At 36.0% G+C, this 576,716-nt stretch overlaps 3 protein-coding genes across 11 annotated transcripts; 2 read left to right on the forward strand and 1 right to left on the reverse strand.

Moving 5' to 3' along the window:
- The first annotated feature begins 83,806 nt into the window (after nucleotides 1-83,806).
- Nucleotides 83,807-130,977, forward strand: SLC5A12 (solute carrier family 5 member 12). Its single transcript, XM_004454274.3, has 15 exons — nucleotides 83,807-84,480; nucleotides 92,540-92,605; nucleotides 93,876-93,927; nucleotides 94,812-94,879; nucleotides 99,641-99,795; nucleotides 99,912-100,052; nucleotides 106,715-106,844; nucleotides 107,786-107,874; nucleotides 109,756-109,868; nucleotides 118,742-118,809; nucleotides 121,164-121,250; nucleotides 123,673-123,839; nucleotides 127,449-127,552; nucleotides 128,401-128,528; nucleotides 130,581-130,977. The coding sequence occupies exons 1-15, from the start codon at nucleotides 84,133-84,135 to the stop codon at nucleotides 130,731-130,733; spliced, it is 1,869 nt and encodes a 622-aa protein (XP_004454331.2). The 5' UTR covers nucleotides 83,807-84,132; the 3' UTR covers nucleotides 130,734-130,977.
- Nucleotides 130,978-138,296: 7,319 nt separating this feature from the next.
- ANO3 (anoctamin 3) lies at nucleotides 138,297-450,324 on the reverse strand. 7 transcript variants are annotated; one of them, XM_071218141.1, is made up of 28 exons: nucleotides 450,100-450,288; nucleotides 436,349-436,439; nucleotides 354,980-355,174; nucleotides 353,908-353,979; nucleotides 339,499-339,620; nucleotides 292,526-292,684; nucleotides 273,783-273,883; nucleotides 264,362-264,406; nucleotides 258,902-259,033; nucleotides 253,824-253,930; nucleotides 251,514-251,569; nucleotides 243,942-244,063; nucleotides 241,432-241,566; nucleotides 234,276-234,372; nucleotides 226,061-226,121; nucleotides 192,506-192,588; nucleotides 191,944-192,084; nucleotides 191,201-191,365; nucleotides 181,341-181,377; nucleotides 176,756-176,867; nucleotides 175,916-175,973; nucleotides 164,173-164,270; nucleotides 161,944-162,077; nucleotides 160,882-161,034; nucleotides 158,082-158,229; nucleotides 146,910-146,990; nucleotides 146,653-146,758; nucleotides 138,297-141,426 (listed from the first exon to the last, which is right to left on the reverse strand). In XM_071218141.1, the coding sequence occupies exons 3-28, from the start codon at nucleotides 355,170-355,172 to the stop codon at nucleotides 141,244-141,246; spliced, it is 2,901 nt and encodes a 966-aa protein (XP_071074242.1). In that variant the 5' UTR covers nucleotides 355,173-355,174; nucleotides 436,349-436,439; nucleotides 450,100-450,288; the 3' UTR covers nucleotides 138,297-141,243. The 7 variants fall into 7 exon arrangements, with proteins under 7 accessions (XP_071074242.1, XP_058161606.1, XP_071074243.1 ...); XM_058305623.1 differs by lacking the exon at nucleotides 436,349-436,439 and having other exon boundaries at nucleotides 450,100-450,324; XM_071218142.1 differs by lacking the exon at nucleotides 353,908-353,979 and having other exon boundaries at nucleotides 450,100-450,266.
- On the forward strand, nucleotides 213,615-226,783 carry MUC15 (mucin 15, cell surface associated). Of its 3 annotated transcripts, none has more exons than XM_071218144.1 (4): nucleotides 213,615-213,774; nucleotides 219,974-220,711; nucleotides 222,517-222,666; nucleotides 223,712-223,826. In XM_071218144.1, the coding sequence occupies exons 2-4, from the start codon at nucleotides 220,012-220,014 to the stop codon at nucleotides 223,789-223,791; spliced, it is 930 nt and encodes a 309-aa protein (XP_071074245.1). In that variant the 5' UTR covers nucleotides 213,615-213,774; nucleotides 219,974-220,011; the 3' UTR covers nucleotides 223,792-223,826. The 3 variants fall into 3 exon arrangements, with proteins under 3 accessions (XP_071074245.1, XP_071074246.1, XP_004454332.1); XM_071218145.1 differs by lacking the exon at nucleotides 223,712-223,826 and adding an exon at nucleotides 225,129-226,783 and having other exon boundaries at nucleotides 213,616-213,774; XM_004454275.4 differs by lacking the exon at nucleotides 223,712-223,826 and adding an exon at nucleotides 224,887-226,783 and having other exon boundaries at nucleotides 213,618-213,774.
- Nucleotides 450,325-576,716: the final 126,392 nt, after the last annotated feature.

A 576,716-nucleotide genomic window follows, 5' to 3' on the forward strand; every position in this document is an offset into this window, starting at 1 on the left:
ACTAGTAAAGTAATAGATCCAGGAATTAACCAGACTTCTTAAGGTATAATTCAATGTTCTTTCTACTCTGACAAGGGACATTTTCCTCTTAATTTAAGGGGAGCAATGATCTAAAATATGCACCATATCTAAAACAGTGCTTCAAAATATGTATTAAATAAATATTTGTTGAATGCATTAATGAGAGTTTTTTACCATGACAATAATTGGGCTGGGAAGTTGTCTCTTCCAACCATATCTGGCAAAGAAACAATGGAAAAAGATTGCTATGGAATATTTCCCATCCAATGAGGTAATAAATAAGGCTAGGGCATCTACTCCATAACCATGGATATTCTTAGCTCCATACACAGTAATATTTGAACTTCTTGCCAAGTGGGTTAAGGATTTAGCTATGGTCATCTGGACGAAATATACGCTAACCAGAATTTTGTCACAGATGACCAAAGGTTTTTTTATCTTGTACAACGTAGAGAATGGTGGAGGCATTAATTGAGAGAAGGAAATACAATTAAGAAAAGTAAGTTTAGGGAGGTTGTTAATGTTGGAAGTGAATATGAGATTATCCGAGCCATAAGATGGAGATGTCTACAGTTTGTTTGAAACATGAAACTGAAAGGTCAGAGAATAGGGATTTAAATCCAAATTTGAGAGTCACTGAGGTTGCATTAGTTATTGAAACAATATTTGTGATATCTAGATTCCAAATCAATGCATATGAAGACACAAGTACTGTGGAGAAATAGAAATTATAGTACCTTCCTGAAGGTTGGTTAGGAGGATTAAAGTAATTAGTTTAACCTTAAAACTTCGTTAAAATGGTTTGCACCTCATAAGATCTCAGTAGAAGTTAATTGTGATTATAAAGCGGTTATTAGCAAAAAGCTCTGGACACACAAAAGAAGGAATACTTATTTCCTCCTGAAAGGTCGATGGAGGCTTTCCATTTCCTGGACTGCTCTTCCTTGCCCATTTTAATCTGCCTTCCCACTCATATTTGTCCCTTAAAAATCCACCTAGCAGTCATCCTTTTCAGTAAAGTCCCCAATCTCTCCGCCTCCCTTCTTTGTCAGAATGAATCACTCTACTCTTTATGCTACTTCCGAATCTGTTTTCTCACGACCATCTAGTGAATAATCCATATTTTCTTACATGCCCATTTCCTCTTAGTAGACTGAGACAAACTTTCTGGAGCTTAAGATCAAAGCCTTAGCCCACTTTTTATCACTGTCATGAACCCCGGTGCTTGGTGAGGAGTAGCTGATTACTTTTGCTGCTTTGAGCTGAGCTTTTAAATTACATTTGAGGTAAACTTTAAAATTCCAAAATGCTAGCAAGTTTATAATTATCAATTATATGCATGACAACAGCTACTTACTATGGTCAGAGAGATGGTTGTTCATAATATACACTTTTAATCCTTTTTATTTTGATAAGATCAGTAGCAATGTCCCCATCTTTATTTCTGATTTTTGTTGTTTATATCCTTTCTCTTTATTTTCTTTGCCAATCTCACCAAAAGTTTGTCAGTTTCACTGATTTTTTCAAAGTACCAATGTTTGATTTCATTGTTTTTTAAATAATTGTTTTTCTATTCTCTAGCTCATTTATCTCCATAATAACCTTTGTTATTTCCTTCTTGCTGCTCCCCATGGCTTTAGTTTGCTTGACATTTTCTAATTCCTTCAAGCTTTAGGTTAGGTTACTGACTTGAGATCTTTTTTTTTTAATTGAAATATTTACAACTACAAATTTCCTTATGACCACTGCCTTTATTCATCCCATAAATGGTTTGTTGTGTTTTTGTTTTCATTTCACTCAATGCATTTCCTAATTTCCCTAGTGGTTTCTTCTTTGATCCATTCGTTGTTAGAGAGTGTATTGATTAATTCCCACATATTTTAAAAAATTTCCTTTATCTCTCTGCTACCAATTTCTAGCTTCATTCCACTGTGGTCAGAGAAGATATGCAGTATGATTTGAAACTTTTAAAATTTATTGTGACTTTTTTTAAAATCTTTTTTTGTCTTTATTTTTTTAATGTTACATTAAATTTTTAATGTTACATTAAAAAAATATGAGGTCCCCATATACCCCCCACCCCCCATAACAACAACCTCCTCAATCATCATGAGACATTCATTGCACTTGGCGAATATATCTCTGAGCACCGCTGGACCTCATGGTCAATGGTCCACATCATAGCCCACACTCTCCCACAGTCTACCCAGTGGGCCATGGGAGGACACACAATGTCTGGTAACTGCCCCTGCAGCACCACCCAGGACAACTCCGACCCCTGAAAATGTCCCCACATCACACCTCTTCCTCCCACTCCCTACCACCAGCAGCCACTGTGGCCACTTTCTCCACACCAATGCCACATTTTCTTCGATTACTAATCACAGTAGTTCATGAATAGAATATCAGTAAGTCCACTCTAATCCATACTCTATTCCTCCATCCTGTGGGCCTTAGAATGGTTGTGTCCACTCCACATCTATATCAAGAGGGGGCTTAGATTCCACATGGATGCTGGATGCAATTCTCCTGCTTTCAGTTGTAGGCACTCTTGGCTCCCTGGTGTGGTGGTTGACCTTCTTCACCTCCATGTTAGATGAGTAGGATAAGTCCAAAAAACCAGAGTGTAGGAGTTGCAAGTCTGTTGAGGCTTTGGGCTTGGCTATCATATGGTCAGTCCAGAGATTCAGGTCCCCTGGGTATACATTAAACCCCAGCACCAACTACAGTTCTGAAAAAAGTAACAGGAGAGATTTGTGGACAAAGATCACATCTAAGTCCAGCTCCATCTCACAGAAACACAAACTCCAAAGTAGGGCCAACTGACATGGCACTGAACTCCATCTGCCATGATCATAGAACCTGTGGGTCTCTGCAGCCCTCAGGAGAATCAATACCTGGGGTTGTATCTACTTTATCTATCTCTGGGACTCTGCTCAGATGTGCATAAGGGCAACCCCTCTGATAAACTCCCAGCTATTTTTGGAAACTCATAGCCATATAAACTCATTTGTCCTTTCCATTTCCCCCTTCTATTCAGGTCAAAAAGCATTTTTAACTCCTGGTGTTATATATAGATTGAGATATTCTGCTGGTCCGAGTTGACCCTTTTATTCAAGGTCATTTTCTAGTTACATTATCAACTGGTACTTGGTAGTAATCCCTCGGTGCCAGGGATATTGTGACTTTTTTTGTGATTTGTCATATGTTCTATCCTGGAGAGTGATCCATATGCACTTGAGAAGAATGTGTCTTCAGCTGTTTTTTTTGTTGAAGTGTCCTATATATGTCTGTATGGTACAGTTGGTTTGCAGTTCTTCTGTTTCTTATTGATCTCTTGTCTGGATATTCTATCCATTAATGAAAGTGGTATTTTGAAGTTTCCTATTAATAGTGTAGAATTTTCTATTTTTTCTCTTCATATCTGTCAAAGTTTGCTTCATATATCTTGGGGCTCTGTGTTAAGGACATATACGCTTATAATTGTTATATCTTGTTGATAAATTGATCCTTTTATTACCATATAGTGTCCAGCTTTGTTCCTTGTAACAGTTTTTTACTTAAAGTCTATTTTGTCTGATATTTTCATAGCCACCTCTCCTCTCTTTTGGTTGCTATTTGTATAGAATTTTTCCCCATTCTTTCACTTTGAACATATTTGTGTTTTTGAATTTAAAATGAGATTCTTTTAAATAGCAAATAGATTGGTCATGATTTTTAATCCATTTTGCCATTCTCTATTTTTGATTGGAGAATTTAAACCATTTACATTTACAATAACTACTGATAATGTAGGACTTACTTCTGCTATATTGCTGTTTGGTTTTTGTAAGTCTTATATCTTCTTTTGTCTCTCATTTCTTCCATCATTACCTAAATTTTTTATGTGTTTATAGTGAAACATTTATAATTCCTCCTCAATGCTTTCTGTTTAAATTTTTCAGATATTTTAGTTGAAGTTACCATGGGGCTTAAATTTAACATTCTCAATCTATGAAAGTCGCATGTAATTTGATATGAATTTAATTTCCATAACATATACAAGCCATGTTCCAAGACTTTTCCTTTCCCCTCATCATGTTGTTTTGTGAAAAATTACATCTTTATACATTGTATGTCCAAAGTCAAAGATTTATCTTTGCTTTCTAACATATGTATTTTAGAATCTGTAAGAAGTAAAAAGTAGAGTTGCAAACCAAATATTCAATGGTACTGGCATTTATATTTACCTTTGTATTTACTGGAGATTTTTATTTCTTTACATGTTTTTGAGCTACTTTTTAGCATCCTTTCCTGAAGGGAAAGAATCCTGCAGTACTCCCGTTAGTATCTCTTATTGGGCAGGCAGGTCTAATGTTGAAGACTTCCTCAGGTTTCATTTACCTGGGAATATTTAAACTTTTTCCTCGGTTTGAAAGACGGTTTTGTTACATGTTGAATTCTTGGTTGGATTTTTTTTCCCCAGCACTTTAAATATGCCATCCCACTTCTTTCTCACGTCCCTAGTTTCTGCTGAGAAATTGGCATTTAATTTTATTGATTCTCTCTTCCTTATATATGACAGTTTGCATCTCTCTTGCTGTTTTCATGATTCTTTCTTTGTCTTTTGCATTTAACAGTTTGATTAAAATTTATCTCAGTGTGGATCGTCTTTGAGGTTATGCTATGTGGAGTTTGTTGAACTTTTTGGATGTATAGATTCATGTCTTTTGTTAAAATTGGAGTGCTTTGGGGCATTATTTCTTCAAATTTTATTTCTGCCCTTTTTCTCTTTCTTCTCCTTCTGAGAGTCTTGTGAAGTGTATGTTGGTATGCTTGATGGTATCCCAGAGGTCTTTTAGGCTCTGTTCACTTTTCTTCATTCTTTTTTCTTTCTCCTTCTCACACTGGATAATTTCAATTATCCTGTCTTGAAGTTTGTTGACTCTTTCTTCTGGTCTTTCCAATATTCGCTGAACCCCCACTAGGGAATTTTTTATTTCATTTATTGTGTTTTTTGCTCCATTATTGCTTTTTAGTTCCTTTTTATGGTTTTTATCTCTTTACTGAAATTCGTATTTTGTTCATATATCATTTTTCTTATTTCCTTTAGTTTGTATTCCATATTTTCCTTTTGGCACTTTGATCACATTTTTTGAAATAGATTTTAAAAAGTTTTTTTAAAGATACATAGATAATACAAAATGTTACATTAAAAAATATAAGTGGATCCCATATACCCCACTCCCCACCCCCCTGCTCCTCTCATATCACCAAATTCTTTCATCACTGTAACACATTCATTGAATTTGATGAATACATTTTCGAGCACTGCTACACAGCGTGGTTTATAGTATACATTGTAGTTTACACTCTAACTCAGGCCATTCAGTAGGTTAAGGCAGGCTATACAGTGTCCTGCATTTGTCCCTACAATATCATTCAGGACAACTCCAACTCTTGAAAATGCCCCCATATCATAGCTCTTCTTCTCTTTCCCTGCCTTTCAGCAACTCCTGTGGCCTCTGTCTCCACATCAATGATATATTTTTTCCCATTGCTTGAGTCACAATAATTCTATAGTAGAATATCAATAAGTCCACTCTAATCTATATTTTATTCCTCCATCCCGAGGACCCTGGGATGGCGATGCCCACTCCACCTCTAACTCAAGAGTGGGTTTAGATCCCACATGGCTGATGGATGGAATTTTGCTGCTTGCAGCTATAGAATCTCTCGGTTCCCTGGTGTGGTAATTGACTATCCCCACCTCCCTGTTAGCCGATATGGGCAAATCCAAGGAAGCAGAGAGTAGGTGCTACAACTCCACTGAGGCTTGGCACCCAGCCAGCACACAGTCAGTCCAGAGATTCATGTCTGCTGAGCATACACCAACCCCAGTGGCAACCACAGGTTCAGTAAAAGTGACAGAAGAGGCATGTGTAGAGAGGTCACATCTAAGTCCAACTCTATCACACTTAGGAGCACAAATTCCAAAGTAGGGCCCACTGGCAAAGCACTGAACTCCAGAGCCATCTACCATGAGTGTAGGACCTGGGTGTCTCCGTAGTCCTCAGTAGCACCACTACTTGGGGTTGTATCTACTTTGGCTATCTCAGAAATCCTGCTGAGATGTGCATAAGCACAACACTTCAGATGACCTCTGACTCATTTTGAAGTCTCTTAGCCATATAAACTCATTTGTCTTTACAGTTTCTCCCTTTCATTCAATGTCTTTTTCTAGTTGCATCACCAGCTGGTATTTAGTAGTAATCTTTTGGTGCTAGGGAGGCTCATCCCCAGGGGTCATGTTCCACGCTGGGGGGAAGGCAATGAATCTACATGCTGAGTTTGGCTTAGAGAGTGACCACATTTGAGCAACAAGGAACCTCTCAGGAGTTAACTCTTAGGCACCCTGCAGTTCTAGGCCCAGTTGAAATTTCCAACACACAGTCTCCTAAGCATAGTCATCAGTATCAAGGGCCCATCATTGGACCATCCTTCTTCAATGGTCTTTGCTCTTGCACTTGGGGGCTTGTTGCTGCTCCATTAGGGAGTGCAACGGAGTTCCCCAGAACTCCCTCAGTTGTGTGAAACTCTACCCGTTATGTCCACACCCAATGAACATCTGGTATATCTATATATTCTATATGCATGCCCTGGAGAATTCCCTTCCACTCATGCACCCCCCATCAATGACACCCCCCATCAGTGCTCCTCCCCTGCAATAGTTAAGCCTCTCTGGGACCCAAAACTTCTTCAAAAATGAAGTCTAATATAGTGCCAAATTCAATTGATAGGAAAATGAAATAGTAATGTTAGGTTTCAAGATTAGAAATAGAATACAGAATAATTTAGAAAAAGTAAAATAAAATAAAAAATAAATTGGGGTATTAAAAAAATGAAAAATATCAAATAATTTTTTAAAAAATTTTGCCTTTCATCACTGTAATAGGTGTTACCCTGCATGTACAGTGGCAAGGCAATCACTTCCATTTCTTCCTCAGTGTCTACATTTTCTTTGTATGTGTGTCTTCAAAAAAGTTTTAGATTATAGTAAAGTCACATACAGGATATAGGAGACTCTCATATATCCAACTTCAAATCCTTTTCACCCTACCCCAGCAATGATCTTTTTACATGTGGATGTTTCATTCGATATAGTTGGTATATAGATATTGAAACAGAGCTAACAACCATGGCTCCAATATGGCTTACATTATGGTTTACATTTTAGAGTGTACACTTTTAAAAATTTTGGTTACATTATGGTTTACATTAAATTTTTGTCTGGTATATCTGCATTTTGTCCTTCCTCATGATAGTTTCTATTGCTTTATTTTGCTACTTTGAAAGTCCCACCATTTCTGTTTATTCATATACTTTGTGATTTTGCTGCAAACTAGACATTTGAATATTTTAATATGTTACCTCTGGAATTTAGTCACTGAAATGTGTCTTCCCTAAGCTTGTATACAGTTAGTATCATGCTAGAGATTTCCTTAAATTCCAGGAAAGAGAGAGAGAGAGAAAGAGAGAGAGAGAAAGAGAGAGAGAGAAAGAGAGAGAAACACATTTTCCAGATGTTGCAGATTGGCTCCAGGCAGATGTTCTTCTTTACGGTTTAACTAGCTATTCAGGGAACCTAAAACACAAGGGGCAGACAGATGCAAAAATATAGGATCCCCTCAGGTATTTTCTGAGCATGAGTCTTGAACTAGGCATGTATGCTTGGCCTGATGAATTGCCCCATTTACAAGATTTGATGGTTAGGCTCATGTGTCACCTCGGTCAGGTAATGGTGCCCAGTTGTTTGATCAAGCAAGCACTGGTCTAATTGTTACTGTGAGGAGAGTTCATGGACTTATATAATAGTAATTTGACTGCCTCTATGGATAATTACATCCACAATCAATTGAGGAAATTGCCTTCGCAATGAGAGGAATTTCTTCCAATTAGTTGAAAACCTCAAAAGTAGAAGTGATTTCAGCAGTCAGAAAGGAGAATTTCCATCTCTACTTCTGCCAGCCAGCCTCTCCTGGAGAATTCATCGAAAATCTTCATTGGAGTGCCCAGCTTGCAGTTTTCACTACAAAATTTGGACTTACACATTCCCATAGTCACATGAGAAAATGTTACAAAATTTCATACTATTTACAGATACCTCCTGTCAGTTCTTTTGGCCTAGAGAAACCTGACTAATACACATGGATATCTTAATGCCCTTTTCCCTAGAAAATCTACTTTTTAGTGGAATGCTCGTGTTTCTTCTGAACCATTAAAGATGGATTTATAAAACTGTACAATGTTTTCCCTCCACTCTTCTTCTTAATTCTACCTTTCAGCTGCAGAAAACATACTTGTTTTATAAAGAAATATCATAATAAACATAAAGATATAATACAAATAGAGGAAAAGTAGATGACATTCTCTGTCATCTATTAAAATATATTTTACTATAAAATAATTAAATCAGAATGATACCAAAATAGACAGGTAAGTCATTAAAGAAAATAGAATGCCCCAAGAAAGAAAAGGTAAATTTTTTCAATAAATTGATTTTAGCCTTCTGGATAATCATTTTGGAAAAAAAATAGAACTAGAATTTCACAATATAAGATGCAGTAAAAGAAATATCAGATGAATTTAATAACATAATGTTTTTATTAAAAATAAAACATATATGAATAAGTTATCTGGAAAAGGGATTGGTAAAGTCCTTTTTCTAAGCTAACATTAAGGACAGAAACTATATTTTTAAATTGAAATTACTGTAATACAAATATATAATTTTCATACATCAAAAGTACTATAAACAAACATATCAAATCTATATTAAAGATATAAAGCTGATAAATATTTGTAGCAAATACAATATAACAAGGATTAATAAGCTTGATTTACAATACACTCCCTAAAATAAATGAGAAAAAGACAAATTTCTACAAGCAAAATCAGTAACTGACATAACTAGACAGTTCCCTAAATAAGAAATATTAATAACTAATAGAGATTTAGCTAAACAGGTAATGGAATATATATAATTAAACCATACTGAGATATCAATTAAAAATATTAGATTGAGTTCCTTAATAAAGATTAAAATCCATTGTTGGCATGGGTATGAGCAAATGGGTCTCTCATAAATTGTAAATGAAGATGTGAACTGGTATACTTTTTTGAAGAGTAATTTCACAACATGTTAAGTAACAAAAACTTACGAAAGGGAGCAGATGTGCCTCAAGCAGTTGAGCTTCAGCCTCCCATAAGGAAAGTCCTGAATTTAGTTCCCTGGGCCTCCTGAAAACAAACAAACAAATAACAAGCGAAACAAATGAAAAAAATAACTCAGAGAAGCTGATGTGACTAGGTGGTTTGAGTGCTGGCTTCCCAATACAAGGCCCCAGGTTCAACGCCCAGTCCCTAGTACCTCAACAAAACAAAACAAAAACAAAAACTTACAAATATGTTCATCCACCTTGATGCAGCAACTCTGCTCCTAGGGGGTTATACTAAGGAAATAATCAGACATGTAAAAAATATTAATGTACAAAGACTACATATGCTCTAGCAGTGCTTATTTATAATACTACTATCCTCAAAGAGGCTTTAAAATGAATTATAGAGCATACATATGTTAGTTAGTTATCAGCTCTATATTGTCATGAAGAAAGGACCACAGTATGTTGTAAAGTATAAAAGCTGTTTTGAAAATATCATATTTGTTCTGATAGTATATTAGGAAAAAAATGTTTGCATATGTTGTGAGAAATAAGGCATTCATATAAAGTTTGAAAATAGAGTTTATGGTTATGGTAGTATTGTAGGTGATTTTAATTTTGTGTGTGTGTGTGTATCCATATTGTCTAGAATAAATTTATAGCGCAGTTACAATTGGAAAACATGATCATGATTGTGAAAATAGAAATTAACCAATAATCAAACGAGATAAAAAAATACTCTTGTAGTTTCCAATGTCATTAGCTAAGTACTTGGAAATGGTCATTTTAAGGCCTCTCTCTGTGTAATTAGAAACACAGTTGCTGAATCTCACATATGAATAATTCTAGACTCCAAATTATGTTTTCCTATTTTTCCTTCTCTTCTTAATTTTCCAGAGTCTAGAGGAAACAAAACACCATGAATTATTAGCTTGTGGAAAAATTGCCAGGGGAAAAAGGCCATTTGTAAACCCTTCATTTTTTATAAATAATTTGTTTTGTTCTCAGACCTAAATGTTCAAAACACCCATGATTTACAATTTAGAATGCCAGGTCTATTTCCCATGTTGTGCCAGATACATTTTCCAGATGTGTTACTTGTAAGGCCGGATTATTTATCACAGGTGTCAGGGCTTTTTTTCCCCCTGTCTAAAATTCTCTAATTAGCTGAAAAGGAAAGAGAGAGCCTGTTAATTCATTCGGAAACAGGATACAGAGGCAACATAAGCAGCTGAGTCCCAAAATAGATGTCTAGCTGCCCATAGTTGATGTATAGAATTGAGTGTGATCATTGGAGATGGATTTTGTTATGAAGGCTTCTCATAATAAATAGATGTATTGTTAAGTTGAGTATGAAATAGTGTTCTGGAGATGATCTGAATTTTATGTTCTTTTAATTTATGTAGAGTATGAAAACCCAATAAACAAACAATGTAGAGACCTAGTTGATACTGCGATACTATCTTTATATTTATATATATATTGATTAAATGTTAATTATCCATTTAATATTTCTATTGAGTTTTTTCTCTATTTGTATATTGAAAGATAACTTTATATGTCATATTACAAATTTTCTTTGGATAAAATGATATTGACTTTGTTGCTGTTAATAATAATGGCAATCACTACCATGATAAATATAGGTATATTTATTAAATATTTACTTTATAAGAAATGCAACAACCTTATTATTATTATTTTTCTTTCACCTATGAAGAAGCTCACATGTCAAAAACAGCTAGTTAGTAATTAGAAGAGCTGTAAATTAAGTCCAACTTTGTCTGATTCTGATTTAACCATTACAATATACTTCTGCCTTTGCCAGTATATTCTGCATTAGAGATAATATTTATTTTTTTAAAAATAGAATGGAAATGGAAATGACCCTTTCAGACCACCAGTGTATTTTTGTTTCTGCATTCTCACTTTCTTTAAGGTGTTCTATAAATTTTTATAGAATTTTACAGGTAAGGGATAGAGAAAAATAATATAAAATGTGACAGTGGTACATATGACAATAAAATGCCATCTTAGAAATAAATGAAAATGATGACCAGTTACTACAATATTCAGTCTGCCAGCTTAGAAATTTATTCTTTAGGCCCACTCTCATGACTTTTCTGAGGTCTATTTGACATACCATTCTCAACCTGCTTGATTTTACCTCTATCTTACATTGTATTAAGAAGCCAGGTAGAAACATGTTTGTTGAATGAACAAATGACTGAATGAACTGACACTCTTATTTAGTTAATATTTTTCTCTAAAAATATATAATATCCACATATGTATTGTGTATATATTATAGAAATTTATAGTGAAGAATTCCTTGGTTTGGAGAAGCTGTTTGCATAGCTTTAATGAATCTGGGTTTCTCATAGGGCATCCACATTGTGGATTTCCCAGGGACCCTAATGGTCTGATTTTGGAGTTTTGGGAGGGCATTAGTAGTCATGTGCAGAGAGAAAACAGAGAAATTGAGCAGCCAGGGACAGAGAGATTTTAAATTGAAGAATATATATAAACATTCTTGCTCAAGCCTCTCTAGTTTCAGGAAAAGTTCCTCTACTTTTTCACAAAGAAAATCCTTTTGCTCATTATCTGGGTCCTGGATCATCTTATCTATCTACTCAGTCATCTTAACCTATCACTTGCCTCTTCCCTTTCATGGTTTCTCTCTCTCTCTCTCTCTCTCTCTCTCTCTCTCTCTCTATATATATATATATATATATATATATATATATATATATATATATATATATATTTATATATATTTTTTTCTTTCTTTCTTACTTTCTCTTGACTCTTTCCCTTAGTGTATGCTTTTTGTGGCCCATTATCTTCTATCTTCCCCAAATCCTTTTCCAGCTCTGATCCTAACTCTTTCTCTGGCTATTTCCCTTTCATATTTCATTTTAGTTAAAGTTTATCTTCTTTCCTGTTTGAATTGTTCCTTAAAATTTCTTTCTGTTCTCCACTTTGCAATCCATGCTCCACCTTGCTAAAAGAGTGATCACACTAACACAAAAATCTTATCATGTTCTTTTCCTGGTTACTGAGTTTAGTGGCTCCTTTTCACTTTAATGCTAAAAACAATTTCTGTCCATGCTACACTGAAACCTTTGTGCTCCATCTCCTGTCTATCCTGCAATCCTTCTCCCTACCACTTTTCACACCCTCTTTAAGAATTTTTATTTTAGTCATCTTTGCACTTATCTCATTATATATATATCTCTCTTCTTGCCTATCAAATTGCATGCTCCTTGAAAATAGGACTTGAGCTTGGTAATAAATGCTTATTAAAAGAATGAACAGCTCAAATTCTGAACTGAACTTTGGCCAGACAACAAAAGCTCAATATGGTTGATATAGCCAGTATATCTGAGTAAGATCATGACCTACAAATATGAAATTTATTTGCAAAATAGCCACTCTAAGACTTTCAAGAAAGGAACATACTTGCTTGTTGCACAGAACCAATATAGTCAGATTTCCATCACCTTTCCTTTATGCTGACGCTGAACACCTGTTCTCTGGACTTCTTTCCCCACTCATGGCACTGCCCTTTGCTAGACTCTTGGAGCACTGAAAACGTATGAAAATTATTCTTTTTTCATATTTTCATGTCCTCTTGAAAGTCTCAATAACTTCTCTTCTAATTAGCGGGGTCATGAATAAAGAATATTTGCACTCAGAGAAAGAGGCTGTTTGGGACCTTAGTTAAATAACCCAGAAGGTAGACCAGGTGTGCCTGAAAAGCTAAATACCAGGACCCAAGAAACACAGTGCACATGTGGACTCTGCAGTCAGTCAAACAGTCTCTCAAGTGGCAGCTGTTCTTCATTAAAGACTGCAATCTGAAGTTTATTTCTTGTTTCATCCCCTCGGGATCAGAATCTTCTCTGTTGACCTTGAACATTAGAGAATTTCATAGTCTGCAAAGGGTAGACTTTGACCTCTAGCAATTTAATCAGCTCTGTGAGTTTTAGATCTAGTGTGCTTACAAATCTTCTGAAAGACATGGTGGTTGACATTGGGATGTCATGCAATGATCTAGCTGAAAGATACCCCTTAGGTATTATAAATATACAGTCTTTATTTGCTAGGGTACTTTTCATAAGTTTAACTGTTGTGATTATAAGCACATTAGAACTTATTTGAAAATAAGATTCTTGTTATAAGGGATCTATTTATTATTTAACTATAGTAGCTCTCTTTTATTATGGCAGCATTTTTCATACTTTTGTGGTAATGTTTAAGAGCATGAACTCCAGGAATCAGACTAACTGGGTCTAAAATCTGACTCTACCATTAATAACTGTATGATCTAGGGTAATGACAAACTATTTAATCCCTGTCAACTTTGCTTCTCTCATTGTAAAGTGGTAACAAAAAGAGTACCTACATCATAGGGTCATTGCAAAAAATAAATAAGATGATCCATAGAAAACGTTCAGCACCTAGTAACTGCTGAAACATTTTTAGCTGTTTTTATTATTATTGAAATTTTAGAGATGAAGGAACAGAAGTAAAGAGAGTTTAAATAAGTTGACTAATGCCATACAACTAGTAAAAATGTGATATCCAGCGTTTGCATCCATATCTCACCATCACCGTCAAACTCTTTGTACATTCTATTTTACCATTCTTCTTTAAGCATATGCAAACTATAAGGTTAAAAATTCTTTGCTGTGAGAAACCCAGATTAAGATTCACTGAACCTGCTTCCCTTCCCTATGAGAAGCTGAGGGGTAAGGATGTTGGATGGGAGGGGTTGCATGGGAATAAGCAAGAGAATGCAAATCTACCTTCTTTTTCTTGGATTTTTGTGGCTGATTTTCATCATTGAGAGAGCCAGAGGACATCCCACTTACTAGGCAGGGATTCTAATAAAATTATTTAATAATTGGTCTGGTATGGGCACCAACCAATTAGAATGGATGCTGTGCCTAACCCTAGATGAAGATCCTGGACGTCCTTTGCTGTGCCATAAGTGTATCTTTCGGTGACTAGATTGTGGGTTGGCTTCAGGTAGAGACTCTTGCAGCCTGAAATATGTCAACATTTTAATATGGTGCAACCATGCAGTCGTGTACCAATTGACAGCCCAAGAGGTTTGTACCTTTCATCTTTGTTAGTGGTTTGCCAATACTGATTACTCTAGTGTTTGTATTCAACAATGAGTGATAATTTTGGGGGGGAGTAAGGACTGCTTCAAATCTAGGGTCAAGGCCATAGCTGGAGTGCTTAATACTATGCCACACTGACTGAAACTTAGGGGTAATATAACCTAACAGCTTCAGCTGATAATTGAGAAAATTGAGGCCTCTATGACTGGTAATAATAAAGCCAGAACTTGAACTGAGAGTTTCTCACTTCTCATCCAAGGCCTTCTAATTGCATCACATTTCTAATCAAGACCAAAAGCAGTATTAGTCATTCCTTAAATCATCTTGCCCCCTCATTGTAGCCTCCCTTGATTGGGAGGATTCTGAAAAGGGAGTGCCCATTGTGCTTTGAATCCTTCAGACATATACAATGACTCAGATCCCCTAAGACCTCCTTAAACACAACCATGTGGCTATTTGTCTGATTTGCTTGGTTTGAGCCTAGATGTTTGTCTTTTGTTTATTTTTTCTTTTCACACACAGAGATCCTTGTTCAGTCTAACCCCACAAACCATTATTTAAATAATTGTTTTTGTTGAGACCTGATGGCAGCACTGTTTTTAACATTTTGGGATAATATTGTTAATGCAAGATATTTTTGAAACTCAGACTGTCTTATTTAGCTTCCATATTCTTCCACATCAAGGTAAGAACCAGCATTTTTGGGAAATGAATATACTGGCTTTGCCAAACACCTTGATGTACTTTGTGAAATGCTTTTCTCTGGGTCTCTGGTTGTCTCCATTTAAGGAAAGGAAGGAAATTAAGGAAATAAGCTTAGACCTCCAGGGTGTACCTAAACAAATGGGTCCGAAAAATATGTGCATCAGGAAAAACTTGGTTCCATGTATGTTTATCTTTCCTGTCTTGCTCAACAAGAATTTTAATTAGATTTAATTTCTTTATCCAATTTCCTGACTTCTAATTGCCAACATAGGTTTCTGAGGAATGGAGAATGGCTTGTAACAAGTTGAGCTACTAGAAATGACATTGAAATGATCCACAAGTCCCTTTAAAAACAAATCTAAGTTCAAGTCACTGGAGACTTGTTTCCATAAACAAGACAATTTTTTCATGTTTTCACTCTTATTTATTTTGTATATATCCTAAAGCATATAGTTTATTAACAGTTTACCTTCTGTTCTGTTTTTCCTCTTACTCAGGTTAAAGATAAATTCATATTTCTCTAGACGATAACATGTCAGTACTAAAATAACAAAATTTTCTTTTCTTTCATTTTATATTCACTTTTTCTCAGTGTCCTATGGAAGTAATGCTGTATTAACATCAAAAGTTTGCTGTACATTTTAAATGAGTCCCTGTTAAAAAGAAATTCTTCACAAACTGGCTTACATATCACCTGTGATTGATAAATTTTACTTATTAACATGGATTTCAGGAATAGTTTGTGAAAGGAGTGAAAAGTACCTTCAGGCACCCTACTAGCAGATAGCTGGGTTTTCTGTGCTTACCTCATTGGACATGCTTGGGTTTTCAGTTCTAGAATTCTCCCAGAGATGTCACCTTTGTTTATACAAATTGTGGATAGCACAGGTCCAGGGGGCACAATTCACATATACTTAAGACTTAAAGCAGCTTCTGTGTGGAAGCTACTTCTGACCAGATGTGTCATTCCTACAAGTTCCTACCAATCAATAAGGCAAGTTTGAAAAATGTCATATAAAAGTTCTTAGTTTTGACATTCTTTTCTCTTCTCCATTTTGCAGTGTCGGCTTGCAGTTCCACGCCTCCTATTTGGTTTACATCACTCCAAATCTTTGGATCAACATTTGTTTTTATTCTGCATTTTTAAAATGTTCTTGATGCCATATCATGTTGCCATAATCCATCCTTTCTTATTCATATATTCGTATGTAGCTCCTAGTTCCTGGATTTTCTGCTTGCCTGGAAAATCTTTTTTTCTTCTTCCAAGACCCTGGTAGAACCCACTCATTAAATTTTATGGATATTATGCTTCCTCATCAAGAGGAGGGGACCCCCTATTGCCCATTTAATTCTGAATAACTCAAGATTTTTAAAAAATGTGATCCTTGACTGCTTCAGAATCACCTGGGAGTAAGCCACAGGCATCTGAATCTGAATATTAATCTTCCTGGTGATTCCTATGCACTTTATTTTTATTTTTTTAAGTTTTAAAATATATTATTTCAAATAAGAGACAAGCATTGGTCTATCTCATATCTCCTGGTTCACTTATTTTAAAACTTTAAATGATAAGAATGCCTATTTTAAATCATAATTCTATTTTATGATCAGCTTGCAACTTTCCCTTATTTTATACCTTTTCCTCTCTCTTCAAAACTCTAACAACATTTTTCCCTTTCATACCCTAATCTTCCCATTACCAAATGTATTATTCTCCTTGCATTGGGTCCATGTCCATATGTTCTTTCTTCTTTTACTTTCAAAGAACTTTACTTACTTCCACAGAAGGTCTACCACTAGTGTACTAGAAATCATTTATTCTTAATTGCTCAAGAACTTTTTTCCTATAATTATTCCTTCTATTTCCTACAGCCTTAATATGTCCTCTTCTTTTGGGTCATGTCTATCAACACCAAAACATGCAATGGCATTTCACATCTAAAACCTGCAAACAAACAAAACCTGCTTTAAACTCACATTATGCACATACCTGTAAAAGAAAAAATACCATGCAATGGGTTGGCTTAAATAGTGGGAATTTATTGGCTCACAGTTTTTCATTTGTTAGTTTTTGAAGTACTGGGGGCTGGGAAATGAACCCAGACCTCGTATGTGGGAAGCCAGTGCTCAACTACTCAGCCACATCGGCTTTCCTGAGCTGGCCTTCCCAGCCTCTCTGCTTGCTGTCTGGTTCTTTTTGCTTTTTCAGGAGGCACTGAGAACTGAATCCAGGACCTCCCATGTGGGAAGCAGGCACACAACAGCTTGAGCCACGTCTGTTCCCCAACTGACTCACAGTTTTGAGGCTAAGAGAAGTCCAAAAGCAAGGTGTCATCAAGGCAATACTTTTTCCTAGAATACTGTGACATTCTGTGTCTGGCTGCCAGTGACCCTTGGTTCTTGGCTTTTCTACCATGTGGCATTATAGAGGGAGGCCTTTCCTGGCCTCTCTGAGTTCTATTGACTTCCAGATTCAGGCTGTTCCCTGTGTCTTCTCTCTCTCTGCGACCATCAATAATAGGATTAAGACCCATCCTGATTAAGGGGGGCCATACCTTAACTGAAGTAACTTCATCAAAAGTCTGATTTATGATGGGTTCATACCCATAGGAGTAGATTAAGTTTAAGACTATGTTTTTCTGGTTTACTTGGCTCCAAACCACCATAATAGTCAATTTAATTTGTTTTGAGACAAGATATTAGTCATACCTGAAAATGCTTTTATATATGGAAATTGTTCAAATAGGACACAGATTTTGTAGGTTAATTAATTCCAGGCTGAAATTTGTAGGAGTATTCCAATAACTGTCTTCTTTTAACCAGATTTTCAGGGTAGAAAGTAGACAGGGAAAGGAAGTGAGTGTCCCTTTGAAGGGATAGGTATTATACAAAAAATCTGAACCACTGGTTCTTAGAATACATAAATGAGAAACGTAGTCCATTGCAAACTTTGATAAAATGGTTAGATATCCAGTAAAACATAAAATGCCAAAATTGAAACAAAATTAGAAATTTTGATTATGTTAATAATTAATTAAATAAGGAGAAATGTTGATCCCAAATCTCTCCTCACCACTCTCCCAAAAAGGCTCAGGATCAAGTGCTTTTAGAGGTGACTTCTACTAAGTATTCTTTAAAAATATATTTTTAATTAATTAATTTATTTATTTATTTTGTCTTTATTTATTTTTGTAATGTTACATTAAAAAAATATGAGGTCCCCATATATCCCCCACCCCCCATAGCAACAACCTCCTCAATCATCATGAGACATTCATTGCATTTGGTGAATATATCTCTGAGCACCACTGCACCTCATGGTCAATGGTCCACATCATAGCCCACGCTCTCCCACAGTCCAACCAGTGAGCCATGGGAGGACATACAATGTCTGGTAACTGTCCTTGCAGTACCACCCAGAACAACTCCAACTCCCAAAAACACTCCCACATCACATCTCTTCCTCCCACTCCCTACCCCCAGCAGACACCATGGCCACTTTCTCCACACCAATGCCACATTTTAGTTGTTTACTAATCACAATAGTTCATGAATAGAATATCAGTAAGTCCACTCTAATCCATACTCTATTCCTCCATCCTGTGAACCTTAGAATGGTTGTGTCCACTCCACATCTATATCAAGAGGGGGTTTAGATTCCACATGAATACTGGATGCAATTCTCCTGCTTTCAGTTGTAGGCACTCTTGGCTCCCTGGTGTGGTGGTTGACCTTCTTCACCTCCATGTTAGCTGAGTGGGGTAAGTCCAATAAACTAGAGTGTAGGAGTTGCAAGTCTGTTGAGGCTTAGGACCTGGCTATCACATGGTCAGTCCAGAGATTCAGGTCCTCTTGGTATACACTAAACCCCAGGGCCAACTACAGATCCAGTAAAAGTAACAGGAGAGGCATGTGGACAAAGATCATATCTGAGTCCAGCTCCAGTTAGTGTGATTCCTAAGATTTCATTTTTCTTTTTCAATATGTCTTTGGTCATTTGTGGCCTCTTACCCTTTGACATAAATTTCATAGATAGTTTTTCTAATTTAGTAAAAATGCTTTGTTGATTTTTATTGGGAATTGCATTAAATATGTAGATTAGTTTGGGTAGGATAGACATCTTAATGATATTTAGTCTTCCTGTCCATGAACAGGGAATATTCATCCATTTATTTAAGTCTTCTTTGATTTCCTTTAACAGTATTGTGTAGTTTTCTGTATATAAGTCATTTACATATTTACTTAAATTTATTTCTAGGTATTTGAATTTTTTAGTTACTATTGTAAATGGTACTTTTTTTTCTTGATTTCCTACCCAGATTGATCATTATTGGTGTAAGGAAATGCTATTGATTTTTGCATATTTATCTTATAATCTGCAACTTTACTGAACTCATCTATAAGTTTTAGAAGCTTTGTTGTAGATTTCTCAGGGTTTTCTATGTACAGGATCATGTCTGCTTCTTTTCCAGTTTGAATGCTTTTTATATCTTTTTCTTGCCTTAGTGCTAGAGCAACTACTTATAACACAATGTTGAATAGAAGTGGTGATGGGCATCTTTGTCTTGTTCTCAATCTTAGAGGGAAAGCTTTTAAGATTTCACCATTATATTTGATGTTAGTTGTGAGTTTTTCATATATATCATTTATCATGTTCAGAAAGTCCCCTTCTATTCCTACCTTTTGCAATGTTTTTTATCAGGAAAGCGTGTTGTATTTTGTCAAATGTTTTTCTGTGTCTATAGTGAAAATCATGTGATTTTTTTTTTATCTGTTTATGTGGTATTACATTGATTTTCTTATGTTGAACCATCCTTGCATACCAGGGATGAAACCCACTTGGTTATGATGTATAATTCATTTGGTGTGTTGTCAAATATAATTAGCAATATTTTGTTGAGAATTTTAGCATCAGTTCATTAAAGATTAGTCTGTAATTTTTCTTTCTTGTGGCATCTTTGTTCGGTTTGGTATTAGGGTAATGTTGGCATCATAGAATAAGTTAGCGATGTTCCAAACACTTCAATTTTTTTTTTAAGAGTTTAAGCAGGATTGGTGTTAGTTTTTTATGGAACATTTGGTAGAATTCAACTGTGAAGCCATCTGGTCCTGGGCTTTTCTCAGTTGAGAGGTTTTTAATGACTGATTCTATCTCTTTACTTGTGACTGGTCTGTTGAGTTCATCAATTTCTTCTTTTCTTAATGTAGGTTGCTTGTGTGTTTCTAGGAATTTGTCCATTTCCTCTAAATAGTTCTTCTTGGTGGTACATAATTTTTCAAAGTATCCTCTTAAATGGTATTCTTTTTTTCTGTGGGGTTAGTGGTGATATCCTCTTCCTTATTTCTTATTTTGTGTATTTGCATCTTCTCTTCTTTTTTCTTTGTTAGTCTAGCTAAGGGTTTGTCGATTTCATTGATCTTCTTGAAGAACCAGCTTTTTGGTTTTATTTTTTCTAGTGCCTTCTTATTTTCTATTTCATTTATTTCTGCTCTAATCTTTGTTATTTCCTTCTTTCTTCTTCCTTTTGGATTACTTTATTGTTCTTTTTCTAATTCCTCCATATGTGGAAAGGTCTTCAACTTTAGCTCTTTCTTCTTTTTTGATATATACATTTATGGCTATGAGTTTTCCTCTCAGTACAGCTTTTGCTCCATCCCATAGGTTCTGATATGTTGTGTTGTCATTTTCATTCATTTCAAGGTAGTTACTGCTTTTTTTGAAATTTCCTCCTTGACCCACTTTTTGTCTAAGAGTGTATCTGCTTCTCTGCCTCTTACAGATTTCCAGGTTCCTTCCATTATGATAAGTGAAATTACTTTGTGTAATTTCAGTCTTTCTGAGCTCATTGAGAAGTTTTCTGTGGCCTAGCATGTGGTCTATCTTGGATAATGATCCATGTGCAGTTGAGAAGAATGTATATCCCATTGTATTTGGGTATAGTGTTCTGCATATGTCTATTAGGTCCAGATACTATAATGTATTATTCAAAGTCTTTGCTTCTTTATTGATTATCTGTTGAGATGTTCTGTCTAATGTTGCTTATGGTGTATTAAAGTCCCCCAGGGTAATTGTAGAGGCTTCTATTTCTCCACTTAAATTTTCCAGTGTTTGCCTCATGTAATATGAGGTGCTCTGGTTAGGTGCATAAGTGTTCTTTCTTCTTGAAAGATTACCCATTTTATTAATACACAGTGTCTGCCTTTGTCTCTTAAAATAGTTTTACATTTAAAGTCTAGTTTGTTTGATATTATAGAAGTATAACTACTTCTTCCCTTTTTTGGTTATTGTTTGCTTGTAAGATTGTTTTACAGCCATACACTTTCACCCTCCCTAAATCCCTTGGTCTAAAGTGGGTTTCTTGTAGACAGCATATAGATGGGTCATATTTCCTATTCATTCTGCCAATCTGTCTCTTGACTGGTAAGTTTAATCCATTAATAGTCAGTGTTATTACTTTCAAGGAATTACTTGCATTAGCCATATTTTCTTTGGGTTTATGTATGCCATATGTTGTTTTATTTCTTTTTGTCTTTTTAGTTGCTCTTACATTCTTCTGCTGCAACTCTCTCCTGTTTTTGCTTTCAACCTGCAGAGCACCCTTTAGTGTTTCTTGAAGTGCTGGTTTCTTACTGGCATACTCTCTTAGTTTTTGTTTTTCTGTGAATATTTTGAACTCTTAACAATTTTTAATGCCTGCTTGGCTGGATAGAGAATTCTTAGCTGGAAGTTTTTTCTTTTAGTACATTAACTATATCATGCCACTGCCTTCTTTCATCCACGGTTTCAGATGAGCTATCAGTACTTAATCTATTGAGCTTCCCCTATATGTGATGGTTCTCTTTTCTGTTGCTGCCTTCAGTGTTTTCTCTTTGTCTTGAGCATTGGACAGTTTGACAAGTGTATGTCTTGGAGTAGGCCTGTTGGGATTTATTCTGTTTGGGGTGCACTGCACTTCCTGGATATGTACATTCATGTCCCTCAATAGGGTTGGAAAGTTTTCAGCCATTATTTCCTCCAACACTTCTTCTGTCCCATTTCCTTTCTCTTCTCCCTCTGGGATGCCTAAAATGTACATGTTTGTGTGTTTCATGTTGTCATCCAAATCCCTAAGTCCCTGCTGGATTTTTCCTATCTTTTTATCTATCTGTTGTACGATCTGATTTCATATATACTATCTTCCACATCACTAATTCTTTCCTCTGCTTGTTCAAATCTGCATTGTTGTGCGTCCAGTGTATTTTTTATTTCTTTGATTGTGCCATTCATATCCATTATCTTTTAGTGTATGTTTACAATTTCTTTAGCATGTTCTCTCAGTGTCTTCATACTATTCTTAATCTCTTCCTTCACTTCCTTCACTCATTAAGTTGGTCATTAAGCTATGGACTGCTTTGATTAGTTGTTTGATGCTCTTCATCTCTTTTTGATTTTTATTTTGTTCACTGGACTGGGCCCTGTCTTCCTGTTTCTTAGTATGGTTTGTAATTTTTTGTTGCTGTCTGGTCATTTTTTTATCTTAATGGGCTTATTCTGTTGATTAGCTTCTCTAAGGTTTTATTTAGTTACTGTTTTTGTGTTTGTGTTAAGTTTTCTTTGACATTTTGTTCTTTTTATTCTATTTCTTTACAGTTGTCTATGTTCCCTTGAAGGAAAAAGATTAGTGCCAGAGAAAGAAAAAGAGGTAAGAAAATAAAAATAACAACAGTAATAATAATAGTGAGAGTTAGAAGAGGAATCATATAAGACCTAGGAAAATGAATATTTAACTCATGAAAGCAGTATTGAGTAATAGGAATAAAAAGATGGAATGTCTATAATGAAATGGGAAACCAAATATTAAAAATATATACAATGAATTAAAAGGCCAGAATGAAGAGGAGAAAGGGAAAGAGAAAAGAAAAGACAAAAAGAAAAAATGAATAAAAGAAAGGAAACAATAGAAGAGTTGGAAATAAAAAATCAGAAAAATTGAGGACTAAACAGAGACAGGTGGTATGTAAGAACAATAACAGAAAGTGGAAGATTGAAAGATGTAAAAAGGAAAAAAGATAACATAGGTACACAAAATCAGTATATATAGAGAAAGGGAAATCAAGAAAAGGAAACACAGGAAACAAGAGACAAGCCAGCAGCACCTACTTAAAAAAAGGTGGGGGGAAGAGTAAAGAAAGACAAGAAAACAAAAAAAACCCCACAAGCAGTCAAACAAAAACTAAGGAAAAACAGCCTTCCCTCTGTTTTTCTTGTGGTCCCTGTGGAGCTTCTCAGGCTGCTGGTGTTTATCAATCTTACCCTGCAGCCTTGCCCTTGTAGCTTTTGAAGCAGATTTTAGCAAGTAAACTAAGTTAAATTTAAGACAACAGTAGTCTTTCTTTAGGAAAAATAATAGGGCCAAAAGAGCTAATGCAAGAATAATGTCTATGTTTTCCCTATCCTAAAGTATCATCAGGATGTTTGATATCCTAGTGGACCACTACTCTAAGAGGAGCTGGGAATCAAACTAGTGACCTCATATATTCAAGGTGAAAACTCCTCCACTGAGCTAAACTTTCTCATTGGGTCAGTTAGCTCTTCAGAAAGCTATCCAGTCACTTTCCCACAGGCAGGTTTGACTCTTTGCAGTTGGATAAATTCTTGCTGATTAGGAGTCTGCCCCTGCCCCCTTTCTGGTCTTATTACTTTCTCTACCAGGGCAGCAGGATGCAATAGTCTGTGTGAGTGTTCCCTTTTGAAATTTTAATGCAACCTCAGTGACTTAACTCTCTAGATCACCCCCTTCTCCCAGAGGTCCCTAAATAGGCTTTTCGAAGCTTATTAAGCACTTCCTACCGCCTGCCTCCCTTAGGAGAGTTGAGATTTTGATAGTTCTCAGCACCAGATCAGTCAAATGCCTGACTCCACCTTCTTTCAGACTAAGTTTCTCTATCCCAGGGCAGTTAGGTAAATCAGGCTGCCTCAGCAGATTCACCTCTCCCCTCTTCCTGGTGCCACCCTGAGCCAGCTGGTATGCTCCTCAAAGCTCAAAAAGGTGATCCAGGCAATCTAATCCACAGAAAGGAAACCCTTCTCCACCTTCACCAGAACCCTCTCACACTTGGAGAACATGTCCTCTGGCTGGGTGACTGGTGGGAGTAGGGGCGAACCAGAGCTTTTTTCCTTGAAGGTGGGGCTTAGCCATTCTGCAGTTCCATCCTCAAGGGCAGGAAACACATGGTTTTACCTTGAGCAATTTATCTCTTTGTCAAGCTCTCTGCAGATTGGTGCCCTGAAGCATCCTGCTCTGTGGGTTGCCAACACTGAGCTCACTGAGGCAGGATCCAGCCACATTCAACTGTTTTTTTGTGAGAGAGATAGTGAGTATGCACTTAAACTGACACCATATTTCCCCTCTACTAAGCTTTTAAAAGCCAAAACTTATCTATCTTATATAAGTTGCTTGAGAAATTAGAAAAAGAAAAGAATTGCTTAAATCATTTTATAATGTTGGAAGAAATTTTATTCCAAAACTTGGTAAAGGTGATTAAGGAAGAATATTGTAATCTTGTCTCTCTAATAAATGCATCATAAAAATCCAGATAAAAATTTTAAAAAGGAACCAAAAAGAAATATTGAAGTTGAAGACCACCCTAACTGAAATTAACAATTCTTTATAGGATTTCACCTGAAAATTGGAAATGGCAGGAGAAAGAATCAGTGAACTAGAATACATTTGAAATAAATCAGGCTGAAGAACAGAAAGGAAAAAAAATGAGAAACCTGAACAGAGCCTAAAATATCTCTTTTACATTATCAAGCACTTCAATATGCTCTTTATGGAAGTCCAAGAAGGAGAAGAAAAAGGGGTAGAATGAATATTCAAAGAACTAATGTCATAAAACTTTCCAAACTGAACAAAAGACAGGAATATAAATGGTCCAGAAACTTAACAAACCCCACGTAGAATAAAATAAAAAAAATTGAAGAGGTGAGAACACTTTCTAGCTCATTCAATGAGGTCAGTATCACATAAATAACAAAGCCAAATAAAGATACCACACAAAAAGTAAATTGCAGATCAATATCCCTTATAAATGCATATGCAACAATCCTCAAAATAAGTGGTGCTGGGAAAACTGAATAAGCATATGGAAAAAAATGAAGGTGGAACCCTACCTCATTTCATATAAAAAAATTAAATAAAAATACATCAAAGATCTAACTTGAAGAACCAAAACTGTAAACTCATCGAAGAAAATATTGGGGAACATATTCAGAACATTGTATCAGGCAATCTTTTCGTCTACTTTACTCCAAAGAACAATCAATAAAAGAAAAAATAGATAAATAGTACTTCATCAATATTAAAAATTTGTGCACCAAAGTACTTCACCTTGAAAGTAAAAAGACAACCTACAGAATGAGGGAAAATATTTGGAAATCATATATCTGATAGGGTTTAACACTCAGAATATACAAAGAAATCCTACAATTCAACAACAACAAACAACGCAATTGAAAAATGACAAAAGACTTCAATAGTTATTTCTCCAAAGATATATAAATGGCCAAGAAACATATGAAAAAAATGATCATCATCATTTGCCATTCCTCAAAACTACAATGAGATACCATTTCACACCCACTAGAATGGTTACAATTTTTTATAAAATGGAAAATTACAAGTGTTGATGGTGATCTGGAGAAATAGAAACATTCTTTTTTTTTTTTTTTTTTTGAGGTATGAGGATGGGGATTGATTGAACCTGGGACCTAATATGTGGGTAACGGGCTCAACCAATGAGCCATATCAGCTCCCCTGAGCTGTTTAATTCATCTGTTTGGCTGTCATTCATTTTTGTTCTTAGGAGGCACTGGGGACTGAACCCAGGATTTCCCACATGGGAAGCAGGTGCATAACCACTTGAGTCACATCTGCTCCCCTAACTCATTTTTGATGGGAAGGTAAAATGGTGCAGCCACTGTGGAAAACATTTTGGTGATTCTTCAGAAAGTTAAGTTTATAATTACCATATGACACCTAGTTCCACTCCTAGGTATATACCCAATAGAATTGAAAGCAGGGGCTCACACAGATATGTGCATATCAATATTCATAGTGGCACTATTCATGATTACCAAATGATGAGAGCAAACTAAGTGCTTATCTAACAAATGAATAAACAAAATATGGTATATACGTACAATGGAATATTATTCAGCCATGAAAATGATTGAAGTTCTGATACATGACACAAAATGGATGAACCCTGAAGACATCGTATTGAGTGAAATAAGCTATACACAAAAGGATAAAGATTGTATGATCTCACTGATATAGAATAATCAAATTCATAGTGTCAGAAATTAGAATACAGGTTACCCGGGGTCTGTGTGGGGGTAGAGAAAGGGAGTTAATGCTTAATTGAAACAGGGTTTCTGTGTGTGGTGATGGAAAAGTTCTCATAATGGATCATGGTGATGGTAGTATAGCATTGTGAAAGTACTTTACACCACTGAATTACATATTAGAATGCAATTCAAAAAGGAAATTTTAAGTTGTATATATATTTTATTAGAAGAAAATAAAAAAACAGCATTGTACAACACAGTGAACCCTACTTTAAACTATAGACTATAGTTAATAGTATAATTATATATTTTCATCAGTTGTAACAAATTTACCACTCTAATGCAAAGTGTCAGTAATAGAGAAAACTGTGTGTGTGTTGGGGGAGGGACAATATATGGGAACTCTGTTTTTTCTGTATGGTATTTCTGTAAATCTGCAACTTCTCCAATAAAATGTAAAGGATATGGATGGACATATCAAAATATGGAAATCAAACTCATTCAAGATATAAGATATGACACTAAAACTCATACTAATCTAAGAAGTGCAAATTTAAATAACAATCTTATACTCATCAAGTCAATAAAAATATAAAGTTGGATTCTGCCAAGTTGGTAAATTGTGAGGGAATGAGAGCTGGTGAATGTTTAACACTTTGTAGCCTTTTTGGATAGTAATTTGACAGGACTCATTGAAAAAAGAAAGGCATATCTTATAGCCGATTAATCCCTCTTCTTATGTATGTGCCAGAGATACTCTCCTACCACTCCATGAAAGGCTAGGCATGAGGGAGTTCATGATAGCTTTATTTAGGGAAATATAGAGTTGGGGAAACTTGAATGGCCATCACTGCTGATATGGAGAAGCAAAATGAAGTGATGAAATACTATTAAGAAGTCAGAAGTAAAGAACTAGACAGAATAAGGGAAAATACAGTACCCCAAAAAATGAGAATTGGAACTAGATCTAGAGGCTTATATTTTTATATAGATTAAAACATAAAATCATGTAAAGCAATGTTATATTTCTTTCAGGCATAAATACATATCTAGTAACATATTAAAACTTCAGGGTTGGTGCCGGAAGGGGTTACAGAATGGCGGTGAAGGTGGAGGGTGAAGGAGAATATAAAAATAAAATAAATAAAATAAGAAAAGGACTTTGCTGAAGTAATTAAATATGCTGTGCAATAAAGAGAGTTGCTCATTTCTCCATACCTGATATCCAAGAAATAAAATCACCTCAGAAACCTACTAGGACCTTTTTCCCAGAATAATCTGTGAAACTGCCCTACTTTTATTCTATGCCATTAGAATTTCTCAGGAGTTCAGTCTCTTAAAGACTTACATTTCTCTTATGCCAAACAGTACTTTTTTTTCCTCCTGAACATGTGGAACATCCATTAAAATAAATAAGAATTGAGGTTATATTTTAGAGAAACCAATAAATACCTGGTGAAATACTGAATAATTTCACTTACGCTTATATATATCATTTCTTCCCAACTATTTCACTTCTAAAGATGCTTATTTATTCATGTGGCTCAAAAACTATGGTTGATAAAAATTACGTGGCATTTATATAAGGTCATTTGACAGACACCAGTAAAGATATATAAACCCCTAGTCTACTAGTTTTTTGTGCATGCATTTTGTATATAAATATGTATATACGTATGCATGCATATATACCCTGCCCCTTGAAAGTATGTGGAGCAGATGCAGAGCAATTCTTAAAGAGTCTTAGTGTAGACATTAATATGCTGAGTAATTGTAAAAAGAGGTTGAAACATAGAATAGAAACATAATTTTTGTGCTTATGACTAAGCCCCTACAAGCTTTGCTGTTTCCAGAGGATTAAGTACCGAGTTGCATATTACAAGATGAAACATGCTAAATTTATAGACAGTTCTTAGCCAAGTACTCAAGGTGATGGAAATTGTGGGGAAATTTTCAAGGCAACTTCATATAATGGAAAGAAATCTGGACTAAATTTATAAGAACCTTCCTTGGATTACCCACACTGCCTCTTTCTAACCATAATATCCCTGAACCCAGTTTCCTCATCTGCAAACAAGAGAACAAATAATTCTTACTTGCCAGATTATTGTGGGACTCTAATAACACAACATACGTGACAGAATTTACCAAACTTCAGTTGTTGCAATGTAAGGGATTATGATAAGGAAACTACTTGCAATCATGATTGTATGCTTTCTCCTAGTCATGCCACCTCACCTGCTTTGAGGGTGAACAAGAAAATGAGTACGAGAATGGAAGAAAATCAGGAAGAACAATAAAAGCAGAAGAAATTCTGTGGAATTTTGCATCCATTCAGAAGTTGGGGAGAAAAATTATATCAGCCCATGAAAAATTGAGTACAGATTTCCACCAGTTTCTCCCTTCTTCCCTTCTCTTCAGTCACAATCTCTGGTCAGAGAGTAGCCCTGAAGTTGAAGTACACTTTCAGACCCTGTAAATTTGGGGTCTTCAGCTAGACCAGAGTTGAAGAATGCTCACCTCAAGAGATGAATATTATAGTATGGAAGGAGAAATTGGGGTAATTCTATCATTTATCTTCCATACTGTAACACTTTTAAGAGTGATAGGAAGTGTCATTAATAATTATGTTGGGAAAACAGATTATTCTGGGACTTTTCTAGGCAACTGGAATAAAAATTCATCCTAGGTAAAACTCAACATTTGTTTCTGAAGCCTCATCACCTTATGTATTAAATCAACTCAGAAACACGACAGCGAAGTAGAATTGCTCTAATTCTATCCTCACGAGAATCATGGTAACTTTAGTGCTCTTGAATTTGCCCCTTCCTAGATAGTTTATGGAGTTCCCAGAGAGAAACACCAGTGTTTGTATTCCTCTAGCTAACAGGGAGTTTTGCCATTCCCTCAGGCAAGTGTAGTGAATGTAGAGAATGTCGCAATTTCCACTGCTCAGTTATGGTACCAGCTTTTTTATTTTACTTAGACATTCTGAGTCATGATGTTTTTGGTTGTCACTGAGGCTTGGATAGTCTTACCCCCAATGTTTTCTTGGCTTCTCTTCCTTTCCTGGTTTGAGCACGCCAGCTTTATACTCCCCCTTGCGTGCATTAACGATATTCCAGCCATTTTGCTCCTACATTTATTCTTTTTTTTTTTTTTTTAGATTTTATTTTTATTTATTTAATTCCCCTCCCCTCCCCTGGTTGTCTGTTTTTCTGTGTCTTTTTGCTGCGTCTTGTTTCTTTGTCCGCTTCTGTTGTCGTCAGCGGCACGGGAAGTGTGGGCGGCGCCATTCCTCGGCAGGCTGCTCCCTCCTTCGCGCTGGGCGGCTCTCCTTACGGGGTGCACTCCTTGCGCGTGGGGCTCCCCTACGCGGGGGACACCCCTGTGTAGCACGGCACTCCTTGCGCGCATCAGCACTGCGCATGGGCCAGCTCCACGCGGGTCAAGGAGGCCCGGGGCTTGAACCGTGGGCCTCCCATGTGGTAGACGGACGCCCTAACCACTGGGCCAAAGTCCGTTTCCCCTACATTTATTCTTTAATCTCCTTTTTCCTCTATAAGCATTGCTCTCAAGTGTCATTGAAATTTTAGCAGGATCACTTTTTTTTCTTTTTTAACTTCTGCTTCTACCCAAGACTCTGGCACAAACTCCTGGAGAAAAGCATTAAATATGTGGATAATATGAGTAGCTCAGCAACTATTGTCCTGAAACTAACTCCTTTATAGTATAACTTGATTTTAATGGACTTATCTGTCCCTGTAAGATCTTAGGTGCCTCATCTATCTGCTCCTTAGACTGATTTTTCCAGGATGTTATTTAGCTTTTCATAAAAACAGAAATCTGATGTGCATGCCCCATCCACATCAGATATACCCATATATATTTGTCTTTTCTGAAGCTGAGGCTCAAAATGAATACAATTTAGAATTTTTAAATAGTATCCCTCAAAGAACAATGAAGAAACAATTAGAAAACAGTACTGGAGAATTGCTAATTAAATGCCAAATTGTGGGCCATAGATTAAAATTGCATGCCATTTGAGTCCAAAGAAGAAAGTAGGTGGGATTTAATCCAGATATTAAGGTATGGGTGAGGCTTGCCTAGGAGAAGAGAAGTGATGCGGTTATTCTCTGGGGGCAAGAAAGCTTGATTAAAGACAGCAGCAGGAATGATTGTGTCTATACCCTACACCCCTGGTCTCCTCACATTAAAAACGCATTTTGTGTGTCCTGCCATGGCCCACTGGGTGGAATGGGGTAGAGTGTAGACTACAATGTAGATCACTGTCCATGTGGTGCAGTAGTGCTCCAAAATATATTCACCAGGTGCAGTGAATGTGCCATGATGATGGAAGAGGTTGTTAATGTGGGAGGAGTGGGGTAGGGGGAGGTGGGAGATATATGGGGACCTCATATTTTTTTAATGTAACATTTAAAAAATAATAAAGAAGGAAAAAAAAAGGGAAAAATGCATTTTGTAAAGCAGTTAAAACCAGAATTGTCTCAGTCAATAGTCATTCCCTGCAGAATCTTATTTTTGATGCAGGAGAACATTTCAAGTAGCAGATGGGCATGGACAATCATGTTTTAAGGAGGGATTGGACTGAGTAAAGATTGTAAAAAGAAGGAATAACTAGGAATATGTTACTAAAACTTATTTGTGAGATGACGCAAATTTAGACTGTATTTGAGGTGGGGGTAGCAGGTGGGGTTGGAAGGAGAATGAAAGACTTTTTGAAGAAATAACTGACATGACTTGCAGATGGATTGATAACATTAAAGTGATTTTTTCAGTGGTGGTGTACAGAATTCTAAGGTTCTAGTTTATGCCTTAGGGGTCACCCCAGAGCATTGGAGAAACAGAGGGAAGTTATGGAAATTCTTCACATCCATTTTAATTAGAACAGTGCAACTTTTACATAGTGGAGACATTGGTCTTCCATGTAACTTTAAAAAATTTATCCTGTGTGTTGATTTAACAATGAGTTAAAGACAACTCAGGTTAGTTTAAGCAATCCTTTTCTCTACCTCAGTCCAACTTTTCAAAAGAAGGAATTACTTAGAACAATTCTGGGGTATTTTACACAGAACTGGAGGAAGAGCTGAACAGTCAAACTTCAGGGAAAAGAAGTAGCCAAGCCCATGCCAGGCAGTTTTGAAAATCAGAATTCATAAATCTTCTACCATGTTTCCATTAAAGTGGTTTCACTATCTAAAGAATTTTATCTCTGAATTGAAGTTGTAGCAAAAGTTTTACAATTTTACTTTGCTGGGACAGAGAATTAAGCCCAATTTGATTCTGGTGACTACCTCAGTATCAACTTGTTATGCCTAGATTTAAACATGCAAGTTCTATCTAGATTCTTCAGGCTCAAACACTCAAATGCCAGCTCCACTAGTTACTTGCAGTGATGTATTGGTAGGTTTGAAAACTACTGATATGAGCAGTAAAATATATATACCAGCAATACCTTCTTTATTTTGACTCCCAAAACTTGTCGGTGGGAGTTGGGGGAAGCCAGGTACAGAAATGGGGAAGCAAAAGACGACATCTACGTTGAGAGCAGGATGATGGATTTGATTTTGGATGTGTGGTTTGATTTGAGTATAGGCCTATTTGGTGAAAGATTCAGTAGACAAATATAAAAGATGGTAATTTCCAAGAAGATTAGGGTTGGGGGTAAAGATTTGAGTCACTGGCACAGAAATAATAATCAAAACGCTGAGAATAAATTCCTTTCTATGAAGGAAAGAGTAACTTAGAAAAGAATGAAAGGGATGCCTGAGGTACAATGTCTCATCTCCTGTCACAGAGGGGAAAGTACCTGTGGCTCCTGCTAAACAATTTTACTGAACACAAGCACTTTTGATCACAAGGCTGTAAAGCCCTTTTCCAAGTAAATCAAATCTCTGGTCTTTTGGATTAGCTGTCACCCAGCTGTTTTAGCGTCATGCTAACCCAGTGTGTACCTTCACCTTCAAGGTCTCCCACTGCCTCTGCTCTAGTGCTCCTACATGGAAGTCTGCACTGTGATACTGATTCAAATGCTCAAGTTTGCCCAGTAACTGCTTGGTAAAACCTCACTCCAAAGGAGAAGAGATATATTATTTTCTGGCACTTGGAAATATTAGGAAATCCTATCATTTGTGAAATAATGCTTAGAGTTTCCTTTCTTACTACACAGATGTCACTTAGCTTTCTGCCTCTGATGCGTCCAGAAGGGTCTCAGATGGGGGAGTGAGATATGAGAAAGCACTTTGGAAACTAAAACTGTCTTCAGTAGGTCACAGCAGCTTTTCAACATGCTAGCTCAGCAAAAAGCACATGTTTCAGAGACCACAGCACACAGGGTAATAGTCACAACCGCAGTGAAATTGGTCCAAATAATTTATTTTGAAATATTTCAGACTGGGACCAAGGTATAGAAAAATAGTGACATAATTTATAGGTTCCACTTAAGTCTTTTCTCTTGCTTCCCTGTAAAATTAGATTCCAACCTTGTTCTGCTGCTTCTTGCAACAGCAGTTTCCTGGCACCTCTGAAAATCATTGCTCCTAAAAGTTCTACTCCTTAGAGTAATGGAATGCTAGTCTGAAAGCTCCTGGTTAATCTGCCAACTAACTGTGTATGAGGCCATCCTTCGGGAAGAATCAAAACAATCTTGACTCCATTCTCCAAGTGGTTTGTTCCAGGAGACTGAGGATAGTTGGCCCAAGAGAAATCGGCTGTGGTTTGTGAGAGAAAGTGAAGCATGGACTTTAGCATGATTCAATCTTGGAATCTAGTCCAAGATTTTTACTATCTCAGAATCTTTGCATTGCTATTCCCCATGCCTAAATCACTGTTGGATTAGCTTGCTGCCTTGCTGACACCTTCTCAACCTTCAGGTCTCAGCGTAGTTGTCACTTCCCCAAAGAAGCCTGTCACAGCCAGCCCAATGAAAGTTACACTCTCTTATTCTCCCTCTAATTATTGTCATCACAGTCCCAGGTTTATTTCCTTCAAACCATTTTTCTCCAACTATAAGTATTATGTCTATTTGTGTGTTTATTTATTTTTAACTTCCCTTTCCTTCTAAAAGTTACCTGAGGGTAACTTAATAATAATCACAGCTGTTTTAGTTTTGAGAAGCACAATACAGTAGTGTCATGGCTCTCCAACTTCTTGGATTCAAGACAACTTTACTCTTTTAAAATTTACTAAGTGAAAGCGGATGTGGCTCAGGCGGTTGAGGTCCTGGGTTTGGTTTCCAGTGCCTTTTGGAAAAACAAAAACAAACAACAAGCAAAACAAATGAAAAAAACCTACTCAGGGAAGACGATGTGGCTCGGTGGTTGAGCACTGGCTTCCCACATACTCAGTCTGTGGTTCAGTCATCAGCCCTGGAATCTCAAAAAAAAAAAAGAAAAGTTCCTGAGAACTTTAAAGAGCTTTTATGTATATTAGTTATATCTATGGTTATAGCAGTGGATACTCATTGAGTTCAGGATTAAAACTGAGAGATTTTAAAAATAAGTATGTTGATTAATTCATTTAAAAATAACAGTAGTGAATCCATTACATGTTACAGTAAAGAATCTTTTCTTAATTAAAAAATCATGTTTTCTAAAACCAACAAACAGAAATTAGTGTGATGAGTGTGTGTTTGTTTTGTTTTTCTTTAACATTTTTGCAAAACTCTTCAATGTCTGGCTTAATAAAAGAAAGTTAAATTTTTTATCTGCTCCTATGTTCAAATTGCTGTTATTTGCTATTTTGGTTGAAGAATATAACAAAAAATCAGAGTTTCCAAAATAAGGGTTTACGAGTACTTCTTATTTTGTCACAAAGAATGTTGAAAAGACATGTACTCAGGGGTTGAGAATTAATACAATTAATTGTTGTACTGCTTCATCAAGGACCTCCTTAAGGGAAACTGTCTTTTTGTTTCTTTAAGTATGTGGCAGTGAAGAACACAGTAGCTACTAGTTTGGTTGCCACTGCCTTGATTCATGCGACAGCAACAGCAGTTTAACTGCCATCATTGCAAATGTTGTTACAGCAGACAAAGCAAATTGCATCTTAGAATTGTTATGAAAATAATGCTGGACTTCACAGATCACATGGAAGGGTTTAGAGGATCCCTAGGGCTCTGCAGAAGATACTTTAAGAATCACTGAACAGTGGTTTAGAGCATAGAGTGCAGAGAATTATGATTCTAGACTCTCTGGGGTCTATATCTGGGCTCTATTCCTTACAATTTCTTTGACTACAGGCAGATTACACTCATATTTGTACCTCAGTTTCCCCATGTTTAAAATATGCATGATATTAAAGGACTTACCACAGAGGATCGTTATGAGAATTAATTGTATAAATGTAGGGAAAGTAACTGGTACCAAGTAAATAACTGACTCCAAGCACATAACAATATAATGTCAGCTCTCTATTATTCTTGTAGTCCAAGCATTTAGAAACATCTGGCACAGAGTTGATGCTCAGTAAATATTTATTGGAAAAAATAAATGATAAGATGATGTTATATAACTTCCTACTCTGAGTTCTTAGGCAAATCTCTCAATTATCTTTGAGTCTCATTTTTTTCAACAAGTTGAGTAAAATAACTACCTGTGGTGGTTTGAAGCTGTATGTACCCCAGAAAGGCATGTTCTTAAATTTAATCCATTTCTGTGGGTGTGGACCCATTGTAAGTAGGACCTTGATGAGGTTATTTCAGTTAAGGTGTGACATACTTCATTCCTGATGGGTCTTAATCCTCTTGCTGGAGTCCTTTATAAATGGGATAAATACAGAGAATGGGAGAGAGAGAAAGCCATGGAAGCAAGAGGCTGAAAACAGCAAAACCCAGAAGAAAAGAGGTGACCTACAGATACCACCACGTGACTTACCAGGTGATAGAGGAGTCAAGGATCGTCTGCAGCTGGACTTTGAGAAAGCACTGCTTTGATGATGCCGTAATTTGACATTTTTCTCAGCCTCAAAACTGTAAGCTAATAAATTCCCATTGCTAAAAACCAACGCATTTCTTGGTCTCTGCTTTGAGCAGCCGAGCAAACCAAATACTATTTTACAAGGTTATTGTGAGGATTAAACAAAAGCAGCTATGTGAAAATTCTTAGTTGCTAATTGTTCTAGAAATGCTATTTTTGCAATTATTGAAATTATTCTCTTATCGTGCATTCACTTTTTCTAGACCTTCTTTATTCTGATGCTAATCTTTTTCCAGTCTCTACAGCATTCATGTAGAAGGCTCCATCCTATGTCTTATCCTGGTCAGGCTCAAATCTGACTAGTTAATCAGATATGTCAATGGTGGGCTAACCACAAAAACATCAGAGTTTGGTTCCGACATAAAGTAAAATTTTCAGAGGAGAATATATTTATAGTTCTGATCTAGAAAAAGAGTTGTAAACGATAATGCAAATCAAAGGTTAAGTTTTCAAATATAATAATCAGTGACAATACAGGATTATTTTATATTAATGGCAGCTGAATTAGGCCTTTTTTGGTTACAAGTGATGAAAATCCAACTAAAAATGTGTAAGGAAAAAAAAGCCATTCAAATGGATAGATATTAGATAACTTACCTTAAAGTACAATTTCTACCCAGCTGAATCCAAATTATTCAAATTTTGTCATCATTAATCTGTCTTTGTCTATTTCTTAATTTGGCTTTCCTTGGTATTGCTCTTTTCTCAGGTTGGCTCTTAGGATATGTAACAGAGCTAACTACCAGGAGCTCCAAACTTATAACACAACAGCTTAAAAACTGTGAGGAAAGAGAACAACCCTCTCCCAGATGACCTAGAAAATTCCTGGGTAGGCCTCTTATTGACCCAGCTTGAGCCACATGGCCATTCTTTCACCATCTGGGGGTTAGGGTATTCTACTAATTACCAATTATTAATCAATAATTAGTTGTTCTCTGCACAGCTCTAGAACAAGAGAATGAGCCTGTTCTAGCTTAACTAGTGAGATTAAAAGTGACAGAGGGACTGTTTGTGAGGCCAGTACCAAATGGGAGAGAGGATCAGGGCAGACAAAACAATAGAAGTTTGCTAAGAGCAGCATCAGATAAATGTTGTCATGTTTCTCTTAGAAAGTGATTATATGTAACATTGGTGCTGTAATTTTTATTAGGAATCTTTCTTGCGGAAGGAGTGCCTCTGAAATAAAGAGGATCCTAGCTATGAGGCAGGCATGTTGTGGAGAGTGCTTTAAGCAGAGAGGCTTTGTTTACCTTCAAATCCTAAAATGTGAGTAGCCACTTGCTCCATGGATGCAGAAGGTAGGCCTTTCAATGGTAAACTGGCCTTTTCACTTCTGTCACTAAGTGTCATGACATCAAACAAACCATGTTTTTTGTTCCTTATTCTTCCCTTTTATTCAGCTTAGAGAAGTCACTAGACTCAGTAGGCCTATGGCTATTCCTTCAAAGATCCTTGGTTGGCCTTGTTTTCATGTTGAAAGGGAGTATAGCTTAATGATGTGAGCATCAGTAAGTGCATGTGATTGAGCTGGACTCCTTTACTCACTACCTATGTCACCTTAGGTTTGTTCAACCTCTGTGAGCATCAGTTTCCTTGACTGTGAAATGGGAAAGATATTAGTAGTTGCAAATATTCAGTGTGTTAATGCATGAAAAACCCAAAACGTAGAGCTTGGCATATAGCCAGTGTTCAGTAACAGATAATTCCCTTCCTGCCTCTGCAATTTCCTCTCAAATGTGTATTATTTCTGCCTTTTTCATCTGCAATGCTCCAATTCTGTTCCATTCTGCCAAACCAAAATCCTTGTCCAATTAATTTGGTGTTTCTAGTTCTAAGTGCCTTGAATTGCACCCAGACAAACCCCACTTTCAACATGTGTTTCAGAAAGGTAACCTCTAAGGCCTGACTTAAATATAAGCAAAGAAAGCAACCACTTACAAGGCTAGCAATGACTTAGAAAGTAGAAATGAAAGGTACTTTTGCCCTGTCTTCTTTCCCACCTATTGCTAATTGTAAGAGATTTCCATTTAAGATGATTATTGCCACTGAATAAAGGATTTTCTGTTAAGTTGCAAATATTTATCTTGATAAATATGATTTATAGCCATTAGTAAGCAAAAATAGCAAGAATTTTTGTTAATCCGATTAACTTAGAAAGTAGAGGAACTTAAAAAATAGTGGAAGAGAGAATTAGTCTGGAGCCTGTGCTACTTTTTAGAGCTGGGAGGAGATAGTAGTCGTGGTGGGAGAACTTGGGGGCTGATCCTCAGTGGATAAGACATGCATTTATGCATTTCTTCATTTAGCTATTTAGCCAATATTGATTAAATTCCCATTACATGCTTGATAGAGTACTAGTCATTAGGAACAATTTGTTTGAAAAAGGTAGGCAAGATCAAGGATCTCATGAGGCTTACAGTCTAGTTGGAGAGACAGATATTAAACAAGTAGTTACTATAAAACCTAGTGGATTTTATAATAAGGTAAGACTGGGGTACTCCAGGAGCACATAGCTCCTGGTCCAAGGATGTCAGGCAAAGCTTCCTGGAGGGGCTACTGTTTAACTGATACCTGTTGGGTAACTAGAATTTAGCCAAGCAAGAAGGGATAGAAAATACTAGGTGGAGGAACTAAAGTTTACACAGGCCCTGTGGCTTAAATATAAAGCATGGTGCATTTAGAGTATAGAAATAAAATATTGTATACCTGGAATTGGTAAGAGTTAAGGTTGAAGAATAGGCAGGGATCAAAATCATGTGAAATCGGGGTAGGGAAGGAAAGGGAGATGGTGAGATTTGCAAGGTTGTTTGCATTTCATATTAAAGTAATGCACAACCATGGCAAATTATTAAGCAGAGCAGTGGTAGGATCACACTTGCTTTTGTCAAGATCACTCTCATTGTAATGTATTGGAGGGAGGAAAGAACGAATTCAGAGAGAACATTTAAGAGGTTGCTGAAGCAATCTAGTGAGAGGTAATGGCTGGCAGAGAGAGTGTGGCTGTGATGATGATGATGATGATGATGACGATGATGATATGATGCTCATGACAATCATGATGACTCCAGTGTTGATGGTGGTGGTAGCAATGATGGTGCTGTATCTGGGTAGTTCCAGGCCTATTTGTCTTCAAACCTCTATATCTGTACTATCCAAAACTACAGCCAGTAGCCACATATGGCTATTTAAATTTGCTTTAATTAATTTTTAAAATTCAGGTTCTCATTTGCACTAGTCACATTTCAAGAGTTCCATATCCACAAGGAGTTAGTGGCTACCATCATTGCAGAAAGTTCTACTGGACAGCATTGCACTGTTGTTTTCCTGTCACTACATCTAGAACTGCTTGACTTCCAGCAATATTTTAGGAACGTTCTGGTCTTTGGCAGGAAGAATGAATGCATCTAACACAATACTTAGGATACCGTAAGGGCCCAATAAAATTATTTTAAATGAAAAGCACCTCCATGATATAACTCTTGTCTAAACATCAAATTACTTTGGCATCTAGTTAAGCTCAAACTCCACTACTGAAAATCAAGCTTCTGTCTTGTGCTCTAAGACAGGCCTTATTTTTTTTTTATGACCCAGAAAACAGTGCTTTTATTTTTATTATTTTTTAATTCATTCACTTTTCTCCTTGTTTTCATCAAGTGAGAGAGCTGATTGTAACATTGTGGATCATATTAATTTCTAGTCTTCATTCTACAAATGAAAACTTAGTTCCTCATGCATGGCTGGGACAAGATTGCCACCTGAAGTATAGAGAGGAAACGCCATCTGGACAATCAGAAAACCAAGCAGCTTTCTGGTTGAAAGAGGATAGTTACTGCCTTTTTAATTAACCTAAACCTAAACCATTGCACTGCAAGACAGTGTGCTTTGGTGCAGTGGCTTTTAATTTTTATTTTAGCCATAAAAATTTTACTCAAAATAAATATTTTTGAGGAAACCCAAACTATATAAGAGGTAAAGTCAGAACTTTTCTGGCCAAGTGAAGGAAAAGAAGTCATTTTTTTCCTGCATTTCTCTTGTTCCCCACAATTTATCTTTAGATTGGTGGAATTTAAGTTCTCAGGAGAATACAACTTGAAAAAACGCTGTAACAGAAAGGGCATGGGATTTACTGTCACAAATTCTGAGGTCAAAGTTTCAAGTCTACTACATACCAACTGCATGTCTTTGGACAAACCTTTTAACATCTAGGGTTTTCCCTTTCGAGACCTCTAAAACAGGTGTATAAATAATTCCTAGTTCACAGATCCCTGTGCAGATCAGTTGAAGTAATGAATGTGAATGAGAATGTAGTTTGAGTCTTTAAAGTGATATGCCAGAAGGATTTAATGCTATTATTGCTTCTCTTGTCAGACTTTCCCTTGGGAACTAGAGCCAGTTATCTAAGTGATTATCTCCCCACCAAAAGTGACTTGCTGCACAGCTAATTAGCTAACTCTAGAATAGTCCAGATTACATTGACTTTTTTTTTCCAAATTCTACTCAATTTATTCATTTTTTTAAAAAGATATTACATTAAAAAAATACGAGGTCCCCATTTGCCCCCACTGCCCCCACCCCACCACTCCACCCGCAATAACATTCTCCCCCATCATCATGTCACATCCATCGCGTCTGGTGAGTACATCTCTGTGCATCGCTGCACCCCATGTCCCGTGTTCCACACCATAGCCCACACTTTCCCTCGTTTCATCCAGTGGGCCATGGGAGGACATACAACATCCGGCAATTGTCTCTGGGGCACCACTCAGGACAACTCCAAGTCCCGAGAATGCCAAGAGATAGGGAAATTAAGTAAAACTTAATTTCATGATTCTTGCTTAGACCATTCACACAGCACCTCCAGTTTCCCTCAAATTCTGAGTTATTTCTAAGAAACTTTAGCAGAATTCTCACATATACGAGCTAGTTTGTCACTTACTGTTACTAAATAATTTTTTCCACTTTCTTCTTCTCTTGAGATGATTCTCTTCATCACACCACTGCCTATGAAGCTCCTTGAAGGAGCCTCATTATATTCTCTACTTCTGACCATGTCATAAGAACACTTCTGTCTATATAGACTTTTAGCACTTTCAAAACTGCCATCTATCAAAGCACCAAAGAAACACTGTTGTTCTGTCACCCTCACTTTGTCCTTGTTAACTTGTATTCTGCCCAAAAGAGGGGGATATGCCTTTTCCCCAATAGGTGTCACATGATTTCCACCAGAGCACAGAAGCAGCACTACTTGACCTCTATATCTCACAGGGTCAATCATAGAAATAGTTTTTTCCTACTTGGCCAAGAACTTTTCTCTGTAATGGTCTCAAAGTTGGGTCCTTGAGATTGTCTTGGTGAATGAAGCTAGAGGGAGAAATTAAACTCTAATCAGGGAGGGGGCCAAGGTCATAATCAAGAGAACATCAATAAGCCATATTGATTTTGGATAGAAGTTGAAACAGCTTGTGATAGGTTATGTAGAATAACTCAGAGTAGTGATTCAGGTTTGAATCTGTAAAAACCAGAAAGCTGTGGACTTGCATTTAGATAAAGCAACATTTTTCTGACTTGAGAGATACAACAGCTATATCTTTTAATTAATGATGTTTCAATAAAGCAATAATTCTAAATAACTTGGGGCATACATTTACAGAGGACACATCAGAATCTTGGCAAAAGGGATAAAGAGAATATTACATAGAGTTGGAAAAAATTGTATTTTTCCTCCCACACAAAGCAATACTCTACTATACTACAATAGGCAGCCAATATGGCTTTTTGGATGGTTAAATGAAGTATCCTGTTAGACACTGACTGAATTTAGTCACTAACTGCAGTAGCCACATGGCCTCATGATCTTTGCCGCCTGGTGTTTATGCCCTTGTATAGTCTCCTCCCACAGTGAATCAGGCACTGGTCTGTGTAACTGAGAGAGTTGGTAGAGGTGATAGTGCATGACTTAAAATATTAGGTCATAAAAGACAATTCACTTTTCCCTTTGCTCTCTTGGAACACTTGTTCTAGGAGAATCCAACCACCAGGTCAAGAGGACATTCGAGGAACCATGTGGAGAGACCTATGTGGAGAGAACCGGAGGTCTATTGCCAACACCCAGCACCAACTCGCAAGCCACTTGAGTGAATCCCTTGAAAGCAAATCCTTCAGTCCCAGCCAAGTCTTTAGGCATGGGCAACCCTGGTCAATATGTGATGATACCTTCATGACACATAGACTGCCCAGCTAAGCCACTCCCAAAATTCCTGACATATAGAAAATGTAAGAAATAATAAACATTTATTATTTATTAAAGTAACTATGTTTAGAGGTAATTTGTTATGCAGAAATAAGTAATATAATCATTAAAAATAACTCTAATTTCTTTACTGACATTTTGAGTAGATTGTGACACTTTCTTCTCTACAATGGATAACACAGATACTCTAAATTTTTAGAAACTCACCAAAGAAGGTGAAAAAATACACCAAAAAGATAGCTACATGTGAAAAAAAGTTAACTCTAAATTTCATTTGAAATGTTTGCCATATGATGCCAAGAAATTGTCTTACAATTACAAGAGAAGAAAAAAGTGTTCCTTAGAGGCAACAACATATTTATCAGAGATTTTATGACAATATTAAGGTACATTTGCCATGTTTGTAGATGCAATGAAATGAGGGGATTAGAGGATAAGATATTTGACAATAATAAAAAGTGAAAAGATCTAGATCGTGCGGATCAATAGGTCACACATTTTTTAAAAAATAGCTTTAATGAAAAAAGATTAAAGATCCTTTACTGAGGTTTAAATGTGTATAATTTAGTTATTCTTGGAGTGTAAAAATGAAGAAGTAGAAGAAAAGAAGCAGGAGATAGAAGTGGAAAGGAAAATGCAACAGAGACCACTTGTGGCCCACAAAGTCTAAAATATTTCCTCCCTGACCCTTTACAGAAAAAAAAAAAAATGGCTGACTTCTGCTTTGGAATTATGAGGAATCAGTTAAGTTACACTTCCTGGGGAAAAAAAAGATTTACTCCTAGATAATTTTCTATGACTATTTTCAGAAATAGACATAGATGAAGCTATAGCTCACCCAAGTAGACTACTAAAATTTAAAAATATATGTATGTATTTGAATAATTTTGGAAGTCTAGATGTCAACACATCAAAAGTTGTGGGATGTTTCTTCTGCATATAAATTCTTCATAGGAAATTTTAAAAATTCTTTTTGCCTACTTGTGTTTTAAAATTTTTCTTCAGTAACTTTATAATATCTGTATCCATTTTCAAAATATTTTTAAAAAGAGTTGTGTCTGTTATGGATGGCATGGGAATAGGAACATGGACACAAGGGATGTATTTGGAGGTGAGCCTTATGAAAAATAATTATAGGAACTAGGGAAATATTGCTCAGAGCAGAGAAAACTCAGGTGAACTCTACATAATCTCCCTACCATCAGAAAGATGTTAAGAAAGAAAGTTAACTTATTCTGTATGATTTAAAAGCAGTAGGATTAAGCACAAAAGGTTGGCACACAGGTCAATTTCTGCTCATTATAAGAAAGATATTTTTCAGAGCAGGCCAACATTTGTCATTGTCATGGAAGGTGTTGAGAAATAAAGTTGGACAAAAATTTGGCAGGAATGTTATAAAAGAGATCTGATTGTATGCTATGGGACCAGACAAGAGTCTCTGTATCTGTTTCTAATCCCTTGCACGAGTACACAACTAGAAGCTGCTGAATGCTTTGCTAATACCAATAGTATGCCCTGCATACAGTCTGCATATATGCACATTGACATAATATCCAGTCACTGCAAATTTTTTTCCAGAAAATTAATTAATAATATCTCTGAAAACAAATTCATGGGTGGAGAATCAAATAATCTGATTGTATTCTTCCATTTCACTGACAAATGAAAGGAAATCTTGAATAGAAATCTGGTACCTGAAATGGCTCAGGTGCTATTCACATAGCACGAAGAAAAAAAAGGTGAAAGTAGAATACAAGAAAAGAAAAGAAAGCAGAGGTAAGGCAGAGGAAGGGGAACTGATGTAGCCAGGGTTTGTTTCCCAGAATTAAGACAAAATCATCAGGCAACTATGTTTTCCCTCCAGGAAAATCAACCTTGTCTTGCTTCTTTCCATTGTTTCTGTTTTTGTTTTTGGTGATTTTTTAAAAAAAACTTTTGATTTTTAAAATAATTTTTAGAGTTTTTTCCTTGTCGTGATTATTTAAAAGTGATCCAAGGAAAAGTCAAATTTGATCTTCTTAAAAAAATTATTTTAGATTTTTTTCCTTGTCATTGTTATTTAAAAGTGGTCCATCCCTTCTCATTTAGAAACAAAGTGAGCATCACCATACCAAAATCCTCAAGATTGGGGAATGAACAATGGACTAAAGTAGACATTATTATTCTACTATAGACTTATCATTATTCTAGCAAATGAAGAACTCTTACCATTGATATGAAAGCAGTAGCCACCAGAGGTTCTGAGGGATGGGAGAGGGAAGAATAGGTGTAAAATGGCAGCATTTTGGGGACACTGGACTTATCCTGCATGACATTGCAATGACAGATACAGGCCATTGTAAATTTTGTCATAACCTACAAAATTACGTGGGACAGAGTGTAAACTATTATGTTAGTAGCAATGCCTCAGTAGGTGTTCATAAATTGTAACAAATGTACCACACTAATGAAGGACGTTGTTGATATGGGAAAATATGGGAGGAGGAGGGAGTGGGGCATATGGGAATCCTTATATGTTTCATGTAATATTTATGTAATCTAAAACTTCTTAAAAAAAAAAAAAAGTAATCCAAGAGAGAAGGCAGTGTTAAAGCAACTTGGAGAGATCAGCTTAGCAAGATGTGTGATTAAAGGCAGTTGCTTTCTTTTGGTATAATTAAGCATTTTGGGTGGGGGGGACTAAGAAAAACGGGACTCACAGGGTGGCCACTGGCCTTCGACCAACAAATCACAAGGCAAGAGAGCACATGAAACAGGCTCACAATCTAGGCATGTAAGGAACAGATGCAGACCTTAAGATTGGTCTGTTTTCCTGGCCCCAATACTCCTTCAGATTGACTTACTGTGTGTTGAGGATATGTATATGTCCCTGGAAGCCACTTTCCTTTCCTGGGCCTCTCTTTCATTTGAAATAAGATTAGAACCTACTCGTCTTCACCTAATGTTCCTGAGACCCTTAAGGATTTAGGGATTTAGGGTAGTGACAAGAAATAATAAATAGTTTCTAATGTTTCTGAAATGCTAACAGAAATCATAAGGCAATAAAAGTAGCCTAACTATTGAGAATCTGTTTTTGTTTGGAATTTATCTATTTATTGATATCATATTGATTATTATAGGTGATGAAAAGTGCTACTTGGCTACTGATAAATTTTTAAGATTTTTTGGGATGTGATTGGGGAGCCAAAAATGTTATCAAACATGGTTACTTTGATCATGACCAAAGAAAGCAGATCTCTATAAAGTGAAGAGTAAATATAAAGAGTCCTTGCTGATGAAAATATAGAAAACTCCAGAAAATGTAATCTTTCATGGTCTTTCAAATCCTTCTACTTTTTAGTTTTACATTATTAGTTTTAGGTTTTTAATTTCTGTGACCAAAATTTGTCATGATCATATTTTTAATTGTTCATTCAAAATTATTTCCCAGGGTAAACTTGTGAAACTCTCCCCATCACCTCCAAAAAAGAAACAAATAGAAGCATTTTCCCCTACAAAAGCAGCAAGTTTTCCAGTTCACCTTCTTTGGCTGCAAAGGAGGTATAATTTAAAGTATAAAAAGGCTTGGAAAATTTAAACATTATATCTTTACATTGCCAGGGTTTTCCCTCTTAGTAGGGCACTATGGTTGTCTTTAAATAGTGTCAAGAAAATTTCTCATTTCTCTAAAAGTGCTTTTTCAGTAGAAAAATTTACTTTAGATCTTCTTGCGGGTAATGTCAGGGATGGAGTTGACAACCACAGAAAAAATCTTGGTCCCCACCTTCTCAAAATACAGATGATTTTGTGGCCAAAGCTCCGTCTCTTCCTTTCCATAATGTACTATTTAAGGTCTTTGGCATCTGCCATTTGTATTATTTTAATAATTGGATTTCTGGCCTCCAAAGCTACTATTGTCCCATCCAACATTTTACACTGCACAGTTTTGAAAACACTCCCTATTCCAAAACCTTGAACGGATTCTTATTGAATATAGGAAAAAGTGAAATCTCTTTAGCATAGAATTCAGGACACTGTACACTCTGGCCTAGAAATGCTTTCAGATTTTCTTCCCATTACAATCCCCTCCACCTTTACGTCTAGTGATAACATGCCACTTATCACCCTTCATCTTAGCTGGCACTCTTCATGTCTCAAGATTTTGCTCATGCTATTCCCTCCAACTGGAATTCTTTCTTTTAAACGCTAAAAAAAAATTAATAAATCTCTAGCAATGAACTCAAATGATCCTCCTCTAAGAAACGTAAGATCCTTTCAGCTCTCCTGCCTCTGTACTTCCACAGTACTTTGCACTTATTTTAGTCAGCTTTACTTTGTGGTATGCAGAGCTGCCTGTCCTACCTGTGAACTGTTAGAGGTCAGGATCTCTTAAATAATTTAGTTCCCTAAAAAGTGATCATTTGCTAAACTATCCTGAAAATTTTCCTAGGGAGATAAAGTAATGATGTAAAAAGAAGTGTGATTACTTTAGGCTTAAAAGGTAATATTTCATTCAAAAATTTCCAGGTTTGAGATCAACTCCCCACAATTTTTCCTCCATCACCTTAGGCTTACCAGGTTCCTAAATGGCATGACTAATTACCTGGGTTTTTCTTTTTCATTTTTCCAGATCAGGAGTCTGGGTCTTTAATGGTTGTTGCTGGAAAATAACAATTATACCAGATCCTTGCCAAAGGTCTTGAGCAAAGATTCTGCTTGACTGCAGGAAAATCATGTTACTAATCAAGAAAAAACAGATTTCTCTCCTATTTAGAGTAGGGTATGACCTTGGCTGGAACCAAAGAGGAAAAACCTGGAATTCTGGGTAGCTCTTAACAGAGTCACTCATATGTGACTGAGTCAGAGGAAGGACCTGACCAGGCCAACGAAGTCAGTTACAGACTAGAACATGGGAAGGGAAACAAGCTGGAAGATTAACCAAAGGCTAGAGCTCAAGAAATAGATGAGGCTCAATGCCAAAGCTAGTATAAAAAGTCCATGTATTAAGTAATTCCTAATAGTTTCCCATTGTTATTAAAACATATGGACTTGTACATCAAAATTTAGCATGATATATCTAAGTGAGCTGAGATGGTTTCAGACAAGGGGAGATTCTTAATATTTAACTAAATTATACAGCTATATTGTAGTTAAAATAATGATTACCATTAGCTTTTAAGAAATATTCAAAATGGCTTGAAGACCCCTATTATGACTGTGTAGACTTCAAAGTTCCCAAGGTCTTAAGATTTGGGGTGGTTCAATCCCTATTCTGCCACTTTTATGTTTAGGACATGAGGAATTTCATCCTCTTGCTTTAGTCCCAGAAAAGAAAGTTTTCATTTTTAAACCCTTTATTCCTTGTAAAACTATTCATATTTTAATGATTTAGGTCTGCTAATATACCCTATTTCTTCATGAAACCTAATGCCACCATCTGCAACCGTTTGAAGATAAAGAGGTGCAGATTCAAGCCTCACAAAGAATTTTCTTCAAGGGAGGCTTAAAATGAACAATGTATCATGAGAATCACTTGACACCATATGAGGATAAGGTCTTTCAGGCTGCTGGAGAAAGTGCTCGATGGAGTGAGACCAGAGACTGTGCCTGTGAACCCTGACTTACGTGCTTTGCAGAATCGTTCCTACTCTTTCCTTTAGTTCATAAATCATCTTCCTCCCTCCCTCCCTCCCTCCCTCCTCCTTCCTTCCCTCCCTCCCTCCCTCCCTTCCTTCCTTCCTAAAACTACAGCTGGCTTACTATAAAAATGCTATGGAGTAAAAAGTTAAAATAATTTTATCAGCCCTATAGATCTCAATTTTGTAGCTAGTCCCATTTCAGCATGTATCCTTACAGATCTTTTTGTCTCCATGTACTAAAAAAATGTATGCATATATATTTTTCTTATCTACAATATTTGAATGATATCATATTTAGGGACATAATTTCATGCAAAACAGCATGACAAGGATGTGTGCTCTCCTCACAAGCTTATGGATAGGCTGAACTTGAAGTAGAAGTATATTTTTGTCCCTTTTTCCCCTGGGGAAGATTTGGCCCTCTGTTTAATTTCCAACAGGTTTATGCAGTTCTGGTCTGTAGCTGCAATAAGAGTAGAATTTTCATATTAGTGTCTGTTCCTTTCATTCTCCCACCATGTTCTTCAGTGAAAATTCATCAGTCTTTAAGATAAAGACAGATTGGTCGGCAGTTGTCAGTCAGCTCCTTAGTATTTTGAAGGGAAAAGATAAAGTCTGCTAATCCTTATGTAATTAAAATGAAAAGCAAGCCTTTCTTAGTAATTGACTACAGAGTCTCTGTGTTTTTCTGCCCTCTTCCTTTGCTCTTTCCATCTGCTACAAATCCCTGCTATTCCTTTGTGTTTTGGCCTCTCTTTTCTTGGTTGTCTTTTTCTTCCTTTGTGCTTTCTTCATCTGCTGATGTGTATCCTCTCCTTTGAGCATGTTCTTCTTTTTTATACCTTTGTACTCTCTTCATAACTGTACATTATATAGAATGATAATATTTTTAAAAACACGTTTATTGTGTTTTAAACATACTAATTAAGTGCACTGTGGCATGATCAACAGAGTACACTATGTGATAGACAATAGAACCATTAAAATGTATGGTGTGGAAATACCTTTTTGACAGAAAAACGTTAATAATAGACAAAGTAAAAAAAAGAATCTACAAAACAGCATCTATATACAGTATAATTTTATTTTGGAAAGTAATTTTTATATACATGGAATGTTCTAAAACAGTTATCAGGGATTTTCTTTGGGTTGGTGGTAAGACTACATATTTTTTCTTTTAGCCCTCTTCATTTTTTATATTTTAACTTTTTTATCATTTCATATATATTACTTGTCTAATAAAATGTTTTTAAAGAAAACTTCAAAGATATTTTCTGCTTTTATTGAATGAAGATTTTTTGGTCTCTTCTGAAATGTGGGTGAGAAATTACGCAGCTAGAGGTTCATGCTAAAAAGAGAAAATTAATTTAAAAGTAGAATTTAAAGTAAAAAAAATCTATCTATATATAGATAGACAGATAGATAGATAGATAGATAGATAGATAGATAGATAGATAGATAGATATAAAGTGAATTTCCAGCCACTTAGAAGTCTAAAGGAAAAAGTACAAGAACATATTCTTCCACTCAGGGGCAAGCAAGGCCTTTGACCTGAGGTGACTGTTACGACCAGCAAGAGACTTACCTTGCTTGTTCTCCAGGCCTGAAATTTGCCCCATATGAGCTGAGGGTTCTTAAGCCCACCAGGGTCAGCCCAAATGGAATTTTGGAGCAGAGCCCTGTAAATATACTTGTATACAGCAGCTTCCTGAGGACAAAAGTATTACAATCAATAAAATAAAATAAATAACATGTAATGAAAAATAAAAGTTTGTCACTTATTGTGGCCCTTGACTGAATCCCCACTGCCAGTACCCTCTACCCCTGATGTCCTTGGCCCTAAAAGCAAACAAAATGGTCCAGGAAAACCACGTTAAGAGTTAAATATGAAAAGATTGCCATCTTGTGGCTCTTTAGAGGACGCTTCCACGGTCAGCTTGGTTTATCGCTATATATGAGGTTTTTTTTCAGACTATTAGTTTATTGACTATAAATGCAAATCCTATTCATGTGCTAGAGCAGGATTGGGGTCGTATACAGTCATTTTTATGACTTTTTATTTTTTAAAGGAAGGGTTATGTGAGTTAGGGCGTGCAGCTCATTTCTGGCAGCTTTGCCATTAGAGTTATTCTGAATGGCCTACTGTCTTCTGTCTTTGGAGACCCTTAGAAATACACAGTGTGTCTTACTGTATACATTTGCTGCAACTGGATGCCTTTTCCCAGATATTCAGGGAAAGGGCAGCCCCACAGAAGGCACCCTGTTAGGCTAACAGGGAAGATATTGTAAAGATATCTTAGAAATTTCATAGTGTGTAAAATTTTATCTGGAGGCTCTATTCAAGCACACACACACATACAATATTCATTTCCTTTTGCACTGGTTGGAGAAAGGCATGGCGGGCTTAATATTACCTTGTGTAATTTTGTCAGCTATGCAGATGGCTCCTTGGTTAAATGACCAACTTTGAACTTAATAAAATGTTATAATTGTCAAAAAGTTTATAGGTCTGTTTCAAAGTAGACTTCTCAGACATAGCACGCCAAGTATAAAATGTGGCTTTGTGTTGCAGATTGTGGAAGTAAAAAACTTCAAGTAAATGAGTTTCTCTATCTCTCAATGACACTCCATAACCAACCTGTGCTTTCTCCTTCTACTGCAATTCTGGGGATTCTGTGTTCTCACCCAACTACCATACTCATACATCATACTAACTTCTCCCTCCAAATCTCCCTTCAATCCATACCTCCATTTTACTTGACATTTTAACTCTTCAACTTTTTTCTCTTTTTCTCATCTTTATTGTGTCTTCCTCAAAACCTATGAATTGAAAATTTCCTCATCCCTAAAAATACAACCAAAAATAAAAAATAACAAAACTAGTTTTGTTCCATCCTATACTTCTCTTTTGCCACCATGACTCCTCTTCTCTTTCCTCTACAGACCTCTTGAAAGTATAACTTACATTTCTGCCTAAGATTGAAACTCACTTCTCTCTTCCTGCCTTCCTTCCTATAGGTTGCCATCATGTTTCTGCAATGAGCCTTGTCCTCTTCATTCTCATTTTCAATACAAATCAAGTTTCCAGAAAACCACACACCCTGTAGATGATCTCGTCCCACCATTCAACACCCTGCCTCCTGATATAGTGTTCTTAAAAATAGTCCTCATCATAACCTTTATTCATTCTTTAATTTTTGTGAAAAAAAAGTATATCAGTTTTCTATTGCTGCCATAATAAATCACCACAAACTTGGTGCCTTCAATAATATAAATTTATTATCCTATAGTTTTAGAGGTCAGAAGTCTTGAAAAGGGTCTCACTGAGCCTAAATCAAGAGGTCAGCAGTCCTGTACTCCTTCGAAAGTCCCTGGAAGAGAATTTGTCTCCTTACATTTTCAGCTTCTAGAGGGTGCCTGTATTCTATGACTTGTGGCCACTTCCTCCATTTTTAAAGCCAGTAACTCCAGGTCAGTTTCTTCTCAAGTTTCCATCTTCTAACTCTGCACCTTCTGCCTCCCTGTTCTACTTATATGGGTCTTTGTGACTGCACTGGTCCACTCGAAATCCAGAATAATCTCCCTGTCTCAAAGTCAGCTGATTAACAAGCTTAATTCCATCACAGTCTTAATTTCCCTCTACCTTGTAACCTAACATATTCACAGGTTCCAGGGATTAGAACATGGACATCTCTAAAGGGTTGCTCTTTTGTTACCACAAGAAGTTACAGGAGACTTGCAAGAAAAGTACAGGAAATACCCATATAGCCTCCACATCATGACTTATCTCCATAGATTCAACTTTATATCTGTACATTATGCAAATAATTATAATAATTGCTAATTTTTTGTGAAATGTTTAAAAGTAGGTGACAGACATTGTGACTCTTTATCCCATAAGACTGCAGAATGTATCCCCTAAGAATAAGAACATACTCTTTTATAAGCACAGTGCATTGAGCAAATTTAGGAAATTAACAATATTATAATACTATTTTACTATTTTACAATATTCATATTTCACTGGTTATTCCAAAAATACCCTTTTGAGCAAAAGAAGAGAGAAAGAAAAGAAAAGTCCTACCCAGGATCACTCATTGCATTTAGTTGTCATGTCTCTTCAGTCTCCTTTCTCTATTATAAAACTAACATTTTTAAAGACTATAGGCCAGCCATTTACAAATGATCCTCAGTTTGGGTCTTTCTGATTTTTCCCCCTCATACTTAGATTCAGGAGATTCAGGAGAAATGACAGCAATACAAGTAATGCTGTGTCTTCTCAGTGCCCTACTACAGGAGGTACACGTCAGATTGTTCTGTTACTGGTGATAATTTTGATTACTTGACTAGCAGTGACTGGCAGTTTTCTCTACTATGCAGTTAACAGTTTTTCCTTCATAAGTAATTAGAAATCTGTGGAGAGATGCTTTGAGGCTGCATAAACATTCTCATTCCCATCCCTTTTAACAGTCACCCAATGCCTTCAATATCCACTTCTGAATTTTCACCTGAATTATTAGTATGATGACTGCAAAATGGGGATTTGTTGAAACTTTACCATTCATTCTACACTTACTAGTAATTGGCATTTCATTTTAAGGATTATACCAGTCTTTGAAGCAAAAAACTCAGGTGGTTCCTCATGGCCTAGAGAACGAACTCCTAACCCTGGTCATGAGCCAGTGTGGGACTGCAGGGCCCTAGGAATGTAAAGTTTCCACTTGGTACAAGTAAGCATCTAAATAGGCTCTAGCAGACCTAACAATTGTCTTAGTTTGCCTGATTACATTCTTAGGTCCATATGGTAGGAAGGGGAGTCTTCAAAGTGGAAAGGCTTAGCGTGACGTATTAGCAGATAGGGCCCAAGGAGATAGAGGCACCTATTACTGTTCCTTCAGACAGGAATCGAGAAGAGAGAAGGTCTCAGACACTCCAAACTCAGGCTGCCTGTGTGGTCTTTAGGGGCTATGAGAATATGTCAGAGTGGAGAGTTTATTCCAGTCCAGGAAAGAGAAAAGAGCTTTATAGCATAGTTATCACGTTTAAAATTTTTACTATGTACTGGACATTATTCTAAGCACTTATATATCTCAACTCATTCAATCCTCACAACCCTATGAGAAAGGTACCTTTATTATGCCCATTTCACAGACAAAGAAGTGAGGTGTAGTTTAAATAATTGCCCTAAGTGGCACAACTGGCAAATGGTAACCTCCTTGTTCACTAGAGAATATCCAGCAAATATTCAGAACACAGCTCTGTAGGGACTGAATAAAAATGTATTGTGAATAGATGGATGAATGAGTGAGTGATTAAATACATTTAATGTCATTATATAGTAACCTCCTAACTGGTCTCTCTGCTTCCATTCTCTTCTCACTCTAACCTGTTATCACACCATCACCAAAGTAATTTGTCCAAAAATACCTTGTGCACCAGGAGCATGCAATAAGTACTTGAAAGAATGATTAAATATTCAAATCTGCTCGTGTAATTCCCCTTCTGAAAACAAGTCACTTAAAAAAAAATCCCTGGGGGTGGGGGGTGGGGTTGAATGGGACCTCACATATATATTTTTAATGTAATATTATTACAAAGTCAATAAAAAATAAAAAAATTAAAAAAAAAATCCCATCTTGTTTGCATGCTTATATACGTTTCTTGCCTAGCTGGGGGTGCAACCTCATCTATTTCCACCTGTTGTCAAATTCTAAACCTCGACTTTACTGAACACACCCACAGAAAGGCTTTTTCTCACTCACTGCCTCGCTTTTACACATATTCATTCCTCTGCCTGAAATTCCCTGTCATCTATTCTTTGCTCTTATCCTACTTAGCAACTTGTTCTCTTCCTTCAAGCTTTGACTTGAGAATTGCCATTTCTGGAGCCTACTCCAATTCCCTTGGATAGACTTAATTATTTCTGCATCTTTAATATCATTGGGCTTTGACAGATCCCTTTTATTAAAGCAATCATATTATATCACAACACTTTATTGTCTTTTTCCCTAGGTCTCCTCTAAAGCAAGGCCAAATCTAATTTATTTTCATATACTTGTATCTAGCACTTAGCCTGGTGCATGGTAGATGCTGAGTCTTGTAGGTCTCATATTTTGTAGGCTCTGAAATCAGACTGCCTGATCTGACATTTTGGCTCTGCTAATTAAGGACTCTTTGACATGTAAAAGTTGCTATACTCTTTCTGCCTCAATTTTTTCTTTTATCAAATGGGAATAATAATACTTCTTAGGGTAGGTGTAAGAATGAAATGAAAGAACACATGTAGAAGTTTTAGATGTTTTAACCTTACTTAAGCTTTATGATAGCCCTCAGAGGCAGGTTCTATTACCACCTACATTTTACACCTCCAGTAAACCGAAGTACAGAGGGTTGTAAGAAGCTTGGCCACTATTTTACCTATTGTTGGTAAACTAGTTAGTGAAGATCAGTTGGGTAAGCCAGCTTGACAAGAGTACAGGTTAGTGCAAGAGTGGATTCATATAGAAAATGTTGAAAATAAGCAGGAACAGAATCCAAAAGCTTTGGAATGCCAAATTCAAGAGTTAGCCTTTATCCTAAAGGCCAGGAGTGATAAAGTTCAATTGTACTAACTCAGACAAATTGCTAAATTATTATCTGGAGTGCTAAGTTGGAAAAGTTATATGTGTTGTATCTGGACTCAGCATGAGTATGTGATTTGAGCTAGCAGGTAGGTTTAAACTAAGTGCAAGGAAGGGAAATGGTAGCATACATGCCATATATTTGTTTTCCCTGAAAATGATGCATTATGGGCATATGAATCTTGGAAAAGAGCTCAGAGTAACTTTTCAAACCCCTGAAAAAGAATGTGAACCTCATGTTCATGCAAGGAAAGTACTAATTCATTCTTTTTTGACAGTTCTTTATTGAGCTATTTCTTCTTGACCATATCCAATCACAGTTTATAGTAAACAGAAGCCATGGACATTTCCCTTTCTATAGGATGTTGGGGACTCATATTTTATTGTAATTTAATTCATTATTATCATAATGGGATGCTTGATTGGATACATCAAGCTACTAAAGAGTTCTTGGGGTTTCTCATCCCTTTTATGACCCTGGCTGAATTCTTGATTATGAGGTAAACTGATCAAGGCCCAATAAGTATTTATTAATTTTATACTAAACTCTCAGTGTTGTACTTAGTAACATGGCAGACCTAAGGGAATGATGCACTATCATGCCTTTTCTTAAGGAACACATAATCCAGTTGGAGAAAGTGAAAAAGAAATGAAATAACTTGCACATATGATTGAGAACAATCTCTGAGTTCTCAATAGAAAGTTCCAATAGAACTTTTTGGAAGGACAACAACTTACTTGAGTCTTAAAATTTAGATTGAGTTTGAACGAAGGAGCGCAACAGGAAGGGTGTTCTAGGTCATGGTAATTGTATGAACAACATCTGGGAAGCAACAATGAAGAAGGTACTCCTGGAGAAAAATGAGATACTAGCAACTGAAGAGGAATGATCATGTTGGAAAGCAGAGTGGAATGGTTCTAAAGTCAGATGGTGTCAGTTAATGAAAGCTGTGGAAGTCTAGGCAGGAAAGTTTCACCTTGAGATAACAGATAGTAGTTCTTGGCTAAGACAAAATTAGTATATATAGATTTTCAGAATGAAAGCTCTTGGAAAGCAGAAGGAAAGGTAAAGTTCAAAGAGTTCAGGGAAAAAAAAATAAAATAGGTTAGAGAGACCTCTCAGATCAATAGTTAACATCACATTCAACCTACTACTGATGACAATGAGTGCACACAAAAATTTGGCTGTGCCTAAAAAAAAAAGTGAGAAGTATCTTTGAGATGATTCTTAGTTTATTTAAGATTTAAAGTAGCGTTTCATTTTATATTATACCTCACGTTGTTTCAGGAAGAATTTCAGAAGGCCTGAAAGTGACTTTTAGTGCACAATTAAATGTGATAAATTAGTGTGAGCTGAGAGAGAGAGAGAGAAGGTTCATGAAAGACTGTATGTAAGAAGGAACCAGAAATAAAGTTAATCATTCAAACTATGATGAGTCACAATAAATATGGGTGTGAGCCAATAATTCGGCTCTAAGGTCAAAAGGTAAAAACTTGACAATTAAACAAATTACAGTGTCATCAGATAAAAATAGATGGGTTACTACATAGAATTTGAAGTAATCTTCATACCAAATTTAACTAAGTTTAGCAGGACAACTTCCTAATTGTATGTTTTTCAGATGAAAGTTATTTTTTTATCTAACAAAATGCCCCCACTCCCTCCCCACACACACCACACACAAGCTAATGGTAACTGAATACCTAATTTCCAGTTTTGGTTATATCAGCTTGCTCCCCACCATCACAACCACAAGAAAATCTCAGAAAATATTCCCCTGAGATACAATCATACAATTGATTGTTGTAATTTTATCTTTTGTCATGGACTTAAATTTACAGGTGGACAGGGTGGGGGTGGGGGAAGACAAGTGAGAGAGAAGGAAAAATGGATTTTCTTTAGATTTCTTTAGATTTCTCCTGAGATCTGAAAACTTATGAGCCAATCTTTGACCTTGATTGCGAAGAGCTACATCATGAAGTTCAAATGGATAGGTTCCAAGGAGTTATCTGGAAGGCAGATAATGGTGTATATCTAAGGAAAGATTAGAAAACACATGTGATTCAAAAGCGAAGGAGATCAAGTACCGGTTGAAATAACATTTAGAAATAATAATGCAATGTGATTGGAATAAAGCACAATGATCTATCTAATTGGGTACTGTGGTCTTAGAAGAGTGAAGTTATGTGAAAACCCACACCAAAGTGAGTTCCCCAAATGAGAAACAGATCATTAAAGTATAAAGTTCCTGCTACACAGTGTTTTCGTCATAATGATAATCAGGTGCTTCACAAAAGGATCTTGGTAGATTACTGCTTTTATAGGCAAAGCCACTAGAAAGCCTTGGGGTGTTTTCATTTTTGCTACATCCCAGCCACCAATCCCAGAGGACTCTGTCTCTCCAGTTGTAGAAAGGAGAATTACTGCTTATACTATAAAAGGAATGTTTTATTTCAGTAAGGAGGAGTTTTATGGTGGTTATTCAATAACACCCTTATGAGTAAAAAGAGGGACAGGAAATTGACTTTAATTAAGGTTTGAAATTTAGTGGAGAAACAAAGACACATGTTGGGTAACATCAAGGCACATTCATTATATAAGAAGCAAAAGAAAGCTCATGTCAACGAAAACAAGTTGTAGCAGAAAAGTCATGAACTTTAGAATTACACAGATTTGTATTTGTGTTCTGACTCTGGCACTTACTAACTGAGCTTGGGAAAGTCAGACTATTTTTTAGTCTCGACTTCCTCATCAGTAAAATGGGGATAGTGATATCTATTCTTTGGGGTAGATGGGAGAAATAAGGAAACACAATTTAATGTACCTCATATAATGCCAGGCATGTGGGAGGTAATCAGTATACGAGGGCAACTTTACTCATTCAAAGATAATTTTTGACATTCTGGGGTATAATGACATAGTTTTTTTCCTTAGGAATATAGCTTCTAACAGAAGAATAATAAGTTATATGCAATAAATATTTAATAGCCGTATGTATATTGTTCTAAGGGGGCTGTAGTAGTTTCCAAGGGCTGCTGTAACAAAGTATCACATGTTCAGTGGATTAAAAAATAGAAATTTATTGTCACCTAATTCTGGACGCTAGAAGTCTGAAATTACAATGTAAGAAGAGTCATGGACCCTCCAAAACCAATAGAGAAGAAATCTTTCTAATATCTTCCTGCCTAGCTTCTGATGGTTTTCTGGCAATCCATGACATTCAATAGAATTCGGGTACAGCACTTCACTCTGGCTTTGTCTCACAGGGTCATCTTCTCTGTGTCTGTTTTTCTCTTCATATAGGGATACTGTCATATTGGATTAGAGGCCCACTCTACTTCAGTATGACCTCATCTTAATTTAATTAATTTCATCAAAACGACCCTATTTCCAAATAAGGTCATATCCTGAGATACTGAGGGTTGAGAATTCAACGAATTTTTTGTGTGTGTGAGGCCACAGTTGAATTCTTAGGGACACATGCTAATCTGATGATTTCTATTCTGGGTGGTTAAGGAAGGCTTCCTGAAAGAAAATGACATTTGGGCATGTCTTAAAGATGGTTAGTGATATTTCAGCATGAGACAAACCTAAACAAAGATATGTATGTATAAAAACCCCAGAGTGAAGGGTGAATGTGGACAAGGCATACAAAATGAGGACCAAGGTCTAGATTGGAATAAGGTTTTGAAAGATACGGTATATCCTGTTAAAGATTTGGAATTTGTCTTCAGGCAGGTAAACTTGGATGGGCTTTTGTTTTTAAGCAAATGAATGACTGGTTGAACCTGAATTTTAGAAGTTACTCTGACAGCTCTGTGGAAGAACAACTGTAGAAAAAGAAAGATGACAGGAGATAAATTGGCTATTGGTCCATGTGAGAAATAATTAGGACTTGTACCAAGGCAGTACTGTAAGTAGAAGGGGTAGGAATGAAATGTCAGACTTTTCAGAGGTAGAATCAACAGAGCTTAGAAATGGCTGCCTATTGGGAATTAAAAGCATGGGAGTTTTGACGAAATCAGCAATAGGTGTTTTGGACATAAACCATTAATCTGACAGAAGAGAAAGAACAGTTATGGGGACATGGTACTGAATTTAATTTTGGATGGTATCTTAGTTTGCTCAGGATGCTTTAACAAGTATTACATACTGTTCACTTAAAGAGAAGGAATTTATTGTTCCACAGTGTTAGAAGCTAGAAGTCCAAAATCAAGGTATTGGTAGGCCATGTTCACTTTGAAGTCTAGGGACTCAGTCTCTGCCTCTTTCACATTTGTGATCTGATTTCTTCAGTTCCGCCTTGTGGTTTCTATTTCCATGTCCAAATTTTCTGTGCTGATAAGGACACCAGTCATACTGGATTAAGGCCCACCCTAATTCTATGTGGTCTCACCTTTATAGACTATTTGAGATCCTATTTACAGGTGAGTTTGCACCCACAGGACTGAGAGTTAGGATTTGAACATGTCTTGTGGGGCACTTGATTCAATCCCAACATACAGTTTGAATTTGAAGTGCTGAGGAGTCTTCCATGTAGATATGTATAATAGATTGCATTTTGGTCTGGGACTCAAGAGTCAGAGATGAAGATAAAAGGTGAGTGAATATAAATAATTATAATAACAACAATAATAATAGTTCCTATTTACTGAGTTTTTATCTATGTCCTAGTCACAATGTTAAAGGTTTTATGTACATTATTCTATGTAATTCTGTCACTGTCTTCTTGTTTAACATGGGAAGCCTCAGAAAAGCTAAATTATTAGACATGTAGAAAGTGGATTTAATTCCTCAGAGGAAGAGCAGACAGTCAGTTGAGAAGTTTTTGACTGAAAATCATAGAAAGCTAAACTCAAATCCTTTAATTTCTTGACTCACGTGATTGAAATTGCTGAAAATAGGGTAGGTCCAGCTGAGATGTTGCCCTTCAATAAACAATATTTCATAAGAACTAGTTTCCATTCAATTCCCACCCAGCCATCCACAGCCATTCAATTCCCACCCAGGCATCCAATTTACCAGCTTAAATCATGCACCCACACCCTGACAGTTATGTTGGCCAGAGGAGCATGATATGCTAACTCACTTAAACATGACTTTATGTGCCTTCTTGTGAACTAGCCTCTGCAGCCAGGAAGAGGAACAGATGTGCTAATTGGCAAAGGCCTGGAAAGACCTATTCCTACTCTGGAAATGTGGGCATCATTTTAATTCCAACTCTTGATTGTGAAAAATCAAGCTTTTTGGGGGGAAAGGAAAAGAGAAGCTGGGAAAACAAATAACAATACCCACTACACAGAATAACCATGGAAGAAAGCCAACATTAGAATACAGGAAAGCATCACCATTTAAGGGACAGGTTAAAAAAATCATGGTCATTACAAGATGAAAGAGCATTTGAAAAAATTAGAGGAAGACCAGGGGAGTGTAATGCCCAAGACACAAAAGAAGGAATGAGTTTCAAGAATGCACTTGAGGCTAAGTGAGCCAAATTGCCTCAGAAAAGACAAATTGATTTAGCTCTTAGGAAGTTATTAAGTCATTACTGAGGTTTTCCAAAGTTTTTTCATATGAGTAGAAATAAGAATATTTTTCTAATATAGTCATTAAACCTCACTTGATAATTTACAATAATTTTCTCTTGTGCTTGACACATTCCCTGATTCTTTTCTTTTTTGAGGAGGAAAAATGGAGAAATTGGTCCCAATAAAATTGTTATGGTTTTTCATTGTGAAGCATCCTCCAAATTTTTACGCTTGAGAGAAAGTCTCTGTGATGCCTGTGGTCTGAGTATAGACCCTAGATGCTATCCTGTGGCCTAGAGGCACAGCACTCAAACCATAGTTATACTTGTTATACACAAGGCAATACCACTAAAATTAAGGAGACAGATACAGCATTTTTATGGAGAGAACATAGGTTTTAGGAGTCAGACAAATTGAGTTCATTCTTCACTTCTGAAACCAGCTGTGTGATCTTGAAAAAGTTACTTCATCTTTTTAAGACTCAATTTCCTGCCAATAAAATGGTGGAATTAATACTACCTTGAAAAGTGTTTCTGATACTGAAAAAAACAACGCATGCTTATTAACTGCCATGGTTCATCCTAATTGTTCAATAAATGACAACTCTTCTGTATTATAAAATCACACTTGTGTCTCATTTAACAGTTGCTATCATTTGTTATCTGCCAAAAGCAAAAGGAGGTAATATGAATAGTAGTTAAGCAAACAAGAATGGGAATCAAGGTGTCTATGTTTAAATTCCACAACCGCTTCTTTTTTTCAAAGATTTATTTATTTCTCTACCCCCACCCCCACCCCCACCCCTATCATCACTTCCACCCCTATCCCCACCCCGAATGTCTCTTCTTTGTGTCTATTTGCTGCTTCTTTTTCTTCGTCCGCTTCTGTTGTTGTCAGCGGCCCAGGAATCTGTGTTTCTTTTTGTTGCATCATCTTGTTGTGTCAGCTCTCCGTGTGGGCGCCACCATACATAGGCAGGCTGCACTTTCTTTTGCGCTGGGCAGCTCTCCTTATGGGGCACAATCCTTGCACATGGGACACCCCTGTGTAGCACTGTACTCCTTGCACGCATCAGCGCTGCACATGGGCCAGCTGCACGTGGGTCAAGGAGGCCTGGGGTTTGAACTGTGGATCTCCCATGTGGTAGACGGATGCCCTAACCACTGGGCCAAGTCCGCTTCCCCACAACCACTTTTTAATAATTATGTAACCTTGGGCAATTTCACCTCTGCCTCTCAGTTTCCTGATGTGTAGACCAATGATAATACTAGCACTTTTTCAAAGATTTATTAGGAGAACTTAAAGACATGATAGTTTTGAGTTCATGGACAAGTCCCTCATGCTCAAGTGATCAGCAAAGGTTAGCTTGTACTATTGTTGCATAACCTGATGAAATGAGGGTTGTAATTTTAATAGATTATCTCAGAGATGTTCTGCTACCCAGGACAGTTTTTTATTACCTGACTTCATCTCATGACAGTGAAGGTGAGTTTTGCTTTGATTGTTTTCATATTCATAATCTAGTTAAGGACCTATAATTTTCCTGTTAGTCCACACTCACCTTTGTGCCCAAGACTTAATGTACAACGTGGTCAGGATAGCAGCAGCCATCTCACAGAGCTGTTGTGAAAAATAATTTACACAGCATTTTGTAACTCTTTGAATCCAAGTAAGATGTAATTGGAACTCCCATTGCACAGTCTCTGGAATTTCAAATCTCTCCCCAGGTGGGAAAGAGGTAATGCATTCTCTTGGTCAATTTTGGTGTTAGGCTTTTCACATCTCCTGAATTTATTCAGGAATATTAACATTCTTGCCTTATCATGCTTATGTCAGTTCTGTAGCAGCTCTCTTAGGAAACCCAATCCCCATCCTGAATATCAGAAGAGAGGAATGAAGGGAGGAAATAATGAGAAGGGATTGAGGGAGTGATTAGGTAAACATAAGGCATTAAAGTATATAGTAAAGATCACTGGATTTGGAAGAAAAAAGGAGGTATGATTTAAAAAATAAACATATTTTGAATTAAATATTAGATGTTTCTGTTATTTAAAGACTTCATATTAAGGGATATTTTTTACTCAATATTTCTTCTCTCAGGGTACATTGTCTCAAACTTTGTCTTTCTTTTCCTTCTTTCTCTTGTCTCCATAGTCTTTCGTCGACATTCACCATCCTCCAAAGTAACATTTTTCTCTTGCTTCTTTGACTTTGTTGAATATATACCACTAGGTCTTCACTTTCTCCAGTGTGGCTTTCTTATCAAAGTAGTTTCCTTAACAAACGCGTTGTCCTGTTACCTATAAGCAACACTTAGCACAGTTTTGGCACATAACATGTACTCAACAAATACAACATTTAATATTAATGGAAATATTAATTATTATTATTTTAATTTTACCAAGGGGAAGGACATTGATCATGGGAGGGAGTATGGGTGAAAAGTATCATGCTATTTTGGGCAAGTTTCTTAACTGCTTCATTGTCATTGTCCACATTTGAAAGTTAGGTATAAAATTAGCATCTACCTCAAAGAATAGTTGGATGGATCACATGAAAGAAAATGTAATTGACTTAGCACTGAGCTGGGAACATAATTAGATTTAATATGTATTAATTAATAATTATTCATGAAATTTATCTTAGAGCAGCAGGCACACTTCCACACCCTCAGATACTAATGCCACACTTACAATCAGATGAAATCATGGCCTTCTTTAGCAACCTAATTTTGAATATCTGGCATGGTGGTCTGCAAAGAGAAGTGTTTGCACACTAGTTGAAAAAATTCATAAATATATGCATATATACACACATATATACATATACATATAATATCTATATGTATGATATCTATACATATATCATTGCTTATTTTAAATGTCTATATTTGAATCTACTTTAAAATATGCATGATACATTAGTACATGTAAGTCATTTATAAATAGACAAAATATAAATATATTGGATGTGTGATCACAATTTTCTTACAGAAGGGCATGAAATTTAAAAAGAAATGTTTGGAAATCAACTTAAAAATCTCTTGACCACAATAAAATTATTTACTTTGCTACAAGACACAAATTTGCTGACTCTAACCAAACTCTTACAAGCCATGGCAGTTGATATTTGGTATGAGAGTGTCAGCATATGTTACTACTTAAACACAATGGGTATCTAAGACTAAGACGGAAAGGAAAGATTATTAGGGCAACCAACACTTACTAAGTGCTATCATGTATCAAACACTGGGCTAAGCACTCTACATTCATTATCTCATTTCAACCTCATAAACACTCTCTATGGTTACTATTAAAATTTGTGTTCTACAGATGAGGAATCTAAGCCCCACCAAAAGGATAAGTTACTTGCAGAAAGTTACAGAATTTGGAAGTAATGAAATCAGGGTTTGTACTCAGGTGGTCTGGCCATTCCATTCATTGTAGCTCATAACACTTTCTGGTTCTAATAATTCTGTCATACTTGATGGAACACAGTTTTCAAAACCTGTTTGTTGACCTACTCTATTTGCATCTCATAGCAAATCTTTGAGTTATAATTAGCCTTTTTCATGGGTAGTCCCATTTCAAAGAAGTTGCCATGACCAATACAGAGATCCACTAGATCACAGGCCTTCTGACTCCTTATATAATACTCTTTCTGGTATATAATGCTCGCTCTTAGTTAAAGCCTGCATTTTGGTAGAGTTGAAACATCAGAGAACTGATATATTTGTCCGATGAGTGCACTTTAATTCCCAAGTCTCACCGTTTATCTGACATCTTTTATTTCTGTTCAAAAGATTTAAAAAAAAATTAAATCTAGAATCTATGATTTAAACAATTTCAAATTACTTGTGAAAAGTAAGTCTACTTTCTTCTATTAATGACCACTAAAGACCTTTCATTAAGTTATGACTTTTTGGATAAGAACAACTAAGAACTAACTCCTTTTTGTAAAGCATGAACAGGGGATGAATTTACTCTATTTACTTGTTGATTAATACCCTCATTCATTCTTAAGCTCCAGTAAAAACACAAGCCTGCTCTTATACCTTCATTAATAGGCACATTGACTGCAAAAGGATGCAGTCAGCTTATAATAAATGTGTGTATAGACATACATATTTATCTTTCCAGGATTTCACTGTAAATATTTGCTGTTAAGCAGAGAGAGAAAAAAAAAAGGAAGAATGGTTCCTTGTGCTTTCTGTAGTTTCTGTGGCGTTAGACAGACAAACACAGAGAAAGACACAGACAAACAGAAAGAGAGAAAGAAAGAGATCTACAAGGAGAAACTGGTAAAAATTTATGAAAATTCTCTCGTCTGAAGCTTCATGTGCAGAAGTCAGGATGGAGATGATGAGGGCCGTTGTGTGGTTCATTCAGGCCTTAAAACTCTTCCACTTTTCTGTCCAAAATAATGATAACTTGAAGAAAATTTGCTTTCAACTTGAATGATCAGGAAAATTCCATGAGTATTCCACTTCACATTCCAGAGAAGAATACGGAATTCAAATATGTTTAATATGATATAGATGTCATATCTTTTTAGTGTCTAGCATAAGAATAGGCAATTTTTTTTTTCTGAAAAGGGCCAGATAATAAATATTTTACACTTTGCAGGAGGATGTATAGTTTCTATTCTAACTAATTAACTCTGCCATTGTAGCCGGAAAGCAACTTCAGATAATAAGAAATGAATAGTCATGGCTATGTTCCAATTAAACTTTATTTATGATAACAGGCAGTAGGCTGGATTTTGCCCAAGGACCATAGTTTGTTGACTCCTGATCTGAAGCACTGCAGCACTGCCTCCACAAATCTTCACCATTAATGATTTTGAATACACATGTGCATATAATATACTCATATGCTTAAATGTTTAGATTTGTGTATGTGAGAATATCTCTGTTGAGGGAAGTACTATTCAAATCAATTTTAGTAAACTGAATTGTTTCTCATTTTCAATTCATTTCTCTTATTTTAGTATCATATAAACTTCATGAAGCAGGCATGATTATTTACTTTTCATTTTGAAGAATATGAAACCAAGATGCTTGCTAATTAGTGAAATTTGAATCAGATCCCTCCACACCCAACCTTGGGCCTTTATCTCTCAGGGGATCTTGAAATGTATCCATTATAGAAATATTTGCCCTTAGTCCAGCATATTTATATCTTGATTTTAAAATTGTATGTTTTATCCCATGTAGTTATCATGTTATCATCCCATATAGTTATCCACCTAAATCTGGAACTTCAGTAGAAGATAATTAAGTATTATATTTAGTTTATATTTGCTAAGACTAGATAGAGACTGAGGTGCTTGCAGCATTAATTCAAATCCTTCTTTACACGTTTTATTGGTCCTACGAGGGGCCCATAACTGAATTAGGGGGCAGGAACTATACAGAACTGAATTACTCTGCAGATGAAAATGCAAGGATTTTTATTTGATTGGCTGGTGGACTGATTTTGCTCCTAAGAAGGAAGAGTGAGAAAAAAGGAAAGGAAAGGAGAGAGAAGAGAAGGGGAAGGGAGGGGAGAGGGGTGACAAACTAAAATATAAAATACCCCCAAAATCTTTGAAAATAGTGAAGTCTAGTATTCAATTTCAAATTCTTTGCCTTGCCATGCTGTAAACAAACCACACCTTCCCCAATACCCCCCAAAACTACAAATAAAGTCTGTTCTAAAAGCCCTAGTAAAATCTTATCTCTATGTAAATCAATAAAAAAGGCAGTGCTCCTCTTTTGGGTAGTACAGGCTGAGCTTTGTGGACAGGAAAAGATAAATCCATACTTGGATTAAATGCCCATTCTTGTGAGAATGAATCACTGAGCCTCCCAAGATGGAAAAGGCCAAAATCAATTTGCCCAAAGTAATCCATCAAAGCTCATCTATTTGAGACACAGTGCTATACTGGCAATGACCCCTTTGTGAGGCTGTATTGCAGTCATTGTCCATTTTCATCTTCCATTCACATAGCGAGCAGACCCATTCTTAAACCAAACTTGGGCATTTTTGTCCTCATTTCAGTCCCTCATATAGCTATTGGTGTGAGCTGAAGAAGATGTGCTGGTTCAACCATAGTGGGTGATATGGGGGTTAATTCTATCTGTTCATGCAGCATCCTCCTTGTGCTCAATTCTGGATATACCACTTTTATCTTACAATGGTTTTCTGATGGAATTTCATGACTTTTGACTTGGTGTATCCAACAGAAATCTGTTCATGATGGAAGTTCCAAGCATACAGCAACTTGGTTTGTATGGCCAAATTTCTGTTTCCACCAGAGTCCAGAACCTAGGAGCCTACATTGTGATTCTCCCCTTGGGATCGTTCATAAATTCCTCAGTTCATCTTTTCCCAACACTGGCATCTCTAACAGATCATGTGGTCCAAGTTGTAGAACTGCTGGCACTACAGCCTATATCTATTACAGAAATCTTTCTTTTTCTGGACCACATTCAAATTTGACACCCATTCATGACATTTAATATATGGGCCAAAGCAGTATTCCTAGGTGCGAAATGGGCTGTATCCTGAAAAGGAGACTTCCAGGAATTATGTTTCTTTGTGGTGAGGGATACAATATACACAACTTATCTTGTACTTTAAGGAAATGCCCTGGCATATCCCTGACATCTCCTTCCTAAAATATTTTACTAAAGTTGCAGGTCTCTAAATCTTCATAGGGTTTATCTACTCCCCTCTGCAACATTTATATATTAACAAGGGCTCTTGCAAGCTAGCTATCTCTTGCTTATTCTGACCAATCAATATATCAAAGATGTACTATATCAGTATGATATTTTGTAGGATGCTGGGACAGCCCAGTCTAAGTTCTATTTAGACTTCTGAATATAATTACGACAGAGAGAGGGAGAATTAGCTTAGCTCTGGGGTAAAACTGTGAATGTATACCACTGTCCATTTTATTTCAAATGTAATTTTTTTTTATTAACTGTATTTCAAAGTCACAAAAAGGAAAGAACAGAAAAAGGTAGCTCAACAAGATGGAAACATTACTCCTAAAAATTCTTTTTCAGATACTTTTATCTCATCTGATCTCATCTAATTGGATTTGTGAGATATGAATATGATTAAGCATTGTTTCTCTTCATTTTCTTCTTTAATAAGGGGACCTTGACTATGTCATTTAACTAATCTCAGTTCATCTGTGTATCTTTCTGAGTGCTAGAGGAGTATCTGAGTTAGAGTTAGAATTACATGGAATGATTTTTGATATTCTATTCTTATAGGATAGAAAAGAACACATTTGCTAAATTAATACTCATGCACCATGTACCCAAAGGCATATTATATTAATCTGCTCTAGCAAAAATTTGTTTGACATATTAGCTGTGATTGTGGTTACCACTTGTTTGAACTTATGATAGTCTACATCATTCTCCAGGCTCCACTTTTTTTTTTTTCCAGAAGCCCAAATAGGTAAATTAAATGGAGTTATTCTAGGGGTACCCATGCCTGCTTTCAGTCTCTAATCTCTCTACCATCTGCCCTGGGATGGAATGTTGTTTTTTATTTACTACCTTGAAAAGGACTGGGAGGTAGTTTCAGAGGCATTCATTTTGATATTCTCACTATATTAGCAATTATACGATAGGCCAAACACACACAGTGGGGTTATTGCAACTGCAAAGGATATTAATCACATGAAGATTTCATGATCTGGGGAAATGACTGCTGGGTGTTTTCATGGACCCAGTAGACTCACTGAAAACCGCATGTCAGGGGCCATGCTGATGGTTCATGTTTCCAGGAATGAATGTCAACTCAGATCAGAAAGGTGTTCAGTAAACCTTGAAATAGCTGGTTGTTCTTTTCCTAGCATGTAGTTACCCAAACAAATTGCCAGTGGTCCTTTTTGGGAAGGCATGGGGTAATCATTAAAATACATACTTGCCATAAAAATGCAGTGTCCTTCATCCTTTGGATCTAGCCACCTTTTCAAACAGTGAGTTCTTTGTTTGAAAACCCTCTCTGGGCTAGGAAATGGGCAAGAGACATTCCCATTGAGGTATCCAGTCTCAGTCCTCCCATTCATCCATTCTTATTTTCTAAAGATTATATATGTTAAGCAATACCCTCATTGGCACCATGTCTTGGGTGCCCTTAGGGGTGCTGTTTTCTGTTTACTGTTTGCCATCTCCACAACACTATTGGGTCAAGTCCCTTTGACAGCTGCTCTGGTTATTAGGATAATTAGGATAATTGTTGGCTATTAGGATAATTGTGACTATCTTTTTTTGGGCACTTAAGTGATGCCACTTTGTTTTTATTGCTTTGGGACCCACAGCATCTCCTCTGTTATCAATGAGCCAAGTTTTGTGACAGCACCTCCAACCATCTTATCTCAGACATGTTGATGCTTCTCTCTCCAACACAGTTCTGCTAGCTTTGGTGAATATTATACCTTCTAGATCTTCCAGTGAAACCTATCCTATTCTGGGTGTCCTGGCTTCACAAAATATATTTCTCCAGTATGCACATGGTTCTAAGGCTTCTTTTTTTCTTAAAAGTTTCATTGTAAAATAGTTTTATAATTACTTAAAACTTGCAAGGATAGTATAGAGAGTTCCCATATACCTCACATTTAGTTTCTATTGTTAATATCTTACATTACTAAGGTACATTTGTCATAACTAATGAATCAATAGTAATACATTGCTATTAACTAAAACTAATACTATATTTGGATTTCCTTAATTTAACGTAATTGTTTTTTCCAATCCCAGGATCCTAGCCAGAATACCAAATTACATTTAGTCATCTGCCTCCTTAGGCTACTTTAGACAGTGGCAGTTTCTCAGACTTGTCTTGTTTTTGATGACCTTTATTGTCTTGAGGAGTTCTACTCATGTATATTTTTTAGAATGTCCTTCAATCTGCATTTGTCTGATGTTTTCTCAGGATTAGTCAGTGGCCCCTGGGACTTTTAGTCCCTTTCTCTGCCATTTGCCTTAGCAGTTCAAGCATTTCAAATTGAGCATGGGCCATTACTGTCTCCAGTCTTATAAGTGCCATCCCATTAGCGAATTTTCACTCTTCAGTAGGGTTCTTGCCAAGGTGTTAAACATTGTATCTTTTTTTTTTTAAAGATTTATTTTATTTATTTCTCTCCCCTCTCCCCACTCCTGCCAGTTGTCTGCTCTGTGTCCATTCGCTGTGTATTCTTCTGTGTTTGCTTGTATTCTTGTCAGCGGCACTGGAAACTGCATCTCTTTTTTGTTGCGTCATCTTGGTGCATCAGCTCTGTGTGTGTGTGGTGCCACTCCTGGGCAGGCTGCACTTTTTTTTTGCATGGGGCGGCTCTCCTTACCAGGCACACTTCTTGCTCATGGGGCTCCCCTATACAGGGACACCCCAGTGTGGCATGGCACTCCTTGCATGCACCAGCACTGTGCATGGGCCAGCTCCACACGGGTCAAGGAGGCCCTGGGTTTGAACCCTGGACCTCCCATGTGGTAGGTGGACACTCTAACAGGTGAGCCAAATCTACTTCCCAAACATTATATCTTAACAGACCGTCCCCAGTCCCCAAGTTATTAAATATTCCTTTATCTAGCCTCATGTTCCAGCTGGAGAAATTGAGGACTATAGACCAGATAAGCCTCTGATAATTAACACGATTATTTCGATGTCTCTAGATATCCATAGTTAGTATATTTAATGGCACTCTGAGAAAATTAAGACTATCTTCAAGACACCCAGATGATGTCTGGATTGGTCATGCATGTTTAGCCGTTTGATGGGCACAAAGCGAGTAGGTAGTCCACAAAGGTTAATCTCTCCTCTCCTCTCCTCTCCTCTCCTCTCCTCTCCTCTCCTCTCCTCTCCTCTCCTCTCCTCTCCTCTCCTCTCCTCTCCTCTCCCCTCCCCTCCTCTCCCCTCCCCTCCCCTCTCCTCTTCTCTTCTCCAGGCTCTTTCCCACAGGATGGCCATGGGTATGGGGTTGCATGATATGCCCTCTCAATGTACCTTTCAGTGTCTGAGAAGATGGGCAGTGTCAACTTATAGAGAGTTTCCATGTAAGATGATTCAGATCCTAGAAATTACTGAAACTATCTCTTTTATTCTAACAAGTGATATTTTCTTTCCCTTCCCAGTCAGATAATGACTAGATTTAATAACTTCCTGGGGCAGAGCTTTATTATTCATACACTCATAAAACTTTATGTAAATTTACATCATGCTTGTGAACAGAGACCTTTGATGTAGAAGGGCAGCAACATCTTCTTACTAGATAAAATAATTATTAACAAAAGACAAAGTCCAAAAAGAAATCCTTAACTAAAAGAAAAACAGTCTTGGGTTGTGTGCACATTTTAAGTAAAATTTTAAACACTTAGATCTGGAAAGGAGGATATTCCTATATATTAGCATCTATGAATTTTAATGCAGGAGACAAAATGATCCACAGTAGTTAAACAACAAATTATTTAAGTAATTAGCAGTTAAATAATAAATGACTACTTATTTAAGTAGTTTAAATAACAAATTATTTAATACGGTACAGATGAGGATTCTGTACCGTATTAAATAATTTAACTACTTAAAGTATTATTTTACTTAATCCTCACAACTTTCCCTCATGGTATTATTCCTGTTTTACAGATCACAACAGTCTCAAAGTTTTTATAACTTTCCTTAAACCTGTAGTGTGGGCAGAGTTTGGGAAAGAATCCAGAATTGTCCACAGCCATGATCTGTACTCCATGACATTCTGTTCTCTTAAAACTAAATATTTAGTTTTGCCTTACAAGGTCACCAGTTAATTTTCAGAAGCACTTTTTTTTCATATTCCATGTCAGATTTGCAAGTTCAGTCACTTACTAAAAGCCAGACCTTTTAATCAATATAAGATCTCTCTTGGAGAAAGAGATTATTAGGCGAAAAAATAGATTAACAGACAGACCTCTTTTTAATAAAATTTAGATTGTTCGTCTTGGGTAGGAACACTAGTCCTTTAATCCTTATTGGTAAATTATGTAAAGGTCATAAATTTTACAAATACAGATGAGACCAAACATAAACTTTTCCATTTTTAGGTATTATGAGGTCTACTTGCTCTTTCATATTTCCCTCTTCTACAGTGAGTTTAACTTCAATTCAGTGGGCATTTGGGGCATTTTCATTCTTTGGTGAATAAAAATAAACAAATAGGTAAGTCAGAATTACCAGCCAAAATCAGCATGTCAAAGCATGACAGTTACAATGTGTGGGTTTTCTTTCACAAGGGTGAAAATTTTGTGTGTGAATGTGGAAGGTGCTTTTCTAGAGAATACTAGAGAATAGGCCCTTTTTTTAAAAAAAATTATTTCTCTTCCCTTCCCACTGCCCCCAGCCCCCAGTTGTCTGCTCTCTGTGTCCATTCGCTGTGTGTTCTTCTGTGACCGCTTCTATCCTTATCAGTGGCACCGGGAATCTGCGTTTGTTTTTGTTGCATCATCTTGCTGCGCCATCTCTCCGTGTGTGCGGCACCATTCCTGGGCAGGCTGCACTTTCTTTCACTCTGGGCGGCTCTCCTTATGGGGTGTACTCCTTGCTCGTGGGGCTCCCCTACGTGGGGGACACCCCTGCATGGCACGGCACTCCCTGCGCACATCAGTACTGTGCATGGGCCAGCTGCACACAGGTCAAGGAGGCCCGGGGTTTGAACTGTGGACCTCCCATGTGGTAGGTGGATGCCCTAACCATTGGGCCAAGTCCGCTTCCCTAGGCCCTTTCTTAACTTCATATATCTCCACAGTACGTACATTGCCAAGGACAGTGGGCTAAAGAGCCAGAACATTCTGGAACTTTCTGTAATCAGAAACAAATTCCAATCACTGGCTTAAAAATTGGCCTGAAGCAATTGAAGGAAGTCAGTCAAACTTATTCTCTTTCTAGTGCCTGATACGCTGTTTACAGAGAGGGAGACCAGGTGTCTTATTTGCTTGGGACAGCCTCAGTTTATGCTTTGGTTTCAGTATCATTGCACAATCCTTTACACTGTGAAATTGTCCCTGATTAGGATGATAAGTCGTAAGTGATGTGATGCCTATATTTATAGAAGACTATCTCTCCATCTCCACTCCGACTAGATTATGGATATCTTGGTGTTATGAACCAATTTTCATTTGTCTTTGCATACTTCCACAAAACTTTGCTTTGAACCTTGTAAGTTGCATGCAACAAATGTTTGTTTTATTAAAATGATTCCCTTATTAATACATCCCATGGCGAAAATAGAAATTAACTGATATGTATTGACATACTATTATATGGCAGGTACCATGCTAGAACTGGTTTATATTGTCTAATTATATTGTCTAATGCTCCTGACTACCTTTCAAGATACTCCTATTTTACAAAAGAAGAAACTGAGACTCAGAGAGGTTAAGTATCCAGCCTAAGTTGTTCATTTAGTAAATAGTACAGCAAAAATGAAATTAAGTTCCATTTGACATCTAAGCTCAAGATTCTTTTATTATTTTTCCCTGCCTCCCCTGATGACTATATTTACCAAGTATATTTTTATAATGCTTTTATAGTTGATAATATATAATCATATGGAAACTTCATCTGTGAAGTTTTATCATCTTCATTTTTTAAGCAAAGGTTACTGAGGCTCAAGAGTTTTTTTCAAGGTCATACAACAGATGACTTTGTTTGAACTGGGCTCAAGCTCAGTTCCTTTCACTTTAGATTCCAAATTCTTTGCATCAACTATTTTAAAAAATACTGAAAATTGGAAAATAGCTTACCCAGTCCCAGTGGTACTTTAGCATCCTAGAATTAGATGTACCTTCCCCACCCCAGTCCAATCCTTCTTCAGGAAAATTATGCAGCTTTTTAATTTACATTCATGGCAATTTAAAAAAATTAATTGCTAATTTTGCTACTAACCTATGTTTTTCCATTAGAAAAACTTCAGCTATCCAAGTTTTTCTTACTTCTCAATTGAAGTCTAAAAATTTGGAAGGACACTTGTCCAGGAAAAAGAAAGGGGTTTAGAACTTGAAATGCAGTAAACACATATTATAATCTCATCCATATATTTATTTCCAGGCATAGCAATATTTAAATATAGGCAGGTATTAACTTCTCCAACTCATGTTAGTCCTATGAAGGCATGAAATTGTGAATGTTTGCCATAAATCTTTCTTTCTTTCTGATCTTTTAGAATTTTAAAATAGAGTGTATAGTAAGGTCAGTTGCAAATGTGCTCTCCTACACATTGTTCCCCAAATTCTAGTTGTGTTTTTCTATAATACTGTTGCTTTGTGGGCAGGCTGAAATAATACTGATCTGGGAGAATTTAAAACATTGCAAAACAGGCCATACTCCTACTTTACTACAGTGTAAAAAAAGAAGCCATTTAAAAGATATAATGGCTGGAAATACCTAAAGAATCACCAAACAAACTCAGCTGCATCCTTGAGGGACAGATTGCAGCTGAGCCAAAAATTTTAGCACATTTATATGGACATTTCCACTCCAAGATACAAAGAGCTCATTTTAAAAAGAAAAAAAGATGAAGGAATATAACAATGAATAAAACAAAACACTAAATCGTTAAATGACATAGGGAGAATTTCATATTCTAGACATTAGAGACATAGAATACAGCAAAAAACTAGGGAACTCTAAATGAGAAGTCTTTTTTCCCCAGAATTGGAAAGCAAATAATTACAGATGATAGAAAAGGAGCTCTTGTTTTATTTTACCATAGACTTTTTATTGTTTCCAGAACAGTGCCAGTAGTTTTTGGTGCAAATTCTGAAATATTATAATTGTCAATATTTATAGTGGTAGATACAATTTTGAAGTCCCTATGATATGCTCAATTCTGGGCTATGTAGCTGGCACATATCTCTAGCCCTTATGCCTGATATCATACTTATTTCCATTTTAAAGATGAGCAATTGAATATCAAAGAAATGAAATTACTTATTCAGGGGATAAAGATAGAAAATGACTAAGCAAAACTTTGAATTTAACTCTATCTGAATCAAATGCCCTTCCTTAGTCTTCATTATTAATAAAAAACTGCCACTAATTAAGTACCTAATTATTATCAATTACTTGATATTTATTATCTCATTTAATTTCTCATAAATTCATTTCCAAACCATAAGCAGGGCCACCAAAAAAACAGCTTCAATTAAAACAGATACATAAATAAAATTAATTAAGTTCCTGCTTCTATCCCTCCAATCCCTGCCATAGAAAGAGAGGGCCAGAGAAAAATCTTTACACTCCTCCAGAAAGGAGTTAAAACTCCTACAGAAAGATAAGCTGGCAAATTTTGCTCATTTATCTTTCCTCTCTCCCCATGCCCTGCCTACGAATTAGATATTATTCCCAGTTCATGAAAAATTAACTGTAGTTCAGAGATAAATTAACTTTCCCAAAGCCAAAGAGTTGATAGGTAACTGAGCTGAGATTTGAATTCAGGTTTGTCTGATATAATATGTGTAGGAAACATTTCCCATTAATAATTAATAAATAATTTTTAAACAAATATCTGAGGATCTAAATCCTGATGGGAATTCTTTTTATGAGGAATTGACCATGTATCATAAACCAAAATCAAATACCATGCAAGGCCTGGTAAGTTACCTACTGAGAGAATCAAATCTGTTGAGTATAATCCCTGAAGACACACACACAAACAACTCTGAAAGACTCCGCTCTTGAAGAAGGGTGAGTGGCTTATAATCAAGATGGCTGAGCCTCCATTATTACCACCTGATTGCTTACTAATTGGACAATAATGTCTTCAGTTTGTGACATTATTGAGAACATCATCACCCAAATCATGGCTGCAGATGAGCCACTCCTTTAAACTATGCACAAATTTTAAGTTTTCTTGCAATACTGCCTTTGAGGATAGAGCACATTTATTTTTATCCCTTTAGTAGTAATAATAGTTACTGGATTTTAGTTTAGAAAATATGCAAAATTCATTCATTTTGGCAATGCCTTAGTCATGGGAGAAATAATGGCATCGTTAGGAAATGGGGCCCAAGGAATTTTCACGGTAACTGAAAAAATTATACTGAGCTTGTCAACTATGTTGTGCATGGAGTGTGCTTCCAAAGAATTTGAATAATAGAATTCACTCAATATTAAAACTCTCTTGAATTTAATTGAAACTTTCTTAGCTTATTTATAAGGCATTTGAGACTACGACAATATCATGGGATTAAACAAGGGCCCTTGATTATCCTTTTTCCACACAACTCGAGATTGTTGATTAATGATTTTCAGGTTGACACTAAGGTAGAGAAACCAGATTTTTCTCTAGTACTTTTGAAAAGTCTCCCCAACAAATCTGGAAAAGTTGATAACCTGGAACTGCCTTTGGAAGAAATAATATAAAGAGCATAGTATTAGAATCACGTTGGATTAGACTTGATTCTAAAATCACCACTTTAGCAGTTGCATGAACTTGGTCTTAGACAAAGCACTTAACTTGTGTGAGCATCATTTTTAAAATTTGTAGAATGGGACTACCACCATCTAATTTTACCAATTTTTAAAGGCTATTTAATCTCAAAATAAGACGATACACAAAAGTATCTGACACAATAGATTCCCTTCCTCTTTTGATGAATATTTAAGAACCATATTTTATGTCTTCGAGCCTAAATCAAACGAATTATTTTCTTTTATACTATTTTGCAAAATTAAAGTCATTGTGGATCATTTTGATGATTTCCCCCTTTGCCTTCCTAGAATGGGACATTTCTTGGGACTTAAGAGACAATGAAGAATCTTTATGATCATTTTCATTTGCCCTTTTAATGGGGATCTTCCTTTTAAATGTTCTACATGTTTACTGTATATTTGTGATATCATTAGTCTGTTTTAATATTAAATAATGTTCTCTGATGGCTTAACTCCTTATAAATGGAATCTGAAATTTGCCTCTTAAAGGTTTGTGTCAATATTTCTTCAACAATTGTTAAATGTATGTGGGATGAATGAATAAAAGGTTAGCTACTGTCACATTTAGTTAACACAAACTGGGAATCTAATAAGATGGAATATAAATTTTAGTTTCTGTTTACATGGGAAAATGTGTTCAGGGATAGATAAATATTTCAGTCTTTCAAGAAAGTTTGAAAATCATGATATTGACCTATTACTTTTTAAGTTTTAGCCAGAAAAAACACAATTAAAAATCAATTTTAAAGATGAAAGTTACCCCTAAATTTATGTTAGTTGAATTTATTGAGAGTCTATTATGGGATAAGAATTTCTGGGTACTCAGGATTCATGAGAGAACAATACAGACAAGGCCTTTTAAGGAGCTTACATTTTAGTAAAGGGAAGTTAACAATAAAAAAAAACAACTATATAGTTTATTAGTAGGATTTCTGAAGAGGTTCTAGGAATTTTGCGATTGGCTCTCTACTCTAACTGGACTCAAGGGTACTAGTGACTCCCTTTCTAATAATCAAGATGCCATTAAGAGTCCATGGCATGAACTGGCAATGGAGATTCACAAACTATCACCACTGGATTCCCCTAATTTGATGCTTATAAGAAGCAAGTATTTGGGTGAGAGTGTTTTCAACACCTTAACAGAGTTTTGTGGAACCAAAAGGTACATTGATGTTGGCTGGCTCCTCTTAGATCAGGGGTTCTTAACCTCTTTTGTTCCATGGACATCTTTACCATTCAGGTGAAAACCAAGGACCCCTTACTAAGTCCACACTATACTGTGTAATATTTAATAAATATATCATATCCACACCAACACATCCAAATAAGAATAATGTTTTCTTGAATTTCATTTCAAGTTCATGGATCTTTTGTTAAGAACCCCAGTCTTAGAGCTCTGGACATGGTTATGAAAGAAAGGGTGAGTTAAAGGCTCATAAAGGTCCCCTTGGTGAAGGATCCTATTAAAATGCCAAAAAACTTGTACTGACAATCTGCCTCCCAGCTTTCCCCTAGAAGATATACAGCATTTTTACCAGAAAACTGTACATTGGGGAAAAGGAAATCATCAGGCATTTCAGGGATTATTAGACACTGGCTCAGAAGTGACATTAATTCCAGGAAACCCAAAATGTCATTGCAGGCCACTGGTCAGAGTCGGAGTAGTGGCTTATTAAGGTCAGGTGATTGATGGAGTTTTAGCTCAGGTCCATCTCACAATAGGTCCAGTGGGTCCCCAGACACATTCTGTGGTTATTTTCCCAGTTCCAGATTGCATAATTGGAATAGCCATACTCAGTAACTGGCAGAATCCCTAAAATGGATCCCTGACTTGTGAATGAGTGCTATTATGGTAGGAAATCCCAAGTGGAAGCCACTAGACCTGCTCCAACCTAGCAAAATAGTAAATCAAAAGCAATACTGGATTCCTGGAGAGAATGCAGAGATTAGTGCCAGCATCAAGGATTGGAAGAATGCAGGACTGGTGATTCCTTCCACATCCCCATTCAACTCTCCTATTTGGTCTGTGCAGAAAATGGATCTTGGGGGATGACAGTAGAATATCATAAACATAACTAGGTGGTGATTTCAATCACAGTGGCTGTCCCAGATGTGGTACCATTTCTTGAGCAAATCAACATATCCCCTGGCACAAGGTATTCAGCTTTTGGTCTGGCAAATGCTTTATTCTCAATTGTCATTAGTAAGGGCCACCAGAAATAGTTTGGTTTTAGCTGTCAAGGTCAGCAATATACCTTCACTGTCCTGCCTCAGGGGTATATCAATTCTCCAGTCCAATATGATAATAATGTCTGCAGGGAATTTGATTGTCTCTCCCTTCCATAAGACATCATAATGGTCCATTATATTGATGAGATCATGTTGATAGATCCTAGCGAGCAAGAAGTAGCAATGACTCTAAACTTATTGGGAAGGCATTTGTGTGAGAGAGGATGGGAGAAAAATCCAACAAAAATACAGGGACCTTCTACCTTGGTGAAATTTCTAGGTGTCCAGTTGTGTGGGGCATGTTGAGATATCCCTTCTAAAGTGAAGGATAAACTGTTACATCTGGCTCCTCCTATGACCCAGAAAGAGGCACAAAGTTTGGAGACAACACGTTCTTCATTTGGGTGTGCTTCTCTGGCCCATTTACTGAGTGACCAGAAAAGCTGCTAACTTTGACTGGGGACTGGAACAAGAGAAGGCTCTGTGATAGGTCCAGGCTGCTGTGTGAGCTGTATTACCACTTGGACCATAAGATCAGCAGATCCAATGGTGCTCGAAATGTCAGTAACAAATAGAGATGCCACTTGGAGACTTTAGCAGCCCCTATATAAGAATCACAGTACAGAACCTTAGGATTTCAAAGCAAAGCCCTGCCATCCTCTGCAGATAACTACTCTTCTTTGAAAAACAGCTTTTGGCCTGCTCTTGGGCCCTAGTAGAGACTGAATGTTTAACCAAGGGCCATTGAGTTACCCATAAGACCTGAATTGCCTATCATGACCCACCAAACCATAAAGTTGGGTGAGCACAGCAGTGCTCCATAATAAAGTGGAGGTGGTACATATGAAATAGGGTTCAAGAGGGTCCTTAAGACCCAAGTAAGTTACATGAGGAAGTAGCACAAAAACCCATGGTCACCACTTCTGCCATATTACCTTCTTTTTCCCAGCCCACAGCTTTGGCTTCTTGGGAAGTCCCTTACAATCAATTGACTGAAGAAGAGAGAACTTGGGCTTGGGTTACAGATGGTTCTGCATGATATGCAGGTGCCACCCAAATGTGGACAGCTGCAGCACTGCAGCTCCTTTCTGGGACATTGTGAAGGACACTGGGGAGGGCAAATCCTCCCAATGGGCAGAATTTCAGGCAGTGCACCTGGTCGTTCATTTTGCTTCAAAGAAGAAATGGCCAGAGGTACATTTGAACTCTGATTCATGACCTGCTGCCAATGGTTTGGCTGGATGATCAGGGACTTGGAGGGAAAAGATTGGAAAATAAGTGACAAAGAGGTCTGGAGAAGAATTATGTGGATGTACCCTTCTGAGTGGGCAAAAACCATGAAAATACTTGTGTCCCATGTTAATGCTCAACAGAGGGTGACTTCAGTACAGGAAGATTTTAATACTCAAGTGGATAAGGTGACCCGCTCTGTGGGTAACTCTCAGCCTCTTTCCCTAGTCACTCCTATCATTGCCCAATGGGATCATGAACAAAGTGGATGTGGAGGTAGGGATGGAGGTTATGCATGGGCTCAGCAACATGGACTTCCCCTTACAAAGACTGACTTGACTACAGCCACTGCTGAGTGCCCAGTCTACCAGTAGTAGAGACCCACACTCAGTCCCACATATGGCACCACTCCCTAGCTGATCATTCTGCTACCTGCTGGCAGGTTGATTACATTGGACCCCTTCCAAAATGGAAGAGGCAGTGATTTGTTTTAATGGGAATAGACACTCCAGATATGTGTTTGTGTTCCCTGCATGCAATGCTTCTTCCAAAACTACCATCCTTGGGCTTACTGAATGTCTTATCCACTGCCATGGCATTCCACACAGCATTTCTGCTGATCAAAGAAACCATTTCTCAGCAAATGATGTGCAGGAATGGTGTACAAGCCCATGGAATTCACTGGTCATATCATGTTCCCCATCATTCTGAAGCAGCTGGATTGACAGAACGGTTAAATGGCCTTTTGAAGACTCAATTACAGTGCCAACTAGGTGGCAATAACTTGCAGGGTGAGGGCAATGTTCTCAAGGAGACTGTGTATGCTCTAAATCAGCAACCACTCCATAGTGTTGTTTCTCCATAGCAAGGATTCATGTGTCCAGGAATCAAGTGATGGAAATGGGAGTGGCACTACTCACTATTATACCTAGTGATCCACCAGGAATATTTTTGCTTCCTGTTCCTGTAACCTTAAGCTCTGGTTGACAGGTCTTAGTTCCAAGAGGAGTGCTTCCACCAGGGAACACAACAATGATTCCATTGAACTGAAAGTTAAGACTGCCACCTAGCCACTTTGAGCTCCTTGTGCCTTTGAATCAATAGGCAAAGAAGGGAATTACTGTACTGGCTGAGATGATTGATCCTGACTATCAAGGAGAAATAGGACTCTATCTACATAATGGGGATTAAAGAAGAGTTTGCCTAGAATACGGAATATGCTCTAGGGCAGGGATTCTTAACCTTTTTTGTTCCACCGACCCCTTTGCCAGTCATATGAAACCACAGACTCCTTACAAAGTTCACACTGTACTGTGTATTATTTAGTTAGTATATCACACCTGCACCAATATGTCCTCAAAAAAAAAAATTTTTTTTTGTATTTCAAGTCAAGCTTGTGGACCCCTGGCTAAGAACCCCTGCTTTTGGGCATCAATTAGTACTGCCATGCCCTGTGATTAAAATCAATGAAAAATTGCAACAACCCAATCCAAGCAGTACTAATAATTACCCAGAATCTTCAGGAATGAAAGTACCCAAGGACTTGCAATCTTTCTGTAAGGAATTAATGCATTTCTGGTTGTACTCAGGACAGTTGAATATTGGTAGGTAGAAATATATATATATATATGTTTTTCTGTTATTGTTTTCATTTAGAGCTTAAGTATGGTTTCAGTTGATGTGTATGACTGCCAAGTTGACAAGGGGTGGACTGTGATAGTAAGGTTAATGTGTCAACTTCACTAGGTACTTGTGACCAGCAAGTAGTGGGCTAATTGTAATACAAGGACATTTATGCACTTTAGTCATCGGCGAGTTCATTGCATAGATGGTTGATTACAACTATAATTAACCAAGGAGACTGACATCAGCAGTGAATATTTTATCAATCAGTTGAATGCCTTCAAAGTGTAAGTGATTTCAGCATTCAGAAAGAATTTCCAGCTCTACTTTGGACAGCCAGTGTCTCCTGGAAACTCATCAAGGACCTTCAAATTGGAGACCCTGGTCTGCAGCCAGCCTGCAGAATTTGGACTTGTGCATCCCCATGGTCACGTGAGAGAATTTTATAAAATCTCATACTGTTTAGAGATCTCCCCTGTTGATTCTGTTTCCCTAGAGAACCCTGACTAATACAGTCCTTTACACAGGGAAGTTCTCACTGGCTTTGAGAAATGCCCCAGCTGTCACCAGCCAGATTCCCTGGGAAATACGAGCCAATCAAGAGGCTCTGTCTTGTGAGTTGTCTCTTTTGCAGCTCACAGCAGAAACAAAAGTTCTGAAATAGCAATCTTTTACTTTTCATGATAAAATTCTTGGCCGTGGTATCTTCCCTATCAGTCTTTGCAAGCAGAAGGAAGCATTATATAGAATTATCTTCTTTAATTCCCCTTGGAAGGCAGAAATGGCTATGGTCTTGTGGCAGTTTGGAAATTATAAAAACAATAATTTCTGTTCACCTACAGCTTGGGATGATCAATTTGCCTCCTAAGGATTTGTTTGACAGATATGTTAATTGGGATAAAACTCCAAGGCCAGGATTGCTTGCAATGACCCTTTAAGCAGCTTACTTATAATGTAGAGGTTGTTTAAGCCAACCTTGATGATATACATTGGATTTTAAAAAGACATCACGTGATCAATATTAGAGTAGATTAATGTTTCTGAGGCACAGTTTTGATCTTGCTAGTTCTGTTTAAAATCAAAACAAACCAAAATAACAGTCATGTTATCATTCTACCCTACTATTTCCATTGGTTAAGAAAGAGCATGATCTAATGAAACTGCACTCTCACAACAACAGAGGCTTGTGCATAAGTATTTTCCTCTTTTCTGTCCAAGGAAAAAATAAATATGGTGTGTTGAGCAACAATGCAGCAATGGTGTCTTTTCTTTAGACAACCCATCTTTCTAGCAGTTAGTGTCCTCAAACCCTCTTCCTTTTTCCTATTTAGACTTGCTCCATCAAGGTTAAGAATTTGTTATACTACAGAGTCTTTTAATGATAATTATAAATCTAAACTATTAAGTTGAGGCTCTCAGGGGGTCTAATCGAATAGCTGGTGGGAGGGAATGGGTCCTTGTTTGAGGTGTGCGTGTGTGTGTGCATGTGTGTGTGTGTGTGTGTGTGTGTGTGGTGGATGATGGTGCTTACATTCTGAAAGGGGCCATAGCCTTAAAAGAAGGGAATAAAGTATTAACAGTAACACTGGGGCAATGTGCACAGGGTGGAGGAGATACTAGGTTTCTTCAGGTTTAGTAGGCACATTTTCCATTTCTATGTTAACATTTCTGAAGTAGGAACAGACCTTCTAATTGATGTACTCATTGAATACATTGTTTCTTTTTCCCTCTTATAATTATTTACACACTTGATATTGCACAAATGTAGGTTCTTTCCTCTTGATGCTCTTTAAGGACAAATTTCTGAGACACAGGGGTTTCAGAGAGAGAAAGAGTTTATTTGTTTGTACAGGCAAAGGAGAAACAGTGACCTAAGGGCCCAAAAACTGCCCCCTTGGTTTTTGAGATTTTAGAATTTTTGTAAATTCAAACAAGGGAGGGTGCAGTGGTTATCATCACAATAGTAAGTATACAGGAGGATGAGTCTAGTTTAGAAACCACAAACGGGTGAGAGCACTTAAGAAAATTCATCACAATATGGAAGTATATTCAAGGGTGAGGCGACTCTACAGTAAACATATCCAGGTGTGACACCAGTTTTGAATAGTAATTACAATAGCAGGTATTGGTTTTGGCTATTCTAAAATATACTGGAAAAATTAAGAAAAAACATTCATGTAACAATTCAGAAATCATAATCATTTTGTTAACTCTTAATCGTCGGTTACAAGTAAAGCTGTGCCTTATGATGAGCAAAATGTTCAAACCAAGAAATACGTCACTAGTCACTATGACAAGCATGAAGCTTCCTTCACATCCCAGACACTAACCATTCTGCTTCCCCACTACCTTGAAATCCTAGACTAATGGAAGTCATGTATTAATAGATAATATTCTTTCTAGATGACGTTTAAACCAGCAGTATCCATTGACTCTTCAGCTACATGCTTCTGGTATTTAACCTTGGGATCTCTTTGATCTAGTGACAGTGTTTTGTGCCAGTATTCACCTAACTTCTACAAGTTGTTTATGTGACTTTTGGATTGATTATTAACACTTAGTTGGTGTTAATATTAAAATACAATGTTGTCAAGGCTCTGAAAGCCAAGAAGTTCTGATTTTCTGCTGAGCCCATTTAAAAAAAAAACCCTGTTATTAAATCTGAATACCTCATGGTAAAAATAATTAAACATCTATGTTAAGGTGAAAATATTAAAACCTAGTGTTCCATTAATATTGATCATATCAACTCAGCAAATTTAGCAGAAGAATTTAAACAGCAGGACATAGACAGCTCCTGAAAGAGTCTTTGCATATTTATATATGACGGAAAACATTTCTGCCATCAGATTCCTCTGACAATTCCAATGCATGAAACAAAGTAGGGAGCAAAACAATACCCTGATTAGACAAATAAACAAAGATTTATTCAGTTATCCAGATGTTGAAACAAAGATTCCTCTGACAGGAAATGTTTCTGGCTATAGGCTTTATGGGTAATTTTTTTGTAAATTACAAAGGGGTTTCTAAGTTAGGCTGTTTCCTACAGGAGTATAGGGGGAAAGGTGTGCCAGGAAAGGCTCCAGAGGGCAGAGAAGACTTGTACTAGATCTTGTAGGGTAGGCAGGGGGTACAGAGGTGAAATGGGGAAGATAATTGGAGAGGGGTAGAAGTATGAACAAAATTGAGAGATTATCCCCCAAAGCTTGCTAGGAGGGCACCTTCCTCCTAGCAAGGGTCTCATTTAATCCTAAATCTAACTTAACTTTTGAGTGCAAGTATAGTAAACAAGTCAAAATGAAGGAGTGAAAGATAAGATAAAGCTGAGGGCTGAAAAATAGTTTATTAAGTTTTGGTAACTCACTTTTCTGAGGCTGAGAGTCAAGAGAAAAATCAAGAGTCCTCCACTGTAAGCACAAATAATAGCCAGTGAAGTAGGTATCACTGTCTTTCACTTTATAGATCAGGAAGAAGAGGGGCAGGGAGGTTGAGACACTTTAAGATGCATAGTATTCCTGTAAGTTCTTATCCCAGTGTTCCAGAAGACGCTCAAAATAAATACATGATTGCCAAAGATAGCACAGTTCACTCAGGGCTGAGCCAGGACAGGTGCAAAGGTCACCTGGTTCCTAGTTCATTGCTCCTTACCCTCCACACCCAGGGCCCCAGGTGCTTTCGGGAATCATTTCCCTTACTTAGAAGATGACACCACTGAAAGTTGTTTGCTCTTTATAGATTCTGTTCTGCTAATTAAAAATGCTGTGCTGGTCCATTTGTATCGCTTCCATATTTCCCAGTAATGTTTAACCTTAAAGTTAAAAAATATCCAGGAGATAAAATTGCATGTTATCTGACAAGTCTATTCCACCTCCAGCTATTAATTTCAGAATACGTCTCAATTCCTTCCCTGTGGCATGTGCTTCAGTAGAGGAACAGACAGCTCTTGGTCAGTGTCAAATTTCAAGTTCTAATCTGTTGGTACCAGATTATCTTTTGCAGTCAACTCAGAAATCTTCCCTGGACAACAATTTAGTATCTAAGGATCATTATAAGTGCCTCTGGTCATCTCTATCTTCAGGGATTCAGTCTCTTCTCTTGGCAAAACATCTGCTGTACAAAGCTTTGCTTTTGGAAGCATCTTCTGCCTGAGACCTGGTTGAGACAAACTGGTGCCATATTTCCCAGGATGGATCATCCACCGGTGAAGAGCTTTGCAGTTTGGGATTATGTTGTATTTGCAGCCCTCTTTATCATCTCCTCTGGAATTGGGATATTTTTTGCCATCAAGGAGCGGAAAAAAGCAACTTCCAGGGAGTTCCTGGTTGGGGGAAGGCAAATGAGCTTTGGCCCTGTGGCTTTGTCTCTGACAGCCAGCTTCCTGTCAGCTGTCACTGTATTGGGAGCCCCTTCTGACGTCTACCGTTTTGGAGCATCCTATCTGATTTTCCTCATTGCCTATGCATTTGTCGTTATCTTTACATCAGAGCTCTTTCTGCCTATATTCTACAGATCTGGCATCACCAGTACTTATGAGGTAAGAGAACTGCTCCCTTCTTTATATATGAAGGAGTTATTTTCTCTCTACTTGAACATTTTTTTTAAATTCTTTTTTTAAGTTAATAGTAAACATCATCTTCATGATAATACCTTGTGGTTGAAGAACGTGCACTAATTTTCATGGAAAAGACATTAAAATGTTACTGGAAAAAGCACAAGCATTGGATACAGAAAGACCTGTTTTCTTATCCTTAGAGTGGAAATAATCATATTTGTCCCACAGGGCTACTTCAGAGGCTAAAAGAGAACCGTATATAAATGCCTAATGCATTGCTTAGCTTGTAGGACATCCTCAAGAAAAGGGAACTGTTGTAATTTTATTATTATTATTAATATCAATTTTCTGAAAAGCAAGCAGAATATATACCCTAAGCATGATCATTTTCCAGTTAAGAAAACAGAAATACAGATAAGTGAATTAAGGTTATATAGTGGGCAAAAGATATTGAGAACCTACTTTGCCTGTGTCAATATTTAGTGGCATTTCTGTCAGACAGTAGAGCTAATCACTTTGATAGCAATTACTACTTAAGCTCCAATTTTCATAGGAACATTTTTGAAAACTTATGAATTTTTTAATGGGAAGGAACAGTTAAATAATACAAATATGGAAATTATTTTCATAAGTGGAAAATTGTTTTTGACCTTGAAATAATTCTCAATAAAAATGTTATCTTCAAAATTAAATTTGCAGGTCCAATATTTAAGTGTGATCATAAATCATTTTCTAGAAAAATGGTGTTAATTTTCCTCATGAAACGACACCTCTTCTAAGTACCAGAAGAAAACTAACAAGACTAAAAGACTTTTAAAAATTTCTATAAACTAAACAAGTATAAAGTATTGCTCAAAAACCTTTTGGGCAAATGGACACTTATAGAATGTCTTTAAACTTATGATCCCATAGAATATCGGATCTCAAATATCCACCTTAAACTCCTTTCCCCCCAAAAAAGAAAGCAATCAAGGTCTACTAATGCAACAGCTACTAATGAAAACCCCTGCTTTTAGTTTCATGATCAAGTGACTGAATTTAGGCTTAGCCCTAATATATATATACATATCCCCATTGCTCATTAGTGTGCTTTTGAAAATATGTTGTAGATTTTTCCATTCAGCTATAAAGGTTTGCCTCCCAATAGCATTGTGACATTTTGAATATTATTTATTTAATAAAAACAGTACTTTAAAAAAATAATTACCTAAGTAACTGCTGGAAAGAGAAACTTTTATATATGTTATTTAAGACAATTTATTGTATAAATTTGTGTTAAGCACTGCTCTAAGTACATTACTTGTATTACCTGATTTGGTTCTGAAAGCAACCTTTCTAGATGGGTACTATTATCAGACTAGAAAACTGAGACATATATGTTTAAGTAACTTGCTAAATTTCAAACAGTTAGGAAGTAGCAGGGATAGATCTTCAAACACATTAAGTCTAACTTAAGAGAACATTGTACTTAATTACTATTTTATTCTGCCCTAAAAAAAAAAAAAACATAGAAAAAGTAATAGGATAAAGAGAAGGAGTACTGGTTTGAGTGGAGAATATTGATAATTCACACAGAATGGTCAACTGAAATCTCAATGATAATAGGACATTTTAGTGGAGACCTGGAAAAATCAAAGGATTGAACCATACAAGGGAAGGACATTCCATGTTGAGGGAGCTACAGAATTGGAATATGATTGGCATGTTAGAAAACTGAGGGAAACTAATGTGCTTGGAGTAGAGCAAGCCAAGTGTTTAATGGTAAAAGATAACATTAAAGAGGTGGGAGTGTCCAGTTACATAGAGTAGTTGTTCCATTGAGTGTGATACCACACAGAAGAAGCTCTTTGGATATTTGTGGGGCATTTTGATTGTTAAGATGACTGGGATTGCATTAGTAGAGTTTAGAGTTCAGGGTCCAGGATACAAGTTGTCTTGCAATGCACAATACACATATGAACAGTTAATAATTGTACCTGATATTGCATGATTTTCTAATGTCTTCATTCTCAAAATTACTGCTCATATATATTAGTCATATTTTAGTATGTAGTAATATTAATGTTTTAAAATAAGAAGGTACATACACACAGAATAATGCAGTACACTTTTCCAAAAAGTAAAATAAAATAAAATTATTGCCTTTTTACTAAACAATTTACTTATTCTGAAAAATCTGCCTAAACCATATATGCTACTCAATACATGCTTAGCTATAACCAGTTCTAGTAAGGTGTCTCAGTTACTACGAAAGAAATGAAATCAACCGCAAGTATGTACCTGAGAAAATTTGAGAACTCCTTTTTAGTTAAATTAGTATAGGCATAGGAAAAGCAAAGAGGTCATTGAATTTAATTTACAAAGGGTTATTTTTTAAATATTTACTATTTTTTCCCTCCATATGGTTTTAAAATTTTAGGACCACAATAATAAGAATTTAGACAGTAAAAAGTACTTCTTGAGATTATCTTGGGTTTGACTTTTGTTTTATTTATAAAAATTGGCAGTATGGCGTAGAGGTTAAAAACATGGTCTCTGGACCCAGTCTACCTATCTTTGAATGCCAGCTCTGAGAACTGCTAGCTTCATGACTTTGGGAAAAATTGCTTACCTTCTCTGTAAGAGAGGTTGACATGTGTAAAATGGAGGTAATAAAAACATCTATTTCAAAGGCCATCTGTCAGGACTAAATGAGGTATTATATGCAAAGACTTTTGAAAAGAGCCTGTTAAATGGTAGATGCTGTGCAAGAGTTTTGTATTGATTGTTGTTACTATTTCCAAATTTATTCCATTACATGTCTCTATAGCATATTGAATTTCTGTTTCTTGGTTTCTTCTCTGTTCCCTCTTTTCTATCCAAAGATATGTCCTCCTCCTTTTTATTTACTATGAACCGAATGGATGCTAATAGTTTAAATATGGCTGGCCACAAATTCTTTTCAGAATTCCTGTGAAGAGGCGGAGTGTTCTTCCTGTTCCACAAATCTTGCTTTGCCCAATAGAATGTGGCAGAAGTGATATTGTGAGTTTTGGAGCCTAGGCCTCAGGATGCCTTATAGCTTCTGCCTTTGCCCTCTTGCAATGCTGCCCTGATACTGCTATGTAAGGAAGCTGGTCTAGTTTACTGGATCATGAGACACATAGAGGAGAACTGAGTCACTTGAGCCAACAATTGTCAGCCATATATGTAAGGTCATCTTGGACCTTTCCATGAGCTGATCTTCTAGTTGACTGCAGGCACATGAGAGTCCAGGTGAAACCAGTAGAGGAAAATCCACTCATCTTCAGGATCCTGAGTGGAAAAAGAAACACTGTTCTTTACGCTAATGAGGTTTTGGGTGGATGTTACACAAGCAATACCCAATGATTTAGATGACTTGATATACAGTGGAAATTCAAGATTGCTGCCTTCTTACTACTCTGTCTCACATCAAATCATAGGAAACTGTTCTCACACTCAAGTTATAAATTAGGCTTAGCTTATTTGCAGTATCATAGCTTCTCATGCTCTCTACTTGGACAGTTAATAATCAGTCAGATTCATCATGTTATCTCTATTTCAGTTATTTCCTTCTTTTTCAAATCATATACTCATAAAATCTTAACACTAGTTTATATTCTGATGTCTTCCTGCACTTTAGCTCTCTCAATTTCTTGGAATTCTTGGACTAAATGGCTTCTGAACTTTTACTCCAAACATTTTTAATATAATAATGCACGAGTTACTGTTTCACGATGTATAGTGGTTCCTGATCATCTATAGATTATAGCTATTTTTTGGTAGACTGCTTTCCTTTTAGTTCTTTAAATTATAGATATGGTATAGTAATTATATTTATATTTTGAAATTAGAATATAGGTCTAAAATATTGCCTTTCACTATTATTTCAGCATAATAAAGGGTATTACAAAATATTTGTTGTAAACTGGAGATGTAGGGTCTTATAGGCTGGGGATCAGTGTTTCAGTTCATTGTGGAGACTGGCATTTATTTTGGGTGAGATGGGTCAATCCAAGAAATGGGCAGGAATGGGTCATTCCAGAGTATGGATAGAGAACTGACATGATGTAAGAATACCGCTCTAGCTGTGTGTTGAGAATGATGGTAAGGAATTGACTGCTGAAGCAAAGTGGCTGGTTAGGAGGTTATTGCAGTAATCTGGGCAACAGATAATGGTATTAGGATGGCTCCAGAATAGATGGTGCAAAGTAGTCAGATTCTGGACATATTTCGACAGTTGTGGGTAAGCGCCAGGATTCTTTAAGGAATTAGATGTGGGATCTGAGAGAAAGAAATAAAGGATGGCCCCATGTTATCTGGGCTTAAATTAAATTGAAGAGTGGAGTTTTTAGGTGGCTGGTGCAGGTTTGGGATTTTGAAAATAAGCCAACATAATGATGGTAAATGTTTTCTCTGGTATTAAAAAAAATAGGCATGAAGCATGCAGCTTCTCCGTTGAACTTCTATTTTTATATCTGCATCACACATCACCATTTGCATACATTCTTTCAGATCTAGAACTATACAGTTGAAACAGTCTCTTGTTTCACATGTGAGAAACCAGAGGCTAAGATCACAGGGTAAGATAGTGGCAAGACTCAAACCAGAATTCAGGGAGTTTGATTTCTGGTCAAGTTCTTTTTTTCACAGCCTTGTTTTTTATCCATATATCTCTTTAGTTTCACTAAATTGACTGAATTTACAACTAAACTGAGAAGTAAAAATCATTGACTTTTTCCAGTCTCATCACTTCTTTTCCATTTTTCAGTAACTGTGTTCCTGTTGTTTTCCTTGACTTCGTGTGCCACCCAGTCCCAAAGCCAATGCCACATTTTTTTTGTTTTTTGTTAGACCATTTCCCATTTTTGGTACCAATTAGTTTTATCAGTTATCTATTGCTATGTAACATACTACCCCACAATAAATTTCTTGAAACAACATTTTACTTGCTCACAATTCTGTGGATCAGCAATTTGGTATAGGCTTATCTGGGTGGTTCTTCTGCTGATCTTAAGATCATCACATGACTACCATCAGCTGGTGGGTTGGCTAGTGGCTCATTAGTCAAGATGGTCTCATCTGAGGAAATTTGTCTATGTTCCATGTGGTCTCATCTTCTTGTAGGCTATCTTGGGCTCTTTAAATGATGGCAAAAGAGCTCTGAACAGCAAGAAAACATACTCCATTACACAAGCATTTTTCACTCCTCTAGTTGCAACATGTTTTCTAGCAATACTGCTGTGTCTATTTGGGATGCTCGAGAAACAGATCCTAATAAAAGGATTTGAATGCACATCATTTTTGGGGGGAGGTGATCCCAGTAAATACTGACAGGTGAATAGAAAAGTAAGACATGGAAGGAAAGGAAGCCAACAAAAGTTTCATTTTTGAGCAGGTTACTACTATAAGCAACTCAGTTCAATCTCACTGGGGAACTCTGGGAGACAATATGGGACATGTCTCAGAGTTTTCCTCCCTGAGGGAAAAGAAGCTGAGGCTATTTTTGTTCAACTCCCTCTAGTCACTGGCTGAAGGCCAGTGATGACAACCCATGGAGCCCTCAAGCAGAAATGTACTAGAACAGTACCAGCCACATGTACTAGAACAGTGAGTACTAATAATCTATTGGCATGACACCAATAGTGAGTACTATAATCACTAAGATCTCACTGCAGTTCAGATTATGTGCTTGGTGTTATTCTTCACTAAGCCATTTGATCATTTTAAGAGCCTGTTTTAGAAAGAAACAGTAGACAACTAGTATTCTCAAGTCCATGGGATCTGAACCTAAGTTGTCCTCACCATTAAAGTTTTGTACTGTTTTCTATCCTATGATATTTGAGACTTTTGGCAACTCACTGACTTTCCTATTTCTGTAAGAATATCTTTCTTATATCTGCTGCCCCAACTCATATACTCACTGGATTATATTCTGGCTCATAGTCTATTGAATGTATCATAGGGGAAAGAGGGTCTGAAAGTAAAGTGGTCCTTTACCTGGGAAACTGGAAGAAGAGTTGGGGAGGGTGAGATGGTAAATGTGGGTTAGTATGAAATTGAGTCACAATTCTTCCAAAACAATTTCTTTGTCGGGTTTCAAAGAGACCAATCTTAAGGAAGTTTAACACACTCATACAGTTTCTAGCAAAAGGCACATCAGAACTCAATTGCTGGTTCATTCAAAATATTTAGTTTTTATTAAATTCAGAGAAGAAATGTCTACCACTAACTAAAATGTTCTTAGAAGTTGAAGCTTTACATCATTTTGTTACTTTTGTAAAGGGTAAATTCATTTTGTTAATTTGAAGACTATTTATTATGAATTGGAAAATGCATTCTAGTGTCTTCTAGAATATTTACTCAGGAAAAACTTTCCTGATCTCAGACAGTAAATCAAATTCTGTTATTTAGTATGCTTACAGCTCCCTGTATCTCTTCTTCCTAGAACATATCATAATTATAACTTATTTTTATTAGTATGAACATTATTAATATCACCTTCTCAAATCTGTAAGTTCTTCTAGAGCATGCTCTATATTTGTTCATCATTTAATGTTGAATGCAGTATGGAAGGCAAGTAATAAATATTTGTCGAATGAGTGAATTCATGAATAAGGAAGATAAAAATGAATAAAATAGAACAGTGTTGACATGTTTCAGGAAAGATAATTATAGAAGGCTGAAGAGTCCCTTCCCACTTCTTTTCCTCCACCACCCCTCCAAAAAGGATAGCCATGCTCTCATCCCTGGAGCCTATGAATGATACTCTATATGGCAAAAGAAAAGGATCTCTGCAGATGTGTTATGGTATGGGGAGATTTCCCTTGATTATTCAGGTAGGCCCTAAATGTAATTACATGTACACTAAGAAGAGTGAAGCAGAGGGAACTTAGAAGAGGAAAGGATAAAGCTACCGAGGAGGCAGAGATAGGAACGATGCAACCAGAAGCCAAAGAATGCCAGCAGCCACAAGAAGCTGGAAAAGATGAGAAATGGATTCTCCTCTAGAGCTTCCAGAGGGAGCATGGCCCTGTTGACACCAATCTTTTATCCCAGTGAAACTTACTTCAGATTTCTGGTGTCCAGAACTGTGAGAGAATAAATTTTTACTGTTTTAAGTCACTAAGTTTTTGATGATTTATTATAACAGCCAGTGGAAACTAATAGTGTCAGATGTAAATCTAACATCAAAATACAAGACTGCAGATTTAATATAAGTGCCACAGGAGCACAGAAGGGAAAGTATGACCAAAGAATTTTCATTGGAAATTTCAATGACAATTAGGCAATCATTCATGAAGATGACTGATAATTGGTGAAATTTGACAGGAGAGGCTCTCTCAAGTTGAAACTTTTGCCTAAATAGCGAAAGGTTTGAAAAATATGAAGTATATTGGGTGAACAATGAATACTAGCTTTTGTGTGGAAAATAAATTATGTGAGGGGTATTGGTGTGACTTGAGGTAGGAAAGGTGTGGATAATAGAGATTTAGGAAAAACAAGCAAGTGAATTTACCCCTTAGTTTATAGGCAATAGGGAATCATTGAAGAGTTTCAGCAAAAGAATGATATGATCGGAGCTCTGCTTTAGGAAAATCAGTGTGGCAGAGATGTGGCTAAGGGAATGGGATGAGCAAGGGTTGGAATCAGGAAAAACAGGAACCCAGGAAGTAATCCACAAAAGAGAAAGTGAAGGCCTGATATACAATCTTGGCAGTGGGGATATGAAGTATAAAATGGCTTAAGCGTGTTCAGTCAGAAGACGCATGGGCAGCAAATCTGAAGACCTGGATTTTCGTGCAAGTATGAATTTACCTTCTTGGATCACCATGAAAATCTTGAATAAAAATTAAGCTTTAATATACCTTTGACATTTAACAATTCATAATTGTTTGTAACTCTGCTGTTTCCTAGGTTAAATATCTTGAAATCACTTTATAAGCCAAAGCACTAAGCGCAGAAGAATACTGCGAAAAAGATCTTGGCTGCTCTTGTCTAAAGCACTCTGACCCTTTGCACGTCTTTTTGTTGTTTCTAGTACTTACAACTACGATTCAATAAACCAGTTCGCTACGCAGCGACAGTCATCTACATTGTGCAGACGGTAAGGGGTGAGGGTGGCTGCAGTTGTGGAAAGGGCTGGTTTATTTATAGGATACAGATTTGTTCATTTTGGGGGGCAATATCCCACTAACTCAATTAAAGAAACTACTTTCTTCCAAGGGTAGCACTTGCAAGAGATTCAATTTCAAGATTACACTGAGAGGTGTCTACATTGCACAGATCCCATAGTTTTAGATCTGTACAAACAAATAATAATATGTCACAAAGGAAAAAAAGCACATTTTCTTAAACTTTATTTCAAACTTACTTATTTGACCTATACAGGTTGCTTTGTATATGGAATGGACTGGCAACTGATGCTTTAAAATTGTTTTTCCTAGGTTAACTGAAATGAATGAGAAACACCCCTTTTGCTGAAAATACTTTTAAGACAATATTCTCAAACCAATACTCTCATCTTTTGTGAGTTCCTCTCCCACCTCCCAACACCCAGGTGCCCTCTTGGTGCCCCAAGCTTGACTGCGGCATTCTGTTGGTGCGTTTCCTGCTTAAACACCAAGTGCTTTCTTCTAGAAGAGAACCTTCTCTTCTTTTCGGTCAAAACTCCCACTCACGCTTGAAGGATTTAGATGAGAGAGTAGGAGGAAGACAATGTTCCTTGACCTGCAGATAGATAATTTACCTCTTAAAATCCTCACATGAGTCTTTCATTGTTGGAATCCATTTAAATTAAAAGGGGAACTGAACCCATTTTCATCCATGTAGAAGTCGTAATTATAAGAGTTAGGGGGTACGCTCATTATGTAGATCTGCCATGTTGTTAGTCGGCCTGGGATCGGAAGCACAATATTCTTCTCGCACAGATTCTTTCTATCTCTACTCTAAAATCCGTATTTTGGGAAAGAATTAAAATGTGTCTGTCTTCCTCAGTGAAGCTTCTCATGAAGTTAACAGAGGATCTATTGTAATGTGTGTATTGGGGGAGTGGGTAGATGGAGACTGAATCAAAAATTTAACTTGCAGCCATTTTTGTATCCTTTAGAAATAAACTGAACCTAGCAATAAAACTTCAACATTGGCAGCAATCTGAGATACCTAATCCTCTTCCCCCATCTAATGCTTAAATCCCTCCCCTCCACAAACTAATTAATGATGGTCAAGGACTTCAAAATTGGAGTGGATGAGAATGAAATGGTTAATAAAGGGGTTGAAGGAAATGCGTCACTAAGGTCAATGAATTACTTTTTAGGCAGTTTTTCTTTCCGTGGTCTTTCTCCTCGCATTTCACCTTATTTCTGCTTTTCCACCAGATTCTCTACACAGGAGTGGTGGTGTATGCTCCTGCTCTGGCACTCAATCAAGGTGAGACATAGACACACCCTGTGAGCACATTCTACCGTTTTTATTCCTGAATTCTCAGCTTGGAGAAATATACATAAAATGCATTTTTGCGAAGACGTTCCTCAGTAAATTAATTTGCTCCAGTTTACTCTAGTAGTCACTACATAAAGCTGTAAAACTTGAACAGTTATTGACAATAATGCAAACAATTAGTTTATTTTTTTTTCCCCCAACATGGGTTTTGTTTATTGGTTGGTTGTTTTTTGTTGATTTTTGTTACTAATCACTGAAATGATCACAGCGTTGGTATTGCGCATACACAATCACTAAGTAAGTTTATCCAGAATACGTGGGCCTTCCTCAGTAATTACACAAAGCAGAAGATCTGAGTTTGAGATTGAAATGTGATTATAGTAATTATTTTTAAGATTGATAGTTTAAACTTTAAAGAGAATAGAATCCTAGAAACAAAAAAGGAAAAAACAAAAGTGAAAATAAATTTCCCAATGATATCCAAAATATTGAAAGTTCCCGATATTCGATTTAAGTGGGCTATGCATTATTTTGAGAAACATTAATTCGTGGTTGATCTTTAGGTAGTTTCAAAGTACTGGAACTAATTTTACTAAGACAAAAACAATTAAACCAAGCACCTGAAGCTACAGTCTTAGGAGAAAAAAATTGGCTTTCAACATTGCCTGAAATTAATGGACTGGTTTGGGGCATAATAATGTCATGAAATAGTCTTTATCAGAGGTAAGAAAATCTAATGAGGTAGTTCTAATTTGATTTCCCTTTACCACCAAAGAAAACTGAAGGAAATATTGTGACTTCTTTCCCATAAATCTCACCCTTTTACTTCCTTGGAAAAATAATTTTTAACTTTTTTTTTTCTCCTTTCATAGTGACTGGGTTTCATCTCTGGGGCTCTGTGTTTGCAACAGGAATTGTTTGTACATTCTACTGTTCCCTGGTAGGTGTCTAGCTATGAAAAGTACTGCTCTTTGCCTCCTAATAGGGGATAAGGGCAAACCTCCAACACAGGGCATCTAATTATAGTAGAAATTGTTAGTTCAAAATTAAATAGAAGTATGTTGGCTTATCTGTCATAGTTTCCTAAGGAAGGTGCTGTTTTATTTTAAATTATTTCAGTATTAACCATTAAAAGATCTTGGGCTATGAGCGCGTTCAAGAAAAAGAGAAGATATCTCCCTTATCAGATAGGTGAACCAAATGACTTCTGAGAAAAAGGTTTGCTCAATACTGGTAGATATAAACTATAGATATTGTTTATGTTTCACAGTCTATTGGTTGAGAAATACAAGATGCCTGTATGTGTGAGAGCAAGGATGGTTGATATTTATGAACTTGAGAATCCCACAGCTTGTTTTTGTCTATTTATGGATAGACTTTTAATTAACTTTTGGTTGTATACATGTTCAGTGTTCAATGAAGCTGGGTGGTATTGGCAACATGTTTATATAATGTTACAATCAGTTTAATCCAACTTCATTGAACACCTACTATTTGCCAGGCTCTGAAACTGGAATCTTTACTCTTCTGAGTCATTATCACCAGAGTAACCAGTTAAGAATGTGGCAATGCTTCTCACAGTTGAACTCTCTTTCTCCCTTCCAGAGAAAAATAGTTGATACATTATCATATAGAAGACTACCCATGTATTTTGACATTATGTTGACTTTACATACTCTTCATAATATTTGAAAATATAAAAAATTTAAAACTTTGCATCATTTTTTCATACTTGCAAATCTCACCATTTCTTTGCACTGAAAAATTTTATCTTCATATTTTTTCCATTCCAATAACCACCACAATTCCATTTCAGACATACACTTCTACACACTTAGGTTTCAAAATTGTCTCCCACCCCTTCCATTTCTGGCACTGTATGACAGGTTAGTTGCTTAGAGGTAGCTTCTCTTAGAATAACATCTAGATATTTGATATAGCAACTTTGTGATGTTACTGGGCTTGCAAAATATATTGTGGATTTCCAAAGAAATGCTCCCACTTAAAAACAAAGCAACAAAATAACATAATAAAATAATAACAAAATAATGTTTAAAATATGAAATATTAACATAATGCAAAATAACGCAATAAAACAATAACAAAATAATGTTTAAAATATGAATTATTAGGGCTGGCGTTTGAGAGGAGTGAGTGGAATAAAGAGGAAGAATGGGGTTGTCCTGAGGACAGGTACTGATGATAGTACTTCTATAGGGATATTGAACCCTGGACCAGTAGCACTGTAGGGTAGCTGAGCCTGAGTCTCTCACTTTAAACTGGGACCACTGAAGGGAAGTAAAGAGGTTCTGTTCAGTGGTGAACTCTGGCTCATGCAAGGAAAAAGATGCAAATCCTGTCTGGGGGAAGAACTATATAACTATAGTATTCACACAGATTGAGACTTAACTTTGATCTCATAACTAAAGATCACTAGGTACATGAAGTTGCAAGTCATCACAAGTGAGGATTTAAAAAAATAATGAAATTAAAATATTGAGTAAACATCAGGCATGGCAACACAATTTAATGACTACAATGCACAGTATATTAGATATTCCTGAAGAAACAGTTAGTATAATGGAAGGTATCTGAAGAAATAATATAGAGTATAAGAAAGAGCAAAGAAGATGGCAAAAATGAAAGAGAAATGAATTAAGAAGGACAACAAGAAAAGGTCTATTTTGTGTCTAATTGGGGTCTCAGAAGAGTGTACAGGAAAATTGGATGAGCAATTATTTCATAAAATTACATCTTGAAATATTTTCAGAACTGATAGAAGACAAGAATCTATAAATTTAGGAAGTGCAGTTTAAAATTAGCCCATATCTATACCTATTAGTAGAGCTATAGAACAGAAAATACAAATAGGTGATATGAAAAGAGCAAAATGGGGGGACAAATAAAGACCTACAAAGGGACACTGATAGAAGACTTCTTAACGATAATAAGGGAATACAAAAGACAGTGGACTATCTCCAAAGCATTGAGAGAAAACAATTGTCAACTTGTAACTGGATATTCAGCATGACTTTCTTTCAACAATTAGGTTTCCAGAACCAAGAGAATTTACTAGAGACAGTTCTTCCCCTAAGAAAAATCAGAAAAAGTGGAGAATTTTCATAACAGGAAAGGTTTAGATGCAAGAAGTAGTGATAAAATAAAATGGCAAACATTTAGTAAGCCAAGTCAAACAATTGTTGGTACTTTATAATAATACATTTTTATTATAATCTATAAATTTAGGGATTAAGAAAGAGAACTACTCCCAAAGTGTACCATAATAGCATGCAAGTCAGGAGGAGAGTAATTAAAGATTGTAAAATCTTTAATTGTTGAGGATGGGCTTAAGATGTTTAAATTTAGACTCTAAATTAAAAGTGCATTGTAAGATTTCAAGAGGGCACATTAAAATAAAGCAGTTGGAGTAGAAAAATGTAGTATAAAAAAGTACCTCAATTGATCTATGCAAAAAAAAAAAAGAGAAAAACATAGAAAAAATAGGACAAATAGGAGCAAAATTATCAGATGTCCAGAAAAAGTCCAGGTATTTTAATAATTGCAATTAACTAAGAAAATTAACTAATTTTTACCTCCTCCTAAATAATTTTATTGCTTCTAGACTCTTGCTCTCTCTACCTTGCACCCCTCTGTTAAAATTATTCTTTTTTCCTCCATTTCTTTATGCCACTTGATGGACCTAATTATCTTCTTGCTTCCCATTGTTCATAGGATAAATGATAAACCCCTTAACCTAGTTTTGAAAAACTTTCATTATGTGAATCAACTTCACCCATTTGGTCTCTTCTCACCACTGCTCCATCTCATCTCCAGCCAGGCTAGATAGAGGTTTCATTGTCCCTCCAAAATGGCAGCTTATTTCATATAATACCTTTGCTCATGTTATGGTCTCTTTACTCTGATAGCCATGTGGATGCATGGCATATCAAAGATAACCTGTGGAAGAGATTAAAGAAAGTCATAAGTGATCCAGGGGTTTGCAGTCTAGTCAGGTGAACACTATATCAGAACATAGACTGATTAAATGCTTAATACACACAAGTTGTCTCTCAGGCTTATAGAAGATCAGTTATGTGTATTTGTGTATGTGACTCCTGTTGGGTGAAGGAGTCATGGAATCAAAGTAGTCTTTGTGATGGGTATAATCTGCCTTTTGACAAATAATAGATAAAGTGGTTTGCTCTCTTGGCTCATGTTTAGTTGAAGCTCAGTTTTATGCAGATTTTTGTATACCCAACGCCAAGTAAGCTGTGAAATCTGAAGTTCTTGACATTTGGTTTTCATATCGTTAAATCTGATGGTGAGAACTACGGGATCTCAAGGGCTTTAATGCCTTTAAAGGAAATCAAAATCATGCTATCTGGGTGGTGGGAGGTAAGTGATTAATTATTCCTCAGATCATGATTTAAATAGACAATACAAAGACAATGCCTCTAGCAGAGACTTTGATGCCTATTTTCTAAATTGAAATTTAATTACAAAAGAAAATGAGGGACAACCCCTAAGTATTCTTCCTTCTCAAGATAAAGATGACACCTGTCATCTTCCACAGAAGTTCTTGACACTCTGGGGGAGTAATAGGGGATAATAATTCTATTTTTCAATGTTAAAAGTACAACCTCCTTCCATTTATATAGTGCTTATTCATTTGAAAGCATTATATATAATGCTCATTCTGCATTCAACTTGTTCATTCCATATTCACCATGTTTTCAAGGGCTTTTATACTTGGACTACTACAGCAGCATCTTTTTTCCTCCTTTCTTACCCATTGGTTCTCAACTCTGATTGTACATTAGAATCACATGGGTAGCTTTCAGAAAACACTAAGGCTTGGGTCCCCACTTAGACTCCAATTAATTCAGACTTGATGGTATTGGAACTCAGACATTGCTATTTTTCTCAAGTTTTTCCAGTAATTTTAAAGAGGAGGCGGATTTGATAACCATTGCACTAACCTTTTCCTTAATTACACTATCCGGAATTCTGTTATTAGATTTGTCCTCCTAAAACACTGCTTTGTTCACCTCTGAATTTCATCATCCTGCAGGTCTTAAAATTCCTTCCTTCATGAACATGAATCAAAGTTTCTCATCATATAACTTTCTTTACTACCTCTCTCATGGTTCATTATAGATGTCCATAGAATTCAGCAACCTCCCTTCAGGCACGCTATATCACCCTCAGTCTAAACATCCCAGCTCTCTTTCATTTCCTTTATTTTCTTAGGTAGCCATGCTTTTCTTCCTGCTTAAGACCTTCTACCCTCTTTGTTCTCTTTTCCTAGTAAAGTTGTTCACATTATTCAGAATTTGCTGGAATGGCACTCATTTAAGGCCACATTAGGACTCCGTGCTTTAGTTTTCATAGTAACCTGTCCTTAATTATACTTTCCACAATTTTAAATAAATAACCATCCTGTTGTCTAGTAATCTGCTTCTCCCACTAGACTATAAATTCTCTGAAGTGAAGGAAGGAACCTGTCTTTTTCATTTACCATTTTATTCCCATACTTAACATAGTACCTGGCACATTGTAGATGCTCAGTGACTGATGAATGAATGAATGAATGAATGAATGAATGAATGAATGATGAGTGCATTTGAAGGGAAGTTGTGCAGAGTTGGGAGAATTGCAGTCTTCACTTTTCAATAACTCTTATCATTTCTTTCCATTTCAGGGAGGATTAAAAGCAGTGGTGTGGACAGATGCATTTCAGATGATTGTCATGATTGTGGGCTTCTTAACGGTTCTCATTCAAGGAACAACTCATGTCGGTGGATTACCTATTGTATTAGAAAGAGTAATCAACGGATCTCGACTAAATGTGTTTGAGTATGTCCAATGCTACTTTTCCATGCTTAATAGACATTTATCTGCATGACCTAATTCCCTAAAATAATATCTCAGCATTAATGAAACATCTTTGTTCACTGCTCTCTGCCTCAAAGCTTTGATGTAGATCCTCTCAGGAGGCACACCTTTTGGACAATCTCAGTGGGAGGAACTTTTACATGGTTGGGGATCTATGGAGTTAATCAATCAACCATCCAGCGGTGCATCTCTTGCAAAACAGAAAAGCATGCTAAGCTGTAAGTCATTCATCAAGAAATATTTCTACATTGCCTTTGACCTTTATTAGGTTCTTATTATATGCTTCCTATTGTGTATATGTGTGTATGTGTGTATGTCTTAGTATATATAGTATATATATATTGTGTGTGTGTGTGTGTGTATATATATATATAGTATATATAGTATATATACTGGGGCTATTATAACAAAGGCCCACAAACTGGATGGCTTAAAAGAGAAATTAGGTTTGAGTCTTTTGTGGACTCCAGAAAATTATATTCTTTAGCTAACCCATTCCTGTGCATGTAAGCCTATTGTAAGTAGGGCCTAATTAAAAGGTCAGTTAAGGGACCTTTTAATTAGATCACTTTAGTTAAGGACCTTTGATTAGATTGCAAGGCCCACGTGGGTCCTAATCCTTTTACTGGAATTCTATACAAATGGAAGAGAAAACAGAGAAAAAGAGCTGCCATTTTACCCTGCGGCCACAGAAAGATAGAGAAATCCCAAGAGGTTGAGAGAGAGACCAGAGGCTAGAATTGGCTGAGCAGCCCAAAGTTGAAGAGACACACCTGGGACAGATGAGCCATATGCCTGATTAACCACAACTGATCCTGGGGAGGAAGAGACCCTGGAGGAGAAAGGAGTGAAAAATGGAGGAGAAAACCGCCATTTTGCCTTGTCATGTGGCAGGAGTCCAGGATCTGCCAGCAGCCAAACTTTGGTGAGACAGCATCTCTGATGATGCCTTGATTTAGACATTTCACAGCCTTGGAATTGTGAGATTTTACCCTAATAAATTCCCATTATAAAAAGCCAACCCATTCTGGTAATGTGCATTGGCAGCCTTTAGCAAACTAAAGCACACAATTCTAAGACTTGGCAGGGCCAAAGCTCCCTCTGAAGTATAGGGAAAAATTGGTTCTATGCCTCTTTCCTGGTTTATGGCAGTAGCTAGCAATCCTTTGCCTCCCGATTTGTGGCATAACTCAATCTCTGCCTCTGTCACTAAGTGTTCATCATCTCTCTGTGTGTCTCCTCTCCCCTTCTCATAAGGACACCAGTCATACTGGATTAAGGGCCCACCCTACCCATTTTACTTAAACTAATTCCACTTGCAACAACCCTATTTTCAAATACAGTCTCACACACACAGGTACCTGGGTTATGATGTCAACATATTTTTTGAGGAGCTATAATGCAATCCATAACACTGTGTATGTGAGTGTAGCAGTTTAATATTATTGATGAATTCCAAAAGAAATATTGGATTATGCTTGTAATCTGATCTGTCCCTGGGCATGATTGAGTTATGATTAGGGCGTTGACTAGGGTTGATTCAGGTAGGGACTCACAGATAAAAGGCATGGCAAAGTGCAGAGTTGAGGATTTCTGATGTTGGACTTTTGATTTTGGAGTTTGATGCTGAAGACCCGGGAAGTAAGCTCACAGAGGAAAGAAAAGCCAGCCCCAGGAAGAAAGGAAACTTAAACCTAGAGGAAAGCAAGCCCCAGGAATGTAGGAACCCAGGAAGCCTGAACCCTCACAGATGTCGGCAGCCATCTTGCTCCAAATAGACTTTGGTGAGGGAAGTAACTTATGTTTTATGGCCTGGTATCTGTAAGCCCCTACCCCAAATAAAAATCCTTTAAAAAACCAACCAATTTCTGGTATTTTGCATCAGCACCCCTTTGGCTGACGAATACAGTGAGAAAGAAAGAGATTCATTTAACCTTTCAACATTTTGAGGCAGGCATCACTATTTCCATTTTGCAAAAGTGTGGTTGAACTACCTCTCTCAGCAAGAAAGTGGCAGAGCTGGGTGGGCTTTCAACTGATGTCTGTCTGCCTTTGCTCTCATTCATTTGCTGCCTCCATATATTGAGAAATTACTAGGTTAAGTTAGGTGCTATGGGTGGTAACACAAAGGTATATAACACGCATTTCTTGTTTAAATTTCTGTGAATTATTTAATTTAGCATGTCGTCTCTTCTAATTTTAATTTTTATGTAATACCCTTAAAGTTTCCAAGGAGAGGCAAAAAGGAAAACGCAAAGTTATGTGGCAAGCCATAGTGAGGATGTACTTGCTCTAACTCTTCCCTGCATAGCCAGTTCCCAGTCTTGTGAGGTCTGATTACTCTGAAGGATATGAACACAGGCACAGTTTGTCAAATCTTTTCCAAGCCCTGTCAGATATCGCCAGCTCTAGGATAGTGGTCAAGGATAACTTTAACCTCTCTTGCAAAGCTAGGAATTTCTTTTAAAAATGGTGTTTCATCTTCAGGGCTGCTAACTAAGATTCCAGACTAGTCAGAAGCCCCAAACATTTCTCACAGTGAGAAGCAATCACTATGAACATTCCCCACTGGTTCTAAAATACTTTCAAAGAACAGATTCTTATTCTCACTGAATCAAGGACAGAATTGACTAGAGATGATTCAGCAATATTGTAAGTAGAATTCCAAAAAAAGAATTGCAGTATTATTACTTATATGTCTCACATAGTCTCAGAAGAAAGAAGTAAAAGCATTATCTAGAATTCTGTCAACTCACAGGTAGCATGGTCAAATCCTATTACAACACATAATAGCACAATATAATCTCCATACATGTGATTATTGCATTATCAAAGAGCTGAAATTTGATTTTGGTATTGAAATTCATTAGGGGAACTGATTGCATTAAAATACTGTTGATCGTATCTATAAAGGGAAGACTCCTTTGGTGAAATAATCATTCTCTTTTAATCCAGTTTTTAAAAAATTTTATGGGTTTGTATTATATAATGTTTTTCTTGTGAACATACCAAACTTTCCCCCACTACTTAATCTGAACTGTTAGGAAATGTATTCTTTGTCATTTTCCCCCCACAAGGCCAAGAACAATGCTTTATTCTTATTAAATATTCATCACTTTATAGACGAAGTAAGGTTTTAAGAAGTGCATGCTCACACACCTTCTCCTGTATGCATCTTTTTATTCCTGTCTCTCAAAGCCAGTTTATTTCAAACAAAAGTCATGCAGGGGAGTGGATGTGGCTCAAGTGATTGAGTGCCTGCTTCCCACATGTGAGTCCCCAGTTTGGTTCCAGTGCCTCCTAAAAATAAAAAAAGCAAACAACAATGAAAAAACCAACTCAGGGGAGCTGATGTGGTTCAGTGGTTGAGTGCTGGCTTCCGATGGGGTTAACTACCAGGGCAGATGGCCCCTCTTTGGAACTGGTGTTTATGTGTGATGAATCTGGACTCAGATGGGATCTCTCTTCATAACACTTTCATGCTAATGTGCTGGAGGTGCAGTTAGTGTTGGGGTTTAAGATTTATTTAGGGGATTTGAATCTCTGGACTGATAATGTGATAGCCAGGTCCTGAGCCTCAACAGACTCCAGCACCTACAATCTGATTTATTGGACTCACCACACTCAGCTAAGATGGAGTTGAAGAAGGACAACCACCACACCATGGAGCCTAGAGTGATTACAACTGAAAGTGGGAGGATTGCATCCAGCTTCCCACATATGAAGTCCTGGTTTCAATCCCAGCCCCAGTACCTAAAAACAAAAAACCAAAAAACAACAAAAAAAAAACCAGAAACCGATAAAATAAAACAAAATAAAGCCAATGCAATCCCATTTACAATAGTCCTTTAAAGTTTTTATATTAGAATTAAATGGGAATGAAAAATGACAGAAAAGGAGGGATTCTCCTGAAGAAAGAAATGCACATCCTTTCCAATAATTCAGGCTGCCACTCCTGGTTCCACTCATCCTACCCATTGTGGAACCAGAGCTGTGATCAGAATCTTGTGAAAATAAAAATGTTTAAATAAAAAGGTCTCCTTAAAAAGCCTTCCCTGAAGACTCTAAGGTGATTTAATTCAATTCAAGTAAAAGAAATTAGTCAAGATGGTGAGTACAGTTGTTTTAAGTGCACACAGTTGGAGAGATTACTGTGGCAGGGAAAAGATGGGGTTCTCATTTGTCACACAGCTGGAGCCTCAAGGGCACTTCTGGGGCAGTCAGAGGCCACTCAGAGCCAGCTGCTGTCTGACTCTCACCTAGGAGGCTCTGCAGCTTGCTGATTAAATGTACTGCTCTTGCTCAATCGTCTGAAAACCTGATGTAATTAAATCATCCTATCAGGGCTTAGGAAAATGTGCTTTGAGAAAAAATATATCCTGCGACATAGGGGGCTAAAATAGATCCATAAAGTTTTGACTGAACGTGCTAAGAGTTAAAACCAAGAGTGACTTATTATATATGCATTTGATTTGTTATGGCCAAGTATGCAGATTACTCACCAAAGACAATCTTAAACCAAAACTTCCTTGGACCTAGTAATAATACTACTGGCCAATTCATTTCAGATGTGCTCCCTGGAAGCTGATTTGTACTCATTTTGTCACTAGATCCTAGTTTACCTTCCTGGACTGATGGTAGGGAATAGTGCTAAGCGAATAGGAGTTGCTGATGCAGGTTATCATATAGCTTCCCATCCCCACCCCTCCTCACAGCTAAGGTGAGCACATTCACACCACTTACTTTTGTTCTGTTCCCATCACCATAGTTTTGCTTCATATCTCTATCTTATCTGAAATTAACTTACTTATTCCATTTCAGTGTTTGGTACCTACCTCCAAACCCAGAATACAATCTCTTTGAAGGTGGGTTTTGAGTTGCTTACCTCTCTATTCCCAGAACTTAGAACAGGGACTGGTAAATAGAGATGACTGATAAATATTGTTAGAATCAATGAAGTGATCTAAATTACAAACAGGAGAATTACCGAGTCTCTAAGAGAATCAACGTCCATATTCAGTGAGAAAAAATTCACAAGTACAATGACTTTAACATTCTAGACACTCTTACCATTAGTTTGTCATTTCCTTTAGATGACTTGTAGTTTTTAGATGGTTTTAGATGATGAAAGAATGTCTTTTATATGACTATATAACCTACACATATTTTTTACAGAGTGTAACTCATTTGATCGTCATACTAGTCCTATAATAAGAAGTAAGGGCAGAATATTACACTCTTTGTACAGATGATGTGACTGTAGCTATGTGATTTTTCTAAGGTTGCACCTTGGTTAGCATAAAGTCTTCTGATTCTTGGTCCAGGGCTCTAAAAAAATTTAAAAACAGGAATGAAGAGTGAAAATATTTTAATGATTTTCTTCTATTCATTCATTCATTCAATCAATCATTTATTACTAAAAATAAAATAATTTTATGTCTACTGCATGCCATTACTATTCTAGGCCCTGGGGACACAGTTTGAGTGGGGGGAAACAGATATTGAACATATGAATATGTTAAAGTATTTCAGATAAGTTCAATGCTATAAAGCTATAAAGCATGATAAGGAGTGGAAACTGATAAGAGATCAAGGAGTGACTATTTCAAATAACCAGGGAATGCTCCAGGAGATGACTCAAGTAAGGGCTTAAAGTAGAATTTGTCTGACTGGCAGGTAGAAAAAGTACAACCAAAGCAGTTAAAGGTATTGATCTTTTTATGTAGCAATTGTATTCCCAAATGACTGCCTCTAAATCAATACCCCTCAACAAAAATAAACAAACTAAAAATAAAGGTAAACATTGTTAAAATACCCCCAAGGAAGTTGGATTCCTAAAAGCACCAAAATAGAAACCTTTTCTAATAAGCAATATGAAAACACGAATTGGGTAATTCTATAATATAGTGCTTATTAATGAGGGCTTTGATTTAAGGGTTTTTTAAAGTCAGGGTCAACTGTACAATAAAGATTTCAGGGATTTTGAAATAAACGTATGTCCTTACATTTGAATGTGATGCATCTGAGACCCAGGTGATTCCTTCAACGATGCTGTATCTAAGTAAATGCCATGTTGCTCTCTTGGCCCTCTGCAACTCCTTCCACAATGAGATTGCTTATTCTCGCAGACCAATGATGAAAGTCCAGCCTACTTTCGAGTCTTTGCTGGATTTAAGAAGATGATTAAGAGTTTACTTTCAGAATTTACTTCAAAAGACATAATGGATATGAAATAACTAGAGGATCCTAAGAAGCACCCAAGCTGGAATTAAGTGTATATCTGTGTTTGTGGGGCTAAAATGAATTGTTCTAAATAATATGGGTAAAATGAAATTAAGTTTTTCATACCTTCTTATTGACTTAAAAAAAACTCAACTTTTAACTTTCATCTGAATTAATCTACATAGTGAATATTTCCAAAACTTTTCTACTTCTCCATTTATCTCATACTGCTCTGGAAGAAAAGATGTTAAAGGGTAAGTTGGCTTTTTGACAGTTTCACAAAATTGAGTAGGGGAAATCACTTAAAGTTATATAATATGAGTGATTGTACATGGAATACCATCCTAAAAAATATATCTTATGTTACATAGATTGTGGCTTTCAAAAAAAAAATCCCTATTAAAAAGCAAATCCATTTAAAAATCTGCCTTATTCTACCTTGGTAAACTGAAAATATAAATCCCCTAAAAAAAAAGAAAAAAAAATGAAATGTATAAAAAGTAATGATTCTTGAAAGTCAAAGATTTTTACTTTACAAGCAAAATGGCCAAAATAATAAATAACAAAAAGACTACTACTTTAAATCTTTGAAAATGACCTCCCCATACCATAGCAAGACATATATAGGCTACCAATTAGCCTTTGTGCTCTTTTCTAGCGCCCTGTACTTTAACCTATTGGGTCTCTGGATTATTGTGTCATGTGCTGTCTTCTCTGGCTTGATCATGTACTCCCACTTCAAAGACTGTGACCCTTGGACTTCTGGCGTTGTCTCAGCACCAGACCAGGTAAGGGTTCCTTGAGGCTAGTGGTAAAAGATGGCAATGATCATGCTTCTGGCTACTATTGGGTAAAGCTGGGCCTTTCTCTTTCTCAACCTGTAGCCCAAGGACTTGTCTTTTTTCCTTTCCTTTTGGGTGGTATCACCACACACCAGTTCTAATAAGGGGGAGTGAGCATGTAAAAAGAATTCACCACCTAGTTCCAGAGGACAAGGCTTGGAGCCAAGGCAAGGCTGAGGAGATAGAGGGTAGCCTAGAACTCATGACTTTGGTTGCCAAAGCTGCCTTTTGACTCCTTTTCCGACATGTCTTAAAATTAATTATACTTTAATCTATAATTGAACAAAATGACCCTTATTTCCACAATGAACTTCTGTTCATGTCATCTCATCATAGCTTAAACAGCATCGTGGAGAATGAGCTTAGGAGGAGCAATCCCTTTTCTCCCACTGTATATTCAACTGTCCCCCTCTGTTCTGTGGTGTTTATCTCCCACAGCCTGGCTACAGAGTGGGACCATAATAGCTAGTTTAACTGAAGAGATGTTTTAAGGTTTTTTGTTTCAGGGTATATTGAGTTTAGTTGCTAACATTAGCTGTAAACAGTCAAGAAAATGGCATACACTGCTAACAGGAAAAGGAGGAAAAAAAGTTCCTGAACCTTCTAAAGCTCATCCAGACCTGTCTACTGATATTGACTTTCCCTTTCAACCCTTTCCCTTCCCTAAAGCTGGATTTCAGTCCACCAAATTGGATTGACCATAACCTCAATCTCCAGCATTCAGCAGCCTTTGTCTATGGTCCATGCAAGTTTCTCTCTTATTATTATTTTATTTTTTATTTGTTTGGTTTGTCTTTATCTCTATTCCTAAATGGCCAAATTCTCACATTTCAAATGCTACCGATAAGACCATTAATCCTATTTTTTTTTTTTTGCCTTCTCTTCAGTTGATGCCGTATTTTGTCTTAGAGATATTTGACACAATGCCAGGGCTGCCAGGACTCTTCTTGACTTGTGCCTTCAGTGGGACTCTGAGGTTAGTATTTTAGTACTTGTTTGGAGGTTCTAGCAGGGGTATGTAGCTACTTGTATACCTATGATGGAAGAACGGTCCTCCTCTAGTGGGAAGCTGCATGCTCTTCGACCAAGCATACAGCTTCAGGAGGGACGCATATGGAGCGGTGAGGGAGGAACGGGATATCCACCTAGCCAGCCAGATCAGTCGAATCAACCTTGGCTATCAATGGGGTGACAGATGTCGCGACCAGATCGCCCTCACATTCTGAGGTTAGTATTTTAATACACTCTGTTCTGATGATGAGAATGAGGATGAAGACGATGACAACAAGGATCATGATGGGGATGGTGGTAGTAATCACCAATATTTACTGAGTACATACTTGGTACCCATCTGCCTGGCTTAATGTTTTATGTCTATTAGCTCATTAATTCTCACGCAATGTATGAGACTGCAACTTTACTCATATTATCACCATTTTGCAGATAAGGAAAATGAGATTTAGCAAGTTAGATAACTTACCCAGAGTGAGTTAGTAAATTTCAGAGGGATGATTTGAGTGTAGGTCTGCCCTTACTTTAAACTCTCTATTTATGATCTTAACCTTGTCTGATGCTAGCTGCTCCCTTGATTTCACATCACCTAACATCAGGCAACTCACTCTAATGGCTGTTCTCATTCAGCTGCAATATATTCCTGCAGATCTATCATTTGCATTCTAGTCTCTAGATCTTCCATTGCATATTCAGGGAGCTAACAGATTCCATCCCCCAAAGAAGATATTCTTAGCACAAAATCTTTATGCCCCACACTGTTGCCAATATTGGGACTACTGCAAAGGACAAGACTGACACAGCATTACTCTCATATGGAGCTTGCATGATAATAGACTTGGGAGATAGATAATATATAAATAAACAAAAATCAAGATAGTGCTAGGTAATGGCAAACAGTATAAAGGAAAAGAGAAGGTTATATTCTACAGAGGGTTGAGGTGTGGGGTTCTGTTTTTGATAAGGTCTTTAGGGAACACTCTGAGTAGGTGACATTTGCACTGAGATCTGAAGGCTGCAAAGAAACCAGGTATGTGAAGAGCAAGGGAACAACCTTGAGAGGTTTGGGGGAAGAGCAAATGCAAAAGTCCCAGGAAAGAAACTGCTTGGAATGTTTGAGGAATAGAGAGAAGAACTGGAGCTTAAGAAACTAATAAGAGAGCAGACCTGGATGAGTGTGGAGATTTGGCTGCTGATCAGATCACAAAAAGCCTGCAGGGAATTGTGACGCCTTTGGATTTTAAAGTCAATGGAAAGCCAGTAGAGGGATTGAAACAAGACTGAGTGATGTTATAAGATATAATACACTTCGAAGTGGAGAAGGGACTATAAGAAAAGCAAGTATGGTAACAGTGGGTAACCATGGCATGGACAAGGCGGGTGGCAACAGCACTGAGAAAAATAAACTAAAACATTAAGATGGAATCATGCACTTCTTTTCAAGCAGACCCCCTCCCTTATGAACCAGGAACTTAGCTGGGGGTAAAGTCAAATTTTCCCTTCTGGTCTTCAGTTGTAAAGAATAAGTGATGGCATTAGTGGGGGGAGGGGGCGGTAATTGGGAGCGGAACATATGGGAATCCCTATATTTTTTTACATTTATGTAATCTGAGTATCTTTAAAAAAATAAAAAAGTAAAAAAAGAAAGAGCATTAGCAGAGGAACACCTTGAAAACTGAATAAACACACCATCCATGTACATCTCCTGGAATCCCAGAATGGGGTCATGTGTATACACCTGTTTTTCGCAGAGCCCTGACTTGTCTATCTGCCCTGGATGACAGGGCAGGCTGATGGCTCAGCTTTATTTAGCTTTGACTATATTCTTGCTTTTTTCTCCCTGTAGCACGGTGGCTTCAAGCATCAATGCCTTAGCAACAGTGACCTTTGAGGATTTTGTCAAGGGCTGTTTTCCCCACCTCTCGGACAAATTGAGCACCTGGATCAGTAAAGGCTTATGTAGGTACAGCTGGTTTACTTTCAATTCCATATCATGAAATGTACATGCAGTATTTGTCAAAATCCTGCAAACACTGTTCAGAACACCCAGGCACAAATGCACGTTGAGATACGTGAAGAATCTTACATATCCATACCAGGAAGCTACCAGAAAAGAATGATCAACCAGCTTACTTTGCACCAACCTTATTTTTAGACACTCTTCTGTTTTAAGCCTACACTCTTTCTTTTGTTTTTGGTAAGGAAGTATGAGGAATTTGAACCTGGAACCTCATTTATGGGAAGCAGGTACTCAACCACTGAGCTACACCCACTCCCCTAAGCTTATACTCTAGATGTATCACATCAACATATTTTGATTATGCTCTGTGCTGATCATATTAGTCCTGCTACATGGGAAAACTTTCTGCTCACTTTTAAAAATAAAAACCAAATTCCTTTCTAAAGGATCCCTTATACCAAATAACAAATTCAGCCTACCTCAAAGAATAATTATCCCTTGATTAATAAAACAGCATATTATGTTTATAATCACTGTAACACGTACCATATTGAATTGTAGTTTTTAAAAGTTTATGTATAAAAAATTATAAATTATATGTTAAGCATAAACAAATTAAGTTTGCAAATTATAACAAATATATACTTAAGTATAAACAAATTGTATACTTATTTTTTTATTGACTTTGTAATAATATTACATTAAAAAATATATATATATGAGGTCCCATTCAACCCCACCACCCCCACCCCACAACAACCCACAACACTCATTCCCATCATCATGACACATCCATTGCATTTGGTAAGTACATCTTTGGGCACCTCTGCACCTCATGGTCCATGGTCCACATCATGGCCCATACTCTCCCCCATTCCATCCAGTGGGCCCTGGGAGGATTTATAATGTCCAGTGATTGCCTCTGAAGCACCATCCAGGGCAGCTCCATGTCCCAAAGACGCCTCCACCTCTCATCTCTTCCTGCCTTTCCCCATACCCATAAGCCACCATGTCCACTTTTCCCAATCCAATGCCACCTTTTCTATGTGGACATTGGATTGGTTGTGTCCATTGCACCTCTATGTCAAGAGGAGGCTCAGATTCCACATGGATGCTGGATGCAATCCTCCCACTTTCAGTTGTACGCACTCTAGGCTCCATGGTGTGGTGGTTGTCCTTCTTCAACTCCATTTTAGCTGAGTGTGGTGAGTCCAATGAATCAGATTGTAGGTGTTGGAGTCTGCTGAGGCTCAGGACCTGGCTATCACATTGTCAGTCCAGAGATTCAAATCCCCTAAATATATCTTAAACCCCAACATTAACTGCACCTCCAGCACATTAGCATGAAAGTCTTATGAAGAGAGATCCCATCTGAGTCCAGCTTCATCACGCAGAAACACCAACTCCAAAGAGGGGCCATCTGACCTGGTAGTTAACCCCATTGGCCATGACCATAACTCCCATGGGTCTCTTTAGCCCTCAGAGGAACCAATACCTGGGGGTTGTATCTGCTTTATCTGTCTCTCAGACTCTGCTCAGTTGTGCGTAAGGGCAATCCTTCTGACAGCCTCCTGACTCTTTTTTAGAGACTCGTAGCCATATAAACTCATTTCTCCATACATATACTCTATAAATAAGATCAGTATATATCTACCTAATATTTTTCCTGTTCTTTCCCTAGCATACTAGGGTGAGCATTTTCTTGTGCCACTATGTATACTTTGAAAATGGAAATGGCTTACTTAATTTTATGCTATTGTTAATTTTATTTCTATTTTTTAACAATGTGGTGAAAACCCATGTACATAAATCTTTGTCAGCATCTGTGATGCTTTTTCCTTAGTAAAAAATTCCAAAAGAAAGTGAACAGCTTAGTTAATATAAAGTCATACACAGTTCTTGATGCATATAAAAAAATATAGTTCTGAAAAGATAGAGTCAATGTTTACATGCGGCAGCAGCAAGTGGGGAAATACTAGCACTGGCTAATAGTAGTTTTTCCCAAAATTGCCCAAATTAATATGCAAATGAATTGGAACTTTTTTTGTATTTCTCTCTGAAGAGTCTAGCCATGCCCTTTGTTTATTTACTGTGGGGGTATTAGAGATTTTATTGTTTGCTTTTTTTAAAAAAGATTTATTTTTTATTTATTTCTCTCCACCTCCCCCAGTTGTCTGCACTCTGTGTCCATTCACTGTGTGTTCTTCTGTGTCCACTTGTATTCTTGTCAGCAGCTCTGAGAATCTGTGTCTCTTTTTGTTGCATCATCTTGCTACGTCAGCTTTCTGTGTGTGTGGCGCCACTCCTGGGCAGGCTGCACTTTTATTCATGTGGGGCAGCACTCCTTACAGGGTACACTCCTTGCGCGTGGGGCTCCCCTACCTGGGGAACACCCCTGCGTGGCACAGCATTCCTTGTGCATATCAGCACTACATGTAAGCCAGCTTACCACACGGGTCAGGAGGCCCTGGGTTTGAACCCTGGACCTCCCATGTGGTAGGCAGATGCTCTATCAGTTGAGCCAAATCTGCTTGCCTGTTGTTTGCTTTTAAGATCTCTTTTTATATAGAGGAAATGAGGCCTTTTTCTGTTGCCTCTTAGCTTAGTTTTTTGAAATGTATTTTAGATGTTCAGAAATTTAAATTTTATATTCAATATACATATATTTCATCCATTTCTTTATGCTTAGAAATTTGTCATATTCAAACACATCTTTATCTTTACTTATATTTCCTTACAGATTATAAATAATTAAATATTTCATATTTAATATTTAACCTATTTAAATTATTTCATTTATGGTTTGAGGTGAAGATCCAAATTTGTTGATTACATAGTCAATTTTCCCAGTATCATTTATCCAATATTATTCATTAGTTTTTAATATTTTCTACAATAATAATGTATAATATAAAGGTATTTCATATGTAAGGATAGGTTTCAAATGTACTTATTTACATGCATTGTTTATCAATTGAAGGTCTAATACTATCTTGTTTTATATTATAGCTTTTTAGGGTTTTTAAAATATATCTGATACACCAACTCTTGTTACTTCAATTTAAAAATAAAAAATTTCTATTGTTACTTTTTTTTATGTTACAAAACTTTTTGGCCATGGAAGCCTATTTATTCTTTTAGAGTAACCGCAACAACATTATCTCAAGTTACATAGCCACATTCCTCCCCAACTCTCATCTCAATAGGATTGCATTAAACCTAAAATATATTTGGGAAGAACTGACATCTTTACAATGGTTAAGCTTTGTATTTCTATTTCATCACATCATATTTTATAACTGAAATATTATGATCATGTCTTCCTCCTCTGTGTTTTTCTCTGGCTCCTCTCCCCTTTCTCCTCCTCCTCAACTTCTCAAAATTATGAATACAATGCTTTCCCCTTGATATTTTCTAAATTACTTATTAACACTGTGGAAATTCTTTAGTTTTTTGTTTGTTTGCTTGCTTGTTCCTGATTTTTTAAAGTACAGTTTTGGCCACATACCCAACTTTTACTGATGCTTAAAATTTTCATTAGCGTTCTAGAAAGTGTGGCTATTATTTGCAAATATTAATAAGTTTGTATTCCCCTTAATCTTATTTTTTTCTTATTTAGGCTTTTCTTCTCCATAACTATCATCTTTTCTCTGATTTTCATAACTTGGTCCTTTTACTTTGCATACTTGAAAATCTCAAGTTTTTCTCCAGTTAGTCTGCATTTTCCACAAGATAAATCTTTTAACAATAATGAAATCAATTGTTTTGTTTTATTCTAACATTTCATAGTAAAAATTCAATCATATGACAAAGTTTAAAGAATTTTACAGTGAACTCCCATATATACAGTACATTGATTCTCTCTGAACATTTTAATAAACTTGCTTTTTTACGTATACATCCAACTCTCTGTACATCCATTAATCCACGATGTTTTTGATAAATTTCAAAGTAGATTAAAGACATCAGCACAATTGCCCTTTCATATTTTAACATGCACATCATTGACTAGAATTTAGTATTTGTTTAAAGTTTTTATGTAAATTTACCTATAATGAAATATTCAAATGATAAATGTATATTTGCTCAGTTTTGAGAAATGCGAACACCTGTATAACACAACCATTTATCAAGATATAGAACATTTTCATCGCTCCAGAAAATTCTCTTATGCCCCTTTCCAGTAAATCCCTGCTTCCACTACCCCCACAGAGACTAACATATTCTGATATTTTTCCACCATAGATTAGTTTTACTTCTTGAATTTTAGATAAAAGAATCATACAGCATGCACTCTTTTTTTGTAAGATTTCTTTCACCCAGCATTTTTTTTGAGATTTATCTGTTTCCTACATCAATAGTTTGTTACTCTTTTATTGTTGATTAGTATTCATTGTATAGATACACCACAGATACTACTTCACCACAATAGAAACTTCTGTTGATGGACCTGAGTTGCTTATAGTTTGAGGTTATTATAAATAAAGCTGCTGGGAATATTCTTGTGTAGCATATATTTTTATGTCTTTTTTTGTAAGCATGTTTTCATTATTTTGCGTAAATACTTTGATGGAATGGCTTGATCAACTATCATGGATTTTAATTTTCTTGTAGTCCTTCCTTATCACACCCAGATCCATCTTTATATCAAATTGCTGGTTTTGCAACCCATATTGCTATTTTTCAAATCATTTGTTTTCTCTTCATCAGTTATTGCATCACACTGAGGTTGCCTAACAGTGTTTTTAAAAATTATAATATAGCATGCATAAAGAAATTGCACATGAGAATGCAGCTTAGTGAATTTAAACAGAGTGAACAAATTCAACTCAAAAAGTGAGCATTTACCTGTATCACAGATGCTCCCCTCAAACACCATCTCAGCCTGCCCTCCCTTGCCTTGTCATTTATTTTTTTTGCGGTACAATACATATAACACAAAATTTACCATGAGTGACATTTAGTATCCACACAATGTTGTTCATCCATCACCATTTTCTAGATCCAGAACATTTTACCATCCCCAAAAGAGACCCCATTCCTAGTAAGGAGTCATACCCATTCTCTCCTCCCCATGGCAATCACTAATCTGTTTTCTGTGTCTGTGGATAGCCTATTAAGGGTATTCCATATAAATGGAACCATACACTATATGATCTTTTGTTTCTGGCTTCTTTCTCTTAGGATAATGCTTTTAAAGTTCATCCATGTTGTAGCACTTATCAGTACTTCTTTCTCTTTTGTGGCTGAATAATATTGCGTTGTATGAATTTGCCATATTTTGTTTATTCATTCATCATTTTATGGACATGTGGATTTTTTTTCACCAAACAACTTTTAATTATATATATTTTTTCTGATTTCGAAAATAAATTGTTTTCAGAAAGCATGCTATTTACTTGAGGTTTCAAGCTAAAATATGCATTCCCTTGTTAGGTAACATTTTGTTGTAGATCTCACGTATATTTTTTCCTTTTACTTATCTTGGAAAAAGAAGAGATGGATCCTGATCACATGCTGGCTAATTGGATGGATTAAGTGTCTTTTTTCTATTCACTATCTTGAATTCAGTTGTAGTGAGTTAGAACTAACAGACAGTTGGATAGACATTGCTCCCTGCACTCTTCTGTTTCTAGGAGATGTTTATGGATCTAATGGAGACAGAAGTTTCTCCTATGTTCATGGTTTGTTGTCTGATCCTCTAAGTCAATGTGAAAGGATTTTCTAAGGATTCCAAATTTCCAAGGATTCCAAAAATCCTTCTATGTGCTGAAACCATGGAGCTTTCTCTTTCTCCCTCTGACTTTCCTTGCTTTGCTTGTGGAATCATACACTCCAGGTCTCCATTCACTGCTCACACCCCTACCCAATACCCATTTCCCCTAAACTTCCTTCCTTGAAGATTTCTATCTATTGCAATCTAACAGATGTATAGATACTTGGTGGCAAGGATACCAGTTAGAGCTCTAGTTCACAATAGCAGAAAAAAGCAGAACCCCTAAATGAGAGGGATGGCTGCCTAGAACCCGTGACCACATAACTGTGGACCTAGCAAGTGGACAAACCAATCATGAGGGGAGAGAAAACTTGTCCTCAGGTCTCATTTTCTTTTCTTCAGGTAAGTGGTGTTCTAGACACAGAGAAAAGACAACCAGGGGGCACGGGGAGAGAAATAAATAAATAAATAAATCATTAAAAACAACAATGCAGAGTTAGGCGAACATTGTTTTCTGCAGTCTGGTCCATCAATTTTAAAGAGGGGGGAACCATTTTAGTGATTATTATTCCAACTTCGTTATTGTGTTGTTACTGTCTTGATTTTTTCTGTGTTGTCTTGAGAGTATGGATGATACAGCATCATGGTTGCTAGCCTAATTTCAGAGTGAATTCCTAATGATGAATGTAATGTGCTAAGACTAAAATGCTGATAAAGTAGTAATAGTGATGATAGTAATAATAATAAAAATAATGGCAAACAGTTACATAGTGCTTGCTATGTGCCAGCCATGGTTCATAAGACTTTATATAGATTACTTTATTGATATATACTGTATAAATTGACTTATTTATGTCTAGCTCCTTCTTAGAATGTCAGTTCTTTGGGGATAAGGATCAAGTACTTATTTTATAGCACTGGCATCTAGTAACGTAACTCGCATATGGTCAACATTCTGTAAAACTGAATTAATAGGAAGGTGGTGGACTTGGCCCAGTGGTTAGGGCATCCGTTTACCACATGGGGGGTCCGTGGTTCAAACCCTGGGCCTCCTTGACCAGTGTGGAGCTGGCCCATGCACAGTGCTGATGCGTGCAAGGAGTGCCCTGCCACGCAGGGGTGTCCCCCGTGCAGGGGAGCCCCACGCGCAAGGAGTGCGCCCCGTAAGGAGAGCCGCCCAGCACGAAAGAAAGTGCAGCCTGCCCAGGAATGGCGCCGCCCACACGGGGAGAACTGACAAAATAAGATGATGCAACAAAAAGAAACAGATTCCCGTGCTGCTGACAACAATGGAAGCAGACAAAGAAGACGCAGCAAAATGGACAGAGAGAACAGACAACGGGGGTGGGGGGGGAGGGGAGAGAAATAAATAAATAAATAAATCTTTAAAAAAAACTGAATTAATAGTCACATTGGGAACTGGGCTGGATATTTAGCTGAGAGAGAATGCTCAAAGAGAAATGAACAAAATAATTTTCTTTCTGTTTCTGTCACTGTGGCTTTGTCTGTGTCTCAATCTTTGTCTATTGCTTCCTCTCTCATTGAGTTTATGGGCTAGAATGGTAATTCAATGTACTTGAAAAAAAGTTTAATCTATATTATTAATATTTTTTATTATTTTCTTCTCTTATATCTAGACTAGACCTGAGAGTCTAAGAATGAATTTTACATTTTTAAAAATGTTAGTGCCTAACGTGTTTTTTTTTCCTTTTTTCTTTTTTAATTTTATTGTGGTTATGTGTGTGTGTATAATAAAAGTTGCATTTTAAGTGTAAAATCAAGTGCCATTAATTACATTCAGTGTTGTGCTACCATAACCATCATATGTTTGTAAAGCTGTTTCATAGCTAAAATCAGAAACTTTGTACCCATTAAGCAATGACACTCCATCCACTATCCACCCTCTCATGGCCATAGGTGGCATATATTCATATATTAGTACATACAATGGAATATTATTCAGTCATAAAAAGGAATGAAGTTCTGATACATGCTACAACATGGATGAACCTTGAAAGCATTAGGCTAAGTGAAGTAAAAAAGGAAAAATGTCATATCATTCCACTAATATGAAATTTCTAGAAAAAGCAAATTCATAGAGACTGAAAACAGATCCATGTACTTTTAAGATGATTTTAAAGCTAAGTTGTATAAAATAGTAATGCGTTTTAAAGATGATTTATATAAGACATAATCTTACAAAAGCAACTAAAATGTAATACTGGTTCATTCAATGAGCTCTTATGATACAAGAGGTACTGTGCAAGTTACTTCAGAACATGGTACTCGGAAGGCCCTTATGGTCCTTCATATAGACATATAACCCAATAAAATATTGTGCAATATGCTAGGGCCATAAGGATGATATGAACAAAGTACTAAGAGAAATGACTAGAAAAAAATTCCAGATTTGTAAAACCTGTGCAGTAGGATGTATGGAGTTTCTTTAGGTGTTTTAAAGATGAAAAGCTATCTGAATTCCACAGAGGTTAAGGTTCTGCTTTACATTCTTACTGTAGTTGAACTGGAATTAGTTCCTTGGGTCTGTACAAAGTCCCTTTCCACATTATCACATTGTTTCTGATAACGAGCCTGACTGGCTCCAGGCCATTCTTTTTTTTTTTTTTTATTGACTTTGTAATAATATTACATTAAAAAAATATATATATATGAGGTTCCATTCAACCCCACCACCCCCACCCCACCTCTACCCCCCCCCCCCCCCCAGCAACACTCATTCCCATCATCATGACACATCCATTGCATTTGGTAAGTACATCTTTGGGCACCTCTGCACCTCATGGTCAATGGTCCACATCATGGCCCATACTCTCCCCCATTCCATCCAGTGGGCCCTGTGAGGATTTTCAATGTCTGGTGATTGCCCCTGAAGCATCATCCAGGGCAGCTCCATGTCAAAGACACCTCCACCTCTCATCTCTTCCTGCCTTTCCCCATACCCATCAGCCACCAAGCATGTCTGTGGGAGAGAGGTGTCCTGGATGCAAGCCTTGGCACTGGTACTGGCTGAACGGGAGGGACAACCATGCCAAGATGCTTCTGATTGGGCTTGCATCAGGAAATGTCTCTGACCGGGACTCAAGGAATCTCCATGGAGCTAGCGCACATGATGATCATGAATTTCTTTCCTCTTAGGTATCTTGTTTGGTGTGATATGTACCAGCATGGCAGTGGCTGCGCCCCTCCTCGGAGCCATTATACAGGTAACGGAAGAGGGAAAAACACATTTGATGTCACAGCATCTTTTGTCTCTCTCTTTTGCAATGCTTTGCCCATCCCTCCAAGACTCAGATGTGATGATTCATTAATAACAGGTCCAGATTAAACATACTTGCAAAATATCTTTCAAAATTACTTTCAGAAGGGGAAACTTAAAGCTAGTAATGGGACTCAGCAACAAGAAACATGATGGTGAAATTTGGAACTCTTTTAAAATCCAGATCTGGGAATTTATGCTCCGGAAATGAAAGTAGTAGTAGAAGTAGTCATAATAATCAAAATAGTAAACAACAGTAATAACAATGAACATTTATGAGCAAAAGCTAAGCTAGATGAGCTTTAAGTTTTTTCCAATTAAACACATTTAATGGCAATAACAAAAATGGTAAAGAATAAGATTAATTTGACTTTGTACACAACTGAAATATTTTTTAAATCTCAGAAACTTAGATCTTTTTTCTATTAGGTGAAGGCATTGTCTCTGAAACAGCCATATTGGCTAATGCCTTTGTAGAAGATGAACAATTCCTATCCCTCTTACCCCTCACAAGAGGGAATAAACAACTGCACTAACTTACTGACTGACCTGCTAGTAAATTAGCTTCCAAATTCAGGAACCACAGAGACTATGAATTAATGCTATCAATCAGCAGAGGAAATGCCCAGAGTATTAAGTTAACTATTCACTTTGTGGAAATGGATGCCTCTAATTTTATTTGCCTCTATGTTATAAAAAATGTGTCTGTGATATTGGCATCTCTGAAAATCAAACTGAAGAAACAATCCTAACAATGCATGGCAGCTCATTTCTCTGAACAAAGAAGCTTAAATTACATTTGGATGGGACTTGAAGGTCCTATATCTTTGTTTTTTATAAAGGAAGAGGACACTCAGAAGTAGAATGAATGTGAATTAATAATGGGAAGGTTCCCAAATCCTAATTATGTGTTGCAAAAACATATTTGGAACTCACATTTCCAGGCTATTAGTGCTGGGCTCTGGAGAATCTTTTCCTCTTAAACAAAAGAAGGAGGCCAGTATGGTGGTTTGTGCTTTGACAAGGAAAGATTGAAGGAAGGAAGGGACGGAGGGAAGGAGAGGTGGAGGGAGGGAAGAAGAAAAGAGTTCTGTTTAGGAGAGAAAATGTGGACTTTAGAGCCAGACAGACTTGAGCTTAAACCTTAGTTCTGCCTCTTTCTAATTAGAGGCAGACCTCTAGGTTTTCTGTAGGCTCAATTTCGTCCTCTATAAAGGGGTCAGTGTTACCTACCAGTGTTTTAGAGAGGATTCAATCGAGTCATGTGTTTAGAATGAGTGGATAGTTTATTTTATCAATCCAGGATATAGGTAGTGCCTGCCAAATATAATATTTAGTCATTTTTATAACATCTTTAAAGCATCCTAAGGTCAGCCACTTGATCTACAGTGGCTGATCTACAGTTTCAGAACTAATGATAGGGCTGCCCTGCAGAACAGCTGTGTGTGTGTTTGTGTGTGTGTGTGTTTTTGTGCATGTGTGTTTATGCATGTACAGTTTCCCTTCATGTGTACTGTGCATGTGTACTTGAAAATTTCCTAGGAGGCCATGGTACAAGGCTAAATGTTGACAGCAAATTAATGTAATGAAAGCCCCTTCCCAGTTCACTCGGTTCAGTAACTTAAAGACTGTCAGATATAGAAATGTATTTGTCAAATATCCTCATCTTCCAAAGAAGATGATGGAGTCATTATCATCTACTTGGAGCAATATAAATCTCCTTTGGGCAATGGGGAAGAAGAAATTGAATATGAAGTGTCCAATGGCTTCCACACAACAATCCAATGTAATAGTTCAACATCTCATGAGTATCCTTGGTAGAATTGTGGGGGAAAGCATGGAACTATTATTATTTTTAAAGTGATATGATTGTTCAAACTAAATTAGATCAACTGATCAACTGTGTAAGATATGAAACATAAGTTGTAGATTTATTGTTTGGTAAATTATAAAAATCATTTCAACAAGACAGAAAATACCTAACAAATCAGTGAATTGTAGCTGAGGTAAAGCTTCCTCTATTTTACCCATATTCCTGTGTTCTATGTATATGTATATATACAGATGTGTGTATGTTTGTGCTTATGCATGTGTGTGTGTATATATTTTATACAACTATCATCACTGAACCCAGAAGAGAAAGCTGAATTCCAGAAAGAACTTGGTTAATGACTGATACAGTCAGTATGAGGACCAGAATTTCTTTCTTTCTGGTTGGAAGGAGGGAAATGAGGGGTGGCCCCACGCAGACCACAGGTGCAGTGGAGGACAGGGCTTTATTTGGTTTGCTTTGCCCCACAGGCTGCCCTCAGCATCCATGGAATGTGTGGGGGACCAATGCTTGGCTTGTTCTCTCTGGGAATTGTCTTCCCTTTTGTGAACTGGAAGGTAAGGATCTTACATCCCACCTCACAAACCCAAGCTAAGATTGGGCCCCAGCTCTTTTCTTTACCTCTCTCCTCTTATTCCTTCACAGAAAGGTCTTTTATATTTTCCAGGAAAAGAAATGTTGGCTTTTTTCCACAATAGAACTAAACAGAACCCAAGGCATTCTACCTTTGACTTTAGCGAAGTCTTTTAAAATCTGAAAGTAAAGAGAGGTAGAGGTAGTTATGAAATGCCATATATCATCACATCAAAGGCTGATTCTTTAAAAAGGCAATTTAAGTAGATACTGATTATAGACATAATTTAGTTAAAACACAATATATGAAACTTCAGAATATATATTTAAATATCAAATTTTCTGGATTTAGTTTCCTAAAGCCATAGCTAACAATTAATTAATTTAAGAAGGGGTGAAGGGATAGGCCTGGAATATTCTGGAAGTCGGGCTTTCTTTGTTTTTTGGAGCTGATAGACTGCGAGCAGGCCTTCAGGTAAATCTGGTGACTAGCTGTGTAGTAACTATACATCAAGAACAAGTATTTATTTCGAAAAATAATAATATGTATTTTAAAATTAAAGTATATATATATTTTTCATTCTAACAAAAGGATAATTTTTAACTTATTGCCATCACAACCTACAAGTATTTTTTAAGTCTTTAGACTGCAGAAAACCCAACTCTACTCTTCTTTATACCTTTAGGGTAGTCAGTGAAGCCCAATCCATGGCATACCTGTTTGGGCCTTTGTGGCTGCCTGATCCTTATTGGCTTCTATTCCAGATAAGTCTTTGGCTAAGTTGAAAGAGGGGATGTGAAGGGAATATTTGGGCATTTGTAGAACTTCCCCTGCAGTTCTATTAGGAGAGATTTTGTCTTAAACAACTTTTCTGATATTGAAATTGACAAGGATAGTTTTATCTTTGAGGAGGCAATATGAGTGAAGGCAATTACCCAGCCACAGAAATACTATGAGCAAGCTACCTAACATCATATTGCAGTCTAAATATTAATTTGTTAGCTATACCAGTAAAAAATGATCATTTCTATTTCTTCAGGAAAAGCACCTTATTCTAGATAGAGGATAATAAATTTTATAAATTTGTTCCACCTTGCCTCTTGTCATTGGCTATCACTAACCTCAGTAGTCAATCGTAACTCTCCTTCCCACAGAATCTAGATGCAATCTCAGAATCCTTCATGTGACTCTTCAGGAAGCTACTATAAATTGATCATGTTGAAATCCATTTGCCCTTTACTAGTAGGTCAGGGTTTAGCAAACTACAGCCTTCTGACTAAACCTAGGCTGTCTCCAGTTTTTCCTATGGCCTACATGTTCAAAATGTTTTTACATTTTTTAAATGGTTGGAAAAAATTAAAAGAAGGATAATATTTCATGACACTTAACATTTATGTGAAATTTAAATTTCAGTGCCCACAAATCAAGTTTTGCTGAAATGTGGCCACTCTTATTTTTTCATGTATTACCCATGGGATGCTTTTGTGCTACATGGTAGAGTTGAGTCGTTGTGATAGAGACTATCAAAAACTAGAGGTCCACAAAACCTAAAATATTTATTTTTTGACTATTTATAGAAGACTTTTGCCAAGCCCTGGTCTAGACCAAGGCATAAGTATTCAAATTACATAGATGACTTTAGTTTCCCCAGAAAATAATGGACAAAGTATTCTGGTTCTGTTATTCAGGCATTTCTTTTGTGGGTAAATAGAGAAGCTCAGAAGCCAAAATGTTGTTTTCTTTTCACAGAGAAGATGCAGCTATCTAGCAGAGATCAGAAGAATTAAGATTTTATTTTCCAGTGACCTAGGTTTCTGTTAGACCATTCTGTCTCCTTTATAAGAGAAACCACTCAAGCCATTGGCTTTGGACTAACAGTTTATGAAGAAATATAACCTTTAAATGGCTGGGTTAGTAAATACACATATTTGTATTTGGTCTCCAACAAAAAACTCTCAAATTTGGGAGTTCAAAGGATTGTTCCAGAATCTTGAGAAGGGAGAAGGGAGAAGGGAGTAAGAATTTCTGTGTAATAAGTGTCAATGAAAAATGACACATTTTCTCCATTACCTGAAAATTTCCTGAACTTCTAAAACTCTCTGCCTGGGAATTGAGGTTCGAATGAAGAAATAACCTGAAAAGAGACCTGTTTTTCTTGTTAAGAAATCTAAATATAATGAGCACTATAATATTCTCCAGTGTCTTTATTCAAGAAATAAGTTACACATAAATAAATCTGCCTTGTCAAAGTTTGGAATAAGAGAATGAGTTGGTTGTTTTCATCACATGAGGCCAAGAATTTGGGATCAAGAGCCAGAATCTCTGAGGCATGGGGTTTCCCATCTCATTATTCCTTCCACAGCTTTGTTCAATCCCCTATTAATTTTTGTTTGTCCTTTTTCAAGGGTGCACTAGGAGGTCTTCTAACTGGAATTACCTTGTCATTTTGGGTTGCCATTGGCGGTTTCATTTACCCTGCACCAGACTCCAAGACATTGCCTTTGCCTTTGTCGACAGAGCAGTGTGTGTCATCAAACATTACAGGAACAGTGTCTCAAGTGCTCTCTAGCAGGTAGGCTCACCTTCAAGATGACCTTAAGTCCATGAGAAGGTTTAGTAGGTTAAAAGAAGGTGCAGTCTTCAGGGAAAAGTCTGACAAGACATATCTTGCACTCCTTTGAGGATCACTCTGGGCAATACCCAGCACTGAAGAGTTTCTGCTTTCTGTAGGTATCCATTCCTTTATATTCAGATGTACAAGGGTGAACCTGGCAAAAGAGTGAATTAGGAGTGGGAATGAAAAACAGAAAAAAGAGTGGAACATTTGAAAATGGAAGGATGGGTGTGAGGATCATAGTGTCCTTAAAAAGAGAAAAAGGATGTGGGTAGAATAGGTGTGTGAATAATGAGGAGAATGATCGTGGACGTAAGTAGGCGTGTTGCCATTAATTTACAGTTTCTAAATCAAACTTTTGGTGTAACTTTTCTGTGATCTAAAACTTCTTTAAAAATAAAGTTTATTATATGAAAAAAAGAGAAACCTTTAGAGGTTTTTGATCAGAAAAAAAATAAATGAATCTACAAATGTCTAATAAATGGATTTCTTTTCTATTTTGTAAAGTAATCCAAAATATCATAATACAGTAGATAATGTGGCATAGGGAGGAGACCATGTACTTTGAAATCAGAAATACCTGAGTTTGGATTTGGGTTTTTCCATTTATCAACTCTGTATCTTGGGACAAATTGGGAACTTGTCACTTCTTGAATTCTCAGAGTTCTTGACTAAAAAAATAAGGGTAATGTTATTTAGTTTACTGGATTTTTGAGGGGATTAAATGAGGTAGAATATATAAAGCTAGTAGTATGTACCTGATTCAAGCATATTCAATAAACATGACTTTCTCACAATGTAATTGTAGGAAGGGACAAATATAGGAAATTTAGGATTTTTGGTCTTGTATCCAGAGAAGAACTCCATTTTGGGAATGGCCTTTTCCTGATTTTCATCAATGTTTCCCTTTACTTGGCCCATTTCCTGCCTTCTAAAAATCACCAGGCAATTTTGTAAGTTATATTTACAAAAGTCCCTATAGGCTAGGCATATCCCTTCTTCTCCATTGCCTCTATACTTGAGGCCAGCCTCATCATCCCAATGTCCAGGAAAATGAAATTATCCTATTTGTCCTACTGGTTTCCTTCATTTTTATCTCTTCTGTTGTCTTTTCTCTCTCTCTTTTTATAAAAAATGTTACATTTTATGTTACATAAAAAATGTTACATAAATATAAGAGGTCCCCACAACCCCCCCACCCCCAACCCACTCCTCCCACATCAACAACCTTTTTCATCATTGTGGGACATTCATTGCATTTGGTGAATACATTTTGGGAACCACTGTACCACATGGATAATGGTTTACATTGTAGTTTACAGTCCACCCAGTGGGCCATGGCAGGACATACAATGTCCAGTATCTGTCCCTGCAGTACCACCCAGTCTTCTATTGTTTTTAAATCCATCCTTCACATGCTGCCAATGGATTTATTTTCCTGAAGCATCTTTTAGATCTTTTGCCTTCCATGCTGCAATAACGTCAATATGCCAGGTGCCTATAGAATAAAGGACAAACTCCTTCACCTGGAATTAAATATCTTCCAAGACCTGGAACTATGCTTTGGTTCCAAAGTTATTACTCGCCCTTTCCCTCTTTGTACTTCAGATTCTGTCAATTTTACAATTTTACCTTATGCATATCCCATTTTTTCCCAACTTCATGTTTTCACTCAAGCTACTATCTTAATAGCTATGCCTTTTGATCTCTAGTTCTTTCCTCCCAGAGTGTGCTCATTTTTCAAGAGCCAGAATAGAGCCTCCCCATTCCTCCACAAAATACTTTCTTTGCTCAGATTTCAGACTCTTAGGGTTCGAGCATATCTTCATACTTTTTCTAAACCAATTATCCTTCCATTCTTAAAACCTTTCAACAACATTCATATCTTGAAGTTCAACCTTAAAATCACCAGTGAGATGAGTCCACTGTACCCTATGGCAGCCTAGACGTTGTCTGTACTACCTTCTCCATTCTATTCGATTCTCTTCTGTTCTATTCTACTCTATCACACAATATTCTACTTTATTCTCTATCTCTATTTCTGATATCATGTAACATGTTTCACTCATTGCATGATGAAAAAAAATCTCATGAAAGAAAAAAATTCAAGTTTTTCCACTCCGTTTTTCCTCCCACCTGAGCTACACCAGCTCCCCAAAGGGTGGATCATTTTTATTCCCATCTCATAACCCATTTTTACAGGAAGAAAGGGGCTCTCACTATCAAAGGTGTTACACAGTCCTGAAATGGTGAATCTAAGCCCCGAGCAGAGACCAGGTATAACAGATGTAGCCAGCTTAGAAAAAGGAACCTTGAGCACAATGTTATTTGCATTTGCATATGGTGTCAAGCAAGAAGGGATGTTTCCAAATGTGGGAGATAACTATTTTAAAAATAAAAACAAAAATATCATGTCATTATGAGATTGCTGGCTTTGAGGAGAATGTAATCATCTGACTGTCACATTTTTTATCACCTGCTCATTGTAAAATGGACAGTTTTCCCTAAGCTGTAAAATTAAGCAAACTGACTTTGGGTCTTGTTTGCTGAGAACCAGCAGTGACGTCATAGGTTGCTGGTAATGTTGCAACAAAAGCACTCCACTGAGAAAGGAGATCAGCTCTTAACTACTCTCAGTTTAGATCTGTGTGTCTAGACTCCATTTTCATCACTTTCAGTGCAAACACATTAGAAACTATTCTGGGATTGAAGAATTCTCTCTGCCTCCCGTTCTAAAAGGAGGATCCAGGTCACTTTCTTTTTCTAATTTGTTAAACCCTGAACTCTAACTTTTTTGAAAACTTTTGGTAGTGAGCCTACTATGGGCTGCACAGGAAGATGAAATAGATAGAATACAACATAGATATCCTTGCTCTAGTATATGGGCATTCCATGACCTTGCTTCCATCAGCCTGAGTTTCACTTAGAGTCTTCCCCTCTTCAAATTTTATGACCTAACAATACCAACCATTTTCTAATTCCCAGATCCACCACTCTTCCCTCCAAGCCTATGCTCATTTTATTCTGTATGCTTGGAGTGCTAAAACTTGGCTCTGACTACTGTCTTTGCTTGTTAAACTAACTTTTTTTTTTCCTTTAATGAGGTCTTATCTAACACATGACTCTGGGTTTGATACTCTTTCCGAATGCTCCCATTATCCTTTGTTCTTATTCCTAGGAACCATCGCATCATTTTATGTTTTTATGTGAGTTTCTGAATGCAGACTTTGTGGTTAACTCATCCTTATATCTCCAATGTCTGCCACAATTCTTGGCACTAATCTGTAATTAGTAAATGTCTGCTGAATAAATAATACAAAATAAATGGAAGGCAAAGTCCTTATTGCAGTTCTTTATAACTCAGAGATAGATTTCATTGATTGGTATACATAGCACAACTAGTCTACAATAGATTCTTTACAAAAATAATCAAGTGGCAAAAAGTCAAGCTTTGGGGTTTGGAGAGGTGCCAGGCCCTAAAATGAACCCCCACGAGTCCTTTAAGTCACTGTGATTTATAACTTCAAAATTCATATAACTGGTGACTTGTGCTGTCGTCCTCCACAGACCTGCCATAGCTGACACGTGGTATTCGCTCTCCTACCTTTACTACAGTGCTGTAGGCTTCCTAGGATGCACTGCTGCTGGAATAATCATCAGCTTCCTAACAGGTTGGTTATATAGATTCCTCTCTTCAGGACCAAGGAAGAGATGGACACATTTCATGCATTAGTAAGCCAGGTGACTGTCTTATAATGTGATTTTGGATTCACTGCAAAAAATCCTGCTTCCCAGAGAGATATGCCTATTTTCTTCAAGTTGGCATGCAAAAGCATCTCCCTGATGATTGGTATATTCCAGATATATATTAACATATCTCTCATTTATTATGACAAAAATAAATTGCTTTGACACATGGCCTCAGAGATCTGAGTATGAAAAGTCCTTTGTAATATAATAACCAGTAAGAAAAGTTAAATATTAGGAGTGATTCTCTTGCCCTTCATCTATGTAAGAGACTGGAATTTTTGCATCACCAACAAGTCTTCATTATTATTGGTAAAATTCCACCAGGTAGGTGAGAGTTATTCTTTCTTTCATCATTTCTAACCATGTGGTTGTCCAGGATGTTGGGGTGGGAGGAAGAAAAAAGAAGATAAAGAAGCAATAAAAATAATCATTCAAATTTTATACATACTGACTCTGATGAACTCAGATACATCTGATTTGTCTGAAAATGGGAGACCTCCTTAAGAAAAAAAATTACATAATTCTTGTCTTTCCTTCTGTTGTCCTACAAAAGGAACTAGTAGGGTTTTCCATAAAAGATACTTAAAAATAGGTCCGTTGTCTTTATCTGTTTAGTTCTAAAACACCCTTTGAGAAGTTAACTAACTTCTATTAAGCATTCAGGTCTGGTTACTAAAAATGACCTACATCTCAAGTGACAATACTCAGATCCTTAAAGGAAGTACTTGGTGGTGTGAAACCACCTAATCCACCTGTCCTTTCTTTACAGGTAGCCAAAATGGCAAAGATATTCAACCACTGCTAATTAGACCAGTATGCAATTTATTTTGCTTTTGGTCTAAGAAATACAAAAAATTGTGCTGGTGTGGAGTTCAGCATGATAGTGATACAGAGCAGGTGAGCAACTGTTTCCACTTATGAAAAATCTTCAGTTTGCTCAGAGATTCCTCTTTTGCCCATTTAAATCAGTTGTAAGGGTGGGTGTGGGAAGATAAGGCAAGGAAAGAATTAGGTTTTAAGCACTGAGAAACGTTGAAAAGGTACATGTGCCTTTGGGCTGAATTGCTGGCATTGGAAACGATCAGTTTCCAAAGTTCTTGTCAACTCAGGTGAGGAGGAATTCTAGGAAATATATAGAAATGGAAAATTAGAAAGCAACACAAGAGAGTCATGGCCTGATATAATGGTTGAAAGCATGTGTTTCAGAGTCAGCCTTGGGGTTAATCCCAGTTTTATGTTTTACTTTTCTTGGGTAAATTATTAATCTCCTTCGAATTTAAACTTGTCTTATATGAGAACTGGGGGAATCACACAGAGCAACATGGAAACAAATGCCTCTAGTTTCAAAGGGTGCAGGTGTAAAGTAAGATTTATTGGGGGAATTTACAGGCAGGGAATCAGCAGGGTGCACATGATGAGTCAGCTTTCCTCATTTCACTAAGAAGGCTGGGCTAGAGCCATGGTCCAAATACTATTAAGGACTAGACAGCCAAAGACCACCCAGAAAGCCTGACAAAGTCAGATTTATTGACTCAGTGCGATGAGGGCGGGCACTCCAGAGGAACCAGGGAATGCTGTCCTCAACAAGAGGGAGGATGGACAGGTCTTTTGGGTTTGGAAGGTTTGGGTTCCTGCTGAAGGATTCTGAGAAGGTTCTAAGGGAAGTGGGAGGAAAAAGCTCAAAGCTTTCTGGGGCAGCGTTGATATGGAGCAATAATCAAAGAGAGGTTTGTTATGGCCTTTGGCAACTGCTGCAGGACAATGAGAGAAACAATATTTCCTTTTAATTGTGTAGTTGGCCTTACTTAAGTCTGTCCTATCCTGATTAAAGGTAGAGGTGTTTTTATTAAATTTTCTTTTGAATTAGAGTTTATTTTTACTCTTTCAGTCCAGATTCCTAATCTGGAGAGTGACTCCTAATCCACATCACATTACATATTTCTAATGTCAAATACTGTCTTCCCCAAGAAACAGCATATTAACACGACTATCAAAATTCTGAGTTGAACACTTATTGCAGTCAGAAAGAGCACCACCTTGCCAGGCTCAGAACGGGGAGGGCAGGCATCGATGTTGACAGGGTTCTGAGTGTTAAGGGGTTTAAGGCAGATCTTCAAATGCAGGGTTCCGATTGGGACGGGACAAAATTTTTGATATGGCAGTTTAAGATTGGAAAACACAGCAGGTGAGGGTCCTGAAGTCAGCCTGATAACTAAACAATGGCTTGACAGGTAAAGAATATTACCCCATTGAAAAATCTATTGTCCTGAGAAGGGACCCATTAACCCCATGAGCAATCGATTGTGCTGAGATGATTGGGCAGTTTACTGTTTGTATGAATAGATTTTGAGGACATTCTGGATGCAAAAAAATGAGGTTATTTACTGGTTTACAGATTTACCTCCCTGGGCAATAATTTTCTGGAACATTTAATAAATCCTGTTGATGCAGGCAGCTTCTGTTCTCAAGGCTGAGTTGAAAGTGGGAGGGAAACTAAGTTTGTCACAAATAGGGCTCCTTTGCAAAAGAATAACATTGACAGGCCTCCAAGGGGAATTTCCATAAAGGAACTCCTGATATTACCTAGTGGTCTTGCTGCTCAGAGGAGAGAGGAACTGTTGTCATCTGAAACACAGCTGTCTCTCTCCTTAGGAAGGAATAAAACTACCTAAGGATTGCTGTACTAAAGGACAGATCTATCAATTCCTTCAGACAGCATGAGGGAGATTGTAGATACTCAGTACATTGTTTCTGTTGTTGTTAGTCTTAGAAATAGAACCTACACAGACTGAGGCATTGAAATTATCATGTAGGACGTGCCCTTTGTCCAAGTTGGCCTGCTTTTGCGTTTCATCATTTTTTGAGGGGGACGCCCAAGCAAGATTCCCTCAGGTTGATTAGGAATATATTATGCCTTCTTCCTAATATGTATCTTACTACTTTGTTCAGGAAAACCTGCAGAATGGAAGTGCCTGGAAACAAGGAGCTGAATCTGGCTTACAGAATGAACTCAGGCGACACAGCCCGTCCCATGTCCCCGGTTATGATCCTAACGACAAAAGCTATACCAATATTGCTTTGGAGAAGATTACCCAATTTTAAGGCAACCCATGCACACATACACACCATCCACATGTTGAAGTAGACCTGTGTAATTGCCCCTAGTACAAGATAGAGAGCACTTCCAATGTCTATTTATACTTATTTATAACAAATAGAGTAAGATGACTGTTACCCAGGATCTTACTTTGAAGATCCCAACTTTCAGGTGAGGAAAAAAAAAAGACAGGCCTTAAGTGCCCTGACAGCTTCCTTCTGAAATAAATTAGGGTTGGTTTTCAACAAAGTACAAGGAATCAGAGTCTCTTTGTTTCAGGTCCCATTGAATTTCAGGTTTTTGTTTTGGTTTGGTTTGGTTTGGTTTTACCATCAAACACCTTGGGGGTAGAGGCAGAAAGGGGAAAGTGGAATATTCAAGATAAGTGTTTCTCTGCCACTGCTGATAAAGCAGGGAGTTCATTCAGCCCCCCTCAACCCTCCTGTCTCACATTTATGTAGTACACTTAAAGTTTGCCCCATCCTGCAGCTGTAATTAGAACATTAATATTAATCTCTGTCTGCCTCCACCTTTAAGCACTCTTCCAGTCATTCCTGCTACCACAGCTGCCCTGACCAAGCCTTAAAATTAATTCTGCTAAACACAGGAGGAGAGACTGGTATGCCTGGTGATTGGAAGCAGTTATAACTAAATGCTGTACTCCCTTTTGGCTGTTGGTGCAATATGTCTTTTTTTTATCATCTTACAAAGAAAAGTAGATTTCTGTGTTCATAAAGAAGCCTGGAGTCTTTCCCCAGAGCTGGGAATGGAGGAGAAGAATGCCCTTTAGGTGGCTGTTACGACAGCATTATGTAAAAGAACCTTGCAGGTAGCTTACCCACCCATAGGGTCTTTGGTGCAAAATACATTGTCCACAGGTCTAATAGTCTTCTCTGCTCACCCAGCTCCTACTTGCAAGCTCAACGCCCTCCATCAGGCTAAGATGACAGAAGTAATGATTTTAATAGTTGAATTCCAGAAAATACTTTTTAAATTTCTAGAGTAAGAGGGGATTACAAATCAAAAGGTGAGTTGACTAATGAAGGGGCAGAGAAAGTTTTTGGGAGAAGCATATGAAAACTTTAAAAGGTAAAAAAAATCAGTGCCACTAGGGCTAGATTAGCAGAAAAACCGTAGTTGCCAAGGTGTGATACAAACCAAAGTCGGGGAGTCAGTAAATTAAGATGTATTCACATGTTTATTTTGGTGGCCAAGAAAGAGTGAGAGGTCTGGAAACAATATATCAGCAAGAAAGGAGGAGTGGTTCAAACAGGCAAGGATAAGGAGTCCCAAGGACTTTGCTGTTTGTTACCTAGGAGGAAAAGCCTTAAAAGAAGTATGAGACAGGGAAAAAGTTATGTATCTACTATTTATTATTAGAGAGAGAAGAAAGAGAGGGAAAAAGTCAATAGAGAGATTAAAACAAAATGAAATAAGACTGCAGTTTCTAGCCTAATGCTTGTCTTCCCTTTCGACACTCTTGAATAGGGGAAAAGAGAAAAAGGAAAAGGGAGAATTGGACACCATTTGTAAAAGAGATGAGAAAAAATATTGGGAAAAAGAGGAAAGAAGAAAAAGTACATTTGGAGAAATATCTGAAAATGTGAATTCTTGAAAATAATTTTTGCGAGACAGTAAGGCTAATGAAGGTGTTGCTCTAAATATTTGCAAATTGAGTGCTGCAATTCTTTCCCCACATGATTTAGTAGTTAGAACATTTCTATGAATTAGAACTTTAAAAACCAAACAAACAAACATTTGGTGAATGTAGACATCTGGGCGAAACCTCTCATTGGGTTATTATAAGAGTTGTCTTCTTATTGATGGGGCAGGGAGGGTGCGGTATTGAGGATGAGATTGACATTATCAGTATGCATTAAAAATATTTGAATTAGAATAAATTTCAGGATTGTGAACATTTACCTGGAATTTCACAGAAACAAAATGTACCCTATGGTTTTACTTCATTTTACTCACAAATTCCCTCTGACAGCCTTAAGACTATTTTACTAGGTCCATACTTTCCCAGTTTTCTTAGGATTCTTTTTTTTTTTAATCCTTAATTCTCTTACTCTAGTACCAAAAGCATAAAATGTCTTACAAATGAGAGAGGCTATTATTATATTGTTATTGTTAAAATGATTTTTCCCCCTCTTGTGAATTGGAATATATACCATTATAAGGCAAAATTTCAAGAAGTCACTATAGAGTTCCCACCCACCCATTCTTCCAAACTGAAATAAACATGCAAAAATCCATGGCTTCAGGTAGAAAGCAAATGGGAACACATAGGAAAACCACTTTCACAGGGTATAGAAATCATATTTACTGTACAGCAAACCAGAAGGGAACTATGGAGTACACATTGAACAGATGCAGCCAGTTAGTCACAGCACTCCACTCCTAGCCTCATCCCACCTGGGAATGTCAGTTCAGGGTGAGTAAACCTAGGCAGTCGGTGCGGTAAAGACTGTCCAAAGCCAAGTTCAATCTGAACCATGGAAATGGATTAAACTTGTAACTGTTTTGCCACACTGACTGGGAATATTCTCAATAAAGAGTTATAAAAATGCATCCCTACAATGGTTTAAATCATGCCAAATTTCATGTGGGCTTCTGTTCCTTTGATACACAGTCACAGATATTGGCAAAAATGGAAGCAAATGACCTCAAAGACTCTTTCAGTCATTCCAAATCAGTTCACTTTGATGATTGACGTTGTCTTCGTCCATCACCATTTGGAGCAAGAAGTACTGCTTATTCATTAGAGTCAAATAACTTATAATGCAAGTTGTAATGGAAATTATCTCAGTAATCAAGGGCAAGGCTTTTTACCTTAGTTTATACACCAATTAGGAAGAGTAAAAATTGTGCCTACTTAAAAGCAGTGTTATGAGAATATAAAGAAATAAGTCATATAAAGGGCTTAGCAAAATAACTCTCACATAAAAGAAAAATTGTTAGTCTGCAGTATATGCATAAAATGGAGTCTTTAAATTAAAAATTTTTGTTTCTTCAGAATTTTCAAGACACTGAATGACTAGGTGTTTGAGAATTAGAAATAACAGAATGAACATGAGGTATAAATTGAAAAATTCATGCCAGACATTTCCAAAGTGTATTTTTTAATGCAAAAGTTTAAATAAATTATGATGTACCAGATGGTAATTTTTCTAAAGGTTAAAGACATTCTTGAAGAAAAGAGAAAGCTTCTGTTGTAAAAACAGACAAGTTTATTACTGAAAAAATGCAATATTTGAGTTTGTGATTAATTATTACATTGGTACATGTAAACCTTGAAAAGTCAACAGCATCTCAACCCCAAATTTGTGACTCAGTGTGGGGTTATAAGCAACTGTGATTTTCTAAACAACAACAGAAGGGTGTAAATTTTCCTTTTGCTTAATTCAAATAACATTTGTTTAATATGAGTTAATATTTTCAGTTTTATGGATTTGTACCACTTCATTCTAAAGTGAAAAATAAACCATACACCATGGACTTTCAAATAGTATTTCAAAGTCAATATAATTGAAATATTTTTATGATATAATAATTTTAATCAAATTTTAATTATAATTACAAAGATTAGATTGGTAAATAGAAAAAATAGAAGCATCTCTAACTGTTCTCTTAAGAATCAATTGCTTAAAATATTACAAATTTCATATACTTGGGTGTGGGTTTGTTTGAGGGTATGGGTATGTATGTGTATTTAGAAATCTAATTTAATACTCAATCTCAATATTATAAAGTAGTCAGATTTACTGGAGATTAAGAACTTTGAAGTATATTCTATTTTTCAAACAACTAAAATTTAATTGATTTATCAATGATACATATTAAAATTATACAAAATCCTAGGTCAACTGTAACTTATAATTGACAATATATCACCTGATGAGATATTTTTATTGTAACTCTTAAAAAGAAGTAATTCGATTAATTTCTTCCCTATCCCAGCTCCTGAGCATGTGTTGTGCAGCATATCAATCTATTACCCCTATATATCACAGGCCTGCTTTTCCAGAATTGTACCTTTGGTGCTTGAAATATTAGCCATTTTCAGAAGACAAAGGGTTACATTTATAAATATTTGGCTTCTTAATCACACATGGTTTTTACTTGGGAAGTCAGTGTATCTCTCATTAGACTCTCATCACAAACTAAAAATATAGTGTTACCCTATGGAAGTAAATGTTAGTTGATAATGATATTTCCATATATCAATAAGAAATTTAACATGATGCTTTGGCATTTCAAAAATTTTATAGGTAGTTTTCATCTTAAAGACCTGGAATAAGTCTAAATTAAAATTGTTTATATGATTAATTAATTTAAGGAAAAATTCCTGAAGAATGAGTATAAATATGTATTTTAATGATTTCTTTAAAAAATAAGTTCCAAATGAAGTAATTTCAAATCTTCAATGAAACTATTCTCTACGGAGTTAGAAGTGGGATACAAAATAGTCCTCAACTCTAAAATCACTTAGATAAACCTAGTAGATTAAGGCAGGTCTACCAAGTGACCAAGATAACATATGCCAAAACAATATTTGCTGTAGTGTTTTGGATAATGACTAATATTTGGTCTACACAGGTTTTGGGAAACACACACATACATACGTGCAGAAGTAGACACCAAGAGGTTCTTATGGCTTAATAGAATAGATTACTATAAATTAATCAATATTTAATGTTGATATTTTTTGTGGACTTGAACCTATTTGTCCTCCAGTATTTCCAGAAGCAACAATTCATGTATTTTTTAAAATGTAAAGGCAAGAACATGTATACAGGTGTTCAGGACATCCAGTTCCCACCTATAGAATTTTCTTCAACATGTTTAAAAGTCTGAGAATAGTTTCTTTTAGGGCACTGGTTTAATGCCCTCCTGTGAGTGCCATTTAAGAAAATAAATGTGCATTCCCTAAATTGCTTATTTGTAATAGTGTCTTATAGTCAGGCTGAATTTGTAGAAAACTGGGCAATCAAGCAGTTACTGACTGATTTACAATATATACTATAAGAGCTTATATACCTTTATTAGTTTATAATCATCGCTTTCAAGAATGCTGAATCAATGATACCTTCTTTAAAAATGATTCAGTCTAACTCAACAGAGTAATGATTCCTTAATGGGCTTTAACATTTGCTATGAGAGTTGGGTGAAAGTTGTAATGATTAATAATACAATAAACAACATATTTTTAAGATTGCAGAGGAACTGTACAGAGTAAAGAGAAAAAAATCAATATTTACGAACAGGCTAATATATGGCTGCAACATCATTTCTCCTTTTGAGAAAGAAAAGGGTTTGAGAAATCCTCTGTCTTACCCAAATTCCTTCTTCAATTACAGAACTCTAATAGCTCTTTCCTACTTGAAATGGACACACATTTCTAGGAAGATAAAAATGCAACTATTTTAGGTGTACTTTCACCTTCAACACTGAAAATGGGGGAATTTAGTTTCTGGTCAGGGTTGTTACAGAAATCTAAGTGAGAAAGCACAGCAAGATTCATAAATCTTAACATAGATAAGGAAAAGAAAAGGGAAAAAAAAACCTCACTTCATTTCTTCTATGTCAGAAATAAGGAAGTGTGTGGGCATGGCAGACACTGAAGTAGAATCTGCAAAACAGATATTTTGGCCTGGGTGGAAAAATCCCTAAGTCACCCAAATCTACAAAATTCTGCATCCACAAGTTTTCTTCCATCAGATTTTTGCATACCATTCAATCCACTTCTCACTTAGAGAAAGGCATCAAAAGTACACTGGGTAACAATCAGTGAGGAAATTCTGCTCCTACTCTTTGTTAGAGAGAATATTCAATTTGGCCTAAAGAGTTTATCTGTCTTGAATGACATTGACAAAAGTTAGTTAGGGTACTGAGGCAGATTGCTACCTGCAGCTTGAATACCACATGGGGCCAGTCACCCACAAGACAACTATTTTTGTGGGGATGTCTATAGATCCCATTAAGTTTTGCTTTTCAACTAATAATCTGGGAAGTTTTGCTTTGCAAAAAACAAAGACAGCAGAGATAATACATTTTTCACAGAGAAAATGAGAACTAAGATGGAAATAAGTATTCTGAGGAAGTCAATGCAGGTCTATTTTATAAAATTCCATTCTCTTCCTTTTTAGGGAATGATGTAAAGCAGCATGCACACAGCCTATTGTCTAGAATAATTAAGACTCCCAGGTCTGGCTAGCTGAATATGGAACAGGAAGTTTTCTCTAGGGAGAATTGTGCAGAAGCACACATTGGTAAAGTCACAAAGCAGGAAGTTTGCATTTATAGACATTTTCTCCCCAAGGGTGCACATTTGATGGAATGAGAAATAGGATCTGATCCTAAATGTGAGTGTGTTGTTGACCACACAGTGCTTTCATTTTACTTTCCTGAAAAAATGCCTGAATGTGGGCATAGGTAGGATGCAGTGGTCATGACATTTCTAGTCTCTAGAAAGAAAACCATCAAGTGTGGTTATGGGTGTGGTTTTTCAGATGGCGTTCAATTGGAAGGAACTTGTTACTGCTATGAATAAATGAATCCTAGTAGGATGATCAGTGATTCGAGGTGAAGCCTGATCAATCTTCCCTTTGGAAAATGTAATGTTGACATATTTCATTTGAATAGAAACATTTGTGGGTTATTTTTTGCCTTTCCTCCAGAAGCTGTGTTTTTCCAGCCTTTCTTAAAAGGTTCTACTTAAAAGTACTAGGAATGAGATTAGGGACTAACTAATCTGAGTAAAACCTAGAGTTATATCCATGATATATTATAATCCTGTGTTCTGAGGGAAAATGGAGGGCAAATATCTAATGGTCATAATGGGATTGAGTTGAGCACTTACACAGAGAGTAAGTGCACACTGGTTCTTACACAAAAAAGCATGCCCAGGGATTCATGTGCATGCACACACATACACACATACATACACACATTCATATCCTGGACTTATGTCTAGCAGCCTCCAAATGACACACTAATTCATTTCAGCCACACCCAATTAGGAACTTTTAAGGCAACATGGATTCTCAACTTTCACTCCTCAAATCAATAAAAAATGGGCAATTTGATAGCCTTGTGTTGAAAGTTGACTATGGTGACCCTACATGTCCTCCTTGCTTGGTGTGCACTAACTATATCTGTGCTAAAATTCCTGTTTCAAAGCGATTCTGATGGTGACTGACAGACCCAGAATAATGTGAAAAAAAGGCAAGTACCTCTGTGGAATAGAAGCATATTATCCTCACATGAACTCTTCAAGCTTCCTCTCCCATCTGTTTCTAGCACAAAACATTATTAGGAACAATGTGATACCCCATCTGTACTTTAATGTGCAAAGGCATTAGAGATCAACAATAATCCTATTAGAAGAGAGTAAAAAAAAATCTCTTTTAAGAGTTGATTGAGGGCCTGAAAAAATAAGAAACTATTGACTTGTAGAGCTAAAGAATGAGAACGTCCACTCCACCCCCAACACATTCTACAACATACTTCCAACCAAATAAAAAATAAGCAGGATTAAAATTAACATGCAAGTTATATGAAAATTACCATATCAAATGATATTTTATTGTGTGAAAAAGGTTCATTTCCATTCCATTGTACAATAGATTGTGGTAAGAGTCACTAAGACATTTTGGAAGAATATGCAGCATTCAAAAGTTATGTTTCATCATGCAGTCAATCTCTCAGCAGCAGCATTTTATCTAAAAGTGCATGCACAGACTTAGACAATTACAAACTATTTCAGCTACAATCTAGAGTAATTTCCCACACACTGCATTGCAAAAGCTTTTCAGATTTGAACAACTTGTCAAATTGCAGACTGCATGCACATACATTATGGTTATTTGCTTGAAAAGACCACACTTTAGAATATGAAAATATATAAGCAGCCTTCATGTAATACAGAATTCCTGAGAAGAGTGTGTGCTATAAATCTTTGAGAAATCGTTTGTATTCATATGAAAAATCATGATATAAAACATTTCTCTCAACTAAAGTAGAGTGATCTAAAACTTACATGCCATGAGGGGCTGCCAATATTTTACTGCCAACAGTTTTAAAAACATTACTATATTCTACTGCACTCTTTCACAAGATGAAAATTTCAGTTAATTTTTCATTATTTCTCTATTTTCCACATCTGTCTCAAAAATAACAGAGAAAAATTTTTCTAAATCAAGGTTTTATAAATGTTTCATTAAAAATATCTTTCTCTTGTCATATTTTTATCTCAGGTAGGCAATCAATGTGATTGTAAACCCTGATGGGAATGATGTAAAAATAATTCAGAAAGAGAAGAATTCTCAAGGACATGACTCATTATTCTTTGCTACTCAGTAGACAAATTTCTTAGTCTTGTGTCCCTAATTTGGAAAAGACTTAAATGTCATATTAATTATGTCTTCAATAGGCATAGAGAGTATTTATACCCAGACAAGTATATATATTTAACTAATAGAAAAAGGACTTGCAGATGCTATGAAAATGGAAGCATTGAAAACTCCTTTGTAGAGTTAGTGGAATGAGTTGTATAAATAAGCAGAATAAGGACATCTCTGAAATCTGAATGGAAATGTCACAAGTGGCAAGGGCACGTGAGGAAAATTTGGAGTCTGGGGTCCTTCAGCTTACTCAGAATCAGAAGGCAAGTAAGAAATGGAATACTTTTGACAAAAACCAACCAACCAACCAACACAAAGCTATAATCTTTCAGCTTTTCCCTGGAGGGAAAGAAAGAAAAATTCACAAAACAATTTCAATGCTGGAACTATAAAAATATTTTTCTAGTACAAGAAATACTAACAGATATACAAAGTAGCTTTATTTCCATTGTGTTTAATTTGGTCTTTATATATTTTGCAAATCACTGTGCTTTGCTTACTTGGACAAAATAAGCATTGGCCATATATGTATGTGTGTGTGATCCTGTGTCTGTGTATCTCCCATCCCCATTCTTATTCATCCAAGGCAGGAAAACGAAATAGTTTTACAAGGACATGTGCCTTGATTTCTACCATATCTTCACCAACTTCAGCACTTCCTTCTTCCCATCCTGTCCCCATAGCTTATGGCTTCACCTGACTTGCTTTAGTTGAGTGCGCCACTAGTCCCTGTTCATTGGTCTATGAACAGTCAAACTCACAGATACAGAGTTGACATTGAAATAAGAACTTAAAACAGAACAGATTTTGTTAATTTTCTGTACCCACAACAAATAAAAATGATGTCTTTCATGATTGAGTTGACTTTGTTTCTAGAGAGTTTTCAAAAATGAATCAAATCAATCTCTCCAAGAAATAACAGGACACTGTCTTCAATGATGAAGAAGAAAGTAAAACCCTAAAACGTGCATTTCTTTACAAATAATATGAATTTGTATTCATGCATTGTTTTCATTAGCTCATGAGCAAGAGTGTACATAGTTGGAAAAGCATAAGTGTTGCAAAGCATCTGGCTTCTCTTCCCCTGAATAAACAAGCCACAACAGCATACTGTATAGCTACTCTGAGAGCTACATAAATTGTAGCTTGCATTACATACCATTCAAGGTACATGAGTATAAGAAAACCAACATATTTACAAAATTTCAAGTTAAGGTTCTATGAGCACTGTTGTAATAAATCAGAGAGGGAAAAGTTAAGCATACAATAAAAGAGCATGCCATACTAAAGTATGGGTTAGTTGTGTTTTAAATGGCATGAGAAGAGTCACTCAAATTTTATAAATATGTGAATTTATTGATATTTAGTTTTAAAATGTGTAGTTCAACTGGCTCTGCCAGTGATAAAAGTGGTTTGGACATAGCCAATGCAGTAGAATCTTAGTTCAATGAAGAGTAATTTTTTTTGGATCTTAGATTTTTGGTTTGAATACTAAAGGTAATGTATAACTCTTCAACTGCATAGTTGATAAAAAGCAGCATAAATTCCTTTGTGGCACAGATCCAAAATCTCAGCATGAGTCAAGGACAACTCCTACAAGCCTATAAGCTGAAGGGACATGGAGTTCTGGCAGCAAAGGCAATAAATGATTTAAATAATTTCTTGTAAGCACCTCAACTCAACTGAAGACTTGGAAGTCAGATTAGTATGGGAGTGAAGACCATGTGATGCTTTAAGTCATGCCTAGGTGGTGAACATTTACATGGAAATCTGTCTCTAGAACCTCACTATCACCCTTCCTATTACACTGCAGTTGATGGAAGGTGGAGGTCTCCAAACTCAAGACTCCTTGGGGCCGCTTCTGAGAATTACATCTTGGCTTCCTGCAATGTCAATCTCACCATATTTTCCAGGTTATGAGTCATCTTTTTCTTCCCTAGAAAGGTGAATATTCCAAGTCCCAGAAATGACTGTGATGCATTTCCAAGTAACATATTATAAATATGGTTCGCCAGGTATGCCTTCTTCTTAGATCATGCCCAGAATTTGAAGTTGCTGTCATTCCTTCACACTAATGGTGCCACCTCTACTGGGGAACAAGTATTAACTAAGGCCATTCATAGTGAGCAGGTTGACCGCTTTTTCTCCGTTGTTGTTGCAAATGTTCTAATTCAGCCTCATACATCATTTCCTGGACTAAGTACTTCTCCCGTCTTATTCGGTCGTTTATGTCCTTTGGTATGTCTGGAATCAGGAAGGCGATGAATGACTTGATTGCGAAAACAAGGTGCTGCAAATTTAAGAGAGGAAAATAGAGTTTTCAAATTATTTAGGGTGCTAACTATAAAATGGAACAATCGTGAACAATGTTGCATTTTCCTTAAAATCAAGTATCCGAACTTAGTACCTAGAATATTAATATTTTCAAATATTATTTTAGGGATATTACTGTTGTGTTCTAGCACATAAGTATGAGAAGAAAACAAGGAATTGTTTCTCTTTTTGTAGTCATATGTTGAAATTACTTCATAAGCACTGAATGAATCTTAAATTCATGTCTATAAAATCCCTATATATTATGCAATGCTATTAATATGCACTGATTTATACAGGTGAACAAGATCATGTCCAGGGAAATGTCATGTTCAGTAGCTCATAATACACTCAGTAAAAACAGGTAGAATACAGTTTGCCTGGGATGCTGGAATTAGACTTAATCTCTAGCACATGAATTTTTAAATTTTCTATTCTATTAAGTTCATACAGTAGTATAAGTACTTTAAAATATTTCATATTTATTACATAACTTTTCTACAATAAAACGTATTGCTTGGATTAAAAATTTAAGTGACGAAAAGTATGGTGTAAACAAAAACAGGAACAAAACTCAAAAGGCAATAAAAGTACAGGTGCTGAATGAGGCTACCTGTGACACTCATTAACTGTGTAACCTTAGGCAAAGCACATATCCTCTCTGTACCTTAGTTTGCTCATTTCTATACTGGTAACAAAAAGAATGTCTCTTAAAGGTTAGTATGAGGGTTAAATGAATAAATATATGTGAAGGGCTTATAGAGTGCTTCACTCAATGTTAACACTCCTTAAATTTTACCTCCTATTAATATAAATACATCATTTTTCTTTTACCACATAGAAGGGTAGAAGTTCCAATTTCTCAGAAAGGAAAAAAATCTTTTTCTGATAGGTTTAGAATGATCTGTGGAACACATTTACCTAATAAACTTTTAGAAGACTATAGTCTAAGTGGAAAGGAAAAAGTCAAGACATTTTTAAGTTATCCTGGAAACTGATTACAAAGCAGGTCATATGTTTCCATATAAAAGCCAATAATCAGGAGTTGCTTTCCTGACCACATATTAGATACATAATGATTAACACAAATGACCAGCTACATATCTCAAGAATATGAAACAAAAATTAAATACTTTTTATTATAATTTAAATTAATAAAGAAGAGTATGCTACAATTCCTATAACATTAAAAATAACATGAATAGATTCATACACAGAGGTTGATATGCAAGGATGGTTCAATATTAAAAAGAAAATGTATCAAGTAAGTGCTCCACATTAGTGGAATACCATATAATTTCAAAAGCTGCATAAAAACATTCATAAAGTCTAATATTTATTTATTGAGAAACTCTTAGATAGCCAGTAATAGAAGAAAACTTTCTTAAACTAAGTTCATTTACAAAAAATCTACAGCAAATATCATATTTAAAGAAAAAAATTCAAAGCATTTCCATTATAATTGGAAATAAGACATGGTTGCTCAGAATGCTGCTTTTCAACATCATACTAAAATTTCTAGCAACACAGTAAAGCAAGCAAAAGAAATGGTGTATAAAGCTTGGAAGAGGCAAGGCTGTCATTATTTGCAAATGGTGTTATCAATTGCACAGATAATCCAGGATTTAACATACAAAATATTAGAACCAGTAAGAGACTTGAACAAGGAATGAGAAAATCTTAGGAAGATCAGCAGCATTCCAGTACAATAGCCAAAAATCAAGCAAATTATAAAATGGAAAACAATATACTATTCATCATTGCAATGAAAATATCTTGAAGTTTACAGGAATTAAGTTTAAAAAGAATGAACAAGCTACTTAAAATTTTTTTAAAAAGCTATAAAATATAACAATGCTTTGAATAATTTCCACAATCACTGATGAAACAGCACAAATTTTGTAAATAAGTCTAATTTTCTTCTATGAGTTTTACAAACAGAATTCTAACTAAAATCACTACATGATACTTGGGGGAACTAGAAACATGGATTCTGTAATTTATATGAATGATTATTACCTACATGGAGCTAAGGCAGTTTTGAAAAATAAGAACAAACAGGGTGGAATGGGGTTCATTTTACCAGTTATTAGGATATATTACAAAGCCCATACATTTAAATAGTGTAATATTGACCCAGGAATAGACAAATGGACCAATGAATTAGTGGTGAGTGATGTAACTACAAGTATAGAGCAACTTGGAATATTATAGAAGTGGAATTACACGTCTTCAGAGAAATAGTAAATTATTTAGTAGGTAGTAGTATCAAAATTCTTGTACTATATGGAGAAGAAGAGAAAAATAATTTTCCCTCAGACTATATAAAAAAACCAGCTCCACATATCTTAAAAGCATGTGAAAGTTAAAATAAAATTAATATTAATGAATGCATGAGAATATTTTTTTGATCTTCAGATGAGGAAAATTTCTTAAATAAGACACAAAAATAAGCATAAACCATAAAGGAAAGCCAGCTGAGTACACCAAAAATAAACATTATATATATATATATATATATATATATAAAATAAATATATATATTTATTAATAGATTATGGACAGGGAAATATATTTGCCAAATTTATAACTGGCATAGGAATAATATGTAAAATATATAAGTAATTACTGATATTTTTTAACTGGAAATTTGACTAAAAATGAACCAAGGCTATAAATTTGTAAAAAAATGGAAACCAAAATGACTTTTCAGTATTGAAAGTGGTGGTCAAAGTCATTAGTAAGCAGATTAATACAAAGCAAATTAAAACAAACTATCGCCTTACTCTTATACAAATGTAAACTATTAGAAAGTCAGAGAATATGAAGGACTGGTAGAAATGTAAGGGAATGGAAAACCCCATCCTCTGCTGTTGGGAGTGTAAATAGCTGCAGTCATTTTGGAAAACAATCTGTCAGTATTTTGTGAAATTGAGTGTGCATAAACTCATACTTTGGCACTTGGGCATATACCCTTAAACATGTTCACAAGGCAAAATGTTCAAGATTGTTAGAGAGATTTAGTTGAAGTTTAAAGAACTGTTGCAGATCTAATTACCCATCCATAGGGGAACATTTGCATTCATAAAACATTACACAGTAGTCAGAAGAAATGCCCTGTACATGAAGAGGTCCCATGGGTAGATGTCTTTCTAGATTCAGAAAAGTGAAATGGGGAAGTGAGAAGATGGGCTCTATTATATGAAACCACTGAAGTAAATTTGAGAAATGTACATTAAAAAAATAAAAACAACACTACACATTTTTCATAAACAAACATATATGCAAATGAACACAAGGAAAAGTCACACTGAAAAAAAAAACATTTTTGGTGCTTTTGGAGGTGGTAGGGAATGGAATTAGGAGTAGAAGAAGAAAAAATAAAAGAGAACCACATGGATGCATAATGGTAGCTTGCTCCAAATTGAGACTTTGACTAAGACTGGTCACTTGAGTTCCAAAAGAAGATGAAGAAGACAAAATAAGTATATATATTTAAAAACACTAAAAAATACTTTCCTGCATCATAAATATGCCTTAAACTCTTATGCTACCTGTAATAAAGTAGAAAATATAATTTCATCAGGAGACTTTTTGAAAGTTAATAGAGACATTAAGCAATAGAATTTCAGACCTGGATGAGACCTTAGACGTAAGCATTTTATTTTATAGAAGAACAGCTCATTATAAAATTTGAAGTACTTTTCAAAGACCAGCTGGGAGGCATAGGTAGGTGCTTTTAAAAAGACTTCTTCCCAAACTGTTAGCTATGGTTATTTTTTTTCCTCTGTAATTTTGGCTTTGCAAACAGATGCATTTAAAGTCTTCTGATAAACATTAGCAATGCCTCAGAGATTATCCCTTATCCATTGATATAAGTATTGATTGATATAAGTATCAAGCTACTTATATACAAACAAAGCAATAATACTGTAGCTTTCCTCAAATTTCTTCACAGGACTACAATCTAATATTATTGCATGACTGATGATCAAAATCTATGGAATTTTTACACAAAAGGACAAATAGTGCATGGTCTCACTATATGAACTAGATAGCAAGAATAAATGGATGGAGTTAAACCTAGAATATAAGTTATTAGGAAATAAAAGGAGGGTTGAGAAGGACTATTGAAGTTTAATGTATGTAGAAATTTTAATTGACTGTTCAAGTGTGGAAATGGACAGAGTGGATGGTAACACATTATAGGGAGTAGAACTAACACAGCTGGTTTATGAATGGGATTGTGGCTAGAAAAGGTATTTTAGGGATGTAAATGTCAATTGAAAGAAAGTTAGAGAATAAATAACTTTCCTGAGGTGGATAAGAATTGTAGTTAATAGTGCAAATGCAAGAATGTCCTGTGAACTAGAATGGATGTATATCACTATTTCAGGTGGTAGCAATGTGGAGAAGCATAGGAAAAATACAATTAATGTAACCTATGGACTATAGTTAACAGCAATATTGTAATATTCTTGCATAAACGCCAAAGATGTACTGTGTTAGTAAAAGGGGGATATGGAAAAAATATGGCAAATATACATTATAGACCATAGTTAGTGATAATAATCTGATAATATTATCGCATAATCTGTAACAAATATTCCACAACAGTGTGGTGTGTTGGTGAACGGGTATTGCATGGAAATTTAACCCATGCACATGATTGTTTTGTAAGTTAACAACATCTGTAATAAAAATATATTTAAATGTATATATATATATATAAATCTAGGCAATTTTTAAATAAAAATGTTCTCAGGCAACTTTTCTTGAACCAATTATAAAAATACAAATGTGATTATATGTAATTAGAGTTGATTGTTCAGAAAATAAATTTCTCCATCATGATGAATACATATGTATTCTTTTCATCAGATGATGAAAAACAAGTAACCCATCCTTTACTTTTTAAACTTGGCTACTAGGAGGTTCAAAACTAAGTTTTCAGTTCAAACATGTGGTAGCTTTCTTTATCCAAGGTTTCTGTTACAAATAGCAATAAAGCATCTTATATTATTCAGCTCTTGCTTTTTTTGTATTTGTTATAATAGTTTCCATTAGGACACTTACTAGGCCACTTACTGGGGATGTACTTAAGTCCTTTTTTGCAGGTGAGTAGGAAGTAACTTGCAAGAGACAACTGACAATCAGATGGAAAAACATTCACCTAGAGTAATTTTCTCAGTCTTTGACTAACCTCAAATACGATGATGAAGGCCAGTCGGGCAGCGAGGATATGCCAGTACTGTAAGGTGAACTCATAGGGTTTGGAACTCCAAGGAGGGTTTCTGTAGTCTCGGTACCTGAAATTCAAAAATCCAAAAAGTGTGAAGAGCAGGGGACAAAGGATGGAGGCCCAAAACTTCCGAAGTGACAGTACAAATAGGTTCATTAACATGGGAGGAGATGGAATGTTTAAAGCAAGCAGGAAAGACAACTATAATGTAGAAGTACCTGCAATAACCAGATTTTCCTATGTGGAGTGCGTTCATGTCAAAGAAGGATAGGCTATTGTTGACATATCCCTTTAAGCAACTGGGAGAAAAAAAAAGTATCATGTAATTCAGATTCCTAAAGTCCTAGTCCAATTCTTTCATTTCAAATGACAGGATTTTACAAATGTCATTATTCCTTCTATTGTAACTACAAACTCCTAGCAACTAAGCTTTCTTATTCCATTCCCTCAATCCTATTCAATCTCGACCTAAATGTAATAGACCCCTATCCCACCATTTCTCACAATAGCTCCCATATTGTCCTTTGATTTGATGTACATTTATTAAGGAGTTACTAAACTTTGTATGCATTAAATTCTTTAATGTATGCATTAAAATCCTTTAAATATATGCTTTATAAGTCCACATGCACATGACACTATTTGATTCATTATAATTAAGTCGTCAATAAATATTTTTATTTATGGTTCATTTATTAATTTATTAAATTTATATTTATCGAGGATCTACTATTTGTTAAAACATTATAGATGCTTGATATGCAACAGTGGACAAAACAGGCGAACATCTCTGACCTTGTGGAACTTACAGTCTGTTAGAGGAAAATAAACACAGCAAATATAATCAATAATTTATAGAATGTTAGAAAGTAATAAGGGCTTCCAGATGGGTTATAGTAGGCCATACCAGGTCAATAGTCCTGCAAAAATTTTTAAAGACATATTTTTGAAGATATTGAAGATTTGTAGCAACAATAAGGACTGGATGAGTGAAAATCCTAGGAAGAGAAAAGTTCATCTTAGGTAAACTGACAATTACCAATTCTTTTCCTCTCCAGGGTGTATTTGCTTGTCACATCTACAGGAAAACTGAGGAGTGGGATTGAAGGACTCTATTAGGGGGAAGAGTAACCAAGGAGCATTTGGCAATTGCATGGGGCTGGAGAAGCACCAGATACTTGAGTGCTTTTCTCACGGGATATTTCCTAAATTCTGGGGCAATCTGGGAAGGTGGGATTTGGCTAGGAGGTGAATTGGAAGTTTCTAAAAGGCAGAATAATGTCTACTACAGTCTCCCAGCAATTAGGAGAAAAAGTTCTGCTAAAAGTTCTACCAGAGGTTGGGGGCCAGCCACAAACAGTTTCCCTCTCAAGATTCTGAAGCTGTGTGGAGTAGAAAAATAATTTAAATCCACCACAGGCCACTATGAATATCATGATCAAGTGAAGTTAATTCTTGCAATGTAAGTTTTTTCTTTTTTGTATCATATGAAATTCAGTGAATGAAATTTAATATATTAAAAAAACAAAGGTCTTTTTCCAGTTGCATAGCTAGTTGGTGCTTGGTAGTAAGCCCTCCCTGTCAAGGAAGCTAATGCCCAGGAGTCACATCCCACACTGGGGGAAGGTAATGTATTTATATGCTAAGTATGGCTGAGAGAGAGGCCACATTTGAGCAACAAGGAGGCTACCAGGAGGCAACTCTATGGCACCTTATAATACGAGGCTAAATTTCAATTTCAAGAGTAAAGGTTCATATGCGCAGTCATCAGTATCAATTGCCTGTCAGCGGAGAACCCTCCTTCACTAGTCATTGCCCCTACACTCGGGCGATTCTTGCTGATCTATTAGAGAATGTGGCAGAGCTCCCCAGGGTAGAAATTCAATTTTCCTTAGGTTTTTACATGACTCTCCATATACCATGACAACGCCCCATGAACATTTGAACACATTTATATACCTTATATGTATGCCCAGGTGAACTTCCTCCCATGTATCCCCCATCATTGAACCCCACACCAACGATCCTCCCCTGCCACCGCTTTAACCCTTTTGTGATCAAAACTTAAAAAATGAAGCCAATAAAATAGTCAAATATGATTAATAAGAAAATGAATAATGATAGTTTTAAAAATAAGAAAAAAGCTTTAAAAGTAAAAAAATAAATTTAAAAAGAAAAATTTGGGATAATAAAAATAACAAAAAAGTATTAACATTTTTTTAAACATTTCCCTTTCATCACTATAAGATCTGTTGTCCAATATGTACAGTGACAATGTCTTCCATTTATTTCCCCAATGTTTTACTTCTTTTTTCATTTGATCCTCAAAGAAGTTTTAGATTACATAAAAATCACATACTGAATACAGGGGGCTCCCCTATACCCGACATCCACCCTTTTTCCCCCTTCCCCTATTAATAACATTGTATATGTGGGTGGTATCTTTGTTACAACTGATGTATAAATATTGAAACATAGCTACCAACCATGGTAAAGGGTTTACATTATGGTGTACATTCTGGATCATACTCTTTTATAAATTTGATGTAATTCAACATATCAAGATCGTGTAGAAAACTTCCATCTTCCCCAAAATGCCCCCTGTTCCATCTATTCGATTCCTCCTTCCCCATCCCCTCCGGATCCATGGTAACTATCAGGCTTCAATCCTTGAAAGAAAAATTCATAGATCTTGACTAAAAGGAGGAAAGGGTAAAGACAAATGAGTTTCTATGGCTAAGAGACTTCAAAGTGAGTCAGGAGTGCACATCTCAGCAATATCTCTTTGACTGCCAAAGTTGATACTATCCCAAAAGCAGGGTCCCTGAAGACTGTGGAGACATCCAGACACTATAGTCAGGGCAGTGCTGAGGAGTTTGGTATCCTGCCAGTTGGCCCTACTTTGGAATTTATGCTCCCCAGAGTGACAGAGTTGGACCCACTTGTAGTTTCCCTGTACAAGGGTCTTCTGTCCTTCTATTTGAACCTATAATTAGTACTGTAGTTGGTAGGTGCACATCCAAGAGACTTAAATCTTTGGACTGTCCCTGTGCCAGCTGGGCCCAGAATCTTATTGGAGTTGGGACACCTACTCTCTAGTTCACAGGGAGGTGATGATGGACAACTAGCATACCAAGGAACTGAGTCTACAACCGCAAGCAAAGGAGTACCTTATATAGGCCCTATGAGAACACAGTCCCCCTCAATTAGAGATGGAGTGGACATCACCACCCCAGGATCCTCAGGATTAGGGAATGAACTATGGACCAAAGTAGACTTACTGGTATTCTACTATAGACTTATTGTGATTGTAGCAATGGAAGAAATTATACTGTTAATGTGGAGGCAGTGGTTACTGAAGGTTCTGAGGGCAGGGAGAGGGAAAAACAGGTGTAATACGGGGGCATTTTGGGACTTGGGAATTGTCCTGAATGACAGATACAGGTCATTATAAATCTTGTCATAACCTACAGAATTATGTGGGAGAGAGTGTAAACTATAATGTAAACTATAATCCACACTTAGTGGCAATGCTCCAAAATGTTTTCATCAATTGCAATGAATGTACTTCACTAATGAAAGACGTTGTTAATGTGGGAAAATTATGGGAGATGTGGGGAGCGGGGCATTTTTTTTTTTATGTTGCTTTTGTATAATCTAAGTATCTTTAAAAGTTTAAAAAATAAAATAAAAAAGGGAGAAAATATGATCATTTTAATAAATGCAGAAAAACTATTTGATGATATTCAATTGTCATCCATTAGACACATCACTCAACAAGCTAGGAATATGATAAAGAAGATGTTAATCTGATAAAGAATATCTATAAAGATTCATTGCTGATATTCAACATAAAATGTTGATTATGCTGCATATTTCTTCCGGGGGTCAGGAACAAGACAAAAATATCCATTCTTACCATTTCTATTCACCATATTCCTTCAAGTGGAAGAAATAGATAAAATAGAAGTTAATATATGGAAGGAATGTGTAAATCTGTCATTCACATATACTTGTGTATACAGATGATCTAAAATAATCTACAAACTGTTTGATTTAAGTGAATTTAGCAAGGTCACTGGATACAAAGTCAATATACAAACAATTAATATTGATTTATATATACTAACAGCAAACAACTGGAAAATGAGATTTAAATAAATACCACTTATGGTGATATCACAAATATCAACTATCTGGGCATAAATCTAAGAAAGATGCATAGGAGCTCTACACTGGGGTCTAAAAAGAAATTCATCAGCAAATTCAAAGAAGACATGATTATACAGAGTCACATAACATGTTCAAGGATTGGAAATGACTTAGTGTTATTAAGATATAAGTTCACTCAGGGTTTTTTAATAGTAATTGGCAAACTGGATTTAAAATTTATATGCAAATGAAAGTAATCTCAAATTGTAAAGTCTATGTCAAAGAAGAAAAATGTTGTAGGAGCAACACTAAATAATGACTCAGTATAAAGTCACAGTAATCAAGACAATGTGCTGTTGGTGCAGAGAAAGATAGTCAGATGGAAAAAAGAGAGAGTCTGAAAACCTATGCAAAAATAAACAATCACCTGATTTATGTAAAAATGCCAGCGCATGTCAGTGGTAAAAGAATTATCTTTTCAACAAGTGTTGCTGGAGCAATTGGATAACCTAGAGGAAAATAATTTGAACACTGACTATCTCACAGCATAATGGATAAATCCAAGGGAAATTGATATTACAAGGCTACAATTCAAATACAGTGGCTAGAATGGACCTTTTTAAAGAAGAGAACATTTGAGTAAAGACTAGCAGGAGCTGGGAGAGGCAGTCATGAGACTTACAAGTGGAAGAGGCAAAGTGTCTGGAATGTACAGGAAATGTGAAAGGGTAGTGCGGCTGAAACAAAGTGAAGGAGAGAAGAGAGTAGTAGGAGATGAGTTGAGAAAAGGCTCTTGCTTTGTGTGGACTTAAGTGAGGATTTTGGCTTTTACTTTGAGTGAAACAAGGAGCCAGTGCACTGACTGGGTGGATGAATTACAAGATTAAATTAACTTTTAAATCTAGGTGAGATATGCAAATAGCTTGGCCTAGGTGGTAACATTGGAAAGAGTGGAAATGATTGAATTTTGAAAGTATTTTTAAGTAGAGTCAACATGTTTTCCAATAGATTATATGGGCTGTAAGAGAAATAAATATTCAAGGATAATTCCAAGAATTTTTGCTTGAGCACTAGATGTATGGGATTGTCATCAATTGGGATGGGGAAGACCGAAGTTTGAACAAGTTTTGGGTGAGATTTGGGGTCTAATTTTGAACATAATAAACTTGAGATGTCTATTAGACATAAAAGAGAAAATGCTAAGTAAACAATGGATTATACAAGTCTGGCGTTTAGTGGTGAGAATCACGAAAATAAAAGACATCACCAAGGAAATGGATATAGTTAAAGAAGATAAGGGGCCCAAGGATTGAGCCCTTGGGGCCTTCTGAAAGTTAAGGACCAGAGAGATGATTATAACCAACACAATCACAGAGGACTGTATAACACAGTTAACCATGTGGTGGAAAATGGACTGTGGTTAATAGTACGAATATGAGAATGTTCTCTCATGAACTAAAAATAATGTACAATACTAGTACATGGTGTTAAAGTTAGGGACTGTTTGGAAAACTATCCCAAATCTAAGTTATGGACCATAGTTAGTGGTATCTGATGATGTTCTTTCATACTCTATAACAACGGTTTACAACAATATAAGATGTAGATGGAGGGATGATATATGGGAATCAACATATTATACATGATTGTTTTGTAAGCTCACAACATTACTAATAAAAAACACTTTGTAAAAAGTGACTGAGCAGGTGTGGCTAGCAGAGGAGCAGAAAAACGGGGAAATTGTGGTATTTTGGAAATTAAGTAAATTAAGTATATCAAGAAAGTAATGGGAAGCGGACTTGGCCCAATGGATAGGGCGTCCACCTACCACATGGGAGTTCCAAGGTTCAAACCCCGGGCCTTCTTGACCCATGTGGAGCTGGCCAATGCGCAGCTCTGATGTGCGCAAGGAGTACTATGCCACGCAGGGGTGTCCCCCGCGTAGGGGAGTCCCACACACAAGGAGTGCGCCCTGTAAGGAAAGCTAACCAGCGTGAAAGAAAGCACAGCCTGCCCAAGAATGGTGCTGCACACACAGAGAGCTGACACAGCAAAATGACGCAACAAAAAGAAACACAGATTCCTGGTGCCACTGATAAGGATAGAAACAGTCACAGAAGAACATGCAGTGAGTGGACATAGAGAGCAGACAACTGGGGGGTGGGGGAGGAGGGAGAGAAATAAATAAAACAAATCTTTATAAAAGAAAAAAGAAAGTAATGATCAATTGCCAAATGCTGCTATAGGCCAAGGAATGTGAGAACTAGAAACTGACAAGTGGCTTTGACAATGTTTATGTCACTTCTGTAGGAGTGCTAGGGCGTATGCCTTATTGGAGAAGGCATAATAGAGAAGACAAGGAGAGGGACTGGAGAAAGCAGTAACAGAAAATGTTTTGAATGAGTTTTACTACAAATGAGTGCAGAGACATGGGAAGGTAACTGGCAAACAGTGGGGACAAGGGAGGACTTTATATATTAATAGGTAAACTAAGAGAATGTTTCAATGTTAATGTGGAAAAGTCAATAGTGGCAAAATTGTATTGGCAAAAAGAAGAAATTTCTAGGATGATGTTCTGAGGTAGGAAAAGAGGAAGAAATGTAGAACAAAAGTGGAGGGTCCTTTTCAACAAAAATGTGGAAAGCTTCATTTCTATTAACAAGGGGAAGGCAAACTGAATAGGTACATATACTGTAGGCAGGGAGACACACTAACAGACATCTGTGGAAGTTCTTTTCTGACTGCTTCAATTTTCCTAGTTAAGTAGAAAACATACCTAACTGAGAGTGGGAATAAGGAAGGAGGTGTTGAAGGCTTGAGGAGAGAAGAGGAGGTGTGAAAAATTCCTCCAGGAAATTGGAAGAATAATGGACTATGGAAATATAATGTGCTTTGCCAGATGTGTTGTAAAAATATAAAGTGAAAGTAGTCAGTGGGGTTGGTTGGTTTTCTTCGACCACATTCAGCTGTACAGGTGCACTGCAGAATAGGCAAAGAGCTGGAAGCACTAGGTATGATTTTGCAAAGGCAATACAACAAAGTGGGAGGAGACAAGGGGCCTGTGTATCCAAGGAAGTGGTTATAATTGGTCAATGTATGTACTATATATAAGGATGGAAAAAAGGACATTCAAGGAGTGGAGAGCAAGGAAATGTTAATATAATCAATGGTTAAGAGGTCTGTGTAAAGCCAAATTGGGATTATTGGAGTCAGGGTTAATTTTTACAATAACCCTAAAACATATGTACTTTTATCTCCAGCATATGGATTAAATAATTTTGCTTTAGATAGACTAAAAAATTTACTTTAGACCTATAACTCTTAAAATTTTTGATGCTTAGGATCCTTTAATACTTTAAAAAATTATTGATGACCTCAAAGAACTTCTTCCAAGCAATATAGCTGGCAATATTTAACATATTATAAATTAAAACTGGGAAATTTAGAAAATATTTTAAATATTTAGAAAATATTTAAAATATTTAAAGTAATTACTAAATCCATTAGATATTAATATAGCAAGTTTTTAAATAGCAATATTTTCTAAAATAAAAAAATTGAGAAGAATGAGTGTTCTGTATATTTGCAACCCCCTTTAACGTCTGTCTTAATAGAAGACAGCTAGATTCTCCTATCTGCTTCTGCACACAATCTGTTACAATATGCTGTTTTGGTAGAAGAATAAGCTGAAAACCTAGCCTCATGCAACTAAGTGTTACAAACAGGAGGATTTTTAATAACATTTCAGAAAATTGTGCACATTTTTCTTTGACACTATATTAGAGTTTGACATACGGTAGTTTCCTAAAGTTTAGTTGCCATGCGGAATCTGAAACCATATCAATGAACTTTTCATACCGTTGCATTGATGTTATGGATTCAATTATGACCCCCACAAAGACATGTTCAAGCTCTCACCCCTGGTCCTGTGGATGGGAATTCATTTGTAAATAGGGTCTTCAAAGATCCTATTGGTTAAGATGAGGCCAGACTGAATCAGCATGGGCATTAATCTAGTATGACTGGAGTCCTTACAAGCAGAGGAAATTTGGGCAAAGGAGTAGGAGACAGCCACGTGATGGCTGTAGATGGATTGCTGGCAAGCCACCACCAGAATGTTACAGACTTCAGAGAAAGCATGATCAGCACGACACCTTGATTTTGGACTGCTAGGCTGTACAACCGTGAGATAATAAATTCCTGCTGTTCCAGCCATCTAGTCAGTGGTACTTAGTTATATCAGCCTTGGCAAATTAAGAAATTGTTCTGTCTTTTACTTTGTCTATATTGTATTTCAAATTAATTTTTACCCATCATAATTTTGTAAAGTCAAATATGAGTCATTTAGAAAATATCAGTTCACTGAGCTATACAGATCTTCCAAACATGGACATATTTTTATCATAGATATGAAAAACTCCATTTGTTAATATCACTGTTGTGGTAGACAGAAGTTCTCCAAAATTCTAGTTTTTACTTCCAAGTTTTAACTTTATCTTCAACAACAAATGCTATCAGTTATTTTCCTTAAAGTTACAGATTTTATGAATTTTTAAAAAAGGTATGCCAACCAATACTCAAGTCAGAATAATCATGGTTTACCTGGCAATAGTTATTTTGTGTTAAAAAACAAGTTGTTCATTTTGCAATTCAAGCAATCAGGCAAGTTCTTATCCTTGAGACAAACAGCATACTTTGGCATGGAGCAGAAGTGCTTCCTGCATACTCCACATTTCATTACACAGAACTTCAAAGGACATTTACCCAAGGGTGGAGATTTGATAAAAGTAATACATTTCACTGCTTCATCAAGGAAATCCTGAAGTAAAACTGGCATTTTAATTTTTCTGGCGATTATATGATGATGAAGAATATAATTATTACCATTTGGTGCCACTGCCCTGAATCATGCAAAGGTACCAGAAATTTTACCCACCATTGCTTCTGTACTACCAATGAAATGTCCATCACAGAGAAAAAGGCCAATTATGTCTTAGTATTATTATGAAAATAGTTTTGACTTCGTGGAATGCCTCACGCAGTCCTGGGACATCCAGGGATCTGCTGACTACATGTTGAGATGCACTGTCCCTTGCCTAACAGTTGTTCAAGGCTTGGTTCAAACACACATCTATCTCCTTCTAAACCCTGGATTCTTACTACATGCTATACTGTCTTCATTCTTCCTTGTCCATCTTAGACCCCACAATTTATCATTTCAACTCCTCTCTTGCCGATACCCTCTACTCCAATGCCACCTTGTCCTCCTTGCTGCCTCACTCCGATATGTTTCAATCTGGAATAAATCCACTCTAATTTACCTGCCAAGAATATCTGAAAAAATTAAATAACGAAGTACTCTTCTCATTCTATGGTTTCAGCCTCGCATAAGGCCCCGCATCTGTGCTTTAAATTATTCCACATTCCTAGTGTTTGACTATGGAGAAAAGGTCAGGTGCTATCTACATAAAAGGAAGGTCCTGAAATGTAAACACAGCAGATACCCAGCACCTCATTTATATCTGCCACTAGGTGGCAGCAAAGACACCAACAAATTATACCTCCAGGAAGGAAGGCTGCCAAAGACATCTATTTCAAACCCTTAAAATCTACTTCTAGGTCATTTAGAACTAGGAAAAAAAATGACTTTTTGGGTTTTCACTATCATTACTAAACCACTTTATAATTAGTCTTTTGCAGTTGCTAAAATATTACCATATATTCCATATCTTATTCATAAGACCTATGAACATTTTTCATGAATCAACTAGGTTCAGACTGATGAAATGGTTTTAGAAAAAGATGTAGTTAAAACTTGAACCCATTGTGTTTGACTCCAAGTTAAGATCCTTGACAAGAAACCAAGATATTAATAAAATGAATACAAAATAATTATACATTCATTATCTCTTTGAAAAATTGAGGTATTTATGTTCAAGAAGGTATTTTAGTCTTCTGGGAAAACACCAATTCACCAGCAGTAAATGCTGATTTTGTCCTAAACTAGGGCTCTGCCTTTAGGGCATATGTCTGCATTCAGATAAGCTGTGTGTGCAAAACTGTTCATGAAGGAAGGAGGAAGAGCAGTTTTTCTCCTGCCAACCACCTATCGCTGCTTTCATGCTGAAGGCTGCACTCCAGCTAAAACACTTCCTTAAACTACTTCCAAGTCCCGCAAATACAATGCCTTCTTGCAGTCTTCCCAGTACTGGTTTTCAAGAAAGAAAGATCAGAAAAGCCTATATCCCCTAAAGCAGTGATTCTAAGCGAGGGCAGTTTTGCCTCCCAAAGGACATTTAGCAATGTCTGCAGACATTTTTGGTTGTCACCACATGGGAAGTAGGGAAGTAGGGAAGTGGCTACTGGTATCTAATGAATAGAGGCCAGATGCCACTAAATGTCCCACAATGCACTGGACAGCCATCCCTGACCCGACCACCCCACCCCCACCCCCGCCCCCGCCCAAAGAATTATCTGACCTCAAATGTCATAGTATAGAGGTTGAGAATTGTAGATCAATTTTAGATCAATTGTAGATCTAAATTTTAGTAGAAAACACATGGAAGCAGGTCTAGGGAAATGTTCTCACCTTCAATCTCTCTGTAAAAATCTCTATAGTCATATAGCTGATACTTATTTCATATTTTGTGTGTCCCCACAAAGTAGCTTTGTTATCTTTTGGAATCTGCCAAACCATTGCAGCCCTCAATTCCCCCACCTATACAGTGAGAAGAATGCACTGGATGATTTCTAGGGTCTCTTTCAGCTCTAGAATTCTCCTTCTAAATACACTATCATTTCTTTAACATTTTGATTAAATGTGATAAATTTACAAGTAACAGAGAGAGTAATATACAAAGACTCTAAAAGTAATTGTTATAAAAATAGTTGTAAGAGCAGATGTGGCTCAAGTGGTTGAGCTTCTGCTTTCCATGTACGAGATCCTGGATTTGATCCCTGGTACCCCCTGAAAACAAAACAAATAAGCAAAAAAACAGTTTTCATTGAGGAGCAGATGTAGCTCAGTGGCTGAGTACCTGCTTTCCATGTATGAGATTCTGGGTTCAATACCCAGTACCTCCAAAAAAAAAAAGTCATCTTTTTTCCTTGCTTGATTCAATTATGAAACACATAAATACAATGATCAGAAACATCATCCTTAATGGTCACAGAACAAAACTTCCCATTTTAAGTACAAGCTAAAATATATCAGGAAAATGTGTAAATTTTAAACTTACTTGACAGAATTGTCTGATTGACGTGCACAAGGACCATATTTGTACTCATAGACTAAACGTGGAATGAAATCAGATGTAATAGCAATTACAAATGCATTGGTGATCACAGCCAATATGCCAATTCCTTCAAGAATTCCATACCAGATACCTTTTAAAGAAAGATTAAAGATAGAGAATGTGAATGAAATAATTATAATTCTGATTAATATTATTTTGGAAAGCATGTTTTACTTATACTTTGGAACCATATCTCTGCCAATTATTTACTTTCTTAGTATAAATTCTCACTCCAAATATTTCAACAATTTAATACACTTTAACAGAGACTGGGGAGAACCCATCTGGAGAGATTTGAAAACTGAAATAACATTAGAAGCTGGTTATTTATTGATTCATGTTTTTAAGAGTGAGGCATAGCACAGATGTCCAAGATATTCCAAATCCTAATCAAATGTGCAGAAGTTGTTGAGGGAATGAAACCAACAAACATCTTTTTCAAGGTATACATGATTGTGCAAACTCTGAAATATTCTATTCACTATGGGTTTTGCCTATTATGTCTGTCGAGTATCATTTTAAAATAAAGACACAAAAAAGTAAAGTGAGTTTGGTGTCAAGATCTGGAAGAAATCACTCAATGATATTTTCTACTTCTTAAACTATCAATCTGGCATCATACAAATATAAACTAAAGCTTTCAAAGTTGTATACAGAATCAATATAACATTGATTAAAATAAAAACTGAGATTCCAACTAGGATTAAACATAGCTTAAAACATATTGACAGGAAAAAAGTCCTGGAAAGAACTACTCAAAAGGGCCAAAGGAGATTGGATATCATGACAATTTTTTTCATCTTTAATTTTCAAAATCATTAAAATATGGCTACATTGAGCTGTAATAAAAAAATTGAAAAGAATATTAAAATTTATCTGTTGGAGGAGATCATAAGACAAGGGAATAGAACTCATAAATGAAACAAATAATACTTGAAAATATCAAAATTAAACATTCTTTATAAAAAAGTCACCATAGTCAGTCAAAAGAAAACAACAGCTTGTGAGAAAACTTTTGCTTCATATAAACAGAAAAAGGCTTAATATGTGTAATATACAAAAAAATCCTTAAATTAATAAGAAAAAGGCAAACAACCCAATACAAATGGGTAAAGAATATAAATGAGTAATTTGCTAAGGAAATGAAAATATTCAAAGAATAGACAAAAATTTTCAGCCACTGTAATTAAAAAATATATGGATCTCAATTTTAAATCTTTCATTAAAAACAAATTTTGATGAACCCACAATTTAAATAAAACCATAAAAAATGCCTAGATAAACAAACTAAAACAAAATTTAAAAATAATGAAAACATGTGAAAAAACATGCATTCTGGAGAGTCTTTCTAAGAATGCCACAAATCATAAAACAATAAGAGATATACATTTGATTATATAAAAATTTTAAAATTTTATTCATGATAAAGTGAATAAATTAAAAATCAGCATCTGAAATATGTTTGTAACATATATATCAAAAGTTACTATTCTTAATATGGAAACAGACATGATCAATTTAGATACAGTGGCCAAAGGGCATATACACAATTAGCAAGGGTAAACAATACATATATGGACTCACATTTAATCTCTTAGTTATAAAAATCCAAGTAAACACAACAAGAAGTAATTTTCCTTTCTTGGATTATCAAGGATGAAATAAACAACAACAACAACAACAAATACAACAAAAAACCCTTATTACCCCTAAAGTTGTTAAGGAAATGGAAAATGGATCTTCATATTCTTATGGTAGAATTGAAAATTGGCATGATACTACTGGAGGACATGTTGCCAAAAAATGCGTTAAAATTTTAAATGTATATTTCTTTGAAACAAGAATTCCATTCTAGGACTTTTCCTTGAAGAAATAATCAGACAAAGTATATATGAAAAAGTTCATCTCAGTGTAAGAGCAGAGAACTGTAGGAATGCAAACATTTCTAGTTAGGAGACAGAGTTTACAAAAATGCCATATGCCCTATAATAGAAATCTATATAGCAATCAGCAAAGAATGAGGTAGAGACATAATTACTAACATGGAAAGATAGGAAGGAGATACTTTTCAGTATTAAACAAGTTTGTGGAGAAAAAAAGTTTATTATGAAGCTACTGATAAAACTTGAATGAGTGCATATGTGCCTGTGCACACAGTAAAACAGACAGGCTAGTCATTAAAATACAATATTGGTTCTTCCTGAGTGCTGGTATTGTGTATATACACATATATGATTTTTCTCTGTATTGTTAAATTTTTAGCAAAATGTATTATTATGTTATTTAGCAATAATATTTTTATTCTGATATAAAGAAAAAAGATAATTATTTCCTATTTTGGAGTTGTAAGGGAAAAAAACACAATTTCTGAGTATCTTAGGAAACACAGTTAAATAAATTAAATACATTTTTGAACAGAAAGAATCTGAATATTCTTGTGTACAATACAATGGTAGCCATTCCTAGAATTCATTGCCTTAATGCAATTTAACGTGAAGGAAACTTTTTGTTTCCAAAGGTGTATTTACAGAAAAAAATCTGAGGTTCACAAGAGATAGAAGCTTCTCACCAGGAATCGTCTCAACTAAGTTGGTTTATTTCATTCTTCTCTTAACTAAAGCTGCTTAGTGTCACTGAAATTGGAGGGAAACCCTGGCAACAGAAACTCCAAGTGGTGCTCAAATGAGATCAAGCCACCTCTTGGCCTTAACAGTGCAAAGATTGTTTAATTTCTGAATCCTACCTATATCAGTTGCTCGGGCTGGCAGAGGCCTCCGCCACTGGGTGACAAATTTATATGCATCCAGCCTAATTTCGATGATATTGTTTAATAAAGCCAAAAGAGGGGCCAGAGGGAACGCCGCGACAAAGATCGTAGTAAAACCAAACTGCAGAACTGCAAAAGAAAGGCATTAGAAAATTAATATTATGAACAGCTATCATTTATTGAGTGCCTTCTTTGTGTCAGATTGGGTGTTTTACATAAATTGACTTTGATCCTTTCGACATCCTTCCATGGTAAATATGCTCATATCCATATTTTGTGCTGAGGAAGCTGTAGCTCAGACATAAGTAAATTTGCCAAAGGGTAGATAGAAAATGTTAGAATCTGCATTTAAATTCTGTTCTGCATGGATTCAAAGTCCATGTGCTTTGCACCTCTACATCATACAGCATGTATGACCCAGAAGGTAAAGGGTCTCCTTGAAGAAAAACGTATGGCACTGGAATGGGCCCAAGAGAGCTAATCTTGTCCTCTTTTTTTTTTTTAAGATAGGAAATGGAGAAACCCGAAGTCCAAAGAAAAGCAAATGTCAAGGCAGTGGACAGTGATTCTAATGGTCAGATTGGGAATCCTTATTTTCTTAATATAAATAAGCTTCTATTCCAACAGTTCATCTTTGAAGATGCCAAGGCTCAGAATGGCTCCATGCAAAAATTTGTACTGAAAAGGAATTATTGCTCTGTTTGGGTGGGATGGTACATTTCTTAAACTAAGAAATTGTTCTGCTCTATTTTTCTTTTCTTCCAAACACGAACATTTGCTCAAAAGCTAGGTGTTCCACTATGAGAAAAACTTTCATTTTCATCAAATGCCAAAGCTCTCAGGGGGCAAAACATGTGAAACCTTCAAGGGTACTGCTTTAATATCTTTTCTAGCTCTCCTGAGATACAGCTGTGATTTTGAATGGTTGGGTTTGGAAAGGAGGAAAGAAATGATTTTTCTCTTACAGAAAAGCCTGTGGTAAAGTAGAAAAATAATACCAAGAAGGCAAGACAGCCTTGCTGAAGGTTCTTTCCTTACCCATTTCTAAGTACTCATCCATCAGTCCATGGATATTCATGGGCTGTAGATTCCAATCATTTTCCCACTGAGGTATGGAAGCATCCTGTGTTTCCCGCTTGATTTTATGCCGTGACCACCAGTTCTGGATTAACCTACATCATAAAGCAGACCAAGAGCTTTTGAGCTCTTATTTAAGCATATAATGAACAATTTAAAGTGCTTTAACAAAGGAAAGCACTGGGACTGCACTTAGCATTCCTGGGAATTGGAAAAATTTGTAGGTTATTAACTTCCAAGCTTAGCTTCAGAGACAGATTCCAGCTTTCCAGAACTCCCCTGGGCCCTATAAATGTCTATATATTTATTTAGTAATTCATCACCCCATACACTTAGGTGCTCTTTGACATTGACTAGACAAACATCCATTTCTATGATTGTCCTCCCCCACTTCCACCTATATATTAATAAACACTTAAACCCTTAAGTTATGATTGGGTCTGAGCCCTTCATTTGTCATAACGCAAGACTTTCTGGGGCTTTCTCTCTGAACAGGAATAAAATTTATTTCCACGTTAAATAACTGATTCCTAGATAGGGTTTCAAGGGACCTAAACTGTAGTTCCCACTCTGCAGTTCATTAGCTGTGTAATTTTAAACAGGTCATATCTCTGAGTCCGTAAACATGACAGGTTTGAACTTTAATGATAACATTCTGCTATTATAGTGAACAGCAATTGTCAGGCAATTGATGAGTATCTATGAGTCATTTATTAGACCTGGAAAGGAAATTAACAATACTTTTCATAGCCCAGTGTTAGTCTTGAAATTTTGCGACATGCATACATTATGGGTTTCTGAGCAATAAATTATCTAAGAGCTAGATAAAAATTACCTCCAGGATGAGGTAGATTTCACAGGACTCAGAATAAATAACCCAGCTCTCAATTTTAATTAATCATAGGCCTGGAGCTTCAATAGGAGTTGGAAGAGCAATGCAGCTAGACAAAAATGATAGACAGGTTTTCAAATTATGTCCCATGGAAGTTGCTTCTACAGCCTCATGAGGATGAAAAGGGGCTGGAGGTGGAATTGGGGGTAGGTCTGCTTTTCTCTATTTTATTTATTTGATTTCTATTTAAGATTTTCCTTGAAGAAAGAGAATTGTGTTTTAAATGTTCAAAAATTACAAAAAATTTTTTTTTAAAAGTTTGAACATCATAGCTTTAAAGAATGTTCTGTTCCTGCTAAATCTTCTTCAAAAAATCCTTTGCCCAGGTGTTGGAAAAACAACAGCAGGTTATGTCTAATCACTGTCCCTTTAGGAACTTAAATGTGATCAGGTCAATCCCTTGAACATGACAATGGTGAAAATAGGCTGTCCAAAGCGCATTTGTATATAGAAGCCAATGGATAATGACAACAATAATGCTTTGAAAGCCATGACTAAAGACTGCCTGTAATTTAACATGATTTCAGGGTTAATATCTCCCCTCTAACCCTCAGGTCTCTACTCAGGAAAATCCTCATACCATTTTTAGGCCAATAAGAAAGAATAGATATAGTTTGATGACTGAAGCCTAACGTGGTTATACCATCAATCTCCCCATAGTCAGGAAATTGCTTGGATAGTCAGATTTTTAATCTTTGGTTAATTAGGCCACAAAGCTTCTATACACATTCTTTTAAACACATTGTATTTAAATATTTTAACAGATATGAAAGTGTGCAGGTAGCATTCTTCCATGTCAGCATTTCACAGACAAAGTTTATCTATTGTTTTGATGTTATCAAAACATTCAGTCCTGCCCTAATAAATTTTTATTTTTTGGTTGTAACTCAGAGTACAAAATCTCCAGTCTAGGATTTTATCTTTGTTGTATTCTTTTGAAGAGAATGGAGGTTCTCCTTGCTAAACCTCAGCAACAATAACCATGGTCAGCTGGCAGCTCCCAAGACACTCTACTATCAATAATGTTATAATAAAACCAAGACATGTCTTAATATATTGTACAGAGTACTATTAAGCTACAACTATTATTCCCTTTAATCTTGAAGTAGATATGACTGAAGATCCCCTTTGAAAACACGGAAATTGAAGCTCAGAAAGACTTACAGATGGTCTTACACATTTTGCAAGGTGCAAAGTGGGAAATGAACCATCATCTGTCTCCTTATTCTTAAGACTTGTTTCTTTCCTTTCTCTTTGTAACTGTACACAGAAGACAATTTTCAAAACAAGGTACTTACGGGTATCCTAGTTCCATGAAGTTATTCCATATCTGCTTCAAAAACATGATAACACCCATTTGGAGGCAGAGGTCTATTAAACAGCCACTAGGATGACACTGAAACAGAACAAGAGCATAATGATTTTTCTTTTCCCAGCTGGCTTATACTTGAACATCTTTAAACTGAACAGAAAATGTTAAAGCCAGGCAACACTATCTAAATGCATAAAGAAAATCAAAACAAGGAGGGAGCAGCATGTATGGGAAGGACTCTAGATAGGGAAACTTCCAATAATGACAATGGAATATTGATGAAAATTATAACAGCAGTAATGACAAATCTAACTTTTATTGAGCACTTTCTACCTGCCAGTTTCTGCATAAGGCATGATCACATTAATGGATGCTACAGAAAGCTATAAATTCATTAAAAATAAGGTGCTACAAAAATAATTATTTATATGGCAAATGCTTATATTGTTTTAATAACATTTTGCAGAAGTATTAGATTTACAGAAAATTTACAAAGATAGCAGAAAGAGTCCTCATATACCCCTCACCCAATTCCCCCCATTGTTAATATCTTATATAATCATAGTATGTTCTCAAATCTGAGAAATCAATATTGGTACATTGCTATTAACTAAACTAGACTTTCACAAGTTTTTCCATTAGTGTCCTCCTTCTATTCCATAATCCAACACAGATGCTGCATTCCTTTTAGTTGATGTCTCTCTCCTGGTCTGGAGTCTCATTTTTCCCTTGGTTTTCATAACCTTGAGAGTTCTGATGCTGCTGGACAGGAATCCCCTGAACTGTTCTCCTGTCTGTGTACATCTAATATTTTTTCATGTTTATACTGGGGTTATATATTTTGGGGAGGAAGATAGCAGAGTTCACAAAGTGCCATTTCATTACATCAGAGTGGGGCTACATGAGATCCATAAACACCACTGGTGATGTTAATTTTTATCACTTTGTTAATGTAGTATTTATCAGGATTTTACTATTTTTTCCCTTCTATTCTTCAGAAATAAGACTCTAAGTCGAGCCCCCTTTCTAGACTGGGGATGTGGATGATGGTTAAGTACTAATTCCTGGAAGTGAGGGTATCTACTTATATTATAATGTATTTTTAAGTAATAAAAGCAATTGCAAAATAGTGTCAATATGACCACAATTTTGCCTTCTTTGTGGCTTTCTGCTTTTTTTTAAGATTTCCGATAATGCTTGGCATAAGAAACCCACACAAACAAAAAAAAAGTGATAACAAAAAAATTTGTAATTTTTGTGTTTTGCTTGAAAATTTTGTACTCTAAGTTATTTGGGTGGGAAATGTGAATCTGTGTTTTTCCGAAATGGGTTCAGGTCCTGCTCTTAAGGATGATAGTTTATCTGATCTTCTCTATAGCTTTGGTCCATCTTTTCTATTTCTATCAAATCGGTACCAGTGAGACTTCAAAGACAACAAACAATTAGGACATTGAGAACCTGCTTTTCCAGTTCAAGCCCAGTAACTTAAGGCTCTCTAATCTGAAACCGAGAGGATTTGCAGTGGTGATTCTTGTGTGAAGTCTAAATTCTCCCACCCATGCATGCCCTTCTTTCAAGGATGAAATTAGGACTCCCTAAATTCTGTAATGCATATGTGATAAATGTGCTCAGTAGAATGTCTGAGGCAGAATGATTACTAAACTACATGGGGATAGACTGCACTTGTAATTTGAATCTCCTCATTTTTATAGAAAGACTCAAAGAGGCAAATTGACTTGTTCATGGTGATGCAATATTGAATGGTACTGTAAGCATGTACCACTGAATGTATGAAAGCCTGGTCTCCTGCAACCAAATCTTTTATATCATGCCATGTATGAATTTTATTTGCCAAATAAGTGTGGTTCCTTGAAGAGCTAGATTTAGCACAGGAATATTACTATATGGGAAGGGAAAAAGGTGATCATAAGGGGTTCTGCAAGGGAGGTGATTAACTTTGTCTTTGATTAAATTTCATCTCCCATTTGGTTTTGGAATATGGGAGCTCTTTTTTCTACTTGGTTTAGGTAAAAAAGACATATAAGAAAAACTCTTGTCAAATTTCACTCAAAAGTAATTCCATGAGAAATAGATGGCTTAAAGCATTATCCCAAGTAAATTTCACTTGCAGCAAGGTGTATACTAGCAAGGAAGTAGGTATGTGCAGTGCAATGGGGACATGATGTATTTATTTTTGCTTGTATAATTTTAACACTTTAAATTGACTATTATGAAAAACCAGCTTTATTGGAGAAAAACACCCCTCTTAAATTTAGGCAAAAGGGTAGACCAAAGTGTGGAAGCTGGAAGACAAAATATTTATAATATTGCTGAAACTGAGACTGACTGACTTTGTGATTTATAGGGAAAAGGAAAGGTCCAATAGTTTTTGAGGGCCTGTCCCCCTCACATATTGATCTCCTTGAACTAAATCTAGTCTTTGATATGCTAATACTCAATTTGATAAAAATAATTTATACTCTGAGTAAAAGAGCAATGAATGAGATGCAGAAACTCAGGCTTTCCTTCTCACTTTACCACTCAAAATCAAATGACCTTGGACAAACCAAAGCCGGGTGCTTTCACATATTTTTCTCACTTACACCTCGTGACAATCTGATGAGAGGTGGACAGATATCCCCGTTCTGTAGATGACAAAGAAAAGTGGCAAGCAGGGCTATCAAACTCCAATACCTACGTTCCTTTCACTTCAGCTACATTAATATGCTTTTCCTAAATCCAATTTACATGTGTCAGTCAACAGTAATCAGACATTGGTCTTTGTTAGCGGTTTCTTAGGAATGTTAGAGGTTTCTCCCTTACAAGGTTTATAATGATTAACTGATCACAAGGTTTCTAATGGTTAACAAACAAGGCCTTGCATTCCTGCGACACAGAACAGCCTCCCATCCAGAGCCTATGTGTTCAGATAAAGTTTGTTTCCTCAATAGAATAGGCAAAGAAGCTACATGACACCACCAACCCCTCTTGCATCCCTAGAGTTCACTACCCCCAGCCCACCATCCCCTAGCCATCCCTACTGGCCCATTGGTCTTATCCAAGTCTCAATCCACTTCCAGTAACTAAGCATGTTCCTGACTACAGATGTACTCTATAAATTCATGATCACATTTGCTAGAAGTGGGCTGAAGTATCTTTTCAGATCCCTGCCATGCTGGTGGGGAGGCTGAAGTCTATTCTTCAGAACTCCTCTGTTGGTAGAACTTCCCAATAAACTTTCTGCCTGCAATCATGTCAGTCTCCATGTCCCAGTGAGTGTCATTTTTTTTCTCTAACATTTGGTGCCAAAATCCAGGACTGGAGTCCTATTGAGACTGACCAATTGGTGAAGAATCTCCCCCTGCCACTGCTGAGAACCCATCCAACACCAACACTGAATCATAGCTGGGTGAGTCAAGGATTTCTGCACTGAAGGATCCTGCTCTCTCTCTCTCTCTCCTTTTTCTGTTGTCCAGTACAATCCACTGAAAAAACCTAGTGCTAAGTCAGTGATCCTCACTGTACCCAAGGGCCATGGTGGGCAGGAGGCCTGAGTCCTTGTGAGAAGAAACCCCTTGGCTCCAGAGACAAGTACAGTTTCCTGTTTCCTTGGAGATTTCTGACTGATTCAGGGACACCTGTTTTGCTCGGAATCTCCCTTGTTCTTTCTTTTCTAGAGATCCTTAGTCTCACCCAAGTCATTTAAAATGGGGAACACTCAGAATCCTCCCTGTTCTTCCCTTTCTAGAGAGTCTTAATCTTGCCCAAGCCACCTAAAATGGGGAATTCAATTTCAGGCCCCCCAAAACCACCACACCTCCAAGCTGTCACCTTCAGAACCTCAAAACTCTGTACCCAAAAGGAAACATTAGACCCAAAAAACTCATTTTCTGTTCAACCTCTGTGTGGTCGAACAATGAAAGTCAATGGCCAGTACACACCACTTTCAATTTCCAAATTCTCCCAAACTTAGAAAACTACATCCAGCACAGCAGCCGGTAGTCTGAGGTTCCTTATGTTCAGGCTTTCCTTTTCCTTCATTTCTGCCTGCAATCCCAGTGAGCAAATTGCCCCTTATTCTGCCAGTTCTGTTCTTCCTCCCAAATTCTTCTTTTACACCAGAAACCATCTCAAAAACTTTCATCTCTCTCTCACCCACCTATCAAATCTCCCAAAAACTCAACTTTAATCCAACAGACCAAGCTTCTCCTATACCCTCTCCCAATGTGCCTCCAACTTCGTCTCTGTCCTTATCCTTGCCACCACCTTCAGCCCCTCAGCCTGCTGTCGCTTGCCCCTCCTTTTTCCCTTCCTCATACTCCTTTGTGAGGACTACATCCTCCCCCCTCCTCACTGATCACCTCCACCTCTGTAAACAAAAAAGTTAACCACTCTCCACCTCTTTTTTTTTTTCAAATTCTACTCAATTTATTCCTTTGTTAAAAAATATTACATTAAAAAAATACGAGGTCCCCATTCACCCCCACTGCCCCCACCCCACCACTCCCCCCACAGTAACACTCTCCCCCATCATCATGACACATTCATTGCATCTGGTGAGTACATCTCTGGGCATCGCTGCACCTCATGGTCAATGGTCCACACCATAGCCCACACTCTCCCACGTTCCATCCAGTGGGCCATGGGAGGATCTACAATGTCTGGCAATTGTCCCTGGAGCACCACCCAGGACAACTCCAAGTCCGAAAATGCCTCCACATCTCATCTCTTCCTCCCATTCCCCACACCCAGCAGCCACCATGGCCACTTTTTCCACACCAATGCCACATTTTCTCTATTATTAACCACAATAGTTCACGAATAGGAAATCATTAAGTCCACTCTAATCCTTACCTCTTCATTCTACACAAACATCGACACCCCTCCTACCTCTCAAAAAAAAAAAAAATAGCAGAAGCTGAAGGAATAGTTAAAGTGCATGTTCCCTTCTCACTCTCAGAGTTAAATCAGATAAAAAACTGGTTAGACTCATTCTTTAAAAATCCTGCCTCGAGTCAGAGAGACAGATAAAGCAGATACAACCCCCAGATATTGGTTCCTTTGAGGGCTAAAGAGACCCACGGGAGTTATGGTCATGGCCGATGGGGTTAACTACCAGGGCAGATGGCCCCTCTTTGGAAATGGTGTTTATGTGTGATGAATCTGGACTCAGATGGGATCTCCCTTCATAAGACTTTCATGCCAATGTGCTGGAGGTGCAGTTAATGTTGGGGTTTAAGATATATTTAGGGGATTTGAATCTCTGGACTGACAATGTGATAGCCAGATCCTGAGCCTCAACAGACTCCAGCACCTACAATCTGATTTATTGGACTTACCACACTCAGCTAAGATGGAGTTGAAGAAGGACAACCACCACACCATGGAGCCTAGAGTGATTACAACTGAAAATGGGAGGATTGCATCCAGCATCCAGGTGGAATCTGACCCTCCTCTTGACATAGAGGTGCAATGGACACAACCAATCCAATGTCCACATAGAAGAGGTGGCATTGGAATGGGAAAAGTGGACATAGTGGACGAAGGGTATGGGGAAAGGCAGGAAGAGATGAGAGGTGGAGGCGTCTTTGGGACATGGAGCGGCCCTGGATGGTACTTCAGAGGCAATCACCGGACATTGTAAATCCTCACAGGGCCCACTGGATGGAATGGAGGAGAGTATGGGCTATGATGTGAACCAATGTATATGAGGTGCAGAGGTGCCCAAAGATGTACTTACAAAATCCAATGGATGTGTCATGATGATGGGAACGAGTGTTGTTGGGGGGGGGAGAGGGGGGGTGGGGGGATGGGGTTGAATGGGACCTCACATATATATTTTTAATGTAATATTATTACAAAGTCAATAAAAAATAAAAAAATTAAAAAAAAAAATCCTGCCTCATATATCAAAGAATTCCAACACCTCACCCACCCTTAAAATCACACATATTAGAACATATACATTATCCTTACCTCTTCAACTACACCTGAGGAAAAACTGCATTTGAATGGCTGCTACTGCTTTCACAGATCCATGCACACTCAAAACCCCAATGAATACCCAGGAAGCCCCATCGCAGTTCCAACCACTAATCCACCATGAAACTATCAGCCAGGGTCCATTGACCTTCCCCACATGGTCCTCTTTTTAACCTGTATAATAGGAGGCAAGAAAAGAGCTGCCCTTAAGGCAGTTAATTATGATAAATTTAAATAGATTTTACAAAAACTTGATGAAAATCCACCTGCTTTTATAAAAATATTAACGAGTCTCTCTTTAAATACACCAATTTAAATCCCGAATCAGACTCTAGTCAGCTATACCTACACACCCACTTTATCACACAATCTTATGTGGACTTTAGAAAAAGTTACAGAAATTAGAAAAAAGCCCCCAAACCCCTCAGAAAGACCTGATTAAAGCAGCTTTTAAGGTCTTTAACAATAGAGAAGAGGAAGTCAAATTAGAAAAATACGAAAGAGATCAGACTAAAGACTCCTTCCTAGCTGCTGCCCTCAGGTCCGATTCTCAGAAACGAATCCCCCTTCCGCTTTGGCCACCTCCAGGACCCTGTGGAAAGGAAGGGCACTGGGCACGCTCCTGCCCGGATCGCAGGCCTCCATCGGGGCGTGGCCTGGAATGCTGTTGTAAAGGTCATTGTCAATCGGACTGTCTTGAAAACGCCGTTTCCAGGAAAGTTCCTCCAGGGCACCCTACCAACCTGGAGCCGAGATCCTCTTTTCCAGACCTGCTCAAATTAACAACAAACAACTGACGGGTCCCTGGTTCAAGACAGACCCGCATCTCCATCAGTAAGTCGAAACTGAGGGTTAGCATCAAATTGGAGGTAAGCTGATCTCCTTTTAATTAACACAGAGGTCACACATTCAGTCCTCTAAAACATTCAGGACCTTTATCTACTTCCTCAATCTCTATTGTTGTTTTGAACATTAACAGATGTGGACAGGTAAAAGAAAACAGAGAAATAATTAATAATTATGGGAAACAATCATGGTTATCCTTATTCCTCTCTTATTTTTCTTCACCCTTAAAATCAATCCTTTTACCCCTCTTAACAACATTACTGAGATCATTGCAGCTGCTTCTCTTTAGTCCTTGTCTCTTACAGCTCCTCATCCAATTCATATGCCAAGTAGTACAATCAACAACACAAGAATATGTGAACAGTATCTTTCTGCTGTGTGAACACCAATGCCAGCCTCTTCGGAACCAGAAATCAGAAACCACAGCACTGCTCCTTGACAGCAGGAAGTAGCTAGATGGAATCAACGCCCCAAACCCCCTCACCCTTCTGTTGAGCCCAGCACCTTACACCCCTACTTAGGCCTTTTACCATATATATATATAAAGCCAAAGAGTTAGGAATATTAGAGGTTTCTCCCTTACAAGGTTTATAGTGATTAACTGATTACGTTTACAATGGTTAACAGTGACTTGCATTCCCATGACACAGAACAGCCCCCTATCCAGAGCCTACGTGTTCAGACACAGTTTATTTCCTCACAGGGAGCAGACATGACTGAACTGATGAGCGTCCATCTACCATATGGAGGGTCCAGGGTTCAATCCCCTGGGCCTCCTGACCTGTGTGGTAAGCTGGCCCATGCACAGTGCTCCTGTGCACAAGGAGTGCTGTGCCACGCAGGGGCACCCCCATGTAGGGGTGCCCCATGCGTAAGGTGTGCGCCCCACAAGGAGAGCTGTCCTGTGTGAAAAAAGTGCAGCCTGCCCAGGAGTGGCACTGCACACATGGAGACCTTATGCAGCAAGATGATGCAACAAAAAAGAGATGCAGATTCCCAGTGCTGCCTAATAATGCAAGTGGATACAGAAGAACACACAGTGAATGGACACGGAGAGCAGACAAGGGGGTAAAGGGAGAGCAATAAATAAATCTTTAAAAAAAAAAAGAATAGACAAAGCAGGCACATGACCCCACCAACCCCTCCCACATCCCTAGAATTCACTACTCCCAGCACACCACTCCCTCACCATCCCTATTGGCCCTTGGGTCTTACTCAAGCCCCAACCCACTTCCACTAAGTAAGTATATTCTGGCCTATAGATGTACTGTATAAATTCATGACTGCCTCTGCCAGGGGCAGGCTGAAGTTTCTCTTCAGGCCCCCACCAACAAGACTATTCTTCAGACCCCCTCTGTTGGTAGAGCTTCCTGATAAACTTTCTGCCTGCAATCATGCCAGTCTCCATGTCCCAGTGAGTGCCATTTTTTCTCTAACAGTCTCTTAGCAAAATCAGTTTCTGTTATGTCCTCAATTGTGCCTTTATGTTATCCTAAATGTGGCTGGAAAGCATAGACTATGAAGCTAGAATGCCTAATTTTGAATTATAGGTTCATCAACTTATTTCTATAATTGTAGGCAAACTGCATAACTTTTCTATGCCTCAATTTCCTCATCTGTAAATGGGGCTAGTGATAGAATTTTTGTGGGGATTAAATGAATCAATACATGTAGAGAAATTTAGACACAATTGTTGACATGTAGTGAGCACTCAATAAATGTTAGAGCTATTTTTAAACTTTTCTTACACTGACTTTACATAAAACATTTACGTAAGATGTGAGATATTATATTGCTATAATCTGAGAGAATGAGAGTCACAAGAACAGTATAGTCAGTTCATAAAATTTTAAAAATATTGTTCCACTTTTTTTCTTCATAATAGCTACCATTAATTGTGTCAGGGATTTTACATCCTATATAATCTACCTACACCAATACTCTTGAGATGGTTTACTTTATTAAGTTTACAATATAAGAAATAGATTTAAAGATCTTAAAAACATGCATCTCGGTGGGGAAAGATTAGAATGTACACAGCAAATTCCAAACACCAAATATTTGTTTCATTTTTTGGTTATGTCCTTTTCCCAAGTCTGTTAACATCTTCACATAAGGGAGAAGGATTTCATTAGTATCCCCCACATTGCTCAGTAGAGGCTGGTTTTAGTAAATGCCTGTTGACTGAATGAAATGAGAGGGTCAATTCCTATCTTCCATTATGTATATTTTGCACATCTACACTTCCAGGATTTCTAGGGTCTTTCACAATGCCACTTTTCATTTCACCATTAAAAAATAAATAAAAAATAGATTTCCAAATAAACAATCCTATGTTGGAGAATATAGCCAAAACAAAGCTTCTATATTTTATGGGTAATGTCTAGGAATGGTTATTAAGCATGCTTCCTGATACCAGTATTAGAAATGGTATATTAGAAATGGTACATCCAAAGATGAATTATGACCTCCAATAATTTCACAATTAAGAGAAAGACCACTCAAGCAAACAAAATTATTTGTGGTAGTGCCCCCCCGCCATGAGATGGCATCAACATGACGTTTGTTTGTGTTCCCTACCTTACCATTCTAACTCCAGCTGAACACTCCTGGAATAAAAACTGCAAAGGCTCTCAAACTGGGTAGATTTCTAGTAGACAGAGTCATAATTTTGGACTAAGAAAGAAAATTACAAGTTGGATTCAGGGACTTTCAAGTGGTCCTGGGATTATGAAAGGCCATGGCTTGTCTTTGGCCAATAGAATAAATCTCAGGTAGCTGCAGAGGAATAACATAGATAAATATCAGCTAAACTTTACAGTATAACTTCCACAATCCAGGGGCAGTGCTAATTGTGTTATGCAAATTATCTCTTATCCATATAGAGCTTTGCAACCCAAGTATTACTATTTCTTGTTTATAGATGAGGAAACATGTATTCAGAGGGAAAATTAAGGGCAAAAAAAGTAGTAAATTATAAGTGATAAGATTTGCATTTGCCCACAGATTTATTGGATTATAAAGCACATATTCTACGGAAGTTTTAGGTATTCTTCATGTATCCTATTCAATTGCTGGAAGGAGCTGGAGAAAAAATAAGAGTTCTGCCCTGAATTTGGGAAAATTTTTAAGAAGAGACTGGAAATGTCCTTACCATTAGTTCACAGGGAATCTTTCTTTAACCTTTCTTTAAATTATGAACTCAGATTCCTATAGCTATTGAAATATATTTTAAATTAGTAAAACTCAAATGCTTTTGAACTGGAAAAGGAAAAGACAATCTGCCTAATGAGAGAGCAGAGTCAAGAAAGACACTATTACCAGATACCAAAAATGATAAATCTGGAATCTCATTTCATTGGTTAAAAAATATATTATTCATTAAATGTATGGCTGCCAATTGAAAAGAATGTTTTATTATTTTTTACACTGAAATAAACCCCAAATACATCAAAAGTATCAATACTAAAAGTTAAACTATAAAATTGCTAAAACATACAAGTGATTTAAAAAAAATTCTAGAATAGGGAAGACATTTTTTGATAAATGATAAAAGTCTTGAAAGCCATTGAAAACAGGGAATTTTGGCTAAAAAAGTTATATATACACATACTAAGAATCATAAACAAAAAGAAAATTTAAAAATACACAACAATATGGGAAAATATCTGAAGCAAGTTTGGGGCCAATTTAATTAGTTGACAAAATAATAGGACAGGGAAAGACAGTCCAGTGAAAATGAACAGAATAGTTCATACACATACACAAACAAAACAAGAAACAAAATGACCAAAAACATGAAAAACCCACAATATAACTCACAATTAAAGAAACCAAAATCAACAGATCTTTTTTTTACCCCCCCTCCCTGCCATGGCTTTTTTTTGTGTGCTGTCTGTTCTCTGTGTCCTTTTGCTGTGTGTTCTTCTGTGCCTGTATTTATTGATTCAGTTTCTCCTCTCCCCTTGTGGCTTGCTTGCTGTCTGCTCTCTGTGTTCATTCGCTGCTGCGTGCTCTTCTGTGTTTGTGCTTGTCTCCCTTTTTTGTTGCGTCACCTTGCTGAGTCAGCTCTCCATGGTGTCTGTGGATCGAGTGGCACTCCGTGGCATCTGTGGGCCTGGTGGCTCTCTGCGGCATGCTGGCAAAGCTGCCTTCACTACAAGGAGGCCCCAGGATGCAAATCCAGGGCCTCCCATGTGGTAGACGGGAGCCCAACTGATTGAGCCACAGCTGATGCCCAACAGATTTCTTTTTGGCTACCAGATTGGTAAAAATTGACATGTTTTGGTTGGCAAAAATCTGAGGAGCCAGGCCCATAAACAGGAGGTGAGGAACTAGCATTCTGGAGGGCAATTTGTCAGTCTCAGTGAAAATACATAATATTCTCACTCTATAATCTAGCAGTACCACTGCTAGATATATGTTTCATATGTCATATATATTATACATTAATCAAGAAATATGAGCTTTAGGAAGATGAATTTAGATATTTTATCTATCAGGGTTTCAAATAAGATACCTTTCCACTACTTAAAACAAAACCAACCCATTTAAAAGTTTGGAAACCCATGCAAATAGATAACAATAGTTCCCAAAAGAATGAAAATTCCTGGAGCTAATTTCCTGGGTTCTGTTGGGAAAAAAAAAAGTGGATATGATGAAAAATTAAAGAGAGCTGAGATCAAAATCCTGGGGTTTAACATATCAGTCAACCCTCTTTGTGCTGAAAGATGTAATTCCTTTCTTTCTGAACCCCTAGGAACTTTTCTTGCTGACAAACGTGTCTTCATAATGCCTGAACTTCTCTGTACCTGCCTTCGCTCTCTCACACCCCCTTCCTCCTCCAGTCACTAGCTGATATCTGTGCCCATCCTCACACCCACCCTCACACCATTACTTACTTCCTCCAGTCTCCACCGGTTAAAAAGTTTATTGTAATGTCCTGGGTGGCCTACAAATCTGTAAAGAGGCATTTTAATTCATTAGCATTCATATGGGAATGACTGAAGAACATCTATTAATGCATCAAAAGTACATGTGTGGGTAGACATAAATGTTCATTGGTGCAATTTGTCCCCCGAATGGTTGATTTTGGTCATGCTTTCCCAACATCAAACTAACTGACTTAAAAAGGAAAAAATGCAGCATGAATTCAATGCAAAGAGTTAAGAAGATACAAACCAACCAGATGACATTTTCTACTTTCACTTGAAGAGATTTAATATCCTGCTGATCTAATCAATGAATATTATGATAATGTGCTGAATTCTGGGTTCAAAAATTTCTACTATCAGGGTTTTTCCTTGGCAGTGGCCAGAATGACAAACACATGACAAACCTGACCCATTGGTTTAATATACTTCTTTTTCATATTTTATATTAAAGGCAGGAACAAAAGTTAAAATGATGAGTATAAATGGTTTCCACATCAAGAAATTGCCACCCAGGGATAGAGAAAAATTTTCTTCATTGACCAAATCATTACTGATGATCGGATAATCATAACTGACCTCAAGTATGGCACATAGGTTTTATGTTCCGTGCCAACTTTAACTAGAAATGGCTCTGCCAGAGGCAGTGTACTAGGGGTCCTTTGAGAGAGAATATGTATGAAGACTGATTAGCACAGTTTTCCAGGGCAGAGAACAAGAATTTGCTGCCTCTGTTAACTAATTGATGATATAGTTGTTGACAGTCTTTTAAACTCTTCTGCAAAGATAATGCATATAGAGATGACTTACCTCCCCAAAAAGAAAGCAATATAGAAGATGGAACTATTTAAATTGACAAACTGGAAGAGGAACATCTTCAGGGCAAAGCTGTTTTCCCATTCAGATTCTGTTCGTGGATATTCTAAAATAAGCACAGGGTGTGTTTATATAGATGGATGAAAAACAAGAACAATGAAAATGAATTCCAAAGATCCATGTTCAAGTTCTGCTCTAGTCATTTACTGATTCTGCAAGGCTCTTAGTGTCTCTGAGTTCTAGTGTCTGTGCCCATAAAAGGTGAATGATAATATCTGCTGTATAGAGTAATGAAAGAATCCAAGGAAATAATCTGTAGAAAATACTTTATTGCTACAAAAATATGATACCTGTTATTAATACATAAATATTTCAAGGATACTCTCTGATATTTTCATTTACAAGTAGCCAAAAAATATTGGCTCCATCTTTCATCCAACATATAGCACCCAAATTGTCCTATATTGTCCTATATTTTCAGTATATAGAACCTAAATTATTCTTTGAAGAATGAATACTTAGTGTGCCAACTGCAGTGGAATGGTAAAGAGAATGATGAGAGAGATAAGACCAAGAGTGTAGCATGTGCTAGAGCTTTCTGCTCTTTTCCAGTACCAAAAAAAATTATAGATATATATATATACACATCTAATATACATTTTAATGAATTTGGAGAATTCAAGAAAAGAAGAAAATAGATGGGATTTGACTCAAGGAAAACGCAGGCCAAAATGTATGTACAAGCCCAACCACAGATTAAGAAAGCAATAGTTCCTGGGGACTTCTGTCCACAGGTGGTAGGTAGGTGCCAGAAGGAGAGGTCCATGTTACATCGAGAGTGACTGGTTGGTGTACATCAGTAAGAGTAGTCAAGAGAGGTGCCATTTCCACATAAGCTTTGATATGTTGAATTTTCCTTTCACTCTCTTTTCTTTCTAAGTAATTATAAAGTTAGTTCTTTTACTTTTTTAACACAAACTTATTTAGAAAGGAGAATACAGATTTAAAAAAAAATTCCTAGTGTGTAGATTGTTTTTGGATTTCCATTTCTAATTTTATTGTATCATGATCCACAAATATGTCCTGCAGCCCAATTATATGGTTATGCCTTGTCAATATGTCAAGTGTTTGAAAAGAATATGTTTTTCTGCTGAGCACCAAGTTTTTATATATATATATAAATATTTTGAAGAAGCTTGTTAGCTATGATACTCACATACTCTATTTTATTTTTCTTTCTTTTTTTTTAGAAAGTACTGGTGATTGAAACTAGGACCACATATGTGGGAAGCAGGTGCTCAACCACTTGAATTACATCCACTCCCCTTACTCTATTTTCCTACTTATGTTTTGACTTTGGCCTGTCAACTTATTTTTATAATACTGTCATTTTTGCTTTCTATATTTTGACAGTTTGGTAAGGGATGCATAGAAATTCTGACTATTGTACTGACCTGGTAGCTCATTAACAGCAAGAAGTATCCCTTTCTCCCACTGAAATACATTTTAAATTTATCTAATAATAAATATGGTCACACCTGCTTTTATTACTATTTTCTTGATACACAGGCTTTTATTCCTGAATTGTGAGTTGTTTTAAGCCTTTTGGATTTAGTTATGTTTCTTTTCATCAGCATATAGGTAAATTATTTTTTGAAATTCATTCTTACAGTATTCCAAAGCACAATTATTGATAAATAGGTAGATGGCTAGATATACAGATAGATGATATACAGATAGACACACAGACTGATAACAGCTAGATATATAGATATGCACTCAGGTTTATTCTTGCATTTATTAATTGCTGTACTTTATTTTTCCCTTTTTCTGCAGTCTGTTACATTGATCCTATTTTCATTATACCATTTCTCTTCTAAATGGATAAAAATATACTTCCTGATATAAAAATAAATATTTAAACTTTCTTTCCAAGAAGCTAAAAGAGCAATAAATACACTAAAATAAATGAAAATGAAAGAATTAAACAAAATAAATAATAACATGTTTTTAAGTCTTCAATAAAATAGAAGGGGTGATTACTGGAAAGATAGATAAAATCCAACAAGCTCCTTGAGAGAGAGGAGTTTTCTAAAAAACAATAGAAATAAATAGATATATCAATATAGTACCTAGGAGAACAAAAGTTATTCAAAATCTTATGAATATTTTTTTGTTCACAAATTTAAACACTTAGATGAAATGGACCATTATCTAGTCAAAAGTACCTTTCTAAAATGTACTCATGGAATAAGCAGGCAGTCTTCAATAAACCAATAAACATTGAGTCAACAGAAAAAATATTTAAAGATCTTCCTCAAAATGGCACCATAACTGCCTTGGTTTTATGAAACCCTAAAAAAACAGTGAATTTGAAGTTTATATACAATGATTAAGAAAATAGAAAATAATAAAACTTTCAAATTATTTTGTGAGATTCACATAAAATTGATAAGGACATCCTAAGCAAACTATAATCCACTAACCTTATGGGAATATCCCTAAGTAAAATATTAGTAGCATGAACCCAATGATATATTTAGAGAATACATCTTAAAATATTAAAAAACTGGTGCATATCAAGACTAGTGGCATACAATCAAATGCCTTCAAGGTGCAAGTACTTAACGTTAAGAGGCAGAGAAGTTTGATTTAATGTTAGAGAGTAATGAGGTCTTTGACAAACTAAAGTGTGTAAATTGTCTAAAGATCTTCTAAATTAATTTTTATAAAACTGTGTGAGAAATAACACATGCATACATATTTGGGCTTATAAGAGAAGGTTTTAGCCATAGCATTTATCACAGAAATATAACACTTTCCCTGGGAGCTGAGGTATTCCTGATCAATGTCAAGTGGTAACTCCTCAGGATTCTCTGTGACCAACCAAAATGGCTCAGTCTATGAGATGTCAAATTGAAGATATATCAAATGCCTTAAATTGTCATGTGAGAAAAGTCAATAAGGAGAAAAACCATTTAAAAGCATTATCAAGAAAACAAAAGTTTTAAAACTCTGGCTTTATAATTCTTCTGAATTTACATTTCCCTAAATATTCTACTCAGCACATTTGTTGAAGGTCATTCTTGACATATTTCTGATCTATTAATTTTTCATCCATCCATTTGACAAATATTTAGAGGACACTTATTACACATCAGAATAGCCTAAGACTAAACTCCATGATGATAAGCACTGTACCTATCTTGTTATTTTGTGAGACTAGCATTACTCTGACACCAAAACCAGAAAAAGACAAGATAAGAACTATGAACCACTTTCACTTATAATCTATTTGTATAATTCCTAAATAAAATATTAGCATGTTTAATCCAAGAGTACACTGAAAGAATGACACATCTGGATCAAATCTAATGGTCTCTATTCCTAGTACCTTCCCTACAATATTAGGTCCTCCATATATTTTTGTTTTATGAATGTGTGGCATACATCCTGCCTAAAGATTGGAGAAATCAGTGGTAAATAATTTCATTGCTCTGATCTTAAGACTTTTTCAGTCTTGTAGAGAAAGGAAAAAGATGTATTTCCAAACAATTAATACATGTAATGGTGAAAGAAGGACAAATGTTAAAGGGAAATGAGAGATGAGAGAAGGGTGAGCCAAAATGTCTTCACAGAGGAGGTGAATTTTGAGCTGAGGAGAGACGAGTAATGTTTTATTGAGGAAAATGCTTCTAAGTAGAGTTAAAGTTATAAATTAAGCTGGAATTATGCTGGGCGCCATTCAGTTGCTTCATGCATTCTGATAATGAAGATTTCAGTGTGCTGTGTACCAAACACTCTTCTAAACACTTTTACATTCATCAACTCCTTTAATCCTCATAACTAGATTGTGACACATTACCCCCATTCACAGAAGAGAAAATGCAGGCATAGAAAGACTAAACCTATTCATTCCCACTCCAACCCTGTTCTTAATAATTGTATTATGTTGCCTCCTTAAGGCACTGCATCTAAAAAACAAGAATGTAATGACATAGAAAAAGAACATTCAGAGGATAGGAATAGCTTGTGGAAATATAAAATGTGGTAGCAGATATAAAACTTCAAGTAGAAGACCTAGAAGAAAAGCTGAGGGCATTCTGAAGAAAGTAAAACCTGCAGCCCATAAAAAGCCATTAGAAAATGAGAAAAGAAATGTTAAGAATATTATAGAATATGGTAAGAAACATCTAAAAATAGGAGTTTCAGAAAGAGGCAAAAAGAGGAGGAAATTACTGAAGAAACAATGTACACGTGGTATAGTTATTTGATAAAAGCAAGTATTTGGGAAAAACACAAAGAACAGAAATGTGGGGACAGAGTGGAAGGTGTCTCCTAAGTATTAGGAAGAACTAAATTTGTGAATTTCTAGTAATGAGATTTTGTAACTACATGCATTGCCTCTCTGCAATTATTCGATGCACCCCAAGATCCTATGCTTCCTCCTTCATTTTTATTAATAAATAGGTATATAACTGAAGTTGATATTCAAATTACAAAAAATAAAACAACTACACCATGATAGGCCCATTTGTTATGTACTTACTAAGGAATAAAGTAAGAAAAATGAACTTACCTAAATTAGTGAGATAGTAAGCAATTTTTTCATAAGCCTTTAATGAGAGAAAACAAAAAGTGAACATTATTCTCTTCTTTTAGAAAAAACTGATATTAACACTGTTTAAAGAAACATGCAAAGTGTGTTCTACAATGTGGCTACATTTTAAATAAAGCAGAAATATTTATTAAAACCAACCCTGTATTGCTTTACTTATATACGTATATACACATAGGCACACACACAATTTATATAATATAAATGTGCATGTAAACATGTATGTATACAGACACATTTGTTATTTATCTGAAATAACAAATCTTTCCAGCAGCTATCTTTATTTCTATTTTCTAAATCAAGAAAAGGAGACTTAGAAACACCAAAAATCATTTGGTTATTGATCTCGAAAGTTTATGCACTTTTTCCTTCACTAGAAGATGAAGTGGAAGTTTGAATTCTATAACATCAATCAAGTATTTTCCAGGCTATGACGTAAGTTGCAAAAAAGTTGTATTTCTAAGGAATAAAATGTATTTGGAGGTTATTTAAAACAAAGATTGCTAATTTAAATCTTTTGAATCTTTATGTAAGTCACACTCACAAAAGATTTTTCTAATGAATATTTTTCATTTTCTGCCACCTTTTCCTTGTCCCTTCATACTCTGTCCACCACTCATAAAGTCTCAAGAAAAGCAGACATTTCACAACAGTTGAGGTAGTTGGGAGAGTTTATGGACAACAAGCAGAAAGGTGATATGTGTTTGTATGAATATTTTGCATGTATGAAAATGATTCCATAACTACATAATTCAAGAAATTATTCTTTAGATTATAAATTGCAATATCCCTGTCTGTTGGCATGCAAGATTAAAGAGTATGTATCTGGATTTATTACATGTTGATCACCTTCCCTGACAATTCTTTCAATTTAACCATCGTGATTATTTTTTCGTAGCCATGATTCAAATCTACCTCTTCCTAAGACCTAATGTGTTATATTGGAACAGAAAGATTACTCCGTATACAACAGCCTCATTCCAACTCTAGTACAGTTTATTTGGACTTTAATATGTTCTTTCCATTTATCAAGTAAGAAGGTTATAGTATGATTTCCAAAGAGTATAAGATGATGGATTTGATCATTGAAAAAAATGCTACTAGAACAGCTACTTTGCCTCTAGCACTGAGTTGAATGCCCTCCAGGGGATAGAATCATTCAAGTAACTACTATTTATTGTTTTTGACTTGTGCCACACAATGTTTTATCATCTATTTTTATATCATTTAATCCTTACACAATTTTATGAAATAGGTATAATGATCCCTGTTTTACAGAACAGGAGACTAAGGTTTAAGATGTTAAGATATTTTGCCCAAGATAATACTAATAGCAAGTAGCAAAGTCAGGATTTATGATCAGGGTCCTCTTGCATCATGTATGCTGTGTTTAGCCACATAAATCATTTCAGATTTTTCTCTTAATACTTAACACATAGATCCTGTATGCAAACCTGGGATAGCAATATTTAGACTCTGCCGCAAGCAGTGAGAATAACCTTTGGAGAGATGTTATGAATCACAAAGGATGCTGTGCTGTCCCTGGAAACACTGTTATTGAAAAGTTCTCTGGGGTACATGAGAACCTGATCATCCAGGACACAAATGTGGATGGTCAACTGGCACCATCATGATAAACAGCCACAAAATCAGTCTGATCAAGATGATATGTTAATCACAAAACCACAAAGTGAATAAAGAAGTCATAAATCATAATAGGTCCATTGGAACAGCAATATTCACTTTGGTAGACAAGGTGTGTGTGTGTGTGTGTGTGTGTGTGTGTGACATGGAATAGATATGTTTCTGCAGGAAAAGAGGATAAAAGAATTAAGGAACAATTGTTTACTTCTTATCAACATCAGATACCATGTTGGTGAACCTATACTTGTACAAATTACTCATTAATACATTTAGTTAGCTAAAATGCTCTTAGTAATATGTATTAGTTGAGTTTAAAAATGTTTATTAGGAATTTCTAGTGGGTTGGGTAGCGTTCAAGAATTACATAACACTGAACCAAGTAGACATAGTCCCTACTTTCATGGAACTTAAATTCCATGGGCATAGATAAATAAATATGTAATTGGTCAGGGCATGAAATATGATATGAGGGGATAAAGAATGGTGGTGGTGACAGAGAGCTATTTTATAGAGTAGTCAGGAATGCCTCTTTGAGAGGGTGGCATTTGACCAGAGACCTCTGTGGAGTGAGAGGGAGCTGAGCACTTATCTAGCTAAACACCTTTGGGATGCAGGAAGAGTAAGGGCAAATGCCCTGAGACTGGCATGGGCTTGATATGTTCCTTGAATGGCAGGCAAATTAGAGGGAGGGGAATGGAGTGAGTAAAGGAACAAAATGCTAAGAGATGAGTCAGACAGCTCTCAGAGGAAAATGTTTTTTTTCAGGCTTCAGTCAGCTATGAAAAGGACTTTAGAATTCATCTTGAGCTGAGAAGCCATCATCTTCCCATAGATGCCTTATTCTAAGGTGTTGTACAGGCATCGACTGAGAAAAGAAAAAAAAAGAACAGAAAAAGCAGGGAAAAGATCAGGTTGTTGTGAAGGTGTGTATAAGGGCACTGTACAGCTGTTTTAGTGCTCTTTTACCTGAGTCAGAACCTCACAATCTAGCCTTCACTGAGAAAATGAACTCTATAGGAGACATCTGCAGAATTGAAAAGAAAGTTCTCTTTCCAGTAATCTAACTTTCTGAATTTCTATAAACCATGCCATAGACATCAACAAACTATACAAATAACAAAGCACATACAAACACCACAGTCCTCCTATTAAATAAGTTATTTGGCATGACCTCCTTTCCAAAGGTGTATGGTCCAAGCCTTTGATCCACCCTACTCCATAATAATCCACTTGCATTATTATTGGTAACCAGGTGGCTGAAAGCTCTGTGCATTTTGAGTCTTTCAGTTATTATGCTTAAAAGAAACATAGGAATGTATGCTTTAGATTCTAGTGATTAAAATTGATCAACAGTGTGGAAGAGAGTCCAGAACAAGCACGGTGTGCTTTTTACTTAAGCCAAATGGATTCAGAGCTCTTAAAACATGTGTGTGTATGCATGTGTGTATGAATACATGTATATATATTTGTATATATGTGTATGCAGGTGTGTGTATATGTATGTATGTATGTATCTATCTATCTATCTCTACATATACACACACACACTTATATGTAGGATAGGCTCTGCACATAGTACATGGAATTAAAATGAGAGAAGAAGAAATACCAAAAGGAGTTAACTCTTTTATTTAATATGCTGCTTCATTGCCTGAAACCCATATATTTCAAATTACAAAAATACTTGATGTTTCTACTTTTTCTTAAAAATAACATATCAATCATGAGGCTACACAGCTGGCCTGCTGTTGTAACCTATTTTTAAATTAATTATTCAAGATTAAGGTTTGATTGTCAAGCAAAAAGAATATAGAAATGCTTTCAAATAATGCACAATTTTTATTTTCTTTAAAATTCTTTTGAAAATATTTCCTGATACTATAGTAACCAAGCTATTTGTGGCACTTCAATAGCATGATATTTCAGGAGGCAGCAAAATAAAGAAGAAAGAGGATGGGTGTAGGATTGAGAACTTTATCGTTTCAAATTCATGCTTCGTAGTTTTTTTCCTTTTAATCACATGTTTGTTAAAGGGATATTAAAAATAAAAATTGCAGATTTAATTGTTAATAAATTATTTGAAATATGTTTTTAAAAGATGTGATTCTGATCTTGGCTGTATATCAAACCTACCTTAGATTCCTTAAATTAGTGATTTTCTAATGACATTTAGAGACTGACTGGATCAGAATTTTACCTGGAGAGTACTTTTCAATGTTTCTTTTAAATGCAGATTTCTTAGCCCCACAAAGGAGATTCTGAAACAGGGATCTGTAGTTTTCAAAAGTATTCTAGGGAATTTTGGTGCATCCAAGTGTAGGAAACATTTTTAAAGCTACTCTCTTGAGCTGACATATGCATTTGTAATCAAATTAACCCATTGTATTCTCCCAACTTGAATATTTATTTAGAGATGCCCTTATTCACTAGTTATAGACTGCTTGGTGAATATATAATCTTTGTCTAGTTTGAATCAAAACAGTAAGTGCTGCAAAGTTTTAAACCATTGAAAATACAGTTTCATTAACAAAAGTAATTCTAAGCACATAGGATATGCAAGATGCTAGGGTATTTGGAGAATAAAATATCTAAAACTTATTCAAATATTCTTTTCAGAAGACTTTTAGGCATTACTCAAAGCCCAGAACAAACAAAAATGAGGAAGTTATACTCCCTGCTCATAAGGAGCTTACATTCTGATAGTGGGAGAAAAAGCATGTCTATGCATTATAACAGAAGAATGTTCAACAGAGGGGTTGTGTGATTCTACCGGTAGAATCTGATAGGAGGAAGAACAGCATGTCCAAGTATTGTGTGACAAGAAGATATATAAAGAAGAGATTGTTCAATTCTACATATGGGATTGAGAAAAAGCTTTATAGAAGGAACTGCTGCTTAACTTGAATATTAAAAGATGAAAACATATTCCCCAAGAGAATAAAAGGGCTTCCCAGGCAGCCCCAACACTGCAAACCGAGAGACAGGGAGGTAACACAGCAATATCAAGGGGTAACAGAAGACCACGCCATAGGCTGGAGTGCAGGGTGTGAAGGGTAGTCTTGATAAAACATTAGAAGAGAGGAGAAAAGAAAACTGGCTTTAAATAATGGAGGGCTTCTAGTGCCATCTTAGGAGTTTAACATTTATATTAGGGGCAATGGGAAACAGTTTTCAGAAAAAATAAAATGATGAAGCATGCAATTTAGAAAGAGTCTTCCAACAGCAGTGTACAAGGGAGATGGGAGGGGTTTAAAAGAGAAGCAGGAAGACTAATCAGTTGGCAGGTTGCTATAATGCTCCAAGCTAGAAATGTCAAGAAACCCAACTAAACAAGTAGACGTGGCAATGGTGAGCAGGTAATGGGCATGAGAGGTGTTACAGAAGCAAAATCTACAGTAATCACTGATTCAATGATGTAGACAAAATAAGTGAAGAATGATTCAAAATTTTTGACTGTGTACATTGATCATTAAAAGTTTTAGATTATAAAAAGGCTTGACTGATTTAAATGGTTTTACTATACCTACATTTCATATCTCTAAGCACGTGAGTTATAGCAGAAAAGCACACTAGAGAGACTATTTTGACAAAGGCCAAGTCCCTCATTTGGGGAAAAGGGTGGCCCAAGGAGCCTAGGTTCAAGCTATTAAGAAACAAAAGCACATTTTTATTAGCTGTATGCTTAATTGCAGTACAAAATTATGTAATGAGAGGCAGTGTTTGATTTTCTAGATGAATCTTTTAAGTGATAAATATTTTTTAAAGAGTCTAGCATTTTGACATTGATTATTTTAATCTCTCTCCATTTGATTAAGCTCTTAAACTAATTCTGTGTTCAAGTGACTCAGAAGGGCTTTTTAATAATTGTGAAGTTGTGCCTTAGCATCCTGAATAGGAAGAGGATGCATAAAATCATAAGGACATTGGTGTTCTACACTGATTAAATCTTATGATTATAATTTTTTTTCACATTGGTTCGTTTGGCTGAATAGTTCATTTCCTGTATGCTAAATACATTTTAATACCTTCTGCATTAGCTGCAAGTGCAAAGGAGAATTTATGGCTGATTTCATTCCCAAAAATCCATGAATCTTTATGCCAAAGTGTCCAACAAGTAGAAATTAGCATTTAGAAAAAGTCAGTTCTGTCTTCTTCTTGAAATGATGGACAATTGTTTTATAGCAGTGTGCAGTTCCGTGGGCTCTCTCATTCAATTAAGCAGAGCTGGTGGGACTTTGGGGATCTCAAAAAGATTGTTTTAATGATTCAAATAATACTATCTCCACCTGTACACAAAGGGCTTTTTTCTACCATTAGCGATTTATTCCATTGGGTTCAGCCTTTGCTTTTTGTAAAATGCAAGTGATTTGGAAGAAAAAATTCATTAAACCTCATCTTATCAAATACATGAACTCAGTGAGAATAAGTTTACATTGAACCCCTCTGAGAGTCAACTGTGATACTAGAAATGGTAAACTGTGGATGGGGGTTGGAGATAGAGAGAGTTAGAGTTTAAAGGATTGGGGATTAAGAAGCAACAAGAATATAAAACTGGAGTCTCATATAGCAATGGAAAGTGGGGGCAATAGGGTTTAAAGAAGGTGAGTTTTACTTATTTTTTTGTATTGTAAATACCATTTACAATAACAATGCATTGATTTTTTAACTCAAAACTATAAAAGACAAAAATAATAGACTTTTATAAAAGAAAAGAAAAGAAAATAATTCATTAAAAAACAAAGATATTGAAAATTAGCACAGTGGTATGATTTCTGCATATCTCCTATTAGACATGTTTGACAAAAGGCATAATACAACAAACTGTATGTTGATTCTTTTTCTCTTCAAAGACAACTCTGAGTATTTAAAATTTTATTAAGAGGCAATACAAGACATTTAAGAAAAAAAGTTTTAAAAATTCAAGAAATGCAGATGCATTCTGAAGAATTCAGGAACCAAAAAAGAGATGATAAAAATTTCCATATCTTGGGTTGAAGGAAACAGTTTAAAATCTATCTATGATTTAAGATGAGAAAAAGAGGAAAAAAGAATATGTTGGTATTTAGCAAGAAAGGTAATAGTAGTATTGATCAACTTAAAATATAAATGAATTTTTAAAACATTGAAGAGAAGGAAAAATAGAGGAAGAAAGCTAACATTTTTTGAGGAGCTTATATGCATTAGAAGCTGATCTCATTTTTTTTCAACATCCTTATGCAGTAGTCCTATCATCCTCATTTTAAAGATCAAGAAATAAAAGCTGAAAGAAGTTATATGGTGAAATCAGGATCATGCAGATCAAGTGGCAAATCTCTTCTTTGCCTTTGTCCAAAGACCACTGATTTTGTTGCCAGGACATAAAGCTGAAGGACTGAAAAGACAAATGATGGGAGCTAGACAGTTTTCAGAAAGGGAAGGGAGAAGGGGAAGAGAACACCTTAGAACATTAGAATCAGAGTTTGCGTGAGAGAGAGAGAGAGAGAGAGAGAGAGAGAGAGAGAGATGGAATATTACTCAGCCATTGAAATAAAACCTTTTCTTTTCTTAGTTATTAGACAAAATTTTAAAAGTGACCGAAAATAATTGTGATCTAGGTGGCTGTAGATTTATATATATAAATTAAAAAGAAAGCACATTTTATTTTTCATTTGTTACAAATTTTAGGATTTTTAAAATGAAAGTTGTTTTAAAATTATAAATCAATACCTATATTAGACAGATACATTTGAATGATCAGGAAAAATATTAAACTAAGAGCAGTGATTATATGTTATTCAAGTACTGAGAGATAACCACTGTAAACATTTCATTGTCATCCCTTACAGTTTGAAAATCCCAGTATGTATCTATACACCCACAGACTGGGAATCACGTAAAATTTCATATCCTTTTTCTGTAACCGCATGTATATTATGCCTTTAAATAATATTAAAATATTACAAAAACAAAAACAAAAAAAAAATATTACATTAATTGGTTATACGCTATTCTATTAAATGGAATTTGAATTAGTTTAACATATCCTTATTTTTTATATTTAGCAGGTCAATTTTTCAATTTTTCCTATTCTAACTAATAATACAATAAAATCCTCCTACATAAACCCTGACTGCATTGTTGGTGATAACTTTAACATAGAACATCAGAAATTAAAATCAAAAGATATGAATATTTTCAAAGCCTGTCTTTCACTAGCTTTAAATGGAATATATACTTATTGTAGAAAATTCATAAAGTGCATAAAATATGTACAAAATATTAAACAATATAAAAAGAATAAGCCTCATCTATTATCTTAATTTTCAGATTTAACTACTGATAACATTTTGATATATGCTTGCAATATTTATTTAGATAGTTATGAGTGTTCTTTAGTTTGTTTTTTATACAATTTTTTTCAGATATATTTTTAAAATCATGCTGATGTTTGTTCAGAAAGAATTACATCTTTTATTAAAAATGGAAAAGAATGTCTTTTTAACACAGTGCCTTTATTGAGACTGCATTGCTGGTTTTTAAGATTTTTCCTTTAATGTCTTCCACAGTTGGATCAACTCAGGATATCTACTATTTTAAGCAGTTTTGACCATTCAATTATTTTACTCAGAAAAACTTACCTTTCCTTGAGATTTTTCAAATTTATCATCAGAGTAGTTACATAGTAGTATCTTTTATTTTAATCTCCTTATATCTATAAATGTATCTGAAAGGGTGATTGGTGGCTATTTACCTACTAAGTATCTCTCTCTAATTTTGATGGCTCCCCAATGCCAGGAAAAAAACAACTCATTATATGCTACTCAAATTCTCCACAGCTGGTCTGCTTTTCTAATCTCATTTTCTTCATTCTTCCCTGAAATATGTCTTCCATGAACACCTCTTAACATTTCCCAAAGACAAAAGACATGTACTTCCAGGAGTGTGGTTTGAGTTTCATTAACTGACAGTCCCTTTTCTGCTCTTTGTTGGCCCATCTGAGTAAGTACACGCTCTTATTCCATTCAAGTCTTCTGATCCTCTCTGAATACCCCACTACCTCATTTAAAGGGCAATTGACATCAATGCCATTATTTATGTATTGCTCAGTTACCTACATAAATGTCTAATAATGTAGTTTTATTAGCCCTAACGCTTACAAGATTGTATGATTTGAGGGAAGTTATTTAACCTCTGAATCTCTGTTTTCTCATTTATATAATGGGGGAAATAATATTGACTTTGTGGAGTCATTGAAAGAATTAAAGAAAAGATATTGTCCTAAAAGGACCAGTAAGTGTCTCCTGTACATAACTCTTTAGAGAAAATCAATTTTCATCCATAGATCTTACTGAGGAGGTAGTCATAAGCATAATACAACCCTCTCAACCAGAGACATTTGGCTACAAGCAGATAAGTGGATGCCATGTTGAACCAATCAGATGCTGTCACTGGAAATATTAGCACACTGAAATACTGGGTTTAGAGATTTGCCCACCATGGCCACATAGAGTTGGAGCCAAAGAAAATACCAAAGGCACAGCAATACCATAGGTATCCCAGACCGTGGGAGAGCAGAGAGGTCATTATTAGGCAAAGATAGTTACCTTACTGACAGAATAGAGCACACATGCAAAGAGAAGCACTGAAAAAAGGCAGGCAGGCAAGGAGGACAGAAGGTAGGATGGAAGGAAGGAAAGAATGAAGGAAGGGAGAGAGGGAAAAAAGGAAGGAAGAATGATTAGTCCCAAAGAAAGAAAAAATAGTGTAGTTGCTGTTTTTTATTTCACACAAGGCCTGGAAGACAAAAACCCTGCATTTTCCAACAAGGTTTCTATATTCTTCCCATAAATTCTCCAGTGCAGTTGATTTTGACATCTCAAACTCTAATCCAAATAATCTCTGACTTGTCTGAAAAGAGCATAGCACCATTTCTATCACATAGAAGACATTCTGTGAATGGCAGTTATTACTACTCTAGATTATAAACTCAAAGAACAGGTAAGACAACTAGAATTGATTTAAATTTAAAAAATCTAGCACCTAAACCACATAGATAAAATTTCTGCTAAACTGACTTGACAAATGGGTGTGTTCTTATTTTGGCTTCAATGAATACAATCCAAATACAAGAACACATAGACCTCTCCCCTACTCACCCCCTTTTAAACCTATTGAAAAATAGGATAGAAAACACTTACAAGATTCAGAATCATAATGATTATGAAATTGATACAGACACCAGCAGCAGATGTTGCAAACTGCCAGTGTTGTTTGACGAAATTCCACTTGAATGAAGCAAACTGTTCCATGACGACCAGGCGATACACCACAACTGCAAACACTGCAGTGATCACCAAAGAAATCTACAATGTGGGAGACCAGAGGAGACATCCACATTTTGCATGATTAACAGACTAAAAGTAAAACCATAGATCCAATACACTACCTTCAAAAGCTAGAGATACTCACCTTCCCAAGAAAGGATTATACATTTAATTTTATCCTTCAAGAAATGCAGTTACATTACAGTAAAAATAAATAGTATAAAATTTCATCTGCTTTAGTATAATGACAAAATTAAAACAATAAAATGTACATTCTGTCCAAATTACCACATTCAAATGGAGTGCTTGATTTTAACCACCTAATTTATCAGGGCAACTCATCTTGTTTCTCTTTTATATGAGATGATGTCTGTTTTCCTCAAAGACTGTTTTAGTTAAGGACGTGCATAAACTTTGTCATACTGCCACAATGTCCTGTGGCTTGTATGTTTTTAATAGTATGTACGTTACCAAGATATTGCAAAGGACATAGCTTCTTGCATCCTCGGGTCATAAAATCAAAGAACTTCCTTCTAAACCTGAAATCCCACAATTGCCCTTTTACCCCTGGGGAAAGTAAATTCTGTTAGATTTTGATATTGATGGTTATACTTCACCATGAAGAATATTCCTGAGACAGAGACAACAAGACGAGTGATTTTGTCAGAAAAGGGTTGTTGTGGCTCAGGTTTTCCTGTGATGGGGTTTACAGTCTCCATCTTGTTATACTTTGCTTCAAATTGGGGGCGAAGTGTTTCCTATGAGAGAAATTAAAATTACCTAAATATTGAAGGCAAAAAGCAATGTAAAAATGGTTCCCCTCATAGTTGATAACAAAAATCCTAGAATTTGGCTCACTTTTACACTATCTTCACAAAAGAAGTAACTTTTTTTTTCAAATAAGATGCAAACCATTTTCCACAGAAACCCTAAACAGTATTTTAATTAGCAAAATGTTCACTAGTACAATATAAAGAATCATAGAAGTGGGATGGGAGGATTGCAAGTTAGTCACTGATCTCTATTTGATTCTTGAAATAAGTCATATTAGTGAAAAACTATCAAGGAAAAGGCTATTGGGGTATAGTTTCTCCCAACCTGATCATTAAGGGCAGTGAATACTGTTCTACATCATGTGTTATCCCAGTCTCCTTATGTCCTGATTTTCTAATATCTTACCTCTTCCTCTTCCCATTCAATCAGGTCCCAAGCATAAGTGAGTATACTTCTTCTCCTTTTCCAAAACTCCAGGAAGACTGTGGCTATTAAAAAATACAATAATAATTCTTTACCCAAACTACATCATATTGCTTTTCTTCTTTGGACTAAGGCATTTCCATCATATTATGTTTGGATTTTCTTTCTTTTCCCCTCTCTCTCTTTTCCCAGTCTCCATTCACCCCTACTGATGCTCACTTCTATAGGGGAGATTTTTTTTTGTTTGTTTGAATAAAGAAACAGAAATTTTGTTAGTGCAAAACTCCAAGTGATGCTAGGAAAGGTCAACACTAGTGAGCCAAATAATTATTTTCCCTTTTGACTTGTACATGGTTATTCAATATTATCTAGGAGACTGACTAAATAAAGCCTTCTCCAGGGCTGATGAAATGAGACTAGATGATACTCTTCCAGGATTCAGAGAAGGATGGGGTGGTGGAGAGAGTGGAAAAGAGCAAGGCTATCATAGTGGACAGAAAAGAAACGATAGACCAGAGAAGCAACTTTTGGATGCATGTTCTCAGCAGACTCTGAAGGCACTGAAAGTGACTCAATGGAATAAGGTAAGAAATTCCAGAACCATTATCCAGATTCTATGTGTAAACACCTAAGGGAAATATTGTTTTCTTTCCCTTAGTGGGTTGTACCTTGCACTCTTCAAGATTTGTTGGACATAATCAGGAGCTCACATAGGTGATTTTAAAAATCTGTGATACTATTCATCCAACCATTTATCCATCTATTTGCTGTTCTTTTATTTGGGGCAAAATACTCATACTTCTCAGGAAACTCCTCATCTAGTGGAGAAAAACAGTCATCTAAATAAAGCTAATTGACAAGTGATACAATGGAGGAATTACAGTGCTAGCAGAGAAACACAAGGCTTTACTGCTGAAAATCAAGCATCTGATAGAGCTAAGATGTGAAGGATTCTTCCCCACCTGCTTTCATTTACCTCCTGACCTCTCTCTCCTTGTCCGATGTAAAAGAACGCCAGAGGAACATCATTCTAAGGGTTTTTATTATCTTTGTAATAAAAAATCAGCGCCAATATTGGTTTAAAAAATATCGTAATGTTATTTTCCATTTTATTACACTTAAAAATTTACAAATCCTTTCCCACATATGATTTAAGTTTGACTGTTACTCTTACAAGATTACAAGGAGATACAGAAGCAAGTGTTATTATCTTTTCCAGATTTTGGAAACAAAGATGCTAACTGACATTTTCTGAGAACATAAAAGTGGCAGAGCCAGGACTGAAACTCTACTGAGGTTTCTCCACTAACAATGCCTGGCAGATGTGGTCTTCAGAAAAAAAAATTTTTAAGGGAAGGGGCTACTATAAATACTGCTGTCTATTGATTTTCTAAAAAGTTCTAAAAGAGCGGGTATGGCGAAAAGAAGCAAGACAGCCAAACTCCAACGATACCACAAGAACTCAGGTTCTCCAACACCAGGGCTGCTTTTTAAATATCAGACCACAATCATTGTAACTACAGGGATAGAGAGAAAGGGAATAAGGGAGAATGAGAAAAATAAGGTATTCTCAAAGGAAAACTGAATTTAAAAAAATCACTAGTCAAACAAGTATAGCATACATTGATTGCAAGTTGGGATGTAGTCTTTAATACAGTGCTTGGAAATAAAATATATTTAATTAAATTCGAGTTATTGTTTATCTCCATCAAGTCGTTAAGTCTAAATATGTCATGTGCTCTATTATCTTCTAAATTTATCTTTCTGGCATTTCCTTGTGTTAGACGCACCTCCCAGAAAGTCTAAGAAATAAAGATAATCTTGGTTTTGTGAACCTGGAAACTGAATATGGTGAGATTTCAATTTGAAGGTAATAACGTAACTGAAGATATATTGAATCTTTCTCAAAAAGTAGGGCATTTCAATATTGAACTAATCTGTATTATAAACCATCCTTTGCTTGAGATTTATGCATTTATATACTTCTCATTTATTTAAACTCTCAACTATATTCATATCTTTAAAAAATATTAATAAAGAGTTACATAGAAAGCAGTCATTTGTCAATATGAAAACACTAAGGAAAGAAGGATAGTGTTATTTACTAATTCTTACTAAAATTAATAATAAAGCTGCAATTAGTAATAAAAATAGGTAACTTTGAAAATCAGAAGAGTGGTTGCTTCTGGGGTTTTGGGGTGACTGGCAAATGGCCTAAGGGATCTTTCTGAGGGAATGGAAACATTCTATGTTTTAATTGGATTGGTGATTATACAACGTGTTGTCAAAAGTGATGTAGGAAACTAAGGATCTGTGGTTTTTGCTGTATGTAAATTATACCTCAAAAACAGCTTTTGAGAAAATAAAAACTTTTGAAAAAATAAAGTGATTAAAGATATGATCTGAGTTGATCTTTATGACAATCTGTAAACTTCCCCAGGTTTGTACTTATTATTTTCCCAATATTTTTGGCTCTTGAGCTTAATAGTAGGACATTCTCAGTTTGCAATGAGAACCCAAAAAGGAAGCTTCTATCCGGAAATATAAACACAGACAACTATGCTGGATCTGATTAGTAGGCTGAGCAATAAAAAGTCTCCATGGTTCCCTGACACAGCTGTATTGAATAACCTTGGCAAGGCGAGTAGGTATTTACTTATGTCAAACCTGAGAAAAAGGGTGAAGCAGAAGCATTGGACTTAAAAGACCTTGAGGTCCTCCTCTCAGGTAGGCAAATGTATGAAGTGGCCTGGTATAAATACCTTTGGAAATCTTGGGACTTAATGTGAATTAGAAAGTGTTCAGTGAATCTAAATACACTTAAATAAAATAACCACTATACTGGCCTGCCATCAGCAAGAGTTGACCTACTGGCTCTTAATTTGCCTCCTCTGGAGTAAAGACTGGCTTCTAAATGATGAATATGAGAAAGAGAGCTAAATATTTTAAGGACTAGATTCAGTGACTTTGTTTTCCCCAAAGAGTTGGAGGGATTTAACTCCATTCTTGACAGTAAAAGGGAAACAAGCTGAGAAAAAGTGTTGGGCTGGTGTCCTGTTCAGGACTGAGTACTGGGGGTAGAATTTCAAGAGGAAACAGGAATTTACGAAACAGGATTCAATAAATCGATGATTTTGAATAAATTGCTTTGCCAAGTAGAAAGTGGAAAACAAACATTCTTTTTATTCTAATTGATGTTGAAAAGTTTGGAATAAATGATTAATTTTGGGCTCCATCTTTAAAGCATACAGTGGACTGAAAGATTAGAGAGGCGGTAATGACAGAGGCCCAGAAAAATGTAAGCAAGGGTGAAAGTATGGGGAAGGTAGAAGGGTGGGAGAATGCAATCGGAAGGCTTTATACAATTTAAGATCTATGAACTTTAAAAAATATATACATTCTACACCTAAGACCAATTAAATAGAAATCTCTGGGGATGCAAACTGCAGCATATAGACACACATACACACACACACACACACACATTTAATTTGCCAAAGGATTCCCAAACCTGACCCAAAGTAGAACCACATTTCCTCAAGGAAAATTAGTTTTGGTGAAAATGTAGAATGGAATGCCATTTTTATTGAGAGTAGAAATAGTACCAGAACTGTAAGGTCAAGCAGTCAGGAAATTAGTAATGGCTGCCATTTTTTCTTGAGTTCCAACAATCTGTAGAGCGTTGTAATCATCGCTTGTGATACAGTACTCCTACTCCCATAACGCTGATTCAATAGTCAACAAAAATTTGAATGGAAACTATACATGACAGATACATATATAATGACACACAAAATGGCTATTATTATTATCCTCAGTTTTACAGATTAAACATTTGATATTTTGAGAGGTCAAGTGACTTGCTGAGTAACACAGTTGGTTGGAACCTTGGATTCTCTAACTCCCAAATTCATATTCTTTCTATTCCTAATACACTCCCTCCCTCTACGTTAATAGATAAACTTGTGAATGAAGATGCTGATGGATGGAAAGGGAAATCTGAGAGCAAGCTGCGAAGGTCATTAGAAAGAAGTATTCCAGAGATAGGTATATGTGGATGTAGAGATAGTAGTAGAGATGAAATGTCATGAGGTTCAAAGGAGGGAGCTCTGAAGTATAAGGGCAAATGATCAGTGATCCAGAATGCGCATGGTCACAGAGGGAGTGGGGTGGTGAAGAGGAAATGGAAAGTATTAAAATTACTTATGTTAAAATGAAAGCTCTTGATAAATTAAAGTGCATAAAGTGAAAGCCATTAAACTTCATAAAGAATGAAATGGGAATGCGATGTAGATAAAGATACAGAAATATGGATGCATACACACAACATACACATAGAAATATAATGGATTTACTTATAGGTACATGATGCCTAAAAGACTATATGCTACATTGCTAACCCTGATGGTCATGGAAAGGATTATGGAGCACTTTTACTTTCAACATAGCACTCATTGTACACGAAATGTGCATTATTTATGTTCTTTCACTACTCTGTGGAAAGTTTATCCACTCTTCCTCTTGGTCCTGTAAAACTGGGCTGGGGTAGAGTGTGAAGATACAAGGCATCAATTGAGAAGGGCTATTTGCTATCAGGGAAACTCCAGGTTTCACATTCATCAAGGAGACAGAGGGAGTATTCTGGAAGAACTAAAGCTGAGACTGCATACCTCTTCTCCTTAGCAACTATACATTATATTCCTTTTACACCTGTACCTCTCTGGCTACAATGTCATACTTTTCTCAACTTGACACAATTTCCAAAGATGCACATGCTGCCTCCAATCCTTGTACTTCCATTTCCTGATCTTCTTTTCCAATGGCTTTCCTTTGTGATCTACAGTTAATAACACAGAGTAAGAGTCATTGGGTCCTATATGTAAAAGAGGTTCAAGTCTGCACGTAGTTTGTTCTGAGTTATTTATTTTAAATTCAGAGAAAATAAGGCCGAAAGAGCTTAAGGCTTATCGCTAACCTTGTCCAGGACCTGTTATGGCATCTATACCATTTTTTTTTCTTGTACAGGCTTTTTCTGACATTCAAAGGTAAGTTTTTAAGTTTCTTTATTTTTTCTGCATATTTTGAGCACTTGTCACACTGAAAGTGCTCAATAAATGGTTGTTAAATTGAACAAAACTACTGATTAGAATCCAGTGATGAGAACTCCTGGTCCACTGTTTTTTCTTTTATTCCAGGGGTTTCCAAATTATGCTTCATGGAGTCTTCTTGGAGACATGGGAAGAAGGATGGGCCCTCAGCAGATAAGATCTTTCTTTATCTGCTTTATATTTTGAACAATCAAGTTCAATTTTATTTGGAAAAATAATTATTGCTTAAAAAGTTTTGAAAATCATTTCACTATACTTCCATGTGGGGATTGATTTGAGGGGTAGGCTAATTTTCAAACACAGGGAAATTAAATATGTCTAAATGTGGAGAACAAAAATGAATTCTGAGCATTGTTTTCATCAGAAGAGATAAAGACATAAAGGAGTCTCAAAAAAAGGCCTAGCTGAAACAACAATTTATCTGAGACAACTCTGAGATTGCCAATTTGGACAGCAACCCAACTGCTATAGAGACTTTCCTCCATTCCCCAGATTTATTTTTAGCAACATCCTCAAGCATAATGTGCTTCCCCCACACAATCTTGCAACATCACTGTATAGAAGGTAGAAATAGAAACCTTGCTAAACAGGTTCTACATTTAGCAGAAGAATCATGAATGTAGAGCATTTTAATTTTACTACATGCAGAAAATCAATGTTTTTTCAATTAACACTTTCTAGAGAAATACAATAAATGGAATTCACTACGTGAGTATAGAGTCAATATAATTATAAAGAGTCTATTATGTGTGAAGGGACAAATTTTCAACATTTGGGCTGAACCTTCCTTGACACAGAAAGCCACAACTGGAACTGGTTAGTCCAGAAGTGCTTGTCTTATTAAATTTCCTCTTTTGTCTAAGGACAGGAAATGCTTCTCTGATGCTTCTCTCTCTCTCTCTCCCTCTCTCTTTCTTTCCATTACTTACATTCCCCCTTCCTTCCTTCTCCCTCTCTAAGAAGATTAAATAAGAACTAAAACAACAAATAACTAGGTTCTGGGAACATAAGCCTAGCCCTTGAACCCTAAGCACTGGAAAATCTTCACCAATCTGAAATCAGAATTATTAAAATTTTTTTTCTAGGAAAATTCATTCAGGAATAAGAAGCTACATACAAGCAGAATTATGTCATATTGCAGCACCCTGAGAAATATCAGCACAATCTTGATGAGGGTAAGTAGATTCTTAACTTTGATGTAAAGAGTTTCCTCTAAAGTTAACTTTTTCCTGTCACTCAATATAGTATTGGCATTTATATATTAAAAAAACATTGCAGTGGCATTTGTTGAAATGGAAATGGATACTATCAACTTAATTCCTAAAAAATGGAAGGAATTCACACCAATAAAAACATATCCACATTTTGTCATATAATTTTGTAAAATGCAATGTAATCTTTTTAAGCCCAGGATTCATTTTCACTGGTCTTTTCCTCATCCTACCAATCAAATATTTGATTCACTTTTCTCTTTAATTCTGTTGAACATTTTCTAATTACAAATAACACCAGCAAAATCAACTGCAACAAGTCCCTTGTCTTACTCACATCTGAAATCCAGATATATAGAGGGTCTGGCATATGTCAGGCTTTCAATAACAAATGCCAAATGAATTTATTAAAAGTATAAAGGACAAAATGAAAGTCACCAACAATTCCACCAGCAATAATTGGCCACTATTAAATTTTGGCAGTTTTATACAAGTTGTTTTTTTTTCTCCATGTTTAGGACTGACATGTTGCTGATACTCACAGGTATGACCATACCACTATCTTAATATATGAAAGATAAAAGCAAGAACAAACTCAGGTCTCAGCCTGTTAAGGGCCTCATCACCCTAACAGGCTGGCCTCCGTTCCTCAGGAAACCTTGCCAGGACTAGTTACCTGTACAGGTACCTACACAGCCCCGCAACAGCATGCAGCCTCCAGGAACCTGCTCTAGAACTATGGGCTTCTTCCAATCTGTTGGGCTGGTACCAGCACTCTAACCTTTATTAAATATTTGCCTTTTCAACTTATAACCATCACTCTACAAGTGGATACAGTACCTCAAGGAGCCTGGAATTGGCAACACAGGTGAATGCTAATCACTAGCGAAGAAATTACTAACTTCACTTTTATTATAAATGCATTAAATTTTATTTTCTTAATCAATTTATAATCCTCAAAAGTGTACCTTGGAGTGACTGAGAAAGAGCATGGTTTAGAGTTGGAATGCTCTGGGTTCAAATGTTGCCAATAGTCTTATCTAATTGTGAGGCCTTAGACAATGTACTGAAAAATTGTAAGCCTCAGTAGTCATAATTTAAAATGAGAAACAAAATTGTCTTCAAAGAGATATATTATACAGATTAAGTGAGGCAAAATTTCTAAGTGGTCTAATAATGTTTATTCCACTTCAAGAGTTTAATAAGTTATAATAACCCAAATTTTTCAAACTTCTGCTAGTGTTTCTACATAGGAAACTTTGTAGACAAAATTCTTGGTTTCCACTGCATAAATATATTGTACATTTTTATTGCTAGGGGAAATAGAACTATTGACAATTATTTATATGCCAATTTTTTCATTTTTATAAAAATTAGTACAGTTTATTTACTTCCCATCTTTTGCCCATGACCTAACAAACTACTTACATTGTCCTTTTCCTACATTTATATTTATGATTGTAAGAATGCTGTTATATTTAAAAGTTTAATTTGAAACTTATTTAAGAAATTTTTATTTATTTTATTTATTTTTTCTCTATTTTTTAAAAATGTTACATTCAAAAAATATAAGAGGTCCCCATATACCCCCACCCCCTCACCCCATTCCTCCCACATCAACAACCTCTTTCATCATCATGGGACATTCATTGCATTTGGTGAATATATTCTGGAGCACTGCTGCACCGCATGGGTAATGGTTTACATTGCTGTTTACACTCTCCCCCAGTCAACTCAGTGGGCCATGGCAGGACATACAATGTCCAGCATCTGTACCTGCAGTACCACCCAAGACAACTCCAACTCCTGAAAATGCCCCCACATCATATCTCTTCTTCTCTCTCCCTACCCTCTGCAGTTACCGTGGCCACTTTCTCCACATCAATGCTACAATTTCTTTCATTACTAATCACAACAGTTCTATAGTAGAATATCAGTAAGTCCACTTCATCTTGTTCCCAAAAAGTAAGAAAAGTAGCATTTTTGAGCATTTACAATATCTCAAACATGTGCTAGATATTTTTGCATTACTTATATCATCTTCTCAACAACTCATGTGAAGTAGAGATTATTAATCTCATTCAGTAGAGAGCAACCTAAGGCTCACAAAAGTTAAGTTACCTGAGGAAGTAATTTGAATGGAATTCAAACTCAGGTCCATAAGACTGAACTTTTTTTACCCCTAAGGAAAAATTATTCCAAATCCAGTGGGTGACAGAACTTTCTGAAGTACATAATTCACAATTTACTTTTGGAAAGAAATTAGCATTATAGGTAAAATGCCCGAGCAAATTTTGAATATTCCTAAAAGAGACTGACAACTCTGGAAGGTTAGCTGTTCATTCACCTTTGATGCATCAATTAGAAGTCTAGAATCCTTTGACTCTATATTCTTCTATTGTTTTTGTTGTGAGTCTAAAAAAATTACTAACGATTCTGGTTTTTTAAATAAATGTCTCCACCAGGAGAGAAATTTTTGGTCTTTTAGAGAATTTGAATCTTGACACATGTCCATAACTTAATCATCTGAAAAGATTATTTTTTCTTTTATAAAACCACTAAGCCTCAATTTATGGAGTCAGACATGCAGAGGCAAAGACAACATTTAGTCATAATTCAAGTCAAGTATCCAACTAATTTTAAAAAATGAATTAAGTTGTTTACATTTACAAATTCTGACATGTCTAAGAGCTCCCTGTCGACACAATCAGAATCTCAGTTTTCGTAACCTTAATACTAGTCCAAAGTGAATTTACCATGATATTGATAAAGTTTACAGTTTCAGAGCAGCTCACTTCAATGGGCCTTTTCTAAGGCCTAATAGAAACCTAGCAAGATAGTGATTTTTGTTTTTGTTTTTAATTCTGAACAACCAAGCAATTTGTTAAAACTCCTGTCTAGTTCCATTCTCACTTTCCTTAATAATGGCAATTGACTAGCGCAATGTTGAGTAGGAGATGCATTTAGGTTGGGGTTAGTAAGATATATTTATATGGTTTGCAGTCACTTTCTTTTTGTTCATTTATTGCTAGCATACTAATGTGGGGATGGATTCCAAGCAAATCCTTCTGGGTCATGTTCTGTCTCTCTCAGGTGCCTGGCTATGGTAGTATGGTGATATGAATATGTTCTTTGGTGTCCAGGACTAATAATGAAAGGAAGTAAGATTTGAAATACATGAAGCCAGAAACTACTCTATAGAAAATTATTTTTAGAATTTTGACTCATGTATAAAAGAAAATAGAGATATTCCCAAATTTACAATAATCCTAAAAATGCACAGGATTTTACCAATGATGAGGTGAAGCTGAAATAAGCTCTGTAAACTATCAATAATAAAATCCAAGATTCAATTAAATAAGCTAGAGGACAGATGGAATTACTTTTCTATATTTTCCATGCAAAAGATGTTTTAAATGTCACATGAAGAAGTAGTAAAAAATGCACACAAAAAGACAAAAAGTATGAAAGAGATATGTCAGGTGTTCATTAATTTATACATCATTACTTTTCTGCATTTTATATATTTGTGTGTGTTATTAGGGAGTTTTTAAAAATTTATAAATTTTTTTCATTCCAAATAGTTATCTTTGTACCTAATTTTGAATTCAAAATTTTGTATAATTTTCCTTACAGAGGGCTTCCACATTTGTGCATTGCCTTCCCATCACTAGACTTAAAGCATCAAACACTTCCTATGTGCCAGACACCCTGCTAAACTCTACATGTGTTACCTCATTTGCAGCGGTGCTCAGAGATGTATTCACCAAATGCAATGAATGTCTCATGATGATGGAGGAGATTGTTGTTATGGGAGGAGGAGTGGGGTGAGGGAGGTGGGGCTATTTGGGGACCTCATATTTTTTTAATGTAATATTAAAAACATAAATAAATAAATAAATAAGCCTCAAGCAGCCCCACGTGCAAGAAATCACTTTATTAACGTTTTACTGGTATGGATACTGAAGCTGGGAAAGGATAACGAAATTGTCCCAAATGAACTTGACTCTTAATCCCAGATCACTCTGACTACTGTAAGGTTGTATAACTTATTAAAAGGAGGAGATTCAAAACAAACCTAAGTGACAATTTTTGAGAATTCTCTCCTGAGTCAGCACAAGAGCACTTTTCCTTTACTATAGCTAAGAGCTTCTAGGAACTGTCAGTTAAAACAATGTTTTCATTGTTCTCTGCATGCTTAAGGTATTTGCAGTCCTTTAAATGGATGAAAACGACACTATTCATTGTTATTGCCTGCCCTTGAACCTGATTTCAAAATCCCCTTCAGGTTACGAATAGGTTCCCTTTTCCTTCTTCCTTTGTTTTTGAGCCAGGGAACAAATCAAGATTCTCCTTAAGTGTGTACAGACCTCACTCTCTCCTTACTCTGCCTCCTTTCCTGGTCACGGCTCAGTGCTGAGAACATTTAGTGAATAAGCTCTCTGTGTTGCTGTTGCTGAGGTTATTATTTAGTAGTTGTAAAGTTTCTAATTAGAAAGAACCTAAATTAGATATATCAGAATTTTTCCATTATCTGCTTCCATGTTTATAGAAAGCATTAATAGATAATTTGGATACTTTCATAAAGGTGTTAAAATATTTCATAATATTATCAATCTGCCAGTTCTGCCATTTTTGTTATATTGATGGCTGGTTATAAATTCATTTAATAATTATGTCCATATAAAATAGATTACACAGTTACTAAATTTGGCAACAGTTATCTAAGGAGATTAGACTACAATGAGATCAGGGTTTTGAAAACAGGAAACTTGTTTAACAGTTCATTCATCAATAGGAATGAATCGGTTATTGCACTTCTGCACAGTATATTATGTACTTGTTAAAGACAGCAAGGTAATTCCCCAGCATGCTGCCATTTGCAGGGCTGAAGAGGTGCTTGGGTGATAAGAATAACTGGCTTCACTACAGAACTCTTCTTCTATCAGCAGGAATCTAAAGGGACCTCAGGACTTGGGAACTTTCCCCCACACTGACCCATTCTACAAACCCACCTTTCTTGCTGCCATGTTCACAACTGGGTTACTCAGGACTATCTCATTTTGACCCTTACCTCTGTTCATGTCAGTTACCTTAACAAGACAGGATTTTCAGAATTTCCAGGTCACCCCTCAACTTTCAGATTCTGATACTTGTACCTTCCAACTACATCCAATTCCTCCCCAATTCCTGAAAACCTTTCACATTCCCTCTGTTAATCAATATCAATCAAAAGCAAAATGTCTTATAGACCTTCACTTTCTTGCTATAATTGAAACCTGGAACTTCCTCAGAAACTCTTGCTTTCCCTGCAATGCTCAATACTCTCAATGGTAGCTATTTTCCTCCTACATCAATAGGTTGTGGAGGAGAGGTATTTAATGCTTTGCTTCCCATTGCTACTTCATGACCGTTTTTTCCCCTCCTATTTAAAGATTCACAGATATGAATCTTACATTATCAACTCATACTTCTTACTACTTTTCATGTTGCAGTTATCTGGCGCTCCCTGTCTGCACTTCCCCAAACCTCTCCTGAAGGTTTTGTTTGTTTTGTTTTTATCTTTAATTTATTGAAGTACATCACTCATACATGAGCATACATAAACAATAAATGTCTAGTAATAGTTGTGAACTTACAAAACAAACATACATAACATCATACAGGGCTCTCATACCTCACCCTACCACCAATACCTTGAATTGTTGTTAAACATTTTAAACTAATGATTAAAGAACATCCTCCAAATATTATTACTAACCAAAGTATTGTTCCCCCAACCTACCCTATTATTATTTTTATATCATTTATACATGAACATGCATAAACAATAAGTATATAATAGAAGTTGTGAACTTACAAAATAAACATGCAGAACATCATGCAGGGGTTCCATATATCAACCTTCTACCAAAACCTTGCATTGTCGTGAGACATTTGTTACAAATTGTGAAAGAAATCTTACTACTTATTATAGTTCTAGTCCTTATATTACATTTGGTGTATTTTTACACCAAATCCACCCTATTATTATTTTAAAAAAATATTTTTATGGCAGAAGTTGTAAACTTACAAAACAACCATACACAGGTTACACAGGTGAATAATTCCAAAACAACACCCCTCTATCAGCATACCACACAGTGGAACATTGGCTACAGATTATGAGATAATATCATCTGATTGTTACCAGGTCCATAGTGTACATTTGGTATACATTTCTGTACTGCCCAATTATCAACACAGTACATCGTTGGCATAGATGCAAGAACATTACATTATTACTGCTAACCACAGTCCACAGGTCACTCTCATTGTATTTTCCCATAGTTCTTCACATTCCCACCACCCTGCAATAGTGATGTACATTTGTTCTATCTAACAAAGGAACTCTTGTATCTGTACCATGCACCACAATTCTCACCCATGACTGGCTTTATTGTGGTACTCCATTCCTAGATTATTCTCTAGCATTCTGTCAATTGGCATTTACATCACTACGCTGCCATTTTCAACTACATCCCCATTTATAAGCCAGCTGTTACTCACTATAATCAACTTTGTACATTTCCGTACTATTACAGTAAATCTAATTAAAACCTCTACATACATTAAACATCAGTAGTACATGTCAGTCTTCCTTTTATCTCTTTTAAGAATCCATGACCTACCACCAGAGCTTGAAGATATTTTCCTATATTTTATTCTAGAAGCTTTGTGGTTCTTGCTTTTATATTTAGGTTTTTGGTTCATTTTGAGTTAACTTTTATATAAGGTGCAAGAGAGGGGTCCTATTTCCTTCTTTTGACTTTGGATATCTAGTTCTCTCAGCACCATATGTTGAATGGTCTGTTCTGTCAGAGCTGGGTGGGTTTCACAGGCTGGTCAAAATTCACTTGACCATAGGGAAGCAGACTTGGCCCAGTGGTTAGGGCATCCGTCTACCACATGGGAGGTCTGCAGTTCAAACCCTGGGCCTCCTTGACCCTTGTAGAGCTGGCCCATGTGCAGTGCTGATGCGCACAAGGAGTGCCCTGTCATGCAGGGGTGTCCCTGCATAGGGGAGTCCCACGTGCAAGGAGTGCATCCCGTAAGAAGAGCCACCCAGTGCGAAAGAAAGTGCAGCCTGCCCAGGAATGGTGCCACACACACGGAGAGCTGACACAAGATGACGCAACAAAAAGAAACACAGATTCCCATGCCACTGACAATAACAGAAGTGGACAAAGAAGAAGACGCAGCAAATAGACACAGAGAACAGACAACCGGGGTGGGGGGGGGGGGCAGGGAGAAAAATAAATACAATAAATCTTAAAAAAAAAAAATTCACTTGACCATAGATATGAGGGTCTGATCCTGAACTATCAATTCAGTTCCACTGGTCTATGTGTCTGTCTTTATGCTAAGAACATGCTGTTTTTACCATGGTAGCTAGGAAACATGATTTAAAGCATGGAAAGGAGAGTTCACCAAATTCGCTAATTTTTTTAAAGATGTTTCAGGCTATCAGGACCCCTTACCCTTCCAAATAAATTTGATAATTATATTTCCCATTTGTTTAAAAAATGCTGGTAGAATTTTTATGAGGATTGCATTGAATCTGTATATTAATTTGCATAGAACTGACACCTTAATGATATTTAGTCTTCCAATCAATGAGCATGAAATGTTCTTCCAATTATTTAGGAATTTTTAAATTCCTCTTAACAATGAGTGATAGTATTCTGAATACAAGTGCTTTACATCATTAGTTAAGTTTATTCCTGAATATTTGGATTTTATCTATTTATTTTCACCACTCTTTTGACAGCCTTAGTTTATTTTATTGGTATATTCTTCATTTCTAGATTTTATTCCAGGCTTCTTTCTCTTGTCTTTTCTTTTTCAGGCTGTAGCACACCCTTTAGTATTTGCTGCAAAGCTGGTCTCTGGTCTCCTGGCTACAAACTCTCAGTTTCTGTTTATCTATGAATATTCTAATCTCATCTTCATTTTTTAAAGACAATCTTGCTGGATGTAAGATTCTTGGCTGGGAGTTTTTCTCTTGCAGTATCTTAAATATATTATACCACTGTCTTCTTGCCTCCATTGTTTCTGGTGAGAAATCAGCACTTAAATATATTGGGTATCCCTTTTATGTTATGCATTGCTTTTCTCTTACTGCTCTCAGATTTCTCTTTGTTTTTGGCTTTTGACATTCTGATGACTAAGTGTCTTGGAGTTGGTCTATTTGGATTTATTCAGATGGGAATAGGCTGTGCTTCTTGGACATGGATATCTTTGTCCTTCAATAGGGTTGGGAAATTTTCTACCATTATTTCTTCAAATATTCCTACAGCCCCTTTTCCCTTCTCTTCTCCTTCTCGGATACCCATGACACATACGTTTGTACATTTCTTTCTATCATTCAGTTCCCTGAAACCTTGTTCAATTTTCTCCATTCATTTCTTTATTTGATCTTTTGTATGTTCACTTTCAGAGACAATTTCTTCAAGCTTACCAATCCTTTATTCTGCCTTCTCAAATCTGCTATTATATGATTCCAGTGTATTTTTAATACCATTTATTGCATCTTTTATTCTTATAAGATCTGCTATTTCTCTATGTATGTTTTTAAATTCTTCTTTGTGCTCATCCAATGCCTTCTTAATATCCTTAATCTCTTTAGCCATCTCACTGAATTTATTAAGGAGATTTGCTTAAACATCTATTACTAGTTGTCTCAACTCCTTTACATCATCTGGAGGCTTATCTTGTTCCTTTAACTGGGCCATATCTTCCTATTTCTTGGTGTGGATTGTAATTTTTTGTTGATGTCTTGGCATCTGGCTTACTAGAGTATTTATTCTGGGTGCAGTTTTTCTCTTTAGTTTATGTCTTCCTGCCCTTTCTCCCTTCCTGATTGTATAGTAGGAGCCAAGGATGTAGTCAGTGCTATAAGCTGTGGCAGTTCAAGTTGCCCAAATTGCCCCACCTTTCTGATGAAGCTTCTCCCACCTTTCTCCTTTGTCAGGCATAGGGACAGAGCCACAGCTGTGTGTAATCCAAATCGTGCAGGCCTAGATTGAAGCTTCATGCCCCTTTCTCCGCTGCCTGGGTCGGGGATGGAGTGGTAGGTTCGGGCAGCAATGTATGCAGTGAGGGTCCACAATGACCCCAGTGGCCCCAGTAGACTTCCAAATATTCAGTTTGTGCCAGCCAGAGGTACCTGCAGTTACCTGGATAGGCTGGTGCAGGGCCTACCAGCTTCCTTCCTGCTAGAGGTGGGGCTGAAGCCTAAACTAGGGCTGCAGGCTAATCTGCATGAAAGAAACTGGTCTCTCTTGTCACTACGATTTTCAACCAGCCAGGCTTCCCCTCATGTTGGGGGCAGAGTTAAAATGGTGGCTACTGGCCTCTTTCTGACTTGGACATGTTCAAACTTCAGCTGTTCTTAGGATTATACTTTAGCCAGCTGAGTTTACTCAGTAGCTTAAGTCAGTGGCTAACCTTTCTTCCTCCCCTGTTTTGGGAAATGAAGTTTCCAATTCCAGCCACAGAATAGTCCTGAGGTGGCTTGTACCACCAGACTAGGATGATCACTGGCCTCCATGGCATGGCCTGTATTTTCCCAGAGAGGCTGGTAGAGATCCCTGCAGCTTCCTCCCTGCCAGAGGTGGGGCTGGGGCTTATGATAGGCTGCAATCTGATCTGGATAGGAAAAAAAACAGTCCCTACCAGTACTGTGATTTTCAGTCTGCTTCACTTCCCCTCCTGCCAGGCATGGAGTTTAGATGGTGGCTATTGGCCTCTTGTTCAGGTTCAAACTTCAGCTATTCTTAGGATTATATGTTAGCCTGCTGAATTTACTCATCAGTAGCTGAAGTTGGTGTCCAACTGTCTCTTCCTCCCCTGCTTTTGGGAAGTGGAGCTTCCAATTCCAGCCACAGAATATCTCCTGAGGTGGCTTGTGCCTCCAGTGGAGGATGGGCTCCGGCCCCCTGGGCATGGAGAGCTCTACTTACTAATCTCCTCTCCAGATGAGCAGTCTCGTGCATCCATTCTTTCAAGAATGTTGAAGAATGCTCTTCTGATCTCTCTAACAGGTCCTTCAGATAGCGCTGGGTGTTTACTAACTGCCCTGTAGCAGGAACTAACTCTAGGAGCTCCTTACTCTGCCACCATCTTGCTGGTTCTCTCTCCTGAAGGTTTTTAACTCTTGGTTTACTAACTCTTATTAACATGACTCCTAAAATCTTTCTTGGAAATTACAATGTACACACATAATCTTCTCGGTTCCTTGATCTCTCTCCTTCAAAGATGACTCCTTTTACCTCAGTCATGAACTCTCATGGGTTCATAACTTGGTCATGAACTCTCATGGGTCATGACCAATACTGCAAACCTTCCATAATCTTGTCATTACTTCCATGCTTTCAATCCACTCCCTCTGGACTTCAATTCCAATAATCCTTTAATTTACATTTTTATTCCACTGATCCTACCATATTTTCACTGTCCTTTACTCCCCTCATGTCATGAATCTCTTCTTTATGCAGCTTAGTGGTCAATCATTATAATCACTCATTTTTATATATCCTTAACTCTCTTGTCTTTGTCTCTGTCAAATGTCCATGGTTTAAACAACACTCCATCTATGACTGGAGAAAATCACAGTCATGCTTATTTAAAATTATTTAAATTTAAAATTTAAAATTTAAAAAATTTAAATTTTAAATAAGCACAGTCATGCTTATTTAAAATTAATGATTACTACATGTACTAGATTTCCATTGCTGGTGTAACAAATTACCACAAACTCGGTGGTTAAACACAATGCAAATTATCTTACAGTTCTGGATGTCAGAAGTCTCATATGGGTGTCATTGGACTAAAATCAAGGTTATCAGCAGGGCTGCATTCCTTTCTAGAGGCTCTAGGAATGAATCTGTTTCCTTACCTTTTCCAACTGCTAAAGGCTTTCTACATTTCTTGACTTGGCCCACTTCCATCTTCAAAGCCAGCAATGACATGTTGAATTGTTCTCATATTGTATCACTCTGACAATGACTCTTCTTCTGATGCCCTTCTCCATCATTAAGGCCCTTGTGATTACATTGGGCCCACTTGGATTATCTAAAATAGTCTGCATATTTTAAGGTCAGCTGGTTAGCAACCTTAATTCTTTCTGCAATCCTAATTCCCCTTTGCCAGATAACATATCATGCTCACAGTTTCTGGGGACTAGGATGTGAATATCTTTGAAGAGAATCATTAGTCTATCACACTATCCTTGAATGAAGACTTAATGCTACACTGTATTATACTTTCTCTTCTCTCCTTTAATACTTAGCATCTACTCGCCCATCTTCATCACTCTCAGTTGACAATATTGCTTTCTATATCACCATTTTTAATTAGGCAGACTACCACCAAAACCACCTCAATCCACATACCTATGCATGTGTACATATTCTCTTCTGTGGTTTCCATCCAGTCTCACATAGTCAAGGACATTGCTCAAAAATCTCTATATACTGGCATATAGAGAAGTCCAAGAAATAGTTAGGTGTAAAATGTAGATTGCAGATCTGAATAAGCCAACAATGGGAAGAATATTCTAGGTTCAAGCAAAGTAGTATCTCAGATGTCTTATACATAGTGTATTCACTTGTGTTTTTATTTTTAAAGTTAAATATATTTATTCACTCATTTACTTATTTATTCATACATTCATGCATTTATTGACTCTTACTCTGTGCCAGACATTTAAAAATGTTTTTCTCTCCCTTCCTCTTCCTCCCTTCCTCCCTCTCTCTCCCTCCTTCCTTCTCTTTCTTTTCTTCCACTTTCCCTCCCTCCTTTTCTTCTTTCCCCCATTTCTTTTTTTTTTTACAAAACAGCAGTATCAACTGTCAACAAGGTTTACTTCTATATCCTTTGATATCCTGAAAATATGAGGCAAGGAGAATGAAATACCACAAAAATAATTCCTTCCTCTGCTTTAGGATGGACTGGATCATTTAAACACATAAACACACACATAAACACGTTATTATGCCAGCCGTGCTCAAAACTAGTTGCCCATCAGGATTCATGTAGAGTTTATAAAACAAATAGAATACCTGTAGAGTTAAAAACAACTTATTCCCAGAGAGGGTAGGCATGAGCCTATTGATCTTTTTAGAGTTTCATGAATAGAACTTAGGAATTTTTTTCCGTAGATCAAATTTGTTGATAGTAGGTTATGAGTTTGAAAACAAGATGTAAATTAGATTCATCTTTTGTCTCCCCATAGGGGTATAGATATATTAAACAACAAAGAAATATTTGATTAATAATATATAGCATCATGATTAGATTACTTAAGAGTACTTTAATGATATTCTTTATAAATAAAATGGAAACTGATGACTGAAAAAATCTTATTGGATGATAATATTTAATTTCTTTATATATGCTGTGATAAAAGAATGGGATGATTTTCAAGAATTCTAGTAGTAATTCAATGTACAAGTTTATATTTTCCTCTTAAGTCATATAGTGTTTGAATACAATTACCTTCTTTTAACTATAACTCTATGGAGAAGTTAAAAGCTCCATTTTGGTCCTAAGAAACTTCTAGGGTAATGCCCTCTGCTAAGTAGAGTTTACGATATCACATCAAGCATGATGTGCTATATGATCCCATTTTAGATTCAGAACAATATTTTGATTTTGTTTGAGTTATGCCTGACTACATTCAAATTCTGTTTCAGACCCATCAGTGACAATAATGTGTACACGCTCTGGAAATTCCATTTGTGAGTGGTCCAACCATTAGAGACAATTAAGACTAAATTAATGGGTGGGTGTAAAGCAACTGAAGGGCACCAGATGGAAGGCACCACAGTAGGTAAGTACAAAAACATTTATATGAGCATTGATGTGTGTCGTCTCAGCAGGTTTGGATCATGAAATTGTCAGGCAATTGTCCCTGTTGTCGAATTCCTCTGGAGAAGCAAGTTTTGAAATGGAATTGGTCTTACTAGAACATGGTATAGACCTGAAAACTCTACCTCAGTGAGAACTGTAAGACCTGAACTTACTTTTTAACTTCAACTCAGGTGACTTCACAAAGGTTTCTGAATACAACTAAGTGAACTATATAACAACTGAGGCATTACATTTATGCATAGACTTAATTTCATGACTCTATTTTAAAATATGCTAGTGGCCCAGAGGTCGAATAGGGTTTATCTCTAGGGTCAGCTTTAATCAATTGGTTACAATTGTCTGGAGGGAAAAAATGAAAAGTACTCTCAGGCCACAGCAGAGTCTTCAAAAAAGAGGAACATAAGAGATTAGCTTTGGCTTTTAGGGAAGTGAAAAGTGGGGAACTGCAGCTAAAATGCCTTGTAATTTCCATGCTTGGTATAGGTCATAATTACTGTAGTCAAGTCAGAAAAGGATAATGATATGCATGCACATACTTAGGAAAATCCCTAGGGGTATGGTGTACCTAATACTGCCAAGACATGTTCAATTCTCTAAACACAGACATAAGATATTCTTTAAGTTGGATTTTTTTTCTAGTAACTGGATACTCTGAAAATAATCAATTGAATTCAATTACGCTGCTACTTAGTAACCAGATGCTTGAATAAATTTAACTTGCTTCTCTTCATACCAACATCCACAGAGCTTAAATATCCTTTAAGTGAATATTTTTTATGGGTTAGTTTAATTTCTCATCAAACTCGGAAGGGGCCATGGGGCTTCAGAAAATTTAAAACTATAGTAAAACCCTGCTCTTTGCTCAGGATAATTAACTGAGCAGATTCCTTGCATTCAGTTTGCAGATTACTAGCTTCTGGACTTTAGCTAAAGTTTCGCTGTTTCTCTCAGCAATTGAAAACATATCTCCTTGTGAAACAGAAACCAAGTATAAGCCCCAGGCAACTCAGCCAAATGGACCTGGCGCCAATCCCCAAATATCCATGTGCAAAAAATCCCAGAAAGAGCAGTTTCACTCTTCTCCCTTTCATAAACTGTGGGAGGAAGTAAGGAAAGCATGCCAGGTTGTTATTCAACTCTAGTATTTAATCAAGCGTTACGCGGCCACTTCTGAAACACTCCAACTTCTGAATTGAGAGTAAATGCGAAGAGACCACAGGATGGGAACAACTTAATCCAGAAGGCACCCAGGACAACTCAGGGTCACGTGGTCCCAGTTACGCCCCAGACTCCTAAAAGTCAGCAAGATCATGGCCTTGGTGACTAGGTCTAATTAAATGCTTGGCAGCCTTCTCAGGTATTCCAGTATAAATCCACTCCCTTTGTGTTAAAAGTGACTTTTTAGAAGACTGATTTCAGTGCCTCACAGACAGACAAGGCCCCTTATTACCAGCTCCACTACATTTTCCCCATTCGGTTTAAGTACACAAACTGGGCAACCTACTATGGGAAAGGAACGCTTTGTTTACATGTTAGGAGAACAGGTGCAGGGTATGACTCACTTTGGTTCCTCACCTGCAAAGGGGAAATTTGGGATGGGTCAAAAATTCCTGATATACCACGGGAGGTGATTAAAGTCTTTGTTTTTTATTTTTACTTCAGACAGGCAGGCAAGCAATGGATAAACGGATATCCCTTGCTTTACCATAGCTGTAGAAATGTCAAGAGGACCAACCTGTAAAAAAATGGAGGGTTGGGCTTTTTTTTTTTTTTTTTAGACTCAATGAGGCGATATCTTAGTGCTGACAGCTGAGAAGCAGGTCAGTCAGGTTCTTGGGTGCTCTATTACACAAGCACGATACAGCCAGCCCCACCTAATTTTGTTTTTCTGGCATCCTACTGCTCAGCACGACATTGTCACACTTAACCCAACTGTTTTCTCTAATGCACAGCAGACACATTCCAGGCAGGACCACTGTGCTATTTCAGTTCCTGGTTGTAAACATCTAGACCTGAGGTAAGTGTGTGCTGGGTTCATTAAGACCATCTCTCTCTTTCTCCCTTCCTCCCTCTCTCTTCCCTGTCTTCCCACCACCTCTCTCATTTTCTCATTTAGCAATGAGAATCAACATTACCTCAATTTTGACAGAACAGTCCGGCAAGTAGCTAGGGAGACCCTTGTAAAGCCAGGTAGTTTCATGAAGTAATTATCCTTCCAAATGAGCATTTCCACTGTTAATTGAGTTAACTTTAAGAATTACTGCCAAATTTGCAGCTCAGCTGAAACCAGATGAAGAGTAAATTAAAATCTTACTTAGGATGTACGTGACTATGAGATAGATTAATGCTTTAAGTGGGATCTTAGTGAAGGTTTCGCTAAGTGGAAATAGTGCGATGAATATAAATTATGTGAATATTTAAGTTTAAAATTATTCATTTGTATTTAAAGGTGTTTGCTTTCAGTATTAAAATATGATAGCTTTCGAAAACTAGGCTTACAATCTAGTAAATTACAAGCTCTATATTTTTCAATGATTTTCTTAATTTAAAAAATTGGCAAAAAGTTGTATATAGAATTGTGGTATGTGCATATGTCTAGCACTCATTAAAATTTAAAGCGTTAAGTCAGTCACCACTGAATAAATCCCATGGGAAGAAGATGTAATTAATGTTTAAAATTATTTTGAGTCTGTGGCTAAGTAAGGCTTCTTTTACTCAAGTTTTTGGTTTTCTATTTACCCACTCTCTAAAGTGTTTGTTCCATAGAGGCAGTTCCCTCAGAGAGTAAAATGTATTGGAAGGCTGAAAACTCCATGCTCAGGAATTTGCGTTCAGTATACACTGATTGACACTCATCCATCTACTTAGTTGAGTATAGGAACATATGACTGAGTACTCCCAAGTTAGGGAGTATGGCATTCTACATATTTTTCCCGGGTTTAATATGTATGCTTATCTGCATAGCCAAGTCTTTTAATTGAAATGATGTTCACAAGTTTTCAATAAACTTTCCTGTAGGAAAATCATGTCTTGTCTTTTAAAATTTAAAAAAAAATTTTCTTTTTAACTCAATAAAATTAAAATGTTAGGCCTAGGGTCCTATAGTATAACCCTACTTCTGGTTAGTTGTCTCACAAAACCCTGTAATGAAAGAGTCATTTCTAGAAGCATAATTTCCTATGTTTCAGCTACTTTGGTACTTTAGTTTTGGGAAAGCACAATATTGTCCAAGTGTGGAAAAGTTACAAAGAATAACATTCAAGTTCTGCCTGGGATATTGGCTCCTTGTCAGTCTGAGTTTCCTGTGCTAAAGACCAACAAAACCCATCTGCCTTTATTTGCAGTCACAGATTTTTAACAAGAAATTATCAAAAAGCACACAGGAGGAAAAGAGTACAATGCATACTCCAGTGATTCCATTATAGAGATACTTTAAAAATATTATGCCCTTAGTATCCCTGCACTGATGTTTTCATATGAAATATCTGACTTTGATTGAGTTCAGAATGACCAGCATTTCTCCTCCCTTGCAGGGGTTTATTATTCAGCATAAACAAGGGTACCTTCTTATTTTTAAGAGCTTGCTATAAAATGGGTATGACTCAGTTATAAGAGTGGAGTTGGGCAGAAAAATGACTGTGCATTTAAGGGGAAGTGAAGTTATGCAGAGCTAGTGTATGTTTGCTGTACTAATACGGTTTTTCTTTTTCTTTTTTTTTTAACTCCTGCAAGTGAATTGGTTTATTACATTTTTTCCCTAGAAAAATCTTGCTTTGATGACACCTTTCCATTTTTAAAATTTTTTATTTTATTATTTTATTTTATCTAATGTGTTTTTCTGCTTGATTTTGTTTTGTTTAGCTTTGTTTTTTAACTCACCACTATACAAAGGTAGTAATATGAAACCACTTTTCAGTGCCAATACCAAAGAAGGGGAGGAGTTTAAAAAACAATGAAACTCACTGTGAATGGATAATTTTTAACTCTATTAAATACTAGAAGCAATAAAAACATTTCCATATATACAGGAGGGTTTAGGATGTGTAATTAAGGTATCACAAAGTGGCTTGAAAATCCTCTTTTTCTGTTGCCTTTATTTTATTTCTATTCTCAGAAATTTTTCAAGTTAGCAATGATCTTAGCCTGCCATTTGGGCACTCTATTCTTCTGTTACACTCTCAAAATTTCTCTTAGAAACTTCCACCCAGAGGCAAGAGGAAGCAGAGAACAGGAAGAGAAGTTACCTGGCTCTTTTGATTTTCTGTCCACCTACAATTTCCCTTTCTGTCTTCCCATCGTATGCCTGCCCCTTCAGTGTACCTGAGTGACAGATGAACTTGGGCACACACAAGCAAGCCAACCAAGATCCAGCATAACTTCAGCTTAATGTAAGGAGTATATAATGTAGTTTAAATATCTGAATTAGAAACCACCTCCATCAACCTTAGCTGCTTACACATGCGTAAAACTTAACCAAAATCTCCTGGTTCCTTACTCCAACAGAAGTCCGTGGCCGGGAACTTTAATAGCTGGTGGTTGCAATTTCTGGCTGTTTTTCTTTCTGTTTTTTTTTTCTTTTAATTTTTTTTATCCCTTCTAAGATGAGAAGGACATAGCAAGAGGAGTAACCTGGTTCTTTCTGAAGGCAGGACATGGAAGCAAAGCTGTACCCCAGTGTAATGCCAGGACAAGAACAAATCAATACTCACAAAAGCCCTACCTACAACTGCATCAATTTCTGAATAAACTGTAAACTGTATTGCCCACCAACCTTTCTCCCTTCCTCTTCCTGTCTTCCCTTTCTTTCCTTCTCCCAGAGATAAATTATAGGCAATAACAGAATGCTTGGCTGGCTTGCAGTGGTGATGCCCTGGCTTTTCAAGTCACCATGGAAAGCTGGAGAGAAGGGAAGAAAGATGCCCTTGGTGGTTACAGGCAAAGTGAAACAAGAGCAGCGAAACTCACTTTGTTGACTCATGATATGAGGATTCTCCTTTTTGGAAAGGAGCAAAAGCTGAATGCCATGTTACTCAAACAACACTGTAAGAAAACTAGAAGAACTGCTAAGGAACTTGTTTTCCCTTTCTGGGAACCACTTTATTAGGAAGAGAAAATAACCAGAATGCCTAGGTTTAGGGCAAGCAAATTAAACTGCATAATAATGTTAAGAGGGTAATTCATAAACTAATTGGATGACTGGCAGAATATAATAAATAAAGGGTATAATATATGAACTTGACATAGTTTATGGGAGAAAGATGTTTCTGAAAAGGTGCATGTAAATGTTTTTAAAAGTTACTGAACTACATTGTATATGAGTAAATGAGGCTTCAGTTTTGAAGGCGTGATAGTAAATTATTTGTCCTGGGAATAATCACTCAGGTTTTGTTAATCTGTTAACAACATGGTAAAGGTTTCCCTCTAGAAACCATAGAGATAGTCGTAGGAAATTCCTTAAATGTGGATAAAATTGTATATAGTGTTTTTGAGAGGTACTAAAGGTATTATAGAAGGCCCTATTTTTTCAGTGTTTAAAGAATGGGAATGTAAATTGCTCGAATTAAAACTGTAAAATTTGGAGGAGGGGGAAAAGATGGTGGGAAGAAGTTCTAAAAAGCAGCTGAGTACCAAATTATATTTTCCTTTGCAACTTCTGTTACATAGATAAATAAATACTAGTTTTAACTTAGACACACAAGCAAAGTTTGATCCTAACCCTATCTCTCAGTTATTAGCTGTGTGACCTTGAGCAAGTTATTTACATTTTTATGCACCATTTTAATCATGTGTAAAATGGGATTGCTAATTCCTTCCTTATTGTTTGTTTTTTTGTTGCTTTTGGTAAGAATTGAATGAGGAAAATGTATAAAGCATCTGATATAATAATGCATGAGGATTATATATTTGCCAATTACATTACCAAATTTTAGGACTTAAACCCAATTTTCTTGTTTATCACAGAAAGGTGCATAAATATAAATAAACAGAATTATCACAAAACAAACACCCTTATAATCACTACCAGTTCAAATAACAGAACATTCACCAGCATCCCAGGAGCCCCTTCCATGCCCTCTCCCAGTCAATCTTCTTACTTTCCATAGATAACCATTTCCCTGACTTCTGACATTATTTTGGACTGTTGTTGAATTTTATATTTATGAAATCACAAGTCACTGGCTTTCTAAGCTCTACACTGTGTTGCATGTAGCTGCAGTTTGCTAATTTTCATTGTATGACTATTCCATTATTTATATCCAGTCTGCTACTGATGGACATTTATATTGGAGATTCTTATGAATAATGCTGCTATAAACGTTTTTATATGTCTGCTTGTCTTTGTTTTTAAGAATACTTTTATTGAGTGATAATCATAGGGCATGTGAAATGTTAATTTAATATGTTTAACATTTCTAAAACTTTAGGAATCCTCAGGGAGGGACTTTTTACTAAAAGCTTTTAAAGGATGATATTATATCATGCTCTAGATAGATACATGAAAGTTGCTGTGATGTGTGAGAAACCATTAAGTAAGACGGCAGCACTTGAAACTCAAAGATAATCAAAGGGAGTCTTACAGACTCCTTAGACCCTACTGAAAAATCAGTATGAACACGGCTAAAATTATTTGTTATAGTTTCAGTGAAAGGTCTTGAGAAATGGCAGGTAATACTGGATGTAAATAATAGCAGTTACTCTTTGCTCCATCAGAATTTTAGTGAAAAATAATGTCCCATTAAAAAAACAGGAAATCAGTTCTTAGACTTCATTTGCTTGAGTGTGTGTGTGTTATATACATATATTCAATTAAAAGCACATCACTTTAATTTAGCATCTAGTTACGTTGGAGTCAATAAACTTGGCTTTAAGTGCTGTCTCTTCAATGAACTAGCTGTATGACTTGAGCAAGGTGCATGTCACTCTGAGACTGTTTCTTCATCTCTAATGGGGGATAAAACAAGCTCTACTCTTTGTCTTAAGTCATCATTGTGAGGATCAAGTGAGATAATAGTTGTGAACTTTGTAAATGGCAATATACTCCAGAAATAATGTCTATTAAGTGCTTACTTTAGATTAGTTTTTGTTGCTGCTGTTTTTTTTTAGGAGTTACTGGGGACTGAACCCAGGATCTTCTACATGGGAAGGCACAAAACCACTTGAGCTACGTCAGCTCCCCTAGATCAGCTATTGTTCAGGGTGCTTCTACCTTTCCTGGATCACTTCACTTAGTCTTCAAAGCAACACCATGAAATCAGTATGATTATTACAACAATGAGAAAGTAATTGATTATGATGATTATTTTTCACAAACCATTTGTGAGAGATACCAGGATTTTAATATATACCTGATTACAAAAGCTTTTCCCCATCTCATTCCTGTGTCACTTTCCTGCTAAAGAAGCAGAAAGGTGTGCCTGGATTGGAAGTAAATACCGTTGCTTTAAACCCCAGATCTGCCTCTACCCAGCTAAGTGAATTTTTTCCACACTCCCCATCAAATCATATTCTTCATTTATAAAATGAGTTAGATTAAAATAATCTCCTAAAATCTAAAAGTCTCTCTAATTCTCCTTGATGTGGGATTGTATCAGAAGAAGGGTATCATAGAATGAAAAGTATTACAGAAAATAAATAAATAAAGAGATGTTAACTTAAAATGCAACTAGCTCAAACTAAGTGCAATTCCTGGCTTGATACAATTAGTATCTAATCAGTAACATAAGTTTTTAAAAAATAATTATGCCAAATGAAATTTTTATATAAAGCTTATTTCTGTGAATAGATTGAAGAAACCAATCAGTTCTATATCCCACTATTATCACTCACTCTCCCTCAATCTCTCCTTCCCCCCTCTCTCCTCTCCCATATATACACACAATTAGCATAACTATAGCTAGTAAAAAATAATATGTTTTAACTTGTCCCAAGCTAAATGATATTTGAAATGGTGGCATCTGGCTTGACCATATTTTTGCATAGTATTGCATAGTATTTCTCTAGAAGGAAGGAAGAAAAGAATATTATATGGAAAATAGAACTTAGTGACTATAGTTTTAATACATAATCCAAAAACAAACATAAGTGTTTGGAAGAGAATATTGTCATCTCTCTTCCATTACATCTCTAGATTTTTATCACTTTAAAAATACAAATCCATTAAAAGAAATGAAGATAGAAAACTTCTTTTACTAATTTAAACTGTTATTTTCTTTCAGAGCCTCCTTAGTAACACCAATACTCAAAGAAGGCTACAATGTTGACATCAGTCAAAATTCTGTTGATTTCAATTTTGTTGAGCTCAATAGTCTTTGGAGTCCATGGAAAACAAAGTCCAGACATAAACACAAGACAACGTATTGCAGAAGGCTTAAAAAAGGAAAATGGAACTGCTTCTGTGGAAAATGAAGCAAAATTAGACTCAGATAAAGAAAATAGGGAAATCCCTAGGCCACAGGCAAGTAATTCCTCTTTCTTGGATATAATAAACAAAACCCGTGGAACAGCAAATTCCCCCAGTGCTTTCTCAATAGACAGCTCTTCTGAGAATCCAAGTACCACAACCACGTTTTTCACAAACCCTCACTTGGTCCATAGCTTTGTTTCTAAGTTGCCTCAGAATTCATCTCTTGCAGATGAAAAGCCTTCTCCAGTCTCAGCACCTCCCAAAGCTGTATCTGCTAAGCCTTCAGAAGAGTTCACTTGGTCTTTGAATACTTTGCCCAAAGATATCATGGAAAGTGCTTCTGACAACAATTCCATCATAGTTAGCAACTCGTCTACAGCACCAACCACCACGTCTGTGACCCCACTGGTAACAAAACCAACTCGATGGCTTACCACAACCAGCGGTAACTTGGCTGGATTTACCCCCTACAAAGAAACAACTCCACAGCCCACCCTAAAATTCACCAATAATTCAAAACTCTTTCCAAATACACCAGATTCCCAAGAAGGTAAATATAAATGGATCCAACTTTCCTTTTGTGTGAAATTGTACCTCCAAGTAAGTCACACAGATAAGTCTAATAAATGTGCTACTCTAAATAAAAAAACAACAAACAAAAAAATTTAAAAAAGGAAAATGTAATAGTATGTTAGTTCTGACTTTTGGGGAGCCTCCAAACACTCTGGATATAGTAAAGGAGTTTCAGGGCTTAAGTGAACATATAACAGTCATTGCAGTATTGGAATGTGTGGGAAGACAGTAGGACAAAATTCAAAGTAGGTTAGGCTGTAGGAAGAAAAAGAGAGCTGGAAACCAAAGCAGTAGTGTAATTTTGAGATATTGGGTAAAAATTTTCACTGAATTTTAGAAAGACTGGCATGTCACATGCTTTTATGATTATTATAATACTGAACTTTAAAAACATATATTTAAGTTTTGAAAATTTAAACAAAGGAACAATTTTATAAATAATATGATACCACATAGCAACACAGGGCAGTAAAATAGTAGAACAACACTGATAATAAAAACTTTTAAAACAAATGCAATGGAAAGAAATACTCCTTTATTTTAAACTGAATACATAATGAACAGGTATAAGAATGTAAATTTGCTGTGAATAGTACAAGAAAATAGTATTATGTGGGCATTTATGGGGTCTTATTTAGGACCTACATGTTAAGCCTGAAAACATAAAATAGAAAAGATCTGTAAAATTTAATATTTCATTCATCAAGCTAGATTATCTTTTAAGGACTAAGCATGTTTTTGTTTTACTGAAATGTTCTTTAATGAATACTGTTCTCTTTCCATGAACTCACTGACATCCAATGAAATTTTCTTACAAACTATTTTAATGTAAAATCCAAATCACATATACAAATGTCTATGGGAAAGGTGCTACCAGTGAACAGAGAAAAATTTAAATGCTGAAAGCTAGGCTTTATTAGAGCTCACAACCAGTTTATTGAGGATGTATATATATTCATTTTAGTTATAATTTCAACAATCCTTTCATTTATAATACCCCCATATTTTATTAGAGATGTTTAAAAATATTCTCTCATTGTTTTTCTAAACTTGATATACAGATTGAGAATAATGAGTACTTACTCTTTATTGCTCTTACCTAAGGAAAATGTAGTTAATGGTGTTTCTTTTGTTATATTAGTAAAAATTTTACTGTTCTTCAATGTGAAGGTTAAAATGTTTTAGAATTGGGCAGTCATATACAGAGACTTTATGAAGACTATTTCTTTAATAATAAGCTTCTCAAAAATGCAAAAAAAAATAATAAAAATAAAAAAGTAAAACACAAAATCTTTGGATATTGGGGTCACAAAAAGTTGAACAATGAACCTAATTCTATTAGATACTATTTTGGACTCTTTTTCTATTACCTAGTTACTCTGATTAGTTTTTTACTCTTGAGTTATTTATAGGAACAAGCTCAAAATTCATTTCATCTTTAAGATGATTAGAGACTTAGAATTGATGAAAACCTTAATATAGCTTTCAAAATAGAGTACATATGTGTCATTTCAGTATTATTGATGCTATTAAGGAGAAACATTATAAACTAAGACTTAGGAGTATTTCAAGGAAATTATAAATCAGGATTATCATTTTATTAGAAAGTATATTTTACCAACATAAACAGAACATACACACAAAGTTACCTGTTATTTACTTTTTTAAAACATTGTTAAATATTCTTTGATATAACAAATGTCTACATGTATATATGTCTGTTCTTTGAATAATTTTCTATTTCTTATATGAAATTAATTTTGCTTTTTTTTTCTTCTCTAGAGGATAGAAATACAGGAGTATTATTCGGGGCCATTTTAGGTGCTATTCTAGGTGCTTCATTGCTTAGTCTTGTTGGCTACTTGTTGTGCAGGAGAAGAAAAACAGATTCATTTTCCCATCAGCGACTGTATGATGAAAGAAATGAACCAGGTAAAAACAACATTCTGAACTTGACCTGCACACAGCTATTTTAATCAAATGAAGATGTGAATGTTCGCTTCATTGCGAATACAGCGATTCATATAACAGAAATAGATAAAAGATTTATTCTGATGCACTCTCTGTTTATCAAACAACATATCCAAAATAATTATGAACCAGTGAGTGAATTCTAAAAATCATTTCAAACTTTTGTTCATTGCATTAAAATTGGTTTTAAAGAATAATCCCAGAAACTATAACATATCTATAAATATAGAAGATAATGGTATGCTATTAAGAAGTGGTCAGTTTTGTCAGCAATTCACCGCACCCATTCTTTTCCATTTTTTGATCTCTTAGTAGCAGTTGTTTGAACAGAGATTTATTTTAATTTGGAGGGCTTCTAAAGTTTACATAGATACTATAGCTTTTCCTTAAACATCTTAATAAGTATCTAAAACAGAATCTCTAATGAGTTGCATATTTGAGTATGTATCACAATATCCCTTAATTCAGGAATTTTTCTCTCATGGGATGGGAGAAGCCAACCATAATATCTATGAATGAGAAATGTATCAGCTCTGAATAATTCAGTTAGTTGGATCTTTAAATGCTATAATATTAATTAGAACAGAAATGAAATAATTTAATATGCTTGACTCTTTCCTTTAGGAAAAAATATATTGATAGTTTGGTTTTCAAAATGGACTCTTGGCACCGTAACAATAAATATCCCTCTTGGATGCTATGGATACAGTCATTGATTTTTGATAAATTTAGATAATGTTTGACATACTACTCATTTTCTGAGCCAAGTTGATTAATTGTAAATTAAACTGAATTCTCCTTATGCGTTTCTACTAAGTCCATATAAAAGAAAATTAAAGGATAGGATTTCTAACAAAATTGGATTACAAACTGTTTTTTAACCTCATAATCTCATCCCCACCTGTAATCTTATGCAAAATCTGTGTATTGAAAAGATACAAAGTAAACTGTTATAATTGAGGCATAAAAGAATAACTCAATCCCATCACTGTTTTACCTTTTCAAGATGGCATTGAAACACCTTTCCCAAATCCCAAAGGCTTCTTGGAGCCCAATTTGAAAAAAAGTGACATAAGGAGTAGGTAAGCAAGTATATGGAGACAACTAATTGAAGAATTAAATGATGGAAACAGTCATAAAGATGCCTAGTGCATGAGTATTTCCCTTTGAAAATAAATTCAACTTCATAAATGACTTGACTATATTTTGAAAAAGGAAAAAAAAAACTCCTATATCATCAACCAGAAAATCAAAAGTACATGACAAATTGCATTTATCAGATGGAAATACAAGCTTTCACAAATAATTCTCTTCCATTTCTAGTTTCAACAGCTAACCAGAAAAGATGTTGAAATACTTGATATAATAATGACAAATATTAAAATTAATGCTCCTGACTTTCACATCAGGATTTAAAGATTCTAAATATGTTGACAAGGCTCTGAAATTGCAAGATTCAAAAGTCAATAAGTCACATGCCCATGCTACTTCATTCATATAGTATTGATGTATTTTTGCTGTGATTTCTTCCTTAGGTTTTTTTTAAACAAATCAATTTTATTGATACATATTAATAAAGCATAAATCCATCCAAAGTGTAAAATCAGTGGTATTCAGTGTAGTCATATATTTGTGCATCCATCACTTCAATCATTCTTAGACCACTTTCATTATTATAATAATAATAATAAACAAACACAAACAAAACTCATCACCTCTCAATCTCTCTATGCTTCCCCTGCCATAACATAGCTGCTATTCTGTTTCCTTCTCTCTAGTATATTTGTATTTATATTTTGTAAAAACAGTCTTATATATGCAATATCACTCATATTCGTGTTTTACGCAAGGTTTTACTATCTTATTCAGTCCCATGCTATAGTTTTTATCTTTCCTTCTGTAATATACATGATCTTAGACTTCCCCTTAGGTTCTTTATGTTTGGTCCACCAGCAATGAAATTTTGAAATAAAACTGTTCTCTTAGTCTCAGAAAGAGATGTGATTTGAAAAAGATTTCATTTAAAAATTCAAAACTAATACCTGAAAAAGCCTACACAAAAGGCGTATATATCCACTTAAACATTTAGAACAATTCTTAGATTCTGAAAGATACCTGAGTATACATCTTCTATATTGTCACTATAAAACAATTTCCTTTTTGTTGTTGTTTTTTTTTTAGTTCTGCGATTAGATAATGTACCAGAACCTTATGATGTGAGTTTTGGGAATTCTAGTTACTACAACCCTTCTGTGATTGATTTATCTATGCCAGAAGGCCGAGAAAATGCATGTGATGGCATTCCAATGGATGACATACCTCCACTTCATACCCCAGTATAAGACTATAGGGAAAAAAAAATGACTTCAAATGACAAGCGTTCACTTACATCCTGGCCTTCTCACAAACCCATCTTCTAACAGATGATGCAAGGTCACAGTCATGTGGATTGTGCCAGGAAGAACTGTAAAAGCACAAGACTCACAGCAGAAGCACAAAAGGAGGATAAATCATCCAAAAGCTCTTCTTTCTTACAATTTTTGGCTGTGTTGAAGTATCTTATAAAGTAACCTTAACTTAGATTTTGGTCTACTTTTTCCTTAGTAGGAGATGTGTTTGGAATGTGTTTGGAAGACAGCCCTGCCTGGTAACTTAATAATAAAATTGCTTCAATAGCAACAGAGAACCCAAACTGCATTTTTATTTCTCCCACCTCTGGACAGAAACCAACAGTTGACTAGTCATTACTCCCCTTGCAATTATAGAGCTGTACTTCAAGGCTGGTATTCCCTTGAAGGAAAATTTGGAAGGGAGATTCTTTTATTTTGGGCTTGAAGCTAGATGAAAGACATGGCACAGAGATCCCATTCCTGGGAAATTAAAGTAATAGGAATGGAGAGACATATTCTAGTACATTTTGCTTTTCTGCCTTAACACATACATGGTCAGCCCTTTGAGTAGTCAGGTTGACAATGACTTTGTATTCAGCAGGGTCCTGGTAGGAAAGCTGAACCTAACCAGGGAAGCAAGAACTTCTCTAAAAGGTTTTAAGGGTTGGAGAATTCCAACCTGGATGAATACACTTTAGGCTAGTTTGGTGCCTTAAAAACTCAATGAGAAATATAATTTAAAAATTAGCCAAAGAATATACGTGTACATAATTTATACGTTTTTAAGTTGTTAGACAGCAAGAAGAATTAATATCTGTTTGACATTATTGTTTTATTGTATATGGAATAGATTCTGTATGTTTATGTGTGTGTGTGTGTGTGTAGAAATACTGTAATCTAGCAGTATTGTAGACATACTGCAGAAAATGACAGGTAGAAAATAAGTTATGAAAGAACATACTTACCCCATATTGCCATAAAAATAGCAAAGAAGACTGTCCCTCCATTATCAAACAAATATGTCACCTTGGAAAACAAACAAAAGTTTTAGTCACATTATTGATTATACTAACCCAGTGATTACTGTTTATATTGAGGTACTATGAGTTTTTTTCTCAATGGAATCATTTTATGGTTTGTAAATATAGGATGATGAGATCCTTTTGTGAGTTTTGAAACCATTTTATGTTATTTTTCTCATGGAAAGAAGTGAAAAAACAGTCTGTTTCCTCTTTTCTTGGTTTCCTTTGTACTCCATTCCCAGTTCTGCTCACAAGACATTCTGGCACCATTTGCAAGTATTTGTGAGCCAGAAATAGTCAAAGTATATATCTGGCAGTATGTGGTTAGCTTTGTCGGAGAAGTGTACCTAGTTGCCCTATCTGTTAGCAAAACTTTCAGGAGTGGAAAGTTTCAAAATGAAGGCTTTTGCCAATCAGCAGCACTTCAATGGAAAGGTATTAATATGTTCTCTCTACTCTCACGTATTTTTTAGAATGTATCAGGGGTGCAGTAGTGACTACAAGAGGATATTAATCCCATGTTAAGTTGTTTTAGGAGGTTTAATAAATTTCTGAACATTTGGGATATAGAACAGGTGTATTTGAATCAGAAATTACTTGAAGTTTGATAAAAAATGCACAGTTATACAATATTGTTTGATTTTAATAAACTCTCATTTAAATTTACTTTTGTTTCTCTTCATTTGCATAATGCTTGCAATATATTTAGATGTTAGTAAAGGAAATTAAAACAATAGATGCTTGGCAGTCATATAAACACCATAGAAAGTGTAGAGAAAAATAGAGTCTCTGTACTCACAGGAGGGAGAGGCCAATTATATGGGCTAGAAACATCAAAAGGAAGTGGAAAGAGGAAAGAATCTTTCTTGCTCAGTCTAAAATCTAGAGGTTGCTCAATGGGAGTTGAAGCACAGCACTAAGGTATATTTTAATTGTAACACCTGAAACATGCTGTAAAACAATATGCAAAACAGATAGCCATAGAATATGCATTTCTATAATGCAACATTATTGAAAATATCAACGTAAAAAGATGTGCTTGTTTTGGAAGCTTGTCAAGATAACCTACATTGCTCTAAAATTCTATGAATCTGTTAAGGCTTGGGAATTCTAAAAACATTGTAAAAATTGATTTTCAGAACAATTATCAGTATACATTATGTACAGGAGGGAAAAGGATCATAAATAAATTCTCCTACAGAGCTCATAAAATCACACACTGTGGTAATCCAGCATTTTTGTTTCCAAAAGCATCCCACAGAGACACCTGAGGCTGCCAAGCAACTGAACAGTTGTCTGTTTTCTTTTCTAAACAAATCTAGAGCAGGAAATAGCCTCTTAGAATGTTAGAACAGACACTTTATGCAGAGAACTTAAAGGTCACCAAGAAATAATGACTCCCCTGCTCTAGAAACAGCCATACTTTTAGAATGTGGCAAACAACAAGCTATAGTTAATAACAATTGTGCTGTAGGAGCATGATTGTCAGAATTTATGTAACCTATTTTCCTTAAAAAGCTTTTTCTTACCCAATCTTTTAGGTAATTTTTTTTTTTTTGCTCAATATAAATGTTAACTTTTTAGAAACACATCCATGACATACAGCAAGTTATATTAAAATATTCATATAATAGTGGGTCATATGCATGTAATGGGAGATAAATCTAGAATGGGAATTAAGCATAGCTTCAAAAACTTCCCTAGGAGGGGATAACTACAGGAAAACAAACATTACTTTAGATTTACTAGAGCATCACATGTGGCATGTATTATATGAGAGACCAAGGAGACAATGTTTTAGGAGCTGATGACTGGAAATGGAGGAGAGGGAAGGAAGAATCAAGTGGTCCATGGTTGGCTCCCGATTAGCAACCATGACCGACAGGAGACTATATGGGAAGTGACCTTCTGCCTAATAGATAATGAACACCAGGTATACTAAAGAAAGCTCCAGCTAAAATCACCAGAAAATTCCCAAAGCAAAACACCAGACCTTCCTAAAAGCTAAAAGATCCCTGTTCTATCTAAAAATGTATATTTGTAATGAGCTATATTAGAAAAATAATCTGTTATGAAGAGGGAAGCATGGTCATGCATTTTTTTCAACATGGTTAATATGAGTAAGCCTCAAATAAAGTTGTATTCAATCACAAATTTTCCATTATCTTTGACACCAAGGATAGCTAGAAATCAGTAAATGTGGGTACTAGTGGAGGCTATAAATTTTGTATTAGATTGGGAACTTAAAGTCTACATCTCCTCCACTGTAGTTTCTGGATCTCTCTCTAAAATTGTTTGTTAGGTTTAGAATAATAGAAGGTTCTGGCAGCTGCCACCTGGCAACCCTGCAGGCCAATTGTTACTCCAGGCATGGGGGGGAGAGTTTGGCCTGGAGTTCTGCCCTCTCTCATTTACTCAGTCTTAAACCTTGCGCATAGTAAAACCTGTATGACCATACTTTTAAGATTTAAAAATCACAGTAGTCATCAAAGGAAATGTTAGCATACTCAAATACAATATTTATCATTTGTTGGGACCAAGATTTTTCCCATGAAAACACATCTCTGAAATTATGAAGGGAATAATTATACACACACTTTCTTTAAACATGGAATATTTAATTTCCTATTAGTTAGCTACAAATGGTGATTGATTCCATAAGGAATTGATAAGTTCTTAGATCATATGGCCAGATGATCATATGACTCAAAGATTCTAGACTGGTTTGCTTGCTCCTTTGATAAAAATGTGCTTTCTTATTTCCCATCAAGTAACTTCTTGCCCATCTTATTGCCCATCAAGAAACTTCTAGATATTTAAGCTTACAAACTATTATTAAAGTAGAATGTTTATTTCAATACAATAAAGATAGAATTCTAATTTTTAAGGAATAAAGCAAAAAATTACATTTTATCTTAGCCAGAGGTACAAATACATGTCACATTAGATGTTTCACCCTAGTGGAAGTTTTATCTTGTTTTGTTCCATTAGACCATATTCTCCTCCGTAGGCTAACTTTCCCACCTTTCCTTTTAAGTGTCATTAAGTGAATTGATTCACACAAACCTGTCCCTATACACACTCTTTTCTTCTGAGAAAAGGATGGATATCTTTTCTGCACCATAAGAAAGGCCCCTTCAGTTTAGTGTTTCCTAGGACAGTTACCTCACCTTATCACTCTGCCATATGTGAATATTTCCTGTCTTTAGTAGTCATAGAATATCAGTGTGTTTCATTTGATCTGCTCAAGTAAAAGGAGAAATAGTATACATATATGGTTGCTGGTGCCCTTAAGACTTTCATATATATTTGAAATGCATGAGTGAGGAGGGGGATGTGTGTACTTACATCTAATATCTCTAAAGCACTTAACTTTTGCAAAAAGTGATAAGAAAATACTGCCTCAAAACAAGGTAAGTAAGATGCATACTATAAACTCTAAAACAAACATAAGCCACTAAGGGAGATAAAATAGCAACATAAAAATAAAACTAACCCAAAAGAAGGCAGAAAATGGAGTAAAATAAAAGATCGATGAATAGAAAACAGAACAAGGTGAAAGATAAAAGCCTAACTATATGAATACTCAGATTAATTAATATAGTCTAAACCTAATTAAAAGGCAACAATTATATAATTTATTAATTGAATAAAAAAACAAGCCCCAAATATATACTGTATATAGAGTATAAACATAAAGATCAAAAGAAGTTAAAATTAAAAGAAATCAAATAGATATACCTTAGTTTCACTAAACAAAAGAAGGGGTGGCTATATTAATATAAGACAATGTAGATTTCTGAGCAGTAGATATTATCATAGATAAAGAAAGCCACTTGATAATGACAGAGGGGTTGATTCATTTAGAAGATATAAGCATCTTGAAAATTTATGCACACAATAGTAAAGCTTCAAAAATAAATAGGACCCAAACTGATAGGACCACATGGAGAAAAAAGACAAATCCATAATTAGTATCTGAGATCTTAATATCCCTCTCTCCATAACTGAGAGGAAAAGAAGACCAAAAAATCAATAAAAGTGAAGATTTGAATACCACCATCAAACAACTTGAATTAATACGCCACCCAACATTAGCAGGATACACATTCTGTTCAAGTGTATAGGGATTCAAACAAGACAGACCATAATCTCAGTCATAAAACTTTTTTCAATAAATTTTAAAAAGGATTAAAGTCATACAAAGTATGTTCCTTGCTACAAGGTAATAATTTAGTAATCAATAACAAAAAGACCTCTGTAATATCCCCACATATTTGGAAATGAAATTTTTCCTAAATAACTCATGTGTCAAAGAAGAAATCAAAGGTTAATTAGAAAGCATTTTGCAGTGGAAAAAAAAAAATTTAAAAATGTGTGGGAAATGCCAAAGCAGCACCATTTGGGAGGAGAGTTATAGAACTACACACCTATATTACAAAAGCAGAAAGATGTCTTACAATGTCCACAGGTTCCAATTTATGAAACTAGAAAGAGAATAGCAAATGAATCCCAAGATAAATACAAGAAAGAAAGAAATATTTGAGTGAATGTAGCAGTTTGATATTATTTATGAATACCAAAAAGAAATATTGGATTATGTTTGCAAACTGGTCTTATTTTCTGGGCATATTATAGTGTATTGGATTCAGAGGTTTTACTTTTACTTCATTAAAGAATGATTAAGGCTTTGATTGGGCCACGTCAATAGGACTTCACATTCCTGCCCCCTTGGTGGGCAGGGACACACAGAGATACCACAACACAGAGAAGGGAGGTTGGAGTTTTGAGCTGGAGCCCCAGGAAGTAAGCACACATATGAGCTTGGTCATGAGGAAAGAGAGAAGGCCCTGGGAAGAGAGACAAGCCATTTCTCTGATAGTTTGTAGCTGCAGAGACCAGAGAGACACGAGCCCTGAGGAAAAAAGGAACTCAGGAAGCCTGAATCCATGTAGACATTGGTAGGTATCTTGCTCCAATACGTGGCAGTAGACTAATGAGGGAAATAACTTAGCTTTATGGCCTGGTAACTGTAAGCTTCTATCCTAAATAAACACTCTTTATAACAGCCAACAGACTTCTGGTATTTGCATCAGCACCACTTTGGCTGACTAACACAGTGAATTAACAATGAATAGAAATCGGAAAGCAAGGAAACAAAATCTAAAGCTAGTTCTTCAAACTAATTCTTCAAAACTAGCTCAATAAAATTGATAAACTCACTTAAATTTTGATAAACATTTAGCTAAAAATATCAGGAGAAAACACAATTTCAACATAAACTCTTCCATAGAATTGAAAAAGAGGGACTACTTCTCAATTGATTCTATGAGTCTAACATGCTGAAATCAAAACCAAATGAGAACATTAGGAGAAAAGAAAATGCAGAACAATATCTCTTGTGAAGATAGATGCAAAAATTCTAAACAAAATTTTAGCAAGTCAAATCCAAAAATATAAAAAAAGGATAATATATCAAGTCCAAGTGTGGTTTATTCCAGCAATGTAAGGTAGATATAATAGTAAAAAATCAATGTAGTTCACCATATAAACAAACTAAAAAAGAAAAAGTCTGAAAACGTTTCCACTAAGATCAAGAATAAAACAAAGATGTCTATTTTTATCACTTTAACACTGTATTGGAGGTTCTAGACAGTGCAGTAGGCAAAAAGAAAGAAATGGCATCTAGATTGGAAAGTAAGAAGTAAACTGTCATTATTTGCAGACTACCCAACCATCTATAAAGAAAAAGAGATGGACTCTACAAAAAAGCTACTATAACTAGTAAGTTTAACAATGTTGTAGAACAAAATATCAATATACAACTCAATTTTATTTTTACATATTAGCAATAAATTATTGGAAATTAAAATTTTAAATACTATTTACAATAAAAACATATGAAATAACTAGGAATAAATCTGACAAAAGATATGGAAGAATTGTGAAAATTTCAAAACATGGCTGAGGGAAATTAAAGAAGGCCTAAAAACTGGAGAAGTATACTGTATTCTTTAGTTAGAAAACCCAATAGTGTTTAGATGTCAAATCATCTCCAAGTTTTGTATTCAACACAATCAAAATCAAAATTCCAATAGTGCTTTTTGTAGAAATTGATAGTTTTAAAAATTCATATGGAAATATAAAGGACCTAGAATAGGCAAACAACGTAAAGAAGATAAATCTAGTTGGAGGATTAATACTACTTGATTTCAGGATGTTTTCAAAAGCTAGAGTAGCCAGGACAGTTTGGTATTGCCAGTAAGATAGATAAATAAATAAATGGAACAGAATAGAGACTCTAGAATAGAGCCATACATACACAGAAAATTGATTTTTGACAAAAGTGCAAAAGCAAGTCAATGGAGAGATGATAGTCTTTTCTGCAAATGGTGCTGGGACAACTGGATATCCACATGCCAGAAAAAAATGGAACTTTGATGCATACCTCACACCATACACAGAAATTAACTCAGAATGGATCACAAATCAGAATAATCTTTGTAACCTTGGGTCAGGCAAATAGTTTTGATGCAACAATAAAAGCAGAGCCATAAAAGAAAAAAAATGATACATTGGACTTGGTCTTCATCAAATTAAAAAAAGCAAAAACTTCTGTTCTTTAAAGGCACTGTTAAGAGAATAAAAAGACAAGCCATAGACTGGGAAAATATTTGAAATCATGTTATCTTACAAAAATCTTAGGTCCAGATTATATAAAGGACTTTTAAAACTTGCAATAAGAAAATAAACAACTCAATTAAAAATAAAGGATTTGAATATACATTTTGCCAAAAAAGATATGTGGATGGCAAACAAGCACATGAAAAGATAATCAAAATCTTTAGTCATTAGGGAAATATTTGTCAAAACCATGAGATACCTCTATAAATATATTAGAATAGAGAATCAGTGACTATATGGGAAACTGGAATTCTCATGCACTGCTGGTATGGATGTAAATGGTATAAACGCTTTGGAAATAGGAAATTTATTAAAAGATTAAACATTCATCCATCACATGACCCAACCATTTCATTCCTATGTATTTACCCAAGAGAAATAATAGCATTTTTCCATAGAAGATCTGTAGATAAATGTTCACAGCACTTTCCTTGAAAGAGGCAAAAACTAGAAACAATGCAAATGTTCAAAATAGTTTAGTAGATAAGCAAATTGTGGTATAACCATTTAATAGACTATCACTCAGCAAAAAAAAAGACGAGTGATCTATTCATAAACAGTAGAACATGGATAACTCAAAATAATTATTCTGAGTGAAAGAAGTGAGAAAAAAATACAGATCATATGAATCCATCTATGTGAGTCTAGAAAATACAAACTAATCTATAATGACAGAATGTATTTGGTTGCCTGAGCACGAGGGATGGGAAGGGTTGGGAAGGAGGGATTAAGAAGGACATGAGGAAATATTTGGAGGTGAGAAGTATGTTCATTATTTTGATTTTAGTGATGGTTTGACAGGTGTAAACATATATCAAAACACATCAAAATATAAACTTCAAATATGTGCAATTTGTTATCTGTCAATTATAACTCAATAAAGCTGTTTAAATTTAAAATAAAAAAACAATGGTAGATACAGCACTTCTCAAACTTCAGTGCACATTGGAATCACATGAAAAGCTTTAAACTGTGCTGACACTTGGGTTCCAAACCAAAGATTCTGATTTATTTACTCTGGCATATAAACTGGTCTTTAGTAATTTTAAAGGTGCCTCAGGTGATTCTAATAAGCTGCAACTTGAGAACTTTTGGTGTAGTATCATTTTCTCTGTAAAATCAAATTTTTTAAAAAATTTATGACACTTCACGGATGACACATGTTTAATCATTAGCAATGGAAATAATCATACCTCTTCTAAAAAGCATCTAGATATCATTCTAAGAGGAAGTTTACTTCAATGATGGCAATAATTAGTTATTTAAAAAATGAAGAAATACCAAGATTTAAAATAACGATATTTGTAAATGCAGCAGTCCGACTTTAAATTCACAAGTCACTAATGATTGTTGGCTCACTCAGAAATATAATTATGATAAAGAAAAAACTTGCTAAAGGATTTCTTAAATCCTTGTTTCTTAGAAAAAAATAGAGCTCTGGAAGGAGAATGTGATAATGTGAGTTCGCACTCACCTTGGCATAAATACAGCTGTCGTTGAGTCTCTGCATTGAGCAGTTCTTATCACAGAGAGGGCACATGAAAACTTCAGTGGCTGCACAAATTTCCTGGCTTGAGAAATCAAAGAAGAAAGAGAAAGCATGGACCGCTGTGTCTAGGATGACGCTTAGACCTTACAGCTTATCCTGTGCAAAGACGCAAGGCAGGGAGGATATGGGGAAGGAATGGAAATAGTGGGAGTGGTGGGCAGGCATGGCAGAGCTTTAAACTGTGGCTCCAACTCAAATATTTTAGGACATTTGTTATACAGTGGTTGTCTGCTTCTTTGATTTTAGAAATTTCACTACACCAAGGTATTTAATGATGATAGGGCATATTTCAAGTGATACTTGCAGGACTTTATTTTTAAATAAAGTCACTTTTACATATGACTTCATGGAACCCAGGCTAATCTTCTGAGTTTGTCCAGTGGAGTTTTAACCAAACTCTCAGGAGGGGCTGAACTGGAATAAAGTCTAATTATGCTGATTCTCAAGTCTAGTGACGCCCCCCAGATCTCATTGCTTTAGAATGTTCCAAAAGGAACAGCAGCCATAATTCACACAGTATTATAACCCACACTGCAGTTGACTAAGGAGTAATGTTCACCAGAGACTGGAGGTGATTTTTTTAGGGTACTGACACATCTAGTTATAATGACATGAGTTTATATTTACATATATATATATATATTCTCTGTGCTGTTAGAATGTAACTTTGTGGCACTTGTGCTTTAAGCTATATGCCCACTGCCATTAAAAAATCTTGGCATAAATTACAGATGACTTTGTGACAGGAGCAAGGCATCTATAAGAAAAAATTTCTTAAAAGGCTCACGACCTGAGAGTTCACAGCAACTTATCTTTAAGACATTTTGTTCCTTTGTCAATCACACATGGAACTTTCCCACTTAATATCCCTGAGTAAATTTTCTTTAAATAAATATGCTCCAGAAATGTTGAAAGAAATTTAAAGGCTTTTGAAAAACTTGTCTGGAAATACATCTGTTAATGCAAGCTTAATTGGCCAAATTTTACACAAGATTGGCTGTTTTCAAATACGTATTGCTGAAATGCAGCAAAAAGTAATGCGTGAGTCATTCAGGTGCTATATGTATATAATCACAAACCAAAGTGGAAAAAAATAGTAAAAAATAATACCACATAGTAATGTAATACAGTGGGTTTTATTATACTGCACCCACTTTCAGCTTTTTATTTATTTATTTATTTTTTAGGGGTACCCAGAATTGGACCCAGGACCTCGTACAAGCAAAGCAGTTGCTCAACCACTGAACTACACCCGCTCTGCTGCACCCACTTTCATACGCACTATCTTGCTAGTAATCAGGATGTTTATATAGAAGGAAGCAGTTGAAACACACCTTTTTAAATCTCATTTTCTTGTTATTTTTATTTGGTTATTTTCTTGGCTTTGTCTTCGGAGAGGTTTTGGATCACAGAAGGATCACAACTGTTGTAGGGGAGGATCATTGGTGTGGGGTGTCATAGATGGGGGATGCATGGGAAGGGGTTCATCTGAGGTATGCCTCTAAGGCCTATAAATGTGCTCAAGTGTTCATGGGGTATTGTCACAGTGGGTGGAGATCCACACAATAACCAAAAGAACACCCAATTCCCATCCTGGGGAGTTCTGCTGCATTCTCTAATGGAACAGGAAAATTCTCCCAAGAACAGGGGTGGTGCCTAATGAAGGAGGAAGGACCATTGCACTGGCCCTTGATATTGATGATTGTACTTATTAACCTTTTCTTTTTGAAATTGAATTTTAGCCTAGTATAATATATTGCTAAGAGTTACCTCCTGAGGGCCTCTTTGTTGCTCAAATGTGGCCTCTCTCCAAGACAAACTCAGCAAATAAATGCACTACCTTCCCCCCAGCATGGGACATGATTTCCAGAGATGAGCCTCCCTGGCACTGAGGGATCATTACCAAATTCCAACTAGCAATGTACCTGGAAAAAGATCTTGATCATAAGGGAGAAATGGTAAATACAAACGAGTTTTTGTGGCTAAGAGATTTCAAAGTGAGTTGGGAGGTCATTCTAGAGGTTTCACTTAATGAGTTTCCAGCAGGATCTCATTGACTGCCACAGTAAATAGTGCTTCAAATAGTGGTACTCTGGAGGGCTCTAGAGACATCCAGACACTATAGGCAAGGCAGACGGCTCTGGAGTTTGGTGCTCTGCCAGTGGGTCTTACCTTGGATTTATGCTCCCCAGTGTGACAGAGCTGGACTCTTTTGTGGTTTTCCTACACATGGCTCTTCTGCCCTTTCTATTTGAAACTATAGTTAGTACTATACTTGATAGGTTATATCCAAGAGACTTAAATCTTTGGTCTGTCCATGTGCCACTTGGGCCCTGATCTCAGCAGAATTGTGACACCTACTCTCCAGTTCATTGAACTCACCTAGGACAGCTAACAAGGTGATGATGATGGACAACATCCATCTCAAGGAACAGAGAAAATCTGCAACTGCAAGCAAAATATTTCCATCCATCTGCTCTACGGGATCTAAGCCCCCTCTCAATAGGAGGAAGAGTGGGCATCACCATGCCCAGGATTGCAGAATGAACAATGGACTAAAGTAGACTTACTATTATTCTACTATAAACTTACTGTTATTCTAGTAATGGAAGAACTTGTATCATTGATATAAAGGCAGTGGCCACCAGAGGCTCTGAGGAGAGGGAGAGGGAAGAATAGGTGTAATATGGGGCCATTTTCAGGACATTGGATTTGTCCTGAATGATGTTGCAATGATGGATACAGGTCGTTATATATTTTGTCATAACTTACAAAATTGCACAGAACAGAATGTAAAATATAAAGTAAACTATAATCCACAGTTAGTGGTGTATTTCAATATGTATTCATCTATTGTAACAAATGTACCATATTAATGAAGAATGTTGTTAATGTGGGAAAGCGTGGGAGCAGGAGGGAGTGGGGTATATGAGAATCCCCTATATTTTTCATGCAACAACATTTATGTAATCTAAAGTTTCTTTAAAATAAATTTTTTAAAAGCCAAAGAGGACAATAATGTATTAGTCATCTTGGTAATACTATTGATTTGTAGGAAAAAGAAAAATTAATGCACTCCTTAAAGAAAAAAATTTATTAAAATGAACTTGCTATCATTGTTATGTTTCACAAATGACACATTTGTCCTGCATTGAAATCTCATACTAAACAGGTGTTGAAGTTGGTTTATAGTACATCAACTTTCCACTTTTCATATGGTCAAATAAAAGCACAGATTTGTCAAAGTGCTAAGTCTAGATTCCCAGTCATCAGCCTGGTTCCTATTTTTCTCATCAGAATCATTAGACCCATTTTCTGTTACCTATTCCAAGATCAACTAGATATGTAACATAAAACTTATTAATAATTTTTTAAAACTTATTTTTGCTTAAAATAAGTCATTTGAGACTATCACTAATAAACTTATTTGACTTAACCACTAGAGGGGGAGTGAGAGTTCAGCTTGAACTCTTAAGTTCCATTGCAGAAGCCTGACAACCCACTCAAATTGTGGCTTTCTTTTTCTTATTATGTATCTTGATAGATATACATGTCAAATACTAACTCCAAAGAAGTAATAACTACCACAAATTTAAGATAATGTGAGGAGAGGGGATTTGTCCATTTGGGGAGAGATGTCTGGACCCACTTCAAGGTCCTCTTTCTTCATGAGATCCACTTTAAAATGACAGAGTACAGAACAGGAAATATCTGTTTGGTGATATTAATATTTGAGGACAATGTGGGAATAGGGTTAAGGGAGAACACTGGCAGCATGGATAAATCATGGACTTTAGAATGAGACAGATTCTAACTGTCACACTTACTAGATTTATGCCCCTGATCAACTCACTTATCTCTTTAAGTACCAATTTTTTCATTCCTAGATGGGGATAATATCCACCTTATATTAAATAAGGTATATTGAATATACCTTATTCAATGTACCTTATATTAAATAAGGTATATTGAAAAGGTGCCAGATGCTTTACAGGTACCTAGTAAATGGAAGAAACGCTATCACTAATGACAGTGTCAGAAGAAAGCTTGGGAGGGCCTTTAGGATCTGACAGTTATTGCAAGGCTGGACAATACTGAAGACCACATAAATTTGTGGATGAGTTCTGATACCAATGAGACAAAAAAGGACCAGAAAAGTGGGATTTAGGATCTTTTCCCTGATTATTAGTTTTTGAATTCTTATGATACATTCTTTCCAAGACACAGAGCTGACCATAACTGGCTATGTCAAATCAATGCATTCATATAAACATATATATATATATATATATGCATATATACAGTCATCTAAATCTACAGTTAACTACAAGGTAACTAAAAATAGGGCCTTAATTTAGGTAGACATAGCTGGTAAAAAAAAAAAAAAATAGAACCCACACCTGCAGCTTTGTAACATTTTCTATGTGCAGAAAAACAAAAAAGACTTTAACAAAGTAAATCAACACAAAATAAAAGCCCGGTCTCCTCCGCACTACCTGCCACGGTAACACCTACGACTCAACCAAGTCTGACACCTTGATATTTCAGCCCCATGATATTTTAAAAGTCAAGATATTCAGTGCTGCTTATCTTGATTTAGAATAGAAAGTCTGACAGGATCTTAATTATAGTGTGACAGAAGTAGCAGTAATATAATACCATAAAATACAGAAGAGTTTGAGAATTCCTTCTAAAGCACTCCTTGTACTAAAGGTTAAAGAATATCTAATATAAAGAGAGCCTAATTTATTCTACTAGCAGGTAAATCAGTTGGAGCATCACATATATTTCTTTCACTTCCTTTTGTTCATTTAAAACTTTTAGGGGTGGAGGTGGGAGTCTATGTATGCCCTAAAGCACATTGTGAATATGTTCTCTGTGGAATCAACCAGAACAGCAGATGATTGTCTAAGATTCATTCCCCTTCTTTCCTAATTTTAAAACGGTGTTTTTATTTCCCATACATTATATCATAACTCTAAATCACAACGCTCCTCTGAGTTCTGGAAGTTATTGCTTGTACAAGCTCCAGAGGAAATGCCCAAAAAGGGGTTGGGTGTTTTCCCTGTGGGTAGGCATTTTTCCAGAAAGATGCTTCCTTTCTTTTTTTTTTTTTTTTTTTTTTTTTTATAATTTTTTTATTTTTTATTGACTTTGTAATAATATTACATTAAAAATATATATGTGAGGTCCCATTCAACCCCACCCCCCCACCCCCCCTCTCCCCCCCCCCAACAACACTCGTTCCCATCATCATGACACATCCATTGGATTTGGTAAGTACATCTTTGGGCACCTCTGCACCTCATATACATTGGTTCACATCATGGCCCATACTCTCCTCTATTCCATCATGTAGGCCCTGTGAGGATTTACAATGTCCGGTGATTACCTCTGAAGCACCATCCAGGGCAGCTCCATGTCCCGAAGACGCCTCCACCTCTCATCTCTTCCTGCCTTTCCCCATACCCTTTGTCCATTATGTCCACTTTTCCCAATCCAATGCCACCTCTTCTATGTGGACACTGGATTGGTTGTGTCCATTGCACCTTTATGTCAAGAGGAGGCTCAGATTCCACCTGGATGCTGGATGCAATCCTCCCATTTTCAGTTGTAATCACTCTAGGCTCCATGGTGTGGTGGTTGTCCTTCTTCACCTCCATCTTAGCTGAGTGTGGTAAGTCCAATAAATCAGATTGTAGGTGCTGGAGTCTGTTGAGAAGATGCTTCCTTTCAAAGTGAGGTTAGAATGGCTCACTGGGTGGAACGTGGGAGAGTGTGGGCTATGATGTGGATCATTGACCATGAGGTGCAGTGGTGCTCAGAGATGTATTCGCCAAATGCAATGAATGTCTCGTGATGATGGAGGAGATTGTTGCCATGGGGGGAGGAGTGGGGTGAGAGGGGTGAGGGGTATATGGGGACCTCATATTTTTTTAATGTAATATTAAAAAAATAAAGACCAAAAAAAACTCAAAATGAGGTTAGAGCACCCTGAAACAAGCATGTGACCATATCAAATGCTTTTGAGTAGCAGCTGTTTCTAAGTTTTTACATCTTTTTATCTATCTATCTATCTATCTATCTGAAGACATTTCAGGGAAATTAATTTTTATGATCTCATGAAAAATCTAGCATTAGTATTAGCTATCATGGTTACTATCCAGCAGAAAGATCATGATTAACAGATGGTCCAAAAGAGCAAATACTGAGTTTTGAAGGAGAGGGGAGAGGGACTTTGGCAAATTTTGTATTTCATCACACAAAGGTTAGACTTGATGCTATTCTTGTGATATATTAAATAGAATGTGATGTTAAGAGGATTCCTTGATTCTTGAATGACTCTTGCTTCTGCTCAATGACAATGTATTGCTTCTATTTCAAAATCTTGAGTCATTTCACCTTTAATAGAAGAATCACAATTTTGATGTAACTTCAATTCTTGTCAAATCTATTCTGCTACTTTCATGAAAAGTTTAGTTGGTTCCAAAGAAAATACATAAATATCTGTTCCTATAAAAAGCAGGAATAAACTAGAAAATGACCTCATGTTCTGTCATGTACTCAGAAGAGAGTGACAGCTTAGAGCAGCATTTACATGAAATAAATGTTTTATTTAGACATCTATAACTGTGTTAGGGTCCCTCATGGAAAAAGGGATATTCATCCCAAATGGCTGCAAGTTGAAGGTTATATCAAATGAAACAAGGTATCTGGAAGGGCTTTGTAAACTGTAAACTGTAAAAAAAATCGGGATTATTAGTTATTTGAAAAAATGTATTCTGGGCTACAAAATGCTGTAAAATATATATTATATATTATACATACCTGTCTATTGAATTGCTGAATTATGTGGCATATATTAAAAATTTGGCATAAAAGGCAAATAGTCTTGCAATTTATCCAAAAGAATTTGCTCATAAAAGTATCATAATGATCTTTTCTATAAAACCCTCAAACCCAGAAATAAAGCAAATAATCTGTCATACCAACATTTGTGCCTTATAGTCAGTTTTATCTTTAAGCTTTTGCCCAGTAGGAAGATGGGCCAAAACTTTTTAATAATTTGGTAACAGCTTACCTTACTTGACTTGTGTTCATCGTAAGTAAGCCATAAAAGAAAACACACAAGCCAACAAATGCCGCAGGAATCAGCATTCCAGTATACCATCCCAGCCAAGCAAAGTAGAGCCCAATCTTCTCACCAAAATATCGCCTGCATTAGACAAAGCAGATCCAGAGTAGATCCTTAGGTAAACCCAAAGCAATGGCAGTAATGCTGAAAAAATTGCTGCCATATATAGTGAGAATTTCAGATGGAAACTAGAGGCTAACAACTCAGCTTCATGAGCCAGGGCATCGAATACTTTGCTTATTACTGAACCTATTAACTGGTGATAATATTTATCTTTAAACATGGTCAGTATTGGGATAATATTGTCAAATGAATTTATATATATATTTCTTTGCCAGACTACTTAATGTGGCTCATAAATCTCTTTACAACCCAATTTTCCCTTGCTCACTCTCCTCCAATAGTGTGCCTATTCACTTTCCACATCACAGGATCGATCACTCCTAACACAAACTGCTCAGGGGCAAATTAGAGAAAGGTCTTCCCTGTGGGTGGTTGCTGAGAGCAGGCTAGATTTTAGTCTCTATCTATACCTGTGACCAGATACAATTATGCCTGACACAATGCACATAATTATTTTAGGTCTTTCTCAACAAAGCTCAACTCTGCATTTCCCAGATACTTTCCCTGATTAATGCTGTGTTCTTGCTTTGGAGTATTTCACTTCATCCTCTTTCCCTTCTGATTTGTACTTGGCCTTCACTTTGTACCTCTTCTTCCAAGAACGCTTTCCCAATATCCATTCCACCTGGGTTAGATGCCCTGCCCTACTCTTGCCCCCATACTCCCCTCATCAGTGCTTCAGTGTCCTAATATATGACTTCATGGCAATTGCTGGTCACTTCTCCAGTCCTCTCCCTCACCCATAAGAGTGTAAGCTGCTTAAAGGTGGACTTCTTTCTTATTTCACTAGCTCCCACCACAGGAATTATTGACTGAAGCAAAGAGAACCAGTGGTTTTATTTCCTTTCAGCTCTTGAACATAATTTATATGGGACTGGCGGATGAAAAAGGCAGTTTTAATGACTACTCAATTGTTCTTTCTTCACCTAGCCTACCGTCATTAATGCTTGTAAAGCTCAGTATAGAAATAATTACTTGACTGCTGTATTACTGTGTGGTCTCCATCTCCTAAAGAATAAGACCATGACAGTCTTGTTCCAGCTATTATTTCAAAGATTAGTGCTCTATAGTTCATTTGGGAATATTTTCCTAGGTCACGATCCTTGCTGGGAAGAAAACTCTCATCATTTTTCCTTAATCACACTTCTGTTTTTGAACTGCATTTTCTTTGTACTTCACTGCCTGTTATTCTAACTAAAATTTGTGCATGTTCTACCAGGCATAGAACTGGAATCATCCTTCATTAAGCATCATTTTTTTTTTTTTACTTTTTAAATTCTTTCATTGATTTCACCTAGGAAATACAGATCAATAGTCTATTCATTTCTTATGTAATGATAATGCTCTACTCTGAGACTGAAGCTTATTATAGTAACATGTTAATGTATATTAATATTACAATAAAGACATCTGCTCCCTTAAATATACAATTTAAATGATCAATCTTATGTCACCTCAAAATATGAATGGCTCTTTTTCTTTCCTTCTATAAATATCAATTATTAGCTAGGGACTTGACTAAATGATAATTAGAATATATTTACTGATTTTTTAAAAAGGGATGTAAATTATCCCCATCAGAATAAAATGTATAAATCATGAATGTAATGGTTAATCATCATAGGAGTTTTTAAAAACTGAACAAACCGGTGCTTTAAGACTAAATCAAGGTGAAGGTTGTGTTCATTAGAATATAATTCCTAAAATCAAGTAGATGATCAATAAACATTTGTTGAAAGATAAACATGGGTATAGATGCTGTAGTGGTCAACTTTCCTATTTGCTCTCAGATACATTACCTGCCCTTTCCAGGTTTTGACTTATTTTCATAGAAAAGTAGATTACACAGGTACCCTAATAAATTGCTTCTGGTTAGGTTAGACCAGGGGTTACTGGATGACTGAATGGTGGAAAGAAGGGAGAAGCCAGCATCTACCCCCTCTCCTGCTCTTCCTCAGGGCAGTCTCCAGACTTGCCATGCCTCCTTCAGAGCTCCTCCCCTGCCACTACTCTGAAGGCAGCTCTAGAAGTGGCACTGTTCCTGCCCAGTGGCCCAGGGTTGGACTCAGATAATTCCGCCTCATCCCACTGTTTCCTGCTGTTACTAATCTCTGGTTGACTCACATTCTCTGATTTCTCAGCTCTCCCATCACTTGTATAATTTTCTGGAGTAACTTCCTTCATTTGGAAAAAAATTTATCACACTTTCATTTTTCCTGATTACATCCGTACTGATACAGATGATTTGATAGATACATGAAATTATTACAAGTCTAGGAAAATGACAACAAAATAGCATGGCTTGTTTTCCATTCTTGATCCATTTGCAGTACCTGATTAAATCCAGGGGTTGATGCTTGTACCACATTCCCCAGCGTGCCCAGCGCTCATATAACAGATGTCTGTTATTCTGAGGCCCGTGGGTTTTGATGGGCTCTCTACTCTCATAGGCTCCCTGAAATAGGTAAAAACACGATAAATTGATATCCATTCCCGTACTGAAATTTGAACCAAATAAGAATTACTTTTTGTTTCCTTAAGGGATAATTTTACATTTGTTGGTAGCTTCAGAAATTGTAAACTTATTTCCATCACTGGAATGATGTAGTGGATGCCCTCATTTAGCTTTCTCCTGAAGACATATTCTGGAAGCTTCTTAAAATTATTTCTTAAATCATATTAAAAAAAACAATAACAACAAGAAACAATGGCATCCATTGCACTCAAAGTAAAAGAGACTTGGGTTTTACTGTTTGGAACCTAGGGTCTTTGAATTAGAAACTTATCTTCTCCTTCAAGAAGAGAAATTGTTGCAATTCTTAGTTCAGAAATTAAAAGCATCATTCTGCCCTAAGAAGGGATTAGTTCCAGACAAAGTTTCTTTCATTTATAGAATCTAGGAGGAGATAAGAGTAAGTAAGTGGCCAAAGGAAAAGTATGAGTCCTGAGCCGCCAGCACTAGTCACGTTTTTAAATTCTAGAATCTCCAAAACTTCATAGAAAATATTCTATAACTGAAGCATTTTAAAAATTCTTTACATTTTCCCTCAAAAAATCTGCCATTTGGGTTGTAATTTAGAAATGTATATTTATATATGTACCTTATAGAACAAAGTATTTCCTGATGTCTGAACTGTTCTACTTTTATAATCAAGAAAGAGAGCTATCAATACAGTGACTATATTTTCTGAACTAAAACCTGAGACATGGGGTATGATAAAGATCTTCTTCTCACCCCAATTTGAGATTTGATGAAAAATTTGAAGAAAATTTTAAACCAGGATTAAAACCCAGTTCCCTCACCTATAAAGTGGGGAAAAAAGTAGTAGTACTATGCCATTAGTAGGAGTTGTAGTAGTAGCAATATTCAATAGTGAAAGTTTTGTGAGGGTCAGCTTGGATAATCCTTATGAAGTCCCTAGCAAATAGGAGGTGCACAGTTAGTGTTCACTGTTTTTATGTGTTTAATTTATTCTAGTCATTGAAAAGTCCAGAACTATCATCAGAATGGTCCCAGATAATCAAGTAGGTGAGTTCCTATGCAAAAGAGGACACCTTGAATATAGTTCACGGGAAATTCAAGGTTGAAATGAGAGACTTGTGAATGTCACATCTGGCCCTGTAAAGAAATAGATTAAGAGGTAATGGCTGAAGTACAGTTAAAGTGAAGTACCAAATGTGTCTTCCCTAAGGATAGTCCAAGAAGTTTAAACCCTAAAGACTGAAATCTACGGAGATGGAAGCAGAGAACTACATTTTATGCACGGGGAATTCCACTTGGGAAAAGTATGCCTATTTGTGAAATTGGACCTTTTTTTTTTTTAATTAGAGAAGTTTTAGGGTTACAGAACAAGCATGAATAAAAATACAGGATTTCCATATAATGCTTTATTATTAACACCTTGCTTGGGTGTAGAACATTTGTTACAATTGATGAAAGGGCATTTTTATAATTATACTGTTAACTATGGATTAATTTAGGGTTCACTGGCTGTGTAATGCAGTTCTAGGGATTTTTAAAAATTTATTATTCTATTACCATATACACAACCTAACATTTACCCTTTTAGCCACATTCATCTATATAATTCAGTGCTGTTAATTATGTTTACAATGTTGTGCTACCATTACCACCATGCATTACCAAAACATGTCCACAGTTCCAAATGGGAGCCTTATGTATTTTCAGTCTTAACTTCCCATTCCCTATGTACACCCCATTCCCTTGTATCTTATATTCTAGATTCTGACTCTGTAAGTTTACTTATTCTAATTACTTCATGTCAGTGACTAATCTTTTAAGGCAGCATACCTGAAATTGGACAGCTGAGGGAAGGTGAAACAAAATTTCCAACAATTACTGATAATCCTTCTGAAATATAAGACTTTCCTTCTAAGCTTTAGTGCTCAGAGCACAGGCACTTCCTGAGTTACATGCTAAATTTTAGAATACCTACTATAGCACTTCTCTAACTCTGCTCAAAACCCTCAACCATCCATACTGTTCTAGGGTACAGTGAGAGGAGGTGGGCTGCAAGGGAAAACTGACCAAAGTGATGACGGCCCACCCAGCTGTTTTCATCCCCTTCCGGAGGATCATGTAGACGCTCTGATCCCCACATAGCCACAATGCTTCCCTTTTCCAACCAACACATTTTCCCTGTCTCCACTATCAATAATTGACAGACTTTTAAATTATATTAACATCTTGATCAAATTCTTTCTCACACATGTATCCTTCTTCTTGCCTTTCTTTTATCCTTTTTATGTCAAATCCCCCCTGGGCATTATCTTTCTTGCTTCTCTAGATATTTTTCATTTGTAAGGAAAAACATACTTCAACTATGGGTATGAGAGAGGCACTAGTAATACTCTTGTATCAAGGGAGAAAGAAGCTGTGACTGTGGGGTGTTCTTAATCAAATTACAGGGTTAGTGCCATTGATTCTATTCTCCTCTAATTAAACTTGGTTTTTCTTCCTCAATTAGCCACATTTAAAGTCACTGGAATAGTTTTGGAAATGGATGCTGGTGATGGTAGCAAAATATTGTGAACAAAATGAACAACAAATTATATATTATAAATATGATTATATATTTGAATGTGGTAAAAAGGGGAAATTTTAGGTTGTATATACATTGCTAGGAAAAAAAAATGAAATCCATGGGATTGTACAATCTAAACAGTAAGCCATAAAGACTACAGCTAATAGTAAAATTATAAAAATGTGCTTTTATCAATTGTAATAAATGTACCACACTAATGCAAGGTATTAATTACAGAGTGGTATATAGGATCCTGCATTTTATTCAGGATTTTTCTGTAAGCCCGCAACTTCTTCAATTTAAAAAAATGGAAAATTTCTTAAGACATTTTATTGACTTCTTGCTTTGTTTTAGTTACTTGTATTTCAACAATATTGTTTTATGTTCTTTTTTGTGTGCTCCATATATTAGTATTTCAACTAGTTATAAGTAGACAATAGGGAAATGGCCATTATTTAAAAGTTTGTTGAATAAAAAACAGGTTCCAAATTTCACACACACACACAAACTATGAAATGAACTGTAGGAACAGTTTATTCATCTTTTATCTAGTTATTTAGGTAAATGAACATACATGGGAAAAAACAAACTTCCTTTGCTACAGAATTTCTGGGCCTTAGGATTGCCACTCTGAATACTTTGCCACTTACTGTATGTATTTGATTTGGTGTTTAATTTATCTGAGTTTCAGTATCCTCATTTCTAAAATGAGAATAATAGTATCTATCTCCCCAGGGCCACTGTTAGGATGAATGAGAAAATACATGTGCAGGGACTGGCACCTGAAGCACACTAATATACTATTATCATTATTAATATTCCTATGTAAGTATGTACACTTATAATGAATATTGGCTTTGGAGTTGGGCTTCCTGGGTTCAAAATCTGCCTTTGATATTTAACCTCTCTGCACTTCAATTTACCTATCTGTAAAATGGAGGTAATATTATTGATTATCTAGATTAAATGAGATAACCCATTAAAACAGCTCAATATCAAATATCAAGTGATCAATACATTTTATCTGTTAGTTATACTTGCCATGAAATTCATCAAGTATAGAGATTAGGCCCTGTGAGTGTTCAGATTTAATTTTATAGATAGAAGTGTGATCAATTTTGAAACTTCAGAAGTGAAATCCTCTGAAGGATTTTCAATTTTGAAGAAGAAAGAAGGCAAGAAATAACATGGAGGTCGATTTAAAACTTACTCAAACGTCATTCAAGACTTAGAAGGGGTAAGCCCACATGGCCCAATGGCTAGGGTGTCCGCCTACCACATGGGAGGTCCACAGTTCAAACCCCAGGCCTCCTTGACCCGTTTGGAGCTGGCTCATTTACAGTGCTGATGCGTGCAAGGAATGCTGTGCCACACGCAAGGAGTGCACCCCGAAAGGAAAGCCGCCCAGCACGACAGAAAGTGCAGCCTGCTCAAGAATGGCGCCGCACACACGGAGAGTTGACACAACAGGATGATGCAACAAAAAGAAACACAGATTCCCGGTGCCTCTGATAAGGATAGAAGTGGTCACAGAAGAACACATAGCTAATGGACAGACAGAGCAGACAACTGGGATGGGGAGAGGAAAGGGGACAGGGGGAGGGGGAGAGAAATTAATAATAATAAAAAAAGCTCAGCTTTAAAAAAAAAGACTTAGAAGGAAAGGCAAGTTATAGCTTTGAGCAGGAACTTCTGCTTAAAACAGGTAAAGATATTTGCACATGATATTCATAGGGCATTATTCACAATTGCCAAAAGTTTGAAGCAAGCCAAGTGTCCATCAATCAGTGAATGGATAAACAAAATGTGGGTATATACACAATTGTAATACTATTCCTAAAAGGGAATGAAGTTCTGATACATGTGATAATGTCATGATTCCATTATTTCATATTCCTCTGGTTTCCCTCGTTAGCACACATCTTCTCAATATCCTTTCAGGATGGTGCTTCCTCCTCTCATCTAGTAAATGTTCATATAACTGTAGGAACTCTTATCCATCCTAATCATTTTCAACCTAACTCATTGCCTTCTGTAAATGATCTACAGCAGTGGTACTTAGTGAGGGGCAATTTTGCCCTCTCAGGGACAGACATTTGACAAAGCTGGAGACATTTTTGATTCACAACTGGGAGATGCTACTGGCATCTAGTGAGTAGAGGCCAAGGATACTGCTATATTCCCTACAGGGTACAGGCCAGCTCTCCTACAACAGAATTATCCTGCAAGAAATGTCAATAGTGCCATGTTTCAAAGACCCTGATCTATGCACAATGCTTCAAATAGCATCTAAAATGGATGACTTCCAAATCCCCTTTTCAACATAGATCTCTACACAGAACTTTACACTTCTTTGTGTGTGTGCATGTATATATGTGTATATAAACACACATTTTACATCTAAAAGTGAAATAGTCTCTTCCCAAGACTTGTAGTTCCTATAGTTATCACTATTAAAATTTAAAAAAAACACCATTTTCTAATTTAATAAACTGGAAACTTTAGTACCACATGTGGCTGCTTCAAATTCAATCATTTTCCAAATCTCTAAAACTGTATGTAAATGTCAACTTCTTTCCACCACCCTCAGGGTTCCATTATTTCTATACAGATTATGATGGGGTCATATTAGACACAAATTAACTTTTGCATAATTAACTTTACTTATTCTACAACAATAAAGGCAACCAAATTATTAACTAGTGTGGGCAATTCCACCCACAATTTCACTCCATGAGCATTTGTCCCACATTCAGCAAGAGACAAGAGAATGCGCCTGCTGTGCCCCCTATAGGTCTCAGTTCCTTTGTGTCCCTTTCATGTGAACTTCTTGCTGTCCTGAGTAAGAGTCTAGACAATTAAAAAAGGTACAATGTAATCTCTAAATGCAAGTTAACCAATCACTTAACTAAAACTGGAGGACAAATTTGCTGTGGTATGTCCCCATTTAAAGATCCCACATTGGCACCTTCCTAGATGATATTTTGGCTTACCTACTGAATTTTGAAACAAACTCCCACTTAACGAAAGCCAGACTTTCCTCCAGCATTGCACAGCAGCCTGAGTATATTTCAAAAGATGGTCTAGTTGCTATTGCGCAGCATAAAATTTTCAGAGATTTCTCATTACTGACAGAGCAAAATACAAACTCAGTTTCATGGGATAAAATGCTTTTCAAGATTTTATTCTAGTTTACCTCTTCAGCTTTATGTTTTATCATTTCTCTTATGGACACAGATTAAATATTAGCAATATCAACTTAATGATAGCTTCAAGAAATCTTAACTCTAACAAAGAGAATTAGGATAAACTGCAAACTCCTAGTATCAAAGACTTGCCAAAGTCTATAAAGATAGCTAAATTTTGGGGTGTATTTCCTGTGTTTAGAGACAATTTAGTGGAAAAGGAGAGTGAGTGACTTTGTTCCCACAACCATCACTCCTGCATCCCCAGCCCTCCTCAATATAAGCAGAGGATTAGAGGAGGAAAGGAGAGAGAGTGAGAGCTTCTCAGCAGAATCAAGTGTGGTCTGTTTACCTGGGCTACTTTCCTTCCCAGGAGAAACTGATGATGGGTTGGAAAAGGTTGATATGTTAGAATAGATCTCATATATTAGGACACTGAGCAGTGGAGGGGGAGGTGACTTCCAAATAATTTACACGTGTCCTGGGGCACCTTGGGATGGAGCCATGCCAAAAAAATTATGCTAACTCATATTCAGGATACTGAAAATATTTTCTTCTAATGCCTTTGCCCTGCTCTAACCATAGACAGGGTGGTGGTATTGGGGAGTGAAAAAGCTGTCCACAGCCAGATGTTTCCCAGCCAAGGTCAAACTGAGGTGAGAAAGATGAGACCAGAGCTTTAAGGTGGATTTAGTTATGTTTTTTTTTAAATTAATAAAAGTGGCTGGAAGACTGTGTAATGGTTTTAGGGATGGTGAAGGATGATTTGAAATACATAAATACACTTTATTTGAAAGAGTGATTGGAGAAAAATAATTCTATTCCAAGTTTAATATCCCTTCAAGCTCAGAGTTTTCAATATGTAACAACTTAATTTGAAGTTCTGATATTAAAATATCTAGAAAAATCATCTTTGAATACAGTTTGGAGAAAAATTCTTGTACAATAACTATTCATGAAAAAATATTTGAGACAGCTAGTTTTTATTTTAATTTTAATACCTAGATTCTTTGTATTAAAGACTTGTACAAGGAGGTAAAATAGATTCTTAATTCTATCACCCACAAAGCCCTTACTGATATTAAAATGTATATTGAATATAAATGATAAGAGCATTCACACAAAAATCTCTGATATGAAATGTAAATTGCACTCTCTCCATTCCCCACTCATCACTCCAGTACATAAAAACAAACAAAACAAACAAACATAAGTAGAGAGGAAATAATCTGGCAAAGAATAGAGTAGGTTGTGGCTTATAGATTTTTTATTGTGTATTTGTTGTATATTTTCAGATATTAGAAAATGGCAGGCACAAACTAGGAACCTGTTCTGGATCCCAAGCTGGATAAAGCATGAGCTCTTTGCAGAGTGATGGTCAGTCTCTCCTATCCTGATTAGTTAACACCAGTGATCACTGGACACAGTGGCTAACTCCAGGATGGAATGGATTCCTAATCTGCTAAGGGCAATGAGGGCAAATTGAAGAAGGTCTCAGGGGCAGAAGAACAACTGTGTAGCCACAGAATTCTAAAAAGTCCCAGAAAGGCCTGGTGCCATAGGCCCACTGAAACCCCTTTCTGAATGAAATGAAAAGAAAAAGATGGGGTGGGGTGGGGCAACAACCACTGCACAGAGGAACCTATCTTAAATAGAAACAGCATTTCATATTTACCTCATGTGGGGGAAACGCTGCTTCATATGAGCCATTGTTTATTAGTTTACAGATACCTAGAAAGAGAAAAATATTTCTTGAGTCACTTTAAATGAAGTTTTCCCTCTGAAGCAACATGCATATAATTGGGACACTGAATTTTAGAACTTTAAAATAACCTAAATGATTTCCACAGTCATATCATCCTTGAAGACAAACTGGGAAAGAGACTGATACTAAGAATCTAGTTGTGTCCTTTACAACATTTGGAAGTGGAGATTCCTAAGGTGCCAAAATATGGAGACCATATATTTGGGACCAGATGAGTCTAAAGCAACATTGTTTTGTCTAAAAACAATAAAGTTTGGTCAAAGAAAAGAGGAATTACACATGCCAAATAATATCACAAAAATATATTCGTTTTGAGGAGTCTTTGTTTAACACTGAGTAAAGAGATGCAAATAGCAGTATGGGGCATTTTCTTAGAATTACCATTCCAGTGAAATGGACACTTTCATATAGTGTTATTAAGAAAAAAAAAATTAAGTCACTTTTCTGGATAGCAACGTATCCATATATTTTGAGAGTTTTCTTATTATCTATCTAAATAAAGTAATCAGAGATGTGGACAAAGATATATGCGCTAGGATGTTTGTTGCAATCTTATTTATATTAAGAAAGAATTAGAAATAATTGAATGTTCAAAACTGAGGAATTGTTTAATGTATTATTACACAATCAATTATACTGGGTACTTAGTGAAAAACTGTGATTTGATAAATTCAAATAATGGAATATTTTACAGCCATTTAAATAATATTCCAAAATAGCACTTATGGGCTTGAGAAATACTAATAATTTAATTTAATAAAAGAAAGGACAGAAAATGTAAATACTGCATGATTCTAATATATGAATGTATACATGCATATAGCATGCATTTTTAAGTGACTATTAAAATTAAGAGGATTTTAAAAATACTTTCCTGTATTTATTACATTTTCTTCAAAGAGCATGATGCTTTTATAAACCATTAAAATGTCCTTATTTTAAAGACTGCACAAGTACATAGTGCAATCATTTAGATGCATTTTTTGTTCATATTCTGCATTTCTCTATTTTTCTTTTAAACAGATTTCTGAATAGATGTCAAATTTATTTGACGGTAAGCAGGTAAACTGGTGGTTAAGGTAACTATTTTGACTGCTTAGTAATAATTGCATTTTTAATTAAAAAGAACAAAAATTTTAAGGTCCATCTTTTAAAAATGACTGACAGTTTAAAGTTCATTTTACTTCTGTGATAGTCTGTTTTAATGTAAATTCATAGAGAGTAGTATAAGTATTAGTATAAGGATAATAGGACATGACTGCTCTCTTAAGTTCCCTTGTATTTTTCAAAAATACAACTAAAAGGACAGCTTCTTTGATACCTATTGTTCTTTAACCTGATGTCTACAAACTTTAAAATTTCATTAATTTTTTTCTAGGCTGAATCTTTTTGAGATATATTTAAGATGTGGAATTTCTTTGCTTCCTTGACCAAATTTTCTTGTTTTGCAATGATTACTTGTAAAATACAAAAGAAAATTGAGTATATTACTTTATATTATACATGTAATAGCTCACTGCTAATCATTCAAACAATACAGAATTTATAAAGTTATATTAGCTGTCATTTCACCTTCCAGAGATAACCTCTCAAAAGTTTGCTATACACTTTTTCTGGATCTTTTTTCTTCTCATATATGTGTGTTTAGGAAATGGGATTATATTATAGTTTTATAACTACCTTCATTTTTTTTACTTAGTGCATTGTGGATATCTTTCAAAGTTAACAAATAAAGAACTAATCACTAATTTTCAGTCTCCATGAATGAAGGGTTTTGTCATACAGTTTGTACAATATATACCATGTAAGAAATGCTTGATAAAAATGAGTGAATAAACATTACATGATTTTTTGTGGCTGTATCATATGGATATAGCATGACGGATATTATGTTTCTAGTTTTTTCCTATTACAAACAAAGCTACACTGATCAAATACCTCCATAGGTCATTACTCAGAAGTTTAATTATTTCTTTAGGATAATTTCAAGAATTAAAATTTCTAGGCCAGAGTGTTTGCATTTTTATCCATATGGCCAAATGTCTTCAAAAGTTTTTTGCTTTGTTTTGTTTTATATAGAATTTTAGAGTTTGTGTTCAATGTGTTGTATCCTCACTTTTAACACATAAATGCAAATCTTCAGTAGTTCAAATAACAATTCTAGGTACAAATTGTATCCTCAAAACCTACTTCCTCTATGGTGTTAATAAATGCTCTTACCCACTTTTGATGTCCCATCTTCGTATTTGGTGCGCTGTAGTACGTGATAGACTATCCTGCTCCGGGTAGCATTGCTGAAGAAGGTATTCTTGTTGCTTATTGTGAAGCTGTTAAGATAAGGGTATTGTGTTGCTTTTTATTTTTATTTTTTATTTTAAAAGAACCCTTTTTTTTTATTGCTTGTATTTTTTAAAATTGAAGTTAATAGATCACAAGGAACGTTACATTAAAAACATAAGAAAAAAACAAAAAAATGAGTTTCCCATATAACCCATTCCCCACCTCCCCACAACATCATTTTGTAGATTACATATTTTTAAAGAAATATATGTCACACAAAAAATATTACATTAAAAAACATGAGAAGATCCTGTACACTCCCCACCCCCCACCGCACTCCTTCCACACCAACAACCTCCCCCATCATTGTGGCACACACATCGCACTCAGCGAACACATTTTGGGGCACTGCTGCCCTACATAAGATATAACTGTTACGTAAAAAATATAGAATTCCCATATGTCCCACCCTCTTCCCCCCATACCTTCCCACCTTAACAACATGCTTCATCAATGTGATGCACTTGTTAGAATTGATGAACACATATTGATGCATTGCTACTAACCACGGACTATAGTTTATATTACAGTTTACACTCATCCCATACAGTTTTGTAAGTTATGACAAAATATATAATGCCTGTATCCGTCATTGAAATTTCTTTCATGACAATTCCAATGTCCCAAAAATGCCTCCATGTTACATCTATTCTTCCCTCTCCCTCCCCTCAGAACCTCTGGTGGTGACTGCCTTTATATCAACAATAAGAGTTCTTCCATTGTTAGAATAAAATTAAGTCTATAATAGAATAATAATAAGTCTACTTTAGTCCTTTGTTCATTCCCCAATCTTGAGGATTTGGGGATGATGATGTCCACTCTGTTTCTAATTGAGAAGGGGCTTAGATCCTATGGGGCAGATGGATGGAACTGCTTTGCTTGCAGTTGCAGTCTCTCTCTGTTCCTTGGGATGGGTGTTGTCCATCATCATCTCCCTTGTTAGTTGTCCTGGGTGAGTCCAATGAAGGGGATTTTCTAAAATTAATTAATTTTTAATTTAATTAATTAATTTATGCTATTAGTCAGTCAAAGGGGTGCTGATACAAAATTACCAGAAATCTGTTGTTTTTTATAAAGGGTATTTATTTGGGGTTGAAGCTTAGAGTCACCAGGCCATAAAGCATAAGTTACTTCTCTCACCCAAGTCTATTGGCCCGTGTTGGGGCAAGACTACTACTGATGTCTGCCAGGGTTCATGCTTACTGAGTTCCTCTCTTCCCAGGGCTTGCTTCTCTTCGGGCTCAGCTCCTCTGGTAGCTCCACAAGGCCAGCTGTAGAATATCAGGCAAACGGCTTGTTTCTCTTCCCAGAGTCTTCTCTCTTTCCTCATGACCAAACTCCTCTGTATGCTTACTTCCCAGGCTCCAGCTCAAAACTCCAGACTTCCTTCTCTGCAGTACAGTATCACTGTGAGTCCCCACCTCCTGCAGGGACTCAAAGTCTTACTGACATGGCCCAATCAAAGCCTTAATCATTATTTAATCAAGTAAAAGTAAAACCTCTGAATCCAATACATTCTAATATGCCCAGAGGAAAAGACCAGTTTACAAACATAATCCAATATATCTTTTTGGAATTCATCAATAGTATCAAACTACTACATGTATTAAAAAAAAACTTAAGATGACATAAATGTTACATAAAAAATATAGGGGATTCCCATAGCCCCCCCCCCAAAAAAAAGCACACAATTTTCCACATTAACAAAATCCTTCATTAGTGTGGACAACTAACAAGGTGATGATGATAACAATGCCCATTTTAAGGAACAGAGAGACTGCAGCTGCAAACAAGATAGTTCCATCCATCTGCCCCATGGTATCTAAGCCCCCTCTCAATTGGAGGCAGAGTGGGCATCACCATCCACAAATCCTCAAGATTGGGGAATGAACAATGGACTAAAGTAGATTTACTATTCTTCTACTATAGACTTATTGTAGCAATGGAAGAACTTTTATCATTGACGCAGGGGATTGGATAGTCAAACAAAATGCTATTCAGCAACAGTTACACGTTCTTGGGTAGTCACCCATTTTTTTCCCCATAAAACCAATGCATGTGAAATACAGCAAATCAGAGTAGACATACCTTGTCTTAAAAAAATAAGACACCAATTGACAGGGAAAAAAATGCACACTAAAAAATGTTAAAATGAATATTGGATAATGTTTTACATCTTTCAGTTTATAAAGAAGTCTATATGCCCTCATATTTCTTGTTTGGAAGGTAACAAGAGAGAATAGATTGTACATTGCCTTCCATAAATGTAATACCATAAGCAATGCAGTTCCAAATTAGAGGACATTAAAAACTGAAGTCATTCTCTACCCCCAATTCCAATCTGGCTTATCTATGTTTTAGAGCTTCAGTCTTGAGGAATAACCTTCCCTTTCCCCTCATGCCTTTAATTATCCCCATCTAGAAACAGTAGCAATGAGGGATCCTGTGAGAGAGTGGAAGCCAATGATGTGATGAGCCAAAGGGTAAGCTCAAGAGGAAAGTAAGGGTCTGCTTTATCACTTATATTATAAAATATGACGAGCCTCCAAAAAGCAGAAGTGTCCAGAGCCTCGCTCAACTTCTGACAGTTTTTGTTCCCCTGTGCTTCATCCCTGAGAATGATATAACACCATTTTCCCAAGCACTTAGTTCTGAAGTATTAGGTCTTCTCTGATCTTTGCTCTTTCTTCACCCTTAGTATTCAAATGTTCACCAAGTTCAGTGACTTTTCTAAAGGAACTCCCTCCCTCAAGCTTTGGGTGCCCCCTTTTGATCTGGGTCTCACTGTGTCTTGTCAAGATTATGAGAAAAGTATCCATTTAACTGACCACCCAATTTCCCACCTGATTTTTAAAGTACAGTTCCAATCCTCACAACACCCCTCCACTTTAAATGTGTTGATATCTCATGATTTGCAAAATAATTTTTAAATTTTCCTCTCAGACCCTCTATACTTGCCTTCCAGCCTACCTTTCTGCCTTGTTTCCCATATAGCTGGCTGCTGTATGTAATCATCAATTTACAAAATTTATCACACACATAAAGGCCTATGCTTCTCTTCCTCATTTTGAGTCCTGTCCCTTCACCTCTCTCCATCTCTTTCCATATGTTTACCTGCTGAAAATCCTTCAAAAAGGCTTCCCAGATCCTCTCCTCTGGATGTATTCTCTCTTCACTTTTATAACAATGTGCATTTTATTTCTGTTTTTCCTAATATACCAGTTTTACTCTGCCACATTTAATGGTAATCTGTACATCTGTCCATTTTATTATATTGTGAGTTCCTCCAGTATTCTTATATTGCTTTTTTTCTTTGTACTCAGATGCACCAAGCTCAGTGTTCTGTTAATGGTAGGTGGCAGAAATAATGTATGCGGGTATGTCTTTTACAGTGAGATTGATTCATCATTCCCTGAATTTATTTAGCAGAGAAGTTTCTTGAAACAGATGATACATAGGAAAGCAAATAAATAAGCAACATAATTTCAGATAAACAGCAATGAAGAAAAATGAAACAGTATATGGTATAAAGAATGTAGGGGACTACAGCTAGCATTTTCAAAGGTTACTCTGAGGTGGTGTTTGAATGGGAACTGAATGATAAGAAGAAAAGTGCCAGGCAAACATCTGGGGTAAAGCATGTAAGACAAAGAAACAGCAAGAGTGAAGGCTCTGAAGTGGAATCAAACTTGAGCTTTTGATGGGTAGAACTGAGATTTGTGCATGAGATAATTAACTCATGGGGAAAATGGTGGGAGATGGGTAATTGTGTTTGGCAAAGACTACAGCATATAAAACCACACAGAAGATGATAAGAAATTTGAATTTTATTACAAGTACTAATGATAGGCATTAAAGGGCTTTGAGCAAGACAGTTGTATGATCTGATTAATATTTTTCTAAGATTACTCAGTTTTCTTGAGTTCAAAAAGAAAGGGAAGTTTTTAATGTTTTGTTTTGATTTGGTGCTTTGGATCCTTAAAGGTCCTGAAAAGTGGAGCAGAAAGCTGACTGTGCTCTCTTTTTAAAGCTGACAATCATTTGGCTTTTCACCCCTTCCCTCCCCATAGCCAGAATTAGAAAGGAGGTTTCTAGATCCACCTGTAAGGATAAGCTACAGAATAAACAGAATGTGTGGAAGAGAGGGTTTTCCATTGATTGTTTGCTATGTTACATGTTTGATGACTTGGAATTCTTTCTCATCCTGCTTCTCAACTCCAGGTTTCCCATATCCCAGAATACAGGCCAACTTATCAAGGTTTATAGCAAGTAGGTCCTATAGTTAAAGTCCTATAGTACACTGAGCATTTCTCTCTTTATGTTTACCCTATTTTAATTATTGATTTACATTTTTGTCTGTCCTAATAGACATGGATTACCTTGAAGATAAAGACTACATCATAATTCCCTTTGACATCTCTATGTCATAGTTCCTGATTCATGTAGAAATGCAATAGAGTGAATAAATGAATAAATAAATAGGTAGATAGAAAGATGTATAGCTAGCCATATACCAACTCCCTAAAAAAGACACAAGATTAAACTAAATGAATAGTTTAAATAATAGATACATATTAATTGAATGCAATTATATTTATAATAATTTATTAATTAGAACAACTTATTCAGACATGCTAATTAATAGCAATTTTACTATAATTATTTGAACTGGGTGACTTACTACTGCAGTAATTATTTGAGAAATTTAGGAGCCAGACTGACAGTCCATGATTTTCCAAATATTTTAATATTCATGCCTCAAATGTCTATAAGTCATAAAGTTAATAAAAATTAATAATATTCACTGTTCAGTTAAGTGCAAATTTTAATCAATGATGTAATCTCTGATTTATTTGGCAGATGAGGGAAATCATCCCAGTTATTTCTACTCTATTAATAAGCCCCACATAACAAAAGGTAAAAATGCAGGTTGTGGGAGAAAACAGATGGGAACTCACTGGTGAATCCGTGCACGACTGAAGGGGCCAGTATAACAGTCTGCCTCTTGCAGGTCTGGAAGAGCTGACTTATCAATAACCATTGGGTTATTGGGCATCCACTTTTTGACTTTTATAAAATTCTTTTTCACCCTGAAACAAAGACACATCTTAGAATTAGATTAGGTTGCATTCTAGAGCCCTTCCTACCTTCTACTACAGTCTCCTAAGTACTAAAGGAAGAATTCCAAAAAGACACACACAACAAATACTTGTATATTCCTCCTGTCTCCACACAATCTTGCACTTGTTTAAACTCTTCCAGGGCAATTAGGCTATGCTCCTGAGAAAAGTCTTTGGAAAAGATTAAGGAATCATCATACAGAAAGATGGTCATTGGAAAATAGTATAAAAGCAATAAAAGCAGCATGATATATTTATTAAAGCTATATATGTATAAATATATAAGTACGCATATATAGATATAGATGGTATAGATATATAGATATAGATAACTCCTTGGCTCTAAAAAAAATCAATAGCAATGTAGTTCTACAAAAATGAATTTGGCAAAGAAACAACTACTACACACAATCAAAATTCCTGAAATTGGAACCAGCCATACTTCAATTCAACTCAATCCCCTGTAGTTTAATTAAATTCAATTTGCTTCAAAGCATCTGAAGCTTATTTCATTTTCTTTTAGAAAAAGGACCACTAATCTAGTTCCAGGTCTTAGGTAGGGTTAAATTGTTTTGCTGCTATTGTGCCTACACAAACCAAATCTGACTTTAGGATATTTTGGCCCCAGCTTCAGATTACTATCATAATCCAATTCCATGGGAGTGTGTGTGTGGGGGGTGAATATTGATTGGAATCATACTGAAAAAAGAAAAGAAAAGAAAAAAGAAGCAAGAGAGGAGAGATTAGCTTGAAATACTGTTCTGAAAATCTAAATTTTGAATTACTGTAATAACAGCTGTGTTTACTAAAAATATTGAGCAATATTTACATGCTATTTATGAGGTTCTATCTTGGGCAATTTTTGGCTTCTTCTGCAATTGGAAGTCAAAGAAGCAGGATAGAATATTTTTCTAGTCAAGTACAATGCATCTCAATATTTATTTGGCCAACTCTGCTTAAATCTTAGAAAAAAATAGTACAATCATGGACAGACAACTAATATTATATTTTAGAAAATATTTTTTCAAGTCTATTTATCGTGGTAAAATAACCGTATTTAAGAATCAAGTTCTGAGAATGCAGTATGTGAAGAGTCTAAACATTTCCTTTGCCAAGTAAGCTTATCATTTAACTGTTGTGGGGAGACAGAATGAACGAAAAAGCATATCATTTTAGCCTAAAGCAGTAAATGAGAAATATCTGAGGTGTTTGTTTTGCTACTTCTCATTATAAAGAAATTTTCTGGAATCACACAAAATATTGCCAAATCCCAGCTACCAGTACACAGACATACAGAAAATACTGAATGGACTAAATAGCAATTACTCCAGCATTTCAAGTTTTAGCATGATGGAAAAAGCAATAGAGTAGGAGTTGGGATATGAGAATTCTAGTGTTGCATCTGCCAGCCATTAAACTTAGGCCAATCATTCCCCATCTTTCTACTTGAGGTTCTTTATCTCAGTAGAAAGGAAGTAATTCCATCTGCTCTACTTTAATAATTAGTTAGAAGGATCAATTGAAAGGAGGCATTTGACTGTCTTTGAAAATGCAGCCACAGCTCTAACATCTCTGACAAATTTACACACATACTAGAAATAAACATGAATTGTTTTTGCTTTTATTTTTGAGAAATGAAAAAAAGAGGATAACTCTCAGACTGTTATTTACCTTGTTAACAGAAAACAAACAATATTATCGGTTTAGGTTTTTCCCACACACTTTCTATGAAGCAGGAAAGGAAATCTGATTATGAAATGTGATTAGGCTGAATATGAATCCCACCTTGGGGAAGATAATTTTTCTGAGTCTCTGTCAGTTTTCTCAAAGTATATTTTGAGAAATAAATGGGTTGATATGTGGCACTCACCAGAGTGCCTGGCACAGGGCAAGTGCCCAGTAAATGATTATAATGATGAAGAAAAGAAGTATCAGTAGTACTACTTCTCTTACTACCACTACCACCATCATAAATTAATAGATCTCAGTCAATATAGAATCTACTCTCTTAGTCATATTGCAAATTCAAGAATTTATGGCATAATAGGAAGATGATTTACAAAAGAGCTTTAAGTTCCTTTGCTTAAATCAGAGAAACATAAAAGAGTGCTATGTATATTGAAAAGAAATCTGGATTGACTAGTCAAAAGTACTTGGTTACAGTACAAGGTCTACCAAACAACCTTTGGGAACTGGCTGGCAGAAAAGGATGGAGGGGAATCATTTACTTTCCATGATCTGCGAAACCCAACCAGGGACCTTTTGAGTATCTTTTGACAAGCAAATGTGTAAGTGGTTTGTAAAGCAATGCTAAATTGTAACAATAATATATAAGTATAGTCATTTCCTGTCAACTTGCTTGGAGAAGTGATGATTTTCCAGTTGGAAAATCACTTGTATATTGTTTATTCCCTAATATGTATTGGTCAAAATTATACATGCACAAAAGAAGATCACAAGTGAAATTTAAGTGCACTTATTAGATTTTTCTTTCCCTTTCCAAAATATCTACAAATTGAGCTTTACAATTTTATAACAATGATTATCCGTGTATACATACATATTCATAGATGTATATATATATACATGATATATATATATACACACACACACATATTACTGTAGGATATTAACATAATCAATATATTGTTATTGGTTGAATTGTGTCCACAAAAAGATATGTTTAAGTCCCAATCTTCTCTTTGGAAGTAGGATCTTTGAAGATGGGATAAGTTACACCCTAACTGGACTAGTGTGGACCCTAATCCAATATGAATAGTGGCCTTATAAAAAGGATAGTATTTCACACATTCATACATTCAGACAAATAAGGGGAGAACACCATGTGATGACAGAGCAGAGGACATTATGGTTTACTGCAAAGCTACTAGAAGCTTGATGGGGCAAGGAAGAATTCTCTCCTACAGGTTTAAAAGGAAGCATAGTCTTCTTGCCCTGTGATTTCCAAATTTTAGCCACCCAGTTTGGGTAACTTGTTATGGCATTCTTAGGAAATTTTAAGTCCTATTTATATATCTTACACATCTTTTCCAAAGTAAAGTTTTTTATTTTTTTAAATCAAAACCAGGGAGGCAGCTGTGGCTCAATCAGTCAAGCTCCCATCTACCATACCGGAGGCACTGGGTTCCTGACCTGGGGCCTCCTTGTGAGGGCAGGCTTGCCTGCACTCTGGGGAGGGCTGCTCCACCCACAAGCACTGTGAGCACCAACTCAACAAGGAAATGCAACAAATAAGGGAGACAAGCGAAAAAAAAAAAACCCACACACAAAAGAGTACCCAGCGAATGGACACAGAGTAGACAGCAAGCAAGCCACAAGGGGGGAGGGGAAATAAAAATAAATAGAGACACAGAAGAACGCACAGCGAATGGACACAGACAGCAGATAGCAAAAACCACAGGGTAGGCGGAGGTTTAAAAAAAAATCAAAACCAGTCATTCCCTTAAATAAAAGTTGAAACTCAGACACATAATATCAAATTCCCTTTTTATCACTTAAATCTATCATATATAATTTTATAAATCTCTTTCCTGTTTATCTCCTATGCTTCCTTACAAGTATCCACAAAGCCAAGGAACAAGGAGAGCTATTTGTTTTAGGAAATGCACAGGAACTAGGATAGACCATAGTCATGTTTAAGACACTTACATTACATATGTTGTAATAAAACATATTCCAACCCATAATGTGCTGCTCATTTTATTGGTTAACTTTTAAGCGTGAACATAATAAAAGAAGAGCGTTAAACATATTGTTTTTTTAGAATTTAGCATGCATAGGTTTTTCATGCATTCTAAATACAAGTTTACGCTAACGCTAAATTTCAGTGGGATTATATGTGCAAACAGACACTTCATGCAATTTTAACACACAGGATTTTATCTTTCTGCAAAGATCTGAAAGAAAGATGCCCAGTTGACAGAAAATTATTGTTGGGCAAATTCTCACAAATTCTATAAAAGCTCACTGAGGGGAACCAAGGTATTTATCAACACATCTAACATTAAGCAGGCACATGCAGAGACAAGAAAAATCTGCAGTTGTAAATTTAGATATAATATAATATTCCAATGGCTTTGGAAATTTACTATATAGAAATATGCAACCAGGACCATATGCACACATGAGAATTGATGAGAATTCATTCTAAAGTAGGAAACAATAACCTGACAATCAGAAAAAAATCTAACTTGGCCGAGGCGCTTCCTTTAATATAAAAGTACCATTTGTTAATTATATAAAAGAACCATTTATTAATTATTCTTTTAATAGTCATTTTATTTCAAATTTTCCCGATTTATTTTTTTCATCACCCAATCCTACCAGACCTTAACTAATGTTTAAAGTGATCAATATTCTCTTACTCTAGTTTAGAAAGTTCAAAATATCTTCAGCCACTTTCTTTGGTAAAGGAACTAGATTATTGAACCTTTCTCAACAAGAGCTGTTATTCGCACCTTATGATTTTTTCTAGTTTTTACGTCATTCCGATTTATAACATCTTGCAATATTAATGAATGTAGCATATTCTGCCACATTCATATTTTGGTTTTGTTAATTAATTCGCTTGTAATGAACAGGAAGAATATGGTGACAATCAAACAGAGAAATTTATTATTATTATTATTATTTTTGAGCCTGCAGTGAAGCAATTCAGGGGAGAGAAATATTCCATGCTTCTATTTCATGGGTGTGGTTTGATTAATTCCTTTTCCAAAGTTACTGTTACACAATAGGAGGGGGGTTATTGTTTTGAGATAAAGCTCTTGAAGATTAAGTTCGTTTTCTATTCTAAGATAGGAGAAGCAAACTTAAGTGGTAGAATAAGAATAGGTCTGTATGGCGTTGGAGAGCCACTTATCACTATGGATGCTACCTCTGTCACCACCTCTGTCAAATAAGACTAATTGATCCAGAAGGTCTTTACTGGGTCTACTGTGCTGTTACTCAAAATGGGTATCATTAACCCATTAATCTTGAATTTTGCTATATTTTTTTTAATTTAAAATTTCATAAGATGCTGTTGCAATTAAAATCCTCTTCCCACAAATTATATCCTGGTACGATTTCAGGAATGGCATTGATAAATGTAACAAAGACATGATTTGATTTTAAACATTGTTCAATCTGCCATAAATCCTTTTGGAAAAGTTTTGAACAACTCAATAGTGTTTTTCTTCTTAAAATTTACAACTGCTGATATAGGTAACTGAAAGACTTCTCTATTTTTTCCAAATGACAAATTGGTCATAAAGAAACTGTGCATCACCCACCAACCTGCCCATTGATTTGCTCCTCCGGTCGGTGTAATAGCATTTTTTCCTGAAAAATAACAGAAATCTGCTGAAGAAAGTCACATGAGAATAAAGTGAAACCAGTGAGTGACAACGTCCAGTCATATTGAATATTCCAAGTTCTAGGTGCTTGAGAAAGATATTTGAAAAAAGTCAGTATAACATGAAAAACATTGACCTTACATTATTTTAGTTAGAGAATTAAAGTAATCCCTAACAAAACATCTTAATAAATCAGTAGGCCACTTCTGAATATGTGCTTTTTAATTCTATTCTTTCAAAGCCTGTCTCTGCCACTCCATGAATATTAACCAGGTTATTTTCTTATGTTATATGAAGTCATCCTTACAGCTGTCTATTCCTCTAAATATATAAATCATGAATACTTGATTTGCTAAGGTTTGTGTGGCAGTTTGATGTAGCTTATGAATTCCAAACATAGATATTAGATTATGTTTGTAAACTGCTCTGTACTTGCACAAGATTAAATTATGGTTAGGGCTTTGATTGGGCCACATTAGTAGGATGTTGAGTCCCGCCTCTTTGTGGGTAGGAATTCACAGATAAAAGACATGGCAAAGGACAGAGTTGAGATTTTGATCCTGGAGTCTTGAGCTGGACCTGTGGGAAGTAAGCACACAGAGGAGCTTGGATGTGAGGAAAGAGAAGCAAGCCCTGGGAAGAGAGGAACCCATGAAGCCTGAACCCTGGTAAATGTTGGCAGTCATCTTGCTCCAACATGTGGAGCTCTTGTCTAAGCCCCACCTCACCTCCAGCAGGGAGGAAGTGGAGGTACCTGCACCAGCCTCCCTAAGAAATTACTGGTCAAACCGCAGAGGATGGTGATTATTCTACTTTGGCTGAGCAAGCCACCCCAGGAGATACTCTGTGGCTGGAATTAGAAGCATTTTTTTCCTGAAAAATAACAGAAATCTGCTGAAGAAAGTCACATAGAATAAAGTGAAACCAGTGAGTGACAACATCCAGTCATATTGAATATTCCAATTTCTAGGTGCTTGGGAAAGGAGAAAGTTGGGAGATGCTTCATTAGTCCCTGGGAAAATGGGGGCAGCCTGAGCTTCCACAGCTTATGGCACCAACTATATCCCTGGCTTCCACTGCACAACCAGCAAGGGAGAAAGGGCAGGGAGCCCTAAACTGAAGAGAAAAACTGCACCCAGAATAAATACTCTGGTAAGCCAGATGCAAGACACCAACCAAAAATTACAATCCACACAAAGAAACAGGAAGACATGACCCAGTTAAAGGAACAAGGTAAGCCTCCAGATGACATAAAGGAGTTAAGACAACTAATCATAGATGCTCAAACAAATCCCTTAATAAATTCAATGAGATGGCCGAAGAGATTAAGGAGACACAAAGAAGAATTTGAAAGAATACATAGAAAAATAGCAGGTCTTATGGGAATGAAAGGTGCAATAAATAAAATTTAAAAAACACTGGAATCCTATAATAGCAGATTTATGAGATAGAAGAAAGAATTGGTGAGCTAGAAGAAATGGCCTCTGAAAGTGAACATACAAAAGAACAGATAAAGAAAAGAATGGAAAAAATTGAACAATGTCTCAGGGAAGTCAATGACAGCAATAGATGTGCAAATATACATGTTATCAGTGTCCCAGAAGGAAAAGAGAAGGGAAAATGGCTGAAGAAATATTTGAAGAAATAATGGTAGAAAGTTTCCCAAGCCTATTGAAGGACATAGATATCCATGACCAAAGAACACAACACACTCCCATCTGGAAAAATCCAAATAGACCAACTCCAAGACACATATTCATCAGAATATAAACTGTCAAAGCCAAAAAGATAATTCTAAGAACAGCAAGAGAAAAACAATGCAGAACATCTAAAGGATATCCAATAAGATTAACTGCTGATTTCTCACCAGAAACCATGGAGGCAGGAAGACAGTGGTATGATATATTTAAGATACTGCAAGAGAAAAACTTTCAGTCAAGAATCTTATATCCAGCAAGACTGTCTTTCAAAAATGAAGGCGAGATTACAGTATTCACAGATAAACAGAAACTGAGAGAATTTCTAAGCAAGAGACCACATTTTCAGGAAGTACTAAAGGGTATGCTAGAGCCTGAAAAGACAGGAGAGAAAGGCCTGGAAGAGAGTCTAGAAATGAAGATTATATCAATAAAAGTAACTAAAAGTGTCAAAAGAGAGGTGAAAATAAAATATGACAGATAAAATTCAAATAGTCAGGAATAAACTTAATCAACAATGTAAGGTATTTGTATTCAGAAAAATGCAACTCAACTCAATGTTAAAAGAAATTGAAACAGTCCTAAATAAATGGAAGAATATTCCATGCCCATTGACTGGAAGACTAAATATCATTAAGATGTCAATTTTATTCAAATTGATATACAGATTCAATGCAACACTGATAAAAATTCCACCAGCATTTTTTTAAATTGTAAACACGATTATCAAATTTATTTGGAAGGGTAAGGAGTCCTGAATAGCCAGAAACATCTTAAAAAGGAAAAGTAAACCCTCATCCCCAGACTTTAAATCGTATTACCTAGCTATGGTAGTAAAAACAGCATGGTACTGGCATAAAGACAGATACATAGACCAATGGAACCAAACTGATGGTTCAGAAACAGACCCTCACAGGTATGGTCAAGTGATTTTTGACTAGCCTGCCAAACCCACAAAACTTGGGCAGAACAGTCCATTCAACAAAGAATGCTGAAAGAACTAGATATGCATAACCAAAAGAAGGAAAGAGGACCTCTATCTCACACCTTATCCAAAAATTAACTCAAAATGATTCAAAAACCTAAAAATAAAAGAACCATAAAGTTTCTAGAAGAAATTGTAGGAAAATATATTCAAGATCTGGTGGTAGGTGGTAAATGAAGTTTAATGCATGTAGAAGTTTTAATTAGCTTTACTGTAAAAGTGTGGAAATGTATACAGTGGATGGTAGCATATAGTGAATAACAGCCTGTTTATAAATGGGAATGTGGATGAAAATGATAGTCTAGGTATGTAAATGCCCATTGACAGAATGCTAGAGAATAATCTAGGAACTGGATAGCACAGTAAACCAAGAGATGGATGAGAATTGTGGTTGATGGTACAGATGCAAGAGTATCCTTTGTGAACTAGGGCAAACATACATCACTGCTGCAGGATGGTGGAAATGTGAAGAAGAATGGGAAAAATAAATCTGGAGTGACCCATGGACTGGGGTTAGCAGTAATAACATTTTTGCATTTATTCCAAAGATGTACTGTGTTGATAATGCGATAGTATGGAAAATGTATGTCAAATGTACACTATGGACATGGTAACAATCAGATATGATCTTATCTGTAACAAATGCTACACTATAGTGTGGTATGTTAATAGACGGGTGTTGTTTGGGAGTTTTGCACATGTGCATGATTATTTTGTAAATTTACAACTTCTGTCATAAAAATACATTTAAAAATAAAAATAGGGTGGGTTGGGAGAAAAATACACCAAATGTAAGATAAGGACTATAATTAGTAGTAAAATTTTGACAATATTCTTTCATAATTTGTAACACACATCTCACAACAATACAAGGTATTTGTGGAAGGTTGATGTATGGGAACCCAGTACGATGTTATGCATGTTTGCTTTGTAAGTTCACATCTTTTACTACATACTTGTTTATCTATGTTCATATATAAATGATATAAAGATAATAATAAAAGAGTGGGTTGGGGGAAAATACTTTGGTTAGTAGTAATATTTTGACAAAGCTCTTTAATTATTAGTTAAAAATGTTTAACAGTAATGCAAGGTATTGGTGGTAGGGTGAGTTATGAGAGTTCTGTATGATGTTATATATGTTTGTTTTGTAAGTTCACAACTATTATTATGTACTTATTATTTATGTATGAGTGATATATTTCAATAAATTTTTAAAAAACTAAATCTAGGAATGTAGTTAGGAGAGAGGTTAGAGGCATAATTATCTGTAGATTATGTGGTTATAAATACCACAAAAGTAAGAGTGGTTGGGGGAAGATCTGGATTAAACACTATTTTCTATCTATCTTTAAATGTTGCTTCTATTCTGAAATTATATTAAGCAAATTTTTAATTTTGAAAATGCTTTAGGGGAGAAAAGGACAAATAGAATTAGGAAGTCAAGCAAGATGAATACACATAATGTTTAGATCATTTATACTAGTGTACCTTTGAACCATTAATTCAATCATCACTTGTATTTCTTCTTAGTTTTTCTGCAAACATGAACTTGAACTGGAAGCCCTTCACCCTATAATTTATTAACTGCATACAGTTATGTGCAGTGTTTTTTTTTATTCTCTTATTTTTCTTTATTTAATAGATTCTGCTATTTTATACCTTGCGTAAAGGAGCATTTACCACCTACCAACCTACCTACCCATCTATAACAATCACTACTCAAAACTTTAAGTAAATAATTAACTCAGACACAGTTTCAACCAGTGTTCTTCACAGTCAATTGGCCACGTCTGGAGATGCCTATGAGAATGAGTGGCGAGGGCTATACATTTATGTCATATGTATTCACTCTCTTCATGCATTTACTTCTTTCTGGGGGCGGGGTGGAGGGTTCCTTTTCAAAAAAATTAATTATCCAAGGAATATACTTACTGTGATTTAAAATATTCTTAATGTTTAAAAATATTCTGCAATAATTTTCTATATTTAAAGTATTCGTGGGAGGAGAGATGTAAAGCTGATACCACGTAGAAACTCAAAGCAGGAAGCTACAAGATGACAGAATCATTTTGCAATGTGTTTGACTTATTTAAGGTAAGAATGAGTAGGGTGAGTGTCACCTTAGAATCAAAGGAAAATTGTTTAAAAAGGGGAATTTTTTCCCCTGAAATATGGAAGATACAGGCTAAGTCCTTCCTGATAGGATAGAAGTATAAAATGTGGACCATTGCAACCCTTTGAAATTTTGTTGGTTAGTTTCTAAATATCAAATTCAAGAGTATGAAGCATATTTCCTTTGGAATAATAAGCGAGGCAAAAAATTACTAGAAAATTTGGGTAAGTAAAATTTTACATGTTTATTACAGTTGAAAAACTAGATAAAGTGCTCAAGATCCATGTTCATACGTTAAAGAAGTATAGAACTTTGGCGGGAAGGTAATGACTCTAAGAAATTTTTTTTGAATAAATTTGCAGTTTTTCTTTGAGGAATGTCAGAGATAGGTTTTAACAGAATAAATACCTAGAAGAGCTGAGCATGGGTAAATTTTTTACAAACTTTTTTTTAATCATCTGTCCTAAAAAGAGAGGTGTATTTTATTTCTATGTATGAAGTCCTTTGATATTCTTGCATATTTTAATTTTAAGAAAGTAGGTATGTTTATAATGTACTAACAGTAGGCACTCTGAGACTGGATTGGCTAAGCTGAAATATTTTGCCATATAGTTTATGCCTGAATAGCATGTTCTAATTAGGAGCTGGCCACTATCCTTTATTTCAGGTGTACCTTATAAATAAATGAAAAGTCAGTTGTTTAGGACTTAGTTAATGCTACATCTATTATTTAAACTGATCTCAAAATGGGTTCCAAAGGAACTCTGTATCCCAGCATTTAGCAAACCATTTCCCTAAGAACATTAAAATATTTTGGGAAAAAAGTCCATCATCAGATGGAAATTAGTAGAAGAGTACATTGTATTACTGATTCTTGATATTTATAAGGAATATTAAACTACTGAAATCTCCAAGATAGTATTTCTTTATCATCTACATCATAAATATTTGGGATACTTGTTCAAAATATATATACCTGGATACCATCTCAGACCCAATATGCCAGAATCTCTGGATACAGGTTTTAAGAACCTTCATTTTTAATGGGCTTCCCAGGTGATTAGGACATACACTAAAGACCCAGAACCACTGCTGTGAATTCCTACCATAAAGAAACTTAGTGGTTAAGGCAGAAATTCTGGAACATATTTTACAAACAGGATAATTTTTCTTTTAAGATCCAGAGGAACTAATAGTCCTTGTCACACTTTGGAAAATGCTACATATTTCCTAATATTTATCTTATTAAATCATGAGAATTTCACTGGCCTGCCTTAGAAGTTTCAATAATATAGTAATGTGTAAGAAGTTTTTAAAGCAAATATTATAAACAAGAAATGCCAACAAAAATCTGAGTAAGAAGAGAGAGTAATTGCCTAAGTTCCATTGTTTACATGATTTTCTTGAAAGCATCATATATCATCTTTAATATGCAATCTTAACTAGGAAATATGAAAAGAATATCATTAAAAAAGCAAAACTGTCTGACTCAAGAGAACATCCTCCACACATCCTAAGCCCTACAAACTGAACACACTCAGAAATCTGGCAAGGGAATTGCTTTTAATGCATTTCTAAGGAAAAGAAACAAAATAATTAAATTTGGTAAGTTTTTTTTTTGTTAAAAAAAAGCCTTCAAACTTATGAAAATAGTGATTATTCTATCACTTAAGAGTTCCTTGAAATTTATTTGAAAAGGCAGTTATAAGAGAAATGAGAAAAGGAGGCCAATGCTCTAAAAAACTCTGAGTTATTAAAAAGTAGTAAAACCCAGCTGGAATGTTGGGGCTACATGAAAAGTATGGCTCCTTAAACTGTGCTGCCATTGTCTATATAAAACACTTTGAGTGAAAGTGTATTGGTAAAGATAGGAAATCTTTGAAATCATGGATGCCAAATGTTTTGGGGTAAAGCAAACATGTTATCGGCACCATATTCATAATTTCTTATTTCATTGTATAAAAGAGTAACTGAATCTTAATAATAGATGCCTGTGCCTGAATCTAAGTTAAATGATGCTAAATCCTCCCTCAGAAAGCAAAAACGAAACCAATCTTCTGGACTCCTGAGAGGTAAGTAGAAGACAGACTCCCTTTTCTATCAGATATTTTAGCACTGTTTGCTGGAACTGAAATGAACCTGAATACTGAAACCCAATGAAATGACATTATCTGTGGTAATTTCTCAGATATCCTCCCCTTCCTCCCAGAAGGAAATTTTTTTCTGGAAAAATTCAGCTATAAGTCTTAGAAACAATTCCACAATACATGAATGGGGGCAAGTTGAAGGCACCTGAAATCAATTTGGATTAATTTGGAAACAGTTTTAATGTTTCTTCCTGATAGAAGGAAATAGGCCATTATCTTGGGTTTGATACTTCTTTTGCATGCTGCTTTTGCATCATGTGGTCAAATTAGATTTTTTTAAAAATAAATGTTGCAAGGATAGAAATAAATAAAATGACAAGGAACCACAAACCTCACCATGAGAAGCAATTGATTTTAAAAGTCATATTTCCAGTTTCATTTCTATGCATTTTACATTGTTGAAGTCACATGGTTTTAATAATTACATACCATATATATATTTATACTTAAATTTTATTTACTATTTCCCCTAACTGAGAAATGCTTGTATCCATTTTAGAAATGATTTCACTTAAAATCCTCTAATGTTAAAGAGGTATTTTCATTTTACATAATCATAAATAATACTTTGGTAAATATTTTAATATATTTTTCTATTATCTTCTTAATATAGAAAGTGGAGGATATGAAAAGTTGTAAGGCTCACAGCAGATAGTTTCAAATTGAGTTTCAAATGATGTTATAAATTAAGATTCCCACCACAAGCAAATGAAGGTGATCATTTTCTATCTCTATCCTAGGTTTGAAGATTACTACTTATAAACTTCTTTGATAAATTGATAAATTAAAATTTATCTTTGCTTTAATCATGCATTATTTTTGGTAACATGAATAGTACAGACAAAACAAGAAGAAATCAAAGAGAGAAAATGGCAAATATTCTCCCATTATTAGGTTGTAATAAGTCTGAGGCAACTTTATTCAAAAAGACTTTTAGAAGGATTCCTTGAGTCAAGAAACATTCCTCAGAAGTCAAGAAAAGTATACATACTTAGTTGTACCCTAAAAATTGGTTCACTAAAATGTCCTGAACTGAAAGCAGTCCTCTATAGATTTCAAACTATCAAAACATTAAAAAACAAAAAACAAACAAACAAAATCCTTACAGATCTTGCCTTTTCCAGGCACCAAGTTTCATAAAAATGAACAAAGTTCAGGTCCTCTTAGGGATCTTATCCATCATCAAGATAAGATACTGAGAAATTAGAAAGAATTTTCTTTCCTTTACTTGTCTTTTGTTTTTATTTTGTGTATTGTAATTTTTTATTTTGGATGATCTTTTCAAGGTACAATTTGTTATTTCCTAAACAGTGTCTCTATAAAGAACTCTAACTTCTTAACCAAGCATGAATGTGAGCAATTTAGGTATCTAATTCTAATATTTCAGTGAGATTCCTCAGTAATTATAAAAAAAATCAATTTCTGCTTTGTGGACAAATATGGTTGCATCTTTCAAAGCCTGAGGTTTTTTCAAATGACTAAGAAAACGGGGATCAGTATCTCAAATATTATCATGTAAACCTGAGACGCTAGTCATTAGACTTGAGGTTGTCAACAGTCCTCTCAGTGTTGGTCTCTTTCATGCTACCAGGTCTGAGGAATAGCTCCATGTTTTCAAATTGTACTCTCAGTGTTCTTTCATATTCATTACCTGTTTTACTTGGCATCTTGTTTACTCTGAACCTCTTTAAATCTTCTAAGCAGCTGATGAGGCATACTGAGGTCCAACTCAAGGTAAATGTTTATATTTTTTATGTGAGTTAGCAATTAGAATGTAGTAGGAACTTGCTACTGAATTTTACTTTTAGAAATGATGGAGGAAAGAGATACTTTTTGCATATAACACAGAATACTCAAGATAAGGAAACTGATGTCTATTCATCTTTGCCTGACTTAAAAATAAGACTGAACAAGTCTTTGAACTGGGAAGTATTCTCTTTCATTTCTCCATTTGTACCAAGGACAGAGCTAAGAAACAATCCTAGTTGGATTGTACCTGAGAAATAATTCTTCCTATCCTCCATATGGAGAAAAATACTACATGTGTATGCAAAGGATGTTATACACTTCCAGTCCCTGACTTCCACAAAAATAACAAGAGGTCTATCAATCCATATGAAATATGATAGCAGATTGACCTTGATAATGCTGTCACAGGGTAAAATTTGAAAACAACTGTTTATCTCTCCTTCTGGGCACATCCATGCTGAAATGATGTAAAGCATCTATTAAGAAACAGGAAGTTTACTACATTAGGGAGAAAAAAGTAAAAGGAAAAAACTTCCCAATACAACCTAAACTTTTTAAGAAAAAGCATTTCATTTATATAAGGGTTATATCGATTGCTCTAAGGTGTTGCAAAAGACAGAATCATCTTAATACACCTTGATAGAGAATGAAATACAATTTTAAAGTACCTGAAGGGCATCCTGATATTCAGCCTCTCTGCATATAAGCACAGCGTTTCCCATGGAATGTGAATTTTAATGAACATGATATCGGGATTTGCAACAGCAGGCTGCAAAGGAGAAGACGACAGGTACCATTATTTAGGATCAAGCAGATGATAAGTCATGCCACATGTTGATTTGGAGGAAGGGCACATTTTTCCCCTTGAATACACATGAAACACATGAAATATTATCACTGAATTAAGAGGAACTTGTATCAACAAAGAAAGATTAATATAGAAAAACCTTGATAAAAACATAATGCCATTGTATACAGAAAGAATCATCGGTATGAATCAGGGTGTTTTCCTAAAATTGATGATTATCAAGATCTAAAATTCCCCAATCAGAACAACCATAGCCCAACTACGAATATGAAGTTATACTTAATAGACTCTTTAACATGATTCTCTCCTTCCTGTTTAGAGGGTGTAGAAAAACACTGATAGCAACCACCATTAATTTATCCATCCATTCATTTATTCTTCTAACATATTTTATTGACTAAATACTTCTTGCTAGGGCCTGCGATAATTCTGAAAAAAAATAGTGGAGTATAAATCTGCTCTCTCATTGAGCTGTAAAATTTGCACACTTACTCTTACCAACTAGGTGACTGACCACTTTGGCATTCTATATCATTCATGTTAAAAAGCCTGGACAGTTACTTCCTGACTTTCTTCCAACATCTGCAGCTCCAAAAGCCTCAATGTCTGTGGCTATTCAAGCAGTGAATTCCCAGAGCTTTGTTTCATGTAACAAAAGAGGTTGAGCATGTGTAAAGAAGAACTACAGTGGCTTCTATTTAGATACACCTGCCAAAGTAGCCCCAGCCAGGCTTCCTTTGGTTAACGATCTTTCAACCAGTTTGAACTTCTCAAGAAACATACCAATCTTAAAATCTCAGAAGTATGGAAGAAATCTATCAGTTCAATTTAAAGTCATATGTATTTTAAAATTAAAACTTATGAAATGTAATATTCCTATATTCACATAGGCCCACATTCTAGATCACTGGTTTCACAAGTTTGTCAGAACATTATTTCAAACTTGCATTATAAACATTGGTAGAGAACCATGAGGCAAGCACTGGACTAATATTCAAATTAGAAGGCAGTATATGGCCACCTTTGTCTTTGGGCCAGCACTTACATAAGACTAAAATTTGCCAAAGTTTGTTCCACAGATTATTATTATATGAAAAAATAAAGGGTGGGATGGGGTCCATATCAAACCAATTTTGGGTTTCTCACTACAGGACTTCTGAGACACTGTAATATGCACATTTTTGCTGAAAATCTGGAATTTGAAGACAAAATATGATGAATTTCCAAACTCTTGCCCATGAATTGTTTCCCCCCATAGCTTAATGAGGTACAAGTGTTTTGTAAATCACCTTACAAAAAATCAACACAATTTTCAATTGAGTTTTCCTGCTTGGAATATGTTTATTTCAAATTAAAGGAAAAGAATTACAGAAATCAAAATTGACAATGCCAGAACAGGTCTTCGTATGTTTCAAAAATCCACAGGCCTTTAAATTCAGACCAAGAGTTAAACACATTAACTATGCTTGGGGAATAGAATGTACATAATTTTTAAATAAGCATTGATTCACTCAAACAACTGTTTCTAAAAAAATTATGTCTATCACCCAGCTGGTAATCTGTCACTGATAAATGAGAAGGTGAATTTTGGATATCTCCAGGCTCCTTTTAGTGAATTCCCAGCCTTGGCAGAAAGACTCCCTCACAGGTGTGATAGAGACAAGAAAAGACTTTTTAAAACATAAAAAAGTATAGGTATTCACCATTCATCTGGGCCAAGTGAAAGAATCCTGGTTGATTACAGACTTAACTGTCATATCCATAGAAAAGTTCACATGTTCAAAATAATGACAAAGATCCTTCTTTTGAAATTATGATTTGACTACTTTTGTTACATTAATTTGCCTTTCACATACTGAGTGCAATTTAAATTTCTTCAGTCTGGTCCACCTACTTAGAAGAAATCACATGGTATAGTAGAAAGAACATTGTGTTTGGTATAGTAGAAAGAACATTGTGTTTGGTATCACAAAAACTAACTACGAATTCCATCGTTATCACTTACTAGCTCTGTGACCTTGGAAAAAACACTTAACCTCTCAGGTCTTCAGTTTTCTCATCTGAGAAATGAAGAGACCGCTCTCTACCTCACAGAGCTGCTGTGAGCATTATATGAAATTGAGTATATAAAGTTTGTCTAAGGGCGCTCCAGAAATGTTAGCTCCCAGTTCAGAGAAGGGCCTCTCAAGTCAGTCACTAGCCAAAGTAACAGTTAATTTTTATTTCACAGTTTATTAGAATAGTTCTCTCCTCTGATTTTTTTTCTCAATAAGTATTTACCAGATTCATTTCCAGAGAAGCCTGTTCCTTGATTCTGTAAGGCTCCTGTAGTAGGTCTTTGAGTTATAACAAGCATAAAACTAGTAACAACCTATGATTTTTGGGAATACTCTGAAATTCACTGACTTGAATCAAGTGACTAAGGAATTAAGTAGCATTTCTAGTAATATAAACTGAGTATAAATTTATTAAAACTATATTTCTATAGAATTTAGAGTTTCTTTAGAAGATGTGTCTCTTCCCTCTGTGTGTATTTAAATTGCCCAAGTCCATGTATTACTGTTTATACTGAGATGTAGGTTCTTATTCAAGCAGTTATTTATTCAAAGAAAAAGAAAACTGAAACTCTGAAGATTATTCAAAACATATGCAGTCCTCATTTACCCCAGGAAACTGGAAAAGAAACCTCCAGGAAGATGAATGAGTTTGGACTCTGATAAAATCAATCTCTGCCAGACAGAAGTTCTACATACAGGTTGATGTAAAACAGAAAAACCCAGCACTTGAGAAATGCTCTGACCATTGCATTCTCTCTCAGAGTTGCATAGGGGTTGAAAGTTGAATTCTCTATTGTGTAATAGGCAGATCCTTGAATAAGAAATAGTTTCTCAGGAGCTGGGCCTTATTTTGGTATACATGCAAACCTCAATCTTCCCCAGACCTCATGGTGCCAAAAGGCTAGGCATGCTGGTTGCCAGAGTAGAGTAGTAGCATAAAGAAGTGAATAATACATATATACAAGTTGGAAAAAAACCTGGAAAAACTTAACATCCACAGCAACACAAGCGAGGAGAATTCAGGTTTCTGCTCCCAGTTTGTTCCTGACTTGTTTTACCCAGTGGTACAAATCGTCAGAATCTGACCACTCCCACCTCCTCCATAACTGCACTGTGCTAAGCCTTTATCATCAACTCTGGTCTAGCTTCCTGAAGTGCTAACAGGCCTTTGCTCACACTCTTGCCCTAACAGTCTATAAGTGACTCTAAAACATAACTAGACTATGTCATTTCTCTTCTCAGAACGCTGTTTTATTCAGAGTGAAAGCCAAAGTTCTTTGAATGCCCTACATATCCTTTTAAAATTCATCTTCAATTGTCTCGCTAACCTCTCCTGCTTGGCTCCCTCTCACTCACTCTGCTTGTATCATTTGGATACTTGGTTGGCCGCTCTCACATTTTGACTTAGGACTTCTGCCTTAATTGTTCCCACTGCATGGAACCTCTTCTTCTAGATATTTGCTTGCTACTCCCTTACCTCTCTTAAAGGTTTGCTGAAATTCCACATCTCAATGATACCTACATGGATCATTTTTTTAATACTACCAACTCTAAGTGCCCCATCCTTTCTATCTGCTGTTTTCTTCCTTTTTATATTTATTACTTTCTAATGAATGAGGAAATTTACTTATTGAAGTGGCATGAGAGCAGGGACTTTTGTTTTGTTAATGTGTTAATGTATCCCAAGTACCCAGAACAATGTAAGTCACATAGTAGGCACTCACTAAAACTTTGTTGAATGAATGAATGAGTGAACTTATTTTTAATATGCATTCTATGTAACTTGTACCTAAGTAAGAGATAATGGATATAAAAAATCAAATGAGCCATAACTTTATGAAGAAGAGCACTATGTCAGGATCCAAATTAGCATCAGGAACAACTTGCCTACCACTGATTGGTAATTCATTCCTCTCAATTTCTAGGATATGAAACAGTCTAATACATTTAAATAAAGGAGATCAAGCTAAGTGTACATACTGCTAGAACATTTTTATTTTATCTTTATTAACTTTAAATATAAATATTTATATATAAATGCAGGTTTTTCAAGTAACATGAACTGTAGTCTTAGGTACTTCCTCAACTTAATTTCTCTTTTGTTCATGCCTCTACTTAAAAAATACAGTTCCATTTTCTTGTACCTATCGGGGCATGGGGTGGAGAAGAAATTGTGTTGGCGGGGAGAAAGATTATCTTTTCTCTTGGAATTGAAAGCTCCTATTCTGGCATTATTCTGTGCAGCTCTGATGAAGGCAACCTTCTCAGAGGGAACCAAACACCTACTACATTCACACTTCACACTCTTACTTAATTATTCCACCCAACATTCCCAAGACGTAGAAAATTCACTCTTGAGAAAAAAGGAAGTTTAAAAAGTATATTTTTACAAAGTCACTCTGGCAGTTGGTAGCACAGAAGGAAAATAATAGGATGTGGTAGCTCATGGTTTTAAGTCTAAAAGAAAGAAAAATTGCTGATATGCTCTGCAAATTTACTGGTTTACAAAGCACCTACACTGTTAGATACAAACCATTTAACTGTTCATTCATAAGGCCTTCCAATGTGTATGTGCCCTCACTATCTAGAAACTATCCTGATCAACATGCAGCTCACTGAATAAGAAGTACTCTGTGCCAGGTTCAACACTCAGCCTTGAGAATATAAACAAATAAACATGGACTTGTTCCCTAAGAAATACACTCATTTTTCTGCTAACAAACCTAGTATCTGCTGATATTTACACAAATATATTTTCCTTTATCTCCTGTTGCAAACCCTATTTTTAATATTAAAAAAAAAATTAATTTCCAACTAAAGGTCACAGATTTCAAAAGTAGAAAATCTGAAACAAAATAAATGTTTATGACAATGCAATGTACTAGATTTGAGACTTCAGAGAATTATAAATATTTACATACCAGGTATTTATAAGTTAACATAAGACTTAAACAAAAAAATACTCTTTGATTCTATCTTGTCATCATAAAGTTTCTTCCTAAGTCTGTTTGCCTAAAAGGACAATGAATTTTTAATTTTTGATCATTTGTTAAGCAGCAATAGAAAACTAATGCAAATAGTTTTAAGAAATCTTGAATTCTTAAACTGAGGCCATATAAAATATAAGGAAATACTTTATTATATAATAAAATCATTACTTTTTAAGAATTATTATTATAGAGAAAATTTTGTTCACTTAAACTGCATTTGCCATAGGAGGTTGATTTTATACACAAATCTTGGGATAATTAATCTAGTCCTAATTAACTGAACCATTAAAAAAGCCAATATAGTTTAGAATTAGGAAGATAAATAAAAACAAATCTTTTAAAAAAATATATTTGACAAGAAAGACAAATAAGTGATTGTAAAAGTTTAACATTAAAAAACAAATTAGGAATCATGCTTTTCGTTGATATTCCACTTAGTATTCTACCTGTGTCTATTTGGGTTGATGGTAAAGTTTTAGAAATGGATGGTGGTAGCACATTATTGTGAGTGTAATTAACAGCACTGAATTATACATATGAATGTGGTTAAAAGGGGAACTTTTAGGTTATATATATTACTAGAACAAAAATTAAAAGATAAAACCCAGGTGTCCATCAACCAATGAAAGGATAAAAAAATTGTGGTGTATACACATGATGGAATATTATGCAGTGGTAAGAAGTGAAGTGTGAAGCATATGACAATATGGATGAAAATGGAGGACTTTATGTTGAGTGAGGCAAGCCAGACACAAAAGGATAAATACTGTATGATTGCACTATTATGAACTAAATATATTATGTAAATTCATGTAATTAATAATTAGAATATAGTTCACCAGAAAATAGAATGAGGGTGGAGAATGGAAAGGTGATGGTTAATCTGCACAGAATTGGTTTAAAGGTTGTTTGTACTCTTTGGAAATGAAGGGAAATAGTGAGAGCACATTATGGTACTTGTGACTAGCAGAGCTATTATGTGGGTATAGAGTGGTTGAAAGGGAAAGCCTAAGGACATTTATATTACTAGAAGGAAAGCTAAAAAATGTAACAAGGGACTGTAAAACATAGTGAAACCTCATGTAAAGTACGAATGTGGGTGATATTGCTTATATAAGACTTTTACAAAATATAAATACACATAAACTAGAGAGAAGGAAACAGAATAGCAGCTATATACAGTAGGGGAGGCATAGAAAGATTGAGAGGTGATGAGTTTTGTTGATTTATTTTGTTGGTTTTTGTTTACTATTTTATTACTGGAATAATGAAAATGCTCTAAAAATGATTGAAGTGATGAATTTACAACTATGTGATTACACTGCATTCCAATGATTGTACACTTTGGATGGATTTATGCTTTATTAATATGTATCATTAAAATTGATTTGTTTAAAAAATAGATAAAACAGTACTGAATAACACAGTGAACTCTACTGTAGATAATGGACAATAGTCAATAGTACAAGCATAGGGATTTTTTTTCAAAAATTCTATCAAATATACAATACTAATAGAAGGTATTAATAATAAGGTGAAAAATATACACCTAACATTAACTCTGGACTATAGTTAATAGGGCTATTTTAATATTCTATCATCAGTGGTAACACAGGTACTACACTATAGCAAAATGTCAACAATAATGGAATATATAGGAACACTGTATTTTTTACATGATTTTTCTGTAAATCTACAACGTCCCTAATTAAAAAAAACTTTTATGAAGGACGTATTTCACAGGCCTATGTATTGGGCATTTTAATTGAGGCAATCCATGTAAATTGCTTCACACAGTACCTAGAACATATAATCTCTCAATAAATTCTGACTACTACTGTTTTAAAAATATTATAATTATAAATATGTGCTGTCATCAATCATAAAAAATGTTCCACCTGAATGAAAGGTTTTGGTAGTGGTCCTTTTGTTTGTTTGTTGTTTTTTTTTACCCTGTGAAAGTTTTTATTTGTGGACAAAGGGAATCCTGTATTTTATGCATGAGATTCTGTAAATCCCAACTTCTCTGATAATAATTTTTAAGAAGAAAAAAAATAACTGGTTGTAAAAATTTAACATTAAAAAAATTATGAAACTTCTAGGGAAGATGGCAGAAAAAGGAGCTCCCGGATTCAGTCCTATTACCAAAAGTAACTATTTAACAGGCAGGAACTATATGAAACAACTATTTTGAAATTCCAGATGTCAGAGAAACACTGTACAGCATCCAGGAAAAAGTGGAAGGAAGATGCTAATTACATGTTAAAAAAAAGAATACAAGACAAGACAAAGAAACATTAAATGATGGTTCATCCAAAGGAAAAGGATAAAAATACAGAAAACATCAAAGAAGAAAATGAGAATATGGACCTAATGAACAAAGTCTTAAAAAAAAAAAAGATCTTAAAAATGCTAAGGAGATGAAGGTAAGTACAAAGAAAGACTACAGGATTACCAGGAAAACAATGAATGAATAACATGAGATTTTAAGAAAAGAGATAGAGATTTTAAAAAGGAACCAAACAGAACTACTAGAGCTAAAGACCACAATAACTGAAATGAAAAAATACCCAGAAGGGTTTCAAGAGCAGATTGGAGCAGGTAGAAAAAAGAAGCAGTGAACATGAAGACGAGACACTTAAAATGAGCCAGTCTGAGAAGCAGAGTGAAAAAAAAATATTAAAAGCAAAAAGAGCCTAAGACAGCTAAGGGACAGCATCAAGTGTACCAATATATGTATTATGGGAGGTACAAAAGGTGAAGAAAGACAGAAAGGGGCAGAAGGAATAGTAAAAGAAATAATGGCAGAGAACTTCCCAAACTTAGCAAAAGACATGAATATGCATATCCTAGAAGATCAGAGAACACTAAATAGAATAAACGCAAAGAAAAGTACATCCTGACATATACTGATTACACTATCATATGCAAAGGATAAGGAGAGAGTTCTGAAATCTGCAAGGGAAAGCAAACTGTCATATACAAAGGAGTCCCGATAAGACTGAGTGCCGATTTTTCATGAAGAAACCATGGAGGCAAGAACGCAGTGGGCTAAAATACTTAAAAAGTGCTGAAAGAAAAAACTGCCAGCCAAGAATTTTATATTTCTTTAAAAAATGAGGGAGAGATTAAGATATTCTCATAAACAAAAGCTGTCCTAAAGCAAAGCTAAAGGGAGTTCCTCAGAAGGAAATGAAAGGAGACTAGCTAGTGGTTCAAAGCATCATGAAGAAATAAAGACCTGCAGTAAGGTAACCATTTGCTAATTTTAAATGCCAATATTATTGTATTGTATTTATATTAGTCAGCCAAAGGGGTGCTGAGGCAAAGTGCCAGGAGTCTGTTGACTTTATAAAGGGTGTTTATTTGAGGTAAAAGCTTACAGTCCCAAGGCCATAGAAAGTCTAACTCAAGGTATAATAAAAGATATTTTCATACCAAAGTCAGCTACCACATGTGGAAGCAAGATGGTGGATGACCTCTGCCTGGTCTCTACTTTCTTCTTCCTCTTCAGGGTCCATGGTCCCAGCTTCTTCCAATATCAGCTGTAGGCTGGCATAGAGCTCATTTCTTTCTGGGCCTGCTCAGCTGCTCAGCTGCAAATTATTGGGCAAATGGCTCAGCTCTCCTTGGGGCTTTAAATGTTTGAGACTTCTCCTTTCTGTCACATGGCAGGACCGAAATGACAAAGTTCTCTCCTCTTTTGAGTCTACAGAGCTCTCTCTTCCCATGTGTTCTTCTGTATGAGTGTCCATTTATATCAGTTTAACAAGGGGGTGAGTACTCAATTTGAGCCATGCCTTACTGGTGTGGTCAAATCAAAACCTTAATCTTAACAGCTAATTTAATCAAGATAGCTCAGCTGAATCTAATGCATTCAAATGGTATCACACCCAAAGAAACAGATAAGTTTACAAACATAATCTCTCTTTTTGGGGATTCATAAATAATCTCAAACTGCCATAGTATTTTTTTGTATGTAATTCCACTTCCTACTTCCTACAGGTGCCAAATGAAAATGCATAAAATAGTAATGCTAAATCTAGGTTTTTGGTACAACACTAAAAGCAAATAAGTATAAAAGTAGGCATTAATGGAAGTTAGGAACAAAAAAGTTATAAGACATGCAAAGGTTAAAGAGAAAAATGGCAGAAGAAAGTCCTATATTATCAGTAGTGACTTTAAATGTAAAAGGATTAAACTCTCCAGTTAAAAGGCAGAGATTGGCAGAATGAATAAAAGGCATGACCCAGCTATATATGCTGTCTGCAAGAGACTCACCTTAAATTCAAAGGTACAAGTAGGATGATGGTGAAAGTTTAAAAAAATACCATGCAAGTAGTAAAAGAGAGATGGGGTGGCTATACTAATATGGGATAAAATAGGCTTTAAAGAAAGATGGTCATTACATAATGGTAAAGGGGACAATTTAACAGGAAGCTATAAATAAATGTGTATCTAACAGCAGAGGCCCAAAAAGCAAATATTGACATATTTAAAGGAGAAAATGATGTTTCTACATTAATAGTAAGAGACTTTAACCAATCACTCCCAATAATGGATAGAACATGTCATCATTAGATCAGTGAGGAATTTCAGGACTTGAACGATACAATAAATCAACTATCCCCAGCAGACATATATAGAACACTGCATACAACAAAAACAGAATATACATTCTTCTCGAGTGCACATAGGTCATTCTCCAGGATAGACCATATGTTGAGTTGCAAAACAAGTCTCAATAAGTTAAATATACTAAAATCATACAGTGTATATTCTCTGACCACAATGGAATGAGGCTAGAAATCAATAACAAAGAGAGAAAGGGAAAATTCACAAATATATGGAAATTGAACAATATACTCTTTAAAAACCAAAGGGTTGGGGAAGCAGCTGTTGCTCCTCAGTTGGGCTCCTGTCTACCATATGGAAGGCCCTGGGTTCATGTCCCAGGACCTCCTTGTGAGGCAAGATGGCCTGCACCTGCAGAGAGCTGACAGCATGTGCCCATGGAGAGCTGGTACAGTAAGATGATGCAACAAACAGAGACAAGCAGACACAGAGGAACATGCAGTGAATGGATACAGAGAGCAGACAACAAACAAGCCACAAAGGGGGGAAGGGGGGCATAAATAAATAAATAACTCTTAAAAATTTTTAAAAAACCAATGTGTTAAAGAGGAAATCAGAAGCAAAATTAGGAAATACCTTGAGGCAAATAAAAACAAAAATACTAGATATCAAAAGTTATGGAACGGAACAAAGGAAATGCTGAAAGGGAAATTTATAGCTCTAAATGCTTACATGAGAAAAGAAGAAAGACTTCACATCAGAAACCTAACCTCAAAACTGAAGAACTAGAAAAAGAAGAGCAAACTAAACCCAAAGCAACCATAAGAAAGGAAATAGCAAAGATAAGAGTGAAGATAAATGAGATACAAAAAAATAAAATAAAATAGAAAAAAAAAATGGTTCTTTGAAAAGATCAGTAAAATTGACAAACCTTTAGCTAGATTGAAAAAGAAAAAAAAGAGAGGATATAAAAAACAAAAATCAGATGAAAAGGGGAACATTACTACCCAACTCTGAAATAAAAAGGACTTTAAGTGGATATTATGAAACCTGTGTGCCAATAAATTAGATAACATAGGTGAAATAGATAAATTCTTAGATACACACAAACTACCTATATTGACTCAAGAAGAAATAGAAGATTTCAACAAACCAATTACTATTAAAGAGATTCAATCAGTAATCAAAACCTCCCAAAAGAGAAAATCCCAGGACAGGAATGATTCAAAGGAGAGTTCTATCAAACACTCCAAGAAATCTTAAATTCTGTTCAAACTCTTTCAAGAAACTGAAAAAGAGGGAACACTCCCTATAGCATTCTCTGAGGCTAATTCACCCTCATACCAAAGACAGACCAAGAAGCCACATGTACAAAAAACTGTACACCAATATCTCTTATGAATATGGATGTATTATTCTCACCAAAATGCTAGAAAACTGAATGCAACAGCACATTAAAAGACTAATACACCATGACCAAGTGGGATTTATCCCTGTTATGCAAGGTTGATTCAACATAATATCAATAAATATAATATACCATATTAACAGAATGAAGGAATAAACTACATGATCATCTCAATTGATACAGAAAAGACATTTGAAAAAAATACAGTCTCCTTTCTTGATGAAAACACTTAAAACAGTAGGAACAGAAGGAAACTTCCTTCCACATGGTAAAGGGCTTATATAAAAAAGGCCACATCTTATGAATTGTGAAAGACTGAAAGCTTTCCCTCTAAGATCAGGAACAAGACAAGGATGTCCACTGTTACCCACAATGTTATTGAACATTGTACTGGAGAGTCTTGCATCCAAACTAGAAAGGAAAAATAAAACTCCCACTATTTGCAGATGACATGATCCTACATATAGAAAATCCTGAAAAATCACAACAAAGTTCCTACAGCTAATAAATGAATTCATCAGTATGGCAGGGTACAAGATCAATACCCAAAAGTATCAGAAGAATTTCTATATGTAAGCAAGGAACAAATGGAAGAAGAAATCAGGAAAATAATTCCATTCACAGTAGCAAATGAAAGACTCATTTAACTAGGAATAAATCTAACCAAGGATGTAAAAGGCTTTTACACAGATGTTGTACAGAACAATGCTAAAAGAAATAAAGAAGACCTAAATATGTGTAAGGGCATTCTATGTTCAATGATTGGAAGACTACTTATTATTAAGATGTCATTACTACCCAAAGCAATTTAGAGAGTGAATACAATTTCAATGAATCTTCTAACAACCTTCTTTGCAGAAATGGAAAATCCAGTCATCAAATATATATGGAAAAGTAAGGGGCCCTGAATAGTTAAAACCATCTTGAAAAAGAAGTTAGAGGACTCAGACTCCCAGATCTTCAAACTTATTACAAAGCCACAGTAATCAAAAAAGCATGGTACTGGCATAAGTCAGCCATAGACACCAATGGACTAGAATTGGGAGCTCAAATACCAACTTTCTCACTTATGGCCACTTACATTTTACAAGATGAGAAAGACCACTCAATTGGGAAAGAATAGTCTTTTAACAAATGGTGTGGGGGAAATTGAATCACCATTTACAAAAAAGAGGAGGACCACTACTTTACACCATATACAAAAATCAACTCAAAATGTATAAAAGACCTAAGTATAAGAGGCAGAGCTAAAAACCTCCTAGAAGAAAATATAGGGAGGTACTTTCAGGACCTTGAATTAGGCAATGGTTTCTTAGACTTTATACCCAAAGCACAAGCAACAAAAGGGAAAAAAAAACCAGATAAATGGTGCATCATTAAAATGAAAACTTTTGTTCTTCAAATGACTTTATCATGAAAGTAGAAAGACAATTAGTGCAATGGGAGAAAATATTTGGAAATCATATATCTGATCAATATCCAGTATATATAAAGAAATCCTTCAATGTAACAATGAAAAGATAACCCAGCTTAAAAAAAACAACAAAAGATTTGAACATACATCTTTCCAGAGAAGACAGATAAATGGCTAGAAAGTACCTGAAAATATGCTCAACATTATTAGCCACCAGTGAAATGCAAATCAAAACCACAGTGAGATACCATTTCACACCCATTAGAATGACTTGCTTTTTAAAAATATTTAAAATATTTTTAAAAGATGAAGAGAAATAGGAACACACATTCATTGCTGTTGCAATGTAAAATGGTGGAACCACCATGGAGGACAGTTTTTTCATCAGAAAGCTAAGTATCAACCTCCCATATGACCAGGCAATCAAACAACTAGGTATATAGCCCAAAGAATTGAAAGTAGGGACTTGAACAGATATTGCACATCAATGTCCATAGTGGCATTATTCACAATTGCAAAAAGATGGAAACAACCCAAGGGAATCAGCAATTAAGCCTTAAAATGAACAGCGTTCCTAATCTGGAATGATGAAAATGTTCTGGTAATGGATGGTCTTGCTGGTAGCACAACATTGTGAACACAATTAAAAACATTGAAATATATATTTGATTATTATTAAAGGGGGAAATAGATTGTATATACAGTAACAGAACAAAAATTAAAAAGAAAATCCATGGAACTACACTACACAAACAGTGAACCCTAAGTTAACCATAGACTTTTAAGAATACAATATAATTAATACTACAATTAGAAAAATGTGCCATCACAATTGTAACAGATGTTCCACACCAATGGGGTAAAATATTGATATATATACTGTATTTTATACATGATTGTTCAGTAAACCCCCAACTTCTCTAATAAAGAAATAAAAACCTTGCTTTGCCTTGATAGTCCACTAGGTATTTTACCTGTGCCCTGGATCTTTCCCTTCCTCCTTCCCTAAAGACTTTCATTTATTTATGTATGTATTTATTTATTTATTTATATTATAACTAGAAATTTATTTATTTTATATTTTTAATTTATTTACTTATTTTTATTTATCCCTCTCCCGCCAATGGTTCTTTCATCTGTCAGCTTGTTGTTTGCTCACATTCTCCAGGAAGCAAATGGAACTGAACCTAGGACCTCCCACATGGGAAGCAAGTGCCCAATGGCCTGAGCCACATCTGATCCCCCTTAAAGACTTTTAAACTATTTTTTATTCATCTATATACTCTTTCCTCAATGTCTTCTCCCCTCCCCTCCTCTCTCCTTTCCTTTCTTCTGGTTCTTCATCTTCATCATTTAAACACATAATCTCAGAAGAGAGAGAGAAAAACTGAGTGGAAATGAGAAGGGGGGAGAGGGCGAGAGAAAGAATAAGAAGGAAGGAAGGTGGGAAATGGACTTGGCTCAGTGGTTAGGGCGTCCGTCTACCACATGGGAAGTCCATGGTTCAAACCCCGGGCCTCCTTGACCCATGTGCATCTGGCCCATGAGCAGTGCTGATGAGCGCAAGGAGTGCCCTGCCACGCAGGGGTGTCCCCGCATAGGGGAGCCCCATGCGCAAGGAGTGTGCCCCGTCAGAAGAGCCACGCAGCGCGAAAGAAAGTTCAGCCTGCCCAAGAATGGCACCGCATGCACGGAGGCTGACACAACAAGATGACACAACAAAAAGAAACAGATTCCTGTGCTGCTGACAACAACAGAAGCAAAGAAGAACATGCAGCGAATAGACACAGAGAACAGACAACTGGGACGGGGAGGCGGGGAAGGGGAGAGATATAAATAAATAAATAAATATTAAAAAAAAAGGAAGGAAGGAAGAGAGGGAGGGTGGGAGCTGAAGGGGAAGGGGTAGGGGGAGAGGGAAGAAAAGAAGGAAGGAAAGGAAACCTCACCAGACCTCTTTTCCATTTCAGCTATTGCACCTCTTCCTTCCATTCACAGATAAACTTCTAAAGCAAGTTTATTAAGTACCTACCACACATAAGTCACTCTGCTGGTATTGTGCTGGCCAACCTGCTACCTATTTTCTGCACATAGATATGACAACTCTTCCAAATTGTATTTCTTCTTCATGAACAATTTTCTGCCTCTATAATTTTAGTTTTCTAACCACATTTATCCCCTCTGGGTCTATAATACTAGTGTTTCCTTTAATACGGTTTACTATCCCATGTAGCCTTTTATCCTGATGCTGTGTGTGTTCCCACTATTTGGGTGTTAATTTGTGACTTTATGTGTGTATGTGTGTTCTTAGAAATTGCCTTGTCCCTAACTGACTGAAAACTTACAGGAAGGCTCTAAGGATCTCTGAGCCATAGTGGGATTTTTTCTTTCATACTCATCTGTAGCCTTGGAGGTAGGTCATCAGAAAGGTAGACATGGTATATGAAATCAGAACAAGCATAAGACAAAATGGCAAATACAAAGGACATGTACATTTGGGCTCCCCTATATCACCTTCTATGCTTTTATCTCTGCACCTGTGCTTTCTACTGATGTTATGTCCTTTCTTGTCAACTCAGATCTCCTAATTTAAAATTCTCTATGAATCCAGGGAGTGCCCTATCCTGTATACCTGTCTTTCTAGCATTTTCCCCTGAAAAAAACCTGTCAGCTATTTCATTTCAGCTCTGCCATATCTAAGAAAGCATTGCCAAATCCAAAAGGCTTCACCCTTTCTTTTCTTCTACATGTTTTACAGTCTTAGCTCTTTAGGTCCTAGATTCATTGAGTTCATTTTTGTACACAGGATGGGGTAGGGATTCAACTTCCTTCTTTTGCATGTGAAAATCCAATTTTCCAAGAATTATTTTTGGAAGAGACTATTTTTCTCTCCATTTAATTTACTTGCCACCCTTATTGAAAATTAATTGGCCATAGATGTATAAGCTCATTTCCAGACACCCAATTCCACTCCATTGTTCCATATGTCTACCCTTATGCCAATAAAACAGTTTTGATTACTGTGGTTTTGTAATGAGTTTTGAAATTAGGAGGTGTGAGACCTCCAATTTGTTTTTGTTCAAGCTTAATTTGGCTATTCAGGGCCCCATACAATTCCATATAAATTTAAGGATCAGCTTTTTAATTTCTGCAAAAAAGACTGTGGAATTTTGAATCTGCAGAACACACTGGGTAGTACTGCTGTATTAACAATACTAAGTCATCCAATCCATGAACACAGATGTCTTGTAATTTACTTAGATTCTTTAATTACTTTCTGAAGTGTTTTATAGTTTTCAATGGATGGCTTTCACCTCCTTGGTTAAATTTATTAGTAATATTTTATTCTTTTAATTGCTAAGTAAATATGATGGCTTTATTTCCATTTCAGATTGTTCATTGTGTATAAAAACAATGCTCTGCAATTTTGCTGAACTTGTTTATTAGTTTTAATAGTCTTCTTACATATTCTTTAGAGTTTGTATATAAAGGATTCAAGTTACCTTTTTTGAAAATGAAAATGGTTATATTATCTCTCTGCTTAAAATTATTTAGTAGCTTCCCATTTTCCTTAAGATAAAGAGCAAAAGTCTTAACTTGAACCCATACAACTGAATTACTTATTTCTAGTCTATGCCTCCAACCTCATCAAGTAGTTACCTATCTTTTCTGGTATTGAAAAATAAGATACCAATATCCCACCCTTCACCACCATCGTGATACTTAAATGACCTATGCTATGGTGGGGTCTGGCATCAATATTTTAAAAGATCCTCCAAATGATTTTAATGGGAAGCCAGAGATAAAAATCACATCTAACTCTTTCCTTTACCTACTTTAGACACTATTCAGCTTTCAAATCTCAATTCAAATTGCCTTTCTTTAAATTCACTTCTTCCCTTCCTTCTGGCCTTCACTCATGGTCCAGACTACAGCATTTACCTTTGTTATAAGCCATTCTAGCATCACTTACTTTTCTTTTAAGTCACTGAGCAGTTTGAAATTATAAATAGTATCCTAGTATTCAAAATTTTTAAACATTATATCTATAAGTGGAGACTTTAGTTCAGATTATCCTTATTCTGCAGTCACTGAAACACCCTTTTAGCTATATAAATACTGGTTAAACGGAAAAGAGTCCAACAGATTTTTGCATTTTTGTTGTTTTGTTTTTAACTTGCAGCACTTTCTCTTACTTGAATAAGCAGAGCTCCTAAGAGGGCCCTGGATAAAATTCATAAGGCATTTTGGGACTTCCAACTCAGCTTCAAAACTAATTACATCTATTTTGGAGAACTTGAGTTCTCCAGAAACAGCTTTTGGTGATGACTGAAGTGTGAGAATTCAGGAATGTCTGGATTTTCCTTTAGAAGCAGAAGAGGACTCCTTTGGGGTGAAATTCTCTGGAAAATAATATAGGGACAAGGTAGAGGAAGACTCAAAAAAGAATCAATACTTTCTGCCAAGAAAGCTAGGTGGCAGCTGTGAGCCAAGTCATATCACTTACGCAATTATGCGATTTTCATGTCTGACTCCTACACAGACTGTGAGTTTAGTGAAAGTCTACTTCACTCATTAAAGTGCCAACAGCTTGCACAGTGCCAGTCTAATTTCTATATGAAATGAATGAATAAATAGTTGGAGATATGTGAGCCAAACAATGTAATACCAGTTCTATTATAGAGTCTATGTATGAATGGCTTTGTGAGTAGATGAGGAAGAGACAACTTCATTTATATGGAGAAAAATTCACGAGGAAATAAAAAAAAATTCTGTTACAAGACTGAGTTTATTAGATTTTTACAATAAACAATTCTTGGCTTAGTTAATCACCAGTGATATGGGTATTCTGTGGAAAAGGGTCAATATAAGAACAAGGTGAAAAATCAATTTGTAACACTTTTTTAAAACTAGGCAATGTCTGAATAAATCCCTGCCTCATGGAGTCAAGGCATTATGAACTATTTTAATATATATATATTGACAGAGTCATAGTAAATATAAAAGGCCTAATTTTATAAGGCCACACCAAGTGATAGTTCAGTATTTCCAAATGTGTACACCTCAGAAAACTAATCCTAGGAGATGTGCAATTAAAAAAAAGTTGCAATGTCATATCTCTGGAACTGTAAATACTCTATCCCTTTCTTGGAGATTCACAAAGTTTATTAGTAAATTATCTAGATATGTTATCAAAGAATTAATCTCAGTTCTTTGACCTTGTCCTCCCATTTTTCAGAAAGCTGGTTAAAGCACAGTGATGGTAATTTTAATCCAGTTTAACTTGAATGTAATTTTATTTAATTTTATTATTTAATTTAATTAATTTTAATTTTCTCAATAGGGGAATGGTTGACTAAATCCCCAAGTTATAAGACCATGAACCTAATTAAAAAACAACAAAAAAGATGAGTTGGTGCCAAAAGGCCTATTGTACTGACAACTTAATTTACTGCTAAATATTAATAACAGAATCGGGTAGTATAATAGCATGTATGTTATATATAGGGGGATTTCTTTTATGTAAATATATATGTATGCATATTGTCCTATACTTTTAATTTTTTATATAATGGTGTCTTTTCTGTAATAGGATAAATATGTATTTTTTTTAAACCCTAGAATGAACTGAAAAAAATAAGAGTAGGTACTTTTAGATAATAACACTGTAAGATATGTGTTTTTTTCCTCCTGTCTATTTTTTCCCAGTGAGCACTGATACATTGTTTCATTAGAAAAAAAATAATGTTCTTTAAAGAATGCTTGGAAAAAAAGTTTTAAATAAAAATGACTGACAAGAAAATCACATATAATCCCACCATTGAAACAAAGGCATTAACAATTTAGCAAACTCCTTTCAATGTTTTATTTTCCTTTTCAAAGAGTTTTCTATTTTATGTAAGTATTCCTTCTTCAGTTTCTAAAATTGCAAAATTAGCCATGCTCCTTGAAAAATATTTAAATAATACAGAAATAAATAGCATAAAAAAGGAAAGCATATTTAAATATATATATATATATATGCATTTATTTGACATTTGGAAGAAAATAACAATATTCTTAAAAGCAATGTGCTACATAATTTCCATACTAAAATATAAGCAATCATGTCTGTTCTAGCATATTATATCATATAACTAATAATATTAAAGCACATACCTCCTTCTCCAACATCAAGCCTTCTGCTCTAAGGTTCCTTTCAAAGTTTTTTCTTTTGTCATATTGTATGTTTGATTTTCTATAAACAAGGATGTAATCAATCCGCTTTTTGCCATCTTTGAATAAAAGGCCACCAGATGCTACGTAATTCATGTCATTCTGCAAATAAAGCAATGATTATTAATAGTGTGGATTAGACAAGCACACACATTTGGCTGTTTGTTTGTCTTTTTGTTGTAGAAGTATGGGGCTGATGAATGAATTCAAGACCTCCTATGTGGGAAGCAGTGCTTGACCACTGGACCACTGAGCCATTTCTGCTCCCTTGAGTTGTTTGTTTTGCCTGTATTTTTTTTTTTTTTTTTTTTTTAGGAGGAACTGGGACCCAAACCTGGAACCTCCCATGTGTGAAACAGGCACTCGACTGCTTGAGCCATATCCACATCCCACAATTGGGTTTAAATCACTTTCATTTGGATATTGGCAGACCATAATTTTCAAAGGTGTGTTTTTATATCCTAATTGTGAGATATGGAAAGATGTTTAAAGAAAATTTGCCAGCTACTCTAGGAGACAAACTAGCAAACGATGTTCCAGGATTTGAAATTAGGCAGTCTAATTCTATGACATGGGCTCTCTGATGCTGGCATCAAACTGGTTTATAAATGGGAACATGGCTGAAAAGGGTAGTCTAGGGATGTAAATGTCAAGTGAAAGAAAGCTAGAGAATAACCTAGGGACTGAATAACACAGTAAACCCAGAGGTGAGTGAGATTTGTGGTTAATAGTACAAATTCAGGAATGTTCTTCTGTGAACTAAAAGGGGTGTACATCACTATTGCAGGTTGGTAGGAATGTGGAAAAGCATGGGAAAAATAAAATTTGTGTGACCTATGGACTGTGGTTAACAGCAATACTGTTTTATTATTGCATTAATGCCAAAGATGTACTGTGTTGATAATAGGGGGAGGAGTATGGAAAAAGTGTGCCAAATGTATGCTATGGACTGTGGTTGGTGGTAAAACTCTGATGATATTATCTCATAATCTATAACAAATACTCCACCAAAGTGTGATGTGTTGACGAAGGGGTGTTGTATAGGAATTCTATGCATGTGCATGATTGTTTTGTAAGTTCACAACTTCTATAATAAAAATATATTTAAACAATAATAATAGGGTGGGTTGGGGGAAACACACCAAATGTAAGTTAGTAGTAATATTTTAACAATATTCTTTCATAATTTGTAACAAATATTTCGAAACAATGCAAGGTGGTGGTGAAGGGGTGATGTATGGGATCTCTGTTTAATATTACACGTTTGTTTTGTAAGTTCTCAACTTTTACTATACACTTATTGTTTATGTATGTTTATGGATGAATGATATACTTCAATAATATTTTTAAAAGCTGAATGAAATGGATACGCTTTATTTGATAAGGCCCTGTAAATATATTATCAGCTAACATTTCCTGAGTATTTACTATCAGATGAAAATATAAGTGCTTTACAAGCTTTATCTTATTTAATTTCACAATTTATACTTCAAAGAAAAAGACATAATGCCTTTATCTTTATAAAATATGCCTTTATTATAAAGTAAATACATATTCAAAGATAAAAGCATAAAGAAAATAAGTTCTAGGAACTGAAACCAACATAATTTCTTGCGTTAAATAATACTTGAGCTAGGCATTATTTTCCTAAACCTCTGTTCAACAATACTGATACCAAACAATAACTTAGCTGCTTTCTTTAGGGAATATGTGCTCCTCAAAATAAGCCCATGAACCAACAAAAACACCTCATTTACCAAGACTAATAGTTTGTTCATCAAGACTGCTTCAAGAACTTCACCGTAGTATTGCCCACCAATACAAAACTATATCATCATAAATCCTATTTAATTATCAAGCAAATCCCTGCCTTGCAATACCTACCTTAAAATCACCCAGTGCAGGTCCTAACACCTTAAGAAAACACTCTTTCCTAACTTCATCCTTTTGAAACACTACTAGGACTATCCAGGTGATATTTTCATTTGCTGAAGTGTGTTTAATAAACTCCGCTTTATTGATCAACACATTTTCTTGATGGTCTTCTTAGGGGCTTTCCCAGTAGATTGTCCAAGATCACTGAAGAACCAAGGCTTGAATCCAATTTTGTCTGACTTCAGGTATGAGTTCTTAGCTACCATCTGCTTTTCTGTCCTTCTCCCACAGCACACATTTTCCTTCAAATTATCTGGGCATTTATACTAACTCTCTATTCCATGCTGCACATATATAGGCACTCCTTAGATTAAAAAAATTTCCTGGCCTCTAGGATTTTCCAGATAATTTCACACAAAGGTATCCCAGACTTCTTTAGAGCTCCCTGATTGAGAGATGTAGATAGCTCCAGATGAAAAAAATCGGAACCAGAGTATCTTAAAGAGAAAAGATATCTGAGAAGCTGTCATTCTACAGGGACAGGTTAAGTTGCCTCAGGAGCCTCAGATTGGCTCTGACTTTTTAGAGTGAAAAGGTTTAAATGTGTGAATTCAGAAACAGATATTCCCAAGCTCAAGGACAAGAAGGCTTTGCACAGCCTTGTCTTCAATGAATGGACATGTTTTGATTTTGGCAAAGTTATGTTATTGGATTAGATATCACAAAGTTACTAATACCAGGGGAGTCACCAGATATATACTGGAGTCGCATAACAATTTTAATAGTGACAATAATGATTTAAAAAATAGCCATCACTTACTGAATATTTGTTACATGCCAGGATTGTGGGAAGTACTTTGTAAGGATATTTAACTTAGTCTTCATAACCCTTTGGTAGATATTGACCTAAGTACACAGAGTCAAAGAGGTTAAGTGACACTCCAGAAGTCATACAAAAGAAAATATTGGAGCCAGAATTCGCACCTATTTCATATCTTATATGGTGGTCTTGAAAATTATATTTAATAACATAAGAAGCATACACAAGTATACATTCCTAGTTTTGGGGCTTGAGCAGTTACAGACTGATTTCCGAAGATTAACAGAAAGAAAGTCATTCACAGCTCCTAAATGACAAGACACTATTCTTGGCCACAGATGACACACTTTGGCTTCTAACAATCCTTTACCTTTGTCATCAGTGTCACTAATGACTACCCATTGTTGTATCCAATTATAAATTTCTTACTTTACCTATCAGTAGTAAATCAGCCTTTCCTTAACACATGCTTTCCATTTGACTCCCAGGACATATTACCTATTTGGATTTTCTCCTACTTCAGTGGTATTTAATGGTTTCTCTTTTCTCTGTGATCTGTTTATGAACCAGTTCTTGGTTCTCTTAACTTCTATCTTCATATTCTATCCCATATTATTTCTTCTAGTCTCATGGCTTTAAGTAACCATCCAATGTGGATTAATTCCTAATTTATATTCATAAGTTTGTATATGTAACTGCCTTCTTCATTATTTTCACTTGGATGTCTAACAAACATCTCAAAATTAACTGTCCAAAATGGAATTCCTTATCTTCTCCAGGTTCCTCCACAGAATTCTTCATTCTGATTGATTATAACTCCAATTGCTCAAACCAAAATCAGTGTGTCATCTCTTATACCTCTACTTATCTCATCTAACATCTAAAGCATCAGGAAATCCTTCAAGTTATATTTGGAATCTGAATACTGTCTAAAACTTTCAATCTTGCCACTCTAGTCTGAATCATAATCATCTCTTGATTGTTTGGCTGGATTATTACAATAGCCTAACTCAATCTCCTTGCTTCTAAGCACTGCTTTCCTAAATTCAGTACTTAACATGACAGTTGTGTTACTGGAGTGATCCTTGAAAATATAAATCAGATCGTAAGACTCCTCTGCTCAAGATCCTCCATTTCTCCTCCATGTTAATTGTCACTCTTGATTCTATTTCCCCCCTATATTTTTCCTTATCACCAGCTAATTTAGAACATGCTTTAGAACACTAAGTAATTTATTTATTAGCTTTTATTTATTGTCTGTCTTCCACCACTAGAATATAAATTTTGTGAGGGAAAGGAAAAGGACTTTAAATTGTTTTGTTTACAGAGTATTCTAAGCATCTAATCCCAGCCTGATGGTAGTCATTACAAACATCTGTGGAAGGAAGTTAGGAAAGAAAGGGGGAATCCATAATTCTGCATATCCAAGTAGAGTCAAGCTCAAGAATATAAAGCCAAGAAAAAAATTGTGTGGTCATTTAACATCTTCTTTCCGATATTTATAACAGGTTCAATTAAAAAGGTTAAAAAGAAGAATCCCAGTTGTAGAATAACTGCAATACTAATGGATTTCCCCTCTGATTTCTAGCTGTGACCTACTATCTTCAAGCATTTTCATGCTGGTATAAAATGATTTTTTTCTTTGACATTACTTTTATTTAAAGGTTACTTCTCATCTTCTCTAATCCTGTATTAAGTATAAATTGAGCCTTATGCTACTAATGACTTATTTAATCCAATATGAAGGTAAATGTTCTTCAATGAGAAGACTTAGAAATGAAGTGAGTGGCTATTAGGAAAACTATTAGAAGAAAGTTTTAAATTATTTTACATGCTTTTCATCTTTCAAAGTGCAGCATGCACTGAAAATGGAACCTTGATAGTTACTGTTAACCATTACTCTAATTCTAACTGTAATAAGGGTAACTCTCCCAGAGAGCAGCCACTTTAGAATAGATAAAATCTACATATTTCTGTCAATAAATGACCTTGGGTTTTATATCCAAGTTTTGTTTCTCTCTCTCTGAGTGGATATGTTTGCATATCAGACTTTATTATCCAGAATTTTATCAACTCTAAATTATTGATTTGTTTTACCAGGACAATGAGAAGTAGACTTCAAAATGGCAATAGAGAAGAATAGTGAGCTTTAGAAATCTCTTCAGAATTATGAATAAAGAACCCATTTAGTTTAGGATTAAGAATATTATATTTTCTTCAATATTTATGGTAACAATTAACCAAGATGTTTGATTTACTAAGTTTTAAACCTCTTAGATAAGAAGAATTGATAATTTATTTTATATATCATTTTATCTTGATACAAAAATGACTACTTTTTAAATTGTTTAATATAATAATAGTAGGTTAAACATGAAATCAAGACTCATCCTTTGAGTCATCTGGAACTGTGAAATGTTTTCCAATTACAATGTAAAATACATTCAACTGAGAGTTACAGTTCTCACAATTATTATTCCTATGAGACAGAATAAAACTAGCTTTTTTCAGGGAAGCTGGGATGCAGATCATTCATCAGGTATCTAATCTTTTCAGTTTTGAAAACAATTCAATCATTTAACGCTCTGCAAACATTGAAGCTTACATACTTTTGGAAAATCTAGTCTTCATAAAGAATGTCTGCAAAATAGGCAACTTGTGGCTCATGTTCAGGAGCAACCGTTTGCAATTATTTCAACCCATTTGCAAAATGGCAGCAGAGGTCTGTCCATTTGTATGAGAACATGTTTTAGGGCATCCTTCAAATAAAATCATGGAGGTAACTGCTTGTTTTTGTGGGATGTTTATTGTTACGGAATTTTTTTTTCTTCTCACCCTAACAAGCACTTATTGTATACTAAATGTATACTAGGTACTGTGCCACATTCTAGGAATAAGACAGAGACCGAATACTTTCAAGATTTCAGCATCTATTACAATATTATTTAATAAATGCAGGAATAGAGGTATGAGCAATAAAGAATTAAAGAATGTCACAGTGTAGTAAAAGGAATGCTGACTAATGGGTAGCTTGCCAATAGGGTCACCTTATCTTGGTGAATTTACCGCAGTCCTCTCTCAAGCAGAAACAAATTAAGTTGTATCATTAATCCATAATTGATGATGAGATAGCAAAATGCATTATGATGCACTGGTTAAGGGGTTTTGATTGGGACCCAGACAGACTTGATTATAAATATAAATCTATTTATTAGTTGTGTGTTCATAGACATTTAATTTAACTTCACTTCTGAGTCTCAGTTTTTATAGGTTCTAAACAGAAATAATATTGCCAACACTGTAAGATTGTTTTTTATGATGACATGGTATATTGCAGGAAGAGCAGTCCAGTAGTACCTGACTCACCTTAAGAGCTCAGAAAAATGTTAACTAATATCACAAGAAAATAAGGTAAAATGTGTATATAATTTTTTGTTTTTATTTATTTTTTTAATATTACATTAAAAAATATGAGGTCCCCATATACCCCCCACCCCCCTCACCACACTCCTCCCCCCATAACAACAATCTCCTCCATCATCATGAGACATTCATTGCATTTGGTGAATAAATCTCTGAGCACTGTTGCACCTTATTGTCAATGGTCCACATCATTGCCCACATTCTCCCACAGTCCACCCAATGGGCCATGGGAGGACATACAATGTCCGGTAACTGTCCCTGCAGCACCGCCCAGGACAACTCCAAGTCCCGAAAATGCCCCCACATCTCATCTCTTCCTCCCACTCCCTACCCCCAGCAGCCACCATGGCCACTTTCTCCACAACAATGCCACATTTTCTTGATTACTAAACACAATAGTTCATGAATAGAATATCAGTAAGTCCACTCTAATCCATACTCTACTCCTCCATATCCTGTGGACCCTGGAATGGTTGTGTCCACTTCACATCTATATCAAGAGGGGGCTTAGATTTCACATGGATGCTGGATGCAATTCTCCTGCTTTCAGTTGTAGGCACTCTTAGCTCCTTGGTGTGGTGGTTTACCTTCTTCACCTCCATGTTAGCTGAGTGGGGTAAGTCCAATACACCAAAGTGTAGGAGCTCAAGTCTGTTGAGGCTCAGGGCCTGGCTATCACATGGTCAGTCCAGAGATTCAGGTCCCCTGGGTAGTTGGTGTATACAATTTGAATTGAGATTTTACTTTTTGTTTCCAATTATCCAAATTATTTCTTTTTCAGGACAAAGGTAGCTGGAAACATAGATAAGTAATCCAAAGGATGTTGGTGTGAATATGGAATTGGAGCAAAGGGAAGTGGAAATATACTGCACATACAATTGTGAAACATGACATACTACCAAAAGCAGGCAGAAAACAAATACTTAGCTTAATAAATATAAGATGAGCACCTATATAACCCCTGCCCAAATTAAGAGACCAACTCCCCCACAAGTACCCTTCATAACCTTTTTCTCAATTACAATGCCTTCCATTCCCCCAAGTCAATCGTGTTCCTGTCTTTTATGGTAGGTTATCACATCTTTTTCTTGGTTTATCACATAGGTTTATAGTCTTAAACACTAGATTTTAGCTCTGCATATTTTTGAACTTTACATATACATAATCATACAGTGAATAATATTTTATGCCTAGCTTCTTTTGTGCAATATTATGGGTACAAAATTCATTCCTAATTTTCATGTAATGGTAGTTCAATTTTTTCATTTTTATATAGTATATTCCATTTTATGAAGACTACAAAATTTTACTTATGATTTCTAGTCTTAATGGGCACTTGGATTGTTTTCAGTCTTGGTTATTACAAATAAAAGCAGTAATAAACCATGCATATGTCTTTGCAGTATATATGAGCTGAATTTCTATCAAGTATGAACCCAGAAGGAAAAGCGCCAGTTCATAGGGAATGCATATTTACAATTTAACAGATAATGCCAAATAACATTCTAAACTAATTTAAATCCTTATCAGTAAAGTCTTAGTCACCCTTGCTCCATAACTTTTTTTTAGTCTTTAAAAAATAAACAAAAATACTCAAATGAATTTTGTTTTAGCCATTTACAAGGAGGAGTAGTTAGTAGCAATTTACATTCCCATAATTACAGATAACTTTTTCAAATGATTTGTATTTCTATAGGTGATCTAGATAGTGAGACCTTTGGCATTTATGTGTGTTCAAATATCTTTCCTCTGAGGCATGATCTTTCACTATTTTAATGATATTTTGCAATACAGAGAAATTCGTAATTTTAATGTAGTCAGATTTATTGATGTTCTCTTTAATGGTTAGTGTTTTTGTTTTCTGTTTCAGAATTTTTTCCTTATCCAGGATCATGAATATTTTCTTCTTCATTATTTTCTATAAATGTACTATTTTCACTTAACATCTGGATCTAGTGTATCAGAATTTATTTTGTTGTATAAGATATACAGACATTTTATTATTTCCCTATAGTTAGCCAATTGTTCAAGCATCATATAGTAGTACAAAGACCTCATTCCCCATTGCTCTATAGGTGTCCTTTTGTCATTTAGTTCCCATATATGGGAATACTGAATAGTATAAAGATATTTCTAATTCACATTTATTTCTGGATTGTTCATGGTCCCTTTACCAACTCTTTGATTAATGAAACACTTTACCCCAGTTTGCTGATCTTGACCTAGGATGGAACCTGTTATATACAGGCCCTGATTCAATTACTGGTGTCTTGCAAAGTTTCATCTAACATGGCTTGGTGGGAATGGAATTTTCTCCCTGATTCCTGATTCCTGATCTATGCTTAAAAATGGGATTTATTGTGCTATGCTGTGTACAAAAGACTACATTCCTTCCCAGCATGCACAGCTCTCAGGTGCTGCCATACCTGCTCCTACCCATAATGCTCCTTTTATCTAGATATATATATTCAGAACAACCAACTACTGCTGTGCCTATTTACTGGGTTTTTCTGTTCCTGATTGGATTTAGAAAGCGAGTCACAGCTGGGCAAGACAAACAGAACAGAGCATGGCTTTGACCTACTTAAAAGACAGTTGCTGTTAAGAAAAGCAATAGATGCTTAGTTTTCTGGGCTGTGTGGCCCCAGCAGCCCAATCTTTAAGGACAGACAATGGGCCAGGTTGGTCAAACATTCCTCTATAATTTGGGTGTCCATCAGGCAGGTTTCAGTTTTTAAGGCCATGCAAGGGTTTGTGTTATAGGTTTATGTTTCTTAACTCTATCATATTAACTCTGCAAATAGCGGAACTCTTTTTCATTAACTTTCAGTGCTAATGTTTTTTTTTTTTTATTGTAACTTTAATAGAAAATTAGGAGATGAGAGTCTAGACACTCTTAGCATGATGTCGTATTTTACCCAGAAGTTCTATTAGACAAAAAAGTTAATTAGACAAAAATCCAAGCAGGCTTGGTATGTAGCTGTAATTTATGTCAGGGTTACAGACATTTCCTCATAACTCTTAAGGACCATACCTATTATAGAGAACAAACCAAGTTGTTTTTTTCACTTCAGACAAATAAGAAACAGTTTTTCATGTAAGTCACCTACTTACAACAACAAAAATAACACCTATTAAAAACAAACTAACAGAAAGCACATCATACATTTTGGTTCAGAAGAAATTCCACACACTGGTGGAAATTTAGTAAGTGCTGCAGAATTAATTAAAATCCTGTTTCCTCTGTTAGAGAAATTTTTCATTTAAAAATGGTTTAAGTATAGAGAATAACATTTTAATTTTCTAAGTAACCTAGGGTTAAAAGTCTATTAATACATGTATATTCTATTTCATCTAACTTAAGTAATCATGATGTAAGTTCTCCTATGTAAATCACCTTTAATTATGAGTTCTAGGAATGTCGAAAATCACCCAGGTGCTGTACAGGGATGGCTTTCAATGATGATGAGAATCTGTCCAGGCTTACTGCCTCCTTATGTCAACACTTCTTCTAGTTCACATGGTTATCGGAAATACAAATCCTTTCTAAATCAGTAACTCTGGAATATTCTTTATCAGATAGCAGCAACTCTACACAATTGTACTCTAGTTTCTATCACAATACGGCAAAAATAAGTGTTAAGAAAATAGTAATAACTAATAAAGTAATACTTAAAGAAATAATAATGATAAATATGCTAAGCAGAAACCAAACACTAGGCTAAGAACTTTGCATATATTAACTTATTTCATGCCCACAAAACTGAAAGAGAAATAATGTTTTCCCATTTCACAGATGCAGAAACTGAGGCATAGACTTTAAAACAGAGGGAAAAGTATTTGTATTCTCTGTATTCACAACCACTGCTGTGATACAGTATCAAGGAACACTGAAAAAACATAATAATATATTTTACATTACTCATCATCACTGAAGTTGCTGCTTATGGAAATATAGAATTCATCTGCTGAATTGGCTTTCTAATCTGAGGCCCATAAAATTTCATAAAATAGGACAGCATGTAAGAAACTCACAAGGTGCCCTGCCACAGAACTGCAGAAGTCTTGCCCTGAGACCTGTCAGGAAATACTGTACAGGAAACTTGGGTGTATCTGTACTACATTGCCTCTTCCCTAGCGGTACCAGTTAAATGTAAATGCCAAGAGGCACTTTCAAGTTACAGAGAATACCTAAAAGAAAACCTAAGGACCATATTTTATTTCATCTAGCTGCACACATGATCCTTCCTCTTTAATAAATCATAGCAATTGCTCAACAAATATTTATTGTATGTCTCTGCTCGGAATGCTTGTAGTCCTTGAGAACACAGAGATGAACGTGACAAAAAGAGGTGGTCTCCTCACAGAGCTTACATTCTAGGGTGAAGGAAGATATAGTAAATAAGTAAAATAAAATGCAGATAAGTGAAATAAAAAAGTTTAGAGCATTGGAGGAACATCAGTAGGGTTCATTTTAAGTCATTAAAAAGAGATAGAAGCAAGCCCTTTTAGTGGATTAAAAGTAAAACCATAGTGAATTTAAGTTAGGGGAATAAGATTCAAGAAATAGACAATATTGTCTATATTAAACAATATATAAACAAATATATTAAACTATATATATATAATATATTAAACAATATATAAACAAATATTGACAATGTTGTCAATATTAAAATAATGTCATATTTCTTTTTAGATAAAAGGGGAATAAGAGTATCATAATTCCCATAGTTATTGTGAGGTAAGGATTAAATAAAATTATGTACATAAGATGGTCTCTTGCTCATTTTAATATCCTATCATTGAACTTATACATTGGGCAATAAATATATGTCAAATAAAAGGATGAATAAATGATAGGTGTAAATATTTTTTAAAGATATATGCATGCTTATTATCACTATTATTATTATAATTATCTGAGGTTACTAACTAGGGATATATAGGACAGGGAAAAAAGTTCTAAAGAGGAAGCCCTCTGTCTAGTCAGAGAAGTGAATACAAAAACAGGTTTCTTAGAAAATTTAGTTTCTAAAGTAGCTCCTAAAATTTTACTTCATAAAGAAAAGTGATCAATGGGATCAGGCCATTGTAAACTTAACAAAACTGGATACTTATATTTGTGCTATTAGAACATCTCATTGATTTAATTTTGATTAAATTGACTCAAAGTATGCTCACAAGTTATGAATTTGTGCAAAACTTCAAACCTGTTTCATTCAGCCAGAGCACATCATCTGGACAAGTGAATCTGGTTTTATTTTACCTGTTTTTTGACAAGTATCAGCTGGTATATTTTAGTTTGTTCAAGAAGATTCATTGATAAGGGCATATTTTAATGTATCAGAATAACATTTTATGGCAAATATTTTAGTTATCCATTTTTTAAAAATTACCATGAATTTAACTGCTTTATTTATTTTTTTAAAGATTTATTTATTTATTTATTTCTCTCCCCTTCCCCCCCACCCTGGTTGTCTGTTCTCCGTGTCTGTTTGCTGCGTCTTGTCCGTTTCTGTTGTTGTCAGCGGCATGGGAATCTGTGTTTCTTCTTGTTGCGTCATCTTGTTGGGTCAGCTCTCCGTGTGTGCGGCACCTGCGCATCAGCACTGCCCATGGGCCAGCTCCACACGGGTCAAGGAGGCCCTAACCACTGAGCCAAGTCTGCCGCCCCCAATTTAACTGCTTTAACAGCACACATCTGTTCTTGAACATTTCTGAGTCAGGAGTTCAAAGTTCAGGCCTGGCTTAGCACGGTTCTTTGTTTAGGGTCATACAGGCCATAATCAAGTCTGGAGGACTGTGTGAAGAGAAGCCCGTTCCAAGCTCACTCAGTTGATGGCAGGATTCATCTCCTTGTAGAAGGAATGAGCACCCAGGTTTCTTGCCGGCTGTCAGCTAGAGGCCACCCTCAGCAACTAGAGGCCTCACAGTTCCTATAAGCTTGAAGGTCCTTGCCAGGTGGACATTCCCAGCATGGCTGCTTACTTCAGCAAGCCAGCAAAGTGAGCCGCTAGAGTGAGTCTACTAGCAAGATGGAGGCTAACATAATGTAGCATAGACACAGGTGTGAAAGCCCATCACTTATTTTTTATTTTAATTTTTTTTAATTTTTAAATTTTATTTGTCTTTTTTTTTTTAAGATGCATAGATCACAAAAAATACTACCTAAAAAAAAAGAGGTTCCCATATACCCTACACTACACCCCATCCCCACTCCTCCCACATCAACAACCTCTTTCATCAGTGTGGCACATTCATTGCATTTGGTGAATACATTTTGGAGCACTGCTACACAGCATAGATTATAGTTTACATTGCAGTTTACACTCTCCCCTGTACATTCAATGGGTTATGGCAAGATATATAATGTCCTGTATCTGTCCCTGTAATATCATTCAGGACCCATCACTTTTGCCTGTTCTAGTGTTTAGAAGAAAGTCATAGGGGAGACGATTATACTGTGGTGTGGCCACCAGTAAGTAGGTATCATAGAGGCTATCCTAGAGTCTGTCTGTTACAATAAGGTTTATGTATTAGATAAATCAAAATTAAAGATCTGGTTTTAAAGATTAAAAGGCTGGTAAACAAATAAAAACTCTGATCTCTGATCTAATCTGATGTTAATGAGTCTCACAAATCAACTGGAACACAAAGTACGAACTGCAGAATAAGGCATCCTTTTTTTGACCTAAAATAAAGCCTGATATGTAAAATCCTCCCAGTAAATTCTAGCACTCTTTCAGAAGTAATGTGTAAAAACAGAAAAGCAGGGTAGGGATTCTAACACTATGGCAACAAACAATTTCAAATCACTCATACAAAAAAAAAAAAAAATCACCTAGAAATGCTAGATAAAATCTAATAGCTATCCTTTGAAATACATAGAAAAATTAGCAATAAAGTAAATAAAACACCAGTTGCAAGGTAGGAAAAAAGAGGCAGAAAATCTTAATAATGGCATCGTGGTAAGTTGATGCTTAGCAGCATGACACTAGAAATGAATAAGAAAAATAATAACGATAGCAACAAAAATTTAAACATTTGTTTATGTAGAAATAAAACTTCTAAATAACTAATAAGTCAAAGAAATAAAATGCAGTGGAAGCTAGAAAATAATGAAACTGAAATGAAAAACATTGAATTGTACACTTTAAATGTATAAATTGTATGCTGTGTTAATTATGTCAATAAACCTATTAAAAACCAATTCCAAGGAAGCAGATGTGGCTCAGGCAGTTGAGCACCTGCTTCCCATATAGGAGGCCTTGGGTTCAGTTCCCAATACTTCTTAAAAATAAATAAATAAATAACAAAAATCTAACTCAGGGGAATTGATGTGGCTTAGTGATTGAGCCCCAGCTTCCCACATACGAGGTCCTGGGTTCAGTCCCTGGCCCTAGACAATTCCAGATGAACTGTTGATTGCAAAATGCACAATTACAGTTTCTAGAAGTTAATATAGGGAAATATATTCAGGAAATCAGACTAAGTAATTATTTCTTAAGCAGGACACAAAAAAGAAACTATTAATCAATCATTATTAGAGCATTTTCATTATTACAATAATAATAATAAACAGACAAAATCTCTACCCCTTAATAATCACCTCTTAATCTCTTTATGCTTTCCCTGCTGCACATAACTGCTATTCTGTTTCCAACTTTCTAATTTATTTGTATTTATATTTTTTATAGATGGAATCAAACCAAATTAATTCTAAAATTCATAAAGTGCAAAGAACCTTTGATAGAAGTTTTGAAAAAGAATCAGTTGATGACATAGCCTACAAAATACCAGTATTTATTTTAATTCCATAGTAGTTAAGATAGCATGGTATTCATGCAGGAATACACAAATATAAGAAATAGAATTGAGAACCCAGAAATTTACCTGCATATATATATGACAGAGATAAAATTATAATTCTGTGTAGAAAGGGTGAACTTTTCAATAGTTAGTATTGAGAAAATCAATTATTTTCATGAGAAAAGAAAATTCTTCCTAACAATATATAAATAAATACATCAAAAGGAATAAATATTTAAAGGTGAAAAGCCAAATTTTAAACAATAAAATATAGGAGGGTATTTTTATGACTTTAGTAGGAAAGTTTTACTTGATTTTAACAAGGAAAAAAATGTGCTGCCAGTTACAGAGGAAATAGCTAGCAAACTGCACTAAGATCAAGTATAATCTTATCATCAAAAGATAATTTAAAAACAATGGGAAGTCATAAAATAGGAGAAGCTATTTTACATCCATATAATCAATAAAGGATTAGTCTTTCTTAGCTATAAAATAACTCCTATAAATCAATAAGAAAAAGCAAATAACATAAAAATGTAAAAAGATACTCATAGGTACTTAGCAGAAGAGAAATCATACAATGACCATTAAAATTTAAAAAATGCTCAACATTGCTAATGTTTAAATATAGGCAATTTAAAGCTAAGAAATGTAATTCCACATATATCAAATTCACAAAAAAATGTAGTCTGCAAATACCAAGAAGTTGAAAGAATCTTTACTGCCCTATATTTTTGGTGGTAGTGGTATAAGCAGTTTGGAGAAATATCTGGCAGTATCTACTAGGACTGAAGAAGCACATAACATGAAACCCAGAAATTAACTCCTATATTCAGAAGCCAAAAAATCTCTCATGTACAAGAAGCGACCTACAAGAATGTTTATACTTTCATTATCTGGAACAGCAGAAGACGGGAAACAAACAAAATGTCCATCGACCAGAAATGGAATAAATAATTTGTGGTATAGTCATACACCACTATACTATGAACCAGTGAAAACCAAGTAAAGTACATTTAATGCATATGCTTAGATATCCCTTGAGAGATGCTGTTAATAAAACAAGAGCATAAAATACATTATGGTTTAAAGATACATCCTATGTAGTAAACATATACAAAATATTCATGGGAAAGAATATCACCAAAATTAGTAAATGGTTAGGTCTGTTGAGGCAAAATGAGGAAAAGGACTAGCGAGTGTTACGTAAGTGTTTTCCATCATTTTATCTTTAATAATTTATTCTGAAACAAACATGACAAGCAACTCAGATCCAGCAAAGCTCAGTGCTGAATACATGCTTGATAGGCTGAAGTATGGCTAATATATATAGTTTTCAATATGTATGAAATATCCATAATAACAATAATTTAAAATATCAGCAGGACCTTTGGTCTTCGAAATCTATAATCTGAGATTGTAGCTTTGTTTATTAATTTAAAATCTTACTTAGTACTCACTCCTAAGTTCCCTCACCTGTAAAATAAGGACAATACCCATCTACCTCACATGATTGTTTTAAGAATTAAATAAGTTGAACATTCTGTGAAACATAAAATGGCAGGCACACTATTATTATTAATGCAGCTACAGACTTTTGAACAATAAACTCAAATTTTAATCATGGTCACTACACAGGATAGTTCATTTAATTAAGTACACTTATATCATCATCTTTTGTAAAAATAAAAATATGATAAAGTAAGCTTATCAGAGATATTAAACTGCGCATATTTGGTCACTGATTGAGCAACATTACAAACAAGTGATTATCTCAGAGCACATGTGCTCAAGAGACATAGCACGGTCAAGTCCTATAATGTCATCCAGCTGAAACAACTTTCCACATGGGCACTACTTAAACCCAGCAGATTATCTGTCAGAAATAGAAAGAAAGTACAATTAAGAATTTACTGAAGGTTTTGAAATGAAGACCTTTGTATACTAAAGGATCAAATTTAACTGCAAAGCACAATCAAATACTTCATTATTGTAAAGGAATTTGGAGGTTTATACTTCCTGGGAGTTTGAAAAAAATCAGAAATATAATTTGAATGTATTGCTTGCTAGCATGAATGCCACACTCTTCCTTGAGTAGCTCCTGAAACAAAGTTTTCATAAAAAAGGGCCTCATGAGGATTTCCAACATATATTTCAGAAAACTGAAACCTCACAGTTCCAATGAAAATACTCCCAAAGAAGGCCTCGCTTTTATTTCTAGACATAGGATGAATATTTCCCATGAACACAAACCGAAATTTTAGAAAACAAAAATTTTAGAAAGCACTGAAGAGTTCATCGAAGAATATAGACGAGATAGTGAGGAATCTCTAAGTCAAGTTCAGGAGAAAGTAGAAAGCTAGAGGTAAACTGCACACCTGAGCATTTATGTTGCTTCTACTTGGAGGACATCTGCAGAACCTGCAAATGTAGGCTTTTGTGTTAGTTCTCTCCGTGCACTGGGTGCTAGGAATACAATGGCGAATGAGTCAGGCATCCCAGTAGGCAAAAGATATTTTTAGGACACCTCAGTAGTAAATGTACTTGAAATATTAAGATACTCCCTACCTCTGGCTGGGAATTCATAACAGATGAAAGACAGGCAGATCCCTAAAGGGAAGGGAAAGCTCAAGAAAGAGGTCTAATTATACAAGGGCAAGCCAAATTCATTTGCATTTTTGTAAATGCGAAACAAAGATTTCAAATGAAAATATAGAACAAGGAAACATTATCTCTAAAGCACGGAATGGCCCAGAAAGTTGTCTTGGTCAAAGGCTACTGTTTCACTTGGATATTTTAGTTGAAATGGCAGACCTCCAGATCAGGGTATCAAAGTTGCTGGCACTGAATAACTGCTCAGTATTATCATCAGTCTCTTTGACTACACATGTAGAAATTAGGACAATTCACATATATTCCTAAACAAAGTATTCTAATCTATTAGATGTTCATCATCAATCACATACTCTGAGAAGTAAGAAAATAAAATCACCCATAACCTTCACCAAGATGAATGTGATCTGATAACAAATGTATCCTGCAGAAAAGATGAGCTCTTGCATTTGGAGAAAATAATTTTTTTATGACCTAGCAGTCCCCTGTTGCCCTTTTATTCTTCCTAAAATCTCTATTAATAAGATAAAAATCTCTTGAGACCTAGAAAGAGGAAGAAGGATTATCAAACTGTTTTTGTTAATGTTATAAAGCAGAAGACCTTAGCATCACATTAGCTACAGATAATCTATACGGAGTAAAATAAATCAGATCATGTAGGTAACTTTGAAAAGATGGTATATAAAAATATCACAGAATATTAAGATCTATTTTGCCATGAGCTTAGTTCTTTTCAGTTACTCTTTCTATTAAAAGTCATGTATATATAGGGAGGAAGGGAGAGGGAGAGAGAATTAACTCTTTGAAGCCTTCATGGATGTCATTGAAGATAATGGCTCTGGCTATCTGTACTTGTTTAAGTTTCTCCTATATTGGTAGTTTAGTTTCTTAAACTATAGAAAAATAGGCCTGGACAAAAAACCTGTGATTTTTGACACTTCTCTGCTCATAGAAAATATTTGGAAAAAAATACACTTATTTATATATTCATTTAATTATGCATACTATTTCAAAGAGTTCACAGATCTCCTGAAGGTCATGTGTGAGCCCTCAGAGGTCCACAGACATGAAGTTAAGAACCTCTAGATCAGACTCTTAGAATCCTTCGGTTTTATGAGTACCTACCTGCCTCTCTAAACCAGCTAGCCTTGGCAAGCCTTGTCAGAAAGGAGAAGCTGAATTCCCTGCAGTAAATCCTCAAAGCACTTTGGAAACCCCATGGCGAAAGGAACCGTAAGGCCATGCAGAGTTATATGAAGAATGGGCATAACGAATAGACCCAGCATTTCCTCTTCCCCTATAAATCATTACCTCCTGAAGAATATGGAAATCCAACACACAATAACTCCTTGTGTTTGAAACCAAGGTAGGTGGAAAACATTAATAGTTCTTTCATTTTGTCAAGACAACATCTGGTTGGAGTCTTTTTATTTCTTACGACTGTATATAAATCACTTAAATTAGTTCTCAGAATCTTCATTTATAAAATGGTAATATTAAGGCCTATATACTTTCCTCCATAAACGACTGATATACATAAAATAACTAGAATTTCAGACCACTTTGGTGGTAGAAAAATGACAACTATCATCTGGGAAGTGATCAGACAAGATAAGATACATAGTGTTTCTCAAACTTTCATCATGATTTTTCTTGCTGTAGTCACATATCACCTATTCAATATTATTTTTCTTTAAATTTCACTCTAAAAAGTAAAATAATAGTCCTTGTTTGAATATTAATCCCAAAAATAAAAGATTTAATATGTTGCTTATATTTTTATACACATTAAAATACAGTCACAACTGTTAAAATTTTTGTTGAGCTGTTACTAGGCCACCTAAAATTATTTTGAAATGTAATTGGCAAACAAATAGCTATGGCAAGCCACTAATACCTTTATATGATTTGAGCCTAACCAGAGTTTATCATTTTCCTTGCCAAAATGCAAGATTTAGGAGAAGGTGGTTGGAGGTTTGATAGTGAAAAGGGAAGAAGGAAGTGCCCCGAGGAGGCCATGTGGTAATACCTTGGACATCTGCTCTGAGGTTCAGCCTGAGTCAGTCTCTGAGAGCCCTGAGCAAGGAGAAGGAAGAAAGTAGGCCAGGGCAGAAGACGCATATGATTTAATGACTAATGCTACTGATTTCAAACTGGCCAAGGGCTGCAGTAGCTCATGTCATTCCCAGGATATAAAAAGCTGCATCTCAGCCTGTTCTGGGCATTTCAAATAAATGGAGTCATAAGAAAGTAGATTAATGGTTGCCTAGTACTGGGGGTTGGGAGAAATGAGGCGTGACTATTAATGGGTAAAGGGTTTCTTTGGGGGGTGATGAAAATGTCCTAAAATTGATTTGGTGATGGATGCACAACTCTGTTAATATTCCAAAAGCCACTGAATAGCACACTTTAAATTCATGAATTGTATGGTAGGTAAATTATATCTCAATAAAGTTGTTTTAAAAAATGCTGCATCTCTACATAATGGCTGGCAAAAGGCAATACATAATTCATCACTTTAAAAAACAGAAATGAAAAAATATAAGAAGCAGTCAGAGCATTAAACAGAAACATTGGCTCTCTGCTGCTAATAAATTAATGAAAATCTCTTATAATACACCCCTGTCTCAAAGCTAGAAGAAAGTTGTGATTCTGCAAAGGATCTGAAAGGTCACTAAGTCATTGCTCATCTTTGAGCCAATACTGTCCCTGAAACTACCAACAGCAGAACTTTCCAGCAGTCTCCCGTATGGACAACAACAAAAACATATCAATGAACGAGATGGAAAAAAGTCGCATATCAGGAAAGCCAAATTATTAACACTGAGGTGAATCAACCCTCATTACCTGAAAAATCAATCACCCATACAAAAAACACCCATACACACAAATCTAATGTACTTAGCAACTATGCTGAGCTATATTCTAGAGACACAAATAGGCCTCTATCATTTAAAATTTTTCTAAGCACCTACTCTGTCCCAGAAACTTGTTGAAGGTAACAAGGACAGAGATGTGAACTACAATTTAAAGAATAAAATGGGTACTAAAGTGAAGTCTTTTACATTCCATTTTGAAGAAAACAATGTACTGAGCATCTATTATGTGCTGAAAGTTGTTCCATTGTTTTGACCTTAGGTCTGTCTTTCTACCTTATGGGAACCGAAGCAGTCTAGTATTAAAAGCTTATTCTTTGGAGTTAAACAGACCTGAATTTCAGTTCTAGCAATGAATACTTGAACTTTACTGATCTCAGTGTCCAATGGACATAAAGTAGGACTAGTTTTCCCTACAATATAGAATTAGACACTCATACAAAAGTATTTATTTAGTGTTCTCTACTAGTTACTGTTTTTGGCTTAGGTAAAATACAGTGAACAAGACAGATATGGGCCTTATAGTCCTATGTGGCAATAAGTTTATTTATCTAAAAGCAATTAGGAGGCAGCTAATGTAATGTAGTTGGTGCTGTAATTATTCAACGATGACATTTTGAGTGAGGGATATAATAGGGAATGCATGCACATAAAAGAAGAGTACATTAATAAAACAAGTAGAAGGTATTAAATGACAAATGAGTAAATGTGCTGGCATATCATAGGCACTATAAACTTGATGTTGGAAAGACAATTAAATCCCAGAAGTTAAATCTAGAGAGTTATCCTGGCAAATAGCAAAGGTGGCTTTCCTGAACAGATAGGTACTAGGAATCAGACAATATCAAGTAGAATGACTGCAAAGTCTGACACTTGCAAAGAAAAATAAAAAGCAAACAAAAAACACCAGATGGTGTCATAACCATTTAGGCAAAAGCACCTATCAACATTCACTCTAGAATGAAAAAGAGAGAAAAGTTGAGACAGAGCAAAATATACACCTCAGCTTCCTAATTCTAAGACCACAATGCTTAGTTGCATTCATGCTAATGCCTCAAGGAGAATCCAATTTTAACAAACACCATTTTAATTCTAAACAACTAAGCTATATCAATGCCATGTTCCATGGCACATAATCATATTTTTGCTTATCTATGTTGGAATGAGAAACTCTGGAAAATAGAGGTACCCTTGTGCTTTTAATGATTTATTTTAAAATGACATTCTTTTGCTTTAGAATTTACATACAGTATTTAGAGAAGATATTAAGCCTAATACATGAAAAAATAAGTAGCTTTGGCATGTTACCATTTAATAGATATTTAGGGAGTTAAATATTTTGTTTTTGAATTTTCATTTTCATTTCTTATATAAGAGAACACCTTCAGCAAAGTATAAGTTATAGGGATACTCCAAATGTCTTACTGTTTAGTTGAAGATAGAAGTGGGCATGGAGGTGGGGACTATGTGGAAAGAGCAGAGTAAATTTCAACTGTTTCATGTCAGAGTTTGGGCAGGACATGAATGACATGTGTCAAAAAGTAGAATTTCTTATGGGGACCTTTCCATAACTGAAAGGAATGATCATGTGCGGAAGAAGAACAAGGAGGATTGCTCTTTTCTTGTTCTGGACACCTCTTGAGACTTCTTGGTAATGAAAGCTTTCTAAGGCTCTGCCTCCATTCCCTGAACACCCTTCTCTACTCTGAAATCTTTCCCTTACTCAGAGTCATCTTGTGCTAGCTCACAAGAGACAACTTTTAAATTTTCAGGAATTTATGAGCCACCTGGTCTCATGTTGGTAACCTGAAATTGACTAAGGTGGGATTATTTACACTATGTAAATCAATGCATGCTTTTTATAATGTATGTACATATTCATTTATTCACTGGAGAGTTCTTTTACCACCCTGACTTATAAATGTCAACTGCAAGAAGACAGAGACCATATCTGTTTTGTTTACAGCTATTTATCTTGTGCTTAGCCTAGTACTTGGTATGTGGTAGTGTAGTAGCAGAGAAATCAGGTGTATGCAGTATCAAAAGCCAGGACACGAGAACTCTGAGAAGGAAGTTGATTTATTTCAACCAGCCAGACTCGGTGGACTTTTGTCCCAATAAAAACCGACCCCAAGTGGAATTTTTGGGCCCCTTTTATACAGAGGAAATAAGAGTGGGGAAACAAATGGTGCTTGTATGCAAAGAGACTTTTTGTTAGTTTTTTCAAGTGTTTTATCTGAGTATTGGATAGGTTATTTCTTTCAGGTAAGCTTGAATTAATGCATATTCTCCACATTTCAAGTTAGCTTTTAGCATGAACCCCCCACATTCTAGCTTACATCTTTCTTGAATATTTAAAACTTACAGAGTTTATACTTTTCAGTTGGCTCTCTAGGCATATTTGGATATAAAATAAGTTTGGATTTGTGCACAGGCTGTATTTAGGTGGACATGGGCTAGACAGATTGGATGTATTAGGAAATACATTCAATAATACTTTCTCAAAATCTATATATGATCCTTGAAATCACAACTGCTCAGCCTCACAAAAAAGCCCCGATTATGTAAAATGTCTCTGTTGTATCATTTCTATCATTCTATGATAAGATATAGAAAAGGGGGCAGGGCTGCACAGAAATACATTTTACACAGCAATGAAACATGAATTTTATGACAGCTTCTGGGCACCTAATCCACACTCCTAGACAGGGTATCTCCTGGCTGGGGGGGACAAAGCCACTCACAGGTGATGAGTTTATTTCCTCTCAAATGAATTGTCCTTTCTATTAATATAAAAAGATCTTCCTCATTTCTTATAGCTATTTTGCATTTGAAACCTATATTCTCTTATTTTAGTATTGCTACTCCAGATCTTTTTAGTTACTATTTGCATGGAATATCTTTTCCAAACCTTTTACTTTCAGCCTGATTGTGTCCTTGCATCTAAGGTCTCTTTTTTTAGACAGCATATGGATGGCTCAAATTTTTTTAATCCATTCTACCAGTCTATGTCTTTTGATTACAGAGTTCAATCCATTAATGTTCAATGTTTTTACTGTATAGGTATTACATACTCTGTTCATTTTATCCTTTGGCTTTCCATTGTCATATCTTATTACTGTCCATCTTTTTACCCTTTTCATTACCTTTACTCAAAATCTTCATTTCTACACTCCTCTCCAAGTCTCCTGCCCTTGTCTATTACTTTCACACTGCAGAACTCCCATTAGTATATTTTGTCTATGTGGTCTTTTGGTAACAAACTCTCAATTTTTGTTTGTCTGTGAATACTTTAAACTCACCTTCATTTTTGAAGGACAATTTTGCCAGATAAGGAATTCTTGCCTGGCAAGTTTTCTCTTTCATAACCTTAAATATATCATACCACTGCCTTCTTGTTTCCATGGTCTTTGGTGAGAGACTGGTACTTAGTCTTATTGAGCTTCCTTTGTATGTGATACATTGTCCTTCTCTTGCTGCTTTCAGAACCCCTACTTTTGGAATTTCATTCTGAATAGTAAGTGTCTCGGAGCAAGTCTATATGGATTTATTCTGTTTGGGGTGCATTTTCCTTCTTGGATATTGATATTTATACCTTTCACAAGGGTTGGAAACTTTTTGGTCATTATTTCCTCAAAAATTTTTTCTGCCCCTTTTCCATTCTTTCTTGTTTCTGGGACTTCTGTGTATGTTTGTGTCTTTCATATTGTCATTTAGTTCCCTTAGACCCTGTTCCTTTTTTTTCCATTCTTTTATCTTTCTGTTTTCCTGGTGTTTTCAAGTTCAAATGCTTGGTCCTCCAATTCACTAATTCTGTCCTCCTTTAATTCAAATCTGCTATTAAATGCATCTAATATATTTTTAATGTCATCCATTATATCTTTCATTTCTATAAGCTGTTACTTTTCTTTGCAGGCTTTCAAATTGTCCTTTACGTTCAGCCAATGTCTTAATATCCTTTATCTCTTTAGCCATATTTTCATTCAACTCCTTGAATTAACTTAGGAGATTTGTGTGAACTTCACTGACTAGTTGTCTTAAATCCTGTGTCTCATCAGGACATTTTACTGAATCTTGTGGCTGGGTCATTTCTTCCTGTTTCTTAGTGTGGTTTGTAGTTTTTTGCTGATGTCTAGGCATCTGATTATGTTGGTGAATTTACTCTGATGGTCAATTTCTCCCTTTTGCCTTGATTTTGTTTCATGGTTCTTCTTTGATTTTTTGGTTCAACTTATTCTAAACCTTTAAGTCATCAAAACAGGCCCAGGGACCTGCTAATGGGGTGGAGACCAGATTCAAGAGTCCCTGGACATGAGACACTACAAAAACCTTTTTTACTTATTGTAGTTTCCTGACCTGCCAGCAGATGGGGTTCTTCAGTGGATTTTTCCACAGAACATCCTTTCAAACTCCACTTGAAGATTCTAGTCTGCCTGGAACTGAGATTCAAAATCAGTGAAACTCCCAAAGAGAAATCACTCTCTGCCCTCTTCTGAGGGAGGAAGACTTCTCTTCCCCTCTCAGTTGGTTGCAGTGAGCCATGGGTTTAAACCAAGGCTGTTTGCCTTGAGGGATTGAGGATGGGTGCCGTTCCTGGTTGCAGGGGCTAATAACTCATGGTTTTTGCTTCAGTCTCTCTGTTTCTCTGTCACTCTCTCTCCTGGATGATTCATACCACTCTGCTGAACTGCACATCCCAAGACAGCTTTTTGCCCTTCATGTGTTGTGTTCATAAGAGTTGAGCACTGCTGCCCTACTCCAACACCACCTTCCCTCAGGATGAGACTACATAGGAAAAATAACCTCATTTCTTAACAGTTTTGGGGAGATATAGTCTTGAAATTGCTTTTTAGCATCCTGATACTGAGAACCACTATGCTTTAGAAATAAAGAATGCAGTGGTGCTTGGGTTAAATGGCCATTGTGAATGTTTTCTTGGAGACTTTGGGAGCCAAGAAGTTATAATTCACCAAGGGTCACTGCAGATTAGGTTGGCATCTGCAGGGCAGTGACAAATGCTTTAAGCATGACTTAATTATGAGCATCGTGCCTTGGAGAAAATTCTTAAAAATACTATTCAACAAATGTTTAGTTAATGTTATTCTCCACTAAAAACCTCCCCTTCTGTCTGCGTATTTTGATCTAGTATCACTTAAGACCTTACCAACTAAAGATGACAGATTTAAAAGTCCTGGCTCTACATGGGTAGCAATTGCTCTAACTTTTGTCCCTTCCCCAAGAACCCTTTCTTTGTACAGATCATGTTTTTCATTCATAACTGAAAACTCTTTACTTCAGAGTCAGAAATACTAGCAGCTTCTTACTAACTTTATTATCTCATGTCAGGATGAAAAATTCCTGGGAGGGAATATGGTACATATCTTCCTGTTACCAAAGGAGGAACTAAGGAGAAATATGATAAAAACTCATAATGTATTGAGCACTCTGATAAAATATATTTACAGGTTTTGAAAATAGTGTTTTCCAATACAGAGACAACACAAAGTAAAATACAATTATATCACAGTTGTGCTAAAACTAAATTAAACACAATTATAGAAATGTGTAAATGCTGTGTGTGTGTGTGTGTGTGTGTATTTTTTCAGCTTACTTCTAAGTGGGAAATGGAAAATTAAAAGCCCAGATTTGTAACTATCTGAAAAATCAAATCTCAAGTCACAGCCAGAACTCCCAAACTTCAATTATGCTCTACATGATTCAAAAATTCTTATCAGGCAGAGAGAGTTGAGTCAATTTTAAACAGTTCATCAGGGGCTGATTTTTAAATTATATATATTATGTGAGTTTTTTGCCATTTCAAAGTTTCTCTTAGAAACAACAGATTCCTATTTTATTGGCAATAATTCCTCCCTCTCTTTGTTTTCTCTAATACTTAAAGATGAATCTTGTCAATAGGGTCCAACCTAGACATGATCAAGCCTTTTCCTTTCACCATTTATTTAGTGCTGCAGCGAGAAACTAGCTTTATAATATTTAACATTCCAGATCTCTTTTCTTAGGTTATAAAGATGTAACATATAACATCTATGAATCTCTTTTCATTCTCTTCTCTACATCCTTCTGCCTGCCACCCCAAAATTGCATTTGTGAGAACATTAGTGAACTAAATAGAATGCATTTTCCTCCTAGCAGAGGAAATGAAGGGGAAGTTTCACATCACACAATATATTAAACAGATGTCTTCTTCCAGATCACTGTTTTCTTGATTTCAATTTCTTTTTTCCTGAAGTACCATTTCCTCTTCTGAATCTCTTCTTTCCCAATCCCCAGCTCACTCCTTTTCTCAGTTCATTGTCAGACTGCAAAGAACTCAGTTCAGATTTGACACTGCCCCTGACCATGTGTTCTTGGCTCAGTTACCTCATCTCTACAGTCCTCCATTTTCTCATCTGTAATAATATGAATACATTTTCTTTGTGGAACATTTACAATGTGCCATCACTATTCTAAGCTTTTTAATGTATACTCATTCATCAGTTCCTCAAAACTACCTGATGAGAGAAATATTCTTACCTGCTACCATTCCCACACTCTATGTCATTGATGAGAAATCTGAGCAAAAGAGAAATTAAATAATTTTCCAAAGTTCACACAGCATGTAAGTGGCAGCATCAGGATTCAAATTCATGTGTTCTAAATTCTTAACTATGATATCTGTAAAAGGGGAATGAGAATCCTATCTATTTCATAGTGATTTTATAATAATTGATAATTAATTGCTCATTTAATTTTAGATCTCATTGTTTTTATTATCATTATTATTTTCTGGGAGGTACCATGGATTGAACCCAGGACCTTGTACATGGGAAGCAGGCATTCAAACCACTGAGCTATACTCACTCCCATTTTTATTACTTTTAATTTTTAATTTTTACATAATACTATTATCATGTATATAAGAGATCAACAGCCTGATATTTTATACTCTATAAACAAAGGATCCTTCATTGCCATATTTGGCCTTGAGAGTCAAATGACGGGTTTATTACAAAAACTGAACTGGTTCAAGTTATGAATCATTTTGTCATGTATGTAAGGAGTTACACATGGAGGCCTGAGTTAATCGGCAACATTTGTTGTAACAATATTTTAGTGTCTTCCTTCCCTCCAAATCCCTTCCTCCGCAGCTGCTTAGCCAGCTGACTCCTTAAACCAGCTCTGCTCATGAATAAAACTTCTTGTATAAATCCATACTGTCTCCATAGCTGTACTCCTTTCTCCCCACACTGAGTCTGCTGTGGCCAGCAGCGTCTCTTATCTTGGCCCCTGCACTGAGAGGATCCAGTCCAGACTCCAGGCCCTTGCTTATGAACTTCAGTTGTCCAAACCCTTTTCTGCTCCCAACAAGGCACTTTTAAACTATCTTTTGCTTTCACGGTAATGTGGGATGGAAATAAGATGTGGGAAAAGTGAAAGTGCTGTCAGAGGTAACAAATCAGACATAATTGCTATTATGGGTTCAGAGTTAACAGCTATTATGGGTTCAGAGTTTCTCTTTCTTTCAATGTTTGCCTTTATCCCTCTCCAAAATATAGGGGTAATTCCATGTATGTACATATATATATTATAAGCTATGATAAGCTATGATATATGATATGCAATGTGTAATATAGACATGGAACTTTATACATACTCTTGTAAAATCTGTTTTTGCTCAACAACAGACTATAACGTATTTATATTAATCAGTTTTCTTTTCATCTCAAATGACAGAAATCAAATTGGAACCAGCCAACCACAATATCCATCTAACCACAAGTCTTTTTCTACTCACACAGTAAAAAATATTCAACTTTCTACCCCTAAAGAGTCCACAAGTAGAGCTAGTTACATTCAAAAATACCTGGTTCTAGAGATTCAAATCATTTTCAGGATTCTCAGTCTACTACTGTATCTCTTCTCCGTTGTCATTTATTAATTATGTTTTTCGTTTGCTTGTATTTTTATTTGTTTGTTTTTTGCTTTTTGTTTAGTTTTGTTTTTGGCTGTTGGTCTCATTCATTCCTTTCTACTAAAACAATCTCCCAATAGCTGAGAAAGGAGGACCTTTCCCTTTAATTTCAGAAGAACATCCCTGAGTGGAGTTCAGCTTTGGAAATTTGTCTATCACTGTACCTGTCATTATAGCTGAGAGGATGGAGAACTCTGATTAGCTAGCTTAGAATAAGGAAGGAAGTCAGCCCACCTGAACCACAAAGGAAGGGATGCTTGGGCAAACCAACAGGAGGGGAGGAAAAAGCCCACTGCATATTTTTAAACCAATACATAAAGTTTTATCTAATTGAATGTGAGTTATGCAGGAAACAAAGGCTTTTTCAGGTTCGGATTTGTTGTTAATTACAACAGCCTCAGCTGAGTTTATTTTTAGATTTTTTTACTGCAAAAAAACAAGGATGCACACTACTGGGACTTCCTGAACTTTCCCTTGTGTTTCAGGAGTACCTGAGAGTTGGTAGCAGTTCATGTGAAGCAGATCTCTGGGTCAGGGAATTCCAGAACTAGGTCTCACCTAATACCATGTTTCCAGGGGTGGAGAATTTCTTTCTGTACCACAATTGCATATTCCCATGTTTTAATTTACTATTGTGCCATGGGTGTACTTGAGGATCAGTGGCACTATGTCTTATTGCACTTATAAATGGCTGTCCAACATTTGGTTTTATGGGTTTATCATTGTTTGTTCAGCCTTCTACTGAAGGATATTTAGGCTTTTTTGCTCAATTATACTTTGCCATGATTCATATTTATGCAATAAATATACTTCTCTGGTTATTTTATTAGTCTAAATTCCTAAATGTGAAATTACTCCATCAATTTTTTCCCACTCTTAAGGACAGGCTTGATTCCTCTAACTTCATAAACCCTACCTTAACTCTTGAAGGCCACACTAATAGTCATATTTCACCTAAAGTTGTAATGATTTCCTAATACTCTTCCAGTAGTTCACAGATTCAAGTATTGTGAGTTCCTGTTATGAGTCAGTCTCCATGCAAGGTGCTGAGTAAATTACAAAGAAAAATAACATACGGTCCATATCCTTTAAGAGAGAACAATTTAGTAGGGAAAGACAGATAAGGTGCAAGTAATTAAAATTTGGTGTGATTCATGCTATAAGTGAGGTGGGTGCAAATTCTATGAGAGCAAAGATGAAGCAATCATCCACAGAAAAAGAAAACTATTCATTGCAGAAGTGATAAGTGACTTGAGTTCCTGAAAAATGAATAGGAGGAGAGGGGTCTGAACATTTCCAAATACAGGGAACATGGTAAAGGAGAGTATATTTAAGACATATATTGGGGCGTTGATTGTGACAGGAGCAAATTGTCCCTGGAAGGAGTGGCAAATGATAAAAAGAATAATTCTTATGTATATTAACATTGAAGAAACATTGTTCTAAAGCAGATTATAATCTTTCTCACTAGACTACAAACAAGATATATGTTTTATTCATTTTGAATTCACTATACTTTCGACAGTACCTAACATATACGTGTATTTTTTTTTAAAGAACTGTGTAAATGAATGAATCATTTAATTATTCATCCTGTGCTTGTCTTCTAAATTCAGTTTTTTTCTCCCATGGAAAGATTTGAATTTAGAAATTTTATAATAATGTCCATTTTTCTTATTGCATAAAGCAAACAAGAATAAGGGAAATTTAAAAATCACCTATAACCCACTAGCATAACCATTAGTCTCACACACAATTACAATTTTGTTTTCTAATATATTTTTCTTTTTTGTGTGTGACATTTTGCCATATCAAATAATCAACCACAAAGTGATTTTTAACAACTGAAACCTCATAGTCTACAAATTTTGCTGTCAATATCCATCTCAACTGCCACTACTCTAGGACAAACCACTATCACCTTTCAGCTGGAAGCTGTACTGTCATACCCATTTCCTTCCTTGTGCCTCCACCTTCATGAGCACAGAGGGGTCTTATGAAAACAGAAGTCGGATGCTCGACTTTTGCTCAAAACCCTTCAAGGATTGCCCTTTAAACAGAGAATGAAATGTAAACTCCCCATCATAGGTCACCTGCAATACTATGCCTGCTTACCTTTCTCTCCTCTCATTTCTGGCCTTTCTGTTTCTCACTCTCTGCTCCTGTCACCACAAACCACACATCTGATGTTCAAATACACGGAGCTCTTTCCCACCTCAGAGCTCTCACGGGGGTCATGCCTCTCCCTGGAAGGCCTCTCTCCCATTCTTCCCACGGTTGCCTTCTCACCCTTCAATTCTTGCCTTTAAATACCTCCTGAGAACTTGCTTTCCAGATAGACCCTAATAGCTCTCCTTCCACTTCCCTGTACTCAGTTTATTTCCTTCAAGTTCTTAGGACAATGTACAGAGAGCTATTTCTTTACTGGATTACTTATCTATTTTCTGATTCTTTCACTAGATTATACATTTCACGAAGGTAGGGATTTTGTCCATTTTATTCATCAGGGCATAGCCAGACTTATCATAAAGTCTGGCATATAGTAGGCTCTCAAAATGTAGAATACACTAGAGATATTAAAGAGATATTTAAGGCAATGGTTCTCACATCAACATCACCTGGGAACTTGTTATAGATGCAAAATCGTAATCCTCAACTCTAACTACTGTATCAGAAACTCCAGGGGTGGAGCCCAGGCACCTGTCTTTTAACAAGCCCTACAAGAGATTCTGGTGTCCAACCACTGTGGTAAAGTACCTGTTTAGAAAGGGAGGCAGGCAAATTTTTTTTAAAAAGTTACCGCAGTCAAAATTTTAGTCAGAGTTGAACCTTAAAGAACACTGACTATAATCTATCATTTTATATAGGAAGATAAAAGCCGTGAAAGACCATTTTCTATTAACTAAACAACTAGTGATAATTCTACCTAAAAGTTTGCTTTTAGGAGAGTAAAACATACATATTTCTTAAGCACATCAAGTTGGAAAAGAACACCCACATGTAAAGCTACATTCATACTGATGCCTGAGTTATTAATTCAGTTATAAACCAGATAGAACTATGGAAAACTTGCATTTCCTACTTCCCTCAAGATGTTTCAAACATTCAGTTGTTCTAGATGATTTATCAACTGCTGTATTTGGGATGGATTTTTCCCATTGTTATTTTAGTTACTTTACTTAAAGGGTAATCAATGATTTTCCACATTTGGAAATTCCTATTAAATGTAGCTGGCTCATTAAGCAACACAGTAGCATAGGGTTACAAAGATGATAGAAAATTAATCAGTGAAGATGAGACTTCTGATTGGAACAAAAACATATGAGTTACCTAACCTGTGTAATTGGATAAACTGTGACTTTGAATATCATGTATTAAAAAGTCTTATATCAAAGGAAAGAATAAAAATTATTAAGCAAGTCTAAATACTCTTTTACCAGGTTAAAAGGAACTAATGGGAAGAGGTACAAAATATGGATTATATTTCCTTAATGTAAGAAGCATTTTACTAAGTGCTGATATTTAGATTATTTTATATTATTCCTTCTCCATCCATTTTTATTGACTCAAAATAATAGGTGCTCTGATTTTTCTAATGAAGATCAAAAGTCAAGCCTTTCTCAGTAGAACAGTTTATGATGGAGTATAGGCTATGGTTTTCTATTGTGTTCTCAATGAAATAAACAATTTTTTAAAAAATAGTCAATCTTTAAATACCCACTTAGTGTAAGTTACTCACTGACAGAGAATTTATCAGTGTATATTTTCCTGGTGTGTGTATATATATATATATACCATATAAGGAATATTTTAAGTACTATTTTTACTTTAAACAAACAAAAAAGACACATTTCCAAGATTATCCATTTTATATAATATAACCTTGAATATAGATTTAGAAATTGAACCACTGATTTCCAAATGGAAGCATTTGATGTTTTAAACAACAAAAACAATGAAAATAAAGTCTTTACAATAGGACAAACTTAGTTTCCCTATCACCTTGAAAATCATGAGAAAATAACTATAGCAGTTGAAAAACATTTTGTTCCCTAGCTTAAACCATAATGAATTTCATAGCTAATGTCACTTATTTAACATTTAATGCTATGGAATATGATTCTTTAAATTCATAAATTTTCCTCAGTTTTTCTAATCTGATTTATATTATTTAGTAAAAATTTTATGTAAATGTAATTTCATATGAACATTTAAAAATACTTATTTTTATAAGTAACCATATTTCACATATTTTAAAATCAAGAACTACTTTAGAATAGAATTTTTGAATAATTACTTCATGGAAATCAATAACGAAATACATTTTAAAATAGTCAAAATTTCAGAAAAGTGTGCATGTTTCCCACACAAGATTAACACTTGTATACTTTAAAAAAGTGCATATTTTAATCATGCCATTTCTTATTTTACTTATAATATTTTGAAATAACAGAAACACTCATCCCAAATTCTAGAATCAATACAAATTATTCTTAATTGGCTTCTCTACATATTTTTTAATAAGCCGAAAAGTATAGTAATAGAGAATTCCTAGATTGACAAACTTTTAAACATACCACAGTCAAAATTCTGGGTTCAGCTGCATTTAGAATCCTTCATTGCTGACAAGAAAGTCTCAAATGACAATCTTCTTTAAAGCACTCTTCAGCATGACAAGAGAAAGTTCTCCGTTCCACGCCTGCTTTTTCCATTAGCTAAAGTGTTACATATTGAATTCTGCACAAAGCATTTAACTGCAGGGTTTTTAGACAACTCTTTGAATGCCTGAGTCTGAATAATGATTAAAAAAGATTAACTCATCTTTTATAAGAATTCTTGTATTGATTTTGTTAATTTATTTTTAGGGTGATGGTGATGCAGTGCAATACAGGGCTGCCTTTATATGCCATTGGTTAATAGTGTCTATGTATGAGTCACCTAAATGACATTTAGTCATATAATGTCAGTGGCATTTTGATGATTTTACTGACAATTTTTAATAATCTACTGCAAATTATTATGTTATTTGAATGAGCTAGACAGATTAACACAAAAGATAGAAGGTATGTTTCAATTTGAAGAAAAGTGGTCTAGAAATAAAACTAAATTTTGTCTTGCTTTTTTGATAGCTGAGTGCTGTTTGCCAGAGTTTCCTACACAGTTTTCCTACTTTTTCAAAGAAGTTGTCTCATTTTCTTGTTCAGTAGAGAAGAGAACAATAGAAACCTTTGTGGTTTCTGAAAAATCCTGCATCTGTTAAATTTGAAATTGTATTATATTGTATGTGGGCAGCATACAATGAGGAGATTGTAATCTGAGAGCAATAAAATTGACTGTTACCTAGAATAAAGTAAAATAAAAATTTGATCATTTTTTGTCCCCCTGTGGTTAACATTCATATGAGGAGCTGCAATACAGGATTAACATTTAGTTCTGTGAAGAAAGCCTCCACAGGGCAGCTTGTAATTGGGAAAGATAAGACACTGATCTTAATAAGCAGCCACTTAATGGGTATGGTCTTGAATTAGTCAGCACACTTAAAAAACGACTTTAGAGCAAGTTTATGAAATAGGGAATCTTAACTTCACATAATAGTTTGAAAGCTTTAAATACTTAATGGTAAATTGCTGTAATCTTTTTGTTTAAGTTAATTGTCTTGGGCGTTAAGAGATTAATAAAATCACAAAGTTTTCCATGATTGAAATGCTCATCTGGAATCTTGATCTTATCTTGCAAGGAAGCCAACAACAAGAAGAAAAACCAATTAAAACTAAAAGAATCCAAAAGCATCAGAAATTATTCAATAAACATAGGAGTGCTATGTATATTTTTGTTCATGATTTCTTTTCCCTTGAGAACAGTTATGCTTGCTCAAAAGAACAAATACTCTTATTTCGATTTACTCATTTGGTAGGATTAAGTACTCTGCATGCCAATGTGAATGGAGAAGGACACATGAAGGTGAAGGGCTATAAGCAGCAGGGAAGGGGCAGGTATTTTATACTTTGATATCAGTATCTGAGCACTAGAGCCTTAATTTTATGTTATTTTCTTCTTAAAAAGAAAAGCACAATAGCCACAGTCCCCATTATACCACGATCATTTCCCAGTAATGCTAACATAGTCCCTAAGTACTAGACACACCTGTCTTGTGGTTTCTATAGCCCCTTGTGTATATCCTTTATTATGTACAGAGTAGCTCAGTGTTGACTAGTACGGTCATACTATTCATATAATACCTGCCCCGTACCGACCAGCTGTATAACAGGGAAGCTACCCAGACATACTGAGGCTCCAGGACCTCGTCTATAAAATGGAGGTAAAGATAGACACTACTTTCTTGAATTGCTACAAGGATAAAATAGATATATATCAACCCAATCCATGAAAAGTACTTAATAAATGTTAGTTGATATAATGGTAATTTTTAGTATTATCATCATTAATGTTCTAACTCCCAATCCAGTCTTCCTTCTGCTACACACACGCCTGGGGGGAGGCACTTGAAGGTGGGTGATAAATGATAAGGACTTTACTTTTAATGTGCTCATAAAACTTAGAATGAAGTCCACCCAGTGCCTGATCTGACTTCTCTGATTGTCCTCACTTGTAATTAGAAAACTCATTCAATATGAGCCTATCATTGACTGTAATGTAGAAACTGTCGATTAGAACAATTATCTGAATCATTTAACTGGTATGCCCACACATTATTTTGTTGAACTTTTACATCCCATAACATATGCAAAACATCAACAGACAACTTATTTCAGCTCTCATTTTTAGAGCTGAAGTCTTTCAGGGAGGCTTACCTTCCAAGATAGAGCTCTTAAGCACCCCTGGAGAAATCAACAAATTGGTGATTCTGGAAACTTCCTATGTATCTTCTTAACAAACTATTAGGGCCAGGAAAGAGAAGACATCTTTGACCTTTGGCTTTGTTTCCTTATATTGGTTATGAAATAAGACTTCCTAAACAGATAGGTACAATACTTTTTTAAATAGTCTTTTAGGGAAATATGTACAGCACAACATGGACAAGTACACACATTTTCTATACATATGGGCAGCATATGTGCAGAAACAAAAGAGGGTTTGGAGTCCAAATCTCAGGCTGATTCGAAGAGGTACTGGCAATGGACTTTTTGGCAACTCAGTTAAACTTCCTCCCTCACTCTTAGAACTTTCTGAGATAATGGAAATACTTTGTCTTTGCAATGTCCAATATGAGAACCATTAGCTACATATTTTATTTAGGCATAATTTGTTTTTAATCCTATCTAATCATTGAAATACAGTAATATGATCGAGGAACATATGTCTATTGAGTACATAGGACCGCAATTCTGGTCTTTAGTTTCCCACTCTTTTAAGGGCATAAATACCTTCTATCAATCACATTATGTAAGGCGGGAAGAAAAAGGCTATCTAAAAACTGAAATCATAGTTTAAATAAGCCTATGCAAGTTGGAGTGTGTATTTATTGAAAATGTGTTTAAATTAAAATATACCAGTTCTATAGAGTAAAAATACCAGTTTTGAAATAGAAATATATTGCATTCCAGACACAGAAGGACAAAGGTTACTGAAACTCCTTTTTTCCCGAGGGGAGGGCAGTTTAAGTGAAATGATCCTTTTCTCAAATCTCACAGTTAAAATGTTTCCATATCTTGATTTCCCAGTCTTCTGCTCTAGACAAAGCTGTTGGCAGTGGAAAGGATTTTAGTGGTGGAAGGGTGTGTTGTTTTTTTCCCCCCGATTGGCAAGAGAAGTTCCCACACTGTAGTAGATGCATATAAAAATATTTTAATACATTATTACATAATCCTAAGGAAAAGACACTTTCTCTTTTGTGATAACTTTGGCTGAGGTTCAGTAATAATAAGTTTTAACATCCTATTTATAGTTATTTGGTGATATATACAAGAGTATACTGTAAACACTTTAATCCACTCCTGGGATATGCGTTAGCCACACAATTTTTAAAATACCTTGCTGCTTCCCTCAGAGTATGTTTTAGAATTTTTAGAAAGGGATGCTTAATACATGTGAGTGTACATTCTACAGTTAACTATTGAGTTGGAAACAGAAAAGCACAGGGTTCTGCAGTTAAAGAGACATGTTCCAATTCAGTTCTGTTCCTGACTAATTCTGAGATATGGGCAAAAAAGTTGCCTCATAAAATCTTATGTTCTTCATTGGGACATTGAGATTAATTTGAATTATCCTCTGAGAGTTACTGAAAGAATTAAACAAAATATGCAAATAAAGTGCCTACCAGCTCTGGTTGTATACGTGATTCATAAATATTACCAATCCAGTGATAAACATTGTAAACATTTGTTGTATATATTTCTAAGTAATTCCCCTGTGGTAAGGAACAAGATCTTTTTATAGATTTGGCACCACACAGTATATATTCTTTTTATTAAAATAACTTTTTTAATTATATAATCATACACTGATGATTTCCTATTATCCTTAGTTTGAGGATTTTATTTTTCTACATAGTACTGTCTTGTTTGAGTATATCACTATTTTTAATTTCACCTTTTACTCTTGAAAACTTAGGTGATTTTCTCCTAATTACAGTGTGATAAACACCCTTAGACATAATTATTTGAGTTAATATCTAATTACATTCTCTGAATAAATTCCTAGAAGTGGATCAAAGGGTAAGGTTATTTTAAGGTTTTTAATTCTTTTTGTCACATCATCTTCCAGAAATTTTGATTAATACCCACATCAACCAACAAATAGATTAAACTGACACTTTTTAGTTAGTTTCAATACTGTTTTTTTTAAATTGTTTTTTTATGTTTCTAATTTGATTAAAATACATTTACCTTTGTGTTTCTGGAATTACTAACACTGCTAATCATACTTTACATGTTGATATTATATTCCTTTTAAATTATTTTTTCATTGATGCCTTTTCAATTATATTATATATGTTTGTAGATTAACAATATTAACCATTCATCTGCCATTTATATTCCAGTATGCCAGCTTATTATCAAATCTTACGTTTATCTCTTATTTTTAATTGCTATATTTTGACACAGACATATTTACTATTTAGTCAAATTTATCAATTTGTCAACTGATAAACTAATTTCATTGCTTTATTTATTTAGAAAGACCATACTATCCAGTGATTTTTTAAAATGTTTGTATTATTTGGATTTTTTTACACATTATTTTGAATTTATGAACTGCTAATGTCAATAACTTATTTTGTTACAAGATACAAGGTAGGTATCTAAAAATACTTCAACTCCTTTCAAATAATTAACCAGTTGTGAGAACATTCGAGGGTTTTTTGAAGATCAGTTTGTCTTTACTTACTTAAAATGCTATCTTTATCAGAACACACACCACAAATATACACACACTTGGGTTGAAGAAATCCACAGGTAGTGTGGAAGAATTCTGGAAAATATTTTAGCAGTTTGCTAGTGTAGAACAAAACCTTACTGTTCTCTAGGGAAGTTTTCTGAAGATTAAGGGAATAACGTGGACAAGAAAATGGCACATGAAAAGGGGATGCTTCCTATAGTGCCAGGGAGGTAATACTCTCCTGGTTATCAACAAAAACATTCTGCAAACAAGATCAGACATTCTTTGGGTTGCTGGAGAAGTAGTCTTCTTAATAGTGGGGTAAGAAGGTAAATTTAAAGCACTAGCCAAAAGTTAAATAAACTAAGATGATTTGTCATGTGTTCCATATTTTATACCAAAATTAAATAATCCAGATAATATTTGCCAAAATGATATTATTAACTATTTAAAAAAGGATTACTTTAGGTCATAAAGTTAGGGAAACATTAAACTTTTCTTTAGAAACTTACTATCCTAATAAGTGCAAGTAAAATTTATCCTTTTAGCATTGCATATATATTCCTGTCAATTAAAAAAGCCAAATAAGGTCAGTTTAGTCATTCATCTTGTAGTCTGTCAAGTCATTGCTATCTCACAATTGCTCGGGAGAAAGTACATACTAGCAAGTTCAGAATGCTAATCCCTGCTGTAACTGAAGAAAAATATATTCAAACAAATGAAATAGTTTTTGATATCCACATGAAATGTACATTATTCAAGAATAAAGAAACTATCTCCTTCTCACCTTCTCCATCACGTGATCAGTGTCTTCAGTTTTACAGAAAATTTTTCTTGTGACAGATTGAGTTAAAGATTAACACCATCTGCCAATGTCCATTGACACAGTCAAAATGAATGCCCTTGTGATCTAAATTTAATGACCTGCTAAAATATTCATGTCAAGATTTTTCTCCCCCATAACTTCTTTGCTGCCTGATTTGATAAACAACATTCTCTACAGGGAAAAGTCAGTATAGTTTGGAAAATAGATTCATGTTCTCAGATTCGTTATTGGCAATATTTGTAGTTATATTTGGCATCCTGGGTGATAATGGCAGCAGTAAATTCTGTCATTCATCAATGTCCAGTTCAGAAGTCATAGATTCTGCCTTCTTCCTTCTAAATTAGATTAATTATAGATGTTCCCTGTAAATTGTTCATGTTTACAGGACATTGCTACCTGACAGAGAGAGGGTTTTTAGTTCTGAGGATTATCCAGTTGGCTGTAAGACCTTGTCTTCAAGTGTTATTTACAGTGGTCTCTATATTAATCAGACCAAGAAAGGCAATAGTTAACCCAACTATCTTAAAATAGTCCCTCACATTTGCTCTAGAACTTTGCTTGCCATCATCCCAGTTGCTCCAGTCTAGGCATTTAAGGGATTGTTCCTTTTTTCCATTACAAATTGGCTTTCTGGAATTTCTTGCCCACACAGATTTGGAAGAATGTAGGAAAGGAAATAAACTTGGCTTTTAAAAAAATTAGTCCTTCACCAATTTTAATGGATATTTCTGACTGACTGCAAGTAAACATACACATATACTTCAATTAAAGGTAACCCTGTAATTCTTCCCTGCTATAATCTTATCACAAAGAATGCACTTTCGTAAGTAGTTTCTAAAAAATAAAATAAATGAATCAGAAAGTTTTAGATATGTTTGCCCAGATACCCATGCAAAGGTTATGATACTTAAATTATACGTGGGCTCTGAAGAATTAAATACATGAGTATGTAACATCTCACACACGACCTATTTTGCAAATCTTCATAGTAACGAGGAAGAATTTATCTTAGCTATCACTAGTATCAGCAGCCAACATGCTGGCCCTCAAAATCCATGGCTATATCTATTATCTGTTGCTGAGAAACAAACCATACCAACATTTATCACAGCAAATATTCGTTTAGTTCATGATTATGTCAGTCAGCAATGCAGGTTGAATCCAGCTGGGCAGTTTTTTTTCTGATCACAGCTGGGTTTTCTCATGAGTCTGAGTGTGCTAACCTTTGACAGGGTCTCTCACATTTCTGCCTCAGCTGGGGCAGTGAGGCTCACTAGGCTCTGATTTACATGATCATTTATCTTTCTGCACTCATTTATACCTGTTCGATCACAGAGACACAGAGAGAGTGGGAATACACGATATCTTGAAACCAAGGCTCAGTGCTTGCACAGTCACTTCTGCAGCATTTCATTAGTCAAAGCAAGGTACAAGCTCAGTCCAATGGATTATCCTTCTTGCTGGAAAGAGCTGCAAAAACTTATTGAAAACAGCAAGGATATAGGGAGGAAAGGAGGATGGCGGTCAATTTTGTATCTACCGAAATGCTTCTGAAATAATAAACATTCTTCTATTTTAAAGCTTGGGGCTAGCTAAATTCAGATTTACCCAATATTTTGTTAGCTCTCATTTCTACAGCTTCCTGTCTTTCTCTCATTTATATGCATACTCACCTCCTTAACTGTATCCCAAATGCCTGAACATCAAAAGCCAAGTATTTTTCATGTTTCTATATTCTACAGAGCTGAGATTTGCACCCAGGAGCTTCCCAATTAATAGAAAAAATACTATATCACATTATTAATACCACTTTATCATACTAGATCTCAATATTGTGGATGCTTTTAATCTCTAAAATATAAGGAATGTTAGCATAAATCAGTATAAATCACACATGCTAAAAGTTCATGATTTGAAGACAAAAATATTTTAAAGATACAATTCTTTGTTCTGAAGACTCATTCTAAAACAAACTATAGCACCTTATAAATATGTGTACCTTACTAAAGTACCAAAAGCAGTGGATGGATGGCCAAAATAGAAAAATCCAACAACATCCTGACTCAAGATCACTCAGGAATGTTTGCACAATGGTTGACAAATCAAAAATTCAAACAGATGAAGAATCTGTGTACACAAGGCCCAGTAAAATAAGACAGACGGATTTCTTTTCTGGTTTGTTTTACAGTTCACAAGCTCTCTGAACTTCCTCATACGACACCAACTTGGAAGATTTGGAATTATTTCTATGGTCCTATTTTATAGCAGATACTAAACATTGTTAGAAAGCTCTATTTGTTTACTACAAGTCAATACTTGTCATTGATCACAATGCAGTTAAATTGGAAGTAACGTCTCCCCTGCAAGTCCGAGCTTCCTTCCTGTAGACTTTTTTATAAACTTGCCTTTTCATCACTAAACTGGTCATTTTGTAATTGAGTCAATTTTTTTAAAAAAGTAAAATAAAATATCAGTTACATTGCATATATGCAGGTACGTGGGGCAGGTTGTAATCAGTATAATTTTCCCCTGTGAATAATGCTGTGAGGTGCAGATCTTTATACAATTGCACATGTTTACTATTTACATGATATATATATATATAAACTCACATACGTATTAATTTGAACCATATGAAAGCTGTGAGTTTTATAAGTTATAAATGAGTGAATAATATCAAATCCACAGAGTTCAATTTAAAATATAAATATGCTAATATGTAGACACATGTATACATACATGCATATAATTTAATGGTGGGTTGGGCTAAAACAGGAATGCTGGCAAATTTATAAAGTAAAGAGTGTTCAGATACTAGTTCTAACAGTAGAAAAACAGGTCATTGGTTATCTTGTTATGTTGCTAATGAATGTACAACGTACATTTTCTAATCAGATTATTTTGCCCTTCATTTGTAAATAAGCTTTGCAAGTAGTCTAGCTAAATGGATTTTAAACATTTTTCTTTTTGCAATGAAACCCTTTGTTCAAATGCAATTTATGACACATCCTAATCTATGTAACTGATAAAAGTAGACATATTTTGACAGAAGGCTGCAAGAGCAAGTCCAAACATCTCAATGACCCATTAAGTTATATAGTTTAGATAGACATACATGAGTAGAAGAGCATGTAATCAGGTGGATGCAATAGGATGATAGGCTAAGATTTCTTGAATTTAACAACTGTGGTCTATTACCATCATCACACACAATTCTTTTATCTTACTTTCATATAAAAAAATACACATGTGTGTTTAACTATTTTTTTCTTTTGATTTTCAATATTCTACAGCTCAAGTCTATTCCCAGTGGGACTCAGGAAATGGCTACTATTGAGCAGAAATGAAATGGCAGGAATCATTGGTAGCAAGTGGTAAATTTCAGAGAAGCAGAAAATATACATTTTACATAATCTTAGTTCATTTTTTAATTTAAAAATTTATTGAAGTATATCACTCATAAATGAACAGACATAAACAATAAGTGTACAGCAAGAGTTGTGAACTTACATAACAACATACAATATATCACACAGGACCCTCCTACCTCACCCCACCACCAGTATTTTGCATTGTTGTGAAACATTTTTAACAAATGATGAAAGACCATCCTCAAAATATTATTATTAACCAAAATATTTTACATTTGGTGTATTCCCCCCACCCTATTTTTTATATCATTCATACATTAATATATATAAATAATATGTGTATGGTAAAAGATGCGAACTTACAAGACAAACATGCATAACATCATACAGGGGTCCCATACATCAATCCACTACTAACACCTTGCATTGTTGTGAGATATTTGATACAAATTATGACAGAACATTATCAAAATCTCATGCTAACCACTGTCTATATCTTATATTTGGTGTATTTTCCCCCAACCCTCCATTATTTTTTATTACAGAACTTGTGAACTTACAAAATAGTTATGCACATGTGTAGAATTTCTATACAACATCCCTTCACCAACACACCAAATGATGGTGGAATATTTGTTACAGATTATGAGATACATCATTGGACTATTACCCCAACGACAGTCAATAGCGTACATTTGGCACAGTTTTTCCATACTACTCCATTATTAACACAGTATATCTGTCTGTTTCTATTTATCTGTGAATAATCTAAACTCACCCTCATTTATTGAAAGTCAATCTTGTCAGATATAAGATTCTTGGCTGGAAGTTTTACTCTTGCAGTATCTTAAATATAATCATACCACTATCTTCTTGACTCTATGGTTTCTGATGAGAAATTGACAATCTTATCATGTATCCTGTATATGTTTTGCATTGTTTTTCTCTTGCTGCTCTTAGCATTCTTTATCATGGGCATTGACATTCTGATTACTATGTGTCTCACAGTTGGTCTATTAGGATTTATTAAGGCAGTGGAGTTGGCCCACTCATTAGGGTGTCCGCCTACCACATGGGAGGACCATGGTTCAAACCTCGGACCTCCTTGACCCGTGTGGAGCTGGCCCATGAGCAGTGCTGATGCGTGCAAGGAGTGCCATGCCACTCAGGGGTGTCCCCCGCATAGGGGAGCCCCAGGCGCAGGGGGTGCACCCTCTAGGGAGAGCCGTCCAGTGTGAGAGAAAGTGGAGCCTGCGCAGGAATGGCACCGCACACATGGAGAGCTGACTCGGCAAGATGACGCAACAAAAAGAAACACAGATTCCCGTGCCGCTGACAACAACAGAAGCGGACAAAGGAAGACGTAGTAAATAGACACAGAACAGACAACCGGGGTGGGGGGGGGGAGGAGAGGGGAGAGAAATAAATAAATAAATCTTTAAAAAATAGAAGGATTTATTCAGATGGAAGTACATTGTGCTTCTTAGACACAGATATATATATCCTTTAATAGGGTTGGGAAATTTTCTACCATTATTCCTTCACATATTCCTTCTGCCCCTTCTCCCTTTCCTTCTCCTTCTGGGACACTCATGACAGGTATCTTTGCATGTCTCTTGCTGTCATTCAGTTCCCTGAGACCTTGTTCAATTTTTTCCATTCTTTTCTTCATCTGCTCTTTCGTTCATTTTCTTTCAGAGACCATGTTTTCAATCCTTTCTTCTACCTCCTCAAATCTGCTGTTATATGACTCCAGTATATGTTTTTTTTTCCTTATTTCTTGCCCCACCCCCCGCCCATTGTCTACTTTGTGTCCATTTGCTGTGTGTTCTTCTGTGTCTGTTGTATTTCCATTAGGCAGCTCCAGGAACCTATCCTGGAATCTTCCGGAATGGGAGAGAGGTGACCATTCTCCTGCTCTACTTCAGCTCCCTAGTTCACTGTGTCTCATATTGTCTCTTCTCTGTGTTTCTATTTCATTGTGTCATCTTGCCGTGTCAGCTCTCCATGTGGGCTGCACCACTCCTGGGTGGTCTGCCCTCCTGCATGGTGCTGCACTCCTTGCTCAGGGGCAACTCCTTGCACAGGGGGCTCCCCTGTGTGGGGCGACACTCCTTGCATGTGGCAGCTCTCCACAAGGGCCAGCTTGCCACATGGGACAGGAGGCCCGTGGATATTGAACCCTGGACCTCCTATATGGTAGGCAGAAGCTCTATCCATTGAGCCATATCTGCTTCCCTCCAGGGTATTTTTAATTTCAGTTTTTGTGCATTTCATTCCCATAAGATCTGCTCTTTTTTTCTCTATACTTTCAAATTCTTCTTTGTGTTCCTCCAATGTCTTCTGAATATCATTAATCTCTTTATCTCTTTGGATTTATTAGGAATATTTGTTTGAACATCTATGATTAGTTGTCTCAACTTCTTTATGTCATTTGGAGGTTTATCTTATTCCTTTAAATTGGTTCTTGGAATGGATTGTAGGTTTTTGTTGGTATCTTGGCATCTGGCTTACTAGATATACTTATTCTGGGTGCAGTTTCTCTCTTTTGTTTAGGGATTTCTTGCCTTTTTACCCTTGCTGGTTGTGTATTAGAAGCCAAAGATGTAGTTGGTGCTGTAAGCTGTGGAGGCTCAAGTTGCTTGCATTTCCCTAGGGATTGATGAAGCTTCTCCAAACTTTCTCCTTTGCCAAGGGTAGGGACAGAGCTATAGCTGTGTGTAATAATCCAAGTCATGCAGGCCAAAACCATCTGTAGTTGCCCATAGAGACTGATGAAGCTTCACTCCATTTCCTTCCCTGCCTGGGGTAGGGATAGAGCTGCAGATATGGGCAGCAATCTATGCCATGTGAGTTCAAACTGACTGCAGTTGCCCAGTTTGACATCCAACTATTCACTCTCTGCCTGCAAAAGTAACTGCAGTTACCTGGATAGGCTGGTACAGGTCCCACCAGCTTCCTCCCTGCCAGAGGTGGGGCTGGGGCCTAGGCTAGGGCTGCAGTCCAATCTGGGTGGGAAGAAGCCCGTCCCTACCTTCACTGTGATTTTCAGTCAGCCCCGCTTCCCCTCATGCCAGGGGCTGAGTAAAAATGGTGGCTACTGGCCTCTTTCTGACTTGGACAGGTTCACACATTAGCTGTTCTTAGGGTTATACTTTAGCTAGCCAAATTTACTTATCAGTAGCTGAAGTCGGTGACCAACGTCTCTTCCTCCCCTGTTTTTGGGAAATGAAGCTCCCATCTCCAGTCACAGAATAGCCCCTGAAGCAGCTTGCACTGCCAGTGGAGGATGGGCACCGGCCTCCATGGTTGGGAGTGTTCTATTCCTGAATTTTCTCTGCAGACTGGCCGTCTTCTTCCATTTTTTCAAGGATGTTGCAGGATGCTCTTCTTGTCTCCTAGAAGCCCCCAAACAGGTGCTTTAGATAGCTCTGGGTGATTACTGCCATGTAGCACACACCTACTCTTGGAGTACCTTACTCTGCTGCCATCTTGCTGGTTTTCCCAATCTTAGTTCATTTTTATTTGAAGTCATGTTATGTTTATTCCCATTGGTACTATAAGTACCATAAGGAACAATGCCTGTTTTTTTTCATTTCCACTTATAACTCCCTATATTACTTTCCAAGTTCTGCCATAACGAAGTATTACTAACTACATGGCTTAAAATAACAGGAATTTATTCTCACAGTTTAGAGGCTAGAAGTGCAAAATCAATGTGTCAGGAGGGTTCTATTCCCTTTGAAAATTCTAGAGAATAGTCCCCACTTACTTTATCTTTTGGTTGGCCCCGAGTGATCCTCAGCTGCTCCTCAGCAGTCTCTTACTGTCAGCATATGACAGTAAGAGACTCTGTCTTCATATGGACTTCTCCCTGCGTGTCTCTACCTTCATATGGCATTCTCGTCTGTGTCTGTCTCTTTATTTCTTTTCTTCTTCTTAAATGGACACACTAATTCAGTATGACCACATCTTGAATACATTTGCAAAGATCCTATTTCCATATCAGGTCATATTCACAAGTACTGGGGGGAACACTGATACATTTTTGGGGGGACAAAATTCAACCCATAACAAAACCCTTCCATTCAGGTCATTTGGAGCAATGCTTTACAGAGAGTAGACACTCTCTAAACACCCATTGTGCTGATTAGAAAGAGTCTGCAAGGCTGATGAAGCAAACACTGAGATATAGACACCAGATTTGCCAAGACAACCTAAGAATAATTGGCACAGAATAGTGATCCCCTTTAGCAAAACAAACCCAATAGGAATGAAGAAATTTGGTGCAGTCATTTGTTCCTGCATCTATTTATTAAAGCTCATTCTCAGTTATGATATTTAAACTTCTTCATATTTCTTCAAAAATTAATTGCTGTTGACTAATATTAATCTAAAAAAAACCATATCAAGTATCACAAGGAAAGATATATTCAAGGGATATGAATATCCATACAGTGACAACTGAAAGCTAAGACATAGCTTGTGTTAAACTAAATATCCAAATTTCTTTTTACAAAGACTTACCCCACTTGAAGCAATAGGAGAAAATGAAATATCTGAGCTCAGGCTCAGCTAGGATTTGCCTTGGAAAGCATCAAAAGGGCAATATGAATCAATTACATTTCTAATGCTAAAAGGGAGCAACTGGAGTAAAGATTATTGGAGATAAGAGGAGGGCTAAAAAGGTATACTGATGTGTAATGTATATGGAAGTTTTAATTATCTTTATTGTAAAAGTATGGAAATGGGTAGAGTTATGGTAACACATTATAGTAAGTACAACTAACACAGCTGATTTATAAATGGGATTGTGACTGAAAGGGATAGTCTAGGGATGTAAATGTCAAATGAAAGAAAGTTAGAGAATAATCTAGGGACTGAATAACATAGTGAACCCAGAAGTGGATGAGAATTTTGGTTAGTAATAGAAATATAAGAATATCCTTCTAGGAACTAGAACAAATATATTTTATTATTGCAAAGTGGTAGGAATGTAGAGAAGCATGGGAAAAATACAATGAATATAACCTATGGACTGTAACTATAACCTATGGACTATAGTTAACAGCAATACTGTAATATTCTTGCATCATTGCCAAGGATCTACTGTGTTAATAATAATGGATTATGCAAAAAATACATCAAATGTATGCTATAGACCATAGTTAGTGGTAATAGTCTGATGATATTATCTCATAATCTGTAACAAATGTTTGACAACAATGTAGTATGTTGTGGAGAGATGTTGTATGGGAATTCCACACATGATCATGATTGTTTTGTAGGTTCACAACTTCTCTAATAGTATATTTTTTAAAAAGGAAGCAGCATCAACTTTCTGATTTTTTACGACCACATTCTAATGCTTTGAGTAGTGTGAAAAAGCATTTTGTTTGAGAGACTGTGGGATTATTGGAGCCAGGAGTTTTTCAAACTGAACTTTAGCCCAGTTATTCATTTATTGGTGCCCTATAGTTAGTGAGGTAGTCTCAAATTCCAAGTTATTATAAAAAAAAGCCCTGCCATCTCTTTAGCTTTTAGTATGCACCAGATAGTTTCACATGGTCACCTCACTTAATCTTCAAAGAATTTTGTCGAGTAGAAAGCATGATTCAGATGTTATAGATGAAGAAAACAATGCTCAGTGGGGCTAATCTGACTGAGTTGTCACAACTAGTAAGCAGTAGAACTAGAAGTAAAACCATGGTCCATTTGATACTAAAATCCATATTCTCATTAAAATATGCTGCATTTCAAACAATGTGAGACAGGATTATCACTGGAGAAAATAATGCTTCAGATTAAATGTTTGGACAATTCTCTTTGATAATACAAGTGAATAAGATGTCTATATATGACTTTTGAGTCCTGTGTGTTCTCTTAATCTCTCAATCACAAAACTAACCATGCAAACTAATACTGAAAGAATTGAAAGGTTTCCAAAGTTATGGTCTATAAATGATATTGATAATTCATTAGGCATTACCTTGGGCAATACTCTTGGATTGGAGTCAGATTTATCTTTGCAAACAGAGTTGTTAATGAGCCGAGATCGGTCATAATTAGCATGTTCTGATTCATCCATGTAATCCTTATCTTTTCCTAGGGCTAAAAAAGAGAGAGATCAAGTTACATCCATTTTTGTCCTTTTTTTCTTCTTCTTCTCTCTTTAAATCTAATACATTTCTGCTAATTAACATACTTTAAGCTTTTGAAAATAAACTTAGACCCATACAAACTATGTTGGACCTCCTCTCCTTTGAACTTGGAGATAGTGATATTTGTAAGAATTGGATAGATTCCTAAGCATTTATTTGCTTAAACAAACACTGATTTTAAGAGTTTTTCTTAAAAGCGAGAGAGTTTTGTACATGTTAATTTGACTGAAAGGTGGAAGAAATTTAAAAAAACATATAAGAAATACTAACAAACACTACAAGAAAGATTTTGAAAATATTGGGAGAGTGAAATGAAATTATACAACTTTGAAGAAGAGAGAGGACATTAAAAAATAATAGTAATCATTGGAATGATAGAAAAAGAGCAAGACCCTAAAATATCAATTAAATAAAATGACTAGATATGAATGATGAACAAGTGGTAAACAATGTAAAAGAGTACAAAATAAGAAATAGAATGGGAACCTCATATTTTTTTTAATATAATATCTTTTAAAAAAATGAATAAATTGAGTAGAATTTGGAAAAAAAAAAAAAGAAATAGCATTGGTGGCTATAGAACAGCCAAGAACTACAGATACACTTTACAAATTTCACCTCCATGTGATACAAATATCCCCTTGAATTCAAAAGCAGATAGATTCCTATATGTTTAGCCTTTTCAAAGAGAGCAAATGTTTTGGTGAGATATTTTCTATTGAACCTGTAAATGCCTATCAAACATGAATTTTGACATGGACAAATATATACAGTGCTTTCGAAAGTTCATTTTTCTGATGAAGCATTGTGACTAATAAGAACAAGAGTGTCATTTTTTCTAATAGTATGCATTATTTTTATTAGTAATTAGTAATTAGTTATACATGTCGAGTTAACAGTATGAGGGTTTTAACAGTGTAAAACTATGATGAAGCCAGTCATATTATGTCATAGATGTGATTGATAGCTATGTTAAACTGCCTAGGTATTTAATGATGACACTAGACATGTTAATAACAGCTAACATTGATTGATAATTAACATTTGCTGAATACATTCTATGAGCTATGAAATTTACATGTATTTTCCTTTAATCCTTATAACAATCTTATGAAGTGGATATTATTATTGACACTGACCAATAAATAAAATAACGCACATGAGAATTAAGTACCTTGCCAAAATCACTAAACTAGTAAGAGGTGCATCTAAAGCTGAAACATAGCCTGGAGCTGATTCCAAAGCTAATGTTTGTGAAAACAATATATTGTTAACCTACATTTAGATATACTGCATTTTGTTCATTCAACAATTATTTATTGAACTATAATATGCCAGACACCCTTCTAAGACTTAGAAATGTATTAGCAAATACACATGCACAAACTCCTGCCCCACGGAACATTTTCATAAGAGAAGAAAAACAATGAAGTAAATAAGTAAATATTAAGTGTGTCTCATGGTAAGGGCATGGAGAAAAATTCAGTATGGAGGAAGGACTCAGGTGTCAAAGTCCTGTCATCACAATGTAAATGGTACCACTGTCCTTTGAAATGTTCATAAAATGTTTCAACTCAGAATCCAGAAATCACTACTCTTAATGACTTGGCATAATACTTTACCTGACTATGAAAATGCTGTAAGGTACTTTAAAAATTTTTTTTTAAGTCCTTGTTTTTAACTAGTGGTTTTATGTGGAAGGCTAATATTTATTTAACAGTTACTATGTATCAGGAAATCTTCATTCTTTGAAAAAATTTATGCAATGTACCAAGTTATGCAATGTACCAAGAGCTATTCTAGCTTGGGGATACAATAGGAACCACAATGAACTAAAATAACTTCCCTTCTCCAACTGACAGAGATGGGGACAAACAAACAAACAAAGTGCTACTTCTATAGTATATTAGGAAGTGATGTGGTCAATGGAGAATGATAGAAGAGGGTAGAGAAATAAGAGTATGAGGGAGACAGAGCTTTGCAGTTCTAAATAAGGTGGGCAAGGATGGCCTCCCTGAGGTGCCCTTGAGGCAAAGACACAAAGGAGGTAAATAAATGAAACATGTTAGCCTCTGTTGGAAGGGCACTAAAGGCAAAGGGGATAGCAAGTGCAAAGGCCCTTAGATGGGAGCATGTCTTTCTTGACTGGTCACGGAGTAACAAGTAGATCAGTGAGGCTTAGAGGAGTGAGAAAGGGGGAGGATAGAAGGTTATTATGTCATATTGGGAATATTTGGAGTGGAAGCAGATCAGTGAGAGTTTAGTGCCATATGGGTTTCGCTTTTATTCTGAATTAAACAGGGAGCTATTGGATGAAATTCCATCATCACTGCTCTGGCTGCTGAGATGAATCTAGGTTGAAGGGGCCAAGGGCAGAGGTAAAGAGACTAGATAGGAGCTCCAGCAATAATCTAGAGAGAGGATGTGGTTTGGAGCAGGATGGTATTGGGGGAAGGGAAGGGAGATTGAGAAATACTGGGGTTCTGGATATATTTTTAAGGTATATCTACCATAATTTTTTTGGATATAGGGTATAAAAGGAAGAGTGAAGTATGAAATAACCCCATGGTTCTGGCTTAAGCAATGGGAATTGTAGCATTTTTCATGTATTATTTTATTCTATTAAATCCTTACAAAGTACTGCTATTAGCTTCCACTGCCCAATGAGGAAATTTAAGCAATTACCTAAGATCTCACTTTTGCTATGTGGGAGAATTAGAGTCCAGGCAATTCCACTCTAAACCTTATATTCCCAATCTCTATGTTTTGCTATATCATGTACAAAATAGATTATTTAGCAGCTCTTTGGAGACATGATTTTGGAAACCTTGAAGCAACACAATATCACAAATGAAAAGTAATAACAGAATTATATATATAAATTTAATGTATCTGTTGAATGAAAAACTCTAGATTATAAACATAGGTCTCTCCCATCCCAAATGAGACAATGATGGAGATTTTTAAAAGTAAGATCTCAATAGATAAAATAAAGGTTATCTAATCATAGCCTATAAGAAGAAATGTGATTTTAATATTGGATTTTGTTGCTGTGCTCAAGTGTCTGCTAGTTTTTGTTTTGTTTTTTTCCTTTAAATCATAGCCATATGGTAAATTTTCTATTTTGTTATGATTCTCTTTTATTGATGGATATGCAGTGGGTGTTTCTTGGAATGGCCAATTTTTATTAAAATATTTCTGGAAGAAAAAAATAAAATAAAGGTTATCAACAGACAAGTCATAAAAGGTGAGAAAATTCAGTAAAAAATAATTTATTGTTATGTGGTTTAATATCCTCTGTTATTAAGAAATTTAAATTTAAAAATAGAGCCATTTTATACTATTACATTAACATTCTTTTGCATCTTTTGTTTTTAATACAAAATCCAATATTGACAAGATGCTAGGAAATTGATATGGTCATTTGTTTTCTATACCAATATAAATTAGTAAAACTTTTGGACCAAATTATGTCAATATATTAAAAAAGCACACCTGCAAATTGGCCCTAAAATAATATCCAAAAGAAAGACGAGCTATGTTTAAAAAAATGTTTCTCTATGCCTTTGAATAATAAAATACAGAAACAACTTCTATATTAATAAATAGCTATTTTATTCTTCTGGTTACACAGGCCAAAATCCCAGGAGTCAGCTTAGCTCCTAATTTTCTTTATACCCCATGTAGGATCTTTCAGTAAATTCTGTTGCCTTTGTATGGAGCAATATTTCTCTTCATTGCTTTACTCTTTGGCACATATCACTGTCTAAAGTGAGGTGTATTTTACTTATTTATCTCCATGTATGGTCTGTTCCCCTCATTAAGGTCTGTATGAACCAGACTTACTATCATTTTTTTTTTTTTTTTATAATACAGCATACACAAACTATGTTCCTATGTACCTCTATCCCCCACCTCGATGTGGTTCTTTTTTTTTTTTTTTTTTTTTTTTAAGATTTTATTTATTTATTTAATTTCCCCCCCTCCCCTGGTTGTCTGTTCTTGGTGTCTATTTGCTGCGTCTTGTTTCTTTGTCCGCTTCTGTTATCGTCAGCGGCACGGGAAGTGTGGGCGGCGCCATTCCTGGGCAGGCTGCTCTTTCATTTCACTCTGGGCAGCTTTTCCTCACGGGCGCACTTACTATCATTTTTGTTGTTGTTCACTGCTTTATCCCCAACATCTAAACCATTTGTCTAATGATTAAATGGATTTAAATGCCCAGCAAATCCTTTCTGTTGTTTCAATGTACATCTAAAAGCTCACCATTTATCAACACCTGACTAGTTCCTTAATCCAATCCACTGCCATTTCTTGAGCAGAAGTCTACGTGAATCTCCTAACTCTTCTCTGTTTCCATCGTTTGTTCCTACCACCTGGGAGTCAGAGTAGCCCTTTTAAAAAACCTGAGTCAAATCACATTAAACTTCTACTTAAAACCTTCCAATAGTTTTGTAGCTCTGAGTAAAAACAGAGTCTGTTCCATGGATGCCTGGGCAGACATCAGCTGGCTCTTTCTCATCGTCCTACAACCCTACTCTAGGTCCAATCCAGCTTCTCTGGGTTCTTTGCTCCTAAAGAATGTTCTCATTGCTCCTCTCTCTGCCAAGTATGAACAATCCCCATTTTAGTTAGAGCTCTGCTCGTAAGTCCCCTCATGAGAGAATTTCTCTCTGACCTCCCTTTTTAAGTTAGAATTTCCCATGGTTCTCTATCTTCTACAAGGCTTCATTATTTTATAATTTTTATCATCCCTGACATTAAATAACATACTATAATAAGCATATGTTCTATATATACACACATACCTATTAGCCCCTGACATAAAATAATATCTAAACACATACGTAAAGAGACATATCAGCATTTGACATTAAATTTTAACATATATGTTTTATGTTCTTTTATGTATAGATATGTATATACTTGGATATGGAACCTCATATTTTTAAATGTAACATTTCGTGTGATCTATGTATCTTTTGGAAAAAAAGACAATAATTTTTTTTTAATTGGCAAGAGATTTGAATAGATATTTTTCCAAGGAGAAAATATAAATTACTAAGAAAGCACATGAAAAGATGCACAATATTGTGATTATATTAAAAGCCACTGATTATACACTTTGGATAGATCATATGGTATATGAATATATTGCAGTAAAACTGCTGAATAAATAAGTAATTGTGCAAAAATAGCCAGAAATAGTGGCTGTGGACAGCAGGGGAAACAGAGAGATTGAGGGGTAAAGAATTTTCTTGTTTGTTTATATGTTGTTTGTTATTATTATTCAAATAATGAAAATGCTCTAATGATGACTGAGGTGATGAATGCACAACTATGTGAGTAGACAATAAGATTATACATTTTGGATGAATTATATGCTTTATTAATATTTATCAATAAAATTAATTTGTTAAAAACAACTCACATAAAATATATACATATATATATATATACACATCTCTCTATATATAACATGTATATAAATAACAATTCCCAATACTTCATTCATTGCTAAGCACATTGTAAGCACTTGGTGTCTGTTGAATATATAGGTGAATAAATGGTATTAGGTGGGAATGTTTTGAATCCATTTGATTGATAATTTTGCAGATTAGCAACATATAGAAACTTCTTACAAAATAATTAATAAAATAAGTGAAAAAGCTGAGTTTCTGCCCTTTTAGTACATTTTAGTTTAGAATTAGTTTTACCTTTTGTAGCAATATGATAAAACTATGTAAACTTAAGAACAATGAATGGAAAATGACAGTATGAGGAAAAGTTGATATGTTTAAGCAATAACAATTATAATGCCAAACATACAAATTTAACCTTTTTAAGATATTCTTTCCTTACATTTTATCATTTCTGAAATCATGATGAGAGAGATGGTCCAAGTATTTATTTGACAGGGTAGTAACCCAATTTTCCTAAAACCTCTTGTAAGTTTGATATGGACCTTCTAGCAATTGATAGTATCCTAAAAATCCATGAAGTTCAATAATTAAGAAAATCAGACTTTAAACAACAAAAAGACACAACTTCCCAGTACAAATGACAATAGGATAATTTTGATTAGGACAAGTCATACACCAATAAAAGTATGATGATAAGGCATATGCCTCTTAAAAACAGCGTCTTCAAAGCTTAGGTAAGTCATTTAGTATCTTGAAGTAGGAAGCATGATATGGCAGGAAAAGAACTAATATTAGTTTCAACAAACCCAAGTTAAAATCCTGGTTTTCCCATTTATTAGCTAGATGACAATAGGTCAGTTACAGTTTCTTAATCTGAAAGTTGAGTAAAATAATGTTTTCTCATAATGCAGTTGCCAGAATTAAATGTGATAACCTATATAAAGTGACTTAGACCTATAAGGTCTTGAACAAATAAACATTTTTCTCCCTTTGTTTTTCTTCCAATTAACATTTCACTGCAAAACAAACTGTAGTTTCAGACTTCCAAAAAATGGATCTTCCATTTTAATGCCTTGAGTCTGCCAATGGACAATTTAAAATTTAATCTATGAATCCTTTACCACTCATCAGTTCCAATCCAAATGCTTTTTCCAGTATGATTTTTGACGAAAACTTATTTTGATTCAAGTGGGAATGCACCATGTTTTAGATTTGTTTGAAAACCAACCTCAGTTCAAAACTAGAGGGGACTGATAAATATTTTAGGCTACTGTGATTGCAGCATAAACGTTAGGGGAACCTCCAGAAGGAAATAATTTTAATATCCAAAATATTCCAGCACAATCATTCCTCTTTATTACAATGCACTTTCATTTCACTACTTTTGTTACACTGCATTGTAATTGTAGGAGCATCTTGAAAACGAATGAGGTAGCCCTGGATAGGTTTAAAGCACTCATGAGTGAGATTATTAGTTTGCCTCCACGTACTTGCAATTCTACCTTTTCATATATTGCAAAGAATACTTTGCTCCTGTATTACCAAAGTAGTTGAGACTGTAGATTAAAATAATAATTATGAGTTAAGGTTTTTTCATACTTTAAAATTTACATAGCAACTCTCATATATTCTCCACTTGAGTCTAACAAAGCTTTGAACTCAATCTCTATTTACATTTTAAGGAGAAATCAAACAGTAATATTGGTATCTCCATTTCACAAATCAGAAAACTGAGGCAGGGATGTTGTGTACCTAATTAGTGACAGAGCTGGGGATTGAAACTAGATCTTCTGACTGCTAATAAATTCCATTATTTTTAAAATTATTATTCCACAAGAGCTTCTGAAGAATAAACCTAATGACCTGTAAATGGTTTAATCTGTGGTTAGAACATGGTGATAATGGGGACCCAAATTTATTAACACTTTGTAGTCCATTTGCTACTGCCTGTTCCCTAAAGCCCTGTCCTGAGCCAGTCACAATGAGTGCAATTGGCTTATGCTCAGTCAACTGCACAAGTGAGCAAATCCTACAGATAAAAAGCTTTCCCCTTGTATCACTGTGCAAGTGTTTATTCTATCCAACATCTTTCCTTCCATACATAATTAATTCATCTAATATTGAATTAGATAATATGAATAAGACAGATATTAATACTACTTATTATCATCTACTGAATTGAGGGTGAATAGATTCATATCCAAAGTACTATAATAGTAGAGAGGTGGAAGCATCTAACTGATTTTGAGCATTAGATAGGATTTCACATAAAAGAAATGAAAGGAAGTTCTCCTACCAATTAAGAAGAGTGATGACTTTTAGGTCTTTAAATTCTCTACAAAAAGTCTTGTCAACACAACTTAAACATAAAAGAAAACATATTCAGATTAGGTCCTCAGTGAGAAAATTAGCTAAGCAGTGATTCCTAATAGGTGAGAAAAATCACAATGATGGATGACATCATTGAGACCAAAGTAACTACAGGAACTCTTCAAAAGTATGTGCATGTCAGTATAGTCTTCATCTTTCATCCCTTCGTCTGTCCTTTCACTAATTCTACAAGTATTCTTTGAGCAGCTTCTATGTGCCAGATACTGTTCTTGATTTAGGGGGGATCCAGGTGTGAACCAGATTGGCAAAGTTTCTGCCATCTGGAAACAGAAAGGAAAAAACCTAAACAAATTACACAGTTCCAAGTAATGATGAGTACTATTAAGAAAACATCTTAATTAGGTGTCAGAAAGTTAAAGTGTATGAATTTGATATATTTCAATGTAGACAAAATTATGAACCAAGAACAAAAAAGGCTAGACTGGCTACAGCATAAGTGAACGGAAGCCTTTAAGAAATGGTCTAGAGAGGACAAGCCTGACCCACAAGTCCTCTGAAGGTCATGATGAGTCTATCATTTGCTGTAAGTGTAATGGGAAACTCCTGGAGGGATTTGAGTAGAGAAGTGATGAGATTTAATTTTCCTTTTCTAAAGCTTCCTTTAACTTCTCTGTGGAAAATATAGTGAAAGGAAGCAAGAGTTTGAGCAGGGAAATAAATTAGGAAATTACTGCACTTTCTACCAAGAGATGGTGGGAGATCAGATCAAGATTAGCAGTGGATACTTTCAGCATTGATCAGACTCTGACTTTACTTTGGAAAATGAGCCAAAAGGACTTAGTGAATTTGTTTAATAAATAATTGAAAGACTTACAGTGACTGTGAAGGCATCACAACTGGAAAATACTATGATCCTTAAACAGGTTGGTAACAACAGTAGAAAGCTCCTTTTCTGTTATCATAATGTGAAACAGTATTAGAAAAAAAAATAAGGGAAATTAGTGGACGTTAACTAATGTAGAAAGAAAGCAAAATAACTATGTGCTCATTTGACCAAACTTGTTTTAAGAAATAAAGCCAACATATACTTCATCAGGCTAAACTATTATGCTTGTAAAAAGCAAGCAAGAATCTTCTCCATTGCCTACTTCTGTGACATTTGGCAAGTTATTTTACCTCCTGGCCAACTAAATTCCCCCTCCCCTCCATAAAGACAAGGCAGATAGTATCTAACCCAAAGAGTTGTTATGATAATTAAATGAAATAATGAAGATAAATCGCTATGTAGTAAGAGTTCAACCCATTATTGTTGTTCCACTATGCCATAAGAATTGCAGTTTTGTGATATTGGAACAGCTGGCTGGTCAACCAGCTCTGGGCTATTCAATGTGAAAGATAATCTTAGTATGTGACTGAATAAAGCAGTGAACAAATCTGTGTTGATCTTCTACTCTGGGCTAGGGGCAGTGAAGGAGCTATGCCACTTCATTTAATTCCACAATCCTGCAGAGCATAGATCATTTATTCCAGTTTACAAAGGAGATCAATGAAGTTCAGAGAGGTAAAGTAATATGCCACAGTCACACAGATAGTAGATATAGAGATTTGACCAATGTTCTGGCTGGGCAAATATCATTTCATTCATGATATGCTAAAAGTACTGCTAGGTACTTTTAATGTGTACTTCCAGATCTGAATCAATAGGGCCCTGAATACTTCTTCCACAAAACTCTGATTTGAACAAAGAAACAATGAACACATGCTGTTAATTCTGCTACTGTATTAATGTTCTCACTGGGTAGTTCAAAGTCGTGTCCTGGTACACCAGAAATCCATTATTCAGGTTCCAAAAATTGCAGCAGAGACTGCTGGTGTTTTTAAGCTCCAGTGCAGTAACCAACCCAATGCTTGAAGCTGGTATAGTATGCACTGTAAAAGCAAAATGAGAATATAGCTTCTTTGAATTTTAAAGAAAGCACGTATTGTCGAAATACTAAGCTTTACTTAATTACTGTAGTATATTTGACATCATTTTGCTTGACCTCTTCTCTAAATGCATTAAAGCCTCCATATTTTAGGTATGCAGCTGACTCTAAAAAAAGTGTTTTCCAGGTAGGTGTTATATACAGGTAGATAATGAGATGCTTAGTGATACTATGGTCAGGTGTTAACTAATTCTCAATTTCATTAAAAAAGTTAATGCCCCACTGTGAGTGCATGTTTTAACCCTTTCAGAAGCTGTGATGTGTTTCTACTAGAACGAACAACAGAGATTGAGGCTGGGAAATGTTAAAATACTAAGTATGAGGTACAACATCTGGGAATATATAAATACAACTCAGGTGAGTCAAATGATTGAGACACACCAAAACAATCATGAAAGAAATGTGGTGTTCAGGTATCCATTTATGCTAAGCATGCACAGAATTGCTTTTAATATTTGAATGACAGATTGTCAAAAATAAGATATAAGGAAATAAAATAGAAAGTTTTGCATGACTAGAGGGACTGTTAGACTATTGACTGGCACTAATCTGGGAGAATGGCTATTGTGTAGGTGATACACAAATTATACCAGTTGAATGAGTATTTTGGACAAAGAAAGTTTCAGGTTTGCTTTTGTTTTTGGTCTTGATTTATCCAGAAATAACTGACAATAGCAACCTCCTTCGGATATAATTACTATGGGTAAAGCATTTGTTCTGAGTTTATTTGTTACAATGAAATGTTCTTTTCGATGTTGTAATGAACCTGCTGGTGGCTCTCTTCCTTTAATTAGGAAACCTTAATAAGCCAGCACTGTTTCTATGCCACACATAAAAAGGAGCACTGCAAGAAAATATGACTAATTTGCCGTGACCCAAGATTCTATTTATAACAGAGTTCATGGTTTAAAACTTAAGGAAAAGTACCATAACAATGTCCTTATTGAGAAGCCAAGATACAATTTTCAGACCCAAAATTCTTAATCCTGCCCACACTTTACACTTACCCAGGGAACATTTAAAAATATAAACCACCATGTTCACTTCCCTGACCAAATAAAACTGATTCTCTGGAAATGGAGCCCATGGAGATTCATAAGCCCTCTGGGTGACCTGATTGTACAGGTACCAACTCCACTAATCAGATCTCAGGGCTTAATATTTTTGCAGGTTTAAATAAACTTTCTCTGAGATTGCAATGCAGGTGCCTGGGCATATTAATATCATATTTGGATTAATGCTGACTTCTTTTTATTTCTAGTCAATTTATGAAAGTGAAAATCCTTGTTCAGAGGCATTCCTCACGGGCAAGTCCAGGAAGCTAGATTTGGATGAAAATCTTGCTCAACTGAAGTAGATCTTATGTGACCTCAAAAGGCAGTAGAGATTGGAGTTGTCCTATATGGTGGTGCAGTGACAGATACAGGCTATTATATACCTTGTCACAATTTACAAAATTGTGTGGGACGGAGTGTAAACTATAATTTAAACTATAATCCATGGTTAGTTGCAATGCTTCAATATGGGCTCATTAATTGTAACAAATGTACCACACTAATGAAGGATGTTGTTAATGTGGGAAAGTATGGGAGGGGTAGGGAGTAGGGCATATGGGAATTCCCTAAATTTTCTATGTAACATTTATGTAATCTAAAGTAACTTTTTTTAAATTAAAAAAAAACACTATTAAAAAATCAATTCAAGCTTGAAACAAAAAGGCAGTAGAGAACTTGTAACACTGATGTAAAGATAGTGGTCATCGGAGGTTCTGAGGGAAGGAAGAGGGAAAAATAGGTATAACGGGCACTTTGGGGACATTGGAATTGTTCTGCATGCTATTTCAATGACGGATACAAGCCATTATATATTTTGTCAAAGTTCTATAAAATATAATATTATTTATATATTATTTATATATATAAATACAATATAAAATATATATAATATAAAATATAAACCACAAGAAATAATATCACAACCACAGGTAATCACATTACCTGGAGATACTATTAGCATATTGATATATTTCTTTCTAGTTCTTTTATAATACATTTTTAACTAAAATGAAAGCAGATTTACATTTATATTTAAACTTTTTTTTCACTTAGCAATGTGCCACTAAATGTCCCATAGTGCAGTTTACTCGGGGTTATGTAATATTTTAAGTATAGGTGTTTATGATTTCTTAAACTGTTGTCTTATTTGTTGAATATTCCATTTGCTTCCATTTCTAAGTTCTATAGTTATTATAAATAAAGCTGGGAGGAAAATCATTTTTTTCAACTCATATATTATTTCCTTGGGAGAGATTTTTAGAAGTAAAATTGTATACTAAGACTCTAAAAGAAATGTCCTGACTTTCTGTTATACAAGTTTCCTTATATAATTCATGCAGTATAACATCTCATCAGAGAGCCATTTATCATCAACTTGTTGACTGATTAAGGAAGCAGAATTCAAGATGGCAAAATGAATATTCAAGTTTGTTGCCCTTTCCTCCTAAGACTTCATTAATATGATAATAAAATAATCACTAAAAGGTAAAAATTGATATTTTTCCAAAAGCCAAAATTCTACTGGAAGGTTATTGACTGATGAAGTAGCTTGACCTAAAATTTGTGCAGAGTTAGGAGGAAAAAGTGAATCTCCTTAGCCAATCCTAGAGATATCTGAACTCAAAGATGGTAGGTAAACAGAGAGCAGGAATGAGAATCAGGGATGAAAACATGAAGAAAATCAAAGATCGAACAAGAGAACATGTGACATGCAAACCTTTTCTGTAAAGAAATTCACAGTACTAGACAGTGAAAACGAGGACAACTAAAGTGAGGTTTGGCACTTAAGAGTAAAGCCTTCCTCATTCTCACATTGGAGTCTTCTAAGTCACGCTCAAGTGACGTCTCCTGGTTTCTAAAGCTTTCCCATTTACCCAGAGCTGTGAATTAGTCCTGTTCTTATATCCTTTAATATAAATAGACAACCAAAGATGAATAGAAATTTTAGAAAACCCTAGAGAACAACTAAGTTAAACAGGCAGAAAAACTGAGCTCAGGAAAAACAGATGAAATATAAGAAAAAAAACTTAAAGCAATCACAGCTGGTATTGTTAGAAAGATTAGAGATGTTGATTACATGAAATAAGAATAGGGTGCTTTGAAAAAGTTACATTCTGAGAACAACAACAACAAAAAAACCCTAGTGTCTTGGAAATTAAATATACATATAAAATTGTGCTTCCCCGCATAAAACACACCATATCAAAAGATATTTGGGAGAATATTTCAGGAAACCTTCCAGAACAGAGAAATCAAAACCATGAAATGAAAGAGAAATATCTAACTTTTAATTGGAGTTCCAGAAAGAGAGGATAGAGGACACAAAAGGACATAAATCATAGAAATATTACACAGAAATGGAAAGAAGGTATGAGATTTTAAATTAAAGAGCAAACAAAGTCTGAAGCAGGATGAATTAAAACACACACATACATACCAGAAAGAGTGAGAGACAGAGACCTAAACCTAATGTATAATTTTATAACACAAAAGAGCAATATGAGATCATGAAGCTTTACAGAGGAGAAAAAAAGCAACAATTACAAAGAAAAAAGAATCAGATAGGCATCAGGTATCTAACACCAACAACAAATGCCAGATGACATTGAATCAGTCTATATAGAGGAGAATGATTTCTTATACGGAACTTTTCGACAAAAGAAAATAATCTGTCAAGTTTAAATCATCTTAACTTCATCTTAAAATTGAAGTCATTTTAGACCTACAATAACTTAGAAAGTTAATGTGGCATGATTTTCAGCATTTGATGGTGGGTTGGAAAGGAGAACCCATTTGACACTGACTCTAGGAATATTAAGACTGAGAGACAAAGAGGTCATGACAACTTGGAATTGTCGGAAAAGAAATAATACTTGAATAATACTTGACTGCAGTAAACTCTGCTTTTAAAGCTGTAATATATTTGCCAAGTGAGGAGTCAGATATTGTTGAAATCTGATAGAACAGGTTATAGAGGTACAAATAAACTATTTAAATTTTAAACAAATTTAACCAGCAGAGAACTGTAAGATTTAAAATAACAATATAACTATCAAAGCTTGAATGAATGTAAAAATGAACTAAAACTTCACCTACCACAACAGAAAGTCAATAAGCTATATCTAAATTTGAAAAATCTAGAAATAGTAGATTTATTCACAGACAATTGAAAGAAATTTCCAGAAGATTAAAATCAGAAATTGTTAAATATTTGGTCATGGAATTGCTGTTCATTAAAAATTTTCTTATTTGAATTTCAAAACAAGAAAGACTTTATTAAAGTTTTAACATCAAAATATTATACTCACCAATAAGATGTTAAAGGCCAAACACTAAGGTGCTTTTTGCTTGTTTGTTTTAAATATTCTAGGTTTGAAAAATAGGGCTAATCTTCGGAGGGGGCAGAAAAGGAGAAAGGAAATATTAGAAATCAACAATCAACTCACCCAAACAAAAATTGCTGAGGTCAGCAAAAGAACATGTAAGCATAGAGTCTTTTTTATTCTGCTCGGTGTTAACTGAAAAAAAAAGACAAACCACAGTTTTGAAGAATAAAAACGTAACATATGTTGTGAATATTGACCATGGTAACATATCCAAATGATGGCCAAATATGAAGAAATATTTGAAGTTAACAACTTGAAATCAACTATTTAAAATTCCACTCTCAATAAGGCAAAGAACCATCTTTTAATATCTTCATACTAGGAATGATTAATCACTTTCCTTATTGGACATGGCTGTAAGCTAACTATTAATAGTAGGTAATGATTTGGCAGTATTATTGAAAAGAAAATCTTTGTGTTTTCCAGTTACACAGAGGAAGAAGCAACCCTAAGAAATCATAAGGGAATATATCCCCAGAAAACAAAGGTAGAATGGAATGGAAAAATAAAACTCATCCCATCCATTGCATGACAGGAAGCCTGGTTGCAAAATGATGTGGCTTAGAGAAGCAGATACATGTGTGTAGAAGCATGTCTGAGTCCCAGAGTCTCTTTAAGTGACTGACATCTGTTACTTAAATGCAGACTGTGTTATCTGCGCTTTACATGCCAATATTTGGTTGCGAACACTTGTCCAACCACTTCTTCAGGCAACTAAATTTTTGCTGCTTTATTGTCAGTATTATTTAAAGGCTTTGGTATTTCTTTTTAGAAGTCTGAGTTTATTTTTGTTGACATATTCTATTCAGATACTAGTTTTAAGTTCTTGCCAAGCATGGTACTCATTACCAGAAGGAATGCAAACAGTTGCCAAACGAGCTAGTAATTTATGGAGCTGTATCTGTCTTGCACTATAAACATCAAGTATTCAGTCCAGACTTGCATGGGATTGGCCATCTCCAAGATAAAGAAGGAATGAAAACACATCTGGACAACAAAGGTCTTTCATCTGACTGGCATAGTCTACTTGTTCACCCCCCTAGGCCAGCTTGCTTCCTGAAGAGGTCTATAAATTAGTCAAATGAATGAAGCAATGAAGAAATGGTTTGAAAATATAAGGGGAGCTGCTCACCTTGTTCTGTTTTGCCAGCAGAGACTGAGGTTGTTGAAGTGGGAGCCTGACCTTCACTCTCAAGTGACTGGAAAAGTGAGGTAGATTGGCTCAAGCTCCGTGAGTAAGTGTAACTTTGGACAAGGCAAGGCAGGGATCTCCGAGATGGTTTTAGTGAAGTTTCTTTTGCCATTTCACTCTTGCTTATATTCATACCTGCAAGTACAAAGTTTGAGTTTTACAACAAGATAAAATCAAGGGGGGTGAAAAAAAATAAATTTTAATTCTTGCTGAGTGCTTCAGGAAAGAACTCTTGAAAAGTACCACCTAGAACACAACTAATAATTGAATTAGTTTTGTTTATTTATTTTGTCAGGACTAAGTGTTTGCGATTTCTGCCAAGCAGTTTTGAGAAACAGGCAGCTTCTCTTTCACTTTGAACTTTCACCATATTTAAGGGTTCTATAAAACAGAAACATTTTTTAGGGTTATGGGAACAATGACTGTGATTAAATCCTTGGATAAACCTATCCATTTAGGTTTTTAAGAAGCAAGACAGATAAAACCTATTGCACACACATTCAAATTATTACTACTGGGAGCTGTTCTTTCTAAACCACAGGCTCCCTTCAAACATATGCATGACCTAGTAAGAGTGATCAAGAGGATAAGAGATAGCATGTGAAGCACGAAAACTGGCCAGACAGCAGGGGTCAAGAGAGACCATTCCTCTATTCAGCCTCAAGTGTCCTTTCCTCAGGCAGAGAGGGCTGATGTGATAGGAGTAAGACTGCCCCTTGTCAGGCCTCCTTCTCCATAAGCTGAAACCCTAGAACACTGTGCACTCCTCCAAAGAATGACGCACCCTTCCTCTTCCATCCTCAAGCTCTTTATGTCATTCATAGGTCTCTAATCCCCAAGTAGAGTAGATAACAATATTATCTATTGTTATTAGACAACAATAACAGTAGAATTGCTGACAATATTTCCCAACCAAACCATTTCACTATGTTCCTACAATTCAGGTCAAACAGCAGGAAACCCACTTAATGTCATTCTCAGTTTTTCTGTGGAAAATCTACTTCTCTTCATGCTGTCACTGAAATGTGGACCTTCCCCATATACCGAGCCAAAGACACTGTTGCCCTTGTAACCCTCTCTAGTAGGGGTTCTTTTCTTTTCCACAGCATGATACCTCATACCAACCAGGCCTGAGTTGAGCCACATATCCTCTTCATTCCTAATTGCCTCAGAAGTTCATTGTCCTATCTCTGCTTTCTAAATTAAAAAATATATATATAAAACACAAAATCAAACCAAAAGCAAAGCTTTCTAATTTCTATCATACACTATTCATTCTTCCTTTTCTTGTCGCTTTGTTTGTTACTGTCCTTTTCATTTACCACTTCCAAGCTATTCCTCATAATTTGTGAAAACCTTAGCTTCCGAATTACCTACCTCTCACTTATTTTCTAACATTGTTTACTTTATCACTCTAATCTATATTCCATATTTAACATATTTAGTTGATTTCTGCATACCTCACTAGAATGTAAGCTCTATGACAGCACTGATTTTTGTTTGGTTTTTGTTTGATTTGATTTGGCTTGGTTTGGTTTACAACATTACCTCCAATGTCTAAAGCACTGTTTGGTTCATGTTAGATCATCAACAAATATTTCTTGAATGGAAGGATATTTGAATGTGAATTGGGTGACTATCCCTACTACATAGTCCTAAAGTCAGGCATATAGGATATCTTCTTATCTTGTTTATTGCTCCACTGCCCACTACCAATGCCAGGCACACACGTGGCCTTCAGAAAATGTTTGTGGAGTGAATGTTTGGTTAAGACCCTTAGCGCTTAGCTCTTCCAATAAGTTTAGTATCAGAAAGAATGCAAAACAATCCCCTCTGCAAAACAAGTGAACTACAAGTGAACTAGGAAAATAATGTGATCTCCAAAGATCTTAGAGCTATATAAAATTGTGCTTCCCAGCAAAATAGTTTCCAGATTTTCCCATTACACTTTACTTGGGTAGAAGACAACTCTTCCCAAATAGCTTGATCCTGAAGTAATCCCAAAAAAGTTTCTAATTTACTAGGGTATGTATGCTCCTTGCATGATGTGAATAAAAACCATGAAACTCCCTCACTTCAGTGTCAGATTTGGGCTTTTGCTCCATAAGGCAATGGTCCTGTTTCTTACTGAGAGCCTTCTATGTGCCAGGTTCTTCAGTTGCCATCTTTACGCATTTAGTTTGGAGAATATTTATTTATTTTACACAAGTAAATACGCAAAAATATTCTCATTGTAAAAGGTAGGTTCTTTTTTTACTAGAGAGGTAATAAAATTAAACCTAAATATCCAGTTTTACTCTGATCCCCAGATTTCAATCCCTTCCCTAAACAAAACAGTGTTCTCAGTTCACTTTTTTTTTTCCCAGACCTTGGTCTATGCATTTATACATATACAAAAGCATGTATACATATTTGACTTTGACACATTATACTTTTCTCCACATAATATGCATTGAATATATTTCCATTTCAGTCCATATTGAATTATCTCAGCCTTTTTAACTACTGTGTACTATGCCACAGCACGACCAAACCATAATTTGATTTGATTATTCCTCTGTCAATGGACATTTATGTTCTTTTCAATATTTCATTTTAAAATAGCACTGCTATGAGAATTTTTGCATATGCCTTTTTTGCACATATGTGAATATTTATCTAAGAAGAAATACTTAGTTGTACAAGAAAGATGTGAATATTTAACATTTGGATTGATAATGCCAAATTTCCTTCCCTAAAAGCTTTACCTTTTCAAACTTCCAAAAATGGCACAAGATAAGACATTTCCTTATGCCTTGGCCAACAATAAGTAATATCAACTTTTAATTCTTAGCAAAACAAAAGCAAACACAAATAAAAACTCATCTAATGTCATCATTTTCTGTCATTTGACTTAATCCTGTATTCACCTATGCATTCAATATATATTAATTGGGTGCTTGCTTTCTGCAGGCGCTAGCAGATTCCGGGCATGGACTGACATTCCAGTGGAGGGTCAAATATTGAACAAATATGTATATGCATATAAATTGTCTGAAATGCTATGAATGTATAGCTGGTGTTACATAATGGAGAATAATAACGGGGGCCTCCTTTGAGAAGGGATGTTTCCTCCGAAGAAGTGACATGAGGTTAAAAAGATGAAAATGCACCTGATGCACAGGGAGGTATGCTCAAGTCTGAACTGGTGTTGATGTGTGCGTATGTGGCATGGAATGCTTTCAGGCAATGATAACATAAGTGAAGGCTTTGAGGTAAGAGAGCTCACAGTGTATTTGAGGAACTGAGGAAAAATATTAATTTGCTGCAATGTAGTGAGAGGAGGAGGTGTGAAAGAGTTATTGCTGCAGTCCAGGTGGGAGATAAATATTAACTGCTGTTCTCTGTTTGGGAGGTTATATTATTTTACTTGTTTATTTTGGTCATTTACTTTCCAACAATTTATATCACTAATGTCTTTTTACCTGAATAATTGCATTTGCTGAAATGCATAAAACATTAAAATATATCTCTTCGTAAAAGGGAAATGAAACTCAGAAAGGTTAAGAAATTTCCTTAAGGTCACTAAGCTAGTAAATGGTCAAGCTGAATTTTAAAGTTATAACTGGTGAATTCCAAAGACCATAATCTTTTCAGAATGCTCCATGGATACCTGTAACCAAGTCCTGCAAGGTTTGTTACCATGGTTTCCTTTGGTACGAATATCACAAAAACTTTAAGCCAAAAGCTCTGAATGTGGATATCAAAGCGCTAAAGTAAATCTCTAAAGCTACAATAATTCTATATACACAAACTCAGAGACTAAGGAACATATTTTAGGGGTAATTCTGCTATAAGTTAACAAGGTATAATTGAATTAACAAAATATTTATCAATTATTATTTTTCAAGACTAGGTACTTTTTATTCAGTCAGTCATTTAATCATTAAAATAATGGAACACTGTTTCCAAACTATTCTTGAATACTTTCCCTGGGCCAAGGCCTTATGTTCCCACAAACTGATATTTACTCAGAGAGGAAGCAGGTACAACTAGTTACTAAAAAATAATAATAATAATAATAAGGATACATAAGACTTATAAAACCATCAAAGAGGAACTCCTAATTCAGGTGGTTGTACCAGTGAATCCTTCTCTGTGATTTAACCCAAGCTGATTCTTTTGGGGATCTTCCTTCTACATTTTCATTTCATTATAATTCTTGGGGTTAATAAACTTTCTTCAAAAGTTTAATGCACATAAGGCACGAAAACTGTAAAAAAAAATTTCCATAACCATATTACTCCTGAGAATATTTGTTAAATGCAAAAGAAGGGAAGCGGACTTGGCCCACCAGTTACAGCTTCCGTCTACCACATGGGAGGTACGGGGTTCAAACCCCTGGGCCTCCTTGACCAGTGTGCAGCTGGCCCATGTGCAGTGCTGATGCGCACAAGGAGTGCCCTGCCACTCAGGGGTGTCCCCGCATGGGGGAGCCCCACGCGCAAGGAGTGCGCCCCGTAAGGAGGGCCACCCAGAGTGAAAGAAAGTGCAGCCTGCCTAAGAGTGGTGTCTCCCACATGGAGAAATGACAAAACAAGATGACGCAGCAAAAAGAAACACAGATTCCCATGCTGCTGACAACAACAGGAGCAGACAAAGAAGACACAGCAAAAAGACACAGAGAACAGACAACTGGGGTGGGGGGGAAGGGGAGAGAAATAAATAAATAAATAAATAAATCTTTTTTAAAAATGCAAAAGAAAATGGAAAAAATAATTATGATAAAATGTGTCCTTCCCACTGACCCGTATCTTCCTTCCCTTATATCATTAATGTAATACATTCTAATTTTCTGAACCATTGAGAGCTTCCAAAGTTATTATATAGATCATCTTTGCTAGAAACAAGTATAACTCAAGCTGAAAATCTGATATCCTAATGTTCCAAAGAGTACAACATTTCTTTTCAAAGTTCTACATCACATGCCATCACATTCTGCTTGGCATAAGTAGCAGTGTCTGTTCTTTGCTTGGCATGATTAAAACCACCCCCACAGAGTATTCAGGTTTTTCTTCTTCTTCTATGTTCCTAAATTCCATTTATTTTTTTCTATGGCTTTACCTGGTACCTTTAAAATCATTAACTACCTATCTGAAACTAAATCTAGAAAACTGACCACAATAAAATGTCAGCCATGGTAAGTATATGCAGCTCCTTAGTTCAAGGGCAAACCTCTGTAACTAGAAAATATGTCATCTATATTTTGAAGAGATTTTTCTAAAGCAACATTTAGCACAACTTTCAACTAACTGATCTAAGTAGCACTTTATAAAGGCTCACATATTTAAAAGGATATAATGAGTAACAGTTTTACCTGGGTATAGACAAAGATCTAAGAGAAGTACCTGCAAATAAGATATCTTTTAGATATCTTAAGTTATCTTAAGAGCTCACAGTGTCCAAAGAAGGCAACATAGCTATTAAAACTCTATTTAATTAGATGGGCTGTGAGATGATATGAACATTTTAATTAGCAAAGTAGATCCTTAGAAAACTCCAAAGAGAAAATGTAAGATTAAAGAAAACTAGGTTGACTATTCTCAGTGGAAACTTCATTTTTCAAAAGATATGCTCTTTTGGTAAATTTTTTTCTAAAATAAAAGTAACTCATCCAAAGTATTCAGTAAAAGAAAAAAAAAACCCTTTTCACATTTTACAGTGCAAACTTGAAAAATACTACCAAATTAACTGTTAGAATAATTCTGAAATATTTGTAGATAAAAAGCATATTTTATCTAATGTATTTTAAATTATGTACATTATATCCTCAAGCAGAATTTTTTTAAAAAAGCACAGATTATGTTTGTCTGCCTCTTGTTATAATTCTATTCTTAAAATGAATTATCTGTTTTAGTAAGGCTTCTTATCTGTATCATGAATAATTTATTATTGCTGTGTGGAGAGTGGGTAGTGACTTGGGATCCAATATAATTTTATAAACTCTAAACACACTTTTCTACATTAATGTGCATTCATGAAGAGAATAAGCACTGGGGAAAGAAGCATAAATGGATGCAAAATTTTCTTATTGTCAAATTACTGTGGTTCTCTCCTTCAACTGAACATTTGTTTAATTTTTTATAAAATTAAACAAAAACTGAGTGTCCCAGTTTTTGGCAGGTTATTGCTAGTGACAAAAGCACCATTTAATGAATGACTACGGAGTGCAAGGTGCATCTTGAATCTTATAAATAATTTTCATAATAGTCCAGTTATGACATCATCCCCATTTCTCATGTTAAGAATACTGAGATACAGAGGACTTAAATAATTTGACCCAAGTCACACATCTGGGAAGCAATGGTAGCTGAACACTCTGTGTCAAGCAAAGAAAGACTACTGCTAGTTATGCCTAGCAGAATTCAGAGCTAGGTCCTTTTGATTCCAAGCCTCTGCTTTTTGCAATATAACAGACTATTTCTTTGTTTGCTCAGAAACTTCTGTTACAAAAGTTTGCTCTTCATTCACTTTTCCATTTTATTCTCACTTTGAAAAAGTGAAAGATTTGTCTATTTTACCAGAGCCCTGGTAGGAAAGATATGGCTAACTCAAATTGAATAACTAAATGAAGTTTAATAAATGGATAATTTACAAAAGCATAGGCAGAATTAAGAGAATCCAGTGAAGCCCCTAAAACTAACAAGAGCCAGAGATCTTTATCACCTTTAGACCTGAAGGAGTAAGGAGAGGGAGCATCTACAGAAACTTAGAGACAACAACAGCTGGAGGAGTGGGAACTCATATGCTCAGATGCATAAAGACCCTGCCAAACCACAGACAGGCAGAGCAAATTTCAGCATAATCTTTGGGAGCAGAAAGCAACATATGCGCTTTTACCATTAGAAAATAAAATGCATGGTTTTCCCAAGTTCGCTTCTACAAACAGGAGTAACCAGCAAAATAAAAATGTATCTCATTCAATACAATATCCTCAAATGCATAAGAAAAACTCTCTAAGTTTACTGCAAAGCTGAAAACGGTAAGAGAACCACAAAGTTATTAAAGGGTTGTGAATTGATGAAAATGAGTCTTAAAAGTCCTGAAGGTAAAATGAGTGCCCTCATTACCTTTGCCCACTCTCTTTTCTCAGTTTTGGGTGTATTTCTTAATTCTTAATTCTTCAAATGAATCACATGTTAATATTGTTTATCGCAGTTAAAACATTCCTTACCATAGAGGATATTCCATTCCAAGCCACATACCCGCCCCATATAAGTACATATTTCTTGCTATATGTTCTCTTAAAATGTGTACTTTGCTTTAACAAAGCCCAAGGTTGTATTTCTTTGTGAGGTGATTTAATATACGGTCTTTCCAGCTCTACAGTAAGTTCCATGGGAGCAGCCACCATATTGGTCTTGTTCAGGAACACCTGCCTCAGCACATATACAGTATCCAAATGAGGATTACTAAATGAAAGGCTGAGAAAGGACCCTATTAACTAATTAGTTTACTAATTCACTCATCATTTAAAAAATGTTTATCACAATACACGCTGGGTGTTCTTTGTAGACATTTGGGATGCAGCAGTGAACAAAACATAAAATTTCCTATCATAAGGGTTACAATCAAAGGAATACCAAAGGTGAATAATAGGGACGTATGGGATTTTTATTTTGGACTAAGAAAAATGTTCAAAGCTTTACTGGGCGATGACTGCACAACTCTGTGATGAAAGTGAGAGCCATTGAGTGTACACTTTGGATAGAATGTACAAGGCATGGACTGTATAACACAGTGAACCACGTGGTAGAAGATGGACTGTGGTTAACAGTCCCGTGCCTTGTCCATTCTATCCAGAGAGTGTTCCCTCATGAACTATAACAAATGTACATTACTGATGCATAGTACTAATAATATGGGGTGTATGGAAAAATTATATCAAGTGTACTCTATGGTTAGTAGTAATAGTCTGATGATTTTTTTTAATAATCTAAAACAAATATTCCACAACAATGTAAGGTGTTGGTGGAGGGGTGATCTATGAGAATTGTGCATATTATGCATGATTGTTTTGTAAGCTCACAAATTCTCTAATTAAAAAACAGAAAAAAAATTTCTTGAGGGAATCTCAAGAGGCATTTACTCCTCATAATACTCTTCTGAAACTTGAATATTCACACATCTATCACCTGTACCAGGTGTTATACCAAAAGATATTCAAAAGAGTTTCTTTTCTCCTTTAAATTAAATCTTAATTTGGTAATAGCATCAATAATTTGTGAGCATTATCATTACTATAATCCACATTATGATTTGAACGATCCCAAATGTTTTCCCCTCATTTCCTTTTCCCCTCTTGGAAGAAAAAGGATTTATTAGACAGGAATTGAACCTGAGAGTCACAGAGATTCCTGTTGTTTGCTATAATTCAAAGGGCTTTCTATATACCCACCCATACAGAAAAGGCAGAATGCCAGATAAATCTGTAGTGAGTTCTTCCCCATCAATTTTCAAACTTAGTCAAGTCCATGATCTTATCAGATATATTCCAGCCACAAATTCTCTTTATTCCTTTAAATATCCTGGCAATTTACCCATCTATATACTTCCCATGCCATGGCTTATCCTTTCCTAAAAATGTATCCTATCACTCAAATGAAGCTCAAATGTTACTGGGAAAGCTTTCTAAATTCCTTTACACAGCATTAGCTACCACGTCTTCTGAGATTTTCAACACTTCCAGGATTATTCTAGTACTGATATGTATCTTTCTGTGACACTACTAGTTCCCTGAAGGCAGGGATTGAGTCCCACTCATTTTTGAGATCTTGGCATCTTGTATGTATGTGTCTGGCTTGATATACAGAGAGAGATGGATGGGGGCAGGGTATATGGATGGTTAAGACTGATAATTTCACTAATTCACAGTACCTGACAAAATATGAATTTTGGGTCTTGGACAAACTCCTTAATCTCTCTGTCCCAATTTCTTCATCTTTAAAATGGAAATAATAGTGAACTCAAAAGAATTCTGATTGTAAGGATTAAATAACTAAATCAATGCTTGGAACTTACTATGTGATATATATATTTTTTATTATTATAGCTGAAATCAATGATATGGGCATATGTAGGATGTAATAAGATTTCATGTCAGAACCATAAATATATAGCATAAAATATAACAGAGAAGCGTCTAGAGATTTTATAACAAAATAACAAGTAGGTCATTATCCTAAAATATTTATGTTTCATTTAGTTCAGAGATTGTCTTGAAAATGGGAGCCTAGCACAAGGGAAATGATAGTCAGTACTAAATGTTGTCTTAAAGATTTTAACATAGTTTTTGTAGAGATATGTTTTTGGGATAATGTCTTATTATTCACGCTTGGTGTATAACTAAGGTTAAATCACTTAACCTTACTGTCTCAGATTTTTTCCAGCTCTTCTAATGGGGAAAGTGGCTTATCTGAAGATGTAATTCCACATACATCTGATGTTCACTTCCTCAGGAGTTCCAAAAGATCAAACCTGCATTTCAACCCTTAGTTTGGAGCATAGGGAGCACTGAAAGTGCTGGGCAGAAAAGTGTTTTGGTCACATCAGTGACAGTGTGTGGAGTGGACTTGGTGTGAAGGACAGCGTGCAGTAATGCTTTTATGAAAAACCAGACACAAAAAAACAAAGGGCCTGAGTTAGGAAGCACAGGTCACAAGAAAAATACTTAATAGGATTGAATAGACATTAATGCTTAATTTAGCAGAATTATTTACAAATGTGAATGAATGTTGACAATATGACCCCAAAACCATAACTTTAAATCTAGCAATTAAAGGAAGAGCTATTTTATGAAATCTGAATTTAAGATTCTCACTCTGAAAGATTAATTGAATCAAGTCACCTCCAAACTCAAAATAATGATGATCATAATTAATCTGTTTGATTAATGATGCTGCTAAAATATTTTTCCATCAGTTTTCTCAGGCTCATGTTTTAACTACACCTTCTTAAATGATATTCTAAGGCATGGATCCCAAAGTCTTGCCATTCTACTATTTGCTTCACAGCTCTGATTATCTAATTAGGTTCAACAGAATATATTAATTGCCTTTATGACCTTTTATTATATCTTGGGTAAATTCCTTTTTATCTTCTATGCTGTATATTTATACAGAGTCACTCACTTGCCTCATTTGGGGATGCTAAAAATATAACCTATCACTGTAGCATAGTTTTATTACTTCTATTGCTGTATAACAAATAAACACAAACTTAGTGGCTTGAAACACCTATTTATTATTTCACCATTCTGGAATGTCAGGCATTTAGGTGCATATTTTCTGCTCAGAGACTTACAAGGTTGAACTCAAGGTGTCACCTGGGCTGCATTTTTTTCCCAGAGCTCAGCATCTTCTTTCAAGCTTGTTTAATGACAGAATTCAGTCCTCTGTAGGTTTAAGATTGGCTGTCAGCTCCCAGAGGCAGAAACTGCTCTCAGCTCTCAGAGGCAGCCCCCCATTTCCTGCCACAACATGGCAGTTTGATTCTTCAAGGCCAATAGGAGAGCATCTCTGCAGTTTCAAATCCCTCTAACTTCTTCCAACTCTGAGTCCTATGCCCTTTTCTTAAAGGAATCATCTGATTAGGTCTGGCCCACATAAACTCAAAATGAAGTCTAGAATAGGGCATGCACATCAGGATACCAGAATCTTAGGCACTGGCTTAGAATTTTGCCTACTGGCTATTCAATTTCTATGCTTACTGTAATTTCATCTTTGGTCCATTCATTCAACAAATGCTGATTAAAACACAGTTAAGTGTCAGTCACTCTTTTAGAAACTGATGATACAGAAGTGAAAACAGTAGACACTGGACCCTGATTTCATAGAATTTATAAAAAGGAAAAGAAATTGGCATGTATATAAGCCAAGTTACAAAAGGAACAGAAAGTCAACACATATATAACCCAAATTACATGCAATGTCTGAAGGTACTAAGTTGGGGAGAAGTTACAGGCTTATATTTTATGGTCAGGGAAGATCCCACTAAAAACCAATATCTTCTCTTTAGCACAATAGCATTCTATTCAGATAAAGCAGCAAGCAAAAAGCCTCTGAAGATGAACACGCCTAATATTTGCAGCAGAAGTTAGTGATTCAGCAGAGAATCAATGACAAAAAATTAAAACGTTAGCCTAACATGAGGGAAATGGGTCAGCTCTCTAATATCGGATATAATTAATTATATGCAGTCTGACAATCTAGACCTAATATACTTCTGAATGTCAATTTGATGTACCTTGACAGGTCAGCTATAGTAACCATCATTTATGTCAAAATTTTTTGTGGAGGTCTATGAAGATACTAACCATTTGGTATAGGTTTTGGCAGTTAGGGTTAAGGACTGCACCTGGGTGAACAAATTACAGATTCCTATGTTCAAAGATGATAGCAGTCTGAGCAAAGTTTTGTGGTACCAATACTTACATCAAATGCAAGGTATTTAGAATGAGTGGGTTCTGTACAATCTCACAGAAGATTCAAGTGTAACCGTGATAGCAAGCACTGCTCTAACACTGTATTAATAAAATAAGGGCATTTCATGAGATCTGATGATGGTTCTAATTGAGGGCATGAAATGAAACTAAGTCTTCGACCTGAACTGTCTAATTAACAACTCTAAAAGGGCTCATGATTTTTTTCCCCATATGCCATACAATTGTTTTGTGTTTAGTTATAATGGAGTATCAACAAGAGATAGCCTTGTGGGTACTAGCACCACAAATAGCATTGAGCACACACAAATCATCCTTTTAAGATGACCATCTGGTCAACCTTTAGAACCTTGAACTTTATCATTCAATTAATGTACCATAGGTTTCCTTCATGCAGATGGGGGGTAGTGGACTTCATGGGAGAAAGACAGGAGATGATCTCAGGAGAGTCACTGGAGAAATTCTGGCAGTGGACAGTACTTCATACCATTCCATATGCAAAATCTGGGCCCTGTACCTTCACCGTTCCTATTACAATCAGTTGGTTGTGACCTGAAATATCCATTTGAACTCTCCACTGGATTGGTCAAGGTACTCCTATAACTTTGGTTCCCCAAGCTTTCTCTTGCATGTGGTTAGCTAAAAACAAGGAGATTTCCAGTCATTTATTCTCTGCGAAGGTCACATTCCCTGAGACATGCAGGGCATGTCTATAGAGTTTAACAAAAATATTTTTGCATTATTACTAGCAATATGACAGTCAATAAAATTTCAAAAGTTAAAATCAAAGCATTGACGTCTCCTTTCTTTTCAACATTTTAGACCCAATCATAGAAATGGAGTCTTTGAATGCCTTATTGTTATTGTTATAAAAACGTTAATGGTGTCTCTCACAACCTACTTAAGTGCTTTTTTGGGTAAAGGGACAAAATGGAACTCCTGCTTTTTCTTGCCTCATAGAAGAACATTCTCAATGAGAAAAAGTCTTAGGTTTAGATTAGGATATAACATTTAAAGTCTTACAGCAGGCTGCAAAGCTATAATGTTTATATTCTTGCCAAGATAAATGTGGAAAAGCTGTACAGGCTGTTCCACTCTGAGAAGCTAAAAAATGGCATATGAATTTTGGCTGAGCTACACAGACCCAGCAAGGAAACCTGGGATACACTGAATCCTTGAAGTTCGGAGATTCTGAAGACTCTATGTATTTAAAAGGTCTATGATGCCATTTTGAAAAACTAAAAATATAAAATAAAAATCTGGTCTAATCTGTCCTTGCCACACACTGTTATTGGTAAAACCCAGTAACTCTTACACTTGGTTGATTGTAGGATATGAACCCAAACACACTGTGATTGGTCTAACCAGTGCTACATCAGGGCACAACCTGTTCTATATTTTTAGCTTGCCACCGAACATTTGTAACCATAGGACTTCCCACTTCTTACCACCTGCTTCTGTTGTTATTACTTATGGGTTTCTCCATGCTGTGCCAAAGGCTGGCAATTTCTACATCTGCTTTTGAACATACTTTGATATTTTATAACTGAAAGCTCATTTCAAAAGTTGAAGAATGGGAAAACTTGTTTACCAATGCTAGGGGAAATAAATCACTAAAATAGAAATGATTCTGGATACTTTTTTTTCAACCAGTTCAGAAGGAGAAAATTTTGTAAATACTGTATTTATTAAAGCCAGTCCTTTATTAAATACAAGCAGTAAGTAATGAGGATAGTATTTTTATTGTTTGTATTATATATAATTAATCACCTATTTGCAAGCTATTCTATCAATGATAATTTATAGAAAATTAGAATGTCATTATTTTGACCTTCATTATTTTCAATCACATTTTTAAAAATCATGGTTTCCAATTATGAGGAAAATTGTACTACTTTGGCAAAGTTTTGATTTCAATTAAACAAAAGCTGCTTTTTTCCAAGCACTTTTTCTTCTCTTATAAAAACCATATATATTTCAAGGGATTATTTATGAGCTTGGTTTTTTCCTTTAACATATTTACTTTTGAATTCACATAGAATAACATACACAGACTCTTAAAATTACCCCATAAACAAGATAAAGAGAAATTCCAAAACCCCAAAGAATTCCCTAGTCTTGCTCCCTCAACCCTTAAATCCTGACAATGATCAGTTCTTTGTTCCTATGTGTTTACCTTTTCCAGAATGAGATTAAACTCTTTCACTTAGCAAAATGCATGAGAGTGATCCATGGTTTTTCATATAACAAAGATTTTTTCCTACTTATTACTAGGTAGTAATTCCACTGTGTGTATATCCCAAAATTTGATTATTCATTCACCCAATGAAGGACACATGGGTTGAGTCATCTTTTGAGATTATGAATAATGTTCTTATAAATATTTATATAGAAGTTGTCAGTTTTCAATCCTTTATGAGGAATAAGTAAATATGAGAAGTGGGCTTTCTAGATGATAAGGCAAATGCTTTTTTAACTATTTAAGAATTAAATTGCTTTCCAGAGGGAAGTGGACTTGGCTCAATGGATAAGGTGTCCGCCTACTACATGGGAGGTCCGCAGTTCAAATCCCAGGCCTCCTTGATCCGTGTGGAGCTGGCCCATGCGCAGTGCTGATGTCCACAAGGAGTGCCGTGCCACACAGGGGTGTCCTCCGTGTAAGGGAGCCCCACCCACAAGGACTGTGCCCTGTAAAGAGAGCTGCCCAGCGTGAAAGAAAGTGCAGCCTACCCAAGAATGGCACTGCACACACAGAGAGCTAACACAGAAAGATGATGCAACAAAAAGAAACACAGATTCCTGGTGCTGCTGATTAGGATAGAAGTGGTCACAGAAGAACACACAGTGAATGGACACAGAGAGCAGACAACGGGGGGGGGGGGGGGAGGGAGGGGGAGGGAAGAGAAATAAATAAAAAATAAATCTTTAAAAAAAAATAAAAAAATAAAATTGCTTTCCAGAATGTCTGTACCATTTCCTCCCACCACCAGTGTATGAATCAGTTCCTGTTGCCCTGCACACTCATCAACAGTTTTTTTTTGTTTTTTTTTTTTATGTTAGACATTCTATAATAATATATATGTAGTGGTCCTCACTGTGATTTTAATTTGCATTTCCCTGATGATGGATGATATTGAGAAGCTCTACATGTGCATTTTTACAATTCATATATTTTTCTTTGGTGAAGTCTCTGTTGAAATCTTTTCAATTTTTAAAATTGTTTTCTTATTGTTACATTTGGGAGTCTTTTATATATTCTGGATACAAATCCTTCATCTCATATGTGAATTGCAATTATCTCCAAGTCTTTGGTTTGCCTTTTTATTTCTTAACATTGTTTCTAATTTTAAAGTTTTAAATTTCAATGAAGACCAATGTATCAATTTTTTAAAATTGGATCATGGCTTTGGTGTTCGATCCAAAAAGTTAATACTTAACCCAAAGTCACAAATCTTTAAAACAAAGACAACGTATTAAAAAAATAAAATAAAAATTATAGGGGAGTCCCATATGCTCCACTCCCCACACCCTCCACTTTTCCCACATCAACAACTTCTTTCATCACTGTGGCTCATTCATTGCAATTGATGAATACATTTTGGAGCACTGCTACACAGCATGGATTATGGCTTACATTGTAGTTTACACTCTCTCCCAGTCCATTCAGTAGATTATGGCAGGATATATAATGTCCTGCATCTGTCCTTGCATGTCATTCAGGACAACTCCAAGTCCCCAAAATGCTCCCATATTAAACCTCTTTTTCTCTCTATCTGCCTTCAGCAACTTCAGTGGCCACTGTCTCCATATCAATAATACAATTCTTTCATTGCTAGAGTCATAATAATTCTATAGAAGAATACCAGTAAGTCCACTCTAGTCCATATTTTATTCCCCCATTCTGAGGACTCTGGGATGGTGATGCCTATTCCACCTCTTAATTGAGAGTGGGTTATGATCCCAATGGTTGACAGATGGGACTCTCCTGGTAGCAGTTGTAGGCTCTCTCACTTCCTTGGTGTGGCTGTCAATCCTCAACTCCTTGTTAGCTGACGTGGGTAAGTCCAAAGAACTGGAGAGTAGGTGTTGCAACTCCGCTGAAGCTCAGGACCCAACTGGCACATGGACAACCTACAGATTCATGTCTCCTGGCCATATATACCCACCAACCCCAGTGCCAACCACAGGTTCAATAAAAGGGATAGAAGAGGCACGTGTAGAGATGTCACATTTGAGTCCAACTCTGTCACATTTGGGAGCACAAACTCCAAAGTAGGGCCCACTGGTAAGGCACCAAACTCCAGAGCCATCTGCCATGACTGTAGGACCTGGGTATCTCCATGGCCCTCAGGAGCCCCACTACTCCTTGGGCTGTATCTGCTTGGGCTGTCTATGAGATCCTGATGAAACATGCATAAGCGCCACGCCTCTAATGGCCTCCCAACTCATTTTGAAATCTCTTAGCCATATAAACTCATTTGTCTGTACCATTTCCTCCTTTTATTCAAGGTCTTTTCCTAATTGCATCCCAAGCTGGTGCTTGGTAGTAACCCGTCAGTGTCAGAGAGGCTCGTCCCCAGGAGTCATGTCCCATGCAGCGGGGAGAGGGAGGCAATGCATTTATGTGCTGAGTTTGGCTTACAGAGTGGCCACATTTGAGCAACATAGAGTCTCTCAGGAAGTAACTCTTAGTCACCCTGCAACACTAGGCCACATTGAAAATTTAAGTGCAAAAGGTTCATAAGCATAATCATCAGTATCAAGGGCCTATCAATGGACCATCCTTCTTCACTGGTCATTGCCCCTGAACTTGTGGGATTGATGCTGTTCCATTAGAGAATGTGGTAGTGCTCCCCAGGATGGGAACCCACCATTCCCTCAGTTATCAATTGAATATCTACCCACTGTGCCAATACCCAATGAGCATCTGAACATATCTATAAACCCTATATGCATGCCCAGGCGATCTCCCTCCCATGCATCCCCCATCACTGACACCCCACACCAATGCTCCTCCCCTGCCATAGCTGAATCCATCTATGATCCAAAACTACTTCAAAAATGAAACCAAATATATTACTAAATTCAATTAATAAGAAAATGAGATAGTAATGATAGGCTTAAACATGAAATAAAATACATATAATTTAGAAAAACTACAATAAAGCAAAAAAAATAGGGGTATTAGAAACTGAGAAATATTAAAAATTTTTTTCATACGTTTTGCCTTTCATCACTGTAATAACTGTCATCCTATATGTACAGTGGCAATTTCTTCCATTTCTTCCTCAGTGTTTTTTTTTTCTTTCATTATGTCGTCAAAGAAGTTTTCGATCATACTAAAGTCACATACAGAATATAGGGGACTCCCATATCCTCCCACTTTTTCCCCTTCCCTATTAATGATTTTTTCACATGTGGATGGTACATTTGTTAGAACTGATGTACAAATATTGAAACATAGCTACTAATCATGGTCAGTAGTTTACATTATGGTTTACATTTTAGACCATATACTTTTATAACTTTTTGGTGAAATTTAACATGGTCTGAATTCATCATTGCAAAATAATGTAGAACACTCCATTGGCCCCTAACTACCACCTCTTCCATCTAATCTAGTCCTCCCTCCCCTTCCCCTCGGGACTCACAGCAACCATCAGGTTTCACTGCTTGAAAGACAAGATTCACAGATACTTGAAACAATGCTGGGGGTTTGACCCACTAATTTGTCCTCCCTATTAGGAGCCACCCATGCTCTCAAGAGACATGTTATCCCATGTGTTAGTACTGTATTTCTTCTTACAACTGAGAAGCATTCCAATGTATACATATACTACATTTTATTTTTATCTATTCATTTGTTGATGGGCATTTGGGTTGATTCCATTGGCAATAGTGAATAAAGCCACTATGAAAATTGGTGTGCATGTATCTGTCCGTGCCCTTGTTTTCAGTTCTTCTGGGTATATACTCAGCAGTGAGAATTATTTGGTGAAATGGCAGGTCTACTGTTAGTATCTTGAGGAAATGGCAAACTGTCCTGCACAATGGCTGGACTATTCTACATTGTCACCAGCAGTGGCTGAGTGTTTCCATTCTTCCACATTCTCAGCAACACTTGTAGTTCTCTGATTTTTAATAACTGCCAATCTAATGGGTGTAATATGGTATCTCACTGTAGTTTTGATTTGCATTTCCCTAATAGTTAGTGGTGTTGACCATCTTTTCATGTGCTTTTTTAGCCACTTGTACTTATTCTTTGGAAAAGTGTCTAAATCAGTTGCCCATTTTTTAAATGGGTTGTCTTTTTATTTTTGAGAAATAGGATTTCTTTATATAAGCTGATTATTAGGCTCTGATCAGATATATGGATACCAAGTATTTTCTCTTATTGGGTAGGCTGTCTTTTTCACTTTCTTGACAAACTCCTTTGAGGTGCAAAAGGTTTTAATTTTGAGGACGTCCCATTTATCTATGATTTCTTTCACTGTTCGAGCTTTGGGTGTGAAGTTCATGAAGTCATTTCCAAATACAAGGTCCTGTAGATGCTTCCCTACATTGTCTTCCAAGGTCTATATGGTCTTGCCAATTATATTTAGATCTTTGATCCTTCTTCAGTTGATATTTGTGTAAGGTGTGAGATGGTGTTCCTCTCTCATTCTTTTGCATATGAATATCCAGTTCTCCAAGCACCATTTGTTGAAGAGGCCATCCTCTCCAAGCTGGGTGGACTTCACAGTCTTATCAAATATCAAAATATCAGATGACTGTATATGCAAGGATCTGTATCAGAACTCTCAATTTGGTTCCATTGGGCAATATCTCTATCCTGTGCCAATACCATGCAGTTTTCACCTCTGTAGCTTTGTAGTACGTTTTAAAGTCAGATAGTGGGATTCCTCTTATTTCATTTTAATTTTTCAATATGTCTTTGGCGATTTGGGACTCTTGCCCTTCCATACAAATTTTATAGTTAGTTTTTCCATTTCAGTAAAACATTCTATGTTGATTTTTATTGGGATGGCATTAAATCTGTAGATTAGTTTGGGTAAGTAGACATCTTAGACATATTTACTCTTCCTACCCATGAACATGGAATATTCTTCCATTCATTTACTTCTTCTTTGATTTCCTTTACAAGACAATGTTGTGCAGTTTTCTGTGTATAAATCATTTACATCTTTAAATTTATTCCTAGATATTTGATTTTTTAGTTACTATTGTACATGGTATTTTTTCTTGCTTTTCTCCTCAGATTGCTCATTATTGCTGTACAGAAATGCTACTGATTTTTGTGCATTGATCTTATAACCTGCTAATTTACTGAACTCATAAGTTCTAGAAGCTTTGTTATAGATTTTTCAGGGCTTTCTATGTATGGATCATGTTGTCTGCAATAGTGAAATTTTGATTTCTTCCTTTCCAATTTGGATGTCTTTTATATCTTTTTCTTGCCTCAGTGGTTAAGCAAGTACTTCTAATACAATGTTAAATAGGAGGGAGGATAGTGGGCATCCTTCTCATTTTCAATCTTAGAGGGAAACTTTTAGGATTTAACCACCGTATATGATGTTAGCTGTGGGTTTTTCATATATACCCTTTATCATGTTCAGAAAGTTTCATTCTATTCATATCTTTTGCAGTGTTTTTATCAAGAAAGGGTGCTGTGTTTTGTTGAATGCTTTTTCTGCATCTATACAGATGAACATTGTGATTGTTTTCTTTTGATCTGTTTATGTGGTGTATTACATTGATTGATTTTCATTTGTTGAACCATCCTTGCATACCCAGGATGAAACCCATTTGGTCGTGGTTTATAATTCATTTGATGTATTTTTGAATATGATTAGCAAGTATTTTTTTGAGGATTTTAGCATCTAAGTTCATTAGAGAGATTGGTCTATAATTTTCCTTTCTTGTGACATCTTTGTTTGGCTTTGGTATTAGGGTAATGTTGGCATCATAGAATGAGTTAGGCAGTATTCCTTCTGCTTCAAATTTTGAAGATTTTAAGTAAGAATTGGTGTTAGTTCTTTCCAGAATGTTTGGTAGAATTCACCTGTGAAGCTATTTGGTCCTGGGCTTTTCTTTGTTGGGAGGTTTTTTAATGACTGTTTCTATCCCTTCTGAATTGTCTGTTGAGTTCATCAATTTCTTCTTTTGTCAATGTAGGCTGTTTTGTGTTTTAGGAATTTGTCCATTTCCTTTAAATTGTCCTTCTTGTTGGCACATAATTTTTCAAATATCCTTTTATGACACTCTTTATTTCTTAGTGGTGATATCCCCTTCCTCATTTCTTATTTTGTGTATTTTCATCATCTCTCTTTTTTTCTTTGTCAGTCTAGCTAAGGATTTGTCAATATTATTGATCTTCTCAAAGTACCAGCTTTTGGTTTTGTTTATGTTTTTTAGTGCTTTCTTATTTTCTACATCATTTAGTTCTGCTTTGACCTTTGTTATTTCTTTCTTTCCACTTTCTTTGTGGTTAGTTTATTGTTCTTTCTCTAATTCCTCCAGGTGTGTGGTTAGGTCTTCAATTTTAGCTCTATCTTCTTTTTTGATATATGAATTTATAGCTATGAATTTCCCTCTCAGTACAGCTTTTGTTGCATCCCATAAGTTCTGAAATGTTTTGTTGTCATTTTCATTCGTTTAAAGGTATTTACTGATTTCTTTTCATATTTTCTCCTTGACCCACTGTTTATCTAAGAATGTGTTGGTTAACTTACACATCTTTGTGTCTTTTCTCATTCTCTGCCCTTGCAGATTTCAAGTTTCATTCCATTGTGACCAGAGAATTTACTCTGTATTATTTCAGTCTTACTGAGTTCATTGAGACTTTCTCTGTGGCCTAGCATGTGGTCTAAACTGGAGAATGATCCATGTGCACTCAAGAAGAATTTTTAACCTTCTGTATTTGGGTGTAGTGTTTTGTATATGTCTGTTAGGTCCAAAAACTCTAATGTATTTATTCAAAGCCTTTGTTTCTTTATTGATTCTCTGTTCTGTTTAATGGTGATAATGGTGTATTAAAGTTGCCCATTATAATTGTGGAGACATCTATTCCTCCACTTAGTTTTTCCAATGTTTGCCTCATGTATTTCAAGGTGCCCTGGTTAGGTGCATAAATGTTTATGCTTGTTCTTTCTTCTTGAAAGTTTTTCCATTTTACTAATACGTAGTGTCTGTCTTCCTCTCTTACAATAATTTTGCATTTAAAGTCTATTTTGTCTGATATTAGTATAACTACTCCCACCCTTTTTTGGTTATTGTTTGCTTGTATGGTTGTTTTCTAGTTATTAATTTCAATCCCCTGGAATCCTTGGGTCTAAGGTGGGTTTCCTGTAGACAGCATATAGATGGGTCATATTTCCTTAAGAATTCTACCAATCAATGTCTCTTGTCTGGGGAGTTAAATACATTAACTTTCAGTGTTATTACTTTCAAGGAATCACTTACATTAGCCATATTTTCTTTGGTTTATGTATGTCAAATGTTTTTATTTCTCTTTTTGTCTTTTTAGATGTTTTTACACTCTCCTTCAACTCATCTCTCTCTCTCCTGTTTCTTTTCCTTCAACCTGCAGGACACCCGTTAGTATTTCTTGAAGGACAGATTTCTTATTGGCATACTCTCTCAGTTTCTGTTCATCTTTGAATATTTTGAACTCTCCATCATTTTTGAATGCCAGCTTTGCTGGATAGAGAATTCTTGGCTGGAAGTCTTTTTCTTGTAGTACCTTTACTATGTCATACCACTACCTTCTTGCCTCCATGGTTTCAGATGAGAAATCAGCACTTAATCTTATTGAGCTCCCCTTGTATATGATGGTTCTCTTTTCTCTGGCTGCCTTCAGTATTTTCTCTTTGTCTTGAGCATTGGACAATTTGATGAGTATCTGTCTTGGAGTAGGCCTGTTGGAATTTATACTCTTTGGGGTGTGTTGTGCTTTTTGGACATGTGCATCCATCTCCCTCAATATGGTTGGGAAATTTTCAGCCATTATTTCCTCCAACACCCCTTCTGCCCCCTTTCCCTACTCTTCTCCCTCTGGGATGCCTATAATGTGTATGTTTGCATGTTTTATGTTGCTGTTCAAATTCCTAAGTCCCTGTTGGAATTTTTCTATCTTTTTATCTATCTGTTCTATTATCTGTTTGATTTCAGATGCACTGTTTTGCACATCACTAATGCTTTCCTCTCCCTGTTCAAATCTGCTGTTATGTGCTGAGAGTGTATTTTTGATTTCTTGGATTGTACCATTCATAAGCATCATATCCATTATCTTTTTATGTATGTTTAAAATTTCTTCAGTATGTTCTCCCAGTATTTTCTTAATATCCTTAATCTCAAAATTTCTTTGGCTATTTGAATTTTTTTACTTTTTATATATTACAGAACCAGATTTTCTATATCTACAAAGAATCTTGCTAAGATTATAATTGAGATTGCATCATATCTATGGATCATTTTGGGAGAGAATTAACATCTTAACTCTACCAAGTATTCCAATTCATGAATATGGGATGTCTCTCTTTTGTGTGTGTGTGTGTTTTTGATTGATTTCATCAGCTTTGTAGTTTTACCATACAAAACCTTCACATATTTTGCTAGATTTATAGCTATGCATTTCCTTCCTTGAACCCATTAAAAAAATCTTTCTAAAATGTCATCTTTCAATTTTTCATTGTTATTGAATAGAAATACAATTTTTGTATATTAATACTGTATTTTCTAACCTTGAAAACTCATTTATTACTTCCAAAAGGTTTCTTTTTTAGATTCCTTTGGATTTTCTATATAGATAATCTTGTTGTCTGCAAAGAGGGGTAGTTTTATTTCTTCCTTTTCAATTGTAATGACTTTAATTTTTTCTCTTATCATCATATTTTCTAGGACTTCCAAGCAATATTAAATATTAGTGATGACAGTAGGTATATTTGCCTACTTCCAGATTTCAGAGGGACAGAATTCAGTCTTTCATCAGTATAATGTTAGCTGAAGGATTTTCATAAATGTCCTATCGCACTGAGAATGTTTTCATCTATATTTGAAGTTTTTATCATAAATGGATGTTGAATTTTGTCAATTATTTCCAAATTATTCTATTGATATACCATGTTGTTTTTAAACAGTTTAATATATCCAATAATAACTCCACAAACATATACACACACACTATCTTTTTTGTTTTCTTGCTTTAGAAAGTAAAGTCTCATTTGAATTTTAATAGACCTAATCTGCCTAAGAATGCCAATTTTTATTTGCATTATAATCATGGTGAGCAAGCTCTAGTGCCACCAATGGACTAAGTCCTTTAAGGTCAGGAACCACAGATGCTTGATCATCTGCTCCACAGCAGCTTGCTTAATGTTTTGCATCATGGGCACGGCTTGAAGTGTCATGGAGAATTAAGCATCTCAAGAGTAAGCTGTGTTCCTCAAAATACACTTCCACACACTATATGCCCTAAAACAACTATCAATATCAACAGCAATATTGTTTCACTATACCATAGATACAAGAGTTTCTTTGAAGAGTACATTATCTGAGAAAATGCATACAGACTGAGTTTATTACTCAGGCCTCTTTTTTTTTTTTTTTTAAATTTTGATTGATTTTTTTTTGTTTATACCTTAAATAAATCATTTATTTCACCTTTCTATTTCTGTTTAGTTAATATATTGATAGGTATATTCATGATCACTTGCTAGACCATATACATATAATATATCTGATCACATAAAATACAGCATCTTTATATAACAGGTAGCTGAAAACGTAGGCTTAAATGGCCTCATTAAATTGCTTTAGGTCATAGAAACAGTTGAACTGATATTCAGACCAGATTTTTATATTTCCAAAGGTTGTGGGATTTTCACAATAGTCTCTTACTTTTCTATAAATATTTTGAATGTTTAAATTATCATTTAATGTGTTTATAAAATGATGTTATAATTTGAAAATATGTGTGGTTGGAGATCATTTTAAAAATTAACCTACGTGTCCATTGCATAGAGGTGCAATGGACACAACCAATCCAATGTCCACATAGAAAAGGTGGCATTGGATTGGGAAAAGTGGACATGGTGGCTGATGGGTATGGGGAAAGGCAGGAAGAGATGAGAGGTGGAGGCGTCTTTGGGACATGGAGCTGCCCTGGATGGTGCTTCAGGGGGAATCACCGGACATTGTAAATCCTCACAGGATGGAATAGGGGAGAGTATGGGCCATGATGTGGACCATTGACCATGAGGTGCAGAGGTGCCCAAAGATGTACTTACCAAATGCAATGGATGTGTCATGATGATGGGAATGAGTGTTGCTGGGGGGGGAGAGGTGGGGTTGAATGGGACCTCATATATATATATATTTTTAATGTAATATTATTACAAAGTCAATAATAAAAAAAAAAAAAAAGAAAGCATCAGGAAAAAAAAAATTAACCTACGTAATGATTGATCTTATTTCTACTGAAGACTCTTTTTCCTCCAACTTTCAGGATCAACCACACTTCGGGAGATATCTACTTCATAGGCCCAATCTTGAAAAGTTACAAGAAGAGGAAAAGATATGGATTATAATATTTACCTGGAACATTGAGACAGAGGGAAGGCAAGTCAAACTGCAATCTCAAATGCAAAGATAAGTCAAAGCTGCCATAAAACTAATTGTACCATTAGAACAGAACACATAAAGTTATCAATAATAAATAGGGGTAGGTTTCTTCGATTAAGCAAAAAACAGAGATGATAAGGAAGTGGGACATGTCCAGGGGTATTCAATAAGTACATGTAAACAAACAACATGCTAGCATGTCATTGGGATAAATGGCTAAAGTTTTTAAAGATATTCCTATATGTTTTGACTGAATCATTAAAAGGCAGTTTCTGGTGGAAGGCAAAATTTTTAAGAGCAATAAAATTATTTTTTAATTAAATTATTTTTCATAAGCTCAACTTTTTTATAACCTAAAATTTGCCTTACCTTCAAAAGAAACATTGTTTTAACTTATGGTAATTATTGGAAATAGTGGAAGTAACAAACACTGGTGAAATTCTCAAGTTTTGGGGCTGATCCAATTAGAGTTTTGCACATTTTAACAATGTCTTCTTATCTGAACTCCAGCTATTCGTTCACCTCGGTCATCTCCTTTTGGTAATAAGCTACTTGGAGTCAAGATCCACAACTAATTCATCTTTATGTCTTCTGATCCATGAGACACGGAATGAGCAAATAATGGAATGAAATAACAAAAAATTCAACACACAGATATGAGAGCAGGTTTCCCACTTGACAAATTTTACAAATAGATGACTCTTTTCCCATTAGAGTTAAGACGATTTTCCCTTTCTTCTATTATAGGGAATTATTAAAATTTCAGTAAATAAATATAGCCTAGAATGAGATAAACCCTTTGCCAGAATTTCAGGAATTTCAGAGCTCAAGAAATTAAGACAAAACCACGTCTGAACACCAGCAGCATCTTGGGTGTGTGGCGTGCCCATCCTCCCAACCATGGAAATTTCAACTGATGCTGTTCTAACATTAGACTTTGCAGTTCTGCTTATATTATGTCATTCCCCTAGTCAAAAACTGTTGATGGCTCTCCCAGGGCATTCTGTTCCACATGCAGACAGTTCCAGCTGTTAAGAACTTCTTTCAACAGAGCAGAAATCTGCTTTCCTAAGGTTCCTATCATTGGTATTTTTTTCCCCTCTAGAAACTCACAAAATAAATGACGTCTTTTTGCCATATGACAGCTCTTCAAATATTTGTAGACAGCTATCATTTTCCCTTTAAGTCCTTTCTGCTCTACAGGATTTTGTTTCTACAACTGTTAATATTTTGCAGTGGGGGATGTTGCCAAATCACATTATCTCACTTCAGTTCCTCTGAAAGTGATGATTTGGGCTTCAGTTTGGAATCAACTATTACTTGTGTTTAATTTCACAGTATTAAATTCTGCCCATTGCACCAAACCTCTTGATAATATGCAAGGAGATTACTTCTATATAATCGGGGCATATTTTCTGATCCCACTCCGAATAGATTACGTTTCCTTTATGCTTTCACCACATTCAAGCATGTATCCTAATTGCAATTAAATTATTCTCTCTGTAATCATATGTTTATTGTCTGCCAATTCTGCTACATGATAAGCCCCAGGATAGATGGAAAAACACAAATTGTTCAGAGCTATATTGCCAGAGGTTATTGCAATACCTTGCACATAGTAGTCACACAATAAGTATACTAAGTATTTACTCAGTAAGTATTAAGTAAATATTGAGGAATACCTGAATCCTAAATACTCCACTTTCAGCTTTATTACAGTTATAAGTATCAAGAGCATGTTTTCTTTACAATTCTTCTCAGGAACTCATAAAAATATTGAATGTAGCAGGACTGAGAAAAATAATTCTGGATCAGGACTCTAGAGGCTTAAAGCATTGTAGAAAATTGCATGGCACTGAACACTGTCACTGTGATATAGTTATTTAATTATTCAATCACATTAACAATCAAATATGTGGTTGCCTTGTCTGTATGGGTATCATAACAGCAACCTCATTACTATATAATTTTGTTAGGATGATGATGCATCAGACACATCTCTTACAATTGCCTTTCTACTCATATATAACTCACTATCCCTGCCATGGCACAAACAGAGATAATAGGACGAAAGGGAAATGATCTGATGTGGGAAAAATATGTGTTATTCATCATTTTTACATGGTATCTTCTACCTTGATACAAATGACAATTGTCCTGTCATTTTATCCTAAGCATCTCAGTACCTAAGTTTGCAATTTATTTAGCACTTTTAATGTGCAGGCGTGATTCATGTAACTGTTATATCTTCAGTATCTTGTCATTAAAATGTATAGGGCAAAAAGTGGGGGGAGGGACGGGTAGCATACGAACACAGGAGAGGGTCAGGTGTTGGTGGAGAGTAAAATGCCGAGAAAATCATATCAAAATATAATAAAGAGGGTTACCTGTTTAGAATGCTTGGAGGGGAGGGTCTGATGCAGGACGGGCTCCTGGGGAATGTCTAAATGCTCATTCTGCCAGAGTGGGTGACACCATGGGGTAGAAACCCAAGTAGTGAGAGTGGGGGTGGACCCACATCCTGGGGAGGACTAATGCCATCAAATAGAGGGAACTGTATCCCTCGAGAGAAAGGGTGGCTCCCAGGGCATTGGGGCAGTTGAGCAAGTTAGGCCCTGAACACTATTCCATCTATATCTGGAAGTGGCTCCTCAGGAAACGGAGGTTGGCTGTCACTGTGGGCACCAAGGTGGAAGGGAAAATGGACGTTAAATGTGTGGAACCAAGGTAAATGGGGGGTAAGAGAGGAGTTTCTTGAGAGTACACAAGGATGGATATAAAACATGTAATATTACACCATAACATATAGGAGATAACAGACTGATAATGTAAACCATAATGTAAAACATAGGATAACTAAGAATGTAAAAAACTGTGTATCCTAAAGTATGCACCATAATGTAAGCACAGATGTCACCTTGTTGGAAAGCTAGTGTCTCAGACTCTATACATCACGTTAAGTAAATATGATGTGAATAGGGTGTAAGAGTAGCGCTGTGGAAGGGAAAAGGTTTTGTGGTGGATGTACGGGAGTGCTGTACATTATATATATGCATTGCTGTGGTCTAGGGCTCCTGTGAAGAGAAGCTGAATAATTAGGGGGAAAAAAAAAAAAAAGAAAAAGAAAAAGATAGGATGTAGAATTTTTTCCAAGTAAACACGTGTTCTTTATCTAACCTTTAAACCCATCGCTATATGCCATTCCCTAGTAAGGGACCCTGACATTATATTGGGCTTCAAATTTCGGGGAGTTCTGGATCACAGAGTGTTTCAACAATGGCAATGGAGGGATACTGGTATGGGATGCCATTGACAGGTGATATATGGCTGACAGGGAGCTGTACAGAACATATGTCCAGGGTGCATGGTAATGTTTGGATATACTCACAGTGGTAACAATTAAAAACCACAGCAGGGGGGGTACTGGGTTCCTGGCCAGTGGTGCTCTGCCGTGGTCCCTAGGGGAGCAGCGACAGTCTCCCAGGTGCAGCGGCGGAGACCGGGAGGGAGTGAGGGTTCATCAGTGAGCCCCTGATGCTAATGACTATGCTTGTGAGCTGATAAGCCTAAAATAAGAACAAGGCCTAGAGCAACATTGTGCCTGGGAATTTCCTCCTGTCAGCCTTCATGTTACTCAAATGTGGCCAGTCTCAAAGCCAAACTCAGCATGTAAATGCAATGCCTTCCCCCCAGCGTGGGACATGACACCCGGGGATGAGCCTCCCTGGCACCGAGGGACCACTATCAACTACCAACTGATGATGCAACTGGAAAATGACCTTATACGGAAGGTTCAATGCGGATCAGCAGAATATCCATGTCTACATAAAATAACATGACTTTAAAATGCTGTTTGACCTAAAGTAAGGGGGAAATGGAAAGGAGAAATGAGTTTATATGGCTACGAGTTTCTAAAAAAGAGTCTGGAGGCTGGCAGAAGGATTGCCCTTATGCACAACTGAGCAGAGTCAGAGAGACAGATAAAGCAGATACAACCCCCAGATATTGGTTCCTTTGAGGGCTAAAGAGACCCATGGGAGTTATGGTCATGGCCGATGCGGTTAACTACCAGGTCAGATGGCCCCTCTTTGGAAATGGTGTTTATGTGTGATGAATCTGGACTCAGATGGGATCTCCCTTCATAAGACTTTCATGCTAATGTGCTGGAGGTGCAGTTAATGTTGGGGTTTAAGATATATTTAGGGGATTTGAATCTCTGGACTGACAATGTGATAGCCAGGTCCTGAGCCTCAACAGACTCCAGCACCTACAATCTGTTTTATTGGACTTACCACACTCAGCTAAGATGGAGTTGAAGAAGGACAACCACCACACCATGGAGCCTAGAGTGATTACAACTGAAAGTGGGAGGATTGCATCCAGCATCCATGTGGAATCTGAGCCTCCTCTTGACATAGAGGTGCAATGGACACAACCAATCCAATGTCCACATAGAAGAGGTGGCATTGGATTGGGAAAAGTGGACATGGTGGCTGATGGGTATGGGGAAAGGCAGGAAGAGATGAGAGGTGGAGGCGTCTTTGGGACATGGAGCTGCCCTGGATGGTGCTTCAGAGGCAATCACCGGACATTGTATATCCTCATAGGGCCCACTGGATGGATGGGGGAGAGTATGGACCATGATGTGGACCATTGACTATGAGGTGCAGAGGTGCCCAAAGATGTACTTACCAAATCCAATGGATGTGTCATGATGATGGGAGGGAGTGTTGCTGGGGGGGGGGAGAAGTGGGGTGGGGGGGTGGGGTTGAATGGGACCTCACATATATATTTTTAATGTAATATTATTACAAAGTCAATAAAATTAAAAAATAAAATAAAATAAAATAAAATAAAATAAAATGTATAGGGCAGAGGTGGGGAGTCAAGGATGAATATTAGATCCTGGAGAGTGGATAAACAATTCCAAGCATATTCATCTAGTCTTTGTCAACTGAGTCCAGCTTAAAGGCAACTCCTTAATGTTCTTCCCTATTATGGAAAATATGAACCCTAGTACCTTTCATTTCAATATTTCCAGGCATGTTTGATGTTTACTATATGACAGATATTGTGTCAACTCCAGGGATAAATTACAAGTGAGGTAAAAGGAGGCCCTGATGTGTATAAGCACTCTTTCTTACTAAAGCATGAGAAATGTTATGGTTTGATAAATACCAGAAACTCCCAAAGCATATGGGAGGAGGCAGTGAAGACTGTCCAAAGAAGTAAAATCTAAGCTGGGACTTGAACAAAAAGTAAGAATTAGACAGATGGAAGGGGAGAGAGGAGCCTTACAGAGTGAAGTACCATCATGTAAAGATATCTGGAGGTGATAAAAAAAAAAAACTTTGATATTGCTGGAAAACTTAACAGAAAGTGGGTACAGAAAGGACAGGGAAAAGAGATAGAGCTGCAAGGAAGCCAGGGATTAGATTTTGAAAAGTCCGGCATGGTCTATTGAAGAGCTTAGACATTATCTTAAGGCTTTTATCTGCAAAGTGACATGGTTCAATTTGTCCAGGAAAGTCACTCTACTGTCAGTGTGGAAAACCCATGAAAGATGAGCATGAATAAGAGGTATGGCAACAAGTGAATAGTAATACATGTCAGTAATACAAGAGGGAGAAGAAGGTGGCCTTACACTAAAGCAGTACCTGTGAGACTAAAGAATATGCAGATAAAAGAGGCATTTATTTCTTCATTTTTTTAGAGATTTATTTATTTATTTCTCTCCCCTTCCCCCACCCTGGCTGTCTGTTCTCTGTGTCTATTTGCCATGTCTTCTTCTTTGTCCACTTCTGTTGTTGTCAGCAGCATGGGAATCTGTCTTTCTTTTTGTTGCATCACCTTGTTGTGTTAGCTTGCCATGTGTGCGGTGCCATTCCTGGGCAGGCTACACTTTCTTTCGTGCTGGGCAGCTCTCCTTAGGGGGCACACTCCTTGTGCATGGGGCTCCCCTACGTGGGGGACACCCCTTTGTGGCAGGGCACTCCTTGCGCACATCAGCACTGCGCGTGGGCCAGCTCTGCACGGGTCAATGAGGCCCAGGGTTTGAACCGCAGACCTCCCATGTGATAGGCGGAGGCCCTAACCACTGGGCAAAGTCCGCTTCCCTCAAGAGGCATTTAGAAAGTTAGAATCCATAGGCCATGAGGTATGACTGGAAATAATCATATAACACTAAATATTTAAGAACATTCTGCCTGTAGTGGAGTATGTTCTAAGAACACAGAGGCAGAAAGGCAGCAGAATTTAGTTCCAAATAAGGAAAGCAGGGACTGGCAAAAGAAAAAAAGTATCATTTGAGTTGCTTTTGAAGAATGCATGTGATTTTCAGAAGGCAAGGCTGGGCATAAAGAATAATAGAACAAATGAACAAAAGCATGGGTGTGATAAGCTCAATATACATTCAGGTAATAAACTGGAGTGCTCAACTATAGAAATGTTTTGTTTTTCCTGCTCTATGCAAAATACTCAATTAATTCCATGAAAATTAACCAGGCTGATACAAAAGAAATTAGTTTTCAATCTATTTTCTTGCATATAAGAAAATTAAATCACATGAAATTTCCGTAAATCATAAATAATCATTATCTTAGTAGATCACAAACTTGAAGACAAAGAAGAATATTTCGTGTTAAAGAAATAACTCAGGAATTTGACGTTAAAGATCATCATGTCAGAAATCAGCAGTGTTACCTTCCCAGCCCTTCCACACACACACAATGCAAAGGATTCTCAAACCTTTTTGCACTGGATAGTTTATTGTTTTATCTACTACAAAAACACCATTTGAAAGTTAATGGATGATACATATATACATTTTGCTTGGGCAGAGCAGTAGGTCCATATGACCTCGGATCTCTCCTTTCTTATCCAAAGCAGATGACAGGCTAATTTGGCCAAACCAAGTTTTCCAAGAAGCATGTGATTTACAGAGAAAAATTCTATCAAAGATAAAATGGAATTCTCTGTGAGAGCATTAAAAGTTGCATTCAATGGTCTATCAGGGAAGGGTCTGATGAAATATGGTGATGAAGGGCGTTCTCACCCTTTGACGTCACTTTAGTCAGTATGAGTCTCATCAGGTTTGAGAATTCACACGCAAAGTTTAGGAGAAAATTCTTTTTAAAAAATCTTGTATAGCTATTAGGGATCTTATACACAGTCCACGGATTTTCAAGGTAAGGTAAATAATTACCTGTTGTGTGTATTTTAATACAGATATCTTAGCACTTCTCCTGAACTACACTTTCTCTTAGGGACAAATGCAAGAAACTACATTTTTAGTATACATACCCATGTATGCTAAATTTGAAAAATATGGAGAGGTTGTGGAGAGATAGGAATACTTATTCACTGTTGGTGGGAATGTAGAATGGTACAGCCACTGTGGAGGACTATTTGGCAGTGCCTAACAAAGTTGAATATAGACTTGTCATAGAACCCAGCAATACCATTGCTAGACATATACTTAAAAGAACTGAGAGCAGTGACACAAATACCTATCTGTACACTGATGTTCACAGCAGCATTATTCATGATAGCCAAAATCTGGAAACAATCCAGGTGTCCATCAACAGTTGAATGGATAAACAAATTGTGGAGTATACACACAATGGAATACTGTGCAGTGGTAAGAAGAAATGAAATCATAAAACACGTAACAACAGGGATGAACCTGGAGGACATTATGTTGAGTGACGCAAGTTAGACACAAAAGAAAAAATACAATACGATTACCCCCTATTATGAACTAAATATGTGTAATAAAATTTTTTAAAAATATGGATGTGTAACTACAACATTTGACCTTAAAAACAATAATAATCAGAGAAGATAAATAGCTTACCAAAGGTGGCACAAGTATTTTCTATTACTGCAAGAACTTGTCTCATAGCTTTTGAGTTGCAATCATTTACTCTTTATAATCAGGTATGCATGGCATTTAAAGAAGGTAGTCATACACAACATTAATCATCTAATAGACTGGCTTAGAGAGAATACAAGGACACTGTCTATTACTACTTTGAGATTCAATGTCATCTCAATTCTTCTTTTAAATTTTGTTCTGCTACTAGGTTTTTCAGCAAAAGGAACATGTGAAAAAATAAAGAACTAAATAAATAATTGAAAATATACATTTTTGTAATTTCTTCATCAATTAAGTGATATATCTCCCTTCTGTTTTATTTAATAAAAACTTGAAGAAAATAACTCCAAAAATGCAATTATTGACAAGCTCAGAAAAGATTTGTGCAATATTATGACATATCCAATTGTGATGCAGGAGAATTCTAGAAATGAACTATTTCAAGCATCAGGAACTCACTGATAGCAGGAATTACCATACAAAGCAAATGGCATTTTATTTAGTCACCTTACTCTCCCATTTTTGACTTTGTAGATAAAAAGAGTAAAAAATAAACATGGATTATAAGGGGAGAAAAAAGTTACCTTTTCTGAATTACTGCTATAAGGCAAACAGTGTATTATGTGGTACCATATAACTTCTTCAGATAATTTAATGCACATACACATATAAATATATCGCTGTGGGCACAACTCTGGGGGAAGCCATTGTTTCAACCCCATCCTGGAAAAGGTGGTGGTAGCCATTATTTCAGTCTTCCCAGGACAGGGGCAGAAATGGTAGAGATTTACAGAATCAGTGCTTCTTCAGTCTGCAGAGGACAGTAAACTGAAGGGCTGCAATTGCTTGGAAGGCCAGGAAAGCTCACCTAGGTGGAGCCACCAGAGAAGCTTTCAGCACCCTTCTGATCCCTTTCCCATGGCACTGGTCCACATCCCTTAGGGGATCCCTGGCCCTATTTTGGATGGGAAACACTAACTTGGGAAAGTCTTCTCCAGGGTAACCCCCCTGAAAAACTTGCCCTCCAGGCAAAAGCAGGTAAAGACAATGAAAAGAGTGTGAAAAATACTATAGAGTAGCAGTCCAGGACAAAGGTCTGCCAGCTTCAAATATCCAGGAGAAGGAGGTATACCTCTTGGGGGAGAAAAGAGAGGAAAATCAAACTCCTGAAATCCATATCAACTAACAAGCAAAACCTCAGAAGACAAGGAAAACCTGAACACTACATTCAACCTGGGCAGACCTTCCTGAAAGGAGGGCTGAAGCTCAAGAAAACCTAGGTTTGACCAACAGCTGGTTAAAACCAAGAAGCAAGATCTTAGGGAATGTTAACATTTTAAAATACAAGAATATAGAGTGTGCAACAAGAGTACACGGCAAAGAAACAAGAAATGATGGCCCAACCAAAGGATAAGAATAAAAATACAGAAACAACAATGAAGAATTCTAGAATATGGACATAATGAACAACGCTTTTTAAAAAATGTTCTTAAAAATGCTTATATAGAAGAAGGAATATACAGAGAAAGAACTAAAGGATATACGAAAAACAACGAATGAGAAATATGAGAGTCTAAGAGAATTTTTTTAAAAGGAACAAAACAGAACTAATGGAGTTAAAAAGAGCAATAACAAAAATAAAAAATGACCAGGAGGGTTTCAAGAGCAGATTGGAGCTGGCAGTAGAAAGGATCAGTGAATGTGAAGACAAGGCTTGAAATGAGTCAGACTGAGGAAAAGAAAGAAAAAGTAAATATTAAAAGTGAAAATAGGGAGAACCCACAAGATGGTGGAGGATTAAGGAGCTCTTAGAGTCAGCTCCTGCTACAGGGCAGTTAGCAAACACCCAGAGCTCTCTGGAGCTAGCTGAAGCACCTGTCTAGGGGCTCTGGGAGGCAAGAAGACCATCATGCAACATACTTGAAGGCGTGGAAGGAGAAGATGCCCATCTGCAGAGAAGACTCGTAAGTAGAGCACTCCACACCATGAAGGCCAGTGCCCATCCTCCATTAGAGGCACAAGCTGATGTGGGAGCGGTTCCGTGGCTGGAATCGAAAGCTCTACTTCCCCAAAACAGGGGAGGAAGAGACGGTTGGGCACCAATTTCAACTGTGATGAGGAAATTCAGTGGGCTACAGTATGATCCTAAGAACAGCTAAGGTTTGAGCCTGTCCAGGTTAGAAAGAGGCTGGGAGCTGCCATCTTAACTCTGTGCCTGGCACAAGGGGAAGCGGGGCAGACTGAAAATCCCAGTGCTGGTGGGGACCGGCTTCTTCCTGTCCAGATCATATTGCAGGTCTAGCCTAGGTCCCAGTGCCACCTTCAGCAGGGAGGAAGCTGCAGGACCTGCATCAGCCTCTCCAGGAAATTACCGGCCAACCCTCGGAGATCAGTGATTATCCTACTCTGGTGACATGAGCCAGCCCAGAAGTTGTTCTGTGACAGGAATTGAAAGATCATGGGAAACGGACTTGGCTGAGTGGTTAGGGCATCCGTCTACCACATGGGAGGTCTGCGGTTCAAACCCCGGGCCTCCTTGACCCATGTGGAGCTGGCCCACATGCAGTACTGATGCGTGCAAGGAGTGCCAAGCCATGCAAGGGTGTCCCTGCATAGGGGAGCCCCATGCGCAAGGAGTGCACCCATAAGGAGAGTCGCCCAGCGCAAAAGAAAGTGCAGCCTGCCCAGGAATGGCACCACCCACACTTCCCGTGCCACTGACAACAACAGAAGTGGACAAAGAAACAAGATGCAGCAAATAGACACAGAGAACAGACAACCAGGGGAGGGGCAGGGGGGGAGGGGGGAATTAAATAAATAAATAAATCTTTAAAAAAAAAAAGAAAAAGAAAGAAAGATCTATTTCCCAGAAACAGGGGAGGAGGAGACAGTTGGCTGCCAATTTTGGCTACAGATTGGGAGATTTGGCTGGCTAAGAGATAACCCTGGGAATGGCTGGAGTGAGAATCAGTCCAAGTCAGAAAGAGGCTAGTAGCCACCATTATGACTCCACCCACAGCCTAGGGCAAAGCGGGGCTGACTGGAATGCTCACTGTCTGGCAGGAACCAGTTTCTTTCATGCAAATCAGCCTGCAGCCCTAGCCTAGGCTTCAGCCCTGCCTCTGATAGGGAGGAGGCTGAGGAGCCCTGCACCAGCCTATACAGATAACTACAGAGAACTCTGGCTGACAGAGATTGAAAATCAGAAGTCTACCAGGGTAACTGCTGTCATCTTGGACCTGCACTGCATAGATTGCTGCCCACACCTGCAGCTCTACCCTAGGCAGGGAAGAAAGGGGAGTGAAGCTTTATCTGTCTCTCTGGGCAACTACAGTCAAAGCCTGCACAGGGATTATTCCACATAGCTGTGACTTTGTCCCTACCCCTGGCAAAGGAGAGAGTTGGAAGAAGCATCATTGGTCCCTGGTACAGTGAGAGCAGCTTGAACCTCCACAGGTTACAGTACCAACTACACGCTTGGCTCCTACTACGCAATCAGCCAGGAAGAAACACGAGGAAGCCCTAAACTAAAGAGAAAAACTGCACCCTGAATAAATACTCTAGTAAGTCAGATGCAAAGACAACAACAAAAAATTACAATCCACACCAAGAAACAGGAAGATATGACCCAGTTAAAGGAACAAGATAAGCTTCTAGATGACATAAAGGAGTTGAGACAATGAATTACAGATGTTCAAACAAATCTCCTTAACAAATTCAATGAGAGGCTAAAGAGATTAAAGATATTAAGAAGACATTGGATGAGCACGAAGAATTTGAAAGTATACATAGAAAAATAGCAGATCATATGGGAATGAAAGGTGCAATCAATGAAATTTTAAAAACATTGGACTCATATATAATAGCAGACTTGAGGAGGCAAAAGAAAGGATTGGTGAGCTTGAAGAAATAGCCTCTGAAAGTGAATATACAAAAGAAGAGATAAAGAAAAGAATGGAAAAAAATTGAACAAGATCTCAGCGAACTAAATGACAGCAAAAGGCATGCAAACATGTGTGTCATGGGTGTCTCAGAAGGAGAAGAGAAAGGAAAAGGAGCAGAAGGAATATTTATAGAAATAATGGTAAATGTCCCAACTGTGTTGAAGGACATGGATATCCCTGTCCAAGAAGCACAATGTACTACCATCTGAAAAAATCCAAATAGACCAACTCCAAGACACATACTCATCAGAAAGTCAAAGGCTAACGACAAAGAGAGAATTCTGAGAGCAGCAAGAGAAAAGCAATGTATAACATATAAGGGATAGCCAATAAAATTAAGTGCTCATTTCTCACCAGAAACCATGGAGACAAGAAGACATTGGTATGAATGATATATTTAAGATACTACAAGAGAAAAAATTCCAGTCAAGAATCTTATATCCAGCAAGACTGTTTTTCAAAACTGAGGGCAAAATTAGAATATTCACAGATAAACAGAAACTGGGAGAATTTCTAAGCAAGAGACCAGAATTTCAGGAAATATTAAAGGGTGTGCTAGAGACTGGAAAGAAAACACTGGAGAGAGGGACCTGGAAGAGAGTCTAGAAATGAAGATTATATCAATAAAATTAACTAAAAGTGTCAAAAGAGTGGTGAAAATAAAATATGACAGATAAAATTCAAATAGGAATAAACTTAACAAATGATATAAAGCATGTGTATTCAGAAAACTGTAACTCAATGTTAAATCAAATTTTAAAAACCCTAAATAACTGGAAGAACATTCCATGCTTATGAATTGGAAGACTAAATATTTTTAAGATGTCAAATTGATGTACAGATTTAATGCAATCCTGATAAAATTTCCACCAGCATTAAAGAAAAAATTGAAAACACGATCATTAAATCTTTTTGAAAGGGTAAGTGAGTGTTGCTATTCCAAGTTAGCAACCCCTGCTGTGGGCTGCTACTCTAAGTTAGCAACCTAGGAGGACCGGGCGGGCTTCCACGGCTCGGCGGTGAGCCCCTAGGCCAACGCGTAGGCCTAGGTTCTCCAGGCGTGGGGGACGCGCGGTAAAAACCACGGAGACAGCCTGTGAGAATGAGCTAGTCCAATTTATTGCGGAAATACACTTGATTATATAAGGTCGGGTCAAGGGAGGGGTAGGAATTGGGGCGGGTAAACTACGGGGCGGTAGTGGATAGGCGGAACTGTGCAGGCAGCTATGAAGTAGGCGGTGATTAAGAAAGGGGGCAGATTATGAGTTGGCTAAGTGGACGGGACTGGCGGGAAGGATAGCAACGGCTGGAAAAGGGAGATAACAAAAGCAAGGAGGAGGGGTGAAGGGAGGCAGCAACAGGTAAGGAGTCCTAAATAGCCAGAAACATCATATAAAGGAAAAGTATACCCTCATCTCCAGACTTTAAATCATAATGCCTACCTATAGAAGTAAAAACAAGATGGTGCTGGCCTAAAGTCAGACACAATAGACCAATGGAACCAAATTTATGGTTCAGAAACAGACCCTCACAGGTATGGTCAAGTGATTTTTGACTAGCCTGTCAAACTCACACAGCTCAGGCATAACAATCCATTCAACAAATGGTGCTGAAAGAACTGGACATCCATAGCTGAAAGAAGGAAAGAGGACCCCTATCTCACACCTTATCCAAAAATTAACTCAAAATGCCTCAAAAAACTAAAAAAACAACAACAACAAGAAGAACCATAAAACTTCTGGAAGAAATTTTTGGAAAATATCTTCAAGACCTGGTGGTAAGTGATGGATTCTTAAAGGAGATAAGAGAAGGACTGAGTGTACTACTCATGCTTATTGTATGTACAAGTTTTAATTAGCTTTACCGTAAAATTGTGGAAATGTATAGAGTGGATGGTAACACACAGTGAGTAACAGCTACTGTATAAATGGGGATGTGTCTGAAAATGGTAGTCTAGTTATGTAAATGTCAATTGACAGAATGCTTGGGAATCATCTAGGAACTGGATAGCACAGTAAACCAAGAGGTGGGTGAGAATTGTGGTTGATGGTACAGATGCAAAAATGTCCTTTATTGGCTAGAACAAAGGTATATCACTACTGCAGTGTGTTTGGAATGTGGAGAAGCATGGGGAAAATACAGCTGGAGTGAACTATGGACTGTGGTTAGCAGTAATAATATAATATTGTTACATCTATGCAAAAGGTGTACTATGTTGATACTGAGGCAGTATGGCAAAAGATGTACTATGTTGATACTGAGGTAGTATGGAAAAAGTGAGCCAAATGTATGCAATGGACATGGCAATAATCAGATGATATTATTTTATCTGTAGCAAATGACACACCATATTGTGCTGTGTTGATGGAGGGGTGTTCGGGAATTCTGCACATGTGTGTGATTGTTTTATAAGTTTACAACTTCTGCCATAAAAAATATATTTAAAAAATAATAATAGGGCTGGTTGGGAGAAAAACAGACCAAATGGAAGAAAAGAACTATGATTAGTAGTAAGATTTTGACAGTGTTATTTCATAGTTTGCAACAAACGTCTCATGACAATACAAGGTGTTGGTGGAGGGTTGATGTATGGGACCCCTGTATGACATTATGCATGTTTGCTTTGTAAGTTCACAACTTTTAATAGACAGTTAATTGTTTATGTATGTTCATATATAAATGATATAAAGATAATAATCAGATTGGTTAGGGGAAAATACTTTGCTTAGGCATAATATTTTGACAATGTTCTTTAATCATTAGTTAAAAGGGTTTAAAAACAATGCAAGTATTGGTGGTAGGGTGAGGTGTTATATGTTTGTTTGATGTTATATGCTTGTTTTTTAAGTTCACAACTATTATACATTTACTGTTTATGTATGAGTGATAATTTCAATAAAAAGTTAAAAAAATAAATTAAAAAAATAAAAAAATGAAAATTTAAAAAAGTGAAAATAGCCTAAGATATCTCTGGGACACCATCAAGCACACCAACGTATGCATTATGTTGGTGTCCCAGAAGGAGAAGAAAGAGAGAAAGGGAGAGAAGGAATAGTCAAAGACACTTAGTAAGAAGCTCTGAGAATGCCAAAAAGGATAAACATAATATATTTATATATATATACCCCATGTATTAGTCAGACAAAGAGGTGCTGATGCAAAATACCAGAAACCGGTTGATATTTATAAAGGGTATTCATTTGGGGTAGAAGCTTACAGTTACCAAGAGATAAAGCATAAGTTACTTCCCTCACAAAAATCTATTTTCACATGTTGGAGCAAGATGGCTGCCAATGTCTGCCTGGGTTCATGCTTCCTGAGCTCCTCTCTTCCTGGGGTTCACTTGTCTTCGGGATTAGCTCCTCTGTTCTCCACAAGGTCAGCTTTGGACTTTGAGGCTCTCTAGGCTTTGCCTTGCTCCACAATGTCAGCTGTAGACTATTAAGTAAACAGCTCTGTCTCTCTCCCTGGGGCTTCTGCCATGTCTAAGGAGCTGTCTCTATTCCTCTGTGTTCTTCTCCCATGTCTTCACTTCTTGGGTTCCACCTCAAAAACTCCAACATTGAAACTCCAACATCAAATCTCCAACTTTGTCCTTTGCCATGCCTTTTATCTGTAAGTCCCTATGAACCAAGGGGCAGGGACTCAGCACTCTATTGATGTGGCCCAATCAAAGCCTTAATCATAATTTAATCATGCCCAGGTACAGACCAGTTTGCAAACTATTTTTGCAATATCTATTTTTGGAATTCATAACTACATCAAACTGCTACACCCCATCCGATAGCAATTATACTACTGAATGCAAAGGAGAAGGAGAGACTAATGAAAGCTACAAGAGAAAAACAATGTGTAACATATAAGGGGACCCCAATTAGATTGAGCGCTGATTTCTCATGAGAAACCATGGAGGTAAGAAGGCAGTGGGTTGAACTACTTAAAGTGCTGAAAGAAAACAACTGTCAGTGAAGAATTTTTTATCCAGCAAGACTCTTTCAAAAATGAGGGAAAGATTAAGATACTGTCAGATAAACAAAAGCTGAGGAACATCATCAGCTTTTGATGATCTACAAACAATACTAAAGGGAATTCTTCAGACTGAAAGGAAAGGACTCTAGACAGTGTTCAAAGCAACAAAAAGAAATAAAGGTCAACAGAAAAGGTAACATTTTGGGTAATTATAAATGCCAGGATTATTGTATTGTATTCTTTGGTATGTAACTCTTCTTACTTTCTACAGGAACTGAAAACATGCAAACGCATAAAATGTAATGATAAATCTATGTTCTTGGACATACAATGTACAAAGAAATAATTGGTAACAAGTACAAAAAGTGGTAGGGCAGAGGAGCATAGGAAAAGTATATGTGCATGCTATTGAAGTTAAGTTGGTATTCAAACAAATACATTGGTTGTATATTCAGGATGTTAAATTTTACCTCCATGGTAACCACAAGGAAAATAGATGAAAAATATATCCAGATAGAAATGACAAGGCACTCAATATGATACAACACACAAAAAAGCAAATAAATACAATGGTAGGTATTAAAAGAATTGAGGGTCAAAAGGGTATAAGACTTAAAAGACTAAAAGAAAAATGGCAGAAGAAAGTCCTGTAATATCAGTAGTGACTTTAAATGTAAATGGATTAAACTCTCCAGTCAAAAGGTAGAGATTGGAAGAATGGATAAAAAAGCACTTCCCAACTATATGCTATCTGCAAAAGGCTCACCATAAATGGAAAGTGGAATATTACTACCTACCTTGATGAAATCTAAAAAAAAGAAACTATGAAGTTCCTATGAACAACCATATGCCAAAAAATTAGATAACCTAAGTAAAAATGGACAAATTCTTAAGAACACAGAAAATATCTATGTTGACTCAAGAAAATACAGAAGATGTCAAGGAACCAGTTACCATAAAGAGATTGAATCAGTAATCAAAAACTTGTTAACAAGGAAAAGACCAGGTCCAGATGGATTCACAGTGGAATGCTACCAAACAAATGTATGGAAAAGAAGACTTACCTTCGTTCTCAAACTCTTACAAATATTTGAAGAGAAGGGAACACTCCTAATGCATTTTACAAGGTCAATATCACCCTCAAACCAAAGCTGGATAGAGACACCACAAGGAAAGAAAAGTACAGACCATTATCTCATTTGAATGTAGATGCAAAAATCCTCAATAAAATACTAGCAAACCTAATTAAATAGCATAATAAAAGAATTACACACCATGACCAAGTGGGATACATCCCTGCTATGGAAGGCTGGTTCTTGGAAGAACTTATATTACTGATCCAAAGGCAATAGCCACCAGAGGTTCTAAGGGGAAGGATAAGGTAGAATAGGTATAACATGGGGACATACAGGACATTGGCATGTCCTGCAAGAAATGACAACAAAGGATACAGGCCATTATACCTTTTGGCAAAACCTACAAAATTTTGTGGGGCAGAGGGTAAAGTATAATAAAAACTATATTTCATGGTTAGCAGCAATGCTTCAATATATGTTCATCAATTGTAACAACTGTAACATGCTAATGAAAGATGTTAATGTCAGAAAGTGTGGGAGGGGGAATGGGTGGGTATATGGGAATCCCCTATATTTCTGATGTAACATTTATGTAATCAAAAGCTTCATTTAAAAAAAAAGAAAATCAATTAATGTAATACACCACATTAACAAAAAGAAGAAAAGAAAAATACATGGTCATCTCATTTGATGCAGAAAAAACTTGGCAAAATACAGGGTCTTTTCTCTATTAAAACACTTAGAACACTAGAAATAGAAGGAATCTTTCTCAACATGATAAAGGTCATATATGAAAAGCCCACAGCTAACATCCTTTGAAGTTGAAAGTAAAAACTTTCCCCCTAAGACCAGGAACAATACCAGTATGCCCACTATCACCACTGTTTTACATGTTTGTACTGGAAGTTCTTGCCAAAGCAATTAGTTAAGAAGAAATAAAAGACACCCAAATTGGAAAGGAAGAACTAAAACTTTCCTATTTGCAGATAATATCATCCTACATACAGAAAATCCAGAAAAATCCACAAAGAAGCTCCTAGAGCTAATAAATGAATTCAGCAAAGTGGTGTGATATATCCATCAACCAGATGGGATCTAAGCCCCCTCTTGATTTAGAGGTAGAATGAACATCACCATCCCAGGGTCCACAGGATGGAGGAATAAAATATGGATTAGAGTGGACTTACTGGTATTCTACTATAGAACTATTGTGACTCTAGCAATGAAAGAAACTGTATCAGGAAACGGACTTTGGCCCAGTGGTTAGGGCGTCCGTCTACCATATGGGAGGTCCGCGGTTCAAACCCCGGGCCTCCTTGACCCGTGTGGACCTGGCCCATGTGCAGTGCTGATGCGCGCAAGGAGTGCCGTGCCACGCAAGGGTGTCCCCCGCGTGGGGGAGCCCCACGCGCAAGGAGTGCGCCCAAGAGGAAAGCCGCCCAGCGTGAAAAGAAAGAGCAGCCTGCCCAGGAATGGCGCCGCCCACACTTCCCATGCCTGACGACAACAGAAGCGGACAAAGAAACAAGACGCAGCAAATAGACACCAAGAAGAGACAACCAGGGGAGGGGGGGTAATTAAATAAATAAATAAATAAATAAATAAATAAATAAATAAATGAAAGAAAGAAAGAAAGAAAGAAAGAAAGAAACTGTATCATTGATGTGGAGACAGTGGCCACGGTAGTTGCTGAGGGCAGGGAGAGGGAAAAAATGATGTGATGTGGAGGCATTTTTGGGACTTGGAGTTGTCCTAAATGATATTGCAGGGACAGATGCTGGACATTATATATCCTGCCATAACCCACTGAATGGACTGGGGGAGAGTGTACCCTACAATGTAAACTATATTCCATAGGGTGCAGCAGTGCTCCAAAATGTATTCACCAAATGCAATGAATGTGCCACAATGATGAAATAGGTTGTTGATGTGAGAGGAGTGGGGTGGGGTGTGGGGTATATGGGACCCTCTTACATTTTTTTAATGTAATCTTTTTGTGATCTATGTATCTTTAAAAAAATTCAATTAAAGAAAAAAAATTTTAAGTGGTATGATGTAAGTTCAACACCCACAATCAGTAGTGTTCTATACAGAATCAATGAATAATCAGAAAAATAAATCGAGAAAAGAATTCTATTCACAGTATCAAAAGAATCAAATATCTAGGAATAAATATAACCAAAGATGTAACGGAATTTGTATGCAGTAAACTACCAAAAATTGCTAGAAGAAACTAAAGAAGATGTAAATAAATGGAAGGACATTCCATGTTCTTGAATTGAAAGACTAAATATCATTAAGATGCAAATAATACCCAAAGCAATTTATAGGTTCAATGCAATTTCAATAAAAATTACAATCACCTTCTTTGCAGAAATGAAAAGCCAATCATCAAGTTTATCTGGAAGGGTAATGGGCCCTGAAGAGCTAAACTATCTTGAGAAAGAAGAATGAAGTTGAAGAACTCACAGTTCCCAAACTTAAAACTTATTACAAAGTCATAGTAATCAAAACAGAATGGTCCTGACAAAAGGACAGACATATAAACCAATGGAATAGAACTGAGAGCTCAGTAAATGACTTGTACCTTTATGTTCAACTGATTTTTGAGAAGTTGACTAAGACTACACAACTGGGAATGAGTATAGTCTCTTCAACAAAGGGTGTGGGGCAAACTGGATTTCCATTTGCAAAAAAGGGGAGGACCCTCACCTCATACCATATACAAAAACAAACTCAGAATGGATCAACGACTTTAATATAAGAGCTAGACCTATCAGACTTCTAGAAAAACATGTAGGAAAGCATCTACAGGACCTTGTGTTAGACACCCAAAACTCAAGCAACAAAAGAATAAGACTTAATCAAAATTTAAACTTTATGTGCCTCAAAGGATTTTTTCATGAAAGTAAAGGGAACCAATACAATAGGAGAAAATAATTGGAAACTACATATCTGATAAAGATTACAATGCAGAACATATAAATAAATCCTTGAACTTAGCAACAAAACGAATTTACCATGACCTAAAATGTTTTTGAACATAATAAAAAATTTTTTTTAAAAAAGGATGCAGACACTGAGGAAGAAATGGAAGAGATTGCCTTGCCACTATATATACAGTGCAACACCTAGTACAGTAATGAAAGGCAAAACATAAAAAAAAAAGTTTTATGATATTTTTCATTTTTAATACCTCAATCTGTTTTTTACTTTCAGTTTTTCTAAATAATTATGTATTCTATTTCTACTCTTTAAACCTATCATTACTATTTCATTTTCCTATTCATTGAATTTGGCAATATATTAGGCTTCATTTTTGAAGAAGTTTTGGATCACAGAGGGGTTCAACTATGGCAGGGGAGGAGCACTGGTGTGAGGTATTATTGACAGGGGATGTATGGGTGGGAAGGAGTTCTCCAGGGCATGCATATACAGTATATAGATATGTTCAGATGTTCATTGGATATTTTCATAGTGGGTAGTGTTACATACAACTGAGGGAGTGCTGAGTTCCCATTCTGGGGAGCTCTATCACATTGCCAATGGAACAGCAACAATCCCCCAAGTACAAGGGCAAAGACCAATGAAGGATGGTCCAATGATGGGTCCTTGATACTGATAACTATGCTTATAAGCCTATGTGCTAGAAATTTGGACTAGGCCTAGAGCTGCAGGGCGCCTAAGAGTCACCTCCTGAGAGCCTCCATGTTGCTCAAACGTGGCCACTCTAAGCCAAACTCAGCATGTAAATGCATTACCTTCCCCACAGAGTGGGACATGATTCCCAGGGATAAGCCTTCTTGGTGCTGAGGGATTATTACCAAGCTCCAGCTGGTGATACAACTAGAAAAAGATCTTGAATAGGAGGGGGAAATGGTAAAGACAAATGAGTTTATATGCCTAAGAGACATAAAAATGAGTTGGGAGGTCATCAGAGGGGTTGCACTTATGCAAGTCTCAGCAGGATCCCACAGACAGCCAAAGTAGATACCATCCCAGGTAGTGGTGCTCCTGCGGGCTTGGAGATACCCGGGTCCTACGGTCATGGCAGATGGCTCTGGAGTTCAGAGCCTTGCCAGTGGGCCCTACTTTGGAATTTGTTTTCCTGAGTGTGATGGAGTTGGACTCAGATGCGACCTCTCTACACATGCCTCTTCTGTCACTTTAACTGAACCTGTGGTTGGTGCTGGGGTTGGTGTATGATCAGGAGACTTGAATCTCTGGACTGTCCATATGCCATTGGGCCCTGAGCCTTAGCAGAGTTGTACCACCTACTCTCCGGTTCATTGGACTTACCCAAGTCAGATAATAGGGAGGTGAGGATGTCAACCACCACACCAGGGAACTGAGAGAGTTTACAACTGCAAGCAGGAGTTGCAGGATTCTCCTGTAAGCAGGAGAATCCCATCCATCAGGGGGCTGAGATTTAAGTTCCCTTTCAATTCAGAGGTGGAGTGAACATTGTCATCCCAGTGTCCTCATGATGGAGGAACAAAATATGAATTAGAGTGGACTTACTGGCATTCTTCTATAGAACTATTTTGACTCTAGCAATGGAAGAAATCATATCACTGATGTGGAAACAGTGGCCACGGGAGTTGCTGAGGGCAGGAAGAGGGAAGAAGAGGTGTGATATGGGGACATTTTTGGGACTTGGAGTTGTCCTGAATGATACTGCAGGGACTGATGCAGGATATTATATATCCTGCCATAACCCACTGGATGGACTGGGGGAGAATGTAAACTACAATGTAAATTATAATCCATGCAGTGTAGCAGTGTTCCAAAATAAATTCATCAAATGTAATGAATGTGCCACAGTGATGAAGAGGTTGCTGATGTCGGAGGAGTGGGGGGGGGGTGGGGAGTGGGGTATATGGGAATCTCATATTTTTTATGTAACATTTTGTATAATATGTATCTTTTTAAAAAGGCAATTAGAAAAGTTAACAGATATCTCTTCAAATAAAGCACATGAAAAGATTCTCAATATTATTAACCATCAGAGAAATTAAAATCTAAACCACAATTGAGATATCATTTCACACCCAGTAGAAGAGCTGTTATTTTTTTTTAATGGAAAATAACAAGTTTTGGAGAAAATTTGGAGTAATAGGACCACTCATTAATTTCTGGTGGCAATGCAAAATTGTGCAGCCACTGTGGATGACATTTTGTTAATTCCTCAGAAAGCTATAGAAAGTATGGAACTACTATATGACCCAGCAATCTCAGTACTATATACCCAAAAGAATTGAAAGCAGGGACTTGAACAGATAATTGTACTATTTGCACCAATATTCATACAGCATTATTCTCAATTGACCAAGGATGAAGCAACCCAAGTGTTCACCAATGGATGAAGAGATAAATAAAATGTGGAATATATGCAAAATGGACTATTATTCAGTTATAAAAGGCATGAAGTCCTGATACATGTGACAACATGGATGAACTTGTAAGACATCATATTGAATGAAATAAGCCAGACACAAAAGGACAAATATTGTATGATTTCACTGAATTGAAAGAATTAGAATAAGCAAATTTATAGATTCAGAATCTAGACTATAAGTTATCAGGGGATGGAGTGGGGACAGGGAATGGAAGTTAACTCTTAAATATACAGGGTTCCTATTTGGAATGGTAGAAATGCTTTGGTAATGGATGGTGGTGCTGGTAGCACAACATCATGAACACAATTAACAGCACTGAAATATATATCTGAATATGATTAAAAGGGAAAGTGTTAGATTGTATACATGGTAACAGAAAACAAAAATTTTAATCCATGCAACTACACTACACAAACAGTGCACACGAAGCAAAACCATGAACTCTAATTAACAGTACAATTATAAAAATGTGCTGTCATCAATTGTAAGAAGTGTTCCACACCAATCCAAGCTGGGAATCCTGTATTTTATGCATGATTATTCTATAAACCCACAATTTCTATAATAAAGAAAAAAATGGAAAAAAGCAAGGAGGGGGGAATAGATATTTTAAGGAAACTCTTGTTGGTCCACAACGAAAAATGGCTGATGATTTTGAATCTTACAATGCTGGAAGACTACACTTCCCATATCACAGTAAAGTCTGTGAGCACTGAGCCAGAGAGGAGGAAAATTTAACAAGAAAATATATATATATATATATATGTATGTATGTATGTATGGCTAAATGGGGAAGTCTCATGACATATAAAACCACAAAGTAGCGACCTGTTGATGTAAGGACATGGAATCAGCAAAAAGCTGATGACCAATGGCATACTAAGTTATAATGAAACTCTAATGCTAAAGAAGATTAACACCTGTTTCACAAGAGCCTCCAATTGTGCAGCTAGTAAGATATTTCCTGGACCCCTGGACTGCCAGAAAGGAGGATACTAATGTGCGTTCTCTAGAAAGGACATTTTCCCAATTTTGCCCATCTCAGATAAGGCCATAAAAGAGAATGACAAGGGAGATTTTCTCAGAAAGCAGAGAGTGAGGATCATGGAGGACAATAAACAAGGGGAATTATTTCAAAGAATATAATCAGGGGTTGCCTGATGATTGACTTATCTCTGGACTGTCTCCACCTCCATGAGCAATAATCTACACCACTTCTATTCACTGGAGTAATGCTGTATGTTAAGTTTCAGTGACAACTGTGTTTCTGGTTTCCCAGTTCCCCTTTTGGAAATGGGCCTTTTTTCTTTTGAAGGTATCTTGTTCTTTCTGTGCCTTTATATGATAGGTATCTAAATGCTGATAATTTTATATATATATATATATTTTTAAAGATTTATTTATTTAATTTCCCCCCCCCTCCCCTGGTTGTCTGTTCTCAGTGTCTATTTGCTGCGTCTTGGTTCTTTGTCTGCTTCTGTTGTCGTCAGCGGCAAGGGAAGTGTGGGCGGCGCCATTCCTGGGCAGGCTGCTCTTTCTTTTCACGCTGGGCGGCTTTCCTCTTGGGCACACTCCTTGCGCGTGGGGCTCCCCCACGCGGGGGACACCCTTGCGTGGCACGGCACTCCTGCGCGCATCAGCACTGCACATGGCCAGCTCCACACGGGTCAAGGAGGCCCGGGGTTTGAACCGCAGACCTCCCATGTGGTAGACGGACGCCCTAACCACTGGGCCAAAGTCCGTTTCCCGATAATTATATTTTAACTACAGAAATATATCAAAACTTTATAAAGAGAACAGCAGCACCACCCAGAAGATTCTTGACTTTTGGATTAAAACATGGAAGCAACTTGGTATATTCTCTCTTTGTGATTGTGAGGGTCTGAACATTAATGAAAGTGTATGTATAGAAAAGAGTGTTCATGTATAATGTAAACACGTATGCTAGATATTATTTTTATTATTTCCCACTTTCTCCTACTAACAGGAATCCCATTTTGCTTGTTTTATATATATATGTACACATGTGTATGGTGTATGTAAAATTTTATATATATATGTGCACATGTATATGTGTGTGTAAGTAAAATTTGTTTCAGCTATATATGCTTTTCACTGCATCTTTAGTATCTAGCACATTGTCTGACAGAAAAAACATTAATGAAAGAAGAGGAAATTATTGGAGATATATTATGGAATTAAAATATCTTGCCAAAATGACAAATGTACTATATTTATGTTTGAAAATATGTCAAAATATGTATATCTGTGGTCAAGGACTAGATGACAATATGCAGAAGAAATGTACTAACTTTTATTACAAGTGACTTTTTTAAAGATTTATTTTTATTTATCCCCCACCCCCTTTGTGGCTTGCTTCCTGTCTGCTCTCTGTGTTGTCCATTTGCTGTGCATTCTTCTGCTTGTCTGCTTGTCTCCCTTTGTTGTGTCATCTTGCTGTGCCAGCTCTCTACAGGAGCAGGCCATCAGCTCTAAGCAGGTGCAGCCAGCTTGCCTTAACAATGAGTCCCTGGGATGCAAACCCAGGGCCTCCCATATGGTAGACGGGAACCCAATTGATTGAGCCACAGCCCCTTCCTTATTACACATGATTTTTATTTCAAAATTGTTTTCAGTGTTCCTGTATATCAAATTTTCAATAAATAAAAAGAAATAAAATGTGAGAGTTGCTCAAGGTCTATTCCTTCAATATGCTATTATTCTTTTCATGCCTTGTACACATGCCTGACTTATGTCTGTTAGCTTACCTGACCAGCTGAGTGCTTACTCATCATTAAAACTTTATTAAAATGTCCCAGCAAGCCACTGCAAGCTCATAAACAGTAATAATCAGAAACCATTTCTCTTGATGAGCTCACATATTAAAATTTGCTCACATGGTTTTTGGTTTAGGTTTAATGCCCCAGATGAGGAGTACAAAGGCAAAACAATGTGCTGTGCAGAATTACTACATGTGGGTACATACCCTTAGCATAATGGTGTCACATCTTTATCTAAGGAAGTTATTCATTCTCTACGTGGTTAGCAGAACTGTTTTAAAGCCTTCCTAAATACTGTTGGTTTTATCATGGTATTTAACCTTTGCATACTGCAGAATTTGAACAATTTAGGGGCAGAAGTCAACGTAATATAACTCAGATTCAAGGAAAGCAGTTACTGCTGTGAATAGGAGAGACACAAAAGAAAGAAGAGGCAAAAAGCACTATTTTCACATGGATAAGTGTGAATGCCCCGGCCAGCGGGGCTGCGAACTGGGGCTCGTGGCTTGCGTGGAGGAGAATGATGAGACAGGAGACGCGAGGAATGACAGCGAGACAGGGTGAGGATCAAGCTGCAAATTTTATTGAGGGGAACAAAGGATATATACTCTTGGGAAAAGGAGGGGTAATGGGTGGAGGTGAAAGTTAGGGATTGGTTGTGGTCACTACTGATATGTAGAGTGGGTTTCAGTTTACCTGCCTTGTGCCTGCGCACTGCCTTGTCAGCCTGGGCAGTGGCGGGAAGACAGAGAACAAAGACCTGAAGGGGAAGAAGAATGAGGAAGTGACAAGGCAGATTTGGATTCTGCCATGTTGTGGGACCTGACATATTGTGAGGGGCTAATTATAGTTTGCTTAATTGAGAGGGTTGGCTCTTCTCTGGCAGCCGTGCTACTGATTCTCGCTGAGTCCGACATACATTCTTTTTATCGCTCCCAACAGATAAGAGCAGGAAAAAATATGTTAAATGAATTAAAAATGACAGTACATACTTCATCTGAAGGCTAGTCATAGTCCTACAAATGCTTGATTCTATTTCACATGATAGTGATGGAAGATCAAGATCAGCTTGTCATTAATTTTGGCCATCAAGATGAAAAATGAGGATCATTTTTGAAAGCAGGAGTGTTCTTGGCCCATTCCATGATCCTATTTGTAGTTCTCAATTCAATGGCACCTGATTTGAGATGACCAGCATTGCACTCTGCCTGAAATTCTCTACCTAGAAAGTCCTGCCTTGAATACTATCTTCAAACATTAGGTTCATCATCCAAGCTTGCAGCTTTGGTCCAAAATTCGACTGAAGATTGACAAAAGGGCCTCTGGAGAAACAATATTTGCTGTATGTCTGCTTATTGATTAATTACTAGCTTTGCAGTCTAGAACTGTAGAGAACATTTTGAAAATCATCTGCAGAAATCAATTTTTAAATATTTTTAATCCCGTTTTTATCACTAAAGGTATTAAGCAATATTGTTTTACAGAAAGATTTAGAGTTTAAACAAATTTCTTTATTTGGCCAAGATTATTGTGGATTTTCTGACTTTTTAAAACCGACTGTAATACACAAAATGTTTAAAATTGCAAGTCTGCCAGAAAAATAACCCCTTTCACAAAAGAGAAATTTTCAGTTCACTAACCCAACTAACATCAGCCTTCAGTTTGATTGTAAGAATTTCATCTCAACCAATATACATCCATTAGAACTGTTAAAACCTACAGACCTCCTTCAACTGCAGGGAGGAGCCTGGAGTTCTTCACCCTGGAACTCTAGAGAAGCTTTTTTCATTGATTTCTTGGCTGCTCCCCTTTTCCCTTCTGATATTCATTTCTTGCTTTTCTTTCATTCCCTCTTTCTCATCTTTCCACAAAAAGAGCTGTTGGGACTATGCTTCTTTTAAGAAGTATATAGTAGGGAAAGGACTCAACCTACAGTCGCTGAATGCTACCAGGTACCCAGGACTGTGCTGGGTGCTGTGCGAAGCTAAAAGGAGGATCAAGATGAGGACTGTGCAGAGGCTGAGGAGTGAAAGACAGACTTACAAAGCCATAGTGAGGCAGTTGGTGATCAGTGCCAGAAGAGGGGTAGGAACAAAGAGGTCTGAATGAATCTTGAAAGTACACATGCCCAGCTGCTCTTAAATCCATAGCTTTTTAAAATTAAAGGGCTCAAAATCATTTAGTCCAGACCTAGCCAAGGCCCTTTCTGTTCATTAACAGCAGGGCTAGAAACCAATCTTTCACTTCAAAGTTCTTTTTTTTTTTCATTATATTATTTTTGTTTGTTTTTAATTGTTTTTTCTTTTTAAAGATACATAGATCACACAAAAATGTTACATTAAAAAATATATAAGAGCTTCCCATATAACCCATACCCCAACTCCCCACTCCCACACCAAAAACCTCTTTCATTATTGTGGCACATTCATTGTATTTGATGAATATAATTTGGAGCACGGCTGCACTGCATGGATTATAGTTCACATTGTAGTTTACACTCTCCCCCAGTCCATTCAGTGGGTTATAGCAGGATATATAATGTCCTGCATCTGTCCTTGCAATATCATTTAGGACAACACCAAGTCCCAAAAATGCCCCCACATCACATCTCTTCTTCCCTCTCCCTGCTCTCAGCAACTACTGTGGCCACTGTCTCCACATCACAATGATACAATACTTCAAATTTCTTAAACACCCTGTTCCAGTTCTCAACTTGCCTACCCCTGATCATTCCCTACAGTCTATCCTGACTTCTATTGCAACCCTGACTAGGGTTTTCTCTGTTCATCTTCAATCATTTCCTAATTTCTAAATCTATTATCCTCTTCTCTATGCCTTCAGTTTTTTAACTTCTTTCAGCATTGCAACATTGCTCTCCTCTAGGTGAAAGTGTTTCTCATCTGTTAGAACTGACTGTTTTTTATGTCTTTTAAGTTGTTTCCTGATTTTATTTTTTCCTTGCTCTTCTTCACTTTCCTGTACTGTATAGATATTCCTAAAAACATCATTCCTTAACCCTCCACTTTTTCTTTCTCTATTAATGATTCTCAAACAGAGGTTTATGTAAAAATGATTGCCTATTAGGGTGTTTATGTATTTGTGTACTGGGGTGTCAAGAAACGTAATTCATATGGACTCCTGGGACTTATCCCCCAAACTTCTGGTTTAGAAACTATGTGATGGCAGCTAGACTCTGAATTTTTCTCATCTCCATCAATGAATGTAAATGGTCCATTTCTTCTGTACAGTCAATGAATTTCCCTTCACACCTGCCATTTCACTGTGCTGCTTCCTTTGTGTAAGTTCACACCAGAAAATCCTAAGTAGGGGGGCATTTTCTTCTCTGCAATAGAGTCAGCAGTATCAGGGGAGCAAGTGTGAAACCCCACTATATGACTAGGAGACTGAGACATGAAATGATCAAGCCCTAAAACTCCTACAGCCCTTTCAGCAAGTTTGTAACAAGGCCCTGACTGGAAGCCAGCTCAGAATCACATTTTTTACAGTTTTCCATCCTCCCTTATTATGCTTTAGGTATTCCATTTTCTTTATTAAAAAGTCCATATTCTTAGATAGTCCATGCAAAACCAACGGGTTTTTGCCTGATTAAAGGAAAAAAAAAAAAAAAAAAAGAGCAGATAATTCAGGGTCAGGAAAAAAGAGCAGATAATTCAGGGTCAGGAAAAATGTGTGAGTGAATATATGTATCAATCTTTCTGCTTACCAACTGCCCTGAATTAGAAGCCTTAAAAAATTAGGAGAGGAGTCTCATGATGAAAATAGACCACCTGAAAGGGCTAAGCTATGGGCCAATCAATTACCAATTTATGTATATATGTGTGTGTGTGTAAGTATATATATATGTGTATATATATATTTGTATATATACATATGTATATATGTAGAGAGATTGAATATTTAGCTAAAAAAACCTGGGCTCTCTGTTGCCCCTTTTTTACCTCTACTGTTTGCAAAGTCAGATAAGCCCCCACAATAGAAGACCTGAAAAAAAGTGAGTCTCAGTGGCAAAGAAGGAAGGGAAGGAGGGAGGGAGGGGGCAGAAATGGGGCAGCAAGGGCATTTCTCGCACATTTGGGATACATCGTGCTAATTATAGCTCATTAGAGATTGGTACCGAAGAATATAATTTGCAGTAGTAATTAAGGGTAGAAATTAGTTTTAACAAAATTGAAAACATTTTCATTCACAAGCTATCCCTAAAGGAACTGAAGAATGACCCACTAGAAGATACAGCTGTCAGTAATAGCCCAATACCATACCAAGTCCCTTAGGATATTCTACAATATGTTTTTCAGGAAAATGGTGGTTAGCAGATGAGCCTCAATCAAATATGCAGTAAACTGTTGATGGGTTTGGTGAAGTGAGGAATTACATGAAAAGGGCCTTAGAGCCTAAGCAAGAGGAATGTGAGGGAAGGCATGTATGTGAGAGACATGGCAGGGAGAGACGGGAGAGACTAGAGTTTGATAGTGTCAGGGAGGGGTGATGACTGGGCAATGCAGCATCAGAATTAAGATCAGGCCTTCGAGTCATAAACTGGAAATCCAGGCTTCCCCACTAACTAGCCTTGTGATATTGGGCAAATAACTTCGATGCTGGGCTTCACAGTTGAGTCATGTGCAAAAGTGTGGACAGGAGCTCCTCTCATAAGCTGTGATAAAGGTTACATGAAATAACATGTGGAACATTTCGCTCCACGGCTTGTGCTCAGTAGGCAATCAATATCAAGGGATTATCAAGGGAGGAAGGAAAATCTGTCTTCTAAAATTAAAGCTATTTAGAAGGGAACTTGACTTGGGAGGAGAGCACTTCATTTTTTGAAAGGCTGCATCTGCAGGACAAGCAAGATCTCAGAAGAAGCTAAGGAGCAGTGAGCCTAGGCCAACACAATTAACTCATCTCAAAGTTTAAAGAGTGCTTAGAAGTCACACAATCTTTTCAATTAATTGAATTATCTTTGTACAAGATAATAACAATTTCTAAAAAAATCCAAGATAGAGGTTCTTCTGCAGTAGGGTTTGGGTGCCTTTTTTCTTTTCTCATTATCACCTTCTTGTAAGGAGCTCCTTAAGGTCTCTCTCTGCATCTGTTCTCTCCATCCTTTAATGTGCTCTGAATACCACTTGGAAGTTAATAAAACTCTTTGAAAATGTTAATGTAATAAGACTTCATTCTTACTAAAATTATTAGTAGTTCCCTAACATCTATCAGACAATGTACAAATCATGTTAATTCAAGGCTTTCCACAGTTTCTTTTTAAGCTAACTTTCCAGTGCTAGTTCCTCACTTCCCCAGGAGAATCCTCTGTTCCAGCCAAACTACTATGCACTGTTCTCTTGGTATCACTTGAATTTCACTTTTTTTAAACACCTAACCTTTCTCCCCATTTCCCAACACCACGTGGAGATACCTCATTATATTAATATGAAATATATCCACACACTTATCCATCTCTCAAATCCCAACTCACATACTACCTCATCTATATAATCAACTATAAAAATATTTTCTCCATCCTCTGAAATGCATGACATTTTAATTTATACTGTTTACTTTTTACTCCATAAAGAGTGGGTAACTCAAGAGTAATTTTGTATTATTATATTATATTTTAAGAGAATAAATTGCTATTTTGCATGCCACCTAATCCTGAAAACAATCTTAATGAGACTGCTATATTTTCTGTAAGATAGGTAAAGAAACTAAGACCCAGAGATCTTAGATCACTTGACAAAGGTCACAGAGTCAAGAGGTGACAGAGACAGAAAACTCTGACTCTGAGACACGTGCTCTTTTCTTTTTTTTATTTCTCTCCCCTTCCCCCTTTGCCCCACACCCCAGTTGTCTGTTCTCTGTGTCCATTTGCTGTGTGTTCTTCTTTGTCCGCTTCTGTTGTTATCAGTGGCATGGAAATCTGTGTTTCTTTTTGTTGCATCATCTTGCTGTGTCAGCTCTCCGTGGGTGCAGCGCCATTCCTAGGCAGGCTGCACTTTCTTTCGTGCTGGACGGCTCTCCTTATGGGACACACTCCTTGAGCGTAGGGCTCCCTTATGCAGGGACACCCCTGTGTGGCAGGGCACTCCTTGTGCGCATCAGCACTGTGCGTGGGCTAGCTCCACATGGGTCAAGGAGGCCCGGGGTTTGTACCGGGGACCTCCCATGTGGTAGACAGATGCCCTAAGCACTGGGCCAAGTCCACTTCCCTTGTGTTCTTTTCTGACACCATCTTAATTACTTTGTAAAGACAATTCATATCATAATAAAAATATCAGAAACCAAGAAGTAGGGAAGAGAGCAAAAATCATCTGAAATTTTAACACCCCACGTTGACTACTGTTAACATTTTGGTAAGCATTTTTCCAAACATGTTCCAGACATTTACAAAATAGAGATAGATGTATACAATATATACGAAAGAGATAATTATATACTTTCACCTAATAGGGAGTGGTCAACGTTTTAAGTCAACAAATATGCTATGGATGTGACAGGATATTTCAGAGTAAAAATGTTTATGCTGAGGCCCGACATATTAGATGCCACATTTCAAAGTGTGGTCAACTATCCAACAGAGAAAGGAGAAAAAGGATATTACAGAATACCCATATGGTGACTAAATCTTCACACATCCAATGATATTAAGAAAGGGTTAAGACAGACAATCTACAAGAGGAAAAAGTGACCTAGACTGTGAGGGTGGTGAGGGGAAGTGCTTAATAAATTAGCCCAACCTTAAAAATAAAAGTGGAGGGGGGTTAGAGAAATGGACATTAGAAGAAAAGAATTGGAGCATTTTCGGCATTCTGTGAATACCTCTCCCCTCAAAAGAGGAAGAGTGGGGGATACTCTACACATTAATTTATGTCAAGAGAGAGGGAATGTAATGAAAATATATGGAGGGCTGTGTTTTCTGATATTTTGGGTCACAGCAGAAAGGTGGCTGATTTACAGCTGAGAGATCAAAATGGCAAGTGACTGTCTGGCTAATAGCTGTAACAGTGGAATAAAACCAGAGGTGTTTCTATTCACATTAGTGTGTGAACTCAGACTTCTCAGGGAAAAGAATGTGTGAATGTTTCTACTTAACTAACTGTGGTACATGCACAAAAGAGCTGTCATACTTGTCTTAAATTTTGCCCAAGGGGAAACTGCTAGAGGATTAAAGATATTTAAATAGGGGAAGAGTCTGTTTGGGGATGGACCACAAAGAACCACGAGCCAAAAGAAAAGTTCTAAGCATTCAGCAAAAAGAGTACCATCTTCCTCCAGGGACCTTCTGCAAGAGATCCCCAGAGACCGCAAAAAGGCTGTGTTTCTCCAAAGAACAATGAAAAATCGTTCTCAGGAATTAAACCATTGCCAAGTTTAGAAAGTGTGGTACAGTCACAGAGGAGTAATAATGAAGCAAAAGATACCCCATTCCTTCCCTTGACTCTAACCTTAAAAGGGTCAGAAAACAAGATTTGTAAAGTTATGGAAAAGGATGAAGGGGATATGCCTGGGAAAGGGAGGACATTGCCTTCACTTCTTGTCAGCTGGCTACCCTGGCACAGGCCAAACTGAGAGAGATTTTGTATTTTTATAATTACTTTAGAGTGGACGCATAAGTTCTCAGCCAATAGGCATTTTATGACCTGGAAGGAGCCATGAAAGTCTGGGAATTTGCCCTAAATTTTACTTAAGGGCATGAGAAGAACTAGCCATATGGAATAAATTTAAACATTGAAGAGGCAAAAATAAAGTTGCTTTTTTAAGGTATACCCTACAAGTTTTGCTTCTTAATATCATCAAAGTTTAATAACTATATAACAAATCACTATATAGTTAAGTTACTCTAGTTTTCTCCGCCAGTGACTTACTGATGTACAGTTATTTCCATTGTTTTCCTATTTAATAAGGTAATATATCCATGAGCATTCCTGGACTTATATTACAAAGCCCATATTCTTAATAATTATCAAACACTGCTTCCTTTGATCTCTCAGATGAACTGGAATGGTACCCCGAAGCTCCAGTGCTCTATGCATGCAAGGTTTTTCAATAAATGCTAATTACATTTATTCTTCAGTGCATTAGTGGGTGCTGATGACATTATTAAAAAGGAAGTGGTGGTGGTGTGGCTATTTAATCTTACCAAGGATGGAATGGGAGAGGAAGGCAAAGGAGAAGAGAAGGGCACAAGTTCTCGGTCCAATCAGAAAGAGGAAATCGACATGACACTAAATCCCAAACCATTTTGATCCCCAAAATGCAATGCCAACAAAAACATCCCAGTTTGAGTCAGAGCTCACATCCATCAAATTTGAAAGAGCTATTTGAGACATAATGAGTGTAAAGCTTCACTAAAAGGAGCTTGAAAGATACTCCTTGTGATATTCTGAGAGCCTGGCACATTATTCTCTGCCACAAAAAACACTTCCTATGGACTTTAAAGAAACTTAACAGAAGACAAAAACATCCTAAGGCAGGAAACAATGAATGGTTTACTGATTATTCATTTCCTTTTTTTTTAATTCCTTCATTCAACTTTTATATCTGCTCTCAAGAGTTACCTACTAATTCAGATCATTGTGCACTTATGCATCCTCCTAATGATGTGGGCTATGGGTGGAAGGCTCTTTGTCTTTTCAGAGATAACTAAGTTGTTTGACTTGTGGGTGTGGAACGGTAAGAGGCTGCAGTCCTGCCCTTAGGGACTGGCAGCGGCTCCAGTCCCAGGAAATGTTTAACAATGCAAGGGCTATAAACTTTAAGTATTTAGGGGAAATGCAAAAACCAAATATGCTAAAGGCTTATCTAGAATGTCTGGAGTCCATGCTAAAAGCTTACCTAAGATGTGGAAGATATATGCTAATTGAAGCCTATTGAGAACTGAAACAAAGGGACCATTTGGCCTTTCCTCTCTGTATAAAAGACGTTTGAAAATCTTGTTCAGGGCTCGGGATTCAAACTGAAAGCTCCCAAGTCCCGCCGGCCGTCAATAAACCATTTTTCCTTCTCAAAATCATTCCTGAGTCCTGGCCTCTCTATACTCAAATAATTGAACTTCTCTTAAATTCCACAACACTAAGACATCTTGGCACATGCTTCTTGAAGCAGGAGGCAGAGGAGTTCAGCACTTTGTAATTATAATTTTTCAAAAATTCATCAAATTTAAAATAAACCTCTTTTGAATACTAAAATTTTGGTGAGTACATGCAAAATTAGAATTTTCAATATTCCTCAGGGTCTTGTGTTCGAGAAGATATTAACATCTTTTCAGGATGCACAATGATAAAATGAAGCAATATGAAATACAACTTGAGATATTCAACTTTTAGAGAAAATTACCAAACACGTGGTACTTAATACATATTCATGACTATAATGGAAGACTTTAAGTAGGAAAATGAATTTTGTTTTCAAATGTTAACCAAAGTTCATAAGATCTCTAAGGAATGGTATCTATTACTATTCACAGTGTGTATTTTAAATTAAGCAAGTCAGTTCTACTAAGGCTGAAGAAATATAATAACATGTATATGATGCTAATTATGTGCCAGGCCCTATAGATATTTATTTTTCATATTTATTCATTCATTCGTTTCTATTTGCTCACCTATAAACTTCACAAAATCCTTTTAAATTCTGTGAATATACCCATTAAATTGATAAGAAAACAAAGACACTGAGAGGACAAATTAACCCCAAACCACAGAGTAAGTGGTGGAGCTGGGATTTGAACCCAGGCAAGTCTCAGTATAAGTTTTTAAATTCCTTAACATCCTGTTTTGCTCTACACATTTTTCCTAGTAAAGAGAGAAAAAAATCACATTTAGAGTAGTTTTTTATATCTGTCATTGATTTCATCTTGTTGTTACTGAGATAATATGGAAATCAAAATATGTAAGAGCTTAGAACATATCAACTGAGTTACATAAGAATTTACCACCTAGGAAAATTCTGTCTGTCTTACCTCCAAGCACTGAATTTTGTATTCTAAAGGCCAGAACACCTTTAGGTTTGTTTGAGTATTGACTATTCTTCAATATAATATGTTCCCTGATATTTCTTTCCAGTGTCAACATGGGACAAAATCTTGGAACTCTATTGGGTGAAACCTTATAAGCAGAATCCTTAGAAAAATCTAAGAACTAAGACTTTGTAGAAACCTTCTGTATGTATGTATATATACATTTTATATATATATAAATCTTCCCTTGCTTTGATGCCAGCACTCCCATAATGGAGACCGTCAATGGTGGCTTCAAGTGGTTCTGTAACCAGAGAACACTAAAATTTGGTCATAATTAGAATATAAGTAAGGTTTGATTTTGAACAATTCATTTAGCTGTTTCAGTTCCCTTATCAGGAAACTGAGGAAAAATTAGTACCTAGTCAAATAGCTCTTGTGAAGACTTAAATAAGATAAACTATGTAATGCACTTAAAACTAATGTCACATTTACATGCTCAGAAAATGTCAGCTATTGTGAGATATTCTAGGCATATTGTGAAGAGATTTCAAACAGACCTTCATTAATTCATTTATTAATCATTTATTTTGTGTAAAGAAGGGGCTTGCAGTCACTTCGGGAACGTTAATGAAAAATTAGATATAAAATATTCCTTTTGCTGCATAATCAAAGCTTAAATATTTTGAGGGCGCTCTTCCTAGAATATCAGAACACCACTAAATTATTTTTTAATATTTTAATGCATTACAGGATTTGCAAGAAGTAAAATCTAACAGTCAAAATAAATAGCATAACATAACACAAAAACAAAACAAAAGAAACATCTTGATTTGGAACCAGAACAAAAAATAGTGAATGGTAACCACATGAAAACCCATGTTATCCAGGGGACTAAAACTTTAATCCACTCAAAAGTGAAGAGATGAAATTGAAACTTCCACATTAAGCCAAGCTTAAGAGGGAAAAAACTGTATAAGGCCCACTGCCCCTTAGGTTCCCAGAACCTCCCCCACAAAAAAATCCTCCCTAGAACAAAGCATTCCTGATTTAAGTCCTCAGCATTCCTATAGAATACTATCTATCAAATATAAATAAGCAAAGATCACCTACAGATACAAGGTAAGAAAACCCTGTCTGAGAATCAGAAAAAATAAAAAGATCCCCTCTTCTCCAATGCCCTTCTCTCCCTTTCCTTTCTCACCCCATTCTTCATTTTTGCTCATTCACTCTGTGTGTCTCTGTTTTGTACTTCTGAAATTATTTTGAAGCCATTTCAAACTTATGGAAAAGTTGCAAGGATATTACATAGAACGCACTCAATGTCATGTTCTTCTCCTCTCTATAGTGATCTCTCATGATAGAAAAGCAGATAATTAGATGATAGGTAGGTAGGTAGATATATAGACAAATAACATATGTAGATAACAGATAAAGACAGAAACATACCTATTATTAGACTTTTAATAAACCATTTGAGAAAAAACTGCTGACGTGATGCTCCATCATCCCTCAATATGTGTGTATCCCTCTCTCCACCCTCCACAAAAAATCGGATGCTCTCTTTGATAAAAGCCATTCAATATTCTGCCATGAGATCAACACTGAATCAAATCTCACCAACTGTCCTAACAATGCCACTTTTTGTTTCTGAGCCTGGATGTTGTCCATAACTACACAGGTGAGTAACTTCTCTTGCCAATATCCTCCAATCTGGAATCCTTGCTCAAAACTTAGACATTTTAAAGATTATAGACTTACATTTTCTAGGATGATACTCAACTTGAATTTCTCTAGTGTTTCCCCAACATAAAAGCAGTTTTATTTATTTTTCTTGCAGAAAAAAAAAATTATTGCTGTATTCCTCATAGGGCAAGAAAACAGTGGGCACCGGATGCCAATCCATCCCACCACTGATGATGTTAGCCTTGGTCATTGAGCATATTGGTGTTTGCCAAATTTCCCCACAATTAAGTAACCATCTTTCCTTTATAATTGATTAGTATTTTGTAGGTAGATATGAGATTATGACAAATTCTATTTATTACCAAACTTCCACCAACCAGCCTTAACCTTCACTTAGACTCCTGCCTGAATCAGCCATTACCATGATAGTTACCAAATGATGATCTATATGCAACATCCCTTCTCGGTTCATTACATAGTATTGGAATGCAAGGAAATCCCTTCCTCCCTTCTCCCCATATTTATATATGTATTCATATTTATTTATGCAAGTATGGAGTCATGGAATCTTATTTTAAATGAGTTGGATTCCAGTTCTATCATAATTATTTTCATGTACAAATGATCCCAAATTTACTGTTTCCTTGTTAAATGTTCCCATATTCTTTGAGTATACTCATACTTTCTATTATAGAAGAACAAGATATTTGGGGCTCATCTCATATTACCCCTGCCCCACTCCTGAAATGAGCCACTTCTCCAAGGAGCCTGGGTTCCTTTCAGCTGAGGATGGTACGTGAAAACCAATATCTGGACAATTGGTGTATTTGTCGCCCTTAGTAATCTTGCTTCTAGGCTCTCAGCAGAAAGTGGAAATTTATACATGTGTGCATATGTTAATGCATATGTTATATGTACATGCATACACACAAATACCTATACCCATCTCCAAACATATCTATGGTGATTTATATATCTATTCATATGCAAATACATGAATATGTATAAATGTATATACCTAGAGACCCTTGACTTCATTCTGATGTTTCCACTTCCTAAGTACCTCAGAGTTATTTCTAACTTTACCATTTACTATATTTTTTATAACTTTTTCAAACAGTGACAAATTTGACTCCCAATATTTAGTCTATTAACCTATTTCCTCTATTAATGTTTAATCTATTTATTCATTTATTATATGCCATATCTTAATGCATGCTTCATATATTCTCCGTGTACAAATGTTACATAAATTTTAAGTGAAAAATAATCAGGACAATGTAAGAATGACTTTTTAATGCATCAATAGGATTTACATAGGTAAGAAAGGATACTTTAATGAGCCAAAAAACTTGAGAAAAGGTGTTCACTCAGTGCTAACATTTTGCAGCGAGGGGAGTTTTTGAAGACCAGTGGAAAACCTGGACTATACAAGATAGAGTTATCAGAGAATAAAGTGAGACAAAGCTGAAATACCAGGATTAAAGTGTCTAATCAAAGAAAGAAGTTCAGAGAGCTTGACCTATCACATTTAGCCAGATTTTACACATATTTCAAAGAAGCTATAAGTGATACTAAAATACTAAACTGAAGAAAGATGGAGAAAGGGAGTAAGAGGGGGGGAAAGTAGGAAGGCCAGAGAGGCAGCTGTTGCAGTGATCTAGGGGAAGATGATGATGGCTTATCTAGTGTTGTAGTAGTAAAAATAGTGAAAATCAGAAAGATTTGGCACATATGGGGCATAGATGATGGACTAGATTGAAAGGACAAAGTGATGAATCAATTTCAGGAAAGGGGAAAAAAGGGAACCAAGGAAAACTGGTCTTTGTGCCTTGAACATTGGGTTGCATTAGAACCTTCTAAGAACCTCTTACTTTAAGTTCCACCCCATCCAGTCCAGTCAGAGTTTCTTGGTAACTACATTTCCTGAGCCATTTCAGGATTCTGGGGGCTGATAAGTATGATTATTGTTGGCTTCTCCATCAACTCTCAGTTTTAGACCCATCCTACATCTAAAGATAGCTACTATTTGCCTGTCTGCTTTTGTCAAATTCCAAAATTGTAAGGAATCTACATCTAAAGATAGCTACATCCTACATCTAAAGATAGCTACTATTTGCCTATCTGCTTTTGTCAAATTCCAAAATTGTAAGGAATCTGTTGTCACTTGGCACTATATATAAATCACTTCGAACAGTGCCTAGTACAAAATATGTGCTATATAAGTGTTCATTACCATTACAGCTTTTTCATATTTGATTACTTCCTCTTGTGGGTTGGTTATCTTTTGTAATCCTTTAAAGTCATTTCCTTGCCAATATTGATGGTATTAGAATTAAGCAAATGAATCAATAGACATGAAATCTCAATTTTTTTCCTCCTGGTACTTCTTACAAAACCATTATCTCTTTTCAATGTAGGTTTTCTCTAAAACCTACATTGTTGTGAAAAGTTATTGCCTGAAAAGCTATTGCCTGACATGTTAGCAGTCAAAATTTAATCGTCTAAGTTCATTTACCATGGGGTGCCCTGCTATAGAAATTGATGTCACCCCTATAACAGTCAATCTACTACCCTAACTTGAATTTCATTTTCAGGAGCTCTCTAGCATGTGACTGGGATGGTTCCATTAGGCACCATAGACTCAGAAGTGGAAATAAGTCAACATTCTCACAGCTAGCACAACAGAAAATGGAGTTTTAATGACCCACTCTGTGGTTGACATTTCTCAATGTGTGTCTTGTCAATATGTTTACATATGAGTAAATGCTGATTGAAAACAAGTTTAATATTTTAAAAAGCATTTGGCTAAAGCTTGCAAGATGATCTTATTGGAGGCTTTAATGTGATAATGTTAATTATTAATTTCCATCTCAGAGGTGTTTAGGGGATGGAGAAGGTTATCAAGACATAAATACTTAACCTCATTTGATCACTAACCTTTTTCATTTAATATTTCACAGATTTCTTAGGACCACACTTTGGAAAATGTAGATGTTGACTTACCTTCTTCTAAGAGTGCCACTTGTTAAGTGTGATTACCTCTTTTTAGGACTGAAGATAACAGTGATAATGATATTTACAAATATCTTCAAGTTAAGCATATTTTCATTCAAAGTCTAAGAAACCACAGACTAAGATAAATACCATTTCCCTATAAGGACTCGTCACTACTATTATGACTCAAAAGTGGTTATGTTCAGGAGCTGCAATTCTTTCAGTTGTCCCCAATTAATGCCAGTATTTTCACAAGTAAAGAGGGCACTCTCCCGGCTTGTGTAACACATAGCTCTAATTATATAAGCAGTGCTGTTTTTGCATAAACGTAAGGCCTCCTCAAGGAGGTAGAAACTAAGGTTTATAAGGCTAGGTTCATAACTGCTGTAAGCTTGCTGAAAGAGTGGGCTTTGAGAGGATATAGAATATTTATGCAATTTCTGAAACATGATGACTAATTCTAGAGAAGAGCATTTGGGGACAACCACTTTTCTTCTATATCTGCTTTTTTTCTTGTGTAGCCATCTTTAAAAATTAGCACCAATTTTTATTAAGTTTTCTTAAGGTAGGAATTCCATATATTTTCTTTTCTGAGATATTATCATACTGGGGGATGAGGGAGGAGGAAGATTACAGGAGAAAATTGTAATGAGAACCAAAAAATGCAATCCTGTTTTTTCTTGCCATCAAGGGTAATTTTTCAAGAAATAAAAAAAAATAATAACTTCAGAAAAATCCCCATTTTATGTTTATTTCTAAAAAATTAAGTACCTACTCTTCTGGAAAGTCATCTATAAAATATAAATAACAGCTGATATCACCACCTGTGAAAAACTGCCTGGCCACAGTCCCTGAGGAAAGCAGCCATACGTTGCTCTTGACATTGGTGGCAATATTCTAATCAGGCACACATATATAGAGGGTTGAGCTGGAGATGTGGTAGGACTGAGGCTTTAGGAGCTGTGTATGGTAGCCAATATAATCATTCTTTCAGTCAACAAACATTTATTCTGCTCTCACTATGTGCCAAGTACTGTTCCATATGATAGGTATAAAGTAATGAACAAAACAGGCATGATTCCTTGGAATTTACATTCAAATGGGATGAGACAGTTGATAAGTCAATCACTGCATGAATAATTCCAAATGATATAAAGAAAACAAAACATGATCATAAAATGGGGTTTAAAATAATATCTTTGATATTTAGAAAGGGTAGTCATAGTAGGAAAACCTACTGAAGGAAATGATATTGAACTTAGTGATATTGATACTGAATGATGAGAGGAAGCCAAATGGCCAGCTCTGGCAGAGTATTTAGGAAGACGGAAAATGAAGTGCTAGAGTGAGAAAATAATTACCTTACGCTGGTGTGGTGTCTTGACCTTCCACAATCACATGCTAGAACGTTCCTGATAATTAAAGTAAGACAGTGGACTGACACTTTTAGGAGATTGCAACAATTTGTATAAAGGGTCACTACTCTAAATAAACTTAGACAATTAAATTCTGACTGCTTTTTATATCAGGAAATAGTTTTCACAATAATCACAGGTTACCTTTAGAGAAGAACTACATTTAAAAAAGAGAATGATCTTGAAGTAAAGACCAGGATTCATCCTGAATTAGGAGGAAGACAGAACACAAACTATAGGTTTCTGATTAAATATTTATATTGACTAGTGTTGCTTATTTCTAAAACCATCAAAACCGGCAAGGAAATGACAGTAAAGGATGACAAAAGATAACCCACAAGAGCAAGTAATACAGTATGACAAAGCAATAATAGTAACTAACACTTATATGGACATACTTTTGCGAGGCACTGTTCTAAGTGCTTTATAACTTATCCCAGATCCAAAGTTAGTTAGCAGGAGAATTTGGATGTGAACCCATATAATTTAGTTCTAGAATCTAAGTTCTTACCCAATATACCCAATACATTCTATAACCACCGATGGTTCATAGAAATGTTTCCTAACAAGCCTTTACAGCTATGAGTAGGAGTGTGAATGTATATAAAAATTTATGTATGTAAAAATGCATGGAAGGTTTTGTATTAATTTATATGTATAAATCTTTAGACACAGAAAAATGACTGGAAGGAAATATACCAAAGTAAAAAAAGCTATAATTTAAGGTAGTAGTTTATAAATGATTTTATATTATCATTTATATTTCTTGTATTTTAACAAGTCTATAATAAACATGTACTGTTTTTTCCCATAAAACAATATATTCAACAATATGATACTTATAATATGAATATAAAAGTTCAAAGTTAACTATTCATTTGAACATTTATAATACTTTGTTTTCTATAAAGAAGGACACATTTCTTTAAGTTCATGTATTTATTCTGAATTTTCATCATGAAGAAGATGGACTAGCAATCCATTTTCAAGGGTTTCAATCATTCCTGGTACATATGACATTCCAAAAAGACAATCTAATATTCATTCAAGAACAAGCTTAATTCTCACATCAAAAGAGTAATCTAACTATATGGAGGGACAAGAAAGATGAGAATGAGTTCCTCTGCTTGATTTCATTTTCTCTTGTCAATAAGCAGCAATATAGGAGATGAATCTTTGATGTTCCCAAATAAAAATTCTTTGCATCCAAGGATAACTCCTACATGATAGTCCAGAGATATGCCAAACTAAGAGGAATTTCAATTTCACAAATAACAGTAAATATGAGAATAGCCAATGTCATTTGATGAGAAAATGGAAGAAGATTTTTATACAGTAATAGAGATAATTAGGATAAAGTTGAAGGAAAGATACTGTACTGAGTACTTAAGTTACTGGGATTATTAAGAAGCAAAATTAGGCCTGGTAGAAAATCAGAAATAAAACTAGAGAATACAATTACCAAAGACATTAGAGCAAAGGTAAAGAAGGAAAGGACAAACAATTGATAAGTGACAGTATGTTGTTTTCTATTAAAAAATCAGAAATTATGAAAAAAATCAGCTTTATATTATATGAGCAAATTTATGAACTCTCAAATAGAAACAAACAAATTACAAAAAGGAAAAGGAGAGGGGGAGGGGAAGGGGGATGGGTAGGGGAAGAGGAGACAGCAAAGGAGGAGCAGGAGGAGGCAGAGAAGGAAAACAAACTGAAAATTAGAAAATAATAAAGAGAAAAGATACAGTTTCATTGACATTAAAATATTTTCAGATGATATTGATTTTGAAATATTTTCTAAATCTTCTTCTTTAATCAGATAAAGATTGCAGGAATTCAACTTATGCTACTTTTGTCACTTTTAGTCTCACCCATCTTCAAACTTTAAACACATTCACACACACACACAGACTTAATACTTCAAAAGATCTCTAACAATGTAGAGAAGACATCTGATATGAAATATAAAAATAAATAAATGAGTATGTGTCCTGCTATTTAAACTGGGGGAGGTGGCAGGATTACCTCTACGATATTCATAGATCTTTATGTGTTGTATTTTTTTAAGATTTTATTTACTTCTCCCCACCCTCTCATTGTTCGCATTTGCTGTGACTGTCTTCGTTGTTTAGAAGGCAGTAGGAACTGAACCCGGGACCTAAAAGGCACCTAATGGCTTAAGCTACCTCTGTTTCCTGCTTTGTTGTGCCTCTCATTGTGTTCTTCCTCCTGTGTCTCTGGTCACATCATCTTGTTGTGTCACCTTGCCATGCCTGCCCATCCTGTCAACTCGCTATCTTGCTTGTCTTCTCTAGGAAGCACCAAGAACCTCTGCTCCCGGCTTTGTTGTCTCTCATCATGTTTTTCTTCTTGAGTCTCTTGTTGTATCATTTTGTTGTGTCAGCTTGCTGCCTGCCTGTCATGTCAATTTGCTTTCTTCTCCAGGAGGCATCGGGAACCAAACCACAGACCTCTCATGTGGTAGGCAGGATCTCAATAGCTTGAACCACATCCACCTCCCTCTTTATGCTTTTTAAAACCACAATGTATCATGATATGAAATGGTACTTTCCTAGCTGTATTCCTTCCTATCCCTCTTTTCACCTTCCACCATCCTTCCTCCTTTTCCTTAGAAACATGGCACAAGTCAAAGGTAGTATTATTTTATAAAAAGTTAGGTTAGAATAAAGTAAAACTAACTTTGCCTATCCCTTATTTCAAGGAAATGTATCATTTTATTATTTTTTTAATGCTACATTTATCTTGGCATTGCTGATATCAACTTGGATACACAGATCACGCAGGAACTGACATTAGAACTAATTTCCAGTTATTGTAGGAAAATCACAGTTCATAGATTCTCCAGTTTCACTCTATAGAACCACAGAGATATCTGTCATTATATAGCTGTATTCATAGTGATGAAGCAGGAAGAGAGCTCTCTCAGCACTTCTGAACAAGAGTACTTTGTCACCAAGATTTGTTGCCAATGCAAGTAGAATTTAATACTTAAAGAATTCAGGAGTTCATCTGGAGAGACAATCAATATCAAAACCATACTGTCTCTAAATTGTGGCCTTGCAGGCCCACACAGGAAAGATTTGGAGAACTGAGGCTTTTGGCAATAATGGTAATGATGTTTTAGGACTATTGCAGACATTATGAAAAGAATGGCATGAGATGCGCCACCTAAACCAGTGGCTGCAGATCCAAGTTCAGCATTTCTGGATGCTACTCAAAGCAAATGAGGAGCAGATATATGGAAACTGGGGCTCAATTTGCTAAGCAATCTATATGGGAAGATAAATAAAATTAAGATGTCTTTGTCTTGGTTTAGTTAGATTTGGAATAGTATCCAAGATCCTGGAACTACGTAAACCCAGGGTAAAAAGTAGTAGGGTCAATTGAGATGTTGAAAATGTGCAAAAGAATGTGGTTAAAATATCTCTATTGCAGATGTTAAAATTATCATATCTGCCAGCCCACCTTCTCTTCTAAATAATACTAAATATTACTTTACCTTCAAGTTCCTATTTTCCTGGCCATGGCAGAATGGACAAAAAGTGGGCCTCAAACTTTGAAAAGATAATCTCTTGTCTGTTCAAAGACAAGCCATACTGTGTTTTCTCTTTTGGGGATAAGTTAGGTCATTGAGTTCCATCTCTTTCTGCCACTTATATTTAGTAATATGGAAAAATAAACAGTTATTGGTAAATGCTGAAACTGACAGGAGGCTTGAAGACAAAAGGAGTGCTTTGGAAAAGAGTGTAGGTTACCTCAAGAATTTGAACACAACCAAAACATGTTTCCATAAAAGCATAGACTTGCACCTTAAAAGTGTGTTTCAATGAGTCAAGGCTTGCACACCAATTACCAGATGAGTTTATCTTCTGCAGGTAATTACCAGGGTGACCACCTCATCTGTATGAAGAGAAAACTTTAAAAGATCTCTAAGATGTTTTCAAATTTAAATGAAATAAGAACAAGACCTTGAGCTGCAGGGTGCCTAAGAGTTATCTCCTGAGAGCCTCCATGTTGCTCAAATATGGCCAGTCTCGACATCAAACTCAGCACGTAAATGTGATTTCCCCCCAATGTGGGACATGACTCCCGGGGATGAGCCTCCCTGGCACTGAGGGATTACTACCAAGTACCAGCTGATGATGTAACTAGAAAATGACCTTGAATAAAAGGGTCAACTTGGACCAGCAGAATATTTCAGTCTACATATAATACCAGGAGTTAAAAATGCTTTTTGACCTGAATCGAAGGGGGAAATGGAAAGGACAAATGAGTTTATATGGCTATGAGTCTCCAAAAAGAGCCAGGAGGTTATCAGAGGGGTTGCCCTTATGCACACCTGAGCAGAGTCCTAGAGACAGATAAAGTAGATACAACCTCAGGTATTGGTTCTGCTGAGGGCTACAGAGACCCACAGGTTCTATGGTCATGGCAGATGGAGTTCAGTACCATCTCAGTTAGCCCTACTTTGGAGTTTGTGTTTCTGTGTGATGTAGCTGGACTCAGATGTGACCTTTGTCCAAATGTCTCTCCTGTTACTTTTACGGGAACTGTAGTTGGTGCTGGGGTTTAACGTATACCCAGGGGACCTGAATCTCTGGGCTGATCATGTGATAGCCAGGCCCTGAGCCTCAACAGACTTGCATTTCCTACACTCTGCTTTATTGGACTTACCCCACTCAGCTAACATGGAGGTGAAGGTCAACCACCACACCAGGGAGCCAAGAGTGCCTACAACTTAAAGCAGGAGAATTGCATCCAGCATCCATGTGGAATCTAAGTCCCCTCTTGATATAGATGTGGAGTGGACACAACCTTTCTAAGGTCCACAGGATGGAGGAATAGAGTATGGATTAGAGTGACTTACTGATATTCTATTCATGAGCTCTTGTGATTAGTAATCGAAGAAAATGTGGCACTGGTGTGGAAAAAGTGGCCATGGTGGCTGCTGAGGGTAGGGAGTGGGAGGAAGAGATGTGATGTGGGGGTGTTTTTGGGACTTGGAATTGTCCTGGGTGGTGCTGCAGGGACAGTTACCGGACATTATATGTTCTCCCATGGCCCACTGGGTGGAACGTGGGAGAATGTGGGCTATGATGTGGACCATTGACCATGAGGTACAGTGTTGCTCAGAGGTGTATTCACCAAATGCAATGAATATCTCAAGATGATGGAGGAGGTTGTTGTTATGGGGGGAGGAGTGGGGTGAGAGGCGTGGGGGGGATATGGGGACCTCATATTTTTTGAATGTAATATTTATTAAAAAATGAATAAATAAAATAAAATTTAAAAAAATAAATAAATAAATGCAATGGGAATGATGACATCATAATTATGCCAATCCACAAGGGTCTCCCATTCTCTTGATAAATACATTTAATAGATTGCATCAGTCACTATAGTAGTAATATTCAGTAACAGGGTTTGCTCTTGATTGGTATATGTACCTCATAGTCCTGTCAATTGAGCAAATTCCATATATTGCATTTAGCCAGTCATTTAAGAAATATTTATCAAGTATCTGCTATGTGTAAGGTGCTGTTGAATGCTGAGAATAAAATAAAGAGGATGAATATGACACTTTCCCTCACTGACAAGACTAACAAGCAAAATTATGCAAGTTACAAAAAAAATCACACCTAACAAAATATGAAATAACTATGTATTTACATTTGATTAATGAATATTTGAGAGAAAAAAACACAGCAATATAATACTATATTTCACAGGAAGGTATCGCCTTCCCCTGAAGACCAAATGTCCTTGGAAGATGGTTGATAATTTGAGGCACATACCATGACCATAACTGCTCATGTGATTAAAATTGGTGGAAGAAATTCCTCTCATCAGGGTCAGCCCAAACCAGCATGATTTCACAATTGCCCCAAGGCCATCTGCTCAAAGATCTTCAGCCCTTGATTGTTATTAGTCTTTCCAATAAGATAAACTGGTTTACTTGATGGAAAGGAAGGGATTTCAGGGACAGGTATAGCTGTTTTGAAGTCAATAAAAAGCAATCTGAACTTAGACAAGTTAGGTACATTTTTGGTGATTCAGTTTCCATTACTGAATGACAGAGAAAAAACCAACTACCTTGTCGGGTAATTATGTGAATTAGAAATTATGTAGATAAAATTCTAAGCAGGCTATTTAACATAAAGTATTATATTATTAATAATTTTAATTATTATATTATTATTACGTCTACATGGTTTCAAAGCAAACAAGGCAAAGTGGTTTTAATTGATTGACTAAAACCAATATTTTAAGAAACAGGAAAAACTATACAGGCTTTAAAGGAGTCAGGCAATGCAGTAAGTAAAAAAGGGTTTTTACATAAAACGCAATTTATACATTTATTTTGTATTTATATATTTATATGTATTAAATATACTTCTATGCATTATATACATATGAATACATTTATATTTTTTAGTGGTATAGTTCTACTTCTGACCAAGGTGAAGTAACAGGGACAAGATAAATCTTCCCAAATGAAAAAATGGTTTGCAAAACATTAGACATTAGACAACAAAGGACAGTACTTCCTAAGACATGGGTAATAAATAATACCAGTCCCATGATTCTACCAGTTTACTGCCTTGAAAGAGTCTCCAGACCCTGGTAAAGTGAGAGAGAACCCAATAGAAGTCCAGCAAACTCCCTGATTAGAGCAAACAGAAAAAAAATTCTGGAGACAGTGAGATGCCTGCCAGAATTTGTAGGACAGAGTAGCAGAGAGGAAGGTGATTAGGGAGAGAACTCCAGAGATTCACAAGGTCCCTCTACAGCTTTCAGGATAGTACCAATCATTACATGTATGTGAAGAAAACTCCCAAGTCTGGGGGAAAAAAATCTCACAGAACTAGAGAGTCCCTCATACTTCGGAGTGCCTGTTCCCACTAAAAAAGCTAAACTAGCCACTAAACTAGCTAAACTAGAAACTCAAAATTCATGGGACCCCAGAAGGGCCATGCCTCCAGAGTGAGAAATAATTAGACTGAGCACTATCTGGCCCCAACACAAAAAATTTAAAAGCAAGTCTTAAAAGGATCAAACTGGTTCTGAGGAATTTAACTACCTTCTAGAACAAAGCTTAAGGATACTTACAGCAATTAAAAAAATGTCTTATCATTTAACAAGGTAAATTCAGGCACTTAAAGAGGAAAACGAGAAGCAATAGGAGATAATTCAATTAATCAAAACTGATGAAGAACCAACACATATGATATAATTAGCAAACAAGGACATTAAAACAATTATAACTGCATTCCATATGTTCATAAAGTTAAGTAGAGACATGAAAGGTGTACTAGTCCAAAACTGAACTTCTAGAGATGACAACTAAACTTTTTGAAATAAAGCATACACTGGATAGGATTAATGACAATCACAGAAACATCATTAGTGAACTCAAACATGTAACAATAGAAACAATCCAAAATTAAACCCAGATAGGAGAAGAAAAAATTTTTTAGAAAGAATTTATCAGTGAACTGCAGGAAAACTTCATGTAGCTTAATATATGTGTAACCAGAAATCACAAAGGGAGGGCGGATATTTGAAAAAAAAAGAGGCTGAAAAAACTTTCAAGTATCATGAATCTAGAAAGTTTAACAAGCCCCAGACACAAGAAAGTGAAAAAAATTACAAGAATCAAAGACATATACCATGTGTACAGGTTGAAAGAAATGTTGTTATTAGCATGTCAATTTTCCCCAAATTGACCTGTAGATTCGATGCAATGCAATCAAAATCCCAACAGTCCTTTTTAAGTAAAAATTGAAAAACTTATTCTAAGCCTCATATGGCAATGCAAATAACAAAGAATAGCTAAAGAAGAAAAGGTTTGGAGAAATAATGCTAGCACATTTCAATTTATTATAAACCTAAAGTAATCAAGACAGCATGAACTTATTTTAAAGATAGGCAAATAGAGCAACGGTACAAAATAGAGCCGAGAAATACATTCAAGCATAAATGAACAACTGACTTTTGGCAAGTTGCAAAAAAATTCAGAGGCTAAAGTACAATCTTTTCAACAATTGGTGTTGGTATGATTGGACATTCTTACCAAAAAAAAAAAAAAATGCACAAACTTTGATCCGTAGCTAATGCTGTATAAAATATTTATGCAAAAATTGATTGTAGACATAAGTGAAATATATACTTTTTAAATAAACTTAGGAGGATACATTCATGAATTTGTTCAGGCAAAGATTTTTTAGATACCATACCAAAAGCATGATCCATAAAATAAAACAATCAATAAATTCTATTCCATTAAAACTATTAATAAGAACATTTGCTCTGCAAATGCACTTGTCCATTTAAAGACTGAAATTTCATAGCAGCTTTATCCATAGGAGCCATCAAGATGGATATAACTCAAATGTCCATCTCAAAGGCCCATCAATAGATGAATGGATAAACAATTTTGCTATATCCATATGTGGTTGTCTCAAAAATGGTCGCCAAAGACATCCACGTCCTAAGCTCCAGCACCTGTGACTGTAACCTTATATGGCAAAAGGGACTTTGCCTATGTGGTTAAGGTAAGGATTTCAAGATGGGAACTTATCTGGGTAGGTCACACATGTAACACAAGTGTCCTGATAAGGAGAAGGAAGAGGAAGATTTGATTGCAGGAGAAGTTTATGTGGTGACAAAAGCAGAGACTAGAGTGATCGAGAAAGGGAAGCGGACTTGGCCCAGTGGTTAGGGCATCCGTCTACCACATGGGAGGTCTGCGGTTCAAACCCCGGGCCTCCTGACCCGTGTACAGCTGGCCCATGCACAGTGCTGATGCGCGCAAGGAGTGCCCTGACACGTAGGAGAGCCCCAAGCGCAAGGAGTGTGCCCCATAAGGAGAGCTGCCCAGCGGGAAAGAAGGTGCTGCCTGCCCAAGAATGGTGCCACACACATGGAGAGTTGACACAAAAAGATGACGCAACAAAAAAGAAACACAGATTCCCGTGCCACTGACAACAACAGAAGCGGCCAAAGAAGAACACACAGCAAATAGACACAGAGAACAGACAACTGGGGTGGGGAGGGGAGAGAAATTTTTTAAAAAGTAAAAATTAAAAAATTAACTATAAAAAAAAAAAAAGAAAATGGAGAAAGAGGATTTATGGCAAGCTTACAGGAATCACTAGAAGCTGAAAATGGCAAGGAAATGGATTCTACCGTCACAGCCTCCATGGAGAACCAGCCTTGCTGACACTTGACGTTAGCCCAGTGAAAGTGATTTTGAACCCAGTGAAAAGTGATTTTATAGCTCTGACCACTGTAACTGTAAGAGAATAAAATTTGTGTTGCTTAAACCTCCGACTTTATGGTAATTGTGACAGCAGCAATAGGAAACGAATACAGCACATAATGCCATACTAATCAGCAATGCAAAGTAATGAGCTATTATAACCACAACACAGATGAATATCAAAATAATTATGCTGAGTGAAATAAAAAGAGATAAAAAAGAACACACAGTGCATTATACCCTTTATATAAAATTCTAAACTATGCAAAATAATATAAAGTGACAGAAGCATATCAGTAATTTCCTGGGACACTGGGAGGCATATTAAGGACAGGAAAAAAGTATTACAAAAAGGCATAAGGATGTTTGAGGAGTAAAAATTTTCAGTCCTTGCATGATATTACAAGTCTTTTTTCTACCTTAGAAGTTGAATGATTATTTGGCTAGATAAAGAATTCTAAGATGGAAATTATTTCCTTTCAAATTTTTTGCATTTTTCCTAGTGAATTCCAACTGACAAATCTGCTTTCAGTCTAATGACATTCTGGAGTCAAATCTCTTTTGTGACCACTTCTTTTCTTTTCTTATCTTTCTGTTTTCTCCCTGAGCAACCATTCCTCCACAATACCAACTCTTCTTTTAGAATCTTTTCTTTATTTGGTATACTAAAATTTCAAAATGCTGTCTTGGTATGGTTCTAATTATTCATTTTGCTGGTTATTTAGTAACCTCTTTCAATCTATAAACTCAACCCTTTCATTCTGGGATGTTTTCCTATATTATTTCTATACCAATTTCATAATCTTTATTGTTATCTCTTCTCAAGTTTATTGAAACCCCTAGCTTATTTTTCTTGTTTTCACTTCTACTCTTTCCAAGTTCCCATCTATTTTTCCTTTCCTTTTTGTTCCACACACCTATATGCCAAATAAAATACATAAATATGTTTACATAAATATGCACAACCAAAATATATACTACTTGACTAAGCACTAAACAACTTTGATGTGAAAATAATGTAAATATTGAGTGATGATTTAAACAAAATTATGCTACTGCTCTATTTGGAAAGTAAGGAAAAAGGAATTATGGGGGTGACAGATACGGTGGTAGTATGTAAGTTAAACTTCAACCAACTAAATAAGAAGATAATAGATGATGTATAAATTTAATAAGTAATAATTTACACCATATATATTTTATATAGAAATAAAGAGAAAAATATCAGAACAAAAGATAGTAAGAACAAAACATGTTACTTTTAGAAATAGGACCTGGGAAGTACAAAAGATGGGGCAGGATATTACTGTTTTTCAAGTCTTTTGTCATCATTCCTCTTTGTTTTTAAACTATGAACATAATATCACTTTAATTTTTAAAATTATATTTAATGAGAAATCAGCAACTGTTGTCTTAGCAATATCTTCTAATTAGTGCAACTCTGCATAAGCCTGTACTTGTATTCACATGCCAAATAAGTTATTTCCAGCAAAATATGCTTTAAAAGGGAAAAGGACTATATCAAATCTTTTTAATAGAAATCTTGATTTTTTTACCCTTATGTTCCATTTCTTCAAAAATAAAATAAAAATTTAATACCTACTGTGTGTCAGGCAATGATTTCAATTTTGGTGATATTAAGATAGAACTGGTTCTTGAAAGATTGGTTTAGTGGTAGGTGGTAATGTCAGAGAAGTACACAGAAAATCAGAACATATACTGTGACTATGCTCAAGGTGGCAGATATGAGTCCTGAGGAAATTTCAAAAGTGGGATACTTCCAACTTTATAGAAAAACTTTTGGACTGACAAATGTAATCAACATAATGAAGGGGAAAAGTTGTGAATGAGCTAATATTTATTGAAGAGCAGGCACAGGTCAAGCCATTAGTAGAGTTAATTTAAACACAGGATATATCGCTTCCAAATCTCTGAGGAATTTAAAAACAAGCAAACTAGGGTCAATATCTCAAAGAAAGAAAGCAAAGCAAATGGTAAAGAAACATAAATCCAAAGAGCATAAACAAATTTTTTAAGGGCAAAACACATACATTTTGGTAACTACAATGCATATATTGGTATGGTTCTTCAATTAAATTTCTAAGAAAAGTATTCTGGAGAAATGGATTCTTAAGGACAAACATCTTATTTCCTTTATCTGAAATTCCAAATGCATTGACCGAAGAGATTAAACAAAGACAGATAACAAGCCAATGAATGAATCATCAATCCTACCTAAATGCTAGAATTTCAGAATGTAACTCCTGTGCCATAACAATGGAAATTTTCTGCTAGCTACTGAATAGATGAGGCCAAAATAAATAAAGATTCATAGTCATCTCACACGCCCTCCTCCTCTGGGAAAGATGAGCTGTGTAGTGCTATATTTCTGGAAGAAAGCTGATGGAGTTTTGGAATAAATTCACTAATATTCCTTGATTTAGGAAAACAAGGACAGATAGAGAGGGCAGACTAAGGTAGTATTTGGTATACCTTCTTGTCAATATTTTAATATGTGAGAATAACCCAGAATAAGTATGTCTATACTAAATAAAAAAATAATAAGAAGGGAGTTGTTCATTAATCTTACCAGGTTTACCCTGATGGAGTGGGAAACTGAAATTGATTAGACAAAATATACAATGAGTCTAAAGTAGTAGCCAAAAAAGAGGAAATTTCATTAGGAAATGTGGCAAGAGGAATGGTAGATCAAGCAAACATTTTCCAAAATACACAAGAAAATAATATAGTCTAAAGGGTTAAGGATGAGTAAAATTTGAACATGACATAAACAATAAATAAATAAAATATAGGTAGCACCTGCAATTTCCTCTTAAATAAAAATAGTATTAAAAAAACTGTTACAACATATCAAGATGAAAAGAGATCTGTGTATGTTAAAGAAATTATTTAGGGATACTAATAATTGGTTGGTAGTCATTTACTATGTTTCTGAAGAAGAAAAGAACAAAACCTACCCATAAAAAAATGGAATCATTGATCTAGAAAATCATCCTAAGCAGCACTACCAGAATGTAGGGAAAAGAGGAAAAAAATAATAATAAAAATAAAGAGAGAAAAGATAAAAATCAATGACTTGGAAAGTATATATATATATATATATCCCTAATTATATGATTAACTGTGATGGTTGAACAAGAGACAATAATGACATGATCAAAAATAATAATTAAGGCACTACTAGAATAAATTTGCTAAGCAGAAGGAAGGTACTCTCTGCAGCTTGAGAGGGTTCCCCATTTATTGAATAAAAAAAATAGATGGAGAACCAATCATCACAAACAGCTGTTGGAAATTTTATTTCATTGATAATGAAAAAAATTTACCAGACTAGAGAAAAGAGTGGCTTAAAGAAATGTAAGCCTAAATTTAGATTTCTCCTCCACAGTACTAAAATCTAGAAGATTACAGAGGAACAATAATTTTTAGAGTAAAGCATTTCTGATTTAAGTAATCTACACTCAAAAATTTTTCATTCAAATATGAATGTAACAAGGAAATATATTCATAGGTTATGTATGTATGGTTTCTGAAAAGATTTTACATGTTTACTTTACAAATGAAAGATTATCGAAATATGTATAACTATAAAATGGGAAACATTTTTGATAGATGAAACCTTAAACATCTAAATATAAAATAAAACCTAAATAATGATAAACTTGATTAAAATTACAATGTAAATCTTATAAAAATTGTTGAATGTTTTAACTGGCAGAGTAGTAACTTTAAAATAATGTGCTTGATCAAAATTCTAAGATTGTATTAACAAAAACATGATGTGGGAATAAGGAGTGGAATGGGATGGAAAATGTTGCAAATTTCTCCTAGGACAGAGAAAGGGAAAAAGCTTTTCTTTATCCTTAATGATAGTTTTTCAAGAAATTAATGCATGTGTATATATATTTTTAACTTAAACTTAGCCACGAATAGAAGGAAAAACAAAAAAGGAATATTCCTATCAAATCACTTCTAGAGGAAAAATCAAAGGGGGAAAAATCTAATTTAAAAAATGCAAACAGAGGAAGCAGCAATAACATATTACCCTCCCACTACTTTGATGGCCACATACGCTCAAACTCACACAAAACTGTAAAGAGAAAGTACAATGATAAAAGGTCAACTGAGGGAAAGGGTGTAGCTTAGCGGTTGAGCACCTACAGCTCAGTGGTTGAGTGCCTGCTTCCCATGTACAAGGTCTCAGGCTCAATCCCTGGTACCTCCTTAAAAAAAAAAAAGGTCAGTCAAATAAGCAATGAAAATCAATGTGAATGCATTAAAGACCCTATTAAAAGACAAAGGTTGTACAATGTGATAATTTGTCCACAAACATACACACAGCTAAATTAATTCATAAAAATTATATGAAAAAATTAAAAATAGTTTATCAAGTAAATGCCAACCAATCCATAGAAAACACTGCAATCATAATATTAAGTTGAAATCTAGACATTAATCCATACATTAAAATGACATTAAATCATATATTAAAATGAATGTGTGAAAAATCAAAATGTATAAACAAAATACAGTGACATTTGTGTGTCTTTATGTTTTATAAAATTCCTGAAGATATTTAACTGGTTATAAAATGAGAAGAGGAGTCTTTGTTTGAAACTGATGAAAGAAGTAATAAAGGAATGACTTGATAGATTTACTTGTAAAAATTGTTTTCAACAAGGTACTTCAATAAACACCAGAAATACAATAAGCAAATAAAAACAAGTTGGGCAAATGTTTCTAAATAGTAAAGAAAAAAAATTAAAGACCAAAATATATTAAATAAGATTGCATTTACATTAGTTATATACATTTAATTTTACACTCAATTTTTGGGAAAAAAAAACACTTTATACTTCCTAAAGTGTATAACAAAAATTAAAAAAGAATACTGCATTAACAGTGGAGATCTCAGGAAGTTCTAATGGGATTAGAGATCAGTGATTTTACACTACACATTATTTTTCAAATTTTCTACAAAGATCATGTGTTTTTTGAAATCCGAATATAAAAATAAGCATTTCTTTTTTTAATGTAGGCCATGTGCAAACAGAAGGAAGAGATTCCTGCTAGGCAGCCTGTTTAGGCTTGGTGAGCAGCTGGTGTTGGACTTGGTGAGTAGCTAGATTTGGTAACAGGTCTCAGACCAGCAGGCACAGGTCTACACTTTGCAGAACCCACTCCATCTCTCTGAGGTAAAGGGGTCATCCCTTGTTGGCTAGTCTTACTCATGCCTCCCGAAGGAGAAAGGACATGGCTCTTACTCTTAAACTGGGTTCCCAGCATCAATGGTTGGGCGGGCTTCCAAATTTTGCAGGTTTCTCTACGTAAGGATGTCTATCTGTCTTCCTTCCTTTCTCCTTTTCCCCTTCTTTCCCTATTTCCTCCTTTCCTCCTTTTCTCTTCCACCCCCTTCCTCTCTCATATTAACGAGGTTCTAAGGGCAAATGGGCATTACCAGAGGGATAGCTCTGCTCCTCTAAGAACAGAGGGCTTGAACAGTTACCAGGGCTCTTCCTAATACTGAGCAAGATTCTTCACCGACTCATTCGCTTCTTTAAAAAATCTCATTTTGTCAAATGATTTTTAGCAGTGAGCAGGAGTCCCTGACAAATAATGGCACCTACTAGGGCAAATTGGGAAAGTCTAGTTAAGAAATATTAATTTAGTGCCCATAAGGCGTTCCAGGGCTAATTATTGTGAGATTCTTATATCAGCGAGATAAAACTGTAAACAGCTGTACAAATATTAAGACATTAACTGTACATTACTGTTTTAATTGCAAAAAGTAGGTCACAGAAAGAATATTCAATCTTGAATTTTACATTGTGCTTGAATCTAACTTTAAAGTCTAGCTTCAAAGATCAAACTCTGAGATAAAAGATAATTTTGTAAATGTGGCACTAAAATAACACTGAAATTAAGGTGCATGCTATGAATCAAAATTATCTTACTTCAGTTGGGAGCAATTAATGGTGTGTCTAATTCAACAAACTAATCATTATTTCTCCTTAACACAGTAATTCACCATTGTATTAAGTTAATACAATGCTCATGACTTCTCAAGGAGCTTTATCAACCTCTGCACTTATTATTAGCCCTGACAGGTAACGAATTTAAAAATGAAGTCAAAGCAGCAAAAAGTCAAAAATTTCATAAGGGCAACTATGAACTTCTCTTGAAAAACCACCTCCTCCTCTTCAATTAGGCTTCCTGTCCCCATATATCATGTCACCAGATTCACGACCACCCTCTCAGCATTATTATCACACTCCACTGTCACCTATGCTTGCCTAGATGTCTCCCCACTAAAATGTCAGATCCTGGTAGGGAACTATCCCTTCTACTTGTCTCCATATTCCTGTACCTTGCGCAGTGTGCAGTATATAATAAACATTCAATAAAATTCATTAAATGAGTAATAATTTGCTTCCTCATCAGTAATAAATTGTGTAATTTATCTGATCCCTACTAATTTAAAATATATCTGAGGAAAGTAACTTTCTTTTTATTGTCCCCAAAATTAGTAGCATTATGCTTATTAGAAGTCATTCTTATTTACTTATGCCATATTTTATTTCATAAAGTATTTAATGAAGATTTAAATGATGATGATTTTGGATTTATGTATGTTTCAGGAATGGAATGAGGAGAGGAGAAAATTTTTTAAAAGATACTATTGAAAAAGAAGTCACAAGTTAAAAGAAAGGGGAGAGATATAGGATTGAAGATGAAATGAGTGATAATTGAGGTGGATAATATTTAGCAGGGGAAGTTTGCACCTCTTTACCTTGGCAAACAGTGGGCGAGGGGCAGGACTAAAGCGGAACACTCATCAGTCATAAAAGGGGTCTTTTGGCCCTGGACTCCTTTCTTGCTCTCTGTAGAACACATAGAGGTGAATGGCAAGGTTTTGCATAATACACTAGTTTTCAAGATGTAAAGCCAACAGTATCTGGATTTCAAGATATAAAACAAATCAGTATTTGTATTATTTTCATAATTACATCTTTAAGATGCAATCCCCAACATTTTTTGCTCTGATTCCTCTTTTTCCTTTTATCTTTACTCCTTCCTCTTATCAATACTAATAAAGATCAGAAAAAACTTCCCCTCATCCTTAAGGGATTAGTAGGTGCAGGCTATGTTCCAGTGAAGAAGGAATGAATATTGATTAGTTTCCAGCATGGGATAAAGTAGAGACAAATTCCTGACTCAGTAATAAGTTTGGCAGAAAGATTTCATTCCCACGTGAACTCTGTCCTGATAATGACATGCTGGTGGCAATATTTTGAAGTCTGGCCTTGACTGGAAAAGAGGAAGACATGATCAGTTGGAATCCAGGTATTTGCCTTCTCTGCTCTTTAGAACAACACTACATTTGTATTCGCTAGCTAGATACTGAATAAATATCCACTAATTTACTTGTCATCATTGGCTTCATTTTTCAATGACCAAGAAGCATTAATTTCAATAGTTTAATATTCATTGACGGCCACCTCTGTGTCAGGCACTTTGCTAGTCAGTGAGAATAGTACTAATTGTTTTGAACGTATCCTATTTTATCTTCACAGCAACTATATGAAGCAGGTGCTATTCAGGGGCAAGAAAGTCAAGTTTTAAGTAATTTATGTACTTATGATCACAGAGCTAGCCAGGATTTGAAGTCCCTGTATGTAACTACCATTTGATACTACCTATTTTATAAGAACTACATGCTGGGAAATTTTATTAAAATATTTCCAAAACATGGATATAGGCAGCACATTTTGGATTTCAATGTTGGATCAGCTCCCAGGAGTTTACTCTAAGGACAAGGCTGATTACAGCTGTTCATAAAACATTTTTGCTTGCTTTCAATTTTTTAAGTGATTCCTTGACCAATGAAAGCACTTTTATGACTCCAGGCAGTGTCCAAAAAATAAAAGCCAGTTATTTCCTCAGCAAAAATGACTGATGGTGAGACAGCTCTACCTTGAAGCACCTTGAGCATCCATGTAAGTGAGCATAAATTTTAACAGAGCTGCCCCAACAGTGTTTTTCCAGAGTTAACAAAGTACCTGGCACATGTAGATATTTAACAACTATTTGAAGAAACAAAAAACATGAGGTTTAGAGTAAGTCACACTTATGATCCCAGTCACATCTAATTTCCTATCCCAGTACATCTATCTTTCAGTCAATATGCATATCCAGGTAAAATAATACAGTGAACAAGAAGTCCAGATTTGAAAATGTATGGTTGGAGTATATGTGATTCATGGAGGTTGGGAAGCCTGGGAGAGGGTACTTTAGAATAGAACAGCATGTTTATACACTCATTGTTCAGTTCAATCACTATATAGTGTTTTACAGGAACATATAAAATAATTTTTCAAAATGTAAATTTATATGAACTGTACATACTAAAATAACTGAGAGTCATGATTTATATTCTAGAGTAACTTTGTCTAAATGGGCATAAGTGTTTCTGAGTGGGTGAGTTCACATCTGGCAAGAGTATGACTAACTGCAAGCTGTTCAATGTGGTGCTTACCACCAACTCACTTCTCTTGGAGCAACGTGTGAGCAATAAAGAAGCATCATTCAAAATACCAGTGGCCCAAAGGAGTCATTATCCCAAAGACAGTGTTTTGAAAGGCAGCATTTTCCTCAATACAGGAATTTTGATCTCCAATTTTTTTGCCTATGCTAAATGGGTGGCATATTATAAATTATCTTTTTGTTTCATATTTTAACATGCCTAAAATATGGTGAAAGAAAGGCACAATTTGAGCCCCAACTGGAATAAAATTGTTCTTAGTTGCCATTTTCCATAATTTCATTCCATGAATACCATTTCTCTACAATTTTATAAGCATACTAATAGAGCACACACAATCAGAAATTGGAAATATCATATCAGAAAAATGAATTCAATTCAGAGATTAACAATATAACTGGATTATTTTGAGTTCTTTTCCCCCTAAAGTCATACCCTAGTTATGTTGAGACACACAGATCCACAGTGATTGAAATCAGCCTAAATTCTAAACTGAGAGAAAAGCATTTTAAATTTGACTATTCCTTCTGTAGAAATCTTTACATCTGCAAAGATAAGCCATTTTTTAATGTCTTAGAACTGTTCAAGATTAGAAAGAAAAAAAGAACACAAAAGAGGATTGGTAAAGGCCTATTGCTTTTTATGTACTATAACTAATATGCACAGCAATTCTATTAAGCTCAATTTACATAGGAGAAAAAGTGAAACTTGGAGAAACAAAAATGATGACCAAGATCATACAGATCATAAACAGCTGGTCATACAGAAGCAAAATTTGAATCCAAGTTGCTTAAAGCCTGCACTCAAGCTTTTAACCACTTATCTATCTCATTATAAGTCTGAGGCATTTCTTATATTTATATATTCAAATGAAACTTAGGGTAATCTGAGACAAGTAGACTGGATGGCTACAAGCATACACTGTGTCTATGAGATCTACCAGTTCACAGGTAAAATACCCTATATCGCTTTGGAATAGGTCTAAATTGAGCTAACGTCAGTAAATTGTATTCACTTTGCTTAGAAGGAAAAAAATAAGTTGAATCTTTGCAATCAGCTAGCCTTTGGCGAAAATATTTGAAAACTGAATTGGAAGATGTTGGAGTAACCAAGCAACTAGTGGAGACAATACAGGTCAAAAGTAAAATCCTTTGCTGAGAACATGCACAATCATAACATTTACTGATTTGGAGTGGTGATAGGGAGTCAGTTTTAGAAATAATAGCTACCAATATTGAGCACATTATATAGCAATCCCTGTAAAAGGGAGGTGCTATCTTTAGAGAACGTGTAATCCTCATCGCATTTCTACCTGCCTAGTTGTGTGACCTTGAATAATTGCTTAACCTCTCTGTCCCTCTTCCTCATATATGAAAAGACATTAATTTTTAAAAACCTGTCTTTACAAAATCTGTGTGACTCCATATCATTGCTTTTTATTTCACATATTGTCTTTTTGACAGTTACTTTAAATTATGAAAGTGAGTTCCAAAACCAAAACGGAGCACACATTTTCCCCATACATAAATCAAGGAGAGCTATAAACCTTTACCACATATTTTACAAATAAGCCATTCCGAGGCATTTCATTATAAAAGGCTATTCAACAAAGCCCCACTCCTTTGCAAGAAGTTGTATAGTGGAAAATAGGAGATGAAATACCTAGAGCAAAGATACAGAATTGATGGCATTTAGGGCATTTAAAAAGGTTATGAGGGAACAACTGGAGACAAAGTCTCAGCCTACAAATCTAACAACTCATAAGTTGAAGTGCTCAGTCTGACATGAATCAACTAGAAGTGAAAGAATCAATGAGACAAGACAGAAACTCCCCCCATTTAGGAACCTCATCAAAACCTTAAAGAGGGAAGCAGACTTTGCCCAGTGGTTAGCACGTCCATCTACCACATGGGAGGTCCACGGTTCAAACCCTGGGCTTCCTTGACCCGTGTGGAGCTGGCCCATGCACAGTGCTGATGTGCGCAAGGTGTGCCATGCCAGGCAGGGGTGTCCCCCATGTAGGGGAGCCCCATGCGCAAAGAGTACGCCCCGTAAGGAGAGCTGCCCAGCCCTAAAGAAAGTGCAGCCTGAAAGTGCAGCCTGCCCAAAAATGGTGCCGCACACACGGAGAGCTAACACAACAAGATGACACAACAAAAAGAAACACAGATTCCCGTGCTGCTGACAACAACAGAAGCAGACAAAGAAGACGCAGCAAATAGACACAGAGAACAGACAACCTGGGAGGCGGGGGGCGGGCGGAAATAAATAAATATAAATAAATCTTTGAAAAAAAACCTTAAAGAGGAAGAACTAAGGGATTTTAATGAATATCAGAAATAACTGAAGTTACATTTTCATACTACCGCATGTATGTATGCAACTAAATGTATCTAAAGCTATTTAGTTTGTTGTTGTAAATAGAACACCACACATACTAATAGCATTTATTGACAACTTACTATAATGTGGTCATTTAAATTCATTATCTCACTAAATGCCTTCATAGCTATATTATTATTTTAACAAATGGGCTCAATTATAAGAATCATTGTAGCAGTTTAATATGGTTATGAATTCCAAAAATAGATATTGGATTATGTTTGTAATATGGTCTATACCTGGGTATGATTGAGTTACAATTAGGGCTTTGATTGGGCCACATCATTAGGGTGTTGAGTCCCCATCCACCAAGGGGGTAAAAGGCATGGCAAAGGACAGAGTTGGGGTTTTTTTGAAGTTGGAGTTTTGATGTTCGAGTTTGATGCTGAAGCCTTAAGCTGGAGCCCCAGGAAGTAAGCTCACAGAGGAAAGTGAAGTCAGTCCCAGGAAGAGAGGAACCCTGAGCCCAGGAAGAAGCAAGCCCTGGAAAGGAAGGAATGTTGAAACCAGAGAGAAGCAAGACCCTGGAAAGGAGGAAACCAGGAAGCCTGAACCCTTGCAGCTGTCAGCAGCCATCCTGCTCCAACACATGAAAATAGACTCTGGCGATGGAAATAACTTATGCTTTATGGCCTGGTATCTGTAAGCTTTCACCTCAAAATCAATCAATTTCTAGTATTTTGCATCAGCACCCCTTTGGCTGACTAATACAATCACCTAGGATGGATATTTGTTAAAATAGGTTCTGGTAATGGATGGTGATGATGATAGCACAATTTGTAAAAGGAATTAACACCGATGAATTTATTTAAGCAGTTAAAACGAGAAATTTTGGGTTGTTACCAGAATAAAAATTTTAAAAACCATTGGACTGTATAATACAAAGAGTGACCATAATGTAAACTATGGACTATAGTTAAGAATATAATTATAGTAATATTGTTTCACCAATTGTAACAAAGGTATTATGTAAGGCAAAATGTTAAAATAAGGAAGATTGTGTCTGAGGGGGGTATACTTATGGGAATTCTGTATTTCTGCATGACTTCTGTATACCAACATCTTTTCTAATTTTAAAAAAATGAGGGAAAAATATATAGATACCTAATTTCTTCCCCTGGAGAATTTGCATTTAATAAGAACATCAGTGATCCTTTAGATCTTGCAAATTTACTAAACCATAAAACTTATACATAAGGACACTAAGCTAAGGTAGATGAAATAATTTGTTCAGGATTCCAAGGAGTAATAGTGTATGTGTTTAAAGCAGATAAGACACATACATTTGCAAAGTAGCCCCCTCAAATTACTATTAATAGTGCACAAAAGTCAAACATAAAATATAAAAATTTTAGGAGTTATTTTTAGGAAGTGCTTTTGAGTCATTCCAGTAGCTTCCTAGAAATGCAATAAAAATTATACCACAACTAATACAGGACATTTGCAAAATATTTTTGTTTAGTTAATTTCACATCCACCTGATTTTACCCACCGGGAAGCCCTCTCCTCCACCAGCCAACAATGCCTCAGTCATAAGGAGAATTGAATATGGGGAGATTCATGTTTCAGTGAACTGGTTCCTACAGCAGGGATAGTCATATTATATACTGTTGGAATGAAATGACAGAATTTAAAGCAACTGCTACTTTCATTGAAATTTAGGAGGAAAGGCAATAAAAGAGTGGACAGCCTAGATGATTGTGCTAATCCCCTGTCAGATTTAGAAATTACACTTCTGTAACTTCTAATGAACTGTGGAGTCAGCAGAGAACTTTGATAACATTCTAAATTTGCTATTTTATATGCAAGGTAATTGATACCAGGGAAGGGGCAGTGAACCACCCATGATCAAGCATGAAAATAACAGAATTCCGCCTTAAACTATAATAATGGTTTTTTTTTTTTTTGAGAAGAGGTAGAGAAAGAGAGCAAGCTATAGTCAGCTGCGGTGAAAATCAGGTGGGATGAGATAGATACCTTCCTGCTGCTTAGGTTTTTTGTTTTCCAAAGAACCTGCAGGGACTAGGCTCATGGAATATACAGTCATTAGGAATGTGGCCTTTGGAGGCAGGGAGAGCTGTGTTTAAACCCCAGCTCTACCGCTCATTAAATGAATTAAGCAGGCAATGCATATATTACAACTTCTACAGACCTCAGTTCCTTCACCTGCAAAATAATAACAATACTGTTTCTAAGTAGTAAAGCTTTAATGAGCAGAAAATAATGCAGTACATTCAAACATTTGGAACAGGGGTAATAGTGTCCACACAATATTAGCTGTTGCTGCTGTTTTTTGTTATTATTATCATTCACCATAATCCTGAGAGGAGGGGATTAGTATCCCAAAATTTTGGATAAGGAACCTATAACTCAGAAAAGGTAAATGCCTAAGGTTATGACAGATAGAATAACAAGGAATTATGAAACAGAGCTCTTTTCATTAAGGTATAGCTGCTTTATTTAATCCGCAATTTTTACACTAATATTTTATAAACATCTGTGAACTTATAAAATATTCAAATAATAAAAAGAAGGTGGTTGTCTTTTTCTGTTGTTGTTGTTGTTTTTAAAGGTTTTGGCTTCTTTTGAAAGCTGATATATACAATCATCAACTCCCAATTTGTTTTTTCATGTCTAGAATATAATGTTAAATCCAATGTAATTGATTCAAATGAAATCTTAAGCTCTCTAGAGTACTCAAGGAATATGATGTTTTGGAGAATTGAATTCTATGCTTTAAACATGCACATGTTAAAATTATAATTTATTTGGATGGAATTTCTCTTGTACTGTATTATTTATTATTCCTAAATAAAGCATATCCATTAATCATATAATATATACTATTCTTGCTGATTGAAAGTTACTATTTCAAACATTAATGTTCTTATTTTTAATAAAACAGTGATACCTCTGAGCCATTTGAGGTAAATAGGATTATTTAGGAAATGGTCCCAGACACAAGTCTTGCTTTCTTTCTTTGGATGGAAATAACTTTATAAACTTTCATAGTTTAGTTCTTCATCACTGGGGAAACTATCATGGGGGCACTAGAGCTCTAAGTATCCGGGATCTTCCGTGGGAGAAAATACAGAGATAGAAGAAAGGAAAGAAAATTAAGGGATGGACAAAAGACCTCAGGGAATCAATTAAATTAGATGTTCAATTCTTTCATATCATCCAGGTTAAGACAAGTATAATTCCTGACCCTAAAACTTCTCTCCCAACATTTTCCTCTATCACCTGTAATTATTTTAACAAGATATATTGCCTTATGTTCTGCAAAAATAAAAGGATACACTGTGAAATTACTGTGATGAGTTAATACACATGTGAATGAATGTATGTCCATGTATAATTGGCTTCAGGTATTTTTCTAGTAAGGTTGTTGAGGGCTCTAGATCCTAAAAGTATCAGTGAGAAGGAAAGGAGGCTTAAATCAAAGAGATCAGTTTCTGAAACTAGTTATTTTTCCCAGTGCTGTCCTTTCTGTGCACTGTGAAGTAAGAACTGAGCACAACACAGAATGGTTGCTAAGAGGCTTTAATGGTGGACATGTAATAGTAAATAATTTATACTGAGAAAAAGAAAAGGAAAGTCTTCAAGGCCTCACACAAGTGTAAAAAGGATTATTGTTATTAAATCAGTTGTTTAAGAAGGAAGTGTTTGATTCTGTGGAATTATTAGAAACATTCTTTTCATGTTTAACAATGACCTTTAGGATAATGATGAATCCCTTCACAGCTTCAGCTGGTCCTATTAAGCCCAAACCTTTTGGGACAGACTGTGTTTGATGTGACCTCTGGTTTCTGACAGTCTAGCCAGCTGTCTGGTAAATAACAGCCACCAGAAGCCAGAACTATCACTGCCCTTTTTCACCCACTCTTTGACGACATGCTAGTCCATCTTAAAACAGTAAAGCAAAGCAAGGCAGTCTGGGAAGCACAATTGGAATTACACCGGAAATCACTGCTAATTTGCCAGCTGATGTGCTCCTCCAAGATGCACTTAAGGCAAAGGCACACTTCCATCTGTCTATAACTGTAACATAGTCCAATTTACCCTCAGGACCTTAGAAATAAGAAAAGCAACTTTAGTTTTTTTTTTAACAGATTCTCATTTGTTAAGCTTTGTGGCAGTTTGAGATTATTTATGAATTCCAAAAAGAGAGGTTATGTTTATAAACTGATCTATTTCTCTGGGTGTGATCCCCTTTAACTGTATTAGATCCATCTGATCAAATACAATCTTTCATTAAACTATGTCAAGATTAGGGATTTGATTAGACCACATCAGTAGGGTATAACTCAAGTTAAGTCCCTGCCCCCTTGGTAGGTTATATAAACGGATCCTCATTCAAGAAAACACACAGAAGAAGGCACAGGAAGAAAGAGAGCTCCACAGACTCCACAGAGGAGAGAACTTTGAACCTGCGGCCACAGGAAGAGAGATGAGTCACTCGCCTCATAGTTTACAGCTGACCTTGTGAAGCGGACAAAGCAGGTGAGCCCAGAGAATGGTGAGCCCTATGCCACACTACAGCTGAGATCAGAAGAAGCTGGAACCATGGGGCCTTAAGAGGAAGAAGGCAGAGGTCAATTGCCATCTTGCTTCAACATGTGCAAGCAGGCTTTGGTGAGGAAGTAACCTTGAGTTGGATTCTTTAGACCCTGGTAACTATAAGATTTTACCCCAAATAAATATACTTTATAAAAGCCAACAAATTCCTGGTACTTTGCATCAGCACCCATTTAGCTTACTAATAAAGCTTTTTAAGACAATCTGTAATTTAAGTAAAACAGAATGAAAATTCAAAAATTTATGTGGATGTCTTCCTCAGAAAACACAATTGGCATTGCCAAGAAACAAAATTTCAACATCTTCCTAGAAAAATGCAGGGATACCTAAAATTCACAAAAGGCTGTGTTGAGCAAACCTCTCAGACTTCCTACTGAACTGAGCTCTCTGCAGAAAGAGTTTTTTGCAGTAATAGATTCAGAAATGAAAATGCCATCACTAAGTACAGTACCTGGCATACAGCAAGAGCTTGGCAAATATGGGTTGACTGGAGAGTGAACATATATCATTTCCTTGCAATGGAGCTTTAAAATCATAAAATTAATTGGATATCTAAATGTATTCTCTTGGAAGTTTTCCTGAGGATGGACATATGAAATCAGTAGAGTTTGTGATTGAAACTAAAGATCATTATAAATGATCATCCTTAGATAGGCCACAGGCCACTGTTTTCTTTAACCTAAACCTTAAAGTAATAAAACTAAGAGGCAAAAGAAAATAAAGAAAGGAAGTAAAATTATAGAACAGCTGACAGATTTTTTTATTCCTAAGGAGTCAATAAAAGACCTACGAGCCTAAATTTTACAGAGCCCCAAATTTGGGGCCAAACTGTTAAGTGCATTACAGCTCTGCAAGGTAGATATTATGTTCTTCATTTCACAGAAATGGTAAATGAGGTTTAGAGATATCAAGTAACATAATTAGTAAATTGGAGATTCGGGATTGAAACTCAGGTGTGACAAGTTTCCATTAACTGATGAATGGATAAACAAAGGGCAGTGTGTGTGTATATATATTTTGTGTGTGTGTGTATGTGTGTACACACATATAATGGAATACTATGCTGTTGTAAGAACAAATGAAATTGGGGGACATATGATAAAATGGACAAAACTTGAAGACATTATACTAAGTGAAATAAGCCAGACACAAAAGGACAAATACTGTATGGTCTCACTAAAATGAACTAAATATAAAGAATAAACACAGAGAGTTAAAACCTTGAGTAGAGGTTACTGGGAGATAGGATGAGGGCTGAGAAGGGGTACTGATGTTTAATGTTTGTAGAATTTTTAATTAGCTTGACTATAAAAATGTGAAAATGAATAGAGTTGATGGTACAACTAACACAGCTGGTTTATAAGTGGGTTTGTGGCTGAAAGGCGTAGTCTAGGGAGGTAAATGTCAATCAAAAGAAAGCTAGAGAATAGTCTAGGGACTGAATGACATAATGAACCCAGAGGTAAATGAGGATTGTGGTTAATAATGCAATTACAAGAATGTTCTTCTATGATCTAGAATCAATGTATATATCTATTATAAGTTATAAGAATATACTGATGCATGGGAGAAGTACAATTAATGTAACTTATGGACTAGAGTTAACAGCAATATTATAATATTCTTGCATCAATGTCCAAAAATGTACTATATCAATGCTAAGGATCAATTATTGGAGTTATGGGATTTTTCTTTTGGACTAAGGAAAACATTAGAAGGTTTACTGTGGCTATGACTGCACAACTCTGTGATGAAAGTGAGAGCCACTGAGTATACACTTTGGATGGACTGTACAAGGTATGGGACTGTATAACATACTCAAGAATGTGGTGAAAGATGGACTGTGGTTAACACTACAAATGTGAGGGAAGCGGCCATGGCTCAACTGATAAAGCATCTGCCTACCATATAGGAGGTCCAGGGTTCAAGCCCAGGGCCTCCTGGCCTGTGTGGTGAGCTGGCCCACATGCAGCACTGCCACGCACAAGGAGTGCCATGCCACACAGGGGTGTCCCCCATGCAGGGGAGTCCCATGCACAAGGAATGCACCCTGCATTGAGCTGCCCCACACAAAAATCACAGCCCACCCAGGAGTGGCGCTGTACACACAGAGAGCTGACACAGCAAGATGATGTAAAAAAAAGAGACTCAGATTCCCTGTGTGGCTGAGAATGCAAGCAGACACAGAAGAACACACAGCAAATGGACAGAGAGAGCAGACAATGGGGGAGAGGAGAGAAATAATAGATTTTAAAAAACAGTACAAATATAAGAGTCTCTCAATAACTATAACAAATATACAATACTAATACATAGTTTTAATAATAGGGGTGTATGGAAAAAATATACCAAATGTAAATAATAGACCATAGTGGTAACAGTCTAATGATGTTCTCTCATAATCTGTAACGAATGTTCCACAATGATGTAAGGTGTTGATGGAGGGGTGTTGTACGGGAATTCTGCACATTATACATGGTTATTTTCTAAGGTCATAACTTCTCTTATATGTATACACACACACACACACACACACACACATAACGTAAAACCCAGGGTCAAACACAACGCCCATATATTAAATTAAAGGAGAAATTTGGTTTTACATATAGAATTTCATTCCATGGATCACTATTCTGGAAACTGTACTGATTTATTGAAAATGACTGGGTAATACCTGTGAGGGAATTTGGACCCAGGGTTTGATTACTACATAATTCTCACATATATGGGAAACTATGTGACTTGGGTAGAGGTTAAATATAACGAGTGTGTCTATTTTTCAAGAGAGGATGGAAATCATTTAAGTCTTATAATGACAGTGTTTTCTGGAAATATCCATCTAAATAAGGATTATAACTTTGAAATAAAATTTTTTTAAAAAATTGAGCTCACTTGACTAAAACAAAAATAAATCTCATAAACTGAAACAGGATTACTCAGATATATTATTTCCTAAAAGTGAACGAAAAGCCAAGTTCTCTTTCTCTGGCTCAAGAAGAAATCATCTCTGCTTTCAAACTGCCAACTGTCATTCCCAAAGAACAGAGGAAGAGAGATAAAAGGTTGCAGGGGTCAAGAGTTCAATCCACTCATATTATACATGAAGCAAAATCCAAAGTTAAACCACATTGCCCAAGGTTTCTCAGCTAATAACAAAGGCAAGCCTAACATCTAAAACTCTTGACTTCTAGTCCAGATTTTTTTTTCCACTTTAGTGTGCAGCTTCCCAATTAATTTTAAGGTTAACAGCATCCCCAAACATCTTCTGCTCCATGCCTCCTGGGTCAGAAAGCATTTAGAGTTATTATTTTGTTTCTACCTTTTCAAAAAAATTAAAATAGATAATCCTCAATTTGGTCAGTTTTTTTCAAAATACAGAGTTATAAAGCAATTATGCACAATCTCTTAGCAAAAAGAAAATGATGCTCTCTTCCTACCCCTCCTCCTCTCCATATTTATCCTTTTGCTAAAGCTGCCTTTCATGCCAAAAAATAAAGGAAGACTTGAAAGTAAATGCTCATAATACATCATCATGGAAACAATATGAAGTGCCAGGATTTTCATCACTGTTTCTCACTCATTTTAAGCAATGACAGTTGGTTCTAAAATTGGCAATTATTTGCTTCTTTAAAAAACACATCATTTACCAATACGTAATAAATTTTTGCAGGGGCCATATCAAGATTCCACGTCCCAGGAATGAATCACCTCGAGGCATGCATCAGAGGAGGACATTAGGTATATGAGGCAGTTTCAATTTTCCCATATATTTTTTCCTATTACAAAAGTCTGTTTTAGTTTTAAAGTAATGATTAAAGAAAGCAAAACTTTTTGAAGCAACTTAATTTTCTTTGGGACATTTACATTTGCATTCTAGTTGAAATTTTTGTCTATCCCACTCTCTCCTGCCACTCCCAATTTCAACATATTTTTTAAAAAGCCTAAAGAACTTGGACTTGAAAGAGTCTAGAATTATGGAATTGGATGCTCACTCAGTCTACCGAATGCAGTGATACCTCCTAAATTATCTCTGGTGTGTCCATTCAGTTTTTGCTTTAAAAACAGAGTCAAATATATACATGGAAGCAAGTGTTGACAAAAGAAATATGGATAACATCTAAAAGAAAAAGTAGGGATATTTAGGTAAGTATTTAGTTTGCATGAGCAAATGTACCTTGCAGAATTCAATTCCTAGATATTATGTGGTCAACTGTGGCATAATTACAATATTAATTCAATAAAATAACTTATGTTGCTTAATAAGTGCTTTAGGACAATCTCCAGCAAACTAGGAATATACCTAAAAATAAGCACCTACTAGAGAAAGACCTTTAAACAAAATAAGAAACAAGGACCAATGAGTGAGGATATCTTGGAATAATTCTTGATTTGCATATGAACATATACACCGCATCCAGGGCGAACTTTGAGGGATAAGTTAAGAGGAACAATCCAAGCCCCTAGAGGAGGAACCGAACAACAACCTGAAACCCAAAATCAAGCGTAGGATACAAGCAAATTAAAAGTTTTCCAAGGAAGTTATGGAGCCCCTTCAACTGGGACAGACTAACTTCTGGAGAATTCCAAGAATTTATTTATCATAGAATTGTGTAAACGTGTCGCAAGGATATTTGTTTGTGTGAAGCTTATTCTCCTTTTGTATCACAGACTGGGGCAAACGTCGTCCAATAGTCCTGTCTTCAAACCTCGGGGCGTCACTGGACTGGTAGAACAATCCCCACTAAGCTGGTTTGCTGCAATGTATTAAAAGAGTCTTAGCAGAAACATACATTCAATCAAGCCCATGAAATGACGGATTCCGCTTCTTCCAGGGACCATGCGGAGGCTCAAAAATCAGACTCAACTAAGATGCAGAGTGAAGAGACATTTAAGGGAAAACACAATTTCTTTTAACTTCACAGAGTTCGCCACCTCTGCGTAGCATCAGTCTGCAAGAGATGCTCCTACACTACTGCAAGGCCATGCAGAGGGGGACGTGACGGCAGCGGGGAGAGGGTAGCAAGATTCCAACTGACCTTTTTGCTGTTTAAAGGACTGAATCGAGCCAGAATGGTGGACCATTTTCACTTTGGAAAGCCCCGCCGGGTTAGGGAGCAGTCCGAGAAGGAACAGGAGTCAGACACGCTCAGAAGCTCGCGGGCTGGATGCAATATCCGAGCCTCCGGAAGCGCGCTGCGATCCTACACTTCGCTTTAGCTGGCGCTGGGCTCGCAGGGCTGCGCGCCTACTGTTGTCATAGCAACCCGGGGGGCGGGCCCGCGCCGGCTCCCCTTAGCGGCTACCTGGGGAATAACCCGCAGCGCCCGCGCGCCGCGTGCCGCAGTGAGACCCTCGCTGGCGCGGCCTTGGTGAGTGTGGCAGAAGACTTTTCTTAGGAAATGTAAATAAATCCCAGCAAATGTCCAGAGCCGCTAGTAATTCCCTGTTTCTGAAGCACTGAGCCTACTTATTACGCCGGGGCACCAGCATTAATTCCCTAAAAGTTGGTGTGTAAACACTGGCGCTGAACGAAGGGCGAAGTAGGTTCTCCCCTCTGAGGGGAGGCAGTGGCAGTTGCGCAGACGTTTTCATCTTCCCATCTTAAATTTAAATACGGAAAAATCAACCTCAGCTTAACCAGTAGGTGTTTTATTAGATAAACTATGTTAAATGCATAGTACATTCCTAGTATCTAAGGAAACTTGAACTCTCCTTTCTCCAGCTTCAGCTATCCAGACATTGAATCATATTTGATAGTGATACTGGACCATTTATTACCTGCTAGGTAACAGGTGCTGGAAAGACAATTTACCCATGATAATTTAATCCTCATAAAAATCCTGTGGAGGTAGAACATGAGCATTCTAGTGTAAAAGAAACCGAGGCTCAGAGCAACAAAGAATTTTCAGTATCACGTAATCCAGTATCTTATTTGAAAGAGAAGGCACCTGAAAGAGAAGGAGGTAAAGTACTTTTAGGAAGGCAGAACAGCAGTAGCCAAAATAAAATCAGGAGGCAGCTCAACAGTTCTTTTCTCTACATGCTCCTTTCCTCCTTTGGCCCTTGCTGCCATATTCAAACCTCTAACTTCCTCCTGGAGTTGGAACATTTTACCAAACACATCCAGTAGAAATGTCCATGGCATTTTAAGTTTTAAAGATTTGTGTGATCAACTCAGAATCAGGTGAAGGATCTAAATAAAGGCAGATGAAAAAAAGAAAGATGCAGAGTTGTGCAATTTTAAAACTTCAGATAGGTTGAGCTACTGTTGTATACGCTCACCTGTGGTGCATAATATAAGACCAATAAGGGAACCAAATCCATGAACAAGCTGGTGTTCCAGCTATGATTGGCTGCATAACAAACCTCCCGGAAACTAGAGGCTTAAAACTACAATCTCTCCTGATTTTACAGAATGATTAGGCTCAGCTGGGGGGATTCTCACTGAGTCCAGTGTTTTAAATAGGTGGGGCCAGAGTTATCTGAAGCAAGGAGAAAGGCGTTGGAGGAGTGGGAGGAGTAGCAAGCAGTAGCAAGGAATTTGGAGCCAGTTTTTTTCCATCCCCCCCGCCCCCGCCCCCTTGCAGCTTGCCTACTGTCTGCTCTGTGTCCATTTGCTACGCAGTCTTCTGTGTTTTTACTTGTCTCCCTTTTTTGTTGGGTCACCTTGCTGAGTTGGCTCTGTGTGGCACTTGCAGGCTGGTGGCTCTCTGCAGCATGCAGGCAAGCCTGCCTTCACAAGGAGGCCACAGGACAGGAACACAGGGCCTCTGTATGGTAGACGGGAGCCCAACTGGTTGAGCCACAGCCACTTCCCCGGGGCCAGTTTTAATCTACCTTATTAGTCATTCCAGAAAGAAAACATTGAGCATTTAGTAAAAGCTCAGTATGAAGGCATTTAAGAAATACTTTGCTACAGGGAATGAACTCAGTAAATGCCTACCTACCATCGACTGAACAGCTACAACAGAGCTCAGAGACCATCTTCACAAAGGTTCATTTTGCAAGTGAAGACACAGAAATCCAGAGCAATAAATGACTTGAATGAGGGTGGTTTGTTTTATTTTGTTTTTGTTTTTGTCACTTGCAGTTGTGTTCTGATGCAACCCTACTCATTGGTCATTGTAAAGATTAACGTAGTACATTTAAGTAATAGTGCATACCAGGAAACTAACACTCAATAAATATTATTTTTTTGTAGTACTAGTACTATAATTATGACCCCTAAGGACCTTATCTTCTTTTTTAACCCCATTCAAATCATTGGGATTAGAATAAAATATTTTCAAAATGTGATCATTACTACAACTCGTGATCAGGAATATCAGTTTGAAATAAAGACCTCCAGTTCTACTCCACACTTCTAGGCATAAGGTAGCATGTCAGTTTCCTAGAACTTCTTTCCTCTGATCTCTGATTTTCTCCAACCAATTCCCTGTCCCAGCAGGAAGCAGGAGCATGTGTGCTGAAAGTAGGAATGAGTCAAAAATGTTGATTTTAATTAGAAACTAAAATTAAACACAGAAACACACACACACACAAAGTAGTTTGGGGGTTATTTTTAATGCCTTTGCCCGCCCCCCCCCCCAACCTTTACAGTGGAACTGTGATTAATTAACTTGTCATAAAATTGATTGCCTTTCATAGGAAACATTTTAGACTGGGCTGCCAGGTTGCCAAGCAGGAGCAAAGCACATCTTTGGTTGTTTTAAAACCAGTCTTTTAGGGAAGGTTGCTAGAGGAACAGCTTTGTAAGGGGCTAAGGAAGTTTCAAGCACCATCTGTTTTACAGGAAAGGCAATGCAAAGAGATGGAAAAGCCCTGTGGGGGAAGGCAGAGGCAAGAGGAGAGAGTGTGAGAAGTGGAGAGCTCAGAAAGTGGGGCGCTCCGCAAGAAGAGTATGAGTGAGGTCTCCCTGAAAAAAGTCTTTCAAAGTGTGAGTCAGTTTTCTTTAATTTTTCTCGTTTTAAACATCTTTCTTCAAATTTTAATAGCAGGGGTAAATGTTTGTATTATGTAATATTCAGTAGGAGAGCATTATAAAGTATGATCTTGATTATTTTTTGCAGAATGGAAAAAAAAGGCCAGAAGAAAATATGCCAAAATGTCCACAGTAAATACTTTTATACTCCTGCAAGTTAGGATTAGGCATAATTTTTTTTAAAAAACTTACATAATTTGTCAGCTTGATGTATTCTAGTAATATAGATTTTATATTTTATATACATACCTTTAAACTCCCCACCCTCCTGTACTCCAAGCCCCACTTATCTATCTTTCTGCATCTCCAATATTTCCTTTCTTTTTCAGGCTTCGAAGATGGCTTTGCTGCCCCGCCCCCCTTGAGATTGCTGCTGCCCCCAAGCCTCCCGCAGCTTAGGAAGGGTCTCCTGTCACCCTTAAGTAATTAAATTATCAACCCCCTCTAATTTTTCCCTCCCAGAGTGGTAGGGAACTCTGTTCTTTCCATCACCCAGAGGCTTTTTATTACTTTGAATTTTGAAATATGAGGCTCAGTTAGCCAAAGATGAGTTTTCCTGAACAGTGTTCTATCAAAGACCTGATAAATACTGTCGCTGCATCTTTGGGTCTTGAGCCACTGACTTCATTGAAATTAAAACTGCCAACTTTGTTTTTCATTGCCTAAATGGAAACAAACAGTGACAGAAATTATCTTTTTGCAGTTATTCCCCTTCTAGAACCCAGCTAGGCAAAGAATTAACAGGCAAAATGAATTGCAAAGTCACATTGATAATGGGCTTATCTGCAAATAGTGATGAAACAAAGAAGAATTATCTCCCTGAGAAACGACTGGAAGGAGACAAAGGGTTTACTGAGGGCAGATTGAGTGGACAGTGACTGTTTTCTTCAGAGACCAATGTAGTTACTGTCACACAAGCTTAATGAATGCTTATTAATGATAAAGAAACCAATTAAAACTTAAATAAAATGGCTTCAAGAGAAATGCTTATTCGGCACCTTGAGACCTTGTCTTCTTCCTTATGCAAAACCAAGGGAAATACATTAAACTATGATAACTAGGCCATATTAAGAACTTCCTGTTTCTGGGTTGCTTTTGCTATCCATACTTTATTAAAGACAAAATCCAGGTCTTTAAAAGGTCATATACTACAATAAAAGGAAGGGTGGATTGCAATTAAGCAACTGCTTCCCCAAAAACCTATGGTTCCTGGTTCACATGTGACAGTATAACAACAGAATTAAGGGAGTTAGTGCTGCTGATAGCCAGACTGTACGTTCAGAGCAGCATTCACAAGTGACATTCCTGATGGATTTGAGTAAGAGAAAGAAAAAGAGGAAAGCCTGCAGCCTCCAGCTTCTCTGAGTCTAGCCTGTTGAGGTCTTTTCACACAGTGTTTTGAAGAGACAGAAGACAAAATGGTTTGCTTGGAAAGACTGCATCAGTGGAGGCAAATGTGTGGGACTAAGTAGGTGCTGGATTAAATAACAGTTGGTATTTTATGCACCAGCTCAAAAACTTAGCGATTACTTCTTCAAGTCATCAATAGAATGAAGTCCATGATCATTGCTCTGCCATTCAAGGAGCAACAGTATCTGCTCTTGCATTTTCTGATTTTGATTTTTAAGGCTCTTTTACAAACTATTTTGATCCTATAATTGTTTTCTTCTCCATAGAGTCCATTTTACTATTGTTGTTGCTGCTTCCTTCACTTGAAGTGCTCTTCCTAAAGCTTATACTTTACTCACAAGTTTGCCAAGCCCTACCCTTCAAGACCCCAAAGCAATGCCATTTACTGGATGAAATCTTCCTTTACCCATATTCCCGCTATAAAACAGTTCAATGTGAAGTTGGCCTCCTCTGATTCCCATAGATTTAAACTAATACCATTTCATAGTACTACCATTTTCTACCATGTATTTCACACTTGCCCTTTTGAGAGTAGAAATATACTTATCTCCAAGTCCAGAAGGAATCCTTTAAAGTAGATTTTCTGTTAATTCTTTTTTCTACTTCTCACGGTGCCTACTAGATGGTCTGCCATATAAAAGCTAACAAACTAAACATCTGCTGAGTAATTAGTTTTCCATGATCCTTATAGCAGTTTGAAATTATTTTATGAATCCCAAAACGAATAAGATAACATCTGTGGGTTGGTCTGCTCCAGTGGGTGTAAGGCCTTTTTTCAATTGGACTACTTCAGTTAGGCATGATTCAGGTGACTCCCCATCCTTTTGCTGGGTCTGATAAAAAAACAGAGACACACCGGAAAAAGGAGCTCTGCCATTTTTGACCCTGCCATATGACAGAAAGGATAGGGTCAAGCAGCTGAAGAAGCCCTAGGAAAAGATGTACCATTTCTTGATAGTTTGCAGCTGAAATCAGGAAGAAAGTAGAGCAGCTGAGTCTGAGAAAAGAGACCTGTTAAGAACAAGCCCTGTGCCTGGTTGCCCTTAGCTGAGCTCCAGGAGACAGCACAGAGGGAAGGCAGGGACCAGGCAGTGATCACGGGCTTCTACACTTGGTAGAAGCTGACTTGGGTGAGAAAGTACCTCTTATGGTGCCCTGGGTGAGACCTGGGTGAGACTTGGGTGAGAAAATACCTCTTATGGTGCCCTGATGTGGACTTCTCATAGCCTTGGAACTATTAATATAAGCTTTTATCCCAGATAAATACCCTTTATAAAAGCCAACACATTTCTGGTACTTTGCATCAGCAGCCCTTTGGCAAACTAAAACAATCCTCAATTACTGTTTGTCATTTGTCAAATGAGTCTATCACTATGACATTCAAATATAAGCCTACTGAATTAATTGCCTTTCGAGATTTTCATGCAAATCTGGGGATTTGTATTGTTTCATGATTTTATTTCTTCTAGGTAGATAATTCCATAAAGACTTGTATTTTTTCTTTTAAATCTAGGAATGTAATAATTATTGATTTATTTGCCATACCTTGCCCATCTCCAAAAGCTCTTAAATTGGTACTCTGATCATATCAACAACTCTACCACATTTGGGGGAATAGCCATACTGTTAAGCAATGTGAATGCTCATCTGGTGAGTGTTAGGTATGGTGTTAATACTTTATGGCTCTCTTCTCTTTTGATTGCCTGATGCCTTTGCCTGACTTGGATAGGCCAGTGCTCTACTGTTTGTATGAATACAGAAAGGAGGAAAGAAATGGAGATAGCTTTTGAAGTTTTCCATTTATGATTCAAAGATAATATATGCTTGACCTCTGAGAAGCAGCAGTGACTGGTTTTGTACACACTGTGATCTATATTTGAACATGACCAGTCCAGCCAAAACAATGAATGTGCCTGCTGGATTGTCATTTTTCAAAAGATAGTAGCAATATAGTATAAAACAATGATTTAAAACAATAGTGTACAGGAATATTTATTTACTGGGAAATTTTCCTGATGCATCATTTACTAATTAAAGCAGACTGCAAAAGACTATGAGGTCAATTTTTGGAAAAATAATATGTATGCTTAGATATTTATAATGATAAAACCCAAATATAGCTAAATCTACATGTAGGAGCTATGGGGTGACTTGAATTTTTTTCCTTTTGCTTACTGATATTTTAACCTTATTCTTCATTCATTTATAGAATAACCTTATGTTCTGTATTGCCTTTTGTTTCAGAGTAATCATTAAGAACCTCAAACTTCTGAAAATGTTCTGGTTTGAACTTACTAGTTATATGGTCACCCTAACCATTAAATATGTATTAATTATGAGAGTAAAATAAATGTTAAAAAGAAGTCCTAAATGATAAAAAAAAATATTTAAAATTTATCTTGATAGAAAAGAGCATTATGCCATTTAATCCAATGAAAGCACATATTAAAAATTAAAAAACATCAGCACTTGGCCATGGAAGACTCCTTCCTCACCCAGCAGAGAGATGTGGAAGGAGAGCTTTATTTTTATTGTAAGAATAAAAGATTATTGAAGAATAAGAAAATAAATATCAGTGACTTGAAAGCATTTATGTATCAATATTTGATGTTTCTATTGTAGTCTTGGAATGCAATATGGGACATTATTGCATTGGAATACAATAAAATCTAATGAATTTATATTTAGCATACCTGAATAGTTGATCACGTTATGTCACCTGGAAAATATTCAGTAAAAAACACTTTATCTCAAATTTCTTCCTCCCTTGCTATAATTTCTACAAGGAAGAGAACAGAGTTACACATTTTCTTTTCAGTGCATTTATCAAATATATACTAGAATCTAGGTGCCAAATTCAGCCAGGATATATATTTTTAGTTTTTGCAAGCTTTATACCAAAAGCAGCATATTTTGTAATTACTTTAAGAGTAGATAACAAAGGGTTATATAAGCCCTAAGTATGTGAAGCTCCAAGTGTTCCAAGTGTATCTTGTTTAATTGCAAAACGGTGGTCAAACATTTGGGGGAATAATTTACAGCATTCCATTTTACACAATAAAAACAAAGATTTGCATATGGTTCCTTTCAAAAAAGTCTGCATGGTGGACTATAAAAACAGGAGAATTGACGTTAGAAGATCTGAGTTTGAATAGCAGGTCTGACACTTAAGTGCAAAGCGTGGGCCCCATTAAATTGCACCTAAATAGCTTGCCAAATGATGTGTAGATCAAACATTCTCCACAAGTATATCTCTCAGAGTTTAGACATTGAAATCACGCTTACCCACATGTACATTGATTGAGAATGGTGGTAGGATGAAGGTGCATAATTCTAGAGACTATATTTTCAGGTTTTATTATGATACAACCTGATAAATGTTGGATAATTTTTAAAGAATCAGGCAACTTTAGAGGTATAGTGTAGATTTGAAACACAGGCATTTGTCCAACATTGTGATCATTTTGTGACATAATAATTCTAACTAACACTAATAAATCCTTACTTGTTTCCAGGTACTCTAAGTACTTTAATAAATTAGGCATTTAAATCTCATAAAAACCCTACACACTGATAGCTTTATCATCTGCATTTTCTCAGATGAAAACAGTGAGGCACAGAGAGACTTATTAAATTCCCCATGATCATGTGACTGGTTAATATCAAAGGGAAGACTTCATGCTAGAACCCATGCATTTTAATCTCTTCATTATACTCCCTGCAAAATAAGACAAAGTATTTCAAAGTAGTGCTATCTCTGAAAACCAGAAATTATACTAAAGGGTTGTTGTATATTAAAGTAACACAAAAGTAACATTTGACCATGAACAAATTGACAGGATTAGCTTCTTAAATACAAGAGGTAGTCAGGACATGTAAAGACACTGGTTTATTGACCTTAAGTTATATGACCAATGTCACAAAGCTAGTTAGAAGTAGAGAATGGACTAGATCGCTCTTTTGACTGATACCAAGAGGCTGAGTTACCTTACAATTTGTTCTTTTTGAAAACTCTGCTTCCAACTAACAGGAAATTCATCCAAACTTGCCTTCCCCAAAACTCCAGGTTCCAAGTTGAGACTTTTCTAGCCCCCATTCAACATTCCTCCCCTAATTATGGAAATCCAAATTTATCCATAAGCTGCAATTTAATTCTTACTACTTTAAGAAGCTGTCCCAGAACTTGTCTTCCACATCTCTCATTGAAATTTTTTCTCCTTCCTTCTGTCCAATATTTAATTCCCCACAGGTTTTTAAAAATTCTAAAGTGGAAATCAATGTATCCAGTATGCATAATAGCTTTTATTTTCCCTTATTTTCTTCCTTTCTTTTTCATCTTTTACTTCCTTTGTGAACATTTATAAGGCATCTAATATGGAACAGGTACTCTGGCATGCATGGGGAAAGTAAAAATAAATAAGCCAGGGTTCTTCCCCAGTCTATTTTTGGACATATTTGTCTCCTCACAATGAACCATAACTTCCTTCCAGGACAGAGGTTCTTTTTGATTATCTCTGAACACACAGCACTGAGGTGACCATTGTTGTCTATGTAATAAAGTTAAAGAATGCATGCATAGTTCAGATTACATTGTTTTCCTGGATTCATGTGAGTAGTGAGTGTACTTTTCCTATAATGGTGTTATTAATAGTATTCTAATTGGGTCTTTAGAATCTTTGAAGAAGTAAATATGGCAAATTGTACATGATAGCATTTAAGTTATAGGATATCAAGGATAGAAGTGAATATCATTGAAGAACTTGTATCCTAGGGAATATATTCATGAATTTTTGGTTATATGCAGGACAGTTTTATTCATATTAAGCTGATGTATGACTGTTATTGCCTGTATTTGGAGATTAGGTATGTTTTAAGGAGATGTGTGTGCCAAGATGACAAGGAATGGGAACAGTGGACTGAAGATTTCATATATCAACTTGGCTAGATTATGTTGTCCAGCTGTTTAGTCAAACGCCAGCTTACTTACTCCTGTGAAGGTATGGAATAGATGGGAATTGCATCTACAATTAGTTGATTACATCTACATATCTTGTTAAAATTACTGACCTCTAAGGAATTTTATAAGCCTGCAGACAGAATTAATGGGATATTGACAAAGAAAACAGAAAATTGATAGAGATACTTTATGAAAGATATGGTATAATTTATAAATAAAATATAACAGCTACCTATTTTATGCAGCAAACCAGATAACATTTGATCCAAAAGCAATACTATTAGAAAAGCAAGAAAGCAATCCCTTACATTTTTTTAGGTAACACTTATGTAACCTAAAACTTCTTAAAAAAAAAAAAAAGGAAAAAAAAACAAAGAGAAGCGGTTTGAGCATGCAGAGAATCCTCATCACTAAATCAGACAGCCAGTGTCTTCTGGGAAACTCAACAGGGACCTTCATTTGAGTCCCTGGCTTGCAGCCTGCCCTATGCAATTTGGACTTTGGTATTCCCACAGTTGGGTGAGACAATTTTATAAAATCTTATAATCACAGATATCTCCTGTCCATTCTATTTGCCTTGAGAACCCTGACAGAAAGGATAAAGTTAGCCAAATGATAAATTTATACAACAATTGGAAAGCTGAAGGGAAGAGCAGCCACTCTGCTCTGAGGGTAATTGTGGTTAGAGGTGACAGACTGACATAGAGGCGCAGACAGATTCTAGCTGGTCCTGGCTCTTCTTACTGTGTCCAGCTCTTCTTCCCTGTGAAGTCCCCAAGCCACCACCAGTTACAGAGACAATAGCCTTTTCATGGGCTTATCCATCCTCATCCCATTCCAAAATCCATGGCTGCTCTGATTGTCCACCACATCCAAGCTTCAGAAGGACTAGTTAGTAAACTTTCACTGATTCTCTAATATCTTTTTGTGATTCTTATTTTCCAACAACTTCTACAACTTAAAGTATGTTTCAGTCTGCTCCCCTGAATAACCTCAATTAAAATAATTCAAAAAATTTCATAAAAAGAAAGAAAAGGAAAGGAAAACAGAACCTATTTTCAAATGTCAGGAGTTTACAGACCACATTCTCATATCTTAATGCAATAAATAAAAAATATTTTAAATTGGGGAAAAAACATTTTTCCTGGTAGTCAGTGAAATATAAGTTAAACAATAATGTATCTTTTTAAACCTTTAGCCTAGAAGAAATAGAAAGGTGCCATGATACCTATTTTTGGAAAGGACGTTAGGAGAAGTATTTTATACATTGCTTTGAAACTGTGAAGTGCAGAGATTATTTTAACCAACAATCCATCTTCTATAAATCTATCCCATAGAAGCCAAAGCAGCCACACATGGTAATACATATGTCAGAGTGCTTATTGCTTCTTTGCTCTTAGTAGCAAAACACTGGAAACAAAATTAATACCCATCAACTGAATAAATTAGGGATTATCCTGCCTTGAAATCTGTATGATTTAAAGTTGGAGGAAACATATAGAAAGTGGTACACTAGGTTGTTAACTTAGGTTTCCTTGTTGGGGACGTGATAAAATGGCTGGATGGAAGATGAGAGGGAAAAAAGGGAGACCAAAAAAAACAAAACAAAATACTGCTTTCAAAAGCATGTGCATTACCACATTTATGTATTTATGTAAAGTTATGTATATGTATGGGTAAAACAAAATTAAACATTTTAAAAATTCTCATAATCTCAACAGATCTAATTTATTCAGCCAGATCTCTTAGTTTTTCAGCACAAACTCTCAGCTTGGGTCAGAAGAGATCCCTTAATGTGCCTCACAAAAATAACCAAAATTACCTCCCTTTGTTTCTTTTTTTTTGAATGTCCTCCACCTCTGCCCAACATCCAAGTTCTCCAGGGCTCAATCCACGTGCCACCTCTTCCCTGAATACACCAGCCCACATGAATTCTCCTCTGAACTCCTTCAGCCTTACTAAGTAATTTAGCACTTAATTATATAGAATCATGGATTGTTCTCTGATTCTTTTGTGCTTGTTAGTCTTGCCTCCCCAATTATTTGTCCTAGTTTAAGTTTTATATTTCCCTTAACAGATGGATCACCAAATTGTACCTTTAGTGTGGTGATTGTTAAGTATAGCACAATGCTTGGTCTTTGGTTTCCAAACAGGGAGACAGCTGGGAAAGTTCACACCCTTGACATCAGAAGATCTTTGTTAGTGCCTGGGGGATGTCCCTGGGAACATTTATTTCTGAGTCTTATTCCCAAGATCTATAAAATAGGTCTCAGTGGCTTTATGTAAAACTTTAAAGCAGATTGGTTGTGGAAAACGTTCTGATTTTACTCAGCTAACTTGGCTTTCAGTCTGGTCTAGATAACGTTTTTTCCCACACAGCCCCTAGTAATCAGTTACTTGTCCCTCTGTGTCTTTCAGATTTTGGTCTGTCAATGGCTGTGGTGGTTGTGTATACACTAGTGTGACAACATAATTTATTTTCCAACTGGGCACACTTTTGATAATTGCACTGGGATAAGCTGGAGTGTCCCCAGCAAACTAGGACCTATGGTGTCCCATCCTAGGATATATATTGACCACAGGTATCTCATTTCTGAGTAGTAGAAAATGAGGAAATTGAGGAACAGAGGAAGTAAATAGCATACTCAGAATCATGCAGCTGGAAAATGCATAACCAGGACTTGAATACAAATAATCTGATTCAAAAGCCTCTATAGCCGACTGCCATCCAGTCTTAGCTCAGTAATTCCTCTCCTAAACCATCGTAAAAGAGGGAACAAATGGCAGCTAATAAGCTGTTTCTGTTTCAAGGCCTTTTATAGATACTACCCTGTTGATAAGGTCTTATTGAATTTGCTGCATTGAAATTAAACTTTCTTTCCACTGTGGACCCACACACTGTTTTTATATTTCTCTATGAAAGGTTATATATTGCCTTTTTCTTATAAATATATCATTTCCTGCTACTGAATTTTGATATTGAGAAATATCTTCCTTTTAGTCTCTTTCTTTCTAATATATTCCTTTTTTATTAAAATATGATGTTTTATTAATTTATATTTTATATAATAAAATGTTATATGACAATGAAACAGCTTACAGTTATATAACTTTCCAAATGTGGTTTCAAATTCAGTAATTCTTCACGTACACACAGGAAAAAAAGCAAGCTTGTATGCATATATTATCATCTTCATTTTCTTATCAAAAAAGATGAGACTCAAAGAAATTAAGTGACAAGCCAAGGTCACACTGCTATTCAATGGGCCAGGCAGACTCGAGCTTGGATTTTCTAATTCCAAATCCAATGTTCTTTTCAGTCTCTTCATGCTCTCTCTCACATAGCTCAGCCTGTTGCAAAGGAGAATCACAATAACATTGTGATGAATGAATGAATGAATGTGTACTTGTCATAACAAAAGAAGGACATACCACTGGATATTTTTTGTGCAGATCTGCTAGCTTTCTCTTTTTACTCCCAAAATATAATGACAGGATTCTAAAATTGGACTTTTCTAGGAATAAAACATTAACTGATGGTTTGGAAAAATAAGATAAAATTATAGTCTACCTCAAGAATTTGGAATTAATATAAATTGAAATTTCCTGAGAAAATGGAAAAAATACATTCATTTGCTATTGAATCTTCTACCAAGTACAAGAGAATTAGGAGCTATGGTAAAAGAATGGGGAAGCTTTTAATAAAATAAGGGAAAACGGAACCAATTTCCCAGAAGAATCATCTGCATCTCCCTATAGTTACCAACCTATAGGGAAATGAGGTTAAAACGATGTCTCAGTCCCTGATGTGGGAGGCAAGCAGTGTTCTGCAGCCCATTAGGGATGCGAACACAGTAGTTATGGGCTTTGCTAATAACGATTATCTTCAGAAGTGCACACATAACAAAAGCAAGCACTGCTGTCTGAGGAGCTCAGATTGATGTTACAACTCACCCCGGGGAAATTTATGTAATAGTTCATACACTCTGTCAGTTCTACATTTTCAAGACACATTGTTGTCTAGTTCACTTCTTCAACAATATTTCAACAATATATCAGGCACTGTCTTAGGCAGAATACTAAAAGAGAAAAACAAAACAATCTTCCTTTACCCATGTAGCCTACAATTTGATGGGAAAAGATAGAAATTAATATATAAGTAACAAGGGCTATAGTATATCAAATAAGCACTATGAAGAAAAATAAGTTCTTTGGAGTTGGGAAGAGGCATGTAATTTTAATTATGAATCTAAATTTTGAAAAATGCAGTAGTTGTCTAGTAAATCACCTTTCCCTCCTCTTTAGTAATTTATTCATCTACAAGCAGGGTTTTGGTGACCTATCTTATGAGTACTTTTTCTTGGGCACATCTAAAGACAAACTGACAATATTCCTTTAAACAATACTTCTAATTCTGATTTCCACATTGGATGAGAGTTTTATGTGTCACTAGTTTCTAAGTTTTCATGCCAATACTGTGAATGAGCAAAGGTGCTATCTTTTCAGGATATAGTCCTGGTTTCAAATCCTGGTTCATCCGCTTTGAAAACAAAAGTAGATGGACCACAGGCAAATTATTTCAAATTCTAATGTTCATTCACATAATCTGTATTCGATTAGGAGTACTGATCTCATAGAGTTGTTGAGAGGAATCCGTAAAAGTACACAAATGACTTAACACTGCACCTGGTACATAAGAAAAATTCAATATATACCACCTACTGCTATTATTCTTCCCATTAATATTAGCCTAGAACGTGTTTTTACTCATAGGACTCTTCCCTTGATCATCACTTCTCCTTTCTACTTTCCATTTCATATTTCACTATTCTTTAGGTGCGTAGAAACTTCTCATTTCCTCTCTATACTGTGTAATGTAAGAAAGCTATTTGGTGAAAAGAGTGAGTGTTGAAGTATTAAAGAAGGATGACAGCCAAGTTTAGCCTGGAGAGAAGACAGCCTACTGGTTAACTGAAGGCATCTTAAGATGGCTTTTATCTTATGTATGGTGAGAGAGTGATTTACAGTTACAGTCTCAGAAATCTAAGGCAGAAGAAATCAGAAGCATTTTTAGAAGTGGAGTCTTGATAACCAAATTCACAGGATATATTATAATACTAATATAATACTAATTAAATGATTCTCCTGTCACTAGAAATAGCACTGCTTTGGGGACTGTCAGTAGTAGCATCTCTCCAGCACACACATTCCCTAAAATACACAAATTCACATCACACATACACACTGGGAAGAATAATGCTCTAACCCAAACATTTCTGTCAAGTCTAGAATTAAGGCAAGGTAAGTTAGTTATATCATTTGAAAGGTTCTAGTATTAGGGAATGATAATCCAGGGTACCCATTTCAATTTGTTATTGGGGCGGGGGAATCTCAGGCTAGATAAACTCTTCCAAGAAAATTTCTTCAATAGGTTTTTCCAATATTTGCCAATCTGTTTTTATGTTTCCATATTTGAATAATCTACCTTCTGAGTGACCTATTCTCTGTCTAACCCTATGTTAATTAATTCACTTATAACCTGGTTCTGTCTCATGGTGATTGGGCCTTAAAAATGAGTTTATTGCTAAGTATATTTTACATTTAACCGATTTCATCTTATGGGTTGATTTATTATTGATTTTTAAAGGTTTTTAAGGCAGTATGCTGATTTATATAAGAAGATATATGTGTATATATGGTATATCCCCCACAAAGATATGTTCAAGTGCTAAGTGTGGGGTGGACTCATTCTTAAAGGAGATATTTGAAGATCCTATTTTGATAGGATCAATTTGGATCAGAAGGAGGCACTAATCCAATATGCCTGAAGTACTTACAGGCAAAGGAAATTTGGATATGGGAACAGAAGCAATAGGAAGAGATAGAAAGAAAAATCATCATGTGACATGAGCAAATATTGATTGCCCCAGACACCATTCTCTTTAGCATTGTCTGAATGCTAAAGACTTCAGAGAAAGAATGGCCTGGTAATACCTTGAAATTGAGATAATAAATTTCCATTGTTTAAGCCAACCAGTTTATGGTATTTGTTATAGCAGCCCTGGCAAACTAAGACAGCATATGTATACATAAATTAAACAGTGATTATATAAAATCTATATTGAGTGTCATATTAAAAGGTACAAGTAAACTTTCACTAAATTATTTGCTTGGGATCTTTTGCTGATCAATTTAGTACTCACTGATAGTACCATGTTATTACTTCAGAGTACAAATATATTACTTAAATTTAAGTGGTGCAAAGGTTTTTGTATGCAAGATCTTGTGCTAGATATTTATATGTAAATGCAATTTCACTAGCCACCTAGGATAAAAAGAAATAAATTATAGATGTGCAACAAACTGCCTGATGAGTTATATAAGATAATAATATTAATACAATACTACACATTTGTGTACATATGCACAATCCATGAAGACTGAGTTACTACATCATGACTGAACAGCAGTTAGTAGAGCTGAAAATCCATCTCAAAACTCACCTTCGGTGTATTTGCCTTTGGCAGCCCACATACTCTTCTCAAGCTCATGATAGGATGAGCACAACTTTTGCAGGCCTGTAATTGGGAACCAAATAGAAAGAAAATTATTCTACAAAATATTAGAACTTTATTACAAAAAAGAGAGATTTGTATGTTGACTATAGCTGCAGTAGAAGTACTCTCTGGTATAGGTAAAATTAGTTCTGAAGAAGTGTGTAGGATGACACAATTTTCAGTATAGCACTTTAGAAATGGAGCAGGTGGGTAGGTTCTAGTCACTGCTCTGCAAGCTGATCTAGCTGTCATCTTTGAAAGAACTTAGAATGGCCAGATTTTCTAATTGCATTTTCCCAATTTGAGTTGCACAATACTCTAAGATTCTGCCCACCCAATGTAGAAAATTTAGTCTTCTTGTTCACTCCGCTGCTCTTCTTTTAACCACACTAAATCGCCAGAATCCCTGAAAGTAACATGCACACCCTTGCTTTTGAGTTTTTGCTCCATCTGTTTTCTGTGTCTAGAATACCTTTTCTACCCACCAAGTCAGTGGAAACTCTACCCATCTTTTAAGGCTATAAAAGTACTGTGATGGTTGAGTTCATATGGCAACTTAGCTAGGTTATGGTGTCCAGTTGTTTGGTCTAACAAGCAGAAATCAGATAGTTATTATGAGGGTTATTTCCTGGATTTAAATCATTAGTCATTTTGATTGCATCTGCAGCTGATTATATCTACAATCAACAAAGGAGATTGCCTTCAGAAATGATAGAAGTGTCATCCAATCAATGAAAGTTCTTAAAAGGAGAATTGATGATTTCGGCAGTAAGAAAGAATTTCTGCCTCTATTTCAGCCAGTCATCTTCTGGGGAATTCATTGAAACTTTCATCAGGGTTCCCAACTTGCAGCCTGCCTTACAGAATTCAGATTTGCCATTCCCCAAGGTCACTTAAGCCAACTTCTATAATAAAAATCATAATATTTGGATCGATAGGTAGGAAGGTAGGTAGGTAGATGGATAGACAGACAGACAGACAGACAGATAGATAGATAATCTTATATAGCCTGTCAGTTCTGTTTCTCTGGATTAATACAGATTTAGGTGCTGAGACTAAAGTCCTGCTATGGAAACAGTTTTGGAATCCAGGTAGAGGTTGGAAGAATTGTGAGGCACTTGATAGGAAAAACCTAGAAAGCTTTGAAGAGATTGTCAGTAGAAATATGGACATTAAAGGTACTTCCGATGAAGCCTTACAAGGAAATGATGAATGTGTTCTTCAAAACTAGAGAAAGGTGATCATTGTTATGAAGAAGAACTTGGCAAAATTGTGTTCTGATGTTGAATAGAGGACAGAAATTGAAAATGACAGTCTTAGATATGTAGCTGAGGTTATTTCCAAGCTAAGTGTGGAAGGTGCAGCCTGGTTCCTCCTTGCAGCTTATAGTAAAATATGAAGGGAAAGGGATAAGCTGAGAACTGAACTCTTATGCATAAAGACACCACAAATTGATGTTTTTGAAAATATCAGCCTATCCAGATATTGTGCTCTGAGACTAGGACCAGAAGTAGCTCTATCAGCGGCCTATTAATTAAAGAGGAAACTAAAACAACTTCTTCAACAGCAAACATTTAAGTGACATTGATACTTAGAAATAATTAGTCATTTAACAAAATCATTCCTACAGAAATGTACCCAAGTCTCACTTTTGGCATGAAATATAACTAATAGGATGTACAGAAGAAAGTACATTCCTACCACCTGATAGCTATTTTATTTTGGGGAGATTAAGAACTCTGACCTGGTGTTTCTTTTTTTTCTTTCCTCTGCAAAACATCAATAATAACAACTACCTTGAAATGTTGTTGCAAAAATGAGAGCTCATTTCTGTTAATTAGGGCTAGTTTATGTTAACTTCCTGGCATAGATAATGGTCATTGAAGGCATTCAATAAGTGGTGGCATTTGCAAGCTTTATATGAACATAATTACAATAATTCTTTTATTTGTATGCCTCCCATTAGGCAATGGACTCCTTAAGGGTAGATACCGCAAACTATTTCATTTCTGCATCTTTATCCTCCATTCCCAAACTACCAATATTTAGTATAATGCCTTTCACTTAGTGGCCTTTTTTCTTTTCCATTTAAATAAAAGTTCAGTAAACACTATAACTTATAGGTAATCCTGCTTTTAAGTAGCATGTCAACTATATATAATTGGTTTTATATAGTAATAGAAATAGGACAACCATTCTGTAATATGTCTTTTATTTTTATTCTGAAATTTGAAATTCTTTGAGTATGGGCTTGAGTGACTTACTGTTTGTCATATAAGCACATAGTAATGAAGTAAAGTCTACTTTATACTCTTGCATATGGAATGTCCTAAAATCATATCATAAACTGAAAAAGAAGTTGGTATTGTCTCAGCCAACTTTTCTTATTTCACAGATGAGCAAATTGAGGCCCAGTGTGTACAAGGGTCTACTTAAGAGATATGAAGCTTGTAAAGCACAGAGCTGTGCCTTGAGTCCAGGTCTCATTACTCTTTCTTGGCTACCACTTGGGTGTCTATGAAGAAGGATATATTGATTTCCCAATTATGCTATTAATAGGATAAAACTAATAAACTTAATTTGGGGAGACAAAGACCTGATATTCAGAATGGCCACAATAATTCTAAACTGAATACCTTCAGACAGAGATTAGATTTAAGCTAAACTTCAAAAGCAGAAAAGATTTGGATAAGCTGAGGGAATTATAAGGTTACTTCAGGTGTTAGAAATAATGAGAAAATTGTTGAAGCAGAATATTGAAAGGAATGGCTTTGTGAAAGGATAATAGATGGGACTGGAAAATCATTTTGGCAATTGAACTCCAGAACAACAAATGCATAGAATGGAAGACTTACAAGGAAGGTAAGAAACATGTAGTCCACCCATTTATTAGAAAGTGAACAAAACTGAAACATATTATCTTTTCTACAAAATCATTACATCTGAAGGATCTTGAGAAAGAGACCCTAATTATTAAAAGCATGCTTTAGTATAATTAATCTGGCAACTGTTTAGAAAATTAAAATTTATAGTATTGAGCCCCATAGATCATCCAGGAATCTGTAGAGATGGGTTCAAGCTCTAATCAGGATTGTGGCAATAGAAAGTAAAAGATACAAGCAACATTACAAAGGAAACAACAGAATTTGACAGTTGTCTAGGTAAGTGAAGAAAGGGGAGAAATGGAATAGGAGGAAATCATAGATCATACTAAGGCTTTAAACTCAGCATAAATAGTTTCCACTGACCAAATTAGGGATATAGGAAGGGGAGTCAGGCTGGTATGGAATCTGAGAGGCTCACTTTCAGACATACCAACTTTGGGTTGAGCATGGGACAATTCAGTATACATTTTCAGGAGCCTATAGAAAGTTTAGGATAGGAGACATAGATTGGGTTGTTTTCCACACAAAAGTTGAGGGTTGAATCTGTCTGAGAACTAATCTCTCAGTAGAAATGAATGGGGGAAACAAAGTGCAGGGGGGCCAAGACTGATTCGTCACCAATATTGATAGCTAGGAGGTAGAAAAAAAGAGAAACCAATGAGGAAGTAGAGAGCCATCAATGTGGTTTTCGAAAAAAACTTTTTTTCAGCTCAATCTTGGCAGAACACAGAGTACTATTTGTATTGGGAAAAGTTTCCCATTATATATGTATATGAATTTCAAAATAATGTCTCTGTGTCAGGAGATGTATCTTGCCAAATGTTTCAAATCTTGTGTGAAATACAGAATCTGAAATTTAATAAAGAAGTTTCAAAGGAGGGAATTACATTAAACTAGTCCATCATCAGAGACACAAAGGGGAATTGGGATATCTCCTTAAAAGGTATGCTTTCTAATTAATAGTCTCTTCAGACTACTTCTTGAATATTAGTATCAAATGTGTCTGCTATAATTATTAAGCCTTTATAACTATGGTAAAAATTAGGTCTACAGTCAGACTCAGTGAAAAACCTACGCTAGTCTGATTAAAGTGCCTTAAAAAAGTTAGCACCTTCTTTATCTGTACACCAGTATCATCAGAGAAGCAAAATATATTCTTTGAAGAGATGGGCGAGGAAAGTGCAGCCAGTGTCAGAAGCTGTTTAAATAGAAAAACAGAGACTTTTCAATATTGCTTGCAACCATTCATTGACGAAACAAATAATGTTCTCTAAACCCTATTGAATCATAGACTATCAATGTTGAAAACAACCTAGTCCACAATTTTTTTTTATTAGGATCAAAATTGTTTGTGTGGAGTATTTGTGGGATTTGTGGGTGTTGTTTTATTTTTGCTTTTCCATTTGGAATGAAGGTGAGTCATGAGCAATTAACTGGATAACCTTAGGGAGTTCACTTTTTCTCTGTAAAATGAGAGAATTGGGCTAGATAAATCTCTAAGGTCCTTTCTAGCTTAAAAAAAAGTTAAATAGTTTGCAAATTATTGAACTGGAGTGATATTATGTTCCTCATCTAGCCTTCTGCAACCTGACTTTCATACTGTTATGAGTAAAGCATTACATTTAAGATTTGAGTTAAATAGATTTTAAAAGTAAATTTCACAGAAAATTAGAGACAAATATAGATATGTTATGTGAGAAAAGAATTTCAAAACTTAATGAAACATAGGAAAAAATTGTGTTTGAAAGGCAGAAAAGCCTTTAAGAGATACTAAGAGATGGTTTAGTTTCAAAGATAAGTAATGCCTCAAAGGAGGTTCTGAAAGTTACACGAAACATTCTGATAAAATTTCCAATAACACTGAATCATTTTACCGAAGTGAGAACATCTGAGACTTTTATATGATTTAGGATCGTCTTCACTTGTGTAATTTAAGGACATCTGTTTCATTTTGTCTTAAAGGTGAAAGGCATAGAGAAGAGTGAGGACAGTGACATCTGAGCCATGTCAAGGACTTTTAGAGGCTGACTTTATGTCAGATTATCATTCTGTCCCACGTATCATTCTTTCCCGTATGGACCCTTAGTTTGCTACTCCATGATATAATCTTTACAGTCTGGGTACTCTCCTCTGTCACAAAGAATTGAAACCACTCCCTCAGTTACAACCACAAGCCCTGCACTAACCAAGTTCCGGGAGTCCTTTCTCATAAGAAGCTTCTCTTCTCTTTACCTATTACTTATAATTTGTTATGTTTATAGGTCAGACTTTGTGCCATGTGTTGAGATGAATAAATACATGGTTACTACTTTTAAGAAAGAAAAAATAAACACTCATTATTTCAGAGAAGATGAATTGAGGGCTAAATAATTGCTAGGAAAATTCTGAAAGACAGCAGTAAAGAAAATAGTTGGTTTGTCCTTTTAACCAAAGGTCTGCCTTACCATTTAATTCTTCTGAATTATTTATTCAACAATCATATTTTCCAGGCATTGTGAGAGACTCTAGAGATATCAAACAAAAATCAAAATAAAGAAAAGGAATACTTACACCAGCATTAATTAAAGAAACTTTATTTGCATAAATATTACATAAAAATAAAGGGGATTCCCATAGGTCCTACTCCCTATTCCTCCCACACTTTCTTTCATTAACATCTTTTGTTAGTGTGGTATATTTGCTACAGTTGATGAACACATATTGAAGCATGGCTACTAAACATGGATTATAGTTTACACTCTGCCCCACACAATTTTATAGATTATGACAAAATGTATAATGGCCTGTAACCATCATTGCAATGTCATGCCAGACAATTCCAAAGTCCTGAAAATGCCCCTATGTTACACCTATTCTTCCCTCCCCAACCCCCGTTAGAACCTCTAATGGCCACTGCCTTTATTTCAATGATACAAGTGCTTCCATTGCTAAAATAACAATAAACCTATAGTAGAATAATAGTTTGTCTACTTTAGTACATTTTTCATTGGGGAATGAGGATTTTAGGATGGTGATGCCCCCTCTACCTCTAATTGAAAGGGGGCTTAGATCTCATAGGTCAGATTGGTGGAACTAGCTTATTTGCAGTTGCAAACTCTCTCTGTTCCTTGGGATGGGTGTCCATCATCATCACCTTGTTAGTTGTCCTGGGCTAGTCCAATGAACTGGAGAGTAAGTCTTGCAACTCTGCTGAGATTCAGTGTCCAACTGGCACATGGATGGACCAAAGATTTAAGTCTCTTGGACATATACCTATCAACTATAGTATTAACTATGGGCTCAAATAGAAGGGTCAGGAATGCTATGTGTAGGGAAACCAAAAATAAGTCCAACTCTATCACACTGGGGGAGCATAAATTCCAAGGTAAGGCCCACTGGCAGGGAAACTAATTCTTAACTGTCTGCCCTGCCTATAATGCCTGGCTGTCTCTAGAACCCTTAGGAACCCTATTTAAAGCATTAATTACTGTGACAGTCAATGAGATCCTGTTGAGATGTGCATAAACATAACCTCTGGAATGACCTCCTAACTCACTTTGAAGTCTCTTAGCCATAAAAACTCATTTGTATTTACCATTCTCTTATGGACAAGGTATTTTTCCAGGTGCATTGCTCGTTGTCACTTGATAATAATCCCTTGGTGCCAGGGAGGCTCAACCCATGGAGTCATGTCCCAGGCTGGGGTAGAAGGTAGTGTGTTTATATACTGAGTTTAGCTTAGAGAGAGAGACCACATTTGAGCAACAAGAAGGCCCTCAGGAGGTAACTCTTGGGCAACATAATAACTAGGCTAAATTTCAATTTCAAAAGAAAAGGTTTGTCAGTATAATCACCAATATCAAGGGCTCAGTTTACACCACTTTTAATGATAAAAATGATTTAAACTTGAAATTTCCACTTGGAAAATAAAAAGCTGGAAAAGAGTTGTGCTCACAACTCTTTAAATAAGAAAAAGATGAATAATCTATGAAAGCATAACTTTTCTTTAATCAGAAGTCAGAGATAATAGGTCACTAACTAGTCTGATATCAAAGGAAAAATAGGCACCTTCAAGAGTTGGGATGTGAGAATGGATTTATCTGGGGCAGAGCATGGGAGGAAGATATACTACCATAAAAGATAAATTCACCAAAACTTTAAAGAATTCTAACGGCTGAGTATGGACCAGCTTAGAGGGGATCCACATGCACAAAGGAAACTCACATTCACTTTCAGCTACACTCAGAGCCTTTACAGGGTACTCAGGAAAAACACAGGGGGCAGGGCATGAGACCAGGAAAAGTTTCCTTATTGGGGTCATTCTGGAGAGCAGCTACTGCTGGAGAAAAATAGTTTGTATTTAAGAGCAAATGTTACTTTCCAAATGTTGGGAAGGGATTGCCCTTTTAAAAGGAAATTTGACTTATTTGCATATAGGCAGTTAAGTCAGAAGTATACTAATGTAACGCCTTAAAATTGGATCCCCAACCTATTTTCTATAACAGGATTAAGCAATGGGAACCTGCAACAAAGTCCATGGCAGAACAACTATTTAACTCATGAGGGAAGATAAGATCCAGGATCCTGGGGGAAACACAGCTTTCTAAAACAATAGGAGGTGGTGTTCATATTTCTTTTTGTTTTAAATAATAAGCAAGAATATTTCCTTGACTAAAATCCACAGGGTTAAAGAAATAAAGGATGTGACCATAATTCTAACTTCGGAGGAAGGAGATAGTCGTTGTGTAAAATAACAAAATAGCCCAATAAAAAAATTAGGTTAAGGGACATAAATACAATAGAATGCCATCTTCTACATTATATACAGATGCATCTTCTACATATAGTCCCAGAAAAAAACAAATAGAGCAACGTGAAAGCCATGAACCAAGGATTCTATAAAAGTAAGTTCAATTACTATGTGCTAAGAGAAGGCTCACTTTCAGATTTGCAAAAGCTCAAAAGCACAAAAAATATAGTATCCTTCCTTAACAAAACACGTGTGTGTGTAATCATTATACAGGAATGAGTACTACACAAGTAGAAAATACCACTTTTTAAGCATTCTTGGAACAACCACTCAAAAGTGGGTATTTGTCTGGTTGGAAGAGTACAGCAACGATATCCCCAGCAACTCTACGTCTGAGCAAATTAGCAGCATTAGCCAGAGCACATTCTATATATGCCCCAGGCTTCTTGAAAGACACAGTTATAAAGATTTCAAATTTATGGGACCAAATAAGGATATTTCTAACCATTTTTTCTTATGATAATCCAATAAAATTAGAAATTAATTATAAAAATTATAAAAATCCAATCAATAATTGAATGAAAGAGGAAATCAAAAAAGTTGCAGATTATAGATATTCCTTGACATATATAAAAATATCACCCTTGAAAAAGTGTGAATTCTTACTAACAATTAAAAAGTGCAAATTAAAGCAAAATGCCATTTCCTTATCTATCACATTGTCAGCAATTTTTTAAGGGTTTGACCATTGTAGACAATGGGTGCCACCATACATTGTTGATAGGACTTTAAACTGGCATACCCATTTAAGGGGAAGTTGGGCTTTATTTTAAAATCATCACATTCAAAACACACATTCCCTTTAGCCTAGATGATCCATAGCTTGGAATCTCCCTTACTAAAGTATGTGCACAGAGTAAAAAAAATAGATGTAAAATGATGAGTGTTGTCATACTATAACAGCAAAAGATTGAGAACAAATCCTAAAGAAAATTGTACACTAAGTCTTTAGAATCCTATGCAACTATTAAAAGTAGTAAGGTGGATCTATACGTACTGATATGAAAAGATATTATATTTCTTAAGCAAAATGCAAGTTTCAAAACTATGACAGTATGACCCATTTTTAACTTCTCCACTTTTTATGTATTTATTTATATCTGCATTACAAGAATTGAAAAGACTCAGGAAAGATATATACATTAAGCTGTAATAGTGGTTACCTGTAAAGGATAAGGTGAATATTTTGTTATATATAATATATATATTAAATTTATAATGAGTGCTTGTAACTTTTTGAAAATTATTTTAGAATTATAAAACATTTGAATATGAATATAATTGGTGAAGAGGTAATTTTGCATTATTGCTCCACACTGGTGACTACTTATATTATATATGAATCCTAAACACTAAAGCAATATACAGAGGTAAATCTACATTGGCCTTTGCTGAATGTGGGTAAACACAACATTTAAAATGTGTTGAATTTAAGCCAGTAAAAAATTCAAAATAGAAAGCTTGCCTTATTGCCACAGTAAACTTGAAATATGAAAGCCTTAAAAATTATGTACATATGACAAATGTAAATGCTTAGTAACAATTATAGATGTTAAACCAAACAAAAATATGGCATCATTCAGTCAACATATTATAAAGGCTAACATGGTTAATACTCAGTGTCTGTGAGAATATAGTTAAAAAGTCACCTTTATATTTTTCTGGCAGTAATAATATTTTGCATGACATTTTAATTTCATTGTTATGTACATATGTGCCTTCAAAAACTAGCAGTATTGGTTCCTTTGAGGGCTAAAGAGACCCATGGGAGTTATGGTCATGGCCGATGGGGTTAACTACCAGGGCAGATGGCCCCTATTTGGAAATGGTGTTTATGTGTGATGAATCTGGACTCAGATGGGATCTCCCTTCATAAGACTTCCATGCTAATGTGATGGAGGTGCAGTTAATGTTGGGGTTTAAGATATATTTAGGGGATTTGAATCTCTGGACTGACAATGTGATAGCCAGATCCTGAGCCTCAACAGACTCCAGCACCTACAATCTGATTTATTGGACTTACCACACTCAGCTAAGATGGAGGTGAAGAAGGACAACCACCACACCATGGAGCCTAGAGTGATTACAACTGAAAATGGGAGGATTGCATCCAGCATCCAGGTGGAATCTGAGCCTCCTCTTGACATAAAGGTGCAATGGACACAACCAATCCAGTGTCCACATAGAAGAGGTGGCATTGGATTGGGAAAAGGGGACATAATGGACAAAGGGTATGGGGAAAGGCAGGAAGAGATGAGAGGTGGAGGCGTCTTCGGGACATGGAGCTGCCCTGGATGGTGCTTCAGAGGTAATCACCGGACATTGTAAATCCTCACAGGGCCTACTTGATGGAATAGAGGAGAGTATGGGCCATGATGTGAACCAATGTATATGAGGTGCAGAGGTGCCCAAAGATGTACTTACCAAATCCAATGGATATGTCATGATGATGGGAACGAGTGTTGTTGGGGGGGGGGAGAGGGGGGGTGGGGGGGTGGGGTTGAATGGGACCTCACATATATATTTTTAATGTAATATTATTACAAAGTCAATAAAAAATAAAAAAATTTAAATAAAAAAAAAAAAAACTAGCAGTAAATATTATTGACTATAATTGCTCAGTTCCAAATAGTAAGAATTTGTTCTTCGTGTTCTCCTTTCTTAACTTTCAATGCATTCAGAATTTGCCCTTATTCTCTATATTATTACTTCAGTGGCAAGATAAATGTAAAAAGAATTTTGGAAGTAGTATTATTTCTAAGCCCTTAGCTTATTCACTGGAATAATCAGAGGGATTCTAAATTTGGATCATTCTTATTTGTTTGTTTGTTTAGTGAGGTCTTGTCCACTAACCACTTCCATGTGAAGGATCTCATTTCATCACCCTGCTAAAGATCTGGGTAAACTTTAATTTATATATAAGGAATTACATATGTGAGACAGATACCACAATGAGACTGGCAGGCTGCTCGGATCTTGGCAGATGTCTACACAGCCTCTGCCCAGTACCTGGAGTTTAGCAGGCCTGAGTCACCAGTCTCTCCCCTACTTTATAATTTGTGATATTAATCCTTGTCCACCAATTTTACCATGAAAATTCTTTCTAACAGATGCAAGTTTGTTTATACCTATGGGACTTAGAAATGAGATGAGAAAGCAAAAGTCTACCTCAAAAATCTCACTTTGAGTCTCCTTCTTTGATACAACATCAATAGGGGGAAAATAAAGCAGCTTATTGTATAAGGTATTTAAGGACCTTTTCAACTGCAGATAAATAAATATCTTTTGCCTGAAACTTTTATTCTTTACGCACACATATACACATACTTCTAACATAACACCATATGTTTATAGAATGAGAGCAGGAAAGGATGTCAGATCCTCTAGTGTAGTGGTTTGAAAATTGTGATCCTTGAAGCACTTGGGTTCTATAAAGACATCGAAAGGACATCTAAGAAAGTGGGAGGGTTTTGAGTGACTGGCCAACTGGGACAACTCTGGCTCTCTGGGCTTCTGATTTAAGTTTAAAAAGCTTCACTTTTATTTATCATACATCGTGAATGCTGCTATATTAAAAATAGTTAAACCACTGATCAAGTCCCTTATTTAACAAGTTAAGAAACTAGAAGCACTAAAAGCTCAGTTACTTAATTGAGGTCATAAGGCTATGACAAGATAGATTATTAATTATGAATGGAAATTATAAAGATAATAACAATGGTAACAATCTATAATTTTAACTTTTCTGTGGGATTGCTAAAGTGTATGAAAACTCACATTATGTAGAGGCAATTAGGAAAGTGAAGGGGTAACCAGGCAACAGGAGTGCTATTATCATAAAAATAATGTGAGGGCTATTATGCAGGAATGGATTGCTTTGGCTTTGGCTTAGGCCTTGAATATACAAGAGGATATACAGTTTGAACATCTGCTGGGAATTAGCATTGGCTTTTTTCTACACACCTGTTCTGGAGAAGTATATCTATAATGAAAGCTCTTAGCAATTTGTTCCTAGATGACTGCCAAACTCTGAACCCTGGTCATGTCATCAAATATACAGAGTGTGAGCCATGATTTGACTCTGAGGAAAACAAATAAAATAGGGTTTGAAATGGACATTCCATGAGTTAGAACTCTAAGGAATCTCAGGTAGCTTGGATCAACCCTGTCCTCCTGGCTTTAGCCTGCTCTTCTGTAAATGAGAAGAATGGGTTTGATCTCCAAGGTAATTTTCAGTTCTTATAATCTATTATGTTAGTCATGCTATGTTGCTTTTTCATTGGTTTTTCTGTTTATAAAATCAGGATTAACTGTTAAGAAGGCAAGAGCCAAAGGGAAGAAAAAAAAAAAAAGGCATTGTACACTCAGCAAATACCTTAGCGGCATGGAATCAAGTCTTTGTGTTTCAGAAATAACATTTAAAATATAGATTCAGCATGAACATATATATTATTAGAAAGATGCTTTTGAATGGAATAGGGAGTTTTGAAATTTGTCTTTTAAATATGACCATGTGTGTCTGTGTGAGGTGAGTGGGTGGGTGTGTGATAGCTACCCTGTGAGCATACCCGGGGAAGGTAAACCGTGACTGGAAGGAAAACTGCGTCATGAAGTCTGGTCTCCCTTAGATTCTCAACACTAATCTCAAGTGGGTCTTTCATGCTGCTGAGCAGTCAAACTGTAGTCCCTGTTCCACTTATTCTCCCACTCTCCTAGAAAACAACTTCAAATTCCATTCTCTCACTTCAAATTCTACTTGCACTTCATCCTAATTTTCATTCTCAGCTCCTGACTTTGCTTCCTATTTCATTGAGAAGACTAGCAATCCTCTCACTGCCCTTTCCCTCTCCCCTTCCCACCCCTTTTTTCCCCTCCATTCTGGAAGCTTCTTTCAATGTTTTTGTTCCTTTTTGCTCCAAAATTCCTCAAAGTAGAGTCTATATTCACTATCTAATTTCTCATATGCTATACAATAAGGTTTTTCCCCCCATCACTACTCTTTAAGTCGCCAACGACATTTTCAAAGTCAATGTCAATTCTCATCTTCAGTTTATTTGATATATCAGTGGTATTACTATAATTGATCCTTTCTTCCTCTTTGATACACTTTCCTCACTTGGCTTACAGGGTGCTATACTCTTGGCTTTTTGACCTCACTACCTGCTCCTTCTGAAGGCTTTTTTGTGCTCTGCTCATATGTCTTTGATCTGTTAACTCTTGAAGGCCCCAGGACTCAAACCTTGGAAACTTTCCTCACCAAGGATAGGGCATAAAGATTCTCTTAGTGATCTTATCACATTTCATGGTCTTAAATATTATTATATGTTGATGCCTCCTAGGTAGCAGCCCAATATCTATCTCCCCTTAACTTCAGACATTTTATATATATCCTGTTCTCATATCCACTTCATGTGAAAGAAATGCGACATTTCCAAATGAACCTCCTGATACTTTCTCCCAGACCAAATTCATCTAGTTTCCCTATATAATTTGATGGAAAAAACCTAGAGCCAAAATATTTGACTCTTTTTTTCTCATTATCTACATTCAAACCATATTCAAAATACATCCAGAATCTAACTATTTCTTCTCACCCCCTGTAGCAGTTTGATATAATTGATGAATTCCAAAAAGAAATATTGGATTATGCTTGTAATCTGATCTGTACCTGGACATGATTGAGTTATGATTAGGGTGTTGAGTCCCCACCCCTTGGTGGGTGGAGACTTGGTGCGCCACTCAAAGGCATGGCAAAGAACAGAGTTGAGGGCTTTTATGGTGGAATTTTGATTTTGGAGTTTGATGTTGAAGACTTAAACTGGAAAGCCAGGAAGTCAGCATGCAGAGGAAAGAGAAGCCAGCCCAAGGAAGGAAGGAATCTTAAAGCCAGAATAAAGCAAGCCCCAGGAACATAGGAACCCAGGAAGCCTGAAAACCTCGCTGATGTCAGCAGCCATCTTGCTCCAAATAGACTTTAATGAGGGAAGTAACTTACGCTTTATGGCCTGGTAACTGTAAGCTCCTACCCCAAATAAATTCCCTTTATAGAAACCAACCCATTTCTGGCATTTTGCATCTGCACCCCTCTGGTTGACTAATACACCCCCTCACTGCTACTACCCTAGAAGATTGCAAGAGTCTCTTCATTGGTCTCTCTGCTCCAATGCACTAAGATAGGTTTGGGATGTGTGGGGTAGGCTTGGGAGGCAGCATGAGCTAGAGGAATCTAAAAAGAAAGCCAGTTCACATGACTCCTTTGAATAAAACCCTTCCTTCAATGAACTTCCATTCCATTAAGAGTAAAAGCCAAGAGTTTGCAATTATTAAATGACAGCAAGCTCTACAATGCCTGAAATAATCTCACTTGGCTTTGCAGATATACTAACAAATATGTTTCAGGAAACAATTTTTCCACACCCCTCATGTTTTCATGTGGAGGGACTTGAGTATAGTAACATTCCTGGCCTCTCTCTCGCCAGGGAGAAATCTAGTGTATATGGATTAGGTGTTTTGTTTTTTTAAAAAATGTGCTGAAAATGCTTGGCTCAAATTCTTTTCCTTTGCTCTCCATGTTGAGTCTATTCTTCTTTCTCCTGCTACATGGTCTGGGATCCACCCCTGAAGGGAAGACCTGAGATTACCTAGCTGTGTTGATAAGTCTCAGAGGTGGAGAGGAATTCAGGACAATTCATTTAGCTAAACATCTAAGGCCTATTTACCTAGCATTTATTGATTATAGAGCTAACATTTCAATCTCCATCTGCCAGTCTCCAGTAATCTATTTCTCAATTGGTTCAGAATCCAGGCAGGGAATCCCCTATATCTTTAATGTAACATTTATGTAATCTAAATATTCTTTAAAAATAACAGGGGAAAAAAGAAGCCAATAATAAAAAGTTGGTTGGTAGAAGCAGCATTTGTTGGGAAATGACTAGTCCTTTATTTTGAAGGTTAAGCAAAATAAAACAAGTGGTCTTCTTGCAAAACTGAACTAGACTAGTGAAGAAAAAAAGATACCAGTAAATCTGTCCAAAATATCTGCAGTGGCTGATATGGGAAGGAGAGGACCCTTGATTCATACAGCCCAATGCCTGTATTCCATATAATTACAAGAACTTCTGGCTTCTACAAGGATGTTGTCAATCGTTATTTAACAAGCCCACAAGTATCTCACTCCATATTTCTGATATTGACAGAGTACAATTCATCTCAAAAAGAAAAATATCTCCCTTTATAAAGCAAAATTCAAAATGAACCTTATAGATGTCAGTAAGGTACAAAAGGGATCCCTGAGACTATCTTCCAATAGCAAAGGGAAATACTATAATACTAGAGGATGAAAAGGAATCACTTGTATGCATGTGCAGAATGCTTGATGCAACTTTGAATGTTTTACCAGGAGAAGCACAGACATAAGCTGTCAGTGATTGCTATCTTTAAATTCTAGATGTTATCTCATACATTAACACAATTAGAAAATATGCCTAGTAAAGATTCAGACCAACATAATTTTGGTAGTTATGTAATATGGAATAAACAGCTTTGGGTATTTCGGCCTATCTCTGGAGGTGTCCAAATATATTTTGACAGTCATTAATTATAATAACTCTATGGAGTGTTCGTGCATTACATTAAGAGTTCTAGATGATCTCTAAAAGTGTTCCATGGAATTCCTGGCACACAGAGGCTGAGTGCAAACCCCACATTTTCATGATTTAAAAGATGATATTTATCATATTAAAACCTAGCTTCTTCACTGATCTGTAAATGATGAGAACTTTTTTATTGCTAAGGTCCTACTGATTTTGGATATATGAGTACTTGTTAAAACAGTGCCTTTGTTATTATTTATCATTGATAATCACTGCAGTGAGATGTTGTAGAAGCATTATAGCTTTGCTTATGTGGGATGATTTTCTCTTCTTTCTTTCTCAAGGCCTAGTTCCATTTCTTTTCTATTATTATTATTTTTAAAGATACTTAGATTACATACATGTTACATGAACAACGTAGGGTATTCCCATATGCCCCACTCCCTATCCCTCCCATACTTTCCCATATTAACAACATCCTTCATTAGTGTGGTACATTTATATAGTTGATGAACACATAAGTGACAATATAGTTTATAATATAGTTTAAATTCTCTCCCATACAATTTTTTAAGTTATGATACAATATATAATGGCCTGTATCTGTCATTGCAACATCATTCAGGACAATTCTAATGTCCCCAAAATGCACCCATATTACACTTATTTTTCCCTCCTCCTTCCCTCAGAACCTCCAGAGGCCACTGCCACCATGTCAGTAATAAAAGTTCTTCCATGGCTAGAGTAATAATAAGTCTATAGGAGAGTAGCAGTAAGTCTACTCTAGTATGTGAATGAATGATATGATCTCTTCTCTTCTTCTCACTCTTTCAGGAAGGAAAGCAATCTGTGTAACCTATAGGACGCTACACTATGAATTTTTATTTTTTTTCTCTCCTTCTTAGTTTGGTAAAAAAGAGATATGATCTGATTTTCAAAGACTTTATTGTTTAATATTAGTCACTCTTCAAAGCAGTAAAGAGAGAGACTATAAAACTAGGTCCAGGATCAGCCTTGGCGTCTCATAAAGACAGTTTCTCATTTCTTATCATAGAGATGTTTACATTCAGGAACCCAGAAAGAAACCACTAACTTACCTAAGGCAGCAGGGTTTTAATAAATTTATTCATGTACTGAGAGCTCATTTTCCTTAAGCATCAAGAACATTTATATATAAATCAGTTTATGTAGATCAGTTACTAACACAAGAAACAACAACCTTGCTATCTACAGTCAATTTATTACAGAGAATATTAAACCAATTCATTTTCATTTCCTTATATTTAAAAAAAAGCACATACTTGGCATTAAATACTACAGTAGCAACTGTGTTTATGTAGAGGTTTCAACCCCTTTTGCATTAGTACTGGAGTAAGCTTATCACAAAAGAATTTCTTGGTTCATGAATAAAAACAAAATCATCTAGAGAGAGTCATCTCAGTAGTTTGAGAACAGGAAAGAAGAAAATCACAAGTAGAACATAGAATGAAAGCAGGGGTTGAGGTGAGGAATAGTGGGATTTGGCTCAAAGAGCTCTGTTTCCTCAGACTTATTTCTAAACAATAGCATATTTAAGAACAAAAGCCAGAGATATATTAAAAGGCATCTTAAAAAATTTCAAGCTGTCTGACATATAATGTAAATACAAGGTGCTCTGTTTCACATCTGGACATTTTATTTATTTTTTACTTTTTTATTTTATTTTATTTTTTGTCTTTATTTTTTTAATGTCACATTAAAAAAATAGGAGGTTCCCATATACCCCCCACCCCCTCATCCCACTCCTCCCCCCATAACAAAAACCTCCTCCATCATCATGCGACATCCATTGCATTTGGTGAATACATCTCTGAGCACCACTGTACCTAATGGTCAGTGGTCCACACCATAGCGTACACTCTCCCACAGTCCACCCAGTGGGCCATGGGAGGACATCTGGACATTTTATAAAAAGAAACACATAAATTTTAAATGACTTTTTGAAGAGATATTAATAGCATTTTTTTGTATGATACCTTGATGTAGTAGTGTAAAATATTATTTCCTGACTTTTATTAGCCTCACATCTCACTATTTACCTCTTGTCTCTAATGGTTTTGTTTATTGTTAAAGCAAAGACTTTGTCATAAGGGACTTATTAAAAATCTCTATCTTAGAGAAATGACAGGCATGGGAGGCTGGTGACATCTACATCCATCACCGAGGATGCATTTCTGTCTCTTAAATATATTTTAAAAAGCAGAAGATGCATATTGTTTTTCAAATTTTAAAAGTTTCAGAGGAGAATTATAAATAAAGCTATGGTAAATCACAGGCATTCTTTCTCAGAGAGGACGAAAAGGCAGTTGCTCAGGAGGCAGAAAGGGAGATAGCATCTGAATTCCGGTTCTATCAGATTTTCAGTTTTTCCTGAGTGAAAATAAGTTGCTTAATCCTACTGGCCTTGGTTTTCTCACCTGGACAGCAGTAATTACTATGACAATAAAAAATTTAAAAGCAATATTTAAGAGAGTGCACTGTGTAAATGTTCAATATATAGTGCCTTGAGGACAGTGCCGTGGCTTTCCACCAGTTTTATAAAACTAATGTGGCAAGTATGGTTAGAATACAGACCTGATCATCACTTGTTCAGAAAAGGACAGTTTTTGAATAAAGTTACCCCTTAAAAATATTATGTTATAATTTCCCAAACTGCAGGTTAACAGTCTTCCAAAACCGTCTTTATTTCCACAGTACCCTCTTCTTTCCGCTCCTGTTCCTTCAGTTCCTCCTGCGGTTTCCTCCACAGCTGCCCCCAACCTTTCCTTTTCCTGTGGCCCTCTCCACCAAACACAGAAACTCTCACTTTGAGAACAGTGCAATCAGAAACATGGACAGTGTGAAAAGTGGCAAGAATATATAGGCAAAAAAGTGATAAAATCACAGCTGTACCACTTGGGTGAGTTATTTAACATTTTTGGGGACTAGTTTTGTCATCTATATATCAGTATGAATAATGCCAATCTCATAAATTGTTACAGAGACTTCATTTAATAAGAATACGTATTCAGAGCACAGGGACATGTAAGTAGAGGCTTAGGAAAAGTTAAGTTGCATTTTCTTGCCTTTGGCTTAGGTTCTTCTTCCGTAAAACAGTGGGTTTGCATAGTTGATCTTTAGTGTCTCGATTAGTGTAAAAATATTTTGAGTCCAAACATTTCTTCTATAAATTACAAAGTAAAACAGTGAAATGTATAGCAGCAACAAAAAATTTGTAATCCTTGAAACAGTTGATGACTGAATCTGATTCTTATGAGCATCAAAAGCCAGAAAAGCATAGATCGTATGAATTCCTAGCTATTTAAAACTCGAATCAGTTTTTGGGACCAACAATTAAGTCAGGTTATGAAAATCAGTAAAGTTAAAAAAAAATGCACCATTAAATGATAGGATAATAGAAGGAATTTCAGAGTATTATCAGCTACTTTCCTCCTTGTTTTTCTCAGAAATCCTTGAAAAACATTGTTTACTTTGTCCTTTTATGTCCTTTTATTTCCTGAAATTCTGCTTATTTTAGGATGTGAGGCAGAAACTCAGAGGAATTTTTCTTTCAATGGGCTAGGCTCATTAAAAGAATCATTTGCCTTTTCCAACATCTGTTCAAATAGGTTTTAAAATTACTCACTAAGTGTTTGGATTAAGATAATAATGACACAAGGTTCTGTCTCTCATTTAATCTCAAATGGATTTCCCAAGGACAGTTTGTGATTCTAAAATATATATGGTATGTAGTAAATATGTACTATGCCAATGTTTGAGGTAAATTGAAAAAATTATTTAAAAATTTAATGAAGTTATAATAATGTAATCATTCAAAGTATACAAATAGAGTGAGCTCTTCATTGGTTAATGAGTAGCTTAAAAAAATAAAATCAGGGAAACGGACTTTGGCCCAGTGGTTAGGGCATCCGTCTACCACATGGGAGGTCCGCGGTTCAAACCCCGGGCCTCCTTGACCCGTGTGGAGCTGGCCATGCGCAGTGCTGATGCGCGCAAGGAGTGCCGTGCCACGCAGGGGTGTCCCCCGCGTAGGGGAGCCCCACGCGCAAGGAGTGCGCCCGTGAGGAAAGCCGCCCAGCGTGAAAAGAAAGTGCAGCCTGCCCAGGAATGGCGCCGCCCACACTTCCCGTGCTGCTGACGACAACAGAAGCGGACAAAGAAACAAGACGCAGCAAATAGACACCAAGAACAGACAACCAGGGGAGGGGGGGGAATTAAATAAATAAATAAATCTTTAAAAAAAATAAAAAAATAAAAAATAAATAAAATCAATCATTGGGCTCTATGTCAAATGAGTTATTTGGATTTAAAAGTAGGTCAGGTGGAGGTCAGGCACAACACAATAGGAAACCAAGTTCATAAAGCTTGAGAAAAGATAAACTTGTTACTCACAGGTCCCAGAGAGAGATGTGTGCCCTGAAGGGCTGATGGCAAGCATCATCCAGCTCAGGTGGCTCAGGTGGGGAGTGTACAAACAGAAAGAAAGCAACCTGGGGGCTTGTGCTGAGGGTGGAGGTTAGTAGATTTCCAACTGGAATCAAAGATTGATTAGTGTAAAGTAAATGCCCATGGAAAAGAAAAGGATCGGACAGTAGTGGGGTTGGTTATTATCATTTGGGATGAGTTGGGGACTTTGGGTGAGGTGGTAGGTAGTGTGAATGGTGGCTACAGATGTGGGTTTGGACTCTGGGGGAGTTTATGCCCCAGGGCTGGAAAGCTGCTTATTAACAAGGCCAAAGGTCAGTATTGAGGCAAGTGGCTTAGACAAAGTAAGACAGATGCCAAAGCAGTAAACAAAAACTTTTGATACTTATAACAAGTACCCATTGTGTTCTAGACACTTTGCTTGGTGCTGGTGGAATTAAGATACCTCAAGGAGCTTAGCTCTAAATTGAATACATTTGTACAAATTACTCATTGAAATATGTAATATGAGTGCATCAACTAAGTCAGTACAATGTTCCAAGGAGGTATAAAGAGAGAGTGATTAACTCTGTCTACATACACCAAGGGAGATTGTAGAAGGGATAGATTTCATAGAATAAGCAGTTCCCTGTAGCAAGTAGGTTGAGGAAGAAATGAGTTCAGAAAAATGAAGAGTTCTATATTTTTATGGGGTATAACTTGATATAGGCTGAGAGAAGGGTGTTTCAGGCAGAGTACGAGACTTTTCAAAGTCTGAAGGGCATAGAAGCATGAAATGACCATTTTGCTTGGGGGATTGTGAGTAGTTAGTTATATTTGAACAGATTGGTAGAGGGTGTGGCTGTTTGAGATTATTTATGAACCCCAAAAGAGAGATTATATTTGTAGACTAGTCAGTTCCCCTGGGTGTGAATCCCTTTGATTGTATTAGATTCACATGAGATATTTTTGATTAAATTAGCTGTTAAGATTAGGGCTTTGATTTCTACCATGTCAGAAGGGCATGACTCGGTTGAATCCACACCCCGTTGATGGGCTGATATAAGTGGACACTCACTTAAGAAGACACACGGAAGAGGAGATAGCTCTGTCATGTTTGATCCTGGGGCTCCAGGGAGAGATGAGCATTTTGCCGGATAGTTTGCAGCTGAAAATAGAGCAGCTGAGCAGCTGAGAAGGCCTGGAAAGAAAAGAGCTCTATGCCAGACTGATATAGGAAGTCCTGAGAGAGAAGCCCTTTGCCAGCTTACAGCTGAGAAGAGAAGAAGCTGGGCCAATGAAGCCTTAAGAAGAAGGCCTGAGAGACCAGGCAGAGATTGCCCACCATCTTGCTTCAATAAATGGCAACTGACTTTGGAGAAAGCAACCCTGAGTTGTACTCTTTAGAGCCTTGCAACTATAAGCTTCTACCTCAAATGAATACCCTTTATAAAAGCCAACAGATTTCTGGTACTTTGTATCAGCACCCCTTTGGCTGACTAATATAGTTGTTAAGGGGAGAATTTAGGATGGAGAAAGAAGGGGAAGCTAAATTATACAAGGCCTCACACAATTCCCTAAGGAAGTTATAATTATCCTGAAAGTATAGGGTTACTAATTTCAGTCCCTCTGAGGCCAGGAGAGAAGCAGTAATGAAAGAACTACGCAGGGTGTAAGAAAAATTACAGCACAAAGCATGATAATTAATGACAACTAAACGATAAAGAGTAGTAAGAACTGTGGAAAACTGGAGAGCAGTGGTTTCTCAGCTTCATTTCATTGTCTTCTTTCCGGTCTTCTTTCCGGCTCTGATTTGTTTTTCAACTTTCAATATGTTGGTATTTTGGTAGTGGAGATTTTGTAAATAGTGAATATTTTGGTAATGGGGATGTTGAAAGTTGTAGTCGTTGAAAAAGTAAAGTGCATCTAGCTCATTACATTACATCTTATTCGTAGAATATGGCGCAGGATTTGATGTTTTGGGGGGCACGGTAATGATATGTAAATCATTCCTTCTGTCCTTGGGATTTCCAAGTTAAAGGAGATGTAATATCAGGGAAGAGGTGCTTTTTTTTTCTTATTATGGAAAACCCTCCAGTTCTCTTAAATACTAAGGGACAATGATCCAGTAGTGAGGTGAAAAAGAAGGGAGAAGGATTATGATTAACATAATAAGATATACTAATCTTATATAATAATTATTATAGTATATTTATTTATAGTATAAAATTATTATATACCAATACATACATAAAATGTGATTAATATAATCTCTTTGGGTGTTTTATATGCATTTGAATTATATGGGAGTTTGAAGTACCTATGACATTTTGAATTTTGTGGACCAAGACTTTGTTTTAAAATATTTTCAATATTTCTTGTGCCTTTAAAAAAGAACACAATGGACTATTCTTAGAAAAAAGATCTTCCAAAAGATCACAGCATCATATATATTTGAAATCTTAGGAATCATAGCAATCATGTCCTCAGAGGGTGGCAGTCTGCTATATTTTTGGTGTGAAGAACCCTGAATTGCAGTTCTAGCTCTGCTGCTTTCTAACTGTATGATCCTGGGCAAGGTTACCGCACCCATCTGCCTTGTTTTCTTCATCTGTGAAATTGGGTAGCAATGCCTACATGGCAGCCTGGCTATGGGCATGAGCAGAGACAGTGTGTACATATGGCCTGGCAATCCACTGTTGCCCATTTCTGCTTCCCTTGCAATAGGCAGTTGTTTAATACCTCAACTGGGCTGTAGGATAAATCACTGAAAATCATAAAATCCCACTTCCTAAAAGGCCAGTTCCTGAAAATCATTAAGCAAGTGATCAATTCAACAAATGCCCTTTTTTTAAAATTTAAGATTTACCAAAACTTGTTTCTTGTATTTGAATAATATCCTTACAGTCATATTAAGTGGGACGATTTTTGTAAGTTTTAGAGATTTATATGAAATTTTGATGGTTATCTTCATAACAGCTTTTATGGAGTGTTCATTTTGTTGCTGTTTAAAGTTAAGGGTTGAAGGAGGATTTAGTCCTTGGGTCATTGATATTATTTAAATATACTTACAAAAGTAAAAATCAACAACCAAATTTTAGAGTAAGAATTCTTCCATAAGACTGATGTGAATCCAAGGTTAATTTTGCTATTTGTGAAAATTGATCATTTGGGGGAATTATCCTACTTCCTCTGGAGTGAAAGGAAAGCTTAGTAGAGCAAAGACCACATGTTTTGCAGTTAGAAGATATGAGTTCAAGTTTTGCTGATGCGATTATATTGGCTGTGTGAGTTAAAACACATCATATTTCTTCTGAGTCACAGTTAAACATCTTTACGTGCTCTATAAAATAATGATACCTAATTCACAGAGTTGTTCTGACAATAAACTATTATCCTCAGTGGGACAAAACTGTCATGTACACATGTTAGTAATTAAGGCATGCCAACACTCCAAGAATGATCTTGTGAGTTTTTGCCCTGGGCCCTGAACTTCACAGAAATGTAGGTTTTTTTTTTAAATTGTTTCAATTGTCTATGGAAGTGAAAAGCCCGCGGGTCAAAAAGTCATATGTTATGAAGTAGTACTACCATTTGCAAACTGTATGGCTTTGGAAACTCTATTTCAGCTCTTACAATTCTAAGTCCCTATCCTCCTGTACTCAGTTGGTAGATGTGAGAATGAAAGCCAAAATGGATATGAAAATGCTTGGCAAAATGAAGTATAAATATTAAGGGTCTGTGTGTGTGTATTATATACTATTCTAGGTTATTTACATATATCATTACTAATGTTCATGATATGCTTTATTATCCAAATTTTACTAATGAAGAACCTGACACTGAAAGAATGTAGCTGCTTAATATAATATAGTTCAAATGAGGTATAAATCTAAGTCTGCCTATTTTCAAAGTTTATCAGTTTTTCACTATTCTTTGTAATGTAATGATGTTGCTTGTCATTACAAATGCCACACAGATTAATCCCTATTGATGTCATTTTATATTAGGAGATAAAATGAGAAAAGATTAAAAATTCAATTCTAAAATGTTCAAAAGTAATTAAACTAGTCTACCTTGGATCAGAGCTGAAATAGTAGAGAAAAATCAAGTAGAAACTCATTTAATGATAATGATATCATATAAAGCATTTTTGTCTAATATTGTAAAATATCTGATTCATTTGACTTAAATGAGATTTTAATAAATTTTAATAAATTTTCTTAATTTATTAATTTCAGGTGGTTTAGAATTGATTCAACAGCTCAACCTTATAAATGAGTCTGTTTTCCTCCACTGTCAGCATCAGTGATGGTTAAAGATTTCTCATTATCACAAGCAATTGTAAGCATTCATATTCACAAACTACAACTTAAGCATAATACATGAAAACTATCACATTTCTCTGTATTTGTGGAGAAGAGAAATATTTCCTAGAACCCACAAACCTCCCTTCATGTCCCATATTGGCCAAAACTAGGTTATATGTCCCTTCCTAAACTAATCACTGCAAAGGAGAATGGGATGATCATGAATTCCTAAAATAGTCATGCTTCAAATCCAAGATTATGGGAGAGAGTTCTCTTTTCCCCCAGCACTTCCCCTTCCTATACATGAATAAAAGTGTGTCTTGTGAGTAAGAAAGAGGGAATGGCCCTAGAGTAAGTGAACAAAAGTTTTTGCCCTACTTATTTCCCAATCAACTTGAACCAAAGAAAACAATATTTTTAAAATGCTTGATAAATGCAGTATGCAATTATTTTTAAAGGAAAGCAAGGCAATCTACTATATAACATTTGCAGCAATGAATTCTACTCTGGTGATGTCCCACTCTGATAAATTATAGAACAATCTTTACCTGACTTGTCATACTTACATAAAAGTAGATTTAGCCTTGAACAGAATATCTACTGAAAAGTCATATTGATGTGGGCTATGGGTGGAAGGCTCTTTGTCTCTTCAGAGATAACTAAGTTGTTTGACTTGTGGGTGTGAAACGGTAAGAAGCTGCAGTCCTGCTCTTAGGGACCAGCAGGCTCCAGTCCCAGGAAATGTTTAACAAAGCAAGGGCTATAAACTTTAAGTATTTAGGGGAAATGCAAAAACCAAGGCTTATCTAAAATGTCTGGAGTCCTTGCTAAAAGCTTACCTAAGATGTGAAAGAGATATATGCTAATTGAAGCCTATTGAGAACTGAAACAAAGGGACCATTTGGCCTTTCCTCTCTGTATAAAAGACGTTTGAAAATCTTGTTCCGGGCTCGGGATTCAAACAGAAAGCTCCCGAGTCCGGCCGGCCGTCAATAAACCATTTTTCCTTCTCAAAATCATTCCTGAGTCCTGGCCTCTCTATACTAAAATAATTGAACTTCTCTTAAATTCCACAACAATATAATAATTAGAAAACCATTTGCTCTTGGTACGCACAGCCTTATAGCAGCATATGAGTTAACAGGGATAAATTTTTCTATTGACATGAGTCAAAAAAGATATGATGGTTTTTAAAAGGACTGTAAAGATGATTTACTTCTTCCTTACTGTGTATAAATAATTCTTTTTCCTTACAAATATTGCAGTAAAGGATTCTAGAAATTAATAAATATAAAATAGTTCAAATTTCTAAAGGAAATAGTGTTAAACATCATAATAGATTATTTTAAGCAAGATTTGTTTTAATTTAAGGTATATCCATAGATATCAGGGATTATCTGGGTCCTCTGAAATTATAGTCAGGACTTTTGTAGATAAGCGTTGTAGTAGACAGCCAAAGGGGAAATGATGCAAAGCACCAGAAATCTGTTGGCTTTTATAAAGAGTATTTATATGGGGTAAAATCTTCCAGTTACAAGTCGCTAAAGAGTCCAACACAAGGCTGCTTTCTCACCAAAAGTCAGTTGCCACATGTTGAAGCAAGATAGTGGGCCATTTCTGCCTGGTCTTTCAGGCCTTCTTTCTCTTAAGGCTCTGTAGGCCTCGCTTCTACCAAGCTCAACTGAAGGCTGGCATAGGGCTTCTCTCTCAGGGCTTCCTATGTCAGTCTGGCATAGGACTAGTTTCTTTCTTTCCAGGCCTTAAAACCTGCTCAGCTGCTCTGTTCTTTTCAGCTGCAAACTATCAGGTGAATGGCTCATCTCTAATCCCAGGGCTTTAGCTGTGCGGCAGGACTGAAATGCCCAAGTTCTCTCGTCTTCCATGTCTTCCTGAGAGAGTGTTCATTTATATCAGTCTACAAAGGGGTCTGGGACTTAACCTGAGTCACACTTTACTGACATGGTTGAATCAAAGGTCCTAAATTGATTAAGTAAACTTAAAATATTTGAATTTAATACAATCAAAGGCTATCACACTCAGAGGAACAGACCAGTTTAGAAACATAATCCATCTCTTTTTTGGGGTTCCTAAATATCTCAAATTGCTACACTCCACCCTCTAAATCCTAGGAAAGATATTACAACACTAAAAAAAAAACCTAACACCTTAAGATCAGTAACAATGCTCAGTACAAAATCATACCACAATCAGTAGAAATACAGTTTTGTAGAAATACAATTTGACTTGGGGCAAATTCCTGTCTGGTTGTAGACCTGTGAAAATTGTAAAACAGGTTATAAAGGGACAGACATAGGATAATCATTTGCATTACTACAAAGAGAATTTGGGAAGGAAATGTGTCACTGAGCCCCAGCAGTTCTGAGACCCTGCAGGGTATGATTCATTAGATTTCAAAGTCTAAGAGTCATTCTTAAGACGATAGTTTCTTCTCTTTGGGGCCTGATGTGGGCCACCCCTTCCCATAGACTTGCCCAATGGCCATTTTCTTGGTTCCACCCTCATCAAGCATCTGAGTGGTGACTGAGCTCCAGACCTTACCCTCTAAGGACATTGGGGTGATAGCCACTCTTTTCCCAGTCTTTAGGGTACAGTCTCAACCCTCTTAGTGTACGGAGGTGGTAGTAACATTCTTACCTAACCTCTGCCAGCCAGGCCCAACCTTACAAGTTCCAAGTTTAGTTAATTCCTCAAATGCAGTACTATTGTCTGGAGGTTTGATTTCCAGAGACTTGGAATTTCTGTAAACAATTTCTTGTTTCTTTGTGTCTGTAGCAGTTTGATATAATTGATGAAATCCAAAAAGAAATATTGGATTATGCTTATAATCTGATATGTACCTGGACATGATTGAGTTATGATTAGGGCATTGAGTCCCCATCCCTTTGTGGGTGGGGACTTGCAGATAAAAGGCATAGCAAAAAACAGAGTTGGGGGCTTTCAATGTTGGAGTTTTGATGTTTTAGAATTTGATGCTGAAGACTTAGCTGGAGCCCCGGGAAGTCAGCACACAGAGAAAAAAGAAACCAGCCCTAGGAAGAAAGGAACTTTGAACCCAGAGAAAAGCAAGCCCCAGGAACATAGGAACCCAGGAAGCCTGAACCTTTATAGACGTCAGCAGCCATCTTGCTCCAAATAGACTTTGGTGAGGGAATTAACTTATGCTTTATGGCCTGGTATTTGCAAGCTCCTATCCCAAATAAATACCTTTTATAAAAACCAACCAATTTCTGGTATTTTGTATCAGCACCCCTTTGGCTGACTAATAGAGTGTCCAACAATTCAATTCTCAGCTTTTCTCTTTTCTCTAACATTTTGCTATAAGCTGCAAGGAAAAGCCAGGCTGTATTTTTCATATTTAGTTTGGAAATCTCCTTGGTTAATTGTCCAATCTCAAAATTTTCAAATTCTGCCTTACATATAACATCAGGAGTCATTCTTGCTAAATTCTCTGCTTTAAAACATGGATTGCCTTTCATCCAGTTTCCAATAATTTCATCATTTCCTCCTAAGGACTTATCAAAAGTCTTTTTACCATCCATATTCCTACCAACATTCTCTTCAAAGCAATCTAGGCCTTCTCTATCAAGCATCTCATAATTCCTTCAAAAAATACCCCTTACCCATTTATAAAAGTGTTCCAGCATTTTCAGTACTTGCAAAAACATCACCCCACTCCTGGTACCAAATTCTGCATTGGTTAGCCAAAGGGGTGTTGATGCAAAGTGCCAGAAATCTGTTGGCTTTTATAAAGGGTATTTATTTGGGGTAAGAGCTTCCAGTTACAAGGCCCTAAAGAGTGCAACTCAAGGTTGCTTTCTCACCAAATCAGTTGCCACATGTTGAAGCAAGATGGTGGGTGATATCTGCCTGATCTCTCAGGCCTTCTTCCTCTTAATGCTCCATGGACCAAGCTTCTACCAGGTCAGCTGTAGGCTGGCATAGGGCTCATCTCTCAGGGCTTCTTATATCAGTCTGGCATAGGGCCCATTTATTCCCAGGTCTTTTCAGCTGCTCAGCTGCTCTGTTCTCTTCAGCCGCAAACTATCAGGGGAGTGGCTCATTTCTTCTCCCGGGGCTTTAGCCATTTGAGCCACCTCCTTTCTGTCACATGACAGGACCAAAATGACCATGTTATCTCCTCTTCCATGTCTTCCTGAGTGCGTGTCCATTTATGTCAGCCCACCAAGGGTGACAGGGACTTAACCCGAGTAATGCCTCACTGATGTGGTAGAATCAAAGGCCCTAAGTTAATTTAATTAGGTAAATTTAAAACCTTTGAACTTAGTACAAAATGTATCACACCCAGAGGAACAGACCAGTTTATATATATATAATCCTTCACTCTTTGGTGGTTCATAAATAATCTCAAATGCTGCAAGTATGTATCCATTTGTTTCTGGGGAAATCGATCCATAAATTTCCACAGATTTTCAAAAGTGCTAGGAATCCCAATGGTTTCAAAGTACTGCTTTACCTATAAATGTATCAGTAGAATGCTAGAATGATCCATTTCCTCTAAGCATCATAAAATAGAATAACAAATCACAGAAGGGCTAAATTGACCTTGAAAATCTCTTTAATACTTTCATGCTAATGTGCTGGAGGTGCAGTTAATGTTGGGGTTTAAGATATATTTAGGGGATTTGAATCTCTGGACTGACAATGTGATAGCCAGGTCCTGAGCCTCAACAGACTCCAGCACCTACAATCTGATTTATTGGACTCACCACACTCAGCTAAGATGGAGTTGAAGAAGGACAACCACCACACCATGGAGCCTAGAGTGATTACAACTGAAAGTGGGAGGATTGCATCCAGCATCCATGTGGAATCTGAGCCTCCTCTTGACATAGAGGTGCAATGGACACAACCAATCCAATGTCCACATAGAAGAGGTGGCATTGGATTGGGAAAAGTGGACATGGTGGCTGATGGGTATGGGGAAAGGCAGGAAGAGATGAGAGGTGGAGGCGTCTTTGGGACATGGAGCTGCCCTGGATGGTGCTTCAGAGGCAATCACCGGACATTGTAAATCCTCACAGGGCCCACTGGGTGGAATGGAGGAGAGTATGGGCCATGATGTGGACCATTGACTATGAGGTGCAGAGGTGCCCAAAGATGTACTTACCAAATCCAATGGATGTGTCATGATGATGGGAATGAGTGTTGCTGGGCGGGGGGAGAGGTGGGGTGGGGGTGGTGGGGTTGAATGGGACCTCACATATATATTTTTAATGTAATATTATTACAAAGTCAATAAAAAAATTAAATAAATTAAAAAAAAAGAAAATCTCTTTAATTATATATACATATATCTAAGTAATTAAAGATATTTATATATGTATAGTTTATGTTTATAAATCTACATAGTAAATTCTTACACAAACTTAGGTTTGAGAAAAACTGATTTGATCTAAAATAAGGACAATATATACAGATACCTGGATTTTTAAACCATTCTGCCCTAAGGTATTATTTCCCTAGCAATAAATAATAAAATAGAGGGGAGCAGATTTATGCTCATGTTTTAAAATTAGGCACACTATGACCTCAGTTGATTTCGGGCATCTTTGGTTTAGCATCTCTCCCAGAACCTCCATTTCACTTGAAGAGGGCACACTGAAATTTCCACACATATTGCTTACCAGTTACAGACCATAGGATGCTTGGAACACTTCCTCAGGTTCACCTATCTGTACATCTCTCTTTCAAACCTATAGCACAAGTGTGTAGGTTTGAAACTGTATGTACCCCAGAAAAACATGTTCTTAAATCTAATCCATTCCTGTGGGTGTGAACTGATTGTAAATAAAACTTTTTGGTGAGGCTACTTCAGTGAAAGTGCAACATACCTCAAACAGAATGGGTCTTAATCCTGTTATTTGACAATAAGTACAAAGAGAATAAGAGAATGAAACTGAGACAAAGAGAAAGCCACAGGAAGCAAGAAACTGAAATGGAACTCAGAAGAGAATGTAGAGACCAGGAGATGTCACCAAGTGACTTACTATGTGACAGAGGAACCAAGGATTGCTGGCAGCCAGCCGCAGAATGTCACAGTCTTTGGGGACCAAGAATCACCTTGATGAGGCCTGGATTTGGACATTTTCCTGGTCTCAAAGCTATAAGCGAATTAATTCCCATTGTTTAAGACAAACCATTTAATGGTATTTGCTTAAGCAGTTTAGGAAATTAAAACAACGTATATGTAGACACAAAATCAAAGCCTGGATTTTTTCTAGAGGTTCCTAGAATTCTCAGTCAATGCTTGAGGGTGTTTCCTGATAGCACACATGATCTCAGACTCTCCATACCTTTCTAGCTCTTTCTACCACCTCCCTTTTTAGATTTCTGCTAGAGACACAGAGAGCTGAATCCTACTGTGATAGTATCTTGTCTTGTCAATTTCTTTCCTCTTCTCACTTTATCACTACATTGCAAACTGATGGAAAGTACACATTTTCCTCTTTTTGTTAAGACATGGCAGGGATTTCCTTTATATCATATTTTAAGATCTTTCTACCTTTAGCATGTGTTTATGTCTCCCACGTATGAGTCAAGGAAGAGCTAGAGATTATCAAGAACAAAAATATAAATAAATATGTGTGCTATGTGATTTAAAGAAGAAATTTTTAACATGATCTAGCATGTTACATTTTAGTAGGATAGATCTTAAGTTCTCAAGTCAACATACATTTGTGGCATAATGCCACTCTAGTAATTCTTCCTTCAGCTACAGGATTGTGTAAGAACTGCGAATATCTTGGGAAAAGATGATGTGTCATAGCACTCACAGAACAATGGGGATAGCCCATGGTGTTGCAAGTTTCAGTGAGAACACAGTGGAGATTATGGAAGCAGGACACAGCATCATATCACCTGTTTCCTTTTGCTGTGTTTTGTCACTTCCACATTAGTCATTGCCAATTTATTTAGATTTGATTAAATGCCACCTTCTGTGGAGGTTCCCACGTTGCACAGAACTGGACTTACCCTCAAAAAGCTCATCATCATCATTATTGTCATAATTTAGATAATTGGTTTTAGTCACTATACTCACACCACACCTCAGAGGCTGGTGCCATTATTATCACTGTTTTATAGAAGAGAAAACTGAGACTTAGTGAGTTCATTAAGAACTGACTTCACAGACACATAGGAAGTGATTGATAGAGAAGGATAAAGGACAGGGCATGCATACCCATGCTGTTAAAGAACTATAGGTGGTCTTTCTATATATACACATCCTTATAATGGAAGGAAAAAATAATAAATGACTGCAAGAGAGTTACAGATAAAGCACTGTGAGGGAAGATAAGAAAAGACTCTAAGAGTTTTTCTTTTTTCCTTTTTTTAATTTGTTTTGTTTTTGAAGGGACAAGGTAAGAAAATTCCTTATGAAGAGGTGCTCTTTTTTGGGAAATCAGTATAAATTTTTATTTTTACTTAAAGAAAATTCAAAGGTACACATTGGGAATTAAACTACTATGTTTTTTTTTTCCTATTTTTCTCTAAAAAATGTTATATACATGTTTTCCAGTCAGTAATGTTATACCAAACATTTTACTGAACCAAAACCAGATGACCATTAAAGCTCTTTGCTGCCTTCTTCTTATGCTTAGCTAGACCAGTGGAACAACATTTGGTAGTAGAGATTTGACAGGAAGAAGGAATTAGAAAGCTTGCAGAGTCTTGTTTTTAACTAAAGTCACACACACCCCAACAGACAACCGAACAACTTGATATGACCGTGTTTTTTTATAGGAAGTCCTTAACTGTGAAAATAGATGTGGATGTACTCAAAGTTGAAAGAATTACATCAGCAAATTCAGGGAGGCAGAAAGGCACAGAAGCAAGCATATAATTCAGTTTAGCAGGTATGTAAGGCTTATATTAATACAAAGGAAAGAGAAGGGAAATATTTCTTGAGTTTCTTCATTAGTGTTAGGCATCTTGCTGTATATTTCATGTGAGAAACCTCATGTTATTTAATCTTTACAAGAATTCAATAGAATAATTTTAGAATTTAGAAAAAATAATTGACAGATGATGGGGAAACATGGAGTCTGGTGAGAAGTTGAAATCAGAGTTAATGATAAAGTTCACATTCTTTTTATTTCATAAAAAAATCATAAGTGACAAATTTAGAAAGGGAAATTGAGACCACACTGGGTAGGGCCTTGAATGACAAGATATTAATAAAATAATTGGACTTAATTCTGAAGATAATCATGAGTCTTGTGTATTCTTCAGCCAAAGGGATGCTGATGCAAAGTACCAGAACCCTGTGGACTTGTATAAATGGTATTTCTTTGGGGTAAAAGCTTACAGTTACAAGGCCCTAAATAGTTCATCTCAAGGTTACTCCCTTACCAAACTCTGTCGCCACATTTTGAAACAAGATGGTTGCCAATCTCTGTGAGGGTTCAACTTCCTTTTTCTCAGCTACATGCTGGCATATGGTTTGTTTCTTTCAGTCATCTCTCCCTGGGGCTCCAGAATCAAAATCCTCTCCTCTGCTTTGTCTATAGAGCTCTCTCTCTTCCTGTGTCTTCTGAGTGAGTGTCCATTTGTGTCAGCCCACCAAGGTTGGGGGAGGGGACTCAACACTGAGTTATACCCTATTGAAGTGGTCAAATCAAAACCCTAATCTTAATAGGTAATTTAATCAAAGACACTTCAGGTGAATCTAATAAAATCAAAGGGGATCACACCCAGAAGAACAGACCAATTTATAGACATAATCTTTTTTGGGGGGGGCTTTATAAATAATCTCAAACTTCCACACCTTGTTTGGCATATTCATAACTATACATTAGGAAAACTACTCTATATGTCAAAAACACATTTCAGTATGTTAGGCCCAGAGCTCCCACTCTGCCTCCCTTTTCCACTTCCCTCTCCCCCTTTTCCCTGCAGCTGGACATTCCTGTGGCCACAAAAAGTATCAACCCATGCCAGAAGGATGATAACACCTTGAATGCAGATGGAACTACAAAGCTGACATGTATTATCATGATCTGACTCTAAAACTACAAAACTAGCATAGCCAAGAATCTTATATCCAGCAAGATTGTCTTTCAAAAATGAGGGTGAGTTTAGAATGTTAACAGATAAACAGAAACAGAGAGAATGTCTAACAAAGAGACTGGATTTTCAGGAAATACTAAAGGGTGTGCTACAACTGAAAAGAAAAGACAGGAGAGAAGACTGGAAGAGAGTCTAGAAATGAAGATTATATCAATAAAAGTAAAAGTGTCAAAAGAATGGTGAAAATAAAATATGATGGATTAAACTCAAATAGGAATAAACTTAACCAACAATGTAAAGCACTTGTATTCAGAAAACTACAACTCAATATTAAAAGAAATTTTAAAAAAGGCCTAAATAATTGGAAGAACACTCCATGCTCACAGATTAGAAGACTAAATATCATTAAGATGTCAATTCTACTCAAATTGATATACAGATTCAATGGAATCCCAGTAAAAATTCCACCAGCTTTTTAAAAATAATTGAAAACACAATTACCAACTTTATTTGGAAGGGTAGGGGTCCTGAATAGCCAGAAACATCTTAAAAAGGAAAAGCAAAGTTGGCGGACTCTCATCTCCAGACTTTAAATCATATTACCTAGCTACAGTGGTAAAAATAGCATGGTACTGGCATAAAAACAGACACATAGACCAATGGACCCAAACTGATAGTTCAGAAACAGACCCTCACATGTATGGTCAAGTGATTTTTGACTAGACTGTCAAACCCACACAGCTCAGGCAGAACAGGCCATTCAACAAATGGTGCTGAGAGAACTGGATATCTGTAGCTGAAAGAAGGAAAGAAGACCCCTATCTCACACCTTATCCTAAAATGAACTCGAAATGGATTAAAAAAACTAAATATAAAAGCAAAAATCATAAAGTTTCTAGAAGAAAATGTAGGAAAATATTTTCAAGACCTGGTGGGAGGTGGTGGATTCTTAAAAGAGGTAAGAGGAAGATTGAGAGGGACTACTAGTATTTAATGTGTGTAGAAGTTTTAATTAGCTTTACTGTAAAAGTGTAGGAATGTATACAGTGGATGGTAACATATAGTGAGTAACAACCAGTTTATAAATGGGAATGATAGTCTAGGGTTGTTAATGGCAAATGACAGAATGCCAGAGAATAATCCAGGAATGGAATAGCACAGTAAACCAAGAGGTGGATGAGATTTGTGGTTGATGGTACAGATGCAAGAGTGTCCCTTGTTAGCTAGAAGAAAGGTACATCACTTTTGTAGGGTGGTGGGAATATGGAGAAGCATGGGAAAAATACAACTGGAGTGACCTATGGACTGTGGTTAGCAATAATGATGAAATATTCTTGCATCTATGCCAAAGATGTGTTGATAAGCGGGCAGTATGGAAAATGTGTGCCAAATGTACACTATGGATGGGATAACAATCAGATGATATTTTTTTATAATCTGTAACCAATTTTTCACTATCTAAATACTTATTATTCAAGCATAGGTATCAGTATTGATGTGCCAAATGAACATCTTTCTGTAAGTGGTACTGTGGTGGTTAAATTTTTTCTCAGCATTTTTTCTTGACTGTCTCATCCAGTTTGCCTTTCATAGGTTATTTCTTCCAAAATTTGAATTGTGTTATAACTAGAGTTTATTATTCAAGCAGACCAAGCATAAATTATTTTATTATATTCAATTTTTTTTTCAGTGTGTTGTTTCACAGATACAAGTGGAAAACACTGGGTTAACCATTGAAACCATAAGCTTGTTTTGAGAGTCCTTTCAAAATGTTTGATTCATAGCAAAGGCCATCATACATTGGGAATGAAGGTGAAATAAAGCCATTTAATCTGTGTATCAAAAGTGAAGGCATTACCAATTACCAGCGCCATTGATGCCAAGCTTGAATTATAAGCAGACGAGCCTAGATGAGTATCTGAGGAAAATCACAAGTTTTAGTCAGGTTTATCAGTTAAGAGAAGGAGGGAGAAAATATTTCCAATAAAGGTAAAAGCCATCATATGCAGTTACTTTACCAGTAACTCGAATATTTTAAGTATATATCGGTTATACACAAACACACACAAAGCGTACCCACAAAGTTATAAATCTTGAAAAAAGTACATGGTAGAAATACTGATCCTTAGCCATGTATAATTTTATCTGTGGATTCTATGCTGTTTCACAGCATATTACTTTCCTCATTCTATTTTCAGTGACTAGAACCATGCCCACATGCCAGCAAAAGAGTGGATGCTTAGTGTGTTAGCATGAAAATGTGCTTTATTCATATTTTAGAAACAAATAGTGTCACTTGAGTATTTGATGTGCCTGCAAATATTGCTATAATGTTCAAATCTTTTTGTTGCTAAAACATATACACTCTAAAGACTCCTGAGGAGTGGCCTGCCCTTGACATTTTAGTACATGTCAGTCTGACTGCCAACTGCCAGCATCTGTGTCTCTGCCCCAAGGTTTTCTCTCACCATTTAAGTCTACTCTGTTCATGTGAATGGCATACTATGAGAGTTCTAGGTAATTAGAATCCTTGGGAAAATCCCTTTACCAGTGGTTAAATAGGAGTTAGTGGACAAATATCTCATTTCCCTTGAGTTTTGGATGGGATAAATCTGAGGTATATGTGCGGTGTCATTCCTAGATCCCCAACAGGACTAAGCTCTGAGACCCAAAGGGTGACTTGCTTGATATTAATAATATACTTCATTAGCTTTCCTCTGTTCCCAGCCTCACTTTACCACTTTCCTGCTCATATTCCCTGGAATCACATCTCAAATAAATTTAATAATTTCATTTAATTCTTTGTCTCTGAGTCTCGGAGTTTCTAACAACTATTCCTTAGAGACCCAAGGGCATCAGGACCATCAACTCCAAGCTTGAATCATAATTTCCTAGTCTTTTGATGTATTACCATATTATACACAAAATTACAGTCATTGATTAGGCACTTAAACAGGCTTCTCTGACTTTTCTAAATCTAATCTTATTTCCAGACCACAGTCAAAACAGCCTTCCATAAATCAGTGACTCCTGTTGGAAACTGAGGCACAGTGGCCTCTGAAGGAGAGACATGCTGTCTAGTGCTGTCTCCATGGCTACGCTTGCAACCTAAGGAATGTGGTAATTAAAAGTTCCCAGCAAATGGGATGAAGCTGTTAAAGGCTGAAAGAAAAGATGAGCACATACTGTTTGTAGTGAATAGAACACTTAGACTTTGTACCCTGAGATAAAATTTTTTTAAATTCCTTAGACTATGGGTAATGCTGATAGTTAATATGTGTTGCTGCTTGATGTCACATATGCTTTGTTTATGCTTATTGGCCCGTAGGTTATGTATACCTGCTTCTTTTCACATACACTGGGGTATATAGAGAGCCCCTTGTGAACAATAAAGTTGTCTGAGGAGTTATTACTTGCAGACCCCCTGATCCCAGCTCTCTTGCACGTTCCTTCCCCCTTTTCTCTTTCTTTCATTCCCGATACCCTTCGGGTCCAAATCTCCAACATCCTTCTTCTTTATCCTTCATATCTCTAATATGTGCCTAGTATCCAAATACCTCCTTTACTTCTTTCCCTTTAATTAACTAAGGCTATTACCTTCCTTTCCACCTAGGATGTTAGGAAGGTAATGAACATGAGTGACAGTTATGAATTGAATTGTATCTACCAAAACGAAATATTCAAGTTCTAACACCTAGGCACATGAATGAGATTTCTTTGGAAATAGGGTCTTTGAAGACATTATTAGTTAAAATGAAGCCAAACTGGATTAGGATGAAATCTGAATCCAATATGACTGATGTCCTTATGAGGAGAGGAAATCCAGGCACAAACAGAGAGAGAAGATGCCCATGTAATGGAGGCAGAGATTAAGTTATGCCAAAAACCAAAGAACAGCATGGATTGCCAGCAAGCCAATGCCAGAGCCCTATACTTCAAAGGACACGTGGTCCTACTGACACCTTTATTTCAGAATTCCAGCCTCTAGAACTGTGAGGCAATGTATTTCTGCTCTTTTAAGCCACCCAGTTTGTGGTACTTTGTTACAGCAGCCCTAGGAAACTAATATGTGACCACGAATTTTCCTCTGCATTTATTCTCATTAAAATATAAAATCCAGTCATGTAATTCATCCTTTTAACAGATTTTAAAGCTTATTTCATTACCTGTAGAATAGGACAAAATTTCTTAGATATGTTGGTTAAGCTCAGTCTTTCTCCTCTCACAATTTCCCCATAAAAGCTCTCTGCTCTAGTCATATCTAATTGTTTGCATTTGCCCAAATGTTCATTGTAATTCAAAACTTTTGCATGGCTGTTCCTTTGGCCCATAAAGTTCTTGCCAACTAGTACTTCATGGAGCTTCAATGCTGAGATTAAGTGTTAACTCCTCTGGTAAGACTTCAATGCACAGTTCCTACCAAAAGATAAAGCTACCTGCTCTTCTTCAAAATCCTTGTAACTCCTCTTTCATATTATTCATTGTACTTTATTATAACTTATTTTTACCTGTCCTCCACATTAGATTGTGAATCCCTTGGAAGGAAGTTCCAGAAATTGACACATGATTTGACACATGTGGTCAGTAAATCATTGAAAAAGTGAACGTAGAAATGGATGATTGTACAGGAAAACTCGAAAAGGGTGATAGTGTACGGGATGAGAAAAGAGAAAGTTTAACTTGGTATATAAAGTATTGAAGAAGATTGAAGAAGATCGTGGAGGCTGATAAGTGGTTTTAATGATGCAGAGGAGAGATAAAATAAGCGAGTGATGTAATATTAAAAGGGGAAGAAAGACCAGTTTGTGGAGGTGGCCAAATAATTAAATGGAGTGGACCAATCAATGGTATGTGCTTTCTATCCCCATCCAGTTGTGCATGCCAACATTTGACCCACAGTAGAATTAGTGAAACAGAGTAAAATACAATATTTACCTAAGTGAGGATATTTAAAGATCCTTCAGAACATCAGGATTAAATGGCAGTCCTGTGATCCTGAGCCTGTATCCTCAGTAAGTTGATTGCAATATTATAATACTTATAGGGAAAGTTACTGAGAAATTTCATTTATAACTCCAAATCACATGGATGGTGATAAGTAGGTAGAAGTTGTGTATTACCAGGTTCATCAATATGTATGTGAACAAGGAAACAATTTTTTCGTGAGTTTATGTTACATCACCCATCCTACAAACAAAAACTGACATTTCATTCTTTGAGAATAGGATGGAAACTGCTGATGATCTCCTAGGAAAATGCAAAATCACACTTACACATGAAATTTTGCGTGCAATTTGAGGGAATTCATAGACTGATTAATGCTAATATGTGCATGTCCCATCATTCCACTGTGCCTTTTCCGAGATTATACAAACCCAGGTAAGAGACTCTTCTAGTCTTAGATTAACAGCAAAGAATTTAGTTTTATCTTTGCTGATAGTCCTGACTTCTGCTTTCTCCATATAATGGGAGAAAAATATAGATTTGTTTCTAAGGTCAAACTCAAAGTAATATCTATTTTTAAAGACTGTTGCATATGAAATTATATGATATTCTATATCTGATTTTATTTTACTTTTTCCATCATTGCCTGGGTTCCTTTTACTTGACTATATTTGTCCTAAGTTCTAAGAGGGATGTATTTCTAAATAGACACTATACCCCATCTCAGTATAGAGGTGGAATGGACATCACCATCCCAGGACCCACAGAATGGAGGAATAAAATATGGATTAGAGTGGATTTACTGATATTCTACTACAAAACTTTTGTGACTACTAATAGAAGAAATTGTATCATTGATGGGGAGAAAGTGGCCACAGTCATGGCTGAGGGCAGGGAGTGGGAAGAAGAGATGTGATGAGGGGACATTTTTGGGACTTTGGAGTTGTCCTAAATGATATTGCAGGGTCAGATGCTGGACATTATATATCCTGCCATAACCCACTGAATGTATGGGGGGAGAGTGTTAACTACAGAGTAAACTATTATCCACGTGGTACAGCAGTGCTCCAAAATGTGTATGCCAAGCACGATGAGTGTGCCACAATGATGGGGGAGGTTGTTGATGTGGGAGGAGTGGGGTGGGAGGATGAGGGGTATACAGGAACCTCTTATGTTTTTTATAATGTAGCCTTTTTCATGATGTACATATCTTCAAAAAATACAATTTACAAAAATGATGGGGGTGGGGGAATGGGGTGTGGATTATATGGGACCCTCTTATGTTCTTTTAATGTAACATTCTATGTGATCTATTAACTTTAATTTTAAAAGTTTTATTAAAAAAATAAATAGACAGTGTAGAAAATTGATGTGATGTGTTTCCTTTAAAACCTAAATCGTTTAATAGAATATGATGCTCTGGAAATTGCCCTGAATATATATGTATGCACATATATATGAGCTGATGAGTTATATGCAATTGTTCATTTTTCTTATTTACATTTTTAAAGAACTAATGGTAGAAACCAAAATCCATTTTGATACAATCTACCTCATTATGAATCTTGTTTTAAAGATCAGAGAAAACTGTTTGAATAAATATTGTTCATATTTCCTAAAACAGAGTGGTTACTGGGCAGAAGCTATTTAGCAGATAGCCATTTGGGAAACTAAGAAAAGGCTTTGCTAATTCTGTAGATCATATGTGGAAAGGCTTCTGTAACCCTAGAAAATTAGTATACTAATTTAAATAAAATAAATGTACTAAACTGCTTTTTTAAGGTGCCACCAGGACATAAATGAATTAACAACACATTGATTACTTGGTCAATTGCCTTCTTGAGACCAGGAGGTTACACAGTGAAAGACTGATGAGGCAAAAAAGAGGCTCTGATTACCTTCTTTCAAGTTATTTCTCTGTTTTGTGCAATCAATAGCTATATGATATAACTGACTTCTATGATTATTTTCAAACATTTTAAGAATACAATTAGATTCTATATAGTGAGCACACCTAAGTCTTTGATGTCAGGCATGGATACCTTCTTTGAAAAGTTTGATAAATGAATTTTTAAAAGGTAATAAATTTTGAAAACAGAGATGGGCATTTAAATGACTTGAAATGTCCATAGAAACAATTGCACATTCAGTTCTTCTATAACAAGAAAAATGTTGTGGTAGTTTGAGACTGTAAATACCCCAGAACATCATGTTCTTGAACCTGTTCCATTCTGTACATGTGAACCTATTGTAGGCAGGTACCTTTGATTAGATTACTTCAGGTGTATCTCAGAGTTGGCCTTAATCCTCTTGCTGGAGTTCTTTCTGAATGAGATGAATATACAGAGGAAAAGGCAACAGAGACACACAGGAGCTCAGAAAGAAACCCCCAGATGATGAGAGAGAGGGTCCCAGAGGTCAGAGGCTGGAATCAGTGGAGGGCAGAGGCACAGAGAAAGGCCTCCAGAAGCTGAGAGAAGAAGCTATGGAAACCAGGACACTGAACATATCGAGACCAGGAGGATCCTGAAGCCTTGGTTTGGACATTCTCATAGCCTTAGAACTGTAAGCTTGCAGTCCAATAAATCTCCATGGTAAAAGCCAACCCAATTCTGGTATATTGTCTTGGCAGCCTTTAGCAAACTAAAATATATGTGTTCCTAAAAATCACTATATTCCACAGGACTTATGAGAAAAATAAGGAAAGGGAAAACATACTCAGAAATTCATGAGTGAAATTAGAAACAAAACAAAACAAAACTAATAGTAATAGAAGCACAGTTTTACTCATGTTAAATGGTTACAAATGACATAAATATTACAATAAATATGGTACATTACTTTGAAAAAGACTTGAAGTTTGATTGTAGAGTAGCATGGGAAGGGTTACAAATTGTCAATTATTGTGAGGTGGTGGAACATGGGTTACCCGAAATTTAAAGGGAAGTTAGAGTGCACATATGGATAGGTGTGGCACATAACATACTGTGAATTGCAATAGCCAGTAGATGTCTGTGGTGTGTGAACATGTATATTGTGTATTTCTGCATTGCTAGGTTTAGCTGGATGCAGTTTTCTGCATTCATTATTTCCTGCTTTGAACTCATAATCTAATTTGAAATTTGAATTATGCCCACATTGTTCCCTAATATATCAATTGCATTGAAACATATAAATAATCAATAATCACAGGATATAGATTCTCAACATCATTTACTGTTAAGAAAATAAAAATCAAAACCACAATGAGATACTGCTTTACACACATTAGGATGTTTAAATTTTTTTTTTTAAGATTTATTTTATTTTTTCTCTCCCCTTCCCCCTGGTGTCTACTCTCTGTGTCCACTCCCTGCGTATTCTTCTGTATCCGCTTACATTGTCAGGTGGCACCAGGAAATTGTGTCTCTTTTTTGTTGTGTCATCTTGCTGCATCAGCTCTCCGTGTGTGCAGCGCCACTCCTGGGTGGGCTGTGCTTTTTTCACATGGGCGGCTTTCCTTGTGGGGTGCATTCCTTGCGCGTGGGACTCTTCTATGTGGGGGCACCCCTGCATGGCAGGGCACTCCTTGTGTGTGGCAGCACTGTGTGTGGGTCAGTTTACCACACAGGTAAGGAGGCCCTGGGTATCGAAACCTGGACCCTCCATATGGGAGGCAGACGCTCTATCAGTTCAGCCACGCCTACTTCCCTTAAATTTTTAAAAAGTAGATAATAAATGTAGGTTAAGATGTGAAGAAATTGTATCCCTCATGCATTGCTAATAGGGATGATAAAATGGTGCACTTTGAAAAAAGTTAGGCAGTTCTCCAAATATTGACCATAGAGTTACCATAAGACTAAGCAATTACATTCCTGGGTTTATGATGTACTGTAAGAAAATTATTATTAAGAATTGTGAATTCATGAGCTTTCTAATCAATAGTCTGCTGTTTTAGTCTAGAATTGTGAATGATTAACTTTGGAATGCTATAACGCGGCTATGCAGGCAACCCCATCATCCATTACCCAAAAAACCAATGTTTAGAAGGAGTAAGTCGCCAAACGCGATATTTACATGACCTGTTTGTATCCCCTGTAAAGTTAACATCAAGTTAAAGCTGATGTTAGTGTACCATAAATAGAATAGAACAAAGACCCCTGGAGAAGCTGCGTCTCTCCAGTGGCAGGCTGGCCACCCTCTGCTGGATGGATTTGGTTACTTTTGATGAGGTCATTCCTCATGAGTTGCAAGATTCATTGGAATTCTGAGGCCAGAACCTCTTAAACGGGATGGTCCCTCTTAAAAGGAAGCCTCACCCAGAAGGGGAAGCTCTGCCTGGGACCGTTTTTTCCAATCAGGACTCTGATTGGCTGCCAAAGGTACTCCCCAGCCACGTGCGAGATCAGATGTCATGCTTCCCCCTGATCTGGTGAGTGGTTTTATATACTTTCATTCTTTCCTATGTCTTTGATTACTCTTCTGTGACTGCTCAATTGTTATAATCATTTGATATAACCTAAAACTCATTTGATTGAATAACACTGCCTCTGCATAGTATTTAGAGTTTTTGCCTTTTCTTAGTAAAACATTTAATAAAACTGCCTCTGCATAGCATTTAAAGTTTCTACCTTTTCCTTAGCAGAACAGTATATAACCAAAAGAAATGAAAGCATACACCCATACAAAAATTTGTACATAAATGTTCATAGGAGAATTATTCATAAAGCTCAAAAAGTGGAAACAACTCAAATGCTTATCAACTAAATCGATGAATAAATATGACATATCCATACAGTGGAATATTGTCTGGCAATAAAAAAGAATGATGCATATTACAACATGGATAAACTTTGAAAGCTTTATGCTACCCGAAAGATACCAGTCACAAAAGACCACATATTGTATGATTCCATTAATATAAAATATGCAGAATACAGAAATCAGTAGAGTCTAAAAGTAAATCAGTGGTTTCCCATGATTGGTGCAGGGGTGTAGCTGGAGGAAAATGGAGAATGACTGCTAATGGGTATGGGAATATTTTCAAGGCGACGAAAATCTAAAGTTACTTGTAGTCATGGTAGTACAACTCTGTAAATATACTAAAGTCCACTGAACTGTACCTAAATTAACATTTAAATTGATGGATGTTAATTATATCTTAATAAAGGTATTTTAAAAGTCAAAGTGGAGATGCTGAGTAGATAATTGGATATACAAATTTCAGATTTAGGGGGAGTTCAGCATCACAGAGATAATATTTAAAGCTATGGGAATGAGTGAAATGCTGGGACAACAGTTCTCGAAAGTTTATTCTATGGGAATCTTTATATCCTTAAAAAATATTAAAAACTCCAAATGCTTTTTGTTAATATGGAATATCTCTATTAATATTTACTATCTTAGGAATTATAACTGATAACATTAAAAAACCTGAGAGTACACAAGCAAGTATATATTTTATTAGCTGTCAGAGAAACGGCATCATCACAAATCACACAGCTCCTTGAAAAGTCCAGAGCTCTTGGCACTATAGCAGTTAGAAACTGCAATGATGAGGAGAAATCAGCAAAGAGGACTGAAAAAGAGCAGTTAGTAAGAAAGAACAGGCTGTGATGTCCTGGAAGCCAAGTAAAGAAGGTCTTTCAAGAAGCAAAGATTGATATATTATATCAAATATTGTGGTATGTTGCTTAAGATAAAAGCTGAAAATTAAGCCTTGGATGTGGTAATATGGAGCTTATTTGCAGACAATGGAAATAAATCAATTGTAGTGCAATGGTTGGTGGCCTGATTAGAATGGAGTAAAGAGACAATAGATGATAAAACAGAGGGATGATATAGGGTCGAAGAAATAATGAAATATAATTCTGCATATTAGAATATTTGTATCCTGGTTGGTATTATCCAGTAAAAAGGGGGCGATTGATGATGTAAGAAAAAAGATGGATTAGTGGAGTAAAGTCCTCAAAGAGGGAGATGAACTTAAAGGGTTCTTACAATATGAGAAGTCACTGGGTACTACCTGATTAACAGATAGGCTTTGTCATTCTTGGGCATATGTCCTCAACTTATGCTACATCAAAAACTTAAAATGTGTAGAACTTATTTCTTTGCAATAATGATATGTTCTCTTCTGTGAGAAGAGCTCATACCTAAATTACCTTCTAATCTCTATTAATACCTTAACCATCCCTTAAATAGCTCACAAGAAATCTATGAGATGTTTGGTGTATTCATTGGTTCATGTCCTTGGCAATATAAAAATGGCCACAAATTCTTTGACCTACTTCCTACCAAGAGCTGTAGGTCTGTATCCTCTTTTGTGCATCTTGGTGATCTTTATAACTGATTTGATAGTAAAAGTGCAGATGTAACAATCTATCAGTCTCTGTATTCAGAGAGACAGTTAAAGGCAATTTTCACTTCCTTTCTTGGAACACTCACTCATGGAAGGCAGCTACCACTTACGAAGTGTGCTATCCATGGGACTACCATGGTGTAAGATTCCCCAAATATGTAGAGACCCCTAAAGGTTGAGGTACTTTGTAGAGGGTGGGAGAGGGAGGAAGGGAGGAAGAGAACGAGAGAGGAAGGGAAAAAGGGGGAGAGAGAGCTGGATTGATTTTGAGAGTCAAGAAGTATCAAGGAGCTATATATATCAGTGGAAAAGGCATCTTGGAAGCTGACATGCCAGCACCAGCCATGCCAGCTGGGACCACATGGATCAGAGCTAAACTGCCCTGTTAAGCCTTTCCTGGAATGCTGGATCTATGACCCCCAAAATCATAAAGAAAATAAACAGCTATTTCAAGCTAATGAGTATGGGAGTGGCTTACCTTGTAATAGATAACTGAAGCAAAAATTGGTACCTAGACGAGGGGGCTGCCATAATAAAATCCCAAAACACATGACATTGATTTTGGGACCATGTAGTTGGCAGTGTCTCAAAGGCGTCAAGGTGTTGCCTGTGGTAATGTCAAAATAGAAAATCAACCTAATGTCCTGGTGGCTCTGGCCAAGGATGTTCCTGGTAGACAATTAAGAGTGTTTCTTTTAGATGAGAATATTAAAGTACAGATAGAGAAAAAATGAGCAACAAAAGGCCTGTGAAGTTTTTGAGCAGAATGTATAAAAATATGATATACTTGCTGGATTTGATAATAGAAGTATTCCTCATCCCATCTTTCAAGCCAGCAAATTATTCTTAAACTAAGAAATGGCCTCTGAGCAAAGATCAAATCCAAATGTGGTCTCAGATATCTGCACACTGATGTTAATAGCAGCATTATTCACAAGTGCCAAAAGTTGGAAACAACTTAAGTGTCCGTCAAATGATGAATGGATAAACCAATTGCGGTAAACACACATAATGGAATATTATGCAGCACTAGAAAGACATGAAGTAGTGAAGTATATGACAATATGGATGAACCTGGGGGATATGCTGAGTGAAGCAAGCCAAACACAAAAGGACAAATACTGTGTGACTGTGTTATTATGAACTAAATATACAGTGTAAATTCATGGAATTAATTAGAATATAGGTCACCAGAAAATAGAAGGAGGGTAGAGAATGGAAAACTGAGGCTTAATCTGTGCAGGATTGATAAAATGATTGTTTATAAATCTTTGAAAATGAATAGAAATGGTGAAAGCATATCATAGTAACTAGCAGAGCTATTATATGGATATGACAGTGGTTGACAGGGAAAGTATAAGGTCATGTATATCTTAGAAGGAAAGCTAAAAACTGTAACATGGACTGTATAAGATAGTAAAACCTCATGTAAAATATGGATATAGGTGATACTGCGTATATAAGACTGTTTTTACAAAATATAAATAAAAATATACTAGAAGAAGGAAAAAGCATAGTAGCTACGTACAGCATAGAAGAATGACAGGTGATGAGCTTTGTTTTGTGCTTATTATTATTGGAATAATGAAAGTTCTCTAAGAATGAAGTGATGAATTCACAAATATGTGATTACACCAAATACCACTGATTTTACACTTTGGATGGATTTATACTTTATTAATATGTATCAGTAAAATTGATTCCTGTTTTCTTTTTTAAATGGTGGTTTCAGGGTAGGGATGAAATTAAGGGTGCAAATGTAAAATCTTTTGTTAAGACCTTTACAAGATCTACAACAGTGCTTCTCAGATCCTTTCAATTAGATAAAATTGAGAATCATAAGGACATGCCTCAAAGAACCTCTTTATTTAGTAGTAGGGCTTACAGGACTCTTGAGGGAATTTTCCTAACAGTAGCCTTTCAGAGAATCCAAGATTGAAAAGGGATGGCCTGAAAGAAATTTGTAGAAGTACCTTTTATCTCATGGAGTAGATTATCATTTAAATTATAATTTGATACAAATGGTTTTGAGAGAAACCATACTGATTTGGACAGAAAGGAACATAAAGTGGTGGTCTTTGGACCTCCAATTTTCTACTTTCAAGAAGAACTACTCAATTGTCCAAAAACATTTTTTATAGGAAAAGAAAATGAGTGACTCAGAAAATACTCTTGGTTTCACTATTAGGGCAGTTTTTTTTTTTTTTTTTTTTTTTTTTAATGCAGCAAGAGAGAAATGAACAGTCTCCATAGCTAATCTAATAATAAAATCCTGTTAGCTGTTCCTCCAGAATGTTACTTGATTCTGTCCAGCTCTCAGCATCTCCACTGCTCTCCTATATCCAAACAGCAGCATATTTCATCTAGACCAATGCAAAAATCTTTTAATTGTTCTTTCTGCTTTTACTTTACCATTTATTTCCTGTGCAGCAGTCATAGTAATAATTTTAAAAGTTAAATCAGATCACACAGCTTTACTTAAAACTCACTTCCTATTGCAAACTGCCTATTAAGGTCTACAAAGCCTGACGCTGATGACCTTCACCTACTGTTCTGAGCTTGTCTTACCACTCTCCCTCTTGATTATTGAGTGCCAGCCATGCAACAGTCTTGATGTCCCTGGAACACACTAAGCTCATTATTCATTGTTCTTGCTACTTGTACCTGTTATTCTTCTCCAGTTTTTCAATGACTCACACTTTGCCATTATTCCATTCTCTGCTTAAATATCATCTCCTAAGAGAGGCCGTCCCTGACCCTGTAAAGTTATCTCCTCCCACTTAATATTCCCTATACCTTTAAGCTGTTCTATTTTTTTTTGTAGCATTTATTAGTTTTTAAAATTTTCTTATGTATTTAATTACTTTTTGTTGTTTATTTCTCCCCCTACTAAAATGTAGTATCCATTAATAGAGACCTAACATGTCTGGCTCAGCATTAGAGGTCAAGGCCAAATCATTGCCTTCCACATGTTGGGTACTCAATAGTTGCTGAGGGAATGTCCTATGCCAAGTAATCCCCTCATAACCTGGGAGCTTTTTTTATTATTAAATTTCAACTAGTCTGAAATCTACCAGAAGAACAAAGGTTGTGCTAAATGAAAATGAAACCGATGGCTGGGTAGTGGGCTTAACTTAGAAACACCAGTGCTGACTAATTTCAATTGAGAAGCACCAGTGTTAATGAATTTAGTGCATCCAGTTGACAAGGTAATGGTCCGCTCTCCTCTCTCCTCCCACCCTGCTGCTTTCTGGAGCCCGGGCCAGGCCTCAGGAGGGAAATGGTCTGCTTTGGGTACTTTCTTTCCCTACTGTTATAGACACACAATGACCAGTGAAGTAAGTGTGAACTTGGAAGGACAGAGGCCTGAGACAGTGTGCCCACGCATCTGTCCTTCTTTGTGTTCATTATTATTGAAACTAGATTAAAAGATTTCTTCTGGTCCTATGAGAAAAAAATATAAAAAATTAAAGCTATGAATCCATTCCCTACCCACTTACAGAAAGGTGACAGTTTGAGCCCAGATTTGTTTTCTCCCATGGGCACTTCCTTAGAACTTAAAAAAAAGAATGGAAAATCTCACTTTTACATCTTTCTGGGAGAGTCCATTTATGTCTTTTTAAACATCCACTTTCAAATGTTAGCTATAGTAGTAAAAATGGATATCTGTGAAGTAAACTTCCACTTCATTACCTTAAAAGCAAGTTAGGAGAAACAGAGGCTAATGGTTTCACCTCGAAATTCGCCACCTTGTCATTCGTAGCCTCAGTGTTGCCAGCTGCCCCCTCTCCTGCCGCTCTACCTCCATCTACTTCCCTTGGGGGCACTTTACCTTCTGGCCCAATAATCATTTGGATACTCAGGAAGAAGTGCTATTATCTGTCTTCCAGAATCACTTGATTAATAAATGACAACACTAGTCTGCTTTCTAAAATATAAAACGCCTGTTACATATATGGAGAAGAAAGTGGAAGGGAAAGTGAACTCACAGAAGGTCCTCATGAGATCCTTTGGAGAGTAACATTTCTGTATTATTTGACAAAATTCTCCCACTGGTTTCAGTTGCCAAGTGAAGAGCAACTTAGACTTTATAATTAAAAACAAAACAAAAGAAATGTGAGCTTCAACCCATCCCCTGACATTGACCACTTGTCATTTGGATAGGTCACTTTTAATTTTGACTCTAGTTTTCCCATCTATTAATTGGTTCTTAACTTGTAGGTTTATTGGAAAGCTGTATGAAACAGTGGTTAAGAGAAAAGGCTCTAGAACACCTACTGCCTTGGTTTAAATCTTGGCTCCAGTAATTATTAACTGCTTGACTTTAGGTAATTCACCTAAAATTTCTATAATTTCTGTTTCCTTTCCTTTGACTGGGTGGACTAATAATAGTTCCTATCACATAACCTTGCTATGAACAGTAGTGTAGTGGTCAAGATCACAGACTTTGGAACCAGAATGCCTTCTGCTTACTAACTGTGCAATTGTGGTGGATAATTTGACCACCCTCTGCTTCAGTTTCCTTTTCTGTAACATGAATAGGGATATCTGTTTTATTGGGTTGCTATAAATAATAAATGACTTAATAAACATGAGGGACTTAGAAGACTGCCTGGCACATAGTGAGCATTCAGTAAATGGTAGCTATGGTTATTTGGAGGGCTAAATTAGATAAAATATTTAGAACTCATATAGCATATTCATTAATTACCTACTATGTGTTTGGTATTGTGCTAGGTGCTCAAGGTACAATAATGTTCTAGAGAGGCTGGGCTCTGCCCTTGTGATGATTATAAACTAGTCTAATGGTATATAATAAGCTAATTCTACTTCTGGATTTTCCTCCTGCCCTACAGTTTCTGACTTGGTAGAAAAGCATCTCAAATATCCCTGAGCCTAATTTTACCTACTAGAGCTATTGACATGACCATCACAATAATCATATGGGTAGTGCAAAGGCAGTCATTTTGTTTCCATTCATTTATAACACTTTTTCAGGTTATAAACTCCTTCTGGCAGAAATGGTTCGCACTAATCCCGGCTGGTTTCAACAACCCAAGAGCTTCTGTATGATCAATCAACAATCAATATCACCAAATGACTGAATGTTCCCTGGCATTTGAGGTGATGCATATCTATCATTGAAAGAGGAAAGTCAGACTATATTGCCTGGTAACTTGTTTAAATGTGGTCTCTGGAAAAGCAGTATCGCCATCTTCAGGGAGCATGTTAGAAATTCAGAAGCATTTAAAAAGATCACATGGTGATTTGTATAAAAAAACACGTGGGAAACACTGCACAACACCAGTGATTTTCATTCTTGACTGCACTTCGGAAATCACCTGGGGAATTTAAATTACTAATGCCTGGGTTTCAATCCCAGCATCTCTCACTTAACTAGTATGGAGTGTGGCTTGAACATCTGAGACTTAAACATTTTCCCAGTGATTCCTATGTACCGTCAGAATTCAGAACCACTGAGCAAATACTTACAGGCACATACTCACAAGTCTTAAGCTTATATGTCAAATTATGATTTCTTTCATGTGCTCTGAATACAAAATGGTTAAGACGTTGAATACAAATTTTTTATGGATAAGAAAGTTTTCTTCTCCAGATTTTACTGCTACAGGCTGTTTTCAGAGCCTTCCGAAATATTTCCCCCATTGTAATTTCAGGATTTGGAGTACTGACCTGCTTATTTTCATATGGAAAACAAATGGTTGATTCCTTGACAGGCTGAGCTAATGGCCATCTGTTAGGATGGAACAGTGCCAATTCAAAAGGTGGTATTTGCCACTTTATCTGATGTCAAGTGGCACCAGATGAAATCATGGAGTCTTTGAGAACTCAGAGACCAACATATGATGTGTGAGATCCCCTGTAGGCAGACAATCCCAAATTAGAAACACATGGAAGGGCTTTCATCTGCTCTCGCCTTAGGGACTCCACCATGAGTGATGCCTTTATCATTTGCACCTTTCTGTGGACCACTGTCTCACTGCGGCTACTATTCTAGGGCATTTCATAATTCAGCACATGACAATGGGAAGCACTACCTCAGCATTGCCCCATTTTGTACTGTTCCTGAAACCAGCAATTCACATCTCACAGAAACAATGAAAGAAAACCCTGTATGTAAAGTTCTTAACCTAGCAAGTAGCACCTAAATGGTTATGATTATGATGATGATGGTGTTTATTATGTTTGTTTATATTATTTATTATATTGGAGATATTTGTTCTATGTGACTTGAAGTTTTCCAAAATCTCCCCATTGGACAAAAATTTCACATCCATTTAACATATGACCTTCTAGGAAAAAAGATTTGGGAAGCTTTGTTCTTAAAGATTTATTAAATGTTCAATTATAGTAAAAGATAAAGACAACATATTGAATAAAAGAGGACTAACATAATTTTACACATCTTAAAGTAGTACCGGTGGTTTCTATTAATTTCTACATAGCATGCCCCGCTTGCTCAAGTATTTTTAGATTCTTGCACTGTAATTTAAACTAGATGCTTTGTTGTCAATTAGGCAAATAATGAGTTTTTTTTCCCCTACCATTTTCTTCTTCTAAAAGGTTTTGGATCTAGATTCCAGCTTCCAAAATACACATACAATTTTCTAAAGGATAACAAGGTGACCAGTAAATACTAACTTTACCAGAATTACCAAAAACTAGAAACATATGTAGGCAAACTATAAATGAGTCTAACTCTATTACACTGGGAGCATAAATTGCAAAGTAAGGCTCACTGACAGGGTGCTGAATTCCTGAACCTGTCTGCTTGCTTATAGTTTCTAGATGTCTCTAGAGCCCCCAGGAGCCCCACTATTTGAGGCACTGTTTACTGTAGCAGTCAAGAAGATCCTGCTGAAATGTGCATAAGCGTAACTCTGGAATGACCTCCCAACTCACTTTAGAATAATTTTGTCATTAAAACTTCTTTGTATTTAATATTTCCCCTTTTTGGTCAAGGTCTTTTTCCAGAGGTATCACTAATTGGCACTTGGTAATAATCCCTTGGTGCCAGGGAGACTTATCCCCAAGAGTCATGTCCCATGAAGGGGTAAATGTAGTACATTTATATGCTGAATTTGGCTTAGAGAGAGACCACATTTGAGCAACAAGGAGGCTTTCAGGAAGTAACTTCTTAGACAATATATATTACTAGGCTAAGTCTCAGTTTCACAAGAAAAGGTTCCTAAGTACAATAATCAATTTGAACCTATAATTAGCACTATACTTGTTAAATATATGTCCCAGAGACATAAATCGTTTGTCTGTTCATGTGCTGGTTGAGCCCTGAATCTTAGCAAAGTTGCAATACGTACTCTCCAATCCATTGGATTCACCCAGAACAGCTGAAAGGAGATGATGATGGACAATGCCCATCATCATTGTTTTTGTTTTACTCATCCAGTGTCTGAGGAACAGAAAGTACCTGCAAATGCAAGGAAGATAGTCATATCTTCCTTGCCCCATGGGATCTAAGCCCCCTTTCTGTTAGAATCATAGTGGGTATCATCATCCCCAAATTCTCAAGATTGGGGAATAAACAATGGACTAAGGTAGACTTATTATTATTCTATTATAGACTTATTATTATTCTAACAATGGAAGAACTTGTATCATTGATTTAAAGGCAGCGGCCATTAGAGGTTTTGAGGGGAGGAGAGGGAAGAGTAGGTGTAAAATTGGGGCATTTTTGGGACATTGGAATTGTCATGCACAACATTGCAATGATGGATACAGACCATTATACATTTTGTCATACCTATAAAATTGTGTGGGGCAAAGTGTAAACTGAATGCAAACGATACTCCATGATTAGTAGCAATGCTTCAATATGTGTTCATCAACAGTAACAAATGTAGCACACTAATGAAAGACATTGTTAATGTGGGGAAGTGTGGGAGGAATAGGGAGTCGGGTCTATGGGAATCCCCCATATTTTTAACGTAAAATTTATGTAATCTAAAGCTCCTTTAAAAGTTAAAAAATTTAAAACAACAACAACAAAGAGCACAGGGAAGAGTAAAACAAAAACAAAAAACCTCATTGTATTAGCTCCCTCTAGTGGAAATTATTAAAACAACAAGGTGGCTGTAAAACGATAGTTGCACATGTATAGGCTTGAATACAATTTTTCAATACCATCTAGACCAAATATCCAAAATTTTAGTGGGAAAAAGGAAGGTTAATATTCAAAATGTGTACTTCTTTAGGCATTAAATCCAGAAAGAAATTGGTTTAGATTCTTTCACATGAATTTTCGAACCTGAAGAAAATTACTGAGGTTCACTCATCATCCACTTTCATATACATGTAGTGAGTATGAAACCATTCACCTGAGAGGGTTGCTGAATGATTAAATGAAGTCTGTTTCTCCTTCAGTGTTTCTCCATATCAATAAAAATGTGTAGCACCCACGACACAAATTTGATTCCTCCTTCTCCCTTACCTTCCCTGTTGTCAACTCATCACCACTTAACTGTTGATACTATGAGTAGGCTCCATCTGTACGCTGTCACGTAGCCCAAGCCATCTCTGGGCTCACCCCTGCTATTAGAATAGCACACTAACTGCCCTCCCTCCTTTCACTCTTGTCCCCATAAGCTCCATTCTGCAGTAGTAGCCTGAATGGATGGTGTATCATGCCAGCCTTGAATTCAACTCTTAAAGAGCTTCCTTTTGGTCGTAGAAACCTCCTTACACTGGCTTCCAAGGTCTACAGTGTTGGCTGCTGCCTGTGCCACCTACCTCACATCCCAACTCCCACCTACACCCTCAGCTTTAGTACACTGGTTTTTCTTTCAGTTCTTCCAAATAGGTAATGATGTTTTAAGCCTCAGGATCTTTGCAGTGTCCCTACCCCCTCCTAAAGTCTTCATTTTTCATGTGTCTCATTCCATCTCGTCTTGCACATCTCAACTTAAATCAAGTGTTAGAGATTTCTATATCTAATCTTCATCCCCTATCTCTCAATTTTCTCTCATAGCACCCCATTTGTTTACTTTAAAGCACTCATCACAATTAGGATTTGCAAATTTAATTGTTTGTTTATCTTCATTATTAGAATTCAAGACACCAGGTATGTCTTGCTCACTGTTAGATTTCTAACACCATCTAGAATTGGTGCTTTTAAGCATTTACTGAATAGGTGAATAAATAAATCATTCAGCGCAAGTTGGCATGAGGGGCCTTCACTAAATATCAGTTCTTTGTCTCTTCACAGGAATATTTAGGCTCTACCTATTCTCGCTTCTGGTAGCAATTATAAGCTACTCTTCTTGTTGTACGACTTCTTAAATGTTTATGTATTTATGTAAGGGTGAGGATCTTCTGCCTATGTTTGCGAAGCACTTTTATAGCAAAGCTAATTAACCTTATGTTCGATGGTCCCATGGTGAGGACCTTCCTAGACCATGAGAGAAGCCTTAGCAATATGCTCACATCATCACATAGTTTTATAACTTTTGCAAAAGTAAGATATGGTTATGGGAACAGACAGATGAATGACATCAATTAGAATGGGGTTTGAGAGTAGTCCCTGCACAAGAAAATGTGAAATGCAATGAAGTCACATAGATCATATATGAAAGATAATTGAGAATGGATTTCCTATATTTGACAGCAATCCTAAAAATTTACATGGCACTAATACTAATACCAAGTTGTAAAGCAAAACACAATTTTCAAAGCCAATACTAATAATTTTAAATATCCAATCAACCATTTTAGAGGAAATAATAATTTGTATATAATTTTTTTTCTGCAGAAAATGTTCTATAATACATTCAAATCTAGATGCAATCAAAAAATGTAAGAAAATGAGTATAGAGTTTTGTCAGGCAGCTATTTATGATGTCTCATCTTGCTTTTATGGATTTTGTGATGTTTGTGGCTTTTGTGAAAATTTATAACTTGTGATTTATTTTTTTTCAATTTTTAATTTTATATTTGTAACTTTATATTCATTTTCTTCAAAACTTCTCTCGAATTACAGACTCCTCAGACTTCACAAAACCTTGAGCTGCTCTGATGTTTGGGTAAAATTGGGTACTTTTTTTTTCAACTGTATATGTGGGAGATATATTCTTGTATTTTCAATTTTTTTTAATAATTTAAAAAACTTTCTTCTGTTAGTACCACATATTGCCCTACACAATGCTAGGAATTATTAATCAAACTTTTTAGTTAAAATAATTTTATCCTACATTTTTCAGAAAGGAATAAAATGTTTTGTGATATGATTTTGAAAATGGAAAGCAAATAAATCAAGAGAGACATATTATTAGGGAAAAAGTATGAATCCAAAAGTGATATTAATAGATGGAACTCAGGCAATGAGATCCTCTAGTTTTAGTAGGTGTTGGGAACAAATTTGTCTCTGAGTTTCCTCACAACCAATAAAAAGAAATAAATGCAATCAGATCGTAATCAAATAATCTACTAGAGAAAAACAAACAAAAACAAAAACATTCCAGACCTAGCCATTTGCTCAGGAATAGCGTGCCTCAGATTGATTCATAAACTCTGGATATGTTTTTCTCAAGTAGCTTATGAGGACATTCCATGCAGATATGAAGAGCATAGCCAACTATATTTCAAGTAAAAGCAGGGAGTTTTGGAAAGTTTTGTGTAACATCATTCAATGTGGGTTGATGGTATAATAGCAAACTGAAATTCAGGAAAAGGGAACTCTATGAATAGCCTATATATGTGTGTGTGTGTGTGTGTGTGTGTGTACACATATATAGCCCTTAGCCTTTCTTCACAGATCCCTTCTGCTAATTCTGAAAGAGAGGAAGAAGTAGGCAGATGAAGAGCAATGATTTTCACATTTTCTTTTTCCCTTGACATAAGAGGATCTAATCTAGGCAGTCCTGTGATGAGCTACATGCTGGAATCTGCACATGATCTGGGCTGGGGCTGACATCTTTCAAAACAGGTGTGAGGAGTTTGAAAGCACTTGCTCAAATATAAAACCTGAATTTGGCTCAACTGATAGAACATCTGCCTACCACATAGAGGTCCAGGGTTCAAACCCCGGGCCTCCTTGACCCGTGTGCAGCTGGCCCATGTGCAGTGCTGATGCACGCAAGGAGCGCCATGCCATGCAGGTGTGTCCCCTGTGTAGGAGCCCCACATGCAATCAATGGGCCCCCACAAGGAGAGCCACCCCGCGTGAAAAAAGTGCAGCCTGCTCAGGAGTGCCACCGCACACATGGTGAGCTGATGCAGCAAGATGACACAACTAAAAGAGACGCAGATTCTCAGTGCCGCTGCAAGAATACAAGCGGACACAGAAGAAAACACAGTGAATGGACACAGAGAGCTGACAACTGGGGGGGGGGGGGGGGGGCGGGGAGAGAAGGGGAGAGAAAAAAAATCTTTAAAAAAAACAAATATAAAGCCTGACTAGCTCTAAGTGGAGGAATGGCCATCAGAAGATGAAGGGCAAGGATGAGTTCATTCAAGGAGTATTTTCAGGATTCCATGAGTATACAATCAGTTTCTTTGGCTTATTAGCCCTATGTAATTTTAAAATAATACACATACATTCTTTGTTCTGCCAAAGTATTTTTAGCTGATCTCCTATAAAGGTTTTCCCTGCCTCTTACTTCCCCAAGTGAAATTTCCTGGAGTGTGGTAAAAAATTATTATACGTAACTGCTCCAGATTAGAAGATTTTTGCAAAATTTTGGTTTTTGTATCTCAAAGTTTTCTGTATTCAAACGAAGTGGGAAGAGGAGCCTCTCCCTCTAGTGATCTGACAGAGTTTGGACAGGACCTTACCTGTTAGTAGCAGGTTTACTCTAGGACTACTTAATAATTTTAGTCTCTTAACCTTCTTTGACTCACCAGGAGTACAGATGAGGTCAGAAGAGGTATTCCATAGAGGAACCTGAGGAACAAATCATTATTTTCTATTTGTTCATTCATTCACTAATTTATTTAACAAACTGAGTGTCGACTCCAGCACTATATAGAGAACATAGATTTTGAAGCCAGAATTCCTACCACTTATGAGCCATGTGATCTTGGGTAAGATACTTAGGTTTTTTATGTCTTTATTTCCTCAACAGCAAAATGGAGATAATAATGTTAATTACCTCATAAGAATTAAGTGAATTACTGTATGAAAAGTATTTAGAACAGTGTTTGGTACAAAATAAAATATTATTACTATTATGTACCAAGTGCTGGGGATAAAACAATGATCAAGGAAGACATTAGCCATGTTCTTACCGATTAGGAAAACTATGAGAATGCACCTGTCTAGTCTCTGACTGCAAGGAGTATGGGTCATGGGCTGCCTTAATCAATTACCACTTTAGGGCAGAGGCCACATAACTACTCTCAGGCAATTAACTGAGTGTGGCAGGGAGGATAGGGCAGAGCAGTTCCCAGGAGATGGGACCATAGGCAAATTTGGTTCAGGACTTGTGACTCTTTCTTAGATCCGTACTACAATTGAAGAGTTTTCTTACCCACTTTAGTTCCCCCTGAGTGATTAAGCAATGAGGGGAGTTTTGAGGTTAGAAACTCCAATAAAGATGAAGTTGAATTCCATAAGAGAAGCTGACTGGCTCAAGTAGAAGTAGAAATTCTTCTTTCTGACTTCTGAAATTATAAATTCTTGCTTTTAGGACCTCCATCTGGTTGGAGGATGAGACTCCCCTCATTGCTGAGGGTTATCTCTTTTTTTGATTGTAGATGCAATGAACTGAAAATAGATGCAAATTTATCGAAAAAATTCTCTCACAGTAACAATCAGGCCAATTTTTGTTTGACCAAACAACTGGACACCACATCCTAGCCAAGTTGTCACATGAATTTAACCATCACACATGTGACTACAGCTCTGTGTGGTAAGACTGATGCTTTCTTCTACATATTTGCATGTGCTATTTCTTCTTCTTGAAGCACCTCTATCCCATTTTTCTCCATCTTCAGGATGGAGTGGCAGAATTTCTTTTCCCTAAGTTTAATGAAGTCTAAGTTACAGACAATGAAAACAACCCATTTTAAATGTATAGTTTGACAACTATATACAGTCATGTAACCACCATCACAGCCAAACTACAGAACATTTGCATCACCCTAAAAAGTTGCTTGTATACCTTAGAGATCAATTCTTTCCTCAAACCCCACCTTCATGCAATTATTTATCTTCTTTCTGTTATCAATATTGTGCCTGTTCTAGAATTTGGATAAATGAAATTAAACAATATATATATAATTATATTAATGTGTTAAGATGCTGGAGTTCTGTTAGTCAATAGGACAGAAACACATAGCAGGTGTAGGACCTTTACAGTGTTCTCATTATCTCAGTATTGGTGGATTTTCTGGAGCACTTCCTCCATACAAATACAAGATGAAGATATTTTTTGCAATCATAAAACAGATTTTGCCTGTATCTATATATAAAAAGGAAACAAGTCTGAGTATAGATGGTTTGAAATAAAAGAGACTGAAGAAAAAAAAAAAAACCTAATGGCCCAGGGATTCAAAGACATTGAGATACCCTCTCCTAAAATTATTCCCAGCTGAATACTATTTCCTCAGCCACCCATATCATGACAACAACAAACTGAATGAAGAAAGACAAAGAAGTTTGCTTAATAGAAAATACCAGTACTTGACCTTGAACAGGAGTGTGAACTATAGAAAGATGTGTTAGTTCCAGCTAGATAAGGAAACTTATTCTCTAATTTCCTGGACTAATGAGCACAATATGAGAACTACTGAGGATTACTAGGAAAAGGTAATATTATTTAGAAAAATACATTATTCACACTAAGTCTAAAATGTAAACTGAGCTTGAACACAGGAAGCAAAGTATCTCTTTCTCCACAAAAAACACATATAATGTGAAAACTAAACTGATGGCTGTTCTTGCCCCTGCCAATCATGTGTTCTTAAGTGTCCCCAGACTTTCCAGGATTAACTGCTTCATAAAAAGGAAATGACATTTTTAAATCCACTTTTAAAAGATGATCAAGTTTATTTAGACCATAGGTTTCTCTCGACAGAGAGTGTTGAGGACACTTCTGCAGTTAATCATTAGAATTTTAGAATCAGTGTAACATAGAAAAATGGAGAAAATTTCTAAATGTTCCTATGCTATTAACAATCACAGGAAAAGAGGAATTTGAAAGACTGGAGAAGGGATCTTGGTATGACGCTGAGAATTTTCAGTTTGAAACTCCGTGCATAGTGCTCAAGATTTTGGGCTCTGGTGCTCACCATTTGCAAAGACAAAATGAAGGAGGCACCTCTTGGAGATGCTCTTTTGAATTGGGTGGTTCTACAATCTTCTTCCATACGTCTCCTCTCTGCTTTTTTTTTTTTTTTAAATAGTTAATTTATTATATTAAGCTGATAGGATTATGATTTTTTTTTTGTTAATTTTTTAAAAAATAAAACCTACAGCAGATTTCGGACCCAATTCATTCAAGCATCCACTGTCTTTTACAAAATCAGAAGGTCATACAAAGCAGAAAGAGATTACCTTGTTATATCTCCTGGTTTTCTCAAATCTATCACATAATGATGAATACATAATGATTAAGATCATGATTTAAGCTTCTGCATAAATTTGTACAAAGACCACTATTCCTACTACCTCAACTTTATATAACACAGTCTTAAGTCACCAAATGATATCCATATAGGACAAAGATATTGCAGTTTAGTAGCAATTTCTATTAAACCAAGGAAATGATTTTTTTTTTTTTTTTGGGTAGGCAAGGGAATAAAGAATTTATTAAGAAAGAAGAAAAAAAACAGTACACATCTAAGGCATGGTTTTAGGCCACACTACAGGGTAAGATGTGCACGTGGGGCCCCAGATTAGGTCTTTTTAAGAACTTCCCTCATCCCCTTTCCTAATGTTGGGAAGGGGCCCTTTCTGTTTGTTGTTCTGTTTAGCTGCCTTTTGATCCCCACCTGTTAGTTCTCAGGCAGCCAGTGATGAGGCCTTTTGTTTGGAGTTATCTGGAACCAATGGGGAGGCCAATTAGAAGTTTTATGGTGCTTCCCTTTGACCCTGGAAAGAGTTCCAAATGGGACCTTGTGGCCAAGGTCTTGGCAGGGTCTTTCCAGCTTTGTTCTTAGTAGCAGTCTGCCCTCAGAGGGCTTCAGGGTGGGGTTTCAAGTTCCAGCTGTCTTCCCTCTTTCCTTATACTAACCTATACTGACCTGCCTCAACTCCCCCTTCAGAGATTTATACCCTTATTCTAAATGGGGAGTTGAAGGGTGATTGTCATTTTTCTGTACCTGCTTCTTATTGGTACGGGAGCAATCCCTGCCTGACAGGGTATGAAATGTCTGCCTATTCTATTGTGGTTGAGGGTCCAGGACTATGATTGGGACTGGGTTAAATCCCCATGTGACTAATATCTTGTTTTGGAAGGCATTGATTCTGGAAGAAATAAACTTAGAACTTTGAGGATACATGGTTCCATTAAAAGTATAAAGAAGATGGCAGTAAGCAGCCCCCAAAAGGGGCCCAGCCATGACATACTGGACCACAAGAATAAGGAAGGCCAGGTGCCTCCAGAGGCTGCATCCTCCCAAGGTTGAGGAGAAACACCATTCTTCCTTGAGTTCTTTAATGCTGTTGGTTAACTTTAGTGAGAGATTGTGGTAGACCCGCTGCATTTGGTGTAAATTGACTCTCTGAACTGCTATCTTTATTTTGCTTGCCATATGCTTGTCTTGTTGCCTATATTGTATTTGTGAGTTTATGACTAGGGCAGTGCTTCTCCTTATACTTCTCCTAGCTCTCCTAGGCATAACCACCACCATGGGAACTGGGTTGGCAATTTACACCAAAGAAATAACTTAGCATCAAAAAACTGCAGCTGCATGTGAGAGACATTTTTATTCTAATATAAAATATGTCAGATCCCAATAGTTCCTAAGTTTATTCCCAGAAAACTAGTTCTAGAGAAAAGTGTTTGTGCACTGGCCCACTAGTTTTGCAGAATTTTGCTCCTCTCTGGTTAAACAGTTATTGGGAACCAAGGGGGATTTAAAAGTGTCTTTAGTTCTGATTCACTGCTGTAACAAGGGGAAGTGAATATATAGACTGGAATGTAATGAAAACAGTTATTTATGGAACTATTAGGGATTTTTTTTTGCATTCAATTTTCCCTAAGAGATTAAGGAAGATTTTTTAGGAAGAGCAGGAGCAGAAAAAGGTGAAAAATTTGTGGAAATGATGAAAGAAGTTTTAGAGCCTAGACTCAAATTTCTTCACAGAATGATAAAGAAAACTGAGTTTAAAAAGCTCAGACTTTTCTATTGGTGAGACTCCAAATCTTTTGTTCTTGTTGTAGTTATCCTATTCAATTATTGATATGAAAAATGGTGTTCAAAATATCTTGCAGTTTTATATTAGAAGTTATAGAACAGGTTAGGCTTGACAAATCAGAAGAAAAGAAATTAAACCCTTTTGAAATAGCTTTGGTATGACTCTAAAGGAGTAGCGAGAGGGAGATATTGTGGTGATGGAATATCTGTATCTTTAATGCCATGGTGTTTACACAAATCTACACATGTAATAAAATGACATGGAAGCATATACACACATTGCACCAATATCAATTTCCTGGTTTTATAATGTACTATAGATATGTAAGAGGTAATAATTTGGAGAAGTTGTAAGCAAAACTAGTGGAGTAAGAACCTCTAAAAACTGCACAAAAGCAATGAGAAAAGTGACAAAATTGTAAGAATCAACTTTTTCAGAGTTCTGGAAATAAAACAAGACAAATCTTTTTGAGGACAGAAAGTTTTGGGATATTTTAATTTACCGTATTCCTATACTCTCCAGCTCTATGGTAACCTTGGAAAGCAAAAGCCCACAGTCATGGTGAAAATTGGCAGTCTAGCAGCCACTGGCAGGAACAGAATGAGGTTGAAACTTCTTCAAAGTTTTGTTCCCAGACAGCTGTCATTATTTGACCTGTTTGGTGGGTCTCTAGAAGACTTGGTCTGAATTGACTCAGAGCTTACCCTTTGAAAAAGCATTTTCCCTTGGAGTTTTTGTCACAAACTATTAGAGGCAATTAATTAATTTCCTGGCTGCTTGAGGCAGTAGATGACAGCTGGGACAAACAATAGACTGACTGAAATCTTAAAAGGAAAAAAGTAGAAAATGAGATGTACATAGGGGATTTAAAAACCTTTGACATATTCCTAGGAATAGAAATGGCCTCATACAGAGCTATACACATGCTTAAGGCTGGGACATACTTAGGAAAAACCCTAAGAGGCACTAAACTCTCACATCAGACTAGTCTTGAGGCTCTATATAAGCAGGAAGTGATGGCAAAAACAACTGAATAGTTGAGTGATGAAGTCATGTTTCAGCACACACACACAGAGAGTCCTTCATCAAACATTGGTTCCAGACATTTATGGAAATCTTTGCTAGATTATAATATTACCATTAATCCAAGCAAGTAGAGATTTCAGACTTTGCAGAATTAGCTCAGAAAAGTCACTAAACAGGCAAGGAAAAGCAAGAGCAACAAACAGCAACAGCAACAAACCCTGTGGAGGTAGAGAATCTGATTCCCACTTTCCACATTATATTATAATAAAATGGGAAGAAATAAGACGTTTGGCCCATATACAGTGGAAAAAGAAATTAACTGAAACTCTCTCAGAAAAAGTCCACATGTTGGTTTTACTAGGCAGACTTTAAGTCAGCTATTTCAATATGTTCAAAGAACTAAAGGAATGCATGTCTATAGAAATAAAGAAAAGGTTGAGAATAAAGTCTCACAAAAGAGAAGATACATAAAACAATAGATATTATTAAAAAATAGAAATTCTGGAGTTAAAACTGCAATAACAAATGAAAAGTACACTAGAGTTTCTCAACAGCAAATTAGAAAAGGCAAAAGAAAGAAGTAGTAAACATGAAGATAGGTCATTTGTGATTATCCAATCTGAGCAACAGAAAGGCAAAAGAACAAAGAAAAATGAACAGAATACAAAAAAGGAGTCCCAGAAAGAAAAAGAGGGAAATAAAGGGGTTGAAAAACCATTTGAAGAAATAGTGACCAAAAGCTTCCAAAATTAAAAAAATATATATACTCTCATCTAGGAAACATAAAAACTCCAGTAGGATAAATTCAAAGGGGTCCTAACCTAAAAGCATCATAATCAAACTGTCCAAATCCAAAGAAATAAATTCTTTTTTTAAAAAAAGATTTATTTCACCCCTTCTTCTCCTCCCACCCTGCTGTTTTTGCTGTCTGTGTCCATTTGCTGTGTGATCTTCTGCATCTATTTCTCTTTTTATCTTCTCATTTTTTTTCTCCTGGGATTCACCGAGATTTGATCCTGCAGACGCCTGATGTAGAGAGAGTTTCCCTGTTAATCGTACCATCTCATTTCCTGGTTTCTGCTGTGCTTCACCTGGACTCTCCTCTTCTCTCTCTTTTGATGCGCCATAATCTTGGTGCGTGACTCACTTGCGCAAGCACTGGCTCACCACATGGGCACTCATGTGGGCACTGACTCACGATGTGAACATTCTGCAGGCATTGGCTTGCCACATGGGCATGCTTTCTCTTCTTTTTCACCAGGAAGCTCCAGGGATCGAACCTGAGTCCTTCCATATAGTAGGTGGAAGCTCTATCACCTGAGCCACATCTTCTTCCCAAGAGATTCTTGAAAGCAGCAAAAGAGAAGTTACTCATCACGTATAATGCACCCCCCAATAAGATAAACAGCTGTTTTCTCATCAGCATCTACAAAGGTCAGAAGCAGTGAGATGACATATTAAGTGCAATACAAGGAAAGGTCTGTCAGCCAAGAATACCATATTAAGTAAAACTATCCTTCAAAAAAATGAAGGATAAATTAAGGCATTCTCAGATAAAAACTGAGAGAACTTATCACTCGGAGACCTGCCCCACAAGAAAGATTAAGGCATCCTTCAGGATAAAAGAAATCTATACTCAAATCCACTTGAAGAAATAAAGAAATTTGGTAAATCTACAGTGTAGGTAAATACAAAACACAGTACACTTTAGTTTCTTAGGCTGCTCAAAGCATTGGCTTAAACAATAGGGATTTATTATCTTACAGTTTGAGGCCAGGAAAATGTCCAAATTAAGACCTCACCAAGGCAGTGCTTTCTTCCTGAAGACTGGCTACCAATGATCTTGGCTCTGCTGTCACATGGCAAGGTTCATTGTAGCATCTGCTCATCTCTATCTTCTCTTCTGGGTTTTGTGGCATTCAGCTTCTTGCTCCTCTCTCTCTCTCCTTCCCTCCCTCCTTCTCTTTCTTTGTCTCTCTGTATTCATTCCTTTTATAAAAGACTCTGGTAAGAGGATTAATTTCCATCCTAAATGAGATAACTCACTGTTAACTGAAGTAGCCTTGTCAAAGGTCCTACTTATAATGGGTTTACAGCCATAGGAATGGATTAGATTTAAGAACATGTTTCTCTGGGGTACATACAGTTCCAAACCACCATGCTGTAAAAATGTAATTTCTGTTTATAACTGGTCTTTTCTCCTCTCTCATTTAAAAGGCAACTGTATAAAGCAATAATTATAAAAATGTTCTGCTGGGTATACATTGTGTTAAATGCAGTTTATATTACAATAGCAGCCCAAAGGAGTAGGGAAGAACCAGAGCTAGATAAGATCAAAGTTTTTTATACCACTGAAATTAAGATGGCATTAATCTGAACTGTATTGTTAATATTTAAGATGTTCAATGTAGTCTCTAGGGCAATTAAAATAATGTAAAATTTAAAATATGGAAAAAGACATGACAATGGAATTAAAATTGTACCCTAGAAAAAATCTCTTGAATGCAAATAAAGGGCAGTGGTAGAGGAATAGAGGAGGGAAAAACACTTAGACATATAGAAGACAAATAGCAGACATAGACCCCACTTCATCAGCAATTTTCTTAAATGCAAATGGATTAAAAATTAAATTAAAAAAAAGAGATTGACTGCATGGATTAAAAATAAAAGCATGATCCAACTGTATATGTTCCACATGAAATAGGATAATGTCTAAGGCCAGGGGACTGAAGGTGATGATGGAGCAATCATTCTCACAGTTTTATTATCAGGAACTCTTTACATTCTTAACATATATTGATGATTCTAAAGACATTTGTTAATGTGGACTGTATCTCTTGATATTTACCATATTAGAAATTGCAACCATTTTTAAATCATTAGAACACACAAGTACGCATTCCATTAGCTGACAGAGCAATGATGTCATCACACACATGAACAAATGTGCTGAGGCAACTGGATATGTACAATGGAATAATATTCAGCTGTAAGAAGAAAGGAAATCAGGATACACATGACAACATGGATTAACCTAGAAGATATTATGTTGCGTGAAATAAGCAAGACACAAAAGGACAAATCTTACATGGTCTTACTAATATGAACTAAATACAATGAATAAACTCATGAAGATAGACTTTAGGTTACTAGGCAATAGAATGTGGATTGAGAATAGGAGCGGATGCTTAATGTATGTAGCATTACTAATAAGGTAAACTGTAAAAGCGTGGAAATGAATAGAGTCAATAATAACACATTATAATGAGTATAACTAACGCTGCTGATTTATAAATGTGATTGTGGATGAAAGGGATAGTCTGTGGATGTACATTTCAAATGAAAGGAAACTAGAGAATAAACTAGGGAATGTATAATTGATTTCAGTGGTGAATGAAGATTGTGGTTAACAGTATAAACATAAGAATGATCTTTTACAAAGTGCTAAGAATATAGTGATATATAGGAAAATTATAACCAATGTAATTTATGGATGATAGTTAACAGTAATATTGTAATATTTTGCAACAATGGCAAGAAGATATTAATGCAATTCTAAGGGACAACTATGGGAGGTATAAGGGAGTATGGAATTTTTCCTTTGGAGTAATGAAAATGTTCTAAAATTGACTGGGGTGATGACAGCACAACTCTGTGATGAAACTGAGAGTCACTGAGGGTAAACTTGGAATGGATTGTACAAAGCATGGGACTCTATAACACAGTGAATCCTGTGGAAGATGGACAGTGGTTAACAATAAATATGAGGCCATTCTTTCATGAGCTATAGCAAATGCATAATACTAATATAGGATGTTAATAATAGGGTGGGTTGGTGGAAAATATACCAAATATAAGAGATGGGCTACAGTTAGAAATAATATTTTGGTAATGATCTTTCATAGTTTGTAAAAATGTTTCACAACAATGCAAGATGCTTGTGATGGGGAGATATATGGGAACCTTGTATGATGATATGCATGTTTGTTTTGTAAGTTCACAACTTTTACTTTATACTTATTGTTGTGTATGTTCATGTCTGAATGGTATGGAATATTTCAATAAAATTTTATTTAGAAAAAGAATGAATTTGGAACCATATCCCATACCATATATAAAAATTATCTAAAAATGGGCTATAGACTTGAAAGTAGTAACTAAAACTCTAAAACTCCTAGAAGAAAACATAGAGGTACTTCTTCACAACCCCATATTAGGCAATAGTTTTTAAATATGACAACAAAAGCACAAGTAACTCTGTTAATGAGTAAATTCCAGAGAAATAGAGTCTGCAGGGTATATATGTAAATATTAAGAGATTTATTATAGGACTTTCTTATAGGAATGTGACCATGGGGATTGGCAAGTCCAAATTCCTCAGGGCAGGCTACAAGTTGGGAACTTTGATGAAGGTTTTCATGAATTCTCCAGGAAAAACTGATTGGCTGAAGTAAAGATAGAAATTCTTTCTGACTGCTTAGATAATCCATTCTTTCTTTAAGGTTTTCAACTGTTTGGAAGAGACTTGTTGTGATAAGTCATAGACAAATCAACTGACTAATGATTTAAATTAATGAAATACCCTCGTAGTAACAATCAGGCCAGTGTTTGCTTGACCAAACAACTGGACACCATGACGTAGCAAAGTTGATATGTGAAATTAACAATCACACCACCAATGGACAAAATAGATAAACAGGACTTCATTAAAATTACAAACCACTGTGTTTCAAAGGACATTATCAATAAAGTGAAATGCTTGTGGACTTGGGAATTGTCCTACATGACATTGCAATGACAGTTAAAGGCCATTATATATCTTGCCATAACTTATGAAATTATGTGGGAGAGAGTATAAACAATCCACGCTCAGTGGCAATGCTCTAATATGTGTTCATCACTTGTAACAAATGTATCACACTAATGAAGGATGTTATTAATGTGGGAAAATATGGAAGGGGTAGGGAGCAGGGCATGTGGAAATCCCCTATATTTTTTATATAACATTTATGTAATCTAAGTATCTTTCAAAAAATTAAAAAGTATATTAAAAGAAAAAAGAACAGGAGAAAATATTTTCAAATAATATATCCGATAAGGGTTTATTACCCAGAATATTACAACTCAACAACAAAAAGACAAATAATCCAATTAAAATAAGGACAAAGACATGGAAAAACAATTCTCCAAAGATTTAGAAATGTTCAATAAGCACCTAAAAGCTGCTCAACCTTATTACCCATTGAGAGTATAAAAATCAAGACCACAATGAAATACCACTTCCCACACACTTGGATATTATTAAAAAGAAAGGAGGGGAAAGGAAAAGAAAAAAACAGAAGAGAAGAGAAAAGAAAAGAGAGAACAATGTTGCATTGGTAAGAATGGGGAGAAATCAGAACACTCGTACATTGCTAATAGAAATGTAAAATGGTACAGCCACAGTGGAAAACATTTTGGCAGTTCCTCAAAAACTTATACACAGAGTTTCCATACAACACAGCAAATCCACTCCTAGGTACACACTTAAGAAAAATGAAAACATATTTTCACAGAAAAACTTGTACATGAATGTTCATAGCAGCATTATTTATGATAAGCACATGTGTAAAAATTAATGAATGGAGAAATAAAATGTAATATTCTGCCATAAAAATAAATAAAATATTGTTACATGCTGTGACGTGGATGAAAATTGAAAATATTATCCTAATTGAAGACACAAAGGAATAAGAGGCCACACATGGTATGATTACATTTCTATGAAATGAATGGTGCATTTATATGAAACAAATGTAGTAGGTGAATTCATAGAGTCATAATGTAGATTTGCAGTTACCAGAGGCTGGGAGGAATGGAGAGTTTTGTAATGGGTCTGGGGATTCCTTTAGAGGTGATGAAATGTTTGGGAATTAGGCAGTGGTGATGGGTATACATTCTTGTGAATATAGTAAAAACCACTGTATTGTACACTTTAAAAGAATGAATTTTATGATTTGTGAATTTAGCTTGATTTTTTTTAAAAGCAGAAGGGAAAAGGAAAAAATTATTGGAAACTGGGGAAGATTAAAGTTTACAGGGGACCTCTTACTACTATCTTTGCAGCTTCTTGTCACTCATAATTATCTCAAAATAAAGTTTAAAACAGAAAAAGAAACTTATGAGTCTTATCAACCTATTAAAATGAAAGGATCTTCGTTGGATCCCAATTCAAACAGACTGCTAAAATTTGTAAGACAATTTGGAAAAGAAGACATTGCCTGACTAGATATTTGAAAGAATTAAAAAATCATTTCTTTTTTCATTTTTCAAGTGCGTCAATGATATTCTTTGAGTCCTTGTTTTTAGAGATACACACCGAATTGTTTACAAATTTGCTTCAAAAAAATCTAAGGGATGAGGGTGTGTTGGAAAAAATTAAACAAGAGTGATTTGATTTGATCATTGTTGAAGCTGATCTTTGCATACTTTGGAGTAATTAAATTCTTATCTATATTGTTTTGTAATGTTTGACAATTTTCATCATAGGAAGTTTTTAAAGTGTGGGCTCTGCAGACAGAATGCCTCATTTCTGATCTTTGCTCTGCCACTTAGGGGATACTAGATTTTGGCTAATTTACCCAATCTTTAACTTCATTTCATCTCTGTGAAATGAGTATAAAAAGAATATTGATTTCATATTGTGAGGAATCAAAGGGATAGTCTATGTAAAGCATAAGAAATCATACATTTAAGTGCCAAATAACTATAAGCTATTGTGTTCAGCTGCGGATACTGTGGAAAGGGAAAATTTAAAGCTTTCTCAATTCTGTTCCTTTATGGTTGATTTTTTTTAGATGAGGTGGTAATTTTCTAACTTTATTTTTTCTAAGATGTGTATCTTTAACAAAATCTATTTAAAAGGTTACTATGTATGTAAAAGAGGCCAATGTGGTGCTGATTGGGTTTAAGTTGGGGAGGTTTTAAGAGTCCCACCTCTTTCACGTCTCTCTCCTCACCACCAGTGGACCCTGAGAACACGCTGAAAACCACTAGTATTTTCCGGATAGGATGGCTGCTGGATTTGATGAATTAATGCATGTATAAATCACTCAGTCTCCAGAACAGACCTTGCTCAAATATTAATCCTTTTTTTAAAAAATGATGCATCAGTCAGTTCTACAGGACTGTTTCCTTAAATCCAAAATGAAAATGAAGACATTAATGGTTTTAGTCTGAAGGATGTTCCAAGGTTACAGATGGTTAAACCTGGCACTTAATACACCATATTGTAACCTAAATTACTTTTATATAGCTCGTTAGCCTTATTTAATAAAAAAATCCATGAATTTTAAAATTAGTTAATTAATTGACTGCTTAATTAATTAATGACTACAGTCCAGGCAGGCATTATGCTTTGAACTAGGAATATGGCAGTGTCAGACAAGTTCATTACTGTTGTATATTCACAGGAGTCCTTTCCAGTTCAGAGATACCTGGTAAGGTATAGGTATGCATGAACTACTTGTGCCACAACATTATTTTCAATATTATAAAATAATACATCAAGAATAATCTCAATTTTAGGTGAAATTGTGAAGCACCTTCAATTGCTTGGGGAAATACCTGCTCTCTGCCAGTACTAGAAGGGACTAGCTGAGGTAGGGACTCAGAAGAAGAAAGACTTAGAGACTCAGGAGATAGAACATTAATTTCCTCTCTCCTGAATTACTGCTGTAATTGTCAGATGTGTCTTCCTGCCTCCAGTCTTTCCCACCGTCACTCCATCCCATACACAAAGTTGGCTCTTTGAAGAAGACTGGAGCTTCCCTGGGGCCCATTTAGTGATGTCTGTGGACTTGTGCATTAAGGTAGGAATATAGAGCTGTCTGCACAAAAACAGGCTCCAGTATACAAATCTCAGGTTACAGTACACACACACACATTTAATGCATCTTTAATTATAACTTCTTTGGTTTTAGCTGTCCCAAAATAAAAGTGTGGAAAAAGAACCCTCATGCAAAAGACATTATTTGATGAAACTAAGATTTATCTGTTTTTCAGGTGAATTTGTTTCTGATTTAAATTGCCAAATGAGTGAAGCGCAATATTAATGATGGCCACTGGAGGGCAAGCTAACTTCGTGCTGTGACCAAACACCAAGGTGAAACTTCAATTCTGAGCATAATTGAGCAAACTAAGTGACCTCAGCAGACAGTAGGAGAGCCCATTACTGTAAAAGGAGAGGTCAGTCTATCAAGTGACAGTGGCAAAATATCATCTGAGTCGCTTTGAAACCACGCTGACCAGTTATATCCATCAGAGCCCTCAGCTAATGAAAACCAAAAAGGCAAAAAGTGTCATTTCGTTGGAGGTGAACTCTAGAGGGAGCAAAGGTCCCGTTCAGGTTAACCAATTTTACCTTTACGTGAAAGAAGTGGGGATATTTTTAAACACATTTAATGGGCTACTGAAAACACGGTCCAACCTGGCATAAGCCTAACAAAAGTAGAACGCGGTGAGCAGTGCTGCTTTAATTGAAAATAGTAGCTAATCTATTGCTGAAACGTAACTCCCCAGGGGGTGTCCATCTTTATGGGACCTTGATCATTTGGAAACTGATGCCTATTTGTACATAAGCATGATCATCCCAAGATAGCCTGTCTGCAGACAGTCTCATTTCGGTTTGCAGGGGTTCTCAACCAGGGATCCACAGAGCCCCCAAGGGTCGATGGGAAGATTTCAGGGAGTCTGTGAGCTTGAATTGAAAATTCAAAAAGACATTATTCTTATGGGGATGTGTTGATGCAGATATGATATAGTTATTAAATAATACACAGTATAGTCGGGACTTAATAAGAGGTCTGTGGTTTCTGCCTGATTGGCAAGGGGGTCCGTGGAACAAAAAAGGTTAAGAACCCCTGGTAAAGCCTTGGTGTTCTTTTGAAAAGAACTTTAAGTTGCACAAATATGAAATTATCCCATAAAAGCGAAGTCAGGGTTTCTTGAAAGGCGACTGATGTGTTAATTCCCTCTGACTCACTTGAGAGAAAGTGCTTATTCCCAGGTTCCATCCCAGACCTTTCTAATCAGAATTATGAGGTAGGGTCCAGGCATCAGTACTCTTCACATCAGCCTTAGGTGATTCTTTTCTAGGCAATGCTATTCAAGGGCAAAGAAGTATGTTACTCCTGGGACACCTGCATGATACTTTCTGTGTTAGGCACTTTTGTTTGGTCAGACTCCAAAGTGCAGTTCAGGTTACAACCTACTTGCTCACACACAAATAACCAGTTTTATAAAGCAGACATGGCCTTTGCTTGTGTTTGGTCACAAACTCTGCTAAGTACTGTCAAATCATTATTGTTTTTAAATTCTCACCACAACAAGAAGTTATTAAAAGAAAATAAGAACACAGGTTCAGAGAGGTTAAGTGACTCATCTAAAGTCACATTGTAGAAAGCGACAAAACCAGATTTAAAAGTAAGGTCCCTTTTAACGCTAAAGTCTAAAAGCTAAGAAGGAGAGAAAGGGAAGTATTTGAAAGCTTACTCGGTTCCATGTAATAATCTCCTCATTTTTTGTTACACGCCCGTGAGTTATTGAACTAGATGTCAGAAAACTCCCTGTTGAATTGAATTCTGCTTTCCTAGAACATTTACCCTTTGTCCTGAGACTTAATGTCCAGAGTCACATGGGGGCGGGAATAGAACCTTTGATCTACAGAAATGACATAAAAGCAAAACATTCTAACTCCTACCTTTATCCCAAAGGAGGGGGAGGAGAAAGCCTTATTAATGATTTTCTGTTGAAAGAAATACATTTTAATTTCTCTGATTTACAGTTGTGTTTGTAGGATTTTATAAACTATGGACCTCAGCATTTAAAGTCAAAAGAAGGTCAGGCAATTCATCTCTACCAAACATGAAGTGAATGAAAATCCTGATAAAAATATTGTAGATTTTTTAGGCTTCTCTAAATAATCATATTTCATTTTCATGATAGTGTAGTCATAAAACACAACAGCATAAAAATGAAATATGGATTTATTTTGTCTTCTTTTTAGTAGATTTGGCCATGATCATTCAGTAAAGAAAACAGTTTTTGGCGAATTGTATTTCATTTCAGCAGCATGAATCTAAATATATCAGCTTGGAGATAAATCCAGATATGTGTATGCCCATACAGAGATTAGCCTCATAAATATGTGAATAAAGCAGCAAACAGAAAAATTAACCTTAAAATCAAAGGACTCATAGAAAATACCTCTCAAATCCATGATAGCATTCACAGGAGCAGCTACATATGTTCTACAGTAAAGATAAATGATAGAATTTTTAGGAAATCTCTAAATTATGATCTAATATTTTTATAAAGAATAATTGAATATGTACTTATGTAAAGTGAACTTTATAAATTTCTTTCTCCTCTTGTCTCTATAGCCCTCCTTCCTAACCATGGTTCATGGTTTATAGTATGTGCTAGCATCTCTATAAAGATAAATCAATAGTTGAAGAAGGGTAGAGAGTTAGTAGACAGTCTTTTTTAAAAAATAAAAAAAATTGTATCACTGAAGCTTCTCTACTTAATTTCAATGTATACATTTCCAAAGATAACAGTAAAACGATAGTCTAGTCTAGAAATAAAGTAGGGCAAAGTCACCAGTAGGTGGCATTATAGGCCGTTTGTATATTGCCACTTAAGATTTATGAGTTTATCAACTTATGCTCAGTTTGGGAATGTAGGATTTTCATGATATCAGTCATGTCAGTACTACAGACTTAATCTGCCAATGTCACCTTAAGTAAAGTTATGGTATAGTAGTAATAAATGACTGAAATCCCAGGGGATTCCAGCCACAAAAGTATGTTCTCATTCACATTATATACCTACAGGAGTGGGTAGCTTGGTGGCTGCTGTCTTCCATGAATCCATGCATTCTCCACTTTGAGATGCAGAGTGATGGAATGGTCCCTGTCTGGGACACTTGGTCTTGCAGCAGAGGGGAAGAAAGAATAACTGAAGCTTCTGTTGAAAAGTAGCATCCATCTCTTCTGCTCACATTTCATTGCTCAAAGTAAATCCTTTGGCTATGCTTGACATCGTGGGGCTGGGGGTTTTGTAGTGAGTTAAATAGTGCCCTTCTAAAAGTCATGTCCACACAGAACCTCAAATGTGATCTTATTTGGAAATAGGATCTTTGCCGATGTATTGAAAATAAAATTTAGGACGAGATCATCCTGGATAAGGGTGGAGCCTAAATCCAATGAAATTGTCCTTACAAGAGAAGATGGCACCCAGGGAGACACAGAGAAGAAGGTTATGTGAAGGTGGAGACAGATTGGTGTGATGCAGCTCTGAGCAAAAGAATGCCAAGGTATGCTAACGTAGAGGTGTTGACTGAGTGGTAATCAGTATGGCTGGTGATTCTTGTTTATGGCTGTGCTTTAGAAACACCATGTCACATCAGTTGTCTGGCAAGGCTGTTGACCCTTGCAACAGACAAATTGGTTGGAGACAAGATAAACTGAATCTGGGTGTGGCCCCAAATTGGTTACATGGTCTGGCCTTTGCTGCTTAGCTATGATTCTGACATTCCTACAATAAAATTAGACCAAAAACATACCTTTCATTCTTTTCTCAGGAGTTCCATGAAAAAATTAAGTTCCTACCTGTTATCGTATACCTCAGAACTGATTTTTAGAGTCCAGACATTTCATTTGGCACAGAGGAAGACAGCATCATATCACAACATGGCCACTTTCAAGCATTGAAGAACCTCAAGGCATGTCTGTTCACCTCTTCAGTGGCGTTCTCAGATTCAGTAGTAAACTGAAGGGGTGGGTGGTAAATTCTGGGTGATTCGCACTAACTGTCACTAACTGCCTGGCAGCCTGTAAGGGGTCCAAATTCAGGGCCACCTGTTAGAGGTGTCTACAGTGGAACATTCTCAACCAAATGAGGAGAAAAGTCAGCCCTGCGTCACTGCCTGGGGTAGCTGGGCCGCACACTGGCACATTCCATTATAGATGGCAGCATGTCTCCCAGGTGCAGACCCCTCCATGCTCCTTCCTAAGGATGGGAAGGGAGGACTTCTTGTCTGGTTTTTCCATACCCTTAGATGTTTTTCAGTTTTGTCTTCTTTGAGGGACAGGGTTTCTATTAGTCTGCCATGCTGCCCTTAGAGCTGCAGTGACTTCATGTACCTCCAAGTTTCCCATTCCACAAAATGCCCCTTTTCACAGCTATGCCCTGTTCCCTGACTTTGAAGTGGACTTTCCCAGAACCAAGTTGGGAGGTTCCAGTCAACAATGAAATTTGAAATCATCCACAGAAGTGGTCTTGCTGTTTTTTTTTTTTTTTTAGTTTTTAAACAGCATGCATCAGAAGGGGCCCTTTCATTAGAGAGCTTTTTATACCAAAATTAACAAAAGGGCAACTGGGTCCTCTACAATTTATTCTTGGGGCCCCAGAATGTAAATAACACCAAGAAGCATGTATGAAGCATTCACCTTGTCATATAGACATTGACCTTCACTCTAGAACAAGGGGATTGGGCTCTTCCAAGCACTGACCTGCTGTCTAGAAGAAAGTTAGGATAGCAATTTTCTTTAATATGCTCCTACTTTGTGTAATAATAAATCTCTTGTGCATGTATTACTTTGTTACTGGTACAGTTATTTTGTTCCTGGAATTAGGCATATTCAGCTACCTGTTTCTTACTTTAAAAAAAGATAAAGAATACCAAGGATTGTTCTAAGTCATTGGCAGCTGAAAAGAGGCAAGGGAAGATTTTTTTTCTCTTGAGTATTCAGAGGGATCATAGTTTGCTAACACTTGATTTTAGACCACTAGTCTTCCTGAACTATGAGAGATTAAGTTTCTGCTGTTTTAAGACATCAAATTTATGCTAATTTGTTAGAGCAGAATGATATGCATTTTTTTCCAGGTCTGAAAATTTCTTTTTATATCCCTGAATTGTACTCATATTGTTTTTTTCTTTTACAAAATAAAACATCATTCTTTCTTTGCTAAATAGCCATGCCTTTCACACAAAACTAATAGAAGCTGTTTTGAAATATCCTTCACTGGCCCAGCAAGGTAGAATTCAAAGGTCCTCTTTACTTTTGAGCATTAAAAAAAAAAAAAAAGTAAACAGTTCAGGAAGGATGATTTTCTGGGCTCTGATACTATTTCACTCCCATTATTTTATGTCTTTTCTCCTTGTGGACTCATGTTACATGAGGAATTAATTCTTTATAAGCATTTTGGTTATTCAGGCACCATTAGTTGAGTCTGGGTCAATTCTGGGGTGTTTTCTATTTATCCATGTTCATCTGAGGCTCTAACATACACCTGATATTCAGCCAGATCCATGGAATAATGCCATTCTTTTCTCATGTTACTGAACAAACAAAATCAAATACTAGGTAACATTTTTTTGGACCAATGGATAGTTGAACTTGGATTTAAATGTTCTTTAAATTCATGTTCTTGTTTGTGGTTGTAAAAGATTTGATGGTATTTTATGGTGTGTAAATGATTAATCATAATGCTTCAAAGCAACTGCAAAAATCTTTGCCCTCTTGGATTTCATAGTCTAGTTTGGAGAGGCAGACATTAAGTAACAATGGTCTGGAAAATTCTGAAAATATAATCACATTTTTCTCCTGTGATCTTTTTTCTAGCATTTGGATCAAAGGATTCATTTTCCTTAGAATTATAATAGGAAAATGGAAATAGAAAGAACAGTGAAGACTCAGCTTTTGGAGTTCTGGCTCTGTTCAGAATGCAGAAAGCCACAGAAAACTTAGCTCCCATTCCACTAATGGGGAAAACCAGTTAACTATAAAAACATAGCCTCTTAAGTTTGTCTGAGTTCTGTGTTCACAAGGAAACCAGTTGAATGGAATACCAAAAATGAAAAGCTCCTATGAAGAGAGACAGGGCATACACATTTTTTCAGCTTTGCTAAAGTATGAGAAGAAGAGGTGGTAAACAGAAATGTGGGTAAGAGGAAACAGCTAAAACTGTAATGGGTTATTAAAGTCCAAGTGTAGAGTAGCATGACTTTTTAAATAACTGGGAATCCCAGACATAAAGGGACCAAACACTCACTTGCAAGTGTTTGGCTTTCCTATATGCCTGGATAAGCTGATCGAAGTTAAGTTTGGGAGCAGGTATAATACAGGAGAGAGAGTCATTCTTAGCAGTGCACAAGTATGACACTTTGCTTATTTCCTCAGCCTGTCCTTTCAGAAGAAGCAAAGTCTATAACTGTGGTAGGGTGGAGCAGGAAACCCTCCCATTCTTAAGGTTCAAATGAGAATTAATTGACTCCCACAGGAGAATGGTTAATGAATCATACTGTCCCCCAGGACCCAGGAAAAAATACTTGGCTGTCACAGGGCAAAGGGCAGAACTTTAAGAAAGCCCAATCCCCAAGGCCTAGAAACATGGTTCATGTCCAGAACTGAGATTTGATGAGGAAATCTGAGAACTATCCACTGCACGTACTATGAGCCAAGCATCAAGTAGCTTGTAAAAAAGTCTGCCACTGGGAGGAGTCAAAAGCTTGAAGAGAGATCTCCCTGTTTTCATCTTGAGCTAAAAAGGGACAGGAACACTGAGAGAAATCACCTGGATCCCATGCCCCACATAAGTCCAAGATATCAATAGTCCACTGATATTGAAATTTGAAGTATATGATGCACAGAAGTCAACTAAAGCCACAACAAAACCATTCCAAAGGTTTAAGTTTCTTGGCCATGTATTTATTAAGTATTGTGCTAATTATGGGTTCAAGTAAAAGGCACAAAAGAGCCAGGTATAGAGAACCTATAAATGAGTCTGTTATACTTGATAGCATAAATTTCAAAGTAAAGCCCGCTGAGAGGATGCCAAATTTCTGAGCTGTCTGCCCAACTTATAGTTTCTGGATGTTGTGCCAGTTGAGCCCTGCATTACAGCAGAGTTGCAACATCTGCTCTCCAGTTCATTGGACTCACCCAGGACAACCAACAATGAGATGATGACGGGCAATGTCCATCCCAAGGAACAGAGAGTGTCTGCAACTGCAAGCAAGAAACAGTAGTTTCATTCATCTGTTCCATGGGATCTAAGCTCCCTCTCAAATAGAAGCAGAGTGGGCATCACCATCCCACAATCCTAAAGATTGGGGAATGAAAAATGGACTAAAGGAAGACTTATTATTATTCTAGCAGTGGAAGAACTCTTATCATTGATATAAAGGCAGTGGCCACCAGAGGTTCTGAGGGTTGGGAGAGGGAAGGATAGGTGTAGTATGGGGGCAGTTTCATGACATTGAAATTGCCCTGCACGACATTGCAGTGGCGGACACAGGCCACTGTATATTTTGTAATAACCTACAAAATTGTGCAGGACAGAGTGTAAACTATAATGTAAACTGTAATCCATAGTAGCAATGCTTCAATATGTGTTCATCAATTGTAACAAAAGAACTATGATAATCAGAGATGTTGATATGAGAAAGTGTGGGAGGGGAAGAGTGTGGGACATATGGGAATCCCTTATATTTTTAATGCAACATTTATGTAATCTAAAGCTTCTTTTAAAATAAAAAAAGAATAATTAAAAAGCCAAACAGACCGAAACCCAACACAACTTCTATTTATAAATATATGACACCCCCTGCAACTAATAGCCCAGAAGAAAAAAGTTGTGCCCATTTTCAGGCATAAATACTATTTTCCTTATTTTCTTTCTTTCTGCACACAATATCAGGCATTCAATTATATATTAAATTTAACTAAAATAAAAAATACATTAATACATGAATAAACAAACTATTGTTGAGAGAGAAAGAGATAAGCAGAGCTTACCCCATAATAGTCAAGATATTGGGAACTACCAGGGAATGACTTTAAAATAATTGTGACTGATTTGTTAAAGTATTTGTAGGAAAAAGTGGTCAACAAAAATGAATAGATGGAGAATTTTAGCAGAGAGGTAAAGCCAAAAAATAGGAAAAATAGAAATAATAAAAATAAAAAATATTTGAGATGAAGTGTGGGTTTTCAACAAACTGGGTAGAACTGAGGATCTGTGAATCTGATTGGACATAACCCAAACAGAAATGCAAAGAGAAAAAGAAATGGGGAAAAATGAAAAGAGATACAAAATCAAAACCAGAAGATGCCATCAAAAAGTTGTGGGACAATATCAAGTGGTCTAACACCCAAGTTATTGTGGTCTCAAAAGGAGACAAAGAGAGAAGGAATAAAGCAGGCAAAATATTTGAAGAGATGATGACTGGTAAATTTCCAAGATCAGTGAAAGATAATAAATTCCAGATCCAAAGGCCTCAGAGGAAAAAAGGCAGTTCCTAAAATCCAGGTAGGATCAAAAGAATAAAAAAATTACTCTAGACTCATGATTCTCAAACTGCTAAAATCAACAATAAAGAGAAAAATTTTAAGGTCACCTGAACACAAACATTGCATATGGGAACAGAGGGGGAAAGTTAAAATTCAACAGACCTCTAAAACCTATGGAAGCTAAAAAACAATAGATTGCCATTTTTTAAAATACTGAAAAAAAATCAGAGTTCCTTAGGCAAAGAAAAATATATTTTAAATGTGAAGGTGAAATGAATGCTTAAAAAAAATAAACCAAGAGGGCTCTTTGACAGCATATCTGCATTATAAGAAATGTTAAATTCAGTTCTTTAGGTTGAAGGAGTGTAATAAATGGATATTTGAAACTACACAAAGAAATGAAGATGAAGAATGTCAGTGATGGTAAATATTGTATTAAAAAACCATTTTCTTATATATAAATGTTGTAAACAATAATTGACTAAAGTAAAAACAGTAACAATGTATTGTAAAATTTATTACACATGTGGAAATAGAAAATTTTTAAAAAAACTAGCACAAAGGATGAAAAGAAGTGAATAGAAATATATTTTGTAATGTTCTTAACACCATTCGTAATATTTGAAGGTAGATTGTAATGAATTAAATGTATATTTTATGTACCCTAGATCAGTCATTACAAAAAAAAAAATCAATACCAAGTAAGCCAAAAGAGGAGATAAAATAGAATAATAAAAAATGCCCAACCAATCCCTCAAAACAGAGGAAAAATAAGGAAACAAGTACCAAACAATTGATTGGATAAATAGAAATCAGAGAGCAAGATGGTAGATTTTAATCCAATCATGTCAATTGCGTTGAATTTACATGTGACTGGTGATCTAAGAACCTACAGCTACAGAATGCTTTCTGCCCTTCAGTACAGCATGGCAGATGAAGGTTGCAATGTCATATAGGAAAAAAAAGGTGATTACTGTTCCAAAAGTGATGGCACATTAAGTAAGTCACCCAAATGGTGAAACACTTTCAATATTTGTGTGTGTGAGTAAACAAATCAAAATTTTACCCAAAGAGGCAAACTAAAAATGAATTTAAATTCAAACATCTTTTTATTGATGTATCTGTCACCATCACAATGTTTTGTTTAATGTTAGGTATTTTGTTATGCAGAACCTCTGCATAGAGGGAAATGGTTCTACTGGGGTGTTTGCTGGTCATTTAAATCTGTTCTTTTAATATTTTAAAAAGTAGAAGTCAATTTTTCCAGGTGGTGTGAAGGGTTCCAACCTCTTTTTCTCCTACTTTGTTAAAATACTGGAGTATAAAAATGGCTAGGGGAATTTTTCTTATTGAAATGGCAAACTCTAGTGTTTAGGGTCAAATGTCCAGACATAGGCCGCCACTGAATATGAGTCTTTCCAGATCCACAAAAGAATATCCTTAGCCGATAGAGAAGACTGAGAAGCAGGAGGGCCAATGAAAAAATCAGATATTTTTTCTTACATTAATATTTAGAGAAAAGTTAAACTTCTATTACAGATTTTGCTCAAAGTAATTTAGAATGGAGACCTTTCTTCTGGTGTAGTAAAAAAGTCATCTAGTAACTCTGTGTCACAAAAGGGATTATTTAAAGAGCTGGAAAAGAATAAATTCATTGGAAAGGTCTCAATTTAGCTCTTTTCTTATGGTTCAACTTACGGTGATAAGAGTTTCAAGGTCAGAATCATCTTCCTGTGCACCTAACCTCTTCAGGTGCTTTATGTACTGTGTTTATTACCATTTTCTTTGGGGTGTGTTTTTCTATAGACCTTAATAGAGAAGATTTCATAATTCCTTATTACTTAAAGGAATTTTCTGATAAATTTCTGTCTTAGTTTGCCAAAGTTTGCCAATGCAAAAATATCAGTAAAGAGGTGACTTTTATAAAGGGAATGTATTTGGGATAAAAGTTTATAGTTCTGAGACTACAAAAATGTCCAAATCAAGACATCACAAAGTGATGCTTTCTCATCCAAGGTTGACTCCTAGCAGATCCTGGAGTCCTTCCAGTGGTGAGGCAAGATGGCAGTTCCCTGGTCTTTCTCTACTTTCTCCTTAAGCAGAGTTCCCTTTCTTGGTGTCTCTTCTTTCTCTCTGTGTGTTCACGATTTATATAAGACCCAACAAGAGGGTGGAGACCCAACCTGGATCATACTTCACTGATGTGGTCCAATCAAAATCCTTAAAGTGATCTAATTGAAAATAATCTAATCAAATGGAACCTTAATTGAAACTATGCAATCGAAGGGCCCCACACTAACAGGAATGAATTAGTTCAAGAATATGTTTTCTGGGATTCACAAAATTCAAACTGTCACACAGAACAATAATCAAACTTTAGCTCTATCATTTATTAGCTGTGCAACCTAAGAAAAATTGTTTGAATCTGCTGAGTCTCAGAAACTTGTTACCTCCTTTTCAAAATGCATAATAGCTCTTCAAGAAAGTTGCTCTGGAGACATGGAAATCATCACACAGTGAATAGTATTAACTGACATATATAACGTTTACCCTAGGTTAAGGATATTATATGTATCATATCACTAAATCATCACAAGAACTTATGAGGTGGGTAGCATTTTAACTTCAGACGAGAAAGCAAAGGCTCATAATTGTTAACTTTTTCATACTCTCATAGCTAGTACCTAGCAAACTGTGACCTGAACAATAATGCCTGTGATTTTAATTACTGTATATTCTTTTTAGCTTATAGATCTACTATGTTTATAAGTATCTGACACATTTATCTTTTGAAGTGGTGATAGTATACCTCTATATTATTAATTACACAAGAAATCCAGGAATAGATGAGAAAATAATGAATGATGACAAAAAAAATCAGTAGAAAAACAGAAAAATTAAGGAAAAAAATGAAAAAGAAAGCATTGCATTTATTTGTTGCTCTGGATAATATTTCCCAAATCATCATATTTTCTATTATGTAGTTTATATTCTTGAATCTTTAAGAATATCTTTTTTGGTTGTAATTTTTCTCCTATATAGAGCATTTAGACATAAAACCCACAAAACTTCCAGAAGGTGTATCTGTTTTAGACTAGACAGGATGTAGAAACAAAATGATATGTTGGCCTCAGAATGACTTACGTGCCTCCTGCTTAACTTAAGGAATATGTTTCCCACTGGAATCACTGAACAATGTCTTATGTGCTCTTCCATTTTACAGTACCATTCTCTCAAAAACTGTCTGCAACTCTGTTGTCAGAATTATCTTTCAAAACCTCCAGTTCTACTGCTTACAGAATAAAATATAAAGTCCTTAGGTTGTAATATAATACCCTCAATATTTTGGACCCCTACCCACCTGCCCAGGCTTTTCTCCTACCCCTTTCTCCTTGTCACCTCCCATTGCTCTCTTCTTGTGTACACACCTCAGTTATGTTCTTGGACATGTCTTTTTTTTCTAGAAACTTTTCTTTCTTTTCATAGCTTAAGCTTTCATATTCTTTCATGCTTCATCTCAAATATTCTCTCATAAATGTCTGCTCTGACCTTCTTTAATTTGCATGTGTCCCTCTATTTGTACAATGCATGCTTTTTACATATCAATCAAAATATATAGCACCCTGTAATGTAATTGACTCCTCCACTTGATTAGAAACCTTTGGAGGACAGGTCTATATATTTTTCCATTTCCCATATTTATATATATATCTTAATTCTTGGCATCTGGAGAATTTCCAATAATGCTAAATAAATAAATTTCAAATAAATCTCTAAATGGCCCAATTTTCTAACTCCTATCATTTGCCTGCTTTGAGATTGCTAGGAGTGAGAATGTTAAGAAAATCCTTCCTTAAGTTAAGCACTTAAGAATGAGGAGGATTGGAAATACAGAAAAAGAAGTAGAATTCAGGTATAGGTGGAAAATAAATGCAAAGTCATGAAGCTGAAATACAGATTCTGGGAAAAGAGAGTGTATTGGTATAAATAAGTGGAAGATTAGGTTATCTAATAGTAGGTGATGCAGTTGGATAAATAAGCAGGGTCAATTTAGTACATGGTAGGTAGACTAAATTATAATATTTAAATATTGTCCTCAGGACATCTAGGGTTTGCTAAATCATTTGGCATAGGTGAGTAAACTAATCAAAGATTACTCTTCCCACATATGTAGGGTACATTATAGGAGAAGGCCTAGAACACAGAAGCTAATCATGGAAGAACGGAAGGTGAAATATTTCAAAGCTTGAAACTAAGGAAAAATAAGAGCTTACAATTACTTGGGTATTTTATGATGACTAAATACTTTATTGAGATTGTCTTATCATTTTTACATAATAGCACTGAGACTCGATTATTATTATTATTCCCAACCTATATAGGTGGAAACAATGACCAAGAGAGATTAAATAACATGAACCATTGTCCAACAACAAAAAGAGGCAAAGTATGAATTCGAATCCAGTAATCTGACTCTGTACCCAGTGACTGCTCTGGACAACCACTCCTCTGCCATGTATTACAGAAATGGATGATGACTGAGTGTTTAAGAGATGAGGGAACCTCTACCAAGACTGATTCTGTGAATGTGGGAAATACTATATTTTTACTGGTATAGTAACTTCCTTTCAGGAGCTTTGAGCAAGTCATCTTCATTTCAATTGTGTCCTCATTACTTTATGGCAGAAGTTTATTCTTACTCCCTTGAAGGTCCATTAACCCTCTGCTGAGGTGAGTAGGATTATGGAGATAAACATGTTGTCAGTGAAATCATACAGGAAAGGAACCTGTTCAGTTTTATGTAGCTCAGCATTTGTGGTTGCACTGATCTGGAACTAGAAGAGTTGTAATTTCTTTGGCAGCCAACAGAGATGGGAAATATACTTTAGATCATCAGTTCTAGCAATTCCCTCAGTTAGATGACATATTTAAAGTCGAATAAACTGGTGTTATAAAATCTGTCAAAATCCCTTTTGACTTAACACTCCGGTATATAAAATTTTGCAGGTTAAAAATGCTTTTGGATGCCTCATATTCAATCATCTTATTTTTTATTAAGATCCACCTGTTATGTCAGTTGGTTCTGGAGAGAACAAATACCTGGGTGATTATTTAGGGTATATGCTTGGCACCATCCATGGGGCTTTGGCTACATTATTTTATATAATTCTCACAAAAATCACATGGGTCAGATATTTTCATCTCCATTTTACAGTGATTTAAACTTCCAGAGACTAGATATTGGTTCTAGCAATGCCATTAGGGTGAAAATGGAAGAATTTGAACTTTTTTGGGACACCCAGGTCCAAAAACCAGGTGGTTTCAAATTGTTCTATCTTGTATCAGATATTCAAAGTAATCATTTCTCTCTCTCTTTCTCCTACCCTCTCTCTAACATACACATTCACATGCATTTGTCTACTTATTTATTTTTGGTTGTGCTTACAGCACTATACATTCCTTCTACAAATACTCTATTAATGTATTGTTTTTTTTTCACTTTCCTTTACAGAATTCAGTATTTTACCATAGAATCTATATCTTCTCTCTGTTCCCCAATGATTCCTTGTTATCCTATTAGAACTATGTTGCTTAATTTTGCTTATTCACAGTTGCTTTTAATGTTCTGTAATAGTCCCCATACTAATTTCCCATCTTAGTATATTATCCGAGGTTTAAAAGTCAAGAAATCAAAGGAAAAGACCAAAATGAGCCAAAAGGAAATGACACAAACTTGTAGAGGAATCAGAGCAAGCTGAAGCATTCATCTTAGAACTTTTCCTTAAAAATCATGTCAAAAGGAAAAATGCATCAAGAAACACAATAAAATTATTTTGGGGACCATAAAGAAAGGCAAGGAAATGGCACATTTATGTGGTGTTTATGTGCAAAATGAAATTAAATACTACTGAATTTGAAAATAAATTTCTGGTCTTTACTTTCAAAAAAAGAGGAAAACATTATGGAAAACATTGTGATTGTCCACAATAAATGTTTCCCCTTTCTTAGCATGGTGATGTTTTAAATGTCAGTAAAAACATGAGCAAAAGAATGCTTGTGAAATTACCTACTAAAGCAAGGATAAAATAAAGGAATTTGATAAAGCAAGAAAATAACATTTTAGGGCATGTTTTCCTTATTATTCTTTTGGAATGCAAGGATCTCTTAATATGAATTTTCCATGAATGAAATACTTGTCATGTAATATGAATGATTAGTTATACATTCTGGCATAAGCCTTTAGGCTTTTAGGATATTACTTCAACTAGTCTTCTTAAGTGATCTCAAAGAGAAAGCATTTAGTAGCTTCAGAGCATGCTGGAAAAATTCTAGGTAAATTTAGTTTGAATGACTACAGATCGTTGATGGTAGGAATGGTGGTGGTACTTAGAATTTTTATATGAAATTCTTTTCGGAATACCACAAAATATTCTGTCCTTAGAAATATTCATGTTTGTAGTTTAAATATAATTTTAATTGCTTGGATTTTAGCACATGAGAGTAGCAATTATATATAATGCCTGGTATATAAATGGTACCAAACAAATAGTGTTAAAGTGAATTAATGAATAAATTACAATTAGCAATTTTTTAAAAAAATTAAGTCATAGGGAAAGTGGAGAGGAGGAATGAGAAAGGGGAGACATTTCAGAGTATGAGAAAATTTGAAAGTATTTTGTTTCTAAAGTTGAGCAAGTTTACAGACATAGAATTTTAAAAATCCTCTTAGATAATTCGTAGAGAGATTTAATTAGTCCCAGAGTAAATATCTATTTTCCAAACTGTATTGATTATGAATTTCACCCCAGAGTAAATATCTATTTTCCAAACTGTATTGATTATGAATTTCACCCCAGAGGTAAGAGGCAGAGAGTGTCTTTGAAATATCTCCTTATTCTCCAGAATAAGGGGATTCCTAGTAAGGATGAGCTGACTCTGACACAGTTTCCCTCTCCCTTGTGTAGTTTGTGATGTAGCCTACTATTCAGTTGGAATTAAAGTTTTACTTGGGCATTTATTCTATTCACCATTGACATCTTTGAATTGCAACCATTTCAGCTCTAGGTTCTTCCATTTATAATTTTTCATTCATCCTGCTCCATAAAACATGCCTTATATGAATTTATGCTCTCACCTGAGCTTTGAGAAATGATATTTGACTCATTACAATACTAAAGACTTGGGTCACTGTAACTTGTGCTAGAAAGAATTATTAAGAATAGAAAAAATATCTGCCCCCAAAATATAATTCTCTAACTCATGAAATTCAACTTGTCTGGAGGAAGAAGTGTGAACATACCTCTTCAAGATTATGTAGAGTGGCTTTGCTAATGGTGGGGATGTCTGCAGTATTTATTGCTCCTGGGATTCTTTCATTAAACTGTTGCAGTAGAACAGGAACCGTGCCTAGTTTTGCTCATCATTATATCTTCTGTGCCTGGCACAGAGTAGGTGCTGAACAATACTTTTGAATCACAGAATTTTGTTAATGTAGGGTCTACTAGTTGGCAAGCTGTTAATTGTTGGTGGGAGATGAATTATCCAGTCCTTGTTCTCAAGGAGCTCTCAGTTTAATAGAGGGAATAGATGGAAGGAATATGACTATTGTATAAAAAGACAATTCTACCATTACTGATAACCATTCAAGTGCTAAAATAACAAAGAAAGATCACTTAATTCAGATAAATGAAAGTGGGAGAAATCAAAGGTTTCCCAGAGAAGATGGTGCTAAAGTTAATTCTGGAAGGATGTCTGAAAGGTAGCCATATACAAAAGGAAAGCTGATTATTCTTGACAGAAGAAATATACCAATGTAGAATAGAATGTCACAATTTATGCCTGAGAATAACATACTGAGAAGCAATTTTTCACTACTTTTTCTTTTCTTCTCTTTTTGTCTTCTCTTTTCCCCTCTATTTTATCCTTAGTGCTAAACTACCAACTTCACTATAAATTACCCCCAAATAGAAATCCAATTACTATATAAGCAATATTTACAAGTATCTTCTCATTTTGTACGAAGATAGAGATTTTCATGCAAAAATGTATAAAAATTAAGGTCCTGCTTCTCCAGTGTGTATTATAAAATTGGAAACAGAGCACATGGCCTATTAACTTCCTCTTGGTTGGTCTTGGTATTGTTGTCTTTGCTTTCATATTAGTGGGTTTTCCAGGATTTCTTTCAAGGCTTATATGAAGCTACATTTTCACCCAGACACATGGTTGGAGAGTAGGTAATTAGAGCTAGTTTTTCCATGGACGCATACTTGATTTACCTTCTTAATCCCTTAACTCATTTATTAAAATTACTAGGGAAATTGGATTCAGAGTGAAGTCATCTAGTCTTATTTATTGGAAATATTTCAAAATATATTGGGGTACTTATTTTCCTTCAGCAAATTTAGAATCTTCTTGGAATTATATTCTTACCATTCTAGTCAATATGCCATAACCCATGTTGAAGAAGGTATATTATCGATAGTTCACAGGACAGAATCAAGCATACTTAATTTCAGTATTTTTTAAAAAGTGAATAATTTTATATAGAATTAAGTGTGATTGGTTTATTTTATTTTATTTTTTAAGTAAAACTGAGGTTTTGAAATTATGAAGTAATACTGATTCTGGTTGAAGTCAGGTCTTAGGCAGAGTAAGAAGCTATATTAGTTATTATGGATATTAAATGATTACCATATGTCCCTTCATTAATTTTGCTATGATTTTCAGTTCTCATTGAGCTTCTAGTAGCCACTGATAGCAGTGTGGTGTAAATGAATCATGCAGAATCACTGTTGTCACTCAGAAAACATGGGATTTTCACTATAATTTGAAAATATACCATAAAACTTTTTGTCACTTCCTACCTGTGTCCCTAAATTTAATTGGTCAAGGTAAAACCAGGAAAACAAAAAGTACTCTAAATATTAAACATACAGAGAATTTAATTCAGTGAACTGGATACTCAACCTATGGAAAAAGCAGAGGAGCTAAACAAGGGATGGTGAAGCCACCCAGAAACGAATGACAGCAGGAAGCAGGAACCTTTGAACTAGTGAGAAAATAGAAGGAGGAAGGGTTACTAGAAATTAAGACATGGGGTATCCTGGTAAATCCTGAAACTATGACAAGCACTTCACATGGAAAAGAAAAACAGAGGAAAAGCTGTAGCCCCTGCAAAGAAAGTGAGGCATTAATTCCCTGGCTTCTTTTCTTCTGCTTTCAAACCTTTAGGTAATGCACGAATGTCCAAAGAAATCCAAAGACTGGGGTCAGGAACACCTGGTTAATGTGACTCAGAGCAAGATAGGGGATGAATTTTTATCTAGCTATATATTTCACCAGCATTTTTGAAAATGCCTTAGATCTCAAATTCTTTTTATGTGATACAGATTTGTATTTTGGAGGGTGAGGAATAGAAGTGGGGGAGGGGACAAAGGTAGCAAAGGAGGAAGCAGGAGATTAAGAAAGACTGGTCAGGGGAAACTTGGTACTGGAATTTGGAAATGCAAATAATGGGCAATTGAACAAAATCACATTAGAGGTGGAGATAAGAATAGATAGTTCATATGCCTTATTCATTGCCACTCATTTGTTCAATAAACATTCACTGAGTGTCTGTTATATTTCAAGCACTGTGCTACTTAAGGGAAACAAATATAATAAAATCTTGATCTCTATGGTCCCTCAGTGCTCACAGCCCAGGAAAAGCTGGAAATACATTAATTTTAATAAGGGTTCCTGAAAACAGATGGAGACAAGCACAGTGGTCTATTGGACCTCAGAGGAATAAGCACTAGACAGAAAGAAAGTCAGGAAATGAAGTACCACTTGATCTCTGTGCTAATAAAATTTAGCTCAATGAAGAAGGGCATTGAGAGGTTGGGAGATTGCTTCAATCAGAGAGAAATGTACATACATAAAAAACAGCAGTGTGAGAAAAATACAGCATTTTCACAGAATTGTAAGAAGCTTCGAATGTATAGGGAAAGCATTTTTGTAGTTTTGGATGATGCTGTAAAGGTCACTAGGGGTCTGGTCATGAAGGATTTTGTGGGCTAAATTTTCTCTACCAATTTTTTTTTGGTCAAGTGTAGGCCATGAACAGATGTTCTCCTCATCTAGAGCACACCTCCTCATCTACAGCACATATGTAGACAAGTGTGGGCCATGAACAACAGTCCTTATCTAGAACACACAGCTGTCCTCCTCATCTAGAACACACCTCCTCATCTACAACACACATGTAGACAAGTGTGGGTCATGAACAACAGTCCTCATCTAGAACACACAGCTGTCCTCCTCATCTAGAACACACCTCCTCATCTACAACACACATGTAGACAAGTGTGGGTCATGAACAACAGTCCTCATCTAGAACACACAGCTGTCCTCCTCATCTAGAACACACCTCCTCATCTACAAAACACATGTAGACAAGTGTGGGTCATGAACAACAGTCCTCATCTAGAACACACAGCTGTCCTCCTCATCTAGAACACACCTCCTCATCTACAACAACACACATGTAGACAAGTGTGGGTCATGAACAACAGTCCTCATCTAGAACACACAGCTGTCCTCCTCATCTAGAGTAAACCTGCAATCATAGAAAATGATGCTGGACCTTAGGCTTGAACACTTTATCCAGAGTTACAGACTCAAAGACTGTTGTTTTATAACATATGTTTGTTTCTGATCAGTTTCATAACTAAGAGGATACTGATCACGTTAATACTAAATTCCATAAAAAGTTGCCTAATCCTAATCTAAAAGTTCCAGAATAAACTTTATGCAAAAGTTTATTTGATAAAATGTTCTTAATTTCCTTTCATGAAGTTAATGCATTACTATTAATTTTTTAATCTGTGAATTTTCCAGAAACAAACCCACTCTTTTCCTTAAAAATGACAAGGTTTCTATTGAGTTTCTTCTAAAGCAAAGTTTAAGGGCCACCTTTAATGGAACACTATCCTGAAGGTGTCCTGACAGCTACAGGTTGTGGAATAAAGCGAGTTGCTTGTGGTCAGCAGAGTCAGTCATGGGCCAAGTAGTCAGAGGAAGCTTCTTGCCCTGGGTAGACAGGGCAGGGTAAACTGGAGATACAGATATCTAGGAAGGAGAAAATTGAGATAAATGGCAGGGACAAGGAAAGGTAAGGAAAACGGATTATTAGCCACAGCTATACACTAAAGATTTTGAAACTTGGTCAAAATATTTTTGAGCCTTTCCCAATATACTATCTTGTCATATCAGAAGAACTTTCAGGGTGTTCTTTTGGAACTGTAAGGAAGAGAAACCAGATACATCATGGTGGTGCAAAAAGTGGGAAAGAAACAAGCCTATTCATTAAAAAGCTGTGCAATAGATAGGTATGGAAATCAGTAGTGAAGTCATGTAGTTTTGTTTTTTTTTTCAAGGACAGGGAAGGAAAATGATTAACGCCTTCCTAAAATGATCTGTTAAAAAGAAATTGATAGTTCTAGTTTGATAGGTTCTTTAAGTGGTATTTCAGCCCCAACACCCACCCCCATGACTAAAAAGTTAAATTCTTTTATTTTGTTCATGGTTGTTCTCTAAGGAAGGTTCTTTTCTGACACAGAGAGTCTTAGGTTGAGGATAAACCATATGATATGCAGATTTAGCTGTTGTATTCACATATTATTCTATTCACAGAAAATTCCTTGAAATGCGTAAGCTCTTCTTAGGTTTCTGTGCCTTAGTGTTTCCTTCTGAGCCACATTATAGAGCCCTTCCCATCATTGTTATCTACCCCCCAAAGGCAGACTCTCCAAGGGCTCAACATACTAAAAAAAAAAGGGAAATCATTAAAAAAAAGTGTTAAAATGATATGAAGCTATGAATCAAAATTAGCCCATAAGCGCTTGTATGGGTTTAGTTTTGGCTGGTATTCCTAACTCTCTTGGGATTGCAGGTGTTTATCTTGGGGTTAAAGGAGGCAATGTTTGAGTGGATAAAAGAAGGGGTTGGGGAATAAGACAGATCTTGTTTCAGATCCAGTATCTCTCCTCTTTGCTTAGTTTCTAGTTGTTTATATTGTTCCCAGTCTAAAGTGTCATTCTGCTTCTCAGACAATCTTAGATTCTGTTAAGAATTATATCAATATATGCTGGATTCTTCCCTTCTGGGGTTTCTGTTCATTTACTGTGTTTTCTCATATCCTACCCTGTGGTGGAGAGTACTAATCTAATATTTGTGGTATGGGAAAAATCAAAGACCCCTTTGAACTTTCATTGGATGCTAGAACTATTGCTTCTGACTCTGCGGGTTGAGAATTTATAGAGCTTAGATCCAGGTTTGGTGTAAGTCAAGTTAATTAATGTTCAAAGAGTGAGAACATAACTAGCCCTATAGAGGGCACAGTGCAAGGATAGAAAGCAAGCAGTTTCATGTTCAATTAAGACTAAAATTTTGTTTTGATATCATGATGTCCTCATTTGTACAATAGGATAATTACTATATAACTTATACCTCATAAATGTGCTGTGAATCATGATTTAACACTACTGTAAGATTCAGGATTGAGAGCAATACACTCAATAGATCAGAAATGGGGAAGTGGACTTGGTCCAGTGGTTAGGGCATCCATCTACCACATGGGAGATCCGCGGTTCAAACCCCAGACCTCCTTGACCCATGTGGAGCTGGCCCATGTGCAGTGCTGATGCACACAAGGAATGCCGTGCCATGCAGGGGTGTCCTCGAGTAGGCGAGCCCCATGGGCAAGGAGTGTGCCCTGTAAGGAGAGCCGCCCAGTGCGAAAAAAAGTGCAGCCTGCCCAGGAATGGTGCCACCCACACAGAGAGCTGACACAACAAAATGACGCAACAAAAAGATTGTTGTTATGGGGGAAGAGTGGGGTGAGGGGAGTGGGAGGTATATGGGGACCTCATATTTTTTGAATGTAATAGTGAAAAAATAAAGACAAAAAATTAAAAAAAAAAAAAGAAACACAGATTCCCGTGCTACTGATAATAACAGAAGTGGACAAAGAAAGAACACACAGCAAATAACAGACAACAGACAACAGACAACTGGGGCGGGCGGAGTAGCGGGGGAAGGGGAGAGAAATAAATAAATAAATCTTTAAAAAGAAGATCAGAAATGTTCACCCTGAGTAAGAGTAAAACAGAAAAATCTTTCAGAGAATAAGGACTATGAAAATACAGATAAAGGGTCAGTTATGAGTCAGTAAAGAACTCAAATATCTGGACTTTGAAGGCCTGTGGAGGAGCTGCAATCCAGCTTCAGTTTTGGCTTTAAGCTCCCTAGAAGAAATCTGAAAGATTATTAAAATCAGTTACATAGATTCCATTATCAGAAAGTGAGCTTTATATCCTAGACCCCTGTAAAAAGCTGAACCCTGATGGACCCTTAACCCCTTGATGGGCATACAGTAGGTATTTCATAAAGGGTTGGTGAATTATTGGCTGCTTAACTGTGCAGTAAATGTGTAGTGAATAGCATTATATTATGTTTTTGATCAGTAATATTGTTAACTGAAGCATTTTTTAAAGTTGTCTAGGTCCATACAAAGAAGTGAAAAAACCATTAAACCACAGTGAAATTAATCAAGAGAAAACCATAATAAGATCATCAATGTTCAGTTATTATAATACATATTTACTCCTATAAGATTGAATACATGAATATTTACTCTGTTATATGTAATGGCAGCAAGGTAATTTTATTTGAAAATATTGTGGTATTAACATAGTCTTTTTTCTTCACAGAAATGGGTACTCTTATATTGAAACACTAATACAAAGCATATTTTGCCTCTGTGCTTAGGACCCCAGTATTTGCTGCCAGTTTTTTGATTTGTTCTCAGAGGAAATACAAAAGAAAGCTGTTTGTTGCAGTTGTATGAATGGGCTACAGAACTTTTTCTTATGCCTAATCCTATCTGTAATTACAACAGGTTGGAGTTTTGGGGGAAGCAGTTGATTCTTAGAAGTACGTTTTCCCCTGTGCTAGTCATGATTTATCAGAAATATTATTTATCCAATCAGGAGTTAGGTCTAAGTGGGACAGAATCTATCAAGGAGCTACTGATAGACTATTGCTTCAGCAGCATCTAACTATAATCTCCCAACTGTGTTCAATGTTTGGGGATAGATCTATCAGTCAGTAGGCATAGCAGCTTGCAATTTTGGGACTTTAAAATTTTAAAGTGCTTTCATTGGTATGATAACTTTGATCCTCACTAATATAATAAACATGGATGGAAATATAAAATCATTCATTTTTTACAGAATAGAAACTGTAGTTTAGGAAGATTAAACTCTTAGTCAAAGACCCATATCATTAAGCAGCAGTGCCAGGATTTAACCATTGGTAGGTCACATTGCTTGATAACTAAAAGTACAGGGTAAGGGGCCCTAAATAGCCAGAAACATCTTAGAAAGAAAGGATAGTGAAGGACTCTCACTTGCAGACATTAAATCATATAATCAAGCTACAGTGGTAAAAAAACAAAAACAAAAACCCAGCATGGTACTTGCATAAAGGTAAATATATAGACCAATGGAATAGAACCGACAGTTTAGCAACAGACCCTCACATCTATGGTCAAGTGATTTTTGACAAGGCTGTCAAGCCCACTAAACTTGGGCCATCAATTCAACAGATGGTGCCAGGAGAACTGGATATCCATATACAAAAGAAAGAAAGAGGACCCTTATCTCATACCTTATACAAAACTTAACTCAAAATGGATCAAAGACCTAAATATAAAAGCTAAAACCACAAAACTCCTAGAAGAATATGTAGGGAAACATCCTCAAGAGCTGGTGGTAGGTGGTGGATTCTTAAAACTTACATCAAAAGCACAAGCAATGAAAGAAAAGTCGATAAATGGGACCTCCTCAAACTTAAACACTATGTACTTCAAAGGACTTTGTCAAGAAGGTGAAAAGGCAGCCCAAAAAGGGAGAAAATATTTGGAAACCACTTATCTGATAAGGTTTTGATATCCATGATATATAAAGAGATCATACAACTCAACAATAAAAGAGTAAGCAATCCAATTTGAAATATGGGCAAAAGAATTATATGGACATTTCTCCAAAGAGGAAATATAAGTGATAAAAACACATAAAAATTTCAATATCACTAGCTATTAGGGAAATGCAGATCAAAACTACAATGATATATCATCTCACACCTCATAGAATGGCCATTATTTAAAAAACATTTAAAAAAAAGTGCTGGAGAGAATGTGGAGAAACAGGAACACACTTTCAGTGTTGGTGGGAATGTAAATGGTGCTTCTTTGGAAGACAGTTTGATAGTTCCTCAGGAAGCTAAATATAGAACTGCTTATGACACTGCAATCCCTCAATTACGAATATAGCCAGAAGAATTGAAAACAGTGACACAGTCGTTTGCACACCAATGTTCACAGCGGCATTATTCACAATTATCAAAAGATGGAAACAACCCAAGTGTCCATCAGACAATGAATAGATAAACTAAATATTTTATATATGTATGATAGAATACTATGCTGCTGTAAGAAGAAATGATCTTGGGACTCATATGATAACATGGCTGAACCTTGAGGATATTATACACAGTGCAATAAGCCAGACACAAAAGGACAACTCTTGCATGGTCTCACTAATGTGAACTAAATATGAAGAACAAACACATAGAGTTAAAACCTAGAGTATAGGTTACTAGGAGACAGGAGGAGGGCTAAGAAGGGGTCCTGATGCTTAATATATTCATAATTTTAAATTAGCTTTACTGTAAAATGGATAGAGTTGGTGGTAACATATTATAGTGAATCTAACTAATGCAGCTGGCTTATAAAGGGGATTATGGCTGAAAGGCAGTATACTATGTATGAGGATAGTGGTTAATAGCAAAAATACAAGAATGTTCTTCCATGTACTAAACAAATGTGCATTGCTATTACATGTTGGTAAGAATATGGAGATGCACAGGGAAAATATAAAATTGATGTAACTTATGAACTATAGTTAATAGCAATGTTTTAATATTCTTGCACAATGTCAAAGAAGGTACCATGTAAATAATAGGGGGTATGGAAAAATATACCAAACAAATGATATAGACAATAGTTAGTGGTAATAGTCTGATGATGTTCTCTCATAATCTGTAACAAATGTTCTACAGCAATATAAGGTGTTGATGGAGGGGTGTTGTGTGGGAATTCTGCACATTATGTGTGATTATTTTGAAAATTCACAACTTATTTAATAAAAGTATTTTTAGAAGTGTAGGGTTTGGAATTAGACACACTTAGGTTTAAATGGTGTGTCCATCTGTCATTAGTTGCATGCACCTGAATCAGGTTGCATTATTTTACCAAGTCTCCCATAAAATGGGTATAAAATACTGACTCCATTGAATGATGTAAGACAAATTAGATAAAGTCAGTAAAATATATACACATATATATACATATATATTTATATATTTGGCATAAAGTCAATACATATGTTATTATTAATAATTATGATCTTTATTTTGATTATTTCAATTACTTAGCTCTTTTACATAAAGTATGCATCTAATCAGTACTCATCAGACAGTTTAGATACACACTATTGCCTAATCATTTCTTGTTATATGGGGCTGTTCTGTGAATTTGAGGATTTTTAGCATCAACTTTGGCCTCTATCTACTAGATATCAGTAGTATTTTCCCCTCCACCCCCCTGTTAACAACTAAAAATATCTGCGTACATTGTCAAATTCCGGAAGGCAACATCACCCCTGGTTGAGAACCACTGATTTAGATAACGTGGGATAAAAATATATGGCACAATCCTGTTTTAGTTGGATGCTGCAAAATATGGGAAACTGAGGGAAAAAATGGGAGAAGAAACAAAATATCTTGTGTGTCTATTTTGTGACCAGGATCGTTGTGTTAGTTGCTTTCACACATCTCCTATGACTCATTCAATAGCTCTGTAAGACTTGTTTGAATATCTCCATTTTATAAAATAAGATATTCACGAGTAATAAGTATTCTGCTTATAGAATAAGTCATAAAATTTCTGACAGGAAGGTACATTGATATTTTTATAATTAGTAAATGGTGGAATCAAAGTTGAATCTAAAAATAACCATACATTTCACATTTTTATCCACCATTATATGATATGTCTGGAAGAAAAATAAGATCATAAATGCAAGCAAAGGAATAATGCACAGGAGGTCTAAAAGCCAGAAGGGGGCAATATCCAAAGTACTAGGATGGATTTCTCATATTGAGTGGCGTTTTATTGATCCAATCAGTCAATTTATTGATCATTGTATATAGTTCTGTATAAATGATCTTGAAGCTCTAAGGCATTTGCTTAAAATCATCCAGTGGCTTGGAGTCAAAAGGAGTCAGCTTCTTTTCCTACCCTCCTAAGTTGTAGAGGGATGGTTATATTACACAACCATTTCTCTGCAGATTAAGAAGACGTCTACCTATGTTTGCTCTGCTTTTTGATATGTTCCAGTCTTTTGTTTACTTCTATCCCAAGTAATCTCCTTTCTAATTCTCTCACAATTTTCCATCCCCTCAACTGAAGATCATTTCAGAGGCTAAATGTCGTATTACTGAGAGCTATAGCATGTGACTGGCCTTCCCCTGTCAAATTTCTGGGACATTATACAGGGTCCTGAGAATGCTGGACTCCTCTCTAGCATCTGGTGTGACTCTGGTGAGAAGTGAGACTCTTCTTTTCATCTTGAATTAGAAATGATCTATGTTACCTCTGTTACATACACTCAGTTGTTTGTTCCAGGAAACATTTGCCTGCTTCACTGCTGCCTCTAGAAAATTCCTACAGATGAAATTATCAGAGCCACTGCTCTGCTTACCTGGGCAAAGAGTTCACTTATCAACAACAGTTCCTCTATCACAACTTACTTAAAGACCCTTGCTTTTCTATGTGTGCTAATTGTAAACTGTTAGATCATGAACCTTGCCCATTCTCAATCTGTGTCCCTCCTTAAAAAGCCCACCTTAAATCACTTGAGCCCTATAAATATTCCACTTTTGACTCCATCTATCAAGGTGGTGTTCTCTGCTGCTATCATAATTTGAGACTACTAAGAATTGAAATTGTTCCATAGGCCAAGCCAAGCAACAAGGGCATCTCAGCTCCTGCCCACCTCTGAGGGAGCACTTTGGGGAATGTTTTCCATCAGCCAAACAGTTGCTCTAATTCATCTTAATAGAAGAAATTGAACCATTTATAACATTTTTAACAGTCAGGTACTTAAAAATTCAGAGTTAAAATAATAACTTCATAAAGGAGGATATTTTATATGCAGATTTAATGTACTGAAAGATAAAGGTGTTAAACACCAAGATTAGAGAACTATTTTCATAGTTCGCTAATGTTGATGCATCTGGGACACCAAAATCCCTTCCCATCTTTTATATATTACTGATAACTTCAACCTCCTCTCAAGTGCACTTCTCCAGTTCTGGTTCTTGCTAAAAATACTCAAGGGGAAATAAAAGATTGTCTGAAAATGAATAGAAAAACTAAAGTAAATTAAATAAGATATCTGGAGTAAAGCAATAAATGGGCCACAATTAACAGGTACTAACAGAGTTCTATCCACAGTGCTCATTTATTCTTCTCAAGGATCCAATGAGGGTGGTACTTCTTTCATTACTTTTATGAGTTGAAGTAGCTTACATTGCCAAATGGTGCGAGGATTTGAGTTCATCTAAACCCAAAGCCCATTTCCCCTTGATGGCACCACTCTATCTCTATAATAACATTGCTGAACAGGGGATAAGTTCAGATAGAAGGATAACAAGTGAAATTGGAAGAACAAAATGTCGTTTTTTCCTGAGAATAAGATTAAAAGATGTTTAACCTAATTGTACCACAAATACAATACCCAGCAACTCTCCTAATTAATCTCTCTAAAATCTATAGAAAGAGGTGAAAAAGTTTAACCTAAATATCAGATCATGTCTTCATGGCAGGTAATAATTATCAAGGCTGAGCCCATGATTAGAGAAATAGCTTGAAGTGATGGTTTATTCTGTGAACCTGAATTTAAATTCTCATTTGATCACTAAATTTGGGAAAATCTTTAACTTGAAGAATTTTGTTTCCTCATCTATAAAATTGAGATATGAAGGCCTACCTAAAATGTTCGTACTGAGGACTAAATGAGATGAAGTACTTTGAGAACCTGGGCTAGGATGCCTAGAATGTAATAACATCCTAACTGTTTAGTAGCAGTGCTGAGCTTCACATAATTTTTATCCCATGTTTATAAATTGGATATGGAAACTCTGATATTTAGCTTGATGATTTTTCATAAATCTTAACAATGTTTACTTGATATATGTTCCTTAAAATGTATTAATTTATGTCAAAACATATCCTGTTTCCAGTTGTTATTTTAAAAGTACAGAGTGTGATTTAAACTAGCATAACAAAACATGTAATAGTAAATGGGATTGAGAGCTTTGCCAGCCACCAATAACATGAATCCCAAACTTTAGAAAGAACTGAATGTTCACAAAAGACGTTTTTCTTGTTATGCTAAGTAACGATCGCCTAAAATAATAGCATTGCTGGGAATAATTTTGAAGATTTTAGACAGAGATTGCAGTTTCATTTGTTATAATCTGGCCATTTTAAAAGATAGCTTATCTGGCCCAAATAGTTTGATTTTCCAGTTCTGCTTTCTATTTGTATGTTCATTTATCTTTTTTTCCATTCAAGGTCATTCCAGTTAGACAGAAAATGCAGCAATATGCTAGATCTTAAAATATTTAGGCTCTTTGACCCGGAAAAAATGACTGAAGTGGGACAGCTATAATCTTTTCTTTAGTGTACAATTTTACTTGGAAAAACCTTTCCAGTAAAAACTACGATATTCATAAGTCGTAAGTCTGAAAGGAAACAGTTCAGCCTTGTGTAAGTTGAAGGCCTGACATTAAATTTCAGTTTCCATGTGGCTGAAATCACAGAGTAAAGCACAATCTAGGATTTGGCAATTCCCTGTAGAGTGAAATTGCAGCATTAAGGGGACTAGGATAGCTTTGTGTATTAATGTTTTTATATTTTCCCAAATTACTATTCCTGGCCCCTAATATGATCTGCTCAGCATCCATTAGAGCAGATAGAACTAGCATATGACCAGTTTGTGTCGAAGGCCTTGTCTATGAACCCCAGACAAGTCAGGGAGTAGATGGGCTCATCTGTTAGGCAGATATTTGCCTTCAATATTGGCTAAAGAGAGCTGGGGAGGCAAAAGGGGTAATGAATTAGAAATCAGGTTATTTAGCCTCAAATAGCAGGTTTATCAGTGAGTGTCTGTTGGTCTTTTATAATATAGCCATTTTCTCTCCATTTCAATTCTCTTATCTCAGAAAAAAATTGACATTGATTTCTTAAGTTGCTTCAAGCTAAAACATCCACTCATTGTAAATTGTCAAAAATATCTTGTCTCCAATAAGTTTCCCTTTTATTTTTAAATGTTTTGATATCTTCCAGAGCTATCAAATGTTGGCACCGAAGTCTGACAATTGTGTTTTGTGTGTTCAGAGAAAGGCTATGGACCACTGGAATGGATTCTGCCAAATACAGTACAGTGGGAAAGGGGTGCCGTCCGTGGACATAGTCATTCCCAAGCTAGGCAGAATGGCTGCAGCCAGTCTCACTGTTCTGTATGGAGTTTGGCTTTCAGTCCACCAAAATCTTACAAGGGAGGTTCTACCATTTCACTGCCCAAAAGTCTCTTTTAGACAGTTCTTTATGAGAGCCTTTCAGGAAGGCTTAGTCAAGTGACTTCTCAGGGCACTAGCATACTGATACTCTCTCTTAAATTGGACTTTTTTCATGCCTTAGCAATAGCACTAAAATAATTAAAAAGTGTTTGCCTTTAATGAAGTGCAGCTCACTGAGTAAGTGGTGAGGAAAGAAAAATAGGCAAGAAATGTGGATAAATGCATGTATTTTTCTTTATACTACTATGTGTTTGCATGGAGTTGTTCAAATGTCTATATGGGTTTGTGTATGAGAACCCTTGGAAAAAATTAATGAGTGAGAAAATATTGATTAAACAATCAGAAATACCATGTGGTTAATGTCATTCACTAGAGTGACTCATATTTCTAAAGGAAATCGTGGTAATAATATTCTATGGAAGAATTTAAAAGCTGTAGAGTAAAAGAGATTTCCGAAAAGGCTTCCAGTAGTCCATGACTTTGTTAGCCTATCAGTATCTCCAGAATAACTTTTATTATGACGTTTTTGTGTATTTTATACCATAGAAACAGCTTCATTTTTCTAAAAGTTGCATCAAATAATACAAACGTGAATTCTCTTTTGGAGTTAAGGCTAAAGTTGAGTTTAGTTTTATGAAAAGAAAACACTTTGTACATTGCATAAGAGAAGAATTCTTCTGATTATGTATTTCAAAAAGTAATGCAAAAGTTCGAGGAAACATGTTTTCCTTTAGCAAAAAAATAAGCCAAAGAACACCAGAGAGCATTTTCTGCAGTCTGTACACATGGTATGAGGGCATGAATTAAAGTGTGATTTTACTTTTATTTAAATTGCTAGAGAAAGTCAGGAAAACAGATTGTCTTATTGAAGGGAAACTCAATTCATACATTTGCTTGGTGTTTACACTACATTGATTTAAAAAATTAATTTATTGAAGTATATCACTATACATAAACATACATAAACAATAAGAAAATAATAATAGTTGTGAACTTACAAAACAAACATATATAACATCATACATGAATCTCATAATTCACCCTACCACCAATACCTTACATTGTTGTTAAACATTTTTAACTAATAATTAAAGAGCATTGTCAAAATATTACTACTAAGCAAAGTATTTCCCCCAACCCACCTTTTTATTATTATCTTTATATCATTTATATATGAACATACATAAACAAGAGTATAGTAAAAGATACGACTTTACAAAGCAAACATGCATAACATCATACAGGGGTCCCATATATCAACCCTCCACCAACACCTTGCATTGTTATGAGACGTTTTGTTACAATTATGAAAGAATATTGTCAACATCTTACTACTAATCATAGTCCTTATCTTACATTTGGTGTGTTTTTCCCCAATCCACCCTATTATTATTTTTTAAATATATTTTTTAATGACAGAAGTTGTAAACTTATAAAACAATCATGCACATGTGCAGAATTCCCAAACAACACCCCTCCATCAACACAGCACATTGTGGTGGAACATTTGCTACAGATAAGATAATATCATCTGATTATTACCATGTCCATGGTGTACATTTGGCTCACATTTTCTATACTGCCTCATTATCAACACAGTACATCTTTGGCATAGATGCAAGAATATTATATTATTACTGCTAACAACAGTCCATAGGTCACTCCAGCTGTATTTTTCCCATGCTTCTCCACATTCCCAACACCCTGCAATAGTGATGTACATTTGCTGTAGCTCACAAAGGACACTCCTGCATCTGTACCATCGATCACAATTCTCATCCACCTCTTGGTTTACTGTGCTATTCAATTCCTAGATTATTCTCTAGCATTCTTTCATTTGGTATTTACATATTTAGACTGTCATTTTCAGCCACACCCCCATTTATAAAACTAGCTGTTATTCACTATATATTACCATCCATTCTATAAATTTCCACACTTTTACAGTAAAGCTAATTAAAATTTCTTACATACATTAAACATCAGTAGTCCATCTTAGTCCCTTTTATCTCCTTTAAGAATCCACCACCTACTACCAGGACTTGAAGATATTTTCTTACAATTTCTTCTAGACGTTTTATGGTTCTTGCTTTTATTTTTAGGTTTTTTATCGATTTTGAGTTAATTTTTTGGATAAGGTATGAGATAGGGGACCTCTTTCCTTCTTTTGGCTATGGACATCCAATTCTTTCAGCACCAATTGTTGAATGGACTGTTCCACCTGAGCTGTGTGGGTTTGACAGGCTAGTCAAAAATCACTTGACCAAACATGTGAGAGTCTGTTTCTGAGCCATCAGTTTAGTTCCATTGGCCTATGTGTCTGTCATTATGCCAGTACCATTCTATTTTTACCACTATAGCTAGGTAATATGATTTAAAGTCTGGAGATGAGGGTTTGCTTTTCCTTTTTATGATGTTTCTGGCTATTCAGGACCCCTCACCCTTCCGAATAAATTTGATGATCATGTTTTCAATATTTTTTTAATGCTGGTGGAATTTTTATTGGGATTGCATTGAATATGTATATCAGTTTGAGTAGAATTGACATCTTAATGATATTTAGTCTTCCAATCCATGAGCTTGGAATGTTCTTCCAGTTATTTAGGGCTTTTTTGGTTACTTTTAACATTGAGTTGCAGTTTTCTGAATACAAGTGCTGTACATCATTGGTTAAGTTTATTCCTGACTATTTATCTGTCATATTTTATTTTTACCACTCTTTTGACACTTTCAGTTACTTTTATTGATATAATCTTCATTTCTAGACTCTCTTCCAGGCCTTTCTCTCCTGTCTTGTCTTTTCAGCCTCTAGCACACCCTTTAGTATTTCCTGAAAATCTGGTCTCTTGCTTAGAAATTCTCTCAGTTTCTGTTTTTCTGTGAATATTCTAATTTTTCCATAATTTTTGAAAGATAGTCTTGCTGGATATAAGATTCTTGGGTGGACATTTTTCTCTTATAGTATCTTAAGTATATCAGACCACTGTCTTCTTGCCTCCATGGTTTCTGGTGAGAAATCAGCACTTAATCTTATTGGCTATCCCTTATACATTATGCATTGCTTTTCTCTTGCTGTTCTAAGAATTCTCTCTTTGTCTTTGGCAATAGACTTTCTGATGAGTTTGTGTCTTGGAATTGGTCTATTCGGATTTTTCCAGATGGGAGTATGTTTTGCTTCTTGGACAGGGATATCTACGTCCTTCAATAGGGTTGGGAAACTTTCTACCATTATTTCTTCAAATATTCCTTCTACCCCTTTTCCTTTCTCTTATTCTTCTGGGACATTCAGGACATGAATATTTGCATGTCTTTTGCTGTCATTTAATTCCCTGATACCTTGTTCAATTTTTTCCATTCTTTTCTTCAACTTTTCTTTTGTATGTTTACTTTCAGAGACCATTTCTTCAAGCTCACCAATCCTTTCTTCTGCTTCCTCAAATATGCTATTATATGATTCCAATGTTTTTTTAAATTTCATCTGTTGTACCTTTCATTCCCATAAGATCTGCTATTTTTCTGTATGCCTTCAAATTCTTCTTTGTGCTCATCCAATGTCTTCTTAATATCCTTAATCTCTTTAGTCATCTCACTGAATTTATTAAGGAGATTTGTTTGAATTAGTCATCTCAATTCATTTATGTCATCTGGAGGCTTATCTTATTCCTTTAACTGGACCATGTCTTCCTGTTTCTTGTGGATTGTAATTTTTTGTTGGTGTCTTGGCATCTGGCTTACCAGAGTATTTATTCTGGGCACAGTTTTTCTCTTTGGTTTAGGGCTTCCTGCCCTTTCTCCCTTGCTGATTGTGCAGTAGGAGCCAAGGCTGTAATTGGTGCTATAGCTGTGAAGGCTCCAGCTGCCCTCACTGCTCCAGGGACTGATGAAGCTTCTCCCAATTTTCTCCTTTGCCAGGGGTAGGGACAGAATCACAGCTTTGTGGAATAATTCAAGTTGTGCAGGTCTAGACTGTAGTTGCCCAGAGAGTCTGATGAAGCTTCACACCCCTTTCTACCCTGCCTGGGGTGGGGATGGAGCTGCAGGTTTGGGCAGCAATCTATGCAGTGCGGGCTCAAGATGACCAATTGCTGGAGGTGGCACTAGGGCCTAGGCTAGAGGTGCAATCTGCTCTTGGTAGAAAGAAGCCGGTACCCACCAGCACTGTGATTTTCAATCCATCCAGCTTCCCCTAGTGCCAGGCGTGGAGTTAAGATGGTGGCTATTGGCCTCTTTCTGACTAGGACAGGCTCAAACTTTAGCTAATCTTAGGATTATGCTTTAGCCCACTGTATTTCCTCATCAGAAGCTGAAGTTGGTGCCCAACTCTCTCTTCCTCCCCCATTTTTGGAAGTGGAGCTTTTAATTCCAGCCATGGTACAGCTCCCAAGTTGACTTGTGCCTTCTGTGGAGGATGGGTACCAGCCTTTGTGGTGTGGAGGGCTCTACTTATGAGTCTTCTCTTGCAGATGGGCAGTCTCTTCCTTTTCTTCAAGGATGTGGCAGGATGCTCTTCTGGTCTCCTGAAGCCCCAAACAGGTGTGTCAGCCAGCTCCAGGTAGCTCTGGGTGTTTACTAACTGTAGCAGAAGCTGACTCTAGGAGCTCCTTACTCCACTGCCATCTTGCTAGTTGTCTACACTACATTGATTTTAATTTGTAAGAAAGGAAAAAATCAGTCCAATTCTTCTGAGTTGTAAAGTCATAGATTTTAGGAGCTGGAAAATTCCTGAAAGCAAGCATTTAATTCAGTGAATTTCAAAGCAATTCCTTAAAGGGCTAGAATTGGAGAGATGTGCCTCAGTCTGAACAAGTGTACAAGGGTGAGTGAGCCTCTTGTTACCTCTCTGTACTTCCTTTTCAATTAGAAATTTTCAATTTACTAGTTTATAGATTGTGGCCTCGAAACAGATTTCATTTGAAAAACAAGTTTTGCTTTTCTCTCTTACATCTCTTTTTTTTATCTTTGACTGTAAAAACTTGTAACAATACCTTCTTTAACAGATTAGGATATTAATACCTAGAGAAGTTAAGTGAAATGCTTAGAGGACAGCAATTAGGTAGGACAAATATAGAAAGAAAATTTAGTTTTCCTGATTACGAATTCATTGCCTTAGTCCTTTCAGGTGGTAAACTGCTTCAGTATTGAAGGATGGCAGGGAGGAATACAACATAAATTTTGTGTAAAATCAGCTGACTTACAATATATGCAAGCTTCAAATGGTTGAAAAATGGAAATCCTACCCTCCTGGAAAGATTAGCATTAAACTGTAGCCCATATGTTAGGAATGAAAAGACTAAACTCCTAATACCCTGAAAAGTTTTACCTAAGGGATGATTAAAACATGTTATACAGGGTGGGTTGTGGCTTCTGGATATATGACAATTGTGGGTCTCTCTTAAACTCAGAATGCGAGCAAGAGTTACTCTGTCCTCCAGAGAGAGCAGGTTCTTTTCTTTCTCTATTATTAATCCATAATCACAAACACCAGTGGGGGATCACGGAGGCAGCCAACCAGAAAACAAAGTGCTCAGAGAAGCAGAAAGAAAGATTAATTCAAACAATGTAAATAGAAAAGGGAGTGTTTCCTAGGTTAATGAGCAAACATTTTGCAAAGCAAGTGACAGAGAGTGCTATTGCTCACCATCTTTTCTACTTGCTATTCTTTGTTTCCCAGCTTCCCTTACAGTTCCCTTAGGTTGTATTTAGGTCGGGACCTGTGAACAGTTCTGGTCAGAGGGCTATAAGCACAAGTGACAAGTGACTTGGGCCACCTCTGGTTTGAGTTTTTATAAACATTGGTTCTCCATGTTTATCTTCCTTCTGTTGCAGTAAAAGTGTCTGTTGACAGAGCAATGCCTTAAGATTAAAAATATAGGTGCCTAAGATATCTTTTGGAATGGAGCTGCAGAAGACTTTGCATTGGAAAGAAGTACATTTTCTGTGTTAAGCTATTAGGATTTTGAGTTTGTCCTATGGAATAGTATAGGTCATACTGGAGGAAAAGTTTTCCATTAGAATCAATAAATTAATAAAGATTACAAAAACAAAATTTGTGCAGATTTATAAGCAGAAAGAGTATATGGTCAGCATATTAAATGTGATAATATAAAAATATCTAGGAACATAGCAATGTTCAAAATGTTTATGTATCTTTTTTCTTAATCCTTTGAAAAAAAACAGGAATGTGTTGGATTAGTACAACCTTCTCCCTAAAGAGGGAAGGACTATATAATTCAAAAGATAGTAAAAGAGACCAGAACAGGGAAGCAGATGTGGATCAAGTGATTGGGCTCCCGTTTACCATATGGGAGGTCCAGGGTTTGATTCCTGGGGCCTCCTGGTGAAGGCAAACTGGCCTGAGCAGTGAGTGGGCATGGTAAGATGACACAACAAAAAGAGACAATAAGAGATGCAGCGGAGCAGGGACCTCCAAAAGGTCTCAGGATTGGTTCCTGGTGCTGCCAAAAGAGAAGACAAGCACACACAGAAGAATGCACAGCAAGTGGTCACAGAGAACAGACAATGGGGCAGGGGTGGGGGCAGGGAAGGAAATAAATAAATAAATATTTGAAAATAAAAGAAGAGACCAGAACAAAACACAGAATACAAGTCCGAAATTCCCTTAGTCCAGGGGTTCCTAACTTTTTGTTCCACAAAGCCCTTGGCCAGTCAGGAGAAAACCATGGACCCCTTACTAAGTCCATACTATACTGTGTATCATTTAATAAATATAACACACCCATACCAAAACATCCCCACAATAATAATTTTTAATGAAATCAATTCAAGCTCACAGACCCCTTGTTAAGAACCCTGCATGTCTAACCTGGCTAAAGTCTTTCATCAGTTCTTTTGTGTAGCACTTAGGAATTAATACCAGGTTATCACACTATATACTTGTCAATTTGTTGTATACATTATCTTCTATATTAGCTGCATTTGTATTTAGTTTGCATTGCATAGAAATATTTCCTTTGTAAAATGAACTTCGTGTTGTCATCACAAAGTGGTAAACAAAGCCCTATAGGCAGTCACTGCTATTGAAGGAGGTATGGACCAGGGGAACCTGTTCAAACACAGTCATCAATATCCATATTCCCCAGGAAACAAAACCAAGTAACCATCCCTCTTTAAAGAATATTGTGAAGTCTTAAACGTAAGTCATGTTCAGTATTTTATTATTGTTTAAATGTATAGTTTTAATATTTAAAAGAAATGCAGAAATCTGAATGCAGTAATAAAAAGAAGAATGGTGTATTCATAGAGCAAGGAAATCCATTAAGAAATAAAAACTTAAAATTCAATAAGTCATTTCAATAGTATGACTGAGTCTGAGTGAACAGTATCTGCATATATATTACAATTCAGCTTCACTAATTGATTTAAAGAAGATATTATTGAGAAGAATTACTTGAGAGAAGATCTTTGTCTTGTAAGAAATACCATTTGACACATTTTTTATGCAGGTTTGCTATCTTTCCTGTCATTCATTCAAGTAAACAACCCAAAGAATAAAACAAAGTCAAGATCAGAGGCACATATAATGATCTCATTGGGAAAGAAAGCAGCTAACTTGAAAGAGATCAGGCTGGAAGATATAAAATTTTAAAGCCTTCTTCATAAAAGTGACCAGAATTCCAACCAAATAAAACATCTGGACCTTTCAATAATACTATCATCTCTTCAAAATAAATAGATAACACAGAAAGAGATGGCAAATGAAAAAGGCCCCAGCACTAATTAACTTGAGTTGAAACAACTGATTCTGCAAATGCCATTTCCTTCTACTCCCAACAGTCTGTCTCTTGTTTGTTTCCATGACTGACCAAAAAAAAAAAAAAAAGTGCTTACAATTCCTACAGTCACTGAGCAACTGATGAAATGCATTCTCCTTTTGATATTGGTCATGAATACACAGAGAATACAGGAAAATAAACTAGAAAATCTAGAAATAGCCTTATGTATATGAAAATTTAGTATGTCATAGAATTAACATTCAAATCACTGAGGAAATAAGACATTTTGACAACTGGGTAATCATTTGGAAAAAGAGATGACATTTTATCCATATCTCACACTGTATAATAAACTTCGAATAAGAGATCTAAATGTAAAAAATTGATACCATGCAATACTAAGAAAATATAATTGAAAGCCTTTTGACTTCAGTGAGGGAAAGGCTTTCCAACTGATTAAAAAATCTTGATACATTAAAATGAATTATTAAAAAATTTCGGTATGGAAAAAAATGACATCAGTTTATGATAAAAAACATAAGCAAAGACAAAAAATATAAAATACATGGGGAAAATATTTTCAATATACATTACAGATAATGGGATACTGTCTTTAATATATAAAGAATGCTTAAAAATTCTGAACATAAACACCAAAAATTCAAGGAAAAATTTTCAAAAGAATGGACAGTTCACAAAAAAATACATGTCTCTAAAACATATAATAAGACGTTTTATTTTTCACTTATTAAGAGAAAAATGCGCATTTTAAAACTATACTCAGATATCAATTCTAATTTATGAGACTGATGAAAATTTAAAAAGTTTAACAACACATTTTCTTTGTGAGACTGTGTGTTAGCAGGCCCTCTCTTACACTGTATATGCTGCTACCAATTGGGCTGGGAATTGGTATTAAAAATAATAATGAAAAAATAAGCCATCCACCATAGCACATACTGGTTGACCCAGCAGTATGATTTCTAAGAATTAATTCTGAATATTTAGCTTCAAAATTACCAAATACACAACCATATATATATTGTGACATTATTCAAAACAGAAAATATTAAAAGCATCTTTAATGCCTATAGACTATTAGATAAACAATGATGCATTATCACAATATACTATTGCTATACTGTTATAAATAAATAGGACAATCTTCATGAAATGATATGAAATGATTTCAAGTTACATATTTTTGATGGTTGAATTAATGTGTCAATTTGGCCAGGTTATGATGTCCAGTTGTTTGGTCCAGCAAACACTGGCTTGATTGTTATTTTGAGGGTATTCTGTGGATTTAAATCTTTAGTTGATTGTCTATGGCTGATCATATCTATGATCAACAAAGAAGATGTATTCAGCAATGAGAGAAGTCTCATCTAATTCAAAGGCCTTAAAAGGAGAGAACATGATTTCAGCAGTCAAAAAGAGGAATATCTAGCTCTACTTCAACCAGCCAGCTTCTCCTGGGGAATTTGTTGAAACGTTCATAAGCATTCCCAAACTGTGGCCTGCCCTGTGGAGTTCAGACTTGCCAATCCCTTGTTCATATGAACCAATTCTTATAATAAATCTCTTACTACTTACATACATTTACATATCCAGCTGTTTCAGTTTTTCTTCAGAACTATGACTAAAACAGATTTTGGTATCAGGAGTGGGATTGGATCATGGGAGGAATTAACCATATCTTGCAAGCCAACCAATGGAAGGTATTCCATTAGAGTTTCATCTGGTAAATCAGGTTTAATTTCTTCAGAGAGAGGTTTAAGGACTATATCCTCTGGGTAGACAGTTTCAGATTTGTTAGACTGTATTAGTCAGCCAAAGGGGTGCTGATGCAAAATACCAGAAACTTGCTAGCTTTTATAAAGGGTATTTATTTGGGGTAGAAGCTTACAGTCACAAGGCCCTACAGAATCCAACTAACGGTTACTTCCTCACCCAAAGTCTGTCACCGTGGGCTGAAACAAGAAGGCAGGCAATGTCTGGGAGGGTTCAGTCATACTTCTTCCCTGTTTAGGCTCCACGGGTCCAGCTTCTTGTGATCTCAGTTGTAGGCTGGTTTAAGGTTCATCTCTCTTCCCAGGACTCATTTCTTTCTGGGCTCAGCTCTTCTGCTTTCTTCACAAGGCCAACTATAAACTATCAGTCAAATGGCTCGGTTCTCTCCCGGGGGCTCCTGCATAAAAATGCAAATTCTCTCCTCTGCCATGTTGTTTTCTCTGAGTCCCTGTCCACCAAGGGGGTGGAAACTCAACATCCTACTGATGTGGCCGAATCAAAGCCCTCATCATAATTTAATCAAGTAAAAGTGAAACCTCTGAATTTAATACAATCTAATACACCTAGAGGAAAAGACCAGTTTACAAACACAATCCAATATTTATTTTTGGAATTCATAAACAATGCCAAACTGCCACACAGACCCAGCAGGGCTAATTTTTTTTCAGATGGATGTTGGATGGATGATTTCTCAGGGCACACTGAATTAGATTAGGAAAATCAAGTTTCTAAAGTATTCTACTTTAAAAATTAGGAGAGAAGGAGAAATAAGTCATATATATTCTTTTTTTTTTGACAAACACACACATACACAGACACACACAGGAAAAATAAATCCAAATCTAATCACAGTGGGTCCCTAAAGGTTGGAAATAGCATAGCGGGTATGGGAAAGGGAGATGGGAGGCTGACTTTGCTAAATATAATATTTTTAATTTTTTAAACCAGGTTAACATTTTATATATGCAAAAAGTAAGATTAAATCAATAAGGATAAGGCAAATAAATATTCAAATATAATGAGATATGAAAAATCCTAAATCCTTTTATCAAATTGATAACATAAGCACACTGAAGGTGGGGAGAGGGGGAAAAGAGGAAATTATTGATCCCAATCACTTTTGATCTCTGTACTCAGACTGTGCACTCTTAGTTAAACATGGTGTAAAAGTAACAGCAAAGAAATAGCAAAGAAACTGAACGTTAATGGTTGGTTTGTTGTTGGTACAGTAATTATTAAAATAGTATATGTGTGTTATAGCCCTGAACAAATGAGACAAATAATATTAGAAACCAAGGATCTCCTTGAGGGAAAGGATATATAAAGGAGTAAATTGGAATTGCAGTTAACAGTACAATTTCACTTTTTATACTTAAATATATTTTTTCCCTAGCACTGCCCATGGAAAGGACCTAACACAATGATCCCCAAGAGCAAATATCACTTCTAGTTTCTAAATACTATTTTTCAGTGGCAAGAGCAGGTCTCTTGGGAAAAATAGCTGATTCGAGGTCTAGGGATGTGAAAATTCAAGGTGAGCCTTGCCTTCGTGTGCCTGTTTGCTATGACAAATACCAGAGTGAGTTGGCTTAAACAACAAGAGTTCATTGGCTCACAATTTTGAGGTAGGAGAGGTCCAAATTTGAGGCATCAGCAAAGTGATGCTTTTGCCTCAAAATCTTTAACACTTGGGTACTGCTTTGCTGGCAGTCCTTGGGTCTCTGGGCTTATATCCCTGACTTGCATTACATGGCAGTGTCCTCTCCTTTCTCTTCTGAGTTCTTTTGACTCCTGGGTGTCACTGACTTCTGGCTGCTAGCTCCTTCTCATGCCCTTTTCTCAGTGTGTCTGATTTCTTCTGTTTATTAAGGATTCCAATAACCTAGCATTATGGCTACCCTCATTCAGTTAGGCTATATCTTATAAAAAATAACATCTTCAAGAGATTCTGTTTACAGTGTGTATATACCAATAGAAATGCAGATTAAGGTTAGGAACATGACTAAATCTGTATACATAATTGAATCTATTACAGCCTGGAGCATCTTATTGTGCCAGAAAGAAAAGGAATGCACAAACATTGATGGGGCATGTTAAAGGACTTAGAAGCCTGCTGAAAGAACAGGGAAAACACGAGAAATTTGAGCATCAAAGGAAATAGTGTCGGTAATGGTTTATAAACCACTGAATTAAAAACCATACACAACATATTCATGATTCAACAAAAGAAAATATAATGTACTATAATGTTCATATTGGTATTATGCATATTAGCCGACAAATTATGCAAATGTACATAGTCCATCTGCAGTTGATTAGATATATAAATTATAGTATTTTCACATGATGCAATGTTAGAAAGGAGAATAAAATTATCTGTACAGCAATATGGTAGAAGGTCCTATATAATATTTTGAAAA

The sequence above is a fragment of the Dasypus novemcinctus genome, chromosome 10, assembly GCF_030445035.2.
Source record: "Dasypus novemcinctus isolate mDasNov1 chromosome 10, mDasNov1.1.hap2, whole genome shotgun sequence".
NCBI lineage: Eukaryota > Metazoa > Chordata > Mammalia > Cingulata > Dasypodidae > Dasypus > Dasypus novemcinctus.

Excerpts from the sequence above, each read along its gene's own strand:
- SLC5A12 (XM_004454274.3), top strand. The coding sequence starts at position 84,133 with ATGGATCATCCACCGGTGAAGAGCTTTGCAGTTTGGGATTATGTTGTA. Across the intron at positions 106,845-107,785 it reads TTGTCTCAGCACCAGACCAG|TTGATGCCGTATTTTGTCTT; the intron begins GTAAGGGTTCCT and ends CCTTCTCTTCAG. Across the intron at positions 121,251-123,672 it reads TCCCTTTTGTGAACTGGAAG|GGTGCACTAGGAGGTCTTCT; the intron begins GTAAGGATCTTA and ends TCCTTTTTCAAG.
- MUC15 (XM_004454275.4), top strand. The coding sequence starts at position 220,012 with ATGTTGACATCAGTCAAAATTCTGTTGATTTCAATTTTGTTGAGCTCA. Across the intron at positions 220,712-222,516 it reads TACACCAGATTCCCAAGAAG|AGGATAGAAATACAGGAGTA; the intron begins GTAAATATAAAT and ends TTTCTTCTCTAG. Across the intron at positions 222,667-224,886 it reads TGATGAAAGAAATGAACCAG|TTCTGCGATTAGATAATGTA; the intron begins GTAAAAACAACA and ends TTTTTTTTTTAG.
- ANO3 (XM_058305623.1), bottom strand. The coding sequence starts at position 450,145 with ATGGTCCACCATTCTGGCTCGATTCAGTCCTTTAAACAGCAAAAAG. Across the intron at positions 181,378-191,200 it reads TCATTATGATTCTGAATCTT|GCTTATGAAAAAATTGCTTA; the intron begins GTAAGTGTTTTC and ends CTCTCATTAAAG. Across the intron at positions 158,230-160,881 it reads AGCCCGAGCAACTGATATAG|GTATCTGGTATGGAATTCTT; the intron begins GTAGGATTCAGA and ends TTTCTTTAAAAG.